We start from the raw sequence: 477,309 nt of genomic DNA on the forward strand, positions 1-477,309 counted from the left end.
TGATCTCATCCTTCTTTATGGTTGCATAGTATTAGATGGTGTATATGTACCACATTTTCTTTATCCAGTCTATTGCTGATGGGCATTTGGGTTGATTCCAGGTCTTTGCTATTGTGAAGTTCTGATATCAAGTTAATATTGGTCTCACAGAATAAATTGAGAAGTGTTTTCTCCTTTTATTTTTTGTGTGAAAATAAAAGTCAAAAAATAACTGATGCTGACAACACTGTGAAGAAAAAGCAATGCCTATACAATATTGGTGGAAACCTGAATTAGTTCAGCACTGTGGGAAGTAGGTTGGAGATTTTCATACCCAAAGGAATATACATCATTCTATTACAAAGATACATGGAAGCGTATCTTCATTGCAGCACTATTCACAATAGCAAAGACGTATAATCAACCTAAATACCCATCAGTGATAGATAGGATAAAGAAATGGTTTTACATACACAGCATGGAATACTGTGCAGCTATATCATGGAATAACATGCTGGAATACTATGCAGCCATAAAAAGAAATGAGATCTTGTCCTTCACAGGAACATGGATGGAGGTGGAAGCCATTATACTCAGCAAACTAATTCAGGAACAAAAAAACGAACACCTCATGTTCTCACTTAAAGTGGGAGCTGAGCAATGAGAACACATTTACACAGTGAGGAGAACAACACACGCTTGGGCCTGTGAGGGTGTCAGGGGAAGGAAGGGCATCAGGAGGAATAGCTAATGGATTCTGGGTTAATACCTAGATGATTGGTTAATCTGTGCAGCAAACCACGATGGCAAACATTTACCTATGTAACAAACCTGCACATCCTACACAAGTACACCAGAACTAAAAATAATTTGAAGGAAAAAAAAAAACCTTAGATTAACAGAGGAAGAAATACTTCCAAACTTATTCTACAAGGACAGCATTACTCTGATACCAAAACCAGACAAAGGCACATTAAAAAAAAAAAGAAAAATAAAATATCAGCCAATATGATTGATGAATATTGATGCAAATATCCATAACAAAACACTAGCAAGCCAAATTCAACAACACATTAAAAAGATCATTCATCATGACCAAGTAGGATTTATCCAAGAGATGTAAGAATTGTTCAACATATGTAAATCAACCAATGTAATACATTGTATCAACAGAAGAAAGGACACAAAACATAAAATCATTTCAATTGATGCTGAAAAAGCATTTAATACAATTCAAGATACCTTGCTCATGAAAATTCTAAAAAAAAAAGAACAGGTACTGAAAGAACATACTTCAACATAATAAAAGACATATACTAGAAACCCACAGTTAGTTATACTGAGTGGAGAAAAACTGAAAGCCTCTCATCTAAGATCAGGATGTCCGCTTTCAACACTGTTATCCAACATAGTGTTGCAAGTCCTAGGCAGAGCAATTAGACAAGATAAAGAAATAAAGGGCATCCAGATTGGAAAGGAAGAAGTCAAATTATCCTTGTTTGCAGATTATGTGAACTTATATCTGAAAAATCCTAAAGACTCCACCAAAAAACTCTTAGACCTGATAAACTAATTCAGAAACATTGCAAGATACAGAAATTAATGTACAAAATTTAGTAGCATTTCTATATGCCAATGATAAGCAATCTGAAAAAGAAATCAAGAAAATAATTCCATATACAATAGCTAGAATTAAAATTAAATATCTAGGAATTACATTAACCAAAGAAGTAGAAGACCCTTGCAATGAAAACTATAAAACATTAATGTAAGATATTAAAGAGGATGCAAAAAAATAAAAAGAATTGTTTATGGATTAAAAGAATCAATATTGTTAACACATCTCTACTACCTAAAGCAATCTATAGACTCAATGCAGTCCTTATAAAGATACCACTGACATTCTTCACAGAAATAATAAAATAAGAAGAAATCCTAAAATGTATATAGAACCACAAAAGATCTAAAATAGCCAAAGGTACCCTGAGGAAAAAGAACAAAACTGTAAGAATCCCATTACCTGACTTTTAATTACACTGCAGAGCTGTAGTTATTAAAATGGCATAGTACTGGTATAAAAACAGACACATAAATCAATGGAACAGATTACAAAATCCAGAGATAAATCCATACATCTATAGTGAACTCATTTTTGACAATGGTGCTAAGAATATAAATACATTGGTGAGAGGACAGTCTCTTTAATAAACGGTACTGAAAATAAACTGTATATCCATATACAAAAGAATGAACCTAGACCCCTACCTCCTGCCTTATACAAAAATCATATCAAAATGAATCAAAGACTTAAATCAAAGACCTCAAACTATGGAACTCTTATAAAAAATGGAGAAATTCTCCAGTCCTTTGAACTGGGCTTAACACTCCATGAGCATGAGCAACCAAAGCAAAAATGGACAAATGGGATTACATAAAGTTAAAAACCTTTTGCACAGCAAAGGAAACCATCAACAATGTAAAGACAAAACCCACAGAATGGGCAAAAAATTGCAAACTATCCATTTGAAAAGGGATTAAAAACCAGCATATATAAGGAGCTCAAACAACTCTATAGGAGAAAATTTTAATAATCTGATTGAAAAAATGGGCAAAAGATCTAAATAGACATTTCTCAAAAGAGTACATACAAATGCCAAACAGGTATATGAAAAGGTGCACAACATTATTATTAGAGAAATGCAAATAAAAACTTATCTGTGGGAGCTAAATTTTCAAATATTTGAACTCAATGAAGCAGAGATTGAAGAATTATTACCAGAGGATGGGAAGAATAGTGTGGTGTGGGGGAATTTGGGGAATGTTAATGGGTACTGTTTCTGTACCCATTTAATCACATTGGGTACACATAGACATACAAGTGGGCACAATGGACACTGGAGTCAATAAGAGGGAGGACAGAGGTAGAGGGTCAAGGGTTGAAAAACTATTATGTACTATGCTCACAACTTGGATGCGAGGAACGATTGTCACCAAAACCACAGCACCATGCAGTATACCCAGATCATGAACCTGCACATGTACCCCTTGATGGAAAATAAAGTTGGAATTATATTTAAAAAAACACTCAATATCAATATGAGATACTCTTACGGTTTTTATGGAATGAAGGCATTTATACTAGCAATTTTTGAGGACTTTTCAATGTCACTTTTTGATAAAAAATTGTGGGAGGTAATAGGAAAGAATGTAGATATTGGAGGATTTCAGATTTTGAAATTCTGGATGAGGAATAATACATTTAGAACTGGAAATCTTGACCAGAACAGAACTTCGTTACTATTCTCCAACGTCTGCAAACCCCCAACACACACATACACACACTTGCTCACAGACATTCATACAACCTACTTTTTTTAATGTCCTAGGAAGAGAAAGAAACATCTTGTCAATGTCACTCAGTGTTGAGCATCTGTGCCCTACCATCTGGAAGCTCAAATGAAAATCAGACCTAAAAAGAGAAAGTCTGTGGACCTTTTGTGATGTAGAATCTTACACCAGAAAAACTGCAACAAATACAGCAACATAAATGACAAAAACAAGAAGTATTGGCACCTGCGACAGTTTAAACTGTGCTGAGGAATCATGATGCTGCCACCCCTGCACATCTCCCTGTCATCTTATCCTTTGACTGGAGAGTGTTCTGAAGGAATCCCTTTACTCCCTGGAATGCGTTCCTTCAACTTCTTAAGATTGCCTTAACAGTTAATTTTTACTGAGGGTAACAATTTACTTCTGCTTTTTGATATTCTCTGCGCAAAGACTGATCACAGATGGAGTCTCAGGTTGTAGTAGAATATGCACGTTAGTACAGAAAATGTATGCTCAAACAGTTAATAAAGTCCAAAGAAAAAGGGATCGTAAAGTGTTCAACTATGAAGGTTTTTAAAAGGTCAGACATTCACTTTGATTTAATAGGATAAAGATTAGAAAAGGCTCATATTTGCAGGTGAAAGGGTAGTTCTTCCAATCCTCCCTAAATCTTAACATCCCTGAGTGAGCGATTTCACCCCAAACTCATTTTCTTTGCACCATGCAGGGACTTCACTGTGCACACCATGCACCCTAGAGTTTCTTTAGGGTGTCATGCACCATCTGCCAAGCGCTTCATTTTTGATGGCTGTCTTACCTTTTCAAGAAGTCTGTAAACTACTGAAGTTAATTCAAAATTTACTTTCTCTCTCTTAAATACCTTAACAAAGGGTAGAAATATGGAGGTTCTGTTCATGGATTTGTCGGTAGTAAACTGTGGGATTTGGGAAAAGTCCCTTATCACACTGCACTGTCACTGTCATAACTATCTGTCTTCTCCCCATCTCTCCTGCTGAGCTCTAAATTTTTTGAAGTCAGGTACCTGTGGTAACTTGTATCTGCATCCCTAAAGCGGAAAGCGTAGCAAATGGTTTTTCAAATGAAAAAATGGTGCCAATAGCCAGTTCAGATCTTACTAATTAAGTCTAACATTCTAAATTCATCACTCCCTCTGATTTCCCACCCCTGTTTCTCCAGTGTGGAAGAAAATTGAGGACATGTTTTTACTTTTATATTAGATTTATTAAAATGTTCAAAAAAGTCTATTATTAAAAAGACATAATTCCAAAAACCATTACAGAATGAAGAAACTCTTGGTTTCCTATGGGGAAAAAAATAAAAAACAAACATAAAAGAGAATTTTGCTAAAAGAAATGTAAGTTATAAAGTTATACCACCAATGGGAACATATGCAATCTTAAAAGGAAAGGCCACATGCTATTTAAAAATGTTACCCTGCTGAGGTTAAGGGGAGAAACATCTAAAAGTCAGCCTTTATAGACTTATGGCCACTTCTAGGTCCATATCAGCTGACCCTCAGAAAGGGTCTAAAAGAAAAACTTCGGGAGAAGAGCAATGTGCTCTACACTGACAAGAAGAAAGGCATTACTTCAGTATTTTCTGTATATTGTACTATGGCTTGATTATCCGTTATCCAAGTTGCATGCTACCAGAAGTATTTTGAATTACAGATATTTTTGTATATTGGAATATCTGCATTATACTTACTGGTTTATTATCCTTAATCCAAAAACCTAAAATTTGAAATGCTTTAATAAGGATTTCCTTTGAATATCATGTGGGCACTCACACAGTTTTGGATTTTAGAGCATTTCAAAATTTAAATTTTTGGATTATAAAATTCTAGGCCTGTAGACCTAGAGTCCTTTACTAAAATGGACTTTCAGTACACTTTCCTCAAACTTCCCACACACCTGACATACCTGCCCACAGACATTCATACAGCTTCCTTATTTTAATGTTCTGGGAAGAGGTAGAAGCGTATTGTCAAAGTCATCCTTTCAGTGCTGGGCATCTGTGCTTTATCATCTGGCTGCTCAAATGAAAGTCGAACCCGAAAGAAAGGAAAGTCTGGAGAACGGTTTTTCTGAAAAGTTTGTTGACTCATGCCAAAAAGACTACAACAAATATAGCAAAATAAGTGACAAAAACAAAAAGTACTTGTGTCTGCAACAAGTATAGCCATGTGCTTATCTAAGCATTGAATGACCTCCTAGGGGCTTTTTAAATCTGTGGTTGGATCTAATAGCCATGAGGGACACAGGCAAATTAGAGTCCACTCATTTGTCTCTGCAGGTCAAGGGGAGGGTGAAAATAAATGATTGTTTTATTGAGGCTGTGGGTCTTAATAGATTTGATTTGGCCCCCAGGCTTGTTCACTCTCCAAAGAACTTCAAAACTCTTTTGGAAAGAAGGGCTTTATGGGAAGATAAACATGTCTGGATCTGCTTCCTATGCTTCCAATTGCAATAGCCAAGCATTCAGGGAAGTAGAGTGAAATAGCATCCACTAGAGCCCTACCTTGCAGAAAATTTCCTCCACATCACAGGAACAGGCATATTCTTGCAGATGTTCAATGAGTCTCATAATAAAAAGAGAGCCCTTTGTGGGGTGTCTCCAAGAAACATTATCAGTTGATAAAGCACATTTCACATCTCAAGACTGGCTCTTGCCTGAAGAAAGAGAAGAAACTCTAGTATTTCTGCTCCAGCTGAGGCATGTTTTGGAATTCATCTATTTTCCATACACTTCATTGTAATTTTAGTGAATACATTCGAAGTTCAGCGAGTATATTTTTACTGATACTCTAAAGGGTGCTGTATATGGTGCAGGTATTAACGTGGCCTAATCCCTGAGTTCAAAAAGTCGTAAATGTAGTAGAGCGTTAGGAAAAGGCAGAATGTGGTAAAGGGAAGGGATTGCGGTTTGGAAAAGAAATATCTAAATGTGCATCCCCAAAGTGGCGTTACTGACTGTGATTTAAGTTAATTGTCCATTCCGATATGTAATAGACTCAGCTATACAGGGAACGGTAATAATTTCATGCACAAGAGATATCTGAGGCTACAAAAGTGTCTGAGCTAAGAGAGAATATGTAATATTCAGTCTACACAGGGAAATTATGTTAATAAATTATCAATTTATGTTCTTCACATTAAATTTTAATTAAAATATAATACATTGACTGTAAGATATTTACACAAAAGAGTTAACTATAAAAATGATAAAACAGAACAAAACTAGAAATCTAAGAAGAATCAATAAGAAGATGATCACATCATAATGGAGAATAAGAAGTTGTTATGAAGAAGAGAAATATTAAAGAGAAACAATATTAATTTATTACATGGTAGACACAGAAGTAATGAATATGTGAAAATTATACAAAGGAAGGCATAAGAGAAAAGCAGTAGCAATAGCTCTGTGTATAATCACAGACACATTCTTTAATGACACATTTCAGCCAATTATAATGGTCATTAAATGTATATTAATAATAAAATTCTATTTAGAACGACAGCTATCTTAGTTGAAGGAAGTAGATAAGAGATAGGGTGGAAACAGGTGTCTCTGCAAATGTTTTGTGAAATTAAGGGAGTAGGTAGTTATTTTTCCTCAGGAGAGCACTATGATATAGTTGGGATTTGCATGGCAGAATGTGGAGCTTGGCTTAATATGGGAGTTATAAATGACTAAACTGGAGTTTTTGACAGTCATGTGGAAAGGAGGAGTAAGGAAAATGAAAGAAAAGAAAAACACAGAAATCAGCAAAATTGATGATGAGAAGCCAGGGGCCTACAAAGAGCTACATAGAGAGCAGTGAATGTCATGTGGAAGGCTGGGATCAAAGGATATTAAAGAACAGTTCTGTCTAATGTAACAGAAATCCAGGTTAGTGCAGAAACTTGGATAGCCACATAAAGAATGGAAGACAGTGTTAGGCATCTACCACCCCATTCCCAAACCAAGATCTTCTGGGAACCAAGAAACACTTTTTCTTTCAGTGAAGAGGTAAGCAAAAGGATCCCAGCAACCCTTATCTACATATTATATCTTCAGACTTCACTATTATAATCTCCTACTGCCTGGATTCTACATAGCTGTGTTGCCTCAGAGAAGGAGCTGACAATCTGTCTCATGCCCTGTGGCCACATAGCTACTGTGCTATGCCATCTTGGTATTGGAATTACAACTGTAGTCTGTCTTGTTCTTGGGGCAAGTAGCCATGACATCCCTTCAACTTAGAGGTTAAGGCACGGCTGAATCACTCCAGCCTGGTGGCCCAAAATTCTTAAGCCATGCTGGAAGCAGCTGTTACATCTTACCGTGTGAGGCCAAACAGAGGTGGAGCTTCTATACCTATCCTTCCCTCTAGCACCTTGGGCCAGAACTGAAGCAATCTCCTGGGAAAACAGTACCTTAACCACTCAGAGCTGTCACACCTCCCAAATACCTATGCCAAAGTGAAAACCTGCATCTCAGGGAAAGAATGTATGGGCTTCTTAGAATAATCACATCCCCCAAGTCTGAACTCTAGCAGCATATTACCCACTTGGGGAATCAATGTCCTGGCTAAACTTGCCAACTGTGCACCGCAAGGCTGAGACGATGCAGTAGCCCACATCCCAAGGACGCAGACCAGTGGTCAAGCTGAGACACTCTGCCCTACAGGCAAAACAACTCTAGTACCCTGCTTCTCTGCATCTGGACTAGTGTCCTACAGTATGAGCTGCTGAGATACCCCACTTGCTGGAAAGTAAAATAATCACTGTGCTGCTTCCTGCCTCTTCTCACAGCCCAAGTGGCAGCTGCGCTCTGCCATTCTGGGCTACTTCCTTCCACTGTACCTGGCCTCACCAAATCTGGGATACTACTGAACCCCAACATCTCAAGGTTTATAGTCACAACTACAAAGTATCTCATCTCCTGGGACCTGAATTGCCAGAAAGGCTTACTAGTTCAAATTTCAAAATCGTAGATATACCCTGTTTCCTGGACCCAAACCTCCAAAATATCTCCTTTTACACAGAGTCAGGGAAGGGCTGTACTCTGTCCATGAGGGGTAAAATTACAGCTAAAAACTAGTCCCCTGGGTCCAAGCTGCTGGTGAGCCTAGTGGGTGCCTCAGAGTCACATGTCCAGTCTCTGTGGGCAACCTATATGCAGCCCAGCCACAGAGAATGAACAAGGACCTCAAGACCCAGATGCCACAATATGTTTGTAGGACCCTAAACTAGGACTCTAGCCACACTTTTGCTCCAACCAAGAACCTGAATTTGGAACTCAACTATTTGTAAGCCACGTCAGCTCTAACAACAAAAGGAGTCCCCTTGATTAAGTATCCCCATTGTGGAGAAAATGATAATAAGAGAGATCCAAAACCTCTTGACACTGAGGGCATTAACAACATATGCCACTGACACTGCTCCTATAAGCTGCTATAGCTGCTATAGCCTACTGAAGTGTCCATAGTCATTGCCAAAATTGAATGCACCTAAAGAAGTGGCATGGAATCTATACAACTATACCTACCCCAAAATAGAGCCACCATACTCTTTCCTAATGGCACACTAAAACCCAACTTCAGGTGAAAGTGGAAGAGGCAGTTGTTTCATCATATTCACAGATGTCAACACAGGGAAACAAAGAAACATGAAAAACAAGAAAATATGACACCACCAAAAGAACTTTATGACTTTCTTGTATCAAATTCCAGTGAAAAGAAAATCAATGAAGTGCCAGAAAAAAATTCAAAATAATAATCATAAGGAAACTAAGATAAAAGAAAATATAGATAAGGAATTTAATGAAATCAAGAAATCAATTCACAATCTGAATAAAAAATTTAACAAAAAATAGAAATTAAAAATAAAAGCAATTCCTGCAGCTGAAGAATCTCATAAATAAAATGAATAGTCAATATAAAGCTGCAAGCAGAACGTACAATCTCTGAAGTTAAAGGTTATTTCAAATCACCTTCTCATAAAAATTAAAGAAATAAGAATAAAAATGAAAAAAAGCCTAAGATATATAGGACACCATTAAGTAAACAAATGTTGATATTATGGGAGTTTCAAAAAGAGAAGAAAAAAGGCAGAGGATAAGTTTATGAAATGCTGGCTGAAAATTTCCCAAGTCTGTAGAGAGACATGAACATATAGATCCAGGAAGCTCAATGGTTCTCCAAAAGGTTCAACCCTAATAGGTCATTTATGAGGCATATCATAGTCAAAGTGTTAAGTCAGAGACTAGGAGAGAATTATACAAACACACAGACTAGTATTAAGTCACATAGAAGATAATCCCTATTAGACTAACAGTACATTTCTTCAAAGAAATCTTCCAGGAGAGGAGAGAATAGGATAATATATTCAAAGTGTTGTAAAAAATAGCAACCAATAATATTACATCCAGTAAAATTATCTGTCAGAAATGAGGACGAAGTAAAATAAAAAAGTCTTTCCCAGAGAAGCAAAAACCTAAAGAAATTCACCACCACTAGACCAAACCTACAAGAAATGCTCAAGGGAGTCCTACACCTAGAAGCAAATAGATAATAATAATTATCATCAAAAAACCTCAAAAGTATAAAACTCACTGGGAGTGCAGATATACAATAAAGAAAGAGAAAGGGGTCAAACCTTATCACTACAGAAAACCACTCAAACACAATACAAGAGGAATACAATACATAAAACAATACAGAAGGAAGGAAACAACAAAGGATACACAAAACAACCAGAAAAAAATAACAAAATAACAGGAATAAGTCTTCACTTATCAACAATACCCTTTAATGTAAACCAATTATATTCTTCTCTTAAAAGATATAGACTTGCTAAATAAGTAAATACATGACCCAACTTTATGCTGCCTACAAGACACTCACTTCACTTGTAAAGACACATATAGGCTAAAAGTGAAGAATTCAAAAAAGATATTCCACAGAAACAGAAACCAAAGCAAACAGGAGCAACTATATTCATATCTAAAAACAGATTTTAAATGAAAAACTATAAAGAGACAAAGAAGGTCATTACATTGTATGGGAATCAATTTAGACACAGGAAGATCAATTTCAAATACATACACACCTAACACTGGAGCACATAGATATACAAAGCAAATATTATCAGATCTGAAATGAGAGATAGACTCCTATCCCATAAGAATTGGACCTTCAACAACATACTCTCAATATTTGACAGATCATTTAAACAGAAAATTAACAAAAATCATTTGATTTAGACTGCACTTCAGTAAAAATGGGCCTAACAGTTATTTACAGAGCATTTCATTGAAAAGATACAGAATGTGCATTCTTTCATTAACACACAGGACATTCTATAGGCCAGATCATGTGTTAGGACACAAAAAATCGTCTCAAGAAATTGAAAAGAATTGAAATCATATCAAACATATTTTCTAAACATAGTGGAATAAAACTAGAAATCAATAACCAGAGGAACTTTAAAACTTTTACAAATAAATGGAAATTAAACAGCATACTCCTGAATAACCAATGTGTCAATGAAGAAATTACAAGGAAAATTTTAAACATTCTTCAAACAAATAAAAAATAGAAACACAATATACCAAGACCCATGAAATTCACAAAGCACCTTAAAAAGAAAACATAGCAATAAGTATCTACATGATACATGTAGAAATAATTCGGTGTGATGGCACACACCTGTAATCATAGCCACTCAGGAGGCCGAGGTGGAAGGATCAGGCTGCAATGAGCTATGACCACACTACTAAACTCTAGCCTGGGTGACAAAGTGACATATTTTCTCAAAACAAAATGTAGAAATATTTCAAATAAACAACATAACGATATATCTAAAGGACAAACTAAAACCAAGATAAAGGACAAACTAAAACAAAGATTAGCTGAAGGAATAAAATAGTAAAGATCAGAGCCCATAGAAACAAAATTGGTACTAAAACAAATGCAAAAGATCAACAAAATGAAAAGCCAGTTTGTTAAAAAGCTAAGCAAAATTAACAAATTATTAAGTAAACAAAGAAAAAAGAGAGAACACCCAAATAAATAAAATCAGAAACAAAAAATGAGACATTACAACTGATATCACAGAAATAAAAGGTATCATTAACAACTGTTATTAATACAAACAACTTTACACTGACCAATTAGGAAACCTCATAAAAATAGATAGACTCCTGGACACATATAAGCTGCCAAGATTGAACCAAGAAGCAATGGAAAACCAGAACCAATTACAAGTAATGAGATTGAATCTGTGAGGAAAAGTCTCTCACCAAAGCAAAGGCCAAGAACCTAGGGCTTCACTGTGGAATTATACTGAACATCTAAAAAAGAACTAGTACAAATTTATCTCAAACTCCTCCATAAAATTGAGGGGGAGAAAATTCTTTCAAACTCATTCTAAAGACTCACATTAACTTGATACCAAAGTCAGGGAGAAACACACGGAAAAGAAAACTACAGGCCAATATCCCTTATGAATACAGATGCAAAAATCATCAATAAAAAACTAAATCCAGCAGCACATTAAAAAAATCATTCACCGTGATAAAGTAGGATTTATACAAAAGATGCAAGAATAGTTTAACATATGAACATCAATAAAATATCATACATCACATCCACAGAATAAAGGGCAAAAATCAGATGATTATATAAATGGATGTATGAAAAACATTTGATGAAATTCAACATCCCTTCATGATAAAAACTTTCAACAAGCTTTTTATACAAGGAATGTACCTCAATACAATGAATGTCACATGTGACAAATCCAAGCCAACATCATACTGCATAAGGAAAGCTATTGCTCTAAGATCTGGAATGTATTAGTCCGTTTTCATGCTGAACTGTCTGAGACTGAGGAATTTATAAAGGAAAAAGGCTTAATTGTCTCATGGTTTGGCATTGCTGGGGAGTCCTCAAGAAACTTGCAATCATGGAAGAAGGTAAAGGGGAAGCAAGGCATCTTCTTCACAAGGTGGGAGGAAGGAGAAGTTCAAGAACAGGGGGAATAGCTCATTATAAAATTATGAAATCTCATGAGAACTCATTATCACAAGAACAGCATGGAGGAAAATGCCCCCATGATTCAGTTATCTCCATCTGTCTCTCCCTTGACACATGGGGATTATGGGAATTACAATTCAAGATGAGATTTGGGTGGGAACACAAGGTCTAACCATATCATTCTGCCCCTGGTCCCTCCAAAATTTCATGTCCCTTTTACATTTCAAAACCAGTTATGACTTGACAACAGTACCACAGAGTCTTAATTTATTCCAGTCTCATCTGAGAATTTGGACTTTGATGTCTGGATTAATTCTGAATCAATTAAGACTCTGGAAGACTGTTGAGATGTCCCCCAAAAGGTACAGGTCCCTTCTGCCTGTAAACCTGTAAAATCAAAAGCAAGTTAGTTATTCCTAAATACAATGGGATACAGGCATTGGGTAAATACCAAGTGGGAGAAATTGGCCAGAACAAAGGGGGAAAGGCCCAATGCAAGTCTGAAATCCAGTGGGGAAGTCAAATCTTGAAGTTCCGAAATGATCTCCTCTGACTCCATGTCTTACATTCAGGTCACATGGATGTAAAAGGTGGGCTCCCATGGTCCTGGGCAGATCTGCCCCCATGGCTTTGCAGGGTACAGCCCCCCCTCCTGGCTGCTTTAATGAGCTGTCATTGAGTGTCTGTTGTTTTTCCTGGTGAACAGTGTAAGCTGTCAGTGGATCTACCATTCTGGGGTCTGGAGGATGGTGGCCCTCTTCTCATAGCTCCCCTAGGCAGTGACCTAGTGAGGACTCCTTGTGAGGGCCCAACCCCACATTTCTCTTCTGTACTTCCCTAGCAGAAGTTCTCCATGAGGGCTCCACCCCTGCAGCAAACATTCCTGTAGATCTAGTCATTTCCATACATCTTCTGAAATCTAGGTGGAGGTTGCCAAACGTGTTCCTGACTTCTGTGCACCCACAGGCCCAACACCACGTGTAAGCCACCAATGCTTGGGGCTTGCACCCTCTGAAGTAATGGCCTGAGCTGTATATTGGCACCTTTTAGTCAAGGCTGGGACACAGGGCACCAAATCCTGAGACTGCACAAATCAGCAAAGCCCTGGGCCCAGTCCATGAAACCATTTTTTCTTCCTATGTCTCCTGGCCTGTGATGGGAGGGGCTGCCAATGAAGACCTCTAGCATGCCCTGGAGACATTTTCCTCATTGTCTTGGAGATTAACATTTGGCTCCTTGTTATTTATGCAAATTTCTTCAGCTGGTTTGAATTTCTCCTCAGAAAATGAGTTTTTCTTTCCTATCACATCATCAGGTTGCACATTTTTCAAAATTTTATGCTCTGCTTCTCTTTTAATCATAAGTTACAATTCCAAATCATCTCTTTGTGAATGCATAAAACTTAATGCTTTTAAGAGCACCCAATTCACCTCTTGAATGCATTGCTGCTTAGAACTTTTTCCTTCCAGACACCCTAAATCATCTCTCTCAAGTTAAAAGTTCCACAGATCTCTAGGACAGGGGCAAGATGTCACCAACCTGTTTGCTGAAGCATAGCAAGAGTCACCCTTACTACAGTTCCCAAGAAGGTCCTCATCTTCATCTGAAGTCCATCTTCATCTCAGCCTGGACTTCATTGTCCATATCACTACCAGCATTTTGGTCAAAGCCATTCAACAAGTCTCTAGGAAGTTTCAAACTTTCCCACATCAGCCTGTATTCTTCTTCTTCTGAGCCCTCCAAACTGTTCCAACCTCTGCCTGATACCCAGTTCCAAAGACACGTCCACATTTTCAAGTGTCTTTATAGCAGCATCTCACTCCTGGTACCAATTTACTGTATTAGTCATTTTCATACTTCTATAACAACTGCCCAAGACTGGGTAATTATAAAGGAGAGTTTTAATTAACTATTGGTTCAGCATGGCTTGGGAGGCCTCAGAAAACTTACAATCATATTGGAAGGCAAATGGGAAGCAAGTAATCTAACTGTTATGCATATATTAGAGTTTTGATTAATTCATGTCTTTGCCAGTATTGCTAGCCTTTGAATTTTAGCAATTCTAATATATGCATAACAGTTTTTCATTATGGTTTTGATTTGCATTTTTCTGATGACCAATGATGTTGATTTTTCTATAATCTTGAAAAATCTTGAGTAAATTATTTTCAATTTTTTAATCTTTCTCTCTAATTCTCACTCAATATTCAAGCTCCATATAAAATTTTATAAAAATAGAAAATATTCTCTACTTGTTTCAACCTATCACACTCAAGACTTTCAGGTCCATTTCAGCATTATTATTTAAATTACATTTTGAACATATCAACATATATTACCTCATAGTATTATTAGTTATTTTGTGCTTGCAGGGCTGAAATTCCCAATTAGATTACTTATAAGTATAGCTAGACATTGTAGTATATATATTGAATATATAAATTGCACATTATCCCATCATATAATAAATATTAAATTAGCATAAGGATCAATTAATAAATAAAAGTGATTTTAGATTTCTATTTCAGCTTGGGGTGGAAGGTGATATGAATATTGGGTGAGGAACATGACCTCATACTATTGTATGGTAATTTAGAAAAGTTTTATTTTTGAATCCTCAGAAAAATGTATGTTAAAGGGAAATTTTTCTATCCCCTTCCTCTTCTCTCTCCCAATTTCATGCATTGATCATATCATCTTTCCAGACATCTCTTTGCTTAGTATCTGGAAATGTTCTTTGGGGCAAAACTTAAATATATATGTGAATTCTGTTGATACATACACTTTAAATTCATCATGGACTTCTCAAAACGCTGTAAGGGATAGGTTATAAAATGAATAATGATTTTTTATTATACTTTAAGTTCTAGGGTACATGTGCACGATGTGCAGGTTTGTTATATATGTATACATGTGCCATGTTGGTGTGCTGCACCCATTAACTCATCATTTACATTAGGTATATCTCCTAATACTTTCCCTCCCCCCTCCCCCCACCCCACAACAGGCCCTGGTGTGTGATGTTCCCCTTCCATGTCCAAGTGTTCTCACTGTTCAATTCCCACCTATGAGTGAGAACATGCGGTGTTTGGTTTTTGTTCTTTTAACCTCCCACACTTGACACACCATGCCATATCTCTTTCCATCAACTGGATGAAAGATAACTTTGACGTTGGTAGCAAAGAGTCTAAATTCAAAAATGTAAACAGCTTTAGTTCTTGACTCACCTCTTGGAAGAGAGCCATTCACTGTTTAGAAATATTCTTTGTGAATTGCCTTGAGTAAGAAACACATGTCTATCATGTTTGAGCCATAACACATTTTTGAATGAATTTATTACAAAATACAGAGAGAATTTTAAGGGTGCTTTCATCTTCAATAAATAATAATTCTCTTATAAATAATCAATGTATTTAAGATCTAGGTAAGCAAGGAGCTTATTTGTCTTATATATCCAAGTATTCTCAGTCAGTGAAACACTGTCCTGAATATAGTATATGTGCAGTAAGTTTTTATCTATTGAATAAATATTACTACTTTTTAAACTATTCAGGAGGCTGAATCAGGGGAATCGCTTGAACCCGGGAGGCGGAGATTGCAGTGAGCAGAGATCACGCCACTGCATTCCATCCTGGTGACAGAGCAAGACTCCGTCTCAAAATAAATAAATAAATAAATAAGCAATGAAAATCACAGCAGAGGAAATGTATGATACTGTTAAGGCAACGGGTCTAAAATAGAGGTAGCAGGGGGATAAAAAATTGGTATACACTGGACTAAACAATAAGAACATTTTCCACTGCTTGAATGCTGGAGTGCAAGAGAAAAAGAGTTCCCATGATTATTTGGAAGATTCTATTTGAAATGCTGAGTAGGTGGTTGTGCGATTTGCAGAAAGGGTAAATTGGAAGAGGAACATCTTTGGGGGAAGATGATGAGTTTAGCTTCGGGCATAATCAGTTTGAGATAATTAAAGAAGACCAATAGGCAGCTAAAGAGGGATGTTGGGAAATCAGAAGAGTGGTTTGGACTTGAGAATATGAGGTAGGAAAAGGTAGTCTATAGATGAAACTTAAGCTATGGGAATGGATGAGATGGTTCAAAGACAGCATCTCTTGAGTAAGGCTGAAAGGCTGAGAATCAATCCCTGAGAAATCTCCATTTTCCTCTCCATCAATTGACTATGTGGATCAGTGGTTAATACTAAAGGAGATGGGCTCAAGGGGTATACTTGCTCTGAAAATGCCCTTCATTACCGTAAAGAAAGGAACCACTGCTAAGAAGCCTTGCATCCTGTGTTCATTTATAGAATGAGACTCTGAGGAAAGATGATTGCTATTAAAACAGTCACTTATCAATCCTGAAGATTATTCTCCCAAATACACTGTGTATTTTTCACTAACAATTCCTTTCATTGTCTAGCCGATTATTCATTTCAAGCTGTAACTATCTGGAAATAATGGGATTTGCTGATTAATGCCTTAAAATGAAAATCATCTCTAGAAATAGGTATGTTTTCATAACTCCAAAACTGACCAAAACCACATAAGGAGTATTTTCACCATGGTGCTGTCCATCTCAGAGGTGACTGAGCTATGAGAAAAAAAAGAAGAAAAAGTGTATGTAGAAGAAAAAGTCATCTCCACTGGGAATCCAGCCTTGCAAAGATTTATTACAGAAGAAAGTAGTTAAGTGATTCTCTTTCTTTCACCCAAACACAGGGTACCTACCTCCAGCATGAAAACTTAGATAAATGAGTGAACTTACTCAGAAGAACATGTTTAGAGATTAGGGATGTTTAAAGATCAGGGATTACAGAATTCATACAACTCACAGAAACTTTTGCTCTTCTTTTGGGAAAAGGCAGTTAATAGAAATGTCTCCTTGATCCCTGAATCACAAATACTTGTGAAAATCAATAATATTTTCCCCTAAGTCTTGAAAATTTTCAAAAAAAAGTCAATAAATATTTGCTAAGATGTCTATGATATGCCAGGTTCTATGCTTGACACTGAGGCTAAAATAATAAACAAAAATTAGGCTGGGTGCACTGCCTGTAATCCCAGCACTTTGGGAGGCAGAGGTGGGTGGGTCACCTGAGGTCAGAAGTTCGAGACCAGCCTAGCCAACATGGTAAACCCCATCTCCACGAAAAATACAAAAATTAGCCAGGCATGGTGGCAGGCACCTGTTATCCCAGCTACTCAGGAGGCTGAGGCTGGAGAATTGCTTGAACCCGGGAGGTGGAGGTTGCAGTGAGCCGAGATCGTGCCATTGCACTCTAGCGACAAGAACAAAACTCTGCCAAACGAACAAACAAACAAACAAACAAAAGAAGTGCCCAAAGTCCTCATGGAGTTATATGTATGATTTAGGATAGAAAATTTACACAAATAACCATATTAAAATAAAAAATAGAACCTCTTCCAATCTATGATAGGTGTTATGATCAGGAGGTAAGTGACATTATTTATGCCATGTATTGATGTCTTGAATACACAGCCATTAATGTCACAGCTCCCTCTTAGCTTTGTGGTATTGGGCAAGTTATCTCTGAAAAGTGGGACTAAGTTATACTAATTGTAATAATTTAATAAGGCTGTTGTGGAGAATAAATGAGAAGATACTAAGTGCTGACACACAGTAAAGACCTCCTTGAAAGCTAGCTGTTATTAGAAAAGCAAATAATCAGAAGAATGCAAGCCAGTCAGTGTCAATAAATGCTTCCATAGGGCAGTGACATCTGACTGCATCATAAAAAGTTAGGCATGGGTTGAAGAGAAGAGCATTCTGATAAGAGGAAATAGAGTGAGATGGGAAATGTGCAGACATGGAAATTAGGAAAGAGTCTGCATCAAGAGCTTAGCACTCCACTCCACAATGTTAATGCACTCCACGAGGAGGCTGGATAGGTAAGGAGGCCACAGAGAATAACATTTGTTGGTCGTGTTAAAGGCCAACACGGGAAAGCTATTGCTTTGTTTTAAATAGAGGTGTAACTTACATGCCCCCAGAATTGTCTGGCTCCAACAGTGGTGGCTCCAAAATACTTTTGTGAGAAGAGCTTATGGATGATTATCTGGTTGAGGTAGGGGAGATTCAAGAGAAGTAAAGGAATTGTTTTGAACTGTGTGTTTTTGTTTTGTTTTGTTTTAGATTCCACTATTTGATCTAGATATACGTTTACTAGGGTTGACTGAAAACACATTGTGTTTAGCTACTTTTCGGCTTCAGGGGATCAAGTCAGGTTAGGTAGTAAAAAAGACTCACAGATTGAGCTACTCCTTTAAGTCTTTCGTTTCAGTGACCTCGCAGACATCACTGCTCATTGCCTGTTGCTGTCCAGCATAAATTATCCCAGGTTCTTAGCAGGGGCACTAATTGACTCTAACAGCTTTACTGAAGGTGAGGATACTCATGAGCTGCCCTAATCCTCACATAAATTATATAGGCTGGACAGACTTTTACAGTCTTGATTTGATTATTTATAGGTTTTGTACTTTATATGGAGTTAAAGAAAAATTATATGGGTTATGATTTTTATTCCCTGGACTTTTATCCTTTACTCTGTATCATGATTCTATGTCTCTATAAAGGAATATACCAATAAAATTATTATACATGCAGGAAAAATGTATTTCTTGCTCATTCATTGGCAAGAACTGGGCTTAGCCCTTTGTAAACCCATTTCATTCTTTCAAAGACTCTATGTGGATGGTGTTTTTAATTCCTTTTTACATATAAGGAATTTGTGCCACAAAAAGGTTAAGATAATTTCCAAATGATCACTGAGCTTATGACAGACCTATCTTCACCTCAAACTTGTTCCCTTGAATACTGAGCATACTGCCAAACTACACTCAAAATGTAAATCCCTGTGTATTATTCCGAGACAATATCTGAAACTGGGCAATTTACAAAAGAAAGAGGTTTAGTGGACTTACAGTTCCACATGGCTGGGGAGGCCTTACAATCATAATAGAAGACAAGAAGGAGCAAGTCACATTTTACATGGAGGGCAACAGGCAAAGAGAGAGAGCTTGTGTAGGGAAACTCCCATTTTTAAAACCATCAGATTTCATGAGACTTATTCACTGTTACAAGAGCAGCATAGGAAAGACCTGTCCCCGTGATTCAGTTATCTCCCGCAGGGTCCCTGCCACAACACGTGGTAATTATGGGAGCTACAAGATGAGATTTGGGTGGGGACACAGAGACAAACAATATCACCCTCAAAATGTGTTTTCTCAAATAAACCAGCTGATTGCAAATGAGAATAGCCCTAACCTTAATCACTTATCTCAAATAAACACTTCCGGTCAGTGGCATATACCTCTTCTGTAGAAGAAAGTAACAAACATTCCCATTTACTGTATTTGGTGTCAACCTATAATAATTATTTTCTCCGTAATTTATGGCTGACAAATTCAGAAAGGAGAGGAATCACATTAAGTTTTATTTTAGTTTGCTAAAGAGCTTGGAAAAAGTGCACAAACCTAAAAAATTCAGGAAATTCTTTTGGCCTTTGTTCCTGGCACCCAATGCTTTGTTAGCACCTATGCCAGAAATTTTAGAAATTGACATGAGCTAACAAATTAGAAGACATCCTGAGGCATCTAGAAGACAATGCTTCATTATTTAACACTATATACACAGGGAAAAGACAGCTTAAGCATAATTAATAGCCAGTGTTTTGCTCTGAAGGGTGCAAAGCGATGACATGCCATCACACTATCTTGACTCCACAAATCTCCATTCCTCAGACATTAAGTCATATCTTGTTTCACCCTGCCCATGTGGACTTGAAATGCTATCAGTGCTTTTATGAACAGTTTTTTTGTGGAAGCCTGATGTCTGGCAATGGAGTATCTGCCATGGATTTTTCTCTATTATTTTCCCAGAAAGGAAGTTGTGTTTATTTTGTTGAGTAATTGTCATAGACCTGGGTCTGAACAACTAGATGAGAACATTACAAAGAAGCAACGCTATTTAAAATTCTGAGCTGGGACTTCATTTTATTCCCATCACAGCAGACTCTCAGTGCTAAAAGCACCAAAGTAAGCTGTACATGTCTCTACAGGATTGCAAAGGAACTAAACAGAAAGGAAGGGAAAGGGAGGGACTTTCTTAATTACATTACAATCATCATGACCTTCATTATTATTGATGAATTATCCTCTGTTGGTATGAGGAGAGAAAGAATAAGAAGAAAGTAATATGAGAGAATGAAAGATTTATTGGAAATTGATGAAATTAATCAGGTTTGAAAAAAGCACTGTTGTTTTGTTTTGTTTTTTTCTTTCACGAGAATATCTTCTCCCTTGGAAGAAGCTCTGGGAAGTCTCTGAAGTGCTCCAGAGTTCCATCTTCTCTCTGTGGAGGGAGAAAAGTGGTATTGGAATGGGCCAGCTCAGATACAAGAGCCTGCATCAGGGCTCTTAGGAGGCCTAGAAATACAAAGGGATAGGCTACAGAGAATGGTCTGTAGACTAGCCCCATGCAAGTAGACCATATTACACAAAAGAAAAGGCAAAGGAGATGACTTCCAACGAGAATCCATATATAATTTCATGCAAATATAATTATTTAGTGCATATTTAATTTTATATACACACTCAATTTATTCTTTGACAATTCCATCATCATTGTATATTCTGAAAAGTACTTAATAGGGAGATGGGGTAAGAGCAGGGTGGTAGGTACAAAAAGAGCTTATACCTTCTCTTCTAATAAATACATGGGCTTCTTAGGCTCAAGAGGGAGTGATATTGTACATTGCTCCCCAGGACCATTAAAAGATTCAGGATAAAACATCTAGGCTCTTTAAATGAACTACAGTAATGATCTACCACCTACATAGAATTAGAGATGAGCTGTGGTCAGCAGGGAGTACTGAGAGAACAGGTACAAGGGACACAAAAACGTAGACAGAAGAGACATAAGCTAGAGCCATGCATAAAGGAATGGAGTCTGAGGCTAAAATGATAGGAACCCTATTATCAACTGACAAGACAAGTGAAGAAAATCATAACTGAATTCAAGATACAGGGCCTATTTGGACATTAGGTTGAATCATTCCACCTTACCTTAGTGCAAACCCATCTTTGAGGCAAGTTGAGGGTCTTCTTCACAGAGATGCTTGATAAATTTGCAGCAAGACTTGGGTCCTTTTCCAGTAACAAGGTCAATCAAGACTCGAGCCTTATCCATGACAGTGTCATTTTCATCTCTCACTTTGTTCATGTCTTCCTGGCTAATAACTTCATCCTCTAATAGGCAATCCAGCAAGGCATTTATTGTGCCTGCACCCACTGAATGGATAAAAATTCTTCTCTTTTTACGCAAGAGTTGGTCTGTTGGAAGCACAAAGATTCCTCAAATAATGAACATGACACAATTTCCCTCTCAATTTACCAACAGGGTAACAATCATTTAAACATTTCTCTCCACAAGTACAGTAATCCCAAGGAACGGTCTTATACCTTTGCATTTACTCCACGTACTTCCTTCTGATTCTAGCATTACCTACATATGCTCACTGAGTGACCTGGGAAACTTGACTTCATGATTTTTCTGTGAATCTCCTAAAAATCAGAAGTCATTCTATTCTGACACATCCCAGTTTCTTGAATTTTGAAGGGAATTGACAGTTTCATGAATTTTGAAGGGAATTGACTGTTTCCTTTGAGAACAACAGCTACTGATACCCATCCTGTGCCCATTCTCATCCTGAACTACATAACTCTTCAAATGTGGACAACACTAGCAAAATTATAGCAGATACCAGTAGGATCCCAGATTCTTCCTGGCCTTTATCTGTTCCTTCAAAAACGCTGTGCAAGTCTGGGCATCTTCCCACCCTGCCTCTCCCTTCTTCTTTCTCTCTCCACCCCAAGGCTGCCCACACAAACCTTCACAAAGCCTAATGAGAAAGGCAGTCCTTTCCCAAACTAATTCCTCCCTAAGACCTATCCTCTTACTGGGGAAGACTCACCAGCCATGGCTCCTCACGTTGGCACTTGCAATGTGTGTTACACTTGCAATGACAGGCAAGGTAGCTCTATCCTTTTAGGCAGGGCGTGTACACAGATCAATGAACAATACTTACACCTACACATGTGTATTTATAATTATTGCCCAAGAAGCTGTTAACTATTGTCATTTCCCAAGGTATTTTTACACAATTGAATCTCAGATTGTAGCATGAACTGTGCCCATAAGAAAATTGCTTTACCATTCCTTGGTGGGTGAGAAACAAGAATAGGAGAGAATTGAGAAGGCACACACAGAGCTAAACACATGCAGTAAACAATCTTTAATTCACTGAGATTTAAATGGAAAGTAAAATCACAGTATAGGGTAGTTGTGCCACCTAAATCAAGTACTAAGAGTTCCTTTTTTAAATTGTGGTAAAATACACATAATATAAAATTTACCATCTTAGCCATTTTACAGTATCCAGTTCAGTGGCATTAAGTACATTCACATTGCTGTGTAGCCATCAATATCATCCAACTGTAGTTGTTTTCATTTTGGGAAATTGAAACTCTATACTCCTTAAACAGTAACTCTCTATCCTTTCCTTCCATCAGTCCCTGGCAACTAACATTGTACTTTCTGTCTTTATGAATTTGACTTCTCTAGGTATCTCATGTAAGTAGAATTATACAGTATTCATTTTTTGATGCCTGACTTATTTCACTTAGTGTAATGTCCTCGGTGTTTATTCATGTTGTGGCATGGGTCACAATTTCCTTTCTTTCTGAAGTTGAATAATACTCCATTCTATGTATGTACCACATTTTAGTTTACCCATTCTTCATTGAGCACAAATTTCTTCCCTTTTGCTATTGTAAATAACACTGCTATGAACATGGTATACAAATATGTTTTTGAGATTCTGCTGTCAATTATTTGAATATATACCCAGAAGTGGAACTGACAAATCATAGAGTAATTCTATTTCATTTTGTTTTGTGAAATCGGTATGCTGTTTTCCATAGCAGCTGCACTGTATTACATTCCCACATATAAAGCAGAAGCGTTCCAGTTTTTCCATGTCCTCACCAATACATATTATTTTTCTGTTCTTTTGATAATAGCCATCCTAATGGGTGTGAGATGGACTAAGACTTCTTACCTTCCTTTCATTGTTTTTTACCTAAGCTCTAGGCAGTCTCCAGACGCAGAAATGGTGTATGAAGCAGTTTTGCTATTTGGAATAAAAGTGCTTTGTTACGTAAGGCTCTTTTTCTTCAGATGGCACCATTTTAAGTAACACTGTATTACAAAGATTAAGGGCACAGACTCTGAAGCCAGAATGGTTGGATCCATATTTTAACTGCTGATCTTAGGAAAGGAAATTAACCAAGCTTTAGTCTTCCCATCTGCCAGATAGGTTTGATGATAATTCCTACCTTGCAGTTTTATTGCAAGTATTTAATGAACAAATATAAGTCATTAAAATAGCCCCTGGCATAAAGGAAGCACCTCAATTATTATATATGTCCATGTAAAATCCCCTATTCATCTCATCAATTCATTCAACATAAATATTCAGCATAGTTATTTACTGAGACCCAAGTCTATGTGCCATACATTATTATAGATGCTGGGGATGTAGTAATGACCAAAAACAGACAAAAATTCCTACCCTATTAGAAGTTGTATGATAGTAGGAGAGACACATATACTCATTAAATGTATACAAAATATTTTAAGAGTTCTTTAAAGAAAAATATTCTCAGAAGATTGGGGGAATCACATCTTTGGTAAAATATTTGTATTAGCTTATATATGTGACATAATTTGATAAATATTTAAAATCTGGGCAAGGTGCTACAGCTTATGTGCCCATGGGCCCAGGAATACACCAAATGAGGTGAATTGGAGAGGGGAGGCTGTGCCTATCTGGTAAGGGTAGTCCTCTCTGAAGGGGCAGGGCTCCTCAGACCCAACTAATTTTGGCTAAGAGAATGAAAATTCAGTTTACTTTTTCATTTTAAGGGTACTTTATCTCTAATTTTAAAAATACTTTCAGTTGGTTTACTATTGTTTTAAAACACTGTGAAAATTAAACAAAGCTTGCCTGTGGTTCACATTTTACCTGAAGTCTGCCAATTTGCTTTCTGCTTTCTTGGCAAATAATTGCATTTATTTTCTTGGGAATAGACATTTCTATCTTGGTAGTATATAGTCAAACATTGTGGAGATTTTAATCTTTGACTTCTTTGACTTTTTTTTCTTTTTCTCCCTACTTTTCCAATCTAGCTTATAGCAGGCTCTGTGTCCTCTTGCTTTAGGGAATATTTATGGCAGGATAGAAATTAGAGATGGTCTGAATGAAACTGGGATCTGGAACAAGAAGAAGACAAATCACAGAAAGAATGGAACATCACTGTGGAAATCACAGAGAGAAGAATATTATCCTGGTTCTCCACCAGCCAGGAAAGCACACCATTCTATGGAAGTACAGGAGATGGTGCCTGACAATAGCTGGTGGCCAACTGATACCTCTAGAAAGCAAAACTGTAAGCACGAGGATTCCCAAACTCACATATGCTTCCCAGATCTCTCAAAGCTAAGCAGAGAACTCTTAGATATGCCACTCTATTGCTGACTTCAAAATGAAAGTGCCCATGATTATAATGTTTGAATGGAAAAGGCAGGATTTCCTTTTCCTGTTTTTCTGGAAAACACTCAAGTATGTGTAAGCCTGGTAAGACTACAAGAAGAGAATAGAGACCTCATAATAACTAAAAGTGGAATTATCTACTACCCTATTTGTAAAGGCACTTACTCCAGAATATAATTTGAATTGAGATATAATTATCATAAAATAAATAAATTACATGATAAGCAACAGGTAGTGTTTTAAAGGATGAGTGATGACTTGAAAATTTAGATCTAGGCTCGTTTCAGATTTCTGGAATTTTATTTGCACTAGCAATTCAGATTTGTCATTAGGAAAAGAGTATTTGTTACTTTTGTGGGAGTAGGGAGCAGTTATGACATGAAAGCATAAGTTATCTAGTTGCCACCTTTACTTATGTCATTTATAACTCTTTGAAGATACTCAATGTTCCATCTTTCATTCCTCTGTTCTTGGGTATAAACATTCTGGAACATATCTAGTGACTATACATTAGTGGGAGCACAAATCAAATGTAAGATTTTTTTTTTCAGAAGCCTTCCCCTCTTCCCAGATTTGGAGTCAAATCACCCATTCAAGTGTACTTTGTTAGTTGCATGAGATGATGAATGACTTAGTTAAAACTATCTAAGCCTCAGTTTCCCCATTCAGACACTTCCCGCATCTATATCATTACTATTCCTAGATTTATTATGACTATTTAAGATAATGTATATAAAATCATTGCCTGGCCATATCTAAAAGAGGCTGCTCTTAAATTAGCAATAGTCTTGAAGGAAGAAGGTACCCTGGTACCTTATATTTCTTTATAAAATGCTTACAGATTTCTCTATAGTAGACAAGATGAAATATATGTCCATTTTATGAAAAATACTAATTACCAGAGGTTCAGAGATGCACCTGGCACAAGGGGCCTCTCACTCAATCCTAGGCTCTGTGTGATATGCTACATGTTCCTCATCCTAGCACTGTGGTTGATTACATGAAGAAAATCAGCTGGTAAAATAGGACTCAGTGCCTGCCCTTGAGGAATTTAAAATAATTTGGCACTGATAAGGCATAAACACAGGAAAATATTGTATGACAATACAGGAGAAAATGGACTAAGATGCTATGAGGTATCAGAGATGGGAGAATTAAATATAATCTGAAGCAATCAGGAAGATTTTACATAGGTAACATAAAATCTTCCCAGAATCTGCAGGATAAAAACGTTTAAATAAGCACTGAAAGAGGTTGCTAATTTGCTGATAGCTTGCCCTCTTCTAGGTAATATAGTAGGCTGTTTAACCAGCCAGACAACACTAGAAAAACAGCATTTGCATCCTAGCTTTGCAGATGAGGAAATTGACACTTCCAGAAAATGAACCTCTTACTCAAGATAATGAAGTCAAGGGGTGTGAAAAATGTGATTTGATTACTTAAGTTGAAAGACCACAACGGTGTATCTGTACAAAGTAGAGCTGAGAGACCTGGACAATTCAGACACTGAGAATAATAGGAACAAAATTAAGAGGAGCAAATCATGGGAATGAAGGAAAGGACATAAAGCCTTTTTATTTATTTATTTTAGATTCAGGGGGTGTATGTGCTTGTTTGTTACATGAGTATTACATGGGTAATGGTGGAGATTGAGCTTCTAATGTATCACCCTAATAGTAAACATTGTACCTAACAGGTAATTTTTCAACCCTCCCACCCTTTCCTATTTTAGAATCCCCAGAATCTATTTTCTCCATCTTTATATCCAAGTGTCCCCATTGTTTAGCTCCCAACCTCTATAGAAAACTCAAATAACTGAAAATAGAACTCTATAGATATCCCAAAGAACTAAAAATAGAATGACCATTTCACCCAGCAATTTCACTACTCGGTATCTACTCAAAAGAAATGAAATCATTATATTAAAAAGACACTTGCACATATATGTTTATCCCTGCACTACTTACAATAGCAACCTAAGTACCCACCAACAGTTGATTGAATAAAAAAGTGATATATATATATATATATATATATATATATATATATATATGAATACTAAATGCTATACAACCATAAAAAAGCATAAAGTCCAGTTCTTTGCAGTAACATCGACGGTCATTATCTTATTATCTTCAGTGAAGTAACTCAGACACAGGAAGTCAAATACCATGTGTTCTCACTTATAAATGGGACCTAAACAATGGGTACCATCGACATACAGAGTGGTGTAATAGACAGTGGAGACTCCAAAAGGTGACAGAATGGATGAGGTTTGAAAAAAAATACTTATTGGATACAATTTCACTATTCAGGTGCTGGGTGCACTAAAACCCCAACTTCACCACATTGCAGTATATTCATGTAAGAAATATCAGTTGTACCCCTAAGTATATAAAAGTAAAAATAAAAAAATTAAAAATAAAAATCCTATGTTTAGATGATTGGTGGTGTAGATATGAGGGGAAAGAATTTAGCTGGATTACTAGTTAATGTAATAGTTAAAGTTTATTTTAGAATAAAATTTTGAAACATGTGGTTACATGTAAGCAAACTAAAATATATCTATGGCACAAGATAATAAATACTACTGGTGTAAATAGAGTGAATTTCTGACTCTAAACTTCTTATGCATATTTGGAAGGATTTTGAGCAGAGAAAATTTAATTTGTTAGCTTAAGTACTTGAAAGAGTGACTCATCTAAATTCCTATGCATGAAATGTCATTGCCTATGAGTTGCATTGCTCAGTGTTTGAATGTGGTACAATAAGAGTACTGTCAATTTAAGTGTAGGCTAAACCCTCGTGTACCTCATGCTAATAACAGATCGATCCAAGTTAAAGTAGATGCATATAAGTCACTCAAATAACTGGTTTCACCATAGTTAATACTATTTTCTAAATGACAGTCATCTGTAATGATGAATAACCTGCTCATGTGCTTTCTTGGGTTAGTACATGTAAATTAATAGCTTCTTGAAAGTTGCTATACCAACAGTATTTAAATCCTTACCTCTTGCATTATAGAAACTATACTTTGATTTGCTTACCTTTTTTTATCTCTAATTCACTTTATTGTGATATAATTTACATGCGCTTATGTAAACCCATTTTTTGTGTAAAGTTCAAAGTGCTTTGCTAAACGTGCACATTGCCAAAGTCTACTTATAGAATATTTACGTTATCTTAATAAGTCCAATTTCAGTCAGTTATAGAAAACCTAAGGTCAAGGAAACCACTGATGTGATTACTAACTATCACCAGGGATTAGCTTTGCTTGTTCTTTATTTTCATATAAATGGGATCATACGGTATGTACTGTGGGTGTAAGTTTCTCCTCAACTCTGAGTCTACCAGGTTCTACCTTGCTTCTGCGTCTCTGTGCTGTGCCCTGTAATCCCCCTCAAGATAATTACAGGGCTCACTCATGTTTATTTTCCAGGGATCAGTATTCCTCATTGTTAAGCAAATTGGAAGCTGCTGCTTCATATATTTTGTCTGTTTTTGTTTGTTTTAGACAAGAGTGTAAATCCAGTCTCTATTAAGCCATGTTGACAGAAAGTAGACGTCTCACGTCCTTAATTTTAACTATAAATTTTCACCTCGGGTTTCATGTACTACAGCCTAACTTTAGAGACATTCCTTCTTTCCATTCTCATAAAGACCTCTTCCTCTCAGTCCTCTGAAATTTCAGTCTCAAGGTTTTGTTCCATAAAACCTTATTTCAGATTCTTCTTTCACTCACTTGCCACTTCCTTCCTTATCTCTTCCATTGGCCAGTAAATATTTCTGTTTTTACGCCAATCAAAAATAGACACAATTTACCCTATTTCATCAAACTTTGACTTTATGAACAAACACATCTAACATAGAATTTCTTCTGTGTTCTGTTTTACAGAACCCTGTTATTCTTTTCCCTAGAATTTGGAGATAACCTATTTTTGAGTACTGCACTTTGTACCATCTATAATTGCTGCTGGAATTTTAGTTATAAAAGCAGGGACTGGCCGGGCACAGTGGCTCATGCCTGTAATCCTAGCACTTTGGGAGGCCAAGGTGGGTGGATTGTCTGAGCTCAGGAGTTCGTGACCAGCCTGGACAACACGGTGAAACCCCGTCTCTACTAAAATACAAAAAATCAGCCCGGCGTGGCAGTGTGCACCTGTAGTCCCAGCTACTCAGGAGGCTGAGGCAGGAGAATTGCTTGAACTTGGGAGGCAGAGCTTGCAGTGAGCTGAGATCGCACCACGGCACTCCAGCCTGGACGACAGAGCAAGACTCTGTCTCCAAAAAAAACCAAATAAAATAAAAAAAGCCAGGACTGTGTCTGTTCATTTTTACTACATTATCTGGATCAGAACGTTTCAGTTCTTGTTTATACAGGAACTCAGTAAATATTTATCAAAAAATTTTTACACCAAATGTTTTCCACAATCTAAATATATAATCGACTATTATTCCACATCACAGGTTATCTTCACAGTTTATTTTTTTCTCTATGAGGAAAAAATATTTGTATCTCTTTTATCTCTCAGATTTTTAATATTTCAATACATATATTCAGCATGTATTGACTTTCTTTGCTATCAGAACTTAGTGTTTGGGTATAATTAAAAAGCAAAACATAGCACAATGTGAATAATTTACATAAAATATGTTTGTGTATCATTTGTGTAAAATATGTAGGTGGCTTATCATATACATTTGTTTTGGCTTGTATGAATAAATAAATGAATGTAACATATAATATGGGTCTTACAAATATTTCCACAAGGTAACAACAACAAGAATATATTTGGAGTTACTTTATGAGTTGTGTGATGAAGAGCGATCCATGTGCACTTCTCCAGAAAATGTTATTTTTGAATAAAGGAAATAATAAATCCTAAATAAAGAAAATAATAAATGCTTTATCCTTTTTTTAAAAAAAAGTCGAAGATTGTAAATAACAAATTAAATCAAGTAGGAAAAATAAAGGCTCAAATTTCTTTGTCCATATAAAAAGAGTAACATGATGGGCTTAGATTATTATAAAAGACACATGCAAAGGTTGTAGCATCACGGGTGAAGGAATAGGGCTCTAGAATCATAGTTCTGTAATTCAGAAGGCAAAACTATTATTTTATATTTGATACTATGTCATGTTTCCTAGAAAATATTATTTTATTTGATCTTCAAAATTTACTCAAGGCAGAACAGCTGCAAAGTGATACAGTAGCAACTGAACCCACATTTGTGCTGAAGATTCTTCTATACCTTCCTACAGATGCCCTTTTCTGATAACAGACCAGCCAGTAGGTAACACTGAGGATGCTTTACCTCAGTTAACATTGACTGGTCCATTTCCCATAGCAGTCATGGACAGAGACTACATTTGCTAAGGCACATTGGGGCTAAATATTAAATATGTCTACATGTCTAGACAAAATAATTAAATAAATAATATATTAAATAAGAATAAGGTTTTGCTTGAGCATTTTAGAAATTCTGTCTGCTCTGCCCAGGCCTTGAACACCACTTGAAATACTCTACTCTCTACTATACTATCTCCTTTTAAAAATTATATTACCTTAAATAAGATGATTTGGGGAATTGGTCTTTTATATATAGTGCTATGTATATATATATTTCAATTTTTTACCCATTTAATACATATGATACTTGTATGATGTGGATAATATTATTAATCTCATTTTACAGATAAGAAAAATGAAGCACAGAGCTTGAACACCTTCCCAATGTCACAAAGCAAGGAAGTGGCAGAGCCAGAATTCAAATCCAGGTGGCCCAGCTGCAGAATCTGGTTCTTCATCATTATTCCAGACCGTCTCTCAGAACCTGGTTGTAGAAAAGATGACAGGTGTCCGGCAAATTAAACTCTTACTAGAGCTTGATACAGTCTATTGATCGTTAGCGTTAGCTTAGTGTTATTATCTTATACAGCCCTGAAAACAGGTTCTGTGCCACATGTTTCCTTTTGTATTTTTTATACTGCACCCTCACAAGTGAGCTAGATAGCAAAGGCAAGTAATAGCTTCTTCACCTCATGAATAATGAGCCTGCATACTTGCCAAGAGATGAGATGAATCAGAATGAGAGTCCAGTTTTTCTCATCCCTAGGCCAGCTCTCTCTAGTATCACAAGCCATCTTTCTTGTGAGCATTGCGCCAAGTCTTCTGAGAAGACAAGAAAGGTAATATTGACGGGAGAGGGAGGTCTGCTTTCAAAACGCTAAGTGTAGACTGAAGGACAAAAGCATAAACACAGGGGAAAATATATGACAACAAAAGAGAAGTCGAAAATCCTCTAAAGGGCAAGACAAGCTAAGAGTGCTATAAATGGACTTTAGAAAAACATGGATTTAAAAGTGCTCAGGGATTTAAAGAATGACAGGGTTTTGAACACACAAATGAAGAACAAAGGGGACTATATTTAAGGAGAGCCTACTGTGTGCCAGGCATTGTGGTGAGTGCTTTATGTACAATGGGCATTGTTCACTCAGCACCACAGTGAAGAAGATGTTAGTGCTATATTCCCATTTTACAGATGGCAAACTGGCCTCACCCACATTAAAACTCCTGCATGAGGTCACATTGTTAATCTCCAGTGGATATCAAACTTAAGTTCACTCTTCCAATTGCAAAACCCAAGCTATTTCATGTGCAAATACAAGAGACGGAAAGACATTTCATGCCTATAGAATGGCATAAAAATTGAAAGCACAGAAATCGGAATGCAAACCATAAAAACAAAATTATCTAGATAAATTGGTTTCTTTACAAGGCACTTATCACTAACTGATACTTTCTTTCATTTATTTATTTGTTATCTATCTAGTTCTACAAAATGGGCTTCTAGAAATAACAACTTGTCCATCTTCTTTGCTTCAATACCCACATCACCTAAAACAATGGTCACATCACATTAAACAAATGTCATCAGTATATATTGTAAAATATAAATGATTTAGAGTGAAAGGAAGAATATATATCAAATACAGCAAATGTATAAATGAAAATTAATTTAGAAAAATATTTGATAATATAGGACAATCAGTTTAAAATGTGAAATTAAATGGAGATAAATGTCAAAGAATATGAATTACTGAGTTAATCATAACACATTTCTTCATTTATTTTCATCCATTAAATACTTATTTATTGAGTATCTAATAAATATCAGGTAACTGAATTAGAATATAAGGATTTATTAGTAAAACAAAAATACAGTATTAACCTTGTCCATAAGGACTTTTGCTGACTAATAGAGAATGTGGCCATGTGAGTTAGTAATTAAACCACAATTGAAGTTACAAAATTAAAGTCTGCATGGCTGGGAGGTAATGCATGTAATCCATTGCTCCTCTACTAGATGAACAGGTCTGGCAATAGCTTATTTCAGAGAACAAAAGCCTCAGGTTATTTCATTCTTTCATAAGTTTAATGTGGACCAGAACAATTTTAGATTGTATACATCTTAATTCACTCAAAAATATTTATTTTGACACTACTAATTACATATTATACTCAGTGAGAATAGTATAAGTCAATAAGAACATAGAGTCTTGACTTCATAAAGCTTACATTCCAGTAGAGAAGAGGGACTTAATAAGTCCACAGACCAATAAATAAAATACTTGCAAGTCATAATGCATACCATGAAGAACACATATGTGGACAGGTGGGTTAATTTACTACTGCTTTTATAACACATTATCACAAATGTAGTGACTTGACACAACACAAATTTATTAGCTTATAGTTTTGGAAGTCAGAGTCTGAAATGGGTTTCACTGGGCTCATATGAAGGTGTTGGCAGGGCTGTGTTACTTCTGGAGGCTCTAGGGGACAATTCTTTCTCTTACATTTCCTGGTTTTTAGAGGCTACCCAAATTTTTTAGCTCATGGCTCTGTGTCATCCTGATCTATGCTTCTGTTTTCACATCTTCTTCTTTACTCTTTTGCTGCCATCCTTCCCTTATAAAGACTGTTGGGATTAAATTCAGTGCATCTGGATGATGCAGGGTATTCTCTCTATCTCAAGAGATTTCATCATATCTGCAGTTTCTTTTGCCATGTAAGGTAATGTATTCACAGGTGCAGGTAATTAGGACATGGACAGGTCTGAGAGTCCATTATTCTGCCTACCATGGAGGTAATGTTGAGAAACAAGGCACTTGGGGCAGCAGAATTTCCATAAGAAAGTTCTCACTGAGTTGGTGATGCTATGTATTCTATAAAACAATTAAAGGGAAAACACCATTTCACTAATTCTGGGACTACCTAAATCATATCTAGAACATTTTCTTTTATTTTTGGATGTCAATTTTAAATAATTTTTGGCAAACTACAGAATATACAATTTTCAAATCTGAAAAATGAAGACATAAGGAAATTGCAATATGTGATAGAATAAGGTGACTTTGAGCCCATTTTAGAGTGGATTATAAGTTTAAAAGTATGTAATTATGTTATGATTATTGTCATCATTATTTTCAGCATGGAAGAAAAGAACTGCCTACATAAATTCAAATATAGTAAGTAATAGTGTTGGAATCTTAAATACGATGCGAAAATACAATTGCAAATTCATAATACCTCCAGTTTTAACAAAATATATATTTCCTATCTTTGTGAAAAAGGCCTAGAGTTATAACAGTCTAGTAGCAATAATCACCTCTAGTTTCCAATATAATTTCTAAAAACTATTTACCACTAAAGAAGGTAAGGGCTTCTTGGAGAAGTAGCTGATCCAAGGCAGGGGTCAGAAAATTTATGACATAAAGGTAGAATGTTTTCTTGAACCAGAAAGCAAGGAAGCTCTCATGGGTCATGCTATAGAGGCAAAAGAGCCAAAGTGAAGGACTTCCACTGAGCAAGATGGGGAAATTTTAACTTCAGAAAGAATGTCTTTAAATGATTATTAAAACACATAGGGTATATTAAAAGCAGTGAGTATGAACTAAGTTTCTTAGAGAGTATGAGAAACAAAACAAAACTCTTGAGAACCAGTAAAAGTTGCCAGGGCACCAATTAATTGATAATTAAAGTGAAATAATTAAGTCTTTATCTCGATCTTTTCATGTGAATTATATTTCTGAATTTGATAATTAAAGTGAAATGATTAAGTCTTTATCTTGATCTTCTCATGTGAATTGTGTTTCAGGCTAACAAAATTAGGAGCTAGTACATAAGGGAAAAATTCTTGTATTAAGAAGTCTAGTTAATTAATAAATGGATAAAAAATTAGAAAAAAACTATAATCTCACAGGTTGTAATGACAGATATGATCATGACAATGGCAATCAGTGAGTGGTAAAATCATTAGTAAAGGTTGACCAGGACCTTTATAAAGAAAGGATCAAGCTGAACCCACAGATTATTTCTTGTATCATTAAAGCTGAGACATTTCAGGTGTTATGTACCTTCTAGTATTCTACAGTATGAAGTAATCAGCATCACCTAAGAAGTAGTCTTGCAAAATAAAATTAGCCTGAATCTAATCACAATTTTAGAAGTAACTTTCAGGCCAGGCGCGGTGGCTCACACCTGTAATCCCAACACTCTGGGAGGCCAAGTCAGGTGGATCACCTGAAGCCAGGAATTCGAGACCAGCATGTCTCGATACAGTAAGCCAAGATAAATATATTACAAAGACAGAAAAGTATTTTTTAATAAATTTGGTATTGTCTAAGTGTATGTTTATAAAGTTTGTAGTAGTTTACGGTAATGTCCTAGGACTTCACATTCACTCATTACTCATTCTCTCACTGACTCACACAGAGCAACTTCCCGTCCTGAAAAGTTCATTTATCGTAAGTACCCTGTAAAGATGTACCATTTTTTATCTTTTATACCATGTTTTACTGTACGTTTTATATGTTTAGATACACAAACACTTACCATTGTGTTATAGTTAACTGCAGCATTCAATACAGTAACATGCTATACAGGTTTATGGCCTAGGAGCAATAGGCGATACTGTACAATGTAGGTGTGTAGTAGGCTATGCACTCCATAATACTTGCACAATAATGAAATTGCCTAATGACACATTTCTCAAACATATCCCTGTCATTAAGTGATGCATGGCTTTGTAAAGGAACGATTGAATAAATAAATAAATGACAGAAAAGTTCAATGCCCCTTTTAGAAAAACACAAATAGTATATGTAATTAGTCCTTTCTCAGCACACTTCTCCTTTGTGTTCTCTTTCCTCAAAATTCACAATCTAAATATGAGGAAGCATCAGACAAACTTTGATGAGAGACATTCTACAAAAATCCTCTTCTAAAATGTCAAGGTCATAAAAATCAAGGAGATACAGAAAAACTGTCACAGACCAAAGACTGAGATATGACAACAAGGGGCAGTGTGGCATCCTGGATTGGGAGTGGACACTGATAAATCACGTGGTGCTGAGGGTAGCATGACTCAAATTCTAAATCTGGTTTCATGATATCCATCACTCTTTGAGAGAGAACGGAGAGCACCCAAGCAGATGTTCAAATAGAGATACGTAAAACATAGTGACACAATTAAATCTTTGATGACGGTGTCCTCCTTAAGTTTAATTTCATGGGTTGTAAATAACGTATATCTAGAAACTTTGCCCAACATTCCAATAAATCCAAATTTAGTTCTTTCTCTCTTTTCATAGTTTTATTTTTTATAATTATTATTCTGACATAGGGCTCTAGGGCATTAATGTGGCCACATGCACCAGTGGTTTAAGAAAGTGACTGTCTTGAGAATGAAGCTTCCTTCTGTTCCTTCAATGAGCCCAGAGGACCAAGGAAAAGTGTAGAAGTTCAGAAAGCATAGCCTACTCACGTCATTTCTGCATAAAGGCTCCTAATTTTCTCATTCCACTTGTAAGATTTAAACTAAAAATCTATGCAGCTCCATTTAAAAACATGTTTACAAATGCCAATACTTTCTGTTTCTTAAATCAAAATCAGCTTGTTTAATACCACATTCCAAAATAAGAGTTTTATCTCATCTTCCATCCCCTGATTCTGATTTTTTTTACCTTTTTTTTGGGAGGGGGACAAATTCTTACTGCGTGTTTGGAATAATGCAGTCTACATTGTTGCCATAACTGGCTTGCTTCAACTATCCCCTGTCTCTAAGCATATTTGACTTCATACTCTTTGACCTAGGGCGTTCTCCTACTGAGTTTGGTATGAAGATCACAATTGAAATTCGATTCCCCTGATTTCCCACACTCCACTGGGTCATGTGATTAGATATAGCAATCAACTTTCCTTGCAAAAGCAGGCAGAAATGTACATCTGTCTGTTTTGAAAACCCCCGTGGACCTCCAGACGTGTGTACATCTTGAGGAATTAAATATTCATATTAGGCCGGCGCGGTGGCTCAGGCCTGTAATCCCAGCACTTTGGGAGGCCGAGGTGGGCGGATCACGAGGTCAGGAGACCGAGACCATCTTGGCTAACACGGTGAAAAACCCTGTCTCTACTAAAAATACAAAAAATTAGCCGGGCATGGTGGTGGGCGCCTGTAGTCCCAGCTACTCAGGAGACTGAGGCAGGAGAATGGCGTGAACCCAGGAGACAGAGCTTGCAGTGAGAGGAGATCGCGCCACTGCACTCCAGCCTGGGTGACAGAGTAAGACTCCGTCTCAAAAAAATAAAATAAAATAAATTATTGATATTAGAACAATCAGCTACCTACTGTTTTTACTTTTTACTTTATTTTATTTTATTTATTTATTTATTTATTTATTTATTTATTTATTTATTTATTTATTGAGACAGAGTCTCACTCTGTCGCCCAGGCTGGAGTGCAGTGGTGCAATCTCGGTTCACTGCAACCTCCGCCTCCCGGGTTAAAGCGATTCTCCAGCCTCAGCCTCCCAAGTAGCTGGGATTACAGGTGCCTGCCACCATGCATGATTATGTTTGGTGAGGAATAGTGTTAGAGACAAAATTTTTGCTGCTTCCAATTTATTTAGACGCTTATATAGATACATCTTGTAATTTTTACACGAATATGTACAGTGAAGCAGGGTGATTAGCCAATCCTGAAACATTTTTTTCTTCCCTCAAAGGGGCCATGAGTTAATGTCTGTGTCTCCAATTTAATTCTGTTTTGTTTGATCTTGTTCTAATATGAATGAAAGCTCGTTAACCAATTTCTACTATTTTCTGCTCTACTAGATCTATCAAGTTACACATGGTCATATCAATCCATAATCTTAGAGTATCCCTCAGACTTAGGATTACTTATTTAATCATTTACTTTTCCACTTATGTGCTTATTTATCATTTTATGTCTGAAATTAGCATCTCAGAAACGGCCCCAAATTGTAGAAGTATAGGTGATATTTTTTCCTGGTGTTAACCTAAACGTTAATTGCTTAAAAATAAAAAAAAAAAAACAACACTTCCCCAAGTTAAAAAAAAAAAAAAGTCTTTCATAAACTGAAACCACTTGAAATATTACAGCAATTATCACTGGGCTAGGTCAAAGCAATGGCTATGATGAAAACAACCAAATAAGAGCCTGTGAGATTTCATTGAAAACATCCTTTTAAATTTTCACGGGCATGAGTATTGCTCTGTCTTTTTAGCTATTTAGCTTGAATATTTCACTTCACTTTAGCTAATCGAGTAAATGTAGCTGTTTATTATTTTAGTCTTTTAAGAGTTTGACATTTACAAAATCTAGTTAAGAATGACATGATGTACAACCACAGTAATAATAATTGCCGAATCTTTTCAGACTTTAATAAAAAGTTTAAGTGGATCAATTATTGCAGTCTCAATGTTTCACAGTCTTCCAACTCATAGAAGCCAGCATTATCTGCGGATTATGATATGTTCTGATGAGGAAGCCAGTATGCCTTGGTCTCTGCCCATGCCTGTGCTACAGCAGTGATCAGTGAACCTCCGGGGTTCAATTGATTCTCCTGCTTCAGCCTCCTAAGTAGCTGGGATTACAGGCATGCACCACCATGCCCAGCTAATTTTGTATTTTTAGTAGAGATGGAATGTCACCATGTTGGTCAGGTTGGTCTCGAAATCCTGACCTCAGGTGATCCACCCACCTTGGCCTCCCAAAGTGCTGGGATTACATGCATGAGCCACTGTGCATGTGTCTAGGTTGTGTCTAGGCTTTCTGTGCACCGTTTAGTCTGAGTCGGGGCTTGAACCCCTTGACCTACCATCTACTCTTTTTTTTTTTAATTTTTCAGATCCAAAAACCTTGGTACCACATTAAATAACTTTGACACTTTGGAAATATACACATGTAACTGAGTATTGTGTTGGCGTAACACATTTGAGAAATTTAAGCCTTGGCCAAAAGGTAAACCCTTACTTTTTCAACTCCCTTTAGAGATTACTGGGCTCCCCCGACTGGGCTAACAAAATAAGAAGGTAAGGAATTGTGCTTGAGCTCCTTTGTGTTGGCTTGGCTCTCTGAGTCTATCCAGCAGGATCAAGCAGGGGAGGTAGGAAAGCAGTGGTCAGACTCTGCCGAAAGACTGATAAAATTCCTTCAGAAACAGTTCTCAGGTTTCCCTCCGAGCAGCTCCCTCTACCTTCCATTGACTTCCAACACTTCTTCCAGAATGAAGCAGTAGTTGGGGGCATTTGTCTTCCTTCCTGTTCCTCGGCAAAGACAATCAGCAGCATCGGAATCATAGAAAGGGGAGAGGATCCTGGAGAGAGATTGAACACGAGCACTAGATACAAGAGGCTCATGAATTGGGTCAGAACTCACTGGAAGTAGGGGTCTATGCAGAGGAGGTTAGGTGTGGTACATCTGTGTGGAGTTTTACCCTGGATCCTCTTATCCTGTGGTTTTGCCCAGGCCAGTCTCCTCAGGTATCCTGTCAAGAGGTGAGAGGGAAGTTGAACTCTTGTTACATCACTGCCATTATCTACTCAAGCTTACATCATCATGTAGGGAGACTTTAAGCTGGTAAACGAGATGTTTGTGTTGGAGGCAATAATGCCAGCCTGTGGAGGGGACAGGCTTTACCAAAGAGCTAATGAAAGAGCTATTGTTCAGGCCCACCTGGCCTTGGCTCTGCTTTCTCCTCCAGAAGAAATCTTGATTGAAGCACCAGCAAGTATGTTTCTTGCCTTTGTCATTGTTTCCTGGGTATGCATCTCATTTGGCAATCTCACAGGAAGAAGGTGCGCTAGTGTCTTTGGCTGCATTCAGGCATTCCTATTTTTATTGTCTATTAGCATTATTGTCTTCAAATTGCAAGGAGCATTACAATACATACTGAAGGCTAGGTATTCACAAAAGCTGATTTAAATAAATTAGTTAAGTATTTTTATTATTAATCTGTTTTTCAGATAAGTAAACTTTGAGAGGAATACCAGGGAGATCCTGCTGTAGCCCTCTATTTTGGACACTTCCTGTATCAGGAAGTTTACAATTTGAGAAGCAAGATGTAGGAAAATCAAATTTTAAACAAGACTAATTACGAGAAAGATGCGGAAGATTTACTTTTCTTTTATACTTATTTTTTACAGACAGGATTTCCTCTGTCTAGGCTGAAGTATAGTGGTGCAATTATAGCTGAGTGCATCCCTGGACTCCTGGCCTCAAGAGATCCTCCCACTGGAGCCTCCCTCCTGAGTAGCTGGGACTACAGATGTGTGCCACCACGCCCAGCAAGATCCTTTATGATACATATACAAAACTGTCTCCTAGTAATTTCCGTGTTTTAAAACTTTTTCTGATATCCTAATTCATAAAATAGTGCCTCTTGTCTTTAGGAACTGTTCAAATATTTCAAGTAACTAGTGTCTCCTTAGGTATACCCTGAAATAAGCAACCCCACTCCCTTAACCCTCCTCATATGCACAGGGTCACATGGTGTGTAACAGGTGGAAACCAAATCAGACAGAACAGTCATCTGGCTCCTAACCCAGTGCTCTTTCTATGATCTCACAGCATCTCTGAAGGAACTTCCAGCATCCTGCCTCTATTTTACCTCAGGGATTTACTAGCATAATAAAGAGAGCCAGATTTAAAAGGATTCCCTTGTTAAAGCCACCATTATTTGTCCTGAGAAAGTCATAGCTGGAGGTAGTTCATTAGGACCTCTTTCTTGATTGGGATCCTGAGGGCAGAAAAGTGCTGGAAGAACTGGTTCTTGACATGGTAGAACCTCAGCTCTTGGTGGCGACATTCAGGTTGTGACAGCTACATGTTGTGCTCACTTCAAATTAAACTCTGTGCTATAGATTAAACGCCATACTCAATGAGGAAACAGGACTTAAATCATTCAAATGTGAATTGTGAATAACGAGAAATAATTATTTATTTATTTATGTACATTCTAAAAACCTAGAGCACAGTTCAGAAAATGATTAGAAGACAGCAGTCTCTAAGCAAGTACATTTCATGGTGGCTCATGAGCTGCACCTGGTTGACTCCTCTCACTTAGCCCAATAAGTTGCTAAAGCAAGGAGCTAGCTCAGCTTTGTACCTCTCTCTGGTGAGAGGACTAAAGTAAAGACACCCTGGATTCATTAGGATACACAGTTGGCTACTGGGCAGAGTCCACATATCAATGGCTTGAACAAAATGGAATTTTATTTTTCTCTCAACTAATAGTCTGAGCATTCTACACATAAGTGTTCCAGGCTTGTTACATTGGAGATTTGGGGATCCAGCCTTACTCCATTTTGTCATGGTGTAAGATGATTCCTTTAGCTTATGTCAACTTCCATTCATTCAAGCTGGAAGAAATGAAGCAAGGGAAAGAAGAGGCTATATTTCATGACGTTTGAATCAACGACAAGACATAGTACCCATAAATTTCACTAATTCCCTGTTGGACAAAACCTGGTCATATGGCCAAAGCTAGCTTCAAGTCAAGTGATAGGAAAAACAAACAAAAACTTTAGCTGGACTGACAGGTACCCAACTGAAAGTTCTGTTACTGTAGAAAAACGGGAGATGGATATTGGGGTGATCACCACAGTCTCTGTCACAGTCTTGGAAAGTGCCTGACAGATTTATCTCTGGCAACTTGAAGTGGTAGTAGACTGTTAAGTGACTTTGTCATCCAAAGAAATTTTTCTAGTTATTCTTGTCAGCTCTGATCCCATTTCTACATTCTATATGAATATAATAAGCATGTGTACTGATGTAGCTGTTGCCCTAGTATTCTGCTGCATAAGCTTGCATTTTAACTCTCAAATTTATCCCAGTTTAGTACAAAAATGATATGTCATCTTATCTGTGGCCTTTATGCAACACCATTTCCTACACCCCTGCCCTCCCACAGTTCCCAAGTTGTAAAGGGAAATGGAGTAACCATCTATGAGATGTAAACCTGCGGCATAATTTTTAGCTCTTTCCAGAGAAGCATGACCTTCTTATCAACAGAAAATTTTATTTATAGGGAAAAGAAATTTGCAGAAGTCCCTGTGCAGTGTAGTAGGCATCATAAGATCCTCACAATTAATTTTTTATTGAGTTAAGAAGGTTGGCAAGGTTATTTTCTTTCGAGAGAGGACATGGTTTTTATTTTTATTTTATATTGTTAAATGATCTTTTCTTTTTTCCCAATTTTTGTTTTAGATATAGGGGGTACATGTGCAAATTCATTACCTGGGTATATTGCATCACGCTGATGTTTGGGTTACAAATAATCCCATCTCCCAGGTAGTGAGCATGGTACCTATAGGTTAGTTTTTCAACCCTTGTCCCCATTTGCCCCCTCTCCTTTCTAGTAGTTCCCATTTTCTATTGTTGCCATCTTTATGTCTATGAGTACCCAAGGTTTAGCTCTCACTTACAAGTGAAATGTAGAGTATTTGGTTTTCTGTTTCTGCATTAATTCACTTGGGATAATGCCTTCCAGCTGCATCCATATTTATGCAGAAGACATGATTTCTTTTTTTTATAGATATATAACGTTCCATGGTGTATATGTGCCACATTTTCTTTATCCAAGAATTGGCAAATTTTTCAAAGGTAAGGCTTAGATTAAATTTTAGTGTATTTTTACACAAAGTTAATCAAGACTTTACATTAATATGGGCATAGAATGAATACTACGCTTGGATTTTGCCATTGCTGTCCTGAATAACACCTATCTACCAGTTTCTTAAAGTAATAGTTTTAAGATTTGACCTGCAAATTTGTACTCCTTTATCACATAGAAAGACATCTTACAAGGAGGTAGAGCTATCACAGAAGCTAAAGATATCATCACTTATATCCTGGGGCATTAGGATTTATACAGGCCTTCATGCATGTGTTCCTAAATCCAAATCAGATTCTCTACATTCCAGTTTCAGGATTCAAGTTGGCCTTCCTTTTTACCTAGAGTGATTGCAAGAAATTTCTAACAATTAGGCAACAATCATTGTCTAGAGAAATCACTGTTACTTAGCAAACAGGACATCTTCTATCATCAGGTCTCCTTTAGCTCTTTTGTTTTATAATGAATCAGTTTGTCACAGTTACTTGTCATATCTGAAGATACATACTATGGCCCAGGGAGAGCAAAAGTATATTTATATGATGAAGTGAATGTGTGACAAGACAATTAAAAAAAAACCTTGGAAGTATAGGAAAAGAGCAGACCCCAGTTGATTGTAAACATCAAAATAAGGAATTGGCGGTCAAGGCAAATACCTGGGCAAGATGAATTATCTACTAGACAGCTCTGCAGAAACAAATAACTTCAAAACCTCATAATCGTTTACTTCTTACTATACTCTTGTGTCTAAGGTAGTTTGTGATGGCTACCATGACATCCTTACTCTGGAACCTGGGCTGAAGGAGTAGCCTCTTTCTGGAATACTCTTTGTCATTATGAAAAAGAAAAAAATATATATTTTACTAATTATGCACAGGCACTTAAAGCTTTTTTGAAGTGATATCCATAATTTCAACTCACATTTTACTGATCAAAGCATGAAGGCTCCCAAGTTCAACATTATCTGGATATGCAATCCACTGGAAGGAGGAACAAGGCAGAGGAACCACTGACTAGGAATGAACCATGGGGACAAGGGAAATTTAGAGGACTTCACAATTATTAGTTAGAGCACTTCACAATTATTCTCCATGAGAATTGCTACCTAATAGTATTTGAGCTCACATTATATGACAGACCTTATGCTAACATTTTACAGACATTATTTTATGTAATCTTCACAACATTTCTATGGTGTAAACACTTTATTATGCTCATATTACAGATAAGAAAACCATGAGTGTAAGTAACGTGTAAAAAGTTCCTCAACAAATTAATAGCAGAGAGAGAACTCAAGCCTCGGGCTACCTGTTTCATAGTAACACTCTGTTCTTGAAGGGATAAAGGGATAAAGATACACAATTATGTGAGTCTTTGTGAATAAAAAAAAAACAGAGTAAGGATAAAGAAAAGATTTATAGCAATAAGATGAACACAAAGGCAACTGATTGACTAAGTTCAGATAGGAAGAGGACTTTTACTCTCCAGGAACTTTTGCATATATTAGGGATCCAGCTCCTTGCTTTCAAGCAAAGAAGCAAAGGATTAAAGAAAAGAAATGGATAATAGTGTTTAAAATGCCAGTGGAGTTCTATGTACTCTGTGGAAGAAGTAGCTGCTTTGAAAAAGGGCTGGTTCAAATCGAAGAACCTCAGACATGAGCCCCCAAAGGATCTTGGAACAGGTAAGTACCTAGAGAAACTACTATGACACATACCGGGAGAGAAAATGAGTGAGGACCTAAGGAGACACAGTGTCTCTACTTCTTTCATAATAGAAAGGTTATTGATTGGGAGAAACAGATGCCACGAACACCCACATAGACCCCAACTGGTCCCCAGTTTTCTCTCAGTTTGTTGATTGTGTCTCTTCATTTAATTCACATAGCAGTATGGCCCATGTCTTCTTCACATCTACACAGTTTATTGAATCTGTGAGTTGTTCACTTAATGTCACATTACTTCAGTTACACCTTAAACCTAAGATTTAAATGCCATCTATCATTGGCAGTTTGTTTCATTATGATTTTGCCACTACTAGTCTTTCTTCAACCCACCAAAGGCAATATGTTGGCGTTTAAAAAGAAAAAAAAGAAGTAAGATATATAGTTGGAGGATTGAAAGGAAAAGGCAGGTCAGCCTTTCTTTGCTCAGCTCCATCTTTAAAGTGACCAACAAAATACTTGTAATGTTTATTTTGTATCTGCACTATTGAGATTCCCAAGATGAGGCTTTCAAGGTATTTCTAAGGTTTGTAAAAGGGAAATATAGCAAATGCCGTGGTATGTGGATCACCTGAGGTCAGGAGTTCGAGACCAGCCTGACCAACAATGTGAAAACCCGTCTCTACTAAAAACACAAAAAATTAGCCAGGCATGGTGGCAGGTGCCTGTAGTCTCAGCTACTCGGGAGGCTGAGACAGGAGAATTGCTTGAACCTGGGAGGTGGAGCTTGTAGTGAGCCAAGATCATGCCACTGCACTCCAGCCTGGGAGACGAAGCAAGACTCCGTCTCAAAAAAAAAGAGAAGGAAAGAAAGAAAGAAAGAAGGAAAGGAAGAAAGAAAGAAAGAAAGAAAGAAAGAACGAAAGAAAGAAAGAAAGAAAGAAAGAAAGAAAGAAAGAAAGAAAGAAAGAAAGAAGAAAGAAAGAAGGAAGGAAGGAAGGAAGGAAAGAAGGAAAAAAAGAAAGAAAGAGAAAGAAAGAAAGAAAGGAAGGAAGGAAGGAAGAAAGAAAGAAAGAGAAAGAAAAGAGAGAGAAAGAAAGAAAAAGAAAGAAAGAAAGAAGCTCTTCAGTGTCAAGCAGGGGAAAGGAACCTAAGAGGTGTGTCACAGTAACAAGGAAAACACAGGATAGTGTATCCTATGGTCTTAGACACAGGAACTAGGGTGTAATAGTAAAAAAAATACTGGGTTAAAATGGGCTACTGAATGGTCTGTTACTTGACCAACAGAATATGGAAACAATATATTGGACTTCAAGATATAGTTAGTGACTATTGCATTCCACCTTTAAAAGAGTTAGTGAAACATAATTGTAGAGAATTGTAGGTTGCTGTCAAGAAACAAGTTTCTGACATACCTTAGTTGATAAAAATTTGGCTGACGAGGTGTCCTTTCCAAATGATAGTGTCAATTAGAGGCCAAACCCAGTCTATTGGGGTATCATTTTTATCTCCACCATTTTTCTGTCTACTCCTGATTTAGCTCTGTGACTCCTAACAGGCCATAGGTTATGTCATTGCCCATTGACTCAATAAAGAAAATTATTGCTGAAAGCATAAATTGCCATAAGTCATGCATATGATGAGAGGTGTCATCCATTTCTTTCTTATAATGGTTCGGAGTTCCCACAAGAATGACCCATTAGTAATTGAATTTCCCCTGTTTTCACTTCTTTTTTTTTCTGGAGGACTCCTGTTCCTTGTGCTCTAGTGCTGTCAGAACTGTGTAGCTGTGTTGATATAAATGTGTGCTACCCTCTTTTTGGTCTCCTTTGTCATCTGATTAGTCTTTAAAGATGCAGCACTCTCTTTCCACCTCATAAGGCCCTCAGTTCCTGAGAACTCATCTTGATCTCATTCAGGAGAAAAGTAAATCCCTCAAGATCTTCCTTATGATGCTTACAGTCCATGCTGCTCTTCCCATGTGAAGAACTGACGTCAGTCAAATTTGGCCCAATCAAGAAATCAAAGAATAACAAAAGAATTGCAATGCATTAATAAAGACCTAGATCCATCCAGACTTTAAGATCCTCTTCCAAAAGTCCAGTGGGATACCTGATTCATCATCCTGTCTTTCACCAGCCAAGGAATGCAGAGCGTCCTGGTCAAGAGGCAAAGCTGGTCAGACAAGCTTCCGCCAGTAAGTTCATTTCTTCTTCCATATTTCTGTCATTCTCTTCTTCTCCGCCTCTCTCCAACTCTCACCAACTTGTGATGAATAATTACTTTGAAAACAGGCATTATCTTTATCAAGACGTCCTCAAATATCAGTTCTTTTAGATCCTTCATGGCTCTGTCCACCAACTTTGGGACAAGTAAAGGAAGAATTAAAGAAAAACATACTGTTCCTTTCTTTTTGATCAGTGTGTTTATGTAAGAATACTCTTTTACTCCAGGCCTCCTGTGGAATAGGAAATTAAACAAATTCTTACCTACTTCCTAATTACATTCAGCATGCTTCCTGTCTTTCCCCAGTCTCAGTCTTATGTAGGATAAGATTGTCCTTTGGAAAGGACAAACCAGCTCTGCATACTTGCATACAAGATACTTTCTTAGCTGAAGATTTTCAGAACCATTTTCTCTGATAAGGGTGTAAGGTGGGTGAAGGAGATCACTCTCCAGATCCAATGAGAGAAGGGCAGGCCAGGGGTGGGAGTAGAAATACATAGATTCCAAGTCTCTGTCATTGTGAGCAATTAATTAACTTGACACATGGAAGAAGCCTGAGTTGGGAAATTTCAGAAGTAGGAAAATAATACTTGGCTTTAGTTTTCGTCCATACAAAAACCAGGTTTGATAAAAGATGATCAACCAGTACATCACGGTAAATATATGTGCTGAATTTAGCTCAGGAGATATGGAGCTAGAGATGTAGAGCCACGTAAGTGGCCAACCTGAAAAATCATTTTAGTCATTGTGTGAATAACACATAGAATTAAGGAAAGGGAGAAGTCTGAGAAATTGGACCTTGGAATTTTCTCTTTGCTTTGGTGGGTAAGATGTGTTAAAATTTAAGATTGATTAGAAAATGACATGAATGTCGCCCATGTTTTTTCAATGATCATAACTATCTTGCAGATACCTACACACAATTTTAACCAACTGAGAACATAAGGATTCATGCTGTGGATGTGGGAGCAGAAACGGTTTGAAAACTTGTTAATATTTTCTTGAGAAAAAATTTGTTAGCCTGCTTGATTGCGAATTCTGTGCTGCTGCTGTGGCTTTTTTGTATTACAAATGTGATTCTTTATTTATCTCAGTGTAACATAAATTGAGATGTTGATGGGTTTTTCCAAGAAAATAAATGAGTCATAATAAACCTTTTCTTGTATAAGGATGAATGTGAAGTACATAGTCATTATTTGAACAGGATGTTCCTTTAAAAAGCAATTGAGATTGTACAACGCAAGGCTGTTTGGATGGCAACTTAGCGTGTCTGGCAAAAGGAGTTTGTTCCTTCTGTTTCTCAACAATACTTTCAGAGGTCACAAAATTAAATCCTTTGGATGACATACACCCCATCCTTGTTTCTCTATTTAGATTTAGTGACTGGACTCTCAATGTTTTATCCCTGTCTGAATTTCTTGGCAGACTGTGCTTTAACCTTTTATGTGTGGTTTGTTAAATTTAAAATTTTAGAAAGTGACATACTAAATAATAAAAAGATAGATTCAGGGTAGAAGACTTTTATATAAAAATGTATAAACAGATATAAAATGCTTTTTAAATTTCAATACAGTATGTGTGTCTGTACATATTGATTCCTAATTATGGTGATTATGGTAAATTATTACTAGCAATAATTTTTTTGGTTTTGACATGGTCTCACTCTATCACCAAGGCTGCAGTGCAGTGGCACAATCATAGCTCACTGCAGCCTCAAACTCTTGAGCTCAAGTGATCCTCCTGACTCAGGTAGGACTACAGGTGTGAGCCACCATACTGGGCTTTAGAAAGAATTCTAGTGAAAGAAAAGATGCCATGGTTAAGTGTTTTTTTTTTTTTTTTTTTTTAGATAGAGTTTTGCTCTTGTCACTCAGGCTAGAGTGCAATGGCACAGTCTTAGCTCACTGCAACCTCCACCTCTCAGGTTCAAGCGATTCTCTTGCCTCAGCCTCCCAAGTAGCTGGGCTTATAGGTGCCCCTCACTATGCTCGGTTAATTTTTGTATTTTTAGTAGAGACAAGGTTTCACCATGTTGGCCAAGCTGGTCTCGAACTCCTGACCTCAGGTGATTCGCCCGCCTCGGCCTCCCAGAGTGTTGGGATTATAGGTGTAAGCCATCATGTCTGGCCTTAAGTATTTTTTATTACCTCAAATCAATATAATTTCACCATGGAAAATTTGAAAACTATGGAAAAATTTTAAATAGAAGAGAAATGCCACCTACATTTCCACTATATATATACATATATATATACACACACATATATATATACACATATATATACACATATATATACACATATATATACACATATATACATATATATACACATATATACATATATATACACATATATATATAAGTCCATATTGTCATTTTTGTACTTTTAATTTCTCTGCACAGAGCACATAATAAAACTGAATTATTTTTTAAATATACGGACTATTACACTATATACTTCTTAGTGGTAAATACATTTGGGCAGCAGTTCCAAAACTAGAAACTTACCAAAATAGGCTCACGGCATCCTTTCTACACTTACTATTCTTCGTCTATGGTTGAGTAAGTGAAAACATCTAGGAACAGAGCAGTCAGGAAACAATGATATGCTATAATTATAACTTTAGAGAATTTTATTTTCAAAATCAGAAACTTCATAGGATTTTGTTTTCAAAATAAAAAGTAATACAAAGAGAATAGAGTTACATTTGCTTTCATTTTTTCATTGGTTAGTTGTTCAGGTTGATCGTTTGACTTCTTGTTGTTCTCATTTTCTCATAAGTTAAATTAGCCATCTGTCTGCCACAAAGGTTTTGTGTAAGAATCACCTAAAAATTGTAAAGATTTTTGAGCTGCTAAAGACAAAGAGAATTAAAAAGCATTGTAATGCCTCTAAGCCATGTTGATTTGATATGAACTAAAATTAGTGACCTAGATTTTCTTCTCTCATTTCATAGATCCTAATTTATTTAGAGCACTGTATTGTATTATTTCATGAAAATACCAAGATGCATTTAAATTTTTCTAGATATGGAAATAACTCTAAGGGAAACAAGTAATTTAGATGAATTTACTAAACACGTGGTGGAACTAACAAAATGAAACACAGAGTTGATTGTTCTATAATCAGTACAAAGCGGAGTGTAGCTGTCTATCCATCACTTTGTCATTTCAATTGTATCTCTATAGCACATAAGAAAAATGTATTGGTTTACACTGTGTAACTATAATATCATAATAACACTTTGTATGTGTATGGATTCTAGATTTACAATATGACCTTGGGCAAAATCTAAAAGAAGGCTATAGATCAAAGAGGAAATATTAACGCTACAGAAATGGAAAAGATTTCAAATTAATATGATAAAACATACTCTGTTAGAGAAATCGATAGACACACTGCAAAATAATTCCAATGCAGGGAAGGAAAGATATAAGAGAAGCTCAGTGCTGGGTAGAGCAGGAAAAGAAATATCAAGGACCAACAGGAAAATTACAGGGTTAGAAACAGTCATATTTTAGCAGATCAAAACAAGAAAGTTAAAACAACATTCAAATATTTATTCTTTTTCATTCACATTCTAATTATTGAAACATAATAAGTGAGTACTTTTTGGCAACTGATAGACCAACAAAAATAATGATTTAGATTCTCTATAATTTTTCTGTTGTGTATCTGGCCAAGAATTCTGTAAATATATTACAATATAATACTAATACAATATGATAAATAGGTATGCTAATATAATGTGAGATGCCCTCTAAAACATAATAGATACCCATACCAGAAGGTTAAAAAATATGTGTAGAGAACACACTGGGATTAGCTTTAGAACTGACATTTTTCCTCTCCTTTACAGGACCAAGATGTCAGCAATGACTCCAGCGTTCTAAAAATCCAGAAGATCACTACAAACAAATGAAAAACTAAAAGTCTGGTAGAACAGAGGCCATGACTGGGTGAGCCGCACTGTCTCGCTTCCAAAAATTTACTCTTCATGAAAAATGAAAATCATCGTTTCTCAAAAGCAACGTAAGTAGCTAAATTAGTTAAAATTGCCTTTATTTATTATTTTTAGAAGTTACATATTTTAAATCTCTAATTTCTTCTCCATTCCTCCCAGCATTTTTTAACTTTTTCATAATTTCATTTTATAACCAAGTTCTAAGAAAATTTGTTTTCCAAAACCAATTGCGTAATATACACAAGTGATATTATAACATGAGAAATCATCTGATAAGGACCTTTATGGTAGGATCATTTCATGAGCTTTGAGTTAATACTGAAGTTTAAATTTGGTTTGATCTTACAATTTCTGAGCCTTTTATTTCATATGTAAGTATAGTGACAAGAGTTTAAACAGTTACTGTATTGAATACATCTGATCATGTAACTCAACATATTTAACATACATCTGGATCATAATAGTTACAAAAATCAATTTTATTTTCTTCATGTTCTGAAATATTCCGATTACTCCACCATTAAATCTCAGTCTAATAATGCTTTATGTGGAGATAATAGTCATGTCCTATAAGAATTTTTATTTTTTGTTGATTACTATTGAGTGTGTTGAAAGTTGCTGGAATTCTAATTTCCAGGCAAGTGAAATGTTACTGTGCATTCAGATTATTCTAGACACACAATCTTAATCTGTGTATAGTCGGGGCTCAATATGTAGACTGGAGGAAGGCGTGGGCAGGGCAAAGGAAGGTGGCTGAGAACACAATTCGTAGAACACAGATATGCCGTCCTTTTCATCACTTCCTATTCTGTATGTCATGCACTCTCCTTTGGGGTCAAGGATAAATATCTTGCTCCTATATATACTGTTCACTGGACTATAATCTTGAAAGAAATTTGATGCTAGCATGTAATTAGCTCCCGTGAATATTTGTTGAATGAATGGCTGCATGAACAAATGAGTGTTATTAATTAATTGCTTGGTTACTTGGTTACTAACATGGAGGAGTTCTTTTCTGCTAATCATTTCCAGCTCATTTTCAACAGTCTCTTTCTTCTTCCATACAAATGTCAAAATTTCAACTTTGCCTTTGCTCAGTAACAAAAGATATCTGGGTTTCTTTAATAGACTACTACTCTTTTAAACTTATTAATTTTAGTAAATAGATAATGCTCATTAGAAAAATTAAAATACAAGTAATAGTCTCACTTTGAAAGTACCAAGTGACATTTTAATTTTGGTATTTAATCTTTACCCACTGGGTCTCTCTAAGAAGCACTGTCACAGATTACAAGATAAATGAAGTAAGTAGCATTTCTTTGCCAGAAAAGGACAGTCTGGACTGTACACAGATTTTAGCAGCACTTAGTGCTTTTCCCATCTTCATTCTATTTCACAAGAAGAAAAATCAAAGAGACAAGCAAACAGCAACTCTGTAAATGACTGCCAACTGTTACTGGAAGGAAATGGGTCATCTTTTTCACCAAATAGGTGACTGACAAATAACCAGCAAATTCCATTGCTTGGACTCATCATGCACCCAAAGTTATTGGCCTATTCACTACAACAATGGAGAGAGGACAGCTTGTAACAAAGGCAACATTTTGGAAAAGATGTCAAAATTAAAGAACTCTTCATAGTAATTTGAATACACCTTGAGAAGAGAGTGGATAATATTTTTCTCCTCTTTTTTTTTTTTTTTTTTTTTTTTTTTGAGTAGAGTTTCGTTCTTTTGGCCCAGGCTGGAGTGGAATGGCACGATCTCAGCTCACTGCAACCTCTGCCTGCCAGGTTCAAGTGATTCTCCTTCCTCAGCCTCCCAAGTAGCTGGGATTACAGGCATGCACCACCACACCCAACTAATTTTGTATTTTTAGCAGAGATAGGGTTTCAACATGTTGGCCAGGCTGGTCTTGAACTCCTGACCTCAGGTGATCTGCCTGCCTCAGCCTCCCAAAGTGCTCATCTTCTTAAAGTTAAAATAACATATCAGAAAGATCTGTTTAATATTTTTAAAGACAAATTCAGCCTTAAACTGAATTTCAATTTTATTTTATTTTTAATTTTTTTATTTTCATAGGTTTTTGAGGAACGGGTGGTGTTTGGTTACATGAGTAAGTTCTTTAGTGGTGATTTGAGAGATTTTAGTGTACCCATCACCCGAGCAGCATACACTAAACCCAATTTGTAGTCTTTTATCCTTCACCTCCTTCCCACCATTTTCCCCTGAGTCCCCAATGTCCATTGTATCATTCTTATGCCTTTGCGTCCTCATAGCTTAGCTTCTACTTATGAGTGAGAACATCCTGTGTTTGGTTTTCCATTTCTGAGCTATTTCACTTAGAATAATAGTCTCCAATCCTATCCACGTTGCTGCAAATATCATTCATTCATTCTGTTTTATGGCTGAATAGTATATTCCATCATATATATCTATATAATCATATATATAATCATATATAATCACATATATATATCATATATGTGATATATCATATATGATCATATATAATATCATATATATATATATCATAGTTTATCCACTCCTTGATTGATGGGCATTTGGACTGATTCCACATTTTTTCAATTGCAAATTGGGCTGCTATAAAAATACATGCACAAGTATCTTTTTTTTAATAATGACTTCTTTTCCTCTAGATCGATACCCAGTAGTAGAATTGATAAATCAAATGGTAGATCTACTTTTAGTTCTTCAAGGAATCTCCACACTGTTTTCCATAGTGGTTGCACTAGTTCGCATTCCTACCAGCAGTGTAGAAGTCTTCCCTTTTCGCTGCATCCATGCCAACATGTATGGTTTTCAGATTTTTTTAAAATTATTGCTATTCTTGCAGGAGTAAGGTGGATTGCATTGTGGTTTTGATTTGCATTTCCCTGATCATTAGTGATGTTAAGCATTTTTTACATGTTTGTGGGCTATTTGTATATCTTCTTTGGAGAATTGTCTATTCATGCCTTAACCCACTTTTTGATGGGATTGTTTGTTTTTTTCTTGCTGACTTGTTTGAGTTCATCGTAGAGTGTGGAGAATACACTTTCTTCTTTTTAAAGATAAAATAAAATAGCAGAAAGATCTGTTTAATATTTTTAAAGACAAATGCATCCTTAAACTGAATTTCAATTTTAATAAAATAAATATTTGACATAGATATTGTAATATTTGTGAGTAAATTGTATCTTATGGTGCTGAAATGCCTTTTTCTCCATTATTCTTATTAAAATCCATTGTTTCCAGGATGAATTCAACAGGTCATGGGCCTAATGAATCAAAATAAGTAACATTTTCTTTCTGATCTTTTTTTTAATGATTATTTTAGGTTCAGGAGATTCACTTATAGGTTTGTTACATGGATAAATTGCGTGTCAATGAGGTTTAGTGTACATATGCTCTTGTCACCCAGGAAGTGAGTGTAGTAACCCATCAGTAGCCTTCCAACCCGCACCCATCTTCCACACTCCCCATCAAGCAGTCTCCAGTGTCTACTGATCCCATCTTTGTGTCCATGTGTATTCAATATTTAGCTCCCACTTTCAAGAGAGAACATGTAATGTTTGGTTTTCTATTTCTGTGTTAATTTGCTTAGGATAATGGCCTCCAGCTGTATCCATGTTTCTGCAAAGAACATGATTTCATTCTTTTTTATGGCTGCATAGTTTTCCATGGTGTATATGTACATTTTTATTTTTAGCCAGTCCACCATTGGTGGGAACTTTGGAGGATTCCCTGTATTTGCAATTATGAATTGTGCTGCAATAAACATATGAGTACATGTGTGTTTTTGGTAGAATGATTTATTTTCCTTTGAGTATACAACCACTAGTGAAATTGCTGAGTTAAATGGTAGCTCTGTGTTAAGGTTTTTGAGAAATCTCCAAACTGCCTTCCATAGTGCCTGCATTAATTCACATTCCCACCAGCAGTGCATAAGTGTTCCATTTTTTCCACTACCTCACTATCATCTGTTGTTTTTTGGCTTTTTAATAATAGCCATTCTTACCGATATGAGATGACATGTTATTGGTTTTCATTTCTGTAATAATTATTAATGATAAGAATTTTTTTTATATATTTGTTGGCCACGTGTATGTTTTCTTTTGAAAAGTGTCTGTTCATGCCCTTTGCCCAAATTTTAATGGGGTTATTTGTTTTTTATTTGTTGAATTGTTTAAGTTCCTTATCAATTCTGGATATTAGACCTTTCTCAGATGCATAGCTTGTGAATATTTTCTCCCACTCTGTAGGTTTGTGACTCTATTGATAGTTTCTTTTGCTGTGCAGAAGCTCATTAGTTTAATTAGATCCCACTAGTCAATTTTTGTTTTTGTAGCAATTGCTTTTGAGGACTTACGAATAAATTATTTGCCAGGGCTGATGTTCAGATTGGTGTTTCCTAGGTTTTCTAGAGTTTTTATAGTTTTGCTGACCTTTTTTATTTTTTTTAACAGCTGCTGAGAAAGAGAGAGGGGTGAAAGGAGAGAGAGAGAGAGAGAGAGAGAGAGAGAGAGAGAGAGAGATAATGTAATTAACGTCTAATAAGAATGTAGGCGTCATCAAGTTATAACTCCATTCTTTCTACAACATCCTTTGTGGGTATGTATAGAGGAAGACTAAATATTTTCAGAAATGGCGATTTTACTACTTCTTTATCTCCTTTATAAACATAGATTCCTCATCCTGAAATTTTATTTAATTATTTTAAAATGATCTCTGCTCTGCCAGACACTGAATTATCTTTGTCTAATTTTGCGGGGTTTTTTTGTTGTTGTTGTTTTGTTTTGTTTTGTTTTTGCTTTGTCTTATTTCTTATTCCTCTTCAGTAGGAAGATACTCAAATACATAACCACTTGGTCAGTTCTTTTGTTTTCTTCTTGTTGAATTTGAAAGGTTTTTTTTTTCTTTTTTGGTATATTTTAGATAACAGTTCTTTATCAGATATGTGTCTTGCAAATATTTTTTCCTAGTCTGTGGATTCTTCTCTTACTTTCTTGTAGTTCCGGTTTATTATTTCTTTCATTGATTCTGCCTTTGGTGGTGTATCTGCAAATTTATTGCTATACTCAAGGTCATCTAGTTTTTCTCCTGTTATTTTCTAACAGTTTTATGGTTTTGCATTTTATATTTGTGATCAATAACGCATTAATTTTGATGAAGAATGCAAAGTTTGTTTCTAGATTCATCTTCTTTTTTTTTTTTTTTTTTTTCGCACTTGAATATCCAGTTGTTCCAGCACCATTTTTGGAAAAGGCTACCTTTTTGGGTTGTATTGATTTTGTTCCTTCATCAAAGATCAGTTGACTGTACTTTTGTGGGTCTAAGTTCTCTATTCTCTTCCATTGATCTATTTGGCTCTTCTTTCACCAATAAAACACTATGTTGATTACTGGAGCGCCATAGTAGTCAGTCTTGAATTCAGTAGTGTCAGTCGTCCATCTTTGATCTATTTCAATATTGAATTGGTTACTCTGGGTTTTTTGCCCCTCCATATAAACTTTATAATCAGTTTGTCAATATTCATAAAATAACATGTTGGGATTTTGATTGGTATTGCATTGAATCTATATATCAAGTTGAGAAGAACTGATATCTTGACAATATTGAATCTTCATGGCCATTAACATGAAATATCTCTCCATTTATTTAAATCTTTGATTGGTTCATCAGACTTTTGCAGTTTTTTCTATGTATAAATCCTATACATATTTTATTAGGTTTATACCAAAATATATCATTTTGGGGATTTTAATGTAAATGATGTTTTTTATTTCAATTTCATTTGTTCATTGATTATATATAGGAAAGTGAATGACTTTTGTATATTAACCTTGTATCCTTCAATCTTGCTGTAAGTTATTTTTATTTCTAGGAGATTTGCTGTTGTTGCTGATTTTCGGGGTTTTTCTGCAGAGATGATCCTGTCATCACTGCACAAAGACTGTTTCATTTTTTCCTTCCCAATTATACTTTTTATTTCCTTTCCTTGTTTTCTTGTATTAACTAGATCTTCCAATAGATTTTTAAGCTAGTGTGGGCACATGATTATTGATTATCATTTTTTAACTGGTTATGTTTTTCTATAATGTTTTTAAAAAGCAAGTACAGAGAAGATGCAAATTCGTTTCTAATTAATGGATAGAACTTCTACATTTCCAATAATATTGCAGGCAAATCTTAGAGTAATCAAATAAAGTAATACTGGAATTCATCCAGCAGAAAGCAATAATATTTAAATTGCTAAAAAGAGGCAGAGAAAATTTAATAAAACTATCAAAATATTAGAACACCTTAATAATTAAATATTCTCTTCTATACAAATCAGTGGCATATAAAATTTAGGATAGACAAATAACTTGTCTTAAGTAGAAATTTAATCTCAACAACATGTAACACATACCTCTTCCCCAACTTAAAATTAGAGTTTAAAGAAAACACAATATAAAAATAAATTTAAATTACAAATAAATAATTAAAAAATATATAGTGGCAAAGGAAGACTCAATAAATTATACTATGATTATTGGTTTATCATTTTGAAAATTCAAATTAGCAAAATCACAAAAGAAGTAAAAACAACAATATGAAAAGGATATGTGATATATGATACAACCATATGACGTTCTGGAAAAAGTAAAACTATGGAGACAGAAAAAGGAATACTGGTTGCTAATGGTTGAGGGGAGACAGGGATGAATACAGAGCACAAGCCATTTTATGGCTGTGAAACTACTCTGCATGATACCATGATGGTGGGTACATGTCATTATACATTTGTCAAAACCTATTTCATGTACAACACTAGGAATGAACCCAAATACAAACTAGCAACCTTGGTCGATGATGTGTAAAAGTAGGTTCATCCTATTGTAACAAATGCATCATTCTAGTGAAGGATCTTGATAACGGGGAAAGCTGTGTATTTGGTATATGGGAAACCTGCAGGGGCTATATGGGAGATCTCTGTGCCTTCTGCTCAATTTTGTTGTGAACCTAAAACTGCTAAAAAAAAATAAAGTCTAGTTATAGGAATTAAGAATTAAAATAAATAATGCAGACTTTTCTAGAATATCACATCTGAAGATTCTATATTTTATTTAAAATTATCTAATTTATTCTTTATACCAAACCTGTAAAACGTTTTAAAATATACTGCAAATATTGATTTAGTATTAAAAATAATTTCAAGCAATTGTTATTCTGAAAAATTTACTTATTCCCAAATTTGGAGAATATTTTCAGTCAAAACTTTTAAAGTGAATTTTGTAAAATTGTACCTAGTTGTACAGCTGGAACACTCTTTTATATGTAAGGAAATGTAAAATTTCAAACAATGTCGACTTTTTGACTAAAGGGAAGTCACTGTAAGGAAAATGGCTTTGAAAACCGTGGAAGACAATCTTCTATGCTTTTTATATAGGAAAGAGAAATGAAGACTCATAAGAACTGAAATTATTTTGTCACAAAAATGCCAAAGTAGAAAACCAATTTGTTCAGGAAGCACTATGAAAAATACTGCTAACCTCTACTTCCTGAAAACAGGATAACATAATTGAATTTCTATGGATAGCTACAGTACATTTATTTATCTTTTCATGTTCTCCAAAGGCTTCTCCCATTTTCATTTTTAAGTCTAGTTTAGAATATCCTTTTAAGTGTCTTTTTTATCAAGTGTCTACTTTAAATTCCAGGAAAAAATGGTTGAAAACTTTATTTTTCATTCTTCTTTATTCAATTCTGTTAACTAAATAAGCAGATCATGACTTTTCTTGTGTTTGTACAATTTCCCTATACATTCTTTCAAGTAAACACACTTATTCTCTTCAGACATGGGCTGTGTATGCTAGTCACCATTTTGTCCTCACAGGAAAATGCTCAACTTGTGTTCTTTGATCAAAAGTTTTGGGACATGTGGTCTTAACCAAAATACTTTTTCTTCACTGAACACAATGTGTACTTTAATATAATAATATATGTTTGATTCTTAAAGCTAAACTACAGTGTGCAGTTTTTCCTAATGACTTTTATTTCACAGAACATTAAAACTTAAAATTTTTAAACATTTAAAAATAATTATAGATTCACAGGAAGTTGCAGTAGAGTGTACTGAGATTACCCCTCTACTCTTTATCTAGTTTGCCCAAATGGTTATACCTTACAAAATTACAGAAAAATATCAAAGCTCCCTGGCGAATTGGCATTGGTGGAGCATGTTTGTTTAAGGAGGTGTGTATTTCTCTGTCAATCCATCACATGTAGAGTTCTATAACCAACACAGTAAAGACACAAAACCAGTTCATCACCACAAAGTTATCCCTCATGATACCATTTTAAACATCCGCCTTTACCATCCCCACCTAACTCTCACTATTCCTAAACTCTGGCAAACACTAAGCTTTTAGTGATCAGTGCTTCAAATGGACTTTTTCTATCTGTTGAAATGTCCAAGAGTGCAGTTGCTGGTTCCTATGATAAGTGATGTTTAATTTTTAAGAAACTGATAAAATTTTCCAGGCTGACCGATCCATTTTACATTTTCATCAGCAATGTATAGGAGATCCAGTTTTTCCACATCCTGTATTTTTTATTTTAACTATTCTGCTAGGAGTGTAATGACATCTCATGGCGTTCATAATTTACATTCTTCTTAATGGGCACTGATGTTGATTATCTTTTTATGTGCTTATTTTCCGTCTGGATATGCTCTTTGCAGAAGCATTAGTTTATGATTTTTGCTCATTTTAATTGAACTGTTTATTTGTTTGTCTCTATTGTAGAATTTTTAGAGTTCTTTATATGTTCTAGATATAAGTCCTTTGACAAATGCGTGGTTTGCAAATATTTTCTTAAAGTCTACAATTTGTCATTATATCCTTCTGAACAGCCTTGCAGAATAAATCATCTTAATTTGAATGATGTCCAGATTGTTACTTTTTTTCTTCTTATATTCTTATAGGTGGGTTTGTGTCTAAGAAATATTCACATAGCCTTACATCCCAAATATTTTCTCCTATGTTATTTTATTTATTTATTTATTTATTTATTTATTTATTTATTTGAGACAGAGTCCTGCTGTCACCCAGGCTGGAGTGCAGTGGCGTGATTTTGGCTCACTGCAACCTCCGTCTCTCAGGTTCAAGCGATTCTCATGTCTCAGTCTCCCAAGTAGCTGGGGTCATAGGCATGTGCCACCACAGCTGGCTAATTTTTATTTATTTATTTATTTTTAGTAGAGACGGAGTTTTGCCATGCTGGCCAGGCTGGTTTGGAACTCCTGACCTCGAACAATACACTTCGACCTCCCAAAGTGCTGGGATTATAGGTTCTATGTTATCTTCTAAAGGTGTTATAAGTTCACATTTTGCAGTTAACCTGTTTTCCATTTTGAGTGAATTTTTGTATAAACTTTAAAGCTTGTTAAAGGCTTGTTTTTTTTATAATTTTTATGTATCCATATATGTATTTATGTATGTATGTACGTATGTATGGAAGTATTTTTGTCTATAGATGTCCAATGTTTCAGCACCATTTAATGAAAAAGCTGTCCTTCCTTTATTCAGTTGCTTCTCTACCTTTTTTAAAAAAATCAGTTGATTGAACTTTATAAAAACAACTTCTGGATTCTCTATTGTTTCACTAATCTATGTATCTATCCCTATGCCAATAATACACAATCTTGATTTCTATAGTTACATAATAAGTCTTGAAACTTAGTATTATTCCTATCACATTTTCCCTTGATTTTCAAAATTGTTTTAACTATTCTAGCATTTATGTTTCCAACTAAATTTTAGAATAATCTTGTCTATATCTACAGAAAAATCTTGCTTGGGTTTTCATAGGAATAGCATAAAACATTATATCTACATCTATCTACATATATGTGCATATATTAATAACTATATATAATGCATTAAAAAATGAAGACAACATCTTTGTTTGGATTTTTCAATTTGTAAACAAGTTTTATCTTTTCATTTATTTAGGTCTTCTTTTATTTATTCCATTGGTGTTTTGGAGTTTACAAATTAGCATATAAGTCCTGTACATATTCTGATAGATTTATAAACTAACAATTTCATCTTTGTTAAGAAAGTTTAAATGGTGTTTTATTTTTAATTTCTTTCCATTACAAGGTAACTACGTGTATTAGTCCGTTCTCACACTGCAATAAAGAACTACCTGGGACCCAGTAATTTATGAAGAAGAGGGTTTTAATTGACTCACAGTTCTGCAGGCTTAACAGGAAGCATGACTTGGAGGCCTCGGGAAACTTACAATCATGGCAGAAGGTGAAGGGGAAACAAGCACTTCTTACCACGGCAGAGCAGGAGAGAGAGAGAGAGAGTGAGGGGGGAATACACTTTTAAACCATCAGATCCCATGAGAACTCCTTCACTATCAAGAGATCAGCATGGGGAAATCGGTCCCTATCATCCAATCACCTCCCATCATGCCCCTCTTTCAATATGTGGGGATTACAATTCCACATGAGATGTGGATTGGGGCCAGGAGCCAAACCATATCACTACAGAACCTTTGTCTTCTCTCCTACAAGTCTTTAGAGTAGTCCTGGCTTTGAGAGAATGAGACAGACACAAAGTTGGCTTAATATGTTTTTAAATGGGATTCTTTTTTAAGAAGATGAAATCTCCCAAGTGCTATAGTAATGAATCATCATCTAATGTCTATATTTACTGGAAGAGTTACCATGTCAGCCAAACAGAGCCATCTGGACCAATTCTTACTGTTATATTAAGTAGCATTTTGGAAACTATTTATAGAAATTGGGTCTATGACTTTTTCTGCCATTGATCTCTTTTGAGGAATATGTTCCTAGCAGAGAGTCTCATTTATATTGTTTTTTTGAAAAACTCTGAGTTGCATTTAGCACTGGAATGGAGAAAGTTTTGTGAAACTAAATCTTAAAACTAGAAACCTAAGCAGATATAAAAACTTTATTTATTTATTTTTTTCTTAAGACTTGGAGACTTACAGTTATTTGCAAGTACCACATAAAATACTTGTTCCGGCCGGGCGTGGTGGCTCACGCCTGTAATCCCAGCACTTTGGGAGGCCGAGGCGGGCGGATCACGAGGTCAGGAGATCAAGACCATCCTGGCTAACATGGTGAAACCCCGTCTCTACTAAAAATACAAAAAAAATTAGCCAGGCGTGGTAGCGGGCGCCTGTAGTCCCAGCTACCTGGGAGGCTGAGGCAGGAGAATGGCGTGAACCCGGGAGGCGGAGCTTGCAGTGAGCCAAGACAGAGCCACTGCAGTCCAGCCTGGGCGAAAGAGCGAGACTCTGTCTCAAAAAAAAAAAAAAAAAAAAAACTTGTTCCTTGCTTTCAGTTATGTGAATAAAGTGGATTGAAATGTTGCAATTAGGATTTACTGTGAATAGGTACAATAAACATGTTATGTCATGGTACAATTAGAGAGGAATCACAGTTCTATAGAGATTAGAACCTAAGTTTTTCTTGAAAAGGCAAAAAGCAGACAACTAATCACAATTATCCTTGAATATCCTGTAAATTGTCTATAAAGTTAAATAGCATAGTGTAGCATGTATCTCTCTAGTGATCCTTCTGAATTTCAAGGTTGTCAACCATTACCCTGGACTAAAATTAAGAACAAAAGAAAAGTCTATATGCCGAGGTCTGGGAACTGAAGCCGTTCTGCCTCTAGGGAACTCTCTGGCCTAACCATGGTGCTGATATGAATAAAAGATTTATACTATTAAACATATATAACATAATAAATAATTATTTTTAGGTGAAAAGTGAAAAAGATATTGGATCAACATCTTAGAGACCAATTAAATTTTGAAATCAACCTGATAGTTCCATAAATATATTTTTGATTCTGGACCCAGTCTAAAAATTAAAAGAAGATAAAGAGCTAATTCTTTTCAATGCCTTAAATTTTGTCTTAACCTTTTCTAGAACTGGAGATGCATATTGTTATAGAACAGATTCATTTTTTTATCTCATTCCCCAGCATACGTTAATAAATATTTATTAATATATTATTTTCATACATGTCTAAAACAATATTAATTGTAACGGAATGGAAATTAGCTCTGCATATAAATAAAATTTTCTAGTATAATCTGGATATCTGATCAATATTTTGTCTCTCTACTGATCTCTCTATCTGAAATATATTTTTAAGCTTTTAGCCATAAAATGTTCTATCTGGTTGCACAGGCTTACAAGTATGTTTTTTTTAAAATAACTTTGCCTTAGACACAGTTCTATCATTTCAACCATTTGCTGCACCCATATACATAAGAATATTTTTCTGTTCAGATTAAACTAATAAAACTAAAAAGTGATATAAATACCATATGGTACACTCAGTGACATGCATGGTATTTTTAAAGGAAGGGATATGACACTTTGGGGGATTCCTCTTATGACTTCTAAAGATTATTCTAATGGTGTAGATATAGAATCCTCTGGTCAATTGGATAAATGCCAAGCATTTAAACTCTGCTTGCTAATATTTACATAGCTACCTTTCAGCCAGCGGGCCACTTGCTTTCCTTTTATGTATTGAGAACTAGAGCTGCCCTGTGTTCCCCTGAAATTGCGGAATAAACTTATTAAAATGAATGATAATGCATTCGCTGGTAAATTTCACAAAGTGTGAAGGACACAAATATATGAACAAAATAAAATTATGTATTATTGAGAAATGGTTTATATACTTCCAGAGATATATTGCTCCTGTACTTATGTAGAAGTAGAAATAAAGATTAGCTCTTTAACATATTAATTGATGTTTCCAGTTTGGGACCGTGAAACATCCCAGAAACAGCTGATTGCTTTTTTAAAAAAGTCCTCTGTCTTTGTTCAGCTAGTCCTACAATAGTAACTTACTCATAGTACACATTTATCATATGCTAGCAGTCTGTCCAGAATAACTTCGTTTGAAGAAAAGATAGGTCAAGTGCACATTCCAGGGAATATTTGCAAAATAATATGTATTTTCTTGCAAAATTTTAAACAATTAGCTCTTAAGGTCACTTTCATATCACCCAGCTCTGCTAGTTTTGTTCCCCTTCTAACATATTTTAAAAGTATGCTTGTTTTAAAAGTCAAATAAATAAGATCTATGATAAAAATACAAGATAATAGTTGTGACAAACTATTCTGAAGAAGTAAGTTTCTACTCTAGGTGCGGGCAAGATCCTTCTAATCAAAGAGGAGTTCTGTGTTTATCTCTTTTGAATAATTGTGCTTTAGTTTCTTCATTTATCTATCTATTATTACTGATTGCCTGGAAGTGTACAGAAAGTCATGTCAAGGACTAAAGCAAACTCCTCTCAAAATATTCTTCTTGAATAAACTAGATTTTAATATTAGTTAATATTTATGTGTACGATGTGTTAAGCATTTTAGTATGAGCTTGTTTCATGGCCAAAATAATACTGTGAGAGTATGAGATATCATGTCTTCATTGTAGAAATGGAAAAATTAATCTGTGAGCAAGGTTGTGCAGGTTTATTAAAGTTGAATAACCACCAATTGCTAGAGTGAGAATTAGAAATCAGGATTGTCGGCCGGGCGCGGTGGCTCACGCCTGTAATCCCAGCACTTTGGGAGGCCGAGGCGGGCGGATCACGAGGTCAGGAGATCGAGACCATCCCGGCTAAAACGGTGAAACCCCGTCTCTACTAAAAATACAAAAAATGAGCCGGGCGTAGTGGCGGGCGCCTGTAGTCCCAGCTACTCCGGAGGCTGAAGCAGGAGAATGGCGTGAACCCGGGAGGCGGAGCTTGCAGTGAGCCGAGATCCCGCCACTGCACTCCAGCCTGGGCGACAGAGCGAGACTCCGTCTCAAAAAAAAAAAAAAAAAAAAAAAAAAGAAATCAGGATTGTCTGAGTCCAGAGTCTATGATCTAAACCACTCATAAAGACTGCTTTTTTACACTTATATTTCCTTTCAATGGGTTATTAAAGTGAAAGCTAAGGTCTCACTAAACTATTGCTTAACAGATATTCTATTAAGATAATTCATAGCCTTTTACAAAGACAAGACTAAAATACGATTAGCAGAAAGTCTTCTGAACAACTTGGCCTTGAGCCAACCCAAGTTTCAGAGACAATGTGAATGATTCAGCCGGTGCCTTATAACTGAGATCCAGAAATAGCTCTGAATCCTACAAAGAACTAAAGAAGTATATTCTCTAGCAGACAATGAGCAATAATGAGCTTCTGATGAGCCATATATAAATTTTTAAAATATTACAATATTTTTAGCCTATTTTAAGATATAAACATGTTTCCAAAAATACAGATTGTGCTTCTGTTTATTGATTTATTATCATTTGGTGGTCTATTCAAAGATATTCACAGAGTCAATAAATTCTGATTATTTTTTCAAGTTAAAAAGCAAAGGGATTTTTTAGCAAAAACACAGCCTCCCAGAGTACAGGGAAATGATATTAAGATTACCTAATAGGGTTATTGAGGAAGTATGTGTTACAGAAACATGTACTTCTGCAATTCTTGAGCAAGAGCTACTGAAGCCAACCAACAAGAAACTCTTGTCAGGAACCTGGCATTATGTGAACTTATCCAGTATGCTTCTTGGAGATCACTTGACTCTAAATATAAGTGACAAACATCACCTTGTGTTTTCTGAGCAGGACGGAAAGGTGCAAGCTAAAATGTGTTGTTATGATGCTAGTTGGCTTTGAAATTACTTTTCAAACAAAGATCGCTTTTGATGAGACCTAATCTGATATTCATGCACAGAAAGTGAAGATATAGCAAGTATACTTAAAGAAAACCATGACTTAGAAAGCAGAACAGTTATATTTATGTTTGTAGAGACTAGGAGAGATAATTATCTTAGAAGTGATTTAAATGCACAGAAAGTAAGTGCCCAATTTCCAAAGAAGAATTAGAGATCTCTAAAGCCTTTATTAGAAAATCCTTGTGTTCTTTTTATGAAATGTCAGTGAAATGAGAGATTGTCATGACGTTAAACCAGAATAAGAATTTAAGGAATGGAGAAAAGCAATGATGAAAAAAAGTATGTATCAACGTTTGATCTGAAATTTTCCTCTTCTTTGGAAAATGTCAAATTTTATGTGCATATTACTTGAGCTGAAATGTAAAATCTTAAGGTTTATGCTGAAGCTTCCTATGACTCTAATGAAAATTTAGAATGTGAATAAGAACTTTTTAGAAATACTTTCTATTGTTATAGCTTCAATAAATTCTAAAAATTGTTTTTACATAACATCCATGGCAAGAAAAAATGTCTATACTAATCATAACATTCTTCTTCCATACTTCAGTATGAGAATACAACCATATTATTTTCTAATATTAAGGTCTATTTATTGATCCTCAGCAGCATTATTACAGTTTTCTAATCTTTATTAAAATCACCCTGTGCACAAAAACTGTTCTGACATTTAACTAATTTCCAAACATCTTAAACCATTCAAATATAGTGTCCATTGAGTATAATTTGACTTTTACAAAACTCAGTTGAAAATTCCTTGTTTGCCTATTTGTTTTACTTGTTTACATTTGTTTTTCTATCATATGCTATATTTTCTCTATTGTGTAAACCAGGGAACAGAGTTTGCAGACTTTGGTTACCACACGCATACCTAGGATCCAACACAATAGCATTTCTGAATTTATACCAGAATCAATACACTAAAAAGTATCTAGTGCACAGTAGGCACTCAATAAATGCTTGTGAAAATGGAAAAATATTTACATATAAATTTAGCAGTTAAGGTAGAAACTTATTAATTAGTGAAGTTCTCAATTCTTCAGATAATTTTGGAAGGGTATTGTCAAGTGATTTATCCTGATTTTATTCTCCTTGCAATCATTTCTCCCTATTCTCCAGTTCTAGGATTCACATAATTTCTCTCTGACACAAATCTGTCCTTTTAGCTCATCACATATTTTTCAAATAAGTTGTAAATCATTTTACTTATTTTATTGTCTGTCAATTTATTTCTCTAGTAGTCTCAATTTTTTTACTTGGCCTCACTGTGCACATACATAACAGCACATTCTCAACCCCTATCCCTGCTTAAAAAAACTGGTTACAGTGTGATTTGGATTTGAAGCAGTGGATAATATACATGCAACCGAAACATTTTTCCTTTTCCTTCTAGCTACAGTAAAGTCAAGGTCTATACACCAAAGATAGAAAAAATGAGAAAAATAAATGGAAAGAATGAAGCAAAAAGAGAGCCATGAAAGATACAAAGAGATGTATTTAGAAAGTAGAAGGATCAAGACACTGTGTGCCTCAGAAAAAAAGAAGGTAAGCAGCAGTCGACTATATTTTTTAATTGAGATTTTCTTATCTAATTGGAATTATCCATGTAAGGAAACGAATCAGGAACTTGGTTGCCAGATGCAGAGAAGTAGATAAGATTTTCCTCTAGCTATATGCTTGTGCTTTTGGCCTGATTAGCAGCGGATTGAATGATGGCCCTCCTCAAAAGGTATGTTCATATTCTAATCCCTGAAAAATGTAAATGTGACCTTGTTTAGAAAAAATCTTCTTTGCAGATATAATTAAGCTAAAGATTTTGAGATGGAATAATTCAGAGGAGGAGAAGATATGAAGCAGAAGAGAAGAATCCCATGTGAAGAAGGGTACAATGATTGAAGTTACACAGGCGCAAGTTGAAAAGGCTGAAGCCATCAGAATGTGGAAGAGGTAAGGAAGGATTCTACCCTACAGCCTTCAAAGGGAGCATGACTTTGCTGACACCTTGATTTTGGACTTCTGGCCTTGAGAACTGTAATATAATAAATTTCTGTTGTTTTAAGCTATCAAGTTTATTGCTATTTGTTAAGAGAGCAGTAGGAAACTAACAGTATGTATATTCCTTCTTTAGTGACAGTTACGAAGTAAAAAAAAAACAAGAGAATATGGAAACTGCTATATACTAATGATTTTTTTCTGCCCATATCCATCTGAAGCAGTTCCTATTTTTGAAGGTTCCTTTCCCTAACACACACACACACACACACACACACTACCACCACCACCACCACACCAGAATTAAATAAAATACCACACAATGAAAGAGACTAGAGGTTGAGAGGGCTTCTATAATTTAAAATGTGGACATTGCAGCATCATCTTTGAACCCACTTGATATATACCAATTCAAAATGGAAAATTGTTGAAAACCTATTGTGCTACGTTAAATGTAAAAGACCATTTATGAATGATGCATGGGTTCTCCATACAGTAAAGCAAGTCACTTCATATATTTCTGCTTGGAAAGGAAACAGAACACCATTAATGCTACAAAAAATGAGATGGTGATAAATAATGCTTGAGATACTCTTTGGTCCATCAGCTGCTTTCAAGAAAGTAGAAATGATTGCAAAGTTTAGTATGAGCTTGACAAAATATATATACAGATTACATTTTCTTAAGTTAATAAACTTGGAGTTCTTATTTTTCTTCTAATTCTATGTGCAGGTTCATCCAGAATCAGCTTGGCTATAGCTGGAAGCAATTAAGAATATGCACAAGGGCCAGGAGCGGTGGCTCATGCCTGTAATCCCAACACTTTGGGAGGCTGAGGTGGGTGGATCAGGAGGTCAGGAATTCAAGACCACCCTGGCCAAGATGGTGAAACCCCGACTCTACTAAAAATACAAAAATTAGCCAGGCATGGTGGCAGGCTCCAGTAATCCCAGCTACTTGGGAGGCTGAGACAGAGAATTTCTTGAACCCAGGAGACAGAAGTTGCAGTGAGCTGAGATCGCGCCACTGCACTCCAGCTGGGCGACAGAGCGAGACTCTGTCCCAAATAAATAAATAAATAAATAATAAAAAATAAAAATAAAAGAATATGCACAAAGATTTGAAACTCTAGGAAATTGTTTTTATCTCTAATAGATTTCAGCGAAGTTAAATTGTGCGTTGGTCACAAGGGAAAACTTGTCATGGTGACTCATGTAAATTACTAAAATTGCTTTCATTTGGGAAATAGGCCTCATTAGTCCTAAATTTTACCTTATGATTATGTCAGGTAGCCAAACATCATTGCTTATACTAAAATAAAGCTCTAGGTACTATTTCTTTTAATAAAAAACCCAATGATCCTAGCACATTACTTTAGTTATAATCTCAAAACTAGTACCATATATAAGGAAAGCCAATGGTATTACTTATACCTCCTTCTCATGAAATCATCATTAAAGGCACATTTATAGATAATGGGAACTGAGTCAAGATGTTCAGCCTGACAATCCACTGCTATCTCCTGGGCCCAGATGCCCACCCTTTAGCTCTTCAGGAGAAAGAAAAATATGCACTCACTACTGATATGCAAAACTGCCTATTAGCTTATAAGCTTCCAGAACGCATCTTTTTCAAATAGCAGGTAACATATTCTTACAACTTTCTGGGAAGAGAAAAATAATCAAGAGCTTTAATGCTTATCTAGTACAATTTCTTCATTTAATTAATAGAGAAACTAGAGAGCTTGAGGGTTAAATTAATGTCTCGGACCTCAAGTTCCAAAGTAAAATCAACTTTATCTAAATTTGTATTAAGCTAGAATTTCATGAAAAGATAGAGTATAGTACAGCCATGGCTGTAAAAACATGTATACTTGCCAAAAAGGAATTCTCCACTTGCAAATATATGTGAGAACAAAATATTAAAAGAAGAGCCAAAACAAAGGTAAAAGAATACAAAATTGTAGAAAGACATCTTGATAGTTCAACAGAGCTTTATTTTTTGGTCTGCTATTTTAGAGCTTGAAGACTGGTCTTTTAAGCTAACCTAATCAAACAAAAATAAAGGAAAAGAAATTCTTTTTTTTTCCTCCCTTTTTTTAAAGTGCAGTGGCGTGATCTCAGCCCAGGCAACCTCCATCTCCCAGGTTTCAGTGATTCTCCTGCCTCAGCTTTTTGTATTTTTAGTAGAGACAAGGTTTCATCATGTTGGCCAGGCTGATCTCGAACTCCTGACCTCAAGCGATCCACCCACCTCAGCCTCCCAAAATGCTGGGATTACAGGTATGAGCCACTGCACCCGGCCCTGGAAAATGAATTTTAAAATATAAATGAAGTATTTGAGACATATGAGATTATATAAAGTGATCAAACCTATGAATTCTTGACATTCCTCAGAGAGAAGGAGAAAAAGTAAGCAATCTGAAAAATATATTTGAGGAAATCTTTCAAAAAAATTTCCTTAATCTCGCTAGAGAAGTAGATAATCATGTTGAAGAAATCCAGAGAACACTTGTGAGATATTATACAAAATGAATATCAACAAGGCATATAGTCACCAGACTGTCCAAGGTCAATGCTAAAGAATCTTAAAAGCACCTAGATATAAAGGTCAGATCACATAGAAAGGGAGCTCCATCAGGCTAATAGTATACTTCTCACCAGAAACCTTTATAAGCCAGAAGAAATTGGGGGCCTATTTTCTGCATTCTTAAAGAAAAGAAATTCCAGCCAAGAATTTCATATCCTACCAAACTAAGCTTCATATAAGAAAGAGAAATAAAATCTATTCTGGACAAGTAAGTACTAAGGGAATATTTTACCACTAGACCTGTCTTACAAGAGATCCTTAATTAAGGTAGTTTTAAACATGGAAATAAAAGAATGATACGTGCTACCACAAAAGCACATTTAAGTACCTAGCCAACAGACCCTATAAGCAACCACACAATAGAAACTACAAAACAACCAACTAACAACATCATGATAAGATTGACACTTCATGTATCAATATTAAACTTGAATGTAAATGGTCTAAATGCCCCATGTAAAAGGCTAAGTGTGGCAAGCTGGATTAAAAACAAGACCCCTCTGTCTCCTCTCTTTAAAAGACTTATCTCACATGTAATGATATCCATAGATGCAAAATAAAGCATTGGAGAAAGATCTACCACAGGAATGGAAAACTAAAAAGAGTAGAGGTCACTATTCTTATATCTGACAAACTTTAAATCAACAACAGTGAAAAGAAGACAAGGACATTACATAGGGAAAAGGTTTGTTTCACCAAGAAGATTTAACTATTCTAAATATATACATCCCCAATGCTTAAGCACTCAGATTCACAAAAAAGTACTTCTAGACCTATTAAAAGACTTAGCTGTACAATAATGATGGGCAACTTCAACAGCAGAAAGATAACAAAGATATTTTGTACTTAAACTCAAGACTTGACCAGTTGAACCTAATAGACATCTATAGAATACTCCACCCATCAACAACAGAATATACATTCTTCTGCTCTGCGCACAGAATACACTATAAGATCAATCACATGCTCAGCCATAAAGCAAGCCTCAACAAATTAAAAAAATAAATAAAAATCATACCAACCATACTCTTGGACCACAGTGGAATAAAAACAGAAATAAATCAATACCAAGAAGAGCTCTCGAAACTACAAAATTATATGAAAATTAAACAACTTACTACTGAATAACTTTTAGGAAACAACCATATTAAGCAGAAATTTAAAAAAAAGTCTTTGAAATGCATAAAAACAAAGACAACATACCAAAATCCCTGGTATGCAGTAAAAGCAGTGTTAAAAGGAAAGTTCACAGTGGTAAACACTTACCTCACAAAGTCAGAAATATCTCAAATAAAGGACTTAAAATCACCCCTAGAAAAACTAGAAATAAAAGGACAAACTAACTCCAAAGCTATCAGGAGAAAAGAAATACGTAAAATCGGAGCAGAGCTAAATGAAATTGACACCATAAAGTCCATGCAAAGAGTCAACAAAACCCAAAGTTGGTTCTTTGAAAGGGTGAACAAGATCAATAGACTGCTAGCTATATTAACAAAGAAAAAAAGAAAATCCAAATAAGTTCAATCAGAAACAGCAAAGTGACATTAAAACTGATAAGTGATGTTATAACTATAAGTGACATTATAACTAATCTCAGAGAAACATAAAGAATTTTAAGGACTATTATAAACACTTCTATACACACAAACTAGAAAATCTAGAGGAAATGGATAAATTCCTAGAAACACACAATCTTCCAAGATTGAATAAGGAAGACATTGCAACCCTAAACAGACCAGTATCAAGTTCTGAAATTAAATCACTAATAAAATAAAAACTGCCAGCCAAAAAACAAAAGCTCCAAACCAAATGAATTCACAGCCAAATTTTATTTATTTATTTATTTATTTCGAGACAGAGTCTTGCTCTGTCGCCCTGGCTAGAGTGCAGTGGCAGCAATCTCAGCTCACTGCAACCCAGGTCCAAGAGATTCTCCTGCCTCAGCCTCCCGAGTAGCTGGGATTTCAGGCATGTACCACCACACCTGAATCACTTTTATACTTTTATTAGAGATAGGGTTTTGCCATGTTGACCGGGCTGGTCTCAAACACTGGGCCTCAAGTGATAGGCTGACCTAAACCTCCCAAAGTGCTGGGATTACAGGCATGAGCCACCCTGCCCAGCTGTCACAGCGAAATTCTACCAGATTACAAAGAAAAGCTGGTATCAATTCTACTGAAATTATTGCAAAAAATCAAGGAAGACAAATTTTTTCCTAATTTATTCTGTGAAGCCAGCCAGCATCACACTGATAACAAAAGCTGGCAAAGACACAGTGAAAAAGGAAAATTACAGGCCAATATCTGTAATAAATATAGGTGTAAAAACCCTCAATAAAATCCTAACAAGCTGAATCCAATAGCACATCAAAAAGTTAATTCACCATGATCCAGTCGGCTTCATTTCTGGGACGTAAGTTGGTTCAAAATATACAAATCAATAAATATAATCCACCACATCAACAGAATTAAAAGCAAAAATGATATGACTATCTCAATAGACATGGGAAGCTTTCGATGAAATCCAACATCCCTTCATGATAAAAACACTCAAGAAATTCAGCATGAAAGGATCATATCTCAAATAAGAGTCATCTATGACAAACCCACAGCCAATATAATACCAAACTTCATTGATGGAATCATTCTCAACCCAAACCTCAGAATCATGCAATACACACAGGTAACAAACGTGCGCATGTACCCCTGAATTTAAAGTTGAAAAAAAATCTGAAAGGTTTAAAAAAATAAGGTATAAAAATACACCCACTGAAATATAAGACAGTATCAAGTTTACAGAAATCTACAAGTGTGTTTTTATCCACTAGGGTTAAGCTGGAAGAATTTGGGGAGATGAGAGTATTTGGGGAGATAATGGCTAGTAATGATGGCTCTTGCATCCTACTCTAAGCAGTGTGGTCTTTAAAGTAAAAGTAGCAGTTAGCACTGAAGCATTTATGCTAGAACAACTAAATTCCCAAATTTAAATCTTAGATAGTTCATTCTGAAAGCATTAATTGAGGTGGTTTCAAAGAGAAAGAGATAATATCAGATAAACCTAAAAGGTTGAGCTGAAGTAATAGGCTCAAGTGAGAAGTAAAATCTGAAGTAAATCAAAAATTAAGTTGTAAATAATCTAGTGGACATGATAAATAAGAGAGAAAGGGGAAACTCTTGAGTAATTTCCTTTTCTGAAATACTTGAATTACTGAATACAGTCATCTACTAAATTGCGACACCCACGGGAAAAAAACATGCATGCTGTAGGTGATGATGAGTTTGTTATTAGCTTTACTTTGAGATTATTTTAGGACATCCAAATTAAGCTGTTTGCAGGATTGAAATATCTGCACATTAGAGGGGCATATGTGTCTGAAGATCAGGAATTCAGTCAGGGATAGAGATTCAGATTGTGGGTCACCATGATGCAATTGGTAGTGAAAATAATCAGAGAAATAGAATAACTCATTATGTAGGATAAGATTAGGATCGAATAAAATCAGAATCTCAGTGGACACCAAGACTGGCAGGAAGGCAAAAAAACACTAGAGTACAAGGAGATTGAGAACAATTTGAGACTAAGAAAGGGTCAGAGAATGGGAGGTTCTTAAAGACAGAGAAGTCAGGGAGTGACATTTTTTAAGTGATTTGTGGTCATCAAGATCAATGTCACTGGAAGGATTACATTGTTTCTGGCACAACAGTGGTTATTGGTGACTTCACAAGAGCACTTTTAATAGAATACAACAAATATAAAATATATTACTGGAAACTAAGTGAAGATTTTCAATTTTATAAATGGTGCATAGGCAACAGGCATTTCTGGTCTCTCTGAAAACCCAACTAAAGTGACATTAAGTTATTTTTGAATATATATAAGCAAAAAATCAAAGAAAACAGATTTTAGTACATAAAATGTTATTTTTGGAATATAGAAAGCATACAGATGAATAGTAACTGAGTGTATACATGAAAAATCCAGAACATGACAGCTTGGGTAATGACAATTTAAAAAAATCATGATTTATGGTACAGAACCATGGAAAGTGTCAAAAATTGGAGTCGCAAATTATCTCTGAAAGCCAGAGTGTGAAGTGGGACAGAAAACAAAAGATTTGTTGAAAGTGTCTTTAGGAGCAGGTAGCTGCCCTGATGTTCTCCCCAAGTCCAACAAACTAGTCAATTGCCCTTTCTTGAGCTCTGCAGGAAAAAAAAAAAAAAAAAAGGATTATTCTCTGAAGATGTTGAATTACAGAGACTGTGAATTGGAGACATCTTGACCAGCTAAGGTCAAAGATGAGGCACCCCCCTGGACACATGGAACCAGGCGATCGAGGGTGTACTGAATGGAGGTCCTCTTGCCCCCATGGCTGCCTGCCTCCCACTACTCTGGCCTCTATGCTTTTCTGTTGTTGGCAGATGACTGGAGGATTTCTTTCTGAGGAAACTGCCCTGTAGAATAGAGAACTACAAATTCCCCGCAACGTGAAGTTTACCTACACAACAATCCTGCCCATGTACCCCTAAACCTAAAATAAAAGGTAAAAAAAAAACAACAAAAACCTTGTACCCTACCTAAATACAAATTCATGATTAAACAAGCCATTACCACATACATAAATCTTCCTATTAGAATGTTAGGACCTACTTATTTTGATTGGACAGCCAAGGATCACCAGGTATTTGAGAAGCTCCTTAAAAACAAAACACAAAAAAATGCACATGAAAATCCAAAGATAGAAAAAAGAACAAATAAAAACATCAGAGATCATATGGGGAATAAAAAACACTCATATAAAATTATAATTCTCATCTTCAAATCTAAAAATACTATATTACATTTATGATATGAGAGTATTCAGAGAATACAAATTTTTAGAAATGTGAAATCTTTTGACAAAAATAAAAACAAATGATTGAAATGTTGAAAAGCAATGAATAGAAAATTTTGCAGGTGAAAAAAATAATTTTAAAATAATAGAATTCTAAAAGGTTAACAACAACAACAACAACAAAAGCTCAGTCTAACAGGCCAACTAATGAGTTCCACTGAGAGAGACAATGATGGGGAGGATATTATGAAAGCATCACTTAAGAAATTTTTCCAGAATAGAAGGATAAGATTTTCCACAAAAAAAAAGGGTCCACTGAGTATCCACAATGTGACTCAGATTCATCAATACTCATGACTACTCTTCATAACTATACAATTTCAGGACATTTGGGAAAAGTCCTAAGAGCATCTGGAAAGGAAAAAAATGGGTTACATACAAAGGGCTTATACAAAGGAATAAAAATGACTTCTTACTTCTAACAAGCAACACTGGAAACTAAAAAAGAACTGAACAATGGATTCAGTTTCTGAGGGAAAGTCTTTTCTCTCCTGGAAGTCTATGAATCTCACTGCAAACTAAATGCAAGGATAAAAATATTTTCAAACATGCAAGGGCTTAAATTAACTTTCTCTGTGCACCTTTTTCTGTGTTACAGAGTATCTATAGAACATTGTTGAAGTATATATTTCATAAAAAACGAAGGAATAGATTTAGGAAGGACCCAGGAATCAGGGCATTTAACACAAAAGGGTGTAAAGAGGAGACTAGAGAAAAATCCAGTTTAGACTGGAACAAGAGGAGTAAAGATTTCAGGAGAGATATTTCAAACACACACATGTACACACACACACTGGTTTCTTTGTAGTCAAATACATAAAGTAATTTATCAGTTCTTCTTGTGTGCATATGTGTGAGTGTATAAGGTAGTGCAGGGATGTGAAAAAGAGCCATATCCTCATTCTTCAAGCTAAGAAACCAAAAGATATTATCTAAAAATACTTAAAACCACTAAGTAGCAGTGAAAACTCAGTATTTAAAATATGCAGTTTAAATGTATAGTCTATGGGAAATTACATTGGAATATTCAAAATTCAATTAATGACATGAGACATCTAAAGTTTTTTACACATTAAAAAAGGTAAAGCATATATATTAAATATCTCAAAGTACAACAGAAATTTTCAAAAAAATATACTGGAATGAAAAGAAAATGTCTACGTAATAATTTTCACCAAACCATAATATCAACAAATGCTGAAAATAATAATTCTTATAAATGATATATTATTTCCCATATTTCAGGAAGCTTAATCCACTTTATTTCCTGGAAACTCCTTTCTCTTTCACTCTTCACTGTCAGTTCTCTTCAGAGGCAGATATTGCTAAACGTACACCAATATGTGTTCTCTAATTTTTCTGTATCAATAGAAGTTCTGATTTTTATGTAGGCATATGGCTTTCCAGGATATATGGTAAATTTACCATCATTGTTTGTCACTACGTTTGGATCAATAGACTTTAAAGAGAAGGGCCTTGTGACAGTTTCTCTTATGTGTCCATTTGATGGGGTCATGAAGTGAGCAGATATTCGATTAAACATGATTCTGGGCGTGTCTGTGAGGATATTTCTGGATGGCTGAGATTAACATCTGAATCTGTAGACTGAGTAAAGTAGATTGCTCCTGCTCCTGTCCTCCACCAATGTGAGCAAAGCTCATCCCATCTGTTAAATAAAGGTCTGGATAGAGCAAAATTCTAGGCAACAAAGAATTCACTCTCTCTGTCTCATGGTCTTTGAACTGGGTTATCAGTACTCTCTTGCCTTAAGATTCAGTCTGACACATATACCTTTGGCTGTCCTGGTTCTCAGGTATTTTGAGCTGCAGTTCTTCGTACTTCCCAGCCTTCATAATAGTGTGAGCCAATGCCTTATACTCTGTGTGTGTGTGTGTGTGTGTGTGTGTATATATATAATATAAAATATAAATTTATCTTTTTTAATATTTTAAAATATACATATTATATATTATATACATAAAATACAGATGTAATATATACCATATATTAAAATATAATATTTTAATACTTTAAAATGTATAAATTTAATATTTTAAAATGTATTGAATATTTTATATTTAAATTTATATGTTATATATAGATATACAAAATTTAAAAATATATAAAATTTGTTCCTCATAGAAGTACAGGGACAAATCTTTCAAAAGAAGGGTTTGACCTTCTTGGCCAGACGCAGTGGCTCACACCTGTAATCCCAGCACTGTGAGAGGCTGAGGCGGGTGGATCACGAGGTCAAGAGATCGAGACCATCCTGGCCAACACAGTGAAACCCCATCTCCACTAAAAATTAAAAAAAAAAATTAGCTGGGCATGGTGGTGCGTGCCTATAGCCCCAGCTACTAGGGAGGCTGAGGCAGAGAATCACTTAAACCCGGGAAGCGGAGGTGGCGGTGAGCTGAGATTGTTCCGCTGCACTCCAGCCTGGGTGACAGAGCGAGACTCTATCTCAAAAAAAAAAAAAAAAAGAAAAAAAAAGAAGCAGTTGACCTTCTTTATACTGAATGAGTGTGAAGGATGGAGCTCAAGCAGAATCTTGATCTATTTTGGGGAAATCAAAGGCCAAGATAAGTTAAAAGGAACCAGTAAAGGCACCTCAAGTGGCTTATCATTCAGACCACCTATCTTTGAAATTCTTTTTATGAGGGAGATAAATAAATTTTTATTTTACTTAAGTTAATATTATTTTTTATTTTTGTTTTGCCCCTCATAATTTAACCTCATTCTAAATGATGAATTTCCTAAAATAGTCTCATAAAAATGCATGTTTTTGATACTTGGTTTAATTGAACAAGATCACATGCTTTCAGATTCTCCAATGCTGTGCTTTTCTTAACATGTTCTTTTCAATCTCCTGGAAGCAGTCATTTTATAATGGAAAAGATAATGTTAATAAAGCTGCATGATTCAGTGAGAACACAGACTGTTTCTTTCTGTTAATGAACCATCTTTATACTAACAATGATGTAAATATAAAGATGTAAGCATAATAGTGATGTCCACACAGGGTTACCCAGAAGGTAAAAAAGGAATCAAATGCTGAGTTGGTAAAGCTACTTACCCAAAAAGCCACAGCCATAACAACAGTATAAGGCAAGTGTCTGTGTCCAGCTGCATCACAGTCCTGGACATCACCACCAGTAGAGCGCAATCCATGGTTCCCAGTGTGAGAACAAAATAAATTTGAATCATACCACTGGCATAAGAGATGTTCTTCTGTGGGCCCCAGAGATTGTACTGTAATTAAAAGATGGAACTGATGGTGTAGCAGAAATCCAGAAAAGAGAATAAGTACCGAGAGTGTGGGGATGGGAGTCCAGGTATGACAGAATGATGCTGAACAGCTTGCCTATCAGTGTCATGAAGCAGAATATCAAGAGAACTACAAAAATAACTATTTCCAGAGGAGGTCAATTAGAAAGACCCAGTAGAATAAAGTAATTTTCAAGACTTATGTTGATATTTCCCATTATTATTCATTTTCTGTCACCTGAGCAAAAAAAATCATATACATTCAAAAGAAAAAAAAAGTAAGAAAATGCTCCAAAAATCACAGAGAATCATGGAAAATAAACAAGTCATTTTGAAGGGTCTACTATTGTTCAATTCTAGGATAATTTGAACATTGAGAAAAACTGTGATAGTAATGAATTTAACAAACAAAGAATCATAAAAGCACATACCAATATAAAAAATAAAAGAATAAAGAAATAAATGCTGAAGACAAAGCTATTTCTTAAGTAGAATCCTAAGTAATCCTCACTAGAATGATGGAGTTAGAAAAACAGAAATGGATGTTAAAACTATTGGATGAAAATCTGATAAGGAAAAGAATATTTACACAGTTTAAAATATCTCTCCACAAACTACTTAGTTCCATAATGAAAAATAGTAAACTTTACAGTAGAAAACAGATCATTTGATATCATGATCGATATTAACCTCACCAATGTTGTAATAGACCAATATCATATGCTTGCTGATATGATGCTCTGAACAGGACATAATATCACTTCAATGTTATTCCTGCTGAAAGTGCACAGCCTAATTCTAATAACAAGGAAACATGGAACAGACTCAAACTGAAAAAAGTTTAACAAATAAGCTCGCCTGTACACTTCAAATACATCAAGGCCAACGAAGACAAAAAAGCTGAGGAACTAGACTAGATTAAAGGAGATCAATGAAACATTATATCTGCACTAGTCTGTTTTCACGTTGCTGATAAAGGCATGCCCAGGATCTGGTAATTTATAAAGCAAAAAAGGTTTAATGGACTCACAGTGCCACATGGCTAGGGCGGCCTCACAATCATGGTGGAAAGCAAAAGGCATGTCTTACATGGCGTCAGACAAGACAGAATGAGAGCTAAGTGAAAGGAGAAACCCCTTATAAAATCATCAAATCTCGTGAGACTTATTCATTACCACAAGAACAGTATGGGAGAAACCACCTCATGATTCAATTATCTCCCAGTGGGTCCCTTCCACAACCCATGAGAATTATGGGCTTTACAATTCAAGATGAGATTTGGGTGGGGAAACAGCCAACCCATATCAATATCTAAATGTGTGATCCTGAATTCAGGAAAAAAAAAACAGATATTAACAACATTATTAAGAAAATTGGAAAAATCAGAATGTAGACTATGGATTTAGATAATAATATTGTATCCATATAAAATTTGCTGATTTTGGTAACTATACAGTGGTCCGTAAAATAACGTTCTTGTTTTTAGGAAATAAACACTGGTATATTCAGGAAGAAAGGAAAAATGATATAGGCACAAATTAATGATGATTTACAACTAGCTTTTTTTCCTCAAAAAAATAGTTGGCATATGTCTGTGTTTGCATGTGTATTTATGTAAGATAGCCAACAATCACAGCATGAAATGGAGTAGAAAAAAATCACATTTTATACTTAAAACTATTTCTTAAAAAAATCACCAACTTTGTATATGAGCCAATTACATTAATGATTGAGCCTGTCTCCAAATCGTGCAAATTACGTAATAAATAAGCATCATGTGAAAACATTCATAATGGTCACCGGACTAAATAAAAGGAATCTTATAGCATGATAGTTTAGACACTAGGATCTTGAATCAAGTAGCCTAGATCCAAATCTCAAAAATGCCAACTCAACTGGGAGCTACTGTCTCAATATCTGTAAGTGTATTTTCACATATATAAAATGGGACTAATAACAGTATCCACCACAAGCTCAGTCATCTGGGTTAGGAAAGGTCATTTGTATACATAGCTTAGCACAATGCATGGAATATGATGGACAGCTAATCAATGATATCACAGTATATGTGGCAGATGTTTACATAGGCGCTAAGTGTTCTGTGCGAGAAAGGTTGGCAGTGACGGCTAATATTTTTTAAAGTAGGTAGCTGAAACCTGTGAACTTTAAAATCTGACTTGCTCAGCTTCCCAAAAATCCCAAAAGTCTATGTGACACGTTCCTACAAATTCACAAGAGAAATCCTCCTGGAGGCCAACAGATATAGAAAGGGAAGGGGCAATAAAATGGAATTGTTAAGACCACTTGGGCAGCCAGATGCCTTTTCTTTAAGAGATGGGGCTGGGGAGCACTGAGCGGTGGCCCATCACATGATATTCACCTGGCAGAAAAGCTTGAAGTGTATGTTAGAAATTTCTGAACTGAGATGACGAGCTCGAGTTGAGTCAGCCCACGTTGTAAGGTTCTCACAACACTGGCCACTGCAAGATTTAATAATATTATGAGAAAAAGCCTGAGCAGCAGTAGCTCAGGACAGTGAACCCTAAGGCACCATTCAACCATGTATAAGCAGCAAAGGCTGCCGCCAAACATCGTCTACTTTGGAAGCCCTCCCAACATTTACAATGTTCACTTACTTTCTTAACTGCATTATAAATTAAAACACATTGTCATTTATCAGGGAATATGCATCATAAATGCATTAGGGGAATATCTTAAAAGAAACAAAGGATTATTCTTAACATTAGAATTATGAGTGACCCTTATGAATTTGCTAATTATTTTCCCTTCTGTAGATATTAGCAATGCCTTTTATCCACATTTGTATTTACATATGCTCACAACACACTCACTTGTGTTCTCTGCATTTACAAACAATTACTTCATAACAGACCTCCTACATAATTCAGCAGTCTCACTCCAGAGAGTGCAAACCAACCTATTCACACCCTCTCCCTCATGCCACTGACATACTCATGAGAAAGAAAAACAGATCTACTCAAAGATGTGATTCAGGAATCTAATTGTCAGTCCATTTCTGTTGCCATAAATTGAGATTTGTCTGGGCATCTTACCATATTTTTGTTTAATCTGCTGTCCCTGTATTCAGTTCTGATTTTCCATTTCTATCATTCAGTGATGTTGATTTTGTTATAACTCTGCAAAAGACTTGCGTATGTTTCATTGTTTTAAAAAATGAATGTGTTGCTTTTCACTAGGGAAGGGCTATAAGAAGCAATATATTTAAATAGTATTTTGTTCTAATAATAACTCAGGACAGAGAATGCTGACCACGTTGAACAAAGGGTTATGGATTTAAAAAATACTCATTAATATTTTGATACAACCATAAATGTCATCTTTTATTTATTGAATAAATATTTATTAATAATTCAATAAATTGCCAGGCCCTAGGGATTCTGCTATGAGCAAGATGTCTAAAATTTTATGCCAGGATCTAGGGGATTTAAATTAACAATATACGAACAATTTTTTGAGGTCTCCAACTAAGTGACAAAGTATAGTTCTGAAATCAAGGCGAAATAAGTGAGTACCTGTTGAAGGAGCTGACAATGGTGTCAGATACTGAAATATAATGGTAGCTGGCAAATGCTGTAATAGCTCTATGCACAAAGTGACTGAAGTCACATGGGAGTAGGCTATATAACCCGAATAAGAGGTCTAAGACATTATCTTGGAGCAGACAATGCTTGGGATGTGTTCACAAGCTGAAGGAGAAATCCAGAATTGAGGAATGGATGGAGGTAAGGCTGGAGAGGGAATATGTGGGCAAAAGAAGGCTGGCTCTTCCTCAAGGAATCCCACTGGGTGGCATTCCTTATCATAGCAGAGCTGAAAATCCTACTTTGGACAGCACCCTAAGTAAGGAGAGCTTGGCTTCTCAAAGAACCCCCTCACTCTTCTTTAGTTGGGCTCAAAATACTGATATGTAAACACCAAATTAATTGACTTATTTGTAACGAAAAATAACTCTTGGCCGGGCGCAGTGGCTCACACCTGTAATCCCAGCACTTTGGGAGGCCAAAGTGGGCGATTCACGAGGTCAGGAGTTCAACACCAGCCTGACCAACATGGTGAAACCCCGTCTCTGCTAAAAATACAAAAATTAGCCGGGCATGCTGGCAGGCACGTGTAATCCCAGCTACTCAGGAGGCTGAGTCAGGAGAATCGCTTGCGCCCAGGAGGCGGAGGTTGCAGTGAGCCAAGATCGTGCCACTGCACTCCAGCCTGGGCAACAGAGCAAGAATCTGTCTCGAAGAAAAAAAAAAAAAAAGCAAAGAACGAAAAATAACTCTCATGTGGGCTTGTATGCTTATGTAAATATGGACATCATAACCTTTTCCCATAGGTACAACTATACAAGCAGCCAATTAAAATTAGAAGCCTGTTTGGAGACAGCAGAATCTCCAGAGAACATTAGGATAACATAAGTTGATCCATTTGCTTTCACAATCAAATAGTTGTGTTTTGTCTTTTGTTTAATCAAAGGAAAAATTCAAATTTCATTTTTTTTAACTTTTATTTTAGGTTTGGGGGTACACATGAGGGTTTGTTATATAGGTAAACTTGTGTCACAAAGGTTTGTTGTACATATTATTTCATCACCCAGGTATTAAGCCCTGTACCTATCTTTTCTGCTTCTCTCCCTCCTCCCACCTTCCCACACTTCCACCTCAAGTAGACCCCAGTGTCTGTTGTTTCCTTCTTTGTGTTCTTAAGTTCTTATGATTTAGCTCCCACTTATAAGTGAGAACATGTGGTATTTGATTTTCTGTTTCTGCATTGGTTTGCTAAGGATAATAGCTTCCAGCTCCATCCATGCTCCCACAAAAGCGCTCTGTTGCCAGGCTGCAGTGCAGTGGCACAGTCTCGGCTCACTGCAACCTCTGCCTCCCTGGTTGAAGTGATTCTCCTGTCTCAGCCTCCCAGGTAGCTGGAAATACAGGCGTGCGCCACCATGCCCAGCTAATTTTTGTATTTTTAGTAGAGATGGGGTTTCGCCATGTTGGCCAGGCTGTCAATCTCTTGACCTCTTGATCTGCCCATCTCGGCCTCCCAAAGTGCCGGGATTACAGGTGTGAGCCACCGTGCCCAGCCAGTATCATTCTTTTTTATGGCTGCGTGGTATTCCATGGTCTACACATACCATGTTTGTTTTATCCAATCTATCATTGATGGGCATTTGGGTTGATTCCATATCTTTGGTATTGTGAATAGTGCAGCAACGAACATTGATGCAATCCCATTACTGAGTATATACCCAGAGGAATATAAAAATTTGTATTTCATAGGCAAAGGCTTCTTTTTTCCTATGAGAGTGTTTGGAGGGGCTTCAGTAACTACAACTTTTTTTCTATTTATTGTGAGTGCCAGGCAGTGCACTAATTATCTGGAACCACTATTTTCCCTTGTAAGACTACTCAGCTAATTTATGGCTGGTCCAAGATGTGAATCCAGATCTGTTTTCAAAACCTGTGTAACATCTATGCTTCAATAACCAATAAATTTTCCTTCTCATTGGCATATCCTCTACTGAGGCTAGCAGCCCAGATAGCAGAATTTGATGGTGGTTTGAAGTACAGATCTGTCACTTATTAACTGTGGAGCCTTGTAAAAGACCTTGAACTCTTTGAGCCCCAAGTTTCTAGCAGGTAAAAAACAGAGGAGATTATATATATATATATATATATATATATATATATATATATATATATATATATATCCATACACATATATAAACACACAAACATACATATGTATAGTGTGTATTACAGTACAATTTTTTAACACAAAGTATCTATTTTTATTATTATAAATTACTTACAAATAGTTCATTTGCAGACTTAGTTATTTTGCATATATCTACTTTCATTCACTAAGTCCTGCTTTCTTTGTCTCTCAGAGTCATTGTCATTTCCTCTACTCTAAGTCACTGGAGAAAGTCTTTCTGAAAATTATCTCATGCTGACATCCTCTAATACAGTTAGTGGACTAGACTGCAGGTGATCTAATACATCTACCTGTTCAGAGTGCCCAGAGGGATGAACAATTTCTCACCAGGAAAAAGGTGAGTGATGTCTCCTGTCAGCTCCTCCCAGTGTGAGGATAAAAAGAATTTGTAATTTTTTAGTACATTTTGTTTTGAAGGGTCTCAAAATTTCTTAAATATAAAGTCACATCAATTCTCATAACCCCAACCTCAGACTGGTGCATATGATAAAATCTACAACGTAAGGTCAATAATAGTTCCTTGGAAAATCAGCCATGTTTATAGATGACTCTAATTGTCACTGTAAGGCAGTAAGGGTTGGTAGCAATTTGCAGAAATGGGGCTCAGTTCAGCAGACAAAACATTAAAATTTGAAAGCTAGTCAGGGTCCTATCATTTTGTGCAGTATTTCAAAGGCCAGTATTTCCTGGTTATTTAAATATAATCGGGCAACATACAAGGTGCTAGTCAGTAATGTCATATCTTTTCTTAGAGCAATAGAAACCATATTATCTCCCCTAGCTTAAATATAAAGCATTTTATACCGTCTTTAGATAAATTATTTTATTTTAAAGGAAGGGACTTTTATTTTCAAGTTTATCGCTATAGTGCCAAATTTATGATAGTTACCTTCAGCACAGGGCAATAAAGATGACTTGCACTTTCTGTATCCGTTTATGAGGTTTGAGATGTATTTTTTACGTATATTCATACTATATGTATCAGCTTTGATATTTTATATTCTAACCTATTATACTTATTTGCTCTTTAGTTATATGAAAAATGAGCCCAAAGATTTGGGGATGAATTCCTAATAAAAATATTAAATTTTTTGATGTCTATAAATTAACCCTTCTTGGTACACCTCTGAGACCTTTCGTCTCATACTCAGTAGGAAACATTTATACTTTCATTTATTTTTTCCTCCTCCACAAAAGTGCAGAAATTAATTATATCTTTGAATGCTTGCCTCCAAGGGAGGAAATTTTTCACTGTATGTATTTTATGACTGAGCAAAAACTTTTTAAGAGGAATATTATTTACTGTGATTCATCTGTGCCATGTGCATTGCTAAATACATATCAACTAGAAGAGAACCCCAAGGGTATAAAATAGGATTTTATCTCTCCATATAAATTTGTAATCCTATGAGTATATTTTACTGTTTTCCCAATTTCTGTAATTTCCACATTTCACTTAATAAAAGCTTGAAATTTATTCTTATTTTTCATTTGGTATTTTTTAAACATCCAGATAAGTAATTATTGTTAAAAAGAAATAAAGGTACTTTTACTAAATTCTTCTCCATTTCAGTAAGTTGCCATGCTATTTTTTGTCTAACGTGTAATGCTACTTTGGAAATGATGAAGTTGTTAAACTCGTAGGACCTTAATGATCAGCATGTCCAATGACCACATCTCTTTATTTTATAAATGAGGAAAGACCTGAGGTCCTAAAAACTGGAGTTGACTAAGATCACACAGGTAGTCATTAAGTTTAATTATTATTATTATTAACTAGAGCTTAGAAGCAAGGACTTCTGCCTCCAATTAATTTGCTGCACTATTTAGGTTCTGCTCCACTCCCTAAACAAGCTTAGTGGTGCAAGAGTACTCTGAGGGTTATCTGTTTTTATTAGTTGCATTTTAAAAAATCTACTCATTTGGGCATTAAGTGCTTGGGAAAAAACTGCTTATTTGGGCATTAAATCCATTAAAGTCCATCTGTTCTTTGGATCATGAGTGAGCAGAAAAGGCCCGTCACCCTAGACAATGGTGCTTCGTAAATTTTTTTTTTTTAGACAGCAAGTATGTCAGTCGACAAATGCAGTATCAAGTCTAGATCTTCACCATGATATCTGGTGCTGAGGTTTGCATGGCTTTTGACATGTGAGCCACTTGAGGGCAGGAACTCTTTTATTCAGCTTTGTGTCAGACACGTGCTTTCTCTCAGAACATCTTGAAGTAGATTAATTACATAAAACAGAACAGAATCTATAGCTGAGGCTGGCCCTTAGCACTGCCATAAATATGAAGCAGAATAAAATATTTTCTATGGAAAATTACTTGAAAGCCAATTCTTCATTCTACAATTGAGAAGATAGCTCTCAAAGTCAAGATTTATCCCAAAATGACAATAGAACTAGGACTTGGAAAAAAGCCTACTGCGGCTATTGTACAACCACAGCATTTATTTAAACCCTGACCTTGCTTCTGTCTCATTCAGAGTCGCTATTTGCTGACAATCGTGCTATGAGATAATCTCCCTTGCAGATTTATGTTCTTCCTGGACCTTTTCTCAGAAAGACATATGCCTTGCTCACAATTTTTTGCATTTCCAGGTACTTTGGCTGCTGCTGTGGTTTTATCTGAACTTCAGCTTTAGTGAATCATTAAAGCAGTTCTTTGATCTGCCCTACTTGCCTTGCCTGAAGTTGACACAAAGAAAGTACTATTTCTTTTACTCTGGATCATTTTGAACTTTGCCCAGTCTTATGATTTACTTTATTCCAGGTAAAACCAACACAATAAAAGTCCCATCTATAATAAAAAGGACATTTATTACCCATGTTTTATAATAAACTGATATCTACTTTCCATATATATGCACATTCTAAAATTATTTCCATATTTCATAAAAGCAAAATCTCATATATGAAGAGAAAAATACAGTTCTGTATTTGCTCCAAAAATAGACACAGGTAACAATTCTCAGCAGGGTTATTACAGTTGATGTCATAGAAATTCCTTCAAATCTTAGTTATTATAACTAATATTAATCACTTTAAACAAGAATTTTGAGTTATACATTTTATGAATGATTCCAGGATACTGAAGGTAGTTTTGTGTTCAATACTGAACAAATGTGAGAAAATCAACATTTTCCCTTTTCATTTTTGCTTCCAAAGAACAGTATTAAACAGTCTTCCTCAATGATATCAGCTCTGCATCCACTTTCTAAGTGGAGTCCAGTGTATTTGGGATCCCCTTACACTTACTGAGTGATTCTCTAAATTCTCAGTTCATTTGCAATGTTAATATGGGGAGATAAAATTCTGGCATAAGCCAGGATTCTCAGGCTATGCTGCAGTTGCAAACACCAGAATCTCAGTGACTTGACATAATCAAAATTTATTTATTGCTTAAGCTATGGTCACTGTGGGTGAGAGAGATTCTCTAAGGTATCTGCACCCCAAGCAAGGGCTCAATAATTCATGAGGGCTTTGATCTCCTGCAACCTCCATATTAACATCCAATTTCATCATTGCCATGGCAGAAGAAGAGACGAAAATGCTTCAGGCTATAATGACCCATTCCACTTTCACTCTCAATCTACTGGTCCATTTCATGTTATATCTCTGTCTAACAGCAAGGGAGCTGAGAGTGTGTAACTCCCTTATACCTGGAAGGTAAGGAGAACTGAATATAGAGTAGCACGATAAACCCTGATTATACAATAAAGTGGTGGTTGAAAATAGCTAAGTGGAAATCATAAATCCATTTATGGTAGCATTTACTGTATCCTTAAATTGTGCTCTAAAATACACACAACCAATAACATCCGATATGACAATTTCCAACATGCCTTCGGGTTATATACAATCTTCCTCCTTTAAGTGGGAAATCATTATTATGAATTTCTAAGAAAAGAATGATGAGCATTGGGTAATATAGAGATCAATTAATAAAGCCGCTGAAGTGTTAAACAGCTATAAGTCACGTTTCTGAGTTCAATGGTAAACAATTAAGCCTCTTTTGCACAATATTTTTAAATGTATTTGGTATACTTTTTATTTTACATCGTAAGCTTTAGCATATAATCAAGTTGGCTAATATTTTGAGTGATTATTGGCAGCACATGTTTGTTAAGTCTGCTCAAATATATTAATAGTTTGGAACTCATTGTTAGGTCCACTGCTGAATATTATTTTTTGAGCCAAGAAGTCAAGTGGGTAAATTTTGCCACCACAGGGAATCATTTTGTGCAGAATTAGTGAGAGATAAAAATATATGTTTTTAATATAACCCTTACTTGAGACTTATCAATCATACAGTGCTGGGTCTATGTGTTAGGATGATTGCATTAGCATTAACTTGAAAAAATGGGAACTATAGGTCAAAAACATCCTTGACTTCCTCTCTAAAGTGCCTATTTATATCTGTTTAGATGAGAGACTGAAACCAATAATACTAGAAATTTAAAGTATACAGAAACTTTCATTCTATTTTGTAAAAACCTGGGTCTCATGGTGGTTTATTTTTAAATAAGAATTTTAAATATAAACAAAAATGTCTATTTTTCAAGTTAGTATAATAGTAGATACTGTTTTTTTTTTTTCTTTTTTTTTTTTTTTTGAGATGGAGCCTCGCTCTGTCCCCCAGGCTGGAGTGCAGTGGCGTGATCTGGGCTCACTGCAAACTCCGCCTCTCAGGTTCACGCCATTCTCCTGCCTCAGCCTCCCGAGTAGCTGGGACCATAGGCGCCCGCCACCACGCCCGGCTAATTTTTTGTATTTTCAGTGGAGGCGGGGTTTCACCGTGTTAGCCAGGATGGTCTCGATCTCCTGATCTCGTGATCTGCCCACCTCGGCCTCCCAAACTGCTAGGATTACAGGCGTGAGCCACCGAGCCCGGCCTAGTAGATACTATTTTTCAAGTTACTATCACCTACTCTATTATACATCTGGAAATGTTATTAAATACATACAATAGACCAGTACAAATGGTGTTTTTGGTAAACAAAAATGATTATTTTGTAAAAGAAAAAATAAGTGTTTAATTCAAATAGTGCTTGTAAAGGGTTAAAGTCATTTTATTGTTTTTTTATTGTTATTGTTTTGCACTAATAGATGGGAAAACTCTTCCAGATTTAGTTTAATTGATTAGAATATTTTGGCAGTAAAAATATAGGGTATACTTGCTATGCATTTTTTTTTTTATTATTAAAGCAACGTTTTTACAGAAAATTCCTATTCCCTAAACAATTTATTTTTTTCTGGCTTGCTGTTTTTGTGAGATAAGTTCTTCTATAAAGAACATCAGCCTATATTACAATAATCATGAAGGTGAGTTTTGCTATGAGTCTATTCCTATTTCCAATTCTACTGTAATATTGAGAAATATATCTATAAATTATAATAATTTTCCCTAATGTTCACCAGCCTTTTCTACTTCTATAGATGATATGTGTAGGTCCTGACCATTGCTCAAATATGCCACCACTACAGCCCAAGTTTAATAATGGGAAGGAAATGCAAGTTCTAAAAGCATGTTTCTTACATATCTAATTGTAAACTATTATAAATGATGATAATAATCACACTGAGTCTCGAAGGATGGCATTGTCTTTGAAACACTAGGGACCTTGTCTTCATGTTTGCCAGTCCACAAACTAAAATATATAAACAGGGTTCCCAGACTTTGGAGTTTATTGACACCAAATTCACAAGAAGGTGATACATAAACCAGAATATTTGTTCGTTTACAGTTATGTTGGGGGACATCTAGTCGATATTTCTAGCACTCTTTTCTAATTACCTGGATTATATTTAAGGATGTAGGGCTTTCCATGGTGCTTATAATTTAAATGGGAAAGCAAAATGTACAAAATGACAACAAAACATAAAACAACCACAGGATATTTTAAATGTGAATGCTACAAAACCTCACAGCCATGTAGCGGTTTCTGTAGAACGGAATGAGGGCAAATTATTTGAAGGAGGTGTGTTTAATTTATATTTTTTTATCAATTTAAAATGTAGAATCATTATTTTTTTCCAGTTATAACCCACAGAAACAAAACTAAAACAAATCGGAGAAAGTGAGTTGTTACTGTCTATACACATATAATTTCAAATTATTAAAGCATGCTATCATCCTCAAGACTACCACACTCTCCAACCTGCATCTCTACATCGCCCACCTTCTGCTGAGGCCTAATATCATGCATTTGGGGGAAGAATCTGTTTTGTTTATTTTATTTATTTATTTATTTATTTTTAAGTAGAAAGGAATTTATTGGCTCATACAGCTGTAAAGTCTACGGGTGGAGATGTTTGCATTTAAGCCTGACTAAATCCAGAAGTTTAAACAATAATATCAGCGTATCCATCCTGTGGTTCTATTTGTATTTGCATTTCTCCTCTTGATGGCCTCATTCTTTCATGCCTTAGACAAGATCTCAAAGAAGCTTACTCAGATCTTGGTGCTTACAGCCTACAATCCACAAGGCAGCGATATTTTGTCTCTCCAGCATCTACATTTGAAATCTTGGTGGAAGCTGTAATTGTCCCATCTTAGTTTATGTGATTATCATTTGAACCAATTACTAAAGATAAAATATTGGAATACCATGATGGGATTAACTCCCAGTCCTATGCCCACTGCTGTCATTCAGAGGCTAGCCATAACCATATGAGATGGGTGGTGTGGTGCTGGTAAAGCCTGATAGAAATTGATGTACTGAGCAGAAAAAGATTCTAAATATCAACTATGGCTGGGTTCATAGATTTCTCTGCAATAGTATTAAATTGATATTTGGTTAGTTCAAGGAATATTTAAAGTTGGATACAAAGGAAAACTTTTATATTTGGGTTATGTGTCTTGGCCTATCCGCGGATCAGTCTTTCTGGTAGGAGAATAATTCACTCACTATAGGAGAATAATAAAATTAACCTTGTGGTTGGGGAATAGACTATTTTACCAAAATTACACTGAGTTATGGAGAAACAAGCTTTCCTGGAGAGACAAAAAGTATCTTACAGGCAGAGAGTTGCAGCAAACAGCTTTTGGCACGTAGAAGTAACTACTGAAGGGATGTCAGGAGGGCACTAATAACATTTGTACAGTTTACTCTTTGCATGGCCCACTGGTGCTTCACATTTTTTCCACTCTGACCTGTATCTGATTTTTCAAGAGACTGGCCTATAACAATTTCTAAATAAAATAAAAAAACAAAGGGCTTAAAACAACAGAGAATTTTCAATACCCTTGGCCAGAACGTCTTTTGCGTAAGGGTGCTTCTACCCAAGTTTAACACTGGCCACAAAAGCACCAAAACGGTCTTTTCAAAATCCTTGAGCTCAGTCACATTTTGTTATGTGCCTAGTGATAATCAGGGTCAATTAACCCTGCCAGCCCATTGACCTATCCCCTTGCCTGTTAGCTTGAAGAGCTAACCAGGTATAGTCATAGACTTACATTTACTGGAACACTGGTTGTGTCTGCTCCCTCATAGAGAAATCAGAAATTCTAGTCCATCTAAAACTTCAAGGATGAGAAGCAAACATTTCTAAATGGTTCACTGAGAATGGTGATAAAATATGTCATTCCGAGTTTTTACCCTCGGTTCCCTCACCCATGAATTCTAACTATCAGGATGAAAGCAACATTTATTAAAATCCCTATTCCACAGGGCATGATGACCAAGGTGGCAAGTAAGTTATGCCTTTAAGGTCATTTCCATATTTCGTCATGCTGGAAGTTTTTGGGTTCTGTGGTGTATGGTAGAACTGTACACCACATGATTATTTAAATATTGTCTCACTTCCTTTGCTATAAAGTGGAAATGAAACATGACAATAATTCAGATATTTTTTGAGAACTCAGGCCAGAGTAACTTTGGCAATCTCCATGCATTCGGTCTCATAGATACATGTTTCCAATGAGGAAAATCACTGGAAAGAATTATACCTTCCAAAGTGGAAATGGTAAAAATAATCAACTTGCCAGTGGTGGATCTCTTAGAGAACAGTACAGCATCCAGAGATGAACATCAGTTTATGCTGCTAACACTTTGAACATTCACTAGCTACTTCTGTGCTGGTTAAAGGGAGCCTGTGATATTGAATCATGCATAGCCTCCACTTTCTCACCATGGCTACTGTTTTAACAAGCCCAATAGTGAAAGCCCTTGCGTGATCAGAGCCAGAGAGTGGCTAAAATCCACTGGCCCAGCAATTTTGTTCAAATAGTCATTCAATGCCTTCTCTGTACTGGGTATTTTTTGGTGGGCATTGCCATGAGAAGTAAAGATTTACACACTGTTTGTCCATTCCTATAGGTCCAATCACATGCTTCTTTCCTGGACCTCTTTGTCTGTCATTTTCTATTCATATTACTTCTAAGACAATAAATAATTAGCAAAGACAGTGGACGGAAGTTTGTCTCTCTCTTGACCTGGGCCATTTCTACCACTCCATCACGATGATGAATAGGTGTACTGCTCAAGCCTCTGCCACTGAGATACTTCTCACTGCCCGTCATTGGACGAGAACTGGTCCCGGGACCCCAGCTGCCTGGGGCTTCTGGCTTGTCCTGTTTGCAGTGTTTCCATTGGTTAGAATAAAATCATTCAGCTGTAGAATCACAAGTGTACTCAGTAAGCAGTCTAGGCATGTAGACATAATTTCTAGGGGATTATTGGCAGGGCACTAATAGTCTCTGCTTAAGCAGGCAAAATCTTTAAATCTGCTTCCTACATGTCTCCAATTTATCTCCTGTGTAAGTTAATTTTATGTGTCAAATGGACTGGGTGACAGAGTGCCCAGATACTAGGTTAACATTATTCTGGGTTGTCTGTGAGGGTGTTTCTGGATGAGAATAACATTTGAATCATTAGACTGAGTAAAGCAGATTGTCCTCCACAGTGTGGATGGGCTTCATCCAATCCACTGGAGGCCTGAATAGAAGAAAAAGTAAAAGAAGAGGGACTTCACTCTCTCTGCTTATTTTCAAGTTCGGACATCAGTCTTCTGCACCCGAAGTGGCATTTGCATCATTGGTTCTTCTGATTCTCAGGCCTTTGAACTGGTATTAGAACAACACCCCTGGCTCTTCTAGTTCTCCAGCTTGCAGACAACAGATTGTGGGATTTTGCCTCTATAATTACATGAGAAAACTCCCTAAAATCAGTCTCTTTCTCTCTCTCTCTCTCTCTGCATGTGTGCGTGTGTGTGTGTGTGTGTGTGTGTGTGTGTGTGTGTGTGTGTGTGTTTGCAATTTCTTTCTCCTATTGGTCTGTTTCTCTATATAACCCTAACTAATACATTTGCTAAATGTCCCTTACTTTCAGAAAAGCTGTGCATTTGATGGGAAACACCTGTCTCTCACTCTCATCCCCCCCCCACTTACCCCTAATTCCTATCTTCATAATCTATTTGATTTGATGATTGCCTCACTGAAGTTAATTGTCCTTCTTTACAAACCATTAATGCTTGGTTTCCCTTCTCTAATGGCACTTAACAGATCTGATATGGTGATAAGTATTTTTCAACTATGTTATAACAATCACTACATACATGCATTTATTGCAAATATACTATATTCTTCTTAAACACAAGAATTGTTTTTTACTCATCTCTGTGTCTCACATACCTAAATGAGTACCTAGCGCAAAGTTAGCATTACTTTAATAAAAATTTGCTGAGTTATTTTGAATGGAATAATCTATCATTATTACCTTCCTTAAGGCAACAAAGGCAAAATTAAGCACAGAGTAGTTAATGAAAATTATCTGTTGCATTGAGTATATTTAAAAATCCTGAGCTTTATATTTTTTTCCTCTCAGACTTTGAGTCAACTTTGGTTCTCTTTTAATTTCTCATAGCCACATAAAACAAGTCCAAAAAAATTGTTTATTTTGAAGTTCTACCACTGGTCAATAAAAGTCAATGTAAGAAATATTAAAGTGGGTGGAAAGCTTCATGTGCTATTGATTGTTGCGCAGTTGGATAAACACCGTGATACAGAATGTTTAATGACATAGCAAAAAGATATATAATGGAGCAGAATATCCAGCTAGATTCTGTTTTGAAGTTATGATTATCTGATACCTTCATGACCCTTAAGTCCAGTGTTAACGGTACATTTTTATATAGGGTTAAAACCATTTTTTCAAACAATATTGGGAAGTTGGACTCCACATCCTTAAGCACATGATCCTTCTACATCAAATGATTCTCCTTTTACCCTACCCCAGACTCTCAGGTAGGTAGAGATTATTGATCTCTTTGGTATGTTTTGTGGAAGCCAAGCCCCAAGACAGACAAGCAGCTCTCAAACCACAGCAGCAACATAATCAGGATCCTTCCTTATGATTAGATCAAAAGACAAGTACCTACAATATTAACCCTGAAAATAGTTAGTCATTTAAAATAATATAAAATACCAAATTTCATATGCAAAATTATCAAACAGCTATAAGATATGAGGCATTGTGGTAAAAATTGCATAGCAGACACCATGTCTTAATAATATTGCCCCTAATTATTTGCCTTAGACCTGTTGAGGCACCTCCTAACACTCTGCCAACACCTGCCCTACCATGTGCCTTGCAGTTTTGTATTTCATTTTTACTTCTCAATTTTTCTTATCCCTATGTTACTACTTTTACTGTACTTTCTTCTTATCCATACTTACCATTTATATATTCACTTACAATTATCCTCTCTGATGATGATCCCTTTTTATCATATCTTAAGGAAAAGTCTGTATTTATTTAGGCCCCAAAGCTACCCTCATAACTGGAATGTTATCTTGTATGGTCTTGAAAGCAATTCTGTGGATATGGCAGATCCATTGTGCTTCTTCTTCTTCATATTTGGAAATAGAAGCTCAAAATTAAGTAATTTAGCTAATGTTAAAAATATTTTAATAACACAGGATAAGGAATCAGATCTTTCCATTTTCAGCCATACTTATGATTGATTTCTGAGTCTCCAGAATCTTGCTTAATGTTTGGCATATGAATGTACAGTAAAGTATATGTTTTGTTAATAATATATAAAAAACAAGTAAAAATGGAATAAACCTCAGAACTTTTGCTCAGCTGTTTATCCATGTTTTATTTCTCTTTTATTTTGTAAATGTCACTGTTCAACATAAAATGTAACTTACTATTCTTTGTGTCAAGGAAAATATAGCAAAGTGGTTTAGATCAGTTGTCTTCAAAGTGAGGTGCTTGCTTACCAGGAGATCTTTAAGACATACTATTATAGTGCAGGACAAATATATTAGAAGTTTAGACATACTTTTAAAAAATGTTTTATTATATTTTTGGTTTATTGTTTTTTAAAAATATCTTAAATTTTTATTTTTATTTCAATAGCTTTAGGGGTAAAAGTGGTTTTTAACCATAATTTTTATCAGTAAAATAACATAAATTGTTTAAAAAGTCAAATGACACCAAAAGAGCTTTAATGAAAATGTCAAGAATCCTCACCTCCTCTCCATGATCTTGTTCTGCTGGATCCAAAGCAAACATTCTTGATTCTTCTAGGTGTTTATCTTGGCATTCAACTCCAGATTGCGATTTGTACTTGCTTTATAACTCATCCTTGCAATTTTATACTTTGCAATTTAAATTTTACTTAAAATGGTGGTATGGTAAGGCAAATGTATCTCATTTATAAATATACTCATATTGAAGGCCCCTACAACAAAATCCACTTTGACAGGAGTTTCAGAATTAAAAACAAAAAATCAAGTCCTACTGTGATCTAGATTAGTAACATGAGCGTCTTCTAATCACAGCTATTAGCCAGATGTTTATCCAAGTTCCTTCCAGGAGCAGGAAGAATGTTTACTTTTTTGAAATGAGCTACATGTAATAACCTCATTTCTTGACAAGGATACCCTACAGGATCTTAGAAGACTGAGTAAGTCTCTTGGTGCTTAGAGTCTTTCACAACTTATTTGGTGAACATCTTTAATAGGACAGAAACAACATAAACGTAAAGTCGACACGAGAGTTTTAAATCAAATGTCTAGCAAATATACTTGTCTCTAAGCCAAATGAGCATTGATACTAATTCTCATCCAAAGGCTTTCTTTTTTCCTTAATCTACTCTTCATAAACTCTAGGCAGTGTGAGTTAGTGTTATGAATGAGACTTGCAGAAACCATGAAGCCACAGGGGAGAAGGCAATTATTAATAGCGTAAATGCTTATAAATTTATTTCTTTTACATGGAATGCCTGCAGGCTTGTTTCTTTCTCCAGCCTGTTGAACTAGAATCAATTTATCATGTAAGGTTTCTAGTATACAATTTTATTTTGAAATGTTTTCACCAAAGAGAATGTCTTCTTTTCTAAAGGCATTTTATCTCTCTCTTATCTAATTGTTAAAGAATACTAATGTTCAATAATATCGTGTTTCCAAAAATCCGGTGATAGTTGTTCTTACAAAAATTCACTTTTAAAAATGTTAATCTTAAATTTATTTATAGATCCAAAGCAATCCTAATCAAAATAGCAGCAGATTATTTTGTGGATATTAATAAGGTGCTTTGAAGTTTATATGGAAAGTAAAGAACCCAGAAAAGTCAACTCAGTATATAAAGATGCCAAATAAACATAATGAATAATGTTTAACATTGTATGTTATCTTAGTCATTTGGGGCTTCTACAATATAATATCATAGACTAATTGGGTTAAATAACAAGCACTTAAAGTTCAAGATCAAGGTGGTCACAGATACAGTGCATGGTGAGGGCATTTTTATTCTTTTGCAGATGAAGGTGTTCTCATTGTATCCTTACATATTTGAGAAAAATCATTATTCTTATATCTCCTCTTATAATAACTCTAATTCTATTCATTAAAACTCCACCTTCATGATCTAATTACCTCTCCAAAGCCTTACGTTCTGATACTATCTTATTGGGGGTTAAGATTTCAACATATAAACCTTGAGGGGAACACAAACATTCAGTCCATAACTTAGATAATTAGGGAATTTCAAATTAAAACAATAATAAGATACCACTACACATCTATTAGAATGGCTAAAACCCCAGATACCAACAACAAATGCTGAAAAGGATGTGGAGCAACAGGAATTCCCATTCATTGCTGATCCAAATGCAAAATGAGACATATGAGACAGCCTTTTGGGAGACAGTTTGACAGTTTCTTACAAAATTAAACATACTCTTACCATATGACCCAGCAATTGCATTCTTCAGTTTTTACTCTAATAAGTTGAAAACAGGTCCACACAAAAAGATGTCCACAGATGTTTATTGCAGCTTTATTTATAATTGCTAAAACTTAGAAGTAACCAAGATGTCTTTCAGTAGGTAAATGAGTAAGTAATCTGTGGTACATCCAAACAATTGTATTATTTGGTTGAGTAGAAATGAGCTATCAAGCCAAGAAATGACATGGAGGAAACTTAAATTCATATCACTAAAGGAAAAATCCACCTGAAAAGGCTACATGTCATGCCAACTATATGACATTCTGCAAGAGGGAAATCTATAGAGACAATTAAAAGATCAGTAGTTACCATGGGTTAGGGAGGAGACAGTATTTTTAGGGAAGTGAAACATAATATTACAATGATGGATACATGCCATTATACATTTGTCCAAACCCATATTTTGTACAACATCAAGACTGAGAGCTAATATAATCTATGGGTATTGGTTGATAATGTTTTGTCAATATAGTTTCATTGATTTTAACAAACACACACTGTCGTGCAGGGCAGTGGGGAAGGCTGTACCTGTTTCAGAAGGGGAGACACAGAAGGAACTCTGCCTTCTGCTCAGTTATACTATGAATCTAAAAGTGCTCTCAAAAATAGTTTATCAATTAGAAAAACCTAAACTACAACAAACCCAATTATTTTGAAATAGTTTGGGTAGGGAAGTAAAATATGGTGAAGGGATATTGTTCAGAGTCAAAAATGGGCATCATGCGTGGCCTCCGCCAGTAACGTTCTCTGATAAAGAATTAAAGAGACAGCTTCTCTTATATTTCTTTCTTTATCCATGTTATACATCAAAATTTGACCCCATGTTTGAGGATAATTATAAAGGTCAAGGTAAATGCTATGTGTAATAAGAATTATCCATGGGGAAGATAATGGCTTTTAGTAAACAAAGTGCAGAAACATTTTGAAACAATTGGCCCCATGGATGCCTCTCAGTAGAAGCTGGATTTTGCACAGGTATCTAACATTATTTCCATTAGGTCAGTTAATGAACGTCTCAGTTATTGCAGTTTTCACAGACACAAAATGATGATATGTGGCTAGATGATATTAAGGTACCTTCTAGCTCTATGATCGATCTTGTGACTTTCCAGAGCTTCAGCGCTTCATTAAAGTCAACTATTTTGTTTTTGTTAAAATTCAGGAATGTAGCCAGAGTAACCTTTTGTCTCACATAGAAGAGTCACCGGCCTCTTCTAGTGTTTTGCCCATCATCTGGTCTTAAATACAGCATCACTGTCAAGGTGTGGGATCAGCATGTGGCAATAAAACTTTTGACAGAGTGGAAACCTTAGATGTCTAGCAGAAGCCTTGGGCAAATAACCTGAAATTTGTCCACTAGCTGCTTAAAAATATTTATTATAACCCAAAAGTTTGTAACTGTAAACCAAGAGTAAAACATTCACCAAGAAAATAAAACAGATTTTATTTTGTTTTTCTTTCACAGATGTAATTTGTTCTTTATATATTTATCAAAAGTGATGCTCCCTGAGAGTGAATGGAGCAGAATACTGAAAGAAAAGAAATGGATTTTCTATTGCCACCTCTGACTGACTCCCAAACCTATTTACTGCCTTTGGGTATCACGTTTGTCACATGCTCATACATTCCAGAGAAATCTTATTAGGGTCTCCCATAGAGCAGATAGAAATATGAATCATGACACACAGACACAGTGGGGAGCCTGCTGGGTATTGGGGTGTGGGGAGGAAGACCATTAGGAAAAAATAGCTAATGCATGCTGGGCTTAATACTTAGGTGATGAGTTGATAGGTGCAGTAAACCACCATAACACACATTTACCTATTAACAAAACTGCGCATCCTACACATGTACCCTGAAAAAAAATAAAAATTTTAAAAATATATATGAATCAGATGTAGTTTATTCCTCCAAGAGCTACAGTAGCTTGAAGATGATGAACAGACAAGAGCACATGATGAAAGGTGTAGTGTGTGCATTTACAAGGCAGGTAAGAAGTGTTAGGGCAGAGAGGTGGAGCATCCAGTTCTCTCTGAGTGACTAAGTCTAGATTCAAAGAGGAGTGGATATTGACACTGGGCTCTAAAGAATGAAAACAAGTTGCCTAGTCAGAAAAGTAAGTGGGTTTCTAGATGACATGAGGGAATTGGGACATTAGAACACCTGCTATGTGCCAGGTACTTCTCACAAATTATTTCTAACTTTATTAAGATTATGATTACTATTTCCATTTTATTCACCAAAGTTCTGAGTTTCAGCCAAAGTCATTCAGCAAAGTTAGCTGAGATTATATTTGAACCAAGGTACATCTGACTGGCTCTAAGCCTACATATTTTAAAACACCACACTGCCTCTGTCTGTAAAAGTGTCACGTTTCCTTCCTGCTGAAGACTCTAACCTTATACTTTTCCAATATGCAAAAATATCACAAATGTGACAATGGACAGGCATGGATCACTCCAGATTATTCTTGAATGGAATGATTTTTATATCTCACAACCCTTGGTTTATGCTGCCTCTGTGGGATTTAAAGCACCATACTGGGAGCCTGGAGGTTTAGGCCATTGATGGCATCTTAAATGTAATAGGTTATGTGAGGAGCCTGTTCACTGAACGTTTTTATGGTTATATGTGTATGTATTATGTATCTAGTTAATTTAGTATGCATCTAGGATTCAGTGGGAGGAGCATTAAAACTGTTCTATCTTCCATGAACTTATCAATAAAACTGAGCCATTTTATGTTACTCAGGTAGCTAATGAATAAATGTTTGAGATGTATATGACTAGCTTCAGCTCCTGTCCACTCAAGCTAATCGCTTCCTATTTGGGCAGTAATTATAGTATTTTGCAAACAGTGTGCCTTCTGGATTTAGAAATACCTGGGTTTTAATCCCAGTTCTGTCATTTACACAATGTGTTATCTAAAACAACTAAATCAGCCTCCAAAAGCCTGATCTGTAAGTTGGGAACAATAATTATTTCATTGGGCTTTAGTGAGAATTAAGTGAAAACATATCTAAAGTGTACGGCACATATTAGGGCTTAAAATTTGAATTTGCTTCACTGCTAAAAAGCTACTACTGCCTATTATTATTATGTGAATATCTAAAATTAATTAAAATCTGGTCACTTTATGTTAACAAAAGTCCAATTATTAACTAAATATTTACTAAATGGTCACTGCTGTGTTAAAATTCAAATCATTATGTCATAAAAGTAGCATTTTCACTCACTCAAAGGAACTTGAAGTCTACAGAAATAAAGATCCTCATGTTAAACACCATACAAAACAATTAAATAACAAGGGGGAAAATAAAAGCTCACAATGCTCTCTTGAATATGATCTAATTTCATGCGGGTTGAGATGTCTACCTCTTTTGTTCATTGATGTCTTCCAAGAACAAGGAATAATATCTAGCACATGATAGGTATTCAGGAAGTGTGTGTGAATAAATAAATTAATCAAGTGTCATGCACCTGCTGGATTGCAGGGTAAACTATAATGAGTCAGACAAAAAAATAAAAAGGAGCCCTAAGGATAACCCTTCTGAAAAAGCTTCATGGAGAGGGAGGAGTTGAACTGGGAAGGAATTAACAGGGAAAGAGAGAAAAGAAGGCATTCCAGGCCAAGCCCAGGCAACTCTAGGCTTGCTTTCTCAAATTGTCTCAGGAGTATTTTATGTAACAAAAGGGGTTCACATCCATATTTTTTAAGTTAAATGCAAGAGGAAAAAGAATGATTAAAAGGAAGGAGTAAAGTATATTATAAGAGTTAATGATAAGTATTTCCTTTTCTGACTCGTTTATTCCGATGATAACAAGGTACTGTGAAGCCACTGGAATTTGGTAAAATGACTATTGGACTTGGAATCAGTTACAGTCAAAATGTCAACCCTTAGTATCTGTGTGATCTTGGGCAAGTTTACTTTCTATGAATCACTTTTAGCTTCATCTGGAAAATGGGTCATTTCACATATTTTTAAAAATCTTTTAGGAAAATTGAATTAAAAAGTGCTTGCTAAGTGCCTAGAAAAGAACATGGTTCATAGTGCACAATCAATATATGATCGCTTTGTTTCTCCTTACAGAGACATTCTAATGATTTAATGAGATATCCTCTTCATACAACTTTTTCAGCATACTGGAAGCAGTCCATAACACCACAAATACATTTACTATTAACTTGATACTATTTGAAGTCACAATAAAACTTTTTAAAACACTTAGGAATAATATACTCTAAATCATGTTTTATTTACTTTTAAAACTCGAAAATCCTTTTATTCTTACAGTAATGTGTTCACTCGATATTTTAAGCATCTACAATGAGCTAAATAATTTCTATGATGCCCAGACTAGGATATAAAGATGAAGTAGTTAACAATATAATTCAGGAATGAAGCCCCAAATAAGCAACTATTAGCTACAATATAATGTTACCTGCTCTTATGTTTTCATTTATATGGAAATAAGAATAGAGAGTAACTCGGGAATTCATAGGGTTTTAACATTGAAGCTAAGTCATGAAGACTGGTTTCATGGGTGAGAGACCTCTGCAGTCACACAGCATGCTGCATTCAGAAGGACCCCATGCTTGCTTTAATGTTCTGTTGGCAGCATCTCAAAATTCTTAACAATTTTATCTTTTAACTTGTGTTTTGTAAGTGAAATCTGATGGGACAATGAAGAATGCATATGACTAAAGTGTGTTCATAGAGCATTGGCCCCATGAACACAGAATTCAATGGACCCACACTTTGTGGGAGTTCAACAACAATCAAAAGGAGTAAAAGTTAAACATATTCCATCAAAGGGGGCTCTGAAGCCCCCAGAGGCCACAATTTACTAGGAACCAGAACTTGCTTCAAACTTAAGGCAATGGCAGGATTCAACCAAGGATCCATATCAAACACTTTCTTCATCATATTACTTATTTATATCAGAAAATTATTAATGCTGAAAATAAAAGTAAGGTAAAAAAGGAAAAGATAGAGCAACTGATAGTTTATTTTCCTTTTTGCCTGTCTTTCTTGACTTATCAGTAAGCTGAAGTTAGAGAGTGTTGGTAGAATACGTGCCTATGAAGAAATGAAATAAAAACATATGAGCAGTTTTCTGCTGTAGTATTTTCACTGTTCTTTCAAGAGAGAAATGTATGAGCTACCAAATACAAATTGTGTCATTTCAATGGTTAAGAATTAGATGTTTTTAAATCTGGTATTTTAAAACCAGCTTATTTGGTTTTTAAAATGGTATTGAATAATATAGGTGAGCGTTAAAATTTATGCTAATAATTTAAAATTTTTTATTACTTAGAAAAACATTAAGTGGCAAATTAAACAAAGACATATCAAGGCAAGAGAGAGACTATAGAAGACAGCAAAAAACTTTATATTTTAATGCCTTATATCTACACTTTTTTCCCATAATCTTTGAATAAAAGGCCTCACATTTTTATCTTTCATTGAGCTCATAATTTATGTAAACAACCCTGATAAGGGAATATATTGACTACAATGTTCATAGTATAAGATTATGCATTAGTCTGTTCTTGCATTGCTATAAAGAAACACCTGAGACGGGGTAATTTATAAAGAAAAGAGATTTAATTGACTCATGGTTCCACAGCCTGTACAGAGTGTATGATGCTGGCGTCTGCTCGACTTCTGGGGAGGCCTCAGGAAACTTACAATCACGGCAGAAGGCAAAGGGGGAGCCAGCACGTCACATGGCCAGAGCAGGGGCAAGAAAGAGGGAGGGGGTGGTGCTACACACTTTTAAACCACCAGATTGCGCTAGAACGCACTCACTATTGCGAGGAAAATACCAAGAGGATGGCACTAAACCATTTGTGATAAACCGTCCCTATGATCCTATCGCCTCCCACCAGGCCCCACTTCCAACATTGGGGATTGCAATTCAGCATGAGATTTAGATGGGGACACAGGTCCAAACCATGTCAGGTTATAAAGAGAAGTGGGGGGCCAGGCATGGTGGCTCTCGCCTGTAATCTTAGCACTTGAGGTCAAGAGTTTGAGTCAGCCTGGCCAGCATGGTGAAACTCCGTCTCCACTATAAATACAGACATTAGCTGGACGTGGTGGTGAGTGCCTATAATTCCAGCTACTGAGGAGGCTGAGGTAGGAGAATTCTTTGAACCCATGAGGCAGAGGTTGCGGCGAGCCGTGGGCCAATCCACTCCAGCCTGGGCGACAGGGTGAGACTCTGTCTCACAAAAAAACAAAAAACAAAAATAAAAAACACAACAACAAAAAGAGAGAGAGAGAGAGAAGTGGGACATGGCATATTTAAAAGGCATGCTTTCAGGAAGAAGCCAACTGGGTGAACAAGGGATGGCTGAAATTAGCCTAAAATTTACCTCACAGACACCATTTTTGCTAGAATTTTTCAGCTAAGAATTACACTTCAATGTCAGATGTCAGCAAAAACGTATGATTCTCTACCTCAGAAAGATCTCTCAAGACTATGTTGTTGCTTTTGGGGGAAAGGACAAAGAATGTGGCCATATCATGGAATTCCCTATGCCATCTCTGTGGTATAAATGTTAAAAAAAAAAAAAAAAAAAAAGAATTTCCTGGCTCACAGGCTGATTCATGAAGATTGAGAAAGTGAGGAAGTGCATGACAAAAGAGAGAAGTGAGAAATGAGGGGCACAAGGACAGTGTGACTGCATGTATTGTCGCTATGCTTCTAACTCCTTTTCCTGAATCGAACTAGCGAAGCTGAATGTCTCTAGCAGAGAAGTTGTCTTTAGTTATCTACACAATGGTGCATACTGAAACGGACAATCCTGTGTTTAGAAATTAGTCAACAGCCATGCAAATTAATGATTATTTACCCTGGAGGAGTATGAATCAAATCATTTTTAATTAAATAAAACTAACGATGGCAAGGCAAAAAATCATTATTATTTTATGATAAATTATGCTGGGGTGTAATATATTGAGACTTTATCAATTTAGAAGTGCCATTGTTTTCAGATCCTTCTAAGAAAAGGTAATCTATTTGGTAAAAATGTTGATGATTAAATTAAAAATATCCTTTGAGTTTAGCAGAAGACTTTCACCCAGCTGTGTGGTGGCAAGGAATTTGTAAAGTATTTTTTTATACAATGGATCTCACCATAGCACCCTTTCATAGATGTTAATACTTTACACTAATATATTTTTAGTGATTGATTGGGTAATTTTGCTTGAAAAATGTACCTAATGGAAAAAAGCCTAGTAATTTTTCAGAAATTAGATGCTAAACACTGTAGTAGGTTGTCAAACATATATTATCTTATTTAGTGCTCATAAAAACAAATTAAATTTGAAGGCACTACTATTATATTCATTTATGGAAGAGAGAATGAAGGTAAGAAAGATTGCTCAAACTGGTCTTTTGTATGGCAGAGAGGATTTAGCAGTACATTGTCAACTCCCCCACTGGAGTCCCTGGCTTCCTGATCTGCTCACAGTTATTATAATTTCCATTTCAGTTTGAAATACCTGTGAATATATTGTTTATTAGTATGAATACTGCTTATTGGGTATGATAATTATAAAGTATAGGCTCATTTCAGAATTATTTCATAGTTCACTTCCATGAATAACCAAGATTTTGAAATAATAAAAAAAAAAAAAACCACTAACAACTAAAGCACATGTTGATGGGAGGATAGGGAGGGTTATGAGAGAGTTCCAGAAAAGAAATTCACCTAAAGTAAAAAATTTACTACAACAGCAGCAAAATATTTTAAGAGAGGGAGCCCTGAGGTCAAGGGCTATTGGAAATCCCTGCAAAAATTAGACAATGTAAGACAGTCCCCATTCCAGGTGAGAAGTTGCAGTTTACTAGTTATCAGCTCAAGTGTCTGAGATGCTCCCTGATATCAGGTCTTCCACAAACAGAAGAGCCTTGCTCATGGTGGACCACTGTGAAAATTGGAGAATAGAGGACCCAGTGTATCCAACTCATGTGCTCAAGCCATGTGGACTTGCCACAGCATCACCTTGGGAATACTTGCAATTTAGGAATCAAAAGAAACAATCTTAACCTCTTTTCTTATCTTTTAATTTTATTGTAGATTTTTTTTTTTGTAAAAGGGAGTTTTTTAAAATATATTTAAGCCATGTTTCTAAGCTTCTGGACTTTGTTTCCTGTTTTAAAAAATTATTTTGCCCCTTTAAAAACTATCAAAAATGTAAATTACTCTTGTTTTTGTCTAGTAGTTTTTGGCCTCTTGTTTTGCCAGTATTTTTTCATCTGGAGTCTATTTTTATCTTTGAACAAAAATAGAGATTCAGTATTATTTTTCCTCTGAAATGGCTAATTGTCACGAAATGATTTATTGAATAATCTGTCTTTTCCCCATAGAGGTTAAGTGCCAGTTTTATCATATGCTCAATCTCTATATGATTCTATTTCTGTATTATCTATTCTGTTTCATTGGGTATTAACCTATTACTGGTTGATAGCCTGCTGCTTTTATTATTGTAGCTTTATTATTTATTTAAATATCTGGGAGAGCTAGTCTCTTATATTTAGCCAAAAATATTCTGAAAAAGAAGACTTTTTACAAGATTGTGTTTTGCATTTGAACTCCACAACGACTTTCTCTGATTCTTAAAAATCCTGACATATTTTATTAAATGGTGCTGTCCATTATATTAAAGCTTAAGAACCTGTTCAGCTTGTTTCTGTTTATTTGTATCCTTCCTGTGGATAAATCATATCATATCTTTGTTATAAAGTTGTATTATGCTCTTTTAAAATATACATTAACCTCCCCCATTCTCAGTGTAATAAACACCATTTATTTTACTTAGTATTAAATATATGTGGCTGGCTGAGGAGATCAGTTATCTATCTTTCCCATTCCTGGGCAGTAAATAAGGAAGAAAAATGGGTTTTTGTTTGATACGTAGCAAGTTATTGGTTTGTAACATGCGAATGACGGCTGGTATAAAGATAAGCTTTTAAGTAAATGCATGTGTAACATATATGCATGTTTAAGGGGATTTGAAATCTATGGTAGCCACTCAAAGAGTCTGAGCCCATCTACCCTCGATACTTGGCTTAGTCAGGAGTAAAGAAATCATTGTGATTTTGACTTTATCAAGACTCAAAATTTAGCCTGGCATGATGGCACACAACCATAATACTAGGACTTGGGAGGTTGAGGTGGGAGGATCGCTTGAGCCCAGGAATTCAAGGTCACAGTGAGCTATGATCACACCACTGCCCTCCAGCCTGGACAAGAGAGTAAGAACCCATCTCTTAAGAAAAATAATATACTAACGAAATAAAAATGTATAAGACTCATAAAACCTAGGGGTAATATAAGAGTGAAAAATTAAAAATGAGTAACTCAGAGAGATTATTGTGCCTAAGTACTTGTACTGAAAAAGAGATAACGTACTATTTAAATATATGTATATATATATATACATATACATACATACACACATTACTATATTACAAATGTAACAATATTTTTTGTCATGTAAAACAATGCTGTGGACTCCATTTGGGGCACCTGTTCAGGTTACAACCTTTCCTCTTTTAATTCTCACCATACCCACAGGGAAAATGCAGTTGATAGAACCGTGGTGGAAATCTGACCTAAACTGGGCCAGTAAGAATACCTTCCTAGGACTTCTAAACTTAAGAGTAGAAAGAAAGAAATTTTCTCTGAGTTATTTTATACGTAAAACATGAGCTCATAAGCTCAGGAGCCTCTTTCTACCTGCCACATGAAACACAGAAACAGGTCATGATGGTAGTCTCATAAAGATAAATTGAGTGGAACAGAAGGAGCCAGGAAGCAATGAGGAGAATCCAGGTGGCTTCATAAGTCTCTGAAGTGTAGCTGCCTGATCTTGAGCTCTATGAGACATATCTGAGTTTTTTTTCACTAAGCCCTTCTCTCTCCTTTTATTTGGCTTAAATTAGCTATGATTTGGGATTCAGAGAGTCTTTGAGACACCTAGGAAGTAGTTCAATTAATAGTCCTTCAGATTTGGATGCAAATCTCAAGCCTGTGATTTGGACAAATTGCCTAACTTCTGTAATATTTTTTGTGGGTCTTCAACAGTAAAACTAGGATTAAACCCTACCTCAAAACTGATAAAAAGGACTACAGTGTGTCTTGTGTGTTGAGGTAGGCTCCTACAAACCTTCAGGAGCCAGCTACTAACTTATCAAACATTTCACCAGCTTGTTGTTAATCCTGTTAATAGCTTGAAATTGGCTGTGGTGGGAGTGTTTACAACCACATAAATTGGCTAAAATACATTTTTTTTTTTGTTTTTAAAGGCTGTTCACCAGCACAGAACTAATTATAATAATAGATGTAAAGGGCTTACCCACTACCTGATCCATCATAAACACTCAATAAAGTGATATTATTATTAAAAAATTATTGTGTAGATTCTGAATCAATGAACCTATGCAATCTAATTGTATTATGAGAATATACAACAAGTGTCATTAGCAAATAGAGAAACTATGTTCATCATAGTTTATTCAAACTGCAAAGAAGGGTGTTAGTATGTCTTCCAAGCAGCAGACAACAAGAAGGAATTAAAAATGCATGGACCATATTAGGAAAATTGTCTGGATGACAAAATTGTCAGGAATTCAGGAAGACTGGGTGAGCTATCAGACCAGGGTGCAAAAAGAACTGCATCTCCATGACTGAAGGAGAAAGAGAGAAAGCCTGGGCAGGTGTTTTCAAAATCTTCCCAGCCTGCCAGATCTTCCAAGAAAGGTTTGACAAAGCCAATGGTTGGCACTCAAAGGGCCCCTGCTTTCCCCAGAGTGAGTCTGCCTTAGTATTCTTGCAGCAGTAGGTACTGGCCAGAAGCAGCCTAGGCACGGTCTTCAATTCAAGGCAGGACAAATTGAATTTTGGAATGCAGCAGTTGTGGGCTATTGCTGCTGGCTGATACCTCCTGCTCTGGGACATCAGCCAGGCACATTCTCACAGCTGCTGCAAGGAGTAGCAATTTTCAGGTATGTTAGCTTTGCAGATCCTGCAGTTGTTCTCCACTTTAGCGTGCTTAAAAAATGACAGATTATTGGGTCCCTGTCCATTAATTGGTACTTGAAACATGGACCTCAGGTATTTCTGATACCATAAAATAGTGAAAACAAAATAAAAAACATCAAACCCCACATTTTCAATTTTTCTTAAATATACAAGGTTATTGTAATCACCTTCTCTCCTTAGGGGATCATAACATGTATGCCTGTTAAATAATAAGACTGATGGCTAAGAGCCATACAGAAAGACACAAACAAAAACAAAAACCTGGCTCATTATTTGACGTCACTGCATTCTTGGGGCTGAGTGTTCTCCATCTGTGTCTAAACACGTTTATCCCAACTTTATTTTTACAGCCTATATCAAGATAGTATTCCCACTGGCTTAGCTCCTGTCATGCCCCCCTCCCCCCAACAGCTTCTTTCTTTTCAGTGATCTTGTTTTGTTACTTCTTTCATTATTTTGATGTTGACACCATTTATTTTGCCCACATCTCTCTTGCCCAAAGAATTGTTCCTTTGTTTTTTTATTTTAAATTCCATCAACCTATTCAAATTTATAAAAACAAACAAACATCTTGCAATTATCTCCTTAGTGGTCTTTGATTTCAAGATTTTTATTTTCTCTAGTTCATCACACAGAAGGGTGTCCTTAATGTGTAAACTGGATCACCTAAGTTTCTTACTCAATAACTTTCCCTATTTAAAAAAATCAACTCTATGCTGCCATTCTAGACTTCTTATATTCTACTTGATATACATCATCCCACATTTCCTAAAGCATAGCCTATAAGAAATTGTTTATATAATAAGGGTCATTAATGGCTTGTGGTCAAGGAAATTTGTAAAATGATGAGTTGAAGGAAAGTTAACATCTGAATATATTTAAGGCTCCAGATATTTTAATATGCTAATGAGCAAGCAAATATCTAGGAGGGGTATGCTATACCACGTTTCTAGACTAGTGGTCTAAAGAAAATGCTTTTTAAAAAGGCAATATGACTTTATCTTCTGCCATTTCCCACAAGAACCAGATCCTTCAAATGCACCTCCTTGGCACACTCTGACACACTATCATGTCTGAATTTTTGCTAGGCTGTTCCATCATTCTGATTTGTTTTTTCTTTAATATAATATTGATTAGGAACCAGGAGATGAAGTCTGTGAAATGTCATAGGCTCAGTCAGGCTCTCTCCCCTCTTTATATTGCTGGGTTCGGTAACTTTGAGAAGCATTTTGCAAATTGTCAGCCAACAATAACATGAACTTGATTCTTTATTGACCATTTTATTGATAGTCTATGAGCGTTGCCTCTTGATTCTATTACATTTGGCACTTTTTGAATTGGTTCATTGGTTAAATCTTGTCTCCCTTACAAGACTATGCATATTTCAAAAACAGCTTTGTAATTTATTAATGTTCTTTACAGTACTCAGCAGAATGTAATGTGTTATGTATAATGTGGGGTTTGTTGAATTGAAAAGTAGCCAGGAGGGAGAGTCTGGGAAGATTCAGGAGGCAGGAATGGAGCAAAAAAGCTCAGTAGTTAAGAATGAGGGAAATGGATGCAAAGTCTAACTAAGCAGAAAAAGAGAACCTAAACAGAATGACATGTCCAAAGTTTGCAATGGATCACATCAATGTCTTTTTAATGTTGTTACTTGTCCAACTTTACTTTGCATTGCATTGCATTGTGAAATCTTTCACTGTTACAGATATTGTAATTGGCTACTAATTGTAGCCCTTGGAAAATAGGCTTCTGTCTATAATAGCCCAAAATACTTCAAGCCAGCAGAGCCTCCTAAAGTTCCAAAGCCTATCACACTTGAATTTCTCTCAGACTGAGAGACTCTGACTGTACATCCACACAAATACACAGTTTGTGTTTTTAATATATCATAAAAAAGGTACAATCTCTCTCCATTTATAGGAGTAGTGAACTATTGGGCCTGGGGATGTGTAGAGAGTAAAGGGAGACTACTAAGATGAAACAAAGGAGTTTTAAACTGAGAATCTGTATGTGAAAGAAAAAGGCTAACACATACTTGACCAAATGTATTTTGTTTTTGAAGATGGAAACTAGAAATTATTGCAGCTTCAATGTGTTATCCCCATAATAGCTCAGCTGATAGCACCAGCGTCTATGTGATAAGAGCTTCAAAGAAAGGTGAAGCAAATGTCACTTAGAATGACTCGTAAGTGAGGAGTTCTGCAAAACTGACAGTTCTAAAAGCAGTGAAGGGTCAATTTTGTGTACTTTAGCTCACTTGATTCAAGAGGCTAACTCTCCAGTACAGAGGCTGATAGATAACCTTCAAAAGTTTCCTTTGAGAAAAAAACAAACACTGTTTAATTTGTGGACCAGAGTAGACTCTATCTGGAATAAACTCACATGAACTAAGTAAAATGCTGAAGATAGGATGATATTAGGAATATAGTATTTGACAGAAAACTCGGAATTACCCAGTTTCTGTCTTCTTCTAATCACTCATTCCAAAGATACATTTAAATCCATCCATGGGGCACAATCTGTGGTGGAAGAGAGAGAGAATGAATGTGAGTAAGGGCCTGGAGGCCAGCTACAGCTCCTGGGGGCTGTGGGCCATCCTGTCAACCTATTAGCTCTGTTCACAAAGAAAGTGTTTAATGAGCTGGGCTAAACCATTGGCAGAACTCCTTTTGCCTAAGTTGTACATGGTTTGAGCCATCAAAAGTGGGTTGAAAGGCCATTCATTCCTGAGGCCTCACCTTAATTTTGACCTCCACCACTCTCAGCATGTGTTTTTCAGTACAGCTCTATGTATGTTCCTCCTGGTAAGGGAGAGTCTACATTCAGGAAGTATGACCACATCAGTACCACTGACCTCAATCAATAGATGGGAGAACTCCAGACAGTGCTGTAAAGCCCTTTGCTCCAGAGCCTTCCTTGTGCATGAAACAAGGAGGGGAGCAGGGAAAAAGGGCATCACTGATCTCCTTTCCTATGGAGGGCAGCAGTAGATAAACATGAAGTGTGATTTTATTGAAACAGTTCTTAAAATAATCAAGTTATTTTCTTATACAATTACTGTAAACAATTGAAGCAAATTATAACCACCAATTTAAGCTATTTATTTAAAGACTTACCATATTTTTCTATCCATATAAAATAGCCCTGTATATGAATCTCTAAGGTAGCCAATGGTTTTTTTATTATATACAAATTATTTCTTCTATAAAGGGAGAGAGAGAGAGAAGTAAAAGAAGTGGAAAAATACCTGGGAGAATTAAGTTTAATTAGTATCTTAAACGTTATGCTGTTTAGGATAAAATAGAATCTTTGAATAAGTGTCAAACTGTAAAATGGAGCCCCTTAGGTGTTTGGCTGGTTCTAATTCACACAAATGGGATGCCAAGGGCATCTGGATATCATCCAATATGAGCCCAAGGCCCTCAACAATACTATGACCTCAACAGTATTGTAACTCTCTTGAAGAAGAGGGTGAACTCGCACTGTTGCTCGCTTGTGCCTCCATTTCTCCTCAAAGAGAATTAAACCTGTTAAAGTATTTAAACTGGCCCAATATATGTCCTCTGGGCCCTTTATGGTGCCTAGCAACGTCTAGGGCTCAAGTTTATTCAGGACTCAAAGAACTTTCTATGGAGGCTCGCTTTAGTTCTTAAATGAAATTTTGTTACTTCAACCTAATCAGAAATTGCCTCTCCTATCTCTGGACCTTAGGCAGGACTTTCGGGTTGTTTCATAGATATAAAAATGATAGCAGCTAACATTTAAGGTTGACCTACTATATGCCAAACTCTTTAACTACAGCAAATCATTTAAACCTTACAACAATACCTTATAGTAATTACCATGATAATTGTTAGTACCAGTTGTATAAAATGGTTAAAGAACTTGCAAAAGTCATAAAGTTTACACAGCTAGGTGGGGGAAGAGGCAGGGTTTGAACCCACTGTGTGTGCTTAGCTCTTAAGCACAATAGCCTCACAGATGGGGCAAACCATGGCAAATCAGTGGATCAATCATTTCTTTTGGACACTGCTCAGAAGAGGACGCAGCTCAGAAGAAGGCTATGGACGTACAAGATAGTGAAACATTAACCTCTGCTTCGTATACATGTGAAGAAGCAATGCATGAACTAGTTTTACTAGAACAGAGTATTTTCTTGGAAGAGTGATGGGAAATAAATTTCAAGGAGTAGGTAGAGGTCATGGTCAAGACCTATTTATGTCATTTAAGTTATGTTTAAGCTGATCTTGTATACCAAGAGGAGCCATTAAATAAAGTATAGAGTGGTAAGTGCAATTTGGTGGAATGGGAGGATAAATGTTTGTTGTGTGGATTAGAGAGGAAAAAATTAAGTTGAGAAGGACAAGTTTGGAGGTTGTCAATGTAAGTCAGGGATAAGTGATAAAAGTCTGCTTTACTGCTGTTAAATGTTGCTAGAAAAGAAAAAGAGATGACAGTTGGATGAGCTTTAATGAAGGAAATATTATTTTTCACAAGTCAATGACCCACACAAGTTATGCCTGATTTCCATGCCAGTTAAAGTTCATGTGATTAATGGTGTCATTCCACAACTTCTGGAATACAGTTGTGAAAATGCAGAAGAGTTCCCAGTCTCCTCTCCCTTTGATCAAACTCCTACTTTGGAGTCTGCTCTATACCCTAGCTGTGATAATCTTTCCAAGAATCCTTTTCATAGATCTGTGGTTGAATCATTCTAGAAGGGTTGAGCCAAGTATAATGAAAGAGGGCATGTTGCGTAAGTCACTAAAAAATCATCTTTATTCCTTTCTCCAGATGTCTAATTTTTTTTTTATTTACCAGGGAAAAAACAATATGAAGGATACCTTCGTTTATGCTAATAGTATATTAAATCACTATTTGAGTGGGCATCACGCTTTGAGTGGGCATCTTTCCCAAATGATCAGTCAGAGCTAGTTCATGTCTGTGTTCAGTAAACCTGTATAAATACTGATCTCATTTAACACCCATCCATTCCTTTCCAGCATGGGAGCTACTCTCTCTATGCTGCTATTTCCTTCCTACCAGCCCAGGTGTGGGATGTCTGTCAAAAGTCATCTTCTGCACCCTCTTTCAGCTGCTGTTGCTGCTATTTTTGTGTTACATAGCATCCAGAAAAGTCAACTCTTCAGTGTGAACCAACGCTGATTACTGTAGTCACTGACCTAAAAGTCATCTGGCCTCTGCCAGGATCACTAACATAAACATGTCCACTACTAGCTCTGCTTCTTCCTCTTTCTGGGACTTTCGTAAAGTTAAGCACTTTTATAGGGCTTCTAGCTCTTTTCCATCTTTTGGCTTGGTGGTTGTACATTGATCCTTATGTTGTTCACTTTAAATCTATTAAGCAGTCCCTGTTCCTCTCACAACAAACCACCTACTATGTAATACGAAACATAAAGCTATTCATGATGTGGCTACTGCTTAATTTGCCAGTATCATACAATTATATAATGAGTGCTTGTAATTCTGATAAACCCCCATGGTCTTGCTCACCTATGGAATTTAGCATGTGATGTTTCTCTCCACTAAGTATTTTTTTTTCCTTCTACTCTCCCTTTTACCTTAAATACTATGGTTCATGATGTCTTAATGTAGATATTGCTTCTGTTGGGAAAGTGTCCCTGACCACCAAGACTTTAAGTCCTATTCTCCTTCTGTACTTTGGTAGCAATCTGTATTTATAGGCAATATAGAGCTTTAAAATGTGGCATCAAGAGCTTCATAGTTCTTACATGTAAACACTGCCATTCACTATTCACTAGCTATGTAAATTTGGAAAGTTAGTCAAACTCTCTCACATGTATCTTCTATAAAACTGGAAAAATAATCTGTATATTACAATTTTACAGGATCAAGTGTTAAATGGAACACATATAAAAACTAAGCCCAGTTCCTGGAGCTGTGAGTTTTTGTGTGGTATTCTGTCACTATCTTTTTAATGAACATAGGCAACCCTAGTGTTATCTGGCAATAAATCTCAGCTCATTATAGCACAACCTCTCTGCTGAGTCATAGCTACTAGGTGCTAAAGCTTTTGATAGACATTTAACCAGGACATGCAAACTGAGCAGCCTCTGTGTTTAAACGTCTCTGACCATCCAGGTCCTCACCTCCAAAGTAGAAAAATCTGTCAACACAGCCCAGTTATATTTAGAGAACTAGGTGCCATAAGTTTGCAGGGTGGTATGAAAGCATTTGTTTATGCCCCTCTACTAACTGCTTAATTTCACATGCATGTAACTTTGTGTTTTTTAATAATAGGACCTCTCACCATTCTCTTCTGTAATACAGAGGGCACATCAGTCAATTATATAAAACATATAGATATGACTTCCAAAGCCTTTTTGCCTCCAGGAAGACAGAAATTCCTTGAGGAATCCTGGTAGCCTCTAATTTGTATGTGGTTGCCTACAGAATTTCACCTGACTTTTAGACTTTTGTCCAAAGAAAGAACAAATGAGAGACTAATTTCCAAAATTATAATCCCAATGGAAAGTGGGCTAAAATAATGCACCATCTTTCAACAGAGAGCTATTTCTTTTTTCTTATTCTAATGTCATTAGATGGAGAGGTTTTCTGCATTCTGCAGGTCAGATAAAATTATTTGCTATTGATAAAGTATTTGCTTTTTCTGAGAAAGTAGCAAATTATTCTCTTGAAGCTGATTGGAGGCTTTTTAAAAGCAAGTTGGAGTGGAGCATGGTGGCACATGTCTGTAACCCGAATGCTTTGGGAGGCCAAGGTGGGAGGATCACTGTGTTCTGAGACATGGCTTAGTTGCCTGGGCAGTGTATACCATTAGCACTAAACTTTAGGGACCAGTTACACTAGGCCACAATCCATGTATTCCTTGACAAAACAATAGTAAATTTCTGCCAACAATACCAACTTTTAAGGCAAACCCTTTTGATCCAATTTTCTAGTTCTTACAGAATCACTTAATAGTTTTGTGACACTGAACTATTTGACTTGTCTTTTCCTGTAATGTTTTATCTATACAATTTTATTTATAATAATAGCAGTTATCATGGATAAATGACATGATACATGCAAATCTTTGGTTTACATAAGACCTGTTAAATAGCCTGTACTAAATAAATTGTCATAGTTGCTGCTGTTGTTGCTATTCTTATGGGTTTTACTATTGTGTATGGTACTCTGGGTGAATTATTCATCATACCATAGACATAATGACAGAGGAACTAAGGCTTAAATAAGGCAGAGCTCTTAAATATTTTATTATACCATTTTTAGTAGGAATTTTAATATAGGGAAATATAGAATATAATAAACATCTGTGTACTCACTAAGTGGAATTAGCAAACGCTAATATACTGTCTTGTTTCTTTAAATGAGTTCCACAAAATAAATTAAATAATGTGGGATTTCTCTATGTGCCAGTACTTAGGCCTGTTTGACTCTTTATTGCTTAAGAAAGAACCACAATATGTACACAATGTTCAATATGTACTTCCCTGGGTATATTTTAATATTTTTACTGGATGTAAGTAGCAAGTCTGTGGCATTATATTTTTTTTACAAATGTTATTCTACAGTTATCATTTGAAACTTTCTTTTATACATTAAACATTAGAGTTTCAATATTTCTCCAAATAGAAGAAATAACTCTAGTAGACAACACAAAACATTTTAATGACTTGAGTATAAAGAAGTATTTTTAATCAACTTTTTAACACACTAGTTTTAGATAATCCTTCATTATCAGCTTATGTTCTAGATTCTATGATTAGAATCTCTTTAAAACAAGTAGTGATAAATACAGGAAAACCAGAGATCAAAGGTGATCAACAGAACAAAAGCCACAAGAGGACAGGATCTTAGAAGCAAATTACTAAAATGAAAATGCTTTCAGAGTTCATTAACAGGCAAGTTGAAAAACAAGGCAAAATGGACCTGATTTTACGTAAAAAATAATAGCAATATGTACTCTTTGCTAATGCACTTAAATGGCTTTTAGAAAAATATCCTGCTATTCACTTCAAGGAACAAATTCTTATGATATCAGCAACTATTGAATGTGAGGCATTATTATAAGGCCAATTTTTAAATAAAGTCTGTTTATATAAAAAAGTCACATTCATTGCATTTTAATTGGCAAATATAGCTAAATTTTAATCTAGATTCTTTGTTTTTTAAATACAATTAAGTACATACAGTAACTAAAACAAACATTCTAGCTAAGGTCAAGTTGAGCCCATTACTAGCTAATTCCTGTAATGTGTCTATGCTTGCAAGCCGAAATTAGCATTCCAAAAATTAAAGGAGATAATATTTGAGCCAGCATTTACAGGTCACACAAAATTTACCAGAAACAGGAAAAAGATACATTACAAAGAATTTTCCTCAATTATAGGCTGCTATAAAATTGTATTATTTGGGGAAATCACCTATTTCCTTTCTTCTCATCATGTCTTCCATATGCCATCACTGTAGAATCACTTTATTTAAAAGAACTATATTTTTAGTGAAATATCTTCAAGGCTTCACCACATAAAGTGCATTAGAAATAAATGAAGAAACTTCAGAGGTTATGTAATCTTGAAATACTAGAAATTTGGGGAATATATCACCAGAGTTTGCTTAGAGAAACGGAGCACAATGAGCTTTATGGAAATCAGTGGTTTGTCACACACACACACACACACACACACACACAACAAGCTCTTAGGACATATCTCCCTGAAAATGCACATATATATACATGCATATTAGTGAATGTGCATTTTCAGGGGCAGGTGTCCTAAGAGCTTTCTTAAAGTTATATGAGACATTTGAGGTGCAAAGAGAAGAGAAACCACTTTTTCTAAATTGACACTTTTCATAAATATAAAACATGTCATTTGTCTAATTTTGCATAACTGGTGACAGAAACAGTTTTTTATTTAATATTTAATTTTTATTGTGTGCATATAAAGAGAGAAGAACTATGGTTTTAAAAAAACAGAGTGCCATTTTTGCCTTCAAAAAGTAAGTAAAATAAGTAAACTAGTAGGAACACTTACAAGTATACAGTTGCAATAATAAAAATTTATAAATATATTAATATAATCTGTGTGTATAATAAACGTATATAAAGAGAGGTAATATTTCATATTTTCCAATTGCCAGGAACTGTTCTAAGTAACTTTAAATGTATCATATTGCTTACAACTTAAGGAGATCCATGCTATGATTTCTCACATTTTGCTGCTGAGAATGCTGAGGCACAAAATATTTAAGATACTTGCCCAAAGTCACATAGTTAATAAGTAGCTGCATTTGAATTTGAACTCAATTCCCACAGTTTGTGTTTTTAATCAATCAATTATATTATAATACTTTTAATGATATGGGTACAAAATGTAATAAGAATATCAGAGAAAATGTTCTAAATCTACCCATGGGATTCTGTCTGCTTCACAGAAGAGGAATTTGAGCTGAGACTTGAGGAATGAGTAAAGATTTGTTCCATTTTTACAATGACATTTGAAACAATGAGAAAAATGTGTGCAAAGGATGTAGTAAGAAAGAAGTACATTGATATATATATACAAACACACACACACACGTCTATATGAGCAAAAATTTCAGAGAAGAAAGTTTAAGCCAGAAGATTAGAAGTTAAATAAGAATACTCCTTACTACCTATCCATCCATCATTTATTTAGACTATCTAAAGAAACTTTAAATTGTACAAATAGGTATTCCATATATCATTTTATTTGGCATTTATACTAATGTAGCAAAATTGGACACTGATAAAAATTTGGACTCTGGAGTCAAACACACATGGTTTGAATCCTGACTCTGTGATGTCATACACAAGAAACATTAGGCATATTTTGAAATAATATATATTAATTCTTCAGTTTTTCTCAGAGATTTTTAGTATGTGACATTGAACAAACATATGAATGTCTTTAGAACTCAGTTTTCTTATATGTAAAATGAGAATTATAAAACATCATTTCTTAAATAAAACGTGATGCTATTATCAAAATATATAGCATGGGAATGTCATTAATTTGTGTTTTTTAATATTCTAGGTAGACAGAATAGCAAGTATAAGACCTTGAACTGGGAATCTGGGGTATTTTAGGAACAGAAATAAGGTGCTAATATCAACAGACACTAGTGAAGAAGGGGAAGAATTCTATATAAGATAGAGACATAGGCAGTATCCTGAGCATACAGAGCATTGTAGACATAAATAGTGTTTGGGATTTTAGTATAGAGATTTTGTTCTAAACATTGAAAGATTCCACCAATAGCAGACCACCCATTCTTCACAAGTGGAAGTGGACTTTCTCAAAGTTGGATCACATGCTAGTTTATGCTACAAATCAAGTCTCAATCAATTTAAAATATTGAAATTATACAAAGTCTATTCTCCAACTATAATGAAATGAAATCACAAATCAATAACCAAAAGACAGTTGGGTGATTCCAAGATATGTGGAAATTAACAACACAATCCTTAAAAGACTTCGAGTCAAATAAGAAATAAAAAGGTACATTAGAAAATATTTTGACCTCAACAAATTAGGCATTGAAAGATCATACCTCAAAATAATAAGAATCATCTAGGACAAACCAATAACCAACATCATACTGAATGGGCAAAAGCCAAAACCATTTTCTTGAGAACTGGAACAACATGAGGATGTCCACACTTACCTATCCTATTTAACATAGTACTGGATGTCCTAGCCAAAACAATCAGGTGAGAGAAAGAAATAAAGACATCTCTAACTAGGAAAGGAAGATGTCAAATTTCCTCTCTTCATGATGATATTATTCTATACCTAAAAAACCCTAAAGACTGCCAAAAGACTCCTAGAATTGATAAACGACTTCAGTAAATTTGCAGGATAAAAATCAACATACAGAAATCACTAGCATTTCTATATATCAATAACATTCAAGTTGAAAGCCAAATAATATCACAATCCCATTTACAATAGCCACAAAAAATAATGAAGTACCTAGAAATACATCTAACCAAGGAGGTGAATGATCTCTGCAAGGAAAACTACAAAACACTAGGGAAATGAAGCAGAAATTACACAAATGAATGAAAAAACATCCCATGCTCATGGATTGGAATAATTAATGCAGTTAAAATGGCCATACTGTCCAAAGAAATCTACAGATTCAATGTTATTCCTATAAATACCAATATCATTTTGCAGAGACTAGAAAAAAAACTCTTCTGAAATTTATATGGAACCAAAGAGATCTTAAGTAGGCAAAACAATCCTAAGCAAAAACAACAAATCCAGAGTCAGCACATTACCTGTGTTCAAACTATGCTATAAAGCTACAATAACCAAAATACCACGATACTGGTTCAAAAAACAAAAACATGGACCAGTGGAATAGAATACAGAACACAGAAAGAAAGCCACACACCTACAGCCATTTTGTCTTCAACAAGGTCAACAAAATGATAAAAAAGGAAAAGATTCCCTGTGCAATAAATGGTGCTGGGATAACTGGCTAGCCATATGTAGAAGAATGAAACTGGATCACTATCATTTACTATATACAAAAATTAACTCAAGATGAACTGAAGATTTAAATGTAAGACCTTAAACTATAAAAGTCCTAGAAGAAAAGATAGGAAATACCATTTTGGACATTGGCTGTGGTAAATAATTTGTGACTAAGCCCCCAAAAGCAATTGCAACAAAAACAAAAATTGACAAGTAGAACCTAATTAACTAAAGAGCTTATACACAGCAAAAGAAACTATCCACACAGCAAACAGAAAACCCACAGAATGGGAGGAAATATTTGCAAACTATACACGCAACAAAGGTCTAATATCCAACATGTATAAGGAAGTTAAACAATTCAACAAAAAACAACCCCATTAAAAAGATATAGTGATATAAACAGACATTTTCTCAAAAGAAGATTTACAAGCAGCCAACGAGCATATGAAAAAAATGCTCAATACCAATAATCATGAGAAAAATGCAAAAGAAAACCACAGTGAGATATCAACTTACATCACTCCCATGGCTACTATTAAAAAGTCAAGGAAAAAATAAAAGAGATGCTGACAAGGCTGCAGAGAAAAGGGAATGCTTATACACAGTTAGTGGGAATGTAAATTAGTTCAGCCCCTGTGGAAAGCAGTTGAGAGATTTCTCAAACAACTTAAAACAGAGCTATCATTCAGACTAGCAATCCCTCTACTGGGTATATACACAAAGGAAAATAAATCATTCTACCGAAAAGACCTATGCACTTGTATGTTTATCACAGCACTCTTCACAATAACAAAGACATGGAATCAACCTAGGGGATCATAAACAGTATAGTGGATAAAGAATGTGGCACATCAACAAGGAACTCCATGCAGCCATAAAAAAAATAATGAAATTATGTCTTTTGCAGTGACATGAATGCAGCTGGAGGCCATCTCCCTAAGCAAATTAATGTAAAAACAGAAAATTGAACATTGCATGTTCTCATATATAAGTGAGAGTTAATCATTCGATACATATGGACATGAAGATGGGAACAATAAACACTGGGAACTACTGGAGAGGGTAGGTGGGAAAGGGGCAAGGATTGACGGGGAAAGGGGCAAACTACAGTAATGTAGGTTTTTTTTCCTGGTTTCAAATCCCAATTTTCAAACTTCATATCAGAACTTAAAAGAAAAAGAATCAATCTCATGATCAAATATAAGACAGATGTGTCTCCCTTAAAAGGCTAGCTCCAAGCTAAAAATGGCCCCAAAATATTGAGAACAATGTTCCTTCACAGAGTATTTTCCCTTCCACATTTCCAAGGCTCAGAGTATTTTACTTTCCACATTTCCAAGGCTCCTCCCGACTCCTTCTCTATCTGGCATCTGTTATGTTCCATCATCCATTGGGCAGAAACAACACTACTATCCGTATACAGGGCATTTGTCTCAAGTTATTCCATCATGTCCACAAAAGTAGGGCAGGAGATTACTGGGAAGAAAAGCAGTTGATTTTTTTCTGCTTTATTAATGTTTTTACCTTTTTTTTTTTTAATTTTTAAAGTATACTTTAAGTTCTGAGATACACGTGCAGAACGGGCAGGTTTGTTACATAGGTATACACGTGCCATAGTGGTTTGCTGCACCCATCAACCCGTCATCTACATTAGGTATTTCTCCTAATGCTATCCCTCCCCTAGCCCCCCAACCCCCAACAGGCCCTGGTATGTGATGTTCTCCTCCCTGTGTCCATGTGTTCTCATTGTTCAACTCCCACTTATGAGTGAGAACATGTGGTGTTTTAGTTTTTTCAACAAATGATTCTAGGACAACTAGATATCAACATGCAAAAGAGTGAATTTAGACTCATCTCACATAATACAAAAAATTAAATCAAAATAGATAAAAGACTTAACTATAAGAACTAAAACTGTAAAACTTTTTGAAGAAAAATACAGAAATAAATATTACTGACTTCGAATTTACCAACAAAAGAAAAAATAGATTAATTGGACGTTTTCAAAATCAAGAAACCCATTTTTCTTTTCAATAACACTGTTAAGAAGCTAAAAAAAAATCAGAGAATGGGAGAAAACATTTGCAAATCATACATTTGATATGTATCTATCATCCAGAATATAAAAAGAATCCTTATAATTCAACAGTAAAAGATGAATAATTAAAAATGGGCTTAGGATTAAGATATTATTTCAATGTAGATAAACAAATGGTCAATAGTACATAAAAAGATGCTCAACACTATTCATTATTAGAAAACTACAAATCAAAACCACAATGAAATACTGCTTCCTATAATTCAAAATGACTATAATAAAAATGGAAAATAACATGTGTTGGTGAAAATGTGGAGAAATTAAAATCCTTATACTTTGCTCATTGGAACGTAACATGGTACAGCCATTTGGAAAAACATTTTGACAATTTCACAAAAAGTTAAACATAGAGTGACCATATGATTGAACAATTCCACAGTTAGATATATAAAACATATATTTCCACAAAATATGTACACAAATGTCATTTTAACTTTATTCATGTTAGCCAAAAAGTGGAAACAAACCAAAAGTCCATCAACTGATGAATGGATAAACAAAATGGGTATATTTCTGCAATGAACTGATTTATCCATAAAAAGGAGTGACGTAGTGACACATGCTAAAACATGGATGTATCTTGAAAACTGTATGCTGACTGAAAGAAGGCAAACACAAAAAGGCACACGTTGTATGATTCCAATTATATGAAATGTCCATTATAGGCAAATTCATAAAGACAAAAAGTAGATTAGTAATTTCCAGAACTTGCGGGGAGGGGATAATGGGAAATGACTGCCAGTAGTTACGTGGTTTGTTTGTTTGTTTGTTTGTTTTAGATGATGAAAAAATCCTGGAATCTGATAGTGGTGAGGGTTGTATAACCGTGAATGTACTAATAATCTTTATGTATTTTAAGAGGATGAATGTTTTCACGCTTGAAGTATATCTCAACAAAAAACAACAATGAGAATGGTGAAAACAGACATCTTTACTCTGGGCTCCTCTATCTTTAAACAGACTTGTCAACTCCATGCATTTCTCCAGGCCCCGCAACTTTCTATGGAGCACCCACAGCGATTGCAGAATGGCCAGTGCCCTGCTACTGCTCTTGGTGGCCCTAATTAGATCAACCCACCTAGACTCCAGGTTTCTCCCAGGAACTTATAGGAAAAAGGTACCATGAAGGCTTTAATTCACATAAGAAGTCACATAAGCAACAGTGATTCCAAGAGAACAATGGCCAGAAGCATATTGTTGTATTTGAAAGGTGCCGGATGATTACTGGGCATTTGCACGTTGAAGCACCATCATAGCTACTAGGCACTCTTTCTCCCATCCTGGAGTTCAAGATCAAGAAGATATTGGGAAAGAAGGCCTTCCCAGGAAACCAACAATGAACTGGTGGGAGATGTGGAGAACTGGCACAAGCCAGTGTGGGACAATCAGCCCTCAGTAGTCCCAAGAGATATCAAGGGAACTGCTTGAGAGGAGAACTTTTTGATATAACTAGCACAAGAATCCACCAGCCATAACTGAAGCTGGTTTAAGAGTCAGAACAAAGTCCTAAAATTCCCCAGACAGGCATTAACCCTTTAGTCACTGGATTCCAGGAAGTAGGAAAAATAATTAGGTATACAACCAGAGAGGCTGGGACAGAAGGTGAAAGATAAATGAAGTCTTGCTTCAAGCAATGGGTTTTTTAAACTAGTCTAGATGTAGTAAAATATTTTAACAATCAGGATGATCATACCTTTACCAACAGAATAATCTTACCTTTTCATATGCACTGAATTATCAGTGCTAATTAAAATACAACCCGATATTGAATTCACCTCATTATGTCATAAGGTAATTTAAAGAATGAATCAAGAACATGTCTTAGGTTCTAGTTTGAGCAAGTAGTTGCTACTAACTAAGATAACGTTAACTAAAGAGAAACAAGATGAGAAGGGGTAATGAAGAGCTTTCTGTGGGGCATGTGAAATTCAGCAGCTAATAATCATAAAAGCACATGTTACAAATGAGAATGATTATAAATCCTGAACTCCTTGGGAAAATTTGGATCTAGAAATATTGATTTTGGATGGCATTTGAAAATCCAGGACTCCATGAAATCATATAGGGAGAGTTGGTAGTTAGAGAAAAGGGGTCTAGGACCAAGCCCTAGAACACTCTAATATTCAAAAAAGAGGAGAAGGATCCTGCAGAATTTGAAGAAGCACAGCCCATGAGACCTCCCTCACTTCTAATATCACTTGAATGTTTAGGAGTTTCCCCAAACCACCATTATACTTGATAATTCTCTAGAACTACTCATAGAATTCACTGAAAGTTACCTCCCATCAATATGTGACAATAAGTATGAAGTTTTACCAACCACAGAAACTCACCTGAGCCTCGGTATCCAAAATTTTTACTGAGGGGATCCATGGTTGACTACAAATATGGGTGAACTTCAGTCTCCAGCCTTTCTAGAGACAGAGAAGATACTTCTGGGTCTCAAAGCCTCCATTATAAATAACACTTTTAAACTATCCAGTGGCCAAGGCCACCTGGTAAATAAAGACATTTTTATCAAGGCAGGATATTCCAAGGGCCTACAGACCACCTTAAGGTAATGTAGGGCAAAGGCCAGGTATGTCTCTGTATAAAGTTAAGTCTTTACTACATAGAGCAAATAACCAGTTTGAGGTGGTAAAGGAAGAAAGGAAAAAGAAAACGTTACAACAGCAGGGGATTCCAATAACTAAGACAGAATATTTCAAGAAAGAGTGAGTATTCAGTTGTTTCAAATTCTAAGTTTTAATAAAGATAAAAAACAGGGATGTGGCCAGTGGCTAATAAAGCAACACTATGACTATGGCAACCTTGAAAAAGATGTTTTAGTGGAGTGGTAAGACTTGGCAATGTGGACAAAAATGAAGATAATGAGTATAGAATGTAGAGTTTTCTCTAAGGGAGACAAGACATTGAGTAGGAGCTGAAAGGTGAAATGAGGTTATGGGAGAAATACTTTAAAGAAAAATAATTCCTGAATGTGTCTATACATGACCATAAAATATCAAGTAGATCAGGATTTGTTGAAATGCAGAAGAAAAGAATGCATGTTAAGGGTGAGTCCAGGAGATAGAAAAAAATGAAGCCAAGAACTGAAGGAAGAGGGACTGCACTATGATAGGGCAGGAACGCTTCATTCCTCTTAACAGAAGTGCAGGCTTTGGTGAAGAGAAGATGAGGTAGCGTTTTTGTTGTTGTTGTTGTTGTTTTGTTTGTTTCCATTAACTTCCATTTTATCAATGAAGTGTAAGATTAGGTTTTCAGGCCAGAATGAATTGGGATACCATGCTACTGGTTTGACGAAATAAAACTAGGTATAAAACAGTTGTTTCCAAAAGGGAAGAGAGTAAACACACTAAAGAAATAGTAGAATTGTTAGGAAGTATTGAGTTCCCAATAATAATGTATTGTGTATTTCAAAGTAACCAAGAGAATAAAATTCAAATATCTTGCCACAAAAAAAAATGACCAGAAAGGTAAGATATGTTAATTAGCTTGATTTGTTTATTCTATACTGCATGTATAGATATCAAGATAAAACATCACATTGTATGCAATAAATGTATATAATTATGATTCATCAATTAAAATAACAAAAAAAGTATTTTAAAAAATAACTCAAGTGGATACCATAAGCAAGTTTGTGAGATAATATACCTACAGCCATTCCCTGTGACTCCGATGGATGTAGAAAAAAGAAAGGGATTTGGAGGTATTGACAAGCAAATGGTTGTGATGGTGGACCACTGGGAATATGTACTGTGTAGATAGGGATGGAAGAGAAGGGAGCTGGGGACACATCTGTATTTGGTTAAGAGTGGACTGGAGGCCACAATGAGACAGTTGTTTTAGTCACTGCTACTTGATGTCTCTGTTAAAAACAGATACTACACTTTCTATAGATGCTTGTACATTGATAAAATGATTTGGTTTACCTAGATGTCAGTACAATACATCATGTTTTCTCATACCTGGTCTCTCAGTTTGTGTCTTTTTTGCTTGACACATACATGCTCAGCCAATATTCCCAAAGCCCAGCCATTTTGCTAAATAGTTGGGGGTCAAGGTGGCTTCCAATTTATGCTACACTTGAACAAAACTAACTCTCCTATAAAATACGTCCTACTCTGGAAAGGTTCTGTGTGTACCCTTAATTTTCTTTCCTAGCCCTTCCAAGACTATCCCAATTTCCTCAACACTTATTTGACCTTTAAAATAAAAGTTTCAGGTGATTGATCCAATATGGTTGTTTCACTTTTAATATCCCCTTTCTTCATGTGCCTAGTGAAATGCCTCTCTTTGGTTGGCGGTTCCTATATGCATGTTCCTGAAGGAGTAAATCCACTGATGTGAGATAATACTAGAATGACTAAGAAAACAAGGAGAGCTTTTGGGAATTGAAAGAGGTTCCGACTTGGTAATTTCCCACTGTAGAGGTCAGCAAGCATAGCAGTTACCATTGGTACATGGCCTGAGATTAAGTGCATAGTATATAAAGGAAAGTGAGATAGGCTGACAGCACTCAGGAACGGACCCCAGGTACTTTGAGCTAGGGAAAAGCATGAAGACAAATGGGCCATCTATGTCTTCTTGAAGATTATCAGAACCACGTTCTACCAGAATTACTAATGTTCTTGCTAGGTCAAATAGCAAATCACTCTTAGAATAATGACTAAAACTTATTTCGTAATTGGTAGAGTCTCTTTAAGATTGTTCTGCTAGATTTTCTTTGGTAGAAAGAAAAGTCATTTTAATATAAATATAGATCAAACTTGGCAAATTAAAGATCAGACTCTGTAAACACAGAACATAAGGAAAAATATGCTACTACTTTATTCATTGTAAATTTTTATTCATTTGTTCATTCATTCATTCATTAGAGATAGAGTCTCACTCTGTCTCCCAGACTGGAGTGCAGTTGCAGGATCATGGCTCAATGTAATCTCCAACTCCAGGGCTCAAGCAATCCTCCCACCTCAATCTCCCGAAGTAGCTGGGACTACAGGCATGAGCCACAGCACCAGGCTAATTTTCGTATTTTTTGTACAGATGCGATCTCACTACATTGTCCAGGCTGGTCTCCAAGTCCTGGCCTCAAGCAAACCTCTTGCTTTGGCCTCCCAAAGTGCTGGGATTTCAGGCATGAGCCACCACACCTGGCCTATTTTTAATTTTGTAAATCACAAAAATCAATTGGTGACTAGGAAGTCAATTAATGGTTTAGAAAACTACAGCCTGGTGGAAACAGCAACAATTAATGTTTATTTGTAAGATCGTATTTTATAGGCTAAATTACAGTTGAATTCCAACTAGATATATATCCTCTCTCACATTTGAAAGTAATTGGCAGCACTGTACAAAGTCCTAACAATGAATTCAAAGGAGAAAGTTATTTTTCGTAACATGTACATAACATGTAAAAGAGCAAAATATCATTGGCTTTTCTACTGATGTGCTTCTTCTGCATATGGAAAATTAAATTATTTTGTATGGTATATCTGACTCTATATATGTGTGTATAGAATCAGATATTAAAAATATACTTTCCAGGTAATATAATATACACAATTTATTGTGATGCTGTTTAAATAACCAAATGCTCTCTTGTTAGGAGATGTCTAAAAGACTGGAAATAATTGAGCTGACTTTTCTAAACCAGAATAGCTAAGCTAGAATTGATTATATTCATGCTCTGAAAATTCTGATTTGCTAGAATCCATTTACTGTAACAAATTGAAGAAACCTAGTTTTTAGGTCATATATTGTTCATGACAAAATTGCATAGGAAATTTATAGATTTGTTCTGTCTAATACATTATGGACACATAATGTACCTTTTTGTGGACAGAAATGTCAATCATGGTACTTACGATAATAGAGTTAGTTGTATTTTTGTAGTTGTATATATTCTGACAGCATTAAAATATCCTGAAAATAAATTCAGTAGCTTCAGCATTAGGCTAGATATACCCTTCAGCTGTCATAGGGACTCAGAGAGAGAGGGAAAAAGGCAAAATATATTAATGTTTTCACTCTTTCTTCACAGTAAAAACTGTCAATATTATTTTTACTTTATGTACAGAGTTTTGAAACATTAAATGTAAAAGTAAGTTAAATTTAATAGATTGTATGAAAATATTTTTACGTCATCCCTAGGACAAGTAAACAAAGGCTGCAGATTGATGTAAAAATAATTCCCTTGTTCTGACTAATACACTCACGCACGCATGCATTTCCTTCCAGTCACCACAGCTAGCTGACCTTAGGAAACTCAAGTAATGACAAACTAAAATTAGTAACCACATGTCCTTTGCCTAAAGCAAGCCACAGCTGAAGGATGAAAAACTAGAGACAGAGAGAAACTCACTGTAACTTGAAATTGTGTCTAGTACCTCAGTTGTATATTCATTCTAAGCATTAGGTTTTGCTAATGTATAATCTTATCAACAGAATCATAAGGCTGAAATAAATATTGAGAGATCAAAAAAGTCTATATCCATTTCTACAGGTGGGACAGTTTAGAAATATTATAGACAGTTATAATGATAGGAAACTGCTGAATATTGCCTGAGCTCCTTGAATGCAAATTTTCTTCTGTGCAAAGCTATAAGTGACTCAGTAATCACTACAGAAAACTTCAAAATCTCATGAAAAATATGAACCATGTGAGAAATGGTTGTATTCCTGATAAATATTTTAGGCTTTGTCCCTGTATAGCCAGCTAAATGGGAAGCTCCAAAGTGGATTTTCTCTGACTCAAACCAGAAAACAGAATCCAGTAGAACTCAACTAAAAGCCAAGTTTCAGGTCTATTACTGTTTCATTGGTTTATTTTGTCAGCATCCACTTTTCTTTAGTTTATCTTTTACACAAAGCAATTTTAAAATTTATCTTTTTAACAGGAAAAGATGGTGGCCACATACCACTTAATTTGTTGTTTCATTTTGTTTTGTCCTTGCCTTATATTTTGTCATTTAAAAAATAATTCACCTGTTTTGCTTTCATACCAGTTTCTAATGATACCATTAATAATAATAGGAGTATTAATAGAGATGATATTTATCACCTTCACTTTGTGTGTCATGCTCTCTGCTAAAGTGTTTATACCATTGGGTTCAAACTTTGAACCTGAAAATCACCTGGGGAGCTTTGAAAAATCCCAAAGCCTGAGTTACACTTCATACCAATGAAACAGAATGCACAGGGGTTGGAAGCCAGACATCAGTATTTCTTGGAAACTACTTTTTTATCCCACAGAAACCTTTGAAATAGTGTAATTATGGTGGCTGTCTGTGGTAGTTAAGCATACCTTGTCTGGTAAACTGGCATTGGTTCCAAACTCCATTGTTTATGAGGTCTGTCACGTTCGATACTACTTTATTTCACTGTACCTCTTTTTTTCATTTGTAAAATGAGAAAAATAATTAGTCGCTACCTTACCGTGTTGGTAGGAGGTTTACTTAATGCAGATAAACTTCTAAGATGACCATAGTTATTACTCTACACCCATTCAGTAAGTGAAAACAATAAATCACAGAAAGTTGAGCAACTTGCTAAAATGTGCACAAATAAATGTTCCACAAAGCCTGAATGAATGCAGTCCAACCATGTATAGTTTAGATAGCAATTATTTCTTCCAAATGTACAGTTCCCACTGCCTTGATCTGTTTAAAATAGTGTAATCCAAGAGGTTAGCTGAAGAGTTTGGTTAAAACACCCAAGGGCATGTAGTTGTATAGATCTAGCTTCGGTGCCTTCTACCAGCTGCCTGTGGAGTTACCTACTTGCTTCTTGCTTCTTGTAAAAACAACTCAACCACATAGATTTAAATTACAAGCATTCAGGAAATATAATTCATTTTGTTAACTAGACTTTAATCCTGCTTATCCTCTGTGAAGAATGGATGCTAATTATAAAGTCTGTGGCATTCTTATCTTATATTCACTGTGGCATATCAGTGTCTTTAGTTTTCAAATAGATAAGGAAAATTAGCTTCCTTGAATATAAGACTGCAAGGAAGGTGTCGTCTATTTCTAAGAGTGCAGAATCACTGGAATAGATTTTTTAAAATTCTAATTGCTGGTCTTTACACTTTTTTTTTCATCTTTCAGGGACAGTGGCAGAAATTTCTCTGATAAAAGTCTAAGTCCTTTGACCTCGTAAAAATTTGCAATATAATAGAAAGGTAGACAAATAAATGGAAGTAGGAGGCTTTAAAGTAAAACCGATCCGACATGGGATTTAATCCCATGTTTAATCCCATTTTCAGAATTTCCTAGCCATGTGACCTTGTACAAGATTCTTAATTTCTCAAAGAAGGTTTCATTTGGTATACAATGGAGATAATAAAATCTAACGCAGATATTTGTTTGTCTTAGGGATTTAATAATATGGTATATATAGTATTTTACTTAGCCCAGCACTAGAACATAATAAGACATCAAGAATTGGTTGCCTTATTTATTATGCCATAATTTAGCATGACAAATAGGTAAATAGAGTAAATACTCAGGGTGCTAAGGAAGAACATGGGTGGAACCCTTAAAACAGATGGGGATTGAGGAAGGACAGCTTCATGAAGACATGGCGGTCATGGATTCAGAGAGTCTGATTTAAAAGAATTATATGTTGTATATTTAAAGCCAGCTTGCTGAAGTATGACTTTAATTATGAATACATGTACGATTTCAACTTCTGTTTATTTTCCTGGTATTGAACAGTTGTTGTCAAATCATCTATAAAACGCTTGACCCACTGTGACCTCATATCTCCCTTTATAACCACAGGGAATGAAGAAACAAATAAAATGAACACTATTATGAAACAAATATATATGATACGTATAAATCATACTTAAAGTTATTTGAGAAATTCCTCCTACGAGTTACACTTGGAGTCATTTAGTGCATCATATTTGACTTTTCCGAAGTTAAGTTTCATATATATGAAAATTCTCCCAGTACAGACTCTCTAAATCAAAGTTATTTCACTTTACACCTAGAACGATAAACAAAATAACAGACCTTGCTTAAACTCTTTGAGGGCAGTTAAAGTGATGTACTTTAAAGAAAACTTCTCAGTAAAGTTTTACATTTCCTGTATAAAGGTCATAGCCCTTTATTGTTTTACCCATGAAGCCCATTACAATTTCATTTTTGTACTTATTTATTTATAGTTAAATTGTCAACTGTCATTCTGTAATTATCATTTCTCAAGTCACTTTTCTTGCATTCCCACAGGGTTTTAGTACTGTGAGCTCTTGAAAATAATATCTTAATACATGTATACAATGTATAATCAAATTAGTATAATTAGCATATTCATCATCACAAACATTTATTATTTCTTTGTGGTGAGAACATTCAAAATACTCTTCTAGCTATTTTGTGGTATACTATATATTATGGATACCTTTGGTCATTGCAATTTATACATATGTAAAATTATTATGTGTCAATCAGAAATAAACAAACAAAACAAAACAAAAAAAAGAAAACCTCTCAATCTATAGCCCTTTCGAATTTTCATAACACACTTGTTCATCAAACTGGTTTTACAATCGAAATATTACTGTCAACATTAGCTCAATTTGAGACTTCCAGTAGTATTTAAATATAACCGTAATATTTAAATATAAGTTTAACTACTTCTAGTAGTATTTAAATTAAATATAATGTGGAGATAAAAATGTCATTTAAAAAACTCATTCAGTGAGAAGTGTCTATAGAAACGGCTCTAAAATTATAAACTACCATGTCTATATTTTACAACTATTTTCTGACTTTTTTTTCAATTTATTTGGAAGGTAGAAAATGCTGGATTATTTAAGAAGTCTGAGTCATTATTCTTCTGCATCATATAAACATTCATATTAAGTAACACCAAGGAATTAATGAATGCCTTCCCCTCTACAAAGAGAATGGAAGTCCACTTTCGGGGATAGCTATCATCATAAGTAATCCCATTTCAGATGTCAACTCAATTAACAGCTTCATATTCTATCATTTTCTGTCGTCTCTTAGAGAGTAAGAAATTATGTCGTTATAAAATCAAAATTTGACTTCACAAGAGGAAAGCTTTTTTTTTTTTTCTGTGAGGGTACAGAAGCCGTTAATTTCTAGGATTAGTGAAATCTATACAAGGCTTTTTTCAGCAAAATTAGAACCAGGAACAGGACAGAGCTGCAATGGGAAACCTGGAAGATACTGCTGTCATCTTTTGGCACTCAAAACACTATAAACAAAGAAAGAGAATTAAAGGCAATTTCCAAGAGGGCAGGCTGCTGTCTCTCTAGTTTATTATTCTATTCCTGGAACACAAAACAGTGTCTAGCACATAGTAAGTGCACAACAAATATTTGCTAGGACAAGATAAATAATTCTACTTAATGCAAAATGAGAACTATACTCTAATTTTACAAATAATGTCAGTTGTGATTTTTGATGGAATAAACACTAAATGTATACTTAGGAGTTTGACACTCTTTTTAATGACGCGTTTTGCCATGTAGACTGTGCCTACTTCTCCTAATGCATCTTGTATGATTCTCCTCAGGCTCAATCGACTCTAAGCAAACTCATTTTCTTTCTGGCCATCAAAAACCTAAACTCTTCCCCACCTCAAGTTCTTCACACGTAGTGTTCCCTCTACTTTGAAGGCTTTTCCCCAGCTCTTCACATGGCTGGCCCTTTCTCACCCTTTGTTCTTAACTCCAGTTTACCTACTCAAAAACACCTTCCCCTACTGAGTATGTCAAGTGCCACCCAATGACCCCTGACTTCCAACACACCTATCATATCACCTTGACTGTTTGCTTTGTAATCTTTTTCACAATCCGACACGATATTGTTCAATTTATTTATTTAATCATTTTGTTTGTCACCCTCCATTTTAGAAGTTAGCCTCTCTGACAGCAAGAAATATTTATCTTATTTATCATGGTCTCTTCAGCACCAGAAACCCTATTAAGCATTTCTACTAATTTAATGTTAATATTCATACTCATTTATTTTTATATTTAATACATACCTTTAATTTTTAAACTGAACTCACATAATTCTTTTTCACTTTTCTCTTTAAAGTTTACACGGGAAAAGCTTAACTCAGTGAATCACTAATCACCTGGTGGTAATAAACATAATGAGAAAAAAAAATGGTTGTTTTGTGTGGGTGTGATCTTGTGAATCCAAGCTTCTAAGTACCGTAGTCAGTGTTACACTGCTGTAAATGCCATCAGCTGTTTGATTAGATTTCTAACTATTCAATACAAACATAAGAATAAAAAATTTAAAAAATTTGGGGAAATGATTAAGAAGTCTTCAAATACACATATTTAGAATCCTATAGAAAAAGAAATCTGGGGTATTTATTTTTATTAAAATGCCTAGTATCATAGAAATTGAACTGAACTCAACTAAAATTACAAGCAGTCATAGCCTCTTACACAAGAAATCTGCCATTTAGTTATTAGGTAGCTTAGAGAAGTTTCAAAGAAAAATAGTTTACAGTGGCCGGGCACGGTGGCTCACGCCTGTAATCCCAGCACTTCTGGAGGCCGAGGCGGGTGGATCAAAAGGTCAGGAGATCGAGATCATCCTGGCTAACACGGTGAAACCCCGTCTCTACTAAAAATACAAAAAAATTAGCCGGGCGTGGTGGCGGGCCCCTGTAGTCCCAGCTACTCCGGAGGCTGAGGCAGGAGAACAGCGTGAACCCGGGAGGCGGAGCAGGCAGTGAGCCGAGATAGCGCCACTGCGCTCTAGCCTGGGCGACAGAGCGAGACTCCGTCTAAAAAAAAAAAAAAAAGAGAAAAATAGTTTACAGCTTCCATTTGTTCTATTCATTAGAAGCTTGAATCAATATCTGTAGTGGCTTTTACACTGTTGAACAGAATATCTGCTAATTCAGTATAAAATTACTAGATGAGGTAAAGTCAACCATACTTCTTCACTATGATATAGGGATTAAGAATATTTTAGTCAGATGCCAGATAACTTATTGTCTCTCATTTGATTATAAAACACACTTTGGTTTTAAAGACACAGTTTCCTCGTTCTTTTTTGCTTAGTTCAACTATACCAGCATTTGTGGAATACACATCTATTGAGACATACACATCTATTGAGTCTTCTTATAGTCTACATTATCAGAGGTGGTTGAGGAGTAATTAGACTGAAAACAAAGATTTCTAAAGATATTTGTAGAATGTAAAAATGGGTATAATTAATAATAAACATTTAAAAAATATTTTTTTTCTTTTTACAGTTATTTTATGCAAATTATCTCAATTTACTTTTAAAAAAAAAAAACCCTGTTCAGTAGAGCAGTTACTAGTACTACTTCATAAGTACTGAATTTAAAAGAATTATTTTGGACACTTGAGAACGCTAATAGGTAAGTCTAAGACTTCTGGTCTACCTCTCTTATTGGTACTCCCTGCCTGAAGGAGGCTCTGGAAGGAACTCACTAATAGTTTCACAGAGTTCAGTCACCTTTGGAAGGCTAAGCAGCAGCAAGATGATCATTCAAAAATTAAAGGAGTCTGGACACAGTGTAGTATTTAATTTAAAATCTAGATCAGAGCTAGTTAATCTGTTCATAGGTAGTAGAATATTTAGTTTTAGTTTTAGTTTTTTTTTTTTGACGAAATGTCACTCTGCCACCAGGTTTGAGTGCAGCGGCACGATCTCAGCTCACTGCAACCTCAGCTCCCAGGTTGAAGCAATTCTCCTGCCTCAGCCTCCCAAGTAGCTGGGATTACAGCTGCCCACCACCATGCCCAGCTAATTTTTGTATTTTTAGTAGAGACGAGGTTTCACCATGTTGGCCAGGATGGTCTCAATCTCTTGACCTCGTGATCTGCCTGCCTTGGCCTTCCAAAGTGATGGGATTACAGGTGTGAGCTACCACATCTGGCCAAATATTTAGCTTCTTGACACTTCATCACAAGTAAATTAAAATAAAGAATTATGTGTTGTGAAGGAATATATATGTGTGTGTTTATATACAATGTTTGCTGTATATATGAGTTTATGTATGTACATATACATATAGAGAGATGTATATGTAGTATATATCTATATCTATCATCTATCTATCAACATATATATATAGTAAAACATCTATATATGTGTGAACACATTTTCTGAACCTGACTAAGACCATTTTTACTCAGTAACTGTACTGGTTTATATAAATAAAAATAATAATATGCCAACAAAATGTCAAGTTATTTATCAAACATAATAAAGCAAAGAAAAATAATATAATACACCTGCTGTGTCTTTTTAAGTTTTCTCTCTTGTGAAAAGATAGCTGAAGTTTCATTGTGAATTAATGCGAAAATAATGTATTCAGGAATTGGCAGGGAGAATGTTGGCTGACAGAGGGGTATAGGTTATAAGGTCTTTCCCAATCTTTCTTTACTTATCAGAAAATGTCAGTGTTTCCCCTGTGGGAGGCCTCCCAGAACACAGACAAGTGTTCCCAGAGAATCTTATCCCTGGGTAGTAGTAACACTTTTTCTAGTAAATTTTTTTTAAGCAATACTCTAACAGCATGATTCCTTCCAAAAACATAGCCTTGGGGCTGGAAAAAGTGGAGCGTTTGCAACTGTTCAATACCTCAGATTTCCTATGTAGCCTGGTCTGCAAATAAAACTGCATGTTTTCCCTTGATCTCAGGGCCCTCAAATTTTAGCATGCACCAAAATGACCTGGGAAACATATTAAAATTACAGATTCCTAGGTCCCATACCTGATATTTTTTATCCTGCCATCCTGCCAGTAACACCATGATGTATGGATTATTATATCTCTTTTGATAAGGAAATTGATATTCGTAGAAATGTCCCAAAACAGTAAGCAGAAGATCTGGGGTGGACGCAAACTGTGCCTTCAATTCACTCAATAATTGCTGTCAAAGAAAACTACAAATATAAATGAATTTTATTTAACTCAGATTTCATTTTAATCTGTTACTCTGCACCCTAATTCCTACTTCAATTTGTACTTCTCCCACCTTGTTTATTTGGCAATTGTTACTTTTATTTTATACATTTCATTTATTTTTACTCCACAAAGACTGTTCCATCTATCACTTCCAGACCCATTGAAATCCCCATCCTCCTTTTATTTAACATTTACCCATATTGAGCACACAAACTGTAATCCCATGGGAGAACATACCAAGACAGTAAACGAATTAGCTGCTGATGCTAGAAGTTCATTGGGGAAGTTGTTTTGTAGTCTGTAATTCCTTCAAAGCATTGAGCGTAATATCAAATGTGTGTGTATTTGTTAGTTCCGATCTACAACCTAGGAGTGGTCAGTGCACATAATTGAGAATACCTATTTCAGGGGTTGTTAGCTGCCTCCATACTCCAGAGGCATGCCTTGGATCTGTAGCTATGTTTTTCTTAGATCAGCAATGCATGGTTTATTAACTAGTACAGTTGATGTTGGAAACGTTTTTTCTTGATGAAATATTGGAATTCAAGCTATGAGAAGTAGTTAAAATGAATATTGTAGAGAAAATTCAATTGTTCTTGAGTAAATAGGCACCAGGAGACAGAAACTCCAATATCAGAGTGGCACTTGAAAGTTGATTCATAAAGAGTTCTGTGCCTGGCCGTTAACCCAATTGATTCTTTTGTTCTGAAATCCTCTATATTGTTACTACAACTTACCTTTAGGACTTTGTTGATTTTCCTATGGTCAACTTTTCATAAAAGGTATTATTAAAGTACTAAAAACGACAAAGAGCTGAGACTTCTTTAAAATTACAAAGCAGATTACATGACTCTCTTTGTGCCTACTGAGTAATAATATTTTCTGTGTATATATAATGTACATACACTATATGTATATAAACTTGCTTCATTACAACCTTTAAATGAGGTGGTAGGCAGGAGATATAGAGCCTTTACAGAGGTTACAGATATTTACTAAAATAAAATATAAGCCAACAAAAGACTACTAATCATCATGTATAGCAAAATTGGCATGCATTACTTCACGAAATAATAGATGTGTTGGTTTGAAAAAAAATCAATTTTTAAATGCTCTTAATAGAAGATATGACCAGATTGCAGCACACTGGACAAGAAAAGCTGTAATAACCATATTTTCTAGTTTCTATATTTAGTGCTTTGATATCCTGGGGCCTTTCTGACCCTGAAAAGACTGCCCGTTCCAGGGTTAGCTAAGTGCTAGATATGGCAAAAGAGTTGCTTACAGGCGCACTTCTCATATGCAAACCAATCAATTCAGAGCCTATATCTCCAACCACTTTCTTTATCACACTTATAGTATGCTTACACTATGGCCCACCCTCCACCTGCCTTAATCACCCCCAGGCCAGAAATCAGACCACTAGGAACAGTTCCTATGTCCCAGAGCCCACTGAAATTATTCTAACTAACCAATCCTAAACCTGCTTACCCTACCTTACCCCTTCCTTCCCATAGAAAATACAATAAAGGCTCTAGCACACTTTCCCCTCACTTGCTTCGCCTCTTGACCAACTCTGGTTCTTCCCCATGTGACCCTGCATGACATCTTGTACCTGTTTCTAGGGATCTGTGAGTATGAAAACTTCTTCCTTCATGACAGTCGCTCCTGTGTCTGTGTGTCTTATCATACCTGACTAACACAAATCTCAGGCACCCTTACCACAAAAGAAGTCAGAATATCACTATTTCAAATAGCAAGGAGAAAACAAAGCGAGCTAGAAAGAAAAGGGAATCTCAGTACCATAGGAAAGAATAGGCCTTATGTTGTGACAGTGTTGAAGGGGTTTTGACTCCAAGAGGGTCATGTGATGAGAAGGGGAGGCTGCTAAAATTGACTTGAAGATGAGTTTTCATAGCTGAGACCACACAGTTTTAACTAAGATTTTTAATTGCGGTTGTCTTAATGGTAGTTGGCAGGGGGGCGGGGTGGAGGTATAATTTTAAGATCTATTTTATGGAATGTGTCTATTCTCAAGCAACCCTCAACTTGCTACTTTTTTCTCATAGTCCTTTAATTCTTCAGTAAAGTTCCATGAGTAGTAACTATTGAGATTTTCCATGATCCATAAAATTGAAGATTCAAGTCAAGTTTATAAAAATCTCTGCCCTCAGGGAATTATCATGATGCCCAGTTTAGAGGAATAATGTTAATCATGTATTTCCTCCCTTTTTTTCCTTCAGGAGTGCACCTAGTATATAAAACAATGCCAACCTGTAAATCAACATAAGCAAAGCATATAGAATATACAAGGTTAGAAAAATCTTACTCATTTCCAGTTAACTGAAAAAAAAACTTTCTTTTTACCTTTGTGTTAAAATATTTTTTGAACCCCATAATACCCACTATCAAGTATTATGTACTAAATATAATTTAATATATATTAGAAAACTTTGTAATTTAATTTGTATTGGAAAGCTGATAATAAAAAAATCCAAAATTCATCAACTAAATGTCAATACAATAGCTATAGATTTAAATGTTATGAATCTCTACTGTAAAGAAGATTAGTCTAACATTTTAATGAAAACAGAATGTACAATAATTTTTTTAAGATATGCTGATAAGGCCAGGCCTGGTGGCTCACGCCTGTAATCCCAGCACTTTGGGAGGCTGAGGTGCGCAGATCACGAGGTCAAGAGATCGAGACCATCCTGGCCAAAATGGTGAAACCCCGTCTCTACTAAAAACACAAAAAAATTAGCTGGGTGTGGTTGCATGCACCTGTAATCTCAGCTACTCAGGGGGCTGAGGCAGGAGAATTACTTGAACCTGGGAGGTGGAGGTTGCAGTGAGCCGAGATCATGTCACTGCACTCCACCCTGGCGATAGAACGAGTCTCTACCCAAAAAAAAAAAAAAAAGGCTAATGAGGCTCATTCATTGACATTTGTTCTTAAAAAAGAAATAACTGTTTCCTAAGAGCCTCTGTGGTCAAAATAATAACAGTAATTGACTATGCATCACTTGCTCATTTATGAACAATATTAACTGCACTGAAACTATGTAAAGAAGAGAAGGTAACTTGGCATTTTCAAGTAAAGTGTTAAGCAAATAGTACAAATTTGGAGAAGGGCTATTTCAATGTAAATTGCTTATAAAAAGTTTATTTATTCAAATTAAGGCTTTTATCGATGTCCCCTAACAAGCTGTTAATTCACTCATTGGCAAACATTTACTGAATGCCTACTTTATGCTAAAAATTATGGAATAAAGACAAATATGACAAGATTTCTGCCCTCCAGATGTTCATAGTCTAGAATGATGATAGATATGTAAATAAAAAGAGTTACACTATTACATGACAAGTGTGATTATAGAGTTATAGCTGGAATACAGGACAAGTTGAAATACAAGAAGTACCAATAATTGTCTAGGGGAAATGGAGACATTATATGAGCACTAGGTAGAAAGGAATTTGGCAACTGCAAAGGAAAGAGGATCAGATAGAGAAAAAGGAATGGAATGGTGAAGATACAGAGTGTAAAGAGCAGTGTCTTGTGAGCACTGCCATTCATCCCACGGGCAGAAGCACAAATATGACATTTTGCCTGTGTGATTGCTATGCCCATGAAATTCACATGCTATGCAAACAACATAATGAATTCAGGCAAACAACCCCTGAAGTTTGACTAATATCATTTCAAAAAAAATGATCATTGGATCATGAAGAAAAAAATCCTATTACATACATATGACAATTTTGTTAATGAAATTTAAAAATTATGTATTAGTGTAATTATATCCACTCCAAGGATGAAGGCTTCTTAAGTTTAGATATAAGCTTGTAAATAACCCACGATATAATTAAAGGATCAAAAATGAAAGATAAAGGAAAATGACAACTTACTCTGTGTTGTCTCTAGACAATTGATGCATGGTGCAATCTACCCAGCATCTTCATTAGTGAGCTAAAAGAGGGTGTAAGTAAAACCACACTAATGATATTCACAGATGATAACAGATTGGAAACTGTCTTTCTGACACCACTGTTGACTGTGAAGTCACAACAGGGAGACAAAATAGCTTAGAAATATTGGTAGACAATTAAAGTGGGAGCAAACATTGAGATTCAGGTAAGAAAAGGAGCAATTGAACAATCTGGAGAGGAAGAATAAGATACACAGAAGATAGCAACGCCAAGTTTTAGTAATACACAAAAACAGGAAACCATTACAAAGTACTTACAATACTTCCCAATATATACAAACACTCATAAATACATGTGTAGGGGTATATATGTGTGTGTGTGTGTGTGTGTGTGTGTGTGTGTGCACCTCAGTCTGGAGAAGTACATCAAGGAAGTTATGGCACTATGGACACTGGCACAAATGGAAGGTGACCAAAGGAGGTAGCTGCCTATGACATGAAGGATAAGAAATACAACATCTAATTCCCTGAAGAATGTGGAGACTTGGGAAATAAAGAACTCATTTAACCGCTCTACAATCAATACAATAAAATGAGAGATGAGCAGACACTTTTGGAGAAAGGTCTCAACAGAAGCACATTTTAAAGGAAAACATGGTAAATATCTGTTTACACATTTAACCTGTACCTAGATCTTTAGAGTATACAAAGTTGAACAAAATGCTGGTTTGAGAGTACTGTCTTCAAATAACGTAAAAGCTAATTTGATGGGTAATATTTTAGAAATATTAAATGTAAAGGGAAAATGAGATAGCAGAAGTGTAGACCAAATGAGCGAAAGGTAGCATGTAGGTGGGGACTAAGGAAATCCTACATGTCAAACGTGTTTACATGAGCACAAGGGTGTTGGAAGGATTTTACAGGCAGATTTGGAAACATGGAGGCCATTGCTGCTGTTAGAAGTGCTTGATTTTTAGTATTTGTTTTGTGATCCTGGGGTAACCTAAAGGAAGGTAAAGAAAGACTGAATAAAATTGATATATTTCAGTCCTTGGGAACACCATATAAGAAACATACAATACAATGCCTTATGTTTCATATGTAACCAAATGTATACATCCACAGGAAATATTTTTCTTCAGTTAACAATTCATTATCTTTTCCCAATTATAGTCTCTTTCCAAAACAGAATAATAATCCATATAGTTAAATCAGATAAACGTTTTTTTCCATCAAACTTGAATTCTTGAGTAAGAAAAATCTGTGTCAATCTTATGAAATTATTTGAATTTTATGATCATCTGTTCATAACATGAATGCAGGCTATATTAGAGACCTAATGCTTAACTTCTTGTCCCATAACCAGAATCAAAAAATCTGAGATGAGCATACCAAGAGAAAAATGAAGCAATCATGGGCAAATGTGGTACAGGCTGACACAGAGTTACTTTGACGCAGGCTAACAGTGCTGAATCCTGGGGCAGCTGGAAATCCAAGTGCTTTTATCAGCTCCTATTCTTTTTGGGCAGCCCAGAATATGACTTCAGGTCTATCTAGAGCCACCCTAGAAAGTATTTCAAGAAAATTTAAAAAAAAAAAGAAAGAATTCATGGATATACGTACCACACTGGGGAGAAAGAGTAACTCAGTTAATAGGTGTGATGGTTACGTGTCAACTTGATGGGATAGAAGGATGCAAAGTATTGTTCCTGGGTGCATCTGTGAGGATGCTGCCAAAGGAGATTAGCATGTGAGTCAGTGGATGGACTGAGAGGCGCAGATTCTCACCTTCAATCTGGGTGGACACCATCTAATCAGCTGCCAGCGTGGCTAGAATAAAGCAGGCAGAAGAACGTGGACGGATTTGACTTGCTGAGTCTTCCGGTCTTCATCTTTCTCCCGTGCCAGATGCTTCCTACCCTTGAATATCAGACTCCAAGTTCTTCAGCTTTTGGACTCTTAGACTTAAAATAGTGGTTTGCCAGCGCTCTCGGGCCTTCAGCCCCAGACTGAAAGCTGCACTGTCGGGTTCCCTACTTTTGAGATTCTGAAACTCGGACTGGTTTCCCTGCTCCTCAGCTTGCAGACGACCTATTGTGGTACTTCACCTTGTGATAGTGTGAGTTAATACTCCTTAATAAGTTTCCCTTCATATATACATCTATCCTATTAGTTCTGTCCCTTTAGAGGACCCTGATTAATACAGTAGGTTATATAAAGTGGATTAGCAGGAAGATAAACGAAGGGTGATTGCAGCCATTTGGTAGGTGGCATTGAAAGTCAGAGTAAGAACTTTTTTTTTTTTTTAATTTGAGACAGAGTCTCGCTCTGTCGCCCAGGCTGGAGTGCAGTGGCGCAATCTCGGCTCACTGCAAGCTCCACCTCCCGGGTTCACGCCATTCTCCTGCCTCAGCCTCCCGAGTAGCTGGGACTACAGGCGCCCGCCACCACGCCTGGCTAATTTTTTTGTACTTTTAGTAGAGACGGGATTTCACCATGTTAGCCAAGATGGTCTCGATCTCCTGACCTCGTGATCCGCCAGCCTCAGCCTCCCAAAGTGCTGGGATTACAGGCGTGAACCACCGCGCAAGAACTTAATTTTATGGGCCAAGGAAAGAATTGAACATGTCTGAGAAATAAAGTTATAGAGGCAGAAAAAGACATTAGGAAGTTTTATCTGGCAGGAGTGTGTGGGATGGATTTTTGAGGGAAAGGCAAGAGAAAAGATCGATTTGGCACTTGTGTCAAGTAGGCTGAAATTTCCCTAAGACTGAGCCATGAAACACTAGTGAGCTGAGAGTCAGTCACTACTGCCATCGGGGTGGAACTAATCCAGGTTTTCCAGAGAACTGAATTATATGAAAATTAGGGAGTCTTCTTTAATAAATAGAACACAAAACCCTGAATGAAAAATTATGCAAGTAAAGGGGCACCGAAATTAAGCTTCTGCCTCTGATGGCAATATTGTATAATCAGAACCTTTGTAAACTATATTTTTTTATCAATAGAAAGTTTTTTCAGTGCTTGAGATTTGCTGCCCCAAATTCTCATCTTTTAGTCTTCCAGATACAGCCAGTTAAATAAACAGAGGGTAATGACTTTAAGTCACAGTTGTTCCTCCTTACCCAAGGAAAATATTTTCTGAGACTCCCAGTGGATGACTGAAATTGCAGATAGTACAAATTTCTATATAAACTATGTTTTTTTATATACATATGTATAAATGTCAAATTTATAAATGTACCAAATTTATAAATTAGGTACAGTAAGAGACTAACAATAACCTAAAATAAAACAATGATAGCAATACACTGTAATAGAAGTTTCATAAATGAGATATTGCTCTTTCTCTCTAAATATCTTATTGTACTTTACTCACTTTTCTTCTTGTGATGAAGACAGGATGAAGTGGAATGGTGCATCCTGTTTAGAACAAACACAATTTAAAATATATTAATTATTTCTTTATGGAATTTTCTATTTAATATTTTTGGACCACAATTGACCACAAGTAACTGAAACTGCAGAAAGTGAAACCATGAATAAGGGGAAAGACAATAATTTGATAAAAGCATTGATAGTTTATTCTCTTAAGTTTTGATTGGAAATAAAGAACATCTGAATTCATTCACCACATGTATTAAGGTGTCATAATTTTTACAGACATTCTATTAAGTACCTGTAATATTACCGTTAAAAACAAATAGAGAGAGTGTCCAGGATCTACCTAGCTCAAGTTGGACACATTAAGTGGAAGGGAGAGTGCTAATTTTTGAGGTAGTTCTTTATTGACTGTGTTCAATATGTAAGGAATATTTTATATATTAATATCATCAATCTTTTCTATTGTGGAGCATCTTTTATTTTATAGACTATAATCATTATTAATAAGGGTTTTAAAAGATCAGGTGCAAGTTGACAACGTGAGAATAGAAAAATATATTGAGAATAAAGACAGACATTCAAGCTGGCAAATGTGATGGGGAGAATAACTCCTTTAAGGTCAAACGTTATACAGTGTATGTGTTGAGTGCACAGAACCTGAAAAATGGGAAAGAAATGTTTCATAGCTATAACACTTTCTGATTTTTGTACACAGAGCAAAATAAAATCATTACCAGATCTAAAAAATACATGTTATGAAAGAAGTCCCTCCTCCTGAAGAAAATACTTGGGATAATTTAGATGATCTATTTTTATGATATTAAAGTGCATTTCTTTCTAATCAGGGGAATCATAAATATATTCCATGCTACTTGCAATAATTTTTGTATAGTTCCAATAATCCAATAAAGATACTGGCAATAGCTCAAACATCAAAAGAGGTTAACCAGTGTTTCTCAACATTTGTTCATATTTCCCTCCTAAGGAGACTTTAAAAACATATTTTTCTTAATCACACCCAGTTCCAAATGAAACTTTAATTCCACAGACATATTGAATATCTTTTTAGGTACTGTTGCTCTTTGTGGGGAACACAAATTATTGTAATGCCTGGGAATTGTTTTCCTCTCCCATAACCAATTTTCTCCCTTTGGGAGCAAAATTTAATTTTTTTAATTAAAAAATTAAAAAATTATTTTTTATTTTATTTTTATTTTTTTAATTTTTGTGCCCCTGTCATGGGGGCACCACTACGACTACATGATTAACACCATATCATTCTTTTTAAGTCATTTATAGACTTATGGAAAAGAAATAATCTGTCCATTTATATATAAATCACTGCCATCACATATATTATCTCAAGAATGGATTCAGAAATATTTTCTTTTCTTTTTTTACTTTTACCCTGTGATAGTCTATAAAGTCATTTAAATCATGGATGCTGACATGCTCACAGTTGTATCTCTATCACCTCTCTCAGGGTCTGTCACAGATGGTGCCTACAAAAGGCTTGATGAATGCATGATTTACAGTGGACGAGTGAAAGCCCCCCTGTGTTTCTCACATACCATTTCTACAAAGGGCTTTATCACATCTGTAATGAGCTTACCACATCTGGATCTAGCTCCATGAATAAATTTCTACTTAGAGTGAAATAAGCATTTCTTACTTTACTTTTAAATCTAATCACTGTAGAAGTAAAATCTATTTTCTGAATCTCTATTCCTGGAGAAATTGCAACTAAATATGGAATAGTGATGTTAATCAGAAAGAACTAAGGCTTAAAGCTCTCTGTTTCTAGTATGTTATTCGGCCTCAAGGAAATTGTATAATTTTTTTTCTGCCTCAATTTTCTCACCTCTAAAATGCAGTTAGTAAAATACACGACCCATTGTTTGATTTTCCTCTCGAGAAACTGCAGTAGAATTGATGGGAAATTGCTCCAATGTATGAGTGCAAGAAGAAGTCACCTGGGGTTATCTACAGTGGTTATCTGGAAAAGGAAGTGCCGTTGCAAAAGTTGTAAGTCAAACCTAAGACAGTATTAAAGGTTAAGCACCAAAGAAGTCATTTTTTTCCCAGTAACCTTTATCAGATGCTTTTTTTCCCAGAAAGAAGTATCTGACAAAGAGAGAGAGGAGATAGACAGAGAGAGAGAGAGAGATCCAAAATGTCAGAAATCAGGTAAAGTCTAGAAACAGAATGAAACTGAACAGGGAGTAAATGAATGGAGTCAGAACAAAGCAACAGCTGGAAGAATAGAAGGAAAGAAAACAAAAAAGGAATGAAGAAAGGAAGAAGGAAAAGAGGAAGGGAGGGAAGAAGAGAGGCGGAGGGAGGAAGAGACGGTGGAAGGAAGGAAGGGAGGGAGGGAGGGAGGGAGGGAAGGGAAGAAAGAGCTGGAGAGAGGGAGGGAGGGAGGGAAGGGAAGAAAGAGCTGGAGGGAGGGAGGGAGAGAGGGAGAAAGAGAGGGAGGGAAGGAAATTATTTCTATGAATAAAACTACATGCTCAAAGCTCACTTTTAAAGGCTGCCTGCCTTGTCACCTCCAGTGGACTTGCCTTGTTGCAGGCACAAAATAGGCAGGTACTTCACCTAACAGCTAAAGACAAATGTAAATGTTCCTTAAAATATTAATCTTATATGAAGAAAATATTAATGAAATCATACATATTCTATGGTTTTCTTTTAATCCTTAAGTCTTTAAGAGGTGGAAGTAATCAGCTGCTCTACTCAGATATCCTAGACGTAATTTCTTGTTAGCTAGAGAGAGTCAGAAAGAGAGAAAAATGATGAATTAATGAATATAATTTCTAGTAAAACCAGGCTTTTAGGATGACCGTGGTTAAAAAAAACATATTGACTGGGAAACATTAATCAGAAAGTAAAGTATTATATTACAGAGAAAGAATAAAAAGCATCAAACTTATCTAGTAGCAATATAAGATGTTAAGCTACTTGTCAGCAGCTGAACAGTTCAGTCAAGGCAGAGGTAAAGAGAAGCAAAACAAGTAAAGAATATGGGCAGAATTATTTAAAAAGTTTTAATTATTTAAACCACAAAAATATGAGCAGCCAAGAATATTGTAGGAAATTAACCAGAGTCAAATATTCATTATACCTTCATGCTCTGACATGGAAGTCTGGCCTTACAGGTAATGGGAGAATGGGCAATGGCATTATAATAAGGGCAGAGTTAAGAAAGAAAAACAAAGTCAATTAGAGAAACTTTAATCATATTTAAATGAACTAAATTTCAATAAGAGGTATAGCTACATGTGTGGTCCAGCTGGTTTGACCTTAGAGGATGGTCCAGAGAAGAGTTTGGTAGAAATTGTGTTTCAGAAAATGATGTTATAACGGGGATGAGTGCCATTTCAGTACGAAATAGCTTCTAGTTTCTATTGACCTGTTGTTTTATTTCGCCTTCCTATTGTAGTGAAGTTAATGCAGATATTAAATCATGTATTCACATATCCACATTATCTCTTCCACTCTTCTCATTTGGCAGGGATCTGGAAGGGATCGTGGACTGAAGAAATGTGGAAGCTCACTCCCTAGATATGAGCCTGGTCCTGAGGAATCTAGGAAGCAAATCCATTGCTTAGAGATTCTCCCAGCCCTTAAGATTACCCTAGTTGAGCTCATTCAGGAATGGACTATATCAAGGGATCAGAGAAGAGACAAAAGCATGTCTAAGATTTTCATTTAAGGTTATTCAGAGAAACAAGACTGCATTAGTTTGTTCTCATGCTGCCAATAAAAACATACCTGAGACTGGGTAATTTATAAAGGAAAGAGGTTTAATGGCCTCATGGTTCCACATGGCTGGGGAGGCCTCAGATTCGTAGTGGAAGAGCAAGGGACGTCTTTGAGACGTACAAGGAGAGCTTGTACATGGGATCTCCCCTTTATAAAACCATCAGATCTCATGAGACTTAATCACTATCAGGAAAACAGCACAGGAAATACCTGCCCCCATGACCCAATTACCTCCCACCAGACTCTTCTTATGACACATGGGAATTGTGGGAGCTACATTCAAGATGATATTTGAGTGGGGACACAGCCACACCATATCAAAGACCAATAGGGTGTGTGTGTGTGTGTATATGTGTATACACACACACACCCCTACATATATATATATATATATATATATATAGAGAGAGAGAGAGAGAGAGAGAGAGAGAGAGAAAGGGAGAGAGAGAGAGATTTACCTTAAAGCATTGGTTCATGTGATTGTAGAGGCTTGGTGAGTCTAAAATTTGATAGGAAGGTGGGCAAACAGGAGACTCAGGGAAGAGCTGCAATTCAAGTCTGAAAGCAGCATGCTGGCAGAATTCCCTCTTGCTCACGGGAGGTCTGTATTTGTTCTATTTGGGCTTTCAACTGATTGGATGAAGCCCACCCACATTAGTGAGGGCAATTGTCTCTAATCGTGTTCATCAATTTAAATGTTTATCTCATCCATAAGTACACCTTCACAGACACATCCAAAATAATAATGGACCAAATATCTAGGCACCATAACCCAGCCAAGTTGACACAAAATTAATCATCACACTGCCTATAGTAACTAAGGATGTTTTCAGTAGAACTAGATAGAAAGGGTAAAAATACAACTTCCTTGAGGACCATCAAGTGGAAAAAGTAGTTTATATAAGGAGAAATACGACCAAGTCTCAAACTTTGTTACATTCCAGAATTGCAATACGTATGTGTTATAGAGTCACAGTTTGTTTTTATAAGCATATGTGGAGACATATATTGCCTATTTACTAATGGACTAATTGGGGTCCATTCAAAATTTTTGAAGTATTTTTCCAAGCAGTGTTTTTTAGAATAGTAACATCATTTCTTAAATTCTATAACCATGACAATTCAAATAAAAATTTGGCTACTATAAAATATGACAAATAAATTAAGATCTATCCTTGTTAACCCTTTTCCCAAGTAATTTCAGGGAAAATTATATTTCGTTTATCAGTAAAGTACTTCTCAATTATTCTGATATTCGTTTTACTAGTTTGAATTTTTAAGTATCTAACCATTGCATTTCTCTACAAAAAATTCTGAGATATCACTAGCTGAAAGCTCTGTTTCTCTTTTTAGATTTCTCTAGGCATTTAGAAAATATTTAATGAATATTTATTTATTGAACACATCTTCTCTACAGTCACTTACATGATCATCATATCTGTGGGGAAAAGAAAGAGAGATCATACTGTTACTGTGTCTATGTAGAAAGAAGTAGACATAAGAGACTCCATTTTTTTCTGTACTAAGAAAAATTCTTCTCCTTGAGATGCTGTCAATCTGCAACCCTACCCCGAACCCTGTGCTCACAGAAAACATGTGCTGTGTCGACTCAAGGTTTAATGGATTTAGGGCTATGCAGGATGTGCTTTGTTAAACCAATGCTTGAAGGCAGCATGCTTGTTAAAAGTCATCACCACTCCCTAATCTCAAGTACCCAGGGACACAAAACACTGCAGAAGTCCGCAGGGACCTCTGCCTAGGAAAGCCAGGTATTGTCCAAGGTTTCTCCCGATGTGATAGTCTGAAATATGGCCTCATGGGAAGGGAAAGACCTGACCGTCCCCCAGCCCGACACCTGTAAAGGGTCTGTGCTGAGGAGGATTAGTAAAACAGGAAGGCCTCTTTGCAGTTGATAAGAGGAAAGCATCTGTCTCCTGCTCATCCCTGGCCAATGGAATGTCTCGGTGTAAAACCCAATTGTATATTCCATCTACTGAGATAGGAGAAAACCACCTTAGGGCTGGAGGTGAGACATGCTGGTGGCAATACTGCTCTTTAAGGCATTGAGATGTTTATGTATATGCACATGAAAAGCACAGCACTTTTTTCTTTACCTTGTTTATGATGCAGAGGCACTTGTTCACATGTTTTCCTGCTGACCCTCTCTCCACTATTACCCTATTGTCCTGCCACATTCCCCTCTCTGAGATGGTAGAGCTAATGATCAATAAATACTGAGGGAACTCAGAGACCGGTGCCGGCGCTGGTCCTCCGTAAGCTGAGCTCCAGTCCCCTGGGCCCGCTTTTCTTTCTGTATACTTTGTCTGTGTCTCTTTCTTTTCCCCACAATATCTATTTTATACACATCAATGGGTTATTAGTAACAACACGAACTGCCACATCCTGTTATAAGCTTGATATTAGCAGACCAAATTATCTAAGTTTAGTTTTACCATGCCCTGAAGACAAAGTAGGTGTTAAACTTTCAGAATTTATCAGAAGGGAGAGTTTGTAAATGAAAGCTTTTGTCATAAGGCAATTTTTGTTCTTTCATTAAAATTTGGCACAGGATACCTTAGCTAGAGAATGATGTAATTCATTGTCAGTTCTGGGTGGCCACAATAGCTATAAGGAAAGGAGTGCCCTAGATTAGTCAGAGCTTTGTACAGTGGCGTGGAGAAGTATACATAGGGACTACCAAGAACAGTAGTAACCCCACTTAGAAGTTACTGTGAAGTCATATTGCCATGTGCATTTATATTGTATTTGCAGTATGAAAATTATTTTATATAAATTCCATTTTAATTGCATCTGTAAGGAATTTATTTCACAAGATAGATGAAGCCTGATTTCTCCTTTTATAATAAATAAAATATAGAGTCAGGGTAATTAAGTGATTTGCTCACAAGTGAGAAGCCAAAGAGTGAAGTCTCTAACCCAGGTTTTCTGACTCTCAGTCTAGTATTCTTTGTACAAAAGATTATAGAATTCTTTGATCTGACAGACATTATTGGACACCTAATATATTCCAGAACACCTGGGGTGGTTAATGAAGCTGCTGTAGCCCTTGCCCAAAAGGATATTTCATTCCAGCCTCTCATGAGTAATTTTCAGACCACTGTCAATACTAATGGATATATATTATTTATGTTAAATATTTTAGCCATGGTCTGTAGAAGTCAAGATTTATTTCTAGATTTGGTCTTCTTTTTTACTTATATTTTTCAATTGCCTTATTTGTAATATGGATGAAATTTCTTACATTTCTTAATAATATCTTAGAACATTCCAAGTGTGCAGTACTATGTAATTCTTCTCACTGAGATGTGCTACAGTTTCTCTTGTAGATTCTATCTCTCTTGATGATGGTCGATGTCTCAAACCTCATTATTATTTAGGGTACGGTCAAAATTACAAAAATTTATGTATTTATTTCTGCTTAATTTGTTTTTGTTTGTTTGTTTGTTTTCTTTTTTGAGGCAGAGTCTTGCTCTGTTGCCCAGATTGGAGTGCAATGGCCCGGTCTTGGCTCACTGCAACCTCCGCCTCCTGGGTTCAAGCAATTCTCCTCCCTCCGCCTCCCAAGTAGCTGGGATTATAGGCATGCACCACCACGCCCAGCTAATTTTCTTTTTTTTTTTTTTTTTTTTTTTTTGTATTTTTATTAGAAATGGGGTTTTGCCTTGTTGGCCAGGCCGGTCTCAAACTCCTGACCTCAGGTGATCTGCCCGCCTTGGCCTCCCAAAGTGCTGGGATTACAAGAAATTTGTTTCTTATATTGGTTCTTTGCTTTACCAATTTTACATGTTTACTTTTTTTTATGCTACTCCGTCTTTGATCCTGGAAGATAAGACCTCCCTTTCCTGTGGCACCTGATGCTTGTGTCAACTTGGGACACTCATGCACTTCTTCCCTTCTGTGCTGCAGGAGAAGCTTTTCACTGGTCTCTCCTTCCTCACTTTCAGCCACTGGTACCCCACCTCTCAAAATATTATAGAATTTGTGCAGTAACTGTAAGTCATAGCACACAATAACTACTCCTGAAATATCATGTTTATCTCCTTCTTCCATTCTAACTACTTCTAAGGAGTTCTGTTTTATGGGCTTCAGTAATAACTGGCATCATCTGATTTTTATGTCCCAATTATCCTGCTCATTTCTGGTCTGCATGGTGGTCAGAGCCATGTAATCTGCCTCTGTGATTTAGGATAGAATGAGTTTTATGTGAAATCTAGACAGGAATTATTTCCCTGCTAGACAACAAAAATATTTTTTTGTTATTGGTGGTGGTGGTTTTGGTTTACAAAAGGATCACCTTTCTATGCACTTGTGGATAAAGGGAGGATATAATTACATAATGGGCAAAAACAAAAACATATTTAAATCTCTGTTATCAAAGGAGAAAAATTCCCTTTACAACATTTTAAAACTTGACCTTTTCCTAGTCTGTGCTTATATAACTCCAATAATAAATGGTGGAGGCGGAACTGTATCACAGAAATAGTGAAATCATTCTTAATTTCAAGGAATATAACAGGCTTCGGTTTTTCTGGTGTATAGAGCTAAGGTAAGATATAATTATATAAACATGTCTTTGCTTACTACTCACTAGATTAACATAGTCTGTGATGTATCTAACAATTTGTCTATTCCAATAATTTAGTATCAGCATTAAACATTTGTCATATCCAAATGAAAAACAAACATGAGAACCATCTGTCTCAATAATTAGAATAATACCAAGTGCTTTATTCAGTGTACCCCTACACACCAGGTAACAAGTATATACTTTTGAGGGACTAGCCAGGAAAGACATTAAACAGAAAAAGAAGGTGAAGGTAAACTCCTTACCTGCAAGGCTTCAGATAATTGTGACCAGAGACTAATGTCATAATGGAATCTAGAAAATAGAGACAAAACAGGCTGTGAACAGTTTCCGTTTTCATAACATCTGAAGGAGGCCAGCATTTACTTTTCTTTCCTAAGAATAAGCTTACTAGAACTACTTGAGTAGCTTTATTTATGTATTTATTGTATTATCAAAATACAACTGTCCCTCCCCATCCTGGAAATTCTGATCCATAAATACAAGTGTGGATAGAACATGTGTAGGTTAATCACACTGCTGCACAGGTGTTTCTGATAACCGGAACCTTCCCTCACACTCCTCCCTCCCAGCCCCGGCTCTCAAATCGCTGTCATGGAATAATATCAAAGGTTCCTTTCTACTCTAATACAGAGTAAGTAGCTCTGTGTAGTGACGTTTTCTTACAGTATATTCTAGTTATTTGTTTATTTATTTATTTATTTTTTAGATTTTAAAAGGAAGTATTTATTGGCCTGTTACGTACCAAGGTCTAGGTTTAGGCACATTTTCAGAGGGAAACAAATCCTCCGTAGAGTTTTCCTCCACAGAGTTTCATATCTAATGGGCTCTTAACAAGCAACGTTTCTATATTTGTAATGGACTCTTCTGGAGAAGATAAGGAGTACTTTTTTTTTTCCTGCAGAGTTGACAATAAAAGTGGAAAGTGGAAAGTAAAGTTCTCCTGAGTATCTTAGCATATATTTAACCAAGCCGGCTATACAGAAATAAAAAGTATAAGGTATAAGAAATACTTTACGGCCAACCCCCCTTTTTTTTTTGTTTCTAGCCTTCATTTTATCCACACTAATCACTCTACTCCTTAATTTTAAGGTACTTCTAATGATGCATGAAATCCCAGCATTTCTTTTCTGAGCAATGTCCCACTCTCCATATAATCTCACATCCATTTCCTCTATCAAATATACACAGTTTGGGGGCATTTTATGAAACTGAAGAATTATTGACAGTTTTATTATTGCAGGTCAAATGGTGTTCTAGTTATGGTTTTAGTTTTGTTATTTAGGAGAGTCATCAGATTTTAAATATAACATTTAATATTTATGCATGAAATAACATGGTGTTTAGGACTTAATTTAAAAGAAATTATTGGGCAGGGGAAACATGGACTGAGATTATGGGTGAAATAATACTGTCTGAGTTGATAACTGTTAAAACTAGGTGAAGGGAACATGGGATCCCACTATATTATTCATGTTTGTTGTTGTTGTTTTAAACATTTATATTTTAGAGCAGTGTTAAGTTCACAGCGAAGTTGAAAGGAAGGTACAGATATTTCCCAAAACCCCCTGCCACCCGCCCCACATACATTATCAACATTCCCCACCAGCATGATACATTTGTTACAGTTGATGAACCTACACTGACAGCTCATTATCACCCAAAACCCACAGTTTACATTAGGGCTCTCTCTTGGAGATATGCATTCTATGGGTTTGGACAAATGTACAGTGACACATATCTATAATTACTGTATCACACAGAGCATTTTCACTACCCTAAAAATCTTCTGCGCTCCACCTGTTCATCTCTTTCTCTCAGCTAAACTCCTGGACAACCACTGATTTTTTTTTTTGTCTCCATAGTTTTGTCTTTTCCAAAATGTTGTGTAGTTGTAATCATATAGTATATAGCCTTTATAGATCAGTTTCTTTCACTTTAGTAATATGTATTTAAGCTTCCTACATGTCTTTTTGTAGCTTTATGGTTTATTTCTGTTTAATGCTGAATAATATTCTATTACCTGGATATACCACAATTTGTTTACTAATTAACCTACAGAAGGACAGCTTAGTTGATTCTAAGTTTTGGCAATTATCAATAAAGCTGCTATAAACACCTGTGTGCAGGTTTTGTGTAGACATAAGTTTTCAACTCTTTTGAATAGTTATCAAGTAGAATGATTGTTAGATCTTATAGTAATAGGGTGTGTAGTTTGGTAGAAAACTGCAAAATTGTCTTCCAAAGTGGCTGTACCACTTTGCATTTCCACCAGCAATGACTGAGAGTTGCTGTTGCTCCACATCCTTGTCAGTATTTGGTGTTGTCAGAGTTCTATATTTTGGCCATTCTAATAGGTTTGTAGTAGTATCTCGTTGTTATTTTAATTTGCATTTCTATGATGACATATGGTCTGGACCATCTTTCCATATGGTTATTTGCCATTTATATATCTTTTTTGATGAGATGGAGTTTTAAGAGTTATTTGTATGTTTTGAATAATAGTCCTTTATCATACAGGTCTTTTGCAAATATTTTCTCCCAGTGTGTTGCTAGTATCTTCATCCTCTTGACTATATATACATATATATAATATAAATATATATAGATATATTTTTTAACAGAGTCTTGCTCCATCGCCCAGGCTGGGGTGCAGCAGTGCCATCTCAGCTCACTGCAACCTCTACCTCCCAGGTTCAAGTGATTCTCCTGCCTCAGCCTCCTAAGTAGCTGGGATTACAAACACGTGACACCAAGCCAAGCTAATTTTTGTATTTTTAGTAGAGACAGGGTTTCACCATTTTGGCCAGGCTGGTCTCGAACTCCTGACCTCAAGTGAGCCACCTACCTCGGCCTCCCAAAGTGCTGGGATAACCGGTGTGAGCCACCGCATCCAGCCAGAAGTTTTTCATTTCAATAATGTTCAGCCTATAAGTTATTTCTATCATAGATTGTGCTTTTTACATTGTATCTAAAAAGTTATCATGCTACCCAACGTCATCTAATTTTTCTGCTCTGGTGATCTTCCAAGAGTTTTATAGTTTTGCATTTTACATTTAGGTCTATAATCCATTTTAAGTTAATTTTTGTGAAGCATATAACGTATGAGTCTATTTTGGGTTTTTTGCATGTAGATGCCTAGTTGTTTTGCCACCATTTGTTTAAAAGACAATCTTTGCTCCATTGTCTTGCCTTTGCTCCTTAGTAAAAACTCAGTTGAATATACCTATTTGGATCTCTTTCTGGGCTCTTTATTCTGTTCCATCAATCTACTTACCTGTTCATCCCTCAATACCACACTGTCTCAATTACTGTAGCTTTGTAGTAAATCTTGAAATCAGATAGTGTCAATCCTCCAATTTTGTTTTTCTTCATCACTGTGTGGCCTATTCTGGGTCTTTTGCCTCTGCATATAAACCTTAGAATTAGTTTTTCAATACCCACAAAACAACTTCCTGAGATATTGATTGGGATTGCATTGATTCTATTGACGAAGTTAGAAAGATCTGCCCTCTTAAACATATTGTCTTCCACTCCATGAACATGAAATATCTCATTTATTTATTTATATTATTTAATTGACAAATCATAATTGTATACATTTATTTTATTCTCCTTTGATTTCTTTCATGAGAGTTTTGTAGGTTTCCTCATCTAGATCATGTACATATTTCGTTAGATTTATACCTATGTGTTATATTTTTGGGGAATGCTAATATAAATTGCATTCTGCTTTTGATTTCAAATTTTACTTGTTTATTGCTGATATATAAGAAAATGATTGACTTTTGTATATTAACCTTATATCCTGCAAACTTGCTGCAATCCTTTATTAGTTCTGGGAGACTTTTGCTGTTTTTGTTGTCATCGTTGATTCTTTGAGATTTCCTGTATATGTGAACATATACTTGATAAACAAATATAGTTTTATTTTTTTCTTTCCGAGGAAGCTTTCATTTTTTTAAGTTTTATTCTGTTTTCTTGTCTTATTGCATTATAAATGAGTGTTGAACTTTGTCAAATGCTTGCTACCTCTATTGATATGATCATGTAATTTTTCCTTTTTAGCCTGTTGATGTGATGGACTACACTAAAACTATTCTATTTGTTTATATGTTTGAAATTTCCAATGACAAAAAGTCAACAAAATGTTTTCTGTTGTATTCTCTATTTAAATTTTATCAACAAGTGTGATGTTTAATTTTATGTGTCAACTTGGCTAGGCTATAGTACCCAGTTGTTCAGTTTTATACTAATCTAGGTGTTGTTATGAAGGCATTGATGGATATACTTAACATTTACAATCAGCTGATTTTTAAGTAAAGGAGATTACTCTTGATAATGTGGATAGACTTATCCAATCAACTGATAACCCTTAAGAGTGAAACTTGAGATTTCCCCAAAAGAAAGAAATTTGGTCTCAAGCTTGCAACATCATCTCCAGCCTGTGTGTTTCAGCCTATGGGTCTAACCTGCAAATCTCTGACTTGCTAGTCCCCACAACTGGGTGAGTCAGTTCTTTCAAATAAATCTATACATGTATATTTATGTATGTATATCCTTAAAGAATGAATTTATCATGGTAGAAACTTGAGGTCAGTGACAGATTTTCAGACAGAACACTGTGTCTGAAAATAGCGCTGTGCCCTTCAACCCACTTGCCAAAGACGTATGTCTACGTCATAAGGTAAAACTTGTTCTGATGTTGTTAAATGATACACTTAAATTATGATAAAGACAATTTAATATGTTACACTATTAGAGTACTTCTAATTTTTATACAAAGTATATAAAGTTGCTATCTATGACCCTATATATAACTGGATCACTAAAACACCTAATTACATCATTTTTTGGTATTTTCAAAGCTCAACAGATAAAAAAATCACAATATTAACAACGCTGTTTCATTGCCTGAGATCTTCTCCAATACACTTAGAGAACTTCGGTGCACTGGAGAACCTAAGTCTCAAAGGCAAGTAGTGACAATACAAGATATCGGCAAATGAGGGCACTAATTTTCAAAGAGGCTAAATGTTTGCCAGCAATACATAGCAGAAATGTTATATTACTGCCATATTCTTAAATTGCTGTACATACTAAAATTACTTTGGGGAGAATTTTCCAAGTATGTAATCCTAACTCACCCTGTACAAACTAACCAAATCAGAGAGGAATCCAAGCTGGTATGCTATAAAAATGTTTCCTAAGTCATCCTTTGGGTAATCTGTTTAAGAGCTTCTACATTACCTACAGATATTCCAAACCACAGGCCAGTGTTATTTTCTGCTGTCTCTTTCCACTTATAGATGGAAGCATCTGAGAAGCATTCATAGTGAGCCAAATGACTTAGAGGAGGGATTTCTTATTTTTCTTATCAATCATTATGGAACCGAAGTGTCTGCCTCTGTGCATTTAATAAAGTTACTGCATGCAAAATTAATAAGATATTTACCTTAGAAGCAAAATTATATCAAGTTATATATTTGTTCTGGTAACATGCAATTATCCATTATTTTGATTAAAATGTTCATTTTCTTTAGATCACATACATGCATCATATGAGTTGGAATGTATGTTACATATTCTGGGGACATTTCAGATGAATATATGGAGATGAACTGCAATAGGAACATCTACATATACATGTGGACACTGACACCTTAAATAATTTCCATGGTGACTCCAGAGAGAATATAAAAGCCCCTTCTGTTTCACTGTTCTCTTTTTCTCACCCTTCTGCTGTATGGCTCCTGATTTAAACAATAACAGATAACAAGATTAATAAAGCACAGGCTTTTTAATGAAATCATGTTTGGTATCAAGCCCTTTAACTTTCTAATCTGTTTTCAGCAGCTGTAAGTGCTGCACAGTCACTTTCAGCATCTCTCCAGAGAGCACAGAAAGACATTTCTTCTATCTTTGATCTGTTTCTTGTCACTGGAAATTATCTGCAAGAAATGCTCCAACAGAATTTTTTTCTGCTAGTGTTATTATGGTACCAAGAAATAAAGTTGTTTCAGGTCCTTTGTTTAAAATCAGCACTTGCTTTGGATACTGCATGCTCAGCACTTAAGCAGCATCCAGTGAAGCAAAGCCATTGCTAAGTATAAATAATAATCCCAGAGAGCTTGTCTACGTCCTTTAGGCTCTTATATTTAAGACAGCACTACCATGGATAAATAGGGGCAGAAAGACACATCATTGAAATAGTAAGTGACTAATTGATGAGAAAGGTTTTCACCTAGTACACAGTTTAAAGTTAAGTGGTTTTTAAAAATGGGGTAAACTCAGCTGATTGGGTTACCCTGGAGAAGAGCAAGCCATTATTGCATTTATGTCACCCTGGTGATAGCCAAGTCACATTGATAGAAGCCTATGTTTATTCTGTATATTTCTGACAGATATTTTCTCTTCAGATGAGTAGTCACACCACATTCAGGTGTCACTTTCCTTCTTTCTTCCAAATTCTCCTGTGTCCTCAAGACAACCAATGCAATGGTCTCATCAGGATGGTCAGACCTTTCCCCTATTATTTGGGGCTTGCCCCTGCAAAAGTCGCATTACCCCTGAAATTCCATTTGTGACACAGTCTTCTCAGGTGCAGAGAAAACTTACATTTCCTATGGGAATAAAGTTGGCACTATGCACTTAACTTTAGTCAAGCTGTAAGTAAATGATCAGAATGAATTGTTAATCTTATAAAATCAGTAATTTACTGGGCATTCTCTTACTGTTTCAATTCAGTTTCCCTGCTGATTCATTCACAGTTTTGATGGCTAGAAGTCCAAGATCAGAGTGCTCTCATGGCTGGATTATGCTAGATGCCTCATGGTTTACAAATGACTGTCTATTGTTTTCTTACATGGCAGAGAGATAAACAGAGGAGCTTTCATCATCTTCTATGAAGGACAACAATCTTATTAAGGAGGCTCCAAACTCAGAATCTAATTACCTCCCAAGACCCCACTTCCTAACACCATCTCACTGGGGGCTAAGGTATCAATATATGAGCTTGGGTGGGACATAAATATTTAGTTCATAGCAGCTCAGAACTGCTGAAGATAGAAGTGTGTATTAAACAGTTTCTGCCTTCAAGGGGCTTTGAGCATGTTAAAGATATAAATAAAATAACTCGGCCGGGCGCAGTGGCTCACGCCTGTAATCCCAGAACTTTGGGAGGCTGAGGCAGGCGGATCATGAGGCCAGGAGATCGAGACCATCCTGGCTAACATGGTTAAACCCTGTCTCTACTAAAAATACAAAAAAAATTAGCCGGGCGTGGTTGTGGGCCCTTGTAGTCCCAGCTACTCAGGAGGCTGAGGCAGGAGAATGGCGTGAACCTGGGAGGCAGAGCTTGCAGTGAGCGGAGATTGCACCACTGCACTCCAGCCTGGGCGAAACAGCCAGACTCTGTCTCCAAAAAAAAAAAAAAAAAAAAAAAGCAACTCAATAGCAAAGGCCCACTACTATTCAAAATCAGTATTCTACGGAGCTGAATGATGTGGAAGATGGAAGAAAGAACACATCACATTGTATTCTGTATTTACATGCCAGTGATTTACATATATTAGTATTTATTACTCTCTTTTAATAATAGTGGAAATAAATTTCCATACTTTATAAGGAAGAAAACCAAGGCTCAGAACACTGAATAACTTAATGGTTGAGATTGGAATTCAGGTTTCTGATTCTTTTTTCTAGAATTCGTGAAGAAATTGGAATTCGAGATGAAAGAAGAATAATAAGAAGAAAATGATTTGAACTCACAGACAGCAGTAGTAAGGATAATTTTAACCAGTGACAAGGGAGGAGAAGAAATACAGGGAAAAAATGCACATGGTATTTTTAAGGGAATAGTGAATAAATCACCCTCTTTGAAACAGTGGTGTCTTGTTGGTTCTAACAGCAAAACATAAACATTTGCTATTATTTGCCCAGAGTTTTAACATTTGCAGAATAATTTTACACATATTATTTTGTTTCAGGTTTATGATAACCCTGTGAGTTAAGTAGAGAAGATATTTTTATTAATATTCTCCCTATCATAGATGAAAAACCTGAGGCCGAAATTCGACCATGGGAACAAGATCCTAAAATTAATAATGGACTAGGACAAATGCTGAATATGGCTCTATAGTATACACATTTTCCAAATTACTTTTGAAATATCCTTGTATCATGGGGTTTAAACAGAAATTCAAACTTCAGTCAAAGAAATCACAAAGATGAAGTTGTCACTGAGTAAGTGGTACAGTAACGTGATCTTGGAGACCCCCCACTAAAATGTAATGATTCTGTCAATTACAGTTGACCCTTGACCAATGTGAGGGTTAGGGTCATTGATGCCCCCAACACAGTCAAAAATCCATGTATAATTTTTGACTACCCCAGAACTTAACCACTAGCAGCCTACTGTTGTCTAGAAGCCTTGCTGATAACATAGTCGATTAACACATATTTTGTATTTTATATGTATTATATACTGTATTATTACAATAAAGTAAGCTAGAGAAAAGAAAATGTTACTACCAAAATCACAGAGGAAGAGCAAGTATATTTTCTTTATTAAGTGGAATTGGATCATCACAAAGCTCTTTATCCTTTTTGTCTTCACACTGAGTAGGCTGAAGAGAAGGAGGAAGAGGGGGATTGGTCTTGCTGTGAGGTGGCAGGGGTAGAAAAGTTGGATGAAATGGAAGTTGAGAGCCAGGCACATTTGGTGTAGCTTTTATTGAAAAAAAATATTGCATGTAAGTGGACGCAAGCATTTCAAACCCTTGTTGTCTGAGGATCAACCGCACTAAAGAAAACTGTTCATGTCATCAAAACTATTCAATAACTTAGCCCATACTTTTCTCTTTGTTTGTGTGTGTATTTTTCACACCAAGCATAGTGCCTAATACCTAAAAGTCATGTGGAAAATAACAGTGGTGCTATTGAACCACCAGTGTTGGATGTAATTAATGTAATTATTACCATTTTGTGTTGAAGGTACCATGGCTTTCAGAAATGAGGTGTTTTTCTCAGACCTGGTAAGTAGTATAGCTATTAGGATCCAGATTTGAATAAAGATCTGACTAAATGCAAAAACCTTGGTTTGTTTCTGTTGTGAAATTATTATAAAATGAATTGGTGCCAGATGATGAACTCATACATGAGAATTTGAACAGTCTAATTTCTAGCCAGCACCAGGAATCACCAAATCTCTTTGGTCTTTGTTGCTGTTGCTGCCATCAGTCCTTTTGGTCATGTGGGACTCTTGAAACTGTGCTCTCCGTAAAGAGATAGATGCTGCTTATCCTTTCTGATGGTCTAGTCCTGCTGGCCCAATTCCCCAGCCAGAACTCTGCAAGCTTTTGAGGCAAGATGATTCTACTGCCTATGAGCTAAGCCAAGTCAAGGGGACTTTGTCTGGAATAACGGGTTAGTAGAACTCAGTGCTCAGCTCTGTCAAATCCAGAGACACCTACAGATACCAGCTACCCTAGAAGTTGTTCTGGCACCTGCCATTTGTAGACCTGCAGTCTATATATTATTTCTCTTCAGGGATTCACATGACCATAATTAATGCTGATTTTTGTGTGGGTTTCTTTAATCTCTCAAAAATGTTAATTGTACCCACTTTCTCAGTGAATCATGGTGGAATGGTGTCCAAATACCTGTGCCTTAGCTGTGTTGGCTTTATTAAACCTCTTAAGTCCTCACTAACTCAGCCCTTTCCAGTCCTTTCTTGGGGAGTTACTTTTTGTGGCTTAAGGGTGATGTCAAAGAATTAGACAATCAACTTCATAAACTACTTATTGGGCTCAGAGTGGGAAAGATAAAATGTTGGGGTGGGGGTTTAGGGATAAAACAAAAGTACAATTTTTTCTGGAGCATCAGCTTCACTATCCCCCAAAGAAGTTTCTTACCCTCCCCTTCACTAGTTATCTCCAGAAAGTGGGGGAAATAGGCAGTCTTCCAGGCAGGTATACCAGAACTGTCCAGGACTGGGTTCTCCAGAAAAATAGCTTGTATGTATTGAAACAGTGTATCGCTGTATAGATGTCTTTTTCTCAACAGTCTTCAAAGGCAATGGAAGCAGGGCAGCATTTTGAATGAATTTCAGACTATGAACTTAATTCACCACACGGGCATATATATATATATACATATATATATATACACACACATATATATATACATATATATACATATATACACAGACATACATATATACACATATATATATATGGACACATTGTAAGCTTCTTAAGGGCAAAAATCAAGTTATATGAATCACTCTTATCAATAATGCTGAACCCATATCCTAGTGCATAGTTTATCCATAACAGATGTTTGCCAAAAAATGTTGCTTAATAATTAGATAAATATTCAGCACACATAAAAATGTTTATTTTTTTCTGAACTGCAAATGATTTCTGGAACATTTCAGAGATCACATTGATCCACTCTTAAAAGCATTCCTATTGTTTGCTATATAATTTGTACCTTCATATCTAAGAGAATATTATCTGAAATATAACCAAAAATTTCCACAGAAAGAACCCTATTATTAAATAGATGCTCAAATTCAAGAATATCCAAAATATGCAAGTTACAGACAACTTTAAATTGTAAAATAATTTAGATTCATTTGCAATTCAACAATAATTAAGTTAATAAGACTTGTATTACGAATATTATTAACTTCAAATAACTCTATATAGGCACAAGTCATCAGATTATTTACAGGACTTCAGTTCATTTGTGATATATAGACTTTTGAGGCAATACTACTATTTTAGAGAATGCTATTCTGTGTAAAGTAATATTTAAAATACCATCTAGGTTCCACATATTAAAATACATTTTGATGGCCCAAGTAGTGCATGGTGACCTTCAGAAAATAAACTCTGTGTCTCAGATTTGTGTACTAATAAATAAAGATCAAGTAACAACCTCAGGGTATTTCTAAGAAGTACATCATGTTACATACAATACAGGCTTAGGTCCACGACTGATATACATTAAACTTGCAGTAAGTTAACATTTGTCATCATTGTTTTTTATAAAGTATTCTGCTTTTATATTCAGGATTTCAAAATTTCAATTATTTCTAAACACCTGGAAATCTATGTTGGTTTATTTTATTAGTAAATTTCCTGTTTTCCTTTTCCTCTACCTCTCCAGTATTCAATAAGGATATCATTAACCATTAGTCCAGGTTATTATGTTTTTCCAAGAAGCATATGGCAATGATTTTACCTACAGGGGAAAGGTAAAGAAATTGAAGACGGTAAGAATAGTCACCTGCTGCTACTTGAAAAAATGTTAAGAATTAATACAACTTTGCAGGCTGATAGAAGTTTTTAGGCCCATTAGGTTTGATAATTACTAGCAAAACTCTTTTAAAAATATGTAAATTGTAAGTCCTTCTCTGCCTTCATTATCACGATGTTATTCAGTCGCCCTCAAATAGTCATCCTATAGTACTTAATATAGAGAACAACACATTGTGGAAATAATTCATGAGGAGACTGAGATTTTTGGCAACTATTTCTTCCCTTGACCTTGATCAAATTGTTTCCCCAAGTAAAAACCTAAAGATAACTATAACTGCCAGCCAGCTTTGGGGTGTTCTAAGGTTTAGAGGGCCTTACAAATTCCTTGAGTAACCGTAGGAACAATGATACACGCAAAGGTAAGTTATTATTGAATGTTCTGTATCATTGAAACTTTCTACTCCCCTTCTCCTAACCTGAATATATGCAGTAGAGCTGAACAAAGAGAGGAGATATTTGGAGGGGAGAGAAGGTGGAACAGCAGCAAAGAGTACAGTGTTTTCATATTTAGCATACACAACTGGTTTGTGTAGCAAGGAAAGAAATCACAAGTAGATATAAGTCATCCCACAAAGTATACAACAATAGCAAACATGAACGTGAATTCAGTATGTTGGCTTAAAATTAGTTCATATAAATCATGCATTTCCAAATAATTGCCTTCAAATTGCTTGTTTTAACTCACAGTAATTATACTCTATGCACACTTTTTTCTACTTTACTTAAAACAAATGAGCCATTTCAAGCCTCAATGGCTTTCTTTTGAACCACAGTAAATACTGTAGTGCATGAATTATTATATTTGTGATAAATATGTGTTGTCTTTGTATTACGTTCTAACTACATAATTTAGCAATTCTTTAGTTCTTTACTTCTTTAATCTCACTGTGTATATACTTTTTTATATATATGCGTTAGAAATGTACTGATACAGATTTATGTATAAATAAGTGATATTAATTTTTAATTTACTGACAATTTTTCTCACATAAAACAATATATTCACTTTTGTTAGGATTTTTTGTTGTTTTGTTTCTTTGATTTTTTTTAATTTTGGTAAATCCCTCATGTTTCTAACTTTCTAATCTTTTTGGTAAATATTTATAATACATATGGTGTGTGTATGTGTGTGTGTATCATTCATATATATATGTACAGATATATGGACATTATACATACACATTAATGGAATAAATATGAATTTAATTTTACATGAGAATTTTTAAATATGTCTTAAAATAACACTATAAGGCAATCAAAAATTAGGGTGAGGGCCGGGTGTGGTGACTCACGCCTGTAATCCCAGCACTTTGAGAGGCCGAGGTGGGCAGATCACGTGAGGATGGGAGTTCGAGACCAGCCTGAACAACATGGAGAAACCCCATCTCTACTAAAAATATAAAATTAGCCGGGCATGGTGCCACATGCCTGTAATCCCAGCTACTCGGGAGGCTGAGGCAGGAGAATTGCTTAAACCCAGGAGGCAGAAGTTGCAGTGAGCCATGATCGCTCCACTGCACTCCAGCCTGGGCAACAAGAGGGAAACTGTCTCAAAATAAATAATAATAATAAAAATAAATAAATAAATAAATAAATACATAGTGTCAGAATTACTTTTATAAAAATGAAAATGTAAAGCAAATTGTCTTAGTCCATTTTCACGCTGCTGATAAAGACATACCTGAGACTGGGGAAAAAAGAGGTTTAATTTGACTTACAGTTCCACATGACTGGGGAGGCATCAGAATCACGGTGGGAGGTGAAAGACACTTCATACATGGTGGTGGCAAGAGAAAATGAGGAAAAAGCAAAAGAGGAGCCCCCTGATAAACCCATCAGATCTCACGAGACTTATTCACTATCACTAGAACAGCACTGGAAAGAGCAGCCCCCATGATTCAATTACCTCCCCCTGGGTCCCTCCCACAACACATGGGAATTCTGGGAGATACAATTCAAGTTGAGAGTCGGGTGGGGACACAGCCAAACCATATCACAAATATACCAATAAAAGTTTGCATGCTTACTAGCCAGCATATGCATTTATTATGTCAACAGTTTTGCAATCACTACTGACTACATTTCAAAGTTTCTATTTTATGTTATTTAGAATGGATTATTATTAACGTTTTAAGATATACATTATCTAATATATATCATTTGCCTTTGATACATCAATTCTTCCTATGATTGGAGAAAAGAAAGCCAAACAATAGACTCTCAATTTGATCTGCTGGTATCAACTTCTTTTTTTCATCTTTTTAATCTTCTAAATTATATATTGTGTTAAAACACTTTTCACTTTGAAAATTATACATATTTACAATTTTATTTTTAAAAATTAATGCTGTCATTTTAAATAAGTGATTATTTTAAAATATAAGTGCAATAAAATTTAGAGTTAAGACATTGAAATATCTATCAGATTAGAGAGCCAACAAAGGAAAACCTCCAAAGAATTTCATAATGTCTTGAAGAAGTAGAAATTCTGCATAATTTGGGGACAGAATATCATAGTAGAGAGATATCTGTAGAGCCACATTAACAATACATATAGAACAGTCCATAATTTCTGAAATCTCTTGCTTTTCTTCCTAGAACAGTTACAGTGTTTGTCAAGGTACTGATATAATCAATTTATTAGATGATAGTAAATATCAAATAGCCTGAAGATATTTGAAATTCAAGCAGCATATTATTCTTTCTAGAATGTAATGACTGGTTTAGCTTGGAACTCTTCTGATTTTGCTGTTGCCTCTAGCATTTATAGAGAAGATTTTACTATTTTTAAATTTTCTTTAATTTGTTTATTTGCATATGTGGGCTGATTAATTTTCTCCTTATTATTAATATTTGTCTGCATCTGTTGTTATGTTACTGAAAACCATGTAAAATATGTCAGAAAACAGATATACTAAAAATGTGAGAAGACTTTCAGAAAATATTGAGATGATTTTGTAAACTTTGAGAAAGACAAACAAATTTATACCCTGCTTTATAGAGCAGATTTTCAAACAAAAGCACATTACATTGTTTCTAAATAAAGTTACACTCAAAATCTTCTGGGGTCTCTTCCATTTGGCAAATACTATCTATCCAAAGATTAACAAATACATAAAACTGGTAATATTCCCACACTATATAATACTTTGTAGTGAGCTATTTTGCAAATATATGCTTGAAGATGATAAGATGTCCCTATATTTTTTAACAGCCAAAGAAGATTTGTGATTATTAGAAGGGAAAAGACCCATAATTGTCATTACTAATTAATTTATCATAAAATTAATAAACTTACCTTTTGTTTTATTGAATTACTATCTTATTTACCCGACAAAATATAAGCATGGTTAAAATAATCTCTTTATTATTTAATATTTATATGTCAGTCTTTTTGAAGCCTATTTAAAGTGAGCTAACTTATCTTCTGCATGGCACCATGGAGATTCTGAAAGTGACTCAGGCTAGATTCAGGGAGAACCAGGAAAGTGGGTCAAATGGTATCTCTAGGGTTGGAAACACAATTATCTGACCTGATAAAAATGATTGCAGCTGTTGTCTCTTAATGTGTAACGTATGTTCCACAGTTCTTAGAGCAACCCTGAGTTGAAAGAGAAGTTCTAATATGAGAAATATCAAAATGTTATTTTATTTTAAGAAAAATATAAACTGTATTATTTGCCTATTCCTTGTCACCATTATAGTATCTTTTCTCTTTTCTGTCTTTTTTGGTTGTTGTTGTTGCTTAAACTTGGAAGAAATATCAGATTCCTCATGTAATGCAAAGCACTTTCACAAATTCCCCTAAATTGTGGACTTAAAGACAACAGGACTGTGCATCTTCTCCAGGATTCCAGACATTTCTCTGTGGCATTTCTCTTCAGCTCACCATGTTTTATTCCAGTTATATAAGCAAAGCAAAAATAAATTAAAGAGCAATTTTAAAAGGCTAAGGTGGCAGTACTAAGTGCTGTTTAACTTATTTTGAAGATTTTCTTTTTACACTTCAGAGATGTTATTCTATTACGGGTACAGGTAAGAAAAAAAGTGCCAACTGACTGAACCTTGCCATATTATAAAACACTGTTCAAAAAAATCTTGTTTCATTCTCTAAATAGTCTAATTCTGCTTTTTTTTTCTTTTTTTGCTTCATACTTTTAGGTAAGACCTTCATTTATTTGCTTCAAAAACTAAAATAAATTGTTGAAGTTTAAGTATTCTGATAAAAGTGACTTAATTAGTAATTATTATATTGAGTATTGAGAAGAGAGTAAGAAAGGAATTCATATTTATCCAAATGTGTGCAAATTACCTCATTTCAACATAGATTAAAATCAAATTTTTAACCAATATCTAAAAATCAGTCCCAGGAGAAGGAAGTGTCCCATTTTACTACAAATGTTGTTATAATTAAAAGTCATGTTTTTATGTATGTTAATATGAGTAAAATCTTCTCAATTTTTCTCAAAATATGACACAGTTTCATTCAAATAAAAGATTTATATCATTACTTTAAAAACCTGTAGAAATCTAAACTTCTCATTTGATGGAATGACAGGAACTGGATTTACTTTCCCACCTGAAACTATGGAAAAAAATACAGAGAAAATATATGAAAGGATGGCATTCAAAACTGCAAAAGACAACCAATGATGCACAGTGAACCTGAGACATGAGAAACAAATGAGGTAAACTCTATGATTGCCTCAGCTTACTGCACTGAAAGAGGTTCCTTGCCACCGCAGAGGGAGGAGGTGCATAACTAGAGCCAGGGAAAGTCTCTGAGTCAAAGGACATAGCTCAGAGTCACTGGAGAACAAGTTAGTTGAAGTGTGAAGGACAGAACACTGGAGAGAAGAGAAATGCACAGAAAGAACCATGAAGATCTGCAAAAGTTCTCTTGAGTATTCAACTGAGTGCTGATCATCACTTGCAAGTAAATAAAGTGTATGAAGCTAAGGGATGAATTGTCTGATGGATTACAAGGATCAGTTTCTCTTTTCTACAGAGGGGGTAAAACTGTATGTTCTCAGCCAGATTGGAAACGTTTATCATTTGTAGGACATTGGATAGATTAGTTAGAAGGACCTTGCCTCAGTAATGTGGAATAACTAGCCTTAGGGTAAATACTCATCAAGCCCTGCCAAACATATCATAAAAGCAAGATTGGAAAAATCAAACTATTTTTAATTCGACTTGGTCACAGAAAAAATTCAAGAACATTTATCGGAGAATAAAAATATCCAACATCACACAAACTATATTTCATAATGTCTAGTATTCAATGAAATATTTCTAGCAATACAAAGAAGTCAGAAATTGTGATCCACAATGAGAAGAAATATTAATTGATCAAAACTAACCCACAAGTATTAGATTAGCAGACAAGGGAATTAAAACAGTTACTATAACAGTGTTTTGCAAAACATCAGTGGAACTAAATATAGAGTTCATAAATAGATTTACAAAAATATGGCTAATCAATTTTTGTCAAAGATGTGAAAACAATTTAGTGGACAATTAACCTTTTCAACAAATAATGAGGAAGCAATTGCATATCCATCTGCAAATAAATAATTTTGCACCTAAGTCTCATACTTCGTACCAAAATTATCTCAAAATTCACATCAACAGAATGAAGGACCAAAAATATATGATGATTTCAATAGAAGCCAAAAAAGCATTAAATAATATTCAGTATTCTTTCCTGATAAAAAATAAACAAACGTGTTATAAAAAGAATGAACCTCAACAGGATAAAGCCCAAATACAACAAACCCACAACATGATATTGAACAGTGAAAAACTGAAAGCCTTCCCTGTAAGATCTGGAAAAGGAGAAGGATTCCCAGTTTCAACACTTTTATTGAACATAGTACTGAAACTCCTAGCCAGAGTAATTAGAAAAAAAGAAAGAAAGAAAGGGCACTCAAATTGGAAAGGAAGAAGTCAAACTATCCTTGCTTGAAGATGATGCGATCTTACATTTAGAAAAACCTAATGACTCCACCAAAAGACTAGTAGAACTTGTATTAGTCTGTTCTCATGTTGTTGACAAAGAAATACCTGAGACTGGGTAATTTATAAAGAAAAAGAGGTTTAGTGGACTCACAGTTCCACGTGGCTGGGGAGGCTTCACAATCATGGCAGAAGGTGAAAGACATGTCTTACATGGTGACAGGCAAAAAGAGAATGAAAACCAAGTGAAAGGGGATGCCCCTTATAAAACCATCAGATCTCATGAGACGTATTCACTGCCATGAGAACAGTATGAGGAAAATTGTTCCCATGATTCAATTATCTCCCACTGGGTTCCTCCCACAACATGTGGGAATTATGGGAACTATAATTCAAGATGAGATTTGGGTGGGGAGACAGCCAAATCATATTATAACTGATAAATGAGTTCAATAAAATACAAAAAGAGATACAAAATCAACAAAAATCAGTAGTGTTTGTATAGACTAACACTATCTTTTCTATGAAAAAGAAACCAAAGAAACAATCTCATTTGTGGTAACTACAAATAAAACAATACTTAAGAATAAACTTCAATTAAGAAGTTTATTAGCTCTTAGGATACCTCACTTAAAGCATAAGATCTGTACAATGAAAACTATAAAATATTGATGAAAGAAATTGAAGAGGACACAAAAAAATGGAAAGACATATTAAAGAATCGACATTTTTTAAAATAAAGATCTGTTATTATTAAAATAGTCTTACTATTCTAAGAAATCTACAGATTTAATGTTATCCTTATTCAAATACCCATGACATTCTCTACAAAAATACAAAAAGCAAATGCTAAAATTTGTATTAAACCACAAACGACCCAGAATAGCCAAAGTAATCCTGAGGGAAAAGATCAAAGCTGGAGACATCACATTACCCGACTTCAAATTTTACTACAAAGCTATAGTAACCAAAATAGCATGGCACTGCCATAAAAACAAGCACATAGACCAGTGGAACAGAGTAGAGAACACGGAAATAAATACACTTACAGTCAACTCATTTTTGACAAAGGCACCAATATATACATTGGGGAAAGGACAGTCTCTTCTACAAATGGTGCTGAGAAAACTGAATATGCATATGCAGAAGAATGAAACTAGACCCCTATCTCTCACCACAGGCAAAAATTAAATCAAAATGGGTTAAATATTTGAATATAAGCCCTGAAACTAGCAAATCCCTAGAAAAAAACTTTGGAGAAATGTTTCAGGACATTGGTCTGAGCAAAGATTTTTTTGTGTAAGTTCTCTAAAGCACGACCAAAGCAAAAATTGACAAGAGATCACATTAACTTAAAAACTTCTGCACAGCCAAGGGCACAATCAGAAAATGAAGAGATTACCTGTAGAATGGGAGAAAACATTTGCAAACTATTCAAACAGGTAACAGATTAATAACTAGAATATATAAGGAACTTAAACAACTCAAGAGCAAGAGATAAAATAATTAATCAAATTTAAAAATGGACAAAAGATCTGAACAGACGGTTCTCAAAGGAACATATACAAATAAATGGTCAACAGGTATACGAAAAAGTGTTCAGCATTACTAATCATCAGATAAATGCAAATAAAAACCACAATGAGTTAAAAACCACAATGAGTTACTATCTCACACTAGTTAAATGGCTTTTATCAAATTGACAAAGAAATAATGGATGCTAGTGAAGATAGAGAGAAAGGCGAACACTTGGACAATGTTGGTGAAATTTAAATTAGTACAGCTACTATGGAAAAGAGTATGGAGCTTCCTCAAGAAAATAAAAATAAAACTACCATATGATCCACTGATCCCACTGCTGGGTATATATAAAAAAGAAAGTAAATCAGTGTATGAGAAAGCTATCTGTTTTCTTATGTTTATTGCAGCACTATTCACAATAGTTAAGATATAGAATCAACCTAAGTGTTCATCAATGCATGAATGCATTTAAAAAATGTGGTACGGGTCAGGTATGTAATCCCTTGCTTGTAATCCCAGCACTTTAGAAGGCTGAGGCAGGCAGATCACGAGGTCAGGAGATAGAGATCATCCTGGTGAACAAGGTGAAACCTCATTTCTACTAAAATACAAAAAACTTATCTGGGCGTGGTGGCGTGTGCCTGTAGTCCCAGCTACTCGGGAGGCTGAGGCAGGCGAATGGCTTGAACCAGAGAGGCGGAGGTTGCAGTGAGCTGAGATCACACCATTGAACTCCAGCCTGAGCAACAAGAGTGAAACTCCATCTCATAATAAAAATAATAATAATAATATAAATTAAAAATAAAAAAGTGGTACATATACACAATGAAATATTATTCAGCCATGAAAGGAAATGAAATCGTGTCATTTGCAATGTCGTCTATAGAACTGGAAGACGTTACATTAAGTGAAATAAGCCAGGCATAGGAAGACAAATAACCACATGTTCTCACTCTTATGTGGGAACTTTGAAAAAATGATCTCATGAGGGTAGAGAGTGGAATGGTGGGTACCAGAGGCCAGGAAGGATAGGAAAGAGTGGGGCATAAAGACAGTTGGTTAATGGGTACAAAAATATAGTTAGATATAAGCAATAAGATCTAGCGTGCAATAGCACAAAAGGGTGACTAGAGTTAACAAAATGTATTGTATATTTCAAAATAACTAGAAGAGTGGATGTGGAATGTTCCCAGCACAAAACAATAACGAATGTTTGAGGTGATACATGTCCTGATTACCCTGATTTGATCATTACACATCGTATGCATGTATTAAAATATCACATGTACTTCATGAATATGTGCAACTGTTATGTATCCATAAAATTTTTTTGAAATATTATGTCAGTATGGATTATAGGTCTAAATGTAAGATGTAAAACTATAAAAGAGTTAAAAAACAAGAAAATATTTATGACTTGGGGTTATCCAAGTAGTTCCTAGACATAATACGAAAAATGTGATTCATAAAATTAAATGAGATAAATTTGACTTTAACAAAATTAATTTTTTTTCTCTGTGAAAAACACTCACTGAGAATTAAAAAAAAAAACAGTAGCACACTGGGCAAAGGGAAGATACATTTGCAAAACAAACATTCAAGCTGGGACTTGCACAATTCCAAAAATATAAAGAATCACCAAACTCAACAAGAAAAATATTAACACAATTAAAAATGGGCAAGGATATTTCACTTAAAAGGACTTAAAAATGGCAAATAATATATAAAAAGATGTCCAGCTTCAGGAGCCAAGAAGGAAATCCAAATTAAAGTTCCAACTTGAAACTAATACTTTTTAGCAAATTAAATCAAGTAATGTGCTAAAAGGATAATATAGGATAACCAAGCAACATTTATCCATTAAAGATAGCTTAAATATTTGAATATCAATCAACATAATAATCACATTAGTATAGAAAACATGATTATCTCAACAGACACACAAATTTGACAAAATTCAATATCAATTACTTATGAAAATTCTCACAAACTGGGAATAGAAGGAAGCTTCCTCCACCTGCTATCAGACATAATATTTAATGGTAATATACTGAATGTTTCCTCAATAAGATCAGGAAAAATGCAAAGATGTCTTCTCTTGTCACTATTACTCACATTGTAGGATATTTTAGCCAAGAAAATACAGAAAATGCAGAAAAGCATCCAGATTAGAAAGACAGAAGGAAAATCGTATTAATTTGTAAGTGGCATGATTCTCTATGTGGTAAACCCAATGGAACATTGAACTAAATTTAGCAACTTTGCAGGATAAAAGGTCAATATAAAAATCAATTATATTTTATGTGCTAGGAATGAACAATCAGAAAGTAAAATTAGAAAAATAATATCTTTAATAACATTGAAATGTTTAAAGTATTTAGAGATAAATCTGGGAAATATAGGGAAGACCTGTATACCAAAATCTATAAATACTTGCTGAGATTAAAAACGAAGAAGTCCTTAACAAACACATATTACCATAGTGGAAGGTTAGACAGTTTAAATATTGCTAAGTTGTCCATTTTCCTCAACTTGATCTATGTCATCACGATAATCCCACATAAAATCACAACAGGGTTTTTGTAAAAATTGACAAAGCGATTCATCAGCAGATGTAAATGACATAGAATAACCAAAGCCCATTTAAAAAAAAGACAGTATTGAACGATTAACACTACCTTTTATTAAAATTTAGAAGAGATTGGGTGAGTTAAGGGCTGTATGGCCGTAGACTCAATTTATTAAAATTTAGTAGAAGCTACAGTCTTCAAGACAGTGTGGCAATGTCATCAATAAATATATCAATGTATATATCAATAAATACATCAGTGTAACAGAATAGAGAGCACAGAAATAGACTCGCACATATGAAAAAACATTTCCACAAAGATGAACAGGCAGTTCAGTGAAGAAAGATGCATCTTTTGAACAAATAGTGCTTGGACAATTAGATATCTATATCTATATTTATACCTATCTATTTAAAAAACTTTAATCTCATCCCTCATGTCACTTGATTACTTAAAATTGATCATATACCTAAATTATGAACATAAATTATAAAATTATAACAGGAAATATTCAAGAATATCATTGTGACCTTAGATTAGACAAAGAATATTAAAATATAACACCAAAAGCGTCTGGGTGTTGTGGCTCACACCTGTAATCCTAGCACTTTGAGAGGCTGAGATGGGCAGATCACAAAGTCAAGAGATCCAGACCATCCTGGTCAACATGGTGAAATCCTGCCCTACTAAAAATACAAAAATTAGCTGGGCGTGGCCGGGCGCGGTGGTTCATGCCTGTAATCCCAGCACTTTGGGAGGCCGAGGCGGGCGGATCACGAGGTCAGGAGATCGAGACCATCCTGGCTAACACGGTGAAACCCCGTCTCTACTAAAAATACAAAAAAAAATTAGCCGGGCATGGTGGCTGGCTCCTGTAGTCCCAGCTACTCCGGAGGCTGAAGCAGGAGAATGGCGTGAACCCGGGAGGCGGAGCTTGCAGTGAGCCGAGATCGCGCCACTGCACTCCAGCCTGGGGGACGGAGCGAGACTCCGTCAAAAAAAAAAAAAAAAAAAAAAAAAAAATTAGCTGGGCGTGATGGCACGTGCCTGTAGTCCCAGCTACTTGGGAGGCTGGGGCAGAAGAATCGCTTGAACCCAGGAGGCAGAGGTGGCAGCGAGCCGAGATGGTGCCACTGCACTCCAGCCTGGCGAGAGAGCGAGACTCCGTCTCAAAAAAAAAAAAAAAAAAAAAAAAAAAAAAAAAAAAAACACCAAAAGCATCATCCATGAAAGGATAAACTAGATTTGTCAAAATTTATAAAATTTCATTTCTATTCTTTGGAAGACACTGGTAAGAAAATAAAAAGACAAGCCACAGACCAGGAGAAAATATTTTGCAAATCATATACCTGACAAAGGATAAATTACTGGTAAGAACATTGAGAAACTAAAACTTTCAAACACTGCTGGTAAAATATAAAATAGTACAATTGTACAAATAAACAATTTCTTGAAAAGCTAATTATACACTGACCATGTGATCCCCAGCCATTCCACTTTTCACATTAGACAAAGAGAAACAAAAGCATAGGGTATATAATCACAGCTATACATTATCATTACAGCTTTATTTTTATAACTCACGAAGAGAAAACAGCCCAAATGGCTATCAGCATGTGAATGGATAAACACATCGTGGTATAGCTCTCCAATAGAATAGTACACAATAAAAAGAAATGAAATATTTACCTAGGCAACCACATGGATGAATCTCAAAATAAATATGCTAAATGGAAGAGACTGAATTAAAAAAAGAGTACATGTTCATAATCTGTCATACATAAAATTCCAGAAAATGCCTCCAAATGTAGAGTGACACAAGCTAAATTAGCAGTTGCCCAGGGATAGCGGGTGGGGACAGGGTTTTGAAGGACTAGAGAGGCAATTACAAAGTGGCATGAGAAAACTTTGGGGGTGATAGATATGGAAATGTTATCACCTTCATTGTGAGGAGAAAATTATTTCATGGGAGTATACATAAGCTAAAATGTATCAAATTATATACTTTATGTGTATTAATTGTATATCAATTATACATAATAAAACTTATTTTTAAGTGTAAAAAATAATAAAAGTATATAAAAATTTAATGTTAAACACTTTATAAAAAATGGATGTACTAATTTTTTTAAATGTTCTTTCTACAGTCATCATTTTTAACAACTTAATATCATTTTTGCTTGTTTTTAAAACACCAGAAAAATATTTTTTTGTTAAAAGTTTAAAGTTTGAAACACTGCTTAAAACAGCCTGTCCAATCATTGTAGATGTTAAAAGAATAATTCAATGAATAGATAGGATTACCAACCTCAAAATCACAAAAACACTTTCAGATAGACATTCTAATGCTAGCTGGTTATGTCAATTCAGAGAATATTTTTAAATTCTCTTATTTTACTTTAATTTATTTTATTTTACTTTAAGTTCTGGGATACATGTGCTGAACATGCAAGTTTGTTACATAGGTATACATGCTCCATGGTGGTTTACTGCACATATGAACCAGTCATCTAGGTTTTAAGCCCCACATGCATTAGGTATTTGTCCTAACGCTCTCCCTCCCTATGTCCCCGACCCCCGACAGGCCCTGGTGTATGATGTTCCCCTCCCTGTGTCCATGTGTTCTCATTGTTCAACTCCCACTTATGAGTGAGAACATGTAGTGTTTGGTTTTCTGTTCCTGTGTTAGTTGGCTGAGGATGATGGTTTCCAGTTTCATCCATGTCCCTACAAAGGACATGAACTCATTCTTTTTTATGACTCCATAGTATTCCATGGTGTATATGTACCACATTTTCTTTATCCAGTTTATTATTGATGGGCATTTGGGTTGGTTCCAAGTCTTAGCTATTGTAAATAGTGCTGCAATAAACATATGTGTGCATGTGTCTTTATAGTAGAATGGTTTATAATCCCTTGGGTATATACCCAGCAATGGGATTTCTGGGTCAAATAGTATTTCTAGTTCTAGATCCTTGTGAAATTGCCACACTGTCTTCCACAGTGGTTGATCTAATTTACACTCCCATGAACAGTGTAAAAGCATTTCTATTTCTCTACATCCTTGCCAGCATCTGTTGTTTCCAGACTTTTTAATGATCACCATTCCAACTGGCATGAGATGGTATCTCATTGTGGTTTTGATTTGCATTTCTCTAATAACCAGTGATGATGAGTTTTTTTGCATATGTTTGTTAGCTGCATAAATGTCTTCTTTTGAGAAGTGTCTGTTTATATCCTTTACCCACTTTTTGATGGGGTTGGTTTTTTTTTCTTATATATTTGTTTAAGTTCCTTGTAGATTCTGGATACCAGACCTTTGTCAGATAGAACGAAACTACTTTCTTCCATTCTATAAGTTGCCTGTTCACTCTAATTATAGTTTATTTAGCTGTGAAGAAGCTCTTCTGTTTCATTTGATCCCATTTGTCAATTTTGGCTTTTGTTGCCATTGCTTTTGGTATTTTAGTCATGAAGTCTTTGCCCGTGCCTATGTCCTGAATGGTATTGCCTACGTTTTCTTCTAGGGTTTTTATGGGTTTAGGTTTTACATTTAAGTCTTTAATCCATCTTGAGTTAATTTTTGTGTAAGGTGTAAGGAAGGGTCCAGTTTCAGTTTTCTGCATATGGCTAGCCGGTTTTCCCAGCAACATTTATTTAATAGGGAATCCTTTCCCCATTGCTAGTTTTTCTCAGGTTTGTCGAATATCACCCGTTTGTGTGGTCTTATTTCTGAGCCCTCCGTTCTGTTCCATTGGTCTACATATCTGTTTTGATACCAGTACCATTCTGTTTTGGTTACTGTAGCCTTGTAGTATAGTTTGAAGTCAGGTAGCCTGATGCCTCCAGCTTTGTTATTTTGCTTAGGATTGTCTTGGCTATACGGGCTCTTTTTTGGTTGCATATGAAATTTAAAATAGTTTTTTCTAGTTCTATGATGAAAGTCAATGGTAGCTTCATGGGAGTAGCACTGAATCTATAAATTACTTTGGGCAGTATGGCAACTTTCACAATGTTCAGTCTTCCTATCCATGAGCAGAAAATGTTTTTCTATTTGTTTGTCCTCTCTTATTTCCTTGAGCAGTTGTTTGTAGTTCTCCTTGAAGAAGTCCTTCAAGTCCCTTGTAAGTTGTACTCCTAGATATTTTATTCTCTTTGTAGCAATTGTGAATGGGAGTTCCCTCATGATTTGGCTCTCTGTTTGTCTATTATTGGTGTATCAGAATGCTTGTGATTTTTCCACATTTACTGTGTATCCTGAGACTTTGCTGAAGTTGCTTATTAGCTTAAGGAGTTTTGGGGCTGGGACGATGGGGTTTTCTAAATATACAATCATTTCATCTGCAAACAGAGACAATTTGACTTCCTCTCTTCCTATTTGAATACCTTTATTTCTTTCTCTTGCCTGATTTCTCTGGCCAGAACTTCCAATACTATGTCGAATAGGAGTGGTGAGAGAGGGCATCCTTGACTTATGCCAGTTTTCAAAGGTAATGCTTCCAGCTTTTCTCCATTCAGCATAATATTGCCTATGGGTTTGTCATAAATATCTCTTATTATTTTGAGTTATGTTCTATCAATACCTAGTTTATTGAGAGTTTTTAGCATGAAGCGGTGTTGAATTTTATTGAAGGCCTTTTCTGCATCTATCGAGATATTCATGTGGTTCTTGTCATTGGTTCTGTTTATGTGATGAATTACATTTATTGATTTGCATATGTTACATCCCAGAGATGAAGCTGACTTGAACATGGCGAATAAGCTTTTTGATGTGTTGCTGGATTCGCTTTGCCAGTATTTTATTGAGGATTTTCACATTGATGTTCATCAGGGATATTAGCCTGAAATTTTCTTTTCTTGTGTCTCTGCCAGCTTTTGGAATCAGGATGATACTGGCCTCATAAAATGAGTTAGGGAGGAGTCCCTCTTTTTCTATTGTTTGGAATAATTTCAGAAAGAAATATACCAGCTCCTCTTTGTACCTCTAGTAAAATATGACTGTGAATCCGTCTAGTCCTGGGCTTTTTTGGTTGGTAGGCTATTAATTACTGCCTCAATTTCAGAACGTGTTATTGGTCTATTCAGGGATTCAACTTCTTCCTGGTTTAGTCTTCAGAGGGTGTATGTGTCTAGGAATTTATCCATTTCTTCAAGATTTTCTAGTTTATTTGTGTAGAGGTATTTATACTATTTTCTGAGGTTAGTTTGTATTTCTGAGGGATCAGTGGTGATATCCCCTTTATCATTTTTCATTGTGTCTATTTGATTCTTCTGTCTTTTCTTCTTTATTAGTCTGGCTAGTGGTTTATCTATTTTGTTAATCTTTTCAAAAAACTGGCTCCTGGGTTCATTGATTTTTTGAAGAGTTTTGTGTGTCTCTATCTCCTTCAGTAGTTCTGCTCTGATCTTAGTTATTTCTTGTCTTCTGCTAGCTTTTTAATTTGTTTGCTCTTGCTTCTCTAGTTCTTTCAGTTGTGATGTTAGGGTGTCAGTTTTAGATCTTTCCCGCTTTCTGATGCGGGCATTTAGTGCTATAAATTTCCCTCTAAATTTCCCTTTATAACTGAGTCCCAGAGATTCTGGTACATTGTGTCTTCGTTCTCACTGGTTTCAAAGAACTTATTTATTTCTGACTTAATTTCGTTATTTACTCAGTAGTCATTCAGGAGCAGGTTGTTCAGTTTCCATGTAGTTGTGTGGTTTTGGTAAGTTTCTTAATCCTGAGTTCTAATTTGATTGCACCGTGGTCTTAGAGGCTGTTTTTTATGATTTCTGGTTTTTTGCATTTGCTGAGGAGTGTTTTACTTCCAATTATGTGTTCAATTTTAGAGTAAGTGCTATGTGGTGCTGAGAAGAATGTATATTCTGTTGATTTGGGGTAGAGAGTTCTGTAGATACCCATCAGGTCTGCTTGGTCCAGAGCTTAGTTCAAGTCCTGAATATCCTTGTTAATTTCCTGTCTCATTGATCTAATATTGACAGTGGGGTGTTAAAGTCTCCCACTATTATTGTGTGGGAGTCTAAGTCACTTTGTAGGTCTCTAAGAACTTGTTTGATGAATCTGGGTGCTCCTGTATTGGGTGTATATATATTTAGGATAGTTAGCTCTTCTTGTTGCATTGATCCCTTTACCACTATGCAATGCCCTTCTTTGTCTTTTTTGATCATTGTTGGTTTAAAGTCTGTTTTGTCAGGTCATTTATGTTCTTCTTTAAACTAGTTATTCTAGTTAGCAGTACCTGTAACCTTTTGTCAAGGTTTTTAGCTTCCTTGCATTGGATTACAACATGCTCCTTTAGCTCAGAGGAGTTTGTTATTACCCACTTTCTGAAGCCTACTTCTGTCAATTGGTCAAACTCATTCTCTGTCCAGTTTTGTGCCCTTGCTGGAGAGGAGTTGCAATCATTTGGAGGAGAAGAGGCATTCCGGTTTCTGGAATTTCAGCAGTTTTGCACTGTTTTTTCCTCATCTTTGAGGATTTATCCACCTTTTATCTTTGAGGCTGATGACCTTTGGATGGGGTTTCTGTGTGTGGGGGTCCTTTTTGTTGATGTTGATGTTATTTCTTTCTGTTAGTTTTTCTTCTAACACTCAGGCTCCTCTTCTGCAGGTTTGCTGCAGTTTTTTGGAGGTCCACTCCAGACCCCTTTCCCTGGGTATCCCCAGCAGAGGCTGCAGAACAGCAAGATTGCTGCCTTCTTCTTCCTCTGGAAGCTTCATCCCAGAGGGGCACCAGCCTGATACCAGCTGGAGCTCTCCTGTATGAGGTGTCTGTCAACCCCTGTTGGGAGGTGTCTCCTAGTCAGGAGGCATGGGGGTTAGGGACCCACTTGAGGAGGCAATCTGTCCCTTAGCAGAGGTCAAGTGCTGTGCTGGCAGAACCTTTCTTGTCAGGATCCACTGCTCTCTTCAGAGCCAGCAGGCATGAACGTTTAAGTCCTCTGAAGCTGTGCCCACAGCCACCCCTTCCCACAGGTGCTCTGTCCCAAGGAGATGGGAGTTTTATTTATAAGTCCCTGACTGGGGCTGCTGCCTTTCTGAGATGGCCTGCCCAGTTAAGAGGAATCTAGTGAGCACCTAATCAAGTCTCAGTAATAGCGGACGCCCCCCCCGCAACAAGCTCAATGATCCTAGGTCGACTTCAGACTACTAAGTTGACAATGGAATTTCAAGCCAGTGGTTCTTAGCTTGCTGGGCTCCGTGGGAGTGGGACCCGCTGAGCAAGACCACTAGGCTCCCTGGCTTCAGCCCCCTTTCCAGGGGAGTGAACGGTTCTGTCTCATTGGTGTTCCAGGCACCACTGCGGTACAAGAAAAAAAAAAAAAAAAAAAAAAAAAAAAACTCCTGCAGCTAGCTTGGTCTCTGCCCAAACAGCTGTCCAGTTTTCTGGTTGAAACCCAGGGCCCTGGTGGTGTAGGCACACGAGGGAATCTCCTGGTCTGTGGATTGCAGAAACCATGGGAGAAGTGCAGTATCTGGGCCGGATAGTACAGTCCCTCATGGCACAGTCCCTCAGGGCTTCCCTTGGCTAGGGGAGGGAGTTCCCAACCTCTTGTGCTTCCTGGGTGAGACGACGCCCCACCCTGCTTCTACTCCTGCTCTGTGGGCTGCACCCACTGCCTACGCAGTCCCAATGAGATGAACAGGGTACCTCAGTTGGAAATGCAGAAATTACCCACCTTCTGCGTTGGTCTCGCTGACAGCTGCAGACAGGAGCTGTTCCTATTCAGCCATCTTGCCACCAGGCCCTGTTTTAAACTTCTTAACGATTATCTGTGGGCTTTCACTTGGCAAATGAGAGAAATGTACTATAAGAGTATTACTCAAGTAATATGTTCCAATTAGCGGGTTACAAAGTAAATTTATGTGTTCATAGACAGTGAGAAAAATAAAAATAAAATAGAATAAATATTAGTGTGTTGCCCATGAAAAGGTACTTGTCTCACAAAGCTCTAATTTCAGTTTTGAATATAAATTCATCTACGTAGTGGGATGCAATAACAAATATATCTCAATATTAATTTATCATAGTTTCAAAGTGTGAAAGATAGAAACCTAACATTTCTTGATTTCCATTTAGTCCTCTCCTATTGTGTTGTGTGAAAATTATTTTAAAAACAGACCTATAAAATGGAATTCAGATAAGATGATTCATATGAACTTTTCTACCTCATTATTACTCATGTTAGAAAATTAGTCAAAATCATCTTTTTGAAAAGGCGTCAGGGAAAAATTACTCTCTACAGAGATAATAGTATTTCCTGTTATTTTTGTCAGCAGTGACTCAGAGATCAGTTGAAAAATTCGAGAAGACCAGGGGATGATAAAGAGATCTTAAAAGCATCTTTGTTTTATGACTAAAAAGTGTGGCACATAACCCAGAGAGATTTTTCTTAGTTTTCTTACTTAGATTTAACCCTCTAATGAGACCTTTGATCTGAAAAAGAAAAATCCAGATCAATTAATACAAATGACAAAAATGTCCCTTGCTTTGTGTGTAATTTCTTTTAAGAAAAGTAATAAATATTCACTATAAAATTTTTAAATTCAAGACTAATGAGAATAAAATAAGCCCACAAGCAAAATAATTACCTTAAAATTACAAAAACAACATTTCTAAAATTAGATACAAATACTGCAGAAAAGCATAAGGAAAAAAACATTTGAAAACTACCTTTATACTAATGAGAATATTTTAATGAATTCATTAAATTGGGGGTAGGGAATCTCTACTCTTCCTTAAGTAAATATTCAAATATTTATGTCCTTGCATAAGTGGACTTTCAATATGTTAAGGTGAAAAAGGTCAGGGACCAAGATCCTAGAACTGTTTGTTAGATTGAATCAAAACTGTATAAATCAAAGAAAAGCATATGTTTGTGGTAACAACATTTAGGGCTGCTTAATCACAGACGTGGGCTGAATACAGAGGCCCTAGCTGAGGAAGTAGAACAGATAGTTGGAGCTATCACATGGGGCAATGCTATGAAGACTCAAGATGAAGGCCAGGCCTCAGCATATCTCTCTGCAGAAGATGACAGGCACAGACATAAGATCTGAAGCTGATCATTACTTTCCCACAAGGATTAGAGAGAAGCTGTGAGGAGAACGCTGAGTGGATTTGTAGGCTGCCCAGGTGGGGTGCTGTCACTAAGGGAAGACAAGAATGAAGGAATCCTACCAATGGCAGCTGGATTAGCAGCTGTGAAGTCCAGTAAGCAGACACTTCAGACCAAAGGATTTCTCCCAGGGGTGAATACAAGGCCTGACTACAAGAGTTCTTCATAAGACTCAAAGGTTTGCAGATCATTGAGAGCCTGGCCACTATCTGGAGAGTTCACTGGCCCCCAGGAGAGTTTGGTGGAGAGGATGAATGGGCCTGTGCGGTGGCATTTTACTCTGAAGTTATGTTTTCCCCTGCTCTCTGCTTCACAGAGGAGTCCTGGCCTTTGGGAGGTGCTATGATTCATCCTCTGGGATCTTAAACTCTACCTAGATTCAAGTCATGTACACAGAAAAAAATAAAAGTGTCAACTCTCACAACTCTGTTCAGGAGAGAAGCTTTATCTGACCCCTGGGACAGGACATAGCCAAAGACACACAATACTAAAAATAGGGGAATTGGTGAGCGGCCGGAGCAGCACTCCATCAGTCAGCATTCAAATAGTGTTTTATAATGTTGTTGATTAATTCTATAATTATATACTTATGTAAACTATGGAATATACCTACTTAGAATATGAAATATGAGAATACTTATATGGAAAATGGTTAAGTAAATGGGCTCCGGAGTTAGAAAAATCTAGGCTCCAAATCTGTTTTTTTTATTTATTTACTTGGTAATTTTTCTGAATACTATTAAATTATTTATAAAAACGCAAAATACCTACCTCAAAGTGTTGCTTCAAGGATTTAATAAAATAATGTATGTAACAGTGGTTTGCACAAAATATATATGTGTATACTCATTAAATTGTCTCTATTAAAACTAATAATAGAAGCAAAATTATTGCTATTGTGGGACCAAACAGTAAGATTCAGAGAATTGAATATAGATAAAATGCAGAGGCTAGCTGGACTAAAATCTTGACTGGTTTATGAATGCCAGAACCTATGATTAAAAATATACTAAATGGTTGATTTGATTTAATCACATTTAAAACCAAAGTTAATGTATAGATGACTGAGTACCATGTACCAATGATAATACAGATGTGCCATTCGGATAGTCTAAAAAGTAATTTGTATTAACTCTTAAGTAGTTATTTAATGTAATCTCCTAAATGTCTAATTCACAATAGCAAAGACATGGAACCAACCCAAATGTCCATAAATGATAGACTGGATAAAGAAAATGTGGTACATATACACCATGGAATACTATACAGCCATAAAAAGGAATAAGATCATGTCCTTTGCAGGGACATGGATGAAGCTGGAAGCTGTCATCCTCAGCAGACTAACCCAGTAACAGAAAAGCAAACACCACATGTTCTCACTCACAAGTGGGAGCTGAAGAATGAGAAAACATGGACACAGATGGAAACAGGGAGGGGAAAACACACACACCAGGGCCTTTCAGGGGCAGGGATCAAGGGGAAGGAGAGCATCAGCAACTAATGTATGTGGGGCTTAAAACCTAGGTGACAGGTTGATAGGTGCAGCAAACCACCATGGCACACGTATACCTATGTAACACACCTGCATGTTCTGCACATGTATCCCGGAACTTAAAGTAACAAAAAAAAAATAATGAGGTCATTTAAAATGTAATAAGTCCAAAGTGAGAGGGATTTCATTGTAGGTATAGCAACTCAGTCCTATAAGAAGTGTTTGGGATAAAAAATTCATTGCAACACATGAGATCATTATTTTTGTAATGTATGGATTCCTGTAATGCATGGATTGCATTATTCACTGCAATCAGTGAGATCATTAGTGCTGTACATTCCGATACCACGAAGGCACTGCATCACATCCAAGGTCACAGATATTTCTTAAAATCCAGTGAGGCCATAAAATGAGTTCCAAACTTTCTTATACTCTGAATACTTGTCCCCAAACCTTGAGATCACTCAAAGGAGAAGACTAAGAATAAGGCTTTTGAGGAAGGTAGAAAAGGATGGCCTAAATTTCCCTTTAGAGCGTTAGCAGTACAGGCAGGAGGATTATGAGGAAGAAGCATTAGGTGAAGTTTAAAGTCACTCTACAAGGTCAAGCTTAAAACTGGCTGACAGACCTCAGCCTACTGGAATGAAGGACCCTGGATTAGTCTCTGTCAGGTCTAGACTGAGTGCCTCTCATTGCCAATTCGAAAGTGAAGTCCCAAGTCCTAGTGCAGGCTCTGACCTCTATTATTTATGCCATGCCACTTAATTACCTTGAGCCTTAATTTTCTGATTTTAAAATCCAAGGTTAATATGTATTTGATCAACTCACTAGATTGATATATGTTGATAACATTAGGTTAGCATGGTTCACCCAGGTTATATAAATTCTTTTACAATTGGAATAGAATTCAGACAACATGAAAGAAATTACTATTCAAAGTATTCACCCTGAAGAAAAAGCAAACTATGATGCAAGCTACAAAGGTATACTGTTTAGTAGTTTGAAAAGGAAAGTAAACACGATTTAATTGGAAAATGAAGAATAGCCTATTAAGAGAATGGGGAAGGCCCATGTAAGGAAATTGTCCTCTTAGGGGTTTACACTATACTGATTTTAAGGTCACATTAACACTAAAACCCAATCATGAAGTCACTTTCTTAAATGTCTACTGTGATTCTAGCATTACCTTTAGTGCCAAAATAATAGACATAGCTCCCATATTCAAAGAGGTATCTGCATGGCTGTAATAATAAAGGGCAAATAATACAAAGGGGATAAAAATGAACTCCATGTTCTGGGAGAGGTCCCATTAGAAACATTTTGCTGGTCAGCTTTGCAAATCAGGCATCTCCCCCAGAATCCTGCATATGCAACTGTGTGATGCTTCTAACAAAGTGACTGTTCGCCAGTCATTTTGTGGTTCTTTGGTACCACTATTCCTGTTATGTTCCCTAGTTTTAAGCTGTTAATGTATTTATTTTTTTCCATTATGATAAAATACCCATAATATAACATTTATGATTTTAACAATTTGAAAATGTAAACTTTGGTGGCATTTAATACATTCACAATGTTGTGTAATCATCACCAATACCTACTTCAAGAACATCCTCATCCTAAAGTAAACTATGTACTCATTACACAGGACTTCATTGTTCTTTCTTCTCTCAGTCACTGGTAACTACCAATCTGCTTTGTATACTTTAGATTTTTATGTAAATGAAATCATACAATATGTGGCCATTGAATTTAGCTTCTTTCACTTAGCCTACTGTTTTCATTCTTCATCCATGTTTTTGTGACAGAAATATTCCACTGTGCATATGTGTATGTGTGCATGTGCACACTCACCCACAGTGCACACACCATGTTTTGTTGCATGCACACATCACATTTTGTTTATCCATTAATCAACTGATGGACATTTGAGTTGTTTCTACCTGTTTACTGTTGCAAATAATCCCGCCATGGATACATGTACAAAGCTATATTCAAAAAAGCTGTTATCATTTTAATGACCCCTTTCATCTTCTATAATAAGACTAAGCTCTTCTCTAAGTGTGATGTCAGCCTCCTTATGCCTTTCTAGACTCTGCTGCTACTACTAGCTCTTTTTATGCAACACCACCCAAGTCTTACACAAACCCTATAACCAAGTCTGCCACACACCTCATGCTTTGCCACTGCCTGAAATGTCCTCATTAGGCTGTTGCACATTTACTTTCTAGCTTTTCTAGAAGCAGCTCAGTCATCATTTCCTGCTGGAAGCCAGGTCTTCTTTGTGTCCTTCTGCTCATCTGGCCCATGCATGCATTAATCAATAGGCCAATTCCAGTCTGTTCCACTCATTTATGTGCCTACAGGTCAGTCTCTTCTAAGTCATGAGTTTCAGTGAGGTATAAAGTAAGTCTGATTCATCTGTGAATCCCAGCAGAGAATTTTACCACATAGTAGATATTCCATAAATGTTTGATGAGTGAATGTATTAAATGTAAAGATGAATGGCATTTGTATTCCATGAAGCAAAAGAAGAGCTCTGCAGTTATTCAATTCTCTCTTTAAGCAGCATTTGCCATCTCTCCTTATGTCTCTCTACCTCAGACAATTAATATTTCAAGCTCACCTCCTGAAAACAGACTATAGAAAATGACCAAGATCTAGGGAAGAACAATGGATATGGTCAGAAAAGATAAGTATGAATTATGGCACTTCCATCCTTATCTCCTAGGGTCCATGTCAATTCACTTTGCTTGCTGAGTCTCTAATAGAGGCTAAAGTCAGCTCAAGAACAATATTAAAAGTCTCAGCTTTAGTGTCAGTTCAGCTCCCAGACAATGGCCATGTGATGTCCAGCTACATATTTATTTTGACTCAATAATATAAAATATTCAGTGGAGTAGCTTATAATAATACTTTTTACCACATAGATTAAAATATATTCAAAATGTATTCAATCCATCAATTCTTAATTGGCTATGCTAATAGAAGACAAAACTGTATGTTCTGCTTAAAGTGGTAACCTCTCATCATGCCCTCATTGAAACAAATTATATTTTTTAGACATGATAAAACTCAATAATTACTTCTGAGAAGTGTTTCTGGCTCTTCCAGTCTAATTTAAATGCCCTTCTTTTCTGCCCTCATTGCACCTTTGTCTTTCTTATCTTTCTTTCCCATAGCATCTGCCATTGTCCTGTGTGCCTTGATATATTTGTCTCTGTTTCCTAGTAAGTCATAAGTTTTGAGATGACAGAAGCCATGTTTTACCCACAGTGATTAATGCCATCCCTATACATAGAAGATGCTCAATCAATGATGTTGAATGAATGTCATACACATTTAATCGAGTTTGACAGAGACCTGATATTAGTATCACAACAGTGAAACAGTTAAGTAGTCATAAGCACTAGATTTAAGCCATCTTGCAGAATGATAATTCAGATAGCCAGAAAAATATTTATATGAAGTGAAATAAAGTTTTATTCACCATTAGCACAACGAAGGCTGGGCTTGGGGAAGGCTTATTTGTAAAGAGGTGATTACAGAAACCTGTGAAGAGGAATCTCAACCTCTTTCCAACTTTGGGAAATGATGCCTACCATAAAATTACCTCTCAGTTAAATAATGAGTTTAATTTTAAATAATAGGCAATGTCTTGTTCATTTATATTTTTATAGCATTTCAGAATTAAAACAATTACTGTAATCCAAAAATGACAGGACCAAAAACAAGAACATGTTTCATTCTATGCCTTTCAACTCAGAAGACCCTCAAGAATAACTATAGAAAATAATACTGTTAAATTACAATGCAGTACTATTTTAGGAGGGGAAGGGAAGGGTGTCAAACCATTATATCCAATTTGATAGAATCTTCTGGCTTGTCATAAATTATAACTTTGCATCATAATACTTTTTATAATACGCTTATACATTTACTAAATTAACCAAAAAGAAATGGTAAGCTCAGAATTACCGTGACTACATAATTGACAGTACATTTTTTCAAGTTATTAAATAAGCTTTTATAAACCAGCTGTAGTCAAAAGATTTCTACTTACTTAAAAAAGAGCTAAAAGACCGTCCTTGTTTAAGGATTCATAGATACAGGAGCAAAAATACGATAAATTATTTTCTAATTTCCTCTAGTGAATTTGTTGTCAGCGGAACTAGGAAATACAAAATATCTAGAATAATTTGTAGGAAGGAAAAGCACTATTATAATTTCCATTAATATTTTTTATTACAGATTTCAAGTCGGGAGGCTTTTTCTTGGTCAACTTACCTGTCATCAAACAAAATTAGGCAGAGAAACAAAAGGATGCAAAAAGTTTATTTTCTATTATTTCCCTATCCGTGAAAAGCTTTTATAACCATGATTTTCTCTATGTATTAGAAATCATTTTTGTAAAGACAAACCTTCTAAGTTTGACCCAAGTCACTTATTTGTGTCTTTGCTCTTCTGAGAGTTGTTTTCATATAAAGGAAGATCTAAAATTCTGTGTATTTCTCAGTCTTTACAGCATGAATGTGATTTTATTGACGCATACTCTATGTGCACATTGATTTCAAAAGAATATGATACTAGTGTCTTTTATTAACTCTCATTAGTCCATAAAAATATATCTTTAGCTTTATCCTTAATATAATCTCTTACATTTACATAGCATTTAATATTACTTATTCCACATATTTTCACTTCAGACATTTTGATATGCTAATGGAGCCACAGCCACTGATTTCATACAAATGATATTTGATTTCTAGTAAAAAGCGTTAATATTAACTGTATTTATTTCTCCCATTATGGGAGGGTCTACCATAAAATTTAAGTATACCTTTAAAATTAGAGGGTATTTACTCATCTCATCTATGTGATAAGGAGTATGTGTCTTTATTTCTGCTCTTAAGGAGTTATAATGTCACATATGCAAACAGTTTTGTTAGCAGCATATGATAATATATGCGCAAAGAGTCAAAGAAAGGAGATATTAATATAGGTGTGAGGGGGCATAAATATTTTATGAAGTAGAATATACCACATCAAGATCTGGAAAGGAACAGAAGAAGAGAGATAAAAAGTAGAGTTCTTAACAAAGCCCGCAAGGCTCTACATCGCATAGCTCCTGCTGTCTTCTTGCACAACGAGGTCCAGCATGACTTCAGAACAGAGCCTGCTAACATGCTGATCCTTCCGCCCAGAATGCTGTTCCCTATGCTTCACCTGTTAAACCCATCACATGGGACTTATCTTTAATATTAATTTCTTAATAAATACTTTTATTGAGAGCGCCGGTTCCAAATGTAAACAAGGTCCATTTGTTTTGTGATCATTACACCCTCTATTCTTCCTTAATAATTTATAATACATATGATTTTATAAATATTGTATATTTATGAAATAATGTGTGTGCCGTATATCCTTACTTAACAGACAACTTCATGAATTCAGAGATTTTGTCTGCTATATTCCCCTATATTCTGTATTCCCAACACCCAGAAGAGTGCTCAATATGTTGGAAGAATTTAGTATATTTTGTGAATAGATGGAAGAAAATGGAATGCCAAAGAGTACAGCAATAGACCATTTAAATCCTAACAATTACATTATGGTGTAGAAGAAATACCATGGATTTTGGAGCCAGGCTACCTTTGATGTAGACATTTCCTCTGTGATATTTCAACTATGCAACGGTACTGAATTGCTCTGAGCTTCCACTTTCTCCTAGGTAAAATGAATGTGACCATCCCATCTTGCAGGTTTGTTATTAGGATTTAATGAAGGAATGAATGCAACATGCCTAGTACATTGCCTAGCATACAATAATTTCTGATATTTATATACAAGAATTACCTATATAGTGATGTGCTTGCAATACTCATTAGTAATAATACTTTAAAATGATTAAATTTGAAATTCAAGACCTGGCGCGGTGGCTCACGCCTGTAATCCCAGCACTTTGGGAGGCCGAGGAGGGCGGATCACGAGGTCAGGAGATCGAGACTATCCTGGCTAACACGGTGAAACCCCGTCTCTAAAAAAAAAATACACAAATTAGCCGGGCGTGGTGGCAGGCACCTGTAGTCCCAGCTACTCAGGAGGCTGAGGCAGGAGAATGGCATGAACCCAGGAGGCGGAGCTTGCAGTGAGTCGAGATCGCGCCACTGCACTCCAGCCTGGGCAACAGAACGAGACTCCGTCTCAAAAAAAAAAAATTTTTTTTGAAATTCAAACTAATCCACCCAAATGAATAACTAGGTATTTATTGTTTATGTGAACTAAAGTTTTCTAATATCCTTTTCTATACCCTGCAAATTGACTTAGCAAACATAAACTTTTAGTAGATTGTTTCTGTTTTGTCTAACTATTCAATTTGGTTACATGTTATAGTTTTTCATTGCAAAGCTTGGGGAAATTTTTTACCCAACAGGTGAATCTGAAGAGGGTTGGGAGCAGGTAAGAAAAGAGAAACATACTAAATTTTAATTATTAAAAAATGACAAAATGCACAGAGAATCCAATGACATAAACTTGTTTATGAAACTTTTATGGCTAAAAAAAGCATAAATTTGGCAGACAGTGTGAAATAATTTCTATGTTACTATTTATATTTTTGTCTATGGGTAGAAATTTTAAGCTCTTAAAAGTGCTCATAATCATTGACCCAATATTTTCCCTGGCAGAAATTAAGCTGTAGAAAATAGCCATAGATGCAAAGAATTATGGAAAAATATCTCATTACATTATTATTAAATTACCAAAACCTGAAATCAACACAAATGTCCAGTATTGGTATCCTAACTTGTGATAGTTCTGTACAATGAAATATTCATTAAAATAATAATTACAAATAAAATAATTACAAACATGATAAATTGCTTATGCCATGATGTTATATAACACAATAAAAACATTGCATGTTTTTATATATTAACATAATTCTATAAACACCATAAAACTGAAAACTATATTTTCAAAAAGTTCTTATTGAGAGGCTTATGTGTAATTTGCATTTTCTTCTTTGTACCTTTCTGCAATTGAAAAGCAGAGGTTTTCCTATCAAACTAATGTCTGTAAGAAACTCAAAGATTGAAGTTGGAAAACTCACATTGTCTAACCTCCATAGGTATTCAAGGGTACAGCAATCAAAAAAGTGTGGCACTGGCATAAGGATAAACATACAGATCAATAGACATATAGACATACAAAGAGAAAAGAAGAGAGAAACTAGAAATAAACTCACATACACATGGTTAACTGGTTATCCACAGAGGTTCCTCGGTAATTAATTGAAAAAGGGATTGTGTTTTTCAATCAATATTGTCAGAACAATCTGATATCCATGTACCAAAAAACAATAATAACATTAACCATACTTCACTTCAAATATAAAATTGAATTTGAAATGTATTATATCCCTAAGTGTAAGGTAAGGGCATAGCATTTCTATAAGAAAACATGAGGCAAAGTCTTTGTGACAGTTTAAGCAAAGATGCATGATTCATAACATTTTCAAAAAGATAAATTGTACTTCAACAAAATTAAATACTGTTGTTCTTAGAATGATCCTCTTAAGAAAATGAGAAGACAAGCTACAAATTTTGTGAAATTATTTGCAAAGCATAAATCTCATGCAGATCTTGTACCCAGAAAAGTTTTGTATAGAGAATTTTTACAACTCAACAATAAGGAGACAAAAAGTTTATAAAAATTTGAAAAAAAATAAATACATCTTTTACATACATAAATAAAAAAGTAAGGAAAATTATCACATGAAATATGTTAAACGTAGTAAGTCATTAGGGAAAGATATAAAAACATAATGAGACACCTCTATATGCCTACTACATTGGTTAAATTAAAGACTGACACTATTAAATGCTCTTGAAGAGGTAGAGCAACTGAAATTTTCATACAGCGCTGATGGGAATATACTTTGAAAAAGTTTCAAAGTATGAAGTTAAACATAAATAGATCACATGACTTAAAATCCCACTCTTAGGTATTAAAAATGAAAGCAGGTATCTTTGAATATTCATAGCAGCTTTATTCATAATAGCTTAAATGTAAAAACAATTCAAATGCCCATCAGCTGGTGAATATATAAACAAATTGTACTGCATCCACAGACTGAAAAACTACTGCACATTAAAGAGAAAAAAGTACCTGAATATACAACAACATTAATAATTCTTATAAGCATTATGCTAAATGAAAAATGCCAGAAACAAACATCTACATATTGTATGACTCCATTTATATACATTCTAGATAAAGCAAAACTATAGAAACAGAAATCAGATAGCAGTTTTTGAAAGAAGTATAGTTAGGGGATCGGCTGCAAAATGGCATGAGGAGACTTTGCAGCTGATGGAAATATTCTATATATCTAATTTATAGTGAGTACATGGCTGTATATATCTGTCAGCTTCATCAGTCTACATATTAAAAGGGCAAACTTTACTGTGCTCTATATTATATCTCAATTGACCTGACTTAAAAAGAGAAATTTGTTTCTTCACAATAAATCTTAATAATAATGATGATACAGTTGTAATGAACATTTATCACATTACAATTTATAAATAAACTTCATGTAATACTTCTCCTGAATAGTTATTGCTGTGAAGGAGATAGCATTTTTTTAATCATTTTTACAGTTATGGACACTAAATGTTAGAAATTTTAGGTGATTTTTTTTCTAAAGCATACTAACTGTTATATGGAATAACTAGGCCTAAGATGCAGCCCTACTGAGACTCACTTAGAATGATAAGTGGAAGGAGCATGAATTTTTCACTAGTAAATATGTAAGTTTGAATCCCACAAATGCTTCTAAAATATACGAAAAATGGGCAGAATATATATAATCTTTCTGATCCTACTTAGCCAAATTTATTATCATTATTAAAGAGATGAGCTTTACAAAGTCTCTAGTACAGTGCTTAGGACTTATTAGGTGTTCTTTCCTTATTAGTTCCTGTTCTTCACCTTGATACTACACTACTCTTCCATTAGCCACTGTTGAACAAATAATCTCTCTTAATAGCACTGCCACCACCCAGTCATCCAACTTAGAGCCCTGATAGACAAATAGCCTCTACCCCTCCCACTTTAAGAATGTAACTTCATAGCAGGCAATGTTTGAAACTCTTTCTAAATATGTCTTGAGTTCCTCCTATGTTATCCTTTGTCTCCATAATTTCTCTAGTTAAAGCTCTTTTGTTTTTTCTTTTAGAGTTCTGAAATTGCTTCCTACCTAGTTTCCAGACTCTGAAAACTCTTTGTATTACTAGACTGAGCATCTTCAAACACAGATCTGATCATCATTCTCTTACTCATCACCATTTATTAGCTTGCCATGTACTGCTCATATGAATTTTAAACTTAGTAGCGCTGCATATGAAACTCTTCATGACCTGATCCTTCCCTTTGTCTTCAGCTTCCAAACCTAACTCTCTTACCACCGATATCCAGTCCTACAGAACTTGTGACTTATCACAGTGATACATGTTCATCCTAGGTCTGTCTTTACCCTAAGACATTTATTTCTCCCCCGTCTCCTGGGCTAAATCACTGTTGTCCCTTCATGACCAAATATTTTTCGACTCCAGAAAGGGTTCTCTGACTAAACAAAAGTATGCCAGTTTGCTCTTTTTCTGGGTTCACATAGCATTCTGTGCACAATTCTATTACGGAACTTAGGACTTCCTGTTAACATTATAAGTTGCCGCATTTATCTGCACCCACTTGTCAATAAATGCCTTGAGATTAGGAACAAAGTATTTCTCATGTTTTTAACCCCAGATTTTAGAATGACACTTGATTTAAACATATTGTTAATGAATAAATTAATAATATATGAAATTATTTCTGCTGTCTCCAAGTTTATTTGGTAAAAATGAAACTTCTGCACCCAATTGTTTTCATTGTCTATTTTTGCAACAACATAGGAAATAGTATGATCTTTTCTTTCTCTTTATATATTCAAGTCCTTTAATAATATTCATTATCTAAGAAAGGGGGTCAAGACACAGCAAAAATAAAATTAAACTTGATGTCGGAAAAAATATTAACATTTCTTGTTCTATAAAAAACCAGTTAAATATCTGAGTATTTCTCTTAGCTTCTCTATGTTTCAGCTTTCTCACAAACTAAGAGACAATCTCTGATGTTAATTCTAACTCCAAAGTGTTGCCATCTCTCTATTCTTTACTATTGTAAAGTCTAATAACCTTATTTTCTAGGACATGGTTTTAATTTTTCTATTCTTTCTTTTCTAGGCTACAGAATCTTTTTTTTGTAGGATTCCTAGTTACCTAAGATATAAAACACAATGTGTTGGCCTTCTAAATTCTGCTTTCTTCTCTAAGTTTGTAGCACACTATTGCTAAATCATTTTTGTGTCAATCTCTTGAAACTGTCATCTCTCTATTTCAGTGAGTCTCCTTTGCCCTCAGATCAAATACCGCTTCTCAATGTTACCTTCAAAATGTTGAAACTAGACATACTCTGTCTCCTTTCTTTTGTCTCCTTTTAACCTTATTCCTTACTCTGCTTTTCTTGGCAATCCCAACTCCTGTCTAGCAGCATTTTGGCCATGTTGCCCAGCACACCCCTGTTCCATCTTTCTATTCAGTTAAGTAAGGGTTCAGTACCTATCTCCTTCAAACACTTGTGTCCAATTAACCCTTTTTCTCCTTTGACCTCACAGGGCTCCTGAGAAACCAATCCAACTCAATGTAACAAGTAACTAATAATCTGGCAAAATACACATATTGTCAAGTTCATAGCACAAAATACAGTCATTTAAAGAAGAAAATTGCTTAAATATGAAATAAACCCAGAAACACCCAGGTCTTGGTCTCAGATTTGTTTTTACTCCTCCTGGAGGAAAGCTTATAACTTAAGTGATGCAGCACCAGACTCACCAAGCTTTCCAGCACTCCTGAGAATCTAGTAGGTGGAATCTCTACACGTGTTTAGCTATCTGATAAATGCATAGATTTCATGTGGGTGATCTTTACTTTCCAATTAAAATATATATATATAACCCTGTTCACTAATACTTTTAAAATTTTTTTAAAAATCAAAGAATATGAACTCTTCGGCAATGTGGCCAAAATATTTTCACATGTTAACAGCTGAAATGGGCTTGATACATCATATAGTTAAAAACTCACTGTTTTACAGATGAGGAAATTGAGGCATGCCAAAGTGAAGATATGTATTGAACCTCTCACTGTTTTTAAATAGAAAGCCAATATTAAGGCATTTTTCCAATGCTCAGTTTCACCACACTTTATAATTTTGGCTCTTGAATATGTTGTCAGAACACAGGCAGCCTAATCACATTATGGCAACTCTTCTTAAACTGATTTCTGAATACCATTGACAAACACTTGGTGGAAAAAGGCAAGGATAGCTTTATTATAACTAGCAGCCAACAGTACAAGGAACACTCCTGCACATCCGTATTTATGCCTTTCCTCATTACACCTGAGACTTCATTAAAGAAAAAACGTAATAAGATTTGTATTAAAAAAAAAATTCTCGATATTTCTTAGTCTTGCTGTCACAACTTTACTGATGAAGTAAACCGGTAAATTTTGAGGCTTAACTTTTAAGATCAGTAATAAATGCTATATTGTTATTAGAAAAATTATTTAGAGGTAGTTATAGAACATTTGAAGTACATATAAGTTTTGAATTCTAATTTTTTTGAGACAGAGTCTTGTTCTATTGCCTTGACTGGAATACAGTAGTAGCATTATGCTCACAGCAGCCTTGAACTCCTAGAGTCAAACAATTCTCCCATCTCAGCCTCCTAAGTAGCTGAGACTACAGGTGTGTGCCACTGCATCTAGCTAACTTTTAAAATTTTTTGTAGAGACAGGGTCCTGCTATGTTGCCCAGGCTGGTCTTAAACTCCTGGCTTTAAGTGGTCCTCCAGCCTTGGCTTCCCAAAGTGCTGAGATTACAGGCATGAGTCACCACGCCCAGCCTATAATTGTTTTTAATAGCTATTACTGTATAGAAGTAGTCTCATTAAGTGTTAATTAAATAATCTAGTGCTGTAGCTTGAAGATATGTCCCTAATATAATTTTTAATAATATAGGTAAAATGGACACCACAAATAACTCCTTTTATATTTCACACCTGCATATACTAGTGACAGAAATTTGCTATACTTTTCTCTATTATATCATCTTGAGAAACTTATCTAAGAGCCTGTTTTTTGTGTGGGATTTTTATCCCTGGTGTTCATAAAGTGAAGAAAACAGAAACTTGAAAGTTGTTACATTTTTAAATGAATTTGCATCCTTTAGTTATAACTGTAGCTGCTATTCACTCATTAGTTAGGCACCAGGCTTATCAGTTTATATGTGAGATAACATTTAATAATTGAAACAGCCTAGACATTTATTTTATTATGCAGATTAAGAACTTATCCCAGATCAAAGAGTTTGTATTTTTATTTGTCCCAGATGTTGCTTACTCCAAAAACCCATGATTTTGAAAAATAAAGTTACGTTAATTGATCATGCTGTATGTGCCTGGCACCAGTGCCAGCTCAAATGAGTGCGGAAGTGAACTAGGAAGTCTTGATCTTTACCATCCTCAAGGTTGCTACAGATATGAACATTTATCCAAAGAATCTTCTGTATTAAAAATAGTAAATGACATAATAATAGGAATTTTTTTAATCCTAAAGAGATACATAGATATTGGCAATAACATTTATACACAAGAAAGTTTAACTGTTTTGAAATGGCAAAAAATTTTTAAAAATTAGAAAAATAAGCTAAAATACATTCCTAAACATATAACAACATTCTACCCTTATAAAATATTATGAAAGGATATTTAATTACAAGGGCATAATTTATTAATTAATTCATTCAGAAATGTTTGTAAATATATATATAATACTTTGGACACGAATATAATATATATATTTTAGCATGATTGTATGTGGACCTAACTGTTTCTTTAAAAGGTGTTTCATGTCTCTGTAAAGTCTCAAATTTAAATATTCTTCTAAATGATTTTATAAAGTTATCTGCTAACCACAAATATACAATAAGCAGTAACTGTAACTATAGCAATTCCTCAGGGAACAAACATATTTTTAGATCTCTACATTAGAAATAGCATATTTGAAATACTAAGTCTTTGGTAATCTCTGAATAAAAATTACACATATCAAAATTTTAATACATTATTTTCTTTTGTAGAAAAAGATTATGTACATTTTTTATTTTATGAACCCACACATAATAAATATTTGCACCTTCATTAGTCATGAAACATTGATGTGATATAAAGAGTTTCAAACCAGAAAGACATATGACCTAAATTTAAATTTGGGAATTATACAATGGCTGGTGGTATTTTTCAGACTCTTTTCATTAAAAGGGAAGGAGCATAATACTTAATTTGTAAATTGATGACAGAAATTTCAAGAATTTGTTAAAGAACCTGGCATATGATAGACACTCAATCAAAATAATCCTAGGAATAACTATAGTGCACAGTTGAGTGTCTTTACAGATGATCAATAAAAGTTAACAATTCTTAACATCAAAGCATGAATGAATTGTGTTCTTAATTCATTCATTCATTCATTTGAATGCCAACTACATTCAACATCAAGCTTATTCCAATCCCTGGGCTACAATAGTCCCTATACCTGAAATGTTCCTTAAATATTCAAAAGTCTGACTGTATCTTCCTTGACAATCCTTAAAGGGTAGCATCCTTTTATTCTCTGTTCCCTTGTGCTGTCATTGTCTGTCTGACAGTTTATCATTTATAACATTTGCTTATCTCTGTTGTATGATTTCACTATACAGATGTAAGCTTTACAAGGTCTGAAGCTTATTTATATTGTTTACGGCTATACAATCAGTACTTTGAATTGTGTCAAGCATATTACATATATTTTTTACAGGAAATCTGAGGTCTTTATCATTATCGTCTTTCAATACATAATATGTCTTTCATTCTTCGGGATACTTTTAAGATTTTCTCTTTATTGATGATTTTGAAAATGTTTTATTATGCTGTATCTTGATGTCATTTTATTCATGTTCCTTATGCTTTGATTTCATTGAGCTTTTTGGTTCTGTGGAGCTATAGTTGTTTCAAACAAATTTGGAATAATTTTGGCCATTATTTGCTCAAATATTTTCTCTGTCTATCTCTCTTTTTCAGGGAACACAATTGCACATATATTACATTTCTTGAAGTTGCCCCACAGCTCTCCAACGCTCTGTTTATTATCCTTAGTTTTCTGTTCTCTTTGTGTGGCATTTTGGATAGATACAATTGCTATGCCTTCAAGTTTACTAATCTTTTCTTCTGCAATGTCCCATCTGCCATTAATCTCATTGTTTGAATTTTTCAGCTCACAAATTACAGTTTTGACAGAAATATACTTTGGGTCCCTTTTTGTCTTCCATGGCCTACTTAACTTTTCATACATATGAAATAGAGTTATCAGAACTATTTTAATATAGTTGTCTTTTAATTTAACATCTGTGTCCATTAAGCCTTACTTTTGACTGATTTTTCTACTCCTTAGGGATCATATTATCTTGCCTCTTTGAAAACCAGATAATTTTTTGGTTAGCATTGCCAGACATTGGCATTTTTACTTTGTTTGTTGAAGGATATTTTTGTATTAAGTATCTTTAATTAGTACTTTATATTTCATATAATAAACCTCAAGCATATATGTGTCTGTAAGGGCATGTGTATGTGTATGTCTTTGTCTATATATTCTCGGGCTGTATTCTACTTAGGATATTGTAATATATATGTATATGCCATATATAGATATACACATATTATAATATCACATGTATATACACAGATATACACATATTACAATATCTTAACTAGAATACAGCTCAAAAATATACTGACACTATATATATACACACATATATACAATATGTAAAGTAATAGTGTACAAAAATATTTGTCATCATGTGATAAAGAAAATGATCCTTGAGTATATATATAGCGTGTGTACATATATATATAATCCTCTAATATGTATAGTATATTATTCCTATAGTGTATACATTATATACTCTGTATATACTCCACAGATCCTATAGTATATAATATATATAATATCCTATTCATATTTTTCAGCTTTATTCTAGGATAAAATTGAGAGATTTGGACGTAGTTTGATCTTATCTGGCCTTGCTCTTAGGATTTGTAAGGGAGAACAAGAGTAGAGCTCAGTCTCAGGATAATCTTTCCCCACTACTGAAAAAAGATTCTTCTGTGTACTCCACATGATGCTCTGTGAATCATGAGGTTTTCCATCATAGCAGGTGGAAATAGACCACAGTTCAGCCTTATTTGAGTGCCAGATACTCTTCTCTATAAGCCTTTCGAGTGTTTACTTTCCTAGCCTCAGAGAGTTTCCCCATACAGGTAATACTGATCATTACACAGCAGAATACTCAAGGGGGCCCTCTACAGATCTCTGGAGTTCTCCTTCTATGGAGTTCTCTCCTTTCTGGTGCTCTGTCCAAATTCTGGCAGTCTTAGTCTCTCTGGACTCCCATGTCCATATTCTTCACTCACAGAGCTCACCAAGCTCTGTCTCGACTTTCCCTTCTCTGCAGCACAGTATAGGAGCTTACTCAATGCAGTAAAACTAGCATTCAACGAATTGACTTTAGTTGTTTCCCATGTCTTAAGGATCATTGCCTTCATCATGTGATGCCTAATATTTTGTACACTATTACTTTATGTATTTTGTCTGTTCTCAGTTGTTTCAGGGAAGAGTACAGCTGTTCTTCATTACTCTAAATTGACCATAAACGGAAGTCCTATCAATAGGGATTGAAGGCAGGGTGTAAATACATCAACCAAGGTCCACTGTTTTCCAGTTCTGATCATGATTCTTCTGTCTACAAGGCAAGTTTAACAAGGAGATTCTTTATTCTATATTCAGGAATACATTCACGTGTTTCCTGGGTTTTGTTCAGATGGAGTCTGGTATGGTTTCCCACACCTTGCACTGTTCTGTGTTCAGACACTACCAGTCTGCTCTGATTGGCTTCCTTTGTCTTACTCCTTTTAAGTTTATTAAATTCTAGCCACTAACCAGGACAAATAAAAGGCTTTGTACACCAGTTCCTCATAGGAGAATACACTCCCCATCCAAATCCATTGAAATAAACAAGTTTCTTGTTTTCTCCCTGAACTGGTAAGATTTTTATTGGAAATTAAATATTTCAGACTTTATTCAATTTTTAAAATTTCCTACTTTCTCACTTGCTCATTTGAGCATCCTAACCCTTTGGGGTGTGTTAAAGTACAAGTCACTAGTATTTAAAACCTTATTCTGTGCATTTCAAAACACACCCCACTCCCATTAAATACAGAGTTTATGGTACTAAATGTACCCTTTTCTTTTCAGGTACCTGAGAATTTCATTTTCTTTATTGCAAGGTTAATTAAATGTTGGCCTCAACCTCTAAATTCACTTTTGTCCAGCATATCTAGGTTATCATGGTTGAAAGGAGTTTGGAATTAATAGCCCATGAAAGTTTTATTTATATGTCTGTGTATAAATATTTTGCTTAATTTTTACTGAATGTAAAGTGTCCACACATATCAGTCATGTGTCTCCACAGCAACAAAATTCTCAAATATTTCAAAATAAATAATAACACAAAGTCTACTGACTAAGAAGTTTACAAACATGGATGTATAACTGGTTTGTGTGTGTGGGTGCAAGTGTATGATCTATGAAACTATGCTTTATTTTGAAATGTTAATTAATAATTCATGAGGAAAAATAAAATTCAGTGAGAAATTATATATGTAAGTTAACAAAGAAAGGATGGAACTAATTTTATCGATTTGGCAAATGTTTAATTTTTTAATATCAAATTAATTAAAAACCAAAGAACATAATTAACTGTTGAAACTAAATTAAGTGATATGCATTATTTCTAAATAGAAGCTGAAGAAATATGAACTGAAGCCAAGAAGCAAAATAGATTCCAACCTCAGACAAATACAATCCAGTGGATTGTAAAAGAAATGTGATTTTAACTAGATATTAACAAAATAGGACTAGAGACAAAAAAAAACTCTGGTGGTAATAGACCAGAAAAAGAAACCCAAGCCTAAAAAACATTCAACGAATTTTACCTGGTGATAAAAAGATGACGTGAGGCAATTTTTAAGTGAGCAATAAACCACTCAATACCTTACAGTTGAATAATTCAGTTTTAATAAAAAAGGAATCCAATAAATCAAGTTCTTATAAAAGATACAAACATACAAATATAAAACATTAATTTCAGGTTTGAAAAAAATTCAAATTAACATGCTCATTTCTCCTACATGTAGTATGTACACAGAGATATATTTTGTTTTAAATATTTAAATGTAATAGTGAACTATGTAGGATTCTAAGCTATTGCTTTTTCACCAAGTATTTCTTATAGTGACTAATTTTTTCCACCAAGCTTTTCGAGATCATAAATAGGACCACCTGTGAGTTTCAAGCTCTTACATGGTTCCCCTAAACATGGATACAAAGTCATTTTACAGAAGATTTAATAGCTCACATGGCATTTGGTTTAGTCTTTTCTTTAGAATTTGACATAAAACTAGTAGTACTAACGTTTCTAAAAAAAGCAAGCAGAAATATGAATTTATTAAAATAAATAAGACCCAAAAATAACTATATATAAAAGTAAAGGAAAATATTATTTTCTTGAATAACAGCAGAAAGTAAAATTAAGATGTGTATATTGAACGTAAAAATGCTTTCTCTTTTGAGTTAATCCTCATAGCTACTCTGCAAGCCCTCTTTAATATTTACCGATGTCTTTACAGCTCATGTTTGACATAGAAACCCCACTTCCAGGAAAGTACAATAAGAAAATAATCAGTGGTGGCTGCAAGATCTGTGAAAGATAATATCCAGTTTAATACACAGTGTTTATAACAACAATTTTGAAAATAACCAGGATATTAGACATTTTAAATAATTAAAAATTGATTTAGAGTCATGAAGGCAACCCAGGTCCAAAAGAAAGCACACAGGTGAAAATAGCCCATTGGAGGTCCCGCTTGGGCCAGGAGGGCATCTTGCAGTGAGTGACCTGGAGCAGCTAAGCTCCACAGAGTGCCTAGACCTGGGCAGGCAGGGTCCCTGCCTTGGGCACACATTGCAGGGTCCCTGCCTTGGGCACACATTTCAGGGGCCCTGCACATTGGAATGGCTTTTTTTGCATGGAAAGACAGGATCTGTAGCCCTAGGCCAGCAACTGTGTAAGCCTGTTCCTGTTTCTGCCCTTGGAGACATTCTAACCTTTTATGCCTTCCCAGTCCCACAAGAGATTGAGTAAACGCCCCGAGGACCACGAAGACTCCTGCCTATGGGATGGTTTCTGGCCCCATAACTTCTCCATGGTTTCAGAAAGATGACTGGCAAGGATCACTCCCACTGGCAGGGGCTGTATTTCTTTTAACAGAGAGCAGAAGATTGGTGTGCAGGAAAGATGCTGAGATACTGAGTTCTTTCTTCTCAACAGAGGAGAGTTCAGGACTTTGGGCAACGGGCACAGTTCACGGGCTATAGCCAAATGTGTGACCAGTATGCCTACTCTTGCCCTTTTGGTATCCCGTTGCTGTGCTGCCTGTGGTCTGCAGGTCCTGAAGGCTGAGAAGATGGCAGTAGTCATCCTGTTCCTGGGGAGTTTACTACCACTGGTACTCTTCACAGGTTCCCCATCATATGTCAGGCAACCCTCAAGGCATGTCTCAGCTTATCCTTGGAGGCTTTACATGACCATCTACAACTTATTTCAATCAATGTGCTCCATTACCACTGATTTGCCAATGATATGCTTTTTTCTATGAGTCTAAGCCATACCAAAGGAAAGATAAATATTCCCTGTGCAAATGAAATCACTCTTTTAGCTCTGCCTAGGAACTCTTGCCTACTCTGCCACCTAGTACTATTGCCTGGAGGGTAGGAAGGTAGGGAATGTGGTCAAAATTGAAAGAGATTATATTCTATGAATGCAATAATAACAGAGTTCAAGAGAAGATAGGTTGAAGGATGTGCTGTTTGACATCTTTACTATAAAATTATGTATGGTAAAGTCAACATAATCAGAAAATGAACTATCATTCACATTTTGTCTGAATACTGCAGGCAAAACTCGCATTTATAGTCACTATCAATGAAACATAGTAATAAAAAATTTTGGAAGAGTCACTGGAAGCCAAAGTTCATGGACTGCAAGGTGGATGATGCAGTGTCATGAGAAATAATATAATCAGTGATAAATAATTGTTATTAGGAGACTGCAGGAGGAAGATTATTAATATCATTTCAATACAGATAGGTTCAGAAGGCATTACAAGTAATAACAGCACTGCTGTTATTTTCAGGGAGATATTAGCCAGGAATGGTACATTTGACAATACAAAATAGAAAAAGCTGGTTTCTGGATCTGTACAGAAAGCGATAGTGTCTAGACATCATGAATATTCACATGTACTGATCTGACAATAAACAAATACATATACGCTTCTACTCATTTTTCCAAACATTTATTGATATGCCTCCATACTTTACATGAATCTGTAAGTTTCTAAATCATTTTAATCAAAACATTTATAAAGACAAAAGCCACGAAAATATTTTTCTGGGACCCCACAAAACCTGTTGATGGCCTTGTTGCTACACATAGGGTGGCTAAGGCAAACAAACAAAAAAAGCTATATTGAGCACAATGGGATCCAGGCTTCTTAACCCTTGGAAAACAGAAGTACAAATAGGTGAAGAGGCACATCTAGAATGAACTCTGCATTGTTGCACTACAAATAGGGTTACTGGTATAATCACATGGGTTTAACTGTATAAAGATAGAAATATGGATATGGATAGAGAGATGGATGTTTATAACGTAAATATGTGCACATACAAATATATATTTATTCCAGTCCTGTACTTTGTGAAGGCACCTGAAGAGCAACACATCAGTAGTAATGAGCACACCTAGAATATAGATCTTGGTTGCTAATTATACTCTCCCCTGAAAGAATCCAGAACTTTTTGAAAAATGGTTGATCCAGGGATGGGACAGGGAAAGTAAAAGATGAACATACAACAACTCCATCAGTGAGAAACACTAAAAAATGATGGAGACATGACAACAAAAAGACACAGGAGTTACATGAAAGAAGCTCAAACAGCCAATTGTAAAGTAATTTCAGGAGAAAACATGTAATGATAAGAATGGATTATAATGTCAAATAAATGAGGAATCCACAAATAAGTAAATAAATAACCGGAAGAGGGGCAAATACTCTTTCTGACAATAAGATCCAGCTAACAATTATAACTAAATGGCAGAATCAAATAATCACTATTGGGAAACGATATAAAAAGTTTAAGCAAGGAAAATAAAATCAATAGATGCTAAAATGCTGGGAGACAGTGGGATAAGAACAGGATTGTATATAGCCTGAAAATATTTCTTTACTTTTATTAATAATTAATATGTTGTAATATAAAATATTACAAAGGGAAAACATGTTTATTACACATGGGGAAATGTAACTTTATAGTCTATCAGATTTCATCTTAATGATTGAATGATGAAAATAAGACTACTAGTAATGGGACGCATCAACATTATCTGGCACCTGGTAGGATGCAGTGAAGGAACACAGTATCACTTCTGTGATATACTGGAGGATATTTCCTCTGGATTGGACTTAGGTCCAATCATGAGGAAACACTGAACAAAGACACTTGGTTGACAGAAACCTAAGAGGAGATTGTTCTTGATGCAAGACTGAGAGTTACATGCAATACTGCTCTCTATGATGTAAACAGAAACAATGGAAGATAATCAATGTTCTGCGTACTTCCAACAGCTCCTCTGTTTTTCTTTTTATGCTTTGTCACCTTTGGGTCTGGGGAGTTTCTCCCTTTCTCTCTCTTAGAGCTAAGCCCTACTGTTAATATATTCATCTTTCTCCCTTGGGACTCTATTGTCATCGTCCTTTATTTCCCTGTGACATGAGTTAATAAATGTTGTCCTGTCAAAGTAAGCATGTAGATTGATACGTGTGCAATGGTCATTCCTCAGGAGACCAAAGCAATTTTGGTCTGACTCAATGACATCTGACAGAAACATTTAGCAGATCTAAGTCAGGTCTTATTGAAAATAGGAGTTCAGGAATCTGTCTCTTGCTGGAGAGGAAAGAGGGAAATTAGCTGAGTGGACATGTGTAAAATTCTCAAGGAATAATAGAGACCTAGGAAGTTACCTACATTAGCAAAAATGGAATGACATTTAAAAGATAGCACTGGTTCTCTAATTTTGTGTGGCAAATTATCACTGGCAAGCTTTAAAACAATGAATTTACTAGGTTCCACTTCCTAAAATTTTGATTCAGTAGGTCTAGTTTGGGGCTTAGAAAAGTTTTATTATTATCAAGTTCTTAATAGATTCTTTTCCACATTAATTAGAGAACCAACACTATAGCAGTATCTTGCAAAACTCATTCTGCTATTGTTAGTATTGACAACTGCTGCTGTTAATATAAATAACTTTCCTGGTCTTTGTAATTTCTTAAAAGATATTTGACCCTCTACAACGTTTCTATTTAGTTAATTTCTCTACTTCCTCGTCAAGACAAGCAAAACAGCTGGGTGTGCAGAGCATGGACCACACTCTGAAAGATATTGAATTATTGGATTAAAAAGTTCATATATCTATATTAAAAATGGAATATATATAATGATATATAATACTCACTTATATATGTATAATATGATATATGTAATAGTCATAATTATATATAATAATCACTTTTTAATATGGATATATGCACTCTTTAATCCAATAATTCAATATATATTAAATAATATATATATTCAATTTTAATATATATATATTAGATGATTATATAGACAGATATATAGATAGCACATTGCAGATCTCGACACAGTGGGAAAGCTGTTAGTTGTACCCAGTTTAAAATTGGTTTCCAACAGACAAATATATGAGATCAAGTGCAGACCTTTCTACGAGGTCTTCTCTTGGAATGCCCCCTTCCTCTGGCATCTGTTCCTGGGAAAATAGTTTGTTAGAACATCCAGCTTCCAAAGCTTCACTTACCCGCTCCTTTTCACCTATTTTCTACCATACCATTAGTGCACAAGATTTATTTAGTTAACATTTTCACAAACTGACTTGTCTTCTTCAACTTTGTGACATCATTATCTATCACAGTGCCTGATACATACAAGATATCCTCGAGTTATATGTTAAACTAAAAGAACCACTTGTGTCTATTTTATGTTGTTATGCACAAAGTTAGCTTAAAATTGCACAAAGTTACCCTAAAACAACAAACATTTATTATCTTACTGTTTCTGTGGGTCAGAAATTTTGCATAATTTAGCTGGGTCCTCTGCTCAGGTTCTCGTGAGGCTGAAATCACAATGTTGACTCAGTACATCCTTATCCTGGAAATTCAGTTAGGGAAAGATCAACTTCCAAACTCCCTTAAATTAGTGAAAAATTTATTTCCTTGCAGTGAGTTGACAGAGGTCCCTATGTTCTTGCTCTGTTGGCTGGGATCTGTCCTCAGCTCTCAGAAACTGCCCATAATGTCAGGCCACATAGGCTTGTCTCTTATACTTTGAATCTCTCTAATTCTTGTCTCTCATATCTAAATTCTTTTTTTAAAATAAGGATCACCTGATTTGGTAAGGCCCACCTGAATTTATGGAGGCGATTATACCAGACAATCTTAATAGTCCAATAATCTCTGGAGCTATCTTAGAATTCTGCCTGCCACAACCCTTAATAAATTAAGATCTCAGAATATTCATTCTAATTCATACGTGGTTCAATTTTATGTGCAGCTCAACATTCAAACACTTTATTATCTATTATGTATATTCAGACAAACAATCAACCATGGCAATTTGATTAATGAACTGTTTTCCAAGTCATTTTTTTTTTTACCCAGGGCTGGAAAATGTCAAAGTCTAGTACTATTTTAAAACTATGGCAAGAAAAAAGTGACTGTTAAAGATTCCTTCTATCTTAAATAAGATAATGGGGAGAAATTGATGCCTGACATTGCCCTTTCCTCTGTTTGTGTAGATCATAATAAAGTAGCTAACTTAAAATGACTGCTTGCTTTGACCAGGCATTGTGCTATTGCATACATTATGTATTCAATTTTAAGTGAATCATGTTAAGCTTACTATTACTGTCCCTATTTTACAGATCATGAAGCCTAATCTAAGAGAGATGTTTAATATATATTTTGAGTCTTTTCCAAGAAACATTCCTCTTTAGAAAAAGAGATATGCCTAACTCATAATGAAATGAGTTTCTATCCATACATCTGTTTTTTTCTTACCATTCTTTATGTTCCTAGAACTCGTATTTGAGATTATTTGTTAAAGGAACTAAAATAATAATCTTTTTCTCTACTGTGCCTTTAAATATATGTTTCAAAATAGACTATTGTATCAGCTCTAGAAATGTACAATTGAAGGTAACCTTTGTAAAACAATAAAGATATCATTTTGTTCCTGAAACTCAGTAATATATTCAATATGACACAAAGGAATTCACAGCATGTTACTACCTTAAACAATTCTCAGAAAATAAATGTATAAAACCCAGATCAATTAGTAAAATTAATAATATTTCACTAAATTAAAACATTGAATTTTGAGTGTATATAATTAAATAGGCATAAGTAATTTAAAAAATTAAACAATTTAATTCTCTCATAGGTGTGCCTTTTAATATAAAGGTGGAAAAACTACTTTGCTAATAAATATAAATATGCATATACATGCAAAAATAATGTTTCTTGGGCTATATGTTAAATAATTGGGGACTAGAGTGAAGAGTACTTGATTCTATGTGTAAGAAATTTTTATTTTGCTGTATTGAACAAAAGTATATTTATGTAAAATTTAGTAAAAAATACTTTGCATGAATTGTGTATATAAAAGCTTCACATGAGCTATGTCTCACAGAAAAAATTAAAATAGGCCAATATATAAATCAGGATCCCATTACTACTCCTGTTATAAAAAATTACTTAAAAACTTAAGTAAGATTTTTATTTGAACATTGCTAATAAAGATTTAGGTCCTGCCCTCATGCTCTTTACAGAGAAGTGAGGGAAATAAGACATGTCTGCAAATGAGTAATTTGAGATAGGAAGCACTGACGACTCATTTAACAAGCAATTCTCAAGCACCTGCATCAGGGAAACACTCCGCTAAAGTGCTTGAGTTAAAGCAGGCAGCCTCCGTGTTTTTGAGAAAAAGGATGATAGGTAAACCAAACCACAAGAGGACAGATTAATGGCACCCACTGGGGTAGATACCATTTGCTAAGTGAAGCTGAAATGTGTGTACGTGAAGGTAAACAGTGCGTATTTCAGTCTGTGTCCCTTTATCGAGTCACAGACTTGATAAAGATTCATAGGTTGGCCGGGCGCGGTGGCTCATGCCTGTAATGCCAGCACTTTGGGAGGCCGAGGCAGGCGGATCAGGAGGTCAGGAGATCGAGACCATCCTGGCTAACACGGTGAAACCCCATCTCTACTAAAAATACAAAAAATTAGCCAGGCGAGGTGGCAGGCACCTGTAGTCCCAGCTACTCGGGAGGCTGAGGCAGGAGAATGGCGTGAACCCAGGAGGCAAAGCTTGCAGTGAGCCGAAATCGCGCCACTGCACTCCAGCCTGGGCGACAGAGAGAGACTCCGTTTCAAAAAAAAAAGGTTCATAGGTTGATGAGCATTACATGGGACATGTCAAAGAGCTCTGAGTTGTAGAAAAAAGGGTAAAAATCACATCTTGGAGGAAAGAAAGCAAGTTTCTGGAAGATTAAAAATCATAGCTTTGAGTCTGTATTCTCAATACATTTAATCAGATGCACACAGAGCACTGACTGCCAGGCACTGTTCTAAGAGCTTTCAAATATTAACTCATTTAATGTGCTAAACAGTCTTAGAAGGTTTGCAGAAGACACTAATAAGCTGTTGAGCTGCAGTGTGTAGACTTGAACCCAGGTACTTGGATTCCATAGTTCATGTATTTAAACACTAAGTATATTACCTTCTCAGTATAAAGCAAGTGAAATGAAATGTACTAGGCTTTAGGGAAGATTTAAAAATTTGTTTCAAAAGATATGATCAAGTGTGCTCCTTTCTTCTATCTACCTTCCAAATAATTCAGCAAGCAAAGAAAAATACTCCTTGACAAATGCAAATAAGGTTTCTCCTTGCAACCTTTTCAAAGGCCCTATGTGCCATGTAAACAATGTAACCTATGCCTTTTCGACGCTTATCATAAATCAGTGGCCATTGCAAAAACACACTCCAGCACACGGCTTCACATCTTTCCTGGCCTTGTTGTCCCCCTTTTCCCCCTTATCCTCACCTTTCTGTGAATAATGTGTATGCACTTGCCTCAGAACTCAATGAACTTAAAGAACCCTGATGAAGACATAGGGCAGGAGGAACTACGAGTCAGCCAGGGAGTTCCTGAGGAAGAGCTACTTACCACTACTTACTACTACTACTAATAATAAAAAGATGCACCAGAAAAATATGACTCTACTTTGCTGGACTTCATGGAATCTGCCCGTGATGCCTAGATCTGCTGCAGCCACTCTGTGACACGGAGGAGTGAAAACATGTACCTGCTAAAGATGGCTGAGAGGAAAGACAGAAAAACATCTGGATCTTTAAGCTACTGAATTAACCAACTCTAGAGCCTTCTACCTCCAGACCTCTTGCCTGGGAAGATAAAACACCCTTTAATACATTACTATGATTATTTCAAATTGCCTATTATTTACAACCCAAAAAACATACTAGTTGACACAAGAAAGAAAGCTAACTAATTTTTACATTAACCCTCATTTTTACAGATGAAGAAACCTAAAGACCAATGATTTGTCATCCAGAGTCACAGAACCAGTCACTGATAGGTATAGCTAGGATATAAAAGTCCAGGTCTGCCGAGCTCCTAAACTCGTTCACTAACCACAGATAAAAAATAAAAGTAAAACAAACAAACAAAAAAAAACTTGTAAACAACACCTGCAAAACACTTGGCACAGTGGTTACTTCATAAATACTATTTTAAAGAATACAGTTAACGGGAAGTTAACCATTTTAAGATTACCTCAAAGCCTAGTTGTGCCTGGGGTGAGATGGGAAGAGACCAGTTTCCATAGATTTATACACTGAGCACCAAAGTTACCTGCAGAACAGGGAAGTTGTCGGGGACAACTTTCTAACAGTGACAGCTAGACATGGTAATAAGAAAAACCTCAGCTTCATTCCTTCCTAAGCAGGCCCCTAAAGGCACTGCTTAATGAACTCCTTCATCAAGAAGGACTCGACAGAAATAATCTTTCATATGGATGCCCCTTCAAGCTAGTCTCCAACTTAGCTGTTCCAAATTCTTACAAGGAAAAAAGCAAGCATTCATAGGTTCCTCACAACAAACCTGTACAACAGGAATTATAATGCCTATTTTACAGATGAGAACAGTGGGGTTTAGAGAACACAGCCCAAGGACATACAGCAGCTATCACAAACTTGACCCAAGGAGAGGAGGAAGGGATAAAAATAATGGAAAAGAGATGCTTCAAGCTGGCAATAAAAGCATCACTTTCAATCCATACTTCCCTCTGGATGGAGATTAAACCATGTGAAGTATGCAGAGATAAGCACAGTGGCTGGAGCATATCAGGCTCAAGATCCATTCCCTTTGCTCTCTGACTCTCCCAGCCTTTCCCCCTCTGGCTTCAGCAGACCAATCAATCAGAGGATTAAGAGTGAACCCACCCTATGGCTAGGGCTCAAGGTGTACCAGAAATCCTAGATGTTGGACTTAAACTGAATCAGAAGGTAGTGTTTGCATAAAAGACAGTAGGTGTGTAGAAGAATTATTCACAATAGCCAAAAAGACTATCAACAGATGGCCAAATCTGCTGAATATGATATATACACACAATAGAATATTTTTTAACCATCAAGAGGAATGAAATACTGACTCATGCTACAAAATGGATGAATGTTGAAAACATTATGCTAAATGAAAAAGTCAGACACAGAAGTCTACGTGTTGTATGATTTTATTTATATGAAATATCCAGAATAGGGAATGCCATAGTTGCCAGAGGCTAGGAAGAGAAAGACGGAGGAGTGGCTGCTAATAGTTTCCTTGTGGGTAATGAAAATATTTGAAACTAGATAGAGGTGATGGTTGTGCAACATTGTGACTATCCTAAATGCTACTGAATTGTACACTTTAAAATGGCCAATTAAAAAGAAACCTCATTAGATTTGGACATCCAGATCATTATATTTTCCACTTATTTAAACATATCTATCTATCTATCTATCTATCTATCTATCTATCTATCTATCTATCTATACACACACACACATATATACACACAGATATATATATAATGTATATACACACACACACACACATACATGTATTTTATTTACTATGACTTGGACACTATTATTGCAAAATATGTTAAATAGAATGACAATTTTTACTGATGTCTGATCTTTTCACAAGTCTTTATGATTTCTCAAAACACATAAAGTAATTTTCTGATTATACGGGCCAGTTTCAATTATCCTGAGATACGTTTTTGGTGCCTATAAATGTGAACTTAGTGTGGCACAATTGTTATTCCCCAGTATAATGCTTGGTTTACATTTCCTATTTATTTACTTATCCAATAAACATGGGCAACTACGCTACATTATGGAAAGTGCTGGAAACATAAAAACATTGACACACCCTCAATGGATATTGTATACATATGGACAGATAGACAAAATATTACATTATAATACAGTCCAAGCCATAATAGAAGTGAAAATAGGCTACTTTACAATCAATGAAATCTTTATCTTAGCCAGACCAAGGGGTCAATTACAGTTTTTTGGTAAAGGTGTTATCTGAGTTTATAACTTTTGAAAGAAAAAAAAAAGTTTTGACACAGCCTTGAACTTCTTGGCAAAATTGGAAGCTGACAAACTAAAACTTCCTCATCTTTCCACAATCAAAATTGCATAATATGAAGCTACACTCTCAGCTTTCTTTCTGGTTACTAAGGAAAAATGTACCTTGCCCCGACTGAGGGCTAAGCCCTTCACTTAAATTCTGGATCACATGCTTTTCCTTTTTTTTTTTTTTTTTCCTTTTACAAGGACTTTGTGCCTTCAACTATAACCTTTCTCAGTTACCATGCAACCTGAGATATTCATCATGAACTGAGTGTTATGTTGCCCAAGAAACAAAAGTTGGAAATTAAATAGTAACATTTTCATCAAATGGAAATGGTATAAAGGGGATCAGGCTTGAGCGGGACCTAAAGGCACAAGCAAGCTGAACAAGAAAGTAGCTCAGACATCCATGGTCATTACCCATGGCATTTTGCCTTCTCCCTCTACTTGCATTTATAGGCTTATGGGAAGTTTCCAATAACTAATTGAAAGGAGAACAGAAAACACAGTCTTGGTTTACAGGTGATTCTGCATGACATACTGACACACAGGCACCCCTCAAAAGTGGATGGTGACAGCCCTGCAACCCCACTCTGGGACAGCTCTGAAAGATAATGATAAAGGAAATCTTCACAATGGAAAAACTTCTAGCAGTGCACCTAGCTGATCTTTTTTCCTGGAAGGACAGATGACCAGAGGTGCAGGTCTCATCAGTTCATGAGCTGTGATAAACTAGTTTAGCTGGCTGATCAAGGCTTGGAAGAAATATAATTGTGAAATTGATAAGAAAGAGTACTAGAAAAGAGGTCAGTGGGTAAATCTCTTTGAAGGGAAACAGAAGGGGAAGATATTTGTGTCCCATGGGAATCTTTACCAAAGAGTGTCCTCAGCAGAGGAGGATTTTCATTATAAAGTAGATGAAATGGCACAATCTATGGGTGTCAGTCAACTTCTTTTCAAGCCAGTCCGGCTATTGTTCAATGGGCTGATGAACAAATTGGCCATGGCCATGGCAACAGAAATAAAAATTAAGCATGGGCCCAACAATCATGAACTTCCACTATGCAAGCAGGTCTGTGCATAGTCTCTGCTGAGTGCCCAATATGCCAACAGCAAGATTAGCACTGAGCTCCCAAAATGGCACCACTCCCAAGGTGGATCAGCCAATTACCTGGTGGCAAGTTGAGTACATTGGACTGTTTTCATCCCGAAGGGACAGTGTTTTATTCTTACAGGAAAATACCTTTAATCTGGACAAAAATCTGCTTCCTGGATTGCAGTATTTCTGCTAAAATCAGCATCTTAGAAATTATAAATTTTTTTCTCCACTAGCATGGTATTCCACACAGCATTAGTGCTGATCAAGAGCAATAAACTAATTTCACAGCAAAGGAAATGTAGCAATAGGCCTATACTCACAGAATTCACGGCCTTTACCATGTCTCTCATCCTCATGAGGCACTGTCTTCATGGTATGGCAAGAGATAGGGGACAGATACTATCTTTCAAAGTTGCAATCCCGCCCTCTAGGATGTGGTATATGCTGTAAGTCAGCTTTTAGTGTTTTTCCATAGAAAGTATTCACAAGTCAGGGAATTAAGGGATAAAAATTGAATGGTACCTATTCTTATTTCCCCCAGTGATTGGTAATTTTGCTTTCTGGCGAAAGCTGAGACTGCTACCCAAGCATTTTAAGTTTCTTATGCCACTGAGTCAACAGGCTAATGGTAGCCAGGCCTGGTGGTGCACAACTGTAATCCCAGCTACTCGGGAGGCTGAGGCAGGAGAATCTCTTGAACCCAGGAGGCAGAAGTTGTGGTGAGCTGAGATTGCGCCATTGCACTCCAGCCTGGGCAACAAAAGTGAAACTCTGCCTCAAAAAAAAACAAAAACAAAAACAAACAAACAAACAAAAAAACAGGCTAGCCAGAGATCTGGGATCATTGATCCTATCAGATTGAAATGAAGTTTATACTACACAATCAATGGAAGTAAGGAAGAGTAAGTTGGAATGTAGAACATCTTGTAACATGTCTCTTATCTATCCCATGTCCTGTAATAAAAGTAATGGAAAACTAAATAACACTAAACACATCTAAACAAGTCAGGCAGGTCTACTATTGACCCAGAACATTCGGAAATAAAAGTTTAAATTACCTGACCAGGTAAAGAATTACAACAAGCTCAGATGCTTGCTGAAGCCAATGGAAATATGGAATGGGTAGTGGGAAAAAAGTAGTTATAAAAATAGCTACAAACATGTGACCAGCTGCAGAAATGAGGATTTTGACTTCTTAAAACTTTCATATTGATATGTTTCTATCAAATATTTTGTTTATTCTCACTCCTCTCCTTATCATCTGACATAAAATGTGTTCGTAAGAGTTAACTTTATGTGTGCCAACAGCAAAGATCAACATTGAGCTCTCAAAATGGAGGGTGCATGTGTGTGTGTGCACGCATGCGTGTGTTGTGTGTGCATGCATGCGTGTGCAGATGTGTGTGTGTATCAGGATTTAAGTTACAGGATATTAAAGGGGGAGTATAAATAAATTTAGAAAAAAAAGAATAACATTACCCAAAGACAAAAAAAAAGGGACTTTGTGTATTATTCTAGGCAACAGGCTAGGATGCTTTACCCTTTTATGCTGGAATTAATTTATATCTTTCCTGTTATCAATAACACAGTTTTTCTTTTGCTCTATTGTAACACTTCACAATCTTCCCTAAAAATTTTTATGCCTTTCTTTTCAATATTATTTATGCTTTGAATTATAGAAACTCTGTCTTGTCATTATTTCACCCATAATTCTATCTAGAGTATGTGCTCAAGTAACATTAGCTGTATTGAAACCGTTAACACTTAAAATTCCAGCATCTATATATACGACTAACTCAAATGAATTAATAAGCAAATTTTGTATTCCATGTAAAAAAAGTAGCTATTCTTCACCAATACTTTGCCATTATTCATTATTAGCTTGTGATCAGATTCTAGAATGCTAACATTAAGATAAATATAAAGCTTTTATGTCATCATAAGAATTGATTTATGACCAAATGTTTACTTTTGCCTTTATTTTAAATTCAGTTTGATGTTCGCATGACAAAAATTGAATTATAGATATTAAGCTCCAATGATCATTTTTATTGACTAATAGCATTGGATATGTATTTAGAATAAATCTTCAAAAGATAGAGTTATTGACCATTGAAAAATATTTCTAAAATATGATTAGTAAGCTATACTATAAAAGTAATTTTTTTTTAACTAAAGGCAATGGGGGGGTGGCTCTTGACAGTCACTGTGACTCAGTGGTCAGCACTTGAGCCATTTTTGGGTAACTTGAACGTATCCAATATCTGGAAAGTCTTATAATGAAAACTTCTGGCCAAATAAAATCAAACTTGCATCTAACAAGTATCAATGGCTAAATTTATTAAGTAAATTGTTAAAATATCTAATAAGTATGAAAAGTATAGTGCATTGAGCAAATATAATGTATCTCTCACGTCATTTTCTTCTCATACACAAGCCATTTATCAATGGGTAAATTTATTAAGTAAATTGCTAAAATATCTAAAAAGTATGAAAAGTGTAGTGCGTTGAGCAAATATAAATGTATCTCTCAATGTCATTTTCTTCTCATACACCAGGTAGCAAACGTTCTCTCACTAGAATTGGCCTAGTCAATGTTTCAGGTCAAGAATATTTGTTGCCATCTTCTTATTTTTTTCTGGATGTTTTCATGGGCTTTTAAACTCTACTTAACAATTACAAAAACTTCTATCTCTGCCTAAATGTTCTCTTTTTCTTTTATTTGACACTCTTTGCAGTGTACTCTTTTCTCTTTTGAAATGTGTCTCCCTGAAACAGCTCCACTGTCCTTCAGCAGCACTCACCAAGAAGTACACTAGAAACCAAACAAGTATGTTCAGGTTTATCAGGATTTTAAATTTATATCTTAAAATGATCTCTTTATATTTTCTTCTGCGGTATACTCTGAGATCCTTGAGAGCAGAGATATGTTATTTTACTCACTAAAACATGGCTGGGCCTTGAGTTAGATAAGATTTACTAGCTGTGCGATCTTGAAGACAGGGTTTCTGGTACCTATGATTTATTGAGGGAGTACTCTCAGAAGAATGAAAATAAAGGATGTATGACAGAGCATCCTTTATTTGTAAGGAAAGATGTTCCTTCCTTACAAGGATAAGTTTGTAAGTAAGCATGTGTTCTCAGTTGGAATCTGGAACATAAATATAACCACTTAAAACAAGAGAGCCTGCCATAAGTTAGTCCTTAGCTATCGACTATCTGTGGGGAGAGAGGAAGGATGTTTTAAAGTAGGGTGGATAGCTGGATTAGCTCATGTCTTCCGTAAATCAGGCACCAAGATGGGATTAGACACATAGATAAGTATTAGTAAGAAAGTCTTTGAGAGAAAATGGAAAGAAGTTCTGACCTTTGTGAACAAAAAGAAAAATGGAAGAAAAGTTGGGAGACATGACAACTAAATATAATGTATCCTGGAAGAGAAAAAGGCCTGTAGGTTAAAAATTAAGTATATTATTCCCACGGCTGCTGTAAGAAATAACCATTAATTTAGTGTCTTAAGAATGCATTAATTTATTTTCTTATAATTCTGTAATCCGTAAGTCCAAAATTAATCGAACTGAACTAAAATTATGATTTTGGCAAAGCTGCATTCTTTTCTAGAGACTCTAGGGAATAATCTTTTTTATTGTCCTTTCTAGGTTTTAGAGATTGCCAACTCCTCATGGTTTGTGACCCTCCTTCTATCTTCCAAGCCAGAAGCCTTAAGTTGCATTCTCACATTGCATCATTCTAATCCCTTTATCTGCCTTCCTTTTCCACATTTAAGAGACTTTGTGATTATGTTGGGCTCACTAGAGAATTCAGAACTGAATAATTGTGCCCTCCAATTTTCACATGTCAAAGCCTTACCCTGCATGGTTGGAAGATGGAGCCTCTGAGGAAGTACTTAAAGTTACATGAGGTAATAGGGGTGGTGCCTGATCTGATAAGATTAGTGCCATATAAGGAGAGATATCGAAGATCTCACTTTTGCTGTCTCTTTGCCAACATGCATGCACCTAGGAAAGGCCATGTGAGGACCCAGCGAGGAGGTGGCTATCTTTAAACCCAGAAGAGAGCTCACCAAATACTGAATCTGTGGACACTGCCATCATGGACTTCGAAATTCCAGCACTTTGAGAAAATGAACACCTGTTGATTAAGCCACTCAGTCCACCTAACCTGTGGTAATTTTAGAAATCTAAGAAGACTAATATAAGAAAAATTATTCTACCTATAACACCAAAAAAAATCTGAATGAGATATGGAGTTTAGTTAATAATTTATCAATCTTGGCCCATTAATTGTGACAAATGTACCATATCAATGGAAAATATTAATAAAAGCAGGATTTAGGTGTTAGTCATAGCAATTATCTGTGCACTTCAAGATTTCTCTCTAAATTTGAAACTATTCCAAAATTAAAAGTTCATTTTATTAAATAAAAAAAGAACGTTGCAAGGATTAACTTTTTTCATTATTACTTTTACTTTACAAAATTAAGTAGCATTTTTGTTTGCTTGTTTCACTTGTATTGTCAAAAGCGTAGTAAAGTTTAAGAGGGGTGTTTACAAACGAGGCTTATTAACAGAACTATCGGGAGGGAGGGGCTAAGATGGCTGACGAGAAGTGGCTCCGGTCTGCAGCTCTCACTGAAAAGAACAAATATGGCAAGTTAACCCTGCACCTTCAGCTGAGGTATCCAGATTGTCTCATTGGAACTGGCTAGGCAGTTGGTGCGACCCACAGAGAGCAAGGAAAAGCAGGGTAGAGGGACAGCCCACCCAGGAGCCACACGGGGTAAGGGGAACTCCCGCCCCAAGCCAAGGGAGGCAGTGAGTGATTGTGCTACCCCTCCAGGGAAATCACACTTTTTCCAAGGATCTGTGCAACCCATGGATCAGATTTCCTCATGAGGTCATGTCACCAGGGCCTTTGGTCCCCAGCACAGAACTGTGCAGACTCTTGGCAGCCACTCATGTTGCAGCCAGTGGCAGCACGCTGGAGGTGGCCTAAGATGACCGAGTTCCTGTGCGGAGGGGCAGCTGCCATCACTGCTGCTCCAGTCAGCCATTTTCCCCTGTCAGTGTCGGAGAGACTGGGCAGTTTGGACCAGGAGGAACTCCCCACAGTGCAGCACCGTGGCTATGACAGATCCTGGCCAGACTGTTTCCTTAGGTGAGACTCAGATCAATCCCTCGTCACTGGGCACGGCCTCCCTGTGGGAATTTCAGCAACTCCAGTCAGGAGTTTATGGGCAGAACTCTGATCCCTCAGGATGGAGCCCCTGGGGAGAGGGGTGGCCACGGTCTTTGGTTCAGTGGACTTAGTCTTTCCCACCTGCTGGTTCTGAGGAATCTGGACAGTCCAGATGAGTGGGATTCCCTCCAGTGCAGCACGCCTGCTCGGCCAAGGAGCAGCCAGAATTCTTCTTTAAGTGGGTCCCTGATCCCGTGCCTCCTGACTGGGTGAGACCTCCCAACAGGAGTTGCCAGACACTTCACAGAGGGGAGTTCTGGCCAGCATCAGGTAGGTGCCCCTCTGGGACAGAGCTCCCAGAAGAAGCAGCAGGTAACCATCTTTGCTGTTCTGCAGCCTCCACTGATGATACCTCCAGGTGCGGGAGAGACCCAGGTGAATAGGGTCTGGAGTGGAACCCCAGCAAACCACAGCAGCCCTGCAGAAGATGGGTCTGACTGTTAAAAGAAAATCAAGCAAACAGAAAGCAACAACAACAACATCAACAAAAAGACCCTACAAAAACCTCAAAGGTAAGCAGCCTCAACAATCAGAGGTAAATAAACCCACAAAGATGAGAATAAAATCAACACAAAAATGCCGAAAAGTCAAACACCAGAGTGCCTCTTCTCTTTCAAGTGATCACAACACTTCTCCAGCAAGGGAACAGAACTGGGCTGAGGCTGAGATGGATGAATTGACAGAAGTAGGCTTCAAAAAGTGGGTAATAACAAACTTTGTTGAACTAAAGGAGTCTGTTCTAACCCAATACAGAGAAGCTAAGAACCATGATAAAACATTACAGAACCTGCTAAGCAGAATAACCAGTTTAGAGAGGAACACAAATGACCTGATGGAGGTGAAAAACACAACACAAGAACTTCACAATGCAACCACAAGTATCAACAGCCAAATAGACCAAGCAGAGGAGAGAATCTCAGAGCTTGAAGATTATCTTGCTGAAATAAGACAGGTAGACAAGATTAGAAAAATAAGAATGAAAAGGAATGAAAAAACATTCAAGAATGATGGGATTGTGTAAGAAGACCAAACCTATGACTGATTGGGGTACCTGAAAGAGACAGGGACAATGGAATCAAATTGGAAACCATACTTCAGGATATCGTTGAGAACTCCCCCAACCTAGTAAGATATGCTAGAATTCTGATTCAGGAAATCCAGAGAACCCCAGTAAGATACTCAAGAAGAACAACCCCAAGGCACATAATCATCAGATTTTCCAAGGTCAAAATGAAGTAAAAAATGTAAAGGGCAGTCAGAGAGAAAGACCAGAGCACCCACAAAGGGAAGGCCATCAAACTAACAACAGAACTCTCAGTGGAAACCCTACAAGCCAGAAGAGATCGGGGGGCCGATATTCAACATTCTTAAAGAAAAGAATTTCCAACCTAGAATTTCATATCCAAACAAAGTAAGCTTCATAAGCAAAGGAGAAATAAAGTCCTTTTTGGGCAAGCAAATGCTGAATTCATCACTACCCAACCGCTCCTGATGGAAGCACTGAATATGGAAAGGAAAAACCATTACCAGCCACTACAAAAACACACTGAAATACACAGACCAGTGATACTATGAAGCAACTAATTAACAAGTCTGCAAAATAATGAACGATCATCATGATGACAGGACCGAATTCACATATAACAATATTAGCCTTAAATGTAAAAGAGCTAAATGCCACAATCAAAAGACACAGAATGGCAAGCTGAATAGAGCCAAGACCCATCAGTAGACTGTATTAAAGAGACCCATCTCACATGCAAAGACACACATAGGCTCAAAATAAAGAGATGGAGGAAAATTTACCAAGCAAATGGAAAACAGGAGTAACAATCCTAGTTTCTGACAAAACAGACTTTAAACCAACAAAGATCAAAAAAAGACAAGGGCATTGCATAATGATAAAGGGTTTAATTCAATAAGAAGAGCTAACTATCCTAAATATATATACATGCAATACAGGAGCACCCAGATTCATAAAACAAGTTCTTAGAGGCCTGCAAAGAGACTTAGACTCCCAAACAATAATAGTGGGAGATTTCAAGAGCCCACTGTCAATATAAGACAGATAATTGAGACAGAAAATTAACAAAGATATTCAGGACTTGAACTCAGTTCTGGATCAAGTGGACATGATAGACATCTACAGAACTCTTCACCAAAAACCAACAGAATATACATTCTTCTTGGCACCACATGGCAATTAATCTAAAATTGATCACATACTGGAAGGAAACATTCTTCAGCAAATGCAAAAGAACTGAAATCATAATGAACAGTCTCTCAGACCACAGAACAATTAAATTAGAACTCAAAGAAACTCAAACCCACACAACTACATGGAAATTGAACAGCCTGCTTCTAAAAGACTCCAAGGTGAATGATGCAATTTAGGAAGAAATCAAGAAGTTCTCTAAAACTAATGAGAACAAAGAGACAACATACCAGAATCTCTGGGACACAGCTAAAGCAGTGTTAAGAGGGAAATTTGTAGCACTAAATACCCACATCAATAGATGCAGAAAAGGCCTTCAATAAAAATCATCATCCCTTCATGTTAAAAATTCTCAATAACCTAGGAATTAAAGGAACGTGTCTCAAAATAATAATGACAGCCAATATCTTACTAAATGGGCAAAAGATGGAAGTATTCCCCTTGAAAATCAGCACAAGAGAAGGATGCCCTTTCTCACCATTCCTATTCAATATAGTATTGGAAGTACTGGCCAAGGCAATCAGGCAAGAGAAATAAGTAAAGCATATTCAAATAGAAAGAGAGGATGTCAAACTGTCTCTGTTTGCAGGTGACATGATCCTATATCTAGAAAACCCTATCGTCTCGTACCAAAAGCTTCTTAAGATGACAAGCAACTTCAGCAAAGCCTCAGAATACAAAATCAATGTGCAAAAATCACAAGCATTCCTATACACCAACAACAGATAGGCAGACAGCTAAATCACAAATGAACACCCTTCCCAATTGCTACATAGAATAAAATACCTAGAAATACAGCTAACAGGGGAAGTGAAGGAACTCTTCAAGGAGAAATACAAAGCACTGCTTAAGGAAATCAGAGAGAATACAAACAAATGGAAAAACATTCCATGCTCATGGATAGGAAGAATCAATATCATGAAAATGGCCATGCTGCACAAAGAAATTTATGGATTCAATGCTATTTCCATCAAACTACCATTGACATTCTTCACAGAATTAGAAAAAAACTATTTTAAAATTTATATGGAAACAAAAAAGAGCTCATATAGCCAGAACAATTCTAAGCCAAAATAACAAAGCTGGAGGCATCATGGTGCATGACTTCAAACTATACTACAAGGCTACAGTAACCAAAACAGCATAGTACTGGTACAAAAACAAGCACATAGACCAATGGAACAGAGTAGAGAACTTAGAAATAAGACTGCACATGTACAACCATCTGATCTTTGACAAACTTAACAAAAACAAGCAATGAGGAAAGAATTCCCTATTTAATAAATGGTGTTGGGAGAACATGCTAGACATATGCAGAAAATTGAACCTAGACCCCTTACTTATACCTTATACAAAAATCAACTCAAATGGGTTAAAAACTTAAATATAAAACCAAAAACTATAAAAACCCTAGAAGAAAAATCTAGGCAATACCATTCAGGACTTAGGGATGGGTAAAGATTTTATGACAAAAATGGCAAAAGCAATTGCAACAAAAGCAAAAATTGACAAATGGGATCTAATTAAACTAAAGTGCTTCTGCACAGCAAAATAAACTATCATCAGAGGGAACTGACAACCTACAGAATGGGAGAACATTTTTACAACCTATTCATCTGACAAAGGTCTAATATCCAGAGACTACAAGGAACTTAAACAAATTTACAAGAAAGAAACAAGCAACCCCATTAGAAAGTGGGCAAAGGACATGAACAGACACTTCTCAAAAGAAGACATTTATTCAGCCAAAAAACATATGAAAAAAGATTCAACATCACTGATTATTAGAGGAATGCAAATCAAAATCACAATGAGATACCATCTCATGCCAATCAGAATGGCAATTATCAAAAGGTCAAGAAACAACAGATGTGGTGAGGCTGCAGAGAAAAGGGAACACTTTTATACTGTTGGGAATGAAAATTAGTTCAACCATTGTTGAAGGTGGTGTGACAATTCCTCAAAGTCATACAACCAGAAATACCTTTTGGCTTAGCAATCCCATTACTGGGTATATACCCAAAGGAATATAAATAATTCTATTATAAAGATACATGCATGTGCATGTGCATGTTCAATGCAGCACTATTCACAATAGCAAAGATATTCAATGCAGCACTATTCACAATAGCAAAGATATGGAATGAACACAAATGCCCATCAATGATAGACTGGATAAAGAAAATGTGGTACATATACACCATGGAATACTATGCAGCCATAAAAAGAAATGAGATCATGTCCTTTGGGGGAACATGGATGTAGCTGAAAGCCATTATCTTCGGCAAACTAACATAAGAACAGAAAATCAAACACCACATAGTCTCACTTATCAGTGGGAGCTGAACAATGAGAGCACGTGGACACAGTGAGGGGAACAACACACACTGGGGCCTGTTGCTGGGGGTGGGGCGTGGGAGGGAGAGCATTAGGAAAAATAACTAATGTATGCTGGGCTTACTTAGGTGGTGGATTGATAGGTGAAGTAAACCACCATGGCGCATGTTTACCTATGTAACAAACCTGCACGTCCTGCACTCCTGCACATTTACCTCAGAACTTAAAATTTAAAAAAAAAATAAAGTAAAATAAAATAAAGAATTACCAAGGTGTAAAGATGTAGAAAGGGTAACGTGTAAGGACTAATTGGAGTAATCAAAATGTTTTAGTATGAAAGAAAATAAAAACAAAATAAACATCCTCACCATTTGAGCTGGTTTATGATTTGGATGGACCACCCTTTATAACACTGAATTTTATTTCTAACAAAGGGTATGTAGACAGGAGATTCTTGCATTAAGTGAACATTTGAATACAACACCTTTTATTGTCAAACAATATTACTTTTTATCTAAATGTGACAGAAAAAAAGAAACATTATAGGCCACCAGATTTAAGAAGGTTAATTTTTAAAATATATATATGCAAGACCACATTATAGTTTATTATAAAATAACAGAGAAATGAACTTTGGACTTCACCACAACATGCCATTATAAATTGCATCTAAGTAAACACAAACATCTGCCAGTGATGTAAACAAAGTCTGTTATGAGAGGATTCTTGTTACACCATCAGAGCATAATATTTAATATTCATTAGAGACATGAATATGTTAGTTTTTCTTCTTCTCTATTCTCAGAGGTAGTAATTATATAGTGAAAGTTGAATAATTCTAGTTTGCAGTTTCACAAATTAGAAGCTGCTACATGTGTTCTTACTAAGAATTTATTTGAAATTTAGTAAAAGTATGACACTATCTCACATTTTTGAGTAATAATTGAGATTCACACACACATTTTTGGTTAATAATTGAGATTCACACACACACACACACACACACACACACACACACACACACCACCATACTGAATAAAGAGAAAGATAATAGAGTATAAGTCTGAGAGAATGTCATTCATGAATTTTTTTTGGTAGGTGGATATTAGCAAAAGGGTTCCAATGCCATATTTTAAATAAGAAACTGAGGTGAGAGAAACCCACCAAAAAAAGTGGGAATAGTATTGCAGAACTTGAGTTACATCAATGGAGCAACAGAAGAACTCAAAATGTTCATCTGAAAGCACCTGACTGAAATAAAAGCCTAGGAATAAATTAAATTATATTACAGGACCATGCTACCAGAACCATTGGTCACACCTTCAGATTATTCTAGCAAAAAGCAGCACACCTCATAGGAATATAGCACAAATAAGTCACCAAGAAAACAAATTTTTATATCAGTAAAACAAGATACTATAATCAGGACCAAAATCACAGTTATCTACCATTACCAATGTAATCATCAGCTAGTTTAATTTGACAATGGAGTCATAAAATAGGCTATACACAGAAAGCAAGGTTATGAACAAAGACTTTCTTGTTTGGACTTTCATGCCTAGAAAATATAAAACAGCAATAACACTAGCAGAGAAATAGATAAGCCAAACTATGTGGATCCTTCTCTCAACCATGCACAAAACTGTATTTTTGAACTTTATTCTTTAAAGTAGTAAACTCTCTTTCTTGAAGAGTACTCCTGGCTTTCTGAAGATCTTCTTTTCCTCCTCCAGAGAAGTATCAAATATATTTATTTTCACTAAGTTGCACTTGGCTAAAATAAATTATTAGAATTTTAATTATCATGAAGGAATTTGGGTTCTATTTTGCCAAATCGAAAAGATTAGTAAATAAATAAATAGGCAGTGTGCAAAACATCATTAACGACCAGTAAGCTTTTCTCATTATGACTAAAATAATGCATACACTTCTTGTTCAATTAAAAGGTCTGTGAAGTCAAACTATTATTTATTTTACACTTAAAATATAAGTCCTCTATAAATTTTTGAATTAGAAAATGTGAAAAAGCTGTTTTTGCATAAGCATGGATTAATTCATGCTATATGGTTCCTACATCTTTTTTCCCCCAATCTCTCTATTTGCCAATTTTACAGTAGAATATGCATCCTCCAACCCTGCTTCCTATTGGTCCAAGCCAATCAAGATATTCTTCATAAATATTACATAAGCTTTCCCCATCAGTGGAGCCATTAAGAACCAAATATTGAAGAATTATGCTCCTCTGATGTTCTCAATGGGTCTTTCTGTTTCCCTTCTTACTAATAGACCCACCGGACTAATGTTCAGCATTCAAAAGATCTGAGATTACCATTTGCTAACACTGTGCAATAGGTTTTTTTACTCAGGTGACTTGAGCTCACAATCTTAAGTACCACTATAAAGTTGTTGAATCACATTTGATACTTTTTTATTATCGCCCATGAGCATCTCAGACTGTATGTGGCTCAAGCTTACTCTCATCCTGAGTTTCTTACCTTAATAATTGAATAACAGAGTTCAACAAATTGCCTAACAAAGAAACCTTAGTCAGGCACTCTTCCTTCTCCCTAAATTCCTACATCTAGTGTAGGTATAAAAAGCAGTTTTTCTCTAATTCTGTGAAGAAATCCAACCGTAGCTTGATGGGAATAGCATTGAATCTATAAATTACATTGGGCAGTTTGGCCTTGTTCACGATATTGATTCTTCTTATACATGAGCAAGAAACTTTTTTCCATTTGTTTGTGTGAGGAGTGGTTTGTATTTCTCCTTGAGGAGGTCCTTCACATCCCTTGCAAGTTGTATTCCTAGGTATTTTATTCTCCTTATAGCAATTGTGAATGTGAGTCCACTGATGATTTGGCTCTCTATTATTGGTGTAAATAAGTGTTTGTGATTTTTGCACACTGATTTTGTATCTTGAGACATTTCTGAAGTTGCTTATCAGCCTAAGGAGTTTTTGGGCTGAGACAATGGGGTTTTCTAAATATACAATCATGTCATCTGCTAACAGAGACAATTTGACTTTCTCTCTTCCTATTTGAATAGGCTCTATTTCTTTCTCTTGCCTGGTTGTCCCGGCCAGAACTTCCAATGTGATGTTGAATAGGAGTGGTGAGAAAGGGGATCCTTGTCTTATGCCTGTTTTCTAAGGGAATGCTTCCAACTTTTACCCATTCAATATGATACTGGCTATGGATTTGTCATAAATAGCTGTTATTATTTTGAGATATGTTCCATCCATCAATACCTAGTTTATTGAGAGTTTTTAGCATTAAGGGATGTTGAATTTTATTGAAGGCCTTTTCTGCATCTATTGAGATAATCGTGTGGTTTTTGTCATTGGTTCTGTTTATGTGATGAATTATGTTTATTGATTTGCATATGCTGAAACAGCCTTGCATCCCACGGATGAAGCCAACTTGATCGTGGTTGATACGCTTTTTGATGTGTTGCTGGATTCGGTTTGCCACTATTTTACTGAAGATTTTCACATCTATGTTCATCAGGGATATTGGCCTGAAATTTTCTTTTTTATTTTGTGTCTCTGCCAGATTTTGGTATCAGGATGTTGCTTGCCTCATAAAATGAGTTAGGGAGGAGTCCCTCTTTTTCTACTGTTTGAAATGGTTTCAGAAGGAATGGTACAAGCTCCTATTTATACATCTGGTAGAATTTGGCTGTGAATCCTTCTGGTCTTGGACTTGTTTTTGGTTGGTAGGCTATTAATTACTACCTCAATTTTAGAACTTGTTACTGGTCTATTCAGAGATTTGACTTCTTCCTGGTTTAGTCTTGGAAGAGAGTATGTGTCCAAGAATTTATATATTTCTTCTAGATTTTTTAGTTTATTTGCATAGAGGTGGAGCCCATATAGCCAAGACAGTCCTAAGCAAAAAGAACAAAGCTGGAGGCTTCACACTACCTGACTTCAAACTACACTACAAGGATACAGTAACCAAAACACCTTGGTATTGGTACCAAAACAGATATATAGACCAATGAAACAGAACAGAGGCCTCAGAAATAACATCACACATCTACAACCATCTGATCTTTGACAAACCTGACAAAAATAAGAAATGGGGAAAGGATTTTCTATTTAATAAATGGTGCTGGAAAAACTGGCTAGCTATATGCAGAAAACTGAAACTGGACCTCTTGTTTACACTTTATACAAAAATTAACACAAGATGGAATAAAGACTTTAATGTAAAACCTAAAACCATAAAAATCCTAGAAGAAAAGATAGGCAATATCATTCAGGACACAGGCATGGGCAAAAACTTCATGACTAAAACACCAAAAGCAATTGCAACAAAAGCCAAAATTGACAAATGGGATCTAATTAAACTAAAGAGCTTCTGCAGAGCAAAAGAAACTATCTTCAGAGTGAACAGGCAATATACAGAATGGTAAAAAATTTTTGCAATCTACCCATCTGACAAAGATCTAATATCCAGAATCTACAAGGAACTTTAAAAAATTTATCAGAATAAAAACAAACAACCCAATCAAAAAGTGGGCAAAGGATATATACAGACACTTCTCAAAAAAAATACATTTATGTGGCCAACAAACATATGAAAAAGAGCTCATCATCACTGGTCATTAAAGAAATGCAAATCAAAACCACAATGAGATAACATTTCACACCAGTTAGAATGGTGATCATTAAAAATCAGAAAACAACAGATGCTGGTGAGGTGGAGAAATGGGAAAGATTTTACACTTCTGGGGGTGTAAATTAGCTCAACCATTGGGTAAGATAGTGTGGCAATTCCTCAAGGATCTATAATCAGAAATGCCATTTGACCCAGCAATCCCATTACTGGGTATATACCTAAAGGGTTATAACTTATTCTACTATAAAGACACATGCACACATATGTTTGCTCCAACACTATTTACGTTAGCAAAGACTTGGAGCCAACCCAAATGTCCATCAATGATAGATTGGATAAAGAAAATATGGCACCTATACATCATGGAATACTGTGCAGCCATGAAAAAGAATGAGTTCATGTCCTTTTCAGGGACATGGATGAAGCTGGAATCCATCATTCTCAGCAAACTAACAAAGGAACAGAAAACCAAATACCTCATGTTCTCACTCAGAACTGGGAGTTGAACAATGAAAACACATCGACACAAGGAGGGGAACATCACACACGGGGGCCTGTCGGGGGGCTGTGGGTCAAGAGGAGGGAGAGCCTTAGGAGAAATATATAATGCATGTGGGGCTTAAAACCTAAATGACGAGTTGATAGGTGCAGCCAACCACCATGGCACATGTATACATTTGTAACAAACCTGCATGTTCTGCAAATGTATCCCAGAACTTAAAGTAAAATTTTTTTAAAAAGCATTTGGTGACACAGTATTAGCAATCTTATTTCTCTTGACATAATACCTGGTATCTTTTCTTGAGAACAATAGCAATCCGTTTGATTATTCTTTGTATTCATTTTGTCATGTTTATGCATATTAATGGAGAAAGCATTTTTTTCTTTCATAATGAGAAAAGAATCCTATTTGTCCTCATTTTATCCTGAAATATTAAATAGAAAAAAAGTGTGTGAATTTTCTCCTTTTCTCCATGTTTACTCTCCCCATCTTCAGAATTTTGCTTAAAAGCCTGAGAAAAAGAAATAATTTTGGTGCACAAAGATATTGATGATACCATATTGTTTTATATGTTGGTAGGTGTGCAGATGACAAAAGGCAATGGGAATTCATTCCTACAATAAATATGTATGTAGTGTTTATGTTGCTTGTCATTTTTTGCCTAACTCAACTCGGGCCAGAAATGGGGCTGGCCTTGTTTTGAAACTCTGCACGTCAAACTGACTACCCAAGACACCTGGAGCAAAAGTTTATGGTTGACATATACATTAGACCCTCTAAGAACCTGAAAGCAAATGCTGGGGCGATCTTCAGGAAATTAGAACATTCAAAAGCATCAATGTATATGAAAAAATTTAGAAAAACATGTGCATGTCCAAAGCAAGAATCATGCTAAGAAAAAAACCTGAGGAGACCCTCAGCTTTAACCTCTGGTTGGTCCATAGTCTCCTAGCAATTCTGGCTAAGCATTGAATGAGTGTCCTGGCACTGAGCCAATCTTCAAAAACAAGCAGAGATGTTTCTTTCTTTGTGTCTTGTTTTTCAGTCTTTGGAACTCAAGGTAATCACTGTCCAAACACTAGAAAAACACAATCTAAAAAACAGAGACCTCAGTAACCACACCCAACAAATAATATAATCTTAGCAAAAAGAAAAATGAAGTTTAGGAAATTCACTAAATAAACAAAAAACTACAGACTTCAAATATAAAAACAAAACAAAACAAAAATAAAAAAATTCTGAGAAAGGGGTAGAATCTAACCTAGAGTTATCACAGTATTATGTTTAAATCTTCAGTTTTTAACAAATAATTACAAGGCATGTGGAGAAACAGCAAAGTGTGGTCCATTTAAAGTAAAATAAATGAATTGACAGACATCATTCCTGATAAAATACAGACATCAAAATTACTAGACCGAGACTTAAAAAAATAGTTTTAAATGAGGACAAGAAGCTAAAGGAAAACATAGACAAATAACTAAATAACACCAGAAAAATAAATGAATGAAAAATTATAATATCAATAGATATATAAATTAATTTTTTACAAGGGCCAAATGAAAAATCTAATGCTAAAACCACAAGTGGTACAAAAAATGTACTAATGGATCTCAGCAACAGATTTGAGCAGGAAGGAGAACAAATAAGCACACCTGAAAATATTACAATTGAGATTATTAAATTTGAAGAGCATGAAGAAAACAAAATGAAGAAAAATGAACAAAACTTAAGTGACGTGTAGGACACCATCAAGCAGATCAATGTATGCATTATTGAGTACCAGTAAAAGAAGAGGAACAAAAAGGCAGAATAATATTTTAAAGAATAATGGCTGAAAATATTTTAACCTTGATTAAAGATATCAATTTGCAAATCCAAAAAGCTCAATTAATTTCAAGTGTAAAACCCTAAAGGAGACACACACCAAAACAGATTTTAATCAAACTGTTAAAAGTCAAAGATAATGTCTCAAAAGCAGCAAAAGACATGTAACTAATCATGCAGTTAAGAAATCCAGAGTATGATCAATAGGCAATTTTTCTTCAGAAATCATGGATGCTGAAAGTCAGTGGAATGACAAAGCGCTAAAAGAAAACTATCAAATAAGAATTTTACATCGGGCAAACTGTCCTTCAAAAATGAGAAAGAATTTAAGACATTTCCAAAAACCAAAGGTTGAGTGTGTTTATTACCACTAGATCTGCCCTACAAGAAATGCTAAAGGAATCCATTAAGGACAAAATAAAAAAAACAATAGGCAGTAATTCAAAATTGTTTGAACAAATCTCTCCGGTAATGATAAATACGCAGCCAAATATAAAAGCCAATATAATATTATTTTTGGTTTATAATTTTACTTTTTGTTTTCCATAGGATTTAAAAGATAAATGAATAAAAATTATAAGTTTATTGGGCATACAACATATAAAATATCTATAAAAACAACAATATAAAGAGAGACCGTGAGATGGAGCTGTAAAGGACCAGAGTTTGTATATATTATTTAAGTTAAGTTTGTATCAATTTGAACTAGATGTTATAAATTCAGTATGTTAACTGTAATCCAAGTGGTAACCCCAAAAATTTATTAATAAATACACAAAAGGAAATGAAAAGGAAATCAACATGTGTCACTACAAATAATTCAATTAAACACAAAAGAAGACAATAATAGAGAAAAGATGGACAAAAGTTATTAGACATATAGATAACAATTAGCAAAATGGCAGAAGTAAGTCCTCCCTTTTCATGTGCATGCTCGCCAAAGTATGACCTCAGCAGAAAAGGATTTTAAAAATAAAGTGAAAAGGATGATCCTTTCAGTGGATACAAGTCAGTCTCCTTTTCCAACCACTTTTGTCAATGCCCAATTACTCGAGAACAAAATGGCCATGGTGGCAGGGATGGGGAGTATACATGGGATCAGCAACATGGACTTACGCTCACTTAGGCCTCCCTGGTTACAGCCACTCCGAAGAGCTTAATATGCTAGAAGCTGAGATCAACAATGAGTCTCCAAAATCACAACATTCTCCAGGGTGATCAGCCAGCTACCTGGTGGCTGATTGCATTGAATCGTTTTCATCATGGAAGGAAAACTGTTTTGTACTTACTGGAAAAGACTCTGGGTATGGATTTGCCTTCTCTGCAAACAGTGCATATGAAAACTAACATTGGTGGATGTATAGAACATTTTATCCACTGTCATGGTACTCTACACAACATTGTTTCGACGAAGTAACTTACTTCACAGCAAATGAAGTGCAACAATGGGCTTGTGCTCATGTAGTTCACTGGTGTTATCATGACATCCATCATCCTAAAACAGCTGGCTTGATAAAATAGTGGAATGGCCTATTTACTGAAGAACAGTCACAGTACCAGCTAGATGTAAATACCTTGCATGGCTATGGCAAGTTTCTCCAGAAACCTGTATAATATTCTAAATTAGCATCCAATATATAATGCCATTTCTTCCACAGTCAGGATTCACAATCCAGGATTAAGGGGTGGAAATGAGAGCGCCATCGGTCATTATTACCCTTAGTGATACACTAGCAAATCTTTTGCTTTATATAACTGTGATGTTATGCTGTGTTGATCTAGAGGTGTTAATTCCAAAGTAGGAATGCTTCTACCAGGAGATACCACAATGATCTATATCTGTATCTATATCCATAACTGTTGATTCTTTTCCTCTGGAGGACCCCAATACACTACATAAAAGCAAATAAAAATAAAAATAAAACTCAATAGACCTATAATGAGTAAAGTCATGTATGAATAATGAATATCCTTTTAAAAATAAATTCTAGGAAAAAATGACTTTACTGGTGAATTCGACCAAATATTTAGAAAACGAATCTCAATCTTTCTCAAATAGTTCCAAAAAACCAAGAGGACAAAGCACTTCCTAATTCATTCTAGAGGCCAGCATTACCCTGATACCAAAGCCAGTAAAGACATCATAAAAAATTATAAACCAATATAACTTATGGATATTGACAAGAAAAGTCCTCAAGAAAATATTAGCAAACTGAATCCAATAGCATAGTAAGTGATTATAAACCACGACCAAGTAAGATTTATTCCAGGGATGCAAGAGCAGCTTAACATAAAAAAATTAAGCTAGGTAATACACCTTAATAATAGAACAGATTTTAAAGAAAAAATCATCTTAATTTTTGAAGAAAAGACGTTTGGCAAAATACAACACCCTTTCATGGATAAGATACTTGGAAAGCTAGGAACAAAAGAGATGATAAAAGACATTGATGAAAAACCCACAGCTATTATTAATATTTTACTCAATGGTAAAGACTGAAAGCTTTCCTCCTAATATGAAGAAAAAGACAAGAATGTTCACTTTCACTACTATTATTTATTATTGTACTGAAAGATCTGCCCAGAGCAATTAGACAAGAAAAATAAATTAAAGATGTCTAAATTGGAAAATAAGAAATAAAATTCCTCCATTGGAAGACGAGATGATCTTATATATAGAAAATTCTAAAAAACCCAAAGAAAACTCCTAGAGCTACAAATAAATTCAGCAAAGTTACAAGGTACGAAATTAATACAAAAACTTTAGTTTTGATGTCATACACCTGCAATGAAAAATTAAAAAAAGACATTTAGGAAAGCAATTTCACTTAAAAGTGTATTAGTCTATTCTCGCACTGCTAATAAATACATACCTGAGACTGGGTAATTTATACAGAAAAAGTTTAATGGACTCTCAGTTCCACATGGCTGGGGAGGCCTTACAATCATGGCAGAAGGTGAAGCGGAGCAAAGTCATGTCTTACATGGCACTAGGCAAGACAGAATGAGAGCCAAGTGAAAGGGGTTTCCCCTTTTAAAATCATCAGATCTTTTCATGTGTTTTTTGGCTGCATAAATGTCTTCTTTTGAGAAGTGTCTGTTCATGTCCTTCGCCCACTTTTTGATGGGGTTGTTTGTTTTTTTCTTGTAAATTTGTTTGAGTTCATTGTAGATTCTGGATATTAGCCCTTTGTCAGATGAGTAGGTTGCGAAAATTTTCTCCCATTTTGTAGGTTGCCTGTTCAATCTGATGGTAGTTTCTTTTGCTGGGCAGAAGCTCTTTAGTCTCACCATCACTGGCCATCAGAGAAATGCAAATCAAAACCACAATGAGATACCGTCTCACACCTGTTGGAATGGCAATCATTAAAAAGTCAGGAAACAACAGGTGCTGGAGAGGATGTGGAGAAATAGGAACACTTTTACACTGTTGGTGGGTCTGTAAATTAGTTCAACCATTGTGGAAGTCAGTGTGGCGATTCCTCAGGGATCTAGAACTAGAAATACCATTTGACCCAGCCATCCCATTACTGGGTATATACCCAAAGGACTATAAATCATGCTGCTATAAAGACACATGCACATGTATGTTTATTGGGGCTCTATTCATGATAGCAAAGACTTGGAACCAACCCAAATGTCCAACAATGATAGACTGGATTAAGAAAATGTGGCACATATACACCATGGAATACTATGCAGCCATAAAACATGATGAGTTCATGTCCTTTCTAGAGACATGGATGAAACTGGAAATCATCATTCTCAGTAAACTATCACAAGGACAAAAAACCAAACACTGCATATTCTCACTCATAGGTGGGAATTGAACAATGAGAACACATGGACACAGGAAGGGGAACATCACACTCTGGGGACTGTTGTGGGGTGGGGGGAGGGGGGAGGGATAGCATTAGGAGATATACCTAATGCTAAATGACGAGTTAATGGGTGCAGCACACCAGCATGGCACATGTATACATATGTAACTAACCTGCACATTGTGCACATGTACCCTAAAACTTGAAGTATAATAATAATAAAATAAAATAATAAAAAACAAAAGCATTTGATAAACATTAAAAAATAAATAAAAAGATTAAGAAATCCACAAAAAAAAAATTTTAAAAAATTTAAAAAAAATCATCCGATCTTGTGAGACTTATACACTACCAAAATAACAATATGGGGGGAACAGCCCCCACGATTTAAGCACCTCCCTCAAGATCTCTTCCACAACACTTGGGAATTATTGGAGCTACAATTCAAGATGAGATTTGGGTGGGACACAGCCAAACCATATCATTTCACTTCTAGCCCCTCCCAAATCTCATATTCTCACATTTAAAACAAATCACGCTTTGCTAACAGTCCCCCAAAGTCTTAACTCATTTCAGCATTAACTCAGAAGTTCACAGTCCAAAGTCTCATCTGAGATAAGGCAATCCCTTTCACCTATGAGCCTGTAAAATCAAAAGCAAGTTAGTTACTTCCTAGATACAACAGGGGTACAAGCATTGGGTAAATACAGCCATTCCAAATGGGAGAAATTGGCCAAAACACAGGGACTGTAGGCCCCATGCATGTCTGAAATACAGCAGGTCAGTCAAATCTTAAAGCTCCAAAATGATCTCCTTTGATTCCATGTCTCACATCCAGGTCATGCTGATGGTTCCCAAGTGGGTTCCCATGGTCTTGGGCAGCTCCACCCTTGTGGCTTTGCAGGGTACAGCCTCCCTCCCAGCAGTTTGCATGGGCTGGGGTTGAATGTCTGTGGCTTTTCCAGGCACATGGTGCAAGCTGTCGGTGGATCTACCATTCTGGGGTCTGGAGTATAGTGGCCCTCTTCTCACAGCTCCACTGGGTAGGTGGTGTGCCAGTGTGGACTCTGTGTTGGGGCTTCAACTTCACATTTCCCTTCTGCACTGCTGTAGCAGAGAATCTCCATGAGGGCCCTACCTTTGCAGCAAATTTCTACTTGGACATCAGACATTTCCATACATCCTCTGAAATCTAGCTGGAGGTTCCCAAACCTCAATTCTTGACTTCTGTGTACCCACAGGCTCAACACCACATGGAAGCTGTCAAGGTTTTGGAGCTTGCATCCTCTGAAACCACAGCTCAAGCTGCACCTTGGCAACTTTTAGCCATGGCTAGAGTAGCTGGGATGCAGGGCACCAAGTCCCTAGGGCTGCACAAAGCAGGGAGGCCAGGAAACCAGTTTTTCCTCCTAGGCCTCCAGGCCTGCAATGGGAGGGACTGTGGCAAAGGTCTCTGACATGTCCTGGAGACATTTTCTGCATTGTCTTGGTGATTAACATTTGGCCCCTTGTTACTTATGCAGATTTCTGCACCCAGCTTAATTTCTCCTCAGAAAATGGGTTTTTCTCTTCTATCTCATCATCAGGCTGCAAATTTTCCTTTTGCAACTTTTATGCTTTGTTTCCCTTTTAAAACTGAATGCTTTTAACAGCAACCAAGTCACCTCTTGAATGCTTTGCTGCTTAGGAATTTATTCACCAGATACCCTAAATCATCTCCCTCAAGTTCAAAGTTCCACAAATCTCTAGGGCAAGGGAAAAATGCTGCCAGTCTCCTTGCTAAAGTATAACAAGAGTCACATTTGCTCCAGTATCCCTGAATAGCCAAAATAACAACATAGTGAATTCATAATTTTCTGTTTTAAAGCTAAGTAGTCATCAAAGCTAAAGTCATGAAAATATTGTAATACCAGTATAATGATAGACCTATAGACCAATGTAAACAAAAAAAGAGCCCAGAGTTAAATTCACACATTTATGGAGAATTTATTTACAACAAGGGCACCAAGTCCATTCAATGGGGTAAAAAACAGTGATGTCTTCAACACATGGTGTTATTACAACTAGATTTCCACTGTGCAAAGAAATAAAGTGGATTCCTACCTCCCTTCATATACACAAATTAACTAAAAGCTGATTAACAAAATTAATATAAGAGATAAAGCCATCAAATTCTTAAAATAGGTGATATGTGTTCATAATTTAACACCAGATTTAGTAATTTAACCTCGAATTTAACAATGAATTCTCAAATAGGACACCAAAGCATGAAAATAAATAAATAAATAAATAAGACTTCATTCAAATTAAAAACTTCTGAGTATTAAAGACCATCAAGAAAGACAAAATACTACAGAATGGTAGAATACATTTGCAAATTATTTGCCTGCTAAAGGTTCAATATTCAGAACATATTAAGAGCTCACAAAACTCAACAAAAAAGGCAACTCAATAAAAAAATCAGCAAAAAACTTTAATAGACGTTTCTCCAAACACAATACACTAATGTCAAAAAAATCGTATAAAAATACTTGACATTATTAGCCATCAGGAAAATGCAAATTAAAACCACAATGACATACCACTTCATACCTACTAGGATATCAAAAAATAGAAATTAAGAAGTGTTGTCAAGGTAATGGAGAAATTGGAAACGTCATGCATTGCTGGTGGCACAGCTGCTGTGTTACAATTTGGTGGTTCCTCAAAATAATAACTATAAAATTAACATATGATCTACTTATAGGTATTTACTTTAAAAATTGAAAACAGGGACTCAGATCACTGAACACTGCTATTATTGAATTGTCCACAATAGCCAATAGATAGAAACAAAGTGTCCATTAACACATGAACGGACTTATTTTTATTTTTATATTTTTTTAGAGACAGCATACAGCTATGTTACTCAGGCTGGAATGCAGTGGCTGTTCACAAACATGATGCCAGACTGATCAGCATGGGAGTTTTGGCATACTCCATTGCCGTCTTGGGCCAGTTCAATCTTCCTTACGCCAATCTGGTGGTCCCCTGTTCCTGAGAGGTCAACATATTGATGCCAAACAGTGCAGACACCCAGTTGGCATAGTGCAGTACAGCCCAGAACTTCTGGGCTTAAGCAATCCTCCTGCCTCAGCTTACCATGTAGCTGGGACTACCATGTAGGTGGGCACGTGCCACCTATGGTGAGCTGGATTTTTAAATTACTACATGCATACAATCGGTTATTACTCAGCAATAGTAAGAAATTAAGCACTGAAACATGCCACAACATAAATGAACCTTGAAAACATTATGCTAAATGAAATAAACCAAAGAGGCCCTTAGTTTATGATCTATTTATATAAAATGTCCAGAATAGACAAATCTGTTAAAAGAAACAATAGATCAATGGATGCCAGAGGCTGTGGGACAAGGGAATCAGAAATACCTGTGAATGGATAATGGGTTTCTTCTGGATTGATGAAAATATTCTGGAATTTGTAATTGTGGTTACACAATTTGTGAATATACTAAAACCCACTGAGCTGTACACTTTAAAATGATGACTATTACGGTTTGTGAACTTATTAGGTTTTCTACTTCTATTTGAGCCAATTTGACAATTTATTACTTTACAGAAAATTATCCCATTCGCCTTTTCCTTTTAAGTTCATTTGTGCCTATTTTTTCATCATCACCAGGGTCGTTTGGCTATTAATCTTTTCAGAATACTTATTTTAGCTTAGATAACCATTTCTACTCATGTTCATCACTAATGTTTGTCTGTTCTATTCATTGTATTTATACCTTTTTTCTTGTTATTTTCATCGTGTTTTATCTCTATTTGACCATTTGACATACATGTGGATATTCTGCACCAAGCAATTCTGAGTGTCTTACAATTTAATTCAATTCTGACACTAGCTACCTGGAATTATTACAGGATGGACCTCACAAAGGGGCTCAGTTCTGAACGACCGAGGCCAATTTCAAGTAGTGAGTTCTTAGGCTACCTACACTTCTGTCTAATTTGTGTATGAACTGGGGGTTCCCATGAACCCATTCTCAGTTTGGATAACTTCCTAAAACAGCTGACAAAAATCACAGAAACACTTTACTTACTAATACCAGTTTATTATAAAAGATACAGATGAACAGCAAGATCAGGAGGTACGTAGGTGAGATCCAGAAGGGTCCTGAATTCAGGACACTTGTGTCCTGGTGGAGTTCGGTGGAGCCACCCTCCTGTCATGTGTATGTGTTCACCAACCTGGAAGCTCCCCTAACCCCCTTATTAGTGTTTTTATAGATGTTCCATTACATAAGCATTATTGATTAAATTGGCAGTGCCAATTCTTAATCATGTTTTGCTCTTTCCAATTATAAAGCTGTCTAGAGAATCCAGCCACCAGTCATCTCATTAGCATACCAGAGATACTCATTATCCTGAAAATTTCAAGGTTCTTAGAAGTTCTTATGTCAGGAACCAAGGATTGAGACCTAATATAACAGAAGACGCTCCTATCACCTTATCATTTAGGAAATTACAAGTGTTTCAGAAGCTCAGTGTCAGAAAGTGAAGGCAGAGACCAAATATATGTCTTACTATGTCACAATCTTTTAGTCAATTACTATTGCTAATGAGATATTGCTGCTGTCAAGACAATTAACATTCCATTGTGGATAATTTGCCATTCTTTCATCAGTTGTTTTAATTTTTTTCTCTTATGTATTTGATGTCACAGGGTTTTACTATATATGTACATAAACTTATGTACATAGTTTTACTTTTCCTATTTGGCACTTTAAATAAAACTTTATATGAAGAGGCCGGGTGCGAGGCTCATGCCTGTAATCCTAGCACTTCGGGAGGCCGAGGCGGGCGGATCACAAGGTCAGGAGATCGAGACCATCCTGGCTAACATGGTGAAACCCTGTCTCTACTAAAAATACAAAACATTAGCTGGGTGTAGCGGCTGGTGCCTGTAGTCCCAGCTACTAGGGAGGCTGAGGCAGGTGAATGGCGTGAACCTAGGAGGCGGAGCTTGCAGTGAGCTGAGATGACGCCACTGCACTCCAGCCTGGGTGACAGAATGAGACTCCATCTCAAAAAAAATAAATAAATAAAATAAAACAAAACTTTATATGAAGATTCTTCGTTCTTTATTTCAGGAAAATTCTCAGTCATGTTTTTAAAGATTGTGCCTCCCTCATGTTTTCTAATATATTTGTTTTGTTTCTGTAAAAATATGATTTGACATTTTTATCTTAAATTTAATGTTTTTAGCATATTTTTCATTATATCAACCTCCATATGGTGGTGTGCTGATTTATGGGTGAATTCCAAGATTATTTTGAAATAATTACTTCCTTTTAGAAGTCTAGAATTTATCTTGTCTCTTGTTTCTCTATTTTAATAACATTTTAAAATTTCTATTATTTATAATTGGTTATTTTAATCTTCAACTATTTTTTATTATTGTGGCCATTTTTTCTTTGTAGTAATTCATTAATTTTTATGCATGTTTTTCTTCCCTTTATAATACTGTTATATGTGCTTCTTATAGTTTTTTTTTTTTACAATAGATTTCTTGATTATATGAAGATTGAAAGGGGCAAAATCTTCTGTTGAGCGAATTGGCTTTCTTAATTATTTAATGTTTTTTTGTAGTTTGACATTCTTTTTAGTGTAAGAAGGAATTTATGAAAAAATATTTTCTTTTTATTCTGCCTTTGTAATCTCTTTTTCTTCATTCTTTTTGGTCTGATAGATAGACTCTGATTATTTCTCCCTGACCCATATGACTATAGCTTTCAGAATCAGGTCATCTATTGGCAGTTCATGTACATTGCTGTCTCAGCCTAGGTCCTGGTTGCTTGGCTATTTCTGATTAATCTTGTCCTCCTGAGCAATAACTCAATACAGGTCACAGCCCTATCCGTTTTCATAGATTAGGTTCCAGTCACTCTACAATTTATAATGTGATTTCATTCCATTTTCCTTTAAAGTTTCCATTCCTAGATATCTCTTCTGCTTTCTTCCCTAGAGAACTTCATTTCATTGACTTTAACCCCTTCTTAATCTGAGTTTTCTGTTCTATCTATGAAACATAAACATGTTCAACTGGTTTTTGAATGGTCCAAAGACTTTCAAACCGTTTTTGATAATTCCTTATGTTTGAAGATGAGTAAATAAATCAGATGTTTAATGCTATATTTTCTAACCAGGTAACAACAGTATTCCAAGTGGCTAGCAATAAGACCTCTTCAGAAAACTCACTGTTAATTACACACACACCACAAAAAGGAAAAAATAACATAGGATTCTGAGTCAAAATAGTTTTTATTCTGTTTCTATTGTTTATTTTATTTATTTATTTTTCCATCAGGGACATACCTTGATTTATAATGGCCAGAATATAAATTCTGCAGATATTAATTGCAGTATTATTTGTATGTGACTATTTTATTTCATAATCATGTAAATGTTTTTAGTTTTTATTCCAATTTCCTTATTTTGTTGAAATTCTACATATTGAATATTTCAATGCAGTTTATTTTGATTAACAAATCAAATAAATTTAATTATAGTAAAAATAAAATAGCATACTGTAGATGTTTGATTTTTTGTAAGCTATTGCTAACATAGCAATTTTAGTAAGCAATAATTTATTCCAAATAATTGTGAATAGTACAAATTTAGTGTTTTTTCTTGCATGATTCTTGAAGGATTTTCTGTTATTTTGCTTACTACCTCTAGTGATCTTACATTTTTCTATACTTAAAACAATCGCTTTAACAACATTTAGTCTGCATTCCCATATTGTGCCTGAGTGTGGTTCTCAAATATTTTGGCAGATTCAGAAAATATCATATATAGTCTTAGAGTTGCTCCAAGAAATATTATTATTTCAACATCTTTGAGGACTTTTTCTAGAGACAAATTCAACCAATTTATCATATATGAAAAAGGAATGCTTCTAGATATTCAGCCAAAATTCTGGCTTGTATTTTTTTTTCTTTATCAGTCATGTAACCGTGAACATTTCCAACTTGACTTTGACAAGCTTTAAAATCACTGTGTAAATTTGAAAATAGTTATCTTTTTTAGTTCTACACTTAGTGTATCCACTTCTTACAAGAAGCAATGAGATATTTATAAATTTCAACTTTGGTTTCTTCTTGTTTATTGACTTGGCTGTACCATTTTAGTAAAGTCTGTTTCTCCTTCAGTGTGAAGCCATAGATGTTCTCAGAGGACATAGCCTCAGGCAGAGGATAATCACCTTAGAATAGCAGTGGTTTTAGCAGGATTCTATTGGACTATCTCTCTCCCTGCTCTCTCTGTTAAGGGGTCTGCCTCTGCATATAGCACACCCAGATTTTAGCCTCCACTAATGGAAGGCTGACTGGTCTGTTGTTTTCCATGATACCCTAAAGTATAAATTGCTCCCACAGTCTGATCCAAGTCAACCAAGGCCAATTGCAGAGCTAGTTTTTGAGGCAAGTTTTGTGGTTTGTTCTGAACACAGGAGGGGCATTGTTAGTTGTCTCTTCATCTGGTTGTCTCTATGGTAAAGTTTCCGGTCTATATTTTAGCATGTTGCTCATAATTGCTTATCATCAAAACAGCCTTTGTTTCTGAGCAACTCTTAGCTTGAATGTCCCAACAGTCAGTTTCCAATTAAGTTAGTTGCTTTATAGAGAGCTTTGGAGTGCTCTGTTTTTATGGACTCCCTCTTTACCATGGCAAAACATTGGAACCTCTGCTCTAGAGTGAGAGCAAGGAGAGTGGTGTAATTTTTCCAGAGTGACAGAGACACACCAGCTCCTCCTCAGTTAAGTCCCGCCAAGTGCCCCTGGGTAGGGTGCCTTTGAGGACCAGCAGGGGACACAGGGCAAATTAGGGATGACGTTCAGAACCAGTGCCTACAGGCATCTCCAAGGGCTTATCATGTTGGTAGGGAAGGTAACTGCTCATCTTCGCAGGCTGCCTCCCCCACATGTATCTTCCACTCTGTGAGGGAGCTGGAGAGGGACAATCATTTCCTCAATTTTTTTTGGCTTGCCATGACTAGCAGTGAGCCTCCACTCTACTAGACGGGGTTGAGTGAATGAAGAAAAACCCCAACCTCTAGCTTCAAATGTTAGGAATTTAGCCTGTGCAATTTATTGCTGAGAGGTATGAGAAAAGTTGGCAACCTGCCCCTCCTGGTGAGATAACATATCCTTTAACTGAGATGAGGAGAGAGAGAGAGCCTCATTTTCTTGGCCCTACTCACTCAGATTGGAGAGTCTGAAAAAAAAAAAAAAGGAAATAAAAGAAATTTTGAGATGGGAGAGAGAAGGAGAAAGCAAGTCATGGCTAAGTGACACAGACTGGCTCTTGGTATCACAATTTAGAAGATTTTCTTGAAAAAAATATTTATTTGCTATGAAACAATTTCCAAAGACTTCTTTAAAATAGTTTCTTCAATATGATCATTTTCTGGAAAGAAGGTTTGCAGAACTTACCACGCTACCATTCCAGAAGTCACATTTTTCCTAATTATTTATTTTAAGTATTACAGGATCTCTAAATGTATTATGCATTTGATTAATAATATTAGCTTAAATTTTCCATCCCACATACTGATTATTTCTGTCATTAAATTATTTTTATCCTTCATATGAATTTGTTCATTATAGATCAAATTTTAAAATCATACTTAATAAATTCAGAAATTTTTTTTCTAGTACACACTATGCTAGTAAAGACCAAAACATGTACACCATTATGTGGGATTACATGTAGATACAAGATACCATCCTTTTAAGAATATTATACTAATGTTCTGTTTTCTAATGTATTTGTCTTGATTCAATACTGTTGATATTTTTAATTAGTTAGCTTTGTTCTTCAGTTCTACAATTAGATATGAAATGTTTTGTTTCCAAGTGGATTTGTGGTCTTTTAATAGAGTATCAAATGTTTCTAGCCATAGATAATTTAATTGGAAAAACTAAATGTGAAACTAACTTGTAGTACATGTAATAGTAGAAGCAAAATACATTGCATTTTAAGTTAGTATTTAAAAGCTAATTACTACATTTTCTTTTTTCCATTTTAAAAATGATTCAAAATAAAATACTGAAATTTCTGCCCTGTAACCCAAAGTAATTTTATGTAGTTAAACTGAATCAGAAGCTGTTTTGATAGAAACATTTTTACAATGCCAGAAAGATGTGATGAATATTTTCATGAGTTTTCATAGAATCTGCTAATTTTCTGAATATATTTTATCTTTCTAATAGATCAGAGCTGCATTTGTTGCTTCTGAGATCTGAATTTGATAGAAATAATTGCCTTTTTATATTCTTATTATATTGATCATAATTAAATGTTCATTAATTAAAGACTAAGGCAGTCCAGGTATTTCATCTGAACTGTTCAAGTTCTGGATTTGATTAGAATAATTTTATAGCTGCCCTTAATTTATTTCATAGCCTTTTAGTATGTCTGTGGCCTGCTGCCACAGACCACATATGTGGAGTGTAAAGCAGCTGCCTCCCTGCCCAGGTCTAAGGACAATGCTGTTAACAGGAAAATGTGATATGTTATATCTAACTTCCAAAGGTACTCTTTAATCTAGTCACTCTGCAGATAAGAAATTGCCAGTAAAGAAGTTTGCAAGTCATGTTTTTTTCTGAAATATCTAAAATTGAAATTTTGGGACTACATCTTGTAATTTTGCTGCTCAGTGATTTTACGTTATTCATGAACACTCAAAATAATTAATGAGCAGAAAAGCCTGTGTCACAGATGATGAAGACAAACTTCTAGGAGAGTTTACTTCTGGATCTTCTGTTAAGAGTCAGGTTCGTTTGAGATGATGACAGGTGACAGGCAACAGCTTTTTGTTATCTTTAATTAAAATAACCAGAACAAATTTCTGGAAATCAATTATGTGTCCATGGAGGAGACAGCAGTAAGCAGAGGTTTCAATTGTATTCAATACCAGTATAGGAAGCTGATATTCAGCACTCAAAGTGGTTCAAGAACCTCATCTACAAGAGGGAGGTCAGTGGAAGAAGCCAAAGCTATTCTCAAAATTTCTGAATAACAAGTTTCTTAGCAACTGAATCAGTGGAACCCCAAAAGGTTTTGCTGAGATTGCTAAAGGACCTATGCTCCACTTCCAGACCTCAGTGGTGGGTGAGTGTTAGAATCACACACTTCTGTGTATTCTTCCCTTGGGCGTTGAGAAAATGCACAGATATACATAACAAAGTGCAGAGAAGATGTTCAACTCATGAACCAAAGACCTGAATTGAAAACAAAATTATGATGACATAACTGAGAGTCTACTTGGCTGTGAAATGCAGAATGGAAAATTGCATGTGTCAAGAAACAGGCTAAGGCAGCAAAAGTAAGTAGGGATATGACAGATACCTTGAAACACAAAGACAGCCTCTAGATAGTTTGGAGAACATTCTAGTGCAGTATCTTAGACTAGGACATAAGGAAAATATAAATAATATTGCATACCCCCTTGGAAGTTGTTACCTGGCAAGCTTGACAAATTTACATATATATATATATATATATATATATAATTGAAGGAATTAAGCACTAAATTATGTGCTGATGGTGGTGAATGTGGTTGAATTGATGCAAAGGACACTACTAGTTAGATTACTAATGTGATTACCTCATGGTGCTTTCTTAATTTAGGTAGCTGTGAGTTTGTGAGAATGTCACTAAACAATCTCTTTACTAAAAAAAAAGCTCTTAAAAATTCTGAATAAAGTTTTCAATGATCTCTGTTGAATTTGAGGCTTCCCTGAAATACTCTCTAATCTTATTATTTACAAAGCATTTAGTGGTTTTTCTCCCATATTAAGACTACTCCTGTTTAGATTCTTCTTTCTCCTTCCAAGTATATTCCATCAAATATTCCCACTCAATTCTTTTTATTTTCTTTAGTTCTCAATTATTTTATTTGTACTCTTTATGCTTTAATTTGAATCATTATAAGTATTCATATGTGACGTCTTCATATATGCCTTTGGTCCCACTGTCAGTTAGTAGTTTTGCTTTGTTTTGTATTCCTAAACAATTGTAACTCTGCCTGAATCAGTCAGAAAACCAATTTATTAAAGGATGTTTTGCTAAACACAGAATTTGGGGGAAGGGCTATGGAGCTTGGTCTGGAGGATAGACAGTCAGAAACAACTCTTACAAAGTGTCATAGAAATGGTCACATGAAAACAGGACCAGGAACAGATCTTGTTGCTGCACCATTATCTAAGTGCATCTATTCCTAACTCTGAAAACTGCTGTAAGTGGCACTTTTCTGCCCCCTTAAAAAAGAGAGTATATATTACCCTCGCTTTTAATGTACTAGCTTTTTGTTTTAAAATCTGCATAGATAAATCATATCATTAGAGCCTTGAAGGTGAATCTGGACTACAGCTGCAAGGAGGGCTAGGAAAATTTTCCCCGGCATCTTTTTGTTTCTAGAGTAAGAAACTACCTCATAATGTAAAGGGAGACCCCAAACATAGAAAAGGTGGTTAGATGCAGAAAAAAAAAAGTCACCTACAATCTCAAATTCACTGCAAAGTGCTGCACTTGAATTCCAAACTGTTGCCTGAATATCTTAAGGTTTATTCCATTAAATATCTCCAATACAAAATGTCTCTGGATAATGCACTACCTGATGGCCATTAAAATGAGCAATCATGATTTCCCCCTTACTGATCTCTCTGCCTCAGTCACTTCTACCTCCACATTAGTTTACATATATTGCAGTTTATCAGTCAAAGTAAGTCTTTAAACTTGTACTCACATTCTACACCCTTAATAACCACAGCTCTAATAATGTAAAATTGTTGCTGACACTTATTTTCCATACTTCTGATTCTCCTATCACCTGCTCACCTTTTTCTTTCCCATCAGCTTTTATCAGCTTCTACTAAACCACATCATTAGCTTATTCAGTAGGTCTGTTGTTTGTTACATGTTACTCCTTACAAGGACATTAGTCCTATGAGAACACGGACCTTTGTCTGTTTTGTTAAGTGTTATACTTGTAGGATTTAGAGTACCTGTCCCATAGAAAGTGCTCAACACATATTTGTTGAGTTAAACATTGTTGAATCATCCCTGAAAAGGAAATGATGAAATTAAAGTAGCATATGGAAATTTTAGTTGGGCTCTGGCATTTTTTTTAATGCAGGGCAACATGGGTCTCAATGTGAATAAAGCACATGTACAGAGATAGCTCCCAAGAAATATAAAATATAAATATGTAAATATACACATGCTGTATATATGTCTCTCTCTCTCTCTCTCTCTCTCTATATATATATATATATATATATATTCAGTATACATCCATATGTGTCTATAACAGTAGCTTTAGGCTGAAACCCAAAAGATAAAGTCTAAAGGGAAAACTAAATGAAGAAGTTGAGTTCAATAGGAGAAGACCAATTACATTTGAGATTATGTTCAAGAGTCTATAACTAGGGACAGCAGCCAGAAAAACTGATGGAAATGTCCACTATTACCTGGCTATATGCTATTAAATATATCCATATTAAACCTCCAAAAAATCAACCCTTGAACTGACTCTGTGAATATAAGCACTCCAATAACTTCTAAAACTTCATCTATACAAATGGTCACAATTTTGATCTTTTACATCTTATTTTCATTAAGACTCCATTTCCAAATTCTCAAAGATAGTTTTCTTTAGATTTTTTCATTGCTACTTCATATTCACTGCTAAGAAGTTAATGCCAGTAAACTAATTGCCATTATGAAAGTTTCCGTTTTTTTAATCACTGATCCAAAAATACCATAAAATATATAACTATTGGACCAATGTTTTCTTTGTAGCATCTTATTGTAAATTTTAAGTAAGCCCTGTTGTTTCTGTGTTTTTAAATGAAGACAAGGGTCCTACTATTACAAATATTGTTCACTTATTGAATTACTTACACATTCGGTATTTATTTACTTACCTATTACGTATTTCTATATAATGTCTTTAATTAGATTTTTTTTTTTTTTGAGATGGAGTCTCACTCTGTCGCCCAGGCTGGAGTACAGTAGTGCAATGGTGGGTTTAAGCTATTCTCCTGCTTCAGTCTCCCGAGTAGCTGGGACTACAGGCATGTGCCACTATGCCCAGCTAATTTGTGTGTGTGTGTGTGTATTTTTAGTAGAGATGGGGTTTCACCATGTTGGCCAAGCTGGTCTCGATCTCCTGACCTCGTGATCCACCCACCTCAGCCTCCCAAAGTGCTGGGATTACAGGCGTGAGCCACCGCTTCCGGCCTAACTAGATTATTTAATAAAAAATAAGAGTACCTACTGCAATGAAGGCACTCTACTGGACACTGTGGCTCCAGCAGTTGAACCAATAAAAACTTTTTTGTGTGTGTATTCTATTTGGAGAGGCAGAAATAAATAACCTAAAAATAATAATATAATTTTGGTTTGTGACATTAAGAAATATAAAGTGGGTTGTGTGCATGTGTGAGAGTGTGCATATGGTGGATGATACTGTCAAAGATTATACCAATTTTAAGTAGTAAGTATTCCATCCTACGATTAGTTTTTTATCACAACAGAATCTCTTCATGATGCCAAATATTGAGATAAGACCTTTTCTGTAGACCAAAAGAATTGGGACATTAGTAAGTGTTGCTCTTAGCCAAAAGGTCTAAATGAACCACATTTTCATGTAATCATAAAAATTTGAGCAATAGAGTAGAACGTTGGGGCAAAATGCCATAAGAAATATGTATGTATATTTTAGTTAACAACCTCAAGAAAAAAGTGTTTGAGAGTTTGTTAATGCCATGTATTCTATACTACAGAGTGAAGACAGGCTACTCCCTCACCTGTTTATATGAAAAATATCTGCCTACTACATAGTGCTTCAAGTAGTGCTAATATATTTTGTTCATTTCAATATAATATGCTTCCTCTCCATAATGGCTTTTCAAGCCCGTTTATTTGCTTTTGTACACTGTGTTTAAAGCTCCAAGTTGAGAATTCTATTATTAATGATTACCCAATTTAAAACCACACTTTAAAGTTGTGCTTCAAAGCAGTCATCACTGTTCTGCAACCTATCTGTTGATAAACTATAAGGAAACACAAGTTCCTGCACCCAGTGGTCTTTCTGCACAGGTGAGAGTACCGTGTATTCAAATTTAGGGAAAGAATACGACATCCTTGCCAGGACTTTTTAAGCTATTTTATGTATAAAGATAAAGTGACCAACCTAATGACTTGGATCTAAAATAAAAGTGTCTTCATTTTAAAAATTCTCAGAAAACTAGGCTTTAGTAAGCATAGAATACTATTAATTTATTAATGTGCATGAAAAACAGGAATACACTGCACGTGGTATTCTAAAGATTCAATCCAAGAAAAAATAATCAATGAAATCTTACAGAGAATTGAAAGAAGCCAGTTCTTGAAGTCCTCAAATCAATTTATGTCAACTATAATTCAAGGAAGCATCTTAAGTAAAGACAGAATAGGTTGAATAAAACTCATATGTCTCGGTCACTCAATAATATATCTTTGGGTCAGGAAATTTTTTTAAATGTGTCTTAAATAGATGAATACTCTTTGCTATAAGAAATATATAAAAGCAAAGTAAAGAAAATTTTTGATATAGTTCCTATTCTCTCAAGACATATTTGAAATGTACTGCACGGTATGATTAAGCAGTTAAATTTCATAGAGTGTAAGTTTTTGCTCCCATAAAATAATTTTTCTTTGCTTGCATTGATTCACTAACACCTTATTGAGTTGAATGCATGTTTTGTGGGGTGTTTTTGGTAGTCTTATTGATTTCTAGAAAGCTGAGAGGATGGAAACATAGAAATTGATTTTTTTATTACAAAGCCAGTTATGATCAAGCTTAAAGCTCAAAAGTAATCTCTGCTTATAAACTATGCCCCTTTAAAAACATTTTCCCTATGAAGCCAAAAGAAGCTAATTATATTTTAAGATTCATTAATGGAATGGAAAAAAGGTGATGATCTCTTCCTGCTCTGGGCTAGTGAGATCAAAACTACAGAAATGTACTCAAATCTCAGTGATAAAATTTAAGGAAGATTAAAGATAAATTTCAAATGCATTAAGAATAGTGTGACTAAAATACTGAGGAGACTCAATGCCAGGTAAATGGAAATCTGTGTATTTTGTTGTTTGGTTTCTATTTGTTTTGCATTGTTTTTGCATGATTAGAGTCTATACTTTTGGAAGACAGCATGTAAAACAGGGATTAGACCTCGAAACATGGGAATGTAATCTATAAAGAAACTGATTTAAATCAACAGAAGAAAGAACATTTTCACTGCTTTGAAAAGTGGAATGACCAAAAAACAGAGAAGATAACTTTTATAATGAGATGTGCTAAAGCTGTAAGTCCAGTTAGAAAGAGATATAGAGAGGACTCTAGGAGAAATAAGCATTAGATTAAAATCTAAATTGTATGAATTTTAAGTTAATTGAAGCCAGATTCTGTGAAATCATTAAAGCTTATGTATGTTTCTTTAGGGTAAATTTTATAGTTAAATTTGTGGTAAATTCCTGAAAAAGCACCATCAATCCTTATTTCTTAATCAAATGGTTTCTGTTTTCATAAAAGAAAGTATGAGAAAATTATTCTATTATTAAAAAATTTTAGATAAACAAAATAAAGGAAAAACAACATTCCAATCTCTCTACTTGCATAATGTCAGCATGCTGATGTGTTAATGTGTTCTCCCATTTTATTATTCTGTATTTATTTTACATTATTATAATCATTTTATAAACATAGTGCATTTTGGATTTAATATATCAAATAGTTTTATTGCTATATTACTACAGGTTTTGTGGTGTTAATGGTTTTTAAGCAATATTTAATAATGTGTCAATCACTTCCTTCTTGCTGTATATTTACACCAAATTGGAAGATTCAAATTACAAATAATACCAAGATTTTTAAAACTAATGCAAGTAGATTCCCCTGTATATTGGATTACATTTGTAGAATGGCTTCCTAGAAGTATTCTTTCTAAGTCACACAGCATGAAGAGTTTAAGGCTCATTGTGTAGAGTACCAAATTGCTTCCAAAAGTGCTGCATTTTTTATTCAGCCTTCAATTTGATTTGAAGTTCAGAAATTCATTAACTACGTTTCTGTTATAGTTTTTGTAAATGCTATTAACACTTGCAATATGAGGTATTCTTCTTTCACTGTCTTTTCAAATATAACACATTCTGTAATCTTTCTGTCCAAATAGGCATATCCAAGAGAAAGTATGGGAATTTACCTATCAGAAAACTAAGTAAAACATAGATGGTTTTTGTAAAGGTGAATAAGGCAGCAGTAACCATATATAGCTCTGATCCTGTACGACGGTTTAGATTCCATGCTTACTGTCAGTACCATAGTTTACTCACTTCCTCAGTCTACTTCCCCATCTTTCCTCCTTCCAAGGGTTTAGGCTTTTTCTTGAGTCTCCTGCCTGGGAGCAATTGTACCCCTGTATCACTAAATCTTTTTGTGCGGTTAAATGATCACAGAAATAACGAACTCTCAGGATGGATTTCTTGATTGATGATGAAAATGATAGCAACATTAATAATAATAAATAATAATCAATGAACAACTGGTGTTTTTACATGCCAGACACTGTACCAAAAACATGTAAATTATCTAATTTTATCTTACCAAAACTCTATATAGTACCACAACCCATTTTAACAGAGGACACTGAAGTTAAAAAGTTATAAGCAGAAAGAACAAAATTCTTTCTGCTTATATATATATATATGTTTATATATATATGCTTATATATATGTATATATATAAAATAAGGAAATTAAACACAGACAGGCTTAAAGAGTAATTTTTAAAAATTACTCATGGTCTATCTTTATTACCTATAGGTGTCAAGTTTAGTAAAAATTTCTTTTTTCAGAGTTATTTTTACTTGGTCTAACGTAGGATTGATCTTAAAAATATATTGTTTTCATTAGTAATATCCTATTGCAAGTCAAAATCTTCTTTCTAGGTTACTTAAATTATACCTTTTTTCCCTCTTCTTACAGCTTCTACTTCCAATTCAGTTACCCTGGCTACTCCAAAGTAGATGATTCCCAGCACCACTTTCACCTTCAACTCACACGGTGTTTTTCTCCTCAGTATAAATATCACTTCCATTTCATCTGTTCTTTTATGGAAACTGAAGTGTCATGTTGTCTTAATGTAAATAGAGAGTATATTTCTTTATTATTATTTTGCTCAGTAATCATCTCCTAACAATTTACAGTTGCTTAGCATATACAAAAACAATATTTAGGGTTTAACATTCAAGAAACAAGAGAAGATTGTACAAAAGGGTGATTGGAAGATTTTTTTCTATCTACTGTTTTAGAATTACATAACTAGTTCAAAATTGTGTCACTGAAGACATATTACACTTCCCAAAGGGCTTAAATTACAGTGTGTGGAAGGTTAAGCACCAAACAATGGCTGTATAAATGAAAAAAATAAAAGTTAAAGTTAATAATAAAGGCATTTGCTTGATGAATCATCAAAATTACTCCAACACTCAAATATTGCCAAATTTCTTAGTCATAGAATTAGGAAGTTTAGGCATTTTAAGAAGATGGTCTCACCTGAGTGATTGGACAGTTATATAGTGACCCTGGAAATAGAGGTATCAGTTTTTAATCTCTCTTTCTCTTTCTCTCCCTTGACATAAAACTAAATAAATATGCAAGGTCCCTCTTTTTTCAGCACTGGAATATGATCACTGCAAAACAGCAATACCTGAAAGAAGAAAAACTCAATAGGTGAAGCCCGTGAACATCTCTGAACTTTGCCTGAGAGCAGTTTCCAAAACACGGCACAGTGAGATGGAGACAAAGCAGAGTGTGATGGTCATGTTCAATGAAGAGGCAAAAATTGGGGGTCTTTTTAACAAACTGTCTTACATCGATTGGATACCCACAGGCAAAATAAACCAACAGCTTCCATTTATACTTTTCACCACATATAAAAAATAATTCGAAGTGGATCACAGGTCAAAATTCAAAACCTAAAACTTCGAAACATCTATGAGAATATAGGGAAAAACAACTGTAGTCTTAAGATTGTAAAGATTCCTTAGATGTGACACTAAAAGCATGCTAGATGATAGAACAAACTGTTAAGTGGGATTTCATCAAATTAATAACATCTGCTCTTCAAAAGACAAAGTTGAAGATGAAAAGATAAGCCCCATACTGAGAGAAAATGTTTGCAAATAGTACATCTGATAAAAGAATTGAGTATAGAGTATATAAAAGCCTTTCAAACTCAATGGAAAATAGGCAACCCAATTTTAAAAATTAGAAAATATTTAAACAGACATTTCACCAAAAAAGATATGTGGCTGGCAAATAAAGACATGAAGAAATGCTCAATATCATTTGTCTTTAGGAAAATTTAAATTAAGACTACAATGAGATACCACTATACAAATATTAGAAAGTTTAAAACTAAAAATACTAAAAAACAGAGTGCTAAAAAGGATGTAGAAGAACTAGAACTTTCATATACTACTGATGAAAATGTAAATGGTACAACAGTTTTGGAAAATAGTGTAGTAGTTTCTTAAATAGTTAAACATTCACCTAACCACACCAACAAAATAATCACTCAATAAAAATTAACTTGAAGATCACATAAATGTTAAGATTAATGAACAAAACCTTTAAAGCAACTACTATAAATAGGTTCGAAGAAATAAAGAAATATATATTTAAACTATTACAGCAAAAATGTATCATAATCAATAAATGAAATATCAGCAAACAAAAAAAGAAACTATAAAAAGTCTCCAAATGAATATGGAATTTTTCCAAAATTAGTTCCACCGTAGTGTTACCAGGGCACTCGAGATTTCAGCATCCCAGCACTTTTAGTGACTTAAATAATAAAAATTTGGATCAGGTCCTTGCTTGCTTGCACTAGCTTTTTGCCCAGTATTCTTTTTTCCCATAACGTAATTATAAACTGCTGATGTATAGTTTGTTTGTCGAGCAGAACGTGATAACTCTGGGTTCACACAAAGGTTTTCCAGAAGGAATGAATGCCTCGAAGGACTTTGTGAACCAGCTGCTGACCTCCAGAAAACTGGTTGCTCAAGGTGTTATCTGAGACTGATGAAATATAGCCTTTTCCTTTGATTCCCTGAAACCACCCCTCCCTTACCCCCTGGCCACATGAAAACTCTCTGCTGCTTCTTTTTGTTAAGGTAGATTTGAGAGATCTTGCCGCCTTGCCTTCTCACTTTGGCCAAATCAAATAAACCTTTCTCTGCCTCCAAACATCTGTTTGTCAGCGTTCAGCATCAGCTGCACATGGGTTCACAAATCTGAATTTGGGCTTCAATAACAGTAGCTTGAAGATGTCAGAAAATCAATACCAGTGAAATCAAAGACATATAAATAGAAATTACCCCTTCTGAAAAATAGAGAGAATAGCATTAAAGAATAACAGAGCCTCAGGAATCTGTGAGAAAACATTAAATGGATTAACTTAAGTATAACAAAAACCAAGAAAGAGAAAGAAAGAAGGAAAGAGAAAGAAAGAAAGAAAGAAAGAAAGAAAGAAAGAAAGAAAGAAAGAAAGTTTAAAAATAAAGAATAAAATAGTCCTAAATTTGGTTTAAATTATCAAATTATAGACTCAAGACCCTCAGTGAAGCCCAGGTAGGGTGAATACAAACAAATAAACAAATAAAACCCTTATTTAGACATATAATTGTGAAACTTCTAAAAAATATAAATAAAACTTTACAAATACCAAAATATAATTTCTAATTATAATGTCCTCACAAAAAGATGTTGAAATAAAGACATAGTTAGATAAATGAAAACTGAAGGTAATTGTCACTAGTAAACCTGCACTACAAGAAGTGTTGAAAGATATTCTTCAGGCTGAAGTAAAATGATACCAAATAAAACCTTGGATCTGAAAGAAAGGATAAAGAGCTTCAGAATTAATCAAACATAGTGGTTTCTTCTTGTGACTTCTTTATAAAAAAATTACTGTCTAAAAAAAAACAGTGTCAGGTGTTTAATATATATTAACTATTAACTTTTTGTTTTCATAATAAAAGAGCAAAGGAGGAGGTTAGGTAAATGGAATTAAACTGTTGTAAGGTAAATCCATTTATGAAAAAGGAAATAAAAAATGTAAAAGATCAAACATAATGTCAGCAAATTTAAATGTTTGCTTTTCAAAAATATCATTAAAGAACATGAAAAGGCATGCCATATAATGGTAGAAAAAATTTCAATACATATCCCTGGAAAGGACTTGACAGGTGAATATCAAAGTAACTCATAACCCAATAATATGAAACAACCTACTATAAAAAAAACTTGAGGAAACTTTACAAAAGAGAATTAGTAAATTGCCAATAAACACAGGAACAGATACTCAATATCATTAGTTATCAGAGAAATTCAAATAAATTGATATAGATTAATAACTAATCTGATCCAGATTAAATACTGCTGCATCCCCAGTAGAATCTCTAAATTTAAGAAGATCAGCATTACAATGGCTGGTGAGGATACAGAGTAACTGAAACTCTAATACATTATGAGTGGAAATGCAGTAGTGTACAGCCACTTTAGAGTTAAATATCCACTTCCCATATACCTCATCAATTTCACTCCTGGGCATTCACCCAAGAGAAATAAAAACATCTTTCCAAAAAAAGACTTATACAAGAATGCTCATAGCAACTTTATTCCTAGTAAAGAATTGGAAACAAACTGTCCATCAACAGGTGGGTGGATAAACAAATTGTGGTAAATTTAAACAATGGAATAGTAGTCAGCAATGAAAATGAACTAATTGCAGATACAGAAAACAATATGATTGAATTTCAGAGATATTATGTTGAGCAAAAGAAGCTAGATGCAAATGACTATACACTGTATGATCAATTTATTTAAACTTCAGAACAAATAAAACTAATCTATAATGACAGAAATCAAATCACTTTTGTGATGTGGAGGGAGGAAGTAGGATTGACTGCAAAGGGAACTTTCTCATGAGATAAAAATGTCCCATTTCTTCATTGGGGTGATGATTACATGATTCTAGACATTTATTAAAATCATAAAAATATAGAATTAATACAAATCAAGAACAGGAATGTATGGCAGTTAAGATCTTCATAGCAAGATGAAAAATTCTTTATTGTTTGACTCCTTTGTGTGTGTGTGTGTGTGTGTAATTATTGAAACTACAAACCCCCTGTAAAACTAAGTTTTCAAAAGAATTTGAAAAGCACTTCTGTGAAAAATATACAGATAAACAACAATGTAATAATGCTTATCTGAGCTACCAAAATCATTTGTTAACAATATTCATGAAGTTTTGATGCCATATAGATTTAGTAAGTATATTAAATCTATACTAAAATGGACATAGTCTCTTCCTTTAAGCATTTAGAGTTCAGTAGTATGTACTTATACGGAGGCTAAAGGCAAATCCATCTTCGATGCAAATCTGCCATGTTGGCTTCTGACTAACTCCAGTTCCAGAAATGCCTCTAAGATTTCTATTTTATCACTGTTTCTTGTGTACTTAACATAAATCCTACCCTTAGGTCAAAACAACCTTGACAATAAATCCTGCCCTTCGGCAGATTCACATACCATTTTTGCTTTTCCTTGAGATGTTGATTTCGGTTATCCTACACATTCCTTCCCTGTGATTTATAAAGCCTGGGTCTGGGGGATAATGGCCCTGGGATCCATCATCTTGTCTCACAGCTGCCCAAAACACAGACATGACTTCTGTTCATAAGTTTCTATTAGATGTTACTTTCTGAAAAATTGGATTTGTCAGCCTCTTTCTTTGGTCTCTCAGTTTCCTTGGACTTTGGGAAGAGGTTTGCATAGACTTGCTTACTGCAGAACAACCTGAAGAATTATAATATAAATAATTACATCAAAATCTCCTCAAGCTTAAATGATAAAACCTCATTCAAATACCATGTCACTTAATTTTTTTAGTTAAAAATTTCAGAAGAGGAAATAACCTGCTATTTAAAAATTATTGAGCATTTTTACCTATATTTTCCTTATTTCCAATATGCTATATATCTGATCGTTTCAGAGAGGTCAAGTGCATTCAAAACTTCCAAAAATGAAAAGTGGTTTTATATCAGATGATATTATTTTAGAATGTGCTCCTTTCAGGAAAACGGGCAAGCCCAAACATGGCCTTTATCCAGCACATTTGATTTCATTTTGGAACAATTTATTTTAAAAAATTTCCATAATTTGCTTAATACATTACAGAAAACATAATTATTTTTTTGTTTCTAAATAGCCTTACATACATATATCAGATAATTTACCAGGATCAGACATAATTCTTAACATCATATTTCAAATGTAGTTATAGCTCCCTCATATTTTTGTGTGCAATTACAAATTCCGACACGCAGGGGAACTTTGAAATAAGTCGTGTGAATATATGGAAGCATAAAAGGAGAGATTTAAATATCACTATGATATGCCAGGAAGGAAATATGACACGACAATGTTAATACAGTCTGAGAGTTCAGACAGCATGCTGAGTGACTTTCCTTTCTTTAAGAGTATCTGTCAACAGACATTCAGAACACTGATCATGCTCTCCACGCAGATTTAAGGCTCAACAAAATTGAAGAATAAATCAGCAGTATACCTTGTGTATGCTTTTTGAAAACAAAACTACCTATGAAAATCAGTTTAGAGTTATTTATAACGTTTTGGCTCTCACTTTTCCCTCAGTAACCTTACTCAGAGGATGACTTTTGACACAGCTTACTGTAATCACACACATGTTAAAATGAGAACACTAGCTCAATAAGCTTAAGGCTTCTTTAGAATCTTAACATTTATAAAACTCTCTGTAAATAGTAACTATAAAATGTATTTTTTTTCTGAATTCTTTTATCTTGGGTGAAATAGTGTAACTACTTCATCTTTTCCTAAAAATAATGGTTTATAGATAGTAATACAAATAATACACATTTACAAAGCTAATTTTGTTTTCTGCAAGCTAATGCCCACTAATGAGAAACTAGGTTTACTGTCATTGTTATCATCCATATGATCTTGTCGGTGATTTTCCTAAAGATTGAGTTTATCAAATTTTTTGGGAAAAAATAATCCCCTTTTACATCTTACCTATCAACATAATGATCTTGTTTTATGTAATCTTGTTGTTTTCAACCATTGTTTTCTTGAAAAGGAGTATTTGAAAATGATTGTATATTAATATGTAAAATATAAGATTTTCCTATCAAAAAATTAAAAACATATGCATCACTTCATAGTGTTAGTTATTTGGAATTGAGAGGTGGATGAGGAGAGGACTGAGAAAGGCAGGTTGTTGAAGTGAGCTTCCAGTAATTTCACATCAGGGCCAGTGTTACAAACTATATCGCAAAAGTCTGGATAGATTATCTAATTTTTTTTTTGAGATGGAGTTTTGCTCTTGTTGCCCAGGCTGGAGTGCACTGGCGCAATCTCGGCTCACTGCAACCTCTGCCTCCTGGGTTCAAGCGATTCTCCTGCCTCAGCCTCCCGAGTAGCTGGGATTACAGGTGTGCGCCACCACACCTGGCTAATTTTTGTACTTTTAGTAGAGACGGGGTTTCACCATGTTGGCCAGGCTAGTCTCAAAACTCCTGACCTCAGGTGATATGCCCGCCTCGGTCTCCCAAAGTGCTTTGATTACAGGTGTGAGCCCCCGCACCCGGCCAGATTATCTAAAATTTTCAAATGTGTAAGGCAAGGAGAAAAAATAATTTTATCGTTAAATTAACAAGGCAAAAAATCAAGCTACTGTCTGCTAAATACCAAGTATAAAATAATTTTAAAGTCAAATCTATCTACTACTATGATAAGGTCAATTACATAGTTATATACACACAAATATATTAAATGTTAAAATAAAAGTTAAATTTCTAACGTATCATCATCTCTTTCCTAATTTTTTCCTAGTCTGACTGTACCAGTGTGTACCATTATGATTGCCTTTGGTGTGCTCAAAATAGCATTACTAAGTTAATAGTTTAAGAATTTTCATGCAGAGAAATACCTGAAATTAAATGCCAATACTTAATGTCATCTATTTTCTTTTCTTTTTTTTTTTCTTTTATTTTTTGAGACAGAGTTTTGGTCTTGTTGTCCAGGCTGGAGTGCAATGGCACGATCTCGGCTCACCACCACCTCTGAGTCCCAGTTTCAAGTGATTCTCCTGCCTCAGCCTCCTGAGTAGCTGGGATTACAGGCATGCACCACCACGCCCAGCTAATTTTGTATTTTTAGTAGAGCCAGGATTTCTCCATGTTGGTCTGGCTGTTCTCGAACTCCTGACCTCAGGTGATCCACGCGCCTTGGCCTCCCAAAGTGCTGGGATTACAAGCATGAGCCACTGCACCCAGCCAATGTCATCTATTTTCAATTCTCCATCTAGATTTTAGACTTGAAAAAAAAAAAAAAAAGCCAAAGGAATATATGGGAAAGTGATCTGGTCTGAAAATTCAGGAAGCTAGACCAACTCCTAGAAAGGTGGTCTAGCTTCCTGAATTTCCAGTCCAGATCACTTTCCCTGTATATTTGATATTAATCAACAGAAAAATGAGGAAGGAGGCAATGATGTCTTAGAAATCATGCAGACAATGTGACTTTGACTAAGCCCCAGGTGTTTTTCTTCTCTTCAGTCAATTAGAATAACAAGAGACACTAAGATTTTATAAAACAGTGCATTTTCATGTGTTATAAAATCAATCGTTAATTGTATTAGTTCGTTTTCACACTGCTGATAAAGACACACCCGAAACTGGGTAATTTACAAGAAAAGAGGTTTAATTGACTCACAGTTCCACATGGCTGTAGAGCCCTCACAATTATGGTGGAAGGTGAATGAGGAGCAAAGTCATGTCTCACATGGTGGCAGGCAAGACAGCATGACAGCCAAGTGAAAGGAGAAACCCCTTATAAAACCATTAGATCTGGTGACACTTATTCACTACCATGAGAACAGTATGGGGAAAACTGCCCCCATGATTCAATTATCTTCCACCAGGTGCCTCCCACAACACAGCGTAATTATGAGAGCCACAGTTCAAGAAGAGATTTAGACAAGGACACAGCCAAACCATATCATTACACCCTGGCCCCTCCCAAATCTCATGTCCTCACATTTCAAAACCAATCATGTCTTCCCAACATTCCCCCAAAGTCTTAACTCATTTCAGCATTAATTAAAAAATCCACAGTCCAAAAGCTCATCTGAGACAAGTCAAGTCCCTTCTGCCTATGAGTCTTTAAAGTCAAAAGCACATTAGTTACTTCCTAGATACAATGGAACTATAGGCATTGGATAAACACACCCATTTTAAATGGGAGAAATTGGTCAAAACAAAGGAGCTAAAGGCCCCATGCAAGTTCAAAATCCAACAGGCCAGTCGAACATTAAAGCTTTGAAATGATCTCCTTTAATTCCATGTCTCACATCCAGGTCACTCTGATGCAAGAGGTGGGTTTCCATAGTCTTGGGCAGCTCCACCCCTATGGCTTTGCAGGGTACAGCCCTCCTCCTGGCTGCTTTCATGGGTTGGTGTTGTGTCTGTGGCTCTTGCAGGCACGCAGTGAAAGGTGTTGGTAGATTTACCATTCTGGTGTGTGGAGGACGGTGGCCCTTTTCTTACAGCTCCACTAGGTAGTGCCTCACTGGGGACACTGTGGGGTCTCGCACCCCACATTTCCCTTCATGCTGCACTAGCGGAGGTTCTCCGTGAAGGTCCTGTCCCTCCAGCACATCTCTGCTTGGACATCCAGGCATTTCCATAAATTCTCTAAAACTAGGCAGAGGTTCCCAAACCTCAATTCTTGACTTCTGTGCAAGTGAAGGCCTAACTCCATGTGTAAGCCACCAAGACTTTGGGCTTGCATCCTCTGAAGCAATGGCCTGAGCTCCATGTTGGCCTCTTTTAGGCACAGGTGGGATGCAGGGCACCAAGTCCCAAGACTGCACAAAGCAGCAAGGCCCTGAGCCCAGCCCATGAAACCATTTTTTCCTCCTAGGCCTCCTGGCTTGTGATTGGAGGGGCTGCCATGAAGACCTCTGACATGCCCTAGAGACATTTTTCCTATTGTCTTGGCGATTAACATTTGGCTCCTCATTACTTTTGCAAATTTCTGCAGCCAGCTTGAATTTCTCCCCAGAAAATGGGTTTTTCTCTTCTATTGCGTCAACAGGCTGCAAATTTTCTGATCTTTTATGCTCTGCTTCCCTTTTAAACATAAGTTCCTATTTCAAACCATATCTCTGTGAATACATAAAACTGAATGCTTTTAATAGTACCCAGGTCACTTCTTGAACGCTTTGCTGCTTAGAAATTTCTTCTGCCAGATGCCCTAAATCATTTCTCTCAAGTAAAAAGTTCCACAAATCTTAGGGCAGAGGCAAAATGACACTAGTCTCTTTGATAAAACATAGCAAGAGTCACCTTTGCTCCAGATCCCAACAAGTTACTCATCTCCATCTGAGACCATCTCAGCCTGGACTTCATTGTCCATATCACTATCAGCAGTTTCGTCAAAGACATTTAACAAGTTTCCAGGAGTTCCAAACTTTCCCACATTTTCCTGTGTTTCTCTGAGCCCTCCAAACTGTTCCAACTTCTGCCTGTTACACAGTTCCAAAGTCACTGCCATATTTTTGGGTATCTTTACAGCAGTGCCCCACTCCCACTACCAATTTACTGTATTAGTCTGTTTTTACACTGCTGATAAAGACATATCTGAGAATGGGTAACTTATAAAGGAAAGAGGTTTAATTGACTCACAGTTCCACATGACTAGGGAGGCCTTGCAATTATGGCAGAAGGTGAATAAGGAGCAAAGTCACATTTTACATGGCAGCAGTCAGGAAAGCATGAGAACCAAGTGAAAGAGGAAACCCCTTCTAAAACCATCAGATCTCATGAGACTTATTCACTACTGTGAGAACAGTATGGGAGAAACCACCCCCATGATTCAATTGTCTCTCACTGTGTCCCTCCCACAACATGTGTGAATTATGGGAGCTACAATTCAAGATGGGATTTGGGTGGGGACACAGCCAAGCCACATCATTAATTAAAGTATGCCCACATTTAGACCATCTCAGAAAGATTCTGGCTACCATGCATGTAGACAGTTGGTCCTTTACTCTGATAACAGGATAAAAGTGAACTTCAAGCTGACAAACTAAGCCAACTATCCAGATATTTTGGCAAAAATTAGATTACTGTTGAGTTTTGTATTTTTTTGTTTTATTTTGTTTTTGTGTTACTGTTGTGACTCACAGCTATAAAATAGAGAGTAGATAGCCTAGCTACTTTTATTTAAGAAGATGTGGAGTTGGGCACCTAAAACACTATGCATTAAGGGTACCCTTAGAAACATTTGATGCTTAAAGAGAGCAATAAATAATTACAGTAATGAAAGTGAAATAAATAGGCTAATGAAGACAAACATGGAACTTTTAAATTATTTTAGAAAATGTTTTTAATTTGTTTGAATTCAACCTAAAAAAATATAAATTCTGTGTAGATCATTGAAATATAGGCACTGTTATACAGTTATCTTTCATATGTTTGCCTGAAATATGTTTATTTTGTTGTATTTGCCCCTTGAAGAGTGTTTTAATGCCAATGCAAATTGTTTTCACATTAACCCAGTGGAATTCACCTTCAAATCCCAGTGCTTTCTAGGAGAGCACTGATAAATGAAAATCAATTCTATTCCACTTTATAAAGTGGTATTCTTTTGTTACTCACATTTCTTATTAAGTACAACATACAAGCTGCAGGGCAATGAAAATTATCCTTTTGCTTCTTCTGCACAGTGGAAACATTCTTAGATTGACTAGATTGAACATTTTGTTTTCTGATTTTATGTTCAAATTCTTCATCTCTGATATATACCTGCTCATCAAATTTTGAGGATTTCCTTTGCGTTGAAATCTTATTTATTGATGTTTTCTTCTTCGCTAATTAACATAAACCCTCAGAGCTCTCTAAGCTCAAATATACGTTACAGTGAACTAAAAATTTCCCACTGTTTACTTTAGAAATAGGCATTTTAAGTGTCAAATGAAAATACGACCTATTATTCTAAAATAGATATTTTAGAGAGAATCTAGACAACCATCAAAAATTCTCCCACAGAGGCGGAAATGAGACAAATTAAACCTTCATTGAGATGAAACCCAGGAGACTTAGCCTGTCTACAGAAGCCAAATAGAGGCATAAGAGATTTATGAGGAAAACTGTTATATTAATGTGAGTGAAATGCTTTGGGGGCTGTCTTTTTGATCTGGTTTTAATCATTCCAAATCCATACCTGGATTTCTTTTCTACAAATGTAACAAACGTATGTCCCTGTTTGATCATAATTCTGTAGAAAGTCAGACTTGACATCCCTGTTTCTCAAGCTTCTTGGTGTTAGGGGAATTAAAATGTTAAACACTTGCAAGGTTTGAGATGAGGTAAACCCCCAGCTCTCTTGCTGCATTCTTTTTCTTAGCAAGGGAAAAAGAAGTCACTGGTAGTTATGTCATATCTTGTGAACATTTCTCTACTGTTCTCTCTAGTCTGTTTGTTTTATTTGTCAGTGTTTTCCTGTTGTCCTTGAATTTGTTGCTATAGCCATCTGTAAAGATTTATTTGCACAAGATTGAGAGCTTAAGGGAACACATATTATGAATTCAACTACAGGACTAACTTCAGTGCAAGAAGAGGCAAGAAAACCTACTTAAGCCCGTATTTAAGGAATTTTATGAAGTTACTTTTGCTGGATGTAAGGGTTAGGCTGAAATGCCATGAAGAAAGTATTATATGACAGTGGGATTTTATGCAAAGATCCAAGAATATTTAAATTCTGACCCAACCAGTCCTCCTATCCTACCTGCCGGGCAAAAAAGAAATCTGTGTTTGTTTGTGATTGTGTGTGTATATATATGTATATACACATACATACACACATTTCTTTATATATATTCTATATATACACATAGAATATACACCTATATTAACATATATACACACACATACATATTTACACACACATATTCATACATTCAAGCACATACACACATACATATATACATACATATATAGTTTATATGTGTACACATACATATATTTTATATATATATTACACACATACATATATATGCATAGAAAATAATTGAAAACAGAGTCAAGTAAACCTTTACATTAATTGGTGATTTGGTCACAAGGCCCAATATAGAACTCCTATACAGTGTTTTTTTTATTTTCTCTATAAACGTTCAAACAAAAGACAGCAAATACTTCCTTTAATGTCCGGACTAAAATTTTGAATTGTACCAATCCAGTCATTAAAGGAGTCAATTCAAAGCACAACAAAACAGTCAACATATATGGGCACATGTACAAGAATGCAGGCAGTGTTATTCACATGCATGCTTAAGAAAGAAAGAAAATCTTTTCTTAATATCTGTTGGAGATCAACTAAACTCACTCAGTCTTCTCAAGCTAGAATGATAGGCCTGGGCTTAGATATTATATGAGACAGAAAAGGAAAATCAAAACAGAGAGATACATGTCTGTCTCCTTAATCTTTTGGAACACTCTTACTTGTACTTAACTATAATTGTTGCAGTAGGAGACAGAGATTTTGCTTTGCATCTAGCTTTAAACAGAGCTTTAAGTCCTCCTCGTAAAATGGTTTTGGCTCTATGAAAATTTATAACCTGATGTGGTCTGAATGTCTCCCAAAATCCATATGTTGAAACTTAATCACCAATGTGACAGTATTAAGAAGTTGGGCCTTTAGGAGGTGATTAACTTATTAAGGTGGAGCAAAGCCCTCATGGAAGGGATTGGGGCCTTTATAAAAGGCTGAAGGAAATGAGTTCATTCCCTTTTGCTCTTCCACCTCCACCATGTGAGAACACAGCATTTATCTCCTCTGAAGCATGCAGCAATATGGTTGAGAGTGTAGCTCTCACCCAACACTAAACCTGCCAGTGCCTTAATCTTGGACTTCCCAGCCTTCAGAACTGTGAGAAATAAAATTTTTTCTATAAATATTACACAATCTCAGGTATTTTGTTACAGCAGCACAAAAGAGTAAGACATATTTCAATAGACAAATGCGGAATTTGCTTTTTAGTGTTATCTGTGTAAGCAGAGTGGACGGAAATATCAAGTGTTTTCTGAGACCCTGGGCCAGATCTATTGTATTGGTAAAGCAAAATTCAGTGAACTGGGCTTCTCTGGCCAATTGAAGATCTATAAAAGGGTAAAAATAATAAGGTGTAGGGCTATGTCACTTGGATGTGACGGTCAGTGTGAAAGTTTTTTCTGCCTTCCACCATATCTCTCCTTTCCTCCCTCCCTCCCTACTTTCCTTCCTCCCTTCCTTCTCTTGTAGTATTACTATACCCTCTCCCATAGAAAGGGAAAGAATGAATTGCGGGCCTGCTACTACTTATTGCCTTTCCAATCAATAACTCTCACATTGTGATAATCACAATTGTGAAATCAGTGAATCTTATGTGAAACAATTTGTGAATGGATAATTCTATAGTCAGAAGAAATGACTTTTCTCAATTCTCATAGCTTCCTCAGACAAAGATTAGGTAAGCTTAGGATTTTTATTGTTTGTACATTACTAAATTTAAATATGTATTGAGCACCTACTTGGGGTCTGACACATTTGAAGATTTCTTTTTTATTTCTTGACCTTCTTTTTTTTTTTTTTGAGACAGGGTCTTGCTCTATCACCCAAGCTGGAGTGCAGTGGCAGAATCTCAGCTCACTGCAACCTTGCCTCCCAGGTTCAAATGACCCTCCTGCCTTGCCCTCCCAAATGGCTAGGACTACAGGCATGAACGACAAACCCTGGCTATTTTTTTCAGTTTTTTTCAGAGATGGAGCTTTGCCATGTTGCCTAGGCTGGTCTCAAACTCCTCCGCTCAATCTGCCTTCTTTGGCCTCCCATAGTGCTGGGATTACAGGTGTGAGCCACCATTCCTGACCTAAAGATTTCCTCCTTTTGATATACATGAAATTATGAATGAAATGGAAATTACGAGATTCAAAGAGTTAGGGATAGATCAATCACAATGCTAGTGCCAGAAATTTTCTTGCTGCATGTTACAAATACGAATTCATTTAATTTTTACACACATGTGCCCACATACATGAGTGTATATGAACACACGAATGAGACTGGTTCTATTATTTATTCCACTTTGTAGAGCAATAAATGAGAGTGTAGAATCCATAAATATCTCACCCAATGTCACACGACTAGTAAGTGATGGAGCTGTAATTTGAGCAGTCTGTCTTTACTGTCTCTGCGCTTAATTATTATGCTGCACTTAACTGATATTCATGCATTAAGGTCAGCTATATGTAAGAAGTTTTACCTAATTGGAAGAGGTTAATAACACAATTTTTAATAAGAAGAATAGATGAGTAAACAAGAGAGGGACCGAGATAAACAGAGAAATTCAAGTACTTAAATCCCTTTTATATGATAATTTCTGTTTGTGGCTGGCCCACCTGACTAGGTATTATACACTGTTCTACTCATGTAGAACCAAAAGCCCAGACAGGTTTAGATTTGAAAGTTTAGTCAAGACTTGACATCTTTTCAACCCCAGTGCTTCCATATTAAATTCCTTTGAAATGAAAACAGTTTAGACATTAGGCCTACAAAAGATAAGAACAATCTTGCAAAGAGAATTTAAATGAAAAAAAGTCTTAGGAGATTGCTGTTTCTTGACAGTGAAACCATCATCTTTCATTCAGTCTAACTAGATAGCATCTTTTTTAGTGATGACACAATAACAGTTTATCTTTTCTCCGAAATCTGCAGGAATAAAGTTAGGCATTTTATTTTTATTTTTTTTGCAGAAGCCCTGGCTCACAATGTTCATTTCCTCTTGATTAAAAAAAAAAAAAAGATAAAAGAACAAAAGTTTGTTTATATCTTCTCAATTTGTAACAAGACTTAACTTTTTACCTCAACTTATCCTAACAAGTAACCTAAAGCAATTTCCCAAGCTTTGTGTGTATTTTAGATTTTATTGGTGCAAAGTAACTGTTGAATCCCCAAATCAAGTCTCCCTTGATCTGTGGATAAGAGAGGTATTTTAGATTAAAAAAAATCAACTTATAGAATTATTTTAGCTATAATTTTAAAGAGGTCCCTTTGAACTCAGACGAGACTAGCATTTGTTATGATTTGGGACGTGTCTGATGATTCACAAAAGATGTCTGGTCTGCCTTCTAGAGTAGTAGCTATTGAAAATTATCCAATTAAAATGGGAGTTGGGGAAGTGAAACTCTTGGGTTATACACAACACCTAGTATTCTAAATAAATGATTTATTTCTCCAGAAAAGACTATAGTATGAATAAAAATCCAGCTTTATTAAAACATTATGCGTTATTTCTTAATAATTTTTATTTATTATTTATTAATTAGTTTACTTAGTGCATGTGCTGCTGAATTTGAGTGGCTGTGTATTATAGTAATATTTTAGAGAACAAAGAATAAACTGTGATTAAGGCAAAGTGCACATTTTCAATTTTTGTTTACCCCAGGCTGTCACTTAAAATAAAATGTTATCAATATTTGATTATTCCTTCCTTTCTAACACATCATAAAGTTGTGTATCTCTATGCCTCTGCTCATGTTCCTCCAACAAGGATTACAATAGCAGACACATCTGGAACTAACCAAATCCCCTTTACCTGGCTGGGGTGCAGTCATCCCCAGCTGCTGCTAGGCCTGAAACTAATGGCTTACATCTGAGGCTTTCTCCAAAGAATTGTCTTGGCTATTCCGAGATGCCAGGAGAGTTTATTCTCAAAAGTTCTCAGTGTATGTGCCAAGACTAGACTTTACCGGAGACCCCATGCTTCAGGAGCTCCTTTCCCTTCTGTATTCTGCTCCCCTGTCTTACAGGGTTTCCTGGGGAGCTCTTCATTAATAAATCATATGTACTTGAATCTTTGCCTTAAGCTATGCTTCCAGAGAACCTGATCTAAGACAATTACCATTCCCGTCCTTTTCCACTGTATAATTTGCTATTATTCTGCAAAGTCTTTAAAGTTTTTTCTGTATATTTCCTCCACCCTAATATCCCTAGCAAAACTAATGTTTTCCCTCTGGTTTTTTTTGTTTTGTTTTGTTTTTGTTTTTGTTTTTTTTTTTTGAGTCTCTCTGTCGCCCAGGCTGGAGTGCAGTGGCGCGATCTCGGCTCACTGCAACCTCCACCTCCCTGGTTCACGCCATTCTCCTGCCTCAACCTCCCGAGTAACTGGGACTACAGGCGCCTGCCACCACGCCTGGCTAATTTTTTGTATTTTCAGTAGAGACGGGGTTTCACCGTGTTAACTAGGATGGTCTCGATCTCCTGACCTCGTGATCCGCCTGCCTGGGCCTCCCAAAGTGCTGGGATTACAGGCATGAGCCACCGTGCCCGGCCTTCGCTCTGTTTCTTAATGGAACATATGACACTTATATTAAGCACTTTTATTATATATTTATCCAAAATTATTTATTACATACCTACTACATGCCACATACTATTTTAGATATGTCATTAAGACATGCAAGGTCCTGCTCTCTTGAGTTTACATTCTAGTGAAGGGAGACATAATAAATATAAGCAAATTAGTGTGGAAGATACATTTAGACAAGAATAAATGCAATAATGCAAACCAAGGAAGTACAATAAAAAGTGGAAAGTTACTTAGAATGAATTTTCACAGAAATGCTGTATGAAGGACTAAAATAATACATTATTCTAACGTAAAGCTAAGAGCTTCTCAAGATCATAATGTATGTGTGTTTTGCACAAGGAAAGGCATAACACCTTAAAAAATGCTTGACTTGAACTACAACACACTATTGTTCTTGGATGGATTTCCTCAAAATAGTGTTCTGATTCTTTTTGTTCGAAACTTTGTTATTTGGTTCAATGATGCTCTAACAATGGTACATTGAGACTTTCTCTTCAAAAGGGTATCTAATTAAGAACCCACAAATTATCCTTATTGAATTTTCAATGAAATATTCATAAAGACTGAGAAGAAGAAGCAAAGATTACAACTTGGTAAGGCAAGTCTTCCAGGTAAGAAATTAGCAAATTCTGATATATTTTATTTTAAAAAAAAGTTCACAGAATTGAATACAGAAATATTGGGGGAAATACATGCATATTTTAATTTAAAAAGGAGTGCAGTCCTACCAATAAGTAGGAAGACTTTCCAGTTTGTGGTATTGCTTGCCAATAAGTAGGGAGACTTTCCAGTTCATGGTATTGCTTGCCATGGCTCAGAGATCTAAGGTTTGTACCAATCGGAAATGGGAGTTTCTGTCCCACCAATAGATAGGTTTGTTTAATGGAGAGAGTCAATTACACTGCTCTTATCAACCCACATCAGACTTGTAAAATTCTCATTCACATTTTTGAAAGAAAGCCAAATTAAAAGTAAATATTAAAAATTTAGCTTTCTTAAAGCCAATAATAACCCTTTAAAAGATAATTTAAATAAGAAATGCATATGCAGCAATGACATAAACATAAAAAAGAGAAAGGAATAAACCTAACAGCAAAAATTAGGGTACCTAGTCTTTAAAGTTTACAAAAAATATAATGTTAGATAAATACATATACTGAGTTTCTAGATCAGAAAATGGACTACCATTATGTGTCGCTTAATGACAGGAATTCGTTCTAAGAAATTTTGTCTAGTGCAAACATTATAAAGTGTACTTACATGAGTCTAGATGGTGTAACCTACTACACACATAGGCTATATGGTATAGCCTATTGCTCCTAGGCTGTAATCTCTACAGCATGCTACTATATTAAATACTATAGACAATTGTAATGCAATGGTATTTATATATCTAAACACAGAAAAGATAGGTAAAATATGGTATAAAAGGTTAAAAAATGGTATATCTGCATAGGGCACTTAACATAAATGGAGCTTGCAGAACTGGAAGTTGTTCTGGTTGAGTCAGTGAATGAGTGGTGAGAGAATGTGAAGGCCTAGGACATTACTATACACTATTGTAGGCTTTATAAACACTGTATACTTTGGCTACATTAAATTTATTTTTAATTTCTTTCTTCAATTAAAAATATTAAAGCATTTTATTTTTTATATTCTTATTGTAAAAACTTTTTTCTACTTTTTTTTTTTTTTTTTTTTACTTTTTAAACTTTTGGTTAAAAACTTAGACACAAACAAAGAAAATTAGCCTAGACCTACACTGGGTCAAGACCATCAATATCATTGTCTTCTGCCTCCATATTTTGTTCCCCCAGAAGGTCTTCAGGGGCAATAACACACATGGAGCTGTCATCTTGTATGACAATAATGCCCTCTTCTAGAATGCCTCCTGAAGAACCTGCATGAGGCTGTTTTTTATAAGGAGGACCACACTCTAAAATAACGATAAAAAGTATAGGATAATAAATATACAAACTAGTAACACAGTAGTTTGTAACCATTGTGAAGTATTAGGTACTTTACATAATTGTACATGGTATACTTTTATAAGACTGGCAGCAAAGTAGGACTGTTTACACCAGCATCACCACAAACATATGTGCAACATGTTGCATTATTATGATAGCTGCAACAGTCACTAAGTGATAGGAATTTTTCAGCTCCACTACAGTCTTACAGGGTCACTATAGTATATGAGGTCTGTCATCGACCAATACGTTCTGAATGTGGCATATGACTGTGCTTTAAAGATGTCTCTTTCCCTAAATTTGCTTACAATTTAAGGTAATGTCACTGTCTTTCAAAAAGGAAACAAAATAGAGTTTCTTGTAAACAAAAGTTAAAAAAAAAAATCAACAATCCTGAACTAAAAAAAAAAAAAAAATTCTTCAGGCAGAAGGAAAATGATGCCAGAAGGAAAATTGCCTTTGCACAAGAAATGAGGAGTGCTAAGAATGGTAAATATATAGACAGATATAAAAGACATTGTTATTTAAAATATCTTTAATCGGTAATCAGTTGTTTAACACAAATATAATAGCCATATATTTTGGAGTTTCTGACTTTTGCAGAAACAGTGTTATGACCACACTATCTACAGAATGGTGAGGAAAATTTAAGTACACTCTGGTAAGGTACTTGTATTATATATGAAGTATTATAATATTATTTGAAAGTAGGCTGTGAAAAGTTAAAGATACTTATTGAAAGAGTGGAAACAACTACTAGCCCAATAAAACAGAGGTATAGCTCTTAAGTCAAAGTAGGAGATGAAGAAAATAAGAGGAAAAAGAAACAAATAACAGGTGGCACAAACAGAAACAAATTTTAAGGTACATTAAAAACCCACATTATCAAAAATTATATCTAGGCACTGAAACTAAAAAAGGCATGAATTGTTGGATTGGATTAAAAAGCAAGGACTAATTATATGGTGACTGTAAGAAATTCATTTTAAATATGAAGACACAAGTTAAAAGTAAGAAGATTTAAAAAGAAATTCGATGAAAAACAAAAATTGAAAGAAAGCTGGAGTTGCTTTATTAACATTAGACAAAGTACATCATAGAACAAAGTACATATTACCAGTGACAAAGAAGGAAATTTCATAAAGATTTCATAAAAAGTTTCATCAGAAGGGCATAACAATCCTGAATGTGTAGGGACCCAGTAACAGAACTTCAAAATATATGGAGTAAAATTTTATAAGAGGAGAAATAGACATATCTATGATTATCACTGGAGATTTTAGCACTTCTCTTTCAGTAATTAAACAAGCAGCCAGAAAATCACCAAGAATATCGAAGGCTTGAACAATACTGTTAACCAACTTGCACATGCTTATATTTAGAGAATAGTGCACTCAAAAACCACATTAAACATGCCTTCTTTTTAGGTTAACATGGAACATTTACTAAGGCCACATTCTGACCCGCAAAGCAAATATTAACTGGAATGGAGTGAACTTATGCAAAATAATGTTCTCTGACCAAATGAAAGTATACCAGACATAAATAAGGTGAAATCTGGAAAGTCCCCAGATATTTGAAAACAAATCAACACATTCCAAAATCCATAAGTATAATCCATAAATTAAAGAAGAAATTACAAGCAAAACTAAGAAATTCTGAATTAAATGAAAATCAAAATGAAATATATCAGTATTTGTTGAATGGAGCTGAGCAGTACTTAGAGGAAAAATTATAATTGTAAACACTCATATTAGAAAATAAGAAAGTTCTCATATTAATGATTTTATCTTCTATCTTAAGAAACCAGAAAAAGAAATTAAACACAAAGTAAGGAGACAAAAAGAAATTCTAATAATAAAATCCAAAAGAATAAAATAAAAACAGAAATAATAGAGAAAAACAATGCAACCATAAGCTGGTTCTTTGCAAAGATAATTGAAATATATAAAGTGTAGTCATAGTAACCAGAACAAGCAGGAGACATGAATCACAGATCCTACAAGCATCACCACAAATCCTACAAGCATCTAAAGACTAATAAATAATATTATAAACAATATATGCCAATAAATTGACAATGAAGATAAAATATGCAAATCATCTGCAAGATAAAAACTGTTAAAGCTTACATAAGAAAAAAACAAACTAAACAGTTTTTTATGTATTAGGTAAATTGAATCTAGGTGTTTAAAATCTCCCCTCCAGTGAAAACTCCAGGCTGAGATGAATGCAACCAAACACTTATGGAAGAAATCACAGTACTTTCACACAAATTCTTCAGCAAATGGTCTTTCAATCTTATTGTAATAAGGTCAGACATACCCTGATACAAAATCCAGGCTTTACAAGGAAAAAAAATTAGAGACCAAAATGCTTCATTAATTGAATGCAATGTCTTTAACACATTTTTGAAAATAGAATCCGGCAATACACACAAAGAATAAGGATCTTACCAAGTGTAATTATATATATATGTGTAATCATCCCAAAAGATGCAAAAATAAATTTGGCAAGACTCACACCTTTCCATAATTAAATGGCAAGGAGACTATCATCAAACTAGAAATTGAAGGGAACTCTCAACCTAATCAAAGGCATGTATAAAAACCTATAGCTGACTTCATAATCAACAGTGAAAAATAGAATACTATCCCTTTACAATAAAAACATTATAAGATGTCTACTCATACCACTTTTATTCTATGTTGAAATAAAAGACCTAGTCAATGCAATAAGACAAGTAAAGCATACAAATCAAAGAGGAGGAAGTAAACTGTTTTAATCACAGATGACATGATTGTTTATGAGGAAAATCCTAACATACAGAAAAGTCACAAGAATGAATAAACAAATTTAGCAATGTCACAACTTATGATGTCAATATACAAAATTTGACTGTGTTTCTGTATCTGAATTATGACTAAATGAAAATTGAAATTGAAAACAAATATTACTTACAATAGTAAGTAAAAATATGAAATATTTAGGAATGAATTAACAATATATGTAAGATCTATAAATGAAAACAATAGAACATTGAAAACTAATAAAGACAAAATTTTAAAACAGAGAGATATAACATGTTCATTAATCAGAAGACGCAGTATTGTTAAGACAGAAACTCTTCCCAAACAGAACTATAGATTCAATGTAATCCCTATCAAAGTCCTGACAGGCTTAATTTTTGAAGAACTTGAAAATCTCTTGTTTAAATGTATATGCAAATGAGAGGAATTAGAATAGTAAAAATAACTTTGAAAAAGCAGAACAAATTTGAAGGGTATACATATCTGACTGAAAGAGATACTATAAATGTTTGGTAATCAAGAGAATATGGTATCAGTGTAAGGGTAGATGTACATATTAATGGAGATAATACAGAGTTCAGATATAGAAACAAGTATATTTGGTCAATTGATTTTCAACTAAGGAACCAAACTAATTGAATGGGAAAAGGACTTTTTTTTAAATAAGTGATTCTATTACAATTAGATATCCATATACAAAAGAAAATAAACCTTGACCCATGTCTTATTTAGTATAAAAATCAATTTATAGGAGACAATAGATTTAATATATTAATAAAACTTTTAAACTTCTTGTAGAAAACAAAAGAGAAAATATTGAGTTCTTGGGTTAAGCTAGCTTTCTTACATTCAACATAAAAATCACAAACCACAAATAAAAAATGGATAAGTTGTATTGCACCAAAATTAAAAACATTTCTTCTTCAAAAGACAACACTAAATAATGAAAAAGCATAGCATACACTGGAAGAAAATATTTGTAAAATGTGTAACTGATAAAGGACTTGGATTGAGAGTACATTTTAAAAGCACTTATAACTCAATACTAAAAAAACTGTTTTAACAAGTGAGGAAAAGATTTGCACAGATACTTCAGGAGTAAAGTGATGATAATTACAACAAGATGAATATAAAAACATTATGCTAAGTAGAAGACTATAGTCAGAAAAGATCACATATTATATGATTCTATTTATATGACAAGTTCAGAATAGGTGACTCTATAGAGACACAAAGTGGATTAGTGGTGGTCTGGCCTTTTGGGGATAATAAAAATGTTCTAAAATTAGATTATGGTAATAATTGTACAACTTTGTAAATATTATCAAACCCAGGGAATTGCATACTTTCAAGAGGTAGCTTTTATGGCACGTAAATTAGATCTAAACATGTGCTAATTAAATATTCTATGAATGGCAAGTAAGAATGCAAAAATATGTTCAGCATTATTGATAATTAAGAAAATAAAATCAATGCCACAATGAGAAACCACTACACATCTGAAATGCTAAAATTTAAAATTTGGCCAATATCGAAAGTGAGAGAAACTTTCATATATTGCTAATTAGAATATAAAATGGTACCTCCTCTTGGTAGACAGTTTGGCAGTTTCTTACAAAGTTAAATATATACTTTCCATGTGACCAAGAAATCTCACTCCTAGACATTAATCCAATACAAATTTTTGAAGCGGAGTCAGGCTTCTAGGGTGATACCTGAGGTTCATTGCCACATGCCAAGGAAATCAAGGACGGGAACACACAGGATTGAGGTTAAGAGTGAAGGTTTAATAGGTGAAAGAAAAAGAAAAGTTCTCTCTCTTGCAGGGAGAGAGGGGCCCTGGAGCAGCTCTTCTGGTTCTGTGGTGATATGCTCGGGGTTTTACAGACTAGCTTGAGGAGGTGGTGTCTGATTTACATAGGCCCCAAAAGATTGGTTGGACCAGGTGTGCATTTACATAGTGTGCGAAGAAGCTGGCCGCCCCACCGTAATCTTTTATTATGCAGATGGATTCTCTACCTGGCCTTTGGGTGACAAGTTGCCTATTCCCTTACTGCACATGTGGTGAAAAAGAAAAGGGAAGATGGATCTTCCATGATGGCTCCCAGGTAGCCTATCCTTTCCTATTAGCACAGCTGCCGGCATTTACCTTTGCTAGCTTCCAGCTTGCTTATCTATGTTTGCAGCTCTATTTTTCAGGCTACTCTTGTTAGAAAATAAGCGATTTAGGGGCTGCTTTTTGTTAAAAGTGAAACCTCAAGAGTGGCCCTCACTATCTGCCTCAATAATTTCGTTCTAGGTCGTGTATCACTACACACACACACACACACACACACGGACATAAATGTTCAAAGCGGCTTGTCAACAATAGCCAAAAATGGGAAAAAACTCAAATATCCACCAATTTTTGAACAGATGAATAAATTGAGGTATATTTTTATAATGAGATACTACTCAACAATAAAAAGAAATAAGTGATACACACAACAACATAGGTAAGTGTCCAAAGCATAATGCTAAGTAAAACAAGCCAGATATAAAGAACTACATACTGTATAATTTCATTTATAAGAAATTCTAGAAAATGAAAACACTGTAAAGAGAAATAGCATATCAATGGTTGCCAGAGATGATAGGTTAGAAGAGATGATTTAGTGCAAAAGAACATAAGCTAAATTTTTGAGGTAGCAGAAATATTCTACGTATGATATTTGGCTATATGTATTTTTCAGTATGTATATGTATATTCTAAAACTCATCAAGTTCCACATTTAAATTTGGTAAATATCATTATGTGTAAATTCTGCCTTAGTAAAGTTTATTTTTATTTGATTAAACAATTGCCACCAATTGCCATCATTTTTGCTCATAAGATAGTTTATTAATAGTCTCTTCTCAGAACCAAGTGACATTTTATTGCTACTAAATAATATTTTTTATTTTTGTCCCAGAGCCTTCTGATTAAGATGGCTGATTTCCCCTACTTTGGCATGTTAGAATTACAAAAGGGATGAATGCCTTTCTTCCACAGCAGTGATGGTATCTTTTCATATTCCATCATTTTCAAGGAGTCACTTTTGTGATTAAAGCTGTTTACACATTTTAATTATTAGGAAGTTGTGTATAGTGCCTCTATGCTCCAGTTCTGAATCAAAATGTCTTTGTCCAAATAGTCTATTTACTGTCTGCATAATCGGGGCAAGTCTAAGAGTCTCTTCTTTTGTAAAGTGAAAAAAATAAAAATTATTATGTCATCATGGAGATTGGATAAGTTAGGCCATGCCTGCAAAATGGCGAGTACTTAAATGCTAGTCTTTTTTTTTTTTTTTCCACTATTAATACTTTTACTATAAACAAAATTCAGCTTCTCTTCCCCAGGAATTATTGTGCTTTTCAAACTTGCACTCTGTTCTAGAGACATTTGACATAAAGGTGTCTTACACATAAACAACTACATTTCCTGTGACAATAAATTAGACTCTCTCATTTTAAATTGCAAAAGTCACAGGTGTTCCTTTAACATGTTGAGCTGAACAAATAACTGTTATTCCTGGACTGGGCTGAGGTTTCAAAATTCTAACAAGCAAAATAAATTTTTGATGTCACAAGGCAGATATGTCCTAATCTCTAACATTTACTGATCTCTCCCCAAGTAATGAAATACTGACAGAAGTTCCAAGATTATGTATTTGTTGTTTTTATAAGTTTCCAAGAGGGCACTTAATTTTAGTAGGAAGAACATACCAATTGCCTCTAATAAGAAAATCATCTTCATTTACATACATTCCAATTGCCTATTACAAAAAATTAAACAAATGAAATACTAACCCAATATTATCTCATTCTTCTCACCCTCATAAGTAAATGAAAGATATGCAAGTGAAAACACTTTGATTAGCATACCAGAGAAATCAAAGCTCTCAAATTCACAAAAAGCAGGAAAAACGAAGTTCACGGGTGGAGTCAAATACTTATAAAATAGACATAGATTTATTTATTAGAGTTTAAGAGAGGGTAAATATATCCATATTATTAACTCCAAATAAAAACCAGAATTCAGATGACAACACTTGGAAGTGATATCCACATTTTCAAATAACTCTAAACAAGGTTCTGAACATACTAATACCAATTTAATGACCATTTCTCAACAACCCTAGCTAGTTGAGCAGGAAAGATATAAATGCATCCTTATGACACTTTTTTGGGGTAGAAAGCTCAGTATTCAAGGGGATTGTTCCACCTGTGTGGTTACTGCTTATAGTAAGCTCACTTTTGAGGAAGTAATCATATGTGAGCAATAATAATGGCTTAAATTTATTGAGCTCTTAGTATTGGTGCAATTGCCAATCCTATAAAGAACACCCAGTAACCACCTCCAATTCTGAGGTAAATGCTGCACAGAGAAGTTAAGAAGCATGCCCAGGATTATATGGTTAGTAAGTGGCTTCATAGTAAGTTACTCTAAAGTGAACAAGCAGTCTAATTTTGACAACTAGCCATTGCACAATTTGACCTTCTAAGTCCTACATACTGTCATAAATGTCTCAATCTAACAGTACCCTGAATTCCCTCTCACTTGAACCATTGCAAGAAACCTCATAAATCCCTGACTCATTGGATGAATCGTGGTCAAATTTTCATTACATAGAGCTTCATAATGCCAAATTTTAGGTGAAAAATGTTAATGGATCTTCATTTTACAATCCAATATAAAACTGTACAACTCTTAGCATTTTCCCAGAAATACCCCCATTTTCTCACACTTCTGACCACTTATATTGTTTCTTCTGCATAAGGTGGAAATCCAAGTGAAGATGACATCAAGCTAACTTTTCATAATATGCTTCTCATAACTTATTATTTAAATATTTGTGGAAACAGAAAAAGACAACAGAGTATAGTAGTCATCAACACTAATGGAAACAGGAAAATATTTGTAAAACTTCAGAAGTGATTTCTAAAAAATCAAGACAGATGGATAAACTGAATTTTAAAGTAAACTCTTCTTTGGAGTTAGGCTACGGAAATATTAGCCCCTCTTCCACTCTGTATACTTTGATTGAAGAACAGAAGCCTGCCTCAATCAGAAACCCCAGCACAACATCAAGTAATATTGGCAGATGTTTTTCCTCCTCAACCTACCACCCTCAGAACCTGCCTTTCTAAATCCATTGAAAGGCTACAATTTCAGCCAAAAAAAAAAAAAGGCATAACAGGAAATAGAACATTTTCTTCACATTGTGTGCAGGACTTGTGATTTTCAGGCAAAGGATATAACTCATTTAATGAAGGGAGACCACAGATAGCCTTGGAGTGATCTGCTGATAATCAGAAACCTTGTGAGGAATGAGCGAGGAGTGACAAAAGAGGCATTTAGCTCTAGATGAACCAATTAGATAAATGCCCTTTAGGAAACTGAGACACGACTAGGAAGTGGGCACATTATACTGCTCTTCATTTTATATATAAAATGGGGGATATTAACAGCACCAGGACAGTTAATGGAATGGTGGAAAATCAAACTGAACACTCTAGTGTCAGAAATTGAGGTGATGAAGAAACCTCAGAAACCTCCTGTCAAAAGACAGGAAATGTTGCCTAAAAACTAAGAGAAAGAATAGATCCCTAGAAATGAAAAGAACAATACATGTCAGAAAATTTCTTCCTTTCCTCAAGAATGTAAGAAAGTGTTAGCTCTAGGCAACATTATGCTAATTTTTTTTTATTACTCTAGGAATAATTTCTTATTATATAGCCTTAAGTAATTGGAATTTCTTTATAAAGAAACAGAAAAAAGAAGTCCAGAAATACCAATGTGTTCCTTTAAAAATTATTCAGTATCTAACATAAACTTAAGCAATGAATCTAAGCCAAAAAATAAATTTAAGCATGTAGTTTGAGTATGTTTATTGTATCAGGCTATAGGCACATTGTGATAATTTGATAGCTTACAAAAAATAAACAACAAAAAATCATGTAAGTAGAGGAAAGACAAAAAAAATCTGTCTTCAAACTCAGATATAGTTTTCTTCATGCAAAGGCTGAAAAATCATAGTATCAACAAATCATCAATAAAAATAACTTAAGGACATTTTAAAATCAAAATTAAAATACATAATGGGGTTGCAATGGCATGAAACTTGAAGATATGAATTATTGAAATATCTCAAATATAGAGCTGAGTTAAAATAATTGTTACCATGTATTTTAAGCTGAAACATCAACAATACTGCCGAGATGATGTAAAATAAAAAATAAATCAAAATTATATATAAAGTACAATGTCAATTTGTATAAATTGATATATAGGTAGATCGGTAGATAGATAGATTATTGATAAATTGAATTTAGGTGATTTGATTTCTCTCAAGTTTCTAAATTTTCTATAATGTGGTTTAATAATATGTTGGCCAGAAATTTTTATTGAAGTAATTATAATACAGAACATAAAATCTATGAGATAATTTTTCTCAACAAAAATCTTTAAGCTCAAATATTTTAGGAGTGATCTTTCTTTCAGACCTATACACTTTTAACTTTACTAACATTAAAAAAGAAATAATAATAATGCTTGCAAAGTAAAGGAGTAGCAGAAAACTCAATAATTTATGTTCTGGATATGGTATAGTCTTAAAGTCAAAACCTGAAAAGATAACCACAAAATAAATATTTTTACTTTGGTAAAAATAAGTGACAAGGTTATACACAAAGGAATTACAGAGATTTAGTTAACAGAATAACTTAGAACTACAAAATAGGGTTTATTGTCTATAGCCATATCACCCTAAAAGCGCCCTATCTCGTCTAAATAGGATTTATCTTAGAAGTGAATTTCTATTTTAATGCTAGGAAATATATTAATATAGAATAGCAGATCAAGTGATTCAGAAGTTAAAATATGTTGAATTGACTTTAGAAAGGCATTAAATACATATTAACTCAAAAGACTGTTTTAAACCGATAGTCAATAGCATGCTTAACAGTGAAACAAAATTGCCTTCTCACTAAGATCCGAAAAAAAAAAAAAAGCCGTCTGTTACCACCGTTTTTAAAACATTTTTAAGACGTTATCCAGGAAATAATGGTCAATATAATAAAGCATAGGATAAATCAAAGGAGAAGAAGAAAAGATAATTATTTGAGAAGAAAAGAATCTTTAAACATTTTTAAAACTAAGATTATTAACTGAACTAATTAAAGTTCCCTAAATTTATGGATTAAAGGGTAATTATACAACATTCAAAAATGTTTCTTTTTATCATCAATAATTATTTAGATGACATAAAGTTTAAAAAAGCCCCGGTGTGTGATGTTCCCCTTCCTGTGTCCAAGTGTTCTCATTGTTCAATTCCCACCTATGAGTGAGAACCTGTACGTTGTGCACATGTACCCTGGAACTTAAAGTATAAAAACAAAAACAAAAACAGAACTACCATATGATCCAGCAATTCCATTTCTGGGTATATACAGAAAGGACATAAAATCAGTCTTTCAAAGAGGAAAAAAAAGTTTAAAAAAGCACTAAATTGTAGTAACATTAAAATATGTAAAATATCCCAATATAAACGGAGCAAGATTTTAAAGAAACCAAAATCCCACCGAGATAGTTAAAGAAAAATTTAAACTAATACATGCTTTCATAATGAGCTTGGCTGGATAAACAAAACAAATTTTATTTATTTATTTATTTATTTATTTATTTATTTGTTTGTTTGTTTATTTGTTTATTGAGATGGAGTCTTGCTTCATCGTTCATCGCGCAGGCTGGAGTGCAATGGTGCGATCTCCGCTCATTGCAACCTCCGCCTCCCGGATTCAAAGATTCTCCTGCTTCAGCCTCCCAAATAGCTGGGATTACAGACACGCACCACCATGACCAGCTACTTTTTGTATTTTTAGTAGAGATGGGGTTTCACCATGTTGGCCAGGCTGATCTTGAACTCCTGACATCGTGATCTGCCCACCTTGGCCTCCCAAAGTTCTGGGATTACAGGTGTGAGTCACCACGCCCAGCCGAAACTAAACAAATCTTAAAACTCAAATAGTTTACGTGAGTTTGGTTTTGGCATAGTGATAGACAGTAATATCAAGTGAATAGAATAGAGAGACCAGAAGTAGACCCAGAGGTATGTAATTGGTTAATGTGTCTTAAAGGAAAAATCACAAAGTGAATAGACAAAGAGGTTATCTAAAAAATTGGTACTTGATAAATTCTGCTTTATTTTTTATATATATATTTTTTGAGATAGAGTCTCGCTCTGTCGCCCAGGCTGGAGTGCAGTGGCTCAATCTCGGCTCACTGCAAGCTCCGCCTCCCGGGTTCACACCATTCTCCTGCCTCAGCCTCCAGAGTAGCTGGGACTACAGGCACCCGCCACCACGCCCAGCTAATTTTTTGTATTTTTACTAGAGATGGGGTTTCACCGTGTTAGCCAGGATGGTCTCGATCTCCTGACCTCGTGATCCACCCGCCTCGGCCTCCCAAAGTGGTGGGATTACACGCGTGAGCCACCGCGCCCGGCCTACTTTATTTTTTAATAAAGTAAATCTCAGAAGGATTAAATAATAAAATATACTTTAATACATTATTTCAACACTAAAATAAATTATATACTTAGTAATTAATTATAAAATATGGAAAGGATTTGATGGTGAGCAACGAAAGAAACCAAATATTGAAGGGTTTATAGAATCGATTTTCTGAATCATCTGTTAATCTTAAACAATATAAATTGAAATACATTTCAAAGAAATCTGACAGAGGATTACTATTCTAACCTATAATGAAATCATACAATAAATCTATTGCATAGTTATAAACCTCAACACATGGTCAAATTATGTTAAACAGAGCATCTAAAAGACAGACTGTGTCTATCTAACAAATTATTTTATAAGTGTTTAATGTTTTAAATTAATGAAATACATGGTTGTTAAAAATGATTTTTTTCTCATTCCAATCATTATACATTCATAATGGAAGTAAAAACATTGAACAAATATAAGAGTATTTAAGACAGACGTTCTCACACTCAAATGGCATTGTACATTTTCACAATCTATAGAGAAAGCTGTTTGGTCATGTTTACCAGTTTTCAAAGGTTTACCAGTTTTCAAAGGTTTACCAGTTTACAAGTTTTCCATGTTTCCATGTAAAAGTTACCAGTTTACCAGTTTCCTATGTTTACCAGTTTACAAGTTTTCAAATTGTTCACACCTTTTATGCAGTAATGTCACTGATAGCAACCTATCCTAAGAAACTAATCTGACAAGCGTTGAGGCATTACTTACAATAAAGAAACTTGGAAATATCAAAATGTGTAATAATAAAAGATTAAGTAAAATATAATGTATCCACCTAAGACAGTATATATAATACGTAAGTATTGCTGTCTATATTCTTTAAAGAGTTGGGTAAATGCTTAGGAGGTAACATTAAGTGGTAAAATCAAGTTATGCAACATACACACAGTATGGTCCATATATAAAAAAATATATAGATGAGAGGAAGGACGTGTTATTTACTGTGGTTATTTCTCTTGTGTGAGATAATGAATAATTTTCATTCTTTTCTATACTGTTTTACAGTTCACTTTTTTAAACTAGGCAAACATCAACAATACTTATTTCTGAATAATTCTAACCAGGATTCACTGTAGAACTCATATTCTCCTACTACATAGACTTCATCTGGCAGAAGGAATTCTCTTTGGCCAGAAGAATTTCCTAGTCTCTGAACCCTAATAATATTTTGCTTACAAATTTTGTGTTTTGCTGATTGCATTTTCCTCGTGTAGAATTGTATATGTGTATCTGCCTTATGCATTAAATTATAAACAACCTGATCAGACATCAATCATGGTTTATCAGTCAATTTCTTAAAGAAGGTTGAGTGAGTGAAAGAGAGAGAGAAAAAAATAAGGAGAGTGAGAGGGAGGGGGCAGAGAGAAAGAGAGAGAGAAAGAGAGAGAAATAGTCAAGTCATATATGAGGAAAAAACACACAGTGGGTGACTGCAAGGGGCCACTGCATATGTGGCCAAAATGTGTAATAAATTCTGCGTTTTACCTTTTCCTTAGTGAGAGGAGGAGGAAGAGAAGACATTATGTTTCTGCTATCATTATTCTTAAATTTATCACATAAGCCATAAGTTTTCCTTTTTGCTGTCACTACAAATTTCCAATATAATCTTAGTAGTCAATCAGTAGTCCTGTCCACACCATCTAACCGTCTACAACCATCTACAACATCTAACACTAAAATCATTTTCTTAGCTTTATTTCTTAGCTTTATTCTCTCCACAAGTAGTATACCAGCTTGTGTCCATCATTCACACTTCAAATTTTGAAGTCAAGTATTAATATACTAGATTCTACTAATTTCACTCCCTCTTCATTCACCAGCACCTATTAGAATAATTTATTCATGGCAAAGTTTCTGTTTAATCTTTCTGCCTTTACTTATGACCAGGGTCTTGTTACTTTAATTTTGTGAGTTCTCTTTATTTTCCTGACTCCAGAATTCCTCATTGTAAATTTATTCTTCATATTGAATTCCTTCATATTGAATTAATTCTTCAAATTATGACCACCTACTCTCCAAGAGTATTTAATTGTTCCAAGAATTAACCACATCCTGTTTCCTTAAATTAGCTTTCTATGCCCAATGCAAATGAGACATCAATTTTCATTTTGTCATTCCCTCTGGTAAAAATGTGTAAAGATGCCTCTCCTATAGATTTTCTGTTCTCTTAACTGTGCACTGAATTCACTGTCTTAGTAAACCAGACCATACAATTTTTTATTGAATTTAAAACACAGAGTGTTGCAATTCCACATCCTTGAAATCATGATATATATTTTTTTTCTTCGATATCACTCTCAAGGAAAACATGAAGGATGTGTCTTACAATCAATGGCATCTAGCATCCTTTTCCTTCAGAATCATATATAAAAATGTAGCATCTTGAAAGAAATGACATCTTAAATTTGATGAAATAAAGTATTTTTTGGTCCTCACCATCTATAAGCATGATTTCTTAATAGTAAATGCTCAAATATTGGTTCAACACACTAATATGTTTCAAGAAAAATGTCTCATGTGCCAATAACCAAGGAATTAACCCTGTTTATTTGTTAGTTATGTTTCACTCCTTCTGACAATAATGTAAAATATAGCAGCTGCAAAAAAAAAAAAGACTGAAAAATAAATATGCATGTTTAATAAGTTATTCTAGCATTCTAGCATAGACAGATGGAAGCTAAAAATTTCATAGATCATAGTGGGTAGTACATTAATGTAATAATTTTATAATCAACTCTTCTTGACATATTAGGTATTTTATAAAATCTCATCATTTTTCTAACCTGATATATTTCGTGGCGTTTATCTTACTCCATTCTTCACATTAATTTTAAAGTGTTTCATTTTTACAAGGAAAAAGAATTATCTCTCTGATAACCACAGTGATAGCAACAATAGAAACTATTGTCTTGCGTAACATGAACTGTGCTGCCCAAAACTGCATATATAAGCAGCTGGGTAAAAGGAAGTTAATTCATTACAAGACTTTCACATGGTCCTTTTAAAATCTGAACGTGTTAAAGATTATAGTAATTTACTCCATGACCTAGAGCAAATTGAGACAACGTCTCGTGTTCTGGAATTTAAGCATCACACTTTCAGGTTCACCATATTAAGTATATAGGTTATATTTAAAGAATGTTTAGTGAAGCATCTTAAAACCTTTAACAATTTGTCAATCTTCCAAATATTATTTCTTTAAAATCTAAAATCAAAGACAAGACACTCATACATAGTTGAGCAAATATCTTATTTACTTATTTATTTTGATCATTTCAACCTTTATTTTAGATTCAGAAAGTGCATGTGCAGATTTGTTACATGGCTACATTGTGTGACACTGAGGTTTGGTGTGCAAATGATCTTGTCATCCTGGGAATGAACATAATACCCAATAGGTAGTTTTTCAGCCCTTGCCCTCCTCGCATTCTCCTCCCTCTAGTAGTCCCGTGTCTATTGTTCTTATCCTTACATCCATGAGTACCCAATATTTAGCTCCCACTTATGAGTGAGAACATGTTGTATTTGGTTTTCTGTTCCTGTGTTAATTTACTTAGGAAAATGGCCTCCAGTTGAATCCATGTTGCAGCTAAGGACATGATTTCATTCTTTTTTATGGCTGTGTACCAGTCCATGGTGTATATGTACCACATTTTCTTTCCCCAATTCACTGTTGGTGGTCATCTAGGTTGATTCCATATCTTTGCTCTTGTGAATGGGGCTGTGATGAACATACGAGTTCATGTGTCTTTTTTGGTAGAACTAGTTTACTTTCCTTTGGTATATACCCAGTAATGGGATTGCCAAATCGAATGGCAGTTCTGTTTTAAGTTATTTTAGAAATCTCCAAACTGCTTTCCACAGTGACTGAGCTAATTTACATTCTGACCAACAAAGTATAAGTGTCCCTTTTCTCTGCAGCCTTGCCAGCATGTTATTTTTTGACGTTTAATAATAGCCCTTCTGACTATTGTGATATATGGTTTTGACTTGCATTCCCCTGATGATTACCGATGTTGAGCATTTTTTAAGTGTTCGCTGGCTGTTTTGTATGTCTTTTTTTGAAAAGTGTCTGTTCATGTATTTTGTCCACTTTTTAATGGGGTTATTTGGTTTTTTTGCTTGATGAATTGTTTAAGTTCCTTTTAGATTCTGGATATTCATACATCGTTGGATGTATAGTTTGTGAATATCTTCTCCTATTCTTTAGGTTGTCTGTTTACTCAGCAGGTGTTTTAAATAGTGTGAATGTCATTCTAATTTGTCTAAAAGAGTGTCTAAGGACACTCTCAAGAGTGTTCGCTATTGTACAATAAATGTATATGTTTTTCCTAGATTAAAGTTTCCAAGAATGCCCCCAATTTTATAAAATCACTAGACTATTGCTAATATTCATTCTATCATTTTTATTTTTTGGACCATTTTATTTTAATGGATAAATAAAAATTGTTTATATTTACCATGGGTCCAGCTAACTCTTTCCTTTCAAAATGCAAACCTTCTTGGGTAGAACAGTATTTGTGTTCCTCAGCAGCTGGGTATGAATTTTATGTAATGGAGCTTGTAGCAGTATTCAAAGTCATGTGGGAGCACTATGCCTGTGGGGCAAAAAAGCAAGAAAAAAAACAGCCAGTGATACAAATTGGTGCACTGGGATCACTGATGCAAACCAGACATGCTCCACAAACTGGCATCTGGTTCCACAGGATCCTGTGAAGCTACTCTCCATCTCATGAACTTTCAATTCAGATACAGCACATTTTTATTTGTCATCTAGATGCTCTGTGACATTAAGCAAGCAATAATGTCTCTCAGCCTGAATTTCTCTCCTATAAACAGTTGATACTAATCTTGACATTACACGTCTGTGTGAGAAGATGTATGTATATTCACTTAGCCCGGTGATTTGTATTTATATGGCAATTAGTTTACTTTTCCTGTGAGTATTTAATATTGAAGGACTGTCATTGTTTACAAAATGGCACCACCACACCACTTTTCTCATATTCACAGGTTAATGAAATTGTACTTTCTGTGATGTCACTCCATACTCAAAACTATTTTACCTTCAACTCTCTCTTTTTGTTGTTGTTGCTGTTTATCTTCATCTCTTCCTTTGTTCTTTTTTAACATTGAGTTTCTATTCTACCACTTTCTTTTTGTTTCCTTTTTTTGTTTTTCAACTTTTAGTTTAGATTCAGGGGGGTACATGTGCTAGTTTGCCAGCTGTGTATATTGTCTGATGCTGAGGTTTGAAGTACAAATGACCCCACCACCCAGCACCTAGGTACTAAGCATAGTACCCAACAATTAGTTTTTCAAACCTTTTCTCCCCTCCTTTCCCGCCTCTAGTAGTCTTCATTATCTATTATTGTCATATTTATGTTCATGAGCACCCAATATTGAGCTCCTACTTAAAAGTGATAACACATGGTATTTGGTTTTCTGTTCCTGCGTTAATTCACATAGGATAATGGCTTTCAGCTGCATTCATGTTTCTGCAAAGGAAATGCTTTGTCTTTTTATGACTGCATAGTATTTTATGGTATATATGTACCACATTTTCTTTATCCAATCAACGGTTGGTGGGCATTTAGGTTGATTCCATGTCTTTGCTATTGAATTCTACCACATTATAAGCTAAATTAAAGTTAATATAATAAATATTCAAAGCATTAAAAAATAAAAATTTCATTGGAACTTAGTTAGAATTTAGAATAAAGCAGACTTTTAAATATTCACATTATCTAAAACTTGGATGTTAGATAATTTAGCCTATTAAATCATTTACTAATATATGGTATAAAATATAATGAAGGTTCCTATTTACACAAGATCTTCGGGTCTCATAGAACAATATGCACATGGAAAAAGATGGCACAGGTACAAAGTGTGTTTAGGAATTTCACATACCTTATTTTGGCCATTGGCCATTCAAAGGAGGAAGAGATCACAATGTGCTTGGAGTAGCAGCTTGGAGCACAGCAGAGAGATAATAGGAAGCTGCATTTAGAATAAGGGAGTGCTAGAATATTAGGATCTGAAGGTGAAATACAAGGAGAAGGGCATTTTTAGGAGGGGGTGCAGGGAGGAACAACATGAGCAAAATCTCAATGGTGAGAAAAGCATAGAAACCAGAGTGGTTGGCTTTGTCTAGGAGGTGGAATCCATAAAGGCATAGAGGGATGTCACCTTTAATGCTGCAAAGGGCATAGAAAGCCAGATTTGCAGTTTATCCATTTATAGCTACACGTACTATTGGGAAAGTAGAGTAGCAGGTTTCTGAGGGTTAAATAAGTTGTATAAAGTTGCTAACTTGTCATCGGCACACAGAACACAGTATTTCTCCTTTTTCCAGTAGGCAATGTGGGGCTACTGAAGTAATTGAGTAGGGGAGTGACCTGGACAAAGCCACATTCTGTATAACATTGTAGAACAGAAAAAGGAAAAAGAAAAAGGTGTGCCTTTTTAATTTTAATTTTTATTTTTCATAGTGTGATTTTCCTCAGTCTTTGGACCTGCGTTAAGCTATACTAAATGATAATTTCACTGAATTTATTTCTCTGAAAAAACTCAGCGTGTTACATAAGACTAACAAGTACAAGGTCTCCAAGAACAATCTTTAAAAAGAATGTGTGACCTGGTGTAGACCAGAGCACTTGCTCAGTATTTTAACACAATGGAAAAACAATGGAGAAAGAAGTGTAAGATTTGCAGCTAAAACAGAAAATAAACATTTAGACAGGCTGAAAACAGCACGTAGTGGGATTTCTTACCCATGTTAAGAAACAGCAGTGGCAGACCAGCCAGTCGTACTTCTGACAGGCAGTGATGAGGCTGCTCTTTTGAAACAAGGATTCAGACAGTGAGGATAGAGGTAGGTCCAGATTACTCAGAGCAATCTGACAATAGTGTCTTTTGCACCAGCCTGAGGCAGTGATATGTCTTTGTAGTTAGGGATAACTTTTGTCTAAAAACCTCCAGGAAAAACGGGATGACAGTACCCACATAGCACATCACTTTATTATTAATAATTCCCAGGTAGCAAATTATACAAACCTCACAGTTTTACCTGCATGAGAGAGCCTTCTGGATCCCTTGTCTGGTCCTAGTTTTGGCATCTCCTTTTCTTCACTATGTTTTTTTCAATGCCTGGGCAAACCCCTTACTCAGAGAACCCAGGCATCCTCCCAACAAAACATTTTGCTGGTTTTATCAGGAAAGATAGCAACACTACTTGCCACCTGCTAATACAGGTTGTATATAGCTGCATGTCCATCACTGCATCCCTGATAACATTTATTAAGCCTTCTTCTACATTTATTGTTGCCCAGGAAAAAGAATCCTATGCTCGTGGGGAAGGAAATGCATTAGATTTGGATTATAGCTTCTATTTTTAAAGATATATTGGCAAGTACATAGTAATTTCTTTCAACATAGGAAGAAGAGCATAATGATACATTGGGAGAATCTTCTTATCTAATAGAGATAGATGAACACATTAATGAATCAAATGATAGATATGGATGTGCATATAGATATAGATATCATATGAATTAACATATGGATATAGACATAGAAGTATATATATTCAAATAAGCATATATAGATATAGAAATATATATATTTAATCATATATATACACGTATATCTTACTAGTCTTAGATTTCTCTTTAGTTGTTAATATTTTTCCCTATATATTTTCCAAAAGTTAAAATATAGAATAATTTTCTTTCTTTTTCAGGGTTTTAAGTTAACATAAGTTTTAAACAGATGAATTAAAATGTCAGCCAAAAATTCAGAGCTAAAAACTGAAAATGTTTGCTCCACTTTTCATTTTACCTCCTTAACATCCTTCAGGTATATTTAGTAGAATGAAGAGGCCAGGAAAAGTGCCTGTTGGAAGGAAGAGCCTCCGTATTCAAGCCTTCACCAAAGCTGCATGACTTTGAACAAGTTACTTTATCTCTCTAAACATCAATTCTGTCATCTATAAAATAGAGATCTATTATTTACCTTACATGGTTTTCCGAGGATTAGGTGATATTATGTAAAGCATAATAGATAACCCCCAATGTTATTTTCCTTCTTTCCTTGCTTATGAGAAATTAAGCTTTTGGATGAGTTATTGGACACTTTATAAGCTCAAGAAATAAGACAAACAGCTTCTCTTTTCAGATTTATTACATCTATTCAGAAAAACATCCACAAGCCTCTTATCTGGAATATATGTATAACAGAACCAATCCTAAAGAACAGCTATGCTTCTGGAAGTAGCAAAAGAAGCCAGAGATGACAACATTTCCAGAGAGGGGAAGGAGGAGATGAAGACTCAGAAATGACAGCATAAGGTGTGATTGGCCAATCCACAGGTGAATCTGTTTAAATCTTAATTACCACATCAACACACAACCAGTTATTTTTCTCCTTCAAAAATTCCCTTGTTGCTCTTTCTTTGATCTGAATTCCCACAGTTAACACAACCCATGGCATAAAAGTTCCATATCTGCCATGTAGAAGCTTTTAATATTGGCTTGGATTGTTATTTAAATCCCACATCACTATTTACTCAACTTTCTTTATATCAACCACCTCCCTGCCAGATTGCTTTTAATCTCTATGAGGATGAACACTCATACGTATTAATTAGTAAGTCAGTAAATAGACAGAAAATCCCCGCTCCACCACTTATTAGCACATGTTCTTGTACAAGTTTCCAAACCTGTCCACAACTTAATTTATTTGGAAAAGTTGAATAATAACAATAGCTATCTTACAAGATTGCGAAAGAAGTAACTTTCTGATACAAATTAATCACTCAAAAAATCTTTGTCGTTATAATGGTAACTATTTTCGTGCCTACTATGGGTAAACCATGGGCTGGACATTATATATACATTATCTCCAATTCTTTAAATTCTATTATTTTTAATGATTTATAGACAAGAACACGGAGGCATAGAGGGTAAGGATAATGCGAGTTGATTCAGTTTGCAGCAGCTCAGCTGAAATCAGAGACTACGAATTTGTGGTGTACCTTATACTCACCGCTTGTCTACTATTTTATTCCTGTCTTCCTTTTTTGGTAATATTTATTATCACTTACTTTGTACCAGTCATGTTCTAAGTGCTATATCTATATTTTTTCCTTTAAAATGGTTCACATAAATCGTATGAGATAGGTACAATTATTCTCACTTTCCAGAGTATAAAAACTAAAGCATAGAAGTTAATAAGTTGTCCAAGGCCCCAAAGGCAGTAAGTGGAACAGCCAGGACCTTATAGCTCTCTGTGTCCCTGCCCATCATTGATTGATATGTATTACTGAGCACATCTATATGCCAGACTCTGATCTGGGCACAAGAGGTTCGGTTGTGGGCAAAACAGTTAAATCCTGGTTGTAGTCAAGTGGGAGAAGATAGATAAAACAAGTATATGTATGATTTGTCACATGGTGTTAAGCACTTTGGAGAAAAATTAAGATGAAGGTGATTAGAAGAGCAGTGTGCACGGGTCAGACTTGCTATTTCTATACAGTAGACAAAGGTGGACCCATAAATCCAGTGATATCTCAGGAAAAGATCTAAAGTTGGTGAAAGAGTGAGCCCTCTTGGTATTAGGGAAAAAGCATTCCAGACATAGGGAACAGCAATGCAAAGATCCTGAGGAAGAACCACAGGGGAACTATGTGGCTGAAATAGAGTAGGGAGAGGGAGAGAATGGGTGGAGGTAGGTCAGAGAGTAGATTATAAAGGTTCTCTAGGCAATGGCAAAAATCTCTAATGACTCTAAGGGCTTCTGAGCACAGGAATAATGTGATCACTCAGGCTGCGGAACAATGAATGGAATATAAAGGAGAAGCAAAGAGGCAAAAGAGAGCCAGAATGATCAGTTAGGATTTTTTCAGTTTAGAGAAGATGATGACTTGTATTAGAGGGGGAATTGTAAAAACAAAACAGCAACAACAAAAAAAACAGTCATATAGCCAAACACAGGGGCTCACACCTTTAATCCCAGCACTTTGGGAGGCTGAGGCAGGAGGATGGCTTGAGCCCAGGAGTTTGAGATCAGCCTGGACAACATGAAACCTAACCTCTACAACAAAAAATAAATAAATAGTACAAATTTAAAACATAATTTTCAAAGCAATCATATATTTATAGACGTAAAATAGTATATCTTGAAGTTCACAGGATCTGCCAATAGACTGATTTGCAACTGTGAGAGAAAATACAAATCAAGGCCCGAACAACAGAAGGAATGGAATTGCCATTTAGTGAGATAAAGAATACTGCAGGAAGAAAAAACTTAGAGGAAAATCATGAGGAGTTTATTTGGACCATGTAAAACAACAGTGTGCTGGTGTTCACTAAAGAGTTAGTACGTGAGATCTGGGAAAAGAGAGGTTTGCACCAGTCAAAATACTTCATATGCAGCAAAAACAAGGGACTCCCAAACCTCAGTGGCTTATGGCAAACACATTTTTAAATACTCACTCATATTACATAGCCACCCTGGGGCTGCTAAGGCTGTACTCCAAGTTGCTTTGACTATGAGTCCCAGAATGACAGAGCAGATGTGTTTAACACTTTGCCAGACTCATAGCACAAGGAAAAAACAACATGGGTCTCACACTGGTCATGAAGCTTCTCCTGCAGATGGACAAAATAATCTCCATTACCATTTCATTGTCCACAGTAAGTTGCATGGTCAAGTCTGAATTTTGTTTTTTAGAGTTGGGGGATATAATTATCATCTAGGAAAGAGGGAAACCATAATTTCAATCTATTACAAAGATAAAGTATATAAATTTGGGCATCACCAGCACAAAGACACTAGTTAAAGCCCTGTCTGGGTAAATCACCAGGAAAGTAATCACAGGAAAGAGTAGAAGTCCAATGCCCAGGCACTCCAGATTTTACAGCTCTGGCTAAATTAGGAGAAGAGTCTATAACGAAATGGTCAGTAGTGTAGAGGAAAACAGAGAATGGTGCCCTGAATATCAGGTAAAATAAATCACTGGAGAAAGAAAAAGTGATGAAGGGCTTGCTGATCAAATACCTTGAGGATTGGAAATTGACTATTGTCATAAGCAATTTGCAGGTTATTTGTTACCTTGACAATACTGGTTTCTGTAGGGGGATGGAGATGAAATCTGATTCAAATAGTTTCACAAATAAACGTGAGGAGAGGAAAAGGAGTATAGACACTCTCTCAAGGAATTTTGCTTTATGTAACAAATTACAATGTCATCAGTAGAAACCATGCCTTTCCCTGTGGGGGAAAAAGAGAAACAATTAAAACAGCAGCCTCTATTGATGGAGGCTTCTGGTTCTTAAGAAAAGGACAGCTCTCAAAGAAAAAACAGCAGCCATTCATACTGTAAATTCTTGGAAGACAGTGGAAACAACTAGAATAATACTTGGGAAATAATACTTTTCTTTAAAAATGAAGAATGTTATCTATCTGTAAATTTCAATTCATTCATATTGACACCAGATAGTCTTAGAATAATTCATTCCTTTACCTTCCTGAAAAACTGTCTGCCTTTTCCTCTGAGACTTCTATGATACTTCATTTTTTCTTCTAAAATGATGTGTGTTGTCATTGTTTTTTTTACTGTAGATGGACATTAAACTACAAGGAGATTGAGGTATTGACTGCCTTGGCCATTGTGATACACCTAATATCAGATGGTTAAGGTACAATTTTCACCTATAATGCTAACCAAATGAACAAATTAAATCAATTCATCTTCCAAATGCTTTGTATACTTCTTGCCTATATTTTTCTCTTTAGAGAATCTATGACTGTATTATGGTCTTTCTTCACAACTGGACAAGCTCACATCTCACAGCAGGGAGTCAGGTTTTGTGCCATCAGGACTTAGATATATTTTGTGCAATTACTAAATATTTAAGTACTTAAGAGATTATTGGTCATCATTTAATTATCAGGAAGCTTCTCTCATTTTTGTTGTCATGTTTTGTTTTGTTTTGTCTTTTAATTTTTCTAAATGGGTAAGGAGAACCAATCCTAAGTAACTAATAATAATAGTAACAATGAGAAAAAGTACTCGTTGCATAATCTGAAAAAAAACTTTTTTTCTGCACATATGAAATAAGCACCATTGTCAAGATAATTGTTTCTTAACCGTCTGTCATTCAGAAACAATTACAAAATCTATGCATTGAAGTACAAATTCATAGTTAAGGTGTAATTTGTTATCTTTACTCCCAAATATGCAAATGTTTACCAGATATTAAAAACTAAGCAGCTATATGTGGTTATTAATCAGAAATGACTCTGGAAATTATAGTGGTAAAGTGATCTAAATAACTAGACCTTGATAGTTTAGAAACAATTAATTTGATAATTATAATCACTTAGTTGGATGAATGATGTAGCACTTCAATCAGCTATCAGCAAGCAAAGATTTTGAAGGCTGAAAGAATGAGTTAGTTGGATTTTTATTAATTCAGTCATTATAAACTATTACCAGGATGTGCTTAAAGCAAATTGTTGTTGTTGTTGTTGTCAACATATGGTTATTTCATATAATTTATTTATATAATCTATTTTATAAAATGCAACATCTAAATATTCAACATCTGTCAGGCCATGTATTACAGGATTTGTCAACTTTTTTTCTAGATACAGAATATAAAATTTGGTTTTAGTATATACACTGCTCAGCTTTTCACAAGTCAACATTTTATCTCTCTTGATATTTAAGGTTTTTTTGCCAAGTACTATGGACTGTTGCATCCTTGAAGTACCATAATGAGACTAAATGGCTTCTCTTTATTTTTATTATTATTATTATTATTATACTTTAAGTTCTAGGGTACATGTGCACAATGTGCAGGTTTGTTACATATGTATACATGTGCCATGTTGGTGTGCTGCAGCCATTAACTCGTTATTTAGCATTAGGTAAATGGCTTCTCTTTAGCGTTCTCCTATAAGTCATCTGAATGAGAATGGATCAATGTTGAGACAGTCATACTTTCCCTTTGAATGCTTAGGCTTAATTCTCTAAAAACTTGTATCCGTTTAAAGCAAGGTTAGAATCAAGCCCCTATAACACCAAGATGAGGTAAAAATAACTACTGTAAGTATTTAAATGTTTCCTTCCAGAAACAGAGGGCAAGAGCCCCCCTTCATGCCCTTCAGAGAGACTGATTAACAAAGATAAATCATTGGCTTTGCTAATATTGGATTTCAATTTATTAAATAAACAGTATCACAGTCAGAGGCTTTCACAAGAAAATGTACAGGGCAATAGGAAAAAGTGAGTCAGTTGATCTGACCCATGCAAGTTTATGAAATATGTGACTATATGAAATAAATAAAAATGAAAAAGTAAAATATAAAACGTGTGTAGGCTTAGTGATGGGGGGTTACTAATACCAATTATTAGATAAATTTTTCCAAATAATTGTTTTTCTGAAGTTGAACATATCTATGCAATTGTTTTCTCTCAATTTTCATAGAACAAATTGATATTGTATGATCTTAATTTTTTCAAGGAACAAAAAATTGAAGTTGAAGAAAATATTTTCTTCTTACAAAGGATATTGCTTTACCATTGAAGTAGAGAGATGCCTGACTTCTAGATATTTTATGCTTGACCAAGTCCTTTAAATGAAATGAAAAGATTAAAAAACAGGAATATTATAAATCAGCCTTTTATTGAAATCAAACCCATGGTCAAACAAATGTTCAATAAAATTAAAATATACCTAGAGCCCAGAGATGTAGGTGAGGAGCAAATTTCAATCTATGATGCACTTGTTCTTGTACTCAAATTTTAATAATTCCCTTTATACATTAGCTTCAAAGGCTAGGGAATAAATTGTATACCCATTTCAAAATTGGGACTAAATTGGGAAGTCAGTAAGGCAGACTAAATGTGAAATTAACCTCTTCAAAAATAAGTTGGTGACTAACCCCAAGGGGAATAATGCCCACTTTTTATTCAATATATCCTAAATGGGACTGGAGAGAGAAAGTTAAGGAGAATTACAGATGTCAAGAGACCTTGAATTGGGTAGTAAACATGATGGAAAATGTGATCAAATTTTAGTCCAGCTTAGTGTGTCAGAATTTGGACTAGATTTTCTATAGGATCTCTATGCATGAGCAAATGAATGATAGAATCAATGGTTTATGCCGGTGTATAGACCTAAACTTTCCTTATCAACAACACATCTGCAAGACCGATGTGTAACAAAGTCTATGGTTCAGACTGTAGACTGCAGAATATTTTTTTTTCAAAATCTGTTTCTTTACGTTAACTATTTGGGTTTATGTCTTAACATCTCTGAGCTTCACTTCCTTAATAATAATACCTACCTTACAATGTTGTGAGGATTGAGAAAAATGTATGGAAATCACCTCACATAATGCTTGGCATATATTAAATCCACAGTCCAAATGCCTATTATTCTTATCACAAGGAGAGAAGGAGGGGCTATACTAAAAACAATTTCAGAGCAAAGGATTGAAGTAGCTTGCCGGTCACCGAGGTGGTGAGGAGTGTTCAGCAAACACCATGTTGCTGCACAGACTGGAGATCTTGTGATACACATTATCCATTTTGGTCTTGCAATCCATCAACCTTACAGTTTACAGTATACTGCAGAGATTACAGTATCCTCAGCAGAAAAATAATAACTACTAGTGAATGGAGTAATGAAATCAGTTCTACTCTACAATGAAAGGCATGAGTATCTCATCCAATTATAAACCTTACTTGTACACATAGATAAGATGCAGACATGGATAGTAACCATTCTGAGCCCAGGACTGTACCATATGTAAACAAAAATAATATAGTACCAGAATTCTAAATACTGCAGAATATAAAAGAGATATATAAAAGTACAGAAGGTACTGACTTACTATGGCTTGACTTATGAGCTTTTCAATTTAAAAGTGGCTTTATTAATGACTTACAATGTTTTTGACTTATGTTGGGTTCATTGGGATGTAACTCCTTAGTAAGTCAAGGAGAATCTGTTCAAGATTCTTAAAAGTAAATTGAAAATGTGCTCTAAACAATGTGGAATATTTAAAATGTTATTTTAGACTTATAACCTTACCATGTCAGATTTTAAAAAGAAATTCAAAATGTATATTGATTTAAAATTAGTTATGAGAATATAAAGATAGGTATATAAAGAAATTGTTTCTAAGATTGGAAATTTCTAATATTTATTTGCAAACCCACATTTCTATATTATTAAATTTGAGGTAATAGATACACTGCTGGTGTTACTGTAATCATAGTGTTCTTCAAGGAAGCATTAAAAACTCAGTCTAATACTTTATAGTGCATATTACTTTTTAAGAGTTCAAATATCCTCATTAATGCAAATTCAGAAGTTCTGGTTGGTGTCTATTTTATACTAATTTTTCTTTTTACAACTAAATGAGTTCAAAAGTAACAAGGAACACCAAGTAAATGCAGTTTTCCTACTGAAATGCCTTGGCTCTTATATGGTCCTTTGTGCTAAAAGGTTAGAAAAGGTAGTATTTTAGCTTTTTATGTTTTAAGCATTAATTGCTACTTCCCATGCACTGTAACACTCTTAACTAGGTTCTGTAATTTATTTTTAAAGAATTTATTTTGAGAATAGATCTGTAAGTTACATACCATGGGGACCAATGTTGCCTTCTGCCAATTTGTTAGAAGACTAAATTCTGGGTAATTTCATTCTGTGATGGTAAATTATAATACAATAGAGGACAGTAAAACTAATTTTTAAAAAACTTCATGTTTTCTACTGGTTCATGTTTCAATTTTAACAAGGAAAAAAAGCATGAATACCACACCCACTGATGATATGAAAAGTCCTTTAGTTAAGGACTTTTATAGCATAGAGTTAAACAACAATGACAGATTTGAACCATGTAATAAACACTGCTTAGGGCTAAAAATGCAATCATGCGGAAACTAGAAGTTAGAGATGCTAGGAGCAAGAAGATAATATCTAAGGTCAATTGTATCATCTAATCAAAGTTTGTATTACAATAAAATAATTGTGTTCTTATTTTTAAATCAAATATAAGAAGCAACACTGGCCTCTATTTCACGCTATAAGAAATTGCATTTTATGTGTAAATTTGAAATTATCAACATAAAATCTGTTTTCCTGACTTAGTTGAAAGTATGTTTCTAAACGCTTTACTGTACCTTTGTGTCAGATTCAAAATAAAATTGAGAATTGATTTTCCCCAAATCTTTTGTTGAACAAGCAGGTGGGGTTGTGGTAAAGGAGGTAAGAAAATAAACACAAATTATCCAAAAGCAGGTGCCAAGCCACAAACTCCAGCAAAAATAATTGATAGAGTTTTACTTAGAGAAAATGATGTATTAAAAGTTGTTTACAAATCATTTTATATTTTCAAGTAAATTTCACATATTTTCCAGAGTCTTCTATTTTAAGTGCATGTTCTTTCTACTCTAAACAGAGAGCCAAATCATGAGTGAACTCCCATTCACAATTGCTTCAAAGAGAATAAAATACCTAGGAATCCAACATACAAGGGACGTGAAGGACCTCTTCAAGGAGAACTACAAACCACTGCTCAATGAAATAAAAGAAGATACAAACAAATGGAAGAACATTCCATGCTCATGGGTAGGAAGAATCAATATCATGAAAATGGCCATACTGCCAAAGGTAATTAATAGATTCAATGCCATCCCCATCAAGCTACCAATTACTTTCTTCACAGAATTGGAAAAAACTACTTTGAAGTTCATATGGAACCAAAAAAGAGCCCACATTGCCAAGTCAATCCTAAGCCAAAAGCACGAAGCTGGAGGCATCACGCTACCTGACTTCAAACTATACTACAAGGCTACAGTAACCAAAGCAGGATGGTACTGGTACCAAAACAGAGATATACACCAATGGAACAGAACAGAGCCCTCAGAAATAATGCCGCATATCTACAACCATCTGATCTTTGACAAACCTGACAAAAACAAGAAATAGGGAAAGAATTCCCTATTTAATAAATGGTGCTGGGAAAACTGGCTAGCCATATGTAGAAAGCTGGAACTGGATCCCTTCCTTACACCTTATACAAAAATTAATTCAAGATGGATTAAAGACTTAAAAGTTAGACCTAAAACCATAAAAACCCTAGAAGAAAACCTAGGCAATACCATTCAGCACATAGGCATGGGCAAGGACTTCATGTCTAAAACACCAAAAGCAATGGCAACAAAAGCCAAAATTGACAAATGGGATCTAATTAAACTCAAGAGCTTCTGCACAGCAAAAGAAACTACCATCAGAGTGAACAGGCAACTTACAGAATGGGAGAAAATCTTCACAACCTACTCGTCTGACAAAGGGCTAATATCCAGAATCTACAATGAACTCAAACAAATTTACAGGAAAAAAACAAACAACCCCATCAAAAAGTGGGCAAAGGATATGAACAGACACTTCTCAAAAGAAGACATTTATGCAGCCAAAAGACACATGAAAAAAGGCTCATCATCACTGGCCATCAGAGAAATGCAAATCAAAACCACAATGAGATACCATCTCACACCAGTTAGAATGGCAATCATTAAAAAGTCAGGAAACAACAGGTGCTGGAGAGGATGTGGAGAAATAGAAACACTTTTCCACTGTTGGTGGGACTGTAAACTAGTTCAACCGTTGTGGAAGTCAGTGTGGCGATTCCTCAGGGATCTAGAACTAGAAATACCATTTGACCCAGCCATCCCATTACTGGGTATATACCCAAAGGATTATAAATCATGCTGCTATAAAGACACATGCACACATGTTTATTGCGGCACTATTCACAATAGCAAAGACTTGGAACTAACCAAATGTCCAACAATGATAGACTGGATTAAGAAAATGTGGCACATATACACAATGGAATACTATGCAGCCATAAAAAATGATGAGTTCATATCTTTGTAGGGACATGGATGAAGCTGGAAACCATCATTCTCAGCAAACTGTTGCAAGGAGGCTCTAGAGATTGGGACAAGAAAAACAAAAACGTTTTTAGGAAGTTCTCATCTTCCAATGTTCCACATGCTTTAGTCATCTCACCCATGCTTAGAAATTCAAAAGGAATTTACGTTGATTCTGTGGTTCACTATGGGTATTATGTACATTTTAACAATATTAAATTATTCTAACCTATTGTATCAGATGCCCCAGAGAGAACATAAGATGAACTTATACAAAATAAGTAAGGTCCAGAAATCTGTTGTACAACATAGTGCTTACAGTTAGTGATAAGGTATTGTGTAGTTAAACATTTAAGAGGGTGGATTTTATGTTGTGTTCTTACCATAAAAGAAGAACAAAAGAACACAGGAAAACTTTTGGAGGTGCTAGATATGTTTATTAGCTGAATTGTAGAGATGGTGACATGACTATATACATATATTTTGAACACATATATGTATATACAATTGTATACCTTATTATGTGCAATTTTATATACTAAGTATACATCAGTAAAACTGGAAAAAAAACCTTTAGCTTTTGGAGGAAAAAAGAAAGAAAATTAGAAAGAATGAGGACTTCTCAATAGCTTGAACTGAGCTCCCACAATTCTCATTTTCCATCTTCTCTAGTTTTCCTAAGTTGAAATTGTCCTATTCTTCTTGCTGCTTCTCTGAGTATTATCTTTATTCCTAACTCCTAAATTACTCTAATTAGAAAAATAAATTATAACTATGTTGTCTAGAAATCCTAAATAGCAATGTGCCATCATTTTTGCAATGTAAATGGTGTGGGTTTTTTGGTTATCATTTATGAAATCCTTTGCCAACCCCTATAATACAAATATTTCTCTGGATTTTCCTTTTGCATCTTTACAGGTATGTTTTGACATATTCAGTTTTTTAATACATAACTTACCATCTAAATCTTGGCACCTTTCATAGCACAAGGGAGTGCTATAATAATTACTTAGGGTAACCGCTGTAAATGGGATTGACCTGAGTAAAGTGAAGAGTGGGCACTCCATTTTTATTTCACCTGGATTTGATAATTGCCTGTGGTATAAAAAAGGAATTAAAATCATCTATTCCACATGGATAGCCAATTCTTCCAACATTTCTTTAAAATATCTTTTCTCTTTCCAGGCCAGGCGTGGTGGGTCACGCCTGTAATCCCAGCACTTTGGGAGGCCGAGGTGGGTGGATCACGAGGTCAGGAGATTAAGACCATCCTGGCTAATGTGGTGAAACCCTGTCTCTACTAAAAATACAAAAAAATTAGCCGGGCGTGGTGGCGGGCGCCTGTTAGTCCCAGCTACTCGGGAGGCTGAGGCAGGAGAATGGCATGAACCCAGGAGGCGGAGCTTGCAGTGAGCCGAGATGGCGCCACTACACGCCAGCCTGGGCGACAGAGCAACACTCTGTCTCAAAAAAAAAAAAAAAAAAAAAAATCTTTTCTCTTTCCAATAATCTCAGTGATACTACCATCATATATCTATCAAGTTTTATGTATGTATGGGCTCTCTTCAATGCTTTATTTCTATTTGTCAATCCATATTCTTAATTACCATACCTTTAAACATAATCTTTATTTGATAGAAGATTCTCTCAACTTCTTTTTTTCAAAATTTTCTTAACTAATCTTAATCCTTTTCTCTTCTATGTAAAGTTTAGACCAGCTGGTCAAATCACACAAACACAATCACACACATACACACACACACATGCATGTGTGAACATACCTTTAATGGGATTTGGGATTTGCTTGGAATTGCCTGAATGTGTAACAAATACAAGAAGAGTCAGTATTCAGGATATAAGATATTTCTTCCTTCCTGTAGGAAATAGCTAAAAAAAGAGATATAAAGTATTTCTATCCAGGAATCTGATGTATCGCTATTTATTTAGATTTTATTAGATGATTTTCAATAATTTTTATGAATATCTCCATAATGATCATGCACATCTTTTGCTACATTTAGATCTAGTTACTCAGGTTATTTTATTTTTAATCATTCATTTTTATAGATTATATATCATATAAATTAATTTCTAAATTTTGGTTTCTAATATTTAGGGGAAAAATTGAATTCAACATATTCATTTGTCATTTTCTGAATTCATAAAGCATTTGTTTACCTTATGGAGTTGTGAGTGTTCTTTATATATTCTGTGTATAAGTCTTTTCTCAGATTTATGTTTCACAAATATCTTCTTCCAGTCTGTGTCTTATCTTTTTATTTCCTTAACAGTATCTTTCAGAGTATAAGTTTTTACTTTTATTAAATACATATTTTTTATTTATTTAAGAATATTTTTTCTTGTATGTATAATGCTTTTTGTGTTTGAAAAATATTCACCTATCCCAAAGTCACAAGCAATTTTTTCTTATATTAGGTCTATGATTCACTCAGATTTCATTTTGACTAAAATAATATCATTGAATACATGGCATTCAGACACCACTTCTTCCATTTTTTAACTATTTGACTTTCGGAGAGTTACTCAAAACTTTCTAAACACAAGTTTCATCATTTGTAACATGAGGATAACATAGCACAATCTCCTAAGACTGTTATAACGATAAAATGAGATAATGCTGTGACATTGTTAGCCCATCACCAAAAACTCAGTAAGTGCTCATTAACCAGTTGCTGCATGCTTAACTTGTTCATGAGTTTGTAGAACATAATAAATATTCCAAACATACTAAACATTAAAGCTAAATGTATGCTAATATCTCTTGCATGAAACTTAACTCATGTTGTTAATTACTTCCAAAATATATATATCCTGTATTTTAATATTAATTCCTATAAAAAGTCTTTTTAAAAGAAGCATCTCTGCACTGACAATTTTAAATGGAATATTCTATAAAAATTCATTTTTAGGTCAATATATTTATTTGACTATGACTTTGCTAGAGTTAGTGATATCATATCAGGTTAATGGGAAAAATAATAAGTACTATGGGGTAAGCAAGTCTGAGGAGAAATGCACTTTAGACACATTGAACTGTATTATGCTTATGTCATGAAAGCTGCTAAAAATACAGTATGTACATCCAAGGTAATAGGAAGGCCTCTAAGACGTGGGCTTTAGGAACTGCTAAGCAGTTAAAAATAAATCATAACAGTGTTGTACTTTTTTTTTTAGACAAGGTCTCTTTTGCCCAGGCTGGAGTGCAGTGACTGGCATGCTCATAGCTCACTACAACCACAAACTCTAGGCTCAAGCAATCCTCTCACCCCCACAGTAGCTGGGACTACAGACACACACTATCACGCCCTGCTAAATGTTTTGTTTGGTTTTGGTTTGGGGGTTTTTGTTTGTTTCTTTGGTTTTTAGTAGGGTCCAGGCCTTGGTATGTTGCCGAGGCTGACCTGGAAGTTCTAGGCTCAGGTAATTCTCCCACCTCTGCCCCAGAAAGTGCTGGGGTAAAAGAGTCATTCTACCAGACTGATGGTGTTGTACTTACATTCTCCCTCTTATGTTCATGTCACAGACACTTGCGCTATTGGTAGTCCATCAGGGGAGATAGCAAAGGAATTGAAACATTTGAATCACACAGTGTTTAATATTTAAATAAATATTTTACTCCATTCCCTAAATATTTATTATAAAGAGCAAACGCTCCAAAACAACCTAAATTGCCTATTATTTATCACGAATTCTGCTATTAGCCTAGAAGATGATCTACAGATGCATGAATTGGTTCTATTGGTAGGAAATAGGCCTTTTCCACTACAATTTCCTGTAGCCCCAAGCAGAAAGCACCAATTTGTGATTTTTCTAATACTCTCTGAATACTACTTACTAAAGATGCATGTTGGTTGAGGTAAATTCTGAGCACTAAGCTTTCTGAAATCCTAAATTTCAGAAGTTTAAGAAGATGAAGATTGCTGATGAAACTACATGAGGTAGAAACTATATTCATCATTCTAAACTTTTGAAATCCTCATCATCCTAAACTTCTGAAATTACCCCTGTGGGCCAGGCTGGCTTTTATTAAGGAGGTAGAGTCTAAAGTCACAGAAAACATAGTTACAAAAAGCTGATTCTGACTATCCCTTTTAAATCCTTCCCAGAGTCCACACTATTCCCTCACACAGATAAAGATCCTGCTCTATCTGTTCCCTCTACTTTTCATGTAATTTACTTCACTCTGAAAATGCACAATTCTCATTATGGCTAAGATTCAGAAGCAGGTGTGGGTGGGGAAATAAGTGTATAAATTTAAGGCAAATGACGCATATTATGTTTGTCTCAAATCCCTGCTTTGACATGAGAATTTTGGCAAGTTGTTTAAATTCTGAGTCTCTGTATCCTTATATGCAGAATCAGAATAGTTCTTACCTCATCAAATTATTCCAAAGATTAAATTAGATCAAGTATATATATAAGGTGGCCTACACACCACTGGCAACATAAAGCAATTTGCCTGATACACTTAAAAACAAACTGTGCATCTTCTATAACTCAGCTACATCTAACTTCCTCGTGCTCACCTTCTGCTGCTTCTGACTAACAAAATATCCTGTGTATCTTTAAGACGGCGTTCATGGTTGTGTGTTTATGGATTGTACACTGAGTTTCCATTTGGCTTCTTAATATAAATGCCTGATAAAATTTCTTTAAATACAATTACCTAATTGATTAAAAATAATTCTGAAACTTATCTTGGTGCAGCAGGAGGTGCTGGGATGTATTCATTTTTAAATTAAACTTTGAGAAGGTGTTTATCATTTCCAGAGACAAGCGGATAAAGGAGAATATTCAACTTTTGTTGACAACTCATCTTTTTGAAATGTTGACACAATTACTTGAAACCAACCCCCAATTCCCCCCATAAAGATGTATACATTGCTGTACTTATGTACACTAAGAGCTAACCCCGAGCAATTTAAAGAAGTTTCTAAGAAATTCTGAGTAAACTACAGATTGAAGTGACACAAAGCCTCCTGTCCTTCCAAATCCCTATATTAGTGAAAACAAGCATCCAAAGCTAGTAACAAAGATGCCAATTAAAAGAGGTATCTGTTACTAGAACAAAGAGTGATTTTCATTTTGTCCATAGTATGTGTAAGGAAAATATATTTTGCCTCTCTTCCTCAATACCACTGTTCAAAGAGAAAGACCTTCTTCTAACAAAAACTGCTTTTAATGTAAAATGTTACATGTGCCTAGAGCAAATTAACACACATTTCCTGGAGTGTAATGAGGTACATCACCAGCCGCAATATAAACAGATAAGTAAATTATTTTGAGGACGATGAGGCAATTGAAAAGCTTTGAGTGAGGTTAACATGTTTCACATTTTCCCTGATTCCCCCACTAAATCTTAAAAGTTGGGGCAGCAGACTACTTAAAAAAGAATCGTAAGAAAAGATCCCCATCCATATTTTTTTAATAGCATTTATGTATGAAGCACATTCAACTTTCAGCTCCCTCCAGAAAAAATTATTTATCTCCACATCCTTAATCACTTCCTGTTTCTAGCCACAAAGGTTGAGAAAACCTATCCTATTTGAGGCCAACTCCTTCATTAATGCCTTTGATTTCATCTGCCTTCTTCTAGAATCTTTTTCCAATAAAAATCCTCTTCTCTCTTTCGTCTTTAATATCTTCCTCTGTATCGACTCCTTTCTCCCAGACTATATATATGCTCAGTTCTGTCCCATTCTTAAAAGGAATTCATGTTGTTAAAGCTCCAGTTCTCTCCTTTTTTTCTTCCCATCTAGTCAAACTTCTTTAAAGAAAGGACTGTAATCAGCGTCTCTGGTTTCTCATTTCTCTTTTATATTTCAGTGCAAAACAGACAGGTTCTAAACCCCACCTGCCTTGCTGAACTTGTTTCCAAGAGGGCGACCAGTGGTCTCAGTGTAGCCAAACCCAATGTGTTGGTACCAGGAAACTTCATCTTGTGTTCTCTCTGGGGCATCTGATATTATGACTCTTCCTCTTCACCACATTGACATTTGAGCTTCTCAGACATTTCACAATGTAAATTTATTTGCAGCCATCTCAAAATCAACACTTTCAAATCTGAACCTATCACCTTTCCTCAAACCTGTCCTATCTCCTGTATTTCACAACACCATAAAAGATACCACCATCCCATCCTGCAAACATCAAAGTTAGAAACGTCACAGCAGTCCTGGGCTTCTTTTCATGATACTCTTCATCTGAGTACCAAATGATCACATGACGTATTTGGTATTCATTGTATTCTGTAAAATTTTCTGAACTTTTCCCCGTTTCTGTTTTACTATTCTCAGGCCTTAATCATATTTTATTTCTAATTGTGTTCTCTCAAAACAACCTTAACCACAGTCTGCACTCTGCTGCTAGATTGATCCACATGAACTGCCACACGCCAAAATCTTCAGTGGGTCAGGAGGAGGTTCATATTCCTTGGAAATATACCACTTAAAAATACAGCATTGGCCGGGCGCGGTGGCTCACGCCTGTAATCCCAGCACTTTGGGAGGCCGAGGCGGGTGGATCATGAGGTGAGGAGATCGAGACCATCCTGGCTAACAAGGTGAAACCCCGTCTCTACTAAAAATACAAAAAATTAGCCGGGCGCGGTGGCGGGCGCCTGTAGTCCCAGCTACTCGGGAGGCTGAGGCAGGAGAATGGCGTGAACCCGGGAAGCGGAGCTTGCAGTGAGCCGAGATTGCACCACTGCAGTCCGCAGTCCGGCCTGGGCGACAGAGCGAGACTCCGTCTCAAAAAAAAAAAAAAAAAAAAATACAGCATTACAGCTGACTTACAAACGTTATCTAATTTCCGTTTTCAATTTTTCTTCAAACGCCATGAGTCGTTGAAAAAGTATCTTTTAGTAACTTCTAGATATTTTGTAACTTTTTAGTTGCTTATAACTGGATTTAACTTAATTGTATTTAATGTGTAATTATTTGCATGCATATATATGCAATTATATGCACACATATAGGCATATATGTTATATATCCTTATCCTTATATCTAACTGTGGATTTTAATTTAATTGCACTTTATTCGGAGAATGAAGTTTGCATTATTCAAATTTTTGAAATATTTTAGGGTAATTTTTACATCAGAATGTGAACAATTTTGATCTAGATTAGTGTGCCATGGCTATTTTCCAATGGCTGGGTTTAATATTATATTATTATATTTATGTTCATAGCATATGAACATTTTTCCTTGTTTTATATGTATGGAGGCTATGTAATTATAATTAGTAGAATACAGTTCAGAATTTTTATACATATATTTGCTCAGTTTAGCTTTTTATCATTTTATTTATGGTAGTGCTTTTTGCCTTATTGTCCATCTTTCTGATATTAATCCATTCATACCATCTTTCTTTAAGCTGCATTTTACCTAATATATTTTTCCTACCCTTTGACTTTCAATCCTTCTTTTTCTTTATATATTCATATATATATGAAAATACCATATGACTACATTTTCTCAATATGTAAGAGGTGAAAATCTGTCTTTTTTTTAGAGACTGTATGTACATTAAGTGTGAGTTTATGCCTTTCTTCTTATTTTGCGCTTTCCACTTTTCCCCTTTTTCCAATTTGATTCTCTTTCTTTTCTTACTTTCTTGCCTTCTTTGGCAAGTATTGCATTTGTAATTTTATTTTCTCATTCTTTTTCCCTCTACTTGTTGATAAATGACATGCTTTATGTATCATTTTATTGAGGCATATTTACATACATTGAATAGCACAGATTTTAAGTGTATAATTTGATTATTTTGAAAATATACCTGCATAATCTATAATCCATCAATAAATAGAACATTTCCAGAAAGATCTCTTGTGCACTTTTCAGTCAGTGCCAATCACCATTTAATGAAACATCTCTCATCTGACTGCTATCAGAACAAGTTAGTTTTATCTGTAAAAGAGCTTTATATAGGTCAAGTCTACAGTATATTCTCTTTTATATTGGTCTTCTTTCACTCAACATAATGTTTTCAAAATTCACTCATGTTGTGTATATCAGTTATTTGTTACTTAAATTCATGGGTAGTATTCCATTGTAGGAATGTACTTTAGTGCTTGATTTTTGTTTTTGTTTTATTAAAAGACATTTTCCTATTCATGGCCATCAGGATTATTTCCAGTTTGGGGCTATTACGAACAAAACTGCTATAAACAGGTTAAATGCTCTTTCTTTCAAATCCAAGATTTTTATTTCTTTTAGATAAATATCTAGTAATAAAGTTATTGGGTCATAGGGTAGATGTATATTTAACCGTTTAAGAAAATGTCAATAATCCTCCAACGTGGCTGAATTCCTATTTAAAATGCATTCTTAACTTAAATTCAAAGGAGAGTCAATATATTTTACTGTCCTCTCCAACGAAACAAGAGTCATAAAATGCATTAACTATGATCACTCTTCTATCAATGTATAAGCTTTTCTAGTTCAGCATTTTGTTTTTATTCTTTTCCTCCTTACAAACGTAGGAATTATTATTGTTTTACACAATGTTGTTTCAAAGTTACCCACGTATTTGCCAGTATCTTTGTCCAACCTTCATTCTGGTATTGACCACAAATCTCTCTGAGACTAATTCCTACCTTAGAATGTCATTCTGTATCTGCTTGTTCCCTAATTCTTAAAAGATAACGTTTCTGGATATTGAACTCTCTTTTTCCAACTTTATTTAGGTATACTTGACAAACAGATATTGCATATATTTAAAATGTACAACATAATGTTTTCATATGTGTATACATTGTGAAATGATTGCCACAACCAAGCTAATTAACATATCCATCACTCACACAATTACCTCTGTGTGTGTGTGTGTGTGTGTGTGTGTGTGTGTGTGTAATGAGTACATTTAGGATCTATTCTGCTAGCAAATTTTAAGTACACAGCACAGTATTCTTAACTATAATTACTTTCTCTCAGAATTTCTAAGATATTTCACTCTTCCAGTTACTACTGGTATTATTAAGGAGCAATTATGAAACTAATTGTGATGAGATTGGAGGTGATTTCTGTTTTCTCTCTGGATACTTTTAAGATAACTATCTCAGCAGGGCACAGTGGCTCACGCCTGTAATCCCAGCACTTTGGGAGGCCGAGGCGGGCGGATCATAAGGTCAAGAGATCGAGACCATCCTAGCCAACATGGTGAAATCCCGTCTCTACTAAAAACACAAAAATTAGCTGGGCTTGGTGGCGCACGCCTGTAGTCCCAGCTACTCGGGGGGCTGAGGCAGGAGAATTGCTTGAACCCAGGAAGTGGAGGTTGCAGTGAGCCGAGATTGGGCCACTGCACTCCAGCCTGGTGACGGAGCAAGACTGTGTCTCTAAATAAATAAATAAATAAATAAATAAAATAACAATCTCTTTTTTACTTTGTGCAATACAGTATCAATGTTGATGTCTAAGCTGGATTCTCTTTTATTAATCATTGAGATTTAGGGGGCGTCCTAGGTTTCTGATTGCTGTTTCACCTCAAATATTCCATCTCCCCATTCTCACTCTTAAATCATTCTGAAACTCTGAAAAGACATGTGTTGCAACTTTTAACTCTCTCTTCTCTGATTTTTAAATACTCTTTTATATTTTCACATCTTTGCAACCTAAATAATTTTTTAAATGTATTTTCCTGTCTTCAAGCTCTCTATTAAACTCTGCTGCTTATTCTATGCATCGTCTTAATGTTCTATTAAATTTATTATATATATATATATATATATACACTTAAAATATTCTAGATATAGAGATTTATATGTCATTGCACTAGGCCTGCACTCCAGAGTGAGGCAGAAACCCCTTACTGAAAAGGACTGGAAACAATGGCTTTAGTATGCACTTCTGGCAGTATTTTCTTCCATCCTGTTTATAAGCCCTGCAGGATTCTTGCTTTCATGTCAGATCAGCAATGCATTTATAAGGATGTTTTAAATACCTTATCAAACATTGTAGTTGTTTCATTTGGATGAACAATATCTAGTCTGCCATATTGCCATAAATGAAATCCTAGTTTTCTTCACAAGTTAGCTCTCTCATATATCAAAGGTCAGTGAAGTCATCATGCTTCCTTCCAGAAATCTTTCCTCTCTGTACAGATTGAGAACAGTTACTGGACTCCATAGTAAAGTCTGCCATTTTATACTTAAATTAATTCCTTTTGGGGCCTTGAGCACCATTAGGTTGTTGGGCCCCTTGAAAAGGAACCATGACATAGATATGGTCATCAATGGCATCACAGATTATGTTAGGGGATCATTAATCTTTCCAAACTTAACAGCTTTTAAAATCCCCTCATTCACAGACCTGCAAAGTCTTGACTCTTTCTCCCCTTCAAGACAACCTTTGTACAGCTGTTTCAGTCCCAGATTCTAGTGCCTTTAGTTTTTAACCTGAAATATTTCTATGTGGTTATCTTAACATGAAATTGTACAAGTCTATTTAGAAACATAAAAGCCCATTGATGTCTCACATCTGGACAAGGCTTTATATTTATCTAGGTATAACATATGGTCTTGAGCCAATTCTTATTTTTAGTCAAGGTCCTTATTGCCACTCATTACTCCTTATTTTTTTAGTCTCTAATAGACCCAAACTTAATTCAGAGATGGCATTAATACTATTCCTTATTGCACTAATGCATTAGGTACTCATGTTTCCTGAAATATTTGCCAATTTTTATTATAGGATGGGTGTGAGGATTAGAATGAATAAAATGATAAAAACACAAATGAGAATTTCTGACATATAATGAATGTTCAACACAAAATAGGACTACTATAATAATTGCTACTATTAAGGACATATTAAACAAATAAATTATGATTAATATAACTTTTATTATATTATTAAAAGATCACAGGATTGAGGCTCTAGTGGAAAGTTTTAAAATTCCCCCACGAAACAGCATAGCTGTTATTATCTCATAGAAATAAATTAATCTTAAAAAACTCCAGTCAGAGGCTGGGTGTGGTGGCTAACACCTGTAATTCCAGCACTGTGGGAGGCTAAGGGGAGGCAGATCACCTGAGGTCAGGAGTTCGAGACCAGCCTGGCCAACATGGTGAAACCCCATCTCTACTAAAAATACAAAAATTAGCTGGGTGTGGTGGCACGTGCTTGTAATCCCAGCTACTCAGGAAGCTGAGGTAGGAGAATTGCTTGAACCCAGGAGGCAGAGATTGCAATGAGCTGAGACCACACCGCTGCACTCCAGCCTGGGAGACAGAGTGAGATTCCATCTCAAAAAAAAAAAAAAAAAAAAAAAGTCCAGTCAGAGAGGCATCACACAACCTCACTTCAAATCTTCAAATTATACTACAAAGCTACAGTAACTAAAACAGCATAATATTGTCATTAAAAACAAACACAAAGACCATGAAACACAATAGATAACCCAGAAAAATTCCATACATTTACAATTAACTCATTTTCAGCAAAGGTGCCAAGAGCATATATTGGGGAAAAGGCAGTCACTTCAATAAAAGATTCTGGGGAAACTGAATGTTTATATACAGAAGAATGAAATTAGACTCGTATCTTTCACCATACACAAAAATAAAATCAAAATGGACTAAAGACTTAGATTGAAGACATGAAACTATGAAACTACTAGAAGAAAACATTGGTAAAATGCTTCAGGACAGTGGTCTGAATGTGTCTGGTCAAAGACTTATTGAGTAAGACCTCAAAACCACGGGCAACCAAAGCAAAAATTGACAAATGGGATCACATCAAGTTAAAAACAAACAAACAAACCACAAAAACAAAAACAAAAAAAACCCAAACTTCTGCATAAAAGAATCAACAAATTGAAGAGATAATCTACAAAATGGGAGAAAATATTTTTAAACAATTCCTCTGGCAAGGGATTTAATAACAGAATATATAAAAAACTCAAAAAGCTCAGAAGCAAAAAAATGAAATAATGCAACTTAAAAATAAGCAAAAGACCTGAATAAACATTTCTCAAAAGAAGACTTACAAATGGCCAACAGATATATGAAAAAAAATGTTTAACATCACTAATCATCGGGGAAATGCAAATCAAAACCACTATGAGATATAATCTCACCTCAGTTAAAATGGTTATTGTCAAAAAGACAGAAAATAACAAAATTGCTGTAAGGATGCTGAGACAGGAGAATGTTAATACACTGTTGGTGGGAATGTAAGTTAGTATAGCCACTATGGAAAAAAGGATGGAGATTCTGCAAAAAAAATAAGTAAATAACTAAAAATAGAACTACCATATGATCCAGCAATCCCACTGGATATATACTCAAACAAAAAAAAATCTTTGTATCAAAGAGATCTGTATTCACATGTTTATTGCAGCACTATTCACAATATCCAAAATATGGAATCAACCTAAATGTCCATCAGTTCATGAATGAATACAGAAAATGGGGTATATATGCACAATGGAATAGTATTCAGATATGAAAAAAAGAATGAAATCATGTCATTTTTGGCAACATGGATGGAACAGGAGGTCACTATGTTAAGCATAGAAAGACAAATATTTCATGTTTTCACTCATAATATAGGAGCTAATAAAGTGGGTCTCATGAAGGTAAAGAGTTGAATGGTGGTTACCAGAGGCTGCACTGAGCCTCTGATTTGATTATTACATGTTGTATACCTGTATCCAAATATCATATATACCCCAAAAATGTGTACAACTATTATACAGCAATTTAAAAAATAAATATATTTTTAAAAACCTCCCATCAAGAACGTAGTTAAACAAAAATCTGATATGGGGAAAACTTGCTTGCACTACCCTGTCTCCTTTCTACTTTCTCACTAAACATTGGTGCATATTGACCCTTCATAAATGCCCTGTGTTTCCCACTCTATTGAGCCCATGGCTTCTGAATTGAAAATAAATGAGGTATTCGCTTATACAGAGTTATGGAATAATTTTATTATTATCCCACACCTTACAGTATTTTTATATAAGAGACAATCCTTAATCCAATTCTTAATCCAGTGAAATGAATCCATATTATCACATTACAAACCTGGGTTGTGGCACTAGGCAGACCTGATAAGCATCACAATTCTTTTAATTACTGAGAGTGACCTTGGGGATGTTTCTTAATCTCTCCACTCCAGAGTGCTCAACTGTGAGTTGGAGAAAAAATATCTAAATCATACGGTTGGTGGGAAGATTAAAATGGATAAAGATAGCAAAGCACATATTAGAATCCTTGGCATATAACAAATATTCAACACAAAATAGGGGCTTTTACTGTTATTATTATTATTATTATTGATGTATTAAGTAATGATCATTGCTATAATTGTATTTTTAGGGAAATCTTACGTCTGGGGTTCCATTTGAGCTACAAGTTTTAAACCATCTATGCATTGCTCTGGCCTAGTCCTCTCCTTCCTGAGATTGCACAGGTTAAATCCACATCAGAATGGTTAATGGTCACACCAGGAACCCCTGTGACAGCTATAACCCCATTCTCAAGGATTTATTAAAGACAATCAACTTAGCAAAAAGCATCTAAAAATTCGAGAGCTAGGGAAAAATTGATTTAATAGACCAAGTAGATTTTTATTAGAACAGCTCTTCCAGCCAAAAACTAGGTTGTAGGGAAGAGGGGTGTGGAGAAAAACAAATTAAAAATTGTTTAGGCAAGCCGAGTGTGTGGTGGACAATGCCTGTAATCTCAGCACTTTGGGAGGCCAAGGATCACTTGAGGTCAGGAGTTCGAGACCAGCCTAGCCAACATGGTGAACTCCCGTCTCTACTAAAAATGCAAAAATTAGCTGGGCATGGTGACAGGTACCTGTAATCCCAGCTACTCAGGAGGCTGAGGCAAGAGAACTGCTTGAACCTGGGAGGCACAGGTTGCATTGACCAAGATCACATGCACCATTGCACTCCAGCCTGGGTGACAGAGTGAGACTCTGTCTCAAAACAAAACAAAAACAAAAATTATTGAGGCAGAGATTCCTCAGCTAATCAACATCTACCTTAGAGAAAAATGAGTCATGGCTAATTCTATTGTGTAGTCACATTGTTGATGCACGTTTGCCATTACAGTTTATTTTCATTCCATCTGCCCCTTCTTCACTCAGTGAGCAGTGTTAAACATAAGCTGGCTACCACTCTCTGCAGCACTTCCCTCAGGTTTATTTTAAACCTTTAGAACTGCCTTCCAGCCACTTCTCTTTCCTCACCTGCTTTCATTTAATTTAGTACTTGCCTCCTCCTGGATTATGCATCTTATTTCTGTCTCACATTTAAATGGCTGTCTGATGAAAAACCCTCACTACTTCTGCCTCCTTCATTTACATTTACATCTCTGTCCATTACCTTTCTTTCAGTATAGGATATAAGCTCCAGTGGCCTTCAACTTAATTGTTTCTCCTTCTTTTGCGTCTTTTTAGACATTTCTCCAATTTCTATGTTAAAACTAATTTCTTTTTGTGCCATCTCCCTGAGGAATTCCATTTGTAATCAAAATCTTACCCATAAACTCCATGCATATAATGGCCAAATCAACTCCACACCTATTCTTTGGCGCTGACTTCAGTCATTCAGCTCCAGTCATGCATTGGTTTCATGTCAAAACTAATATTACCTTTCAAACCTGATGTTATTGTATTTAACTGTAGGTCCATTGCTCTCCCAACATTATTGTATGATGCAGTGTGCAGAGTTATTATGACACGCACTGGAAAAATAGGCTCTGACATTTATCAACCTTGTCACTAGATAAGGTCTGATTTACTGTAATTAAGGTTAGGCTGTACTGAAAATGTATTTTTTAAAAATAGGAGATATACTTAACTCCACTATTCATCCCAAACATCCAGAGCACTGCTGCACAGTCATCAATGTGAATTTAGGTGTTTTAAGCTACTGTGAATATAAAACTGAAAAAGATTTATGGGCAATAAAAGGAAATGTGCTCGTAATTCACAACTGGCCTGTGAGACCCTGGCTCTGCTTTGAAGCCACCAAGACAGTTCATTAGTTTCACTAGACAGCCCTGGAATTGAAACAGAATGGTCGGGCATCACTAATGTGATTAAGGCTCCTGATTTCACAGTTAAAAAAAAATAAATTAGTTGACCTAAATGTGATTTCCGAGTTTTCCTTGTCTTTGCATCAGAGGTCAATAACCAGTTGTTGGCAAGAAAAATGATAACCTGGAAATATTAGCAGTGTCTGAGGTTAGAATTCCAAGGAAAGTTTTGTGCGCTTATTCTTCTTTCATATTGAAAATGAAAATCCCACTGGCCCATTGAAAATAATTTTCTGGAATGATAAAATAACTCTAATTATTTTGTAAATGCAATCAATGTTCATTTTTATACAATGAATCATCATATACTCTCAATATTTTTTGAATGTTTGATGTAGCAACCAAATGCAATTTAATGAACTTGCATAAATTAAATTCCTACCACATATTTCACAACACTGACATGTTTAATACATAAAATCACTTGGGTTTCACTAACCATATTAATTTTATTTTTAAGGTTATACAATATTCTATTTCTATTAATTTCTATTAATTGATTTTAATTAATTTTCAATCACCAGAATTATGAATACTGAAAGCAATATATATGTCCTTGCTGTTAATTAATTTTTTATTTTTTAGGACACAGATAAGATTAGATTTCCATAGGTTACCAGAGTATTTATCAGTAACTTGTTGATAATCTATACTTCCCCCATCCTCTCCATCCCCCCAAAATCTGTCAGCCTCCGAGAATCTGAATAGCATTGTATAAACTACTCCTATTTGTAGGTTGTGGAACATGTTACAACAAACTCTCACAGAGGGAAAATTAATTTTATAAACCCAATGAAAGCCTAAAAATTATTTTAGTTTCTTATTTGATGTATTTTCTATAATGTTAATGTAAATGACAAAATCACTCAATTCATTTTAATTGCCAGGGAAAAAACGTAAGCCTCTGTGGAGGAGTATAGAGTTGGCTGAGAGACAAAACAGAGTGAGTGAGCTGAGTGCACTCACACAGCAGTCAGTGGCAGGGGGTAATGAGAACCTAAGACTCCAGAATTCTAGTTCAGTTAATTTCAGCTCCTTTGTCCTTTCCTGTCTTCTTTTTTAATATACCTTTGGCATTCGCATATTTAATATTTTCACTTTTGATCCTTTGAAAACAACCATGACATGCAGTAATTTGTAGTTTTGTTTTGATTTTTGTTTTGTTTTGAGACAGGATTTGAATTGACCATGTGGTGGACAATTGCTATTCATGTAGAGGCCACCATCTAGTGAAGGAAACCCCTGGAAGCATGTGAGTCCAGGCAGCCTCCAGCACCTGCCACTTTGTAAATCTCCGGTCTTTTCTACTAATCATTTCTCATTCAGCTGCCTTCAGAAAAAACCTTGTTCTAGTTTTTTCTACTATTGGATCCTGAAAAAAAACATAAAATTATAACAGTAATAAAAGTGATAAGAACAATAGAAAGAAAAATATTTTCTAAAATACAAATATAAATTTGGGAACAATTAAAAATTAATTTGGCTCAATTACACATTGCTGATGGGAATGTAAAATGATGGAACTACCAAGAAAAACAGTTTTAGTTTCTATAAAACTATAAAACAGTTTTAGTTTTATAAAAACTAAACATTCAAATTGCTGTACTACCCAACAATGGCACTCTCAGGAGTTTATTCCAAAGAAATGAAACCATATGGTCACACAAAAACCTGTACATAAATTTACATAGCAGTTTTTTTATTAGTCAAAAGCTAGGCACAGCCCAGATGTACTTCAACATGAATGACTGAACAAAGAGTGATACATACAAGCTATGGAATAGTACTCAGAAATAAGAAAGAATGAACTATTGATACCCACAAAGACTTGGATGTGTCTCCAGAGAATTGTGCTAATTGAAAACACCCAGTTTCCAGAAGTTATATACCGTATGACAGCATTTATATTACAGGTTTGAAATGATAAAATTTTAGGAGTGGAGAACAGATTAGTGGTTGCCAGATGTCAGGGATAAGGGTGAGGTGGCAGACAGAAGGAGATGATATGTGTATAAAAGCGCAACACAAAGGGTCCTTGTGGTGATGGAACTGTCAGTATCTTAACTGTGTAGAAGACACAAGAACCCATGTGTGATTAAAATTTACATAGAATTAAACACACATACATACACAAATGAATACAAGTAAAATTAGGAAAATCTGAATAAAATTAGTAGATTATATCAATGTCAAAATATAGGCCATGGAATTGGATTATAATTTTGCAAAGTGTTATCATTGGGGGAAAAACATACACACACACACACACACACACACACATATATAAATAGTATATGTAACAATGCTATCTACCTAAATAATTAAGAAGCCATTTCTCAAATTGTTTTAATGATATCTCTAGCTAGGACTGATATAGTTTGGACTGATATATTTGTCTCCACCTAAATCTCGTGCTGAAATGTAATCCGCAGTGTTGGAGGTGGGGCCTGCTGGGAGGGATTTGGATCATGGCAGTGAATCCCTCATGACTTGCTTGAGCTATCTCCTTGATGATAAGTGAGCTGTTGCTCTGAGTTCACATAGGATCTGGTTGTGTAAAAATGTGTACCTGCCCTTCCCCTAATGCTTTTGTTCTTGCCATGTGAGATGCCTGCTCCCCCTTTGCCATGAGTAAAAGCTTCCTAATGCCTCACCAGAAGCTGAGAGGATTCTGATGCCATGCTTCCTGTATAGACTGCTGAACTATGAAATAATTAAACCTTTTTCTTTATAAATTACGCAGTTTAAGATATTTCAGATATTTCTTTACAGCAATGCAAGAACAGGCTAACACAACAGCAAAAATTATTCAGCTAATAGAAGCTAAAGTGTAAATTAATGTTTAAAAGGCCATTTAATTTATGGGTTGAGGATCTGCATGATGAACTCTTGATTTTTTTCCTACCAACATTTGTTTTGGGAGAAAGCCAGAAACCTGTACAAATAATACTGAATGTGAAGAGTAAAAATTAGAGATGGTTTCAGGAAGCATTCCTCAGAAAACTTTTAATAACAAATGTATTTTAGGTTCTGATAATTCAAAATCATGACCGTCAGGAGCTAGACAGGCTATATCTGTATGACTGTACTAGGGAGTGCTGGTTGAGTATCAGCCAAAATTCATGTTTTCAAGTCCATAGATAGGAAGCAATCAACCTAATGACCAAGAAGAATCTACCATACAGAGGAGGCTTAAATCAGACCAAGCTTGTACATAGACACACTATAGACAGATGTGACAGAGGACCTCCACTTTTTCCCCACTTATTCAGCCTTGCCTTTTATTTTCCTAACAGAAGGACATCTTAAACCACTTGGCATGTCTTGCAAAAATGTTTCATCTCTCCAAAGGGAAAATTCCCCTTACATACTAGAAAACTATTACTCCATAATATATCAAAGAAGAAGAAAAAAACTGTTATGATGTGTACGTATTAGAAACTTTGAGAGATGGCAATGCAATTAAAGATTTGTGGTTTCCAAGAAATTATGCAAACTAAAGAATCTGAATGTGGTGAATCCGAATCTTCCCCACTTTAGATCAACCCCTGGAAAAAATTTATCTACTGGAAATGAGAAATAGACTAGCTTATGTCTCCCAAGCCTCACCTAAGAAAATATAGGATTAAAAAAGGACATATTCTTTTGGCATAAAGTACAAAAGACATGTCAGCAGAGGTCGTAAATCTTTATATAAAACTAGAAATAGAGTTACTGATAGGGAATAAACTCTCTTGGTTGAAGACATCTTTTTTTTTAAATACTCTAGCTCAAAAATTATATTTATATACATATTAGTCTGTCTTCATGCTGCTATAAAGAACAGCCTGAGACTGGGTAATTTATAAAGGAAAGATGTTTAATTGACACAATTCAACAAGGCTCAGGAGGCCTCAGGAAGCTTATAATCATGGCAGAAGGTGAAGCGGAAGCAAGGCACTTTCTTCACAGGTGGCAGGAAGCACTGAGTGAAGGGGGAGGAACCCTTTATAAAACCATCAGATCTCGTGAGAACTCACTATCAAGAGAACAGCATGGAGGAAACCACTCCTATGATTTAATTACTTCTACTTGGTCTCTCCCTTGACATGTGGGGATTATGGGGATTATGGGGATTACAATTCAAGATGAGATTTGGGTGAGGACACAAAGGCTAACCGTATCAACATAATACATATCTTTTGAAATTGTTTATAATTAACAAATTGAAAATACAGACAATAGACTTAAAAATACATTTCCAACAGAAATGTGTGACTACATGTTCACATAAAGATATCAATAGTGTATGTACAACAACTGTGAACAATTGACCAGAAAAAATACTTTACAAGATTAGGCAATAAACAACTTTGGAGGATAAAGCAAGGTTTGTGTTCATTAGTAACCAATAAACTACAAATAAACAGCAATAAAATAAGAGATGACCATGAACTCTGTGAACTCTTTGTGATGGGAATCTTCCTGCAGAGTTGGTTCAAATTGGTTCAAGCTTTTGGTGATGCAATTTGGCAATATATCTGAATTGTTATGTATGTTATTTCCTTCAGTCTCAAAGTTCATCTATTAGCACCCCAACTCGGAAAACTAAAAATTGAGCACATTAGCTAGCAATATTTGACTGGAGTCTTTAGTTAATAGTATTGCATTACTGTTTATTTCCTGGTTTTGATATTGGCACTGTGGTTATATACAATGTTACATACAATTAGAGAAAGCTGGATGAAGGGCATAAGGGAATTCTCTGTATAATATTTCCAATTTTTCTGCAAGTCTAATTATTCCAAAATAAAAAGTTAAAAAATAACAAAACAAAATATTAGAACAAGAAAGTTAAAAAAAAAACACATGGCAAATCAATGTAGATACAGATTCTGTTCCTTAAATACTAAACTTTATTGCTAATACAATAAAATATGGACAGAGGCAAAATCATCCTTATTTGCAGACAAATTTCTCCCTATAAAGACAAAGATAACCGAAATTTTGTTATAATTGAAAGGAGAAGGTCTAGATGTAAAATGAACAACCCACATCAAGAGCTTTCTTGTACACCAGTAATAAATTGGAGGATTATGAGAAAAGATCTGATTCACATTGGAAACAGATTAAAATGTCTATGAATAACCTTAACAAGAAATTTTGAGTGCACATCTTTATACAGTGGGCATTCCATATCTGCAGGTTTCACATCTGTGGAGTCAACCAACCACAGATCAAAAATGTCCAAAAAAGAATAAAAAATAACAGTACAACAGTAAAACATAAGACAAACTTAAAAATACAGTATAACAACTATTTACATAGCATGTACATTGTATTAGCTATTTCAGTAATCTAAAAATGATGTAAAGCCCAGTATGTGAGAGGATGTGCATAGATTATATGCACATACTACACCATTTTATACAAAGGTCTTGGACATCTGCAAATTTTATCAGGGTCCAAGAACCAGTCCCCTAGGGAAAACTATACTGGCCTCAATATTTTGTCTTTCTTTTATTTTGTGGAAGAGTTTGTGTAATAACAGCATAAATTCTTCAAAAATTGGTAGAAATATTTAGTGAAATAATCTGAGCCTAAAGATTTTTAGTTGTTTGTTTTATTTTTGTTTTTGCTTTTTACGTGAGCGAAGTTTTCTGACTATACATTCAATTTATTTAACGTCTATAGGAATATCTATAATCTATTTTATCTTGGTTCAAATTTTGGGCATTTGTAATTTTAAGGAATCAGTTCATTTATCCTAAGTTGTTGAATTTATAAGCTTCAATTCGTTCATAGTATTCCCTTATTAGCCTCTTTCAATTGCACTGGAATTTATAGTGATAAACCTGTGTAATTGAAGGGATAATAATTTGTGTTATTTATCTTTATTTTTTGCAGTCTTGCCAGAGGTCTATCCATTTTATCGAATTTTTTAAATAACCAGCCTTTAGTTTTATGAATTTTATTGGTGGTTTTTCTGTTTTCAATCTTATTGACTTATGTTTTTATCTTTATTTTTTCCTTCCTTGTGATTTTTCCAGGTTTACTTTGATCTTCTTTACTATTCTATGAAGTAGGAACATACATTGTTAATTTGAGGTCTTTTTTTTTTTCCTAGTGTAAGCTAGTAATTTGTAAGCAATAAATAGATGCCTCTCACACTGTTTAGTTGGAGCCCAAATATTTTGATATGTGGTCATATATTTCATTTAGTTCTATGTTTTTTAAAAAATTATTTGATATGTGAATTATTTGGACGTGTATTGTTTAATTTCTATATGTGTTGAGATTTTCATTTGTCTTTATGCTATTCTCATTTCATTCCATTATGGTGACAGAATATGCTGAGTTAGGTCAACTTAAAAAATTTTTTTTCAAATTTTTTTTATGGCTGAGGATATGGTCTGAGTAAATGTTTCATGAGCACTTGAAAACAGTGTATTCTGCTCTCATTGGTTGAGTGTTGTTTGAGTGTTTAGGTCAGTTAGATCCTGTTGATTGACTGGTTATTCAGATCATTTATATCCTTGATGATTGTCTGTTTGCTTTATACATGTTTAGGATTACTTTGTTTTCTGAGTGGATTGAGTCTTTCATCATTATGCAATATTCCTTGGTTTCTAGTAATTTTCTTTGCGTAGAAGTCTATTTGATCTGATATTAATATACACACTACTGATATTTTTAAAATTAATTTTGTTATGGTATATTTTCCATTCATTTACTTTCAAACTATCTATGCCATTGAATTTGAATCAAGTTTATTAGAAGTATATAATTTTGTTATGTGTATTTTATCTTCCAATCTTCTCTTTTATGTGGCACATTTAAATCATTTTTAATCACAGAAAATATTAATATATGTGTCTATTTCCCCTTTATTTCATTTACTCCACATAGAGGTTATGATGGGCAATTCTTTTTTCGGCAATTCTTTTTTCAGCAATTGGAAAACATTGTGCAACTTCCTTCTGGCCTCCATGATTTCAGATAAGAAATCTGCCGTCATTTGAATTGGTGTTCCCCTAGAGCTAATGCATTATTTCTCCCTGGCAACTTTCAAGACTTTTTTTCTTTGACTTTGGTTTTCAGAAGTTTAATTATGATGTGTCTAGAGGTTAATTTTTGGGGGAAAATTATCCTACTAGGGTTTTAACTTCTTCTTGAATCTATGGTTTTATATATTTTGCCAATTATGGGAAGTTTTCAAACATTGTTCATTAAAATATTCTTTAGTCTCAAGCTTTTTATCATCTTTTTCAACTAAAATGATATGAATATTGCCTCTTTTGTTACTGTGTCACAAGTGTCTAAGAATCTGTTCATTTATATTTTGGTTCAAATTAGGTACATCTATTTGATCGATCCTTAAGTTTGCTTATTCTCCCTCTGTCACTCAATTATTGAGCCCATTCAGCAAGTTTTTATTAATTTCTATTGTATCTTTCAATTTTATAATTTCCATTGTTCTTTATTTTAGTTTCATTTTGTTTGCTGAGATCCTCTATTTTTTATATTATAGTAATTTTTAACTATTTATTGGACTATTTTTATGGCAGTTACTTGAAAATATTTTTCACATTCTTTCAATATCTTTATGTCAGTATCAATTGATTGTCTTTTCTCACTTAAGTTATGATTTTCCTGATTCTTGGTATAATTTCTCTTTTTTTATCCTATATATTAAAGCTATTATGTTAGAAAACACTTAGCCCCATTCATTTTTATTCAGTTTTTTTTTTAATTTCAGAAATGATTTAAGACCTTGCCAGGACTCATAAAACCTACACATCTGAATTAAAATTTATTGGTTTTGCAGCATTCCAACTATAGCAGAGCAGATAGTTCACATTTAAAAAAAAAAAAGTGAGGACTATCTCTCTGTTAGAGGCTCTTTCCCAGTAACTTTGGAGAAGAGTCATATTTTGCTATGAGATACTGTATTTTGCTATAAAAAATTATATAAACTCTAAAAGTATGAACAAGTTAGTTGTTATTTTCAAGATATAAATAAAAATGCTTTTCTCACATTATTTATATACGCACAACAGCAACCCAAATTTCAAAGCAAGAAATGTCAAGACAAAACAATATGAAGAGAGGAAATTTTAATACATTGATACTTTGTTCATCTCACAGTTACAAATACAGTGATATCTTCAAGACAAACGCCATTTATAAATATTGGTAAAATTTTTATAGATGGGCTGTTAAAGCATCCATTTTGAGAGATGCTGATTGCTCACTGAGGAGTAAAATAATATTTTGATTTTATTTCCAAATATAACCTCCATTTTGATAAACATTAATCAAAAACCTAATGTTGCTCACATCGAGCATATTTTCTCATTGTTATTTTTCATGGATGCACTTGAAATGGTGCAGCATCTGAGTAAGATAAGAGTGATCTGCTATGTTTAAAGGTAAGCAATTTGACATTGGAGAAAACAATTTCACACCTGTAAAGAGTTCCTTCTTTGAAAAGGCATGAGTAAACTCCTGAACAAGATTTTTTTTTATATTTATTCATTCATTAAACAGTTACTCAGTGTAAACTCCATGCAGAATACTCCTTTAGGTGAACAAAGCAGGCAAAGTTCACTTCTCTTATATAGTTTACACATTTTCTAGATAGAGACAGATATTGAATAAGCAATAGGAGAATAGCTAGTAAAAAATGTTAAAATAAAAATAATTTGAGGCAATGTCATAGGACAGACTGAGGAGGGGAAAGTCTTTAAGGATGTCAGGAAAGGGCAGAATCTTTTGAAGAAGTGGGATTTTGCCCAGATCTAAAGGTCAAAGCATTGGGTAATTTATTAAACTACTCTTACTCTTATTATCCCCGTATGCAGTCTTACTATCCACATATCCAGGAAGAAAATAAAAGTAACTACCTTGCTTGATTATTGGAAGGTTCAAATGCAACTCAAATAAAGGATCTGAATGTTCACTAAATAAGACAAATTTTTAACTTTATTGTTAAAATTAATTTTTTTTACTTTTGGTCTCAGCTCTTCATCTCTAAAATAAAATCAGTCAAGAAAGTGATTCATTCTGAATTTCATTTTAGTGCAAACAAACTTGAACAACATGTACCACATTTAAAGCATGATGACAACACAAGATTTTTTTGTCTTTATTCTCATAGATTAATGACTAGGGAAAAATACTTCAATGACACATTTATGCAATTATTTAACCTTCCTTCCTTCCTTCCTTTCCTTTGCTTTAGTTCTTTCATTCTTTCTTGTTTCTTTTTCTTTTTCCTTCCTTCTGGTATCACTCTGTCATCTAAGCTGGAGTGCAGTGGTGCAATCAAAGCTCACTACAGCCTTGAACAACTGAGATCAATGAATCCTCCTGCATCAGCCTCCCATGTAGTTGGGATTACAGGCACACAAAACCATGCCAGGCAATTTTTTTTTTTGCATTTTTTTTCAAGATGAGATATATCCATGTTGCCAGACCAGTCTCAAACTCCTGGTCTCAAGCAATCCTTTCAACTCTGCCCTCATAGCTAGGATTACAGGTGCAAGCCACTGTGCCTGGAACCAATTATTTAATATTTAACATATATTCAGTTGCAAGAATTCATTCAGTGCTTACTCTCTCCAAAGCACTTTACTAGGTGTGATCATCCACTCATAAATTTATTTGGGTAATAAAGTTCCTGCTTTTAAGGACATTCTTACTTAACAGAAATTAAAATAATACATAGACTAACTTTTGCCAGTAAATCACATAACATTTTGTTTTGTGGTGGGCAGGTCTATGAAACCTAAGGAGAAAGTCCAAGTAAGTAGAGAGTCAGAAGAAAGAGGTTGACAAATCCAGTTTCTTAGAAAGAAAGTTTAATAAGGATTTATGAACAGAAGCTATGTCTGTGTCTTGGGTGGCAGTGAGACAAGATGGTGGATCCCTGTGGCATCACCCCCCAAGACCCAGGGTTTATACACTATAGGTAAATATGGTGCAGAAGGGATGTGTGGTACAATTGTAGTATGATAACATCAAGTTTGCTTTGACCTAAGGTCTGGAATTATGGTACGTACATGCTCTTACACAAGGAAAAATAGATAAACTGGACATCTGAGAGGCCATCCTGAAACTGGGGTTAATCAGAAACCAATATGGTGGATTAGCATCCAAGATGGAGTTGCATTAACCTCCACATCTTTCTCTAAGCTTCCACCTATATAAAATAGCTAAAATATTAAGCCTAGCTATCTAAGGCTGTTATGAAGAACAACAAATAGCGAAGATTAAAATGTCTTATGAAAAGGAATTCGACTGCAAAGGTAGTGTGTGGCTTAATGAAAGTAAGATGAAGGACCCTTGCCTTAGTCCATTTTCTATCATAATGAGCTAGAAACAGTTGTACCTATAATGTCTTGACACTTCAATTACACCATTAGCCCCATATTAAATTTACTTAATGATAATTATAGAAATAATACATAAATTCATTTTCATCTTCAAATTTAAAATATAAGTACACCTAAAGTCTCCCTTGAATCCTACTTTGCTAATCAGATTCTCCTTTCCCTGTACCCAAACTCCCAAAATGTAACTCCCACTATTAGGTTAATTGTGTATACCTCCAGATTTTTTCTGTTTACAAACATACATATGTGCCCAGAGAAAATGATTAACACTGTTTTTTTAATTTTATAAACATTTTCTACACTTGCTTGGAATTAAGAAGACTTTGAATAGTGAGTGACTCCAAAAGGAAATGTCTCATCAATTTAGAGTTGCAATACAAAACAAGGAAGAATCTTATTTGTAAATACTCACTCTGTGTGGAAAACAGCAGGCTGGGTGTCATTTTTAGAATCTCTATTAGCTTCTATTACAGCTAAACATTGAGTCTGAGTCTACCTGAAATAATCTAATGTTAAAACAACATATTTAAATAAAGAATAAAAGTGTGTAGTTTCATTATTATAAATGGGAAATAAAATTAGTTGGACATTTTATAATGCATTTCTCAGTTGATAATAATGCAAATAGCTTTTTTTGTTTATATATTAATTAATGAGGGACCCTTTGAAAGTACTTTGAACATTACCTCTAAGCAGAGGATTTTATCTTTTTCTATTTTTGAGGATTTTATGTTGAGACTCTCCCCATTCATTTAAAAATACTTTCTTAATTTTCCCTGTCAATTGATATGAATAAACTATAACACATACACCCTACTTTTGTAATATTCATAAGCTCTCAGAAGAGATTTTGTTCTTCAAAAGCTTTATTTCAAGCAAAGGTTATCTATAGGTCATAATGGCATCATTGAAAAGTCAAATACTTTTTGTCACTGCATTTCATCAGTTACATATTTGAAGCAATACATTAACCAAAACTGCATTCCTGGACGTATGCTTTTTAAAATAACCTGATCAGCACCAAAAATTATATTATATATTAATATTACATAAATATTAAGCCATATTTTATTTAATTTCAAAGAAAATCCAAAAACATAGTACATCATTAATGTGGAAAAAGAAGATAGAGAAAATGTGCATTCATGTATATTTTCCTCTAAAGAGTCTAACTGCAAACCCTTTGAAAAATCAGGTCTGTAAGAACTGACACATCAGAATTAATGAGTGTCAAAAGAAAAGTTTCATAGTGATAATAATAATAATGAACATGAATTTAGTATGTTTTATCTCCCTTAATCCTCACTACAAACTCATAAAGTTGATTATCTCCATTTCTCTATTGAAACAACAAAGGGCACTTAGATCTTAAATAATTTGCTGGTAGACCACATAGCCTATAAGAGATGAAGCTACAATTCAAGTCTATATGTGTCTAACTGAAAAGCCAAATACTTGGAACTACTATGATATTGTTTCCAAACTGTCTAGCTGTATTATTTAATCTCTTTGAAACTCTACCTAATCTGTGAAAAGACTACAGTGATCTCTGTTTTCCCCCAGTATTGTCAAGAAATTGGAGGTAGAAAATGTGTGATAACATACATTGAATGTTATGAAGGCATAGTGATTACTTTAGAAACTTAAAAATGAGGAAAACCATAGTTAAATTCAAAAGAAGGTTGAGATTCCCTTGTCTGAAATGCTCGGGACCAGAACTGTTTCAAATTTCTAATTTTTTAATTTTATAATGTTTTTGTTTACATTATGATATATCTGTGGATGGGATCCAAGTGTAAATATAAAATTCACTTGTGTTTCATATCCATCTCATACACATAGCCTGAAGGTAATTTTATAAAATATTTTTAAATAGTTTTGTGTATGAAACAAAGTTTTTGTATATTGAAACATCAGAAAGCAATGATGTTAGGTTGGCACTCAAAATGTTTTAGATTTAGGTGCAATTTGCATTTTTAATTTTCAGATTAGGAATGCACAGCCTGTAGTATTTTTTGCTGCCTTATGGAAAGCTACATAATTTGCAGTATAAACATAGTAGAAAATATTGCAAGGAGAAACAATCTCATATTTGTCAGACTTCTTTATTTCCCAAATCCTGCCTATAACACAAAGCAGAAGGTAGTTTATTAGAAAGCCTATGAGAGTCTACAAAAGATAAACAAGGTAAAATATTGTTTAACAACTATTTCCAAATGTATTAAGGAGAATCACAAAGCCAAAGAAATCACTACTTCCTAGACTCAAGCATAATAATAAAAAATCTGATACATACCTGAGAGAGGGCATTGGGAGAGATATGACAGGATTTATCTAGATTACCTGAGTCTAGGAACACTAGCATTATTTGTACACAATGACAGTGGTTCCTCTGGAATTCATAAAAATATAAACCATTAATACTATTTCTATATATCTTTCCTAACTTGATAAAATAATGTGACCCTGATACCATAAAAAATGCTGAGACTTTTTGTATTTAACCAATATTAAGTTAGCTGTGGTAGTTAAAAAAAATTAATTAAACTTTTTTTGAAAGTTAAAAATTCAAATAATATCAATGAATTTCATCAGCAAGATGGTGGAATAGGACTCTTCAGCCCATGTCCTCCCTCAGAAACATCAATTTGAACAACTATTCGTGCACAAAAATACCTTCACAAGCACAAAGGAAACAAGGTGATAGATTACAGCACCTGAGTGAAGCACAGATATAATAAATAAGATTGAAGAGGGTAAGAATAAGAGCATATATTGCCTGTTACCTCTATTACCCCTCATCCAATCACAGGCAACAGAGCATGAACAGAAATAGCCTCTGAGTGAGCAAAGGAGAAAGAAGAGATTAACGGGCATTGCCATGGATTCCAACACTGGCCTTCCCTATTAAAACTCAGTGTGAGGCAGGTCTCCATAGCCCCAGACTCCTGACCAGTACCAATGAGCTATGAATCCAGGCCTGCCCCAGCTCCAGGACTGTGTTGCAGATTCAGTCTTTAGGTGGTCCCACTACAGTTCTGACCTCAGTGGCCCCAGGCTCCAGACTACCCTCAGCACTCAGCTGGCCCCAGAAACCCTGAAATCTGTACTGTCTTTATTGCCAGGTGGCCACTGACTGTAAATCACCCCAGAACCAGAAGTGGCCCCAGCCTTTAAGCCTGTCCTAGCAAGAAACCAACTCTTGCAGCCCTAGTCATCAGACCAGCACCTGTACACCCATCCTCCAGTCCAGCCCCTGTGGATATATACTCAAAACCCACTCAATACAAGGCCAGCCCTATGCCTCAGTCTTAAGGCCCAGCTCAGACACAAATGGTTACTCTGTTTTCAAAAACCAGACAGGCACACGAAGACACAGGCTCCAGGCTTGCCAACTGCTAGGTTGATACATGCAATCTCACACTCTAGGCTGGCCCCTGGAAATCTGTGCTCCAGCAGACTCAGGGTTCAGGCCTGTAACTGTAGACATCAGCACTTGACAAGTAGACCTAGGGTTCAGGACTGCTCCTGTGTATGCTGGTCCCATGATTGTTTCCAAGGCCTTGGGATTCAGGTCAGCCTTCCCAGACCTAACCTCTAGGCCTAGACATGCACACCCAGCATCCAATAGGGTTCTAGCTGACATAGGCTCCAGGCTGGTCCCCAAGTCTCTAGGCTCCAGGCCAGTCCCAATGACTCCAGGCATCAGGTCTACACCTGCAATCATAGGCTCCAGACCAAGACCCACATACCCAGTCTTTGAACCAGTTCCAGCACCAACTTGACCCCAGGCATGAGGCCAGTGCCCATGGGTCCAGGCTCCAGAGGACCCCAGGGCCCAAGCCTGTTCTATCATACCTAAAGTCCAGACCCACCAAATAGACACCAGTGCCATGTTGGAACCCATAAACTGAGGCTCCTAGACCACCCTGGCAAACCAGGGTCCAGGCTACGTCCTGTGGACTCAGGATTTAGGCTTATCCAAGTGGCCCTAAGAACAAAGTCCATTGCCAGGGCACGTTCAGGACCTGTGAAACCAGGCTTCAGGCTGGTACCCATGGACACAGGGTCCAAGCCTGCCTTGTGGACCCAATATTTAGGCCAATTCCCACAAACCCAATTAAAAAGTCCACTCCAGTGAATCCAGACTTCAGGACCTAGACACCAGGCCTTTATATCTGATTATCTGTGTGCCAAATCCAGTTTGGCTAAGGACTCCATCAGCAAGCCAGCCCTGAATCACACCAATAACTTGCTAAGAATTTCTAGACAAGTAGAAGACTGGTAAAGGTCTTTTTCACCAAAGAACAGTCTGCAAAGAGTAGAATAAGTCCCTGTATCTTCAAATGTGCCAAGATCAGTATAAGGCAACATGATACATGACAAACCAAGGATACTAATACCACCAAAAGAATAGAATAATCTCCCAGTAGAAATGGAGATACACAAACTGCTAGATAAAAAATTCAAAATAATTGCTTCAAGAAAGCCCAACAAACATTAAGAAAATACAGAGAAATAATTCAATGAAATCAGAAAAATAATAAATGACCAACATAAAACATTTAATAAGAAATTAAAATTATTTTTTTAAAAAACCAAATAGAAATTCTGGAGCTGAAAAATACAATGAACAAAATAGAAAAGGAAATAGAGAGCATCAACAGTAGAAATGATCAAAGTGAAGAAAGGATCTGAACTTGAAAACAGGTTATTTAAAAATATATACTCAGAAGGAAAAAAAGAATTAAAAAAAGACATCTCACAGGATTTAAAGGTCAGCATCAAAAGAACAAATTTTCAAGAAATAATAATTCATGAAGGATAAGCAAAAGATGAAAGAGTAGAAAGTTTACTTAAATAAATAATGGCAGAAAATTTTTTAAATTTGGAGAAAGATATTAATGTCTAGATACAGGAAGGGCAAAATTATCCAATCAGATTCAATCAAAACAAGACTACACCAAGAAATAATTTAAACAAACTGTAAAAATCAATCATAAGGAGATAATCCTGAAGCCATAAAGAGCAAGGAAGCAAAGTAACATCTGAGGGAGTCACCATAAAGCCAACAGCAGATTGCTCAGCAAAGACCTCACAGGCCAAGAGAGAGTGGGAGATACATTCAAAGTGCTGAAGAAAAACAACTTTGAACCAAGAATACTGCACCCGGCGAAGAAATAAAAGAGAAAAAAAAAAAACTTCCAGATAAACAAAAGCTGAGAGTTAATCACTACCAGACCTGTCTTACAAGAAATGCTAAAGGGAGTTTTTTAAACTGAAGAAAAGGATGCTAAATAGTAACACAAAAAACATATGACAGTATAAAACTCAGTGGTAAAAGTATGCTGTCGAATTCAAAATACTCTATTACACTTATATCTTTACTATGAAAATTAAAATACAAAACCATAAAAGTAATTATAGCTATAATAACTTGTTAAGGACTGTGCAATATAAAAAGAAAGATCCTGTGACATCAAAAATGCTAAATGTGGGTAAGGTGGAGTAAAAGTCAGTTTTTTATGTATTCAATGTTAAAATGTTATCAGCTTTAAATACCCTGTTATAACTATAAGGTGTTTGTGATAAGACTCATAGTAACCACAGTGCAAAAATGTATAGTAGATACACAAAAGATAAGAAGTAAGGAACCAATACACACCACTAGAAAAAAAACCCATGTATTTACAAATGAAGACAGCAATAGAGAAAGAAAAAAAATGAATCTATGAAATAATCACAAAGCAATTAACAAAATATCAGTATCAGTAGCAAGTTCTTACAAGTCAACAATTACCTTAAATGTAAGTGGATTAAGTTCTCTAATCAAAGCAAATAAAGTGGCTGAATGGATTAAAACATAAAGAAGACCCAACAATATGATGCCTGTAAAAGAGTCACTTGATTTGAAAGGATATACATATCTTGAAAGTGAAGGGATAGTAGAAGATATTCTATGCAAATTGAAACCAAAAGAGAGCAGAAGCTACAACTATAGATACTCTAGATAAAATTGACTGACATTTTTAGATCAAAAACTATAAAATAATACAGAAAATATCTTTATATAATGATAAAGTATTCAACTCACCAAGAGGATATAACAATTATAAATATATGTGCACCCAACATCAGAGCACCTAAATATATAAAGCAACCTGAAAAGAGAGAGAGACAACTACACTTTAGACCAAATTTATCTAAGAGCTATGTACAGAACATCCCATCCAACAGCAGCAAAATACACATTATTTCCTCTGTACACAGAACATTCATCAAGATAGATCATATTTTAGGTCACAAAACAAGCCTTAACAAATTCAAGACGAATGAAATTATGACAAGTATGTTTTCTGGCCACAGTGGTATGAAGCTATAAATCTATAATAGAATAAATTTTGGAAAATTTACAAATTCGTGGAAATGAAACAATATGCCCCTGAACAAAAAACTGATCAAAGAAGAAACTAAAAGGGAAATTAAAAAGCATCTTGAGACAAATAAAAATGGAAACACAACATACACAAAGAACTTATGGGATGTAATAAAAGCAGTTTTAAGAGGAAAGATTATAGCAATAAATGTCTACAACAAAAAAGAAGAAAGTTCCCAAATATACAACTTAACATTACACCTCAGAGAACTAGTAAATGAAGAAAAATCTAAGCTTAAAGTCAGGAGAAGAAAGACAAAATAAAGATCATAGCAAAAATAGGTGAAATGAAGACTAGAAAATCAATACGAAAGATTAATATAACCCAGTTGTTTTTTTGAAAATATAAAACTGACAAACCTTTAGCTACACTAACTTAAAAATACAGACAAAAAACTCAAATAAATATAATCAGAAATAAAGAGAATACATGACAGCTAGTACCCCAATAATGTAAATTATCAAAAAATACTATTATGAACAGTTATATACCAACAAATTTGATAACCTAGAGGAAATGGTACATTTCTAGACACATACTATCTGTCATGTTTGAACCAAAAAGCAACAGAAAAGCTAAACACGTCAATAACAAGTAAGGAGAGTGAATCAATAAAAATTTTCCCTCAGAGGAGAACCCAGGACCTGATGGCTTACTGCAAAATTTTACCAAACTTTATAGAATAACTAATATTAATACTTCTCAGGCCCTTTTGAAATACTGATGAACTCATTTTATAAGATTGGCTTTACTGTGACATCTAGGACAGAGAAGGATACCACAAAAATAAAACTCAAATGGAATCCAACAGTCCATTAAATAGATTATTCAACATGATTGAGTGGGATTTGTCCCAGGCATGCAAGCATAGTTTAACAAATGCAAATTTATAAATGTGATAAACCACATTAACAGAATGAAGCACAAAAATTGCACAGTAATATCAATAGGTGCCAAAAAAGCATTGAACAAAGTTCAACATTCTTTCATGACAAAAACTCTCAACAAATTAGGTATAGAAGAATTTTATCTCAACACAATGAAGGTCTTATATGACAAACCCACAGCTATTATTGCATTCAATAATGAAAAGTAGAAAGCTTTTTCTATAGGCTCTGGAACACAACAAGGATTCTCAATCTTGCAACTTCAAGCATAGTACTTAAAGTCCTAGTCAGAAAAATTAGGCATTAGAAAGAAATAAAAGACATCAAGATTGGAAAGGAAGAAATAAATTGTTTCTGTTTGCAGATATCATGGTCTCATATATAAAAATCACTAAAAATGCTACCAAGAAACTGTCAGGATAACTAATAAGCAAATTCAGTGATTCTTCAAAATAGAAGATGAACATATAGACTTGGGGTGGAGCAAGATGGTGGAATAGAAGGCTTTACCAATTGTTCCCACCACAAAGACACCAATTTAACCATGATCTACACACAAAAAAGCACCTTTACAAAAAACAAAAGTCAGATGAGCAATCACAGTACCTGGTTTTAACTTCCTATCACTGAAAGAAGCACTGAAGAGATAGGAAAAACAGTCTTGACTCACTGATCCTACCCCTCCCCCACACCCTGGCAGCAGTGGCATGATGCGGAGAGCATTTCTGTGATACTGGGAGAGGGAGATTGCAGCAATTTTGAGCCATTAAACTCAGTGATGCTCTATTATAACAGAAAACAAACCAAAACAAACTCAGCAGACACCCACCCACAGAGGGAGCATTTAAACCAGCTTTAGACAGATGAAAATCACTGATCCCAGGAGTCTGAATTTCAGTTCCTGCAAGCCTCCCCAGTGCCAGCTAAGGAGCTCTGCAGCTATAATTAAACTTGAAAGGAAGTCTAGGCCACAAAGATGGCAACTTCTAGGTGAGTTCTAGTGTTGACATGGGCCCAGATACAGTGCACCAGTGGGGATGTGCAACCTACTGAGACAACAGGGTTGGTTAAGTGAGTGCTGGCATCACCCCTCTCCTAATCCCAGGCTGCACAGCTCACAGCTCCAAAAGAGACACTTTCTGTCTACTAGAGAAGATAGGGAAGAGTGAGAAGCATTTTGTCTTAAATCTTCAATGGCAGCTCAGCCACAGAACGATAGGGCACTGGTCAGAATCATGAGACCTCCTATGCAGGCCCTAGCTCCTGGATGACATTTCTAGACATACCACACTACAGAAAGGAACCCGCTGCCTTGAGGAGAAGGTGCCATTCCTGGAATGATTCATTACATGCTATCTGAAGAGCCCCTGGGCCCTGAATAACCAGCAGTGATACCCAGGTAATGTGTCAACGGCCTTGGGTGAGACTCTGAGGCTTGCTATCTTCAAGTTAGACTCAGCACACTCCTAGCTGTGGTGGCTACAGGAAGAGACTCCCTCCACTTGAGAAAAAGTGAAAAAAATAAAGGGAACTTTGTGTTGCCACCTTAGGTACCAGCCCTGCGCCAGTGGGACAGAGCAACAAGCAGACTCTTGGGGTCCCCAATTCCAGGATCTGACTCTTTGATGACATTTCTGGACCTGCCCTGCACCAAACTGGAGCCCACTGCCCTAAAGGGTAAGTCTCAGTCCAGGCAGCATTCACCACAAGGTGACAGAGCCCTTGGGCATTAAGGGAACATCAGCAGTAGTCTGGCAGTACTCCCCGTGGGCCTGTGGTGGCAGTGGTCATGGGGTGAGCCTCCTCTGCCTTTGGAAAGGAGAAGAAGGAATAGGAAAGACTGCATGCTGTGGTTTGAATGCAAGCTCTGCTGTAGCACAAGAGTCCAAGGGAGGTGCCTGTGGTGATTTTTTCTAGTCCTTGGTTCCTGGAAGGCACCTCTGGACATGGCTGGGCCCTGGGGTACTTGCTACCCTGAACAGGACAATGGCTTGGCTGGCTTCACCACCTGCTGATTGTACAGCCCAGGGCCCTGAGTGATCATGAGCCATAGCCAGTGGCTAGGGCAGGCCTTGGGCAAGACCCCTTTCACTTGGTTGTCATTTCTGTCTTTCCTGCCGCTATGCACAATTTCCCTTTCACATTTTGGCATAATTGTGAGGCCTCCTCAGCCACATGGAACTGTGAGTTCATTAAACCTCTTTCTCTTTGTAAGTTACCCAGTCTCAGGTATATCTTTATCAGCAGTGTGAAAACAGATTAATACAATACTACTTCTAAGAATTCAATTTTGATATAATTGTACTATTTTTCCATTATAATGTAAGATTTATTACATTAGGCACTGTATCTATTTTTATTTCATTGTATTTCCAACTCTTAGCACAATATCTGGCAAAAAGTGGACACTAAATAAATATTTGTAGAATGAACTAATTAATGAGAAAATAACTGGGGCACCTAAAATCTGCAAGATATTTTATGTACATATTTATTTAACTTTCAAAATGATGTTACATGGCAGGTGTTGTTTAATTTCCAAATATTTGTAGATTTTCCAAATTTCCTTCTGGTATTCATTTTCAATTTCATTCTGCTGTTTAATTTACATTTAATTAATTCTATTTTAGTCAAAGAATATGCATGGATAATTTAAGTTCTTTAAAACTTCTTGACGCATTTTATGGACTCTTGACAATATTTCATGTGCACTTGAGAACAGTATATTCTGTTATTATTGAGTAAATTGTTTAATAGATGTAAACTTGGTCTAGCTGTGGGACAGTGAGTGCTCTTCAAATCTTCCATATTCAGGCTCATCTTCTGACTGGTTGTTCTCTTAATTATTGAGAATGGTGTATTGATGTCTGTAACTACTATTGAGGAATTGTCTATTTCTCCCTTTAATTCTGTCAATCTTTCCTTCATGTTCTTTCAGGCTCTCGTTAGGTGAATGTTTTTATAAATATTGAACTTTCCTGATGAACTGACACATTTATTATTATAAAATGTCTCTCTTTGTTTCTAATAACACCTCTTTATCTTAAAGTCTATTTTTTCTGATATTAGTAAAGCCACTGCAGCTCTGTTGTGGTTACCATTTACACGACATATTCTTTTCATTCTTTTAATTTTAATATATTTGTTTCTTAGTTGTTTTTGCTTTGTATTATTGTATTTGTTCTTTAACTTATTTGTTTGATTCTAACGTGTCTCATAGAAAACATATATTGGATTCAGTTTCTTTTTAATCAAGTTTGTCAATCTCTGCATTTTCATTGCAATAGTTAATCATTTTATATCTAATATAATTAGTGAGATGGCTAGATTTCTATTTCCAGTCTTCTATTGGTTTTCTATATGTCTTATATCTTTTTTGTTCCTTTGTTCTTTATGATCTCCTTTTCTGTAACATAGATATTTTTTAGTGTATATTTTACTTGCTTTGTTATTTTACTCTACTTTTTGAGTTATTTTTTTAGTTATTTTTCTTAGCATTTCTTAGGGTTGTTCTGGAAATTACAAAATACATCTTAAAGCAATCTACTTATGATTAATACTAGCATAATTTTGATTGTATATAGACACTTGGCTCCGATACACTCACTTCTCTGCCTCTCTTTTCTGTTACTATTGTGATTCAAATACATTTTTATATGTTATAAACCCAACAATGTAATGCTATAAATATTACATGTGAATCTGTCTTTTAAATCATTAAGAGTAGACTATATATATTTATATAATATTTTTCATATTTATCGAGTTACCTTTATCTATACTTTATTTCTTCATGTGCTTTTGAACTACTTCTTACTCTTGAGAGGAACTCCCGTTAGTATATCTTGTAAGCCAATTCTGTCAGAAACTAACTTGCTCAGTCTTTATCTAGGAATATCTTTTATTTTAGTTGGCTGGCAGTGATTTTCCATAATTTTGATATGGTATTCCATCACCTTATGTCACTCCATTTTTCCTGCTGAGAATTCAGCTGTAAATCTTACTGAGGTTCTCTTGTACACGATGGGTCATATTTCTCTTGCTTTATTCAAAATTTTACCTTTGTGTTTAGCTTTTGATAAATGTGATTTGTCTAGCTGTGGACTTCTCTGAGTTTAACCTACTTGGATTAGGTTGAGCCTCATAGACATGTATGTTAAAAAATTTTGTCAAATTTGTGAATCTTTTGGTCATTAATTCATCAAATATTTTTTTCTGTCCCTTTCTTTCTCTTCTCTTTTTCTGAGATTTTTCTTATGCATATACTGATATATTTAATGGTGTTCCACAGGCCTCTCAGGATCTGTTCATTTTTATTTATTCATCATTTATTATGTTCTTCAGTTGGCATAATCTTGAATGACCTGTCTTCATATTCACTGAATCTTCTTCCCACTCAAATCTGCAGTTGAGCACTTCTAGAACTTTCTAAAATATTTTCAGTAACCTGAAATATTTTCAGTAACTAAAATGTTTTCTTTTCAACCTGATGTTTACTTTATGATTGATAACTTTTTATTAATATTCTCTATTTGTTGAGTCATTGGTTTTATAAGTACATTTAATTCTTTAAACATATTTCCTTTTGCTTTTGAATATAATAGCTTACTTACAGTCAGGGACAGCTTCTGCTTCTATTGATTACTTTTTATCTCTTTAAATGGGCAACAGTTTGATTTTTCTCTGTCTCATAACTTTAGGTGAAGATTTGTTGTTGTTGTTGTTGTTGTTGTTTGTTTGTTTGTTTTTGAGATAGAGTCTCTCTCTCTTGCCCAGGCCAGAGTACAGTAAGATCTTGGCTCACTACAACCTCTGCTTCCCAGGTTCAAGGGATTTTCCTGCCCCAGCCTCCTGAGTAGCTGGGATTACAGGTGCCACCACCACGCCTGGCTAATTTTTTGTATTTTTGGTAGAGGCGGGGTTTCACCATATTGGCCAGGCTGGTCTTGAACTCTTGATCTCAGGTGATCTACCCACCTCGGCCTCCCAAAGTTCTGGGATTACGGGCGTTAGCCACCGTGCCCTGCCAACTGGCTATCTTAACTCAATTATTGTAGTAATTCTGGATTCTAGATATCCTCCCCAACTCAGACTTATTGTTTCTTTTGTTTGCTTGTTTGCTTTTTAGTAGCTGGCCTGGATTAGTTCTTTAGAAACTGTCCTTTCTACAGTGTGTAAACACTGAAGTTGCTGCTTACATTTTTTTTAAATTTATTATCAATATTTTAAAGCTCAATTTCTTAAGCAGAGCTTAATGACCACCCAGAGAATGGGCAAAACTTTTCTTTAAACATCATGAGCCAGTAAGGCTTCCACCATTGGCTGAGGAAATCTGTGTGGGTTGTGACACACATTCAAAATTTAGGCAATTCACACGTCTACTCAGATTTTCATTTTTTTTTTTTTAATAAAGTGTCTCATGGTCCAGCAGGTATAAGTAACTAACTGGGAGCCTCTCCATTCTTCCCTAAATACACCTGCAGACTTGATCGTGTGTGCTGCCGTGCATGTGAACTTAGCCTTCCAGATTACCAGAAACTTTTCAAGTTCCTCTGTGACTATCTCATTCCCTAAATCCCTCTATTAAGTTTTTGCCTGGTCTCTTGCTTGCCCCAGCATCAGAGACTGAATCAACTGAGACATCAACTTTCTCCAATTATTTGCCACCAACTGCTACTCACTGGGTGAGGATACTCTCCATGGGACTTCTGAGCAGATGAGCCCTGATGGAGTTGTCGAGGTGCACGTTAAAGGAACATGCATCCCATTGTTCTTACCAAGATTCAGTAGTTACTTTCCCATAAATGTTTTTCAATTTGTTTTATGCCTTTGGTTAATTTTCAGAGATCTGAAATGATTGGTATGGGGAATTGGGGGCTTTATATTATTGCTCTTGGAGAAGAATTTACTAAGGTACCCCTTTACCATTCCAGAAGTTACACCTTACTTGCACTGAATTTTAAACCATGAGTGACAAGTTTCCAGGTAGATATTAAGAGACAAACAATCCTGGATAGTGGGAAAAAGTGAATAGATACATGAAATTACACAGTGGGTTCAAGTAACTACAAATTATTTATTGAAAGCAGAGAATACTGGAAGATAAGGCTGAGCAAGTATATAAAGGTCTTGCATATAATGTTAAGGAAGTAAGATATCATTCTGTGGGTATTAAAGTGTGAATGAAGAATTTCAAGCAAGTGAATAAAGGTTAGATATATTTTGAAAAGTCATGCTGATATGGAATTCAGGTTTATTGAAAGATAAGACCAAAGAAAGAGGGAACAGTACAGAGACTTTTAATATTCTCAGTGAGAAATAATGAAATTTAAACTAGGGCTAGGGAATGTGGAGGTCAATAAATATTAGAAATGTTTAAATATTTAGAGGATGGTATTGTTAAACCTATTCTCTAGAAGTGAAAGCTGAGCTTATGTAATAAAATAAATACAGGGTGCTAAGATGCATCTCAGGTTCTGGCAAGATAAACTGACTGCATGGTACTAACATTCTCTCTCTTATACAAATCTCAATAAACATTTTAGGAAAAATCAAATGAATATGGTAACTTTAAAATGGGTGCACAGTTTTCAATAAATATAAATATTTTCATTCAGTACACATTCATTTTTCCCATGAATATCCAATCTCTTCTGAATTTTTTTATATTTAATAAATTTGTTATTAAAATTTCAAAAGGTGAAATATACTAATTTTAAACCTGAATATAATAAATCCGTCCAGTCAGGAATTAATTTGTTCATTCAGTCAGCCAACAAGTATTTGAATATACAGAAAATGTGGATACATGATGAATATCTGTATCTGTATTCTGTCCTTGAATAGGTTATTTTAATATAAAACAGGTTAAGATAGATGTCAGAACAGTTATTAAAACATTTCAAAATAATTATTTTGTATGAAAATAGGAGGGAAAAAGGATTAAGGAGATAAATGCCTAAGAACTCAGGCAAAAATATAATTATTTTTATATGTGAAAAATATGCTGAAGCATCCTGTGTATAATTTCAATAAACGATAAGTCTTAATAATATGATTTAGAAGATTTGGATATCTTAAAATCCAACTTTAAGTAATATATTCTCAGAAAAGCTAATAATGTAAACAACCATGCCTGAAATTTGAGTAACGCAAATTCCCACAAAATTGCAGGAAGCACACTTCCTACCAGCATAAATATAAGTAAATTATGAAAATCAGAGAACATCTTGTGGAAAATGAAAAAACAAATTATGCAAAATTCGAATGTATTTATTTTATGAGAAACCGCATGCACTGATAAAGAAAAAAGTTTTTATGATATATTGCTTGGTTGTTTTTTGTCTGTATGAAAATTCATTGCTAGTGGACTATGCCTCATTTCTGGATTTTAAGCTTCTAGCAATTTTGATAACAATAAAAAGGGAGTTTTATTTTTACACACATAAAATAGCTTATTAATACAAAATTTAAAATTACAGTGTTATCAGTTAAACTCCAGATAGGCCAATACTACCTTTCAACCAAAGAATAAAAACACAAGTTTTTTCTTTCCTAATTAATAATGCTAATTTCAAGAGTCATTTATATCCTGCATCTAAGTCACTAAAGATGTAGCCGATATCAGCAGTTAATGGTTAGTTTGCTCTTTAGGACGGTGATGAAACTCAAAGCAAATGAATAGTTTCAAAAGCTGTATGCTAATTATGTTAACAAATTATTTGGAAGGATTGATACTGGTAAAAGCTGTGAATACATTTATAATGATCAAAATTAGTATCTAAGTTACAATTGAACTTCCATGTAGTGGGGAGAGCTATTGAATGGTTTTCATTAAATTTATTGTAGACACACTACACTGTTTTGAATCTCCCTATTTCCAAAATATTGGCAATTGTTCCACAATATCATAGCTATTTTAATAGACATTATTTCTTAAAGTCCATGGAAACAATAGGCCTGTATTGACGAAGCATTATGCCTGCAAAAACAAATTCATCTAGCCTCTACCATTGTCAGACACTTCAAGAAAGGATTTATTTATTGTAAAACTTAATCCAGAATGTTGTAATCATGGAATAAATATAGTCTATTTACTTTTGAAATTTTAACAAAGGATATTTTAGTTCAAAGAACCAAAATATTAACAAGATATGAAAATAGCGCTTAGCTTATAAAAATGGATTCATAAATAAAGCACAATGACATATAGACCAAAGTAAAATCCTTAGCCCATAAAAAGCAAACTGGCCAAACTTCACATTTCACTGGGTTTTGAAGAACATTTTGCCATTGCAGCTTTGTAAATAGTGTTATAAAGGAGGAAGGGAAATGCTTCAAATATCAATCCCACTTCCTGAGTCTCGGTCTGCAAATAAATCACAGGTAAGGCCCAAGTATGAACTTTCCATTTCTAATCTAAGTTTCACTGCTGACTGCTGACTTGCCATGTTTCTGAAATTGTCCCTTTACTAGTGCAGTTTGGTTCCATACATATTTTAAATAATAAAATGCACTAACTTTTCCCTTTTTGTTCTGATCTACTGTTTACTGAAAGCCCCAGCCCCATCACACAGCTATTCAGGTTTTACTGAAAATTGCAAATCTCAAAGTCCAAAAGTTATCATACTCTCCAATAACATATATTATGTTGGTCCCTTATTTCTTTCCCAATTTTTTTAAAGGAATATTGTCTATATACCCCAGGGTAACATCTGGTGTTTGAATGTTGAATCACTACAGCTTATGCTATGCATCACTCAAGGTAGTTTGGATCTCAGCTACCACTTACTACCTGTGTGAGCTTGGGTAAGCTATGTCTCATCTCAAAGGCTGAAAAGTGGAATTTTGTGAGAAGTAACCATATTATGTAAATTAACATTTTTGTTGTAATGCTTCTAAAAGTCATTTAAAATTATATCAAATTCACCTGGATGTATCGTCAAATATATAAATTTTGTGTGTGTTCAAAATTATACTTTAGTTCAAAGAATACAATAAAGATTTTTAAGCAATAATGAAAAATAGCCTGGCACGGTGGCTCGTGCTTGTAAGTCTAGTTACTCAGGCAGCTAAGACAATAGAATTGCTTGAGGCCAGGAGTTCAAAACCAGCTTGAGTACCATAGTGAGACTCCATCTGTATTTTTTAGAGCCTACTGAATATTTATGTAATAATTTATTGTAATCCTAAAACTATTTTATTATGTATGAGGTGAAAGAGATATGATGGAGGAGTTCTTTCCAGAAGTAAATAAACAGGAGGAGGCAAAGCAAGACGGCCGACTACAAGCCTCCAGTGATCATCCACCCTGCAGGAACACCAAATTGAACAACTCTCCACACAAGAAAGAACCTTGATAAGAACCAAACATGAAGTGAGCAATCATATTATCTGGTTTTAACATCATAGCAAAGAAAGAAGCACTGAAGAGAGTGTAGGAAAGATAGTCTTGAATGGATGACACAACCTGTCCCCTATTCCCCTGGAGGTGGCCATGTGGTGCAGAAAGAGAATTTGTGTGTATGCAGGATAGATAGAGCAGTGATTGCGGAACTTTTTATGTTGGAACTCAGTGCTGCCCTGTCAAATGGAAAGCAACGTGAGAGAGAATTCAGCCAGCGCCCCCAGAGGTAGAATTTAGACTAGCCCCAGCCAGAAGGGAGTCACCTAACCCCATGGTCAGAACCTGAGTTCTGGTTAGCACCACCACTGCAGGATAAAGTGTTCTAGGGTCATAAATAAACTTGAAAGGCAGAGACTATGCCACAACAACTGCAATTCCTGAGCAAGTTTTTTTTGTCGTGCTGGGCTTGAACCAGTGGATTTTGAGTGCACATGACCTAGTGAGGTACCAGCTGGAGATGCCTAGAAGTGCTTGTTTCTCCCATGCCCCTTACCCCAGACAGCACAGCTCACAGCTCAGAAGGAGAAGGGAAAAAAGAGAACTTTGTTTTGCAAGTAGGATACCAATTCAGCCATAGTGTAATAGGGCACCAGGCAGAGTCCTGGGGCCCCTGTTCCAGGCCCCAGCTCCCAGTTGACATTTCTAGACACACACTGGGCCAGAATGGAACATGCTGCCTTGAATGGAATAACCCAGTCATGGCAAGATTCATCACCTACTAACTAAGAGAACTTGGGCCGTGAATAAGAATTAATGGTACCCAGGAAGTTTTCACTGTGGGCCTTGGGTGAGACCCAGGGTTGTGCTGGCTTTAAATGTTACCACTCCATTCCCAGCTCTGGTAGACATGAGAAGATACTCCTGCTTTTAAAAGGAGATGAAAGAGTAAAGGTGACTTTGTCTTGCATCTTAGGTACCAGCTCGACCACAGAGGGGTAAAGCACCAAGCAGCCTCCCGGGGTCCCCAGTTCTAGGCATTAGCTTTTGAACAGCATTTCTGGACCTGCCTGGGGCCAGAGAGAAGCCTATTGTCCTGAAGGGAGAGAGCTAGGCCTGGCAACATTCAACCCAGCTGGCTGAAGAGCCCTTGGGCCTTGAGTGAACATCGGCAATAGCCAAGCAGTAATTGTCACAGGTCTGGAGCAGTGGTGGCCACAAGAGACAACTTCCTTTGCATGAGAAAAGGAGAGGGAAGGGTGGAAAGAACGTTGATTTGCAGCTTGGGTAACAACTCGGCCACAGTAGAACAGCGCACCAAATACATTCCAGAGTTTTCTGACTTCAGCCCTGACTCCCAGAGGGCAATCATAGACTCACCTTAGGCTGAGGGGAAGCTCATTGCCCTGAAGCGTAGGACACATGTCTGACTAGATTCACCACTTGCTGACTGGAGAGCCCTTGGGCTTTGAATAAACACCAGCAGAAACCAGGCAGCGGTCACCTTGAGCCTTGGGTAAGACCCGGCGCTGTGCAGCCTTCAGGTCCGTCGCACCCTTCTCAGCTTCAGGCAGCTCTCCATGAAGAGGGACATCCTGTTTATTTGGGGGAAAGTAAAAGAAAGGAACAAAAGTCTCTGCTTAGTAATCTAAGAAATTCTCCCAGATCTTACCCAAGATCACCAAGATAGTATCCTTATGAGCCTACAAGAGTCACAGAAATCCAACTGACACAATGAAGAATGCATCACGGTTTCTCAACAGCAGAATTGATCAAGCAGAGGAAAAAAAATAGTGAACATGAAGACAGGCTATTTGAAAATAAACAGCCAGAGGAAACTAAAAAAAAAAAAGTATATACAAAAAAATGAAGCAGCCTACAAGATCTAGAAAATAGTCTCAAAAGGGCAAATTTACACATTATTGGCCTTAAAGAGGAGGGCATGAGAGAGATCTGGGGAAAGTTTATTCAGAGGGAATACAACAGAAAATGTTCCAACCCTAGAGAAAGATATCAATATTCAAGTACAGGAGGGTTATAGAACACAAAGCAGATTTAACCCAAAGAAGATTTCCTCAAGGCATTTAATAATTAAACTCCCAAGTGTCAAGGATAAAAGAAGCAAGAGAGAAGAAATAAATAACATACAAAGGAGCTCCAATATGTCTTGCACCAGACTTCCCAGTGGAAAATTTACAGGCTAAGAGAGAGTGACATGACATATTTAACATGTTGAGGGAAATAAGTTTTTATCCTAGAATAGTATGTCCAGTGAAAATATCCTTCAAACATGAAGGAGAAATAAAAATTTTACTAGACAAACAAAAGTTGAGGGATTTCAACAACAACAAACTGGTCCTTCATGAAATTCTAAAGGGAGTTCTTCAGTCTGAAAGAAAAGGATGTTAACAAACAATAAGAAACATCTAAAGGTACAAAACTCACTAGTAATCGTAAGTACACAGATAAACATAGACTATTATAACATTGTAACTGTGGTGTGAAAACTACTCATATCTTGAGTAGAAATACTAAAAGATGAACCTTTCAAAAATAATAACTACAACAATTTTTAAAGACATAGGTATATAAGGAGATATAAATAGAAACAACAAAAAGTTTAGAAGTGAAAGATGCAAAGTGTAGAGATTTTATTAGTTCTCTCTTTCCTTATTTGTTAATTTGTTTGATTTTGCAATCAGTGTTATCATCAGTTTAAAATAATTGGTTATAAGATGTTACAGGCAAGCCTCATCGTAACCTCAAATCAAAAAACTTATAGTGGATACACAAAAAAATTTAAAAGAAAAAAATTAAAACATACCACCAGAGAAAAGTACCTTCACAAAGAGGAGGACAAGAAAAAAAGAAGGAAGGAAGAAAAGATTACAAAACTACCAGAAAACTGATAACAAAATGGCAAAATGGCAAAAGTAAGTCTTTACCTATCCATTATAACATTGAATACAAATGGACTACGCACTCCAAACAAAAGATATAGAGTGGCTGAATGAATAAAAACAAGACCTAATGATCTATTACCTATAAGAAACACACTTCACCTATAAAGACACACATAGATTGAGAATAAAGAAATGGAAAAAGATAGTTCATGCCAATGCAAACTAAAAATTAGCAGAAGTAGATATACTTATTTCAGACAAAATAGCTTTCAAGACAAAGACATATAAAAAGAAACAAGGAAGGTAATTAAATAATGATAAAGGGGTCAACTCAGCAAGAGGATATAACAATTGTAAGTATATATGCACCCAACACTAGAGCACACAGATATATAAAACAAATATTACTAGAGCTAAAGAGAGAGATAGACCCTAATATACTAATAGCTTGAGACTTCAACCCCTTATTTCAGCATTAGACATCATCCAAACAGAAAATCAGCCAAGAAACATCAGACTTAATCTGTACTACAAACCAAATGAACCTAACAGATATTTACAGAACATTTCATCCCATAGCTGTAGAATATACATTCTTCTCATCAGAACATGGGTCATTATCAAGGGTAGACTGTATGTTAGCTACAAAAAAGTCTCAAGAAATTTTTAAAAATGAAATTATATCAAGTATCTTTTCTAACTGAAAGGAAATAAAATTAGAAATCTATAAGAGAAACTTTGGAAACTGTACAAACACAGAGAAATTAAACAATATGCTACCAATTGACAAGTGAGTCAATGAAGCAATTAAGAATAAAGTTTAAAAATTTTTGAAACAAATGACTATAGAAACACAACATACCAAATCCTATGGAATACAGTGAAAGCAGTACTAAGAGGAAAGTTTATAACAATAAGCACCTATATCAACAAAGTAGAAAAACTTCAAATAAACAACCAAATGATGCATCTGAAAGAATTAGAAATGCAAGAGAAAATCAAACACAAAATAAGAAGAAGATCAGAAGTAAATAAAATTGAAACAAAGAAACTAAAAAATCAGAAGTTGGTTTTTTGAAAAGGTAAACAAAACCAAGAAAGTTGTAACAAGACTATAGAAAAAGAGAGAAGACTGAAATAAATAAAACTACAACGGATACACAAAAAATGAAAAAGAAAGAAATTAAAACGTATCACCAGAAAAACTACCTTCACAAAAAAGAAGACAGGAAAGAAAGAGGGAAGGAAGAAAAGGTTACAAAACAACCAGAAAACTAATGACAAAATGGCAAAAGTAAGTCTTGCCTTCTTCATAATAACATTGAATGTAAATGGACTAAACTATTCAGTCAAAAGAAATAAAAAACAAGATATTACCACCGGTACAACAGAAATTCAAAGGATCACTAGTGGTTAGTAAGAGCATCTATATGTCAATAAACCAGAAAACCTGGAAGTGGATAAATTTCTAAACACATAAAACCTGCCAAGAAGGAACCATAAAGAAATCCAAAATCTGAATAGAACAATAACAAATAAAGAGCTTGAAAAAGTAACAAAAAGTCTACTGGCAAAGAAAAGTCAGGTATCCAATCGCTTCATTGCTGAATTTTACCAAACATTTAAAGAAGAAATAATACCAATCCTACTTAAATTATTCTGAAAAATAGAGTAGGAGGGAATAATTCCAAACTCATTCTATGAAGCAAGTATTACACTGATAACAAACCCACACCAAGACAAATAATAAAAAGAAAACTACAGGCCAATGACCTTAATAAATACTGATGCAAAAATTATTAACAAACCAAATTCAGTAACACATTTAAAAAGTTCATTCAGCTTGATCAAGTGGGATTTACCTCTGGGGTGCAAGGATGTTTCATCATATGTAAATCAATCAATGTGACATATCATATCAACAGAATGAAGGATAAAAACATATAATTATTTCATTTGATACAGAAAATGCACTTAATAATATTCAATATCCCTTCAAGATAAAAACCCTAAAAAAATCTGGGTGTTTAAGAAACATACCTCAACACAATGAAAGCCATATATGACAGATAAAGAGCTAGTATCATACTAAATAGGGGAAAACTAAAGTTCTTTCCTCTAAGATCAGGAACACAACAAGGCTGTCCATTTTCATCGTTACGAAACAGTGCTGCAACTCCTACCCACAGCAGTCAGACACAAGAAAGAAATAATGGGCATCCAAGTTGGTAAGGAAGAAGTCAAATTACCCGTATTTGAAGATGACATGATCTTTTACTTGGAAAAACCTAAAGACTCCACCAAAAAAAATTATTAGAACTGAAAAAAAAATTCAGTAAAGTTGAAAGAGGTAACTAAAGAGCTTCTGCACAGCAAAAGAAACTACCATCAGAGTGAACAGGCAACCTACAAAATGGGAGAAAATTTTTGCAACCTACTCATCTGACAAAGGGCTAATATCCAGAATCTACAATGAACTCCAACAAATTTACAAGAAAGAAACAAACAACCCCATCAAAAACTGGGCAAAGGATATGAACAGACACTTCTCAAAAGACATTTATGCAGCCAACAGACACATGAAAAAATGCTCATCATCACTGGCCATCAGAGAAATGCAAATCAAAACCACAATGAGATACCATCTCACACCAGTTAGAATGGCAATCATTAAAAAGTCAGGAAACAACAGGTGCTGGAGAGGATGTGGAGAAATAGGAACACTTTTACACTGTTGGTGGGACTGTAAACTAGTTCAACCATTGTGGAAGTCAGTGTGGCGATTCCTCAGGGATCTAGAACTAGAAATACCATTTGACCCAGCCATCCCATTACTGGGTATATACCCAAAGGACTATAAATCATGCTGCTATAAAGACGCATGCGCATGTATGTTTATTGCGGCACTATTCACAATAGCAAAGACTTGGAACCAGCCCAAATGTCCAACAATGATAGACTGGATTAAGAAAATGTGGCACATATACACCATGGAATACTATGCAGCCATAAAAAATGATGAGTTCATGTCCTTTGTAGGGACATGGATGAAATTGGAAATCATCATTCTCAGCAAACTATCACAAGGACAAAAAAACCAAACACCGCACGTTCTCACTCATAGATGGGAATTGAACAATGAGAACACATGGACACAGGAAGGGGACTGTTGTGGGGTGGGGGGAGGGGGGAGGGATAGCATTAGGAGATATACCTAATGCTAAATGACAAGTTAATGGGTGCAGCACACCAGCATGGCACATGTATACATATGTAACTAACCTGCACATTGTGCACATGTACCCTAAAACTTAAAGTATAATAATAATAAAAAAAAAGTTGAAGGATACAAAATCAACATACAAGTCAGTAGTATTTCTATATTCCAACAGCAAACAATCTGAAATAAAATCAGGAAAGTAATCCAATTTATATTAGGCACAAATAATGTTAGATACCTAGGAATAAGCTGAACCAAAGAAGTAAAAGAGCTCTACAATGAAAACTTTAAAATATTTATAAAAGAAATAGAAGACGACATAAAAGATGGAAAGATATTTTCTGTTCATGGATTGGAAGAATCAATATTGTCAAAATGTTCATACTATCCAAAGGAATCTACAGATTCAATGCAATCCCTATCCAAAAGCAATGACATTCTTCACAGCAATAGAAAAAATGATCCTAAAATGTATATGGAACAACAAAAGATCCAGAGTAGCCTAAGCCATCCTGAGCAAATATAACAAAACTGGAGGAATCACATTACCTGACTTCAAAATATACTACAGAGCTATAGTAACTTGAAAAAAAATTTTTAGTGGTACTGGCATAAAAACACTTAGAACAATGAAACAGAATAGCACCCAGATACAAAACCATACACCTACAGTAAATTCATTTTCAACAAATGTACCAAGAACATACAATAAGGAAATGACACTCTTTTCAATAAATGGTCCTGGGAAAATTGGGTATCTATATGTAGATGAGTGAAACTAGACCTCTGTCTCTTGCTAAATACAAAAATCAAATCAAAATTGAGTAAAGACCTAAATCTAAAACTTCAGCCTATGCAACTACCACAAGAAAACATCGGGAAACTCTCCAGGGCATTGGTGTGGGCAAAGATTTCTTGAGTAATATACCTGCCAGGCACAGGCAAACAAAGCAAAAATGGACAAATGGTAACAAATCAAGTTAAAAAGCTTCTGCACACAGCAAAGGAAACAATCAACAAAGTGAAGAGACAACCCATAGAATGGGAGAAAATATTTGCAAAGTATTCATTTGATGAAGGATAAATAACCAGAATACATGAGGAGGTCAAACAACTCATTAGGAAGAAATAAAATAATCCAATTTAAAAATGGCCAAAATATTTGAATAGACATTTCTCAAAAGAAGATAAACAAATGGCAACAGGTGTATAAAAAGGTGCTCTGCACCACTGATCATCAGAGAAACGCAAATCAAAACTACAATGAGATATCACTTTACCCAGTAAAAATGGCTTCTATCTAAAAGACAGGCAATAGTGAATGCTGTTGAGGATGTGAGGAAAAGGGAACCCTCATTCACTATTGGTAAGAATGTAAATTAGTACAATCACTAAAGAAAACAGTTTGGAGGTTCCTCAAAAAACTAAACACAGAGCTACCATATGATCCAGCAATTCCATTACTGGGTTTTTATAAAAGAAAATGAAATCAGTATGTTGAAGTGATATCTGCACCCTCATGTTTATTGTAGCACTATTCACAATAGCCAAGGTTTGGAATCAACCTAAGTATTCATCAATAGACTAATAAATAAAGAAAATGTGGTACATATACATAATGGGGTACTAATCAGACATAAAAAAGAATGAGATCCTGTCATTTGCAACAGCACGGATTGAACTGGGGGTGTTAAAGGAAATAAGTCAGGCACAGAAGGGGAAACTTCACGTGTTCTCACTCATTTGTGGGATCTAAAAATTAAAACAATTGAATTCATGAAGATACAGTAGAATGAAGGTTACCAGAGACTGAGAAGGGTAGTGGGTGGTGAGGAAATAGAGTTGGTTAATCATTAGAAAAATATAGTTAGAATGAATAAGATCGTGTTTTTGATAACACAACAAAGTGACTGCAGTCAATAATTTATTGCACATTTTAAAGTAACTAAAAGATTATTGAAATGTTTATAACACAAAGAAATGATAAATGCTTGAGATGATGCATACCCCATTTACCTTGAAGTGATCATTATGTATTTTTTACCTGTATCAAAATATCTCATACACCCCATAAATACATTCACCCACTATGTACCCCAAAAATTAATTATAAAAAAAAAAAGAAATAAATGAACAACTACAGAGCTTCAGGTGAATACATTGAATTCAATGAATTCAATGGCTATTTAAATTTGATCTTATTTAATCACTCAGAATCATTGTTTAATAAAATTAAATTTAAAAACAATTGTCTAAATCTTACCATGTTTTACTCTTCATTTGTCCACATCTCATTGATAAAATAAATCAGATCAAAAGTGCCTATAATTAGAAGATTTCTTGAAAGTATTCATTCAAAAAAAAAAAAACCTTACAATTGTAAAAAAGGAACAGTGGAAAAAACAGAAAAGAGTCATAACTCAATCCTTTTGTTCTAAGCAGGCAGTCACCGCACAGGGTCAACACAGATTCAGCAGGCATTCAGGCACCTAAGACTCAGAACAGGTGTATCACTACCTGTCACTCATTTCTTGCTGAGCCTGATAGTTTTTATTTAATTCATTTGACAATTTTTTATTTTAGACTTACTATGTGGCAAGTGTTTTATATAATGATGATACAGTGCTGACCTCAAAACATCTAGCAGCAAGCGATGCAAATGAGAATTCTGATGCCAATATTATTTTTTGTTTGTTTGTTTTAGTGAGCGAGCTCTCTCTCTTTTTTCTTTGTAGAAATTTTTGGCATGTTCTCTTATCCTTGACATTCAAATAGTTTATTACAGTACATTTAATTGTAAGGGGTGTACACGTGTGTGGGGTGTGTGTGTGTGTGTATTGTTTATTCTTCCTGCTAGTTCTTCAGTGAATCCTTTCAAGTTACGGAAATTTGTCTTTTATGATTTTATTGATTATTCCTCATCTCTATTTTTCTGGTTCCTATTATCATAATCTCTATTAGCTGGATAACATCCCTCCTGCACTGATCTTCTATATCAAGTGTCAGCAATTTTTTTCGTTAAGGATGAGAAAGTAAATATTTTAGGCTTGAGGAGGTGTCATGTAAAGTTTCTAGCTCTTCTCTTCCTCTCTTTCCCTTTCACTCCCTCTCCTCCTCCTTCACTTCATTTTTCTCTTTCTCCTATTCCTTCTCTTCTTCTTCTTCTGACAATTCTCTAAAAATGGAAGAAAAAAAATTTAGCTTAAGCCATAAAAAATGAAGCAGAGGTCATAATTTTCTGACTCCTCCTCTTTATCTTAGTTTTTGTTACATTTTTCATTAGTTAATTTTGTTGAAATATTCTAAATACTTTTTTCTTTTGTCGTCTATATAGCTAATTAGGCACAAATTTGGGCAAATCATTTAATTTCTCTATGTATCAGTTGTCCCATCTGTAACTGAAGGTAATAATGGTTGTAAAGTTAAAGTGAAATACTCTATATAATCCTCAACATGGCATGGCACATTTAATAGATACTTAGGGAATATTACTTTTTGTTTTCACGGATGCAATATATTCTCTCAAGCTCTCTAAGGACACTAAAAATAATTTTTAAACTTATTTCTTATCTCTAAATTAACTTTGATTCTTCTAGAATTAATCACTATATGTTTTAATATTAGAACTTCTCTTTATGTTGCTGAACTACCCTAAATATCTGGTAAGTTTGGTTGTTAATTTATTTTTGAGTGAAGATCAAAGCAGATTGACATGAGTAGATTTCATGGACTTTCTGGATTACTTGCATTTTTCTTTCATTAGCAAGCTCCCTTCCTGAACGATGTGGCTGATTGCCAGATCTCTGCATCTAGGCTAGTCAAGTTAGCTAGTAGTGTTTATTTTGTATGTGTGAGTGGGGAGAGTGAAAATTTTAGTAAAGATCAGATTTGTAATACCAGTCCTCGCTCTTGGAGCCTTAAACCATCCCAAGTGGATGTTTAATTTCTTGGAAAATATTTTCCTGACTTCCTCCAGAAGGCAACTACACTGCACCTGGATGATATAATGAAAAGGGGGAAGCCTTATTCATGCTACTCTTCAACAGATACTGTTTCAATCAAATGCTCCACCCCAGATCTTGGCTCTGTACCTGCATAATCAGAGCCCAGAAGCTTCCTGATATTTTATTCTTAGGAAGATTTACAACTTGTTTGCCACTTCTTTTCTGTGTATGTTCTGTGCCCCAATCAGGCTTAGGAATTCATATAATTTCATTGCTTTGCATATTCTAACAATTTATGAAAATCTAAGGTGTACTGTTGGTCATCTCCCACCTTTATCTCAGTTCACCAGTGCTAGTCCTTTTATAAATATTTTATTATGCATGCTTTTTTACTCTCTAAAGAGCTTTGTGGAGGTAAAAGAGTTAAATATATAGATTCAGTCCAACAGCCTAAATTAGGTTTAAAATAATAATTTATAATGCTTAAATTTTCACCTCTTATGTGAAGCAATAAGGCCACCATGCAACATCAATCCAAAATTATGTTGACAGAAAATCTTTGAGATTGCTGAATGAAAAACATAGTTCATTACATGGTAAGTTTTCTGTTTGTATGGATCTCTTCGAATAAATGATTCTGCTCAAATTAGTAAATAATTGTTTTGGTATAAGTGTTAGTTCTTAGCTTCATTCTATTGATCATCTTATTTCATGGCACAGCAGAGTAGTTAACAGTTTATACTTTGGAGTCATAAAGACCTGGGTTCAAATCTTTCCTCTGCTATTTACTAACTTTGTGAACTAGAAAAATATTATTTAACTTTTTAAGACATATTTTTGGTCACCTGTATACAGTTCATTTATTTATTTATTTCACAAATATCTATTAAATACCTATGACTTTATTAGATTTCTATGAAGATTTATAAAAGAATAAAAGTCAAGTTGGTACTTAGCCCTTGATAAACATTTCCTGTTACTATTATTGTTTTCAACTATCTTTATTTCAGAACAAAAAATAACTGAACATGAGACAATTTTGTGCTGTCAATCATTCTTCACTATGTGGTATATTGCTGTTGAAAAGCAAACTATTAATGTTTAAAATAATTTCAGTTCTGACATTCATATTGGTCAGAAAACATATTGATATTACAGCAATATCAACTAAGAATAAATGTGGACACCATGCAGGAAAATTGTGCATGAACTCTTCCATGTCCTTTAAAAATCCTTTCAGGGCAAATATTTAAATTGAATCCTTAAAAATGCATGAAATGATTTAATCCCTAAAAAATCTTCTATTGTGTCTCTCAAGGCCACTTTCCTGAAATTAATACACAACAGCCATGCATAGCTTTCTATATTAACCAAAAAGGAAGGGCAGGATTATGCAATTGGGCTTTGCGTTTTTATCTTGGGACTCTGTGTTCTGCGAGCTGGAACTCCAGGTTCATCTGCCTTATGGCCTCAGGCTGCCTTTTTCCTGCTGGTCTCCTGACTGACATGCTGCGTGCACACCTTCAGAGAGGGGGCTCTGATCCTTCTTTTCCAGATAAATACTGTCAATATTCACTTGGCAATAAGGAATAAAGTTATATTTCCAATGCAAACAAAAACATTGGCCTGAAGAGCTGGGGAAAACATAGAATTTTTTTAAATAATACTGGCCCACCTTTTATAATGCGTTTGCTCACTGTGGTGCTCTCTGCAAGTAAATCCTTTAATTTTAATTTTTAATTATTTTATTTTATTTTTCCATAACTTGTTGGGGTACAGGTGATATTTGGTTATATGAGTAAGTTCTTTGGTGGAGATTTGTGAGAGCCTGGTGCACCCATCACCTGAACAGTATGCACTGCACCATATTTGCTGTCTTTTATCCCTCACTCCCCTTCCACTCTTCCTCCCAAGTCCCCAAATGACCTCTCACATTCCAAAATGTACTGACTAAGAGAGGGAACCCTATGGCCCTTTGCCCACCAGTACTTCAGGAATTCCCTCTTTAAATGCCTACAAGGTAGCATGACACAGAGATCAGCCCCACCAAAATTACCTGGTATGTTACTAGGACTGCCAAAACAAAGTACCACAGACTGCAGCTTAAACAACAGAAATTTATTTCCTCCTAGTTCTGGAGGCTCGAAGATTCAGATCAAGATGTCAGCAAGGTTGACCTCATGTAGCTTTAATTACTTCTATAAAGGGCCTATCCTCAAATACAGTTACATTCTGAATATAAATGTCACAACTTTGAAAAATTTTTAAACATTTACAGTTTGCTTTTCAACAGCAATACACCACAAAGTGAAGAAAGACTGACAGCACAAAATTGTCTCATGTTCAATTTTGTTTTTGTTCTAAGATAGAGAGTTGAAAGCAATAACAATAATAGGAAATGTTTATCAAGGGCTAAGTACCAACTAATCACTTGACTTTCATTCTATTATTAATCTTCATAGAAATCTAGTAAAATCATAGGCATTTAATAGATATTTGTGAAATAAATAAATAAATAACTTGTATACAGGTGACCAAAAATATGTCTTAAAAAGTTAAATAATTTTTTTTCAGGTTCACAAAGTTAGTAAATGGAAGAGGAAAGGTTTGTACTCAGGTCCGTATGACTCCAAATTATAAATTGTTAACTATTCTGTTGTCCTATGAAATAAGATGGCCAATAGAATGAAGCGAAGAATTAACACCTATACTGAAAAAATTGTTTACTAAGTTGAGCAGAATCATTTATTCTGAAATATCCATACAAACAGAATACTATGTAATGAAGACATGAATTTGAAGTGTCAGGGGACACAATCCAACCCGTAACATCTAGTAACTGGTTCCACAATGTTAAAAGTGTGCTCTTCATATAACAGTGAACTGGGTGCAATATTCTTTCTCAAAAACTGTCTAAGACAGGCCTCCCAGATAGCAGCTGATTCTGTAGCACTGCTCTCTGTTTACCTGTAGTGACAAACTACCACAATGTAAAAGGTAAGTCTTGGCCAGTGACTGTGGCTTTACGCCACATAACTGTTTTGCATGCATAGATGGTATGTGGGGAAATTGGTTTCCCAAGGAAATCATAGAATGTACCAATGCTGTACAGTTTAGAAGTGTTTCATGATGCAGATATTAATTTTAAAAAATCTTCTGCAAGATAACTCTGTAGCCTGGGTGGGTCCATCCTAGCTCTTGGAACCAGTAGAGGGCAGGTGGGAGTGTTAGAAGTGTTGGCTGGAAGAAGCCTGGGAGGATTCCTGAGACAGCATCTGGATTCACCAGAGGAAATGGGAGATAAAAAAATCTATTTATTCACAATTTTAAAAAATACTAACTGACTAGAATAGGTTGATTACAAAGCAGTATAATATATAACAGTAGCTAGGTGCTGTGGCTCACACCTGTAATCCCAGCACTTTCCGAGGCCATAGCAGGTGGATCACCTGAGGTCAGGAGTTTGGAGACCAGCCTGGCCAATAGGGTGAAACCCTGTCTCTACTAAAAATACAAAATTTAGCCGGGTGTGGTGGTGGGCACCTGTAATCCCACCTACTTGGGAGGCCAAGGCAAGAGAATCACTTGAACTTGGAGGCAGAGGTTGCAGTGAGCCAAGATTGCACCACTGCACTCCACCCTGGGGACAGAGCAAGACTCCATCTCAAAAAAAAAAAAAAAAAATATATATATATATATATATATATATATATATATATATATATATATATATGTATGTATAGGCAGAATGCTAGACTGGGAGATGGGAGTGGTTGTGGAGTTAAACTCTCTCTCATTCCATGATCTCCTCAAAACTAATTTTGTCATAAATAAAGAGGTCTAGTAACCTCTTTATTTCTATTCTGTTCCAACTGTAATCATCATATCACTTTTATTATCAGCATATTTCTAATGCCTTTGTAACTTTTCTATAACATTACAAATCAGCTTTCATTTCCTAGTTCTGACATGTAAAGAGACAATTTATTTCAAATAAGCCTTTATTCATACACTAGATCTTTCTATGCCTATTATTCATCTGAAAATAAGGGATGATTATTTTAACAATAACATAAAATCTTATCTGGACAAAATGAGATAATGCAAGTGAAAAGCTAAGCACTTTGCCATATACTTAGCATTCAATAAACACTAACTTTTATCATTTTAAATAATTGGGGTTGGTATTGCTACATATATAATTCAGGGTATTTTTTTCTCAATTCGCAGGCATATGGCAGAGAACTCAGTAAGGCAACCCAGATGAACTGGGAAAAATGTGGCTCAGGGAAGGAAGGAAGGAACCAGTTAGGTGCTAGCTCTCTATCCCCCTGAATAGGGCTGAACAGGTGCTGGGAAACATTTAGAATCTGTACACGCAAACAGTTCAGTGGACTGGAGCCTATAATTTAGGTTTATCTTATAAATTGTGGTAGTTTGTCACTATAGGTAGAGTAGACAGAGAACAGTGTCAGAGAATTGGCTGTCATCTTGGAGGCCTGTGCCTAGAGTCTCAGACACTGGGATGAGCAAGCCACCTGGCCTTGGAAAGGAACTTGCAAGAGCAAATCAAGGGTTAGCCACTGGCTAACCCTTCCTAGCTACAGACAATTCCCTCCTCGCCACTAATGCTCATAATCAATTCCAAATTCGACATTACAAAATACTTTTGTAGAGATAAAAATACTTCCCTTTTGAGTTTAACAATGAGAACACATGGACACAGGGAGGGGAACATCACACACCAGGGCCTGTCAGCGGGTGGAGGGCACGGGGAGGGGGAGCATTAGGACAAATACCTAATGCATGCAGGGCTTAAAACAGATGATGGGTTGATGGGTGCAGCAAACCACGATGGCACATATATACCTATGTGACAAACCTGCACGTTCTGCACAAGTATCTCAGAACTTAAAGTATAATACTACTAATAATAATAATAATAAACTTCCCTTTTATTATGTGGTGAGGCTAAATAAAAGTCTGTTTCTGGCAACTGGAGTGTGTGGCACTGAGGACTCAGTCACTCCAGTATTCAAGCAATAACCTTGCATAATCAGCCCTGGGCCAATCAGAAAGAGGATCCAGAAGACTGATTTATATTAAACATCATGTTTGATTTTATAGAAAATTCCTGGCTTTGTAAGGACATTTCAAGGATAGTGTGAAACCAAGCCTACTGAGGATGAGAGGAATGAATGCCCTAACAATGAGTTGCTTTAAATGTGGAAGGTGTAGACTGACACCAGCCAACTCTTTCTAGCTACAGATATTTCCCTCCTCTCCACTAATATTTATAATCAATTCCAAATTCTACATTAATAAAATGTTAAAAAGTAGCATTTTCTTCTAATAAGAGATTATCCCAGAAATATTTAATCTTTATTCTAAAATCTGAGACTATTTAAACTCTATATAGGGTAGAGGGAAGAACACTGAATATCTGAGCTCTGCTCTTGGCCCTACCATTGATCAGTTGTATTATACTAAGAAAATTAGTGATCTGGGCAAGATGGTTCACGTCTGTAATTCCAGAACTTTGGGATGCTAAGGAAGGAGGATCACTTGAATCCAGGAGTTCAAGACAAGCCTCGGCAACATAGTGGAGACCCTGTCACTATAAAAAATAAGAAAAGAAATTAGCCAAGTGTGGTGGCATATGCCTGTCCTGCCAAGTACTCTAAGAGGCTGAGGTGGGAGGATTGCTTGAGCCCAGGAAGTCAAGGCTGCCATGAGCCATGATCATGCCACTGCACTAAATCTGGGCAACAGTGAGACCCTGTGTCAAAAAAAGAAAGAAAAGTGGTGGGGGGGAGAGAGAGAGAGAGAGGAGAAGGAAGAAGAAAGAAGAAGGAGAAGGAGAAGGAGAAGGAGAAGGGGAAGGGTAAGGGGAAGGGGAGGAGGAGGAGGAAGAGGAAGAAGAAGAAGGGGAGGAGGAGGAGGGGAAGGAGGAGGAGAAAGAAAGAAAGAAAGAAAAAAGGAAAGAAAGAAAGAGAAAGAAAGGGGAAGGAAGAAAGAAAGAAGAGGAGGAGAAGGAAGGAAGGAAATAACTAAAAATAACTAATGCACATCTCTGGGGCCTAGTTGTACGATTTGAAAATGAAATTGGACCTCATTTCCGTCTCAGTTTATTTGGCCATGTCGCTTATGTTAATTATATTTTTCATTTTGTGGGAGTGACAACTGAAGAAGCCCCCCTTTTCTAGAATTCTCACTAAGGCTTTGAAGGGTTAGTGAGATTCATTCACCACAAAGGCTGCTCATTCATTCACCAAATATTTCATCATTGTGCATGCACTGTTCTTGGCCGTGAGGGTACAAGAGTACACAAGATAGATGAAGTCACTATTTCCATGGACATTATAAAAATAGTATAACAAATAAATGAATATGTATGTATCTTAGTTTTAGGTGGAGATGAGCTCTGAAGAGAAATAAAGCAAAGTAAGGAGTGTAAATGGGCATAAGGTTGGGTGGGTGGAGTGACTTGGATAAGGTGGTCAGGGAAGGCTGCTCTGAAGAGTTAACCTTTAAGCAAAGACCTGAATGAACAGAGAATGAAGGTCTGTGGAAAGAGCAGTCCTCAGACAGGGGAAATAATAGAACATTCCTTGAGACAGGAACATGCTTGGCATGTTTTTTAAATGCAAGAAAGCTGGTATGACTAGAGAAGAGTGACCAAGGGGAAGACTGTAGGACACCTGAGGTGTGATAAGTAACCAAAGCCAGATCATGCAGGGCCACTGTAGACCATGAGATGCCACTGGGGGAGTTTGGGTGAGATAGTAATATAATCTGGTTTGCATTTTAAAACTATTATTCCTGCTGCTAGCTAAAAAGACATGGGAAAGAGGTGAAGTCAGGGAGGAAGAAACATGGAGACTAATTAGGAGTCTAGAAGCAGTATTCTAACCTGGATAGCCTGAATTAGTGCAGTAGCATAGTATGTAATGATAAACAAGTGAATATGTGATATGCTCTTTTGGAGTTGGATTCCTAATGAATTAGGTGGGGATAGATGAGAGAAATTGAAAACCTCTGGGTAAACAATCTATAAGGCATATTCCAGAAATAGAAATCTATGAGCCCGTAACATGAACAATCTGCACCTTAGTTGACTGCTTATGGTAAAGAGGGATTTTACTAGAATCAGCCCACTTTGTAAACCACTGTGTTCTTGGGCCATTGCACAGGTCACTTAACACTTGTGGTCATTAACTTTTATATTGCCAAAGTGAGAGAAGTAAGACATTTCCACCTTTCTCATGCAGCAGCACTATGGTGGTATGCATTGGTCTTTTGTCACCCTGGCTCTAGCCAATTATGAGATGTATGACCTTGAACAGCTTATATTATTTCTACTAAATCGGGGGATGCTCAAAAAGACAAAAATATTTCCCTTTTATGGTTGTGGTGAGACTAAATAAAATTTCTCATTCAGTAACTATTTCCTGCTCATTGCCTACCTACATGGATCAGCACATTGGTGTCAAGGTATTGAGGATGAGGAAGGCACAGCTATGCTCTTCATAACTTTTTTTTTTTTTTTGAGACAGTCTCGCTCTGTCGCCCAGGCTGGAGTGCAGTGGCGCGATGTCCGCTCACTGCAAGCTCCGCCCCCCGGGTTCACGCCATTCTCCTGCTTCAGCCTCCTGAGTAGCTGGGACTACAGGCGCCCGCCACCACACCCGGCTAATTTTTGTATTTTTAGTGGAGACGGGGTTTCACCGTGTTTGCCAGGATGGTCTCGATTTCCTGACCTCGTGATCCGCCCGCCTCGGCCTCCCAAAGTGCTGGGATTACAGGCGTGAGCCACTGCACCTGGCCCATAACATTCTTTCTTATGCTTTAGAATGCCATGTATAGGGGCTGACCTACCAAGGAACTTATTGGAAGTTGATTTTCTTTCTTCCAAATCCAAAATTTGCTTGCTTATATGAGCATAGGACTCATAATTTAAGATAACATAGCGTGTTTTCAGAGCTGCCTTCTGGAACCAATTTCCTAATGCAAATGAATGGCTCTAATAATAATATAATTTCAGGCAAGTTAATACGTAGTAAAAAACATCCTTTTGGAAAAGCAGCCATTTCTCTCTCTCTCAGGTTAAACACATTTTCCTGCATATTCACTCTTAAGAAGCATTCTTTTTTATTAGAATACAGGTATAAGTGCTGATGCAAGTTTATGATTATAGAGTACTTGAATAAGTTCCAATGCCTTACCTATCTTACTTTGTCAGAGAAATAGTCCTGCTCAGGGAATTTTGAATTCATTGACAGTTTTTTTAGTCACCTTTAAATTTGTCACTTGACATAGTAGGAAGTACATACCCAATTCACCTGGCAATAGGCACTGCAGTATTTTTAATAGCATTTCATAGAAATGTCATATCCAATTAGTAATTTCACCATGCTACCTCAACAATTAGTGAATTAATCCAGGAAGTGCCTATAAAAATCATACCAGGTAATAGTTTCCTAAGTCATTTACAGTTAATAATATGTTGTCAAGTTTAGATCTCAAGTGTAATTCAAAGTAGAGTCCATGGTCTTCAGATTTGCTCAGTGACATTGTGAACCAGTAACATACAGGTGCAAAGCTCTAATTTTTTATTCTCTTTTATCTAACTCATAATCTTTCCATTTCTCTGTGTGTCTCCACTGCCTCTCTTCATGACTAGAATCATGAGTTGTGTTAGCATTGAACTGTATCTCCTAATCAACTCAGCTTCTGCCTATTTGTCTTTCCTAGTCAGCGTATGATGAGTTTGGCCAAACTTCCAAAGATAGAATATGCCATTAACATTGATTTTTTAAAATCTGTAATAGGGTATTGTGTTGGCGTTCCTTCATTGAAATTCTAAGTATGTGGATTAATCATAAAATCATATTCTTCAGAACCATTGGAAGTATAATATTCATATGTTTTCATATATCAAAACCACGTTTGTGCTGTGTCTTCCTATTTGATTTTTCTCTTTTTCCTCTTGTAATATGATAAATTGCAAGAGGCAATTCCTGGTTGTTGCTTATGAAAATTTCAAGACAAAATCTAGATATGCTTTTTCTAGGGCATTGTTTCAAGACAGTTGCATAGTTAGTTATCTTCCTGCCACCAGGACATAAATTAAGCTATTCATTAACCAACTAATATTGTTAAATGTCTACTATAAGAAGGCCTTCAGGGAATACAAAAAGATGCTAATATTTTGTTCTCAAAGAACTCATAATTTAGATGAGAAGAAAATGCTCAGTCAAATGAAAAATCAGTTAATAACAGTGAGTTAAATTGGAATGTAATGTGAGTTCAAAGGTTATTAGATATTATAAAACTGTCCAATGGATAGTGCAGATAATATTTCTGTTATCCATTTATACTTCACAGCATTTTAGCTAGGCATTGGAGGATAGAATTAAAATTTTGAGTACTTTGTAGCCCACTCCTTTGCTTCAGTAGCAGACTATCATAAAACTTGATTTCCTCCTGGGGCCATCTCATCTCAACTTGCCTTTAACTGACCATTCCAGGCTACCTAATACCTGAACAGAGCACAGACAACTCCTGTACTGACATCAGTATCCATACCCAGGATAAGCTGCTGTGTTGATTTTTTGACCTACTTTTCCTCTTGAGACTTCAAATTAAAAGATGGCTATGTACCAATAATGTTAGTGGGTACCTTAGGGGATATAAAAATGAAGATGTCATGGTTGTCATTTATATTCTCATGTCTTGTGGGATAAACACATAGGTATAAACAATCCAAACCAAGTAGAGTATGATGAGAGCCTTAATAAAGGTAGAAATAAAGCTGTTGTGAACTGACTTTAACCCAATCTAATAAATATGGCCCAATGTAATAATATAAAAGATCTACCAATGTAAACATTCAGACCCTTTGTGAAAGTTCCTTCAGATTTCCCCTTCCTCATCCTGCTCCTCTGTAAAATGGCATCTGACTGTGTGGTAGAGGAAGCAATGTTTAAATGACTTTGGAGATTTAATACAAAAACAGGAACTCATAGTGCGAGGATCTTCGGGAACCACACAAATTATGATATTTGAGGTGTTTGTCTTGTCTAAAAACTGAATCAGTGATTGATAGGCTGCAATTTGTTCTCCCTGACTCTTTGGATTAAGATTGTGGGTGGTTAGAGATGACATACTAGTACCTATCATACTGGTCATATCTATGCCCTCAGGGCAGATAGAATCTTTTGGGGTTCCTGCACACTACGTAATAGTTGATAGCCAGGACCTCTGTTCCAGGCCCACGTGTTTGGATCCCTCCTACCAATGAGTCTATGCTATTTTAGAAGTGGTTCCTTTCAGACCTCCCTACAAGCTTACAGCCCCTTGCTAGTATCCCAAGAGAAGCATGACACAAGTCCAATGTTCTGAGCTACTCCATCTCTCAGCGCATATTTCCCCAAAATTGATCAATTACCAAGTAGCAGTGCTTTTGAAGTTCATGCCTAAAAAGGCAAATTTAAATCTTTTTCTTCTTCTATCATATATTCTTACTACTCTTAAACAGAAAACCTTGTAACTGTCATTGGTAAAAGGGATATCTTCTCTAGAACTACAGAAGAAATTCTATAATCTAGGTCTTTAGACTTGGTTCATATTATTTTAGAGAAATTCGCAAAGTTTGTTTGCTGTCCAAATCTAATAATAAAGCCTAGTATTTTGATGTACAATCTTATTTTGGTTGTTGGATGTTTAATATTAGCTATATATATTTTTATTACTTGATTATTCTAATAAAGATATGCCTGTCCCTACTTTTTTTTTTTTTTTTTTTTGAGACCGAGTTTCACTCTTATTTCCCAGGATAGAGTGCAATGGTGTGATCTCGACTCACCGCAAAGTCCGCCTCCCAGGTTCAAATGATTCTCCTGACCCAGCCTCCCGAGTACCTGGGATTACAGGCATGAACCACCACACTGAGCTAATTTTTGTATTTTTAGTAGACACGGGGTTTCTCCATGTTGGTCAGGCTGGTCTCGAACTCCCGACCTCAGGTGATCCGCTCACCTTGGCCTCCCAAAGTGCTGGAATTACAAGCATGAGCCACCGCGCCTGGCTGCCTGTCCCTACTCTTTCATGCAGGTAACAGGTACAGTCATATATACAGAAATATAAACAAAAAAATAGAGCACCTTTTTTTAAAACGATTTCTCCATTTGACTCTGCTATAAGGGATTGTATCAGAACCTGTAGGATATGTGTGTGTCTGTATATGTGTGTGTGTCTCTGTGTGTGTGTATCTCCAGTATTGTCACAGTATACATCAAGAGAGAGATTTGGCAGGCTGGAAATTCTAGGGCAGAAGGTGACTCTGCAATCTACCAGTGGAGTTTCTTTTTTCCTTGGGAAAACCTCAATTTTGCTCTTAAAGATCAGCCTTTCAACTAATTGGATGATCTCATTTACTTAATGTCAACTAACTGTAGATATTAATCACTTCACAAAATAACTGCACAACACCCCCTTACATTAGCGTTTGAGTAGCTAGGTGCCACAGCTTAGCCTAGTTGAAAAATGATAATCACAGAGCCTACATTAAATTGGTGATAACTGGAAGGGAATAAAAGGGATCAATTATGAACAAACAAATAACTAGATAAAACAGGCAAAGGTAACAAAGCGCTAAGAATAATGTGAAAGGTTTACTTTGGTAACTGCGAAAGTGGTGTACATGTAAAAAAACAATAAGTAGCTTATTTGGAGAAGACGTTAACTAATTCAGTTTTAGATGCTAATGAATGTGAGTTAAATAATCAAATTATTGGAGGTATTTTGCCCAATCAATATATCTTAATTGAACTGCTGAAGGGATGGACATACAACCTCCACTGCCCAGCTCTGGACACAGCTGATTGGGCTGGTAGTGTATATCTGACCAAATCTGAAGAGTTAATTTAGCCAATCAGGTTCTTATCACACTTAAATAACCACACACACAAGCTAGTCAAATGGTCAGGGGTCCTACAACTATAGAAACTTGGAGTCCTGGAAGTGGCAGCCTTGAAAGTGCAACTGTATGTTGTATAGTCCAGCCCAGAGAGAAGAGAATCTTAACTTAGATGAGATAGGCTAGATAACTCTAGCCTTAAAGGTGGAGAACATAATTTTAATCCCTATCCTTCTTCATATAGCTTGGCTGTGTCCCCACTCAAATCTCACCTTGAATTGTAATAATCCCCACATGTCAAGGGTGGGGCCAGGTGGAAATAATTGAATCATGAGGGCAGTTTCCCCCATACTGTTCTCAAGGTAGTGAATAAGTATCACAAGATCTGATAATTTTACAGGTGGGAGTTCCCCAGCACAAGTTCTCTTTTGCCTGCTACCACATAAGATGTGCCTTTGCCTTCTGCCATGATTGTGAGGCCTTCTCAGCCATGCTGAACTGTGAATCCACTAAACCTCTTTCCTTTATAAATTACTCAGTCTCCAGTATGTCTTTATTAGCAGCATGAGAATGAACTAATACTGTAAATTGGTACCGAATACTGGGGCACTGCTCTAAAGATACCCGAAAATGTGGAAGCGACTTCAGAACTAGGTGACAGGCCGAGGTTGGAACAGTTTGGAAGGCTCAGAAGAATACAGGGAGATGTGGGAAAGTTTAGAACTTCCTAGAGGCTTTTTGAATGGCTTTGACAAAATGCAGCTCATTACAGATAGAGATAAGGAACTTGTTCAGAACTGGAATAAAAGTGACTCTTGCTATGTTTTGGCAAAGAGACTGGCTGCATTTTGCTCCTGCCCTAGAGGTTTGTGGATATTTGAACTTGAGAGGGATGATTTAGGATATCTGGTGGAAGAAATTTCTAAGCAGTGAAGTGTTCAAGGGTTGACTTAGATGCTGTTAAAAACATTCAATCTTATGTATTCACAACGATATGGTTTGGAATTGGAACTTAAGTTTAAAAGGGAAGCAGAACATAAAAGTTAAGAAAATTTAGCCAGGTGCGGTGGCTCATGCCTGTAATCCCAGCATTTTGGGAGGCCGAGGCAGGCGAATCACAAGGTCAGGAGACCGAGACCATGGTGAAACCCCATCACTACTAGAAAATACAAAAAATTAGCCGGGAGAGGTGGCGGGCACCTGTAGTCCCAGCTACTCGGGAGGCTGAGGCAGGAGAATGGCATGAATCTGGGAGGCGGAGCTTGCAGTGAGTTGAGAATGGGCCACTGCACTCCAGCCTGGGAGACAGAGCAAGACTCCATCTCAAAAAAAAAAGAAAAGAAAAGAAAAGAAAAGAAAAGAAAATTTGCAGCCTAATGATAAGGTAGAAAAGAAAAACACATTTTCTCAGGAGAAATTCAAGCCAACTGAGGAAATTTGCATAAGTAATGAGGAGTCAAACGTTAATTGCCAAGACAATAGAGAAAATATCTCCAGGGCATGTTAGAAGTCTTCATGGAAGCTCCTCCCATCACAGGCCTGGAGGCCTAGGGGGAAAAAATTGTTTCCTGGGCCAGGCCGAGGGCCTTTGTACTTTGTGCAATCTCAAGACTTGGTGCCCTGTGTCCTAGCCATGGCTAAAAGGGGCCAAGGTACAGTTCAGGCCATGGCTTCAGAGGGTGCAAGCCCCAAGCTTCGGCAGCTTCCACTTGGTGTTGAACCTGCGGGTGCACAGAAGTCAAGAATTGAGGTTTGGGAATCTCCACCTAGATTTCAGAAGATGTATGGAAATGCCTGGATGTCCAGGCAGAGGTCTGTGGCAGGGGTGGCGCTCTCATGGAGAACCTCTGCTAGGGCAATATGAAAGGGAAATCTGGGGTTGGAGCCCCACACAGAGTCCTGGAGCACTGCCTAGTGGAGCTGTGAGATAAGGACCACTGTCCTTCAGATCCTAGAATGGTAGAACCACTGATAGTTTGCACTGTGTGCCTGGAAAAGCCGGACAGACAATCCAGCCTGTGAAAGCAGCTGGGAGGGAGACTGTATCCTGCAAAGCCACAGGGCAGAGCTGCCCAAGACCATGAGAATCCACCTCTTGATCAGCGTGATCTGGATATGAGACATTGAGTCAAAGGAGATCATTTTGAAGCTTTAAGATTTGACTGCCCTGCTGGATTTCAGACTTGCATGAGGCCTGTAGACCTTTTGTTTTGTCCAGTTTCTCCCATTTGGAATTGGTGTATTTATCCAATGCTTGTACCCCTTATTGTATCTAGGAAGTATATTAACTTGCTTTTGATTTTATAGGCTCATAGGTGGAAGGGACTTTCCTTGTCTTAGATGAGACTTTGGATTGTGGGCTTTCGAATTAATGCTGATATGAGTTAAGACTTTGGGGACTGTGGCAAAGGCATGACTGGATTTGAAATGTGAAGACATGAGATTTGGGAGAAGACAGGGCTGGAATGATATGGTTTGGCTGTCTTCCTACCCAAATCTCACCTTGAATTGTAATAATCCCCAGGTGTCAAAGGTAGGGCCAGGTGGAGATTGTTGAGTCATGGAGGCAGTATTTCTCATACTGTTCTTGTGATAGTGAATAAGTCTCACAAGATTTGATGGTTTCACAAATGGGAGTTCTTCTGCACAAGCTCTCTTTTGCCTACCACCATGTAATATGTGCCTTTGCTGCTTCTTTGTCTTCCACCATGATTGTGAGACCTCCTCAGCCATGCTGAACTGTGAGTCCATTAAACCTCTTTCCTTAATAAATTACCCAGTCTCGGGTATGTCTTTATTAGCAGTGTGAGAATGAACTAATACATTTCTAGACACTGATTTCATGATACCCGACTTTACTACATTTACTTTCTTTAAGCTTTATTATTATAAATATTCCCATTTTCTAAATGTATTTAACTTACATTGAATAAGTTTCAGTTCTTGGATTCAGGAGTAAAACCAAGTAGCATGAGGAAATTGACTTGGAAATATCAGTACTATCTATTTTCAATCATTTGCTAACTCAATGTTTACTTAGTGTGTTTGCTGGTGGTAAAAAGGAGAAAGAAGGAATTTTAAAATTGGGACCAAAATGAGTCTGAATGTAGTTTAATTGAAAAAATAATAGACTCCAAAAACAGCCGCACTTGCTGCAGCATGGTACTTGCAGGATCAAAACAAAATGTAAAGAAATACCTTCTGATACCTTGACTGCAATAATTAATTATTCAACCACATCCAGAGTTATAATCTGTAGTCTCTACCATATTTTCACTGCCCAATGTACTAATCTTGTCAAAAATTTCTACCCTATTCAGCTTAAATTCCTTGGCCCATCAAAAGCAATACTTTTTCACATAAGTCTCTAATGTCCTTGCCATTTTTGGCTTTGCCATTCTCCGCTGATAAAATCCCAACCACAGTTAATCCCAACTCTCTGCCTATTCCATACTTCCCTTCACTCAAAACATTGCTGGCAAATTATGCCCAATCATACTATCTGGCCAAAATTGAAATATACGACCACAAACCTTAAATGGGCTCTTCATGCTACCCAACAATCAGCTATGCTTCTTCAGTTCAGTCACATCTACTTGTCTGGACAATGTTTTTATACTTTCATCTCTACCATTAGAACTCCAACACTTCCTTCCTCTTCATCTATTCTCATTCTTACGAGGATGCTTATGCTTCCCACTCCACTGAGAAGAGAGCCAACCAAGTGCCTGAAATCCAGTACCATATCTTCCTGCCTACCTGTTAGATTGTAAAACTTCCCCAGGAGTCCTCGCTTGTTATGTCTATGAATCAGTTTCTTCCCTTCTACTGGCTGATTCCTAATAGCAACAGCTGGGAATTGAGGAAGGCAGAGTGGGAAGTGAGCATTAATGGGTGCAGGGTTCTTTGAGAGTAATAAAACCTTCTAAAATTACATTACAGTGATTGTACATGCCTGTAATTATACTAAAATCTAACACATTTTACAATTCAAAAAGGTAAATTTTACGGTATGTAGCATATCTCAATGAAGGTGTTTCATAAATATATATATATATATATATATATATATATATATATATATATATGAAAATCTTTGTGATCCTGTGGTTTGCAAAAATACCTTTGACAGCACACATACACACGCACACACACACACACACAGACATGCAAACATATAGTCATTACAAATTGTTGAACTGTTTTTTTTCAAAATGAAAAGATTTATCTTCATCAAAAGCCACTATGCTTACTACCTTAGCAATGGGATCATTACTATCTCAAACCTCATTCCATATGACCATGTAAAAAACCTGCACATGCACTGAATCTAAATTAAAAGTAGGAATTATTTTTTAAAAAGCTAAAAATAAGAGTAAACCAAAAAAGTCACTATTGCAAAACACATAAGCTACAGATTACATAAAATATTTACAATACATGTTGGACAAAAGACATACATACATGTTAAGAACCAAAACTCAATATTAAAAATTAAATCACCCAATTAAGCAATCAGAAAAAGATTTAGATTTTTTAAAATTATTTTTAACTATTTGGTTGAGACAGGGTCTCACTTTGTCACCCAAGCTGGAGGGCAGTGGCATTATCATAGCTCACTGCAGCCTCGACCTCCCAGGCTCAACCAACCCTCCCACCTCAGCCCCAGAGTAGCTGGGACTACAGGCGTGTGCCACGACTCCCTGCTAATATTTTTTTTCCAGTGAATTGTTTGAACTTTTTGAGAGATGGGCTCTCACTATGTTGTTGAGGCTGGTCTTGAACTCCTGGACTCAAGCAATCTTCCTGCCTCAGCCTCCCAATGTGCTGGGATTACAGGCATGAGCCACCACACCCAGCCTGATTTGGATATTTTATTAATAAAGGCATACAAATTAATAGTAAGTAAATAAAACTGTGTTCAAACTATTTGTCATCAGAGGAAATGAATAAGCTATTTGAAACCACTACATACCAACTAACATAATTAAAGTTAAAAAATAATAATGATAACTGAAAACATGAATATAGGTGAGGATGTGAAGCAAGCAGAACTGTGGCTCATTGACAGTAGAAATAATAAATTGTACCAATTTGGAAACCTATTTGGCAGTTTCTTATAAAGTTCCACATCACTTTTCTATGACCCATCAATTCTGTTTCCATTTATTTATTAAAAAGAAATAAAAACATATATTCACAAAAAGACTAGTACAAGAATGTTCATAGTAGATTTATTTACATTAGCTCTAACTGGAAATATCCCAAGTGTCTATCAATAGATGATTTAAAATTTTTTGTTTATATATATATATATGTATATGTATATATGCCAAATACCAAATATATATGTGTGTGTATATATACGTATTTTTTTTTAGTCTTGCTCTGTTGCTCAGGCTGGAGTGCAGTGGCATGATCTTGGCTCACTGCAACCTCTACCTCCTGGGTTCGAGCAATTCTCCTGCCTCAGCCTCCTGAGCAGCTGGGACTACAGGCACATGCCACCATCCCTGGCTAATTTTTCTATTTATAGTAGAGATGGCATTTCATCCTGTTGGCCAAGCTGGTCTCAGACTCCTGACCTCAGGTCATTCACCCACCTCAGCCTCCCAAAGTGCTGGGATTACAGGCATGAACCACCGCACCTGGCCGTTTTGGTATATTTGTAAATGCAATACTACTCAACAATTAAAATTGACAACTGATATATACAACAAAATAAATGAATTTCAAAAATATTACATAGAACAAAAGAAGCATATGCAAACGAGTACATCCACATGATTTGCTTTATATGAATTTCAACAAAGGACAAGACAAATCTGTGGCAATAAAAGTCAAAACACCAGATGCCTCTTGGTGTGGGGACATTGACTGGAAAGAGGTATGAGAAGTTTCCGGGATGACAAAACAATTCTAAATCTTGATTAAGGTGTTAGTTACATGAGTTTACATATTTGTTAAAATATATTAAACTATGGAAGAAGATCTGTTTATTTCTCTACATGTAAATTATACCTTATAAAAATAAAAACAAGTTAACATCCTCAGTTGGGTTAGTTATCAGGTGGAAGTCAAGGCTGGAAAGATGGAAATGCATATTGTTCAATATTTTACAGTATTGTATATATTTTGTGAAATTATTTTCTTTGAAAATCCGGATAATCACAGAAGAAAAAAGCTAAATAGCAGAATATTAGTGATGTATGCTGTTCATAAAGTCAAGCTTATAGCAAGGTGTTACAAGAAAGAGATGAACTCGGAAGCATTAGCTATTTTGAGAGCACAGTGAATTTATATCTGGAGAATTCAAAAACCTGGGTCTTGCAGGGTTAGAAAAGCCAACTGCTTTTAAATCCCAAACTCAAAAAGGCCCACTAAGATCTTATAGTTGAATAAGGACTTAGCCCTGAGCAGAGAGGGGTTGAAGAGCAAGGAGACACATTGACAGAGTTAAAATCCCTGAGCCTCAAGATGGCTGTTGTTAATTTCAGAGGGAGAAAGAAAAAGACAAGGAGGCAAGATCGTAACAAATAAATCATGCTAGATATTTACCGTTAGCAAAGAATTTTAGTATAGTTACAGATATGTGGTACTGAATGAGTTGCTTAGATTGATTTGTGCAAGAAATGTGAAGCAAACTAAACCACATCCTGGCCTAAAAATACTCTCAATCTTCCACTTGCAGAATGTGGCTATAGAATGTCAGGAGGAGGACATTCTCCAAGGAGGACATATTCCCTAATGTTCATTTCAAATGAGGCAATGGACCTCAGGAGAAAAAAATTGGAGAAAAGATTTGTTCCCTGATAGAAGAGTCAGGGTCTACTCAGGTAAGTTTCTCTACTACCAGGTTAGAGAATTTTACAAAGCCAATTTCATAGGATTTTCTTATTGCTATGGACTCTGCAATACATCCTTTTCCCAATAAGACTTTCAGTGCAGTTTGCAAGTCTCCCATAATTGATCACTGGAGAGTAGATCATTGTCTTTTGTCTATTAGTTGTCAGAGTAGGATGTCATACCGGATGAAAAGAACTGTACACCACCCACAAATCTCTCCTGTACCTCAAGCTACACACCTCACTTAGATAGGGTAGTAATGTGTACTCCTGATGGACAGGCAATCGAGGAATTTGTAGGCTATATCAAAGAGTGTAATCCTTACCTTATAAGCAGTGGCCAGCCACTGAAAGGTTTTAGCTTACATGGCATGTGATCTGATGCATGCATCAAGAATGCCTTTCTAGTTTCGGTGTGTTGATTAGATTGGAAGTGGATCAGAATAAATAATGGGCAGTAAATTAGGTTTTATAGCAATCAAGTTGAAAGATGGTGATAGCTGGTACTAGACTTGTGACAAAGGAGATTTAGCATAGTGGAACAATATGAGAAATATTTAAAAGGTAATGCTAATTGAACATGGAGTGCATTGTAAATAGTGAGAGAGGATGGTAAGGGGGGTGGAATTTTTACATACAATATTTACTTGGAGGATGGTGTAATTTGCTAAGTAAACAGCTAGAAAATCAGGTATAGAAGAATAGCTTGAAATTGGACGTATTGGATACCATGTGTTTGAAGTCTCTTGGAAAAATCTAGTGTATTGAATTCATTACAGATGTCTATGCCAGACATTTCACTTACCAATAATTAGTATAATAATAATGACTGAGGCTTGGGAATTAAATTAGCCTGAGAAGAGACTATGAAAATAAAAACAAGAGGAAACAATGCAGGAGGTGACAGACAAAATAGCCAGTATAGAGATGAATGTAAACTACCTGATAGAGCTGAAAAACACACTACAAGAATTTCATGGCCGGGCATGGTGGCTCATGCTTGTAATCCCAGCACTTTGGGAGGCCGAGGCAGGCAGATCACAAGGTCAGGAGATTGAGACCACCCTGGCTAACATGGTGAAACCCCGTCTCTACTGAAAATACAAAAATTAGCCGGGTGTGGTGGCAGTCGCCTGTAGTCCCAGCTACTTGGGAGGCTGAGGCAGGAGAATGGTGTGAACCTGGCAGGCGGAGCTTGCAGTAAGCCCAGATTGGGCCACTGCACTTCAGCCTGGGCGACAGAGCGAGATTCCATCAAAACAACAACAATGACAACAACAACAACAACAACAACAAACAATTGAATTCTTGGACACAGAGTGTAGAAGGATGGTTAACAGAGGCTGGGAAGGGTAGTGGCAGGCTCAGGAGGAGGTGGGGATGGTTAATAGGTATGAAAAATAGAAACAGCCAGGCGCCGTGGCTCACGCCCGTAATCCCAGCACTTCGAAAGCCGAGGCGGGTGGATCACCTGAAGTCAGGAGCTCGAGATCAGCCTGGCCAACATGCAGAAACAGCGTCTCTGCTAAAAATACAAAAGTTAGCCAGGAGTGGTGGTGCTCTTCTGTAGTCCCAGCTACTAGGGAGGTTGAGTCTGGAGAATCTCTTGAACCCAGGAGGCGGAGGTTGCAGTGAGCCCGCCATTGCACTCCAGCCTGGGCGACAGAGTGAGACTCCATCTCAAAAAAAAAAAAAAAAAAAAAAAAAATAGAAAGAATGAATAAGACCTACTATTTGATAGCACAATAGGGTAACTATAGTCATTAATAACTTAATTGTACATTTTTAAATAACTTAAAGTGTGTAATTGCATTGTTTGTAACTCAAAGGATAAATGCTTGGGAGATGGATACCCTATTCCTTGCGATCTACTTATTTCACATTGCATGCCTGTATCAAAACATCTCATGTACTCCATAAATATATACACTTAACTATGTAACTGCAAAAATTTTAAAAATATACAAAAAAATTTAAAAACTGAATTAAAGAGCATTGTAGATAATTGTATTTTTCAAAAAATAGGTAAAATATCTGGTATATAACAGTTTAAAAAAAAAACAAAATTCCTGTGTTATCAACTCTGTGACCTTAGAACTACCTTGTTACATTTTCAAAGATTAACTCTCCTTAAAAAATAAATGTACAAATTATTACAAGCCAGAATTGTTGCAAATCTTTTAAAATATATTTCACACTCATCATTTGTAATTACCATAGATTAAAAGGATGCTTGAAAATTTCACTGAAGAAAAGGTTATTATTTTTATGAGGTGAGAGAGATAAATAGAAAGCCTCATGACTTTGTTACTGTATAATAAGACAATGTAATATTCAGCTGACTTTTTTTCAGTAGTTATCAATGTCATTTTTCTGTCATATTATTTCAAGATAAGAGAAAAATAGCTACTCTTGGCCACAGCTACTCTGAAATATTTCATTAATGTGGCTCACATTATTTTTATTTACTCATTCTCTTTTTGTCCCCTCTTGAAGAAGAGTAATTAAAATGTTGGCTGGGAAGGAACTTAACAGACACTAAATAACCCCAAAGAGAAAAATGTTTCTGTGTTTACCTTTTAATGCTTTTTATTCCATTGCCATGTTAGAAAGTAAACTCTTTTATGGTGGAAAATGTCTTTAATTTTATTATCAAAGTTTAATCTCTAAAGAGGTCTTCTGTTTTACAAAGTCTTCTAAGTCAGTTGGTATCTAATAAAGGCTGTTGATTAAAACTAGGAAACAACATTTAAAAGTACAGTCTGCTAGACGTTTGGTCACTTTATTTTCTATTAAATATTTATGCTACATCTACATAGCTTTAATGTATGAAATTTAATTTTGCAGAATTTCCCTGAGGTGGCCTGTGGTGTGGAGGTAAGGGAGAATGTCAGGCTAGAAATAGACTTAAGATAATGTAGTGCTATCTCTCCATCACCAGAGAGCAATACATTTAAAATTTAAAAGTGCTGTGTTACCATCAGAGCAGGGTCCAAGAAAGAAGAGCTACTGGCTGCAAGCCTTCAGGTAAACTGTGAAATCAAAAGGCATCGTTCGGTTTTATCAAGCAAACAGCTACAGTCATCACTTTGTGAACAACTTGAGAAAAAGATGCAAGACTGTTGTTGCTTGCCTCTTCTTAAAGAATTACTGGTTGTACAAAGCAGAAACTTCAAGCATGTCTATGTGCTGAGCTCAGAATTGTGTTGTATTAGCTTCACTTTGAAACGTCTAAAGATTTCCAATTTCATTCTGCTACTCACCACTTCTCTCCTTCTCAGATTGGCTGCTAAGAGCATACATTCCTTTTTTTTTTTTTTAAACAGGAAGAAAACAGTTCTTCTATGTGAATTTCATCTTGCCAGAGAATAAATTGTACGAAATGAATGGTATTTAGGATACTTTGGGGGTGCCAAATTACGCATTTGATATACTTCAATGGACACATGTGTTCACAAACACTTGTTTAATCAATTATCTCACCAGAATTCTTCACCAAAATAAAAAATATTTAACTTACATTCTTATAGAAAAGAAAGTCAATGAAAAGGTTAAAGTAGTTCTAGTTTATACTTGGTCTGAAAAAATATATTTTATGTTTCTTTATTCAATTTAGATGTGCTAACTTTTGCCTTTCAGATTTTTAATACGGAGACTGGAGAACTTTAATCTTACCCTTTTTTTAGATTTTGATAACCTTTAGCTTTTTTTTCCTCCTTTCAAATTTTAAATTCTTTTTAAAAATGCATTTAGTTATCTAATTTAAGCAGCCTTTTTGTGGTTTGGTTTATGTGGAATTATAAATATAGCTGGTCAAGAGCAATAAGACTATTCATACTTTTCCTCTTCAGTGACAGTGTATGAAGGGAGGAGATTTGTCTTGTAAGCCTGAAGCCAACCTTTCACTTTGTTCTGAATTCGCTGCTCCGTGTTACCATGGGAAACTCCAGCACTCATCAAGGCTGGCTGAACCCAGCTGGCTGCACGGAGCTTTCACAGTGACTTGGGCACTGGGGACAAGCTGGCTCATTTACTAACATCTGACTTTTTGGCCCAAAGTACAAAATCTCATAAGCAGCACTTACAAAAGGCTCGATTTTTCAGGATGTCAAGTTTTGTGACAACCTTTTTTTTTTTGGAAAAGACATACTGTTTTCTCTTTAGTCCAACTAGCTATTGCATTGACAACATTTCTTTTTGGAAAGAATAGCTGAGGAATTTAACTGAAAAAAATTAATAGGAGAAATAAAAACTCTAAATGATCCAAATTGGGGCAGAGGTATAGCTAAAGCAGCAAATCACTCAAATGAATTCAACAACATTTAGTTCCCAAATTCAATTTTCTACAGTAAACCTTGTACAGTCTATAGATGCTTAGTGAATTGGATTCCATTCCCACTGAAGCCATTCTTCAAACAAACAAACAAACAAAAATTCAATATATACACTCTTTTATACTCTAACTTCAGTTTGACAAGAGGGCTTTGTATTAGCAGAAGGATCTTGCAGCTCGAATATATGAATAATTTTCCTAAAATTTACATAAGACTACAATATCAATAAAGTATCATTAAACGATTAAATAGCTTTCATATTATGTTGCTCCAAACAAGTAAGGTTTTTACTTTCTTAATAAAGGGGTGAGGAATCTGAGAAGTGGGTTGAAACAAAGGTAACATATTGATTATATCAAAATCTTTTCCACAGTAATTATCATTTAAAAGCTTCTAGGTGCACACAGCAGGCCAGAAGTCAAGGGTACATGAGATCAGCACTAAATCAGCAACAGATATAGATATGGCCACAGCAGTAGAGAGGTGCAGAACCAGAGTTAAACATTAGACATCAAAGAGAGAACAGAAAGTCTAGTGAGTAGAATGGCAAGAGAGTCCTGGGTAACTAACTAAATCAGTGATAAGAAAGGTAAATGGGATGACAGAAGGTGAGGACCTTAAGAAGGAAAGTCAGACAATACACGTCCATTTTAATAGACACTGCTCTCTCTCTGGCAGAGCTACCATCTAAACACTGAGTTTTGAACATGAAGACAAATAGTTGAGATTTTGAGACCTAACTAAACATTCTTTTGAATTAATTATCCTGAAGAACTCGGTAGTAAGCAAGTTAATTTCTTTCTTTCTTTCCTTTCTTTGTTTTTTTTTTTTTTTTTTTTTTGAGACGGAGTCTCACTCTTTTGCCCAGGCTGGACTGCAGTGGCGCTATCTCGGCTCACTGCAAGCTCGCTTCCCGGGGTCATGCCATTCTCCTGCCTCAGCCTCCCAAGTGGCTGGGACTACAGGCGCCCGCTACCACGCCCGGCTAATTTTTTGTATTTTTAGTAGAGACGGGGTTTCACCGTGTTAGCCAGGTTGGTCTCGATCTCCTGACTTCGTGATCCGCCCACCTCGGCCTCCCAAAGTGCTGGGATTACAGGCGGGAGCCACCGCGCCTGGTCAAGCAAGTTAATTTCTATGCCTAGTCTTTCTCTCTCTCTCTCTCTCTCTCTCTCTCTCTCTCTCTCTCTCTCTCTCTCTCTCTCTCTCTCTCTCTATATATATATATATATGTATATGTATATGTATATGTATATATATGTAAATGATGATGCTTCAAAAAATAATTTAGGTATTTATTTTCTGCATTCCACCACTAGAATGAAAAATAGTAGTATCCTCTTCTATCATGTTCATAAGTCTGTCTCCAGCTGGTAGCATAAGACTGACCTGTATCAATTGTTGTACAAGTATTTGGTGATCGGATTCATTATTAGCTATCTTTCTTTTGGAGTTTTCCTTCACTCTTGAAATTATAAATTATGTTTCCTAACACTACAGTTTCAGTTTCTGTTTTACTACATATGAAAACTGAACATCTCTACTATAGATAGATTAGCACTGTTCAGCAGCAACAGTGATTACTGCCAAATACCATTTCTCTGTTGGAAACACATCCAGAATTCTAGGAGCTTATAAAGTTGAAAAAGTGACATATGGTATAATTGCATTAAAGAGGAAAGAAGTGTAAATTCACAATGTATCTTTACAAAAACAAGCAAACAATATTTTGGAAAGAAATATTTCTATCATAAAGCACCATTAACACATACTATTAACAATATTTATTAGTTGCTAATATAATTCCCCAAAAAATCTATGAATCATGAAGACTGATGTCTTTATATAATCTTTGGAATTGCTAGAGGATTATATCTTTTGACAACTTCGTTGTGTAACAAGAAAACAATAGATATTACAAACCTAGGAGAGTATTTGCCTTTATTTTTTGTTCTGTAATAGCATGGTGTAAAGTAGTGAAGTCCTTTTATAGATATCCTAAGACAGATACTGCTACCCATGCCAGGGAAAATTCCCAAACCTGACAAAATGTAAATTAACCTAGTCTAGTTGTTTGTTGTCAAGGAGTTAGATTATTTGATACAACACATGGCAACAGAAATCAATGTCTCTTGAACAAGGCTGAATGGATCCGTTCACTTAATGGGGGTGGAAGGTGGACAGTCCCCATTGATAGCTCTACTATCTAACCAAGGAAAATTTGGAGGGAACCCAACTACTCCCCATAAAACATTCCACTGTTTACTTTTGGCATTGTAGGAGGTCAATAAATAACTTCCCTATTTTCTTGACAAATACAGAAATCACAGGGTGAGGGCCAAGATTCACACAAATGGAGATCAAAATAACAGGTCAGACTGGGAAGCATGGTTAGATCTATGGCAACAGTGGGCTTCTTAATGGTGTACTCAGAATTAAATTTATCCATCTTGCCACCGACTATGCTGAAAATTCTAGGGTTTCTCCAAAAAGGCTGTGCCTCTAACACTTATGACATAGAGAGGCAAAGAAAACCCAATGGGAATGGGCAAGAATAATCAATTCCTTTTCTCATATTCACCTATCACATATGATTTTATCTAATAGGCTGGGCACCAAAAGGGAACAGGGAAGAAGTCAGGATCACCCTAGAAAGTCCTTCCCCATGGGACACTAAGGAGTGGGAGGAAGAGTTATCCCCCAACGTCATTATTCCTTCCACCTCCCTTGCTAGTTTTCTTTCCCGAATGGGTATAGAAGAATTCCATTTTATCTCCTTTGCTTTTTTCTTACTCTTCTTATATTCCCTTCTCTCTCATTCATGTTCTACTACATTTACAATATAAATTTCATTACTAATTAACTATTCAAAGATAAATCTGTTCTGTAAGAAAAGATGCTAAGGTACTTAAGAGAGAAGGAAATCCCGATGAAATATGCCTCAACTGAAACAAAATTAGGAGAAAGCAAAATCACCTATAGTTTACTGAAAGCAAAGGGATTTCATTACATATTAATGTGAACTGAATTGTCATGGAGGGTAGAAGTGTAAGAAGAGCCACAGGGAGATTACTTGAAAACAAAAGCTGCATAAACACTGAGAGAAAGATCCTGCCCCCAACCACCTGTCTTGGGTACAACAGCCAAAAATATAAAAAAATGTGTATCAAAAATAATGAGGGTTTTTCATGTTAACCGTAATGGAATATTTCAGAAAATGTAGTGCTTCACTATTAAGGCAGAGCACCTGCAAATAGTGCAAAACTTCAGACACAGAAAAGCTGTAGCTTTGTAACATTTTATTAGCAAAAGTTGCAAATAATAAGAAATCATTTAAGTAGCCTTAAGACAACAAAGAAATCTTAAAATGTCAAAAAATGTATACTACTTTAAAATAGCATCGCATCCCTTCCATGTTTCTGATAAAAGATGAGTTTACATAGTCATTAAAATCTATGCTCCTTTATCTACTGTTTTTATGAAAAATAAATGTGATTACTAACCATGTAACATACATGCCTTTGAGGACTCAGCCATCAGACAACGAACAAACTGTGCTACTGCAGTTATGCTGCATGATAATATAAAGTTGTATACTGAAAGAAGGAGCCTTGAAGATTTTTCACCCCAAATAAAAAAATAGTGAATCATTTCTAGTGTTTTGATATGAGCATAAATATAAAATCTCACTTTAATACTGAATGCATGAAGAGCAGATGAACAAAGCTGCTCAAGAGCAGCTGGCGGATGGTCAGGCTGGAGATGCAGGAGCTAAGGGTTAAGGGCTGCTGCAGGTCAAGAACAGCCAGGGGTCTTGACCTTAGGGCCTTGAAATGGAGCTTATGCAATTTCAGTTCTGCCTAAGTGGGTGAAATGAAAGATAGAGAATGTAGGAATTTAGCATGGGAAGGAAAAAACAGGTCAAGGCAGGCAGGTTTCAGCAGATATAAAATTCCCAAGCAAATCGAAATCCCAAGTGTGGCTGACTCTAGATCTAGATTATTTTTACTTTGAATATTTTAATACATTTTGTCAGGCATAGGAGCCCATGACTTATAAGTAGCTATGGGAAATGGTTATAATCAATGGAAAAGTCAGAAATCTCAGAGAAACTCTTTACCCAAGCCCTTTTTCTTAAAACTACCAACATACGGACACAAGTGTGACCTACAGTTCCTGTTTTGTTTTGTTTTTCCAGAAAATAGAAGGAATATTCAATTTCGATGCCCACGCTCTTTACTCAAAGTGTTCCACTGCCTTTGTGGCCTCTGAATCTTCTACCTTTGTTCAATTTTCCAGTGTTTAGATCCGAAAACAGAATTAAATTTCTGCAGATTCAGTCGTTCATGTTGTGTTAGGGCTCCTGTAACAAAGTACCATACACTGAATTGCTGAAACAACAGAAATTTATTTTCTCACAATTCGGGAGACCAGAAGTCCGAGATTAAGGTCAGCAAGGTTGGTTCCTCCTGAGGGTGTGAGTGAGAATCTCTTTGAGGCCTCTTTCCTGGTTTCTGTGGTTTGCAGGCAATCTTTGTTAATCCTTGACTTGTAGAAACATTACCCCAATCTCTGTCTTCTTGTTTATGTGATGTTCTTCCTGTGTATCTGTCTGTGTCCAGACATCCCCTTTTTATAAGGATACAAATTCAACTGGATTACGGGTCCACCTCACTCCAGTATGAACTGATCTTAACGAAATACCTCTGCAATGATCCTATTTCCAAATAAGCTCACATTCTGAAGTTCTGAGAATTAGGAATTCAACATATAAATCTGGGGGAACACAATTCATCCCATAACAATACTTCTGATCACATGGTTTGCACACAAACCTTGTGCATGAATCTTATTTTAGACCCACCCACTCAAAGAGCTGATTGTAAAATAGAGTGGAGGACATTGATTAACCTGTTTTAAAACAGTAAATGTGATGATAATTTTGTTATAACCACTTAAAGTTTCATTTCATGAAAAATCGTACTTTATTTCAGTTTTATAGTACCACTATTTCCATCTTCATGCTGCCTCCTGACTCTTAACTTTTTTTTTTTTGGCTTTATAATTAGCATTCTCACAACAGTGATCTCTACAAGATTGCCTTTATATGACTTTAAAATCTCCAAATTGAAAGTCCTATTCTCAATGTCCTATTCTCAGTGTCCTCTGACTCTGAAAGGTTTCTGTTTAATGCCTTCTTTAGACTATCTCTGCTTCAGGATTCTAAGACAGTCAATCTCCTGCCTTTTTCCTTATTTCTCTGACCACATGTTTTTGATTGTTTTGTCTGTTTCTCCATATCACTTGTCCTTACATAAATATTTGTTGAATAACTGAATGGATGAATGAATGGGTTGATGTATGGATAGGTGGACGGATGAATAAATTTTGGACTTTAAACCAACAGGAAAATAGTGAAAAGTTTTAACAACAACAACAACAACAAAAAAAACCGGCTTGTCTATATTTCTAATATTTCCCCACTATCTTTTTCTCACTCCAGTTTTTCTCATACTTCTTCAAAATATTATTATTTCAAAAATTATCCTTGATCACAAACTTTATGGATATTCATTATTAAACAGGCAATAAAAACACATTACCCCAGAATAAAAAAGTCTTTCAATTCTCCTCCCTATTTTCATACTGGTACGCTAAGATCAATATCAAGTGTTTTTTTAGCCTAAGTTTTCCTATTTCTCTGATTTTGCTATTGCCTTTTTTTATTTCTCTGATTTTGCTATTGCTATTCTGCCTAGAATCTTGTTTTGCAAATAGTTTATTTACCTTTTCTTTAATAAAATTATCTTTAAATTTATTGTCAATTATTTTCCAGAAAAAAAAACAGTTTATTATCTGATATCTCTGTTTCCTAGGGGTGAAAATAAAGTCATTTATTTTACTCTGGGACTTTCTTAGATTCCAGTAATTCTTACTACTTCTCTATGATAGAAAATTAGTGGTTGTTCACTTCATACTAATAGTTATATTAAACTTTACTTATGAAATTTATAGAATTCTATAACTTAAAAAAAGCTCTATTTTTGATTTTTCCAGATCTTGGTGTTTTTAGGCAAAGGAGAACTAACATATGTCAGGCTCCATGAGCTATAAAAATTGTTTATGTGAGGATAATAAAAATGTTCAGAAGACAAACTTACACAAATTCATATTGGAGATCCAACATCTTTTAGTTTTAAGTATGTCCTTCAGAGAATAATCTGGAAAATTAAATAGAAGAAAACACATATTCTTTACAAATTTCTGTTCTTCTTTTCAAGATGATTGTTTTCATTATGTCGCTGTCACTGTTACTGGTTACACTAAAAATATTGGAAACTCTTGTAGATGAAGTGTATTGTTACTTGTCCTTAGAGAAGACTTGAAAACATCTTGAGAGAAGCACTTATAACATCAAAACTTACAGTTCTTTCATTTAAGTTGTTTTTAAAAATTATTCTAGTTTCCATTAACGTGAAGTGGGCTCTGAGTACAGGATATCAGCAACTTCATACAAGCCTTCAGAAAGCAAATAGTAATTGAGTTTTATATTAATTTTTAGTATTGTAGGATTTGCCATAATCAGAAAGTACATAGATAATTTTAAATAAACTTTTTAAAAATTTTAGAACACTTTTGAATTTCTGAAAAATTGCAGAGCTTTCATATGCCCACACCCACTTTCCCCTATAAATAACATCTTACATATGCTACGGTCATTATAATTAATGAAAGAGTTTAATACAGTATTAACTAAAGGCCGTAAGTTATTCAGATTTCCTTTGTTTTTACCTAAATCCTTTTTCTGTTCCAGAAGACTACATTATACTTTGTTGTCATATCCCCCTGGGGTTGTCTTGGCTGTGGCTTTCCCTCAGACTTACCTTGTCTTTAAGGACCTAGACAGTTTTAAGGAGTACTGAACAAGTATTTTGTATAATATCCTTCCATTGTGTCTCTCAATCTGCTATTTCTCTTATAATTAGACTGGGATATGGGTTTCAGAAAGGAAGATAATAGAGGTAAAGTGTTGTTTTCATTACATCATATCAGGAGTACATACTACCAACATGACTTACCACTGTTGATGTTGACCTTGCTGAAGTCAACTAACTGAGACAGTGTTTTCCAGGTTTCTCCACTATAAAGTTACTTCCGCACCAATGCTGCCCCATGCTCTTTGGAAGAAAGATGCCATGCACAGGCTGCGCTTAAAAAGCAGGAGTTATTCTCCATCTTTTTGAGGACAGAGTATCTATCTACACAGTAATTTGGAAACTTTTTGCATGCGAGATTTAACTTTCCTTCTCTGTTTATTTATTTTTATAAGTACAAACTCGATATTTAGTTTGTAGTTCAAACTATAATCTAATGATACCTTATTCATTATGTTACATTACAGCTCAAGATGTTCCAGCTTAGGCTGCTGAGGACTTACATTGGCTCCTGAGTCCCTTTGACATACCCTCCTCTATATGGGATATTATTCTGTTTTTGTTTTTGTTTTTGTTTTTCTGTTTTTATTATCACTTCCTTACTCTCTGGCATGCTCCAGAATAATCTTGAATATTTCCAGCCCTAGTTATAGAATGAGCCATTTTTCCAAGAAGCTGGGTTTCTTTCACTGGGGAATGATATTGGAAACAAAGGTTTGGCACTAGGTATGCTCACTGCTATTGGAGTGTTGTTGCTTCTAGGCCCTCTCAGCTAACAAAAAACGGGATGGTATGTGGGCACAATAACCCATTAATACACACACGCACACACATAAATTCCTATATGTAAATTTCCTTATCTTTTGTATCAAAATTAAACCAAACATGGGTTCATACTGACATCTTCCACTCCAGTCTAGTATCATATGGATCATTTAACCTCTTCGTAATGCTTTTGTGTAACCTTCCAACCCAACAGTGTAAAATTGAGCTCCCACCATCTTCCAACCATTTACTTAGTTGTTTAATTCAAGTATACATATATAGCAATCTCAGAATTTTTAACCTGCACCCCTATAGAAAATAGGTTTATCAACTAGAGTATAATGTTTATGTATAATTTCTCTGCCTTTAGTCTTAAAAAGTTCTGATATTTCCAAAGTTATTGAGGTCAGCAATTTTTCATCCCAACATACTACAAATGTTGTTTCATACATTTGTAGTATAGTTAGATTCTTTTGTAGACTCTGTATTCCATCCTGGCATCCCTAACCTTCAAATGAATTTTATAAATTTATATATGTTTAGGATTACTCTTTTTTTTATAAAGTTCTGTGGGTATATGTTTTGGCTGTGCCCCCACCAAAATTGGATCTTGAACTGTAGTTCCCATAAACCCCATGTGTGGTGGGAGGGACTGTGGGGGAGGTAACTGAATCCTAGGGGCAGTTTCCCCCATGCTATTCTTGTGATAGTAAGTTCTCAAGACCTGATGGTTTTATAAGGGGCTTTCCCTTTTGCTCGGCTCTCATTCTTTTCCTTCCTGCTGCCATATGAAGGACATATTTGCTTCCCCTTCTGCCATGATTGTAAGTTTTTGGGGGCCTCCCTAACCATGTGGAGATGTGAGTCAATTAAACCTCTTTCCTTTATAACTACCCAGTGTTGGGCAGTTCTTTATAGCAGCATAACAATGAACTAATAGAGTAACTTGTCTTGGTACTAAAATCTGTATTAGGGTCCTTAGAGGGACAGAACTAATAGGGTGTATGTATATATGAAAGGATGTTTAATGAGAATGGAGCCACATGATCACAAGATAAAGTCCCATGATAGGCAATCTTCGAGTTGAGGAACAAAGAAACTAGTGGTGGATCAGTCCGAGTTCCAAAACCTCAAAAGTAGGGAAGCCGACAGTGCAGCTTCAGTCAGGGGCCAAAGTCCCAAGAGCCCCTGGCAAACCACTGGTGTAAGTCTAAGCGTCCAAAAGCTGAAGAACTTGGGAGCCCAATGTTCAAGGGAAGGAAGCATCCAGCACAGGAGAAAGATGAAGGCTGGAAGACTCAGCAAGTCTGCTCTTCCATCTTCTCCTGACTGCTTTATTCTAGCGGCACTGACAGCTGATTAGATGGTGCTCACCCAGATTGAGGGTCTGTTTCTCTCTCCCATTCCAGTGACTCAAATGTTAATCTCCTTTGGCAACACCCTCACAGACACACCCAGGAACAATACTGTGCATCCTTCAATCCAATCAAGTGGACACTCAATATTAATCCTCACAGTGGGTTTTTCAAATGCATAATGTCACATCTGTCATTATAGTACGATACAGAAGTTTGATCACTGTAAAAAAAAATTCTCTTGTATTTTAACTATTTAATTCTCTCAATTAGTTCCCAAGTTCCTGGCAGCCACAGATCTTTCCACTATCTCTATAGTTTTGCCTTTTTAAGAAGGTGATAAAATAGGAATCACACATTATATAGTCTTTAGACTGGCTTTTTTCACTTACCAATATGCCTTTAAGTTTTCCTTCATGACTTTCATGTTTTGATATCAGTAAATCAAGTTTGCTGAAGTTTTTATCATGCATGAGTGTTGTATTTTGTGAAATGCTTTTTCAATCCATACATATTTTGAGCAATAATTTTAAGTTTTCTGTTTTTGCACCATAAAGTTTATATTATTTCAAAATTAACTTATATTGGTTTTGATGATATTTCACATTTATTGACCTCTTATTATGTGCTAAAATGTTCTATCCAGTTTATATTACATTTAATAGCCTAATATTTTATGGGTATTCCACTGTACAGTTTGTCCCTTCACCTATGGAGGACAAATTGGTTGCTTCCAGCTATTGGCAATTATGAATAAAACTGCTATAAATATTCATGTGCAGGTTTTTGTGTGAACATACATATTTTCAAATTAGTTGGGCAAATACCAAGGAACATGATTGCTGGGGTCTATGATAAGACTATACTTAGCTTTGTAAGAAACTGGAAATCTGTTTTCAAAGTGACTGTACCATTTTGCATTCCCACCAGCAATGAATGAGAATTCCTGTTGCTCCATATCCTTGCCACCAACTTGTATTGTTCATTTTTGGGGTTTTATCTACATTAATGGGCATATAGTGGTATGTCATTGTTGTTTTAACTTGCAATTACCCAATAACAAATTAATACTGAGTATATTTATGTAAGGTTTTGTTTTTGACACTGCTCTGTCTTCTTTGGTGAGATGTCTGTTCAAATATTTTCCCCATTTTTTACTTGTGTTCTTTGTTTTCTTATGGATGAGTTTTAAACAATTTTTTCTATCTTTTCAATATAAAATCTATATCAGATATGTGCTTTGCAAATATTTTCTCCCAGTGTGTAGCTTATATTTTTATTCTTTTAACAGTTTTCCTCACAGAAGTTTTTCATTTCAATAAAGTCCACCTTATCAGTTTTTCTCATGGATTGTGCTTTTGGCTTTGTACAAACTTGTCACCAAACACAAGGCCAAATGGGTTTTCCACTATGTTTTCTTCTAGAAGTTTTATTGTTTAACATCTTATATTTAGGTCTATCGTTAGGTTCATGTTCCATTTTTAGTTAAGTTTTGTGAGATGTGTAAGGTCTGAGTGTAAGTTCATTTTTTTAATATGGACAAATAATTGTTTCATTAATTGTTTATACTACATTTAATATTTCCAACATATCTGTATTTCCCCTTTTATTGATACAATACCAACAAAATATAAAGACTGTCCTTTATCCATTGAATTGTAGTTTCTTCTTTGGCAAGAATCAGTTACCTATTTTGTATGTATCTATTTTGGGGCTCTTCATTCTGTTCCACTATCATACTGTCTTTATTATTGTAACTTGACAGTGATTCTTGAAAACAGATAAGCGACACATTCTACTTTGTTTATCTTCAGTATTTTATTGGCTATTCTAGGACTTTGCCTTCCTATATAAATTTAGAATCAGTATTTTGATACCTATAAAATGGTTTGCTGGGGTTTTCATAAAAGTTGCACTGAAACTATAGATCAAGTTAAGACGAATTGCGATTTTAATGATAGGGATTCTTCCAATCCATGAACACAGAATCTCTCTCCATTTATTTCAATCTTCTTTAATTTCTTTCATCAGAGTTCTATACTTTTTTGTAAATAATCTGTTCATATTTTGCTCAATTTATACATTAGTATATCATCTTTGGTGCTATTTAATTTTTTTAATTTCAAATTTCAATTGTTTGGTGCTGATATATAGGAAATCAGTTGACTTTGATGTGTTGTTAACTTTGTGGCCTGCTACTTTGCTATAGTCACCAGTTTCTAGATTTTTTCTGTCAATTCTTTGGGATTTTTTTTTTTTTACATAGACATAGACATTTACATAGACATTTACATAGACAGTCATATCATCTACAACTAAAGAGCTGTATTTCTTCCTTACAATGTGTATACTTTAAATTGTGTACTTCTTATTTTCCTTTTTGTATTATTGACTATCTAGGACTTTTAATATGATGTTAAACATAATGGCATGAGAGGGGACATCCTTGTCTTATTGATAATTTTATTGAGAAAGTGTCCATTATCTCATCATAAAGTATGATGCTATTTGTAGGATTTTGTCAATGTTCTTTACCAAATTGCAGAAGTTTCCATCTGTTTCAAGTTTGCTAAAGTTTTTATTATGCGTTGAGTGTTGGATTTTGTGAAATGCTTTTTAAATCCATATATATAGAGAGAGAGCAATAATTTTAAGTCATATTTTTCTACTATAAGCTTATGTCATTTCAAAATCAAATTAGATTGGCTTTGATGATATTTCACATCTGTTGACCTCTTATGTGCCAAACTGTTCAATGTAGTTTATACTACATTTAATATTTCCAACATATCTGTATTTCCCATTTTATTGATAAAATATGAGACCCACAGAAGTTAAATAAATTCTTTTTCCCCTTTTACATTTTCTACATCTATATTCATTTCATGTTCTAGTTCATCATACCCCATGGCTTAATATGGCTAATGACTCCCAAATTTGTATTTGTAACTTCAGTCTGTTCTCTCAGATTCAGTCTCATATGTAACGTCAATAATCATACTCAACATTTCTACTTGACAGCCCCCAAAGTACCTTGAACTGAACAAGTGCAAAAGGGAACTTCAGACGCCCTTCTTTGTTATTCATCCAGTTTCGCTCTTTTCCCAGTCTTTTTAAAAGGTGGTACTATTGTTCAGAAATTTGCACAGAATCAAAGGACTTTCCTTAATTTTTATCCTTTGCTTGTGTTCTACACCCAATCCATCTGAAAGTATGTCCACCTCTGCCTTCAGAATATGTCCCAAGTGTGATCATTTCTCATTATCTCAATAGCTTTTTTTAGAACAAGCTGTAATCACCTCTTGCCTTGACTACTGTGAAAGAATATTACCTTTTTTCTCAGATTTCAAATTTGCTTACTAAAGTCTATTCTCTGCACACCAAATAGAGTGACCTACCTCAAGTATGAATCAGAACACATCATTTAAAACAACCCATTGGTTTCACATCAACTTAGCAATCAACATTGTGGCATGACCTACTGTCGCCTGCATACTTCTTCAGTTCTTCTACACACATGACAGACTATTCTGATTTTGAGTATTTACATGTACTGGCTTCTTTGTGTGGACTGCTCTTCTCCAAAATTTTTGGTATGGCTTGTCCTTGTACTTCGTATAGGTGTGTGCTAAAATGTCATTCTTCAGGAAGGTTTCCCATGATTATATTATACGCAAACACTGGTACTGACTTTGATTGCATTTTTCAATTTTTCGTAGTGCTTTCACTACCTGAAGTATCACATATGTTAATACTTTGATGCTATATGTTGTGCATTTCAGGGCTTATAATAATAAACCCTGAGAAGGCAGGAGCATTGTCTGTCTTGTACAATATGTATCTCTAGTACCCTATAGCAGGTGTTTAGCAAATATTTGTTGAATAAAAAAATTGCTGCCTATAAATGGTAGAACTTGGATATAAAATCAGATCATCCTGACCCTTCAACAAGTACTAATGTATTTCATCTATGGAAAGAAGTTTGCTGAAATTCTATCAGTTTCAAGTAGTTCTAATTATAAACAAAATCACCTATAAACAAGTTAGAACTGCATTATATTCCTCCCCACCTAGCATCCTTGCATCCAATTTCTTAGAAAGCACATTTTCTCCCTATATCAAGCATCTTTTTCTCTCCCAGTTTTACTTTTGCATTGATAACCTTAAGACTCTCCAAAAGCTGTCTTTTCCTCACTGTTCTTCTACTTATTCTAATTATCATTAAGCATGCCTTAATTTTACCAATATTCTAAAAAGAAAGGCTCCCTAGTGCCTTAGTCCCTTCTGTGCTACTATGAAAGAATAGCTGAGACTGGGTAACTTATAAAGAATAACAATGTATTAGCTGACAGTTCTGGAAACTGGGAAGTACAACATCAAGGGTCCAGTGTCTGGTTAGGGCCTTTTTGCTACATCACCTCATGACAGAAGGTGAAAGAGCAGGAGAGAGCAAGAGGGGACTGGCCTTGACCTTTTATAATGGCATCAATCACACCTGTGAGCTCTCACCCACAGCAGCTCTCATACGTTGAAGTCTTGTGCTTGCAGCACAAGATTCTGGGGTCTCTGGGGCAGCCTCACTCCATTGGATTCAGATGATGGATTAATATTTAGTCAGGGAAGTGACAACTGTGTTTAAGGGATGAAAATAGTAGATCAGTTAATCTTGAATAATGTGGATATATACGAAATATTTATTTTATTTAGGCTGCTCACCATTTATTGTTGTGTTTTGTTAAGAGTATTGATGTTTTCTTGGTATTAAATTGTTTAATAGTAGATATTATTTGCAAAATTTGTATAATTGTAAATCAAATTGCCCTGCACTTTCCTCATCAAACTGTGGGTTCCACTGTTATTCATAACTAGTTAGTGACTCTAACTAAACCAAGTGGACTGTAGCTTGTACCTAAGATAGGCTTTTAACACTTACAAGAAGTTATTTAAGGAAAGTAGCAATAAGTACATGTTTATTCCAGCAACAAAGCCTTGGCAAATAGTTCTTGTTAGATAGATTGGAACCATAACAAGAATCCTGAATGCATATTAGTGTCTAGCTGTTATAATTCAGTAGCTAGAAAGAAATATTGTTTTATTATTTTATGAATCAATCATTATATTTAGAAGATTGAAAAGCAGTGAATCATACAGATAAAAGATTAAATAAGCAAACATGGGCAACTGAAGTAACAAAAAGTGGGCCCGATAGACCTGGAAATATTACCTAACAGAATTTGATGAACTGATTCAACGTTTCAGAAGTGGGGAGATATCATAGATAACACTGAATTAATGTGTTTATTTTTTTCACATTCAATTTTTTCTTTCCTCTCTCTACATAGCATTGTTAATCACATATCTTAAACATTCGATCATAAATTATTCAAAGACTAACAATAGAAGAGAGAATAGTATAATGAGTTATTTGAATATCTCAAACCTGACAAAAATAAATGAATCTTGATCTCTACCTCACACTACACTCAAAAACCAAATCCACATGAATAGTATATCTAAAAATGTTTCCAGAAGATGACGTAAGAAAACATCTTCTTGACTTATAATGTAAAAATGTCTTAAATGAATATAAAAGCCACTAACAGAATAACAGTTAAATAAAAGACTTCATTTAAATTCAGAATTTCTGTTCATTAAAAAATGTCATTAAAAGAGTACAAAGGCAAGCAATGAAGCAGACAATAATATTTGCAGAATAAATTTATAAAGTTATGGAGGTTGTAACTAAAGGTAATTGTACACATAGCCTGTGACTCAATAATTCTAATTTAAAGCTGCAGCTAAAATAAATATATATATACATATATATGTTTGACATGCACAAGAATATTTATATAAGCACTATTTGTAATAGTTAAAAATTGGAAACAACCAAAATGTTATTTAATGTATTCAATGTAGAATAGACTAATTATATTTTGCTATACTCATACAATGAAGTAGCATACAACAAAGAAAACTGAAAAATTACTGCTCTTTACAAAATCATAGATACATATTTAAAAAACTAAGAAACAAAACACAAAAGAGTACATACCAAATTACTTCACTTATCTATAGAACAAAAACAAGTGAAAAATACACTGTAGTGAAAGAAGTCAGAACACTGGTCACATAAGGCGGCAAAATGACTGGGAGGGATGGTGGATGTTTCTGAATGATTTGCAATATGATTTCTTTTGGTCAGTTCGTGGTTATCTGAGTATGCTCAGTTATTATTTTACACTTTTCTGCCTGATACATGGTTCAATAAAATAAATATTTACTTACAGAGAAGATGGCAGTGGTTCCATAGTTGAGTGTGGGTTTTTAATTTCTGTGAATCCTCACATACAGATAGAGAAAATAGAAAACAAAAGCAGAATCCCTCAAAGTTTAAAACAAAACCAGGTGAGAAGGCATCTCATACTATGAATGTCAAAATATAAATGGGAGGTGACAAATAACCAACTTACTGATATAAGACCTGTGTGATGTCAACTCTTTCTAGAAGAAAGTAGAAGAAAGCGACAGAGTGTCTTTCTGTTCATTTACCAATTTTCATAATAATAGTTGATATATTATGGATATGTTTTTGCTCATCTTTCTGAAACTTTCATCTATAAAATGTCTCCATAATTCACAATTTAGCAAAAATGTTTAAAATCTGAGAAAGAAACAATGACATAATTTACTGCAAATGTAATTCTCCTTGCTCTTGTTATTCAGGGGTTGATGTCTAGACAACGAATGTCTTAGTTCTATTAGATGCATTCTTAGAAAAAATGCTCATAGTAGGACTGATTGGATGCCTTTGCTTTCAGATATTAATTAGCATTTGTTGAGGGGAAACCAAAACACAGGGAATTTGCATGGGCATTCTCAAGGCCCTTCCTCAAGGCACTTCCAAATTCTACTCACGCCTTGTTCCAAAGCCAATGCCATACTTTTGAAGTTTTGCCGTGGCAGTACCTGACTCATAGATACCAATGATTTTCTATTTCATTTTGCTATTGTTGCATGAAAAAAAACTCAAAATTATCTTAGAGAAGTAATTTTTTTCTGTGTCCCTTGATTGAAATTCATACAAGACAGCAAGGTTAGCTTTTCTCTGCTCTAAAATATCTGGGAGCTAAGCTGGAAGACTCAGTGACTGGAAGCAACTCAACGATTGAAAACCTGGGTTATGTGAAGGTGAGGTGGATCATAGAAAGGCATCTGCATTGTGATTTTATGACCTAGCCTAGGAATTACTAAGCGTGACTCCTGGTGCATTCCATTAGTTACAAGAGAATCACTAACATCAGCCCAGATTCAGGAGAGGAGACATTGATCTCCATGTCTCAATTGGGAGGAGTAATAAATAATTTGTACACATTTATAAAACCTCCACAATAATTTTAATAGGTTTTTTTGGAGTGAAAATACAAATACCTTCACTCCATCATATTAACTAGAGCTCTTACTGGTTTTCTCTCTTCTCTTAAAATAGTTCATTTTCAATTACAAAAATAATAAATACTCAGATTTGAGAACATATAGAAAAATACGGAAAAGAAAATCACTGATTCTTATAACCTTGGGTGCATAAAAGTAGGTGTAAATTGTTTTCTTTTAAAAAAAAAAAATCATAAAACAGTTGTCTTTCAGTATCCAAGGGGGTGGAGGCAGGTTTTGGTTGCAGAATCCCCTGCAGATACCAAAATCCGTGGATACTTAGATCCCTTCTATAAAATGGTATTGTATTTGTATATAAACCACACACATTCTCCCGTATAAGTTAAATCATCTTCAGGTTACTTATAATACCTAACACAATGTGATATGTAAATAGTTGTTATACTGTACTGTTTAGGGGAAAATGATGGGGGAAAAAATAGTCTGCATATGTTCAGTACGAACAACCATCCATTTATTTTTTCCCAAATATTTTCAATTCACTGTTGGTTGAATCCATGGATGTGGAATCCATTGTTGTGCAACCCACAAATACAAGGGGCCAACTGTACTTTATAGCTATAATTATCCTTTAGAAATTTCATTTTGCTTTTGCCATTTAATATTACTCTACTAGCTTTGTAAATACCACAACAAAGTTTCCAGGTGCAACATTGAGGTGGTGCTTAAAGGACCTTCTATTTATTGAATAATCCAGAAATTTAGGTTATTTGCATTTCTGATGCATAAATAATGCTGTTTTCCCAAATGTATTTTACTAACTCAAAGTTTCGGTTCAATTTTTTTTTCTGTTATGTAAAATTGTGTTTTACGTAGTTACTTTATTGATATGTTGCTGATCACTTTGACTAATTTTAAACTAGAAAACCTTCCTGTATCAAAGGGTTTAATAAATATTAATTTATATTTTCTTTATTTTTCAATTGTTTTTTTCTGTATTGAACTTTTTTTTTTTTTTTTTTTTTTGCTGTGGAGTCTCGCTTTGTTGCCCTGGATGGAGTGCAGTGCCACAATCTTGGCTCACTGAAACTTCCACCTCCAGGATTCAAGCAATTCTCCTGCCTCAGCCTCCTGTGTAGCTGGGATTACAGGCATGCACCACCACGCCTGGCTATTTTTTTGTATTTTTGTGGAGACGGGATTTCACCATGTTGGTCAAACTGGTCTGGAACTCCTGACCTCAGGTGATCTTCTCAACTTGGCCTCCCAAAGTACTGGGATTATAGGTGTAAGCCACTGCACCCAGTCATGAACTTTTAATCCAACCAAAATTTTAGTAAAGTCTGAGGTAAGACACTCAATATTCATTGATTTTTGAATTTACCTAGAAATATACATTATTCTGAATATCCCCAACATAAAATACCACATTTAAATATTTGACGTTTTTATTTTTTCTGAGAAAGAAAAATAATAACTATTTCTTCAGTCAGGAGGACTTTGGTTTATTGCCAGAAAGTATTTCTGTCATTTATCTTATCTTTTATTTTAAAAAGGAAGCCATAAATCATCTTGGCAGTCAATCATTAGTCTGACATCAAAAAGGAATCCGAAGAGGGTTGTCTATTGTTGTTTCAGTTAACAGAGTGCTGCTTAATAAGTTTTGATCCCAAAGTAATGAGATTGCATGAACAATTATAAATGTAGGTACTGGGATGCCTAAAAGGAAACCATTACTTTATTTCCAAGCTACTAGAAATTATTCAAACTCCTATATCTATCAAGGAATATAGTAACCTTAATTATTTTCTTGCAAGGAGGTGAGAAGGGAGCAGAAGTGTACCTCTTAGGGCTTGGACTGGGTTAAAAAAAAAGTATGAAAAATCTAAAAATAAAGTGAGCACCCAAATACCTTGTTCCACGTACATCTGGGCTCTGCAAACGGATTTGTATCATTTCAGGATATCTCTTCCCCTTAAGAATTTTATCAGCTAGGTTAGTTTAAAAGAGATGGCTTTTCATGAAGATGAGAAGTATATGTTTAACCCAAAAGTATATGTTTCAATAAACCTTTGTTTTTGTTTTTACATTTTCTTTATATCTAAATCATGGGATATGGTATTTGAAGAATTGGTTCTATAGGGATGCTAGGGGAAGTCTTGCCAGTTTGTGCTTGGGGAAAGATGGTATGTTTTAGAAACAAATAATTATGCATATATTAAAACTTTTTTGATGGAATGTTCTTTAGTAAGTCTAACTAAAGCATGAATAACTGCAAGATTATGTTTCAGTGTTGGCCATTGTTATCTGAAAGGATAAGCAATTACTTCTTTTTCTAAAGCACCCAGGCTGACATAGCTGAGATATTATTTGAGATATATAATAAAGAGCCACAGTTCTGACCCTATAAGCTCCAGAAAAATGTATTTCAAAAGGGTAGTTCTTCCTCTTGAGAGGGAACATTTTATTTTTCTATTAATTAAGGAAAAGTGATTTTGAGATGATTTTTTAAAATCTATGATAGATACTAAAACAAGAAACTAAGGCTAAATGTGCAAATCTATCTGATATTCTAAACCTGTAAAAATAACAGCCCCAGAGTACTGTTAATTTTAAGGCATAGTATACGTTTGTAAGGGGGTCTATAGTTAGAGTCATGTAAGTAAAGTCAAGTCCTGGGTGTGAAATTCATTTCATTCTATGAGATCATTGTTGGAAATCCTGTATCAGAAAAAATTACACTAAATTGCATTCATACATATGCCCACAAAATTGATTGCATTCCATCAGACCCACCCCTAATATTTGCAGAGATTGTGACAATACAAATAAAGCCCTCAAACCATATGTCAAAATACGTAAAATTTATAAATCAATTCTTCAAATTGCTGAAACGTCTGAAAAACTCATTAAACAAACTATGTTCTAACCTCCTCCCCTGATAAGCATAACTGTTTAATGATCTGCCACATGTTGGGACAGGGAGAATCAGCCACACCAGCCCCTGGGCCCTGGATCTGCATATCCCCACCCTTCTTTTCCTACCCTGGCTCTATCCTTCATCACAAGGGACTTCGAATCCACATGTGTAGATATTCTAAAACACATCAGTTTCATCAGTTTTCCTTAAGGGCCACCGTTTGGCCCCTCTGTAAGCTTGTTGAGTACAGTGGTCATGCAGTCTACCTTCAGGAGGACAATCCAGGAAATGTCTTAAACATGTTCTAGAAGCTTCCTTGTTACAATTAGTTGTCCTTAAATTGTTTTAAAAATATATTTGAATAATTTCCCCATAGATATACACACCACAATGATTACCGGCAGTTATCTTCCTAAGCATTGCATTGAGGATTGCAATTTTTATTTATAAGCCTTTCTTATGTGTTAATTAATAATTGGACCATTTATTTGAGGGTTAAGAGAGCAAAGAAGTGACAACTTGGAAGTTTTAGTTTTATCGAAACACAATTATATTCAGTTTTATTTATTTTACATAAACCAAATTTATTTTACAACAAAACCAAATTGTTTTGTTATGAAACAATTTATTATTAAATGTAAACAACTCACTCTTTTCTTCATGCATTGAAATTACCTGAAGTTTAGAGTGCTTTTCCCCTGTCCATAACTAGGATAGCATTTCAGTACTTTAATTTGACAGCTCAGAGAATTGTGTTGGGTCATTACCAGGGAGCTATTTTCTTTGTCATTACTGTGCTCGACTGATACATATTAGCTTTCAGGACTGATTAATCCTTTCTGTCTTTCCCTCACTTCAGAGCCAGGGCTAATGTTCTGCCCAAATTCTAAGTCCCAGAACAGAAAGCATGTTTGACCCAGCTTGAGCAAAATACACAATCCTATTAAATCAGATGGGGTCAGGGTTGCAGGTTTACAAAGAAGTATAGATAAAGAGGTGGATGGACGAATGGATGGATGGATGGACAGAAGGATGGGAAGGATGGACAGATGGATAGACCCAGGGAAGAATAGATAGATGGAAGAATGAGTCTGTAAGGGTCTCTTTCTTGTTGGCGATAGTATTTCTTAGGAAAAAGAGTACTTGTGTCACTAGAGTAGATAGGCGATGATGTTGAAGCAAGTAATTACCTATGATTCTGTTCCCTAGTATTCTCTTTCAGGACTGATTTTCTACTTTGTACTGACTGTGAACTGTGTGCAATAAATCTTTAAAACTTTTGCATTTTTAGTTAATTCTGTTTAAATAAATATTTGCTGATCATTTGTTACATGCTTAGCACTATGTAACTAAAATATTTAACAAAAAACATTAAATTTAAACATTTTAATTTTACTGAAAGAATTATCTATAACCAAATATAGATCCTGTAGAAGATATTATACAACCATAAAAATTCTTACAATATTTTATTGAGCAAAAAAAAAACAAGAAAAACATTTCATCAAAACAAAGTAAAATAATAAAAACGGCCTGGTCATAGGATAATTGTTAAATATAAATTAACTCCATCCTTCAGAGAACTATTTGCCATAGGTGCTATCATTATTATTACTGTTCTCCCCTTCTTACGGATGAGGAAGCTGAGACAAAGTGCTTATTAAAAAACTAGTCTCCAAACAGAAAATTAAGGAGAGATTTTAACCCAGGCAATTTTTCATCATAGCTCATCTCAAGAACAATTTACAAAATTCATTCTAGTATATATAAAATAAAATTTAAAATGCAGCACCAAAAGGTTGAGACAATTACTTAGACAAAAAATGAAAAAGAATTCAAAGTATTTCTTACTCTAAAGGCAAAAAGGAATCTCAGATGAATTAAAAAGTTAAATACATGAAAATCAATTCATAAATGTATATGTATTTACATATGTATTTATATATTTATATATATAGTTCATCAATTTATATATATTTACTAGTCTATATTTCTCATATATAAAAATATATGAAAATAAGACCAAAAATATACATATATGTAAACATGAAAATAAAACCATAAACAGATGTAATGAATGATGAATGTAACAGATGTAATTTTTTATATATATATATATATAAAATGATCAAATTAGTGAAGAAGGTAAAGTCTAAGTTTCCAAGCAATGGAAAATATTTTTAAAAAATAACTAGATTAACATATTTCACTGTTTTAAACAACTAAAATTATTTGCTATTTATTATACAAATTATGCTAAAACGAGTAAAGACAATTAAGAATATATTTGCAGTAACTGGAGAAAATCAAAAAGTATTACCACATAAAGAATTTTTAAGGGTTCAATTCATTGGCTCAAAGGATTAATATTTTATAAAAGAAGGAAGAGAGAGAGTGTACAAGCTACTAAGAGAAATGCAAAGATTCCAATATGTAAATGAACAACAGGAATACCTTCATAAATAAATTTGAAAATGTAGAAAGTATGTGTTCTCTTTGGTAATATCAGCATTATAAATTTGAAATATTAATATCTTATTTTGAACATTTTCATTAGCAAATACTTTTGGGGAGACACTAAAATGGTACTAACAGCAAAACAAAAATGCTACTCTCATACATTGATGATAGGAGTAAAAATTTAATATCACATATTATTAGTTGTCTTAATATCTATAGACTATGATATAGAATTTTTCATTTGTGAGAACAGTCTCTGATTATGAAAAACTGAAAATAATTTAGATTTTCAATCTTTAGTGGAATGTTAGGAATCTACATTCAGAGGAATATTAGACATTTCATTCTCTCTATATATAATGTACAGAATGTCTTTATGAAATGTAGAGAATGTATTATAATATCAAGTGAAAAATACAGGACATGATATATGTTTAGAAAAAAATTTTTTTTATAATATGTCAATCATTATTGATCTATATAGATGTAGATGTAAATATGTGTCGTGTGTGTGTTAGTGTGTGTGTGTGTGTGTGTGTGCAGAGAGAAAGACTAAAATGAAATTTACCGAAACACCCAATAATTTGGGTGAGTTACCATTTCTTTTTATTTTCCAAAATATCTTTATGAAGCATGAATTACTTTTAAAGTAGTTTAAAAGTGAATCATGAATTATTTTTTAAAGGAAGAAAAAAGTTCATAACACAACAGCAAAAGCATATGAATAAAGTAATATTAATTATCAAAAATTCATCTTAATAAAAAATAAGAATTAAAAATATATGCCTTTATTTTCTATAACACTTTGCTACTCATATGAAATATTTCATGGAGACCAATAGAACTATGGGTATTGGGAAAAGCCCAGCATAAACATCATTTAGAAATGTGTGGCACGATCTCAGCTCACTTCAACCTCCACCTCCTGGGTTCAAGCAATTCTCCTGCCTCCGCCTCCTGAGTAGCTGGGATTAGATGCAAATATGACCATGCTCGACTAATTTTTTCTGTATTTTTGTGGAGATGGGGTTTCACCATGTTGGCCAGGCTGGTCTCGAACTGCTGACCTCAGGTGATCTGCCTGCCTCAGCCTCTCAAAGTGCTGGGATTACAGGCGTGAGCCACTGAGCCTGGCCTCCAGGAAGTTTTAAAATAATATTTTTCTGTCTTTCAAAGACTTTAGTGAACCTCCTTTTCCTTGTCTTTGCCCATTTCTAATCAAAATTATCTTCTTATTCTCATTAATTTTATGAAATTATTTTATTGACAAATAGCCTCATCCATCACCTCCATAACCATGAATTTCAGTGTCATAAGCTATAGCCAAGACTAACATACCTTTCTGATTGAATTCATGAAAGTCTGCTTTGCCACACTAATACCGTGAAAGCTGAACTTTTCTCTTCTTTTTTTATTATGTTATGTGGTCCTTTTTATTTCTTAGGTATAAATATGTTAAATAGTTTAAAGTCTAAGAAAACACACATGATTGAAGTTATTTTATACCATGTAAACTACTATAAATACATCTTAATGATATTTTTAATTTCTTTACTGGCATTGTAATTGGCAATGCATTAGGTGCTAAAACACAAATTTTTTAAAAAAGTTTCCATTCTCATGTTGATATCACTGACATTTTTTTTTTTTTTAGGATGGAGTCTCACTCTGTTGCCCAGGCTGGAGTCCAATGGCCCGATCTCGGCTCACTGCAACATCTGCCTCCCAGCTTCTAGTGATTCTCCCACCTCAGCTTCCAGAGAAGCTGGGATTATGGGTGCCACACCTGGCTAATTTTTACATTTTTGGTAGAGACTAATTTTTTTTATTTTAGTAGAGACTGGGTTTCACCATGTTGGACAGGCTGGTCTTGAACTCCTGACCCATGATCCGCCCACCTTGGCCCTCCCAAAGTGCTGGGATTACAGGTGTGAGCCACCATGCCCAGCCAATAATTCTTAAGTTTTAAATATATTGTCCCAAATAAAAAACTAATACTCTAGAATTTGCCACAATTTTTCAGCAAAAACTATATTGATTTGACTCTACTTCCATTGGCTTTAAAATATGATGAATAAAACTAATCTTAGTCATACTATATGTTAAGAGCAAAATTACACACTATTTTTATTTAATGTAGAGGTCTGAGCTCCTTCTAAACATCAGTATTAACTGAGATATAAAACATAGAAGGAAAAAAGGAAGAGAGAAGAGTGTTGAGAATATCGTTTTCCATTTGAACTCATCAAGCTTGAAGTTCATGTTGGCTAAGTAAAAATGAGAAGTACAGTGAAATGAGTCTGGAGCTCAGAAACTGATTTAGACTGGATATATAAGCTGAAAGATAATGGTTAGACCCAGGATAAGGATGACAGTGCGTAACATTTCCAAAGACCTGAAGATGAATCTTTGAAGAATGCCACATCATAGAAGGATGACAGAGAACTGTCAGTAAAGAAAAAGATGGAGTGATCTTTCAGGTGGATGGGGCACCAAAGGTTGGATGTCACATCGGCCAAAGAAAGTGAGAATTCACGGGAGAATGTCTCATAGTGTGTCAAGTATCAGAGGAGTCAAAGTAATATAGGAATTGGAAATTTTCCATTGCGTTTAATATTAGGACATCATCAACAACATTCTAATAATTTAAATCAATGACAGAGGAAAAAAAAAAGACTACAATGGATTGAGGAAGGAATGGAGGAAATTGTAAAAAAATTGAGCCGACAAAGACCCAGATACATCACTGAAGAATAATATGGTGCTACGTAGAAAGAAACACTGATTGGAAGGAGGGTTTTCCCCTCCCTTATCAGTAGTATTAATAGAAACTAGAAATAGGGCCCTTTCTATGTTCCCTGATAAAGAAGCCACTAGAATAAAGAGAAAGTGGATAATTGATGGTACAAGGCTCCAGAGCCTCCTGCACTAGAGCATATATGTTTAGTAAAAGTTACTACTTTCCTAGAGGCTGGCATCAGATAAATACCTAAGATTATACTGTAATACCAACTAAGCACACAATTTTACACATGCTTGTTCCCTGCTTATTCAAAAAGAAACATTATTACACATAAGAACACATCTAAAGTTTTGACAACAAAAAAATTTTTGCTGTTAGAATATGTAGAACAAACTTTGTCTGTTAGAATATATTGCAAAATATTTAATGGACAGAAATAATTTACAAGTAAGCATTACTTTAGTAAAATAAGCCTAAGCCATACTAGAAAATGTTCATAATAAAATCTCTCCCTCGTATCTGAAATTCTTCACCAGACTGCTGCAAGCTATGTTATTTCTTCCATCTTTTATTTTAAATGTAGTGAGTTTAATTATCATATCTTTCTAGTATTCCCTTGCTTCTTAGCCTTCTGTAACTGATTGCTAATGTCTACAATAATGCCCCACTGGCTAAAGTAGCTCCCTTTTATTTCTCATGCTGATACCTATGCTTAAATCTTTAGTGTTAAGAAAAAAAATACAATAAACACATTTAATTCACTCAACAACTCAATGAGGGAGTGTGGTATATTGAATTATTGCTTCCATTAATTTCTTTCCTTCCAATAGGCAAAGCACAGTGTATCACCAACCTCAGACTTGCTGTTTGACGATATGACTTACTTGCAACAGTGGAGATTGTCTGCAGGTGTCAGCTGCCGATTGTGAGCAGAGGCTTTCAGAAGCAGTGCCCCAGAGCTTTGCTTGCCCTCCTGAGAACAGCATGCCCAACAGCGACCCCGCCTTCCGTCCATGTTCCGGAATGAGACAGTACATGGCACAGAGCCGAGCCCCGCCAATCTCAGATGAGCCCCGCCCAGTCACTGCCAGCCCACAGACCTACAATAGCAGGTCCTCTTTGCCACAGCCAAAGCTATCTAATGTCGATATATATTTAAACAGGAAAAAAAAATGCCTTACAGAGTTTAAAAGAATTAGTGGACCGGCCGGGCGCGGTGGCTCACGCCTCTAATCCCAGCACTTTGGGAGGCCAAGGCGGGCGGACGAAGAGGTCAGGAGATCGAGACCATCTTGGCGAACACGGTAAAACCCTGTCTCTACTAAAAATACAAAAAATTAGCCGGGCGTGGTGGCGGGCGCCTGTAGTCCCAGCTACTCAGGAGGCTGAGGCAGGAAAATGGCGTGAACCCGGGAGGCGGAGTTTGCAGTGAGCCGAGATCGCGCCACCGCACTGCAGCCTGGGAGACAGAGCGAAACTCCGTCTCAGAAAGAAAGAAAAAAAAGAATTAGTGGACCACTATTTACTAACTGTGTAACCCAAACTCAGACCTTCTGAATGTTAGACAAATTCTTTTTACATAACATCACAGTGAGTTCTTAACTAAAGAAGGGTAACTTCTTTAAGAAGTTATTCATATTTATACAAGGCAGGCATTTGCCCTTGAAAAGCTTTCTGTCTCCTCGGATCCACCAGGAATAGAAAATCTTTCTCGGCAGGGCGCAATGGCTCACGCCTGTAATCCCAGCACTTTGGGAGGCCGAGACGGGCGGATCACGAGGTCAGGAGATCGAGACCATCCTGGCTAACACGATGAAACTCCGTCTCTACTAAAAATACAAAAAAAATCAGCCGTGCGTGGTTGCGGGCGCCTGTAGTCCCAGCTACTCGGGAGGCTGAGGCAGGAGAATGGCGTGAATCCAGGAGGAGGAGCTTGCAGTGAGCCGAGATCCCGTCACTGCACTCCAGCCTGGGCGACAGAGCAAGACTCCGTCTCAAAAAAAAAAAAAAAAAAAAAAGAGAAAAATATTTCTCCATTTACTATTCTGCAAATATATTTACCTCTTGTGGTATGTAGTATAAATGCTTTACTTTCTCCATGTCTTTGTTTCATATATATGAAATACCTCTTATTTCTCCATATCAGTTGTTTTCTAGCTGGGAGATTTATTTCAATATAATTAACACGATCATAGCAGTAGTTATTAAATAGTCAACAATTTTGGATTTCATAGTGTCAATATTTCTACAGCCAGATATATGGTTCTTCTTAAATTGAGCTTGGAAAATACCTTTCTAACATAAAACCCAAAGTCTTGTTATGTACTAGAAGATCTGGAGTTTCCATTATATCATGTTGACCAAGAAAATGTCCATTAAAAAAAAAAAAGCAAGAAAATATAACATCTACAGGCTCAAAAATACCAGGCCAACTGAGACACCAAAGTGGCCTAGGATCATAAGATAATTATCACTGTTAAATAATCATTCAGTCATTGATTTTTTTACTTAGTTATTCATTTAATCCATCAAACATGTGCATTAGTTAGTTTGAGCTGCCATAACAAAATGCCATAAACTTGGTGGCTTCAACAAAAACAATTTATTTTCTGACAGTTCTAGAGGCTGCAAATCCAAGATCAGGGTGCCGGCGTGATTGGATTCTGTTAAAGGCTCTCTTCTGGCTTGCAGACAGCCACTTTCTCACTGTGTGTTTTCACATGGCAGAGAGAGAGCAAAAGGGAGAGGGAGAGGGAGAGGGAGAGGGGAGGGGGGAGGGGGGAGGGGGAGAGAGAGGGGGAGAGAGAGAGAGCACAATCTCTCTGATATCTCTTCTTATAAGGTCACTAATCCCATCATAAGGACTCCACCCTCATGACCTCATCTAAATCTAATTGTCTCCCAAAGGGCCCATCTCCTAAGACTATCACATTTCAGGTTAGGGCTTCCATATATGAAGAGGGGGCACACAATTCACTTCATAACAAACATGTATTGATCATCTATGTGCAGGATACTTTGCTAGGCACTGGAGTCCATTGGTAGAAGAGAATATCATGTTCCCTGCTCTCATGGAGCTGTTAGCCTAGTGTAGGGAATCTAGAAAGTAAAATAATACAGCTCCAAAGTAGTACTCTAGGGAAAACGTAGAGATTATGGGAACACATAAAAGAGGTATCTTTCCCAGATACCCAGAGTCAGCGAAGACTACCTTGATAAAGTGTCATGAAGCTGAAACTGACAAAGAGTATAGGTTTGCCAGGTGAAGGGGGAAGGAGCAAGGGCTGGATACAGGAAGAAAAATGGCACATGTTAATCCTTGAGTCAAGACAGAACTAAGTGCAATCAAGGATGTAAAATGTGGAGTAACTGATGAGCACTTTTTATTTTAATTACACATTTTGATAGGACAGGCAGGTGAGAGATGTTGGAGAGGTTAGTGAGGACCAGATCATTTAAGACTTTGTAAGCCCTGATTTACATACGAAGATCAAACTCAAAACATTTTTTTTTTTTGGAGACGGAGTCTCGCTCTGTTGCCCAGGCTAGAGTGCAGTGGCACAATCTCGGCTCACTGCAAGCTCCGCCTCTCCGGTTCACGCCATTCTCCTGCCTCAGCCTCCCCACTAGCTGGGACTACAGGCACCCGCCACCACGCCCGGCTAATTTTTTGTATTTTTAGTAGAAACGGGGTTTCACCGTGTTGGCCAGGATTGTCTCGATCTCCTGACCTAGTGATCCGCCCATCTCGGCCTCCCAAAATGCTGGGATTACAGGCGTGAGCCACCACACCCGGCCTCAGAACATTTTTAATGTCCTGGAGAAGAAAGATTTTGTAAAACCCATCCTATGGAGTGCCAAGGAAAATTTATTCCCTACGAAGGTAATGGAGAATGCAAAAAAATATGTAATTTTACAAAGTTTATAAACATAACTCATTTTGAAATTTTGCATTGATATGATAGCATCATAATTTTCTGTTTAGTAATCATATTTGAATTTAACACTGTGTGACAGCAGCACATGTATGTGACTATGTGTGTAATGGAGCAGACAAAAATAACAAAATTCTCCATTATAGCTACCAGTATCTCTAGTGCCACAATCAGACTGTTCTTCATTTACTGTGTCATTTTAAAACATTTACTGAAAATTTGCTATGAAGTTGGTTCCATGAAGCTGTAATCATCCTGTGAATAAAACAACCATCCCTGCCCTCATGGAGCTTACATTATAGGAGGAGAAGGCAGAGCAACAGTAAACATAATAAATAAGTAAACTATATAGTATGTTAGAAAATGATGAGTGCTTTGGAGAACAGAAATGGAAGTACCTGGATTCGAAGGAGGTGAAGGTAGCTTTATACAGAAAATAAAATTTGAGCAAAACTTGGAGGGAATTTGCCATGCAAATATCTGAAGAACATACGGCAGAAGAAAGAATATTCCAGGTATGGGAACCAATGCAAAGGTCTTAAGCAGAGAACATGCCTGATGTCATCCAAGTACTTGAAGAAGGTTGATGTGGCTAGATTGCAATGAATGAGAAGTAAAGAATAATAGAAGATGAAGTCCAAATGTAGAGAGGGAGTCATCTCAAGGAGGGCTCTGTAGGCTACTGAAGGCTTTGGCTTTCACCATGAATGAATGCAAAGCTATTGGAGGGTCTTCAAGTAGAGGAGCAGCATGATCTGATTTACAGTTAAAATTAGTCACTTTAGTTACTGTGGTAGGTAGAGTAATGATCCCTCCAACATGTCTACTTCCTAATCCCTGGAATCTGTAAATATATTTATTACCTTACATGGCAAAAGGGAATTTACAGAAGTGATTAAGGTTAAGGGCCTTGAGATGGATTATCTAAGTGAACCCAGTCTGATCACTTGAGTGACAAAGGTGGAAAGTGGAAGAGGGAGACCCAAGACTGAGTCAGAGAGATGTAACATATGAAAGATCCTCTCTGCCATTGCTGGCTATGAAGATGGTGGCAAAGGAATGTGGTGGCCTCTAGAAGCAGGGAATGACACTTAGTTTACAGCTAGCGAAACAACAGGGACCTTGGTTTTAGAGCCACAAAGAACTGAATTGTGAACAATTGGAATGAATAGGAAACTGATGCTCCCCTAGTGACTCCAGGAGATAACACAGACTGCCAACACCTTAATTTTAGTCCAGCAAGACCCGTTTCAGACTTCTGATTTGTAGAACTATACAATCATAAATGTGCATTGTTTTAAGCCACTCAGTCTCTGGTGATTTGTAAAAGCAGCAACAGAAAACTATTAATAATACAGTTACTGTGCAGAGAAAATGTTATGGAAAGTGAGGAGGAAGAGGGAAACAAAAAGAAGAGTTGGGAAGCTATTGCAGTAATCAGGTGAGGCATGAGCATTTGGATAAACGTAGCAGCCATGAATACAAAAAAGGACCCAATTCTGGCTATCTTCTGAAGGCAAAGCCAACACAATTCTTGGCAGACTGGACGTAGAGCATAAGGACATGTTAAAGATGGGCCTGAGATTTTTGACCTGAGTAATTGAAAGGATAGTATTTCCAGATGGGAAAGACTATGGGAGGAATAGGATTGTGGAGGAATTCAAGAGATCAATTTGGAGTGGATACTCTAGAGTAAGGAGTTGAATATGCAGTATGGGTTCAAGAGACAGTTCTGAGATGGTAATATCGATTTGAATGTCAGTGGTATGTAAATTGTTAAGTCATAGATTGGACGAACTCATAGAATAAGTGTTGATAGGTCTCTCTTTGGATAAACATTCTTCTGTGAAAATATTTAATTTAAATATATGTATATATAGTTAAGTAGTCAATAATATGCTTCCAGAAATTTTCCTTCCAGATCACTTCCTCTCATGTAGAAGAAACACATGATCCATGAGAGCATGTGGAGATTTGGAAGGAGGATGCTTAGGATACATGTAAAAGACACTGAAAGTATCCAGACTGAAGAAAGTCAACAAATAAAAATAAACTGTGCTTACTAGGCAATTCTGTCTAATTCAGAATTCTGTCTAATTCTGTCTTCCCTAATTGATGGAGCAAAAAAATAAAATAAAAATTAAATTTCTGACAGCATTCCATACTAGAAGCTGAAGTATGCTCAAATTTGTACCTCAGTCATTGCTTAATTTGCCTTTGGAAAAATAGCTCCATCACGTAAACAAACCTCTTAGTTTCTTCAAATGCTACAATCCCTTGAGAAAGACACTGGTAGCAGGTAAACCTGCAATAGGAGAGCCACTCTGAAACAGGAATGAACAGACTTAGATGTCTATTTTTACCCCACCACAAAAATGCCCAACCAGAATGCTTAGCAAGTGCCACAGACAACTGTGCTAAGTGCTCTGTCTGCGTCATTTCATTTAATTCCTCCCAACAATCCCTTGAGGTGGCTTTGTAATCACAGGTGAGAAAATTAAATTTTAGAGTAATTAAGAAACTTGTCCAGTGTCATTCGTAGAGCTAGAGAATGTCAGAGTCAGAATCCAAATGCAAGTCAGATAGTTCTAAAGCACGCTCTCTTATCTGTCTGTTATGTTGCAACTAGACAGTCACAGGTCCTTCCACTTTAAATTCTAATATATTCATTGAATCTGCACAGTCTTTCCTGATTACTGGAGTAAATAGTACTTACTCTATGCCCTTTTTATTTTTATTTTTTAGTTAACATCACACACATCCTACTTTTCTTGTTCCTAGTTCTGTTTTCCTCTATGAGCTGCCAGAATAATCCTATCCGTGGCTCCCTTTTCCTTGCAAGATTAAAAGCATAGTCTTTAATATGCTATTAAAATTCTGTTTTATATCTCCAGCCTCACATATCATAAGCCCTTCCTACCTTGCACCTTGTGTTCCAGCCACACCAACTGAAATGCACATCCCAGAATATGCCCTAAGCATGTGACCACTCTGCCATGAATACTACCCTCTCCACTCCAACACGCATACACATCACCCTTGAATAATTCCTATTCAGAATTAAAACAGTGCAATAATATTCTCCTCATAATGCCTTCCCTCTACAAATAAGACACATTTACTGAGCTACTCTATGCCACACACTATTCTAAGCACCCTGAAAACTTTGGTAGAGAATATGTCTGTTCTCAAGAAACTACAATGTATCTTGGATACAACCACATAAACAAAATTTATATATAATTTTCAAAATAATACTGCAGCCTGGAAAATTTTAAGAATACACTCAATAATCCTCTCTGCTCTCAAGCCTTTCTTATCATATCATATTAAAATTTTCTGCTAATGAATCTAACATGATATTTATTGTTACAAATTGCAAGAGTCTTTTCTAATACTCTGTTAAGATCACATTAGAAAACTATTTTAAAATATAAAGGTACGCATTTATTACTCAAATTGTATTTCCTTTTATGAAAGAATATTCTTAAACTATATGAAGAAAATAAAAGAGCAAATATAAAAATAAATGCAATAATATAATGGATATAACTATAGTCGGAAAGATATTTATTAAATTTGAAAACTTAGTCTCTATAAAACCAAATGTTATTATTATTATTATATGTAAGTTAGGTTCTTGGCTAGTGTTTAAATCACTCTCAAGTATTAATCCAGATCTATTCAGTGTAATTAACTCTTTCACATCAAAATCGTCTATAAATGGCAAAAAATGAAAATGTAGGAAAGCAGTAAACCTTTCAAGTTTATAAATTGCTTAATCTTTCACAGTTGTATTTTTGTAGGGAAATAAACTCTAAAGATTAGTCATTAAAATTCTTTAGCTGTAGCTACTTTATTATATCAAATTGGCAATGTGTTTTGCTTATATTTGGACATATATCTTTTATAGGAGGTATAATTATTAGTATGTTATTTATTTTCACATTTCTATAGTCATAAACTGTATGCTATATATATGCATATTCTAAATTTTCACATATCTATAACTTATGTCAGTATTCTCCATTTATCACATTTTATATGCATTTCACATATTTAAATTTAATATTAGAAAAAGCTATAGCTCAGAAAAATTTGAAAACTTTCCCAAGACTTCAGAGCTAACAACTTAGCAGAGCTAGGATCCTGTCCTCAGGTTTATATGTTACCATATGATTCTTTGATCCTAATGAGAAGCATGAAAAGTTAAAAGAATTTACCAAGAATTAACGATTTACTTAATGTTGCAACCATAATCAGAAACTAGTTTATTAAAATAGTTAATATTCTATCCTATTTTTAATATTAATACATTGAGAAAAAGTTAACCCGCTTGTCAGTATTCTGTTTTCTACTACATAGCTCATAAAGCTATCATAGAACCGCCTCTCATAAAGAAAAATTAAGATGCTGGAGAAGATATGACACTGGAAAAATAATAATACAGATTCAGATAATACAAAGTTAAGGTAAATCCCAAGCGCCAGAATAAAGCAGAAATAAGAGCCATCTCAGTAAACATGGACTAATGTCAAGGTTGGTATCAGACTTGAAGATCAAAGAATAGAGCCTGATGTTTTAACAGCCACACAGGAAAAAATACATGTGACTTTGGGCTTGGTCAAGTACAGAATCAGAACTGCATCAAGCTAGGGCCTCAAGAGGCTGTGTAGTCATGAAAAGAGCCAAGAGTATTTTTAAAAGTAACTTTTCCGGGGCTTCTGGTGCAGAAAATTCAATCTTCTGTGAGGAATTATAACTCCAAACAAACCCATGTATACCAATGTATATCAGACTCCCAAGGTAAGGAATTTGACCTAAAAATTGGTCTAGGACCAATGAACCACTGCAAAGCCCTAGCAGAAAAAAATTCCAATTATTGTGTTAGACCACTTCGACAGCATAGATACATAAAATCCCTGAATAATAAAAATCAACTATCTCCAAAGAGGAGCTTTCTATAGACATTCTTAAACAATGTGGAAACCAGTATGAGAGAAAGGCATACAATACAACCAACAAGAGAATCGTGATATCGAGAAGCAAAAACAACAGACTTATCTGGAAGAAACTATGGAAAAAATATGTGAAAAATGTTGTCAGAGATGGAAGGGAAAACATGGTGAGTAAAAATCAACACTAGGGCAAGGCGAGGTGGCTCACGCCTGTAACCTCAGCACTTTGGGAGGCCAAGGCAGGTGGATCACTTGAGGTCAGGAGTTAAAGACCAGCCTGGCCAACATGATGAAATCCTGTCTCTACTAAAAATACAAAAAAAAAAAAAAATTAGCTGGGCATGGTGGTGGGCACCTGTAGTCCCAGCTACTTGGGAGGCTGGAGCAGGACAGTCACTTGAACCCAGGAGGTGGAGGTTGCAGTGAGCTGAGATCACACCACTGCACTCCAGCGTGGACAACAGAGCAAGACTCTGACTCAAAAAAAAAAAAAAAATCGACCCTAGAAGAAAAAAGGTCATCTAATTTGAATAAGTTACAAATAGAACCGTTTAAATATTAAAATAAATGCAACAATTTAAAGCAGATTCTCCATTAATGAATTGAACAGCTGATAAGTAACGACCTAAAGGAAACCTGGATAATTATAAGACACATCTCAGGAAAGTGCCTAAAAGGTAGAGAAAAGAGATTAAAAGATCCATCAGATGAAAGAACGAGAGGTTCTAACATGTGTCTAATGAGAGTTTCAGTGAGATAAAGAGTACAGGGAAAGAAATACTTGGAAAGACATTGGTGGTCGTCAGATTCTATACCTGGAATGGCTTCTGATTACAGCAATATGGATTAGCATAACTTGGATTAATGAGTACCACTGAAGAAAGCTAACACAGCAGGACAAAACACATTAAAAAATTATCTCAAAGGCAGAGTACTAGTAAAATAGTAAATTAGGTCAAGGGAGAAGTTCTGAAATTCTGAGAATAAACCCTGCATTTAGAAATTCTTTCCCTGGGGGTATTTGGCACAGACTAAGCAGAACTTTTGACATGCTCTCAGGACTTGGGAACAATGGCTGCAGTCTAGATACTGGCAGGGACAGAGCACAAACCACTTCTCTTATGAAGGACAGCATGCTGGAGACAGCGGACGCTAAATATAAGCCAGATATTTCCCAGCTATGGGAAAATAAGTTTCTGACTGTCCCAGAAATTCTCACTCTGATTTTAGCTTAAGGTGGTTCTAGATTGCCAGTACCATAAAGTGACAATATAAGAGAAATAAAATCCTTTCTGGAAAAAGGAAAGCTTTATCCTAGTATGCAAACTGTTACTACAAACACTTTTTCAAATATAATTTCCAATCCAGTTTTAAAGATAAAGATTGAAGGAGATAAGGCAATTGGCATAGAAACCAGCAGAAATGATACAGATAAAGAAGAGACCTTCTCCATATTGTTCAGGCTGGTCGTAAACTCCTGGGCTCAAGTGATCCTCCTGCCTTGGCATCCTAAAGTGTTGGGATTACAGGTATGAGCGACCATGCACGGGGTACCTGTATTGTTTCATTTTTAAAAAATGATGTATCTGAAGTAAATGTAACAGATCAGCTTGTGAATACATGGATATTTTATGATACTACTCTCTATACATTTCTATACTTTAGCATTTTATAATTTTTTAAAGAAGAATTTAATGTTTCAGAAAAAAAGTATAAATATATTCAAAAGATGGAAAAAGTCTTTTCCGTCTTATGTTTATCTGTATCTAAGGTGATATTACATGCAGAAATTTTTACTTTGGATAATTTGTTAGTATTTCAGTTTCATTGATTATCTTTTTGAAACAGCTAAAAGATAATTATATCATCAAAATAACGGAAAACATAGAAACAGCTTCTCTATAGCACTGTTTTACTTCCATAAATATGGTTGAATAATTCTTGATTCAAATTTCTTTTTATAAAATTACATTAAATGTACTATGGCATCTCTATAAGTTTTATACAATGAAAAAATATTGCATGCTTTGTATTCCTTCATTACAAAAATTGAACTGCAATTTAAATATGAATTTCAATTTAGAGCATTAGTAATTAACTGATTTTATTCTGTTTTGTAATTCTTTCATTCATTAATCACTGTGAGAGCTGAAGAACATTACAACCCTGTAGGAAATAAAAAGACAAGGGTGTCACTTAAGGTTAGTCATAGAGCATGGCTTGCATTTTAATCTAGCATTGGTTTTATGGAGATTTAAAACTTTTCAATCAAAAATACTTCTAAATGTCACCAGTTTTAGGGGAAGCATTTAGTCATTTCATGAATTAATTTTCTGGGCTTTACTGCTATGCTTTATTTACCACAATCTAAAATCAATACTATGGACACAGGGTATGGTTTTGTGTCAGACATGCACAGTCCTGAGGGCCCTGGTTTAAAAAGGATGATGTAGGTATCATTTTCTTTCTTCTAGCATTTCCCTAACAGATATGCAACACTTAACGGTCAAATGCTTATGGCATGTCTTGCTTCAAGTTGGAGAAATCCTATTTTTTCCCATCCTGTGCAATGTACTCATATGTAGTCACAAGACTGTTGGTGACTAAGACACCCAAAACTAGCAGCTATATTTGCTTCTTAGCACTGTAACCGTCCCAGCCCTGGTATTTGATTTAAGCCATTATACAGATTACAATTTGGGAAAGAAGCAATAAAATGATATAAATTCTAATAAATGTTAAAATTTCAATTTTTAAATATAATTAAAATTATGGAAATGAAATCTTTCATGAATGAGATCATCCACAATCTCTACATCTTTTATCCATAAATTCAAGTGAGAGGACAAGAACAGGAATAAGCACATTTGGAGGGCTTATTTTGTCGTGTGTGGACAATTCAATGGTCAGCTTCTGTGTTCACTTTCCTCTGCCTGTGGTTAAATTGTGTTACACAGCCTGAGGTGTTGGAGAAGGGGGTGTTATACCTTCAGGTCATTTACACTTACAGGTATCTGTGGAAATGTTTGTCCTCCCGTCTGGGCTTAGACATTCACAGATTGTAGCTGCAATGTCCCTTAATTCCATAAGTGTCCTTAAGACTTGGGAGAACCTTCATATATTTTTCCCTCACCCTAGAGTTTTGAGACCAATTCTGGTGCTTATTCTCTTTCTCTGGACAATGAACATATCTGTGATACCATTTGCTGTCCTCATCTGCTAGATACCCCATACAGACAGTCCCTATATCCAGAAAATAGACCAAAAACTCCCATATATTAATATAATCTATATAATTGTATATAATATAAAATAGACTAAACCTCCATAAGTTATTAATATAATATATAATTATATATAAATATTAATATAATATATAATTATACATATAATCATTAATATAATTTATAGGAGTTTTTGGTCTATTTTCTGGAAATAGGGACTGTCTATATGGGGCAATCTAGCAGGAAAAAATGTAAATCAGGAAAAAATTGAATAAATGTCTTGAAAATGTACTTCAAAAGAGAATATTCAAATGAAGCATGTGAAGATATGTTCAATATTTAGTTATCAGAAAAATGCAAGTTAAAATCACAATGAGACACCATTACATATTTAGTGCCATTTCTTTAAAAAATGAAAAAGTTATTACATATGTAAAGCATCTAGCCTTTTTTTTGTTGTTGTTGCTGTTAAACATTAGCCCTTTTTTTTTTTTTACTTTTATCTTGAGCTTCAGGGCACATGTGCAGATTTGTTATATGGGTAAATTGCATGTTGTGGGGATGTGGTGTACAGATTATTTTGTAACCCCGGCAATAAACATAGTACCCAACAGGTAGTAATAAGCATATTACCCAATAGGTATTAATAAGCATATTACCCAATAGGTAGTTTTTGGATCCTCACCTTCCTCCCAATTTCCCCCTCTTGTGGGCCCTGGTGTCTATATTCTCTTCTTTTTGTCCACATGTACTAGATAATTAGCTTCCACTTATAAGTGAGAACATGCAGTATTTGGTTTTCTGTTCCTGTGTTAGTTCACTTAGGATAATGGCCTCCAATTCTCTCCATGTTGCTGCAAAGGATGTGATCTCATTATTTTTTATGGCTGTGTAGTATTCAATGGTGCATATGTTTCTTTATGCAGTCTAGCACTGATGGGCAGTTAGGTAGATTCCATGTCTTCACTATTGTGAACAGTGCTGCAATGAACATATGTGTGCAAGTGTCTTTATGGTAGAATGACTTATATTCCACTGGATATATATCCAGTAATGAGATTGCTACATTGAATGGTAATTGTATCTTAAGTTCTTTCAGAAATCTCCAAACTGCTTTCCACAATGGCTGAACTAATTTATATTCCCACCAGTAGTGTTATGTTTTCTTTTCTCTGCAGCCTCACCAGCATCTGTTATTTTTTTACTTTTTAATAATAGCCATTCCGACTGCTGTGAGATGGTATCTCATGGATTTTATTTGCATTTATTTCTCTAATGATTAGTGATGTTGACCTTTTTTTCCTATGATTGTTAGCCACCTAAATGTCTTTTTTTGAACAGTGTCTGTTCATGTCCTTTACCCACTTTGTAAGGGGATTGGTTGTTTTTTGCTTATAAATTTGTTTAAGTTGCTTAAAGGTGCTGAACATTAGACCTCTGTAGGATACATAGTTTGTAAGTATTTTCTCCCATTACGTAGGTTGTCTGTTTACTTGGTCGATATTTTGCTGAACAGAAGCTCTTTAGTTTAATTAGGACCCATTTGTCAATTTTTCGTTGTAATTGCTTTTGACATCTTCATCATAAAATCTTTGACCAGTCATATGTCCAAAATGGTATTTCCTAGGTTATCTTCAGGGTTTTTATAGTTTTAGATTTTACATTTCAGTCTTTAATCCACCTTGTGTTGATTTTTGTATACTGTGTAAGGAAGGGGCCAAGTTTCAATCTTCTGCAAATGACTAGCCAGTTATCCCAGCACTATTTATTGAACAGGGAGTTCTTTCCCCATTGCTTGTTTTTGTAAACTTTGTCGAAGATCAGATGGTTGAAGGTATGTGGCATTATTTCTGGGCTCTCTATTCTGCTCCACTGGTCTATGTGTCTGTTTCTGTACTAGTACCATACTGTTTTGGTTACTGTAGTCTTGTAGTGTAGTCTGAAGCCAGGTGATGCCTATAGCTTTGTTCTTTTTGCTTAGGATTGCATTGGTTATTTGAGCTTTTATCTTATTTTTGTTTCATATAAACTTTAGAATAGTTTTTTTTCAAATTATAAAGAGAATGTCATTGTAGTTTGATAGGAATAGCATTGACTCTGTAAACTGCTTTGGGCAGTATGGCCATTTTAATGATATTGAATCTTCCTCTCCACGAGCATGGAATGTTTTTCCATTTGTTTGCATCATCTCTGGTTTCTCTGAACAGTGTTGTTTTTAATTCTTATTGTAGAAATCTTTCACTTCCTTGATTATCTGTATTTCTAGGTATTTTATTATTTTTGTGGCAATTATGAATGGGATCACATTCCTGATTTGGCTCTCAGCTTGGATGTTGTTGGTGTATAGGAATGCTATGGATTTTTGTTCATTGATTTTGTATCCTGTAACTTTGCTGAAGTTGTTTATCAGATCAAGGAACTTTTGAGCAGAGAATATGGTGTTTTCTACATATAGAATCATACGGTCTACAAACATAGATAGTTTGACTTTCTGTCTTCCTATTTGACTGCCTTTTATTTCTTTCTCTTGCCTGATCACTCTAGCTAGGACTTCCAGTACTATGTTGATCAAGAATGATGAGAGAGGGCATTCCTGTATTATTCCAGTTTTCAAGGTTAATGCTTTTGCTCATTCAGTATGATGTTGGCTGTGGGTTCCTCATAGATGGCTCTTACTATTTTAAAGTGTGTTCCTTCAATGCCTAGTGCGTTGAGGGTTTTTAATATGAAGACGTGTTTAACTTTATCAAAAGATTTTTCTGCATCCATTGAAATAATCATGTGGTTTTGTTTTTAGTTCCCCTTATGTGATGAATCACATTTATTGGTTTTAATATGTTGAAGCAACCTAGCCTCCCTGAGATAAAGCCTACTTGATCATGATGAATTAGCTTTTTGATGTGCTGCTGAATTCAATTTGCTAGTATTTTGTTGAGGATTTTTGCATCTGTGTTCATCATGGACATTGGCAAATATCCGTATGATCTTTGACAAAGCTGGCAAAACAAGCAATGAGGAAAGGACTCCCTATTCAATAAATGGTACTGGGATAACTGGCAAGCCATATGCAGAAGATTGAAACTGGAACCCTTCCTTATACCACATATTCAAGATGGATTAAAGACTTAAATGTAAAACCTAAAACTATAAAAACTCTGGAAGATAACCAAGGCCTCTCTTTTATAGGTGAAAATACAAGTTAGTATTACCACTCTTGAACTTTTGCACAATATGAATTATGTACAAATATATGCATAAACCATAACCCTGTAATTTTTATTTCTTTATCTATTCAAGTATCTACCCATCCAAGCACATGTATAAAAATGATAAGGTCTGTATTATCCATAATACCTTAAATTTCCATCATGAGAATAATGGATAAATAACTGTTGCGCAGTCATGAAATGAAATGCTACAGACTAATGATCTTCAAAGTGTGGTCCCTGGGCCAGCAGCATCAGTACTACCTGAGAACCTGTTAGAATTGCAAATTGATGGGCCCACTCCAGATCTACTGGTTTGGAGATTCTGGTTTGGAGAGTCTGGAGGGGGGTCCTCTAGATTTCTCTGTTTAGCAAAACTTCCAGATAATTCTGATGCATAATTAGGTGGACACGCACTGCTTTCTATGCAAAAAAATGAATATATATAAAAAAATCTGCTCTCCGCCATACCATGAATAAATTTGTGGTTAGATTCTAAGAGGAAGTATAAGAGAGATTCTGGCGTAATTTTCTATTTGGATGCTAGTTACAAGTTTACTCTGACCAAAATTCATAAATATATTCACATATAATTTGCCCATTTTGTATTTGTATCGTACTGAAATAATGTAAAAACATAGTGTACTCCAATCAAACTCAGCTGCTTTGATATTGCATGCTCAATAATGGGTGTTTATTTTCTCTCTTAAATTGGGTATTATACTCTGCAGGCAGGATAAAATGTATTTGTTTCAAGAAAAAAGACTATTTACTTTAAGAAAATGTATCCAGTCAACCTATTATATTTTGAGTGCATGTTTGTGTATATGCTATGCTTTAATGAAAACTTTACTGAAAAATTAAGTAAATATTTTTCCTTGGCAATCATCCATGTCAATATTGTTCATCAGATGGTACTGATGTTTTTATTTGTTGATTACTGCCATGTGGTAGGCATTTCACATACCACTTTACTAAATCCTGCTACCAAATAAATGGTATTCCTATTTTGGAGACAAAAAGTGCTGAGGCCTGGGGAAACTGTATAATGTCCTCAGAATAGTAAGTGGAAAAATTCAAGATTGGAAACTCAAGTCTGTCTAACTCCAAGTTCATGATCTTTCTACAGTATCATGTGGCCATATAACAGACGCAGAGACTGGTATTTTCCCAGTAGGTGCACAAAATAATTACTAAATCTATCCAGGATAAGATGGTAGAAGAGGCAAATGAGGTTGATGCTGCTGGGAATATCATACATTCTCCAGAAACTAGCCCATATTTATAGATTATCATGTTTAGAAGGCATCTTCAATATCATGAATTAAAATATATTCCCTTTGAAATCAATTCCATAGACTAGGAACTCAGTTTTTCACAAACTATCTCTTTTCATTACAATTTTCTTTATTAGATAATATTTTCTTGTATTGAGGCCAAACACTGTACAAATACATCACAAATTAGTACATATACAAAAGGAAGCTTGTGCAGAACATAAATTTGTACAAATATTATAAAAATACAGTGTGCTTTATACCAATGGTCCCAATTCTGCCTATTTTAGACATATAGGGAAACATAGTTCCATAAAACAGAATATCAAATATTTAAAGTAAACCACTATTTTGTTCTTTGAGTCTACTTTCTCCTTGTTTCTTCCAACTGTTTTTAATATTACCTGATTTCTGAGTCACTTCATCATCCTGATCTTTCCCCTCTGACTGGTTCAATTTGTTCATGTGTCCTTTCAAGAATGGTTTTACTTAGGTGTTTTCTAAAAAGGAAAGTAGAACAGGAACACTTCATTTATCTTGTTCCAAACCTCAAGTTCCTATCATTACACCGCAGAGTTCCAAGAACTAGAAGCAAAGGAATTACCCTTTTTTGTTTAAAATGTTCTTGGGTTTGGATCAGGTCCTTGTGAGAGCTTAGGCTGAGGCAATATTTTCACAATTTTTATTATAAAGTATAAAAATTTATCATCCTTAGTTGCCCAAAGCAGCTGTTATCATAATCAAAGGAATAACCCAAGATAATTTATCTTAGAGTCCTATAAACAGAATGTCTGGCAACTAATGTGCATATACTTTGAAACTGTGTGAACTAGACACATGGTTTTTCCCTGTTTAAGCCTTAACTTCTTTACTAATGGAAATGGGTTGTATGAATTAAGTGAAATAAAATCAGGAAAGTAATAGAATTCAATACATATTAGATCCATTTCCCCTTTCCATAGCTCCCTAAAAGACACAAAAATGCAGGGCTAGTTTATTCAAATGGCACACCTCAACATCACCATCACACACATAGCCATAATCATCATCACCATCATTACTATCATCAAAATTATTTGTTGCCTGTTCACTGTGTGTCAGACATTTTATCAGGCCTTTGCATGATTTATCTCATTTCATTTAATTCTTAAATTAATCTAATGTGGCAGTTATATTTATTAAACCCATTTGACATATGAGAAAACTAAAGCACAGAAGGCTTACTAACATGTCATGCTAAATGATGTCATGCAATTCGATCGTACAGGTTCTAAAGATCCACATTCCTAAAAGAAAGCTCTAAATCTAAATCTTCATTGTATATACATTGGAGTATACATGCTTACCTCATTCAAAGAGTTATTGAACACTCACTAAGGGGCAAGCACATATATATTTAAATAAATATAGATAAGATACAATTTATTCTTCCATGGAGCTCACATCCTAGAGGTGACAGTGATATTGATGCAATTAAACCAAAAAGACAAAGGGAAATTATAATATGCTGTGATATGTTCTGTATAACAGTGGAAAGCTCTTAAAAGTTAACAGTGATAAAGGATCAGGAGGCAAAATCTTTCTAAGAAACAGAAACAGCAAATGCAAATACTCAGCATCTAGCAAAATAATTTTCTTATTTTAGGCAACTTTTAATTAGTTTGGTGTAGCAAGAATATGGAATGAAAAAAGGCTCCTCATGTGATGAGGCTGAAAGCTGATTGGGGTCAAATCTAGACATAATGCTTATGAGTTTTGGAATTTATCCTTCAAATGATGTAGAACTTCTGAAGGATTTTTATCATGGAAATAATGGGAACAGTTTGGGGTGTTATAATATCTTTCAGGCAGTGTGGCAGAAATTGATGAGAAGAGAGAGTGGGATGGACTGGGAAATCTGGTATTAGAGAGGTGACTTTGAAATCTGCGGAGTTGCTATAAATAAAAAAATAATAGGTGCTGAAGCACTGAAGGTGGAAAATAGAGGAGACAGGTATAAGACATTAACAAGAATGAAATAATAAGACCATCGTGGTTAACAAATGGATGTGGGTGTCTGGTTGTGGTGATAAGGAGGTGAAAAAATAGAAATAAACAAGGATGAGATAAAATGCATCTCCCATGACATGCCCATAATCTTGTTTTCACTTTAAATGTAATACCCTGGAGATATTAGCAGCCCTTTCCTTATTTTCCCCTACCTCTGCTTTACTTCTATCAAGGATTAAACCCTACTCTCTCAGTCAGAGTTTTAATGTTTCTCCTATTTCCAGAATACAGCAAACTAGAGAAAAGAACTAAAGCCTGGCCAACATGGTGAAATCCCATCTCTCCAAAAATACAAAAATTAGCTGAGCATGATGGCAGGTGCCTGCAATCCCAGCTACTCAAGAGGCTGAGGTGGGAGAATCACTTGAACCCGGGAGGTGGAAGTTGCAGTGAGCCGAGATTAAGCCATTGCACTCCAGCCTGGGCGACAGAGCGAGACTCCATCTCAAAAAAAAAAAAAAAAAAAAAAAAAAAGAACTAAAGTAACTTTAAACTCAGTAAGACTTAGATTTAAGTGACTTTCCCACATATATAGAATGCAAGTAGAATGACACTTTCAAGTCTACTACAGACAAACGGTTTTTCCTGGGTCAACCCCCTACCCCCTATCAGACCAACCAGTGATACCCCAGGCCTCAGGACTCAGCCCTGAGTTTCAGGGCTTTTAATCTGCTTCCCTCTAACCTGGAGCAAAGCCATTGCTCACCAACGACTGCTAGGTCATGCTTTTCATATTGATGCTCTTATTCAGATAATGAGGTCTCTATGCCTAAGATTAGCTTATGTTCACACATTATGCCATAATTCTTATTGTTTAGCTTTGGTTTGGGATCCTTTTACACATGCTTTTTCTTGTAACTTCCTTAGTATTTCACACCTATCCTAAGACAATGACAATTTTGCCAGGTCTTAGGAAATAAAACACTGCCAGAAATTCTCATCCCGGGGCAGGGAGCTATTTACTTATTTTTCAAATTTTGCCAAAAAACAATCTTTCTGAAATTCTGAATATCTTCTGATTGCCTTCTCACAAATCATTACAGTCCTTTTGGAGCATCTTGATACCTTTTGGCTTCCTGATATTGATCATATACCTGAGAAATTAATTTGGGATTAGAATACTCCAACTTGGGTTGGCTGTCTATTGTCAGCCAAGCCTAATTTACTTATTCTGTCCTACACTAATCTAGCAATATGCCCCAATCTTTATCTGTTTCATCTTTTTATTACCCAGCAGTCATGCCCTGCTGATATTCACTTTGAGATGTCATAGGCATTATCTATACATTTTTTTTTCTCTGGGACAGACTATTAGACATATAGGATGACCCTGAATCATGAAGAGATACACAGAGTAATTCTGAGCATATTGCAGATTAAGCAAATATGGTAAGAGTCAATAATAGCATCCACATGGCTTGCTATTTTGCATTTATCTTAACAGAGACTAATTTTGTAAACAGCTGCAGTAAAGTGTTTGTTTGTAAAATAGTTTAAATTTCTCTAAATTTGAATTTCATTATCCTATGATCTTAAAAATAAAATTCAATATTTCATCTCTTCCAAAGCATATCTATTGATTAATCCAAAAATACGTTAGAGGGTGGAGCAAGAACATGGAGACATGGGAAGTCTCATACATTTGCTAGTTGGAAGGAATTTAAAATGATACAGCTGTGTTGGAAAACAGTTTGGTAGTTCCTCAAAAAGTTTAACAAGAGTTACCGTAAGGTACAGCAATTCTACTCCTAAAAAATATATGTTTACACAAAACTTTGTGTATAAATGTTCGTAGAATTATCTATGACAGCCAAAAAGTGGAAACAACCTAAATGTCTATCAACTGGCAAATGGTAAATAAAATGTGGCATATCCATAAAGTGGGACATTATTCATGCCTGAATAGGAAGAAGCACTGATATGTACTACAACATGGATTAACCTTGAAAACATCGCACTAAGTCAAAGAGGCCACATATTATATGATTCAATTTATAGAAAATATTCAGAAGAGGCGTATTCACAGAGATAGAACACAGATTAATGTTTGCCTAGGGAGGATGGTGAGGGAAAAGATGACTGACTGCTAATGGGCACAATGTTTCTTTTGGGATTGATAAAAATGTTCTGGAATAAAATAGTGGTTATGTTTAACAACCTTGTAAATATACTGAAGCCACTGAATTTTGTACTTTAAAGGTTAAATTTTATAGTATGTGAATTTTATCTCAAAAGAAAAAACAGAATAGGTCCAGGATGCAATATAATAAATAAAATATTTGGAAATGTCATAAAAAAATCACTGGATTAGAGAATGTTAAAATTAGATATAAATTGAGCCTTATAGCCTTAAATCAAAGTGTGCTAGATTTTTATGATATTATTTTTTCCTTTATGATCATGTTATTTTTCTGAAACCTAAAATTAGTTGCAACTTCCTAGAGATTTTCAAGGATTTCTAGACTCTTTCTTCTGACATATAATTTAAAATTTTAAAGACAAATATGGTTCTATTTGTTCCTACTATATTTCATCTTACTGAATTTAAGCTATTGCTTCAATCTACAAAAGGAAAATTATCTAAATTCTTCAATTCTCAAAGCTGAAAAAATGTACAATAATATAATCCAATCCCCCCTTTTTTCAGGGATAGAGAGAATAAGGCCTGTGTATATTAACTGAGCTACTTCCCACCAGTATACAGTTAGTGGCTCCATTGAGTTTATGCTATAGGAAATTTTCCATTAACTCATATTGATTTGTTATTCTGTCCTTTAGAGAATAGAGATCTTTCCTATATTTTTCAATGTTAACATTTGATAAGCATATGTCTTAATCCGTTTTTATTGTTGCTTATAACAGAATATCTGAAACTGAATAATTTATTTTAAAACGAAATTTATTTTGTACAATTACGGAGACTGAGAAGTCCAAGGTCAAGAAGCTGCCTCTGATGGGAGCCTTCTTGCTGAAGGGGACTCTACAGTGTCCAGAGGCTACACAGAATATCATGTGCTGTGGGAGCTAATGTGCCAGCTCAGGTCTCTTTTTCTCTTTTTATAAAGCCTTCAGCTCCACTCCCATAATAATGCTTTAACCTATTAACCGTTTAATCCATTAATCTACGAGTGGATTAATCCATTCATGAGGGCAAAACCCTGATGATCCAATCACCTCTTAAAGGCCCCACGTTTCAATACTGCCACCTTTCCATATCTTTCTACATTTAGGGATTAAGTTTCAACATGAATTTTGGAGGAAACATTCAAACCATAGCAGCATGTATTACATACATTATACTCTTATTCTAGTTTTTAATTAAATATGATGATTAAGCTGAATATACCAGTGGGGCTGAGATACATGCTCTGATCCCTGTCCATGTCTCTGATCTCCTCCCCTGACACTCTCCCTCTTAATTATTTTTCTCCAGCCATACACTGGACTTCTTGTTTATCTTCTAAGACCTAAGCATTTTCTGCCTTAGAGACTTTATATTTAATATTCCCTCCATCTGGGAAATGCTTTGCATAGAACTGCGTGTGGTGTGTTACATCACATCATTCATATACCTACTCAGAGAACTTTGCTGACCATACTAACTCTCAATTACTCGCCATCCCAAACCCAACTCCCTTCCTTTCCATTCCCTCACAATATTTTTCTTCAGAGATCTCATTATTACCTAAAGGTTTTTTTTTTTACTTTTTTTTTCTATATTGCCTTTGTCTCTCACTAGAACATGTGTCACTAAGAGAAGCTGAAGGACTTTGTCTCTTTACCTCTATATCTCCAGCACTTAGAATAGTGCCTGACCCCTTTTAGCCCTCACTACATAAGTGTTGAATAAAAGAATTAGTCATTTTTATTTTATAATAGAAGGTTAAAGCCTGAGATTTTGTTTTTAATATTCTGTCCAATAATGATTATTTTGCGTTTACATTTTGTTAGTTGTTTCCACCCTGCAGGGACAAGAAGAAAGGAAAGTAGGATATAAGATCCATGAGGTTTCTGATGGTTGAACTTCAAATTTACTAACATCAGCATTGGTTACTAAGAGCCACTGTGGAATCTCTATCTGCGTAGGTGTTCATGCAAAAATCAGAAGTATATGTGTATGCTTCTTAGTTGCTGGTTAGAAGATATTTTCAAAATCCTGTGATGTGCTATTAATCTGGTATATGTATTTTGACTCTTTCCAATAAATTAATGTGACTATGGCAATGAAGCTATTAGACACAAAAATACTGCTTGATAACTTCAAGTACGAGTAATCCAAAATATACCTTATTAAAGCATTATATTATTCTCAGAGTTTTCCATAATGCATAGATGTCAAAATGCTAATTAGAGCTACTGTTTTCTCATTGTTTACTTGTCACAGCTAAGGTAATTTCACTGTTTATATGAGAGCAGCAGGCTGTACAATCTTTCTGTCAATTGTTTTTACAATTAGTGACAAATTGTTTTTTTTTTTTGGTTGGAATTAATTTGTTCCCAAGTCTGTTCCAACTGGACATGTTTATGTAAATATACTGGCACCAATTATGTATCAAAAAGAGATTGCTTTGCCCCGCAGTCTTCGCCCTGAAATATTCCTTCAACTGAAGTCCTGAACTAAACCTCAGTATTAACCATACATTGTGACTTGAATTGATTGAGGAATATCAGGTATCCCTCTTCCAAGAAAATTACCACAACAATTCACTGATACTGACAATTCTTAAAAATAATGCTTTCCAGGTGATCTTTTAAAAATGCAACATTTCCTAAAATAGCTTATAGTTTGGTATAAATTAACAGCCCATAGATTATTTTTCTGAAATGAGAGATTCAGATTGTATGAATCATTGGATACCTGTAGGAAAGATTGTCACCGTGAATTTAGAAATGGAAACCACAATACTGCTGTATCAATTTGCTAGGACTAATATAACAAAGTATCACAAACTCATGGCTTAACCAACAGAAATTTATTTTTTCACAGTGCTAGAGGTTAGAAATCCAAAATCATGGTGGTGGCAGTGTTAGTTTGTCCTGCAGACTTTAGGAAAAGGATGAATTCAAGGCCTCTCTCTTTGGCTTGTAGATGGCTGTCTTCCCTGAGTCTCATCACATAATCTTCTCTCTCTGTGTGTCTGTCTCCAAGTTTCCCCTTTATATAGACACCAGATAACAATCATATTGGATTAGGGGCCTATCATGCTGCCATATGACTTAACTAACTATATCTGCAAGAACCTATCTCCAAATAAAGTCACTGTCTCTATTCACATTAAGTGGAATTTTACATATCAAAATGAATTCCTTGATTTTCATGGTTATTGTGAAATAACCATGAATGCATAATATTTTGAGTAACTGATAAAACTTGAATTCTAGTAGGCATATTGGCAAGCCAAAAGACATTAGAAGGGTGTTATGTGCTGAGAAATGCATGCCAAGTCAAGTGACTGTTCAGCATATAACAATGCTGTTCCCTGCTGCCAAACAAGTGTCTAACATATGTGCTGACCGAGATTGCTGCCTGGTACGATGTTGCTAGAAAGATACAGTGTCAGAGCGTAGTGTGAGAGTGTGTTTTGCTTCTCAAACACATGCTGTGGAAAGGAGAATTATTGAACTTTAAGAGCCAATTGTTGGGTGAAATAATTGCTGGGAAACCAGAACTGTTGAAAGAACAGCAGTTCATTAAGGCAAACATCTCAGAGGCCAAGAAAGCATCTATGCAGTGGGGGAGAACTTATGTAGCCAGATAGTAGTATCTGTATGTGAGAATCATTTTGTGTCTTTCAAATAAATGAGAACCCCAGTGTTCCACGAGGAAGACATAGCTATTAACCATCACCCACTGTGCCTGACTCAAGGGGGCCAGCTCCTTCCGTAGGCTGATTATTTTTCTGGCTGGGTCAAAAACAGTGTATATGAATTACCAGGATTCTTCATCTTTACATTTGCATTAGCCCTAGAAAATAAGTAGCGCCCTAAAAATGGAGAAATAGTTTCGATGTAAAATCCTTCGTGGATTCTGATTGGCCCTGCATGATTTCTCTGTTGTCTACCTCACCCATTTTAGCTTGTCCCCATCTTTCTCTTCACTGGGCTCTATTTATTACTTCAAATTTCCCATGGTCTTTGCATTCTCCAGTCTTCACATAGCCTAGTGTCCTTGCCTAGAATGCTCTTCCTCCCCAATTTTTATTAAATTAACTTCTTTTCATTATTTAGACCTGAGTCTACTTAGCAGCTCCTTCAGAAAGCTTTCCCTAAACTTCAAACTAGGTAAATGATTTGTGTCACATGTTCCCATAGTTTCACTATACTCCTACAGTTATTTGTTGATCTGGAATCTTTTGTCCAACTCTCTCAGCTGTATGAGAACATAGAGTGTACCTGTCATGTTTAACACCATGTGTCAAGCAGCCAGCCCACTGTCTATTGAGATTATAGTGATTATGCTATCAGAGAACTTTGCATTAAAAAAATCCCTGAAATACATCATTATTTATGTAAAATTAATGAAATCAAATCGCCACTTTAAAGGCACTGCAGCTAAAACTCTCTAAAGAGTAAATGTAAAAGTACTTAGAGAAACTACCTTATAATAATGGCCCATTGATTTATAAATACTGTTTGTATATAAATTATAAGTATTATTAGAATACAAACATCTCTTTTCTCTTTGAGCGAAATGACATTGCATTTTTCCCCTTTATAGCCCCAGAGCATAGTTCAATGTTTTTCATAGACTAAAAATTACAATAAATTAAGTGAAACAAAAATTATTTGAAAACACTAATCGCTTTATTAAGTAGACAAAGGTGAACTTAAAAATAGATTGAATAAGCCAGATGCAGTGGCTCATACCTATAATCCCAACAATTTGGGAGGCCAGGCAGGGGGTGGATTCCTTGAGCCCAAGAATTTGAGATCAGACTGAGCAACATGATGAGACTCTGGCTCCACCAAAATAATTAAGAAAAAAACATTAGCAGGACATGGTGGTGCACACCTGTGGTCCCAGCTACTTTGGGTTGATCACTTGAGCCTGAGAGGTTGAGCTGTGATTGCAACACTGCACTCCAGTCTGGGTGACAGGCTGTCACCAAAAAAAAAAGGTTGAATAAATTTAATAATTATATTAATTTAAAGAGTTATCAGAAAACACAAAGCTATGAATATACCTCTCTTTTCTCCCCATTAGCAATCAATGATACCTACATTAAAACTAGTTTAAGATTTTGGGTTCTGTTAAATCATTTTAAATAGAGAAAAATATATCAATAATGGTAATAAATATAAACTTGCCAGTTAAACAACAGAGATTCTTAGATTTAAAAAATAAAAACTAACAATATTAACAAAATACAAACCTTCAATATAAACACATGGAAAGATTAAAAAGAAAATTATAGAGGAAAATGATACTATACAGAAATACTAATCAAACACTGACTTGCATAGGAATATTAATATTACATATTTCAATTTTTAAATAAAATCGATATTGGAAAGAAAGTTATTAGATTATAAAAACATTTAACTTACTGTAAAGCTATAACAATTCTAAATATCTCCAAATAATAAAATGGGTTCATATGATATAAAGCAAACATTAATACAAATTAAATTGGAAAATTGACACATCTACCATTGGAATGAGAGACTTCAATAAATCTCTCTCCTAAATATTGATAAGTACAATACAGAAAATTAGGAAAGTTATAGAAAATTTGGGGCAATATAATTAAGCTTAATATAAATGGACATACATACAACTTTGCGTCAGTTAGAGAATGCCTGTTCTCTCAAACACACTGGAGCAGTTTCAAGATTAATCATGGATTAGGTCTCAAATTCTGGGATGCAAGGACGACTCTAGAGTCCACCCTGTGAAACAAGGACCAGCCCAGTCCTCATGCATTAGGAGGTTCAGCCTGGCTTACTTGCGTAAAAATTTCCAAGTTTCTCCCTTTTGCTCTACGTGTGTTCTTACAAGTTACATTTTTCAGAAAATAAAAATTTTCAGACTGGTCTGGCTGTGTCTGTTTCTTGGAACTAAAAGAGCTTCGTTAAAATTGAACTTGGTATCGCCCAGAACAGAAGAGTTACGGCACTGAGATTCTGAGAATGAGTGTTGATTATGATGAAGAAGGCTGTGTGACTCCCAGAAGGTCAGGCATTGGGCTACTTGGTAATCACTGCCGTAGAGAAATGTTTAAGAAAAGTGGTAGGGAGGAGAGTGAGCGGTAGATAATTCCTTGATTTAGGAAGCCTGCCTTCCTAGCCACTCTCCCCTTTAGGCGCTTTGTTTCAGCCACATTGGTGGTGTTTCAATTCCTTGAGCATGGTTTTTACCAGCTTTCAAACTTTGAAATAAAGTTTCACATTTGAAATTGTTCTTGGAATGTTCTTACTCCTTCCTCCCGCCAACTTCCTCCCTGAGGCCCCAGCTCAGATGTTACTTTCTGTGAAAAAACTCCTCGAGAGTTCTACCTAAATGTTTCCCTACTTATTCATTCTTTATTTCGTTCACAGTATCTATCACTGATGCATTTATATGATCTTTGTTAACCTATATTTTATACATAGTTTATATTTGTTTATTCCACTAGAGAATAAATGTTTTGAAATTAGAAACTATGTGATTTGTTCACCAGTACATATTCAGTACTTAAAATAGTGCATGGTACAATTTAAGGGTAAAGAGAATTTTCCCTCCTACTCTGAGGACTGAAGCCTGGTGAAATAAGCTGACAATGGATGGTTTAATAGAAGAAAAGACATACAAATGCATTAATGTGCGTAAGCAGAAGAGCAATACAGAAGATGAGACTCAAAGAAGGCCCAGATGAATGAAACTTAAGTAGAACCCTCTTCATGGGGGAAGGGAGATTGGAGAATGTAAGCCGTTTTTGAGAAGTATTAAATTATTTTTAAAAGAGATGAATGGGCCCAAAGAGCAGACAATAGTTTGTAAATTATTCTCTTTGGACTGAATGGGACCTGCAAGTCATAGGAAAGATGAGGGGTGGAACTGCACTGTGAACAAAGGTCTTATTATGAAGATAAACTCTCCCAGATAATCTCTTGGGGCTGGTCTTAGAATAGATGAAAAGTCTACCTGGATATGGTGAGGACTTTTAGTTTTTTGTCTTCTCTGGAGGTTAATATTTCCTGGTTATTTAATGAGATTCTTAGGGGTGGGTGGGAATTTTATTTCAAAAGTGTTCAGCATTATGGTATTATCTTATGAGCCCCAACAATATAATAGATGTAAAGAAGTAAAGGCTGATTGACAGCTCTCAATCCATTAGTAACTGAAGAAGTTAAAAGGATTAACTAAAAGGATTAATTAAATTGATCCAGGTTCTAGTCTGACTCTCATCCCTGTAAGTTATGACCATGAACAGGCTGTTTAACTTCTCCAAGTCATAGACTCTGTATCTCTAAATTACGGCTGGGGGTGGATGTGGATATCTTCTTCATAGTCGAATCAAATAAAACAGAATCAAATAAAAAGAGAAATTCTCAATACATTTCAAATATCTAGTACACAAGATAAAATATTAATGTTAGTTCAGCCCACTCCACATATCCCCACCTCTACCCCTCCTGCCGTAAGAGATAGGATACAGAGTTATTTCATGATCAATTCCAGTTAGAAAAGTATAGGAATGCCATCTTTGGTTAAATATAAGGAAGATAGGTCTAATGTTTACTGCTATCTACCAGGAGATAAGACTACTTCAAGAGAAGCATGGATTAGATCCCTCCTTGCCTCTGGCCATGTTTAGAAAATGGATGACTACAAAAAGGAAATTCTTTCTTTGTAAAGCAGATGATACTGGACAACCACAAAGGTGATTTCTAATTTGAAGATTGTATTAGTCTAATCTTTACTAATAAGAGCTGTATTTTTATCCTTTTTATCATTTTTTTTGTCCTTCTTCTGGTTTTATTGTTTTGAACTTTGATTCTTTGATGTATTGAGCTTTATAACTAAATGCACTACAATTAAGCCTTAAAGTAAACTAGAAATATGCTTTAATTGGATTTACTACAGGCCAGAGTTTGCTATAATAAGGCAATTGTATCCTGGATTCCAGGCAATAACATTTAGATTCTGAATTGCCAAAAGGAGCTTGGCTTAATGTACTTTATCTTGTAAGGCAGTATTCCAGCATGAGTTGTCATCTCCGTTGACATCAGGATCTTAGAGACATCCATTGCTAATAAGCACATTAATTAGTAATTATGTAATATCATAATTAGCCAGCATATCAATTAAATCCTTAATAATGAATAGTGTACTATATAAGATCATGAACAATTTTATAAATACTCAAATATAATTTCTCAATGTGAATTTCAATATATAATTTTGGGGTGAAATAAGGGTTTGCACTGGTAAGAGTATCATGTCACCACACACAAGAAAAACGTCTGAATTTACAACTATCACTGTGATATTTGATATTTTGTGGTATTTAAAGTTAAATTCTTGACTCTACTGCATGAAAAGATTTATGAAGGATAAACGGTGAGGATCCAAATTTTTCAAAGTTTGCTCCAGAGACAATACTATCACCAGCATCATAATTACACAGGGTCCTTAATGAAAATTTAGGCATTTCAACTCTTCCTAAGAGCTATTGGCTAGAAATGTTTTGGATTGCCTAAGAACCTGTCTTTTTACCAATGCCCTAGATGAATTCTGCAAACATCACAGTTTTGAAACTCATTGTACTAAAATATAGCTGAAGATAATATATGAGAACATAAGCAAATTGACTGTACTTAAAATGCTGACTCAGGTGAGTAGATTTTTAAAGTAATGTAAAGAACTAAAATACTTTTATGGGTGATTCTCATCTTATAATATTATTTTGAAGGTGCGTAATCCTGTGGCAGAAGCAAAACAGTTTCGTCCGGGCAGAAGGCACTGTAGAGGGGAAGAAACTATTACCTGAGGGACTAAATAAAAATTAATTAATATATGGATATTGAAAATACAGATAAGCTGCAAAGTAAAGTTTGCTAATACTGAGAGCCATCAAGTTCAAATTGGAATTTAGGTTTTATGGAATATTTAGCATGTGGTGATTAAAAATGTAGGTGCAGAGGAAAAGCTTCCCATTCACTCTCTTTTTTTGATTGTTTGTTTGTTTGTTTTTGTTTTTTGAGACAGGGTCTCACCCCATTGCCCAGGCTAGAATGGATTGTCACAGTCATGGATCACTGCAGCTTCGACCTCCTGGGTTCAGGTGATTCTCCCACCTCAGCCTCCTGAGTAGCTGGAAGTATAATAACATATCTTCATGCCTGGCTATTTTTTTCAAACTCCTGTGCTCAAGTGACCCACCTGCCTCAGCCTCCCAAAGTGCTGGGATTATAGGTGTGAGCCACCAGGTCCAGCCCCATTAACCCTTTCTGAAGGTTCACTAGAATGACTGACAATAGACAGATGAATAGGAGAAAAAGTCATATAAATGTATTTACATATATATGGACATGGAGTCCTGCAAATATGATACTCAAACCAAGGCCAGATGGTTGAGGCTTAAATCCCCTCTTCCATCTTAGAGTGAAATGGGGGTCTGTCAGTAATTTTAGGGGTAGTAAATAATTTTCAGATAAAATGAATAAGCCCAAAGAAGAATGGCCAGAAACAAAGTTCTTCTGCACCCTGGGGCAGGTGGTGGGAAGGTGAGGGGTAGACTTCACTGTGAAGAAAGTTTGTGTTTTCATGCAAATAAAGACTCCCAGATAATCAGAATTGCCCTTAGAAGAATAGATGAAAAGTCTGTTTGCAGTTGCTGACAGTTTTTAATTTATTTTCTGTAGTAGTTCATCTTTCCTACTTATTTCATGAGATTCCTATGATGGGGGTCTCCAGACAATTACATTTATTTTACAAACAAGGCGTGTTCGTCAGATAAAAAAAAAAATCCAGGCTGGGCATGGTAGCTTATGCCTGTAATCTAGCACTTTGGAAGGCCGAGAAGGGAGGATCACTTGTGCCTCGGAGTTTGAGACCATCCTGGGCAACATAGTGAGATCCTGTCTCTACAAAAAAAAAAAAAAGCCAGTCATGGTAGCATGCACCTGTAGTTCCAGGTACTTAAGAGGCTGATGCAGGAGGATCACTTGAGCCTGGTAGGTCAAGGCTGCCATGAGCTGTGATTACACCATTGCAGTCCAGCCTGAGTGGCAGAGGAAGACCTTGTCTCAAAAAAAAATTATATAAATTATATATGTGTATGTGGAGATATATATATGTGTGTGTATATATATGTATGTATGTGTATATATATACATATATACACATACATACATACACACAGACACACACATATATATATATATATCCAGAGATATATATATCCAGAGAGCATTCCTTCCTGCTCTTGGGTGGGAAAGAAAAAATAAAAGTTTAGAAAGTTTTTGTTTCTGAGGCAGCATTTATGGCCTTCTGATTTCTTTTAATTCAAAGCATTCAGCATGCCAACACTCTCAGGTGCTGTTCTCTGCACCCTAAAACTGCATTAACAAAATTATAGGACCATGGAATTGAAAGGGACCTCCAAATTCACCAAGTTCAACTCTTTATTGTTATTGAATCAGCATTGCAAATCCTTGCAATATTGAAGTCTGTTTGTTCAGCAATTGAAAAGTTGCCCAACTTAGTTAAATGTCCAAACTCAAGTTTGTTTTACACAAATATAAAGATAGATAGTAAAGAAGGAAGAAAAGAAAGAAGGAAATAAGGAAAAATGGCTGGTCTAATTTTTGGAGGTTTTTACTATCTATAAAATTCTTTCTTTGCTTTTTAAATGTATATAGAAAATCATAAATTTTATGGAAAACTGAGAGTCACATCTGGCAAGCTATTTTTGATTTACTGAGCTAGGAATAGCTGCAAAAACACTTCCTCTTACAGACTTGCATAATCAATCATTTGTTGCTTTCCCTTGCACATCAGCATTAGTTTTACATTACTAAGCTTTTCTTTCATCTTCCAGAATTAAAAGAGGTCACAAAGCAATTTAGTTCAATTTTAAATTTAATAAAATTAACAATATATTTATTGAGTGATAGTTCTTTGCTTGCCCTTTTCCAGATATAGTGTCAAAGACAAAGTCTTTAACCATCACAAGCTTCTACAGGTTTCTAATTTTATGAAAATTCTATTCTCCCCTCCAAAAAAGCAAGAAATGGAAGAGCACCAAAAATAGATATTCTAGAATTTGGGCTGAAAGAAGATGCTTATAAGAATTCAGAATTGGGAGCAAGTACTCAATAATAGTAGAAAGAGCTAGAGAAGGCTTTATGGAAGATGAACAGGTGAGCTGACTTAAAATTTGATAACCTTTGAATAATTCTTCACCATTTCTCAGGCAAAGAAAGATTTGAAGGTTGGCATGAACATGATTGTGTAGAGATCAGTGAAGGGGTAGCTTATACCTCACAGAAGCCTTGAATACCAAGTCCTTATATGCTATATCTACTCAGCAAGAATGTACGCCCTTTGATCATAAAGCCTAGAAAGATAAAAATTGTATAATGAAAAGATCATGAATTTTGCAGTCAGAACAATTTCATTCTCAATCTTGTCTTTGCAATAACCAGTGATACTATCTAAAAATTTACTTGTGTTCTCTGAGATTGGGTTTCTTTATTTATAACATTAGGAATTATCAACCCTTTCTCAGAGGGCTACAGTAAAGAGTTAAAGAGACTAATATTGTGTCCAACAAATAATAAGAGTCAAAATATGAAATTTCTTGGTGCCATGTATAACTTCTTCACATAATAAGAGCTTAATTTGTGTGGTATGGCTGACAGCATGATGATACTATGGGTATGTGACATCATTATATTTTTTCAAGCATGTTAGGTATATAAAACATGAGAATGAATTAGACTGCACAAAGGGAATATGTAGACAGAAAAATATATTAAGGATAGAAACACAGGAGCAAACATAATTGCAGAGTGAAAAGAGTTAGAGAATCCTAGCAAGACAGAGAACACATGGCCAGTGTATACCACTGACCATGTGTGAGAACAAACAGTAGAGTGTAGGAATGTTGATGGCTAGTGAGTGAAAAATGTCAATAAATAAAGAGTGTTCAATAGAGTGTAATGTGTCAGGGAAACCTGCAATTATTGAAACATTTTTATTGGATGGAGGCCATTGTTGAGCTTTACAAGAGCAGCTTCACCTGCAAGTTTCAGTGGAGAAATCAGACTGCAGGAGACAGGAACTAGAGCTGAGGAAGTGGAGGCAGTGAATTCCCACTGCTCTTCAAGATATTTTAACTAAAATTGAAGAGAGAGAAAGCAAGGTAATTAGAAAAAAAAAATGCTGTGTTAAAGTTGGAAGAAAGCCAGGAGGAAACAGAGGTGTAGATCAAAACAGGTCTCCGTGGTGTGGGCTGGGAATAAATGTTTAGAGGGAATGAAGTGAAAAAATGAATGGGGATATTTACGATCTGCAATAAATGAAGCAGTAGGAAGTGCATCTTCACCACCAATCACAGGAAACATGACAGCATTTTCTTAGATTAATCACTCTAAGGGAGGGATGTAGGAAGCAGAATAGGGAGAAAAAGAGTGCTGCAGCTTGTTTTCTTTGCTGGAATAAATATCAGCAAAAATAATGTATTATAAATCGATATTAGTTATGAATAAAAACTCTATTAAATATCATTTAGTGCCTGCCTAGTTTCCACAGCAAAAAAAAATCAAGAAATAGGGAGAAGGGGAAACAGTTAAGCTTTAAATGGACACACTAAATAAAAAAAAAGTTTTCAATATATATTTTCTTCTCTACTCATCTCAGGTTATAAAACGAACAACCTTGTCATCCAGGGAAGAACTATGATAGTGTTGCTTTGAGAAAAATAAAAGTTCATGTACAATGCCCATCAAGTGATATATTATCTGAGAGAAGTTAGAAAAAGCCATGAAACATACGAGAGAGTATTCTGTCATCTAAGTACTAAACCATACACACACAAACACCCCCGAAATGAAATAAGACCAAAGTAAAATAGGCAACATATTTGTAATTTCTGTTACATAAAATGTGAAACAAAATTTCTCATTATTCATTTCTGTTAAATATCTAACTTCCTCTTTTTCATGAGCAACTTTGACATTGGACCTCAGAAAACATTCCACTTTGTCTTATTACAGTCTGTTTACCCATTTGCTAACTTTTATTCAAATTTATTCACTTCCTGACTTATCGTGTTTTGCATTATGTTGATGTTCACTTGGAAATAGTTGTTTTCCTAGATTCTAATGATGTCTATGCCAGCAGCTGCAAGCTGAGAACACAGCGAATGTGTATGCACAGTACAAAATTCTTCCAATTAGGACTGCTGCTTAATTGGCAAGATTGCTGTCAAGTAGCATGACCACTGCATTACATTTGAATCTGAATTTCGTGTAAATGTAGATATTTAGGAGCTTATTAGAGAATTTGCATGGAAATTGAAGGAGAAAATAGTTCATGTGTTTGGGGGAAACAAATCTAACTCGATTTTAACATTAGTATTTCCTTAAACTACTTAAGCAGTATAGCAAACTAGTTACATGTGTCAGCTCTGGAGTTAGATGTTGCTAAGAATTCTAGCTACAACTCTTGGTGATCTCAGACAAAGTTTTTAACCCATCTGAGCCTCAGTTGTTATACATGTAAAATGGAGATAATTAAAGCCTCTATATCTTATGATTGTTTAAACTTGAATTAAATCATATATGTCAATCACATGGCATAGTGTCTGTCAGTAAGTTCTCAATGACTTGTAGCTACTATTTAGTCAAAGACATATTACAGAAAGTGTTACAGGTTTCTTAATTCAATGCTATACATTATAGACTCAATAAATAGTATTATTGTTTAAATTCCTTTCTGTTGAATTTTATTTCAATAGATTTTGGACACTGGCTTGAAATAAAAATATTTATTTTTAAATTTACATGCACATATTTTGTGCCTTGCTTCAGAATTCCTCTATTCCCTCAGCAGATGTAACTTCAATTTTCTCTCCTCCCTTCCATACTGACTCCTGTTTGGTCTGTAGGGGCAGAAAAGGTATAATACTTTTCTTCACTCATCATAAAGGTCATGGCTGACACTCCAATAACAGAAGATAGGTTAAGAAGAAAAAAGCAGAAGACATTTATTGAATGAAAGTTTTATGTTGTGTGGGAGTATTCAGAAATGAAGACCCAAAGACTCAGGAAAAACTGTCTATTTTTATGCTTAAATTTGATGAAAAATGGGCAGCCATGTAAAAATGTGACTGGATTAAAAAAGCATTATTTCATGGTAAGAGACTGAGTGAGGAAATATAGCAAGACCTGTCTGTGTTGATTCTTTCTTGGTCTGTCTCTGTGGCATCACTTCTTCCTAGATATAGGGCAGTAGATCTTCTGGACTGAGGATCTTATGTCCTACCACTAGACGAGGAAGGTCAGAGAATTCCTTTATGGCCAGCTCCTACATGGAAAGGTGGGGGAAGGTTACAGTAATATTTCTAGGATTAAGACTTGCCTTGGGATAGAGGTATTCCAGTTTATATGGTTTGCATTGAGGGAAGAGGAGGAGCAAAAGAAAGAAGAGCAGGAGAAGTTTTGAAGGATACCTTGCTTCTGAGGCCCTTCCAATATCCTTCAGTTCAAAGAATGCCCAAGTGTCATAATTTCAGGTATGATTTTTTGAGCCCCAACAGGCCCTCTGTGGATGTGATTGGGCTGATGGTGGTCAGGGCTTTCAAACATAAGAATGTCCACACCCTTTTCTCATACAGTGGAAAATGAGTTTTTCTCATTAATGATGAAGAACGATCAGCTGCCACAAAATGTTCGGATTCTACTTTATCAGACTAATCAAGCAGTTAGTGCCTAAACTGATACTTCTTCCCTTACTAGAAGTTCAGATTAGCTAATCACCTCGTAAACAATTGTCAGACTTTATACCAGTCATCATCTTTCTCATCTAGCTGTTCAGACTTGGTCAACAGTGGGGACCATGTTATCCCTTGGAATTTATAGTGACTGTGTTACCCCTTGAAATTTCTAGTGACCACGGACTCAATACTTAGACATTTACCATCTTAGCTATCTTCCATATCTGTCTCTAAGAACCCCCCAGCCCCACTGCCATCACCACTATCACACACTGCTATCACCCTCACCAGGGCAAGAGATAAAATGCAGAAATTGAAGTTCCCTAAAATGAAGATTTGCTTATCCATAAATGGTATAAAAATTTACATTGTTTTCAGATACAGATTCTATCTAAGCCATATAGTAAGACCAGACACCACAAGTTAATTCAAAATTTCTCAGGGAGTGTACAAGAAAATTTCTTTCATATCTCATCAGCCTGGGACCATTCCCTCCACCAAAACTGGTGCTGAGTTTTAAAGAAATTAGGAAGACTGAAATATCATCTTCTATATCCACCGAAGAACCTACTTGCTACCTGATTCTAATAAAAAGAGTAGATGTTCATCATGTCACTTAATTCCAAGATCTTTCTGTTTTCCTTAGGTATTTACTGAGCCTATCTTATCTAAAAATAGGAAGAGATTTCGATAAAGATAAAAACTGTATGTTAATAAAAAGAAAGGAGATAGCAAGCAGATCCCAAAGATCCAAGTGTAACCAACCAATAGGTTATCTTTGCCTGCTGCCTAGAGAGAACTGATTTATCAAGACAGGGAATTGCAATGAAGAATTTAATTGACTCAGAGCCAGCTGTATGGGAGACTGGAGTTCTATTATTACTCAAATCAGCCCCCCTGGATGAGGACTGGGATTTTAAATAATAATTTGGTGAACAGAGGTTCAGGAAGTAGGGACTGTTGATTTGTTGGGTGAGAGATTAAATTATAGAGAATCAAAACTTTCCTCTTCCACGGAGTCAGTTCCTGGGTGGGGGGTCACAAGACCAGATGAGTCAGTTTATTGATCTGGGTGGTGCCAGCTGATCCATCAAATGCAGGGTATGAAAACCATCTCAAGCACCAATCTTAGATTTTACAATAGTGATGTTATCCATAGAAGGAATTGGGGAGATTTTAGAATCTTGTGACCTTGATCTAGCTGCATGGCTCCTAAACCGTAATTTCGAATCTTGTGGCTAATTTGTTAGTCCTGCAAAGGCAATCTAGTCTCCAGGCAAGGAGAGGGTTTGTTTTGGGAAAAGACTGTTATCATCTTTGTTTCAAAGTTAAACTATTAACTAAGTTCCTCCCAACGTTATTTCAGCCTATGCCCAGGAATGGACAAGGACAGCTTGGAAGTTAGAAGCAAGATGGCATTGGTTGGGTTAGCTTAGTTTCACAAGTGCCTCTTAAATACTCAGGGGATAGGGTTTGCTGAATGGAAGGGCTGTTGAGGGATAATTGCATTTTTGTTTTTTTTTTGGGTTTTTTTTTTTTTGTCAACTAGTGTTTACCAAGCCTCTCTGTACTTAGCTTCAGAAATCTAAGAACATTATTTTCTCTATAAAACTCAATGCCAGAGAAGAATTGAGGGAAAAGATTGGGTGGAAAAGACAAATATTGGACTTGGATTCTAAAAACACTGCAGGTGGTGGCTATGGTTATGAGATTGATATATAGATACAATTATAGATAGATGGCAGACAGATAATAGATAGATAATAGGTAATTATGTCTAACATTTGAAACCTTTTCCTTTGTGTGTGATTTTAAATGGATTATGTTAATTTTCAAAACATATATTTGCATTTCAGTGTAATTCCTATCATTTTCCCAGGGAAAAATAACATTAAAGGAAATTTAAAATATTTTACCTTAAAATATACTTTTTGCCATATTTTCAGATGGCTACTCAGAGAGGCTACAGACAAGAATAGTCCTGTAAAGTTGTCTTACATGGAGGAGAGTTGCATCTGTAGAGAAAATATGCACGAATGAAATAAACAGGCTGGGCGCGGTGGCTCACGCCTGTAATCCCAGCACCTTGGGCGGCTGAGGCGGGCGGATCACAAGGTCCGGAGATCAAGACCATCCTGGCTAACACCGTGAAAACCCGTCTCTACTGAAAATACAAAAAATTAGCCGGGCGTGGTGGCGGGCGCCTGTAGTCCCAGCTACTTGGGAGGCTGGGGCAGGAGAACGGCATGAACCCGGGAGGCGGAGCTTGCGGTGAGCCGAGATTGCGCCACTGCACTCCAGCCTGGGTGACAGAGCGAGACTCTGTCAAAAAAATAAAATAAAATAAAATAAATAAATAAACAGCCAGGCTTTCTCTGAGGCTCTCCCCTCTTGTCCAAATCTAGGAAAGACTAAAAGAGGGTTTGACATCTTTAAAGTTCTGACAGAGAAACGTTTGCCACAGGATAGGGTTTCTTTCTGAAAGCGGCTACCTGTGAAATTTCATCTGCATAAAAAGAGCACCTTTGCTCCATGCTTTTCTTCCTCTTCTCTACTTCTACTAACCTTTTGTCAATTGAAGAATTGCAAGGTTCATAAATTTGGAAAGGAGAGCATTATTTTTCATAAAGCATTGAAGTCTGTAAGGTGGCCACTCTGACAGGCTGGGAGGCGTACATAGCCTTTGGCGCTGTTGAAAGCAAGCACTTAAGGAATGGTTGAAGGAAACAGAAATTTATGCTTAGACAAGCAGGGTAGGTGGCTGAAGGTATGTATTTAATAAGCCATAGGAGTCATGAAAATTTACTAAAGGCGAAACATGTGTATGCACAATGGAGCTTCATGCCCCTTCATGGGTGGCATGTTCAAAAAATGGTGGTGTTAGCATGATTCGAGGTTGGAGTCTCTAATATCAAAAGGTGGAACAAAGGACATGAAAACCCTTACTGCGCATCCTCCATAGACTGGCCAGAACCACTCCCAGGTTGATGGTCTGTTATCAGGAAGGAATGTTGGTCAGCTGCTATGTCTGGACAACAAACCAGAGGAGGAGTCCAGTTGTGGCCCCAGATGATTGGCTCAAGGCAACGAAGGAATGAGTCATCTGTTACTTGTTTCCAGAGCTGGTTTCTTCTGTTTACTCCTTAAGAAAGAAATTTGGTTAAAGGTTAATAAGGGGCATATTGAGGCATGTCAAACCTCTCATCCCATCATGGCCAGGGACTCAGTTTCGAAAGTTTTTCTGGGATCCCCTTGAACAAGTGAGGGGTCCATTCAGTTGTCTGGAGAGGCTTAGTTTTTGATTTTTATTTCTCACTGTCTTGTCCCGATAACCTCTTTTGCCATGCTCCAAACCCTACTATTTACACTAACCTTAAGATGGTGTGAAAGCGTCAACACTCTGGCCCCCTTTTTTTGAGTTTTTATATTTTGTATGACTCCCAGGCACACATGTGCATGTTAATAAACTTGTTTACCTTATGTTCCTTTTAATCTCTCTATTATCAGTTTGTGTTATAAACTCAAGTTATCAAACCTTCAGAGAAAAACTTAAACTTCCCTACAATACTATTGATAAACAAACCTGAAAACCGTTTAGTCAACAATAAACCTGAATGCTTCAAACCTTCAGCAACATTCTTACAACTGTCAGCAGATGACATGATGATTCATGGGTGCAAAATTCAATCTTTTAGAGGATACCCCAGAATTCCATGTGATACTCTAACATGATTCTGAATTTATTATATGTGTAACTAGCATTTGAAATAAATGTTATTCTTAAGGTAATTTTGATGATTTTCATTGTTTCTTAATTTTATCATATAAAATCTTAATACACCTAATATACATAAAAAATAAACCTCATTTGGCTGGGCATGGTGGCTCATGCCTGTAATCCCAGCACTTTGGGAGGCCAAGGCTAGCGGATCATGAGGTCAAGAGATCGAGACCATTCTGGCTAACACAGTGAAACCCTGTCTCTACTAAAAAATACCTACAAAAAATTAGCCAAGTGTGGTGGTGGACACCTGTAGTCCCAGCGACTCGGGAGGCTGAGGCAGGAGAATGGTGTGAACCCGGGAGGCAGAGCTTGCAGTGAGCCGAGATCATGCCACTGCACTCCAGCCTGGGCAACAGAGAAAGACTCTGTCTCCAAAAAAATAATAATAATAAAACATTAAAAAAACGCATTTTCTTGCCACAAAATTGGTTAAGATTTATTCCCCAAATAAAATTCTTTCTTTTGAGCAAAAACTTCAGAGAACTTCTAAAGTTCACCCTGTTAGATAGCTACCACAAACCCATGTTTTCCCTTCTTTCTAAAAGTGTCTAGATTTTATTCTGTTATTTGATTTTTTTTCCACATGATTAAGGAGGAAAGGATTCCAGTGAGAAGAACAGACAGTGGATCATGATGAGCCTAGGACAGTTACAGAGATTCCACTCTATTTTGCAGTGTAGTAGAGGAAAAACTAATTTTCCCTCTGCCTTTCACAGTTCCTTGGTAGGACTGACCCTTGTAGCAATACATAAATTAACAAGAGAAAAACAAACAGAAGCTTAATAAGATGTATGCCTCCTATATAATTGGGAGATACTCAGAGAAATGACTAAATCTCAAAGAAATAGTTCAGGCTGAAATACAATGTTCAACTGAAACAGAAAGAAGTGTGTGAGGAAGCACACTAATGGGAAAGTGATCAGGAGAAGTAAACAAGAGCAAGGTTTGGTGCCTGCTTCATTGATAGAAGTCTCTAATGGTTTAGAGTCATCCTTTTCTTCCTGGTACAGAAACCTGAGACACCCTTACAAATTTTTTTTTAATAGATGTACATTTTCCTAATGAGGTAACTTCTACTCTCTTACAGTTTCTCCTATGTCTGCAGTTTCTCAAAATAATCAGCTCGAAATGATCTTTATGCCAAAGTGACATATTTTGGGGTGGCATATTTGGGTTTCCTACAGCCCTACATTGGGTGGCGTATTTTTAGTCTCCTACAGCAGTAATTGTTTAAGGTTGGGTATGTGATTCGGACCAATGAAACATCAGGACAAATCTAAAGGGGGAGTGCTAAGAAGAATCCCTCACTCCTAATAAAGAGTTAAAGAGACAAGTCTGCCTTGTACTTTGGGTATTATTCTATGCAGATGTGACATCTGCAATTGCTGAGAACAACTAAAGTATCACAGTATGTTGTGATACTGTGATTTATAATGGGAAATATATATTTGATTCTTTTACTCCTTCCTGGCCAAAGCTCCTAAACTCCTCGGAATTTCCTAAATTATGGGGGTGATAAATGTAAGAGGAGTGTTTTTTGTTATTCATAAAATGTTTACCTGAGTTTATGTAAATGAGATGAGTTTTGGAAAGCCCTAGATAAACACAGGATGGAGACTGCTCATCGCCAAGGGAACCAACCATGTGACTAGAGGGTTAGAATTTTCCTTCCGACTCCCCAGCCTCTGGGGAATGTAGAGGAGCTACAGATTAATCACCAACAACCAATGATATAGTCAATCATGTCCATGTAATTAAGCCACCATAATAACACAAAAGGACAGGATTCTGAGAACTTCCAGGTTGGTGAATGCACAGAGGTGCTGGGCATGGGGTGCACTCAAAGTGAATGGAAGCTCTCAGCCTCTTCCCACCTACCTTGCCCTATGCATCTCTTCTGTTTGACTGTTTATGAGTTCTATCCTTTTATAATAAACTGGTAATATAAGAAGTAAATGGTTTTCCTGAGATCTATGAGCAGTTCTTACAAATGATCAAACGCAAGGTGGGGGTTGTGTAAACCCCCAGTTTATAGCTAATTGGTTAGAAATACAGGTGACAACCTGGACTTGTGATTGGCATCTGAAATGGGGAGGTGGGGGTGTCAGTATTGTACAATTGAGCCCTTAACCTGTGAAGTCTAAAATAGCTCTCGGTAAATAGTATCAGAATTTAATTGAATTGTGTAACACTGCTTATTGTTTAAAGAGAATTGGAGAATTGTTTGGTGTGGGGAAAACTCCCACACATTTGGTGTCAGAAGTGTTGTGTGTATAAAGAATAAAATAGTTTGTTTTTCCTAAACACCCATACAGGATGATTGACCCCTGATATGCTAGAAGGGGAACCTGCCTAACCTCTACCCATTTCCTCACAAGATAATGCATTTCTGCATTGCTTAAATCAGTTTCAGATGGGCTTTTATCATATCTTAAAAATCCAGTTCTTTGACCTTTATAATTCAATGGAAAGGGGATCCAAATTGCAGACACTCAGGAGATTACATTTAGGTTAGCTGCAGCAGAAAACAAATTGGATGATGGAAGTGAATATTAGCTATAATTAGGATCTCAGAGCACTCTTGGCAAATTTACTAAAGCTAACATTTCTAAGTGTTTGTCATTTTGGTTTTAAGTTAAAAGTTGAGAAGCTTCAGGAATAGCTATATTTTTGTATGGGAATGATAATAAATTATTCATTTATTTCTATCCATTATAAGGTTCATTTTAGCCCAATTCTAGCAGAATAGGTTACATCAAAGATAAAATAAGATTTTTTATCTTTAAATGAAAGATTTGTCATTCAGATAGGATTTAGACAATCAGCTCTAAGCATTTACAAACTTATAGTCTGGTTGGGGGAGATACCAACATTTAACATAGTAATTAACAAAATGCCATCAGATAATAATGATGCAAAGATGTGTCAATGACTACAATGCTATTGTAACCACCCAGCAGGTTCATCTTGTCTGCTTCTCAGATAAAGCCAATTGATCAAAGTCAAGGGAATTGCAATACAGAGAGTATCTAATCCATATAGAGACGGCTAAACAGGAGACCAGAGTTATTCCTACTTAAATCACCCTCCCTGAAAATTCAGAGGCTAGAGTTTTTTAAAGATAACTAGTTGGTGGACAGCAGGCTAGGGAATGGAGTGTGCTGATTGGTCAGGTCTGAGATGAAATCATAGAGGGTTGAAGCGGGTCTTCTTGCTGTCTTGCTTCTTGCTGTTCCTCGGTGGGATCGCAGAACTAGTTGAGCCAGATTATCAGAATACGGGGTCTTAAAAATATCCCAAACACCAATTTTAGGTTTTGTAATAGTAATATTACCCATAGAGCAATTGAGGAGGTTGGGAATCTTGAGGCATCTAGCTGTATGACTCCTAAACCATGATTTCTAATCTGGTTGCTAATTTGTTAGTTTTACAAAGGTGGTCTTGTTCCCATGCCAGGAAAGAGTTTGTTTCAGGAAAGGCAGTTATCTTGTTTGTTTCAAAGTTAAACTGTAAAGTAAACTCCTCGTAGAGTTAGCTTGGCCTATGCCCGGGAATGAACATGGGCAGTTTGGAGATTAAAGGCTAGATGGAGTTGGTTTTGTCAGATCTCTTTCACTGTTAACATTTTCTCACTGTTATAATTTTTGCAAAGGCAGTTTCACTATGGGAACACAGGGGTTTCAATGAAAGATGCAGATGTCTCTGAAATTATCCTGTAGGGGGTGGATATTAGATTACAGTGAAAACGTGATTATAAGTTATAATAAATGATATGAAGGTGAAAAATTCATAACACTGTGATGCGAAATATCACATGCTGAGGGAATGCTCCTTGCCAGTTTCTGCAAATGAAATCAATATTCTACCGGTTGATAGACTGGGAATCATGTCTCTCTTTTTAAAGTTTTCTGCAGTATGTCTACTGAGTTATGTCAGTTATTCCACCATGTTCTTTCATGCCTTCATCTTTTTTCCCACTGTGCTACAGAAAGCTTCCTAGTGAGACTTGCCACTTTCAGTCTGCATGGATTTCTGTTCTACCTCTGGTCACCCTCAATACGATATTTTCAAAATACTGATTTTTAACATATTTCTTTCCTTCCCAAAATTTTCTGTGAATCTCTACTACCTGAAGAGAAGGATAGGAGGAAAAACATTATTCTATTATAAGATCTTACAGTCTGGTAGGAAAGTACAAAAAAATCCACAAACATAAATACTATTAGGGTTCAAAAACAATGCCCCAAAATGAAGTCCTCCAAAGCAGCCTTAGAAGTAAAAGTTTTCTCTCATCTTCTCCTGTCCTCCCATCTCTCAGTCCCATTGACCCCCAAAGCTAGCCCTCCAAGCTAGAATCCCTCTTCCCCAGAGAGAGTTGTAGAAACCAGTACCTCTTTTCCCAAAAGCCAACATAAAACCTAAAAATATAACTTTTCCCCTGCCTTTCTGTGTAAAAACTGGCCATAAAGAAATTATCTGACCTACCTGTTTGACTGCCGGTCATAAAACCCTCAGTCCAGAGAGGGTTCTTCCCCATATATGAAAGTAATGCATGCTCAGAGAAGCTGAAAAGAATCTAAACAGACTCAATTTATTAGTCTATTAACATTAAATCATACTCTTTTTGTCCAGTCATATTTCAACACAACTGTCCATACTTTGTTGAATATAATTATAAAAGTGGGCAATTTTCCCTGTATCTTTGGGTCTTCATCCTGAAGGCTTTCATGTATACACATTAAATAAATTTATGTGCCTTTTCTCTTATTAATCTGTCTTTTTCAATTTCATTTTCAGAGAATCAGAATCTTCAGAGGGCCAAGAGGAAAGTTCTCCCTTGGTTTCTACAGTACAATAAATTATTAAAAAATCTTTCCTTTTGGGATTGTTTGTTTTTGAGACAGGGTCTTACTCTGTCGCCCAGGCTCCCACCTTAGCCTCCCAAGTAGCTGGGACTACAAGTAAAACCTACCACACCTGGGTATTTTTTTGTGTAAATGGGGTTTCCTCATGTTGCCTACTCTGTTGTTGAACTCCTGGACTAAAGCAATCCTCCCGCCTTGGTCTCCCAAAGCGCTGGGATTACAGACATAAGCCACCACACCTGGCCTTTTTAAAGGATCTTTGATAGAAGTTTATTTCTAGTAGAGACTAGCTTTGTGACTGACCAATACAAACTCTTCATCTAGACAGTGCTACCCATTAGCCCTCTTCACTCAAAAAATTTTGTATTTTTTAATCGCACCTTTTAAACAGGACAGTCTTCCTGTATGGAAAATTTACTCTATCCAATTTGTTTATTAACCTAAAATATTCTTCAAAGACTATTTAGAGTTTAGCTTTCTTCTAATTTCATAGCCTCTTATAACATTCTTAAAATGGATTCAACATGGCACTCTAATTCTATTCCCTGTGCTAGAGAGAATTGTACTTTATATAGAAAAGTTTGTTGGCCCAGCGCGGTGGCTCACGCCTATAATCCCAGCACTTTGGGAGGCCGAGGCGGGCGGATTACTAGGTCAGGAGATCGAGACCATCCTGGCTAACATGGTGAAACCCCGTCTCTACTAAAAATACAAAAACAAAATTAGCCAGACGTGGTGGTGGGCGCCTATAGTCCCAGCTACTTGGGAGGCTGAGGCAGGAGAATGGCATGAACCCGGGAGGCAGAGCTTGCAGTGAGCCGAGATCGCGCCACTGCACTCCAGCCTGGGTGTCAGGGAGAGACTCCGTCTCAAAAAAAAAAAAAAAAAAAAAAAAAAAAAGAACAGTTTGTTGTATTTATAAGTGTTTGAATTGTCAGCAAAGACTTTCTTAAATGGAAGTAAAATTTACTTCTATCAGTTTAAGTTAAATCTAATAAATGCACATTAAATAAAATAATTGTTTCTTGCAATAAACAATCATCTAAATATCTCAAAACTTTATGACTCGTCTGTATTTTCTCTCTTCTAGGCCAGCTATCAATAATGGATTTATTTGTTTCTTAAATGGCATTCATTTAGAAACTTCACTATTTTATTTTTCTTACTACAGGATTTTGTTATAGGATTGTTAATACTTCTCCTAAAATAAAAATAATGCCAGGACTTCTGCTTTGGCTGTGGAAGATGAGCTTGTATTGGCAGATTGTTTCTAAAGACGACAACTAGAAAAACTGAATAAAATATTTTCTATATCACTGTTGCAAGAGTGTTGTGATCTACAAAGGCAAAGGACATATTGAAAAGTATCACAGCTCACGCCTGTAATCCCAGCACTTTGGGAGGCCGAGGCGGGCGGATCACGAGGTCAGGAGATCCAGACCATCCTGGCTAACGCGGTGAAATCCCGTCTCTACTAAAAATATAAAACAATTAGCTGGGCGTGGTGGCGGGCGCCTGTAGTCCCAGCTACTCCAGAGGCCATGGTGTGAACCTGGGAGGCGGAGCTTGCAGTGAGCCGAGATCGCGCCCCTGCACTCCAGCCTGGGCGACAGAGCAAGACTCCATCTCAAAAAAAAAAAAAGAAAAAAAAGAAAAGTATCACAAAGAGAAAAGTACATAAAGAGGTGAGCCAAAACTTCATCAAGGAAATTGTCACTGCTGAGTCTTAGCCAAGAAGCCCAAAGCTGAGGAGAAAATAAAGTAGGAGGGTTTCTAAGAAACCTAGAAGTTGTGCAGAGCATTAGGCAGTTGCATGGTGCTGAGGAGAAAAAGTGCAGTTCAAACTAGCCAAGGTCTTAGGAAAACCCCAGTCTTTCCACTGGAACCCAAGAAGGTCTATAAACAGCAGAAAACACAAAATTTAAAAAAGACCAACTTTCACAAAAACTGAAATGAATAACCTCAATAGAAGTATGTATTAATGTAATCTGGCCCTTCCTTGACTTTCAAAAAAATAAAGTAAAATAAAAATATAAATATGCTTTAAATAAATATAACATCAATGGGACTAAAATAACAGTAAAATAACTCTGTATTTTTATACCAAATGGCTGGAATTTAATTTTAAAAAATTACCAAGCCTACTAGAAGACCAAATGACTGAAAATATTTGAGAGAAAAGCTATAAAATATAAATTAACATGCAGAGTGTATTAAGCAATTCTTGCATTGCTGCCAAGAAATGCCAGAGACTGGGTAATTTATAAGAAAAGAGCTTTAAAGTGGCTCATGGTTTTGCAGGCTGTACCAGAAGCATACTACCAGCATCTGCTTCTGGGGAGGCCTCAGGAAGCTTACAGTCATTGAGAAAGGCTAAAGGGGACCAGGAATTTCCCATGGCAGAGCAGAGGCAAGAGAGATGGGGGTGGGCCAGGATGCCACACTTTACAACAACCAGATCTCCCAAGAATGAACTCACTCATCACCAAGCGGATGGACTAAGCCATTCATGAGAAATAAACCCCCATAATCCAAACACCTCCCACCAGGCCTCAACTCTAACACTGGAAATTATATTTCCACATGAGATTTGGAGAGAACTCACATCCAAACAATATCACAGGGGAATGAAAGATATTTCTGTATCTAGGAACAGATATTTAACAAATTTTGATAAATTCATTCAAGGAAATGCATAACAGAATGAAGAATTTAAACTCAGAAATGGAATCTACTTAAATATACTCAATTCAAAATTATAGAACTATAAAATTCAATAACTGAAATTGATGTTTCTGTAGATAGTTTTAACAGAACAACAAACACAAGATGAGGTAATTAAGTTGGCAAATAACAGAAAATATCTAGACTTAAGGCTAGAGGTTGGGGGAAGATAGATAATATAGAAAAGAGTGTAAAAAATATGAGATTTAGGAAAAGTCTCACATAGATTTAATTGAAGTCCCACAAGCAAAGGGCAGGAGAATGAAATTGAAGTATCATTTTCAAGTGTTATTAAGATTCTACAAATTCAAAGGAGAATAAATAGAAAGAAAATCACACCTATACACATCTTCAACCTTCTGAAAACCAAAGACAAAGAGAAAATCTGAAAAGTGTCTGGAACAAATGGACATGTGATCTTCAAAGGAGAAACAATGAGAATGAAACTTATTTCTCAATGAAATGATAGAATCCAGAAGATGATTGAATGGCATCATTAAAAAACTGAAAACAGCAACAATATAAACCCTTATCAATCTAGACTTGTCTGCCCAGTGAACATACCCAAAATAGAAATTAAAAAGTAAAGGTTTCCTTGTTCACATTTTAAAAACTGGGAAAATTTACCACCAATTGACCGAAACTACAAAAATACTCAAGGTAATACTCTGGGCAGAAGAAAAATAATCCCAAATGGAAGGATAGAAACACAAAAAGAAATATAATACAAAAGCAATGGTAACGTGGGTAAATTTAAAGGATAAATGACTATAAAGACAATGTTCTATATAGAAAATTTAAGTACAAAGTAAAAATGACACAAAACGCATAAGGTGAAATGGCACTAAAATATTGTAACATTACTGAATTGTCTGAGAAAAAGTAAAATTACCGAATTACATTAGTCTAAAATATATTTTAATTGCAAGAAGGTCTGCTAAATGAAAGCCGAAAGTATTTAAAATTAGCAAATGAATGTGGAAATGGCATGCAACAAAATATTTAATTAGTCACAATATGATAATAAGTAAAAAGAAACTAGAGTGAAGGACACTTCTGGAATGGTGAAGTGAAGACTTCTGTTAAACTCGTCCTCTGTAAAAGCAAGGAAAACATTTGGCAAATATTGCTAGAAATAACATTTTCAGAACCATAGAAATTAACCAAAGGCTGGCTGCCCTCTGAAGATCATTTATTCAGAAACAAAACTGAACTAAACAGAACAAAAAACTGTGCTAAACCTAAGTGAAAAGAGGATTGGTAGTATTTTATTTATTTTTCTTTTTGAGGCAGGGTCTCCATCTGTCACCTTGATTGTAGTGTAGTGGTGTGACCATGGTTCACTGCAACCTCAACCTCCCAGGCTCAAGCAATCCCACCAACTCAGCCTCTCAAGTAGCTGGGACCATAGGCACATGCCACCATGCCTAGGTCTTTTTGTTGTTGATGTTGTTGGGATGGGGTCTCACTATGTTGCCTGGGCTGGTCTCAAGCTCCTGGGTTCAAGTGACCCTTTCACCTCGGCATCCCAAAATGCTGGGATTACAGGAATGAGCCACCATGCCTGGCCTTGGTAGTATTATTAATTTGATGTACTCCTATCTTCCTCTCCCAGGCCTGTGGTAACTTGGAAAGACAGCAGACTAACAATTGCAGTAGTTGTGAACAACTGCAGCCTTGCAGCTAAAGGAAGGAATAGTCTGCATGAGGAGGTCTTCAGAAAGTCCCATCCTAGAGCGTTGTCAGTATTTCATACCAATTTCTGGTCCCTGAGAAAGGCCCATTCACAGGGTGTTGTTTTTATCTGGCCTGACTCAGTTTGTTCCACCAAAAAAAAAAAAGCCCTATCACCAGGCATGTATTGAAAAAAATCAGCAGCAATTATGTAACATTGCAGCTGACTGAGACTATGATACCAGTCGAAGCAATAAGAGAGCCCCTAAAAGGAAGATTTGAGGAACGTGGTAACCATGGGGGCTTTGCAAAGTTCTGACATATTTCTGGGGACTTAGCAGATTGTGCACATGTGCAGGGCTTTGTGCAGGCCCGGAAAAATCCAAAATGCACTCCAGCCTCTCTCCATTGTCTGACCTGGAAATCCTATGCAAGTGAGAGAAAAGGCCAAGGCAGAGTTTTAAACTGTCTGAGTGTTAATACTGTGTTCTCAGACAATTTCAAGCTGACTGACAAAGGACAGAAGGAAGGCCCGCTGGTTCAAGACATTCAAGAAATCTCTGACCAATCATTAGTTGACCACTAAGCTAACCGAACATAATTAATTCTAATGTTACAGAATTAGCCCAGAAAATTCACCAAACAAACAGAAAACAAAATGAGGAGACAATCTCATTTCTAATTTCAAGAGTTGCCACATTAACTTATCTAAAATTTCCAGGTTTTAGCAAAATTGTAAGGCACGTGAAGAGGAAAGTATAGTCCCTAATAGGGGAATGAAAGAGTTCATAAAAACTGTTCCTGAGGGAACTCAGCTCCTATACTTATTGGATAAATATTTTAAATCTGTTATTATGAATACAGTCAAAGAACAAAAATAATCTATATATGAAGAATTAAGGTAATTGTATGTCTACATGAAAAGAATAAAGTTGGACTTCAACCTCAAACCATATACAAGAATCAACTCAAAATGGATAATACGTCTAAATGTAGCCATTAAAATTACAAAACTCTTAGAAGAACACAGGATTTCATCTTCATGACCTTATGTTAGTTAGTGGTTTCCTAGCTATAATTTAAAAACTCAGGAAGAAATAGATAAATGTAAGTTTATCAAATTTAAAACATTTTGCAGCTGGGTGTGGTGGCTCACGCCTGTAATCCCAGCACTTTGGGAGGCTGAGGCAGGTGGATCATGAGGTCAGGAGATCAAGACCATCCTGGCTAATATGGTGAAACCCCGTCTCTACTAAAAATACAAAAAAAAAAAAAATTAGCCAGGTGTAGTGGCGGGTACCTGTAGTCCCAGCTACTTGGGAGGCTGAGGCAGGAGAATGGCATGAACCTGAGAGGCGGAGCCTGCAGTGAGCCGAGACTGTGCCACTGCACTCCAGCCTGGGTGACAGAGCAAGACTCCGTCTCAAAAAAAAAAAAAAATTTGCTGCTAATAATAGCAACAAAAAATTCAAAAGACAACCCACAGAATAGGAGAAAATATTTGCAGATATATATCTTATAAGTGGCTTTTATCTAGAATATATAAAAACTGTCTTAATAATAAAATAAAAATTCAATTTTTTAATAGGCACAGTGTCAGAATGTATATTTCTTCAAATATAAATGACCAATAAACACAAGAAATATTACACAGATTGTTAGTCATTAGGAAATGCAAATCAACATGGTTTTATATTATTTTGTACACAGTAGGATGGCTATAATTTGAAAAACACAATGACAATCATTGGTGCAAATGTGGCAAAATTGAAATGTTTATATGTATATTGCTGGTGCAAAGTTAAAATAGCGCAGACACTTTGGAAAACAGTTTGGTAGTTCTTCAACATACTAAATATAGAGTTATCATATGTTTGGGCAATTTCACTCCTGGATAAATACCCAAAAGAAATAAAAACATACATTCATACAAAATTTATACATGAGTGTTTATAGCATCATTGTTCACAATAGCTAAAAGTAGAAAGGATTGGCCGGGCGCAGTGGCTCACGCCTGTAATCCCAGCACTTTGGGAGGCCGAGGCGGGCGGATCACGAGGTCAGGAGATCGAGACCATCCTGGCTAACACGGTGAAACCCCGTCTCTACTAAAAAAAATACAAAAAATTAGCTGGGCGTGGTGGCAGGTGCCTGTAGTCCCAGCTACTTGGGAGGCTGAGGCAGGAGAATGGCGTGAACCGGGGAGGCAGAGCTTGCAGTGAGCCGAGATCATGCCACTGCACTCCAGCCTGGGCGACTGAGCAAAACTCCGTCTCAAAAAAAAAAAAATAAATAAAAGTAGAAAGGACCCAAATATCCATTAACTGATGAACAGATAAATAAAATGTTATATAGCTACGCAATGGAGTATTATTCAGGTATATAATTAAATGAAATACTGTTACATGCTACAACATGGATGAAACTTGAAAGACATACTACTGGAAAGAAGGTAGTCACAAAAGACCACATATTGTTTGATTCCATTTAAAGACAATCTAATAGGCAATAGAGACAAAAAAATACATTAGTGGCTGCCTAGGTTTGGGTAAGTAGAGAGGTAAGATGACTGCTAATGGGTACAGGCTTCTTTTTGGGGTAATAAAAAATGTTCTACAATTAGATTGTGCTGATAATTACACAGCTCTGAGACTACCCTACTTAATTATACGTGCTAAATAGGTGAACCTTATAGCAATGTTATTAAATTATCTTTCAATAAAACTGTTCAAATCAAAAGAGGAATGTCAATGAGTGAAACAAACAACACAAATAATAAGAAGAGATATTTAAATCAAAATATATTAATAATTATATTAACTACGAATTGACTAAACAACCCACTTAATACTCAAATATTGTCAAACTGAAAAACGAAGATGAGAAATAACTTTCAATATAAGAATAGAAAAACATTGAAATGTAAAAGTAGAAAAAGATATAACTTGCAAACAAATTTGAAGAAAGTCACAGCAGGTATACTAATATCAATATAAACATAATTTAAGACAAGAAGCATGACTTGGCTAAAGAGGAACATTGTATTAAAATTTCAATGTAAAGAAGGATATAGCATTTCTGATTGTGCACGATATTGTTAGCCTCAAAATAGATGAAGTACTGAACGGAGATGTAGCTAAGTTACAACCACCATTAGAGATTTTAACCTGAAGTTCACATCACAAGTAGATTTAAAAATCAGGAAAAATATAGAAGATTTGAATAATGTGATTGAGCAATGTAACATAATTGACATGTGTAAAATACACACATATCAACTCCAGAAAACAGTTTTTGTCAAGTGCACATGGAAGATTTATAAAAAATGTATGCTGCTGGCTGGGCGTGGTGGCTCACGCCTGTAATCCCAGCACTTTGGGAGGCCGAGGCAGGCACATCACCTGAGGTCAGTACTTCAAGACCAGCCTGGCCAACTTGGCGAAACTCCGTCTCTACTGAAAGTGCAAAAATTAGCCAGGCATGGTGGCAGGCGCCTGTAATCTCAGCTACTCAGGAGGCTGAGGCAGGAGAATCGTTTGAGTCCAGGAGGCGGAGGTTGCACTGAGCCGAGATAGCGCCATTGCACTCCAGCCTGGGTGACAAGAGCAACATTCCATCTCAAAAAAAAAAAAAAATGTATACTGCCCTTAAAATATTTGAATAAAAGAAGTAATGAAGGTGTATGTTTTCCAACCACAAAATATTTATGTTAAAAATTAATAACAGAAAAATTTTAAATATGTTTAAAAGATTAGCACAACTTCTAAATAGCCTATGACTCAAATCAAAACCACAATGAAATATAGAAAGTGTTTTTTATTCACTGATGTGAAAATGTGTCGTTAAAACTTGTAGAATACAGTTTAAACTCTTCACAGATAAATATTTTTTAATCTCAAAATACATGTCAAAAAAACACCTAAAAATCAGTGGTGTAAATATTTACCTTAAGAAGTTAGGGAAAAAGCAGCAAATTTTATGCAAAGTCACTAATGACACATAAATCAAATATAAAAGTGATAATCAAAAAAGCCACAATTTGATTCTTCGAAAGGGTTGATTAAAATGGTAAGCTTCTAACAATATTAATATGTTAAAAAATAAGAAAGAATATATTGTCAATATCAAAAGTGCAAAAGAGAACATCAGTATAGATCTGACAGATTTTGTTTTTTCTTTTAGAGCCTGAGTCTTGCTCTGTCACCCAGGCTGGAGTGCAGCCGTGTGGCCGTATTTCACTGCAGCCTCAAAATCCTGGGTTCAGGAGTTCTTTCTGCCTCACCCTCCCGAATGCTGGGACTACAGGCATTCACCAGCATGCCCAGCTAATTTTTTTTATGTTTTGTAGAGATAGGGTCATGCTTTGTTGCCCAGGCAAGTCTCGAACTCGTGGCCTGAAGCAATGTTCCCACTTCAGCATCCCAAAGTGCTGGGATTACAAGTGTGAGCCACCATGCACAGTCAGAATTTAAAATGTTTATAAGAGGATACTATTTAAAACTTCATCTTGAAAATTTGAAAATTTAAATGAATTCAGAAAATTTGGTAGATAATACAGTTTACCAATATTAACAGGAAGCACTAAAAAAACTGGTCTTAATTTTATTAAAGATGGAAATCTGCAATCTAAACTTTCTCAGAAAGAAAACTTTAGATCCAGATGGCATTAATCATTCATTCTTTTCAACATTTACAGGAAGAATATTATCCAAACTATGGGGAATAAAAAGATAAAATAACCCCCATATCATTTTATGAGCAATGCATACTTGATCAAAATCTGACAAGAACAGTACGAGGAAGAAAAATTACCAGGCAATCTCTCACAAACAGATGTAATCATCCTGAACAAAGGAATAGCAATCCATATTCAGCAAAGTATAAAATGAATAATATTTCATATCCAAAAAATGTATATTCTAGAAACACAATCCATTAGAAAAATGCCTCAATGCAAATCACCACATTCATTGAATGAAGTAGAAAGATATGATTATTTCAATATATGCAGAAAAGCATTTAATAAAATACAATACCCATTTATGATTTTGGCAAAGTAGAAATAGAAGTAAAATTTTCATTCTCAAAATGAACATACAGCAAAAACTACAGTAATTATTATACTTTTAATAATAAAATATGAAAGATTTCAATCAGTGGTCAAGAAATATGACTGTTTATACTCAATATTGTACTGGAGGTCCTGGTCAATGTACTTAGGGGAAAAATGCAGAAATGTGAGCTTAAGAAAAGGAGAAATAAAGTTATCAGTATTTATAATTTTATTATAAACTTAGAAAATTCAGTATAATCTACAAATAAACTAAAATGAATAAGTACATTGAGCAAATTTATTGTATACAAGGATAATATTTAAAAAGTTAAATTCATTTGTATATAGCTGCTATTTATAATGTATATTTTAAATATATGTATATTTAAATGATGACAACTGTGGCACTAGAAATAACAAATATCCAAGAAAAAATATAACAAAAGGTAAACAATAAAATACAAATATATTTTTTAAAAAATCAGTGAACTACCTCCAGTCTACCATGTTTATTGATTGGAACAAACAGCATTACAAAAATAGTCTCCCAAATGTATCTAAATTCAATGCAGTCATAATCAAAATCTAGTAGACATTTGTGTGTGTGCTTATGTTACGTGTGAAAATTGACAAGCTAATCTTAAAATTGTAAAGGTGCATGCTTTATAGCTTATTCAAAGAATAGCTTAAAAATACTTAAAGAAGAAAAAAATTCAGGATGTACAATACTGAATATCAACACTCATTATAAAACTACAATTAAAATAGTATTAATGTTCAAGGCTAGACAAATAAAACATTGGAACAGAATATTGTCCAGAAACAAACACATATAGCAATGCATACATAGAGATACTACGTATATGATAAAGATGTCACTCTAGAACAGTGGTTAAAGGTCAGTCTTTTCAATAAATGGTAATGGGTCAATTTGCTCTCAATATTGAAAGAAAAAATAAATCTTTACCAATACTTCACAAAAACCAGAAGAGTCAATTCTAGGTGAATTCCAGACCTAAATGTAATAGATAGTTTAATCATGTCTATAGGAGATAACATGGAAAAACATATTTATTTTTTCAAGATAGACACATATTTCTTAAGCAGAATGTAGAAAGCACTACCATAAACAAAAATTGATAAATTGGGCAACATTAAAATTAAGAACTTACATTCTTCAAAGACAATTATATTGATTATATCTTGATTCAAATATATTGATTATATTGATTCAAAAACAATTATGAGCTAGGTGCGGTGGCTCACACCTGTAATCCCAGTGCTTTGGAGGCTGAGATGAGATGATCCCTTGAGGCCAGGAGTTCGAGAACAGCCTGGGTAACATAAAACCCATCTCTACAAAATATTGAAAAGTTAGCCGGGCATGGTGGCACATGCCTTTACTTTCAGTACTCAGGAGGATGAGGCAGGAGGATCCCTTGAACCCAGGAGGTCAAGATTGGCTGCAGCGAGCTATCATCATGTCACTGCACTCTAGCCTGGGTGACAGAGTGAGACCCTATCAAAAAATAAATGAATAAGATAAATAAAAGCCACAGATGGTGCAAAGAAATACCATACATATAACAAACTAGGAACACTTGTCAAAATCCATGCAAATAAACAAAAGACAACAATTTATAAAGAGAAATTTCCAAATAGCCAAAGAATAGGGAATGCATACATCTGACGGTTTTCCTAGGACAGTTCTGATTCATGCCTACTGACATTGCTTCCAATTAGTAATTCTTGTCATTCTCAAGGATTTTTAAAATTATTATAATAATACAAATGAATATAATTAATATATTTTATTTTTAAAAATTTACTCTTGAAATCTTAACTCAGGCCACTTATAAGAGTTAACCATTATACTGTGACTAATATCTACCTTATATTGGATGCTGTCCTCATTATATTCAGACTAAAATTTATTTGATTTTAAGTAGCCATTTACTGTCTCAGACTTTGTAATCACCCTGTCATTTTTTTCACCTAAACTGCTACCTAATGACATTTTCTGCCTTTAATTCTATGTTGGGCAGGTTTTCTTTTTAGGCCAAAGTGTAATATACCCATGTTAATTAGGATTTGATTAGTTTTATTATTTAGGCATTATTTTAACCTCATAAGATATATTAATATTTTAATTTTTGTTCATAGTAAAAAATTATTCATCATTGGTTTCCTTTGCATTCGTAGTTCTATGAATATATTAGCTACCCACCTCACAACTGAACAACCTAGAAATTTCATACATATGCTATTAAAATGCTAAATGAAATTAGGTGATCAATATATGTTTGCAAATTTATTGATGAATTTAAATATTTATAACCATATGGCTTGAAATACGTGCATATAATTCTATGAAATGAGCTGATATATAAATGCTCTATAAATCATGAGCTAAGTATAATTTCGTTTGACTGTTCCAAGTGATTGGCAGTAGAGTATAAAGTGTTTAGATTTAGAGCCAGACTGAGGAGGTTTGAATCCCACCTTGGCCACTTCCTCACTGCAGCACATCAGAGAAGTTACTTAACCTCTCTGTGCTAAGTTACTTTATCTGTAAAAAGGAGATAACTCAAAGTATTATTTTGAAGATTAAATAGTCTAATACCTAAAAATCACTCAGAATACAGTTGTGCAATTGTGCAATATGATAGTTCTACTTTACACACAGTAAATGCTCAATAAATGTTCCAAGGACAGTGGTCCAAGTTGTTCTGGAAATTCAGTGGTACAGGCTCCTTACATCATGTTTCTTTGTCACTACTGAGGGCTCTGTTTTTGTCTACAAAGCCAAAGTGGGTCATAGATACAGTCATCCTCCAGATGGCTGGAAGACAGAGGTGTATGGAGAAGTGCACATTCAATGCCTTAAGACTCATAATCGGAAGGGTGCTTACCATTTCCACTCATATTCCACTAGCAACAATGCAGTTATGTCATTAAACCTAGCTCTAGAGGAGCCTGGTGAAGGGAGTCTATTATTCTCTTACTCTGCAAGAACGGGAGAAGTAGATTTGGGTGGGGTAGAAGCAGCCAGGATCATATTTGGTATTGGTAATATGAGGTTGTTGCCCCTGAGTGGTTACAATGGGTAACACTGATTTAAGAAAATGTCTCTCTAAATGAGTGTTTCCCAGATAACTAAAATTAAGAAATTCTTCATATAAATAACAGTAATGTAGGAAAGATGCAGCCAAAGCTCAAATGCAGTTTTAATCAATCTATACATATTAGGATGCTGAAACTTTTTTTTTTTTGAAACAGAGTCTCACTCTGTCACCCAGGCTGGAGTGCGGTGGCCCGACCTCGGCTCACTGCAACCTCCACCTCCCAGATTGAAGAGATTTTCCTGCCTCAGCCTCTCCAGTAGCTGGGACTACAGGCGCATGCCACCACGCCCAGCTGATTTTTTGTATTTTTAATAGAGATGGGATTTCACCGTATTTCGATCTCCTGACCTCGTGATCTGCCCGCCTCAGCCTCCAAAAGTGCTGGGATTACAGGCGTAAGCCACCACACCCGGCCGAAACGTTTTTTAAAAAAATACTGCCATATAGAAAAATTGTCTTTACAGATACTCAAGTAACAATTTTAGCAAAATTCTCTCAAATTGATGTAGACATGTAACCTTTCTCCAAATTTATTAAAAGTGCCAGAACGGGGACTTTGTAGAATATACTTTGGGAATTACTTTTCTAGTTACTGCATAATTTCCAAATCTTTTGTATTTGCTGCATTCAAGGATTATACCCACGACAGCAGACAACTCACTGATGTCAGCCCCTGCAGGTTCTAGAGCCTGTTGTGGAATGATTGCGCCTGATTACGTTTCATATCTAATCAGCGAAAGAGCATATTTATGTCTGATATGTTGTCAGAGAAACCTCTTTTCAGCAATTTTTAAGCCTGCAGTAAACCACTGGTAAACCCCCTCCTTTATAGCATAGAGTGGCTGTTATCATGACAGTATTTTGATGAACCCAGGATCATGGGGCAGTTGAGGGAACTATGATATATCCTGGTTTCTTCAGCCACTGTCTCTCCTCCAGATCTTTCTCTAATCTGTGCTGATTGTGCTTCCATGAGCAAAATTCTAACACCAGACAATTGCAGCAATAAACTACATTTCCTTCCAGCCTGTGTGCTCTTAATGAAAACTTGCTTTTTACTTATTTATTTTTTGAATTTTTTTTCTTTTTTTTGAGACAAAGTCTCATTCTGTCACACAGGCTGGAGTACAGTGGCGCAATCTCAGCTCACTGCAATCTCTTCCTCCTGGGTTCAGGCGATTCTCCTGCCTCAGCCTCCTGATTAGCTGGGATTGCAGGTGTGCACCACCACACTCAGCTAATTTTTGTATTTTTAGTAGAGATGGGTTTCACCATGTTGGCCCAGGCTAGTCACGGACTACTGGCCTCAAGTGATCCGCCAGCTTCGGCCTTCCAAAGTGCTGGAATTACAGGCATGAGCCACTGCACCCGGCCTATGATAACATTTTAATAGATGAGAAAAACTTGAAAGTTAACTATTAATGCATGGCAGTGTTATGATATTTCATATAAAAATATGAAACAATGTAGAACTATTATTTTTGTCTATCCTACAAAGATACAGTGTTCTATTTTTTCCTTAGGGAACATCTTAGTATCTACAGTTGAGGTAATTAACTGAAGTTAAACAGTATCTAATCTAAGTTGTATTGGTCATTAAAATTGTTTGTTTTATTATTATTCAAAATGAATAATGAAATAAGGACATGAACAGAAACACGCAGCCCCGGGAGAGTAGAGTTAACTGGAGTCTGAGACAGGGTATTTCCCATTTCCAACTTGCTAAAGTTAAATCAGGAATCCAAATATGTACAGTTACCTCAAAAATGTCAGTAACAATGTGATAACTGTGTGTGGGAGAGAAATTTGACGTAAGGGTTCTTTTCCTGCAATGTTAAAATTAATTTAAGCGTAGCTATTGGAAATTGGACTTTGTAGTAAAGAAATAAAACTGCCAAGGAAGTTCCCAGAGAAGAGGTTAAAAGCAAGGCCAGCTCTAAGGACGCAGCACAGAGGCCTAGTAATAACATACCAGAAGAGAATCAACCCACAAATAGCATCATTTGCTTTTATCTCAAACAGCAACTGCTTCTTTCATAAGTGACACACTTTCCTGAGCAGAACAACTGTTGAGTATAAATTTATGTATGTTTATATAAACATACAATGTTATACCCCAAAGACAAACTTTTGTGATCAAGCATGTCTGCATTCTCGTTGTAAATTTTCCAGTGGGAATAAGTAAGAACTTTCACCTTCTTTGTCCTAAATGTAAGAATTATTCATGCTTTATTGAAATTCATTAGGTGAAAAAAATGAAAGTTTGAAAACCGAAACATAGAATTAATTCACTTGACAAAGCAAGTAGTTGATCTCGAACAAAGGGGTACAATGAGCAGATTTAGGCCAGATTTAGAGCATCTAGGTTTCGGAGATAAAATTACAACAAATGTAGCTTAAATATTTTAATTGGCTTTTATTTGTGATTCTGGAATCACACAACACTTTATTCTTATAAAATTAAATGAGTGCTCCAGTGAATTGAGTGAATAGAGGAGTTTGGCTTTATAGGCAGAAAGGGGCCACAGAAAGTAGAAACAGAACAAAAGTGGATTGGGTGTTTTAAAATTACTTTCGCTGTAAACGTTAAAGCCCGGGGGATTTCCTTATCATGTCAGCTAACTGGCCTGTTTGGGGATTTGGCTATTATCTTTTAATCTCTCCTAATTTCTTGGAAAGTCAGATTAAAAAACGGTTTTGGCTTGGTGATATGAAACTTCAGCATGAGTAACTCCAGTTTGGTTTGGTCTGTTGAGCCTAGTGCAGGAATTCATTCTGAAGCAATAACCTCCTATAAATTCTACTTAACACAGGTAAAAAGGTTGTTTTCAATTGCTTTAGGCATCTCTAGATACCTAGACTTGAGATTTTCTGGAGAAGCACTAGAAGCGAATCAATTCATTTCTTTTGGTTCTTTATAGCTTCAGGGTCTTCATCACCAGAGGGGCAATTTGGGTGATCAGAATGATTTTTTTTTTACGATACTACTTTCCACTGAAATTTTAAGGATTGGAGGTTACACCATGATGGACCAAAGAACTCTGAGTAGAGAAAATATGTCAGAGTTCACTTTATCTTCCTTTGTTCCTCACTGCGTTTTTTCAGTAGCATCACTTTTGCTGAACCTAGGGGAGAATTTGTGAGGAGAAACACATACATAAAGGGAAAATAATCACTAGAATAACTTAGTTTGTATTCTACTAGGACAGAAATGTCCTAAATCAGATTTCAGAGATATCTATGTGTGTTTTGAAAATACATATTAATCAATCTTTTTGAGTGTTGTTTACTTTTGAAGTGATGTCTACAAAACTAACCAAATAAATGATTTCCTAAAAAGCAAATATGTCAACAAAATTAAGTAAACTAATTGTCATACTTAAAAATAATGACTAATGCTGCACCCAAAAGTTTTCTCTGAATTTAAAAGGATTGTTGTAGGAAAGTTTATTGGAAAAAAATAAAAAATGAGGTTTAATGCTTTGTTAATTGATAAATATGCAAATTGTACATTAAAATATCAAAATGTTGGCATATGGTTTTTTAACAAAATAAGTTAAATACATTCACTTAAAGAGTATTTACAATCAAATAGTGATTATCTCACAGTCCTAAAGCATATCAACTCTGGAATGCTCAGATCACAAAATGAAATGCTATTTAAGACACAAAGATCACAGATATATAAAGTAAAACAATGCATATGCATAAAGTGCTTGACCTATAAAAATAAAAAGTATGTAACTCAGGAGAAAAGCTGAGTCACTGATATCTTGCATAATCTGTTTTGGGACCCAAAACTGTACATAATGCTGCAGCAATAAAATGCATAATTTCTATATCAATCACTGCATATTCAAAAGAATATACACGAAACTTCTCCACCGCTATTTATTTGGAATAATCGCCCTAGTCATTGAGGCAGTACTCCCAGGGACACACATAAATCTACTTTTCTCAACCTGCAAGCATTATTTCATCCTAGTTTTAAAACAATTAAGACAGCATTAGGAGTTATACCTAATGCTAAATGACGAGTTAATGGGTGCAGCACACCAGCATGGCACATGTATACATGTGTAACTAACCTGCACATTGTGCACATGTACCCTAAAACTTAAAGTATAATAATAATAAAATAAAAAATAATTTCAATAAAGAAAAAAAATTCTGAGTACTTACTATTAAGCTATGTAGACAAAAACCGATGCTATTTTGTCCCACCAATTCTCTGTTCATTGATGCATCAGGAATTACTTTCCATCAAGAGATTTGCTCAATAAAAGCCCATACATTATTTTCTGTGTATGGATCAGAATAAAAGCACAAAGCAGCAACAGCAAATAAGGATGTATAAATCAGTGATTCAAATAAATATACATGACTACATAGCCACACAAATAAGGAATTTAATTATATACATACTGTGACAATATCCTTAATGCTTTGTAACTATAAATAAATTTATAATTTCCTCCCCCTCCCCCCAAAAAAAACAATTAAGAAACTATGAAATAATGTGAGAAAGCAAAGGCTTGGAACCAAGGGCCTGCCTGTGAGCTGTGTGATCTTGGACAGTAATGTTGCCTTCTACAGCCAAATTCCCCCACCTATAAAAATGGAATAACAATATCTACCTCACTGAATAATTAGGAGGGTTAGATGGGATAATATTTGGGGCTTACATTTTAATTGTTAAAAGATCAGGTAATTCCAGTAATTATTACAATTGTAGTTAAAACAACATAAACTTCCTTCAAACCCAAAAGTACTATGTAAGGTGTCAGGAATCTCAATTAAGAGTGTTCTTTGGTGATGAGCATGATGGCACCGATCCTGTTGTGTCAAATTGCACTCAAGTTGTAAAGAGAAATTGTTTGGGACATTCATATTTATTCTTGAGACTTTCTAAGGCCATCACCTGTTTGGGTAGAAATAGATAAAGATTAGATCAAAATCTGATTTTTAAGTGTGCATGTTGCAGCACCAGTTCAATGTACCATCCTACCAGGTGTTTTGTAGTAAGTTAAGAGCACTAGCTGGGAATGAATGAGACCTTGAGACTTCAGATAGAGATATTTGTGCAGACACAGATGAGGCTAAAATCATTGAGCTCCATAAATTTCCTTGAATCTACTTTTTCATCAGAAGTATCTCCTCCCTATCCTGAAGGAATTTAGCTTCTCTTACATAAAAACATGACAAAGAATTCACTTAGGGCATTTTCCTTATATGAGGATATTGATTATCTTCAGGATTCATCGTTATTGAGACTGGCATTCAGTATAGCCCAGACAGAAAAGCATGAGCTATATTCTATAAATATATATATATATATATAAATATAAATATATTGCAATGCTTAAAATATATACACATGCATATATATACACACACATATATACATGTTTACACATGCATATATATACACATATATACATGTTTACACATGCATATATATACACATATATACACATGCATATATATATACATGCATATATATAAAATATATTGCAATGCTTAAAATATATACACATGCATATATACACACACATATATACATATCTACACATGCATTTATATACACACACATATATACATATCTACACATGCATATATATACACACATATACATATATACACACGCATATAAACATATATACACACTCATATAATATATAATATTATGAATAAGTAAATAGAATCTAGAATAATACAAACTTCCACATTTTTTTCTTCCATGCTGAAAGTCATGTTCTACTCAGTCCAGTATTTTATGAAGTTTCAGTGCATTTAATGATAAGTGTTTACAAACCTTTTTTTGAAGCTTATTACTTAATAGTGAAAGACACAATCAGAGAAATGCATATTCTTTCTGCTGCAATAAAAATGACTGAAAATATACGCTGAAAACAATAAGTCAGGCTTCCTGTCTCAGCCAGTAATGTCAGGAAGCTTGTATAAAACATTGCTGAAGGTATGAAAAAACAGTATTAGAAAAAACATGCAATGTGGCAATATAATGGAGGTGCAGGCATTTATATAATCTCTTTGCTTATTCTATTTACTAGATTCTGATTCAACAATGAAATAGAATAAGAACAAATTGTTTGTGTTCACAGGCCTTCCAAGCATATCAGATCAAATGACACATACCGGGTAGTACTTATTTATCCAGAAAAAAAACATACAAAAACCAGAGAAATCGCAGATACAGAATTCTCTATCCAAGTTGGATGTCAGATTTTGGAAGAAGGGCCCTAGTCTTTCGACTATGTAACTTATGAAATCTATGGCTGCAGAAGTACCAGGGCCTCCTCTAGAAATGATTAGGCAGTGGGTTTCATCATCCATTTGTTGTTGTGTAATAAGGCAGACCAGTGAGACCACTGACCTTATCTGCCACTTCATTATTCTTAGTTGAGTGTACATCAGTCCCTCTAATGGTATAATCAGAGACTGCATTCCAAGCCTTGTTGATGAAGTTGTATAGTATGGTAAACCAGTATTCAGAAGCCCTGATTCACCATCTCATCATTCTATTTACACTGTATATCTATCTTAAGGAATGGTTGTCGTCAGTTTTAATAGAGAAAATTTCAGCTCACAAATGGTCCTGCTAAACAGGAAGTTAAGTCCTTCTCTGTCAGACTATTATTCAAGGTATCAATCACGAACAAGTTATTTTCAGCTCTCAGAGCTACAAAAGGAAAGATTTATGGAGAAAACATTTATCCAACTCTAAATTTCTTCCTTAATTTGAATAAAAATATTTTATAGTGAAAATTTAATTTTCTCCATTGATAGACCACCTTCTTTGACTGGAATCAAAAGTAATCAAGGGAAGAAATTTAGCACCTATGGGCACTTGTAATTTCAATACCTGCTGCAATCAACTGAAAATGAGTGATTCAGTTATTCCATTGTCTATAAAGATATTCTAACTTATTTTTAATACGATTAAGCATATAGGAGAATATTAACAAATCTTTTAAATGAGATGAATACTGATTATAATTTGTTTTCTGTCACACAAAGATTTGCTGATTATCTTGTGGCAAATGCTTACAGGAAGTGCTTACATATTTGTCTTATTTAAAAAGAAAAACGGTCAAAACTTTATAGTTTTTTGTGATAATCAGTGGTGGCAATTAGTATGCCATTCGTTAGTTTCAGAAAACTAAGAAAGTAATTATGTAAATATTATTTTAAAATATATATGAACACATTACTTTTAAAAGAAATGTTGAAAATAGAAGATCTTGAAAACATTTCTATTTGCATAATTTTGTTGCTGAAAAAATATATCAGCCTATAAAAATTCTTAAATGTACATTTCAAACAAATGTTTTAAAATTACCTCACACAATACAATAATTCCAAATGTATCAAAGACCTAAATATAACAGCCAAAGTAATACAAATTTCCAGGAGGAAATAATTGTCACTTTAGGTTCAGCAATAATTTCTTAGCTATAACACCAAAAGCACAATCCTTTAATGCATAGAATGATTAATTGCACCTTCTTTATGATTAAAAACTTTGCTCTGAAAGACACCACTAAGAAAATAAAAATGAAATGCAAGTTACAGAGTAGGAGAAGACATTTGCAAATCACATATTTTTACAATGCTTGTATCCAGAATGCAAATCAATAATAAGAACAACCCAATTTCCCTATTTTAATAATTGACAAAAGCTCTGGATAGATATTTAACCAAAAATATATACAAATAATTAATAAGCACATGAAAAGATGCTTAATATTTTAGTCATATGGGAAATACAAATTAAAACCACAAAATGAATCAATACTGAATGACCATAATAAAAATTCTGAATGACTGTAATAAAAATTCTGATAATATCAAATGTTAGCAAGTATATCCGGAAACTGATATACTCTTCCCTTGCTGGTAGGAATGCGGAAAGGCACATCCACTTTTAAAAACAGTTTGGGAGTTTTTTAAAAAGTTAAACATAAACTTGGTATGATCCAGCAACTCCCACACTAGGAATCTACTCAATAAAAATGATCACATGGATCTACCCAAAAACTAATATGAATATGCAAATATTCATAGCAAAATGATTCATATTAACCCCAAATTGCAAACAATCTAAATGTTGTAAACTGATGAACAAAAAAACAAAACGTGTTAACTTCATGTATATTATTTTATGAATGTATCTCAAAGCCATTATGCTAACCCAGACATAAAAGACATATTGTATGTTTCTAATTACATGAAATTCCTAGAAAAGAAAAACCTACCAAGACAGAGAAGAGATTGCTTGTCTAGAACTGTGGGCAGAAGCATGATTTTATTATAATGATAAGGAGACTTTCTGGAATGAGGAAAATATTCCGTAGATGAATTAAGGTGAGAGTTGTACGACTCTAAAATGTATAACAAATCATTGAATTTTATACTTACACTAAGTGAATTTTATTGTGTGTAAATTATATCTCAATGCATAAAGGAAGAAAAAATAACTTCAAAAAACAAATAAAGTAAAATAAAATCATTAAAATGTTTAATTTACTCCAAAGAAGGCAGAAAAACAGAAATTGTTAATAGAGGCAGAGAGAGAAAGAGAAAACAAATGACAAGATAAAACCTTTAAATCAACAATAGCAATAATTATATTAAACATAAAAGGTTAAATACTCCACTTAAAAAGTATGGGTAGTCAGTTCTTGTGATAGTTTGCTGAGAATGATGGTTTCCAGCTTCATCCATATCCCTGCAAAGGATATGAACTCATTCTTTTTTATGGCTAAACGTTATTCTCAGCAAACTATCACAAGAACAGAAAACCAAACACCACATGTTCTCACTCATAAGTGGGAAGTGAACAATGATAACACATGGACACAGGGAGGGAAACATCACACACCAGGGCCTAACAGGGGGTTGGGGGCTAGGGGAGGGATAGCATTAGGAGAAATACGTAATGTAGGTGACAGGTTGATGGATGCAGCAAACTACCGTGGCACCTGTATACCTCTGTAACAAAACTGCACGTTTTGCACATGTACCCCAGAACTTAAAATATAATTTTTAAAAAGTATGGGTAGTCAGAATAATAAAAAGATAAAGCCCAGTGATATGCTGCCCCAAAGATATATACTATAAATATACAAAACCAATTGAAAGTAAGAATTGGACAATATATACCAGATACACCATAACACAAGGAAGCTGGTAAGTGTAAACGGAATATTATGTAATGATTAAATGATAACTAATACAAATACATAGCCATCCTAAATGAGCATGCAATAAATAACAAAGCTTCAAAATACACTAAAAAACTGACAGAAACAAAATAAGAAATCAAAAAATCTACAATAAATGTTGGAGATTTTAAGACCATACTCTTAGTAATTTTGAAAAACCAATGAGTATGTAGAAAATCTAATCAACACTCTGGAAAAACTTGCTCTTATGGACAACTGCAGAACAGTATACCAATACTTCAGCATACACATTATTTTCACATGAAACATTCATCAAAATAGACTTTATGCTGGGTATAAAATTTTAAATTATTAACAAGATATCTGGAAAGGCCAAAACAATTGAAAATTAAACAATGCACCTCTAAATAATCCATGAGTCAAACAAAAAACACAAGGAAGATTAGAAAATATTACATATTAAATGACAATAAAAATTCAAAGTATTATAATTTGTAAGCCCATCTAAAGCAGTGCTTATGAAGAAATTTATGATTTTAAGAAAGCAAAAGAGACTGAGAGTCAATTATGTCCATTTTCATCTTGAGAAATTAGAAAGAGTAAAATAAACCCAAAGAAAGTGGAATCAAGGATATAAAAATGATAAGACTTAGGGGTTAACAAAATAGAAGATGAACAACAGAGAAAACTAGGAAAGCCAAAACTTGGTTCTTTGAGAAGTTCAGCACATTTCATAAACAGCTAGCATGACTAAAAATAGAGAGAGAAAAAACAGACATTACCAAGGTTAGAAATGAAAAAGAAATACACTATAGATACTGCTGGCATTAAAAGGATAATAAAGGAATATTATGATCAACTTTTCGCTAACAAATTCAGCCACTTAGATGAAGTAGAGAAATGCCAATATAAGTTACTAAAAGTGATTTAAGAAGAAATGAAAAACCTGAATAACCTTATGTGTATTTATGAAACTGAAATACAAATTTATGTAGTTCCTGCAAATGAAACACTTTCCAGGTAGTTTTACTGATGAATTTTTCAAACACTAAAGGAAGAAATTATAACAATTTTATTTAAAAAGTTTCAGACAATAAAGGAGAAGGAAACATTCCCTGATTTATCTCATGAGGACAGTAAAGCCAACAAAGGGAAAGATCTGACAAACACATTCTAAGGAAAGAAAATTGCAAACGTTCCTCACAAACATAACCACAAGTGTTTGCAAATTAAATCTAAAAATACATAAAAGGAATAAGACATCCTAGCCAAGTGGATTTTAGCCCAGAACTTTCCTAAATGTCTAAACTTCTACTCTTAAAAACAATCAACCAGGAAAATGCAAAAAACAAGCAACAGTGACAAAATGACAAATATCTTATATCCACAATATATAAAGATCTCTTACAGATCAATAATAAGACAAAAAGAGACTTCCTTCCAAAGAGTATGGTATGGGAAGGCAAAGTTAGGTGGAAAATGACTCCACAGTGGAAAAAGCTGACAAACACTCCCTCAGCCAAGTGATTAAGGTCAAAATCAACAGTGATAAATCATGTTGAATGTATGTACCTTTGATATGTGATAAAAATGGGACTTTTCCTATATGACCTACCTCCCCAAAACTCATATTCCTTGTTTAGCCGTGAAAGTAAAATCAGACAAATGCCACCTCTGAGTGTATTCTGAAAATATCTGACCAGTACTTCTAAATATTCTTAAGGTCATCAAAAACAAGGAAGACTCAGAAATTGTCACAGCTAAGGGGAACTCTAAAGAGATATAAATGCTAAAGGCAATATGGTATCCTGGATAAGATTCTAAAACATAAAAAGAACATTAGGGAAAAGCTAAAGAAATCTTAACAAATTACGGACCTAGGTTAATAATAATGCATCAGTATCATTAATGGTAACAAATGCAATATACGAATGAAAGATATTAATACAGTTATGTGCCACATAATGAGGCTTTGGTCAACGATGAACTGTATGTATGATGGTGGCCCCATGAGATTTTAATGGAGCTGAAAAATTCCTACAGCCTAGTGACTTCGTAGTAGCTGTTGTAATGTTGTAAAGCAATCCATTACTCACGTTTTTGTGGTGATGGTATAAACAAACCACAGGTTTGTGGTGATGGTGTAAACTGCATTGCCAGTCATATAAAAATATAGTACATACAATTGTGTACAGCATATAAAAATTGACAATAATAACAAACCACTGTTACTGGTTTATTTATATACTATACTGTTAATCATTATTTTGGAGTGTAATCCTTCTATGTATTAAAAAAGTTAATTGTAAAACAGCCTGAGGCAGCTCCTTCAGGAGGTATTTCAGGAAAGGCATTGTTATCATAGAAGATGACAGCTCCATGCATGTTATTGCCCCTAAAGACCTTCCAGTGGGAAAAAAAAGTAGAGGTAAAAGACAGCAGTATTGATGATCCTGACCCTCTGTAGACCTAGGCTAATATTGTGTCTGCTTGTGTCTTAGCTTTTAACAAGTATCAAAAGTAAAAATAAATACATAAAACTTGTAGAACTTTTTAGAATAAGGATATAAAGAATGAAGACGTTTTTCAGCTATACGATATGTTTGTGTTTTGAGCTGTGTTATTACAAGAGTCAAAAAGTTTTAAAAATGCAAAAGTTTATCAAGTAAAAAGTTATAGTAAGCTAAGGTTAATTTACTATTGAGAAAAGAAAAATTCTTTTTATGCATTTACTGTAGAAGTGTACAATGTTTATAAAGTCTAGCATAGTGTACCTTCATGTCCTAGGCCTTCACATTCAGTCACCACGCACTCATTGACAACCAGAGCAACTTCCAGTCCTGCAAGCTTCATTCATGGTAAGTGCTCTGTACAAATGTAATGTTTTTTATCTTCTTTTATTTGTTTATTTTTTTTGAGATGGAGTCTCGCTCTGTCGCCCAGCTGGAGTGCAGTGGTGCAATCTCGGCTCACTGCAAGCTCTGCCTCCTGGATTCACGCCATTCTCCTGCCTCAGCCTCCAGAGTAGCTGGGACTGCAGGCGCCCGCCACCACGCCTGGCTAATTTTTTGTATTTTTAGTAGAGACGGGGTTTCACCGTGTTAGCCAGGATGGTCTCGATCTCCTGACCTCGTGATCCGCCCGCCTCGGCCTCCCAAAGTGCTGGGATTACAGGCGTGAGCCACCGCGCCCAGTCTATTTTTTATCTTTTATGAGGTGTTTTACTGTACCTTTTCTTGTTTAGATCTGTTTACCATTATGTTACAATTGCCTACAGTATTCAGTACAGTAACATGCTGTACAGGTTTGTAGGCTACACAATATAGCCTAGGTGTGTAGTAGGCTATGTCATATAGATTTCTGTAAGTACACTCTATGATGTTTGCATGACAACAAAATTGTCTAAGGACACATTTCTCATAATGCATCCCCATCCTTAGGAAACATGACTGTAATAGGGGAAGCTGCCTGTGGACACATGGAAATTTTCTGTACTACCTTTATAATTTTTCTATAAATTCAAAGCTGCTCTAAAAAATAAAGTTTATTAAACTATGTCCTAAAATAATCAAATAAATAAACGCCACATATTTATTTTTGAAAACTTGAATGTCCATAAAATAGAGTAAAAATGTCATCTATAATCTTACCATTCAGAGATAATTACTGTTAACGGCCTTTTGTGTTTCTTTTACCTTCTTTTACATATAAATAAGGATATATAATTTTACCCCACTGGGATCTTAAATCTACTATTTTGCATTTTACTTTTGCAATTTACTTTGTATGTTAAGTATTTCATCATGATATTTCATAGACTTTTTTCTTTTTTTTTTTTTTTTCTTTTTGAGACAAGGTCTCACTGTGTTGCCCAGGCTGGAGTGCAGTGGTATGATCTTGGCTCACTGCAGCCTCGACGTCCACAGGCTCAAAGGATCCTCCCACCTCAGCCAAGCAGCTGAGACTACAGGCATGCGCTACCAAGCCAGGCTATTTTTTGTAGCGATGGGGTTTTGCCATGTTGCCCAGGCTGGTCTCGAACTCCTGAGCTCAAGTGATCCTCCTGCCTTGGCCTCCCAAAGTGCTGGAATTAGGTGTGAGCCACTGTGCATGGCCTGACATTGCATAGATTTTGAAACATAATTATAATAACTGTATATCATTTAATTGAGTTTCTATATTATAACTAATTTCTTTTAAAAAATGATAGGCCAGAGAAAGTTTTTAAAATTTGGTTTATTTTTAAAATAACTATTATTTTAGTAATAAGCTTTTATATAATCTAAAATTATTTCTTCAAGATAAATTCTGGGAGTGGGTTAGATCAACAAGTAATGGCATTATTTTGATGTTTAATAGACAATTTCTTTCTGAAGAGTATTGAATAAATTGGGACAATTCCTTGCCTGATGGGTCATGACTTTTAATACTTTATGCAGATTTCCCTTCAATGTGTTAACCATGTGTTATCTCAAAAATTAGTTTACAACTTATAGCTATAGAAGTTTATTTTGTACTTGTTCTACATTTTTTCTTTACATATAACCATTATATTAGTTTAAGATATATGTCTCCCTTCCCCCTACCCTTCTCAGTCTCTAGTATCCTCCATTCTACATTTTACCACTAAAAGATCAACTTTTTTTTTTTTTTTTTAGCTTCCACAGACAAGGGAGAATATATGGTGTTTACTTTTCTGTTTCTGGCTTGTTTCACTTGACGTAATGTCCTCCAGTTTCATCCATGTTGTTGCAAGTGGATTTCATTTTTTATGGCTGCATAATATTTTGCCATGTATATGTACCACATTTTCTTTATCCATTCTTCTGTTTTTGGAACCTTAGGTTGTTTCTATATCTTTCTTACATGAATAGTGCTGTAATAAAAAAAGGGGTGTACATGTCTCTTTGATAAACTGATTTTCTTTCCTTTGAATAAATAATGCCCAGTAGTGGGATTGTTGGATTATACGGTGGTTCTATTTGTAGTTTTTTGAGGAACTTGCATCTGTTCTCCATAGTAGCTGTATTAGTTTACTTTTCACCAATAATGTATAAGAGTATAAGAGTTTCCATTTCTCCACATCCTCACCAGCATTAGTAATTATTTTGTCTTTTTGATAATAGCCGTCTTAACTGGTGAGAGATGATAGCTCATTATGGTTTTGATTTGCATTTCCCTGATAATTAGTGATGTCAAACATTTTTGCATATATATATGTCGGTTATTTGTATGTCTTAAGAAATATCTGCTCAGATCATTTGCTCATTTTTAAATAGGATTATTTGGGTTTTTTCCTGTTGAGATGTTTGAGTCCCTTGTATATTCTGAATATTAATCCCCTGTCAGATGAGTAGTTTTCAAATGTTTTCCTCTCATTCTGTAGGTTGTCTTTTTACTCCGTTGATTCTTTCCTTTTCTGTGCAGAAGCTTTTTAGTTTAGTATAATCCTACTCGTTTATTTCTGCTTTTGTTGCCTGTGCTTTTGAGGTCTTCTACAAAAAACTATTTCCCAATGTCCTGAAACATTTCCCCTAAATTTCCTTCCAGTAGTTTTATAGTTCCAGGTCTTACGTTTTGGTCTTTGATCCATTTTTAGTTGATTTTTGCATAAGGGGAGAATCGGGGGGTTAGTTTCATTCTTCTGCATATGTTTATTCAGCTTCCCAAGCACAATTTATTGAAGCAACTATCCCGCCATGTCTTTAGTGGAAGCTTATTTTCATCTGGATATAAAATATCTTTTTGTGTTGTCCCCCCTCCGATTTTTAGAGCAGTATTCATCGCAGAATGTTGGAAAAGTCATAAACATGTAAAGACTCAGAAAAAAACAAGCAAACACCGATAACCTCATTGCATCGAGGAACCAGTTTTAGCACTTTGGCATCTTTGTTTCTCATTTCCTTTTCTTTATTTTTATTTGTGATCTAACTTGTCTTCTTTTTAAAAACTCAACATTATATGATAAACATTTTCCCATCATTAAAGATCTTCATAAACGTCACTTCAAAGCCTTCATAATATTTACTCGAATTGACATAATTTCCCTATTAAGCATTTGTGTGATCTTTTCCAAAATTTTTGTCACAAATGAAACAGAAAATCATTTCCATGTATAAATTATATTGACTTTCTGATTATTTAGTTACTAGAAAAGAGAATGAGGATCACAAAAAGGGGAATAACCAATGGAATAATTCAGAAAGTTTTACTGGTTACATGCTCTCTAGTGACATAATTATCTTATCTTAAAGTCGCTGGTCTTGAATACTCAATTAAAATATATGCTCATTATATGAGCATGAAAACAACTTTGTGAGTTTGATTTGCATTTCTTTTATTACTGGTGAAGTGAAGCATTTTTAAGTTTGTATTTCTGTATACTCTTTTATTAACTATGCATATGTGCCATTGTGGCAATATGTTTTTATTGTCTATATAGGTTCTCTGTATATTTCAATTCCTTTCTTAGCGCTGCAAATATTTACCCTATATAAATATAAAATATTTACCCTGTATAAAAAAGAGGGTTGCTTTGTGTATGATTGATTGAGCTTATCTATATTATGCTGATAATGTGGAAAATGTGGATCTCCCATAACTCATACAGTGATAGTTCCTGAACCTATTTTCAAATTGAAATAGCACTGTCAGGAAATGGATTATAGTTTGCTAAGAATTGATTACAGTAGACTCCTAATAAATATTTTGATTGACTTATTGAAACAACCAAATGATTTTTTTTGATTTCATAAAATCATATGCTTTATTACAATCTGACATTATCACACTCCCTAACGCATTTGCCATTACAAAGGTGCCAGAACCATTATAGTTTATATTTCAACTAAAAACATATATTTGTTAATTATATTTCTCAGTAAACTGAATTAAACAAATACCTCTAAAGTAACACATGAATAATAGGAACAAGGCATTAGAATGACATAAATATATTTTGGTTTACTATTTCTGGATGACAATTTTAGCACCTAGCCTATTTATATAAAGAGTATAGACTTTCTTCCAATCTTGTATGTAAATAAATATTTAAGTAAAGTATGACAGATAAAATAAATGTTTATACAAGAACATTTAAATTTATTATTTTAGTATTGGTTCAGTGCCTTCTTGTAGTCAAATTATACCATATTTAATTCATTGAACCATTTTGTTTTACAATATCTGAAAATGAAATACTAATCAAGAAGGTTGCCACTATCAACTTTGTGAGTAGGGAGATTGGAAGAAAGAACCTCAAATTTCATGACAATTGGATTTAAATCTTTTTATAGAATTTTGAAGAAAATCTTTTTTTGAAAGAGTTTAGTAATCTTAATAAAGTGGCCTTAACAAAAATGGAGACTTTCAATTTGGATTAAATATTTAGTCTTGTTTATTTTCTTTTATTTAATTCAGCAATTAAAAATGCAACTCAATTCATTTGCAAATAAGTTTTTGAATGATATATGCATGGCACTGTAGTGTATCCTATGTAGGTATAAAATTTTAGATGTGGGTATCATATTCTTTTACTTGAGCCACTCAGCCTGTAGTATTTTGCTATGGCAGCCCAAGCCGACTAACACAATATTCTATGTCTGACTCACCTAACATAGTGAAAGAATGCACTGGATTTTTTATAAACAATTACATCATATAGTTATTTTTAGCAAAGTACTATCACATAAAATCTTCAAACCAGTACCACACATATTACTACTAAGTTGTGTTTGCTCTATTTTGGGTAGATATTTATTAGTTTATTTTATATGGAGAACATCGTGGTTACTGATTTATCATGCTGCATTTTGCTATTTCTCCTAGCTTCGTGTTATTCACAAGCTAATGAGCATTTATTTGCTTCTTCATCCAAGTCACTGGTGAACATATTCAATAAACTTGAGAACAGAGCTTTCCGGCATACCAGTAAAAACTTCTCATCAGGTAGGACATCAATTGATCAGCCAATTTTTAAATGATAAGTATCAGGATGTTTCTCGTGGTCTATAGGCCTTAGTAAGTCTTCTCTCGTTTGCCAGTTTGATAGTGTTTTATCAGTATATGTCATGATAGAGAGATGCTGCTGCTGCTGCTACCAATGGTGATTACTATCACTATTTGTAAAACTCCCTTCCAAAATTTCTCTGTCTTATATTATCTAAAGAATAAGGTCATAATTTGTTAACCTTTACATATCCAGTATCCAGAAATCCGTATCATAAATAACTACTCATTCTTTGTTCCTTAAATGAAAATATGTGTTGGGCCTGCCTGATAATGTGGCAATAGCAATTAAGTTGGAAGAGCAACTGTTTATTAATCATGGACATACAGTGGTGGTAGTTGTGCCACTGCCAATTGTTTGATAAGTATTTTAAGTTACATGTTTTATCTACCAGTTTGGCTAATATTCTAATAAGTATTCTATTTTACCTGCTACCATTTACTGTAAAATCAATAAACCCATTAACATTTAATTTGTATCAATTTTTATTTTATGCCACATATTACTTCAAAAATGATTAAGATGGCTTACAAGAACACCAATGATGCAGAAGGACATAATGTACATTTAGAATACATTTTTTAAAACAAAGCAAAGAAAAAAATTTTTGCAAAACTGATGGAGCCAGGAATGAAGTCTGTACGCAAAGTGCATGCCCTTAAGTCTTACATACATGTTGGAGCCTGGCTACTATTTGCCTTTAATATTGGAGCAATCGACAGAAAAAGGAAAATGTGATTCAAAATGCAGTTCCTAACACTGAGGTTCCCCCAATACCCAAAGCTAAATTATTTAACTCTTTTTTAATGGATTTAGATGAATGGGCTTATAAAGAAGCCCATTTTGCACTTTAGCTGATTTAGCTGAATGGGCTTTTATCGAAGCCCTTTTACACTTTAGCAAGTTCAAAAGGCATGAGTCAGAAGAACTGTGTTGACTTTGTGGAAATAAGTCGCCACAGCTTCTTCCAATTCGTGCTTTTTGCACTTGCTGCCCCATCTACTTAATGTTTTTCCATTATCAAGCATTATACATTTAGTGGTTTCCAGAAACATTCCATGTAAGCAGATATCAGAACATCCATCCACAAATGCGTATTCATATTTATCTATACTATATAATATATACATATAGCATAAAACAGAAAAATAAGTATCTAATTTACAGGAAAATATTTAAAAATCTGCAAATGAATCATATTGACCAGACTGTCTAAATAATGCTAACTTCTCAAGACTATTAATTTAACCACACTAACAACTCTAAACAGTTTTTCTTTTTCCTTAGAAAAGACAAAATGAGTATTCTTCATTTACTATTTTTTACTTAGCTCCATAAAAATGCCCCGGTCATGTTTCACACACATAAAATACTGAGCATTTGAAATAATAGTGTAACCTCAAGAAATATTAAGGATCCAAAAACTGATCTGGGACTTGAAGAAAATAAATCTGACATTCTATAAAAGTAGAATTTATTTAGCAATGACTTTTGTTTTTCCTACTGTTTATTCTATAGTGCTATAATTTAAACTTCCCATTTCACTGCTTCTTCTTACCTTTATAAAGACACTTTAAATAATCTAAATCATCTAAAGACACTTTAAGGGGCTGGGCGAGGTGGCTCATGTCTATAAGCCCAGCACTTTGGGAGGCCTAAGCAGGCGGATCACTTGAGGTCAAGAGTTCGAGGCCAGCCTGGCCAACATGGTGAAACCCCATCTCTATGAAAAAAATACTAAAATTAGTCAGGTGTGGTGGCACATGCCTGTAATCCCAGCTACTCGGGAGGCTGAGGCAGGAGAATCGATTGAACCCAGAAGGCAGAGGTTGCGGTGAGCCGAGATTGCGCCACTGCACTCCAGCCTGGGCGACAGAGACTTCATCTCAAAATAAATAAATAAATAAAGACACTCTGAGGGAGACAGACTATAAGCTCTTTGAACTTCCTTTCAAATGATCCTATAATGCCCAGAACAAATTCTGTTTTTAGTTACCATGTTTAAGGGACTTATAGAATACAAAGGTATTAATAACAAATTGTGTTTGATAGAGAAAATTGTGTTAATCATTCTAAAATTATGTTTCTTAAATTACTTTATGAAAATATAGTTACAAATAAGCTATTTGTAATTTTTTCAATTAAAGTAAATGCATCACATTGTGACAAAATATAGAATTTTAAAAACATTAATAGTATGGGTGAAATGTCAATTGATGAAACATTTTTTTAAGAATGGAAAAAGAAAGACACTTCTTAAAATCAAGATCAAGTGTTAACACAGTGATTTCTCCCTGGGTTTAACAGAGAGTTTAATTTATTATGATATTTTATTCAAGAAGATTTTTTAAATATTGTGTCTCAGATGGATTTATACAAAACTGTATCAAGCAATATTAAGCAAGACCAATTAAATTTGCACCAGGAAACTATTAAAAGCATAAATGTAAGAATTTGTAAGGTGTATTTGTTATTTGAAAGAAATGGAGGAAATGTAAGAAAAGAAAATAATAGTTATCAGTGCTTAAAAGAAGCATTTTTATGTAATCTGAAGGCCACATAACCGGCAATTACTTGGTTGTGATGACAATTGTGGTTATCGATACTGACGTGTCAATTTTCTATATGTGATCAAGAGTCAGTCTTGATCAAAATCAGAATATAAGCAGTCGTCTAACAGTAGACATTGGATTTGCATTTGGAAGTAATGGATAAATTTAGTAAGAACAATAGTTACACACATACACACACACACACACTCACACAGATGTTCTTCCACCATTTCTATAAGCTTCCTCCGAGTTAGAGCTCTCGTAACAATTAATATTCATATATCTTAATATTTATTGTATTGTTTCCATGTAATTTCGTTCGATAATCTCACTGATTTTTGTTTTAGACATTAACTGAAGAAGAACAATGCAGAATAAGCAGAGAAGTATATGATAGGTATGTGAATCTGGGTCAGGTGTACAGTGCAGGCTTTTTCTGCTATTTTTTCTAGCTGCTAGTTTACCCCTTTAAATTTCTTTCTTTAGGATTCTATTCTTGTTCAGTGGGTATAACCAATACCAACCCAAAAGTAACTTCACAGATATTCAACATACTGACAGCAGAATGTTTTAAAATGACAATAGTTACAAATATATAGAAAATCTGAAAAATAATATGCAAGAGTGACTACTATTGCTCTGGAAGGATTGTAAGGTATGAGTGACTCTTTTCCATTTCCAGAATAAAATATTATTGCGCCGCAGTTTCAGCATGCACAAACAAAACAGCTACGCTAATCTAAATCATTGCTTGGGTATTCATAAGGATTTCCACCGATTTAATGAATTTAGTTTAGACATCGCTGACATCAAGAAATCAGAAAAAGTAGTGAGCACTTAGCAGCAGAAGTTGATGACTTAAAAGTCTGTAAGTAAGGATTAACATACCTCATTTTAAGTGAGAATAGATAACCAAGCTGGGATAAAATGGAGAGTTTTTTAGTGCTTAGCATTTACTAACACCCCATCATTTTTATACTTGACACCTAGAGTTCTTTATTCTGTGCCTTAGATTTATCTATTTCTTAATTGTTCTCTGCTCCACAGGGTCTCCAGTGAATCCGCAAATAATTGAAAGCATTTATCTCCCCAGTGGTTGGGCTTTAGTCACTGTTGGACTGAAACAGCTCAGTAAACCGATCATCGTGTTCATGTAAAGGTGTCAGATTTTAAGATGAAATGGCACAGCATCCACAAGGCAGCCCTTTCAACTAGTTAATTACTTTAAATCATTTTTATATTGCCGTATTTTGTACGCTAGTGCTACTTATGATAACATGAGCATTACAATCTAACATGGATCTGATATCATGTCATATAGTAATTCTACTTCTGCAGATACAGAGACCATCATTTTAACCCTTTAAATCGCATCACGCAACTAAAATAGATGGACTATTTTGAAAGGTACCATTGCCAATAGATGGCCGTGGCAGAAAATTTTAAAAGAAATGGATAAAATTAAATACTGGCAATCAGAATCATAACTTTGTGGTGGCCTATGTACATTAAGTTTAAATATTATACAACATGTAAAAGTAGAGAATTAGAAAAATACAGAAAAACAATCGTATTTTTATGTGCAATTCTATTTTCAAAGATAGTGTCTTTGAAACACTAGAGTCCTCTCCTCTAGTTGGAGATATCAAAACTTGAAAATATTTGTTTAGTTTATTTTCTCTATGAAATAACAAGAGTTGTAATATTGAAATATATCGTAAATTACAAGTGGATTTGCTAATAATAGTAGGGCACCTAAGCTAGGTAGAATTATTTTATCAGTTTTAACTTTTGAAGGAAATAATGAATTTAGCTAAATTTTCTTACTGATCCTTTAACATATACAATTATTAAGGCGAAGGTAATAAGAAGTCTACATTACAGAAATATCTACTACATTATAAAAACTGGAAACATTGTTTAAAGCCAGAAAATCTACACAAGGAAGATACAATGTCAGTAAATGGAGACAGAAACCAAAATAGGAGATAAACAGAAACATTTTAATTGTTTTATCATAAAACATCTATTACTATATAATCAATAAAAAACAATAAAACATTAGCCATATAATCAAAAAGTTTTTAAAAATTACCCATGATAATCAGAAAGATCAAGGTACAATCCAAAATTTCATCGAATTCAATGAATTGCAAATCATTTAAAATATCACTCATATTTTATTTTTACAATTAAAATTTCCTTATTAGAAATTACAAACATGATATACTTTTATCTATAAGTATAATAGAATAATTTGTGAATAATTTATACAACATAAAGGTTTTTAAAATCACCTAAAATTAGACTACTTATGAGAAATAATAAATGTTTTGGTAAATAGCCAATCATAAATCTCATTATGAGTTATATAAAAACATATAACTTAAGTACATATTATATATGCTCTTCTTTGTTCTATCATGGATATTTATGTTGTGCTTTTTTTCTCCCCTTTTTCTCTCCTCCCAACCTCCCCTTTTTTACCCTTCCAACTTCCTACTCCAAGATAACTGTAAATAGCCTTTCACCCATCATCTATACCACTCCTTAAATATGCATTTAATCACACACACATATATGCTTATATATGTCCATAAGCAATATATATACACACATATACATATATCTACATGTGTGTACATATATACATACAGGTGTATTCACATATATAAGCCATTTTCATCATTTGTATTATAGAAATGATATCACAATATATTTGTCTCCGAATTTTGTTTTTCTCACTTTTGAAACAGACTAAAAACCCTTACACATTTTTTTCTATTAATTGATGCTACTCCACGGGATGCATATGCCACAATTTATCCATTTATTTTCTTTACATTTCTCTTATCTCTCTTTCTTTCCTTCCTTCTTTTTCCTTCCTTCCTTCTTTCCTTCCTTCCTTCCTTCTTCCACTCATTCTGCTTCCTTCTTAATACTAACAACACTACAGCCAATATATTTCTGTATATAATCTGATGTACTGATACATTTTTTCCTTTGGGATACTTCCATAGGACTTGGATTGCTTCATATTATATGTAAGCTTTTAAGATTAGTAGATATGGCCAGACTGATCTTGAAAATGGTTGTAATATTACTTAAGTAAACAATTAATACATAAGAGTGCTGAATCTTAGTACTGTTTAATTTTTGTCAAACTGCTAAGTGCAAATGTTACATTGTAAAGTCATATCTCACTGTTACTTTAATTTTTGTTTGTCCAATTTCTGGACAGTAGAGAGAAACTCACTATATATTTTAGGCCATTTTATTTAATCTTTTCTGAGTTTTCTATCTATACCATTTTCCTTTGGCTTCATTAGAATTACGAATTGTAAAAATCTTTTGAACATTATAGATATCAATCTTTTAAATGCACATAATCACTTTCTCAAACCATTATGAATTCTCACTTTTTATAGTAAGAACACATAAAATACTTTCACAATCAGAAACACTTGACATATGCATAGACATGCCTTTTATATTTTAGCTTTTAGATTTACTGTCTCAA

The 477,309-nt window shown here is 35.3% G+C and overlaps 1 protein-coding gene, 2 long non-coding RNA genes and 2 pseudogenes across 11 annotated transcripts, besides 1 other annotated feature; 1 reads left to right on the plus strand and 4 right to left on the minus strand.

Annotated features, from left to right (window-relative positions):
- Positions 5,849 to 5,965, minus strand: CASP1P1 (caspase 1 pseudogene 1; annotated as a pseudogene).
- On the minus strand, positions 20,341 to 22,396 carry CARD18 (caspase recruitment domain family member 18). Its single transcript, NM_021571.4, has 3 exons — positions 22,347 to 22,396; positions 21,439 to 21,705; positions 20,341 to 20,725 (listed from the first exon to the last, which is right to left on the minus strand). The coding sequence occupies exons 1-2, from the start codon at positions 22,351 to 22,353 to the stop codon at positions 21,440 to 21,442; spliced, it is 273 nt and encodes a 90-aa protein (NP_067546.1). The 5' UTR covers positions 22,354 to 22,396; the 3' UTR covers positions 20,341 to 20,725; position 21,439.
- An 18,146-nt stretch (positions 22,397 to 40,542) lies between these two features.
- Positions 40,543 to 423,994, minus strand: LOC105369468 (uncharacterized). 8 transcript variants are annotated; one of them, XR_007062871.1, is made up of 6 exons: positions 398,109 to 398,624; positions 340,866 to 341,080; positions 150,890 to 150,938; positions 142,269 to 142,312; positions 42,892 to 42,983; positions 40,543 to 40,717 (listed from the first exon to the last, which is right to left on the minus strand). It is a non-coding gene; the product is annotated as an uncharacterized LOC105369468 (long non-coding RNA). The 8 variants fall into 8 exon arrangements; XR_007062870.1 differs by lacking the exons at positions 40,543 to 40,717; positions 42,892 to 42,983; positions 398,109 to 398,624 and adding exons at positions 378,813 to 379,170; positions 414,229 to 414,324; positions 423,650 to 423,994 and having other exon boundaries at positions 142,235 to 142,312; XR_947973.2 differs by lacking the exons at positions 40,543 to 40,717; positions 42,892 to 42,983; positions 398,109 to 398,624 and adding exons at positions 378,813 to 378,872; positions 414,229 to 414,324; positions 423,646 to 423,994 and having other exon boundaries at positions 142,235 to 142,312.
- LOC105369469 (uncharacterized) lies at positions 45,768 to 67,437 on the plus strand. Of its 2 annotated transcripts, XR_007062872.1 has the most exons (5): positions 45,768 to 45,830; positions 49,721 to 49,893; positions 65,997 to 66,148; positions 66,400 to 66,550; positions 67,328 to 67,437. It is a non-coding gene; the product is annotated as an uncharacterized LOC105369469 (long non-coding RNA). The 2 variants fall into 2 exon arrangements; XR_001748355.2 differs by lacking the exons at positions 45,768 to 45,830; positions 49,721 to 49,893 and adding an exon at positions 64,447 to 64,885.
- On the minus strand, positions 76,727 to 77,663 carry OR2AL1P (olfactory receptor family 2 subfamily AL member 1 pseudogene; annotated as a pseudogene).
- Positions 179,567 to 180,766: an enhancer, noted in NCBI's record as "P300/CBP strongly-dependent group 1 enhancer chr11:105167667-105168866 (GRCh37/hg19 assembly coordinates)". NCBI's record gives its function as "activates an origin of replication core promoter dependent on BRD2, BRD4, P300/CBP, MED14 and CDK7 cofactors, with strong dependence on P300/CBP, by STARR-seq in HCT116 cells {active_cell/tissue: HCT116}" and the evidence as "EXISTENCE:reporter gene assay evidence [ECO:0000049][PMID:35650434]".
- Positions 423,995 to 477,309: the final 53,315 nt, after the last annotated feature.

The sequence above is a fragment of the Homo sapiens genome, chromosome 11, assembly GCF_000001405.40.
Source record: "Homo sapiens chromosome 11, GRCh38.p14 Primary Assembly".
Lineage (NCBI taxonomy): Eukaryota > Metazoa > Chordata > Mammalia > Primates > Hominidae > Homo > Homo sapiens.